The 560102-nt window shown below is 41.7% G+C and overlaps 2 protein-coding genes across 3 annotated transcripts; one reads left to right on the top strand and one right to left on the bottom strand.

The window, feature by feature from the left end:
- The first annotated feature begins 139311 nt into the window (after positions 1–139311).
- On the top strand, positions 139312–490763 carry NTRK2 (neurotrophic receptor tyrosine kinase 2). 2 transcript variants are annotated; one of them, XM_058672627.1, is made up of 21 exons: positions 139312–139726; positions 140160–140752; positions 173186–173260; positions 173363–173434; positions 178717–178785; positions 182582–182736; positions 199864–200000; positions 200437–200569; positions 203969–204274; positions 219262–219297; positions 222204–222304; positions 228401–228500; positions 343327–343515; positions 410288–410418; positions 423590–423762; positions 431128–431369; positions 443966–443977; positions 458862–458871; positions 485941–485956; positions 487875–488033; positions 489756–490763. In XM_058672627.1, exons 2-21 carry the CDS (start codon positions 140541–140543, stop codon positions 489939–489941), a joined length of 2514 nt encoding a protein of 837 aa, XP_058528610.1. In that variant the 5' UTR covers positions 139312–139726; positions 140160–140540; the 3' UTR covers positions 489942–490763. The 2 variants fall into 2 exon arrangements, with proteins under 2 accessions (XP_058528610.1, XP_058528611.1); XM_058672628.1 differs by lacking the exons at positions 343327–343515; positions 410288–410418; positions 423590–423762; ... (4 more) ...; positions 487875–488033; positions 489756–490763 and adding an exon at positions 287832–289270 and having other exon boundaries at positions 139325–139650.
- Positions 490764–525263: 34500 nt separating this feature from the next.
- Positions 525264–526487, bottom strand: LOC131481836 (endogenous retrovirus group K member 113 Gag polyprotein-like). Its single transcript, XM_058672258.1, has one exon. It carries the CDS (start codon positions 526485–526487, stop codon positions 525264–525266), a length of 1224 nt encoding a protein of 407 aa, XP_058528241.1.
- Between the last annotated feature and the right edge of the window lie 33615 nt (positions 526488–560102).

Here is a 560102-nt window from a genome sequence, read left to right as displayed (position 1 = left end):
TTTACCTAGATTCATTTTATACGACCGTATTTAACCTTGCTGGAATTTGGTATATGACTGATTTGGCCACTCATATCCACTCTTACACCCCCCCCCCCACATAAATCATGCTTTCTGATGCTTCAGAAGTGATTGGTGTTCTGAATGGAGTTGAAAGCACTGAGATGTTGTACGTTGCAGGTGACAGTGGCGTTACCACTGTTCATAGCTGATACACCATATGTTGTTTTCTTGGTAGCAATGCTGAACTCCTGAACTCAGTAATTTGTTCTCTGGTGTTGGCATTGTCACCAGTATCATTCCCCCAAAGATACGAGAAATTTTTTTTTTTCACCAAAGTCTTGATAGTTTTCCCTGGGGACACTGTGCACTATGTAGCATCTATGAAAAAAAAATGAGGGGAGCAAAAACTCTTCTGAGTCCCATTGAAATGAGGCAACCAAGTAGTTGGCACATATGTGTGTTGAAACACCATCCAGCAGGAGAGTCAGCAGGAGCACAGAGAGTGATGGGGGCTGTGTGCTTGCCATGTTGCTGCACACACCTCATTAAGCAACATGGCAGTGAGTTGGATGGATCTCAGTTTGCCACCAAGCCTGCACGGTGGACATCTGGAAATACTGCACTTGGAAGAGGGAATCACCACTTCCCTACCTTGCCTGATGCACTGGTGTGGCAACCTTGACTATCAGGAGTGTCTGCTTTATTTCTAGCTGACTATGCTCACTGAATTTTGCTGGGTCTGCACTGAAAACTGGTCCTGCTGCTTGTTTTCCATACTGGTGGGCTTGAGATATCATGCGCTGTCCCTTGATTTCCTCTTCTTTTGTATGTGAAATATCTCTTATTTGGGCAAAATGACTGCTTGATTTGAACCTGCTATGAAAAAATGAGCCTGTTAATAAACAGGCTTTGGTATCAGATTTTTCTAGAAGTCTGGGCAAAATATTTTCTTTCCTTTTGAGTCAGAGGAAAATAGAAAAGAAAAACATAGAATGTGGCGTATTTTTCTTCATCTCTGCCTAAAATAGCGTTCTATTGCTGAATTAGCTTCTATTCTGCATTATTTTGGCAAGGAGGAGAAAAAAATCACCCCTACTTGGTATTCAGTTATTAATTCAGCTGATGTTTATTGCGCACACATTGGGTGGAAGAACTGAAGCTGGTATTTGATTTTTCTGCCAAGTGCTGTGCCAGGTGCTTTTACAGATATTTCCTTGTTTAATCTGCATGAGAATTTTGGGCAGAGGTATTATTAGCATGCCCATGAGACATGAAGAAACTGGGGCCAGAGACATTAAGTGACTTGTTGGAGGGCACTCAGGAGACAGGTGTTGGATTTGGCTTTCAAATGAATGCATCTTAGGGTGTCAGGCCAATTTTTCCTTCCTATTCTAACAAGGATTCTTTTTCAAAAAATATTCATTTTTCAACATTTGAACAGCAGAGTTTTACACACACACACACACACGTATAGAGAGATATTCTAACAAGGATTCTTTTTCAAAAATATTTATTTTTAAACACTTTTACACACACATACAGAGAGAGAGAGAGAGAGAAAGGAGGAGATGGTCCATTTGCTGGTTCGTTCCTGGCATGGCCACAGCAGCCAGGAGCCTGGGACTTTATCCAGGTCTTCCACATGCGTGGCAGGGGCCCAAGCCATCTTCCATTAGCAAGAAGATGGATCCCAAGTGGAGTAGCCAAGATTAGAACAAATTCTCCTATGGGATGCCAGTGTCGCTGTTGGCAGCTTAGCCCATCACAATACTCAATGATTCTTCTTCTTTTCCATTTTCCCCCTCTCTACTTTACCTTGTTGTGGAAGAGTGAGGCTGGCTATCACATCTAGTCTTTGAATTTGCTGAGAACTCCTCAGTGACTTAGTATGAATATTACTTGATGAGCTGTATGTTCCTACAAGTGCAGGATTAAATGTATGTGCGTGTGTCTCCATTAAATTGAACATGTTAACTGCGTTGCTAAAGTTGTCTGTATTTTTGTTTCCTTTGGTCTGCTTGATCTATTAGGATGTTAAAATTGCCCATCATGAATCATACCTATTGGCCAAATCCTATGTCCTTTCATTTTTTTTTGTATATGCTTTAGATGATGGGGTTAGCTGCACAAAATTTATGATTTTTAGGTTTTCCTTTTAAAATGTTTTAGCAATTGTGTGATAGTTTCCTCATTATATCTCTTATTGTTCTTCTTAGTTTCTACTTATTTAATCCAAATATTAGTGTGTTGGTTTTGTTTTGGAAAGATAGGTTTGTTTGTATTATCTCATTTCAGGCCTTTCTGTTTGATTTTGTTTTTGTAACGGTCACAGGCTTTTTAATGCATTTAGACAAGTAATGTCTTTTGAGAGAAACTTTAATTATGAGTACTGTAGAGGTTGGATTTATTTTTGCCATATTATTTTGTGCTCTTCCATATAATTTTACTCTGTTTCTTTTTGCTCTTTGCTTCTGGTTCACATTATTTCCAGTTTCTCGTTTTACTCCTCTACTGTTTGACAAGCCAAAGGTTGCATTTATATTTTTTGACTGGTTATGTTTCTTAAAAACTAGATTTTTTTCTTTTTAGAAATCTATTTATTTGAAAGGGTAAGAGAGTGAGAGTAAGAGCTAGAGCAAGGGATAGAGAAATCTTTGATCCACTGGTTCATTTCTTTAATGTCAGGAGTAGGCCAGGTCTAAGGCAGAAGTCTGGAACTGAGTTTTGATCTCCCATGTGGGTAGCAGGGGAGTAAGTACTTGAGCCATCATCTGTTATCTTCCAGGTGCATTAGCAGGAAGTGGGATTGGGAGAAAGGTAGGAATCGATTCTACCCAACCTGATATGAGATGCAGCTATCCAAAGAAACGGCTTAATGCGTATTGCCGTAGCACCCTTCCATTTATTAGTTGGCTTTACCATGCGAACATACATTTCCAACAATACAGTTGTCTAGTAATATGGAAGCTTGTGTCATACTTGTATGTTCCTGCTTTGGGTAACATGACACTCTGTGACCTGGAAAACCTCAGTTTCTGTCACTCTATCTGATGAGCTTGTCTAGGCTTTTGAGTTCATCTTTTTGTACCATCTTCTTATCAGCAATCTATACTCTGATGCATTCCCTCTCATTGTGTCTCTCCATCCATGCATCCATTTCCTTTCTTTTCTTTAAAAAAATATTTGAGAATCAAGCAAGAGAGATGGGCAGAGAGTCTTATTACTGATTTACTCCCCAAATGCCTGCAACATCCAGGGCTAAGTCAGGAACTTGGAACTCAACCCATATCTCTTTTGTGGGTGGCAGGGACTCAATCCCTTGGATCATCATGAGTGACTCCCTGAGTGCATATTAGCAGGGAGCTGGTTTCAGTAGCTGGAGCTGAGAATCTGAAGCAGGAAGTCTGATGTGGCATGTAGACATCTTAACTGCCCAGCCCAGCCACTGCTTGTTCCTTCCCCGTAATGTCCCCAATATGCCCATTCGTTTTTTCCCACTGAAAATCTGTTCATGGTTTTATATTTCTGTATTTCTTTCTGTTTCTCTTTCGCTGATGTGCTTGTTTTGTGTTGTGACTTTTAAATTTTTTTGATTAGTGTATTATATGTTTTATATAAATATATGTAATTGTTATGTATTAGAAGTAGCAGAAGTATGTTAGAGTTGTGGCTGGAATTCTCTAGAATAATATTTTTAGTAATCCCTCAAGACTTAAGAGAAATATTCCAAGTGAACTATGTAAGTTTTGGTGTTGTTCTTGTACAGTTATGTATCACTGACCTACAAGGACATGTTCTGAGAAATGCATCATTAGATGATTTGGTCATTGTGTGCATGTCATAGTAGTCCTACTCAAACTGAGCTGCAATGCCACAGCGATGTAACCTTAAGACATCAACACTGATTTTGTGGTGCGTAGGTTGCTTGAGACATTGCCAAGACACATGTCTAACTGAAAGACTCCCAATTCTCTTGCCCCTCATTTTCACCTGTTCCAAAGAGTCTTTATCAGGATGTGACTCCTTAGCACATAACACACATTTGTAGAAGTTATAACAAGATACTAGGTGGCTGCAATCCCAATGCTTTTATGTGGAGGGCAGATTTCACTTCAGCTTCTGCTCACTGCTTGGGCAGGTGCATTTGTGTTGCACAGAAACCAAATCCTCCCACACAGCAGCCCTGCTTAGTAAGAAAATTACTAATGGTTACTAATAGATGGTGCTATAAACTGCAATTAGCATGTTTCTGGAATTTACTGATGGTATATTTAGAATTCTTGCCTAAACACTTAATTGTTAAGTGTCAGTGTAATTTTTCCTGCTCCTTACTCAAAACTGATAGAATTCCCTGGCACTCGTCAAAGAACTTAGATATTCTGTGCTCTAGATTATGTGAGGGATCCATCACATAATGTATTATGGGGAATATATTTGTGGATTTCACTAAAATAAAATCACACCCCCCTCTTTTCTGTTTCTCTCTTTCATTTGAAAGGCAGACAGCTGGAGTGAACCAGAGAGAACTCACATCTGCTGGTTTCCTCCCTAAATACAAGGGTCAGGAATGGGCTGGTGCTAGAGTCAGTATCTTGAAATGTGATTTATGTGGCAGATCCCAGGTGGGAGAAGGACTCCAATGATTTGAGCCATCATTGCTGCCCTCCCAGGGCCTGAATGGGCAAGGCAGCTGGAGTCAGAAGCTAGAATTGGGCAGCAAACAAACCCAGATACTCCAACGCGGGACATGGGTGTTTTAACTGCAAGGTCAAATGTCTGCTCCTATAAGCTTTTCATTTTGTTTCCCTTGAAGTGTTTGAAGCCCCTTTCAGTTACTCTTAGCAGGGGTTTGGAAGGAGCTCAAATATTTCATTATAACTTTACCCCATTATGATATTCTCCAATCAAACCAAAGTAGAAGTATCAGGACAGCCTTAGTGTTTTAACGGAAGCTAATGGCGACATTAAATGATTAGGAGAACTCTAGAATGGCTAATTATAAGAGTTGTGCTGGTTGGCTGATCTTCCATCTCTAAACCTGACATCTCATATGAATACCAGTTCTTTTCCTGGTTGCATACTTCCCATCCACTTTCTTGCTTGTGGCCTGAGAAAGCAGTAGAGGAAGGCACAAAGTCTTGGGGCCCTGCAACCATGTGGGAGACCTGGGAGACCTCCTGGCTCCCTGTTTGGATTGACTCAACACCAGCTGTTGCAGATGTTTGGGGAGTGAATTGATCAATGGAAGATGTTTCCCTCTGTCTTTCCTCGTCTCTGTAAATCTGCCTTTCCAACAAAAATAGATAAATCTTAAAAAAAAGAAAAAGAGTTGTGCTGGTGAAGTGTCAAAGGAACCCCTCCCTGTGTAGTGTTTGCTGATTTCTGTAGCGTAAATGCTTCAACTGTGGCTCATCTCAAGTTTTTGTCACATTGACAACCATGATCATGGGACTCAGAAGACACACCACAAAATGCTATTGTGCGAGTGTCATTTAAGATGGAGTACCGATATTGTTATTTCAGAAATTGGTGGTAAGTTTGGGACTGGGTTTTTTTGTGCTCAAAAAAGTAACAATTCCAAAAAGTCTCTATTGGAGAAATAATGGCCACAAACTCAATGTCGGCTTGTGAGAGCTGAACAGTCCTAAGTAGCCAATAAGTATAGCAGAGAACAGATGTGTGGGCAAATGAGCGAGCTGTATTGCACATCACTTTATCTGCTGCCTACAAAGATGAATGGCTCTTACTCCAGCAAAGTGATTTTGAAAATGTGATCCACACTGTATCTAGAAAATTGTTTTTTTTTTTTATATTATCATTGTATTTTATTTGTGGTTAATTGTGATACACCATTGATATAAAATCTCCCAATTTCATATCATATCCATGCTCCAACTGCAGAAATCTTTGGAATAATCTCCAATATCTTGCTGAAAATTCCAGTAATGCAGAGTCCGTTTAACCCAATACTTTAAAAACACAAATTTTGGATTATTTTTATGTTGAGCACTTTAACAGTTTCACTGTGTTTTTTCAGGGCAGGTTTCTGTCCAGGGAATTGTAAGTGGTCTTTAAAGATATTGGTGTGGGCACTTGCATTTTCTGGTGTTTTTAGCATGCAGCGCCTCTTTTCCATTGGAATTTTGATCATCCTTGCTTCTGCCATCTGCTACTTGTTTGCCTTCCAAGAACTGTTCTGCTAACCAAGTAGATCCCTTTTTAAAACATTTTATAAATTTAGTATCACATTCAGTCTCATAATCGGGCACATTTTGGGCCTCGTGGCTGCCATAGCTTATTGATGGATTCTTTTTTAGTTAGGGCAGAATGATGAGTTTTACTTCTTTCTTTTCGTTTGAGAATGCCATAACGTTTTCTTGAACATTAAATTGATGTTGTTGACAATATTCTGTGTTATTAGAGAGGGGCAGACCGGGAACACAGCACTTATTCTACTGAGTATTACATTTCTAGCAAAATCTTGGGAAAAGAGAAATGTGAAATTTTTTTCTCTGTCATCCTGGAGAATGCTTTTAATTTCTCCTTCAAAAGGTTGTTACTGGAAGATGTGCAGTTAAATGAAAATATTTGTATACTTATAATTGTATGCTAAATATTTTAGTATTTGACTTTAATAGCTGCCCCTCCCTTCCTTCTTAAAAGCAGGTCTTCACAGTGACTACCCTGGGATGGCTGATTTTTTTTTCTGTATTGAAATCAATGACCTGGATTGAATTATGCTAAAAATAGAAATACAGAATTTGCCTTCCAGCAAAGGTAAACCAGTTCCCCAGTAGCAATGTTTTGTTTAGTTTTCAATGTTGACAAATATTTTCAAGGATTCTGTGTATTACATTCTGTGGAATGAATACATGTGGAAAAGTATATCAGAGTCCAAGCCAACATTTCCCCAAATGTTAATCCTCAAAACACTCTTCAAGGACCCTAATAAATACAGGAAAGAAATGAATTTCGTGATCGATTTTGTGATGAGTTTGGGAAATACAACGTGCTCTAGTTTCTCTTGAAAAGTTGTAATATTAATTTACCTGTTGAAATTGGTAGGAATCAAAAATAAAGAATAATAGACTAACAACACTTCTGTCTCTGTTAAATTATCTCTCCTTATTTAACAGTGTTCATTAAACATTTTGAGAAGTTTTTTTGGCATCATTTCTACACATACCATTTGAAAGATTGTTCTTTGGAATACTGCTTGGAAATTTGTAAACTCATTAAGTAACGATGAGCATGTATGGAGCCCTGTAGATTTTATGGTTGCTGTACATTTTTTGCACCACTAAAGTAATAAGCTATAAAATTCATTCCAAGAATAAATAAAATGATTATTGTATTCATCCATGAGTACTTTGGTATGTGTTGTTGAATGTGAGTATGATTATATTTCATGAAAGTACATTTGAAGGCCCTTTTGCCTCTAAAAACATTTTCCACATCTGTCAAGGAGAAAGCTTTGCTTATGTGAGTATATTTGCTTCCTAATCAGCAAGAATTAGGTCCATCTGTTGGAAAAATCTTGCTTTTATTATGACATATTATTGGCTATCAGTGAAGTTTCAAGCATCGAGATAGCACATATGCAACCCCAGCATTTCAGAAGATGTGAGTGAACAATTGAAACCTGTGAGTAAACAATTCATTAACCTGGAGACAACATGCTATTAAAGGGCTGGGATCTCTTGGGAACTGAAGAAACTTCCATCATCCTTATCTGGATAAAAACAAAGTTATAGCCCACAAAGTGGATAGTTAGCATTGCAGTTAAGATACTGATTAAAATTTTTGCATTCCATATTGGAGTGGCTGATTTTGATGCCCAGCTTGGCTCTCAATTCCAGACCCTGAAAGGTAAAGGTGAAGGCTCAAGCACTTGGGTTCCCTGCCACAGAGTGTGGAGTTCCTGGTTCCCAGCATCAAGCTGGTCCAGCCCAGCCCTGCTACGGACATTTAGGGAATGAACTAGCACATGGAATATCCTTATGGTTTGTTCTCTTTCTCTCTTTCTCCTCCTTTCACATTAAATAATAATAAAAAAGAAATTTAAAATCAGTCAAAATCTCATTCTTCAAAATATGAAAGCCTGTGATTTTAGAAAAAATTAAATTATTTGTTTGAAACTCAGAATTAGAGAAGTGTGTGTGTGTGTGTGTGTGTGTGTGCGTGTGTGTGTGTGGTGGGGGCACGAGGAGAAACAAAGAGGTTATCCAGGCAGTTTCACTCCTCAAATGGTGCCAAGGGCTAGGGCCCAGTAAGATTGGAGCCAGGAGCTTCTTTTGGAGGCGGTGGCCAAGGACTTGGGTCATCTTCTGTTGCTTTCCTTTGCCATTAACAAGTTGCTGGATCAGAAGTGGAGCAGCCAAGACTTAAGCCAGTGCCCATATGAAATGCCTATATCTCAGGCTGCAACTATTCCTGCTGTACCACAATGCTGACTCCAAACTGTGATATTTTCAGATTCTTTTCCATCTTCAATTTTTAAAATATTTTAAAATTCTAACATGTTTTTAATACTTCAGTCCTCAATTATCATTGCCAATAATTAAATGAAAAACAAAAAAAACAGCAGTTCTGTTCTCAAGAACACATCTTTTTCCTCATTTCTTAGTTTAAATTTGTTCTTAATGTGTTGCATTCTGTAGTAATCTTTCACTGTGGATCCGTGAATATTGAATTGTTTTTATCTTTATACTCAAATTTTTGAAATTGCTTTTTTCTTTTGTTCTCAATCTTTATTCATTTATTCTTGCTATCTATGAAGAGACTTCAAGAAGTTCATGGAGTATGCATACAAAGGAAAAATTGTGCACAGATGAAAAACTTTCCAATGGAAACAAACATTAATTGCGTTTTCCATAAACTTTTGGAAGTAACCTCATATTGTTTCTGCTGGGAAGTCTGACAGGGAAGTCTGACATGAGTCTGATTTGTTATTGTTGTTGTTTATATAAATATCTATATTTCTTTTTGGAAGCTTCTAAGACGAAAGTAGTTTTGCAGCTTTACTGTATGTGCTTAAATGCCAATTTGTATCTGCTTACCCTGGTTGAAACCGTAACACATTTAAAATTTTTATTTTTAAAGCAGTTAGCAGAATTTTTATTTGAGGGTAGTTTTAGGCTTACAGAAAAATTGAGCACACATGACAGGGAGTTCTTACATACTTCCTTTATTCCTCACTCACAGCTTCCCCTGTTATTAATGTGCTGCCTCAGTGTGGTACAAGGATAAAAATTGGTGACCTGGAGAATCAAGATGTTGGAATAGGGTAAGGACACATACAAATGGACAGAGACACATCTAGTCAGGATGAAGCAGAGAGGACACATTCCAGGAAATAGGATAGGACAGAACAACAGCAGAGGGGTACCTGAAGACTGACAGACACAGGAAAGCAGCAGACACAATGGTGTGGTGTTACAGTGACTGATACTCCAGCAGCATTCAGCAAACAGTGATCTGAACTCCACCAGCAGATGGAACTCCACCAGCAACCAGGCTGGTAGGGACTTTCACTGGGAGCTTGGGAAGTGAACCCAGTCCTGCTGATCTGTTTTATTTGACCAGGAGCAGAGACAGAAAGGCAGATTCCAGATGGGCAGTGCAAGAACAGGGTGGATTTCAGAACCCAGTCAGCTCTCTAGAGCCGAATTGGATGCCAATTTGTGTAAGGTGGCAAAGCAAGGGAAAGGGCTGAGCATATGCTGAGCTTGGAGTGAAGTCATTTCAGACTCAGTGAACTGCAGAAACGTGGCATTCTACAGGTTCCACCCAGGGCAGGTCTGAGTAGCCCTCAGATTTGATGGCCAGCAGATCAAGAACTGTAGTAGTGGTACGTCAGGCGCCATTTTTTACACTGTGGCAAAAGCTTTAAGACTGCAGTGAACTGTGCATATGCTGAACTTGCGAGAATTCACTGATTTCTGTGGATTGCACTGGTCCTGCAGGAAAATAATACCAACTGTGGCATTGTACGGGTCAAAATAGGTTCATGTGGCACCCAGACCTAACGTCCAACAGGTCCCGGCAAGATCAGCACCACTAGCAACCTAGCTATATAGGACACCTGGTGTCTCCCTAATCCTGGGACCTGTTACAACTGGAAGTGGGAGAAAGGTTGTATAGACAACAGTGCAGCCTCAGCACGGTATCACAGGAGGAGGAGAGTGGTGAGCCAAGAGCTGGGGCTGTGGAGACCACAGTGGAAACCTGACATAAGAACCCAGACCTGGAACTTGCTGGAGTTTATGGCACAAGTGGCTGCAAGGAAAAAGGTGTGTACCAACGGCAATAAGTAAAATCGCATTGTAGCCCTGTGGGTGACACAGCTTAGAAACCTGCCTCAAGGAATTCAAGACTCTGCTAACCAGAAGTACAATGATCAAGAGCAAAAGAAGAGACAAAGGCACAATGAATATTGCCAAAAACTCCCCTGCAAGGGAGCAAAACCCATTGCCAACCTCAGAGTTAACTGAGGAAGACATCGAGAAAATGGGGCACAAAGAATCCAAAAGACTCATTTTAAAGATTCTGATCAACAATGAGAAGCTCATGCAAGAGTTCAAAGAATTTAAGGAAGCAATTAAGCAAATCAAGGCTGGTATATCAGAAATCAAGAACACAGTGGAGCAAATTAAGAGTACAGTGGAAAGCCTCCAAAACAGAATGAAGCAAGCAGAAGAAAGAATCTCAGAATTGGAAAGTATTTCCTGCCATCAGGGGGAAGCAAACAAAAAGCTGGAAGCAGAGCTGGATCAGGCCAAAAAAAAGTATTCAAGAATTGAAAGACACTATGAAGAGGCCTGATACAAGAGTTATGGGAGTCCCAGAAGGTGCAGAAAGAGAAATTGATTTTACAAATATATTTAATGAAATAATAAAGGAAAATTTCCCTAATCTAGAGAAAGAATTGGGAAACAAGATCCAGGAGGGGCACAGAACTTCCAACAAGGTTGATCAAAAGCGATCTTTACCAAGACACATGATCATCAATCTCTCTTCAATTGAACGTAAGAAAAAGATTCTTCAATGTGCACATGAAAAAACCAATTGACATATAAAGGAATGCCAGTTAAGCTCACAGGAGATCTCTCATAGGAAACTCTACAGGCAAGAAGAGAATGGAGTGACATATTCCAGATTCTAAACGAAAATAATTGTCGGTCTAGGATAACATACCCAGCAAAGCTTTCTTTTGTCTTTGAAAATTAAATAAAATTCTCCCACAGTAAAGAAAAGCTAAAAGAATTTGCCTCTTTCAAACCTGCCCTACAAATGATACTTCAAGATGTTCTCTTGACAGAGAAGAGGAATAGCACCTACCAAAACCAAAGGCAAATGTGAAGAACGTACCAGTAAAATGACAACAGAAGACTTAACCAATGAACAACCCATTCCTAAAATGACAGGACCAAAGTACCACCCATACATATTAACCCTGAATGTAAATGGCTTAAGCCATGTAAATGTCATGGATTAGTAGACTGGATTGAAAAACAAAGCCCATCTATGTATTTTCTAGAAGAGACACACTTCACCAACAAAAATCAGTGGAAACTATATCGCATGGGTTTTGATGTTTTCTGTTTGTTTCATCTCTTCAAAAACAGTTTCTTCTGATTAAATTATTCAGAGTCTCATAGATCATAGAGTAGCATTATTTTCTGCAAGAAGGTTTTTGATTTTCATTTCTTCAGCTATATGTTAGTCATTTACTAGCATGTTATTTAACTTGATGGTGTTGTTAATTTCTTTTTTCTCCCGGATGTTGATTTTGTTTTGTGACTTTTCATTTAAGGGGATGTATAGTAACAGTGTAATGGAGACTGTCATATCTAGTAACATGTCATTGAACTTCATGGCATTGCAAATTTCTGGTTTTCTTCCTATTATTGATTTTGTATTATGACTTTTCATTTAAGGGGATGTACAGTAGCTGTCAAATGGAGACTAACATATCCAGATGTGAGGATACAATGTAATATGCATTTCTGCTTCCAGACAAAGATGGACTTACAATGAAACTATTTACTCTGTCTTGACAATAAAATATTGGACTCTCTGCCATTGTCCATGCCCACAATGATGGACATATGACTGTGTATGTAGAACTATATTTTAGTAATGATATAGAGGAACTAGGTGGTGGGGGGGGAGGGAATTGGGGAGGGGATAAGGGAAATACCAGGAGCCTATGGAACTGCATCATTAAAAAAATTAAGTACATAAATCCTGGTTCATACAAAAAAAAATTGGTGACCTAATATTGACACATTATTGTTCTCTGAAGCCCACAAATTGCACTGGTTTGTACTCTTTGTGTTGTATAGCCCTATGGGTTTTTGACAAAAGCATCATGTCACATATTTCCTATTATGAAACCATGAATGCTTTCATTGCCCTAAAATCTCCCATGTTCCACCTACACATCCCTTCCTTCAGCTAAACCACAAGTGACTTTTGGTATTTTGCTTTCTTAGTAGTTTTCCTTTGTTCAGAACAACATACAGTTAGAATCATGCAGTATGAAGGCCTTTTCAGATTGTTTTTGTTCTTTCATAAATATGTTTTAATAGCTCCAAGTCATTTCCTTGCTGCTTTCTTTTATCATTGAATAATATTCCGTTGTGTGGATGTACCAGGTCTGTTTATCCAACTATTGAAAAACATCTTGCTTGCTTACAACCTAATGAAATTATGAATAAAGCTGCTGTAAACATTTGTTGTGAACTTTTATGTTGGCATAAGCATTTGATCAACGTGCACAAATGCCTAGGTACATGGTTGCTGAATTACATGGCAAAAGTTTGCTAAGCTTTGCAAAGAACCAACAAACTGTCTTCCAAAATGATTGAGATTTTTTTTACATTCCCATCAACAGTGAATTAGAGTTCCTGTTGTTTCACATCTTTGGCAATATTTGATGTCAGTTTTTGGATTTTGGCTATCTTGATAGCCAAACCAGATATGTTCTGGTTATCATTGTTTTAATTTGCAACTTCATGTGACAAATGATGATGAACATCTTTTGACATGTGTGTTTGCCATCTGTTTATCTTCTTTGGGGAGATGCCTGTTTATCTTTTTGGTTAGACTTTTAATTGTGCTGTTTGTTTTCTTAGTGTCAAATTTTAAGAATTGTTTACAGATTTTTAAATGCAAGTCCTTTATCAAATTCGCATCTTATAAATACTTGTTCTTGTCTGTGCTTTGTATTTTGATTTTCTTAAAAGTGTCTTTTGAAGATCAGTTGTTTTTGATTTTAATAAATTCTTTGTCCATTTTTCATGTGCTGTGTGTTTGATATTGTATCTAAAAACTCAGCAAGTCCGAGTTCATCTGGATTTGCGTATACATTTTGTGTAAACATTTTATGGCATTATGTTTTATTTGTAGGGGTTTGTTCAGTTAATGATTGTGAAATGTGTATGGTCTATATTTAAGTTTTTTATTTTTTATCACAAAGATATCCAGTTGTTCCAACACTATTTATAAAAAGACTTTTTTTCCCCATTGAGCTTTCTTTGCTTTTTGTAAATATTTACTTTTTATGTATTTATATATTTTTATCCCCTCTCTTTCTATTTCTCTCCCTCGCACATTTTCTCTCTCTTTTATTTAGCTTGCTTGGAGGATTATCAGCTTTGTTGAGTGTTTCAAATGAAGATTTCTGTTTTGTTGATTTTCTCTGTTAATTTCCTGTTTAGTCTTACTGATTATTGCTCTGAGTTTTTTTGTTTGTTTTTTTAAAAAGATTTATTTATTTTATTACAAAGTCAGATATACAGAGAGGAGGAGTGACATAGAGGAAGATCTTCCTTCCGATGATTCACTCCCCAAGTGACCTCAATGGCCGGTGCGCACCGATCCGATGCCGGGAACCAGGAACCGCTTCCGGGTCTCCCACGCGGGTGCAGGGTCCCAAAGCTTTGGGCCGTCCTCAACTGCTTTCCCAGGCCACAAGCAGGGAGCTGGATGGGAAGTGGAGCTGCTGGGATCAGAACCGGCGCCCATATGGGATCCTGGTGCGTTCAAGGTGAGGACTTTAGCCGCTAGGCCACGCCGCTGAGTCCTGCTCTGAGTTTTAATATTCCTTTTCTTCCATTTGATTTAGGATTGAGTTGCTATTATTTAATTTTCTAAGGTAGAACTTTAGATTCGTGATTTCAGATATGTAAATGCTTATATGTGTATTATATGCTATCATTTCCCTCTAAGAGTGTCTTTTGCTTCATACCATGAATGTTGTAAATTATATTTATCTTAAAATATCTTAAAAGTTGAATTTCCTCTTCAACTAATGTTATTTAGTAGTGTTTTGCTGATCAAGTTGTGTGATTTCCATTTTAATTAATTGTTTATTGATTTTTCATTTGGTGTTTTGGTTATCAGAGAATATTTTGTGGCCCAGAATGTGAATACTCCTGGTGAACTTGTGAAATATATGCATTCTGCTATAACTACATACAATATATTGTGGGTATTAATAGGAGACACTTGACTTTACTCTTCATGTCAGACCGAAGATCCTAATTCCCTGCCTGTTTGCCACGTCATATATTGAAATTTGGGTGCTGGGGTCTTGAAAATGGACTTTTATTCTTCTCCTTGTAGTTAGTTGTATCAGGTTGTTCCTGAGACACATAGATTGACAATTGCTGTGTCTTGCAGAATTATTCCTTTTGGCATTATCCCTCTTTATTCCTGATTATTTTCTTTTTTTAAAAATGAAGTTTGTTTTATCTGAGTTGAGGTAACTACTCCAGTTTTTTCTTGGATTAGTGTCGGCAAGTATAGATTCTCCATTACACTGGTTCTAAACCTTCTATAACTTCATAAGGTGAATTTCTAATAAACAACATAAATTTGGCATTATTTTTTAATCTATGCTGTCATTGTCTGCTCTCTTGCTGATGTATTTAGAATACTGCCGTGTAAAGTATTTGTTGTGTGTATGTGAATAATATCTATATTTTTTCTGTCTGTTTTTTTAGTCATCCTATTTGTTGTTTGATTCTTGAAACTTCATACTTTTTATCTGGTTTTCATTAAGCAGTTCATAAAGCCCCATGTCCTCTTCTGGCTTGTCACATTGATTATACTTCTTCTACATATTTTATGGTTTTCTAAGGTTTTGGAATATACAGCTTTACGCTTATCAAAATTACACATTGCAGGTAGCACTGTGCCGCTTCCTGAGTAGTGCAGGACCTTGTAATTGTCTCTCCAGTGCGTCTCAGGATGTGACTGCCATTGACTTCACTTGCCCAGAAACTATTACTTGATGTGAGTTTGCCATTGCTTTGAATAAATTATTACTTATGAGGTGAATAAATCATACAAGCCCAACCACAGTATTTTCCTTTCGTTGGTTACTTCTCTGACGTCCTTGTTTTCTCTTAGTAAATGAGGGTTTCTGACACCTGTGTTTATATTCTGTCCTCAGCAATTTTAATAATTCCTGTGAGGCTAGGTTGCAAGTGATGAAGTGTTTCAATCTTTTTTTCTGAAAAAGTTTTACAATAAAGAATTTATGTTGATATCCTGTTTTCTTGTGATACTCTAACTTTCTTATTCCATTTCTTTGTTGGTATGGTCTCTGATGGTGAGTGTGATGGTATAGTGCTTCTTGCTTCCTCTATAAGTACAGAGCTCTTTCTCCTCCACTGATTTTAGGATTTTCTTTTTGTGTTTGATTCTCTACAGTTTGATATAAAACAATTAAGTGTGGATCTTTTTAGGATTTATCATCTTATTTGGTGTTTTTTAGAGCTTCTTGGGCCCGTGATAGGTGAATGTCATTTTGAACAATTCTCAGTTACTATTTTCAACCACTTTTCCTTCTATATTATTTTTTCTTTAGTTTCCTTTAGATATTCCAGTATTACATGTATTATATTTTCTGAAATGATTTTCATATATTCTGCTGGATTTCTGTCACTTTCTTTCTCTTTTCATTCCAGTTTGGAAATTTTTCTCTTGACATATCTTTAAACTCACTTTCCCCCCTCAGATTTATACCCTGTGTACTGATGAATCTATCACTTTTGTTTTCATTTCTTTTATAGCATTTTTTACTTATAGTAATTTCTTGTAATTCCTTCTTAGAGTTCACACCTCTGCTTACATTTCTTATCTTACTCATCTGCTCTTGCATGTTGCCAACTTTTTAAATGTCTTTTAATATATTATGGGAATTATAACATGTTCTCTTTTTAAAGTCTTTATCTGTTTCAAAGTCAGAGTTACAGAGAGAAAGAGAGAGAGAAAGAGAGAGAGAGAGAGAATCTTCCATCTACTGGTTCACTTCCCAGATGTCCACAATGGCTAGTGTGGTGGGCCAGGCTAAAGCCAGGTGCCAGAAGCTTCATCCAGGCTCCCTATGTAGATGACAGCAGACCAAACACTTGGGCCATCTTTCATTGATTACTTATCCTACCACAATGCAAGCCCCTATTATCAACTTTTCCTTCAGAGTCTTTGACATATTAATCATAGTTGAAAAATAATCCTGATCTTTGTATCAGTGCCTCACAATTTCAAAAGCGATTTTATTGAAATACAGTGTACTAATCAAGAAATGCAGGCATGTATACAGATAGGAGAATTTTCAGTCTGCCGAACACACTCAAAACCAACATCCAAATGAAAAGCAAAACATACTGGTACCGCAAAGGTCCCGACTGTTCCCTTGCCCCATTGTTGTTGTTTCTTCTTTTTCTCCTCCTCCTCCTTCTTCTTTATAGCATGGGAGAGAAGAGCTTATTGGCATTTTTATAGTGAGATTCAGTGAAGGAATATTTATATCTATATGCCAAATGATCCAATGCTGAAGTCCTTGTCTTGTGCACTCTGGGATCCTTTATGAACACCTATTCATGTCATAGCTGCCACGCTTCCCACCCAGCTCCCTGCCTGTGGCCTGGGAAAGCTGTGGAGAATGTTCCAAACACTTGGGACCCTGCACCCCCCAAGGGAGACCCAGAAGAAGCTCCTGGCTGGCTCTTGGCTTCGGAGGATCAGCTCAGCTCTAGCCATTGTGGCTATTTGGGGAGTGAACCAGAGGATGGGAGATTCTTCTGCATTCTCTTCTCTCTGTAAATATGACTTTTCCATAATAAAAATAAATCTTAAAAAATGCAATGTATATGAGTTTGAGATTTGATTACTATTTACAATTCTTGTCTCTACCCTGGAGAAAAAAGTGAGTTTTCTGTTTCCTACTTGCTGAATTCTTTATTTGTTGGAAGGTTAAGCTGATGATTATAGAATGAACTGAAAGTAAGCCCTCGTGACAAGTAAAAGAAAAAAAATAAGAAATGAAGGATGAGGGAGGGTGTGATCATGGCAGGGAACATAGAGTGGGAAGTAGAGAAACTCAACATAAACTTGAGCCCATATAGGATGCCGCCACTTACATGTGTTACTGTTTTTGCTCACTTTTTAGCTGGACTGTTTGTGTTGCTGAGTTTCTTGAACTCCTTATATGTGCAGGATATTAATCATTTATTGGTTAGACAGTTTACAAATACTTTCTCCCATTCTGTCAGTTGCCTCTTCACTTCTCTGAATATTTCCATTGCTGTGCAGAATCTTCTAAGATTGATGCAATCATTTTTGTCTGGTTTTGCTCTAATTGCCTGTGCTTCTGGGGTCTTTTCCAAAAAAATCTTGGCCTAGGTTAATGTCTCACAGCATTTCCCCTATGCCTTCCTATGGTAATATGATGAGTTCAGGTCTTACGTTTAGATTGTTGATCTATGGTGAATTGATTTCTGTATAAGACATGAGGTAGGAGTCTTCTTCCAAGTTTCTTCATGTGAAAATACAATTTTCTGAATTTCTGTTTCTGTGAAGGAGACCAACTTTTCTTCAAGGCGTGATTTAAGCTTGTTTATCAAAGATTGAGTGTAGATGCACAGAACAATTTCTGGGATTCTGCTCCACTGTACTGGTGCCAGTCTGTTTTGGTTGTGACAGCCCTGTAGAATGTACTCTCACCAGGTATTGTTATACCTTCAGCTTTGCTTTCATTGTTTAAAATTGTTTTGGCCCCCTAGAGTCCTTCGTGCTTCCATGTGAATTTTAGGATACCTTTTTCTTCACGTTTCTGTGAAGAATGTCCTTGGTGTTTTGATGGGGATAATATTGAATCTACAAATTGCTTGGATTTTATGAACAGTTTGATGATATTAATTCTAATTTGTGAACATGAGACATTTTCCCATTCTTGCATCTTCTCTTTAATTATTTTTTGTAATATAAATATTGTGAAAACCGTCAAATCCTTGGTTAAATTTATTTCCATGTATTTAAAATGCTTGTTAGCTTCTATGAATGGAGCTGACCTTACAAGTTCTTAGTCATAACAGTGTTGATGTAGAAAAATCCTGTTGATTTTTGTGTGTGATTTTACATCTTGCAAATTAATGAAGTTTCTTGCGAGTCTCTTAGTGGAATCTTACAGCTCTCAATATAAAGGCTAATGTCATTTGTAAATAAAGATAATTTGAGCTCTGGTTTCCAATTTGTATCCTTTCAGTTTACTTTTCATTTTTCTTTGTTTTTGGCTAATTATTCTGCCTAAAGCTTCCAGAACTATTTAGAATAATAGTAATTGGAGTGGGATGTCTCATTCCTGATCTTAGTAAAAATGCTTCACACTTTTATCCATTCAATATGATGCTGGCTGCTGTTTTGTCATATATTACCTTAACTATATTGGGGTATGTTCCTTCTATATTCAATTTTTTAAAAATTTCATCATGAAAAGATATTCTGTTTTATCAAATGGTTTATCTATATCTATTGAGCCAATCATGTTTTTAATCTTTCATTTTGTTGATTTGATGCATCATGTTAATTCATCTGCATATGTGAACCATATCTATGTGCCTGTGACAAATGCCATGTGGTCAAAGTGAATGAACTTTCTGATACGTTGTTGGACTTAATTTGCTAGGATTTTCTCGAGCATTTTTGCATTTATGCTCACTAGAGATATGGATCTAGAGCTCTCTTTTTGCTGTTTTTCCAATGTCAGCTTCTTAGAACGAGTTTGGAAGGGATCCCTTACAACTATTTTGAATAATTTTAAAAGAATCGAAAGAATTTGTACTTGAGAGTTTTGTAGAATTCAGTACTGAAGCCATCTGCTCTTGGGCTTTTCTTGTTGTGAGAATCTTTTTTACTGATTCAATCTAAGTCTTACATATTAATTTATTCAAAATTCTGTGTCTTTGTGCCTAAATTTTGGTAAATAATAGGTGTTCAGAAATCCACACATTTCCTCTATCATTGTACAGCTGTTTCTCTCTGTATTTCTGTGGTCTCAGTGGTAGCATCTCATTTGTAGTCTCCAATTTTATTAAATTGGATCTATTCCCTGTTCTTGGCTGGTTGGGCAAATGGTTTATCAATTTTTAAATTTTTCCTAAAAAATAGCTCTCCTTTTCACTGATTTTTTGTATATTTTTTCTTTCTATTTTGCTTTTGTTCTCTGATATTTCTTTCCATCTACTAATTTTGGGTTTGGCTTGCTCTTACTTTTCTGGGCCCTTGAGCTGCATTACAAAGTCATGTATTTGATAGCTTTCCAACTTTCCAATGTAGGCATTTATTGCCATAGTTTCTTCCTAACACTGCTTTTTCTGTATCTCATAAATTTCGATATGTTGTGTTTTCATTTTTGTCTGTTTCAAGCATTTTTTGATCTTTTATAACTCACTGTTCATTCAAGATATTCTAGTTCCTTCTGTTGTTAATCTTTAGCTTCAATCCCTTGTTCTCAGAAAAGACGCATGACGTAAGTCCAATGTTTTTGAATTATTTCAGACTTACTTTATGGTCTAGTAGCGATCTAGCCTATAGAATGTTCTATGCTCTGGTGAAAAGAGCATGTATTCTTTAGTTATGGGATGAAATGTTCTGTGGATATCTATTAGATCCATTTGATAGTATAGATTAGTTCTGTTGTTTCTTTATTGAGTTTTTAAATTATTATTTTTGTTAGAAAGTTACATATAGAGAGAGGAGGAGAGACAGGGAGGAGGATTTTCCGTCCGATAATTCACTCCCCAAGCAGCTGCAATGGCTGAAGCTGAGCCGATCTGAAGCCCAGGAGCCAGGAGCCTCTTCTGGGTCTCTCACATGTCTGTGGGGTCCTAAGGTCTTGGCCTATCCTTAATTGCTTTCCCAGGCCACAGGCAGGGAGCTGGATGGGAAGTGGGGCCACCGGGATTAGAACTGATGCCCATATGGGATCCCGGTGCGTGCAAGCCATTAAGCTACTGTGCTGCGCCCTCTTTATTGGTTTTTGAGAATGGTTGATTTGTCCACTGATGAAAGTGAGGCGCTGAAATCTTCCACTATCATTATAGTAGAGCTTATGTTTCCCTTTAGATCCATTAACATTTATTTTATAAAATTGGGTGCCATATCATTGGGTGCATGTACATTTATTTTGTCACATCTTTGCTGAATTAATTGCTGAATTAATGCATATTTTTCTTTGTCTGTTTTAACTGTTTTTGTCCTAAAGTTTGTATGATATGAGCATAGCTATTCGTGCTTGTTTTCAGTTTCGATTTGCATGGAATATCCTTTTTCAGTCTTTTGCTTTCATCTTGTGTATTTTTTATTGGTGATATATGTTTCTTGTAGGCAGCATATGTATAAACATTTTTCTATTTATCCAACAAGTTAGTGTCTTTAAAAAATAATGACTCATTTGAAAGTCAGGGTTAGAGAATGAGAGAGAGAGACAGAGAGCGAGAGAGAGCGCATCTTTCTTCTATTGAGTAATTCCCCAGTTGTCTGCAATTGCTGGGCAGGGCTAGGCTGAAGCTAGTATGCAAGAACTCCATCTGGGTTTTCCCACATGAATGGAAAGACCCAAGTTCTTAGGTTCCCTTCTGACATTTTCCCAGAAGAATTAGCAAGGAGGTGGATCACAAGTGCACCACAGGTTGGGACTTAAACTGGTACTCAATGGGATGCCAACATCACAGGTGATATCCTACTCTGCTGTGCCACTATGCCAGCCCCAGCTTATATCTTACAACAGGAGACTTTAGTCCATGCACTTCAGTTCAAGGTTATTATTTATGAGTAATGACTTGATCCTGAAATTTTTCATGAATGTTCTCATTTTATGTTTTGAATCCTTTGTTCTTTTAATATGATGTTTTCTACCTTCATGCTCTTTTGTGACACTGATTGTTTTCTTGTATTTCTGTATGTAATACATCTTCAAGTATCATTTCTAAGCTAGACTGGAGGTCACAAATTAAGTTCTGCTTGTTTTGAGAGGTCTTTATTTCAGCCCCATTTCTCAGTGAGAGCTTTGCTGGGTAAGGTATTCTGGGTTGGCAGCTTTTTCTTTTAGGATTTGGACTATAGCTTCCACTGTTTCATGGCCTTTACAGTTTCTGTTGAGGAATCTGCTGTCAATCTGATTAGCGTTCCTTTCAATATGATCTGGCATCTCTGGCAAATTTTATATTCTCTTTATGTTTTGTTTTTGAAAGTTTGAATCTATATAGCTTATAGATTTGATTTTATTGGTTTTTTTTTTTTTTTTTTTGTAAAGCAGAGTTACAGAGACTGAGGGAGAGACAGAGAAAGATCTTCCATCTATTGGTTCTCCCCCTAAATGGTCATGACTAGCAGGGCTGGCCTAGACCAAAGCCAAGAGCCTAGAGTTCCACCCAGGTCTCACATATGGGTGGCAGGGCACCAAGGATCTTGGTCATTTTCTGCTGCTTTCCTAGGTTCATTAGTAGGAATCTGTATCAGAAATGGAGCAGCCAGGATGTGAACCAGAACTTATATGGGTTGTGTCATCATAAGCTGAGCTTAACACACTCTGCCACAATACCAGTCCTGAAATTTTGATTATGATGCATTGTAGTGGGGATATTTTTAAATCATGCCTTGCTGTGTGCTTCTTCTATTTGGATTTCATATCTTTCTCCACAGTGGGAAAATTTCCTGCTATTATTTTAGCTAATAAATTTTCTAAGTCATTCTTTTTTTTTTCTATACCTAAGATTTGCATGGTTGATGATGTCAATAGATCCTAAGCACTATTCTTGATCATTCTAACCTTTCCTTCTTTTGCTTTTGTTTGAATAATATATGGTTCAGAACAACTGTCTTTAAGATTGGATATTCTTTCTTCTGCCCAACCAAGTCTGTTGCTAAGACATTCTACTGTATTTTTATTTGGCTTGTTGCATACTTCATTTCTGATCGTTCTGTTTGTTTTTTCCTCTCTGTCTCTCTGGAGAATTTCTCTTCCATGTCATATACTTGTTTCCTTATTTCATTTAGCTATTTCTTCTGCTTTCCAGTAATGATTTTTAAAAAATATTTCTTAGGGATTTTGTCAATCTCTTCCTCTTTACAATTAATGTATTAGCATGTTCTATTTGTGGAGTTATATGGCCTTCCTTATTTGTGTTACTTTGCTAATTTTTGTGTATCTTGGTCACTTCTCACTAGCCCCTCTGGGGAGTAAGGTTGTTTAACTTGATGGCTTTATTCCTGGAAGTGCGCCTCTGGAGTTTTGTAGATTGCCTCAGGCTTAAACTTGAGTTCTAGGATTGCATGTGGGTGAAACCAGGGACTTTTGGCTGCCATTTGCATGACAAGCAAGAGTCCAGAGTGATACCCAAGGAGGGAAGAGTGGCATGCCATTGGTTATAGTCAACTAAGGGCAGAGATGTTGGAGCCGCTAGTGTGTTCTCAGTCTCAGCTCTCCTCTGTAGTAGGGTGAGCCAGCTGATTCACAATTTACAATAAATTTATGGTACCAGCATATCTCACATGCCTAGGCATGTACATGATCTAGAGTAGTGACCCACTCTGGTCCCCCGTCCCTATGTGAGATCTTTTCCTAGTGGGAAGGGGACTCTGAGTGTTTGTAGTCAGATCAAATGAGTACAGAACTCAGCTGAAACCTGCAGCCCTCTTAGCTCCATGGCCTATGAACTTCATAGACACGGGGTATGAGGATTCACCCTCCACCCTAAAGCTGCCTGTCTTTAGGCCTGTGGCTCTGGTAGCAGTTTTTCTGGCTGTTATTTGCTAAGTCAAGACAGAGTAGCTGCACTTCATCATAGTTAAGGCAAACTGGAACACTAGGGGTCAGTGGGGTGAGGGAGGCAGTAGGGCCTCCTTTCCTGGTGCAAAGTAGTTGCTTAATCCCCTGCCAGCTCCCCAGGTTGGACTCATAGCTGGTACAGTTCCTGAAAATCTCCTTTAGTTAAAGATGCCAGTGGTGAGGGCCTTCGCAATCCCTGTTAGTTATTTAATGCACTTAATGTTCTTAAGTTAGGCTAATTTCCGCAGCCAAGTTCTTTTATCATTGAGTTGAAAACACCAGACACAACGAGGAACTTTGGGAGGTTTATTTCAGCAGGGTAGGAAGGGGATGGAGGTGTTGAGAGAGCAACGAGAAAAAGGGGAGGGGCGGCACCTGGGGGCTCTTTATGTTCAGGTGAGCCCCCAAGGTGTGGGGGGCAGGGATTGGGAGGGATTAAGGGCAGGCCCCAGGGGATTGGTGCCTGAGACTGTCACAGATGATTGCTAAGTGGGCGGGGTTGGGGAATGGGCCCAGGAGAGATTGGGGGTGGGATTCTCAGGTGAAATCCCCAGCTACATCTGATTGGTGAACGGATGGACTGGCATGCATTTTGTGAGCTGTGAGGAGGAGGAAATGGTGCCAGGTCGTGGGTGGCAGAGTCTCAGTCTCCATGAGGACATTCAAATCGCTCCTCACAACCTCCACTCTCCTTACTGTGGCAAGATGACGGTTTGCAGTCAGGAACTGGTCATGGAGTTTCAGGAGGGGCTAGCAGCATGGCTGGCTATGACATGTCTGTCTTCTCTGCTCACTACCCAATGGCAGCTTTGTTCTTCTGTCCATCCTCCACTGAAAATGTCTCTCAGTAAGTCCTCTGGGAAGGTGGTCCTTATTTTTTTTCTGGTGTCCTTGTGTGGCTGATATCAGTGAGAATTCACTGTTTAGTCATCTTGACCCCCACCCCTGATATCAGAATTTTTGTTTCTTAAGTTTAGAAATATTCAAGATTTATTTGCCTATTTGAAAGGTAGAGAGATCAAAGGGTGGGGAGAGAGATCTTCCATTTGTTCATTCACTTTCCAAGTGACTTCAATGGCCAGAACTGGATAAGGCTCAAGTTAGGAGCCAGAAACTCCACACACATCTCCCACTGTGGGTGCAGGAGTCCAAGCATTGGGCCATCATTTGCTACTTTGCCAGGCATGATAACAGGGAACTGGATAAGAAGCAGGGCGAATCAGATCAGAACAGGTCTTCACTGTGGGATACTGGTATTGCAAGCAGCAATATTAATTATTAATAATTATGCCACAACCCTGACCTCTGTTTCAAATTCTTTATTTACAGTATATCTGAAACACAAAGATATTCAAAGTTAAGGCAGAGTTAATGTCAGAGAGCTGAAGGAATTACAGTTAGTACATATGAACATCAACAACGTATGTGTTAGGTATTTCATGAAATTTAATAGCAGAACTCAGATTATAAATCACTCATGTCTTTATAATAAAAAATGATCATAGAGGTAATTCACACACTATGAGTTTTGGTCGTTGTCATGGTAACCACATTTTCTTTTAACTGCACAGAAGAATAAATAGCTACACACATTCTTCATAATTATTACACTGGGAATTTAGAATAGCTTTAAAGATAGTATGCCTTTTCATTTAAAAAATTCAAATTGACCTATATCTATTTTTATTCTTTTATCTCCAATGAAACAAAATTTTTTTGAGTTAAATTAATGTAATTTAAAAAAAATCCTAGCTTGACATTTCTCAAATTCCTGCCATATCTGAATCCAGTTCTGGTGGTTTGCTCTGTTCCATCTTATTGTGTTGTCCGTGCCTTCTCATTTCACCTACAGTTTTCAGTTAAGTACAGATGAGTATAATATGAAGTGAGGTGCCCAGTGTGGTAGCCTAGTGGATGAAGTCCTCACCTTGAACACGCAGGGTTGCCATACGGGCGCCTAATCCTGCCAGCCCTGCTTCCCATCCAGCTCGCTGCTCATGGCCTGGGAAAGCAATTAAGGACAGCCCAGGGCCTTGGGAGACCTGGAAGAAGCTCCAGGTTCCTGGCTTTGGATCGACGCAGCACCGGCCCTTGCACTCACTTGGGGAGTGAATCATCGGACGGAAGATCTTCCTCTCTGTCTTTTCTCCTCTCTGTATATCTGACTTTGCAATAAAAATAAACAACTCTTAAAAAAAAGCAGTGAGATAACTAGAGCATTAATGAGATCTTGTGTTATCTTATGCAAGTGGGCTTGTGTTCAGAGTCGCAGAGCTGAGGGTTTTAGGTTTCAGTCCCTTCTGGTGTCCTCATTTTTGTCTCCTCTCAGGTGTTGAAGTTCCCCTAAAAATTCCTTCTTTAATAAAGTATGTGTCCTGCAGCTCTTTCCTTTGTGACTCATTGCTGTGACACTGGGTTCCTGTGGATGTGATGGCTCGGTGAGCATGGGAGAATAGCTTTCTAGAGATTACAAGGTCTCAATCATTTCATGAATCTATGGCCGTAGGCTGGGAATGTCACAATTGTTTCACAGCTCTTCTGTTTCTTAATAGGGGGACAGAGATAATTTCCAGGAGTAAAGTCAGTCAGTTCTTTCCCATTCCCCTTGCCTTCCCGCCATCTGCTAAGGCTTTGATCAATTCCATTGCCTTGTGGAATAAGCCTTTCATATGGAGAATGCATTTGGTGTCCAAATGGTTCTCAACTTACTGTGGTTTGATTTATGATTTTTAACTTGAGATTTTGCAGAAGTGGTAGGCACTCAGTAGAAATTCTACTTGGAGCTTCAGATGCGGATCCTTCTCCGGGCTGGTGGACAAGTGGTACAGTACTCTCCAGTAATGCTGGAGAGTCTGAATTCTGTTCTGTTGGGCAACGTTTTTGTTTTATGCAAGTACCATGTTGTTTGGGTTATGGTAGCCCTATGGTAGATCATGACATTGGTTCTGTGATTCCCTCTAGTTCTGTTCTTATTGTTCAGGATTGGTTTGGCTCTTCAGGATTCTTCTGTTTCCAAATAAGTCTTCTAACTATTTTTTTCTAGTTCTATTAAATTTCATTGGTGTATTGATGGGACTTTTATTGAATCTGTAAATCAATCTGAGTATTACAGGCTTTTTAAAAATATATATTTATTTATTTGTATTGCAAAGTCAGATATACAGAGAGGAGGAGAAACAGAGAGGAAGATCTTCCATCTGCTGTTTCACTCCTCAGTGGTTGCAATAGCCAGAGCTGAGCCGAAGCCTGGAGCCTCTTCTAGGTCTCCCATACAGATGCTGCGCCCCAAGTCTTTGGACTGAATCTGACTGCTTCTGAAGGGCACAAGCAGGGAGCTAAATGGGAAGTGGGACCGCCAGGATTAGAACTTGCGCCCATATAGGATTCCAGTCCATTCAAGGCGAGGACTTTGGCCGCTAGGCTATTGTGCTGAGCCCTTATAGGCCTTTTAATATCAATTCTTGAACTCCATGAACATGGAAGAGCTTTTGTTTTATTATGTGTCTTCTTCAATTTCTTGCATTAATTTTTTAAAATTTTCATTATAGAGATCATTCACATCCTTGGTTAAACTTAAGACATTTAGTTTTGTGTATCTATTATGGATGAGAATAAAGTTGTTTCTCAGTGAATTTGATTTTAGCATAGCAACAGCGCTAATGATATTTGTGTATTGATATTTTTAACTTGCAATTTTGCTGAATTTACTTTGTCTCCATTGATACTTTAAGTTGTATCTACTTTCAGGTAACCATGCTGTAGTTCTGTGTAGCACACAGGTTTATTCTAAATCTGGGCTTTCTGCGTGCTTATTTTTTTACAAAATTAATATCTATTTCTCTGTGGTCAGCTTGCCCTGCTGGCCTCTACACCTGACGTTTTCGGTCTGATTTTACTGTTTCAGTGTTCTGGAAGCTTTAGTGCCAGTCCAAGGTCCTCAGGGCTTAGACTTCTCTTTTGAGTCCAGCCTGTCTAGGACACGGCTTCCAGTGCATTCAACAAACTTCTTTGTGGATTCTGGTTCAGAATCAACTTCGTTTTTTCTACCTAGTTTCATTGTTAATTTAGAGAAGAGGAATAGAGACATCTTTCTGGTACAACCTTAATTAAGAAATTAAAGTCATGCTATCACTGAGTAAAAAAATATTTTTTCTAACCACCAGTCTACATGATTGCATAGGTTAGCTGATGTCAGTAATTAACCAGATGTGCTTTTTGACTCCTTATCACTTTAAAGCTTGGATTTTTTTCTCTCTTAATTAGATGCAGCAAATGAAAAAACTAATATTAGAGTTGATCAGCAATGCTAATGCCTTAAAATATGTCTAAAGCCTGAATCAGTGTAGTCCCCAGATAGTGGGTGCAAATGTTGCTTTGCCTCTTGCTTCTTATTAATTTCTTTGTTTTTTTTTTTTTACCAGAAAAGATTTCTGTTCAGAAGATAAAGTGCAAATATTTAAGAAATATTGTGTCTTGAATTTACCTGGAGAATACAAACTGTTAGGCTAAGACCTAAGGTTTGTCTCAATAACAAAGACTAATTGATACAAAGCAGCTGCCTTTGATGCTACTTGTACGTCTGTTTAAACCAGGAACCTGAAAATTAGTACTTTAAATGTTTATCTGTGTACTAATCACCTGAGCCATCCAGTCTCCAAGGAATGAAATCATCTAAAAGTGGCACATTTTAAAATAACTACTGGGATGTTTATTGACACCCTCATATGATCAATTCATGGTTGTCACTTTGCTTAAGTTGATCAACCTACCACGGACGTGCGATGTTGTAATTACGTTTCCTTCTGACAAGGATGCATTAAGTGTGGTTGTAATATGGAAACTCCTTTCAGATTTCATTAACGCAATATAAATCCAAAGTGTGCAGATTCAGCAAGATTGTCTACAGTGGCTTAATTGGAATTGCTGGACACGAACATCGATTCAGCTTCACTTAGGTAAAGATGAAAGTAACTGCACCAATAGATATTGCACTTGAAGGCCAGTGAATTGTCGTCAGACCAGGGCAGCAAGATATTAACACACATACAAAATAATGGACTTTGTATTTGGTATCTGGAAAGCCTTAAACAGCACAGTATCAGGTGGACCTTGAAATCTCATACTTTTATGACGCACAGCATTTTCTCTTGGGTTCCAGAGAAGAGCCATGATATTTGAAATGGAGATTAATACAAACTAAATTGCTGACATAGTTATATATAGACTCCATAATGGTATGTAAAATTAATACTACAGTTACTTTGGGATGGATGTGATATAAAGCTCTCATTCACCTGCTCTTGGTCTCAAGCTCATGGATATGGGTCCTTTCACTCTGGATTCTTTCTAGTAGGTCCAGTGTGGTCCCGACATCTTCTCCCCAGCACAGGAGCAGCAAATAGCTCTTCATGCACTGGATCCTTGCCCAACCACTCCTCTACCCCTTTCTCAGACAATCACATATGCCCATCTGAGTACACTTACTGGTGACACATCAAGTTTATGTATCTAATCTGTGTTTTTACTTCTTTCAGGAAGGAAGAAAGCATCATCCCTCACAATTTGTAGAGTCCAGTTGGACTCATAGAATCTTCCTATTTCCTGTTGGGCAATCATTCTTCCACTAAAGAATCAGTCACAGAGGGGTATAGTGGGTGTCTGGTCAGATAAAATCAGTTCATTGTTGGGAAGAGGAAGATGGGAAGCACTGGGAAATGAACACCTCAGTAAAACCCCTTGGTAGGTGGAGAATACCCCACCCCCAGTCACCATGGAGCTGGAAGCTGAGCTTTTAGTTAGCTTGTTTTTGTAACTCTCTTTTGCCCTATGCACACATGAATGTTGCTCTGGGGAACTCAGCTACACCCTCTGTGGCAGACAATGATATAATCAAAGGATTCTCATGGTTAGAATGCTTGAAAAACCAAGTAGAAATCAGCTGTAGCATCTATAAGCAGTGCTGCCCCTCCTGAGCCCAAGAGTACCATGACGCATGCTACAGATCTTCCTGGGGAAGGGTGAGGGCTGGCTTATGCATGCCCCCTCTTCTTCAGCAGTGACTTTAAATGACCAAGTTCTCATTACAATCTTCGAATTTAAAATTAAATTCTGATCGCATCTTCTCAGGGCATACCTAAGAGGCACTATTTATCCCCAGCCAAATCAACTGTTTCCCCAAGTGAGCCGTTCTGAGAAGTGTTATTGTTCCTAATAACCAGCTCATATGCACATTTTCATTTAATCTTTTCTTTTACCTGCATTTCACATGTGTTGCTGCATGGCAAACAGTTTCCACAACCATCTGTTTTTCATCATTATGTTAGGTATATGAAATGGGGTTTGCTCTCATTTAAACATGGGTTTTACCTACAGGGTGGGTGGATTTGGACATGTTCTCCATTGCTTTGGGGGTTTTAGGTCAAGGGGTGTGTGTGTGTGTGTGTGTGTGTGTGTGTGTGTGTGTTTTGCAATGGTCTCCAGCATGCAATAGCTCCTATATTATACAAACTGTGTAGACAAGGCATAGCAACTAACTTTTTTTCTTTTTCTTTCTTTCTCTCTTTCTTTCTTTCTTTCTTTCTTTCTTTCTTTCTTTCTTTCTTTCTTTCTTTCTTTCTTTCTTTCTTTTAACTTATTTTTATGGCAAAGGGAGATTTACAGAGAGAAGAGAGAGAAAGATGTCCTGTTCACTGGTTCACTCCACAAATGGCCATGACAGCTGAGCTGATCCGAAGTCAGGAGTCAGGAGCCAGGAGCCAGGAGTCAGGAGCCTCTTCCAGGTCTCCCACATGGGCACAGAGTTTCAAGGCTTTGGGCCCTCCTCTACCGTTTTCTCAGGCCACAAGTGGGGAGCTGGATGGGAAATGGAGCAGCTGGGACAAGAACCAGTGCCCCTGTGGGACCTTGGCTATTTTAAGGTGGGGATTTAGCCTCTAGGCTACTGTTTCAGGTCCAATGAGAAAGTTTCTAAAGGTGCTTTCTGTACACACAGCTAAACAAACAGTGTCCAAGTTCAAGGATACAGCAACGTGCCTCAATTTTCCATCCAACATGCAAGAACCTTAGGACCACATCAGGAAGACAGAAACTAAAGAGCAAGACTGCAGCCTTCTCTGGAGAACTCCCATGCTCTGCAGGAAGGAGCGTGAATATTTGGTAGTACTTTATAAAATCACGCCCTGTGGTGCTGATTCTAGGCTTCATGGCTCCTGTTTTATGTCACACAAATAGTTGCAGACTTTTCTCTTTGTTTTACATCCTGGTAAGCCCCTGGTCTGGACAAGGAGCAAGGCTTCCTCAACTGCAGGGACTACTTGCTTTGTATTATTTTATTATTACTATGCTCTCTGTGGTGCATCTGATGTGACCCAGTAGCCAGACATGTGAATATGCTTGAGAAGACCCCAGCAGGTCCAGCAATGCCTCCCCACAGCATGGGCTGGTCCCCTCCTGAGCCATCCATTGGCGGCAGGATTGATATAGGAGAACTTGGATCATATGACTTGATAGTCTTTTTTTGTTTGTTTGCTTGTCTGGGTCTCTTTTAAAACTAGCACACAATTGTGCAATCTCTGGGCCGGGCGTGATAGCATAATGGTTAAGGTCCTCGCCTTGAGCTCCAGGATCCCATATGGGTGCCAGTTCTAGTCCCGGCAGCTCCACTTCCCATACAGCTCCCTGCTTGTGGCCTGGGAAAGCAGGAGAGGACGCCCCAAGGCTTTCGGACCCTGCACCCGCGTGGGAGACCTGGAAGAGGTTCCAGGTTCCCGGCTTCGGATCGGCGTAGCACCGGCCCATTGCGGCTCACTTGGAGAGTGAATCATCGGACGGAAGATCTTCCTCTCTGCCTCTCCTCCTCTTTGTATATCTGACTTTGTAATAAAAATAAATAAATCTTAAAAAAAAAAAAAGAAGACAAAAGTGGGATTCTGAAGTAGCCTGAGCAGCCTCCTAGCGCATTCCCTGACCTGCAGCAGACGCCAAGCCCTGCATCCCGTGTGCTGCTTTGACTGGCTCTTCAATGTTGGCTCAGCTGTTCTGCTGTACCTGCAGAGATCCTTGTCTGAAAAGCAGACCCGAGAAGCTGAGGATGGTGACAGACCTCAGAGAAACACGTAAGTCAGTGACAGTGGCTGATGACTCAAAAAAATGCAAGGAAACTAACTCCTTCTAAGTTCAAAGTGCTGTATAAACCCTCCGCACATGCTTGTTTTTAGTCCTTTTGGTAATAGTATAATTTTGAACATAATTTTGGAAAATGTTTATTTGCAGAATTCAAAGAATGCTTAGATTTTAGAAGCAGTGATGGAATCTTTGTTGTAAAACTGGGAAAGTGAAGCTGACTGACTGTGGTAGGTACCATTATCATGGTCAAGACTAGAGAGATGAAATCTAAAGGTCCTTATAGCTCTCTAGTCTATGGTGAATGTGATTTCCAGATTTTTTTCTCCATTTTTCTAATTTTTAATTTTTTCTAGATCCAGCAAGAAGTTTCCTATGGCAGATAGTTATTTGCAGTTCTGTGAAAAAAAAAATTAATGTCTTCGCAGCATATTTGGAGGAAGAGAAGCTTCATCTGGGCAGACAAGACCAAGGGATGAATGAAACATTACACACTCATCAACTACTTACCGTGAGGCTTCTTATTGATCAAGAACCTACTACAATTTAATGTCACTCTTCCCTACTGTGCAAAGCAAGTAGTATCATAGCAGATGGGGATCCCAGCAGGCCGACAAACCAATAAGCAGTGAAACTTGGATTGGCACAAAAGAATCACTATCAGCCTTGCTTGGACTGCTGTCTTGCTCTATGAATGGCTGCAGATGGATACTTTAACCCCATGCATAGGGCATTTGATAGTTGCTTGGCACACTTAAAGTTGTTAAAGTTCTGGTGTTGCTGCACTCAACTAATTCCCACAGTCAAGTTCTTTTACCTTAAGCCAAAAACACCAGAGCCAACAAGGTACTTTAGGAGGTTAATTCCAGCAGGGCAGGAATGGGACAGGGTTGGTGGGAGAGAGAGAGAGAGGAAGAGGAAGAGAGGAAAAGAGGAAGAGAGGAAGAGAGGAAGAGAGAGAGAGAGAGAGAGAGAGAGAGAGAGAGAGAGAGAGAGAAGGAGCCCGCAAGGCATGGGGGGCGGGGATTGGGAGGGATTGAGGGCAGGCCCCAGGAGATTGTTGCCTGACATCTTCACAGGTGATTATCTAAGGATAATTGGTAAGTGGGGAGAGATTGGGGTAGGATTGTTAGGTAAGGCTCCGGGTTACTTCTGATTGGTAGATAACCAGATCCGCGTGAATTTTGTGAGCTGTGGCGAAGGGGAAGCCGGAAATGGTGCAGGGTCCAAGATGGCATGTCCAAATCACTCCTTACAGCATTTCAGTCCAAGCAGAATTTGGCAGAAAAAGAAGAAAGGAAGCTAACTTTCCATGGTCTTTAACTAAATATAGCTCTCGGTCAGAAATTCTTTCCTCTGTCTCTTTTACCTTCATAAAAATTAATCGGGAAGAGAGGATGGAGAAGAGAAAATGACTGGCTGCCCTGATGGTAAGTTAAAGTGTTCAGGTAGGCATTTCAGCTGAGGCCCTGAGATGATAGCTACAAGACATCAGTTGAGGCAGAGGCTTGGGACACAGTGCTCAACACAGCTGAGACCCCCTTAAGATCTTTTGTCCCACTCTCAGGTTCTGAATGAGATTTCTTTAATGAGAATCCATGGAATGCCTTGCATCTCAATGCCACCACTTAATAGAAATGGAGAAAGGGTCCTTTTGGAAAGTGGGGAAGGGCCAACAAACTACTTAGTGAGATTGGGGGAGGGTAGGCCAGTGTTGTGGTTTGAATGCATCTTCTCCAGTTCATGCATTGGAAACTTCATTGCCAATGCAACCATGCTAAGAGTTGGGAGCTTTGAGAGGAGATTGGGTGACAAGGGCTCTGCCCTCAAGAACAGATGAGTGTTAGTACGGAAGTGGGTTAGTTGTCATGGGAGATGGGTTCCTTGTGCAACGGTGAGTTTGGACCTCTGATCTGCCTGTTCTGTCTTGCTCATATGATGCCTCCTGTCACTTTAGGGTGGAGCAAGAAGGCTGTCTCTGGGTGCAACTTCCTGATCGTAGACTTCCCAGACTCCAGAGCCTTGAGCCAAATCTATTTGTTATGCATTACTCAGTCTCAGGTGTTCTGTTAGAACAGTCTAAAAGGGACTGTGGTATAAGTGTCTGATTTGTACTGGAAAACTATAAATGTTGCTTCCTGCTCTAGCGGTGAGAGGGCAAGGTGGACTTCTGCTGACCTTGGTATGTGCTCCTGGAGGATGCATGTCTCCAGGGGATCAGGTGCAATAACATCAGATAAAGAGCTGGGGTTTTGTTAGACTCGAGTAGGAAGTGCAGCAGGTTAAGCAGCTGTTTAGCAGTGCTGGTTGAGTCCCAACTGTTATGCTTATTCAGCTCATGTTTTCTGTTGATGAGTCTGGGAAGGCACTGGAAGATGGCCCAATTGCTTGGGTTCCTCCCACCAATGCAGGAGACCCAGTTAGAGTCCCTGGCTTTGGTGTCATCCAGCTTTGGCTGTTGTGTCTTTTTGGGAAATAAACCAGAGGATGGAATCTCTCTCTCTTCTTTTTCTCACTTTCTGTCTGTAGTCTACCTTTCAAACAAATACATCAATCTAGAAAAAAAAAAACCTACATCATATAGAAACAAAGAAAAGAGGGCAGAAACCCTTAGTGGATTCTTCAGGGTTGCAGAAAGAGTAAACAAGGAACTGGAGGAGGGGATATTAGCTAAAGTATGCCTGCAAAATCTGGTGTGCATTTTGCAATTCCAGCTCATCTCAATTTTGTGTTTGTGTTTACATTAAATGTCGCTGTTCCAGACAACTTAACTTCTACATCACTGCATTTTTGACCTTTATTTGATACATTATATTTTGCATGAAATTTCAAAACAGGTAGCACCAAATAATCTATCCCATGGAGATGTATAAGAAGGTAATTAAAAAACAGAATGAGATTTAAGAGAATGATTTTCAAGGAAGTGAGGTGGTTTCTTTACTTCATGGGGAATGCATGATAGAGTTAGGAAAATAAAGGAGCAGAAAGTCAAAATCTTTCCCAGATTCCATCAATTCATATGACCATTACTAATGTATTTTAAAGATTTACTTATTTATTTGAAAGGTCAAGTGAGAGGAGAGAGAGAGAGAGAGAGAGAGAGAGAGACAGACAGACAGACATATGAAAGAGCTGTTCTATTCTCCAATTTACTACCCAAATGGCCTCAGTGTCTGGGGCTGGGATGAAGCCAGGAGTCAGAAAATCTATCTGGATAGTACCAAGTGGGCAGCAAGAGCTCAAGCACTTGGGCCATCATCCAAAGCTCTTCCAGACACACCAGCAGGGAGCTGAACTGGAAGTGTATTAGTCAGGACCTGAATTAGCACTCCCATATGCAATGCTGGAGTTGCAAGCAGCAGCTTAATCCTTTGCTGCACAGCAACAGCTCTAACCTCTATTAATGTTTTTGCACCATTCTGAGAAGAAAACAAAAATTGGAGCTGTGTAGTAAGTGTGATGTGGGCCTCAGGAATTGTTTGCTGACAACAGGAAGTGGGAACATTTGACACATCAGAGGAAAGCTGGCAGTATTGGACCCTGGGCCAAGACTGATGATGCCCATTCCCATGGGAGGACACCCAAAAGAAGAGAAAACAATTAGGGACATTGACTTTTTTCTCTTTAAGACATGGGCTTAACCAATTTCCCGGAATTTTTAAAAGAAATTACTAGAAAAGAAAAGTAAGCCAATAACCTTACAAACCATTAGGCAAGGAGGGCTTCTGAAGGGTGGCTGTAAGTGCACAGTGTATGTCCAATTTGTGCTGTCATCTTGGAATGGGGAGACCATGGGGATGACAAGTTAGATTGAAAAGCTGCTAAAAGCCAGAAAAATAACGAGTGTCTAATCCATGAATGGAAAACTGTCAGTCTTATGTCTTTACAAGGCTTGGCTTGATGGTAATTCAAGCCAAGTGCTCCTGAGTTTTCAACCAGCAGTTAATTGCAAAGAAAGTAAACCATCCAGGGGAAAGGAAACCTAACAGGAACAATGCCCTCACTTGAGTGTCTGCTGTGAGTAAATTTGGACAGTGTAATTTATTTAGGAAGAGGAGAGAGCTGAATAAAGAGATAGTGTGTGCTTGCAGATGTGAAATCTGGCTGGTGACTGAGGAGACAAAATCCTCTTGGTTTATGACTATGACCTTTAGTGACCTTGTTGTGGTCATTGAATTGGAATGTGTGTGCCCGATAATAGAGTCCTCAGCAAGGTTAAGGGGAATCCCCTCTGCCACCCTCTGCTACCTGTAGACATCTGTCCTTTGCTTAATAATCAGACATTTGTCTCTGAGTGGTTGGCTGAGTGAAAAGCTCTTTTTTTTTAAAAAAAAAAATATTTATTTATTTGAAAGCCAGAGTTGAGAGAGAGAATCTTAGTTTACCAGTTCACTCTGCAAATGGCTGCAGCAGCTGGAGCTGGACAAGGTCTAGGCTAGGATTACAGAAGGCCAGCTGTCTCCCATGTGGCAGCTGGATCATTTTGCGCTGATTTCCCAGGTGCATCAGAGGTGTGCTCAATTGGAAGCAGCTGGGATTCAATGCAGCACTCACATGAGATATCATTGTAGGTAGCAGCTTAATCCACTGCTCTACAACATTGGCATCAAGTGCTGCCTTACATTTGCAGCTTTGGCTGGTTGTCTTGGCCAGCAGTTAAGGTATAGGTTAGGGTAACTGCATCCTATGGCAGGGAGTTTGGTTTAAATCCCTAGCTGAAATCCTGACCTTCTTGCTAACATAGGCTTTAGGAGGCAGTGGTGATGGCTCAAGTGACACATGTGGAAGACTTAGATTGAGTTCCTGGCTTCTGCATTTGACTCCTTGGGCACTGTTGCAGACATCAGGGGAGTGTGTCAGTCACTAGGAGCTTTTGCTTTTTCAAAGCTGGGAGGTTCCAGGGTTTCCTTTTCTCCATGTTGAGAACTGGAAATTTCCCACCAGTCTAAAAGGTAGCTAGAGGTTATCACTTACATTAATGGAAAACCCCAGGGAATCCAATAGTGTGTGAAAGCTGCTGTAGGAAGCTTGTGGATTCCCTGATTCTGGGCTCCCATGCCAGCTTTGCTGTGAAAACAACTGTAAGCTGCAAGCCTAGGGATATAAATTTACATCCGCAACTTCCCAGCCACAGCAGTCTTAGAAATCTAGGATTCTGATATCTGGGGAAATGCTCCCCCAGTAAATCAGAGAGCTGGTTTGTTCCTCATGCACCTCGGTACAACCTTGTAGTTGAGGACTGTGGGACCTTCGGGAACATCGAGTGCTCCATTGGTTTTGCTGAGCTCTGTTCCTCCTCTCTTCCCTTTGCTGCGTGTCTTGACTCCCTCTATTATTGCCTGTGTTAGTGGGCTCAGAAAGATTTACACAGCTGCCTGCTGCAGAGAAATTAACAGTTGCCAGAAAAGCCAATTAACAGAGCATAGAGGGATGATGCCACAAAGGATGCTGATGAGGAACCCAGGGTCTGTACTGTGACTTTGACCCTTCCACTTCGCCCTGAGCTACCTTGAGTGAGTGCCAACCGGTTCTCAGGGATTTGGAGACATTGCGGTGGGCTGGCTTTTAAAAGTGGGCTTTGTGGAGTCTACTCAACTGGCTCTCAAGAAGAGGCAACAGGGGCAGGCAGGTGGCTTCCAGCATTTTTAAATCATTTCAACCTGATCAGATCCACTGGAGAGTTTTTATTGAAAAAAGAGTCACAAGACTTCAAAAAGACCTAACTAGATGATATCCTACCTGCAAAACTCCAATGCTATGGCTTTTCTTCAAGGTTTGTTACTTTAGGCCTTTTGAAATGTGGTGGGTTGCGGGCTGGGGTAGCAGCTTCCTTATTGACTTTGACATTCTTCGATGGAGCCTACTAAAGACTGTAAAGAGACACGCCAGGATAAAGCCTTGCAGTTATTTCTGCTAGAGGGAGGGCTGTTGTCTTAGTGATGATATCAGTGCTGCCAATGCTCTAATAGTTGGAACACATAAGCAAACCCCAGAGCCTGCTTTCACCATGATTGTGCCACTAACCGCAGCCTTGAATGTCTGAGTCACCCTCCAGGGAGGGAGGCAGAGCTTAGTCCAATAATGAACTTGAGACACTCATCCAGATTGAGTGAGTTTGAATCCCAGCTCCATTGCCTCCCTGTTACATGCCTTTTGGACAAGTTAGTTTTACCTCTGTGCTTTTATAAATATTTATAAATATATATAAATATATAAAATATCTATTATATATAAATATATATAATACACACACACATATATATGTATTTTTTTTTCACCTGTAAAATGAGATGACAACAATGCCAGCTTCACTGGACTTTTAAGAAAGTTAAATAAGGAAATTTTCTATCCTGCCACTATTCTATTCTCAAAAATATTAGCTTTGATTTTTTTTTTTTAGTTATGTGGAAAATGAAGGGGTTGGATTGGGTGAAGTTATCAACTAGTTCATCAGACTTCCATCCTTGGACTCACTGTTGTGCTGCTAGGGCCTAGTGTAGTAGCTGGCACATTGTGGATGCTCAGTATATGCTTGGTAGCTGAAAGGCTGAAGTTCTGCATCTTTCTTTATAGGAACTGTATAGGGAGCTACTTAAAGAATTTGTTACGCAGAACTAATATCTCATGAAATCAAATTTAGACAGAATGCTAAGATGACTCAATTAAGAATACCTATCAGTTATGGAGGACAAGTAAAGAGATCATGTTCTTGATCATGACAAATGATTTAGGGCATGTCTCATATTTGGCCCTGTGATAAGGCTGCCACTTGGTGCACATCCCACATTGCCCTGGGTTCAAGTCCTGGCTCTGCTCCCAGTTTCAATTTCTTGCTAACTGTACCCTGTGAAGCAGCAAGTGATGGGTGCAGGCCCTTGCCATTCACATGAGGAACCTGGATTGAGTTATCAGATTCCAGCTTTGTCCAGATTCAGTCCTGGCTATTGTAGGCACTTGAGGAGAGAACTGGTAAGTTGAAGATCTGTGTCTGAGTCTTTGCTTTAAAAAAATGGCAAATGGTTCAAGAATATGGGAAAGTATTACAAAAAGGCAAGGGAAGCTACTAGGGTGGGTGAGGTAGCCCACGAACTGGCATCCATCACCCTCTCGGTGGAGAAAACAGCAAGCAATGAATAATACACCTGGAACCCTGAGAATTGGATATATATTGAGTATATGGAGGGTTAGGCTATCTAGGAAGAGTAGCCTGGCCAGATGTGCAAACTGAAGAGAGAGCTCCCTGATCTCCAATTCTCATAGCTATCTCCCTCCATCTAAATTCAACCTGAAATCAGCCGACAAGGGAGGGTGGAAATTGTACTTTGCAGGGCTCAGCTCCCTGTGATCCAGGGAGGTGCAGAGCAGGTGAATAAATGGATCCCAGGACAGACAGACCCAGGAGCAGCACTCCCAGCACGCTGTGTACTCAGAAGGTTCCAGATGAGGGGTTGGCAAACTGTGGCTTCTGCTGTCCATCTTTGGAAATAAAGTATTACTGGAACACAGCTAGGCCTATTCACTTGTATATGGTCTATAGCTCATTTTTGACCACAAAGGAAGAACTGAGAGTCTGTGGCAAACCTGAACATCCCCAGAAGCAGTAGATACTTCTTCTCTGGCCCTTGGCAGAACAAATTTGTCAGTCCTTGTTCTAGGTTCTTTCTAATTCCAACAGTTTCCTGTCAGGTAAGTACCTTTACCCTGCTTTGGCAGATAGGAAAACAAGTGCAGAGGCATCTGACTTGCCTGAATGAATCCTGCCTCTGTTTTCCTCAACCTAGTCTGTTACCAACATCTGGGGGCTTTCATTGCACACCCCTGCCTTCCCAATACAATGAACCTGGGCTCTGTGACAGGTGCCTCCCATGTCCTCCCTGAGCCACCTCTAGCTGCTAGACTTCTGCTGTGCAAAATTTTGTCACTTGGTTTGGTTCCTGTCCACGATATGTGGTTTCACTGTCAAGTGCAGGACAGAATGCAGTATTTGAAAGTTGCTGGAGCTGGGACCAACTCCTGGGGTCATCTCATGGCAGCAATTCAGAACTGTTCTGCAACCTGAAGCTTCTTCCCTTTTGTCAGATGAACCTTTCCAGGTAGAGAGCTGGCCCTGGAGAAACATGCAATTTCCCCCTCTCCTTATCTGCCCAGTCATCACAACAAAGCAGCCACAGCAGAGAGTTTGGAACAATATCTCTGATATAATGGAAATCAATATTAAAATGAGATTTACTTTACAAAGCACACAATAGAAATAGGAATAGGAATGCTTCTCTTGTAAAGCTGAGTACACCTGTCTGGTGAGGGAAAACCTCTAGAAATGGAATAGTGCTGCCAACCTTTCTGTTACTTGGAGATTTGTCTCAGGTCTTTGCACAACAGTAGCAGCAAGAGCTAGTAAAATACAAGTGAGCTTATGCTTATGGGAAATCCTAAGTGATTGTGATGTAGATCCTGGATGCATGTGCTTTATTCACAAGAGCTGGTGAGAACGATCTAAGGGGCAAAGCAAGGGCAGGTGAAGGAAATGAGGATTTATATGTGATGACACACAGGAAGAGCAGAGCCATGGCTGTGGTAATACTTGATCGAGTGTTTTGCCAACGCAGGTATTTTCAGAAAGTCACAAATGTGCTCTCTTGCTTCCAAGGACATGATAAGCCTGACCCACTGCCTGTAGGATAGCAAATGACAGTTGTGTTTTGAAGATCACTATGAAACTGTTCGGCACCTGCTTCCCCTCCTGTGATAATCACAGGGTGAGAGTGCCTTGGCTTGCACAATGGGGAGCTGGCAGTTGGGCTGTGGCCATAGGAGGGACTGCGGGTCTCTCAGCAGACACCTGCTTCAAAGTGGTTTGCTTTTTAAAATGTATCATTTTTAAATTTTGAAACCCAGAGAAAGGGAGATGAGGAGAGAGAGGAGACAGAGACAGAGAGAGAGAGAGAGAAAGAGAGAATTCTATCCTCTGGTTCCTTTCCTGATTAATGGGAGGATTAGGATGAATAGCAGAACCTCTTTCTAAACCTACCCTGCCCTTCTCTTGTGAAGTCAAAGGTGGAACTGTGGAGCTTCTCCAGGGTGCCCAGGGCAGGTTCACTGCAGCTGCTTTGGTAATTTTTCCAGATCAGAGCCAAGATGGTGCCAAATGATTCTCAATGTTTCCATGAAAGAGGTCTTTACACACAAGTGGTCACAGTGCGGCCAAACTCTCTGTCAACGCCACAGTGGTGACTTGGACAATGAATGTGCTCTCCTTGGTGAGCTTAGCAAGAAAGAAAATCAAGCATGTCCATGCTTTTGCCATTACTCTGAGACAAGAGCTTGAAGATGCCCTCTCCAGACTGGGCAATGCCTAAGCAGAGAAAGCCTCCACTAAAACCCAGTTTGCAAGGCAGTAATGAGAAGGAACCAGGAGGGGCAGGGATTTCCAGGGGAATGAGGCCCCAGGCATGGGAGGCCGGAGGGGTTGGCCAAAATTGGGAGGAAAACAGTACACCAACCTTGGGGTCCCACCCTGAAGTGGTTCTCAGGTAACAAGGCCTTCCCTAAAGGACTCCCACATCACAGCAAGTTCAGCAATGTTCCAACATTTGTTCTTTCCACTTAAGCCTGCTTGGTAAAGAACTCGCATAGCACATAGTTGGTCAAGATAAGGTAAGCAAGGCTGAGGGCAGGGGCAGTAGTGACAGCCCCAGGGTTCTCTTAAAGGGCTTAGGCTAGGTGGGGATGAATAGAGTATTCACAGGCCAGTGGGAAGAGAGAAGGATGGAATTCCCTGACTTTCACCCTGGCTTGGTAAGACACTTTGAGGCTGCAAAGGTGTGGCCCTGGCGTGCCTCCATGTCCATTGTTTCTCTGAATATGCTGCAAAGCACAGGACACAAGCCTGTGCTTGGCAGGGAACCCAGGCCTTTGCAGGATAAATGCTTGGACTTGGAATTAAGGACTGGGTGTGGGGGCAGGTTTTGTTACCTGTTAGCTGTAAGGCATGGGCATTTAACCTCAACTTCCTGTGACTCAGTTTCCTTGCTCAGTTAAGAGTGACACTGCTTATGCTATCTGCCTTGATGGGCTAACTGGAGAATTGAGATAATAGATATGGGATACCACACCCAGAACTTGATTTTGTTTGTTTCCTCTAGCTTTTAAAACAAATGATCAAAAAACGTAGTAATTTGAAACTATAAGAATTTCGTGCCTAGAGGTTTGAAGATAAGCAGTCTGAAATGGGTCTCACTGATCTAACATTAAGCTGTGGACAGGACTGGGTTCCTTCTGCAGGACCCTAGGGGGGTTCCGTGTTATTGTCTCTTGGCTTCAGAGGTTGCACGCTTTCCTTCGAGCACAATCCCTCTACCACCTCCAAGGTCAGAAGTGAAATATCTTCAGCCTCCTATTATGACTTTATTCCTCTTGCCTCTAGATTTTACACTGAAGTCTCTGATTAACCCCCGCTCCTCCAAATTTAGGAATAGTCCCCTCATCTGAAATCTTAAATCGCATCTGCAAAGGCTCCTTTATCATACACAGGTTGTGAGAAACAGGACATAGTCACCTTTGCTGGAGTCTTTACTGTGTGATGGGCTCCAGTTACAAGCTGAATATATACTGGTCATCATTGTATTCCTTCACCTCCAATCAGATGGAAAATAATGAACGGTGAAAGGGTTGCTTTCTCTGTGCTGCTGGACACTGCTGTGCTTAGAGGCAGGGAAATGACAGTGACACTGTGTGGTGGCTGTTGGTCTCCAGAGGGATGTCCATAACACCCCAGAGTGGTGTAGAAGACCCCAATGGGGAGGCAGAATTCATCACTGATGGAAGCAGTGCTCTTCAGTAGACTTGCTGCCAGAATGGCCGGTTGGCATTGGTGGATGGCATCTTGGATGTGAATCCAGAAATAACATCCAAGTGTGATGCTTTTGTCTTTTGGTAGCTTTGCAGGCTTTGGGCAGCACAATGTTTAGGGTAAGAGATGCCCAGGTTGTTACTGAGCATGGACTGGATCCTGTAAGGCATGCCAAAATGGCTGGGGCTCTGCATTTACAGACACGGGTAAAAGTAGGTAAAGTGCAGGTTCTTTCTCTTACTGGAGTTCAGCTTTAATCCTGGACCCATGTCACCTGGGGAAGCCAAGTTATGTAAGTCAAGTTCATTACCCTGTGCTAAGAATTACGGAGGGCTCTGGAATAGCCTGACCTCATTCCCTCACTCTGCTCCCCTTGCTTGAATGTGACCTCATTGACTTGCTCCAGATGCTCTTAGCTTTCCCAGCAGCTGCAGTGCTTACACATCTTGACTCCTGCTGGCATGGTTCCCCTTCCCAAAGAGCTGCCTAAGCACTGGCCTTGCTGCTCCACTTTGAGAGGCTGTGGGTGAGGTCACAGTATGGCTGGTGCATCAGCATCTGTATTGCTCACGCAGTGCTGTCAGAACCTGAGCTTGCACTCTGTGCCCATGCCGAGTGGTCTGTCAATACTCTGGTGCTGAAAGCATCCTGTTCCTCCTCTTGAACTCAGCCCAAACACTGCACAGATGAACTCTGACCGGCCAAGGTACAGCCCTGTCTTGGGGCTGCTCTGTGGATGTTTACCGATTTCCTGATTGGAGTTTTCATCCCTTTCCTGCTTCTCCATGTCCTGGTGTCATCCTTGTCCTATTTTTTTCATTATGTTACTGCTCATTAGTGCTTCCTCCAGAAAAACTGCCCTGGCCACAGCATTACCTTATTTTGGTTTTCTTTAAAAGCAGAGCCTGAGGCAAATGGCTTATTTGAAAGTGATAAAAGTTAGTATTCTTCTGCAAAGAAGAACTCTACAAATTAGGTGCAGAAGAAAAAGATCTCAATATTATAAAGGCTACTATATAAAAAAAAATATATATATATATACTGAATGGGGAAAGTGGAAGGTTTATTCTCTAAGATCAGGAACTAGAGATCCTGCTGCTGTAGCCTAGTGACTGAAGTCCTTGCCTTGAATGTGCCGGGATTACATATGGGCGCTGGTTTGCATCCTGCCAGTCCTACTTCCCATCCAGCTCCCTGCTTGTGGCATGGGAAGGCAGTCGAGGACGGCCCAGTGACTTGGGACCCTACATCGGCGTGGGAGACCTGGAAGAAGCTCCAGGCTGCTGGCTTCGGATCGGCTCCGCTTGGCTGTTGCAGCCGCTTTGGGGAGTGAATCAATGGACCGAAGATCTTCCTCTCTGTTTTTCCTCCTCTCTGTATATCTGACTTTCCAATAAGAATAAATAAATAGATAAATGAATGAAAGAATGAATGAATGAATAAATAAATCTTGAAAAAGAAAAACATCAGGAATTAGAACACTTCACTTCAGCGTGGTAGTGGAGAGCCTAATGGAGCTGCTAGGTGAGAGGAAGAGATAAAGGGCATTCAGATTGGCAAGGGGGAAGTCAGTCTGAGCCTGATTACAGATGGCATAATCACGTATTTAGAAATTCCCAGACTTCATGAAAAACAGAGTCAATAAGTGGGAGTTTTTGTTTAGTCTAGCAGTAAAGTGCTGGTTAAGGTGCTTCTGTCTCATCACAGGGTACCTTGGGTTTGGTCCCTGGCTTTGATTCTTAATGTGTGGTTCCTACTAACGTGTACCTGAGAGGTTCAGGGGATGGTTCAGGTGACTGGGTTTCTATCCTACTATCCATGCGGGAGACCTAGACTGAGTTCAACAGTCCCTGGCTTTGACCAGGCCGCGTCTTAGCCATTGTGAAAGAGAACCATTTGGCAAGAGAATCAGAGGGTGGGGTTCTATCTGTCTTCCTAAATTAAAAAAACATGATGAATTAAGTCAGTAAAATTGCAGAATACAAAGTTAACATTAATAAAAATCAATAGCTTTTCTGAACACCAATATTGAACTACACGAAGATTAACAAAGAAATAGCATTAATAATAGCTACCAAGAAACTCTTTAGGAATAACTTTGATAAAAGAACTGAAAGAGTTCTACAATGAAAACTATGATATGTTGATGAAAGAAATCGAAAAGAGCATGCAAAACAAAAAGACACTTTATGTTCATGGACTTGAAGAACTGAACTAGTGAAGATGCTCACACTTCTCAAAATGACCCACAAATTGAATGCAATCCTTATCAAAGTTATCAATATTATACTTCACTGAAACAGAAAAATAATCCTAAAATGCATGTGCAACCACAAAACAGCCTGAAAAGTAAAGCAATCTTGAGCAGGAAAAAAAGCAGCATTAATTGGTCTCCACAACTTCAAAATACACTAGAAAGTTACGGTAACTGAAACAGCATGGTTCTGGCATAGAAATAGACATGTAAACTAGTGGAGCAGAATAAAGAACTAAGAAATAATTTCACACCTTTCAGCCAAACGAGTTGTGACAAAGATACCAGGAACCTGGAAAAACTGAGTAAAAACCTGCAGAAAAGTAAAACTAAATTGCTACTTCTCACTATATACATAGACCAACTTCTTGAGTGAAAAACCTGAAACTATAGAGCTAGTTGAAGAAAACATAAGCAAATCACTCCAGGATATTGGTGTAGGCAACTTTTTTTGGAACATGAGTATACAAGCACAGGTAACAAAAGAGAAAAATATAGAAAATAGATTATATCAAACTAAAAAACTAGCAAAGGGAGTAAGAAATACAGTGGAGAGACAACTTACAGAATGGGCGAAAATATGGGAAAGTGATCTGAATAGGCAGTTCTCCAAGAAGATACACAAATGCCAAACAAGGCTGTGAAAAAATGCTCAACACCAATAATCACCAAGAGTATGCAAATCAGAACCATTTGATACAGTTTGAATGGCTATAATCAAAAAAAGACCAAAAGGGACAAATACTAGAATATGGATAAGGGCAGCTGGTTGGTGGAAATGCAAATTAGTATGATCAATGTGGAAAGTAGTATGGCATTTCCCCCCCAAATTGTAAATATGCGTACTGTGTGATCCATCAATCCCACCACTGGCTATATTTTCTTTCCTGTCAAAAAAGATAACTGCAGTTTCATATCTATTATACTTTTGTTTGTCATAACCAAGATATAGGGTTAGTGGGGGAGTATGTATCAATCGAATGAATAAGAAGGTTTGGATTATATACACAATGCAATTAGCCTTAAAATGCATGAAATCCTGTCACATGGCAACATGGATAGACCTGAAGATCATAAGGTTTAGTGAAAGAAACCATGCACAGGAAGACAAATATGCATAATTTCACTCAGATGTGGAATCTGAACGAACTGAGCTCATAGCAGCAGAGAGCCGCAAAAGGGTGGTGGCGAGGTGGTGAACAATGTTGTGTTGTGCAATTCAGCATTGCTAGAGGAAGGGATTTTTTGTGGAGTGTTTTCATCACAAAGAGCTGATAAATGTGTGAGGTGACGGATAGCCTGAATACTCTGAGTTGGTCGTTACACAATGGATGCTGTATCCATCAAATGCTCACCTACTGAGAGCAACCTAGAGGAAGGTGAAGAAAGAATGGCTTAGATGGTTTCAACTTCACCTGTTACTTCTTCATATCCTCTTCATGTGCAGGAAGTTGTACTGTTCACCACCAAGGGCTCCTGGGAGATTAAAGCTCAATCAGTTACTGACACTCCCTCAATCCAGGTCCCTTGAACTATTACCAATCTGTCTATAATTCAATTAATCTATGGATTAATACCATCAACCCCAAGTGAGACTGGGTAATATTTTCAGACATACTTATAGAATTCCCTTCCTTGGCTTTCCAGCAAGTCAAGCAGGCAGGTGGCCTGGAGTTCACAGAACTTCAAGGCTGAAAGTGGAAGGAGCAAGTATGTATTTCTGGCTCTGGCTTGCTGAGGTGATAAAAAGCAAAAGAGGACTTGAGAATCTAGACAGCATGTCCTGGAGAAGTGTCCCCATCTCTAAGTAAAAAGAAGATGGTCCTTGGCTGACCGGAGAACCACTGTCCAAGAGTGGTGGAAACTGAGGACCTGCTGTTCATCGGGCCTGCTGAGCATGAAACAAATCTTCATAGTAGAATTAGGTAGATGGTACATTTAATTCCTGTACCCTGTGTCTGGTGCAGAGATGTTGGTGATGTATTCATTTTATATTGGCTGCATAATCAATGACCACATATTTAAACTTACAGCCACTCACATGTTCATTATCTCACAATGTCTGTGGGTCAGGACTCAGGACATAGCTCAACCGAATTCTCTGCTTTCAGGTTACTGAAGTCCTAGTCTTACAACTTTCATGATGTAGTTGTAAGCCTGTAGTCAAGAAACAATATTTCCCTCCGTTTAATCTCTGCTGCTCACTTTTTGATAAACATATTCATGAATTTCCTCTTCCAATCTTCCCAATTACCCCCACCAGAAACTGATTTATTGTCTTTTTTTTTTTTTTTGAGGGGTTGTACGGGTAGGGAGACTTCTAATGAAATGCATGATTGCGACCTTGGAGACTGCATTATTAATTTCTCCTTTCGTGAGTTTTAAAATGTTTCCATCTGGACAGTATTCATATGAACATGATGCTGACACTTTCTGGAGAAATGGCCAATACCAACAATAGCTCAGGAATGCGGATTCTAACAAGGCTGGATTTGATAATGTGCACAGCTTTGGAGGCTGGTGCAATTGCCAAGTAAGACCTTGGAACCAAGAAGGCAGAAGTGAATTTATAATCTACCTTGCTGGCTGATTTCAAGGGGACTCCAAGTCCTGGTGGAGAGTTACCATCTCTGATAGAGCAACCTCTAATAGGACTAACTCCTGGACTAACCAGGGCTGCCAGCAAGGTTCAATATGATGTGGCAACTTTAGACCCAATGATCCTAACATTGGATTTGCAAAGGGTTTAAAAGAGGGGATTGCTGCCCTTCTGGGCCTCCCTTAGCCCTAAATATGCTGTGCGGTTGTGTTGACAGTCATATTCTGAAAGGGGATCTTGAATCATCTCCCATAGTTCTTCTGCCTGTAACTCAAACTTCTTGACACCATTAGGACAGAAGATTCTCTTATGACTATTTGATTTCTTCTGTACATGTGCTTATTATCTTTTGTCTCATTTTAAATCTTAAATATGTACTCCTCTTTTTCTCTACAAAGGCTTGTGCTTCTATTTTCATTTTTTTCCTTTTCAAAGAATAAATTCTAGCTTTGTCATTTTCTACTCTCTCCATTTCTTTGTAGTTGTGGTTAATTTTATTATTTTCCCCCAATTTATTAAGGTGAACTCTAGGCATCTCTTGTGTTAGCCTTTGAAATCACTTAAGTGTGTAATTTTCCTAAATATACTTTTGGTGTGTCTCCTAAACTTTATTATACATATTCTTACTTTAATGATTTTCTGAATGTTTTTAAGCTTCAGTTTCAATTCCACTTTGATCCAAGGATTAGAGAGGCGTGTTAATTAATTTATAAGCAAATGACATTATTATTATTAAGCTTATTATGCAATATATGAACCTTACACATTTCACTTTTGAATTTCCATGAAGGGTGTTTGTGAACAAGTATTAATTTATTTTGGACACAGGGTAAGTATATTTCTCTATTGAGGCAGGCAAGCTCCTACATGTGTGGTTTATCCTATCTATTCGTACATGTGTTCACGCATATACATACATACGGACATTGCACACATATTCTTATATACATGTACACACATGTTTACGTGTACACACATGTGCATGTATGCACACAAACACACAGACATGTGTGCACACTTGTGCATGGAGATGTACGTATCTGTGCACCTCTGTGTATGTATTTATGTGCATGTATACACATATATGTACACATATACAAGCATATGTGTGTATATGGACAAATGTGTCCTGAAAATGATGTAACAAAATATCTTGCTACGTGTATTTTTTATAGTTTATATGTATATATATATAGAACTTTTTTCTCAAAAAATGTTTACATATCTATTTTACTTGAAAGCGGAGGAGAGAATGAGAGAGAAAGCGCGAAAATGTGAGCTCATCATCTGGCTTACTCCCAAATGCCTGCAACAGCCAGGGCTACATCAGACTAAAAGACCCAAACATTTGAACCGTCACTCATTGTCTCCCAGGATGCATTCGCAGGAAGCTGGATTGAAATTAGAAGATCTGGGACTCAAACCAATGCTCTAATGTGCGATGCAGGGACTCCAAGCATGTGGTCTAAACAATTTAGGGCAAATAAACTAGAATGATTATCAGAAGAAAATGCAGCTTTTCTCTGGGCTGACAGACTTTCAACCGAGACCTTGAAGAATTTGTGTACATATCCAAAGTTGAGCTTGCAGTTTGATACCATAAAATACACAGGGAATCAAAGTATCATGAGTCAAGGGGAAAACGACAGATAAAAATAAATATGCTTAATATTTATTCACAAACACATTGTCTCCACCACACATTGGGTAACTATAACAATGAAAAAACATTGAAAATGTCCTTAAATACATACACTTAAATCCTGTCAATCAATCATATAGTCTTAGAAGGAGATGATTCTATGCAGAAAATAGAGCGCACGGTGTTAAATGGAATACATGTGAGAAAGTGACACGGAAATCAAAGGAGACGAGAGGGAGGTGTATGCATTCTTGGAGGTCAGATGAAATATTTACAAAGGGGTCCACAAGGGCAAACACTGGGAGGAAGCAGAGTGCTTGGTGTGGACGTAAGAATGGCAGCGGTGGAATCACCAAGCAGCAGGGCTAGAATAAACAGGCAAAGTGGGAATGAAAAGTGAAGAAGGGATTGGAATTGATTACGGGACAAGACTAAGAAAATCAATAAATGGATTTGAAAAGAAACTCAATGAAATTTCTGTGATTGAAACTTTCTTGATATTGAAGAGTTATTGTGTGGTTCAATAGTGGGTAAGACATAGACAAGGGAATAAGTGAGCTGAGAGAACTGAAGAAATGAAGGCTTAACAGCAATTAAAAAGGCTATAAAATGGAAAGTGAAGGAGAAGTAACCCTCAAAGCTAATAATGGTTTGGTATTTTGAGAATTAAAAGATCATTTTTCAGTTTTAGGAAATCAAGTACTGACTTGGATCAAGAAAGGAAAATTCGTATATTGAAACAAATGGGGACATCATATGCAAATGAAATAAAAATAATTTAGAAGAGATACTTTACTTACAAAATAATGCCAATTAACTTATACTTGACTTCTTAATTGTATCAAGGGAATCCCAAAGACCATGAACTCTTTAAAAATGCTGAATTCACAACTCATGAATGTCTGTTTACCACATCTGAAGCATAATTAATCTGATCTTCAAAGTTAAGAAACAAAATGAAAGATATTTTCAGATAACTCAGGAAATGGTAAAGGTTATTTGGAAATGTGTATTTCAAGGAAAATACAGCCTATCAGTTATAAAATCTGAGATGCTAGAAGACAGGGAAGCAAATAAATTAGTGCTGATAAAAGTTATAGCTACTGGACAAAATGCTAATGATGATGATTGAGGATTAAAAAATAGAACAAAACACTGATTATGAGTGCCTAGCATCATTGTCAAGGTGATGGATTGTTCTGGATTTCTTAGGTTCTTTTTGAGAAAGCTGAAAATGAAGATGCATTTTAGGTTTCTTTTTTTTAAGATTTACTTATTTTTATCAGAAATACAGATACACAAAAAGGTGAAAAGAGATGACGATCTTTCATCCTCTGATTCACTCCTTAAGTGGCTGTGATAGCCATTTAAGTGGGCTGATCTGAAGGTAGGAGCCAGGAGCCTCCTCTAGGTCCCCCATGCGGGTGCAGGGTCCCAAGGCTTTGGGCCATCCCTGATTGATTTCCCAGGCCACAAGCAGGAAGCTGGATGGGAAGCAGGGCCTCCCAGGATTAGAACCGGCACCCATATGGGATCCTGGCGTGTGCAATCTGAGGACTTTAGCCTCTAGGCTACTGCACTGGGCTCACATTTTAGGTTTCTTGGGTTAAATTTTCATGCTTGAATTTTTAGGAAAACTATGAATCTTAGGAATAGAAGGGAAAAATTATCACGGATAATTTCTAATTTCCTAGAGGTGATTATAAATATTTTCACAAAATGTAGAAATGGGAGCACTTCTAAGCTCTTTTAAAGAGGCTACCATAACTTTGCTGTCAAATCAGAAGAGGAAATTAAATGAAAGGAGAATTACAGACCAATCTTACTCTTGATTATCCAGCCAGAAATCCTTTGCAAAAAATGGACAAATCAACTCTAACATAATAAGAAAGACAATATCTCATTACATAGTCTGGTCTATGATAGTCACTGAAGTTTTGTTTAATGTTAGAAAATTGATTATGGTAATCCACTCCATTAATAGAAGAAAAGACAACATCAAATAATCAACTTCGTAGATGGAAAAAAAAAAAAAACCTGCCTGGTAAAATTTAACATCCATTAACGATGAAAAAAGAAACCATAGCAAGCTAGAAATAGACTGAAACTTTCTCAACCTGATAAAAGATAATTACAAAAAAGCTTTCAGCAAATATTATACTTAATGTGAAAGAATGTATAGAGTTAATTACTTTTTTTTCCCATACCACGTATGATGGCTTAACCTCTGCAGTAAGGCAATATAAGGAAATTACATGCATGGGTCTGGTGTAGCTTTTAGAACGTCACTTGGAAAATCTGCATCCCGTATTGGAAAGCTCAGTTTCTCTGCTGATTCTAGCTTCCTGTTACCACACACTCTGGCAGGCAGCAGATGAGGGTGCCAGCACCTGAGTCCTTGCTAATCACACAGGAGACCCACGTAAGTTTGGGGATCCTAGTTTTGGCGGGGTCCATCCCTGGCTATTGTGGGAATTTGGGGATTGAATTATGAATGGTAGGTCTCACAGTGTGTCTGTCTTTCACATAAGTAAATGAAAATCTAAAGCAAGAAAAGAAGTGCAAAATTAGAGAACTGTCAACATAGAAAATTCACAGAAACTACAGAAAAATGACTAGTAGTAATAAGATACTACATAGTTGCCTAGTAAAAAGTAAAGGCAAAAGTAATTTTTTTTTTGCTCTTTGCTAGCAACAAAAACTAAAACAATTAAAAAATATATAGTGTCAACAGTGCCAGGTGACTAAAATGAGCCTATCACTGTGTATGTATGCAAAACCTATCCAGAAAACAAATGTGTAAATTTTTTTTTTGAAAATGACCCTTAAATTAATGAAGAGGTATATTTTTATAGTGTGGAAGACAGCATTTTAAAATGTGGCTTTCCAAATTAATCAATAGAGTCGATCTGGTTCCTATGAAGTCCCAAATGCTTTCTTTCATTGTTGTTTCTGGTTGAATTCAATAATCAAGTTCTAAAATGTACATGGAAATGTACAGGACCAAGAATACCTGGGCCATTCCTGTACACAGGCGAGAGCACAGCTCCACTCACACCAGGGCTGTCTTAGACCTACAGAAAGGGCACTGAGAGGAACACATCAACACGTGAACACAAAGAGCTCAGGGAACAAGTGAACGAACAGTAGACAGATGGCAGTGGTAGCATTGTGGCTCAGTGGCTAAAGGATAGATTGCTCATTAATTGGTAGAGGATATTTGCTTATCTATATGAAGTTGGAGCACTGTTACTCAACAGGTTATAAGTCCATTCCAGGTCTAAATGTCAAAATAAAAGACAACAATGTGAACAACAAGAAGGTGTTCTTAGAGAGCCAGGACAACACTCTGAACAAGGTAGAGTCAGAATATAAGGCTGGTAATTTCAGTCCCATTAAAATTTCTTGTTTCCATCTGTTGCAGTGGGTGAGAGAGAGAGAGAGAAAAAAAGGGCAGGTTACAAAGGGGAAGATGACACCTGCACGTTGAAACTAAGGGAGAGTACATTAAGAAATCACATTGATATAATAAGAAAAATGGATGCAAACAATCTCACGGGGAAAGAGCTCTCTTTACATACAAAAATACTCACATGTTTGAAAAATTCCTCCTGGTAGAACCAGTGAGGAGCAGAGCACCCGGGCCTTCACTGCTGCTTCAGGTGTAAATGTGCTAATAAGCTCCATCACTTTGAAAAATAGTTAATTACACTATTAAAAAATTGTAAAAAGCACACAACTAAAGATGTATTAACTTCAGCTCTAAGACAGATACCTGCAAATATTTTTCAAACTTACTCCAAGAGGTTTGTGCAAAGCATGCATTGCAGGGCGTGTGTTTTGGCAGAGTGGGTGTGTCTGTTACTGGACATGCTGAAGTCTCATATCAGAGTGCCCACTGGAGCACTTGACACCCACATGAGAGATCCAAATGGAGCTGCGGCTCATGGCTTTAGCCGGGCCCTGCCATGGCTCTTTTGGCTGTCTAGGAGGCACTGAATCAGTGAATGGGTGATTTCTTCTTTTCTCTCTCTCTCTTCGTCTCTCTGTAAAGAAAGGAAGCAAGGAAGGAAGGAAGGAAGGAAGGAAGGAAGGAAGGGAGGGAGAGAGAGAAACTACCAGCTTAAGGTTTAAAAAAAGTATAGTAAGATCTTTACAGTAGTGAAACACTGGGAATGTTTTACAACAGTAGAAATAGACTACATACGCATGCAGCGTGCGCACACAACGCAGATAGAAGGAATTCCCTAGCAAAATTCCATTTAGGTAAAATTGCAAAAATTAAAAGGCAACAACAGCAACAACAAAATGAAAGCAACGAGGAAGGTTTAATTATCTTAGAATTGTATCTATGAAATACACATTTGTTTTCTTTATAATAATAAAGATTTTAAAAAGAAACTAAACCATCTGCTTAAAAAAAGATCTATTGGGTGAAATCACAATCACCACTTTTAAGCCCTATTAAAAACTAGCAAACACGAAAATGCATTTCACTTAATACTGAATGTAGTCAAGAGTTAGTTAATACAAAACACCTGTTTGGCACATTTTCAAATCAACTCAACAGTGCATTAATGCTTTTAATACTAAGTACGTATATCTTTTAGCAGACAGTGTTTAATTCAAGAATAATTTACTAAAGGAAATATAAGAGAATAATTTGCCAAATTTTCAAAATGTGTAATACTGGACAATGTGTGTTTGGAACATATTTCAAATAAGAGAAAACCTTTGGAAGCATGAAGACAATGATAACTTCCATGGAATGTGTGAAAGGAGAAGCGACTGTGAAGACATCTAAAGGCAACTTGTCCTGTTGGGTGGAACATTCCAAGTACGTGTCCTTCTAGTCTCTGTGTTTACATATGTAAATACTCTTTCGGATGTGTTTAATAATAATAGAACTGTTTACAAACAAAAGGAATAGGACAAGAGAACGTCCTCATCCAAATGCCTTATCTACCGGTGAAGAAGAGGAAGCCGAGGGTTCAGTGACTTCGATGATCTGCCTTAGTTATCTGGAGACAACCAGGATAAAGCATGGAGCTTCAGAGCTTTCCTCACTCTGTCCGTTGCATCAGCTGTTTTCCATGAACTCCTGGTAAATCATGAATTAAGGCATTTACATGCATGGGATAAGAGGATAGGTAATCCCAATGTAAGTCAGTAGCTCATTTTTTCCCCCAATAGTTTTCCTCTTGTTTCTTCCTTATCAGAAAATGAAGTAGAACACCCTCAGCATTAATTTCTAAAATTCATTTTATGAAGTATCTTGAATTGTTAAGATCAAAGCATATGTAGATCATGACAGAACAGGGGAAAACACTATTTCATATTATTTAAATTCTGATAAGAGGAATGGGCATTTTTTTCTCATTTTTTTGCTAAGTCAGATATACAGAGGAGGGGAGACAGAGAGGAAGATCTGCACCCACTGATTCATTCCCCAAGTGTCCACAATAGTTGGAACTGAGCTGATCCGATGCCAGGAGCCATGAGATTCTTCTGGGTCTCCCATATGGGTGCAGGGTCCTAAGGCTTTGGGCCAGCTTCAACTGCTTTCCTAGGCCACAAGCAGAGAGCTGGATGGGAAGCAGTGCCACCAGGATTAGAACCTATGCTCACATGGGATCCAGGTGCATACAAGGCAAGGACTTTAGCCACTAGGCTATTGTGCCAGGCCTGAGGAGTGGACATTTGATACGGTAGGATGCCTACATGCAATATGGGATGCTTGGACTTGAATTCCAGCTCTGCTCTTGACTCTAGTTTCCTCTTAATGTGGGCCCTGGAAAGTAGTGCTGATGTAATATATAAAATAATGCTCAAAGCATTGTGTGCAAGGCTCTCGTTTCAGTCTGGTCCATCCTGGATCACAGTGAACATTTAGGGAGTGAACCAGCATTGGGAGTTCTCTCTTTGTGTCTAACCCTGACTCTCTCCTTCCCCTGGCTTACTAATACCTAACTAACTAACTAACTAACTAACTAACTAACTAACTAACTAAATAGAACTAAAAGAAAATTTCTGGGAAGCTTTAATCAATCATCCAATCAGTTTGTAAAAGCATGTACTAAATAATTGGCAATCTGATAGACCTGAAAACATACCTGGAGAGACATAACAGATATGCATTAGAGAAAGATTCTGAATATGCTAAGTTTGATATCATGCACTTCTGTAGCATATCACAAAAGGGAGAGATTGCTGGAGCCAGGTTTCCAAGGAGCAGGCTCCTGAGACAATGGAGGCTAACATGAGTGAAGGATGGTGAGGACATTTGTTCAGGTTATCGATGGTAATACATTTAAAGATTGTCCAATGAGCAAGTCATTCACAACTTGATCTGTGTTTGATGGACCACTACACGCATGGCTGGATTTTGAGTCCTCTGCGTGTCACAAAGGCTTCCATTTGCACCCTGGTGGTTTGTGTCCTTTCTTAGCCCTAGAGTTGTCAAGCATTGCTTCATGGTATTTTTCAGGATGCTCACAAAAGAGTAGAAGCGACTATCCATCAGAGGCAACTGACAAGGTAGTGTTTCTGCATGTCCTCAGTACCTACCCCCAATTTCCAGAAGTCAAAGTATGAGGGTGGAAAGTCAACAGAAGAGAGGAAAGAATGCTAGGTGTTAGCGGCACTCAGCTCTCTCTGGGATGGTTATGATATCCTGTGTAAATAGTCAGGTTGTTGAGTGTCAGAACCATAGTAGTTTTATTTATTTGAAAATCACCCCAGCTATGCATACATTTGAAAAATAAAGCACTGTGTTGTAGAATAATGTAAGGTAGTGAATTTATTACCAAAGTAGAAAATGACAGTAAAACAGATATGAGCACTTTGATAAATTTCACTGTTTACAACAGTTCAGTTTCATCATCTTTATTTCATTTTACTCAAATCTAAGCTGAAAAGCAAAGGCAAGGGCCCGTAGTGGGTAAAGAGCGTAGTGGGTAAAGTCCTCGCCTTGCACGCTCTGGGATCTCATATGGTCGCCGGTTCTAATCTCAGCGACCCCGCTTCCCAACAAGTTTCCTGCAGACAGTTTGCTGCCTGGGAAAGCAGTCGAGGATGGCCCAAAGCCTTGGGAACCTGCACCTGCATGGGAGACCCGGAAGAGCTCCTGGCTCCTGCCTTTGGATTGGCTCAGCTCCAGCCGTTGTGGCCACTTGGGGAGTGAACCGTCGGATGGAAGATCTTCCTCTCTGTCTCTCCTCCTCTCTGTATATCCGCCTTTCCAATAAAAATATATAAATCTTAAAAACAAAAGCAAAGGCAAAGCACTCAACATATTTGGAAAATGTTAAGCTGGCATGTGTAGTCAAGACCTAGCCCCAGAGCAGTTTTTCACCCTTGACATTTTGAATATTTTGAGTCTGATAATTTTGAGTTGCATTGCTTAAGCCTAGCATTTCTGGCTTTTACCCACTAGAGGCCAGTAACATACTCATGCTCTGTCATCACAATCGGAAAATTCCCCGGATATCAAAAGTCCCCTACGGGCAAAATCACTCCTGTTGGGAACTACTGCCCAAGGGACACATCTTCTATGACATCCAGTTAGCCTCTGCCCTAGGCATCTTGCTCATATGATATCAACAGGATTGATCATCCATCTCCACCTCTCACAGTCCATGAAACAGTCTTCATATTTTAAATAAGATTTTATTTTTATTGGGAAGTGAGATATACAGAGAGAAGGAGAGACAAAGAAGAAAATCTTCCATCCGTTGATTCACTCCCCAAGCGGCCACAACGGCTGGAGCTGCGCCGATCCCATCTGAAGCCAGGAACCCGGAGCAACTTTCTGGGTCTCCTATGAGGGTGAAGAGTCCCAAGGCTTTGGGCAGTCCTCAACTGCTTTCCCAGGCCACAGGCAGGGAGCTGGAAGGAAAGCGGGGCTGGCGGGTTACAAACTGATTCCCATATGGGATCCAGGGACATTCAAGAGGAGAACTTTATCCACTAGGCAACTGCGCCTGGCCCCCACAGTCTTCATTTAAGTCATCTACCAATATGAACATGTCCTGCTAATTTTGTGTCTTAATGTACTGTTGTGCTGAGGAAAATGAATTTTTTTAGTGAGAGTTTTATCAACAAATTCCTATCACTTCTCAGCATGCCTGACTCACAGGAAGGAATCCACAAAAGGAGGCCTGGGCCCAGCTCAGGGGCCTAGTGGCTAAAGTCCTCGCCTTGAACGCCCCGGGATCCCATATGGGTGCTGGTTCTAATCCCGGTGGCCCCATTTCCCATCCAGCTCCCTGCTTGTGGCCTGGGAAAGCAGTCGAGGACGGCCCAAAGCCTTGGGACCCTGCACCCTCGTGGGAGACTTGGAAGAAGCTGCTGGCTCCTAGCTTTGGATCAACTCAGCTCTAGCTGTTGCAGCCACTTTGGGAGTGAATCAACAAACAAGATCTTTCTCTCTGTCTCTCCTCCTCTCTGTATATCTACCTTTCCAATAAAAATAAATAAATCTTAACAAAAAGAGAGAGAGAGATAGGAGTCCCAATCTTCATCAATCAGGCAGAATCTCACCATAGAAAGGCTCCCTGGTCTCCAGAAGTCGTAGTTAACCATCAGACCTCATAAGACATTTAAAACAAGGTGAAATGGAGGAGACAAATCCTTTTGGAGGCAGGGGTGTTGTAGAGCATTATGCTGAAGCCATTGGAAGTTGGTAAATTCACTCTAAGGTGGAGAGGTATGGTCTGGATGTTGCCTTGTTTGGGGATTAGGTTTAGCTTATGTCATGAATATTGGGAATCAGATACAAAATGTCGTACTGTGAGAACTAATGGGATCCCGTGCTAGTCCTGGGAAACCTGACATGAATTTTTCCAACACTATACGATAAAATAAGCTATGTATTAAAGTCTACCATTTGCTCAGCCTTTGAAGAACCATCTAGTTCTCTACACATATCAGTTAGGACTCAATCTGCAAACAATGGAAAACAGCTTAAATTGTAAGGGAGTTTCTTGGCTCATGCAATTGTCAAGTCCAGAGGCACAGAGGGTGGGTGTGCCCTTAAGGCCCATACTACGATCAGGGCTCTGTCTGAGTGTTTCTGTGCCTCTATGATTCTCTTAGTTCCATTCTCTGGTGACTGCATCATCTCAAACTGGTAGCTGAAACTTCACCATTGGCTCCTGGAGTCACAAGTTTCCTCACTTAGGATTTCTCATTCTTGCCATTGCAGAACACAGTACCACTTAGGACACAGGTTGAACCCATAGGGATCTAGGTCTTGCTCTTGGATCAACCAATATGATGAGGTCAAGTGGCACTGTGCTCTGACTTGCCCAGGCTGCCTAGGTATCTGGCCCTCAATCAACCAATGTGATTGTGGAGGTTGGGCAGAATCATCTGAGTCCAAACTGGGGTGGGGCTTGGGGGGAAGAGGACAATTCTTCCCACCCAGCTCACACCAAGTCACCCATCTGGCTTTTCTAAGGAAGATGGATTAATTGCTGGGGAATCAAGTACAATATCCCAGGAACTCCTGGGATTGAAAAACAGCATCCAGATGAACTAAAAACCTGTTACTCTTGGGGGCCAAACTCTCCATCAACATCTGTAGCTTTTAGGTAAGGGTCAGTGCTGGAACTTGAAGATGAGGTTGGAGTAGCCTAGCCCAAGGACGCAGACAGTACTAGCTATGTTATTGTTTGTCCCCACATCCTTTCCTTGCCCTTCTGTTCCGCCCTGTTTTAGGGAACACACATCCATAGGCTACATTTCTCAACTCTTGCATCAACTGGCCAGTTGAAGACAATGTCCTGAGGTGGGAAGCAGGAGATAATGAAAGCCCCGTGCCCCAGTCTGGATCTCCAGTGGCACACATGTCTACTCTGAGTTGATGGCTCCAAATGCCATTAGATTTACTGGCCTTCCAAAAACCTTCCTACCTATATCCCTGACTCATGGGCTTTGGCACCATTTTCTCTTCCACTTGTTTCTGCAGCACGGTCCTGTGGTTGCCGTTCTCCAGGCTGCATGGCCATGTTCCGTTGGACCTCTGACCGTTCCCACCCACCCTCCATGTGAACCACCAACTCCCAGGTTGAATACTCTGTGGTTTAAATACTTAGAGGCACATCTCTTTCCCCATTATTTCTAACCTAAATCTTAACATCTCTCCAGCTTAGTGTGACCTGGAGCAGCAAAGGCTCCATGTTGAACCAAATAAAGCTGGGACCTCCAGGGTGTTACTGACGCAACCCTTGCACGTCACTAAGCAGCTATCCATCTAAAATTGAGATAGTCTATTTATTCCTCCCATCTCTGAAGTCAGAGGTTGGGAGGGCAGTGTCCTTGGGGATGAGGCATTGTGATTGTCAATAGCAGTAATGACAACTGATGGAACGTTTAGGTCTGATTTACAAGGAATGCTGGATTCACATTAGTGTGGTCGGTTTAAAATAACATCCATGCATTAGAAGATATTCAGATTTAATGGAAAAATAATGAGTGCATTAAATCAGGTTTTATTGTTATGGAGGGTTTTTAATTTGGCAGGACCACTTTCCTTGTGTGATCTACAAAGGGCTCGATGGAGGGAGGTGGGGCCTTCATGCTGGTTCTTGACCTATATCCATTCTGTACTCACCCAGGAATGATTGCACCTTTTAAACAGGTTAACCTTTGTCTGCCCTTTTCTTTCCCCCCTTGGAAGTGGGTTTTCACTGGAAAAACCTTGCAGATTGATTTAAAAGTAATAAAAATTAAGCAGAAGTCATTGTTCTTCCTTGCCTTATGAAATGGAGTTTCCATTGTGGGTTTTTTAAAAAGAGGAAATGCATCATTAAAGTCGTTGCATTATTTATCAGAGAAGCTAATGAAATCATAACTACAGTAACTGAATGCACAAGGCCCAGTGCTTATTTGAAACATCGCCATAAAACCCAGTTAACTACCATGGGACCAGTGCTTTTTATACCTCCTCCCATGAAACCAAGATCATGGTAGTGTTTATATAAAGATTTCATAATTCCTGACTATCATCAGGGGTTAATATGATCCCTGGTATCAGGTGATGATGAAATTTGGTCAAGGATTTGATAACAGAGTTTAATGGGATCTCAAAAGATTTAGAGAGGATTGCCTCCTACAAAAAGTGCCTTTTGTTGCACTGTTGCCTGCTAGTTCATTAATCTTTCCACCTGCCTACATCAGCTGTTTTCACAGAGATACAAACTGTAACAATGCAAAGAGGGGCCTCCAGGAAAAATGTATGGAGCAGAACACAGTTTTACACAAAAGGAAGCTAAAGCCAAGGAGGAAAGAGACTTGCTGAGAACAGTGCAAAGCTCCCGATCCTAGCTGGCTACTTCACTACCTCCCTTGCTACAGCTTGGATATTGCCAGGCCTAGGTTTGGGGCTTCTGAAGATGTTAGGGAATCCCAGGACTAAGAGGCAGCTAAATTATTGACCTACCCCAGGGCCTGGCCTGCTTCTAGGAAAGCAGTAATATATGTCCCTTCTGCATTCTGTGGTCATACCCAATTGCATCCTTGGCACCTGATCCATGTGCCTTCATCTATAATTCTCTTTCTCTCTCTCATCATCCTTCCTACCCCCAATACCTCTCTGGAGCATGTGATCTGACAGGTGACTCTTACAGACATGACCACAGACTTTGGGAAGACTTCTAGGGGGTAGTTCCTGGGGGTTTCTATAGCATCCCATTGAGGGCATCTGATAGTCATGGCTGTGGCATGAGCTGAAGTTTTGATATTCTCCATCTAACATTAGTGGTGGCTTTATGGAGACAGTGTCAAGACATACACATCCTCTGTCTCAACTGAAATGACCAGAATATTTGGCTAAAGGACACTCAACCCCCTATCTCTTAGCCTTTGCCAAGGTCACTTTTAAAAGATATTTATTTATTTTTATTTTATATGAAAGAGAGACAGAAATATTTCTTTTGCTGGTGTACTTCACAAATTCCTGTGAAGTGAGGACCCTGGAAAATGATCTGAGTCTCTCACATCAGTTGTAGGAACCGGAATGGTTAAGCTATCACTCACTGCTTACCACTGGCAGGAAGCTGGATTACAAGTGATGTAGCTGGGGACTCAAACCCAGCACTCTGGTATGCAATGCAGGGTTCCAAAGCAGAGGCTGAAGCACTGGGCCAATGCCCAGCCTTTTGGTCTATTTTTAACTTTTGCTTACTCCAGTTAGTTCTAGACTTTTGGGATTGCACACCCAGCCACTCCCCAACCCTGTATCCCTCTCACATTCTTTCAGAAGTTGTTTCATACAGTGACTGGTAGAGTTTTTTCAATGCTACCTCATCCCCATTATGGCCCAGATGACTGACTGGTCTAGGGTTGGATATTTGATCCATGTTGGACCAAGGATGCCTTTCCTTGAGCATTTGGATTTTGGTTTTAACATCTGTCTTTGTCAGGGTTGAATTAACCTGTAGATGCAAAGCTTGAGAACTGTTGTAGACCACATCTCAAAAGTCAGCAATTGGTTCTGTAAACCCTACTGGTACTCCCTGGTTTATATGCTATATGGTTTACATCTCCGTTCATACTCTAGATTTATCCAGGGGTCTGTTACACATCTACACAGAAACTGTAAATTGATTTCTCTCTCGTGTGTACTTTCAAATGTGGATTTAAAATTATTAATTAATTTTCATTTTATTTGAAAAGCAGGGGAATGGATAAAGAGAGACATTGTACTTCTGCTGGTTTATTTCCCAAATGCCTGCAATTACAGGGCTGGCCAGATTGAAGCTAGGAGCCAGGAACTGAATCCAGGTCTCCCACACAGGAAACAGGAACCCAATTACTTGCATTATCACCTGCTGCCTCCCAGTATGTATATTAACAGGAAGGTGGAATTTATAGTGGTGCTGGGATTTGCACCCAAGCACTACGTTATGCAATGCAAGTGTTCCAACTGGTGTTTTGACCACTACATCAAATACTTACCCCTGATTGATCTCTTTATAATTCATGGGTGTATGCATTTATGAAGGGACCTTAAAAAGATGGTAGAAAAATAAAATTAAAGATTATGTTTGTTTTGATACCAAAAAATAGGTAATTTGCATGAGCCTTCGGAAGATTCCTTGTAAGAACAGATATCCACACTTTTTGAGCCAAAATAAACTTTAATTCCATTTTTCACAGATTGTCTTAAGTGTACTCATATTTTAAAAATTTGCTATTGATTACCTACTGGATGTCAATACCTTGACAGGCTTTCCCTTCCCCATCTTGTTCACATAACCCATCATCTGTTTCTAGTTTTTTCTTTACTGTTTAGCTTTGTTCTTGTCAGATAGACAAGGAAAAAAAACCCACAATTTTTAATTGGCGTTTAAGTTGAGATGGATTAAAAAGAATGGGTGAGGAGGAGTCTGGAATTTGGGTTTATGCTTGGCCTTAGGAGGTAAGATCCTGCTAAGCATCTATGGACCATGAATTAAGTAATAATGTCAGTAAGCTTTATGGTATATTTATTGTTTGTTGCTATTTCCTAAAGATGGGGACTATAAACTCCTTGTTCTTGAGATATATACATGAAGAGAATGGGCAAGGATTAAGGCATAAGTGGAGTTCTTATAAATAAGGAGGAATGACAAACCTAAGAGGAAATGATTGGCTTTGCCTTAGTCTGAGGAAGGTTGACCTACGCTTCCTGAGAAGATCAACTTGTGTGTTCACAGCCCTTCTTGTAACAGTTTCTGTGATAAACACCAGCTTCTGTTGCTCATCATCCCTTTGGATACAAGAGATTTGGAATAGGGAATAACCATGAACCAGAAAATGTGGGAAACTGGCTTAATAGTAGCTCAAGGGACATCACATGAGTAGAATCTAATCACTTGTATTGGAACTGTGCCAGTACACCAGAAACAAATCAACTATCATATCTTGGCCGAAGGTGATAATATCACTTTGTCAACTTAGATACAAAAGAGGATTGAACTTAGTTACAATATCCATTTTCAATGCATATGTTTCTTTCATTATTACCAAAGCTTGCTCTTGAATTTCTCAAACTAACTACCTCCGGACTACATGTTTTCTGCAAAGCCTGCATCCAATTCAGTTCTCCCATGTATTAAAAAATGGTCTTTCCTCTTGCCCATAACTCTTGAGCTTGCCCTCTGTCTCTGCCCTGCAGCCTGCCTTTGTGATGACCAAGGGCGTATCCCCATTGAGAAGACATGATGACGCCTCCACCCTTCATTTCTGACTTGGACGCTTAGCTTTTCCACATGCTGCCTTACCATCCTTTCCCATCACTTTTCACTGCTTCATATCTCTGATAATTTGAAAAGAGCAAATTGACCAGAAAGGCCAGTTCCAATTGGACCTATATCAGAACTAGTAACGTTAAGTCAATTTTGGCTAGAGTGGATGCACACTTCACAAGTTCCAATTTAGAAGATGCAGTTTTCTTCTAGCAATAGAAATGGACAGATCTGGTGGATTTAAGCTTCCACTTTCCCTTATATGAGAAGTAAAATCTCATTACTTCTCTAAAAAATCAGTGAACTTTCATGATTTCTCCATCACTTTAGGCTAAAAATCTGGTTATATTTGAAACGTGTGTTTTTTCACTACCCTTCAAACTGATGCTACTGGGAGGTGACATGAATGTTATCTGGCTGTTTCTTAGACTCTATCTAACTAGGTTCTTTGCTTCTGTTTCTGAATATGCCTTTGCTGTCTGGTCTTCTGACTTGGCCATCTCTGCTGAGTGGTCCAGACATATGTTGATCAGATCAATGATGGATGTTAGAAAGCCAAATCCTCCAGTTCTGAATCATTCATCTACTTCCCAATTCTCTTTTCTTTATAATTGAACCCTTAGTTTTTGAATCTGAGACCTAGGAACTTAATGTCTTTATTTCCTCTTTTCTTTTTGGCCTTCAACTTGCATCTTCCTTCATCCTTTACTCTTTGCAGTCCATGAGAGGGATGATAAATAAGAAGAAAGAAGTACCCCTCCTATTAATATCTTAAAATATTATCTCTCTAAATAAACAGAATTTTTCTGTTATTTATATTTTTAAATGTGAAAATTAGAAGAGTAAGTTAGAAAGTAAAAAGTTAGAAAATTGCTAGAGGTGTTTTAGCCTAAGCTTTAAAAAAGTTGTAACACAACCTCTCTCCTCCCCGTTCTCTTGTAAGAACCAGTAGGGTGTGGGGACCTGTGGGTGTGAGTCAAGAAGGATAAGCTGAAGTGACCCAGTGTTTACCAATGGTTGTTGCCATTGTAGGAATCAAAATTTTCCTTACTTTTAAGTGGAAGCAGGATAGAACCATCTCCAGAAGGGGTAGGTTAGGTCAAGATGCAAAAAAAAAAAAAAAAAAAAAAAAAAAAAAAAAAAAAAATTAGCAATTTGGGAATTTGAGGATGAATGATTTCAAACAGAAGTCAGCAATTGCCCAATCTGGGCAGCAGTATGTGTTACCCTCATGCTCTGTCACTGTTAGGCTCCATGAACTTGAGTCTTCAACGCCACTACTCACATTTACTGTGTGTTTGTATCTCTCTTCTTAGGAGAACCGGTGGATTGCAACTTCAGCTGCTGCTCACATGATCTATTTTAATTTGATTTTTGCTCCTAGAAAAGCTTGCTTAGGATACTTTCATTTGGATATCAGCATTTTTAAGTTCAAAGGCTTCTAATCATTCTTTGGCTAAAGTAATTGTCTATATACAACTACTCCACAAAATCAGAATAGAATTGATATTGCTTTAAGACCGAGATAAAGGGAGTGAATTATATTTGGGAATAAAAGGAAACATCAGTACTAAATGGTTATTGTGAAAAAGGAGGTGGGGAGAAAGTCATGGTCACAATCAGAGGAAGTGAGGTGAGTGTCTATAGGAGATCAGCTAAATGAACTGGGTGTGAGATTGAGGATACATTCTCGTTGGGTCTTTCCACTCCTCCTCCCAGCCCACCCCATAACCTCTATCTCTTATTAAGCTATGTTTGGAGGTTGTATTAATATGTATGGTCACCGTGGCAGTAAAACTTCACTTATTTGTTATACTTTCCTTTTGGTATTCAAACTGCGAGTCTGGCATTACAGCCATGTCCCAACACTGTTCTGCTAAATGCCAGCTCTGTCACATATTGAAGGGACAAGTGCGATGACAGCAAAGCACTCATTTATAGGCCACAGAACCTGACTTTGACTGATATTAACAGGAAAAGAAGGGCAGAAAAATTCAAAGTCTTTATGGAAACTAGGTTGGAAAAATTGGGAGAGCCCAAAATGGGATAGTTTGCTAGGGACATCATTGCCACTAGCTGTAGACACCTAATACCTCCTTTGTGCCACCCACAGTTTTGAACATTCAAACCTGCAACTCTGTTCTGGCTATTAGAATGAATCTGCTGCTTCTCTGTTGTTTTCTCCAGGGTCGGAGTTGCAAGTGGGAGTGTCAGACCAGTGCTGTCTAGTGAGTGTGGTGCTTTAGATGACAAGTAGTGAGGCAGGATCACTCTCTTGACATTTGACTTTCTGAAATGAGAGCTGAGTCTGGCCCCCCAATAAGATTCATGTGGGATTTTTCCATGCATAAGAAAGGCCTTCACTGCTTGGCAGCCAAAAATTAAGACTTGGCAACAGGATGTTTCCGAGGGAAATGTTCTATGGTCAATGAATGTTGGGAAATACCAGATGTTCCATATGTCTCTTTATGACGGAGCTGTTAATAGGATTGCAGACCAGAGAAGCTCTAGATGGATTGAAGAAACTCTTCCCCTTTTTGTCATCCTGTATCAAGTGCTCCATGGAGTATGCTTTAGGAGTCATTGTTTCAAAGCAAGACTTTCCACATTAAACCTCAGCAAACCAGTGCTGTTACAGACACAAGCCCTATTGCTAGGCATGCAGACCACAGCCATAGTTTTGAAAACTGTGAGGCTATTTGTGGCTTCATGCTTGATGTATAGTTCACTGTGAATGCAGGACTAGTGTTTTCTGTTAAAAGACCTCACCTAGGGATTCCCTCCTTGGGTTTGCAGGCTTGGGTTAGCTCTTCCAAATGCATCCCCACCACTCGCTTTTCCTGATTGCGACATTTCTGTCTCTGGCACATTGTCCAACTTTTCTGAACAAGTGAATGCAGCTTAAGAAAATGTCTAAGAGAATAACTTATGGCTGAGAGACCTTACATAGAGCAGAGATGGGAGCTGCCAAGATTCAAATTCTCTTAAAACTCAAAACAAATGTCCTGCTTATTTTTATGACACTACAATGTAGGAAACATAATTCAATAGCCAAATAATAGTTGACCTTTACCCAATGTATAGCGTAGAAAATTGCTGCTATCTGTATTCTTAGACGATGTCTAAACTTCAGCTCAGAGTCATATTTATTTGAGAGCTGTTAAACTGAAGGGCATATCAACAGTGAAAGTTGAGTTTTAAAAATTCCATAATATAATCCTTCTTTCTCAGATCTCCTTTCTAAATGTTTTCTTTTCATTATCAAACTCTTTTAAAATATGAGGCTAATAGAATAGAGTCATTCTTCTAAAAATATTTATTTTGGGTGTCCTATCTGCTACATCATGCAATAAATATGAGAGATGGTAATGCATAAGACTATTCATTTAAGCCTATAAGGAGTTCAAATTCTGAATTTTTCTTTATTTGTTGATTATTATTATGAGTTTTATTTATTTATTTGAGGCATGTTATATGCCATACATTGTGCTAGGAACTCAGGTGAAGGCAGTAGCAAGAAAACAAACATTTCTGGTTTTTTGATCATAAGTCTATACATTGTAGAATTACTTATGGAATGATGACTGTAATTTAGCTACAAGAGAAAAGTCTAACAGGCTATCAGTATATTTTGGAACTCTTTTTGTGAGAAAGTGGCCTAGGAAGTGTGGTTTTGAAGGATGAGCAGAAATAATATAAGTGTAAATCTTGGAGCAGATGAATTTTATTCTGATACCAGAAGAGTGACCCAAAGTGAATAGAGGCAGAGCTGGGGCTGACCAGGCAGGGCCATGCAGATAATGGAAAGATCTGGACTTTCATTTCCAGTGAGATAGGAAGGGTTGGATGAGGCTTCACCATAATTAGAGATCTGATGTAGAAAGACTATTCTGCAGCCTGGCACAGTAGCCTAGTGGCTAAAGTCCTCACCATGAATGTGAAAGGATCTCATATGGATGCCAGTTCTAACCTTGGCAGACCTGCTTCCCATCCAACTTCTTGTTTGTGGCCTGGGGAGGGGTGTGGTCCAAAGCTTTGGGACCTTGCACCCTTGTGGGAGATCTGGAAGAGGCTCCTAGCTCCTATCTTTGGATCAGCTCAGCTCCAGTTGTTGCGGCCGCTTGGGGAGTGAATCAACAGATGGAAGATCTGTCTCTGTCTCTCCTCCTCTATATATATCCGACTTTGCAATAAAAATAAATCTTTTTTTAAAAAAGAAAGACTTTCTGACTTACACGTAAAATAGTTTGGAGGGGGAAGTAATGGATGTCAAACTGGCAGTTGAGAGGTAATTCCAATTATCTAGATGGAATTCATGGTAAATAGAAGAATGGCGATAAGCATATACAGATACAAGCAGCATAATGGGTAGTGTCTTTTTTTTAAGATTTATTTATTTTTATTGGAAAGTCAGTTATATATATAGAGGAGGAGAGACAGAGAGGAAAATCTTCTGTCCGATGATTCATTCCCCAAGTGACCGCAATGGCCGTAACTGAGCCTATCTGAAGTCAGCAGCCAGGAACTTCTTCTGGGTTTCACACGTGGGTGTGGGATCGTAAGGCTTTAGGCCTTGCTCAATCAACTGCTTTCCCAGGCCACAAGCAGGAAGCTGGATGGGAAGCGGGGTCCCTGTGATTAGAACCGGCAAGCATATGGGATCCCAACACGTTCAAGGTGAGGACTTTAGCTGCTAGGCTACTGCGCCAGGCCCAGTGGCTAGGGTTTAATCGCAGGCCTTGCAACTTGGCTGTATGTGAAAGGCAATAGGATGAACCAAATGCCAGGATGGATTCTGGAGACATGTGACAAGTCCCCAAGTGTCAGCCCTGGCACATAGTGGAACACACATGACCTCAAACCGTGTAGAGTTCTTCAGGAGAGACTAGAGATGGAGCTAAAAAAACAATCTCATATTCAAGGCCGCAAGCAACAAGCATCTTGAGTGATAGATGCACTGTGGTTTGTAGGTACTGACAACTCAGTTATGGGTAGCTTGGAAGCTTCATGTGGTAGTTACCTAAACAGCTTCATGAGATCCTGTCTAAACACCAGATAACTTGAACTCAAGGAAGAAGAAGAGTAGTCCTGGTGAAGAGAACTCAACGGCATCGGGTAGACAAAGTCCTAGTTCTGCTCCTTCACCTCCTCAGTCCCTTAGATGTCTTCCTCTAGCCTTCTTACACTTGGCTAACTGCAAACTGTGATTAAGCTTCTCTATGCCTTTTTTTCTCTCTACATTTATGCAACGGAAGGCTGACCGAACTGGTTTAAACAAATTCTTTTAAAATTGACGGCAATGGGTAGCCATGGATACTTAGTCCTAATGGACAACTTAGCTAATATCTTAGTAATTTCTTTTTAAATAGAGTCAGAACTTGTTTTAAAGTAACAATTTCAAACCTTCTCAATTTTCCCTCATGTCTTCCCCCAGTCTTAGCAGCAGTGAATTACCTGGTTTCCTGTTTTGCTACAAAGTTTTTAATACTGAGAGCAGGCAGCAGGGCCTTCCCATGAGCGAGCTGGTCTGCCATCTCCTCCTCGTCTCTGGTCCATCTTGTCAAACTTGCCTCCAGCTGGACAAGTGACCATTTTGAACTCTGCTCCTGTCAGTCTGTTGGCCTTTTCTAAGACTTGGCTCTGCTGGCTGTTCCTGCTCTCTCTCTTATGTCTTCCACCTCTCCCTCATTTTTGTAACCTTTAAAACACTCTAGTAGTTTTAGTCCCTGAAACAAGCAAGGAAACATAGACATATAGAGAATCAAAAGGGAAACCTTTTGGGGTTTTCCACGCTTTAGTTTCAGCGTCCTGCAACCTGCTTTCGAAGGAGATGTTGTATGGTCTGGATGTTTGCACTCTCCTAAAAAATTCCTGTGTTGAAACTGAATCGCCAGGGTGATGGCCCTGAGTATGGGAGGTAACGAGGTCCTTCACTCTTCTGAGGGGGATTTGTGCCCTTGGAAAACAGACCCTAGACAGCTGCCCTGCCCCTTCCACGACAGGGAGAGGAGGTACAAGGAACCATCACCAGGCACCTGTCAGAGTTGCGATGGTAAGTCTCCAGAACAATGTGGAATGCATAAGCTTCTATTATTTGTGAGCCACTTCCTGTGCAGTGGTGATTTGTGAGGGAAGCTTGAACAGGTCAAGACAGCTTTCTCCACTTTCCATTTCAAATCTATTGTTTCCTTGTCATCTTCCTGCCTTGAAACTTTCACTTCCTGTTCACACTGCCATTCAAAGCTATCACTTTCCCGTTCGGCTTGTCTTTTAGGCAATCAGGCTGTTGCCGCCTGTCAAGGGGGAACTGTTCCTGCCAGATCCGCACATATCGCTACATGGTCAAATTCAGGAGCCCTTTCTTCATGGACTTTCTCAGCAGGTGTTGATAGGGTTCATTCTCTCATTGTTATGGAAACCCTGCATTCTCCTGGCTTTTTGGAAACCTCCTTCTCCCCAACTGGCCCCTTCCTGTTGGGTTGTCCCTTTGGGTTCCCCTTTTGCCTTCACTTTGACTTCCTTTACATGTTTCGTCTTTGCACGTGCTAGTTGCTCAAAGCTGCTGCTGTGGGTGAGCTTTACTCTTGGGGACCACATTCAGTTTCAGATATCTAATGAAATATCACTGATACATTCACATTGCCAGTGTCTTCTGCTTCCCAGACCTGTGTCCATCTGACCAGGATTCCCCATTGTAACAAATGGCTTTACAGTATGCTTAAGCCCTACATGTGAATCAATCCTGGTTTTTCCTTTCACATCCCTCGCTTCCCCATTCCTGTGTAATTCCATTTCTGCTGGTGATTCCTTCTCCAAGCCATAATCTCTTCCCAGCTGTGTTGTTGAGGGAGCTTTCTGGTTCCTGGTTTGGTTTCTGTGTTTTTCCTCCAGCCCAGTCTCCATCAGGCAGACAGGGTGGCATTTTAAAAACGCAAACTGGTCCCGAGGCACCTTTCACAGACTTACGGCATTGAGAAAATAAAAACATTAAATTCCTTACCATAAATGTTCCAGGCAATCTACTTTGTGGTTTGTTTCTAACACTCTGTTGTCTCTCATTTTATTTTCTTTTTTCATGTATTGAGTTTCTGTTTCTTAAATTTGCCAAGTTCATTTTTGCCTTAGACTGGGCTGTATCTACTCTCCCCATTGGCCTGGCCTGCTCTCTCCTGGGTTGTGCCCATGGTTGGCTTCTTTGTGCCAAATCTCCTATTCTCAGACACCATCCATGGAGAACCCATCTTCTTCCATCCATGTGGATGTGGTCTTTCATCCTGAAACGATCTACAGCACCCACCTGTGTGTGTTCCTCGTGTTGCTTACCACACCGACAATTGTGCATTTGATATGTGTCTGCCATGCCCTCTGGAATGCAGGTTCAGTGACAGGAAGAATTACTGCACCACACGGCAAACGGCAACAGAGGCTTTTGGCAGACTGCAACTTCCAAGGCCGTGTGTTAAGATTTCTGTCGGAATCAAGTCATGCCCAAATTTTGAGTGTTCTGAATGTGACTATTTACTGTGCTTAAAATACTTTTCTAAAGAACCTTTTGATGAGATGTCTTCACTTTCAACTTTTCCACTTACCTTTGAATTAATGCCTTAAATAACTCTTCTTTGCAACTTCGCTTTAGAGGCTTTGTTAGTTAATACTGACTCTAACATTGGATTTTACAGAACACTGTGAGTGTGAGAAGACACTACACCCTAGTCTGTGAGGTCCAGGACAGACGCAGGGCACTCTTCACCAGTGGCTGCAGCTTCGTCTGCTTGGAAGGGCACATCTTGTGACTCTGCTCTGGGGCAGGACTCACTCATGCTTGGGCCCCGGGTCCTCCATCCTGGCAAGAGATAAAGATCAAATTCTTTACTCAAGACTGAAGGCTGCTGCATCGCTAAAGCAGTCCTGCTGCGGTCTGGGCTTGTTTTTTGAGGACACATTGGGAGGGATTCCAAGATACAGATTCTTGCTGGGCAGGAAACCCTTCAGAGCCTGCCAGTTTTTTGGCTAAACCTACATATGGTGGAGCCAAACTCCCTAGATTTGCATCTCGGGACTTCTGTACAGTCGCAAGGTGACTTTGTGAAAATTATGTAACCTCTGTATACATTCATTTCCTCATCTGGAAAAAGAGGAAGTGAGGATAATTATACCTGCTTTAGGAAGCTATGCCGCAAGGCTTAGATGAGATAATGCAGGAAGTGCTTCATAAGTTTAAACCACTGCTCTTGTGTGGCTGCTGATGTTGTAGGCTGAGTATATTCTGGCATCTTTGTCCATCCATAGCCCTTTCCAGTGAGCCCCTTTCATCTCTGAAAAGGCATGCTTTGCAACTGAGCCTTCACTCTCGCTTAGTTCCTGGCTTCTTTCTCCTCTGAGCTGATTGCTCAACTGTCCTCATTGGAGTTCCACACCCTGTTCATGATTAATAATTTTGTTGGAATGACTTCCTTGCCCATCATCGTTCATATTCTCTCTCACATATGCCATTTTATTTTAAAATCAATCTTAACGAGGAAAGAGAGGGAGAGAGAGAGAAATTGAAATCGGCCAGGCTGAAGACAATTGCTGGGAACTCCATCCAGGTTTCCCAGGTGAGACCGCAAGCTGCTGCCTCCTCACAGAGTCTGCCTTGAAAGTATGTTGTCAGGAAGCTGGAATCAGGAGAAGAGCCGGGAGCCGAACTAGGGACTCTGACACCGGTTGTTAGTGTCCTACACAGCATTTTAATCACTATGTCACCTGCCCACCTGTGGGACATTTCCTGATGAGGGCGGGGCCTGAGTCCTCTGCACCACATGTGGGCTTTCATTACTGCCTTCTGCCTGTAGTACTGAGCAGAAGCAAAATGCCAGGGATGCCATGTGTCGGGGTGGGAAATGACCTGGTCTGATCTAGGCAGAGGTCCTACGGCCTTCCAGATGGTACTGAAAGGAGCCACGGGGACTGTGTGAGTTTCCCAGCACAGTTCCTTCTGTCCTGTGTATCATTGCTGATAGAGTTTGGGTAGTGGCCTTGTCTGGTGTGGACCCAAAGATTCTGATACATAATTGAAACCAGAGTGTAGATTTGCTGCCTTTCATTGAGTCTACAATAAACGATTCCATATTCATGCCCGGATCCCCCCAAACATCTAGGTTTTTCCTCGTGTACCCAAGGGCAAGGAATCTGGCCTTCCCCCAGGAAGTGATTCAGCTCATTGCTCTTGAGATGTCCACTGTTTCTCAGTCATCTCCAAGCCTCCTCAAGCTGCCCTGTGCTTTCATTTAAAACTTGCTCTTTTTTTTCTCGGGGAGTGGCTTTTGGCTGTCAGCGGTTGGGATGAAGCATTGTTGGTACTAAACGAATACAGCTGAAGCTCCCAGGGAACGTTTCCCGAGGGGTTTCATGCAGGAGGGGATTTACAGAACTGTGTGCTATGTTCTCTAGGGCATGGGATGCACCTTGCAGCATGGCTGGTTGAGGTTTCCTGCTGTTCTCGGCACACACACACACACACACACACACACACACACTGGCTGCCATCAAAACTCAGCTCTACATCACCATTGTCCTGCTAAAAATTCCCTGGCACTCCGAGACGCCAGGAAAGACTGACTTGCAAACAAGAATGTCAGGGCTTGTATCACTAAATCCTTTATTTAATTACAATAACACATTGTTTAAATTAAGCTTCCTTTTAAAAAAAATGTAAGTGGAGGAGAAAATATATGAAATTACACAAATTAGACAAAGTTTTCAAAGGCTGAAAGCTGTTTTTCCCTCCTACTCTTCCTAAAAAAAATACAACTTTTAAAAAATATATTTAGTTATTATTCCATGATACAGTCCCACAGGCTCTGGGGTTTCCCTTTCCTCCTCCCTGATCCCTGCCTCCCCCCACCCACTAGTATCCCCCATGTCATTACAATAATATAGTCCTGCACAATCAGTCCTAAGTCCATCATTCTGCTATTTAAATGTATCCTGACATTGCAGGCATGGACAAAGGCAGAGTTCAGTAGCCTATTGTCAGGATATATTGAACAGTTTCCTTGGGAGTCCATCTTTGGCTTGGAAGTAGAGATGCATACTGCATTGTATCTTCACATCTGTATGTGATAGTCTGTACCATACAGTTACTATATAGCCCCTTAAATGCAAATCCGTAAAACAAAATCAACAACAGGAATAAAAAAACCAGAAAATTTACAACAGCATGAAGTTAAATAACATGCTGCAGATTGACCAATGTGTCAGTGAAGAAATGTTAAGGAAAATCAAAGACCTTGTTGAAGCAAATGATGCTCTTGTGTGACCTATGGGTCAGTGAGGAAATTAAGAAGAAAAACAAAAACTTTTTTGTTTGTTTGTTTCTTTTAATGTGCCTGATCTCGTCTGATCTCAGAAGCTAAGCTGGGTCAGGCCTGGTTAGTACCTGAGTGGGACACAGCTTTTTTTAAAAAAGAATAACTTGTTTATTTGGGAAGTATAGTTACACATCCACACCCATTTGGAAAGAGAGGGAGAGAAAGATCTTGCATCCACTGGTTCACTCCCCAAATGCAAATAATATCTGGGTCTAGGCTAAGGCAGGTGACCAAACAGGGGCCCTATAGGATGGAAAGAAATGTGTTTAAAAAATAATGTCAGTGTCAGGGGCAGGGGTTGGGGCAGAGGGAAAAGCTGCCTCTTGGAGTGTCTGGATCCCCTACCAGCGTGCTGGGTTCTAGACCTGGCTTTTCCAAGGCTTACCCAGTTTTCTGTTTTCACATGGGAGACCAGGATGAAGTTCAGTTCAGCCTGTTGAAGGTATTTGGGAGTAAATCAGTAGATAGAAGATCTCCCTTTGTCTTCTCTTTTTGTCATCACTCCATCTTTCACGTAAATGAAAATAAATTAACAAAAATCTTTAAAAATTCCATTTTCAGCTACACACATAAGCATGATCCTGTAGTCCAGGAGAAAAGATACAGCAGATAGTTGTAGCCCATCAAATGATGGAAAATGTGGCTAGAATTCAAGGAATGCTGACTGTCAGAATACATAACCAGACAAAATCTGTCCCTCTGCCCTGCTGCTCACCCTCCCTTCCTTCCATGCTAAAAATCTGGCCTGCAGTGCCAGCATTCCATATGAGTGCTGGTTCGTGTCTTGGCTGCTTCACTCCCCATCCAGCTCCCTGATGATGGCTTTGGAAACCAGCAGAAGATGAATCAGTCATTGGGACTCTACTCCCATGTGGGAGACCTAGAGGAAGCTCCTGGCTCCTGCCTTCAGATCGGCTGAGCTCTGGCCATTGTGGACATTCGGGGAATGAACCAGCAGATGGAAGATGTCTCTCTGTGTCTCTCCCTCTCTTTCTGTAACTTACTTTCAAGTAAAATAAGCAAATCTTTAAAAATGAGTTTTCCTCAAGGTGGTAGACTTAATGATAAATTTGGGGAAATTGGGGAATAAACTTCATTAACACTTATCTTTTTCTTCTCTTTTACTTATATTTGGAAGCTACCAGCTCCTCTCTTCCAAAAAATATAAATGTAATTGGCCAATCACTGTGAACTAGTCACCCCTGCCCCTGGTGCTGTGAGCCACTACAACTGTATCTATGTGACTGTGACTTGATAACTGTTACCTGCCCATCTCTATGCCCTCCCCCACAATTCCCAGCCTGTAGTAATCATGATTCTAAGGTCAGAGTGTAGCCTATTTCTCTTAATATAATGACCTCCTGTTCCATCCACTTTGCTGCAAACACCAGAATTTCATGCTTTTTTCATGGCTTCATAATATTCCACTGTGTTTATATGCCACAATTTTTCCCCCGCTCATCTGTTCATGATAGATTTGGATACAGTTCCTGGATGCTGGATTTCACCTAACTCAGAGCAGCCATTGTGGGCATCTCGGAGATGAACAGGCAGATGGGAATTCTTTCTGTATATCTGTTTCTCTCTGGCTCTGAAGTTCAAAAAAAAAAAAAAAAAAGAAAAAAAGAAAAAAAGGATATTTTAAAACAAACAGGGAGTGGCATATACCTTAAGAGAGGGGCAGGGTCTGGTCCAGTGGTCTAGTGGCCAAAGTCTTCGCCTTCAATGTGCCGGGATCCCATATGGCCGCCGGTTCTAATCCCAGCAGCCCCGCTTCCCATCCCAGCTCCCTGCTTGTGGCCTGGGAAAGCAGTTGAGGATGACCCAAAACCTTGGGACCCTGCACCCATGTGGGAGACCTGGAAGAGCTTCCTGGCTCCTGGCTTCAGATCGGCGCAGCACCGACCGTTGCAGTCACGTGAGGAGTGAATCATCGGACGGAAGATCTTCCTCTCTGTCTCTCCTCCTCTCTGTATATTTGACTTTCCAATAAAAATGAATAAATCTTTTAAAAAAGAGAGAGAAAGAGAGAGAGGAGCAAAGGAAATAGGGCATTTAAAAGAGCAGAGATCAAAGAGGAACTGATTTTATTGTGAAAAATAATAGGAAGACCTCCTATAAAATGTCTTGAAATACCAATCTAGCCAGTTAGGTAGACTTTGAAGACGTGGAAAAATTCACAGCATGTAACCATCAGGGCAGGTGACCCTAAGGGCCCACTGAGAACACAGAGGAGAGAAGCAAATGGGATTCACCATCCTGGCTGACTACAGTGTTGGAGCAGGGCAGAAATCGTGGCTGGGAGCTCAGTGTGTGGGGCTGAGCTGCCGGCAACGGTTCTTAAGAGGTGAAAGAGTTGCAGCAACAGAAATGTCAGGAAATAATTTGGAAACTTCCAGTAGCCTGGAAAAGTAGGTCTATGTTGAGTTGAGTGGGTCTGGGAGCCTCAGTGGAACTGCTCATCTCCATCATGTGAGGAAACAAAGATGCCACCTTAGGCGTTTTCTTCCAGACTTACTCTCATTGGACGACTTCTCATTGGACAGGTTCTCATTGGATGTGTTCTCATTAGATGTGTTCTCATTGGCTGCCCTTTCATTGGATGATTTCCCTCACACAGGAGCCATCCTTCATGTCTGGCTCTCTAGCTGTCACGTTCACTGCTACATTGAAGATGTAACAGCTACGGCGACCTGAGGAACTGTACACGCCAGTGCTTTGGTGGGTTTTTGGTGCTCTTCTCCCTATTCCCCCCCCTTTTTAAATTTATTTTATTGGAAAGGCAGATATACAGAGAAGAGGAGAGACAGAGAGGAAGATCTTCCATCTGATAGTTCACTCCCCAAGCGGCCACAATGATTGGAGCTGAGCCAGTCCAAAGCCAGGAGCCAGCAGCTCTTCCTCCAGGTCTCCCACGCGGGTGCAGGGTCCCAAAGCTTTGGGTCGTCCTCGACTGTTTTCCCAGGCCACAAGCAGGGAGCTGGATGGGAAGCGGGGCTGCTGGGACTAGAACTGGCGATCATACAGGATCCTGGCACGTGCAAGGCGAAGACTTTAACCACTACGCTATCGTGCCGGGCCCCCATTTCCCTTTTTAATCTGGTTTGTGAAGTATTTTCCCATTTATCAGGCAAGGAAATTGAAACCCAGGGTAGTTAAGTCTGTTCCAACTTGACCCAGTCTCTGAGTGGAGGAAAAATGATTTTCTCCCTCGCTGCTCAGTAAATTCTTCTATCCAAATCCACAGAGTTGGTGATGTTGATGAAGGAAAATGACTAACATTGTGTGTGATCCACACATTGTATGCATTAACTCACAACAGCAAGACAAGGCCCTCTGGTGATACTTCCAGTTTACAAATGAGGAAACATTTTAGTAATGAATGCAATTTTCTCAAGGCCACAAGAGTTAGCAGATGGTGAAAGCAAGGGCTGGAATCCCAGCTCAAAGCACATGGTTTTTACACCATTACATTACAATCCATTATCAGTCCTAACATGTAGGGCCAGGCTGTGGCAGAGTGCTAGGTATGTAGTAGGCACACACATGCTGTTGAAAAGCTATTTCTTTATTTTTCAGGGAGAGAGTGATTGCATCCACTAGTTTCTTCTCGGCTAGGCCTGAATCAGCCAAAGCCAGGAACATGGAACTCAATCCAGTTCTCCCATTTGCGTAACAGGGACTCAAATACTTGAGCTATCAGTGCTGCCTCCCAGGATGCTGTAGGATGCTGAAACTGGAAGCTAAGCCAGGAATTGAACCCAGGCACCTGAAGTGATAGCCTAACCACTGCACCAACGGCACACTCCACTAACAGGATTTGGAATGTTTTGTGAATGAAATTCAGCATATGAGTGAGTAGGTGAAATAAAGATTGACGAAAGAATCTTGACTGAAGTTGAACTGTCATATTACAACAAGGTGGAGGAATCCACCATGCGGGGAGGGCACGGGGAGGGGTTGGGGGAATCCCAGAGCCTATGAAACTGTCACATAATGCAACGTAATACAAAATAAATAAATAAATAAATAAATAAATAAATAAATAAATAAATAATAAGTAAAGGCTATCACTTTATCCATGTGAAAAAAAGACCAAAAAAGATTGAGTGAATGAATCATAGGCATGACACTAAGCCTGTGATTGATTTGCTTGGCTGTTAGAAATGAATTTTCTCTACGGTTTTTCCTAGGGTTAGTCTACAAGCTGAGTATGCTTTCAGAACAGTAATTCAGCTAAGAGTAGTAGGTAAACAATCAACACTTCACAGAGGCAACTGGTATATTTTGTTTAACCCCAACTTATCAGCTATTACCCCTGTTATTTATGTGAGAAGCAATATGGCAGGGAGAGAGGGAGACACACAGCTGCACACACCAAGTTATCGTTCATCTGCCGCTTCACTCCTCAAATGACTACAACAGCTAGGCTTGGGCCAGACTAAAACCAGGAGCCAGAAGCTGTATCACATCTCTAAGGTGGATATCAGGGACCCTCGTACCTGGGCCCTCTTCTGCTGCCTTTCCAGATGCATTAGGAGAAAGCGGGGCTGGAAGCGGGGCAGGTGCTATGGTATGGGATACTGAGGTTGCAAGCAGCAGTTTAGCCCACTGTGCCATGTCACTGGCTGCCTACTGCTGAATGTTTTGAAAATATGTGTTGTACGTTAGAGTAGCTTTAAAAGTATAGAAAATCAAAGAAGTAGTTCTGCGAGTTCCCAGATACCCGCCTCTGATTTTCTTTGTTGCAAACGTCTTGTATTAACTGCTTACTGCATGTTTGGCACAGCCAAGCCGTCAAACTCCAACTTGGTTCAGATGTTAGTTTGACTCCACCCTTGGTTTAGATGCTGCTGATTTCCACTGGCATGTGCTTCCTGACCCAGGATTCCATCCATGGTGCCATGGCATTCACAGTTGTCATGTATTCTGAGACTCCTCCCCCGCGTTGGTTTCTCAGAGTTTTCCTTTGCCATGACCTTGACTGAGACTGCTGGTCAGGTGATAAGTCGAATGCCCTTCCCTTTTGGTGAGTCTGTTGTTTTTCTCCTGGCTACTCTAGGGCAATGGATTTGGGGAAGATGGGGGCAGAGGTAGCGGCTGTTCTCATGACTTTGCATCAACAATATCAATAAGTATTTAAAGCTAAATATTTAATTCTTTCTTGTTTGCTGTCATTAGCACTGAAACTTTCCTTTTACAAGTTTGCTGATGGTTTCAGCTGAGTCTCATTGAAAAGAACAAACATTTTTGCTGGCTTGCTAGATACTTAGCAGCAAAATATTTTGAAAGGGAGCAGCTCTACTTGCCAAGGCTTTCCTGCCCTGGAGAAGACATGGTTGACTGTACTGGGCAGGTAAGTGTGTTTTTGTGGGACAGATAGAGAGTGGCATTTATAGCTCTTTTCTTTCTTATTTGAGGGGAAGAAGGGGAGAAGAGAAGGATGGAGGAGGAGGCAGTGGGAGAAAAAGGGAAAGAGATATTCTACCCACTGGTTCACTTTTCTAAATGCCAACAGTGACCAGAAATGGGCTAAGGTAGAGGCTGGGAGATGGGGACTCAATCTAACTCCCCATGCAGGTGAAAAGAACCCAGTTATTTGAACCATCACTGCTGTGTCTCACGGTCCACACTGAGAGCCAAAGCTGGGACTTGAACCCAGGCACTCCCATGTAGACTTGGGCATCTTAACTGCTAGGCTAAATGTGCATACCCATCTCTAATTTTAAAAAAGGAATTAAAAATACATATATATATTTATTTTGCTGGAAAGTCAGAGTTGCAGAAAGAAGGAAGAGAGACACAAAAATCTACCCACTGGTTCATTCCCCAAATGGCTACAATGTCCAGAGCTGGAAGGCATGAACTTTTTCTAGGATCCCCACGTGGGTACAGGGACCCAAGAACTTGGGGCGTTCTCTGATGCCTTCCCAAGCCATCTGCAGGGAAGCTGCATGCTAAGTGGAGCAGCTGGGACTTGAACCAGCATCCATATAGGCAGAGGATTAGTGTGTGTGCCAGAATATTAGCCCCCCATTTCTAATTGTTAATAGTGGAATTTTCCCCCAAGAACTTAATGGATGCTATGAGGCAATGTCAATCATGTTGATGACCCAAATAGATGACACTGAGTATATGGGGCCAAGTGAAAGAGGAAATGGAAATGTGTATTTGCTCTCACATTTTTTGATAATTGGTCCTCAAATTCCATAGTTGCTGATTTACTTATTTATTTAGAATGCAAAATTGCCAATGAAGATGGTTTATAAACTGCTTTTGTCTGGGGACATCACTTCCTCGGGCACCAAAGCCAGCCTCTCCTGGGCATGCCTGCACATAGAGTTCTGCATTTCTTCTCCTGGGAGTGTCTGCCTAAGCTGCGCCTTGGCTCAGGGGCTGAGATCCATTTTCTGCATTTGAAACTGCTTGGCTATGAGTTTCAATCATGTTTTATCCACATTCATTAATCGCTTCTAAATGCTTATGCATTTCAGGGGATGCCAGTGAGCCACAGATAAAAAGAAAGGCAGTTTTCCAGGGACAGTCATCCTTACTGTCCTGGAGCAGTCCAAAGGGAGCCATGAGGTTCTGGAGTTTGTCTCCCTGACTTTTCTTTTGTTTATTCTCTTTATTTGTTTGGTGTTCACATCTTTTTTTTCAGACAGAACGGCACTTCTGAAAGGTAACACAACATTGGGTTGTTTGTTGAAAATCTCAGCTTAAGGTGCAGATGTTTTGGCACAGTTACTAACAAGCCATTCCTATGTTTAATGTTAGTTCACGAAGCAGTAAGAAAATAGAGCAGCTTTTTGGATGTGCTCCTAGGGGGAGGAGAGAGAGAGAGGAGTTGAAGTAGAGAGAGAGAAAATGAACCTGCTCCTTTGAAGATGATCTCTAATCACAGCAGAGTCAGTAACTAGCTGGTTTGAAGACATTACTGTGAAAATATCTTTGTTCTGTTGCCATGGTCACTTCCCAACTACTTCTGCTCTCAGTCCCTGATTCCTTTTCCTGGCACGGTCCCACTTGTCTAGACTGGAATGCATTTTTCTGGTTGGAATTCATAATTTCCTCCTCAGTGTTGGACCTTGAGGTGGGAAGTCCCACCTGTCTCCTTCCAGCTTGGCTACCCCTGCTTAAACCCCAATGACTTTTGCAGAATTCATTTACCCTTCCAGGTCAAGTTGTCTTGGTCTTGCAAATTGAGAACTGTTTATTCTGACCCACGGACATGCACATCTCCATCATCTCCATCTGTAGCTACTTGGGACCTATGCTTGGCAGCTGTGCCTATCTAATACTGTGCTCAACTGGAGTGGTGGCAGCCATGTAGAGCCTGAGCAAGCAGGAAGAGAGGTAGGTTGACTGGGTGAGTGAGGGGTTCGGGCCAATTCACCTGATGAACTAGATACTTCTATGTGATTGCCCAAGGAGGAGAGAGTACAGGTGAGGAAGATGGTGACATGGGTTCAGTACTTAAGTAACACAGACTGTGCCAAGCATTCATAAACATCATCTTATTGAATCCTTACAACAATTTTACCCAAGAAGGATTTTTGTTCTTGCCATCTTATATTAGAGTACTAAGATTTGAAGGAGTTAAGTCACTTGATCATAGAGAGGTAGCCTGTGCTTTGAGCTCTTAACAAAGATGAAATTACCCAATGACACATGTCTGAGAACATATTACTATCATTCAGTAACATATGACTGTATGTAAATAGGTGTACCTGGCTGTACACATGCTTATTTGTCAATGTATCTGTGTGTATTTGAATGTATCAGTTCCTGGTAAATGATTTTACATCATAGTGAAAAATGCTGCCGAGTACGAAACTTGCTAAAAGCCAAATCTGGACATTGAAATCATGTGCACACGTTTTCACAGGAAGATGACTCTAGAACATGCTAGCTGGTTGTCCTGATTAAATGGCTATGGTCTTGGAGCAGAACCAGCAGGAAGCAACCACACTGTGCAGAGGTGAGCCTGCTCACAGCAGCACAGGTACCTCCTCCTAACATCATCCTGATTCTGGAGCTCTGGCTACATTTTTTTCTAAGTCAAGCTTGTTTTTATATTTTGAGACACAGGATTATTTTTTAATTCAATTTAGTTATTTTTAAATTATTATTTTTTTTACGTAAAGCAAATTTGCCTGTCTTTGGGACTGTCCTGACAAAATAGGCAGGCTGGTAGAAGAGACTGCAAGGCTATAAGAGGTCATGGTGATGCTAGAGGGGACAGAGGCCTCATGATTCCGTCATGGGTTCAAGGAATGTCAAGTGCCAGAAAGCAATTCTCTTCATTTTCTGAAGCCAGTAGAAGCAGTTAGAACATGACTCATTACAGCAGTGGAACATATGTGTGTGTGTGTGTGTGTGTGTGTGTGTGTGTGTGTGTGTGTGTGTATCATGTGTTATTTAATACTTCAGCAAAATGCTTACAAAGGTGATGGCCCAGACAGGATATTTTATTCTTGGCATGATGCACAGTTGGATTTTTATTTTTATTTTTGTTTTTAAATTCTCTACGGGACACCTGCTCCCTTTCTGCCTGCAGCCCAGCAGATAGCCCCTGCTGCCCCCAGTTTCTCTCCAGCATCTCCTCACCCCTGCAACTTAATATATCACTGCCAAACTCCCAGCTTCAGGTAGCACAAACATTGAAGAAAGTTTGCTGCCTTATAAAAATAAGTCTGGAGTCAGGTGGCTTCAGGGTTTCTTTGGCAACTTGGCAATATCAACAAAGAACAAGTTCTTTTCTGCCTGTCACTTTTTCAAGTTCTTGGCTAAGTCTTTTGGCTTGTTTCTTATGGCCCAAGATGGCCTTAGGTAAAGACTAAACAATGGCCCAAATAACACACTATTTTCCCAGTGTTTCTTTTAAATAGGGAAGGGAGTTTTCCAGGAAGTCAGCCCAGAAAACTTTCTCACAGCTCCCATTGGCTAGGACAGAGTGCCATGGCTGTGGACTTGTTTGGACTCAGTAAACTCCACCTACCTGAGGACCATATCTGAGCTACTTGTTTGGGCTGAGCCCATGAGCTAAGAATGGCCTTTACATTTTTAAAGGGTTAGAAAAAATGAAAAGAAAAGTAGTATTTCATAACATCCATGAAATTCAAACTTTGTCATTCACTAATAAAGTGTTGGGCCTCTTCTGAGGTATTCTGGCAGACTAAGCTGTGCACAGAGCAACAGGAGCACAGTGCAGAGTTGGGAAGGCACACAGGAGAGCAGAGTATCTGATGCAGCTGGAAAAAGATACTGCAGGAGATAGGGAGAGCCTCGAGTGCTGAGCTAAAAGGAACTTTGTTGAAATAGAAGACTTGAGCAGGGGGTGAAGTGTGTTCTGAGATACAACTCAAACACCAGTTGTTTTGAAATAATTTAATTCATGTCATTTGCCTAAAAGGCAGAGTGAAAGAGAGAGGGAGGGAAGGCAGATGGCAATGAGAGAGGAAGAGAGAGAAATAGAGAACCAGAGAGAGAGAGAGAGAGAGAGAGAGAGAGAGAGAGAGAAAGAATCTTCTATCTGCTGGTTCATTCCTCAAATTCCCACAACAAGCAGGTCTGGGCCAGACCAAAGAGAGGAGGTTGGGAACCTATCCAGGTCTTTTTCGTGGCTTGCAGTGACCCAGGCACTTAAGCCATCATTGTTTTCTCCCCAGGCGCATTAACAGGAAGCCGGATTGAAAGTGGAATATGATGGGCTGGTGCAGTGGCTCATAGGCTAATCCTCTGCCTGCAAATACCGGCATCCTACATGGGTGCTGGTTAGTGTCTCTGTCTCTCTTTCTCTCTGTAAACCTACCTTCTACATAAATAAGTAAATAAATCTTTAGAAAGAGTATTTAAAAAAGCAAATGGCAACCCAGCGTGATAGCCTTGTGGTTAAACTCCTCGCCTTGAACGCACCAGGATCCCATATGGGCACCAGTTCTAGTCCCGGTGGCCTCGCTTCCCATCCACCTCTCTGCCTGTGGACTGGGAATGCAGTTGAGGACAGACCAAAGCCTTGGGACCCTGCACCTTCATGGGAGACCTGGAGGAGCTCCTGGTTCCTGGCTTCAGATTGACTTAGCTCCAGCCATTGCAGTCGCTTGGGGAGTGAACCATTGGATGGAAGATCTTCCTCTCTGTCTCTCCTATGTGTATCTGCCTTTCCAATAAAAATAAATAAATCTTTTTTTTAAAAGCAAATGGAATATCTAGGTTTCAAACAGACACTCCACTGTGGCAACTGGTCTCCTGAATGGCAGGTTAACACACTGTGTTACAATGCCCACCACAACTACATGATTAATTTCTAATCATGATGAGCTTTGTGTCTTCATTTGGGCTTCTGTAACAAATACCATTTCTGGGTAATTTATAAACAACAACAACAAAGTATTCCAAGCAAATCCAGAGGCTGAGAAGACCAATATCGAGGCACCAGGAAATTGGGAACCTGTTGAGGCCTCTCTGCTTTAGAGATGGTGACCTTCCAGCATGTTCTCACAAGGCCCTAGGAGTAAGGAGGCTCCCTCCTGTTTCTTTCTAAAGGCACTAATCCCATTTATGGGGGTGCACCTTCCTAACCATCTTCTGCAGGCTCTACCTCTGAATACCATGCATTAGTGGCTATGTTCTTCAATATATGAATTTGGGGAGAGGGACACAAACCTTCAAACCACAGCATTTGTGTTGTCTAACACTAAAATCATGAAGCGATCCTCCCACCAGTTGTGGTCCAGGGCTTAGAGGGTTCGATGTAGCATAATGGACTTGAAAGTGTGTTTTATCTTCACTGAGATATTTCAAAATGGGGTTGGCCATAAGGAATGACATGACTGCATATAAAAAAATTCTGAGTTTTTTATTTTTATCACATAACAATAATCAGCTGAAGTTGAGTTGGGACTTGCATTTTTAGTTTCCACAAGATGTTGACCGCCGCTTGATATTCTTTTTAGTTGAGTGGAGTGTGAGTCCTACTTTTACTTGTTGTATCAGTTACAGTAAATACTAGCTGCTACAACAACTAAAGCCTGGAATTTTCACTGACTCAATACCCATTACTCAGAAGCAAGCAATCTACTTAGGTAACAGGCTGATGTGGGAACACAGTGATTAGATAATCTTGCTTTTAAAAATCGTTCAGGAATTAGGCTCTTTTCCTGCATAGCTCAGCCTGCTTGAGCTTCTGAGTTCTATTGGTGGAGCTGAAGTATGGGAAAAAAAGGGTGGAGAAGGGTCAATACTATTATTTTAATTGTTTTGCCTCAAGTAACACTTATGTCTTCTGTTTGTATTCTATTGCCAAGCAGCGGTTAACAGCCTGCTTAGCTTCAAGGGAGTTAGGAAAGGTGTTCACAGACCATGTTTCAGCAACAAAGTCGTTGTGGGAAAGGGAGCATAAACCTGAGCTGCTAGTTGGCTTTCTGTGCTACAGTGATTTTTTTTCTGTGCCAGTTTTCTCATAGCTTAGGGTTCACCCACAATTTTTCTTAATCTTGGCTGATCTCGTTCCCTTTACTTAATAGATGCTTATAGGCAAATTGGGCTTGCAACCCCTGGGCTGAGGTTAATACGTTGCTTTAGAATAGTTAAATGACTATTAAGGATCCTGGATGAGGCTGCTCTGCTAAATTTGCACTGGTGTCTGGCTGTTGTGTATACACATGAACCACATTAGATTTTCTAGCAGCTTCCTCCTGGTTAGATGCTGGATTTTATTTCTCATTTTTATTGTTTCTGTGACATATTGCTTCAAAATTTCATGGTGTTAAGCACCTTACCATTTTATTATACTTGTAGATTCTGTGGATCAGGAATTTGACAGTCTCAGCAGGAATGGCTTGGCTCTGCTCCTTGATGACTGGGGACTCCACGATCCATCTAGGAGGCCCGACTAGAATGACTGAAAATTCCACATTCATGCATGTGAAGCCTGGGTTGTTGGGACTGATGGCTGGGTATTCTACACGGCTTCCAAGGGTGGTCTGGGCTCCCTTACAGCATGGCAGCATCTGGAGAATCAATGTCCTGGTGGCCCAAGACTTCATGAGCAAAGATTTCATGAAAGGTAAAAGCTCTGTAACCTCTTATGACCTAGCCTTGGAAGTCAATAGTGTCACTTCTGTAGAATCTTATTGATGAAAACACCTTTCAAGTGATTCAAGTAGAGGCATTCTAAGTCCCACTCATTGATGGGAAGGATGCTATGTGTGGAGAGGTATGCAGATGGTTTGTTAATTGATATCCTTGTGTGTATAACACAAAGAAGACCATTCAGCCAAGGGGGTACATTTTCATCAAAAGCTTAACATTTCTTCAACTTGTTTTCTTTAATCACCTTTCTCCAGCCTGGGGAATTAAAGCGAGTGAGGAAAATTTTAATTGCTCCAAAGTGTGAAATATGCTGTGTACCCCTGGTAATTCCTTAAAAAGTCTGCACTCCTTGATTTGAATTGCGATGCATTAGATTTGATAGTGATATGCAATTCTGCAGGACTCTGTCTGGGTCTGACACTTGGCTTCTGTATGTGATAGCTCCACATGTGTGTGCAGGCTTCAAGTCTGGCTTCAGATCAATCAGTGCATCTCAACCAGGATTCGTGATTATGGGATACAGTTGAGTCTGTATTTAGCAGGGATTCACAGAACTTGGGTGTCTGAGGTCTTGTTTGGAAACAGTGACTTACGGTATTGATTTTCAGTAACCTCCAACTGAAACACAGATAGCCTCTCATCATGATATAGGAAACAACCCCCAACAATGATTTTGGCTCTCAAATTTGCCAATAAAAGGAGTTCGTGACATTGGCTATGTTGCTATACATGTGGGTATGTTGAAAAAATATTCATGTTCAACACTGTTTTGAAATTCTGCTGGTTTTTAGATATGCTGTTTATTGACATGTAATTACAGTCTTCTGGTCTGTGGATTATGGGAAATTTTGCAAGCCATGGTTTGAATATAATCCAGGATGAAGTCTTCTGTTTTCAACTTGTCGCATTCCGGGTGCTTCAAAAGTTTCCTGGAAAAATGGAATTAAAAGATAAGTTTATTAACGCAAAAAAATGAAAATCCATGTAGAAGACTTTCATTATACACACCTTCTGTGAATTTGTGAAGATCGGTTGTAGGCATGGATTTCATCTTTTTTTTTTTTTTTTTTGCAGTAGAATAAACTCATCTTTTAATTCCATTTTCAAGGAAACAATTAGAAGTTTTCTTGCATATTCTTTTACATCATTCACTAGCCACAGTTATTGATTAACCAAAAAATGGAAGGAAGTTAAGTTATTTTACTCTTTGATAATAATACTTTTGCACCAGTGGTCAGGGTCACCCTGTAAAAGGTGGTAGAGCCTCTGTTATTTACTGGAATTCTTAGAGTTCCAGATGAGGCTGAGAGATGGGCCACAGAGCCTGAGCAAGTGGCATAGGCCCTGGTAGTGCTCTTTATTTGGAAGTCTCAGAATGGCTCCATTATGGACAGCATCACAACATTTAAAAGATTCAAAAATCATTTGGAAAAAATTTATTCCTGCTTCAGCCACACAAGTTTCTCTTCTAGAGAGAGCAACTCATACCTATTGGATTTTTTGGGGGGGTTGTAATTTTCAATCTATTAAATATGTAAGCTATCAATATACCTCAGGTATGAACCAATCCTCCACCATAAGAAGAGCCTACTGCATTTTTAGTATCATGAAGCAATACATTCCATTATAAAGCTCAGATTGTCTGGGAAGATGTGTCAGTTACCAAAGAGTGGCTTCCTTGATCCTTTTAGAAAATCCATTAGATCATTAGCTTTGTAGCTTCTGGTACCTTGCTCTCAGCTTTAAATAAAATACTTATACCTCTGTTTCTTGACCTACACATTTGAGATAGGATTAGCCGCTTTCCAATAGGCAATGCTTTAACTAAAGTAACCTAATTGAACTAACGTAAATGAACACCTTTCTTTTCCATTGAGCAACTGGTTATTTTTACAACTTAAGAAATCCTGCTCTGCAGTGTGCTTGTTGGTAGCAATGTTTTTCATTTCGGTGTGTCTGAATACTTTCTTCTATGCATTACTCAGATGTTGATTATGTAGACATTAGCAATAATTACCACTGGTGATACTCTATAGAAGCATTATTTGTTGCTAAGGTAATTCTTGGTATCTGGAAGTGGGACGTGCTTGGGTCCCTACACTCATGTGGGAGATTCAGATGAAGCTCTTGGCTCCTGGTGTTAGCCAGGCCTGGTCCTAGTCCTGGTATTGCAGGCACTTGGGGAATAAACCAGCAGATGGAACATCTTTTTTCTATCCCTCTTCCGTTAGGACTCTGCCTTTTGAATAAATAAATAATTTTTTTAGAGACAAACCAGTAAGCAAAAACAACTCAAACTCATGCTCAGTGATCTGTCCTTGTCAACCAGTTGTGGACCATAAGCATGAAAGGAAAGATTGAAGGAATAAACAATCTATGGATTTTAAATTGAATGCAATTTCAAGGGCTGCTTGAGCAAAGGCACTGTAGTACTTTGACTTTTGATCTGATAACCAAAGTGGCTATAAGGGACTAATCTGGGTATAAAGTGTGGGCACACTTGGTAAAAGAATGGTTTACTTCCTGGCTGTTCAGGAGTAAAATGTGCCTTTTCTATTTTTTAAAGATTTGTTTATTTTTATTGGAAAGTCAGATTTACAAAGAGGAGTGACAGAAAGATCTTCCATCTGCTGGTTCAATCTCCAAGTAGTCACAACAGCTGGAGCTGAGTCGATCCAAAGTCAGGAGCCAGGAGCCTCTTCCGGGTTTCACATGAGAGTGCAGGCTCCCAAAGCTGTGGGCCGTCTCCACTGCTTTCCCAGGCCACAGATAGGGAACTGGTTAGGAAGTAGAGCAGTTGGGTTTGGGACACAAACCAGTGCCCATGTGGGATCCTGGAGCCTGCGAGGCAAGGTCTTTAACCACCAGCCTATCACACCAGGCCCAGTATGTGCCTTTTTAACAACAAAATCAGATCAACTCTCTTGCCTTCCACTTCACCTATTAAATTCCTTACAGTAGAGTACATAGGGAAAGTAAATTAGTCCTGCCTTTCTAATAGCCACTTCCCTTCCCAAAGACAATGAATGTTAACAGATTGGTAGGATGTAGTTCTGTGTAAGGAGTTAGACTAGGTAGTAGGCAGTTAGGGCATTCTGGGTCTCCGAGCCATTTTCTTCTCAAAGATAAAATGGCATTTCCCCCTACCATGTCTTAGATTCACCAGAGCACGTTTTTTCCAAGAGACAAGGATGGCACTAACATACCAATTGCCCACCTGAAGCATCAGCCATGTCTCCTGCCATTGTGGGGGAGGGACTCAGACTGGTCTCCTTATCATTGAAAAGGGACCAAGGAAGTATCATGTCTGACACCTGTCTGGTCTTATGTCTCAAAGCGAGGTACCATGGGGACCAGGAATTTCCTTTTGTCTTTGGAGAAACCTCTTTGAAGTAAACCTTCAAAAGGTGCTTTCCCCACCATTAATATGGGTCTTTTTTTTTTTTTTCACTTTTCCTCCTGCCACTAAGGCAGAGGACTAGGGTTTTTTCCACTGTTCCTCCTGCCACTATGGCAGGTGGTAAGGGTCCTTTCTATCTCAAAGCCCCCTCCCGTCACTAGGATGGGAGTCTCCTTTCTCAGCTTTTCTAAAAAATCTTGCTTTAAAACTAAACCGTCCGCACAAAAATTCTTCTTTCCTGCGAGACAAGAATTGAGGTTGCTGCCGTTTCAGGGTCAAAAACCCTACAACAGTTTCATTCTTGTTTCTATGTAATTTAGTCCAATACATGCTATACTCTAATTATTGACATTTTTTTGCCAGACGCTAGCTCCAGCTGAGTTTGGAACTCACGAAGGGTGTGTGGAGTAGGCATAAAAGAAAAAAAATGGACTACTACGATTTCATGATCATAATGGACAATGAAAGAAAGCTGTCCCCTTTATTTATACAGAAGCAGTCACAGACTTTTTAGATCATGGGTAAGTGGGTGTTTCCAAGGATAATTCTTCCATTTATTTCACTTTAAAGCAGGATGTTATCCATCCTGACCCTGTGGTCAGGAAGTTCTCAGTATCAATCAGTAGCATATTCCTACTAAAATCCTCATTCTACAACTTAATCTTGAATCAGTTAAGGGGGGAAATGCATCACAGAAAGAAGGAACTAAAGATCAAGGATGGTCAAGGGGGGAGGGTAGGAGAGGCAGCAAAAGGCCCCTTTGCAAGACATTATCAGCAACATCAACTTCCAGGCTCACATTGATAGTAAAAACCAACTCTGCAGCAGCAAACAATGCCTAAATAGATTACAGAATTCTCAGTGGGGAGGTAGAACTATGTTCAGGTAGTTGCAAAGACATCCCCTCCTTGCGGCCTTGCCTGCAATGGAACATTCTCTTCACACCTTCCTGTCCTCCATTTGTATTTTATTGAGGATTTTGTTGATTCTATGAATTACTTTGGGGAGTAAGGACATTTTAATAATACTAATTCTTTCTTTTACAATTTTTTAAGTGGAAGCATAGAAAGTGTGTGGATGGATATGAGCCATCAAGCACATTTTCACTCTTCTGGTGAAGAATGCTTAGACTGTTGACTGTTTCACTGTTAACAAGCCAAGCCATTGAGACCATCTCTTTGGGCACGTGTGTGTTTTTCTCTGGATAAGTTGGTGGTGATGTAATTGCTCAGAATGAAGGCATATGGAAAGTGGTCATTGCAGTGGGTGTTTGGATGGTGCCTAAGATGCTGTTTGGAATGCCTGCGTCCCACGTCAGAGTTACTGCATTGAGCTTCTAACTCTGCTTCTGATTCTAGCTTCTTCCTAAGGCATATCCTGGGAGGCAGCAGTGGTGCCACAGGTGGTTGCTTTCCTTTTACCCACACAGGAGATCTGCATTTGAGTTGCAGGCTCTCAGCTTTGGGCTGACCCAGACCTGGCTATGGTAAGCATGTGCGGAATAAATTAGTGAATGGATACTCTCTCCATCTTATATGTCTCTCTTTTATATAAATAAATAAAATTATAATAACTTGCAAAATTGCTCTCCCTTATACAGAAAAGAATTTGAAGTGCATACTTTTATATTGATTAAAAATGCTTGCTAATTACAGTACCTTGTGGAATTGAGATAATCAATTTTGTTATTTTTTTTGCCAAGTTGATGGGAAAAGTGGATGTCAGGGTATTCACGTGCATTGTATCGTTGCTTTTACTTATCTACCTATGGACAAAAGAGCCTTTTAAAAATTTGCAGGAGATTTACATATTTTGAATAGTAATTTCTCATTTAGGACACCATGTTCTATCTTCCAATTTTTAAAAGAGATTTATTTATTTTTATTGGAAAGTCAGATATACTGAAAGGAGGAGAGATAGAGAGAATGATCTTCCATCCGATCAATCACCCCCAAGTGACTGCAACGGCTGGTGCTGTGCCAATCTGAAGCCAGGAGCCTAGAACCTCTTCCAGGTCTCCCACGTGGGTGCAGGGTCCCAAGGCTTTGGGTCATCCTCGACTGCTTTCCCAGGCCACAAGCAGGGAGCTGGATGGGAAGTGAAGCTGCTGGGATTAGAACATGCGCCCATATGGGATCCCGGGGCGTTCGAGGCGAGGACTTTAGCTGCTAGGCCACACCACACCGGGCCCTGTCTTCCAGTTTTACTTGTGTCCTGTGTAAAATAAAATTAAAAATTTTTACATAGCCAAATTTGTCAGTCAAGTATAAGGCATTTCAATTAGTAATATATTTGCATTTTTCATAATTCTCCCAATTATCTTCCTTTTCAACATCTATATATTTATTTAACCAGTATTGCAATATGTACAGGACACTTACATTTAATCACAACAGTTGTTAGCCAACTTTACAACTAACAATTTTGTAATTTTTTAAAGGAAAGAGACAAGTTCAAATGCAAAGACCTTGTTCTACACCTCTGAGCAATAAAGGGTAGATTGTTAAGGTGGTGTCTCTGTAAGTTCCTGTGCTGAAATATCTGCCAGTTTCTTAGTGTGCTGCTCAGGAAAACCTTGTCATCACTATTCGGTTCCTTTAGCTCACTAATCTGTAAACCAGATCTCTTTTTGGCCCATGAAAACCCCATTTGTTTTTTAATCGTGAACACAGCAAGTGGAGGAAACATGTGAAAGCAACGGTGCGACCTTTTGCATGAGCTCCAAGGTAGATACTCCCCTCCCTGGTGAATTCAAGCCTTGCTGAGGTGGGAGTTGGGAGCTTGGAGGAAGCTATCAGTTTGAAAAATGCTGGTTTTTTTTTTTTTTTCGTTCCTTCTCAGGATTCTTTCTCCATGCCCCTCCCACCCTCCATTGCATTGGTCTTATTGAGGACAAGAGGGAGCACAGTGCTTTGCACTGTCTGTGCCCCCTCCCTTTGCTCCCATAGCTCTCCTTTGGGGACCTCACAGCAACTTCCCATCACAGAACACTTGACAACATGGAGCCTGCATTGACTCAAAGCTGTTAATTTCTCTTCCTGAAGTCTTAGGATACCATAGAGACTCCCAGATGATTCCATAAATTTGGTGTCACATTGTAAATCAAATAGCTGTGGAGTGTCCTGAACATCTGCTTGGTTCTTTATTCTCTTTTCACCAAAAGAAAACTAATTCTAAAGGGATCAGTAAAATATTCTCATTGCCAGTGAGCCTGTGAGTCTTAGCTATGGACGAAAAAAAAAATCAGGATCTTTGGTTTCCTAAAATGCCCTCACATATACATGCTTATCACACTTCAAGAAACTCTACCAAAAAAGTGAGGCAGTAGGAAAGGCAAAATGAGTAAGCAGCATCCTGAAATTTAGTAGGGAATCTCCATTTATCATGATCGATTTGAAGATGTTAGGAGCTGTGACAGAAAAATAACTAAAAGAAATTCAAGATAAGGACTGTATCAATACCCGGTAGGTTGAATGTGGGAAGCCATTTTCTTTAGTAAGATTTCTTTTTACCAATTTTCCTTTCACATTGGTTGCTGGCAACACCTGCATCACCATATATTCCAAGCCTAGTGGAGGGACTAGGGTTGAAAAGCAGACAACACACACTGGGTCGTTTGTGTAAGGAGAATGCTATTTATTGAAGCTCCAGGCTGCCTTTTATACTCTGCCTAGTTCCTCTCAGTATTTAGCCAATGCTCAAGTGGCCATCCTAAAATCTCCTGGGGGCGTAACTTGACAATCAGGAAGCAAGAACTTGCAGTTAAGCCAGGGGCTAAATGTGTCATACCAAGATTGCACATCCTATTACACCTCTTGAGAAACAAGCTAAGCTGTGGCGTCAACCCTTGGGAGCCCAGGCACTGCAATTGGTTACTTGATCAAGCTAGTAACACATACCTTTGCTATGGTTTGGATATTCAGTTTGGATGTTGAATGTGTCCCAAAACCCAGGTGTTAAGCATTTGGTCCTGGGGTAGCAGAGCTGGGAGGTAATAAAATCATCAGGAGGTAGGCGATTTGTGGGAGATCGCTCCTGGATCTCTTCCTGATTGGCCTGATAGGGACGCAGCACATGGTGTTCTCTGAGGAACCTCCTGACAATGGCCTTGGCTCACCAAGACTTTAGCCTGGCCTGATCACTGGCCATACAGGCAAGAGCAGTGGGCTGCACCCTGGTTTTTCTTCTCTGTCCTTGGACGAGCTGTGCTGGGACTTCATTGATAAGCAAATCTGAGAAATCAGGTATGGTCCTCGTTACCTGCCAGCTTACATGTATACATGACCCATGGCCTACCTGCCTGTGACCTGTGGCATACTTGCCAGGCATGAGTGTTTTACATGACCTGCTAGAAGATTGCAGGATCCAGAGAGATAGACATGCCTTCTAGCCAACTACAATGTCTTTGTTGGGTGGGAGGATTGTTAAGATATTCCCTTCTGCCTTCCCCTTTCTTAGTTTATATAAGTTTGTGCTTGCTTTACAATAAATGGACATGCTTCACCAGACTGTCTCTGGTAGTTTTTACTGCTAAGAAACACCATCACCTCACCTGCTCAGTTATCCTGGAGGTCTGCTGGTCAGAAAACCCTGAGAACTGGGAGGCCCTAGGGTCATTGGAGGGCCTCTTAGAGGGTTGTTGTAACTGCCCGAGTTTGACCTGACTGCTTCTGTTTGTTGGCTCACCATATGATCCTTTCTCCATGTTCATTCCCTTTGGCATGAGGTGCTCTGTGCCACTGCAGGACTCTGCCAGCAGTGACACCGCCTCCGAAGGTGGGGCCTGATTTTGGACTAGACCTTCTATGTTTGACTCCACAATACTTTCTTGTATACGTTTGTTTATTTATTTGCCTCTGGTGCTTTGTTGTAACAAAAAGCTGACTAGTACCACCTGTTCCCTCCCTCTCATCTGCTGTCCAAATTTCAGCACTATAAAGCCACAGTGGTTTATAGCTAGCTTGTGTGGACCCAATAGGGGCAACTGATCCTCTAGGGCAATAGGCTCTCATGATTTTGGAAGAGGAACATGGAGTCAGAGGGTTGCACACAGTTCCTTAAGAGTTGGTTCTACAAGTGACACATGTTAATTCTGCTTACTTCCCATTGGCCAGAACTTGTGGTCTTACCTCCTGTAACAGAGCTTGACATAGAAAATAGACCATTGGGTAAGTTGTAAGTTCTTGTACATTTGAAGCTGTGATTTAGGCAGAAATAATAATAAATGTAATAATGCCTCCTTGTTACTTTATTCTCTCTCGTTTTTGAAGACTTATTTTCATATGAAAGGTGATTTACAGAGAAGAGAGAGTGAAAGAGAGAGAGAGAAAAAAAACGGTATCTTCCATCTTCTTGGTTCATTCTCCAAATGGCTGCAAAGGCTAGAGCTGAGCCAGTCTTAAGCCAGGATGGCTCCAAGATGGAGCCAAGAACTTCTCGTGGGTCTCCTATAGGGTCCGGAGCCCAAGAGCTTTGGCCATCATCTGCTGCTTTCCCGGGTCATGCAAAGGAAACTGGATTAGAAGTGGAGTAGCCTGGGCTTGAACCTGGGCCCCCATGGGATGCCAGCAGTGTAGGAGATGGATTAGCCTGCAGTGCCACCATGCCAGCCCCTCTCTCCTTTTCTAAGTTTTTTTTTAATTTATGTAAAAGGCAGAGTGACAGAAGGAGAGAAACAGATCTTCCATCCACTGGCTGACTACCCAGACAGTTGCAAATGGCCAGGGTTGGTTTAAACAGAAACCAGGAGCCTGGAACTCCATCCAGATATTCCACATGAGTAGCAGGGGCTCAAGCACTTGGGCCATCTTCTGCTGCTTTCCCAGGAGCATTAACAGGGAGCTGGATCATAGAGCAGTCAGGACGTGCTGCCATTGGATGTGGAAATCCCAGACAACAGCTTTGCTCACTGCCCCGCCCCTGGTCCTCTCTTCTTAAAGCAAGCAACCTTTTCTGAAGGCGTATCTCCAGATCATAGATCTTAACTCTCACTGTCAATAGGATTTCTAGATCTGGTCTGAAATCCCTAATGTTTTTCCTTCAGACCTGCTGGCTTTCTACTGGGGAGTTTTCAAGTTCTTTCATTTCCTGATGTCTAAGGATATTCACGTCCTTAACTGTGAATTCCAGTTAGCATGTTTTTCAAATGGCTGTATTTTACCCATGATGTGTTTGGGGCCATGCCAGGTGACTTTATAATTCTTCTGTTTACTATTTTCCTGGACATTTTGAAGCGTTTTTAGGAGGCAAGTTCCTTCACACTCAGCCGCATTCATTTGTTTTTGTGCCGCCACTGCTGTCTTATTTGGTTTATTCTCTTTGCTCCTGGACAATATTGGATGTTATAAGGGTCCCATTTGAAACAAAAAACAGATCATTCATCACACTGTCCCGAGGAACTGAGTTCATTTTCATCACATCCTTCTCATTGCACTGCTTTGTGGGCAGATCTAGACAGCTTTGCTTTCTGCTTCATTAGCTTCCAGAGCCAGCCAACCGTCCCATCCATCTTTTTATCTCTAGTCCTGGCACAGTGCCTTGTACAATGCTTGACACAGAAGATGTGTGTGCTGCTGGTTATCAGGCCGGATGCCTTGCTCCTGCTGCTTCTGATGGGGCTAGGGCAGTGGTGACTGTGTGCTCCCACACCAAGAAGGACCGCACAGAATTCTGACCTGGATGCTCAAGAGTGGCTTGCTTGGCTTATTGGATTTTAAAGTGCTATTAATGGCTTTTAACTAGCCTGTGTAGCTTAACACCTGTGACTTGCTGGGATGTACACACAGCCATTAGTTGAAGAGCAACCTCCCAAGGGATGGGAAATACAGATGCATGGGGGAGGGAGGCTTGCCTGCTTTTTCCCCTGGGCGGCCTTGGGTGCCCCTCTGCATGCTCAGAGGCCATCTGCTACCAGCTGGGTTTGTCCACCTCTTTCCCTTCCTCCATTCCCTTCTCTTCCTACCTTTGATTGCTATCAGTGAAGATGCTTCACTGAGAAAAATGATAGTGTTTAATCAGCAACTATTGGTTGAGCAAATTCTTTTAATTTTCCTTAAAGAAGGGGAAAAAGATTTAGGTCGCTTTTTTTCCCTCACATAGAGGCAGTCTGTAATGTGAAGCCTAATCATAATAGTTAACTTTGATGTTCACTGTGAGGTATAGGGTACTTGTTGCTGAGCAGTTTACACCCAGGGGATCATTTTCTCTCAGACACCACCTGTGAGATGTTGGATATTACATGTGTAGAATTTCCTTCACTCAAGGGAGAGGTATATGAAGAGGAATTTGCTCTAAACCACACAGCGTGTAAATGCTGGATTTGAGCTAAGAACTCAGACGCTCCCATCTTGTTACCTTTGCATGGTACCTGTCAGCTGAACACACAATCTACTTTGGAGCAACCCCAGACTCTTCCACACACAGCTAATCTTTTTATTTTTAAATTCAACATGGACACAGAGGGCTAGCAAGTGTTGGTCCCTTCTCGCTCCAGCCGGACTCATTAGGGTAGGATCTGAAAATCCAATGTTGATTGATGTCGCGTGGCAAGCCTGAGTCTGAGAACTTGAATCTGAAGTATGGATTTGAGGCTCTGTCATCTCTGCTTCTCTGGATCTCTAGACCATAAGGGCACTGCTTTGAGAGCATCATGATACACGGAAAATGTTAAAATTAGAAAGACAAAAAAAGATTAGAAAAATAAGGTGCTAGTCACAAAAAGAGAACCCTCAGGTTACTTTGATCATTGTACATCAGTTTGGAGATGCAAGCAAGTCTTAGTTGGAGAGAGAGGAAGAGAGGAAAGAGAGGACAGTAACCTTCATACAGGCTCCAGGAACCTGGCAGGTTCTGTATGTGTGCTGTCCAGCGCTGTGAGAAGTTGGCCCAGGTAGTTCTCTCTCAGGCAGACAATACATTTATTCTCTCTCTGGTATGTGGACAAGGATCTAGCTTATAGTGATCAGTGTGGGCTTGTGTGTAGGCTCCATTGGATCAGATATCTATTCATCATTGTACACAGTTACTTTATTTTGAGAAGATGAAGCAGAAGACCTCCAGAGATTTTCCTTGTTAAAAAAAAAAAGTTTGACAGGAATTTCTTGTCCCTTCTGGTTTATCTCTTTCCTATTGACTTTTTTAAAAAAGTTTCAATTTATTATTTTCAAAATTTTAGTTGAAAGCTAGAGTGTCTCTCTCTCTCTCTCTCTCTCTCTCTCTCTCTCTCTCTCTCTCACACACACACACACACACACACACAGTATTTCCACATGCTGATGCACTCTCCAAGTACCCCTAACAGCCAGTGCTGGACCAGGATGAAGCCAGGAGCCTAAACCTCAATTCAATTTTTTTGTGTACATGACAGGAACCAAGTACTTGAGCCATCACTTGCTGCTTTCTAGGATACACATTAACAGGAAGCTGGGAATGAAAGCAGAATGGCGACTTGAATTTAGGTACTTTCCCATGAGCAGTGGCATTGTGGTGTCTTAACTTAGGCTTTTAATGCCTATGTCTGGCTGAGAGTTAAATAATGGGGTCATCCAAGCGTGCTAAAACCTTGGCCACACCTTCAAGTGAGTTACACAAGAATTGCCCAGCCATTTCCTAACTGGTTGAGAAACCACCAATGCAGAGCGCCTTACCTACAGGTTCTCACCCAGACAAGGAGGGATCAAGGAAAGTTTAAAATCCCAAGACCCTTCCTCAAACCTGTGGTGTCTCCCCCACTCTCAAGCGATGCCCCACCTTCTGGTGCTCTCCTGGGAGATCATTTCTGCTTCCCTCTTCCTTCTACGTTCTTCTGGATCCTTTGCAAATGAAACTTCTCTTCAATCATTTCCCACTTTTCATTTCTATACTAAGCTGAGGAAAGAATACACCAAGCTTTTCTGGTAACAAATGAATCCAACAACCATCTTAATCTTTGTGGTGGAACAAAAATAATAATAAAAAAATCTTGAATTCTTGTTCTCAGGAAAACAAATACAGATCCCTGACTATTTCTGTTAAATAAGAAGAAAAAAGTGCTTTGACTAATTTATACAACAGTTCATTTGAGTTTTGTTCCACTTGCAGCTAAACATAATTGTAGCTGATCCACCTTGTACCACGTAACTCTCAGTGGACAATGTAGTGTAAGTCAGAGGCAAATCCAGCTGACTTATCATTGAATTGTTTGTCTAGAAAATGACACATTCTCCCTCAAGTTCTTTGCCTCCCTGACTCCTTACTGTGATGCATGCAGAGATGAAGACCTTTCTGTTTTCTCCATTTCTCACTCTCTTCTCTTGCTAAGTGCCTTTGCTATTCTGATAGAACTTGTGGCGTTCTCTGCCTTACTCAGTACTGGAACAGTCTTGGTGATTCTTAGAAACCTGAATTTCTTTCTTTTTGTCTAAAAGAAGTTATCGTGGGTGAAAGCAATGAGGAAGTTAGGGGACGAATGAATGCCCCAGAATAGATACTTGGTGTTTTGAAAACAAGCAGGGCTCTTCTCTAAGACAAGCCAGACCTGCAATGTGTATTAAAGTTATGAGAGCTTCCAGAAATGAGAGAAATTACATGGGATATTACAAACAGGAAAATCATACAGTGCAACACCACCAGTTATACTGAAGGACTTGCTTTTATTTTTTTTTATTTTTTTTTATTTTTTTAAAGATTTATTCATTTTTATTACAGCCAGATATACAGAGAGGAGGAGAGACAGAGAGGAAAATCTTCCGTCCGATGATTCACTCCCCAAGTGAGCCGCAACGGGCCGATATGCGCCGATCCGATGCCGGGAACCCGGAACCTCTTCTGGGTCTCCCACGCGGGTGCAGGGTCCCAAGGCATTGGGCCGTCCTCAACTGCTTTCCCAGGCCACAAGCAGGGAGCTGGATGGGAAGTGGAGCTGCCGGGATTAGAACCGGCGCCCATATGGGATCCCGGGGCTTTCAAGGCGAGGACTTTAGCCACTAGGCCATGCCGCCGGGCCCTGAAGGACTTGCTTTTAATAGTACAGGATCTTATCTGTACCCCTTTGGGCAAGGATACAGCTGCTGCTGCTTTGTGCTGTGATGGAGTCTCTTGTGACTTGACTTTGAACAACTTCTGCCTAAAAGCTGATACTGCACTTGGAAAAATATTTCCTGTTTTTGACTAATTATAATACACGGTGAGAGTCTTGGAATATTTTCTATATTGGGCAACTTTTTTACTGGTCTTCCCAGAATTTAGTATTATGATAGACTTTTATTCAAGGGTTATACTTGGAAAAAATGGTTAGTAAGGCTGTACTTCATTATATTTTTCTGGGCAGCATAGATGAATAGGGCATAAAAGCACGTATGCTTTTGTCATTTGGGATATATATGGATCATATATTAATAGCAATAGCCATTCAGACCATATGCTAGATATTTACTAACCACTTCATGTATGTTAGCTCTGCTGAATCAACAGTCCAAGGCAAATGTCAGCATTCTCCTCCTTCCAAACAAGAAAACTAAGAAAGGATCTAATTTTTCCAAGTATTATGAGCTAGATTACATAAAATTAAGTTAAGGTAAATTGAGATTGCTTTATAAGATTTATTTTTTGCTTGTTTGAAAGGCAGAGTTACACAGAGAGGAAGAGAAACAGACAAGAGAATTTTCCACTCATTTGTTCACTCCTCAGATGGACACAATGGTCAGTTCTGGGATAGGCTGAAGCCTGAAGTGTCTTCTGGGTCTTCCACGTGGATGCAGAGGCCCAAGGACTTGGGACATCTTCCAATGTATTCTTCTGTGCATTAGCAGGGAGCTGTGTTGAAAGTGGAGCAGTCGGTACTTGAAGCATTACCCATTTGAGATGCTGGCACTGCAGGCTGTGACTTTACTCAGTGTGCTACAATGCCGGACCCTAACGCTGAGATTTGAAGTAGGACGTATGGTTTCAGAATCCAAGTCCTCAACTGAATGTTGACACTGAGCACAAATGCATCTGTGCATGCATGCATGCGTCCCCCACCCCCACAGAGCTGATGTTGAGCAAACGTATAAGTGTCAAATTATCCACTCTCAGGTCCAGCATCTCATATTGGTTACTCATTACTATGTCAATTAATTCCATAATGATGTAAATTTTTGCTGATGGTATGTTGGAGCTTTCAATTGACTGGGATGATACTCTGCTGGCTCTGTCATCAGACCAGAGAGGGTATACCTAAGAAGCCGTTGAACTTGACGGGACAATAAGATGCTGGACTCTATGTTTGGTATACGCTTGCAATGGGGAAATCTCAACTGAACTTGAGCTGTGATTATGCAGCAAGGTGGAGGAATCCACCATGGTGGGAGGGTTTGGGGAGGGGTGGGGAGAACCCAAGTATCTATGTAACTGTGTCACATAATACAATGTAATTACTGAAGTTAAATAATAAATAATTAAAAAAAAAGAGCTATGGATAGCAACTTGCACATGGACTTCAAATATTAAGTATATAAAAGTCATCATCATTCTCTAAAATTAGAATTGACACCATATGTGGCTTTGAAATTGTAAACTAACTTTCTGAGCTTTTGTTTCCTTATTTGTAAAACTGGAATAATAATTTGTTTCCTACATGATTGTTATGGAGGTCAAGTAGGAGGGAGTATGTAAAATGCTTGTAATGGCTGGGACTCTTTCAGTTGTCAGTAAGTGAGAACTCAATTCAAATTGGTTTAACAAGAAGTGGGAATTACTTGCTCCTGTACCTGAGAAGCCTCAAGGGAGCCTTCAAACTGGATTTGTAGCCAGATGGAGTAATCTGCTTGCTTTCTCCCCTCCCCCAGTTCCACCTTGTTTTTCATATTTCAATTTCATTCTCAGGTTTCAAGTGAGGAAAAAAATACCTCCAACCCCATAACTTCAAATCCAACTGAAAAGCGAAAGATGGGGATTAACTGGATTTGTTCTGCTTGACTGGACAAAGTGGAAGTTCCGTCCCTCGAGTCACTCATTGAGGATTGAGGCAATTACTTGCCGTCATTGGTCAAGCACACATCGTGTTGTAGAGCTTAGGGTAGAGCCAATATTTCCTGAAAGTGGTAGCAGGAGAGAGTGGGGAAGTGGTGCTTTCTTGGTTGCTACGTCTGGGTGCTTACTCTTGTGGGGAATCAGGATCAATGGATATGAAAAACCACCCCCTGCTCCAACAAATGCTTACTCTAGCGCTAGGTTTTTTCTTGTACCTAAAGTGATAGAATATCTTGCCAAGCACCTTTCTCAGAATCATGCAAGTTAGAATGACATGTTTTTATGGGGGTAAATAGATGGTATTGGGATTGGAAAAAAATCCTTACTTTGCTTTTTATTTAGCACTTCCTTCCTCCCCACCCCGCATATTGTATCCCCCAGTGATCTTAAAAGCTTTACACATCTTTTCTTCTGGTAGGAAGATGAGAGATCAACTATGGACCACATGTCCACCATATCTTACTAGGCAGTCTTCCAGCAAACCATTCCCAAAGCTTCTAGCATGAAAGAGCACGATCCTGTGCAGGATTTGGAGGATGACCGTTCTTACAAGGAGAAATTAAAGGAGGAAGTCAAATATTTCCCCTTCATTTTCACTATAATCAATCAAGATAAGCATTTGGTATTACTCATTTATTCATTCAACACATATTTACTAAACATCAACAGCATGTCTGTGTACAATTTGGGAACTGCAAGAGATTTAGAAACTCTCTCTCTCTTTTGAGTTTGTTTATTCTAACCTCTTTACCTTCTCCCATCAAAGACAAAGGTTATGCTTTACCTAGCCAATCCAGAAACTTTTTCGCTATACCCATCTCTGCTTTTCAGACCCTTTCCAACTGTCCAAGGAAAGGCTGAAGGATCTTCTGTGAGATGGAAAAGGAGTGAACTGGTGGCTGCTGCTCCTTTATCACTTTTGTATCACAAGATTATTCATAAGAATATTTTCCACACATATTCTGGAATTAGACTATCAGGGCTAAATTTGAGTTTGGTTACTGACATTCTAAGTATGTGACCTTGAGCAAGTTAGTTCATCTCTGTGAGACTACTTTCTCAGCAATGAAAAGGAAAATGGCTGTGGTGGCTGTTGTGGTGCAGTGAGTTAATCCTTTTATTGAAGCATTTATCTCTGATTTGAGTGCCTTTGTTCAAGTCTTGCCTCCATTTCTGATTCATCTTCCTGTTAATGCTGACCCTGGTAATGCCTCAGGTATTTGGTTACTGTCATCAATGTGGTAAGCCCAGATGGTGTTCCTGCCTCCTGGCTTTGGCTCTGTCCAGCCTCAGCTATTGTGGACATGTGGGAATTGAACCAGCAAATGGAAGATATTTCTGTTTGTCTCATTCCAGGTTTCAAACAAACAAACAAACAAATAAAAAAGACAAAATATGAATATAATAGCATGGGGATACTTCAAAAAGTTTGCAAGAAAGTGGAATTTAAAAATGTTTATTTAGATGCAGAAATTTTTGAAATCCGTTCATAGTTTGTTTGTTTGTTTTGGATAATCTGCACTTTTCATGAAGTTTCGTTTTGAAGATCCCTTACAGGTACTTCATAGAAGTACTTAATAAAACCCTGGTGTAGAAAATAGTGAGGAAGCAATGAGGAAATGCATGAAAAAATAGGCACAGTGCCTGGCACTCATGAGGAATGTCATGCAATTTTATTTCCATTCTCCATTCCTTTCCTCTCTCCTTCCCTTCTTGCATAACTTGGGGATAGCTGGTGCTGGCTTAGACATCAATAGAGATTCATGCAAACGTAGCAATTGTTGTCCCTTCTACAGAGGTCTGTGGCTCTTGCAGAAGTGAGGACTGTTAGAGATGTCAGCCAGGAGAGAGCGTGACCTCTGACAGATACGCTCACTTGTTTTGCAATAGAATGTGTGATGACCTTGGAGGCACCAGTTGGAAGCATACTCCTGGGAACCTCACATTACTGACTTAAAGATGAAAATGAGGTTAGGATGAAGGAGAAAGGATAGAAAAAAATGGTTCTAGTTCTAGATGTAGTTGTGTGCAGAGGAAACATTTTGGGAATGCTCTATTGAATATCAAGAAGGATGGCTGTTGCCTAGGGTGGTAGTCAGTAGCTTCCAGTGGCAAGTCATGAGCACATGGTTTAAGTGTGGAGAGGCATTCACTGGTTAAGGAGTCAATTGCCCAGGTGGTTTCTGGATTTGCTGTGCTCAATTACTCCAACAATGGCCTCAGATCCTGTGCCTCTCCTTCTCAGCTCTGCTTGTTTGGCACATCTTCTTCTTGCTGTGGCAAGGAGGTCACTAACCATTTCAGGTTGCTAACAAGGTCCTAAAAGGTCACCCATTTCTTGCTGTTTCCAGGGAGGGTTCTGAAACTTATGGTCATGGGATGCCATTAGACCAGTCTTCCCTCTTGGAAGGGGAGATGTATGAGATGTAGAGAGGAAGCCGTTCCAATAGTAAAGTCAGGTTCTGTCACCGGAGAAACAATATAAAGGACACAAAACCAACAGATGTTTACTCCAGGCTTAATAAAACTTCTGTGCCTTTTTAATACCAAGAACTTTTAAGAAGAGCCATGTCTCTAGATATTTTTCTACCTAGCAAATAGGTGTACAAATCTTTCCAGGTCCGTGAAAAATGTAATCATTAGCCCATTTGCTCTATCAAGCTGTAGTAACAAATGTGTTGAAAATTTATCTTTGTGTCACTTGTGCAATTAGGTGGTCTTTGTTTCCAGTACGATTAATGGCTTAAATTGACAAGCACCAAGAAAACATGAGTGATGGTTAATTTTATAGGTGAACTTGGTCATCCAAGTACGTAGGGGCCCTGCCACCCATATGGGTGACCAAGATGGAGTTCCAGGTTTCTTGATTTTGGCCTCATCCAACTTTGGTTATTGTAGTCGCCTGTGGTGTGAACCAGTGGATAGAAGATCTCTTTTTCCCTCTGTCTCTCTCTCTATAGTGGTCAACGTCCTTGGGCCGCTGCCCATTACCTGGTGGGCATGGCTTACCGCTTACCTGCTCATGACCTGAGGCACAACTTCCATTCCTACACATGGAACATGACCTCTGACATGACTAGAAGATCAAGGGAATACATATGGAACATGACCTCTGACATGACTAGAAAGTCAAGGGAAATAGACATTCCTTATAGCCAATCACAGTGTCTTAGGTGGGTGGGGGACTGCCAGAAGATGCCATCCTGCCCTCTCCTTCCTTAGCCTTTGAAACTTGTGCATAATAAAGCAGACACTCCTCACCAGCTTGTCTCTGGTGGTTCTTGAGGACTTACCTTTGGTGATCTCTGGGTCTGCTGGCGTGTCTAATCCCCAAGACTCTGTAACTCTACTTTTCAAATAAATCTTCAAAAACAAAGACCAAAGTTTCTCTAAGGAGAAACTTCCTCTTGTGGGCTGCAAAGTCATCCCTTGCCAAGTGTGCTGATGACCCTAAATTTCAGACTTCTAGTCTGGCAGATCAACTAACTGCCTCACCACATAAGAGCGCATGTGCGCACACACACACACACACACACATCCAGTATATAGATATAACTATATCTACTACTGGTTTTGCTTTTCTGGTAGAACTTAAACTGATATACTATGGAATGTCTAAATGTGTTCTGTTGGAGAAAAATGATACCAATCGTACTCTCAGATTTCAAGTTAAAGTTCACACAAACCCTAATTCTCTTATACCTACAAGCTACTGAATCTCATCGCATCTCTAGTCCAGTAGTCATTACTAATACTTTTTTATGGTGATGCTACCACTTTTGTGGGTCCGTGAAAAACAAAGTGTTATTGTAATACTGGGATTCAAAGTTTGATAATACTTGAAATACTGTACCTTTCTGCTAAGACATTTAAACTGTATCAAAGGCATTAGCTCATGAGCGGTGGTGATGGTGATGTAGGCAGCAAATATCATCAACCCTACTTTGTTGACAAACTGGAACACAGCAAAAGAGTGATTTGGTTCAAGTCTGTGAAACTCCGGAACAGACCAGGAATAGAAAAAAGAGTCCTGCAGGTGTTAGGTAGTGCTCAACCAACTCCAGGTGTAATTCTTCTATCCCTTGTGTGAGAATCTCTGAGGTTATTAAAATGGAAATACGTGGGCTCCGCCCTAGATGTTCTGAATGACTTTTGGCATTCAAACTAAGGACGAGGCCATGATGAGCACCTTGGGTGTGTTTTAGCATGTCAGTTCTGAGAATCGCCTCTTAAGGTATAGTTTTTCATTTCTCTGTACTTTAACTGTTTGGACTCATGGGATAGAAAAATGGAAAATCTAGGAACTCATTCACTGTTTTTTGGAGATCAATGAGGAAAGAAAAACTATCTTTTAAAAAATAGGCTTTCACATGCCTCTTCTTATTTTTAAAAACTGCTATAAAGAAAATGAAGCTGTGTATAAGTTACGGCTCCAGTTATGGCTGTTTGTTCTTGTTTTTGCCTTCTTAAGCCTTCTATCCTTACCAGAAAGGCCTTCTTGTTGCCTCCCAGAGGAGTTATCTGGGTTTTTTAACCAAATGAATGTACTCAACATTTTCAATCCAAGAATATTTTTTTGCTAGAGCAGCAAATGCACAGGGGCTCTTAAGCTGTCTCAAAGGCCAGGCTGATGTCTGGCAGGGTGAATTCACCTTGGCAAAATCACTTGAGCTATTGGCCAAACAAACTCAGTTGGTGGTGATGTAAACAATGCGCTTAGACCTTTAAAATCCTTCCGCTTTGTCATTGTTTTCTTTTGTGAAAGTTTGATGAAAGGAGATTTCTGTATAATAGAATTTTTTCAAGACAGCAAAAGCTGACTTTTCTAGAAGAGGTTAGGCTGTATTTGAACTTATCCACCATAGAATCTAGACTATTACTGCACATCCTGTCTGAGTTCCTAGGAGGTCTTTGTAAAATCAAAGCCTTTCAGAGTTTTAGAGGGAAGAACCCTTTATGTGGCTAGTGACTAGGTTGATGGTACAAGTTGGGAGCCGTTGTTGCGGACCGTTATGCACTGAACCCATTCACTCTGCTAATCCCTCCAGCCTCCAGCTGACAGGCACTTAGGATGACTAGTAGTGTGAGGTGAATACAGAGAATCCTTATCACTGTTAGCAAAGCCTACGTAGCAGAAAATGGCCCACAGACACTAGGTAAAGGTGCAAAATTGCGTATGGATTCGATCCATAGCAGACCCCCAAATACTGAAACATATGACACAAATAAATTGAAACAAAACTCATTTACAGACTTTTTACAGATACTTGAATATATAAACTCAGGCTGAGCAGTATGAAAACTGTGCGACAATTCTAGAGAACTGGGAATGCAGATGCCACTTTATATAAAGTGGCAACGTTTAAGCAGATTATGGAATGTTCATACAAAAGAACGTTATGTAGCCAGTGATCAAATAAGTTCTATCTATATGATATGGTTTGGTTATTAATTTGAGTGCCTCAGAAAAGTCCAAGTGTTAAAGGCTTAAAAAATGGGTTAAGGGTAGAGAATTAATCATATTATGGTGTCTGAAGGTGGGACATTTGTGACTTGATTGGTTTGAATTAGGCACTAGGATGGAACCCCAAAACCCAGTCATGGTGGCTTTAAACGGAGAGGCCATCCAGAGTTGTCCCTGTTTCTCTGCCTCTTGGCTGGCCATATGGTCCTCCCTCTGCACAAGCTTCACAATCTACTGCTCTTGCCAGAGGACAGATTTGCCTGCTATTACACTATGAAGCTCCAAAACCATGAGCTGACATAGGCCTTCTACTTAGTAAGAGCTTGTGTCATGTACTTAGTAATAATGATGAAAACCAGACTAATATGATCAAATATGGTCAAATAATATTTAGCATGTGTTTTACAAAATTTTAAAATTTTATTTGAGAAGCAGAAGGCACACACACACACACACACACACACACGTATGCAGAGGGAGGCGGAAAGACAAAGATCACATCTTGCATTTGTTGGCTTACTGCCCAAATACCTGCATTATCCAGGGCTGAACCACACCAAAGCCAGTAACTAGGAGCTCCAAATGTGCATGCAAAGTAGAAAATAGGAACCTAAGTACTTGAACAATCACTTGATGCCTTCCAGGGTTAGAATTAGCAAGAAGTTCATTCTGAGGTGGAGCTGGGTCTCAAACCAGGCACTGCAATGTGAAAGAAAGGTGATATCCCAAATGGAGATATGAGCACTTTGCCAAACACCTGCCCCATGTAACATATTATTTTGAACAAATTACAGAAGGCTAGAGTTGGATTTTTACATTTGTAACAACTGTATATTAGCATGCATACATGAAAAAAAATCTGGAGAAATATTCACCTATGTTGAAGAGGTTTGAGACCTCAGGAAGCATCCATTTTCTGCATTATGAGTTTCTGTTATATTTGATTTCCCTATGAAGAATGCAGTTATTGTCTTGATCAAAGTAAACTTTAAGTGCTAAAAAAAAATAAGTTGAAAAATTTCTCTTGGATTTTGCTATAGATGGGAGACTAAGATATGGAATAGTGGAATCATCTTCCCCAGGCCACTTGATTAAGCAATGGAGTCAGAATTTGAACCCAGGGAGTCTGGCTTCAGAGCCTGTGTTTGTAAATAATGTGGCAGAGTACCTCTTCAGTGATTTGGGCATGGTTCCTATACGCTGGGGGTGATAACATGTGTGGAAGAAAAGAAGGCTCTGTAGGACTAGGTAGAAACTACACATCAAAACAAGTGGCATCAAGGATACGCCAGCCATGGGTTGGGACGCCTTAGCTGCAAGTGGGGATGGAACAGCTCCGGCTCAGGGTGCCAGGGAGACCAGGTTGCATCACCCTCGGAACACTTTATGCTTTGGAGTTGTTGGTTGGAATGGGGTGAAAGTTGGATTGCTCACAAATTAAGCAGCTTTCCCTTGGAAGAGAAAGAAAAAGTCTTTTCTTTCGGTGTTAGACATGAACATTTCTGTGGTTGCCCATGTGTCCTGAAAATCCCTTGTGCTTGCCCCAAAATGTGAGGTCCTAGCCTCAGCTTGTCCCATACCCTCCCCATCTCCCTTTGCTATTGTTCTCTGGGTAAAAGCAGGCATGTGCTGATGAATTCTCCTTTGCAAAGACTTGCCTTTTGTAGTGTTTGGATAAAAGGTTTTGTTTCAAAAAAAAATTATTGAAAGTCTTAATTACAGTTATTGACATCCAAACAACACAGCATTTGTTGTTACTCCAATTATGAACAGGCTGAATAAATAGGGTCATTTATCTCAAAAAGTCTTAAAAATTCAATGTCGATGAAAACCTCAAAAGACCTTGAAAGGCGACTGTTCTAAAGGGCTGTTTCCATGGCGATGTCTCCTCATCCTCACTGATCCACTGGCCTCATTTTCTGGTGGATAAACACCTGCTTTACACAGCAATCTCCTCTGTCAGCAATTTCTACAGACTTTGGGAAATGTGTTGATAATTCTACGTCAGTATTTGGGATGCCCCGGACCCTGATGTTATGTGAATCATTCCTTTCTTCAGGCTATCCAGCCCTACTTTGCCACAGTTGAAATATTCACCTACTCTACCTTTTCTCAAAGACCGAAAGAATGAGGATGTCTGCTGTAGGGAACATTTCATTCAGAGGCAAGTGATATTGCAGTGTTTGATCATGCCTAACACACTAAGATATTTTTCTTCCCATGACTTAGTCTGTCCATTGTTTACAATCACACATTGTCAAGGGTTTATAGACTTCATGTTGGTCTGTTGTTTCATTTGCCTAAGTCATTAGGATGTTATAGACTCATGTTTGAGATTTCATCTTCAATAGGAAAGGGAAGGCAATGAAGCAATAAGTCTGTTCTGTCATCTTTGTGATTGCATAGTAGCATGGGTTAAAATCCCAAGCTTACATGGCAGGAAGATGAGAATGAGACGGAGGGGAAGGAGGAGGAGGAAGACAGGAAGTAGGAACAGCCAACTGGGGCTGGCACTGTGATGAAGTGGACTAAGTTGCTGCTTTCTATGTTGGCATCCCACAGCAGAGCACTTGTCTGAGCTCCTGTACTCTGCTTCCAGTGTAGCTCCTTGTTATTGTACCTTGGAAAGAAGCAGAACATGGTCCAAACGCTTGGCTCCTCATTCCCATCTAGCTAGAGTTCCAGTCTTCTCTGGCTTTGGTGTGGACCAGCCCTGCCCTGTGATCACAGGAGGAGTGACCCAGCTGATAAAAAATCTTTCTCTCTTTCTTTAATCCCCCAACCCTTTTCTGTCTCTCCTTCTCTGTGTCACTATTTTATATAAATTAATAATTTTTTATAAAAGAATTAGAAATGACCATGGAAAGAAGCAAGGATATTCATTGCCCTAACAAAATCATTTCATTGTTACGGTGTTCACTTACTATAATGTGATCCCCAGTGAGGATGGTGCCTGTTGAGCTAGTTTAAAGGGCTCTTGAAGCACCTTACATGGGAAAGTCTACCCAAAAGAAAAATGTGGGTTGTGATGAAGACATTCAGATCACCCTGGGAAACCAGAGTAATCCTGTTGCCATTGCATGCCTACCAACTTTGAGTTGCTTGTAATTTATTTTCTCCTCAGCTGAGAGAGCTACAGTTCAGATGGCATGGATACTACACTGAGGGTAGAATGAGTAATATAGGGAAAACTTACACACACAAAAGTTGAGATTTCAAAAAGATGTCCTGGATCCAAATTTAAAATCTGAATTTAGAATTAAAAATTGAGAAAATTATGATCATTTATAGAATATTAAGGCAGAGTTGCTTTCAGATGATGAATGTATAGTGGTACGTGTTGGCGTGGTCACTAAGACAGTGTTGGGGATGGAGCCCTGGCTTCATATCCGATTCCAACTTCCTGTTAATTGTGCACCCTAGGAAGCAGATACGGTAGCTTAAGGAGCTGGATCCCTGCCACCCATGTCAGAGAATTGGCTGGAACTTCCAGGCTCTTGAACTTGGCCTTACCGTGCTGGGGCTGTTGTGGGTATCTGAGAAGTGAACCAGCAGTTGGGAGATCTCTGTTAGTCTCTTGTCTGCCTTTCTCTACCTTTTAATGAAATAAAATAAGCATATGTGTATTTATTACAGAAGCTATGGAAAAAGGGACAATAGAAGGAGGAAACAGATGCTTTCCTACTTCCTGTTCACTATTATGGATATTTGGGAATATTTTATTTTTTCTCCTTGGGAATAGTTTTCGTGTGTGTGTGTGTATGTGTTTTGTTTTTGGTACTATATAGTATATTTATATTATAAAATATATTTTAAATATGTTTTGTGTTTTACATTGGAATCTTTATGCTAATAAAGTTTTACTCACTGAAAAGCAAGACATTAGAACTTTCTGTTATTTTAGACTTTAATAAACACAATTTTAGATGACTACACAAAAACATTTCCTAGCATAGTGTATTTAACCATCCTGTGATCCAGACATTCAAATTGTTGCTTAATTTTGCTATGGTTAGCAATTCCAGGCAGAAACCATCTGAAATTAGGCTTTCAGACCCCAGCCACTAGGCTGCTCTGTCGGGCCCCACCACATCATTTTGCTTAGAGACTTTTTTGACTTACAGTCTGAGCTTTCATTCTATCATTTGTTATCTGTAAATGAGGTCTTATGTAAGAGCAATGAGTTCATGGTGACAAACTCATCATTTTCTATTGTTTTGCTATAAATATGCTTTAAAGGAATTCATTTTCAGAAAACACCTGTCAAATTATACACAATTAAAATAGAACCTTAAAAATGTATGATTTTTAAATTTTAATTTGGCATCATTATCAAAGCATCTTGTTGAGTTTTATCTTAGATCTTGGCGAGTTACTCTTATTAAAGTCCTTACCATGTTACATGTGATGAAACAGTGTGTATGGGTATAGATTGTATATGTACATATGTAGTATATGTGTTGTATTATATGTGATTTACACTAAGCATGCATCATCACCCATGTATACATATTAATCATATTATGTATGGAGCAAGTATAAGCTGTATCACCACAAGTAACATGAAAGGGACTTTAATGATAATAAATCATTGTATATAATTTTCTATGCAAATTATCTTGATATTAAATATAATTAGTACAAAATATATAGAACACAAATTTATGTCATATACTGCTGGCTTACTGATATGATCATTCCTAGTATTTAGCAGTAGAAAACAAAATACAGCCTAACCAGATTCAGGTAAAGGAGATGTTCTGACGAACATGAGTCGTTCATGGCCTAGCCGGGAGAGCTGGTTAACAGGACGTAGCCTGAACTCCCAGAATGACTCCTCCAACGGCAGATAGGTCTAGGTTCCCAGGGATGATAACCTCTAGGCCACAGCACGGAAAGACCAGAACCACTTGGGAATTGCCAGCTGCAAGGGAGTGTGTAGTAAACACAGACTACACTTCTTCATGCAGCACAGGAAGGTATGTTGTTGGGTTTTGGAGTGAAGGCTGAATGAGCCAATCCCAGTATCAGTCTTCCTAGGAATGCAACAAACATGACAGATGTTTTATAGAGATAGGTAGAAGTCAGATTTCTTTGTGTGATTGTCATTAAAACCAATTTCATAATAATGAAAGGACTTTTTAAGACATTTTTATTTTTATTATTTACTTAAAAGGCAAAGACAAACAGAAAGGAGATTTTCTATCTGCTAATTCACGCTGCAAATGCTTACAACAACTGGGAGCTGGGAACTCATCCGGGTTTCCTAAATTAAATGACAGTTCCGTGCCATTGTTGGCTTCTAGAGTGTGCATTATTTGGAAACTAGAATGCAGAGTGGATCTGGGGCTTGAACCTAGGTATTCCAAATGGGATATAACGTGCAGGACTCGGCCCCCAAGGGTTAACCTCACTAGATATGCCTGCTGCACTAATCTTGCTTATTCTCATGCCCATTGCGCTTGTGAAAGCTTGAGTGATGTGTTCATGTTGACCTAACCGCAAGCTTCCTGATACATGCGAGACATGCAATGATCAAAGAGCATGAGAATACTCCCCAGGAGGAACTAGGCAGGGTATATTAGAAAAGCCTGAAGTTTCAATAAACGGCATTCTTCTTACATGAATGAGTATGTGTTTTTCTTTTCAACCCTAGTCCCTCCGCTTGTCACAGGGTATATGGTGATGCGGGCGCTGCCCGCAACAACGGTCTTAATGTCTTGACCACCAAGCTGAAAGTCCACTCTATGAAAAGACATTTTTATCTAAGAAGAAATCTGAGCAGCTACCAAGAGCTATAATTTAAAAAACCAGATTTATTTATCTTTATTGGAGGGCAGATTCAAAGGGAGAAGAGACAGAGAAAGAAAGATCTGTCTGCTGCTCCACACTCTAAATCGTTGCAATGGCTAAAGCTGGGCTGATCTGAAACCAGGATCCAGGAACCTCTTCTGGATCTCCCACGAGTGTGCCGGGTCCCAAGGCCTTGGGGCGTTCTACACTGCCCTACCAGGCCACAGGCAGGCAGCTGGACAGGGATTAGAGCAGCCAGCCCCCGAACCCATGACTTCGTGAGTTCCTGGTAGATGCAAGGTGAGGCTTTAGCTACTAGGCTATAGCACTAGGCCTAAGAGCTGAAATTTTTTTAAAAAAGATTTATTTATTTTTATTGGAAAGTCAGATATACAGAGAGGAGGAGAGACAGTAAGAAAGATCTTCTGTCCGATGATTCACTCCCCAGGTGACCGCAACGGGCAATGCTATGCCGATCCGAAGCCAGGATCCAGGAACTTCTTCCAGGTCTCCCATACGGGTGCAGAGTTCCAAGGCATTGGGCCTTACTTGACTGCTTTCCCAGGCCACAAGTAGGGAGCTGGATAGAAGTGGAGCTACCAGGATTAGAACCAGTGCCCATATGGGATCCCGGCGTTCAAGGTGAGGACTTTAGCCGCTAGGCCATGCTGCTGGGCCCCAACTTTTTTTTTTTTTTTGATAGAATACTGATCTACATTAGAGATCAGCAAGCTGGAGCCTGTGAGCCAAATCTTTGTAAATATATTTTGTTTTGGAGAGCACAGATGTTTTAATTTATCGTATGCTGCTTATGGATGTTCCAAAATGCAGAGCTGATAATGATTGAGAAGTCACTTGGCCTGAAAAGCTCCAACTCTTCACTCTTTGGCCCTTTACAGGAACATCTGCTGACCTTTCCTTTGTAACTCTGTTCTCTGTGTTTGTTAAACTTATTGTAACTAATACTCTGTGAGCGATTTGACAAAATAATGTTTGTGAATTTTATATCTTAACATATATACATGCATTAGTGAGGCCAATGTACCAAGGATACACACACACACACACACACACAATAAAATTTTTACAACCATATTGAGATAAATTAGGCAATTTGAGAAGTTTTATAATAAAATAATAATAATAAAGGCAGAGACATGGAGAGAGACAGAGATCTTCTACTTCCCAAAGGTCCAAAACAATTGGGATTGGGTCAGGATGAAGACAGAAGCTAGGTACTATATCTCAGTCTCCCAAGTGGGTGACAGAGACCCAAACACTTAAGCCACCAACTGCTGCCTTCCATAGTCAGCCTCATCAGGAATCTGGAATCGGAAGTGGAGCCAGCACACAAACCAGGCATTCAGGTTTGGCATATGCATGTCCAATAGGTGTCTTAGCCATTGCACCAAATCACTTCTGTGTGTGTTTTAAACAGGCATTCCCTAGGTTTTTTTTTTTTCTAAAATGCATATATAACTAGAACTATCTTTTTAATATATTTCTGCATAATATCCTAAACTAAAATATTTGTTGTGTTTTTCAGGTCAAAGAGTAAGTTAAACAGTGATTCTGAGAGCCTCTCTCACAATGAGTGTGTCAGGAGTAACAACATGTAGCCGACGGGTACTGTCTAAGAGCAATGGGCCCGGGGGCGTGGCCTAGCAGCTAAAGTCCTCACCTTGAACGCCGGGATCCCATATGGACCCCGGTTCTAATCCCAGCAGCTCCACTTCCCATCAAGCTCCCTGCTTGTGGCCTGGGAAAGCAGTTGAGGAAGGCCCAAAGCTTTGGGACCCTGCACCCGCGTGGGAGACCCGGAAGAGGTTCCAGGTTCCCGGCTTCGGATCGGATCGGCGCAGAACCAACCGTTGCGCTCACTTGGGGAGTGAATCATCGGACGGAGGATCTTCCTCTCTGTCTCTCCTCCCCTCTGTATATCTGACTTTGTAATAAAAAATAAATAAATCTTTAAAAAAAAAAGCAATGAAGGAAAGAGAGTGTTGCCCGTTGACTTAAAACGTGCTGTGCTAAATCTTCTGATTTTTTTTCATGGTTTTCTTGAGTAGTGGAATATTTTCCAAAAAACCAATTTCAACCACAGTATCAATCTCCATTTGCTTCTGTTAAGTTGCTGCAAACCACAACTCTTGCCTTCGTTTTTGGACTGAGACATGACTATGATGGATCACATCCTGTATGTGTAGACTTGGCACATTCTTAGTATAATTTTTCATCAATTCTTCCAATTCCATGAGGTAGCATCTGGCTCCTATGGAAAATGCTCCTACCTGGGGTTAAAGGTTTCATGAACAGACTAGATTGCAGCACCTCAGTAAAAGAATAACTAAAACACCTGAGCATTTGCCGCTTGTGGATCCTGGCTCCCTCACCCACAAAGAAAGCTTGTTTTCCTTTTTAGTAGAGCTTTGGAGAATTTGAGAGCTTGAAATAGGGGTACGTAGGCCCATATGGTCTGCACACTGGGCCTCTCATTTAAAACTGCTTCCTAATTTCTGAGGGAATGGAGCTTATTTACAATGCTGTCATTGCTGGTTTTTTGTCTTCTCTTTTGCTGTTCTTGCTGAACTCAATTTCTATCCCAGTTTGGTTCACAAAGAGCCATTCTGTCCCGAGCACACATTTGCAATGTGGTCTTTCTGCACAGGTGATAGTCTGGGAGGTGATTGTGCGACTCCCAGCCTGCTCTACCCTGCAGGACCTCCCAGAGTCCTTGCTTGGGATTTCAGTTGCTGTTTACATGACTTCTGGGTGTATTGTTTAAACTTTTAGCTTCAGAGGGTCGCTTTGCAGGCTGAGTGTTTCCTTTCCAAAATGTCTGGGGTCAGAAGCATTCTGGAATTTAGATTTTTTTTTTTTTTTTTTTTTTGGTGATTGGAGCACGTTTGCATATGCATAATGAGCCATCTAAGAGGTAGAATCCAAGTTGGAGCACGAGATTCACTTGTGTCTCCTATACACCTTATGCCTGTAGGGTGAAGGTAATTGTATACAATGCAGTTTTTAACAATACAGCTGGGCATTTTATTTTCCTTTATTTTAAATTTTATTTAAGAGAGGGAGCAAGAGTTTGAGAGACAGAGAAAGAGAGATCTTTCATCCACTGATTCATTCCCCAATTGCCTACAATAGCTTGCCAAGCTGAATCCAGGAGCCAGGAACTCACTCCATCTGGGTTTTCCATGGTGGTAACAGGGACCCATGTACTTGCGTCATCACCTGCTGCCTCCCAAGAGCAAGAGTAGGAATGTACGTGAGAAGTGGAGTAGACAGAGTCAGAATCAGACCCTTGATATGAGATGCGGGTAACTGAAGTGGCAGTTTAATTGCCATACCAAATGCCTTGCTTTTTTCAACAGCTTGTGTGCCTGCAGTCCGTATCAGTGTGGAATTTTCCATTTGAGGCATCATATTGGCACTCAGAAATGTCCAGGGTTTATAATATTTCATGTTTTGAGTTTTTAGGTACAGGATGTGTAGCCTATACTACAATGTCCTGGTATGGGTCTCCCTTGCTTATGTGCTGTTGATCCTGTTTGCTACCAGCACAGCCATGTCATCGCCTGTGGTTGCCAGATGTAGATGAGTGTGTGTGTGTGTGTGTGTGTGTGTGTGTGTGTGTACATGTGCACTTAAGGAGAGTAGCAAAGGTACTCTGTGCTCAAATAAGCTAGAGCCCTTTCACTGGATGTCACATCAGGAGCTGTCACCATAGTGATGGGACGCTAGGTTAACAGGAGAGAGGTGGACTTGGTTTGATAGAAATTTCAAAGATCGAAAACAATCGAATGAGATCTGTTTGAAATGACTGAAGGGTTTGGAAGAAGGGAGGGGGGCACGGAATTCATTTTCTCAAAAAGGCCTGGCTAAATCTATTATTCATGTGGGATGGGTCAAGAATGAGGAATGGGGCTGGCAGCCAGGGTTTCTGAGCCAAACGGTGCACTGAGGAAAGCAGGGCCTTTGGAATCTGGGAGTTGAGTTTTGTCGATACTTCTGATTGCCTGTGAGATTTGGGTCAAGTCCTTTCTAAGCTTCAATTTCCTTGTCTATAATGTGTGGGAGAGGCTTTCCATGATGAGTGAACGCTTGGCTTGAAGCGGGGCTCTGCGGTGTGGCTTTGCTCCTTTCCGTCATTTCACCACTCTCATGCAGAATTGCTTTTGAGTGTTCACTTTGCACGTGGTGTTGAGTTACTCACCTGTCTCTGTACTTTTATTTCCAGTATCATAGCACCTAAACCTTCCGCTGTGCTCCTGAGTTTCAGAATGACTAACTTGTCCAAGTATAAGTATTCTTAAAATTTAATGGAAAATATCTGGTATGGAAAATTTGTGCATAGATTTCAAATTTTTGTGCTAAAATACTGAACTTTTAGTTCCATTTTTCTACATGTTGAGTTACCTTGTACAGTAAAACATTCCATTAGTGGTAGAACTGTGGTATTATTTCAGTTCAATGAAACCCTGATTGACTGATTTGTGTTGGATCACCTTCTTGACTAGAGTTTATGTCCAATGGAACACTCATGAACATTCCTTGCACATGAACAACAGTTCTCATTGTTGGGTACCATACATAGTGACCCAAGAACATGAGTTTGCAGCTGCTTTTGTGACTAACTCTCTGAGAGGAGCCTAGCTCTTTGCTCTTTTTTCTTTTTCACCTAGAAAAGCGAATGCAGAAAATGATAGTAATTTGGGTTTCAATAAAATTCTTCTGGGGGAGTTCTGGCCCCTTGTTTTAAAGGAGTACACACGACTTTGATTTAGTTTGGTGATCTTCATGTATGCTACAGAGAAATAGAGAAAGAAGGACGTCAGGATGATACAGATACCTGTCTCAGACAAACAGACTCTAGTGACAGCAGAAACACAAGAAATCACACTAAGAAACCTGTGGCAGGGACAGGTGTGGGTGGTCAGTGTTTCTGATAGCCACCATGGATAAAATGAAAGGATTTTGGTTAGATGTCCTAAGAAGTGGAGCGTTTTGATGGAATCATCAGAGGCAATGTTTAGTGGAAACAAGCCACTTCCCTTGCCTTGGGTTAGTTAGGAACCCAATACAATATTTCTTTGTGGTGTAGGAATTTTTATAATGAGCGAGTCCTTATGTAACCCACTGATGCCACCGAGAAGCCAAATTTAGCCCAGTTGGGGTATGACCATAGAAAAAGTATGTCACCCAGGCTACATTCCTCTCACCGTTTGAGTGAATTTCTTGTTTGGAAATTATAGCAATTTCTTGCACTATTAGGGATAATAACACGAGAAATGTATGCTCTGGAAGGCCTGGACATTCTGTTTCAGCTTTTCATAGGGGGGATTGAGTAGGAGAGTTTTGGGTTGTGTTCCATGAGTTGTTTCACACTTAGGAAAGGAAAAGGGAGAACTGACATATGAATAATGCACAGTAAATAACTATTACATGCAGTGAATATTTATCAGGACAATATCTGTGTACATAACAAGAAAAATAACTGACAAAACATATGCAATCAAACCACAGCAGCTGTGACAGCCATTTTCGATCTCTGGAAACTTCATGATCCTTCCAAACGGTTAATAGGTTATGGTTTCTGATGGTGTTGGATATAAAGCTTCCATGTGGCACCTCTGTTACAGTCCAGGTATTTTGATCTCATTTTGCCTGTTCAATCTTCTGACTCCTACTGTTAGAAAACATGCCTCTAGAAGGTCGATGTGGAAGAGATTTGCTGTATCATCATTCAGCCAATTACTCTTCCTGGATAGTCAGCTAAACTATCTTTCCCAGCCCAGCTGCTCCTAGCAGGAGCTGGTTTCCCAGTGCCATGAAAAATGACATATGCTATTCCGGGCTTGATCCAGATCCTTTGAAGCTGGATAATGCTACTGTAGACATTATTGAATATGGAATATACATAGCATGGAAATTTCTCAATTGCCTGCACCATGGCAGAAGACTTGGGGACAACCTGAATTGGGATAAGGAGCTTTGGACTTTGCGTACTGAGAAATGAAGTTTTGTTACATTAGGCCACTTGGAATTTGGAGCTGTTTCTTAGAGCAGTTAGCTTATGCTGGCTAGTCCACTGAGTCGTATACACCACTGTCTTTATGGGCATTCATTATTCATCAGTTCTGCTTTAAGGCAGGTGACTCAGAGTTCACTTAACATAAGGGACGATTCTGAAATATGAGATGGTTGGGGATGACAAAAGTGCTTTTGTTCCAGGGATGCTTGATTTCGTTTCTTCTGGGGTCACTGGATTAACAGTTGTGCATGAGCTTATTGAAGTGCAATCCATTCTGAACAGAAGGAGATGGGCTAGTTTATGTCTGCCATGGTGCTCCATGTGTTGTACTTTACTGACGGCGTGGCATTAATGGCTGTTCATGGTCGATGTACTGTAGTTTCTTAATTTTTTGAACTTTTTATTTTGAAATAACTATAGACTTAGAGGAAATTGCAAAGAAATGTACATATAACAAATCTGCTGAGATCTGAGGCTGGCATGGTGGTATGGAAAGCTAAGCTCTGCCAGTGGTGCTGGCATCAGTACGGGCACTGGTTCATGTCCTGGCTGCTCCACTTCTGTGGTCTGGAAAAGCAGTGGAGGATGGTGCTCACGCAGGAAACCAGAAGCTACTGGCTCCTGGCTTCAGATCAGCACAGCACTGGCCATTCAGGTCACTTGGGGAGTGAATCATCGGACTGAAGATCTTTTTCTCTTTCTTTCCTCTCCTCTGTATATCTGACTTTGCAATGAAAATAAACAAATCTTTAAAAAAGAAAAGATTGTTTTGGCTGCCCAGGATCTTTTGTGACTCCATTCATTCAGATTTTAGCATGATGCTTTTATATTCCTATGAAAATATCATTGAAATTTTTATGGGGATTGCAATGAATATGAAAAGGGTTTCAGAAAGTGTGGATTTGTTAGCAATGTTAATTCTTTCAGTCTATTATCACAGGAAGTATTTCCACTTACTTTCGTCTTCCTCAATTTCTTCCATCAATGTCTGGCTCTTTTTTCTCTCTTAGTTTTACTTACTAATAAGTATTTTTAAGCTGTTGTACGTTTTTTTTTTTAACTTGGTGTTTGGATAGTTCCTTGCTAGTATATTAAAATGCAATCAATTTTGTGTGCTCTTTTGTAGTCTGCAACTTTGCTGAATGTATTAGTTTCTGCATTTTTTGGTAGAATCTTTAGGGTTTCTGCATATCAGATAATATCATCTGAAAGCAGATACAATTTTTACTTATCTCGTTTAAATTTTGTTACCTTTTTTTCCTTTTGCTTGACTAAATGTTTTGGACAGGACTTTCGGTGCCATGTTGAATAGAAGTTGCTCCAGTGGACATTAGACGTTCAGCTCATTGGTTAAGCTACTGTTTGGGATAGCCACCTATCAAGTCTTGGGTCTTCCACTTCCAACCCAGCTTCCAGCTAATAAGCATCATAGCAAATGAGGGCTCCAAGTTCTTGAGACCAAATGGAAGACCCAGGTTAAGTTTCAGGCTCCTGGCTTGGACCCAGCCAGCCAGCCTGCTGCAGCTTTCTGGGAGTGAAACAGCAGATGGAAGATCTCTCTCTACTTCTCTCTCTCTGTTTCTGTCTTTCTCTGCTTTTCAAATAAAAACAGAAAAGATATACATGTAAGTGAAAAATAAAAAGTGCAAGTCCTTATCTTGGCTCTGAACTGTGGAAAAGTTTTTTACTTTCTAACCTTGAGTATGATGTTAGTTATGGACTTGTGATACATGGTCTTTGTTGTGGGTAAGTACATTCCTTCTGTCATTTTGATGTTAAATTTTGTCAAATTTTCTGTATCTACTGAGATGATCATGTGATTTTTGTCCTTTATTCTGCTGATGGTGTGCATTACATTTATTGATTTGCATACACTGAACAATCCCTGCAGTCCTAGGGTAAATCCCACTTGATCATGGTGAAGTATCATTTTAATGAGTTGGATTTGACTGGAAAATATATTGTTGAGGGTGCCCAATGCAGCAGCCTACTGGCTAAAGTCCTCGCCTTGAATGCGCCAGGATCTCATATGGGCTCTGGTTCTAATCCCGGCAGTCCCGCTTCCCATCCATCTCCCTGTTTGTTGCCTGGGAAAGCAATGGAGGATGGCCCAAAGCCTTGCAGTCCTACACACACTTGGGAGACCCGGAAGAAGTTCCTGACTCCTGGCTTCAGATTGGCTCAGCTCTGGCTGTTGTGGTCACTTGGGGAATGAATCAGCAGACAGAAGATCTCCTCTCTGTATATCTGCTTTTCCAATAATAAATAAATAAATAAATAAATAAATAAATAAATAAATAAATAAATAAATATTTTGTTGAGGATTGTTGCATTTGGGCTCAATAGAGATGTTGACCTATACTTTCTAGAAGGCCCCTGAATTTCAATCAGATTTATTTGTGACACATGCATATCTTACCAATAAATCTAGAGTAGTTACTACTTGCGGATTACTTGGCGCAGTGAATGTCATGGACAACTTTGCTATCTTGTGGAAGGGAAAGGCAATCAAAATCTTACATATTAAATTATGACATAAGGCCAGAGATTTTATACCTGCGATAGAACAGGAAAGTTACATTGCTGGCCTCACCAGCTAAAAACAAACTGCTCTGTAATGCCTACGGACAAGGATAGGGAAAAATATTTTACTGCATCAATAGCTGCATTTCAGGTACATGAGCACGTATTAGCTTCTTAAGCAATGAAACCACATCTGATATGGCAGCTTCAATTGGAGTCATCATCTGGTTAAGCTCACAGTATTACACTGTCATATTCTAAATTCCATGGGTCTAAATTCTGCATGGGTCAAATACTAGAGTAGAATAGGAATGTTGTGGGAATCACACTTGCATCATTAATCTCTGCAATACCTCTTGAAGCATGATATTGATTTACTGTTTATCCAGGTAGAATCAGCCTAATGCCTGCTACTTGGCCTTTCCTATCTTAATAGCTCTTATTCCACAGGTCAGTGAGCCAATTTTGGGACTGTGCCAGCTGCTAAATATGTCTGTTCTAATTACTCATCCTGAAACTGGGGAAATGATCACAAGATGGGTTAGGGACTGTGAAATGGACTCGAACAGCCTCTGCAAGCACTTGCTCTCACTGGTGAGCTTCATTAGTATTTTGAGCCTTCTGGGATTAATGTCATTCTGGAGTTTAAAGTTGATGTCTTTGAAATATCTGATTTTGAGAACATTTATGTAAGTGTAACAATATTGTTTTTTAACTTTTGAGGCTGACTTTGGTCATTCAGCATAATATCCTTGAGGTCTATCTAAATTGTGTCTATTGATAGCTTATTCTTTTACCTTGCTGAGAAATATTCCATGATATAGATATATCACAACTTATTTAATTGTAATCCATTGAAAAAATCAGAACTGTTTTCAATTTCTGTCTTTTATAAATAGAATTCCAACAAACATTCATGTGCATGTTATTTTGTATGTGAACGTTACAATGCAAATATAAACAGGTAGAACTTTTCTCTAAGATTAAATGTCCCAGAGTGCAATTGCCAAGTTATATGGTAAGTACCTTTTGGGGATTTGGAAGAGGCTACCAAGATGCTTTTCAAAGTGATTACATCATTTTACATTCCTGTACATACCACTGATGGATGAGTGGCCTGATTTCTGTGCATTTTCACTAACATTAAATGTTATTACTATTTCTTATTTTTAACCATTCTCAGATACGTGTGCTGATTTCTCTACTGTGATTTTAATTTGATCTAATAGTGAACTATATTGGATATCTTTTTTAGTGCTTATTTGCTATTTACATTTCTAATTTAGTTATATAGTTGTTTATGACTAGGCACGTTTTCAAATTAGAGTTTTTTATGTTAAGTTTTGAGAGTTATTTGTATGGTCTGGATATAAGTTTCTTTGTTGGCTATATGTGGTGCAAATATATAATTTCACTTCTTAATTGTTGGTCATATTTTGAACAGGATCTTCCACAGAATGAATGTTTTAAATTTAATTGGGCCCAACTTATCATTTTTTTGTGATGGACTATGTTTTTCATGTGAAATATACTAACTATCCATCTTTCCATCTCAAATATCTATGCTTTCCCCCTAAATATCATATAATTTAAAAATGAACATTTAAATTGAACATTTAACAATGTGATTCATTTTGAATGAATTTTTCTGTGTGTGTGTAAGCTGTGAAGTTTAAATTGACTTTCTGTGTTTATTTTTTGCTTATGAAAGTGAACTTAATCATTTATGTCATTCTCTTACCTGTGTTTTTGTAAACCTTCTTGAATGAAAGACAGGAGTTTGGGGTGGAGGTACACTTCTGATCTATAATAAACATTTACATTAAAATGTTGTGTTAGCGTAGCTAGCGCAGGGTCTGAAACCATCAGTTACCGGCCAAATGTGGATTTCAGGAATATTTGTCCCATAAAGAAATTTTTAAAAAATATTTTGAGCTAAGAGATGGAGAATTCATGTGCAGTTGTAGATCTATGAATTCTTGTAACTGTTGGCAGATCGATAGGCCCGTATTCCTGCCTGATGACCAGGTCATTGAATTAGTTGACCTCTTCCTCTGATTGAAACACTCTCTGTAGACTTGAGAGTCTCTGTAGACTGACTCCCCATCACAAAAGCTCCTTTTCCATGGCATCTCTCTAGTCTTCTTCTTGTTTCAAGTGTCCAATTCTTGTCTTAAATTCTTGTTCTCTATGGCGCTCCTTTATTTCCTTTAGATTATTGCATTTTTGCCCATCCCAAGGTTCTTCGTCTGTGGGTCTCTCCTTCCCTCCCCTTACCTCCTTTCCCTCACCTCCCATTTCCACCTCTCCCCTCACCTCCCCTTACCATCCTCCCCTCCTCTTTCCTCTCTTCTCCTTCCCTCCTTTCCTCTCCCTTTTTCTCCCATTCCCTCCTCTTCCCGCCTCTCCTCTCCCCTCCCTTCCCTCCCCTCCACTCCCCTTTCCCACTCCTTTCCCTCCCCTCCCATTCCCACACTCCTCTTCCCATCCCTTCCTTCCCCTTTCCTTCCCACATTTTTCTCCTTTGGTCTTTTTCAGCTTGTTAATTTCAGCCCCCTAACTTTGCTCCCAGGGAGGAGCCTATCTCTGGATGTTCCTAGGGCCCATGAGATCTTGTCTACATAAGGCTTCCAGGCAGGGGAAAGTTCTGGTCTGCAGCAGGTCTTTTGTGAGTGGTCATTTTCCAACAGCAGGGTGCAGTGAATACTCATAAGTCTGGTTTTAAACAACCTGTCATGCTTTAGTTATTAAGTGCTCATCCTTCTGAGTTGGGTCACTGAGCCTAGTCATAAAAATGTGAATAGTTGCACTTGAAGTATAATTATATCAAGTCGCACTTGGAGTCATTGAAAAAAGAAATTGGCATTCAACTCAGGGACGACTCACGATATTCTGGAGAGAGAGAAGGCCAAGAAAGCAACACCAAGCATGGGGAATTCAAAGACTTCTGGGAACACTGAAGCCAGGGAGCACCAGAACTGGACTCTGAGGTCTTCTTCTCCTAAATGCAGAAATCATATTGACTTCAGCAGCAACAATCATGACCATGACAACCGTCTTGAGCACGAGATGGCAGTTTCCCCCTGGCTTCCCTCCCGGTGACTTCACCACCACCCCCTCCCCATTCTTCCATGGTTGGCTGCGGAAAAGTGATAGGAAACAGAGTGGAAACAAAACTGCTTGTGTTGCTGAGAAATATGGCAAAAATAAACAGTAATCAAGAGGAGTGATGAGGGAAAGAAAGAGATTAAAAATAAATGCAAGTGTTTCTGGGTTAGGTTTTACTTTGTTTTTACATTTGGCTCTACTCATAGTCTTAAGTCTTCTTTATTCTAAATACATATGGGCTTGAGTCTCTCATGTATATTTAGGCTTTGATGTAGAACCACGACCTAGAAAATACAGAGGAGGTGAAAAGAAGTAGGGACATCATTTATGCTAGAGGGGAGGCAGGCAAGTGGCCAGGTTCTCAGACAGAAGGAATTTGGGCTAAGCTATGAAGACCTCTTTGCAATGCTCTTATGACAAGAAGACAATGGGAAATTTTGTTCTTAAAATAACCTGTGCTGGACGGTAGCAAGTGTGTAAACAGAATTGCATAGGTAGCTATTAAAAGAACTTCTCTATAATGCATCTACTATCAATCAATCATTGGCTGTCTATTTCATCTCTCTGTCTCTCATAACCACTGAAAACTGCTTTGGCACATTCTCATTTCTTCAAACACAACTATATCTCAGAAGAAAAACAAAGACAAAGAGGAAAACTCAACTTCCAACTTAGCAAGAAGCTCTCTGACTTTTTAAAATGAAATCTTGAACACAGTCCCTAAAATTGTATCCAAACCACCAAAGTCAAGGAAACTGGCAGTGTGTTGCTGGGACAGTAATACGAGGTCACTCTGTGCTTTTCTACTTCTCATGTGAACCAGCTACAGGCAGTACAGGTCACAGAGGAGACATCTCAGCTGACAGTGCTTCCTTCTTGGCTGCAGAGTGTGGTTGGGGTACCTAAACACTTTCAGTTCTTGGGGGGAAGTGATGTGAAGCCTACATGTCATGGCTCTCTTCCCTTACAGAATGAGATTCAGGCAGGCACCATCACCACACTGGGAGGCAAAGTCATTCATTTGAAGAAAGTTCCAGACTTACAGCTTCAGACCTTCACAGACAATATCAAGTCAGTCATCCAAGAACCTTGTGAGATAGAAGCTTCATGACACCATCTGCATACATTAAGTGTGAAATTGCAGGTACAGAAAATCCAGCTGATAAGTAAAAATCACCTGATGATTTTGATCCAGCAACAATCTTGTTATCTCTCTTTGGACATCATTTATGCTATCGTTTAGAGAATCAAGAGTTCAAAGGAGACAGGAAAATCCCAAGGCAGTAGCTGGTGACATCTTCTGAGATGATGAGACCACTATGATAGCTCTCAGGATGCCCCCTCCTAATTAAAAACAATACTAAGTGGCACATCATTTCGAGTTTAAGTTAAAGAGAATTGATTTGGGACAGATTGTGATTTGAGGCTCTGATAATGTTCTTTGAAGTTTGTGAAGAAATTTTGAAATCTGAAAATCCAGAACTACTTTTAATTGTCATCGGAAATGGAATTATTCTTTGGGGACAGATGTTTCTCTGATACTTATCTCACATGAGAGGCTGAGAGGAAATCTTCCTGAAATCTTCTTTCTTTTCTTGGAGCTTTTTAGTCACAGGAAATTTGTTTTGTGCACAGAAGGCTTGCAGGTGGTAGACAAGGGTTAATGAAACTATCCAAAGACAATAGGAGAAAAACAAAAAGGGTGGTTTCCATATTTGTGGAGAAGCTTGCAGAATCCCTGTGGTTTCCAAACAGAAAAGAGATATTTCTATTATAATGCATCAGGTCAGTCAACTGATCATGTAGCTCCTTGAAGAGAAATTAAAAAAATCACTTAAGTGAAAACTATCAAGAAGAAGAAGAAGGTGATTTCATTCTATCAAATAATTTGGTTTTTTCTGCTAGGGTGACTTCAGAAATGCAATGCTGATAAGGGCTTTGTCTCCATAAGACTTTGTAGTTATCAGACTTAGGCCAGAATGGTTATGAGTTTGTCTAACACCCAATGCTAGGGTGACCCAGGAGAGGGAAGACAGGAAGACAGAGAAGCTGTTTACAGGTGAAGATACTTGGCAAAGCCTCAAGGCCAGGCAGATGCAGGTCTTGGCAGGAGTCTCCAGACATGCTTTGCACAGGCTGCTCCATTAGTGATGCTGGACAGGCTCCAGGGGAGACTGACCAGAGGAAAAGGACGTGGTGAGAAATCAGTCACCACATCTTCTCAGAACCTTGTCTGTAGCGAGAACCCAGCATAAACAATGAGTGCTCATTTCCTCAAAGGGACAGATAAAAGGTCCAAGAGTGGCCTCCGCTGGAGCAGATATGTGCCATGTTGTTTCTGGCCTCCTTCCATACTCACGCTATCTCCTGTCCATTTTTTCAAGAAAAAAGATAAAACACTGTGAATTCTGTAAAGCTCAGCTCAAAGACTGTTGCCTCCACAAATCCTGACTTGAATCCTTTGGGTCTGTGCTCCTCCTTGGTCTTCTGACTAATGCCATGCCCATGATGTATATCCACCCTGGAAGATAGGAACCGTGTCTTATTTCTGTTTATATTTCCAGTATTTAACAATGTCTGTAAACTGACTTGAAGAGAACTGGAGGTCTGATGGCTAAAGTGCCAACTTCACACCTACAAAAATTCCCCTGGAAATCAAGGTACAGGAGTGGAAGTTGATAGCTCTCCACTAACTACTAGAGTCTGTTAATGATAAGATTGTCTCAGTACAACTTTAGAAAGTTCTTAGATACGTAAAACATTTCCTTTGTGGGAAATAAACATGTTTTTTGTTTTTATGATTACAGAAAATGATGTCTTTAATGGGAAGTAAGTAAAAGTTAATTCATTACACAAGATGTGCATAGAGAAAAGCAGTAGGTAAGGAAAAGATTTTGTGGCCTCTATCGCCAGATTGAAAACTACCCAAATATTAATGAGTTTCAGGTGGGGAAGTTTTTTGTGCCAAGGGCCATTTGGATATTTATAGCATTTTTCATGGACCATACAAAATTATTAACTTTAAATGTTAATATGCTATTGATATGTTGCAATTTCAAGTTCCATCTACAGTTGCCTTGGCAGGGTCAGACCAACTGATTTCATGGGTCTCATGTGGTCCATAGGTTGGATGTTTGCCACCGCTGCAGTAACAGCCTTACTCCCCTTCACATCTCTGTGGGTCAGGAGTTCCTGCAGAGCCAGCTGATTCTTCCTGTCCATGAAACAACAATGTAGGTCACTCAATTGCATTTTGATTGGGGATGGACTGGTCACCCATGCAGGGTGTGTAGAAATTGCTTTGTGGAATCCTAGACTAAGCTGGGACTGTCCTGTGCTTGTCAGCAGGAGAGCCTCAGGGAATTGGGACTTCTTCATGACTGTTCGGAACTCCAGCAGTAAGTCTTCTCAGGCTCAAGGCAAAAACTGCAACTGTTGCTGTGATATGACCTCAGAAGTCACACAGTGACACCTTTGCTGCTTTATGTGAGGGTACTTCAAATATTCCACAGAAAACCTAAAAGGAATATATATATTTTAGTGCAGAAAAAAACTTTAAGGGATGCCATGTTGGCTCAGCAGGTTTATACCCTGCCATGTTGGCTCAGCAGGTTTATACCCTGCCCCGCAGCACTGGATTCCCATATGGGTGCTGGTTTGTTTCCTAATTGCTTCACTTCTGATCCAGTTCCCTGCTTGTGGCCTGGAAAAGCAATGGAGGATGGTTAAAGTCCTTGGGCGCTTGTACCCACGTGGTGAGGGGTCTCCCCCACAAATTTCTTTAGTATGCCAGACGGGATAAGCCTGCTGCCCGCCACCCAGCCTCCTGGCCCATGAGAGACAAACAGACGGACAGGAGTTCTGTCTAAGCAGTTCTGATTTATTGGGGAAATTCAATTTCTTATATAGGGTAAGGGATAGCTTCAGGCCAGGAATTTCAGGAATTCCAAGAAGGAAGAAACTAGAAGTCAATTACTAGGAGAGTGACTGTGGGAAGCCACCTCCCATAGGCCAGGGGTAGCTGAGTGAAATGGCCCTGGCCAATCAGTCTTTCTTTGAAACGATGTGACTCCTGCCCTGGTTTACTCCCAGGGCTCTGTCCTTGGCCACCATCTTGCCCGCCAGTGACCTGGACTGTTAGTCGTCATCTTATTGACTTAGTGACCTCTTTGTCCCTGAGCCCCATAATGTGGGAAATCCAGAAGCAGCTCTTGAATCCTAACTTTGGATTGGCTCAGCTTTGGCCATTGCAGATATTTGGGGAGTGAACCAGCAAATGGAAGATCTTTCTCTCTCTGTTTCTCTGTCTTCTTTCTGCAAATCTGCCTTTTAAATGAAAATAAATAAGTCTTACGAAAATCGAAACTTACACCTTCACAGGGTCTTCAAACATTTTTGGAAATACGTATATTATGAAAAAACTACACATGAATTTTAGAAATGTTTTGTTCCCAAATAAACTTATCTTTAAGTCTCACTTCTCAATGGCCTTTTGAAACAACTTTTGTTTGGGTTGACACTGGCACAAGCCTGCCCAGCTTCCAGGGGACGAGCACATAGAATCCACTTCCCAATGGGAATAGGGTAAAAGAATTTGCAACCATGAAATGAAATTGTTATACCAGCTTCAAAGACAGATAGACATGAACTTGAAGTCATGACAATAATTTGTCCGAAAGCAACACAGAAATTGGAAAGTGGCATAACATTGACTAGAACGTGTGTCTAATGATGTTTACTGCAAAGGTGAGACTATCTGCTGATACAATCCCTATTATATAAGGGCGCCTGGGCTGTTTCAGCTAATGTGAATGCTTGATGCTTTCTGTTAATTTGTTTTTGTCAAGAGAAAAGATTTAATCAAAGCCACCAAAAACAACAAACACCCAGAAACAAAACCAAACAAGGTAGTTTTTTATAGTATAAATATATATATATATAGTATATATATAGTATATATTTAAGAAGAACAGGCAAATAGAAATGTCCTTAGCACAACGAAGGCAGTGAAAGTTGCCATTCACAGAATTATGGCTTTGTATTTGACTGGAGTCATCGGTGTGGAAGGATGATCTTTTTGTGTTTACCTAGGATAGAGAGAAATGGCATTGGATGTCACTTGAGTTGTTCCTTATGTGTTGTTTGAATCTAGACTGCTGATCAGGTTTGACATTCTAGTTAGGAAGCAGGGGTCAGCAATGTCAACTCTTTCCCTGAACAGCAGAACTCCCCACTGTAACTTCTCAAAACACTTGGTTACACCTGGCTAATTATTATTTCCAAATTCCCTTCGAAGTGAAGAAGTGATCTTATGTTCTTACCAGAAGAGTGGGAGTGGGTGTGATGCAGACAACTTCTGTATCATTTCCTTACTAGGAAAGTTAATGGACCTTCACTCTGTTTCCTCTTTTCCTCCCGCAGGCTGGGTAGTCAGCTTGGACCATGCAGATGAAGACAATTGGGCACTGTGGCAAAGCAGGCTTAACTTCCTCCTGTGGTGCTGGCAGTTTGTGTCCCAGCTGCTGCACTTCCAACCCAGCTCCCTGCTCATTGCTTGGGAAAGCAACCAAAGATGACTCAGGTCCTTGGGTCCATGCACCCAGGTGGGAGATCTGGAAAAACTTTTGGCTTGTAGTTTTCGATCAACTCAGTTTTGTCTGTTGCAGCATTTTGAGAATGAACTAATGGGTTCATTTTCTCTGTCTCTATTTCTGTTTCTGTCCTTTCTTTTTTTGTGTTACTCTGTCTTTCAAATAAATACTTTAAAAAATGATAGGGGGAAAAGATGGAAGGAGTCTTAAACTCCAGATGGTGCCATGGAGCTGAATTCCTTGACCTTTCCTGAAATTTGACATTGAATAACGACGTAAGAAATTTTTTTCTTGTTTTAGCTACGTATTTGGGGTGAGTTTTTACAGAAACAGTGTGAACTTCACCCCTGTTATGTAAATGGAAAATTCAGGAATTTGGGCATCAATTCCCAATGGGAACAGGTGTTCCCATTTCTTCTAGTTGAGATCGCGAGAAGACATGGAAAAGGAATAAGCAGCTTATAATGAAAACAGAGAACAACACTAACAAGGCCTGGGCACCAGAGAGAGCACCTTTAAGGGGAACCAGTGGCAAGCAGTTCTGATAAAGCCCGATTCTGCCCCCTGTACTCTCCTTTCTGTCAGGATACTTCCACTTTGCTCATTGGTGATATGATTGCCCTAGTCCTGAGGACAAGCCACTCAGATGTGGTAGGCATTCCAGGACCTGATGGATGCAAGGGCAGCAACTCCTTGGGGAGGGCCATGTGGGTGTAGCATAGAGACTAAGTCTAACTATGGGATGGTGAGTACACCGCTATATATCTCAGGCTTTGGGGAATGGATTAATTTTTTCTTGAGGAAAAACAGATAGAAATCATTTGGCTGCATGTCTCCAGACAAGAATATTGATCAGAGAGAGAGACAGAGAAGGGGAATTCTACATATGAAAATCTGGCCTCACAGATGTGAATGACTCCATGAGAAAGAAGTGAGTTTTTACTTAACTCACTGGTGGGTTTTGATGTGCAGGAAGGAGAAAGTAGAATTTATGGCCATATTTTGAACAAAATAGAGGAGCATGAATCTGTGAAAACAGTGGCAGAACTGAAGTCCAGGATGCATTAAAACCACAAGTAAACGAGAAATTTAGAACAAGCATTAAGGACTATTTGAGGGAGGCTTGGAGGAAGAATGATGGAGCTTTGGGGCAGATGATGTGCTGTTAACAAGATCAGTGACCAAGCAGTATTATTCACCACTCGTTCTATGGCCTCTGGTCAGGAAAAGAACATTTCCTTTGTAAATCATGAAGATTAGTACAATGAGACCATAGAAGAGTTAACATAGTTTATTTAAGTGGTGGCAAAATACTAAACATTATTATTGGCTTGCTTAAGTGACAAAGGAATAACTTGGTACCACCTAAGGAAAAGTAGCACTTAGACGAAAAGAATAGAAATTGCCTCAATTTTCCAAAAAGGAGCAAAGCTGTATTCCAAGATGTACCCAACGCATTGTTTATTCGGTTTCCTTACAATATCTTCTCCATGCCTGTTCTATTCTCCCTGTTTCTGAGCTGTCTGACCCAATCTTTCCCCATCTGTAAAAGCTAAAGTGAGTGTAAAATTGTCAAGTGGATTGTGATTTTCACAAGACAACCTGTGCACCAAGTTCCAAAGCGGTGGAGGATTAGGGAGATTGCTTGGTGAAGTTGATACTGAAATGTTAGAGAAATAGAATGTGAAAAGCTAAGGGGGGACAAAAAAAGATGTGTAATTACAGGAAAAATTAACTTTAATGTGGGTGCTAGGTTGTCACTAGGGTGGAATAAAATAGTTCTTTGTACAACAGATGAATTGGAAGGCAGTTGCAAAAAGAAGACAAACATTTATATTACAGTACATGTTTTATGTAATTGTATGTACAGGGCATGGTTGACTCAGACCAAGAACCCAGGAATGTATCATCATAGAATTCAGTTTAATGGATTCCTAGCTTGTTCAATAGTTTCATTCAATGTTAAGATGAATGATTTAGTTAAGGAATGAATGCCAGCCTGGATGATGTCTCTAAGTGTTTGAACCTGTCATGTTACATATTAATTATCAATGGTACTGATACATGAAAGTCACACATAATGGTCTTGAAGGTAGAAAAGGTGGGAAGAATAGTTGAAATGCTCAATGGAAGATTTGAGATTTTAAGAGATTACACATAGATTAAATAACATAAAGGCTTGGGTCATTGATTTAAAAATAATACTGGAGTTATTAAAATGGCAAACATTGAATTGATAAATACTATTTCAAGATTATGAAAGTTAAAAAGAAACATGATGCTAGTATTAATGATTTATTTAACCTAAGATATGAAAATGTTCTCATGTAAACACAATCAGTATAAGAACTAATGAGATGATTTACGTTCTCTTTTGTACTATCTTTGTGCTAAATATTTGATTTATACTTAGAGAACATTTCAATTATCACTAACCTCACTCTAACCACTAAACATCTTGGGCTTTTTACCATGATATTGGATAGTGCAGATCTAGAGGAATATCATTCACCTAGTGTAGACCTTAAAGATGATATCAAAGAAGATGGAATCCTTGGAAACAGGTAATAAAGACTGGGTAAAGTCTCTGGATATGTTTGGAAAGGACAAGAGTATTCATCTGAATACTAAGAAGTCTTCACACTGAAGAAAGGGGTTGTAGAAATAGTACAGCCGTGGGTATGAAGTGCAAAGAGGACAGACCCTGTTTGTGCCTGCACCCCTCAGCAGTGATCACTGATTTTTCTTTTCCATCATGATTGATTTGTTTGTATTTTCTAGCGTTTTGTAATGATGGTATCACACAGTCTGCATTCCCTTTGACCCCGTTTCTTTCTTCAGCAGAGTTGCTTTGGATGCATGCCTATGGTTGTGATCTCAACAGCGTGGTGTTCTTTCATTTCCAGGTAACATCCCATAGTAGGACTGTGTCACAGTTGATCGGACCCTTCACCTGTCTGGGTGTGCGGATTACTGCCAGTGTTTTCTTGTATCAATCAAGAAGCTAGGAACACTCAAGTAGAAGTCTTTGTATGGGCACATGCGTTTTATTTCTCTCAGGCAATTGATTTTTATTACTGTTGAATTTCGACAGTTCTTTATGTACTCTGAACACAAGACCTAGATCAGATAAGACAGCTGCCAGAGTACCTCCCGTCATGTGCATTTTCTTTTCCTATTAGTAACAGTACCTTTAGAAGAGCCAAGATCATTACTTTTTATAACACGGAAGACCTATTTTTCTTTTTGTAGATTGCTCTAAATATTCATATTTTGATGCTTTTGTAATTGGTATTTCAAAGCAACTTAATTCATGACTGCTTTCTTCTAGAATAGAGAAATATAATTGATGTGTATATTTTTATTGATGTATATATTTAACCTACTTCTACAGACTTGATAGCTCACTAGTAATATGAGCAGTCTTTTTGTAGATTTAATTGGATTTTCTATTTAAGATATTATTTGTCTGTTTACAGAAATGGTTTTATTCTTCTTTTCCAGTCTGTAGGTCTTTGAGGTTCTTTGATTTTTCTTTTTTTTTTTTTTTTTTTTTTTTTTTTTTTTTATTGTTAATTATTTTGTTTGCCTTAATCTGAGATGAAAAGAGAACAACTTGGAAAATAGTACCTGTATATTGTAATATTAGTGCAATCTCTTATAACCTGTATCCAATGCAATAAGATAAGGCGATATAATCTATAAACCAACAATTAATGTCAGAATACTTAAGATCTACATCGAAAATCTGTAAAACCTACTATACCCTCAATACGCTATGTTAACCTGTAATGGGGGGGAGTGCAGGGAAATCTTTCAGGACCATAAAAAGAGTGAGAAAAAAGTACAATATAGCCTATCAAGATCAAATCTGGTAATTCATAGATAACAGACTCAAAGTGGCACTAAACAACAATAAAACTACTATACCAATGCATGAGGGGGGAATCGGGTGCGATCCTGACAACCTCTTAACAGGAGGTCATGTGCGTGGAGCAGGGGAGCACTCCAGGGTGGAGCAGGTGGTAAGGAGAAAGCCTGGATCCCAACCATGAAGACTCCCAGACCTTCACCACAAACTATTAATACGAGGTTCTTTGATTTTTCACAGCGACTAAAGTCTTTAGTACACTGCCAAAAAAAGTGCATTTCCTTGTCTTTCTCCCATTGTGTGAGGAAAAATATCATTTTCCTCAGTTAGTTTTTATGTTGGTTATAGGAAATTTTTTTTTCTGTAGACTCCCTTTGTTGGTTGAAGATATTCTGTTTTTATTCCTTGGTTTTTTTAAATTTGCAGCAATAAATGTTGGGCTTGATCAAATACCTTTTTAAACTGTTAAACTAAGAAAGATCAACTCCATTTGGCCATGACGTTTTGCATATTATATATTTTTCAATTGAGTTTTCCAATATTTTGTTTAGACTTCCTGCCTTTGTATTCAGAAGAAGTATTCCATTTTTTCTTCAATGTCTACCTGATTTTGATATCAAAGCAGTGAATTGAAAAGTGTTCCTTCTTATTTATTTTACTGGAAGAATAGGTAAACTTAGTGTTACTTTTCTTTAATTGCTTTGTAGAAATTGCCAGTGAAGCTATTTGGGCCTGAAATTTTTTTTAAAGTTTTATTTATTTATGAAAATCAGATATACTGAAAGGAGGAGAGACAGAGAGGAAGATCTTCCATCTGCTGTTTCATTCCCTAAGTGGCCACATCAGCCAGAGCTGAGCCAAGCCAATGCCAGGAGCCAGGAGCTTCTTTCTGAGTCTGCTTCATGGGTGCAGAGTCCCAAGGTACTGGGCTGTCCTTGATTACTTTCCTTTGCCACAAGCAGGGAGCTGGATGGGAAGCAGGGCTGCCAGGATTAGAACCGGCATCCATATAGGATCCTGGTGCATGCAAGGTGAGGACGTTAGCTACTAGGCTACTTTGCCAGGCTCCTGAATATTTCTTTGTAGAATGTCTTTTAGCTAAAAATTTGATTTCCATAACAGATACAGGACTATTCAGATAATCTGTTTCTTCTCTATTCTTCTATGAATGCTATATTTTTTTGTCAGATGCATTCACTTAATTTTTCAGTTTTATTTGTGTAACATTATTCACAATATTATTTCTTTAATATCTATAAGATATCTTGTGTAGTAATAGCTCTTATTAATTTGTGCCTTCTCATTTTCGTTTCTTATAAGCTTAGTTGAACAGTTAGTTTTACAGATCTCCTCCAATTATAAGCCCTGGCTTCATTGATTTTTTTTCCCAAGTTCTATTCCATTATTTTCCTCTCTGATCTGTGTTATTTGTGTTATTTCCTTTCTTCAGGTTACTTTGTGTTTAATCTAACTTTTTTCTTGATTTTTTTTTTTTTTTTTTGCAAGGCAAAGTTGTAACACAGAGACTAGGAAGCGCAGGGAGAGAAATCTTCCATTCACTGGTTCACTCCCTAAATGTCCATAACGGAGCTGTGCTGGTCTGAAGCCAGAAGCCAGAAGCCAGAAGCCAGGAGCCTCTTCAAGGTTCCCTGGAGCCCAGGTGTTTGGACCATGTTCCGCTACTTTCTCAGGTACATTAGCAGGGAGCTGAATTAGAAGTGGAGCAGCTGGAACTTGAACTGGTGGCTAAATGGAATGCTGGCCCTGCAGGTGGCGGCTTAGGGTGATACACGATGGCCCCTTTGGATTAATTTTTGCTTAAAGATTAATTTTATTTTTGTTTAACAAGCAGGGTTACAAAGAGAAAGAGACAGAAAGAGATATCTTCCATCCACTGGTTTATTACTCTAATGGCTGCGATGACCAGAACAAACCCTATCTGAAGCCAGGAGTCAGCAACTTTCCCTGGATCTCCCATGTGGGTGCGGGACCCAAAGGCTTGAGCCATGTACTGCTGCTTTTCTAGGCCATTAGCAGGGAGCTGGATTGGAAGTACAGCAACTGGGGCTAGAACTGGTACCCACATGGGATGTTGACATCACAGATAGAGGATTAACGTGCTAGTCTATTATATTGCCTCCCCTCTACCCCTACCCCAGCACCACTCTTAGTTAATATTTTAAAAATTTACTTACTTGAAAGGCAGAGAGAGAGAGAGAGAGAGAGAATTCTAAAAATCTTCCTCCATGGGTTCACTCTCCAAATGGCCACAATAGCCAGGACAATTTGGAAAGTGCTGTCACAAGAGGTGGGTTAATCTGCTGTGCCACAATGTCAATCTCTTTTGTTGGCTTCTCAAGGTGGAAGCTGAGGTCATTGGTTGAAGACCTTCCTTCTTTTCTAATATGGGTGTTTAGTGTCCTGAGATTCTCCCTCCATATGTTTTAGTGCTGTCCCACAAATTCTGAAAGGGAGTGATTTCAATAGTCCTTCTCGTGTTTTCTGTTGACTCTGCTCCCTTGAATGTTCTCCGTCCTTCTTTCCTGGCCTCAGGTGCGTCCACCACCTGCATGTGCTCATCAGTGCCATGCTGGGTGCTTGAGGCGACACTCTGCAGGTCTCCAGAGACGTCTGTGCAGTGCTTCCTCCCTGCCACTCCATCCTGGGTGCTGCACGTTGGCTAGGTTCCTCCTCTGAGCCAAAGGCATTGTTGTCTGTAACTATAAAAGCTACTGTTTATTTTATTCACTGTCTTAGTTGTTTAGTTGGTCAGGTAGATCTCTTATTAGTTCTTTCAAGTTGGGGGCTGGAACTGGTGCAATAGATTAAGCCACTACTTGTGGTGCTGGCATCCCATATTTGGGCTCTGGTTCAAGTTCTGGTTGCTCTGCTTTTAATCTAGTTTCTTGCTAATATGCCTGGGAATGTAGCAAAAGATGCTCCAACTATGTGGACTCATGCAATCCATGCGGAAGATCAGGATGGAGTTCTTAGCTTTGGCCTGGTGCAGATCTGTCCCCAGCTATTTGGTGAGTGAGCCAGTGGATGGAAGATCTCTCTCCCCCGCCCTGTTTCTCTGTCCCCTGCTTCCCATATGTGTGCCTGTGTGCGCGTGCACATGTGTTTCTCCTCTCTGCGTCATGCTGCTTTTCAAATCAACAAATAAATCATTAAAAGAAAAAGTGTAAGTCATCAGTTTCTTTCTTTTTACAATCTGGTGCTAAATGTTAAAATCAAATATTGGTTTGTTGCCAGGATTTAAAATGAAATGATATACCAGAAAGATGAATAGATCATTGTATTCCATGTATGAAGAAGAAATAAACTTTGTGTTATGAGGCTGCTTTCTACACAAATGCATACATATATGCATTTGTAGGATTGTTGGAGAGACATTGGACTAGGTACGTGATGGAGCCTGCACCACTGGGTCTCCAAGCCTTTGCTGAGAGGACTCAAGCAAGATGATCGCTATTCTATAATCTTCATCTGAAAATATGTGCATCTGCCACAATCCATGATCTGATGAATCCCCTCAAATGATTTTCAGGAAATATATTATCAGCCTTGAAACTGAGGTAGGGCCATGAGTAGGCCAGTTAAGCAGCTGCTGGCTGCAGTGTGTTGTAGTAGCTGTGAGACAGTGGTAAGTTACCAGTGTGAGTGAGTCACAGGGCTTCCCTGGTCTAGGGCGAGGACATCTGGCAACTGGAGGAGCCAGACTCAGGGCAGAGGGGAGATTCAGAATTGTGCAAATGGGAAGGAGTAAACCAGTACTTCAGACAGGATTGCGGAAAGTGAAAATTCAACCTCAATATGTTTTATTTATTCAACACACATACACACAAACATACATTTTAACACCTGCTATAACCTTGCGCTGTATTAATAAAGATAGACAAAAATCTGCTTTTGTGGAACTTCCATTCTATTGGGAGATATATAAATAAAGATCTGCTGAAAGAACCAACGGGACCTGCACCTCCAGTTGTGACACCGGTGATGCCATATCCGGGTGTCCATTGGAATCCCAGGTTTTCTGTATTTCTGATCCACCTTGCTGCCATTGCCCTGGGAAGGCAACAAAAAGTGACCCCAGTACTTGGCAGTCTGCCACGAGGCAGACCTGGAAGAAGCTCCTGGAGCTCCTGGTTTCCACCTGCCCCAACCCCAGCTTCCGCCACTGAGACCACCTTGGGAGTGAAGTAGTGGATTGAAGATCTCTCTCTGATTCCCTGCCCCTTTCTTCATCACTCTGCCTTCCAAAGAAACGAAATTCATATTTTATAAAAGAAGTAGGGTTGGCAAATTTTAGTGGGAAATATTCAAGTACAAATCAATAATTATAGTATGTGTATTACAGCATAATTAGTATCTTCTGTCCTCAAAGCTCAAAATAGTCTGAAGCCATCAGTACTTTAAATGTTGCATGGCCACTGTGTGGCCACTAGAGCGCAAATGGTCCCTATCTGAGAAAAACAGAGCAGGGTAGGGGCTGTGAGAACGGTGAGGGTATCACAATTATATACACACTTTTCCCCGTGTGTCCCGTCCCGCGGAAGCTCTTCCATTTCAAAGATATTGACAGCACGGGTGGAGTTTCACTGTGCGACTTAACCAAGACCTGTTCGCCCATGGCATTCTTTCAGCAGCGCATCCTAAGCCAGCAGGGAAATCAGCTTGAGCCAATTCAGCCCCATCCTTTGGCACTTAAACGTATCCGAGCCCAGTAACGATGTTGAGAAAAATCCTGCCTCGTCTTTGGGGCCTGCAACAAGATTTCTGAGTGCTGTTCGAGAATTCCAGCGGCGGGGATCTGTACCAAAGCTTCCCCCTGACATATGCTACGTTCACTTGTGATATTTAAGGCGTCGCCAAAATCTGAGCATTCATTTTCACGGTTAGTGTCTCGATTCCTCCCATCCCTAGCCTGGCCTATCAGATCCGAGGCATTTAGGCCAAGGCCACTTGTCCGTGGCCCTCAAGACAGTTCACTTCTCTCTCTCGGTGGGAGTTCCTCCAGGTCAGATGAGTCGCGCCCCCGCTAAGTCCAAGACGCGCACGCGTCGGGCGCCGCTGGTTGCGCATCTGGCGCCAGTGCGCGCCCCCAGCGCAGCGCAGCGCCAACCGTCACCGCGGCCCGCCGGCTGGTGCTCCCGAGCGTGCCGGGCGCTCTCTTCCCCGCGCGGGGGCACCAGAGCCCTCGGAAGTGTCAGGCACTGCGGTGCATTTTCCCAGTTCCCTTTTAAATGACTGCGGAAAAACAGACTCTCCGAGCCGCAAATGGGAAGACGGATTCTCAGACCAGGCTTGCAAAGGGCCCGCAGGCATCCGTTAACTGCGCCCATAGAACAGTTACGGTTTGTCACTCGACCCTTCCGGATCGCCTCATTTGTCCCTTGTGAGCCCCCGAGTAGACTCTGCCCGCACCGGGCTTCTCCATAGCTGGATGCATATGGTACTCCGAGCCGCGCGGGTGCAGTGCACGCGTTCGTGCACACCCGCACACGCGCAAGGTAACGGCAGGGGAGAACGGGCTCGGGATGCCCCGCGTTGGGGGATGCGGTGGGGTGGGCCTTGCGGGGGAGTGGAGCTACGACCTGGGAATGGCTGCGTCTTGCCAGGTGGAAGCATGAGAGAAAAATGACGCGTCGATACGCACCCTACGGGCCAGCGTGGCTGCCGCGCATTTACAGAGCCCAACGCGTCAGGCGCGCGCCCTGCCTCTCACATGTCTCTCCCAGGCGTGTGATGGCAGAAAACAGCAGGAAAAAGGCCCCCTTCCAGAGCTCTAGTTGTGCTTGGAGACCTCCGCCCCCTCCCTACACCCACACCCCCTTCAAAACGCCCCCAGCCCCAGAGAGGTGGCCCGGAATGGGTTCCCGATGCAGATCACGTTTTGGGTTGACAGGCTCTATTCCTCCTTAGGGAAGCTCGCCAATCCTTTTAGGTAGGGCGGGAAAGGAGAACGCAGAGGGAGAGGGAGGACTCCGACAATAAGAACCAGTGCATTTTTATTGATTGATTTTTAGTGCGCAGCCCAGTCGGGTTCCCGTTTCCAAAAGGGCCCACAGACGGCCCTCTGCCGCGGGTGAAGGTCCCGGAGGCGTCGAACGCGGTGGAGTGGTCCAGCCGCGGGGTATCTGGATCTGAGGGGAGTCACGCACGCGCGCGTCCCCCACGGCAGCCTGTGCGCGTGTGTGCGCGCCTGTGTGGGCTCCCACATGCCGCTTCTGGCCAGTGGCACCGGTGCCTCCCTCCCCCCAGCTCCCCCCTCTCGCTTCGCGCTCGCCCCCAGAGTCCCCTCCCTTCCCTGTTGCTTTTGTCTGGAGGGCGTTCTGGGTTTGTGTGTGTATGAGCGTGTGTGTTTTTGGATTTCAGACTAATTTTCTGGAGTTTCTGCCCCTGCTCTGCGTCAGCCCTCACGTCACTTCGCCAGCAGTAGCAGAGGCGGCGACGGCGGCGGCGGCGGCGGCTCTCGGAATTGGGTTGGAGCAGGAGCCTCGCTCGCTCCTTCGCTCACGCTCTCCGCGCTCATTCCCGGCGGCCGCGGGAAAGCCTGGATCTAGGCGCCGCCGGCGGCCGTGAGGCGCCGGAGCCCGGGTGAGCAGTGCCGACAGTGCCTTCCGTCGCCTCGGCTCTCGCCGTCCTCCCCTGGGCGGCCGCAGCTGCTCCCCAGGTGGGACGTGCCGCGCCACCTGCCCGCGCCCCGGGCGCCCAGCAGCCGCAGCAGATTCTGCAGCATCATTGGGGGGTGGGAGGGCCGTCGCGGAGCCATCGCTGTCGGTTTCGGCTTCCTCCTTGAGAGGGCCCCCCCCCCACCCGGCCTACGCCATGGAATCCTGTGTCAGGGACCCTTTCGTCCTAACCCCATCCCACCTCCACTCTCTCTACCTCAGCCTTGGGGAGAGGAGTGGGCACACTGGTGGCCCCAGTGGCGGCAGTGCCATCGCGGGCCAAGTTGATTCATGGGCCAAAGCTGGGCACTCATCCGTCCACGGTCTCGGGGCTGGGGTCGGGGTTCGGGGAGAGGTTAGCGCTGAGGGAGAGTGCCCCTGGTCTCAGTGTATGGAGCCCGGCGCTCAGACTTACGCGTGTCTGTCTGTCCTCAGCCCAGAGGTGTGTTTCGGAACCCCGCTCGCGCCAAGGGAAGAGCCTGCGCCCGCAACCAGTCCTGGGAGTACCGCGGGCCGGTGCCCCGCACAGCCCAGCCATGCAGCGGCGACCACGGTGGAGCTCGGAGCGGCGGTAGCGCCCCCTGGGAAGCGGCCTGCGATGCCCCTGCCACTGTGAACGGTGCCGCCCGCGCCGACACTCTTGAAGCCCTGCTACACTCGGCCTTGGCCACGCTCAACTCAGCGCACCCGCATCACGCATCCAAGAGTCCGGGAGAGCGAACGGCGAGCGCGGGAGAAGGCCTCCCCGCACCGGCGCGGGGAAGCCTACCGGCGCAGTTTGGGAACACACACTTGGGCTGCCACTGGTGGCTGGGGATGTCGTCCTGGACGAGGTGGCATGGACCCGCCATGGCGCGGCTCTGGGGCTTCTGCTGGCTGGCGGTGGGCTTCTGGAGGGCCGCTGTAGCCTGTCCCACGTCTTGCAAATGTAGTGCCTCTCGGATCTGGTGCAGCGACCCTTCTCCCGGCATCGTGGCGTTTCCCAGGTTGGAGCCTGCCAGTGCAGATCCTGAGAACATTACCGAAATGTGAGTTTCGTGGTGCCCTTCCTCCTGTCTTTCTTTCTTCGTTCCCTCTCTTCCCCCCAAGACTTCGGGCTGCCCAGGTGGCTGGTTCCTGAAGTTGAGTGCTATCCCAAGTGTGGGAATTCAGTGGCAATAGATGTGGGCTGTATCATTCTGCTGGTAACCCGCCTTACAACCTGTCTTACTTCCCCGTGGCTTGAACCTGCTAGCTCAGGGTGAAGTGTGACACTTTAAGTTTTAGGCATGAATAGCAGTTATATACATTCTTTTTGATTTAGACATTTCTATTCCTGGTTGGAAAGCAGCTCACAGGCATCTTATATCTCAAAGCAGGGCTGGGCTGTACTTTTGCTTGTCCCATATGCAGTGAGTTTGTTGTAGATATCTTTATTCCTGAGAGTGCTGGGCGGATGTTGCATTAGGAAAAACAAAACAAACAAACAAAAAGCTGCAGTGATACACCAGAGAGGAGGAGGTTCACATTATTAACTTTCTGAAATCCGCTGGAGGAAGCGAGTCCCTGACTCTGAGCGTTGGAGTTCAGCAGTTTCCCTTTTTGTTTCACATATCAGAGACGGCCTTGAAAACGATCTGTAAGAAGAGAAGTTGTCAGTGTTGAAATGCACTGGCTTAAAGGAGCAAATGTGCTCGCTGGGAGTCGGAGAGCTGGCTCTGATTGAATTTGGACTTGATTTACCAGAGATATGATCTGGAGACCATTTGGGCAGTGAATCTGAATTGCCTATCCGGTCATTCCCTAGGTTGGAAGAGAAAGTAAGGGCTAGTTCTTGGCCACTGCTGGCTTTCGCCTTGCACCCTTGTGACCCTGAACATGGCTAACCTGCATGGAGACGCAGAACTGTGTGTGCCTACCTTCCCGGGATCCACCACTATCCCAAGCTGGAACTCAACAGTCCTGTCGCTAGCTCATCTGTGTTACCTCGCCCTACCTCCTGGCCCAGAACTTGGCCATTTTGTGGCCATAGTGTGTTATTCATCCCCTGGCAGGGGAGAGAAGAACAAAGTTTCTCCCGGTTTTCTTCACCGTGTCTGACACTCAGATAGGCAGACCTGAGGAGGGCTTGGGCTGTGGCCTTCCGGTTGGCGAGTGCGCATGCATGTTCCTCCCCGCACCCCGCCCCCCCAACCTGCTCACGCACAGATAACGCACAACCGTGTTTTTGGCAACGTAGTTGACGGAGGTAGCCTGTTTTGCAATGTAAGTAAGAGACCTTCCTGGTCTCTGATGCCTGTTCTGCTGGTGATGCTCACATGGCAAGGCCCCGGGCGTGAGGAAATGGCAACAGAGTTTAGTGGGCTGGGCATGGATTAGCACGGCTGCCAGGAGGGAGAGGAAGGGTGGGTAGGGCCCCAGCTGTACTGGCCCTGGGCCGGGCTGCTGTTCACCAGGATGATCCAAAGTGCCTGCGGCCTTTGTCCGAATCTGTGTCCTTTCCCTGAGCTGGGCTGTCCATAGTCAGAGATGGAGGAGGGCTTATGGAACAGAGCCCCTCAGACTGCTCGGGGACCACAGGAAGGGGGTTTATACAGTTAGGTATCGTGTGTGGTTTCTTTTATGGTATGGTCGTTTTAAGTGCTAGTATGACATGATGGATGTCTAAGGAAGAAAGACATGAGGCAGGACTGATCATTTTTACCTTTTGTTTTTTCACTTCAACAATTTTAAGGCCACAGGCTTTAAAAAGAAAAGAAAAAGATAACTCCTTAACTTGGAAAAAAAAAAGTGTTTCAAACCTTTGAGATATTAGCTACCTGATTTTATGTCAAATTAGTAGAAAAGAACAGAGCATTTTTAAAAATCTGTTCTCACAAATGTTTTGCTGCCTCTGATATTTCTGATGGTAGATTATTTTCAGATGGAATTTTAAAAATATTGGCTTAGGTGTTTGTCACAGCTAGTGCTTCTGGCATGCCACCCCCAATTTCAACTTCCCCCTCCCTCTTGATTTGAAAGCCCAGTAGCATCGGGGCGGCTGAGAGGCGTGGAGGCCCAGGTGTGTAGGATGGGTGAGCAGGAGAGGAAGTCAGGCCGGCTGGGAACTGTGACCTCTGAGGACAGTGCTTCTCTCTGCTTGTCCCTCTGCGTGGCTTGGTGTCGGTGCAGAGGGTTTGTGGGCTGCTGTGCCTCGCAGTACGTGTGTCAGCACACGTCACAGACTGATCTTGAATTCGGCTTTTTTGATCTCAAAAATGACATGGTGGAGGAGCTTGTCCCACCCTCATCTTTATATCACACCATCCTGTTCTTACGGATCACCATTGGTTTGAATGGCTTTTCAACTGCTGCTCAGGGGATACCAGCTACAGTTCGAAGCAAACTACACACTTTTTGTTTTTTAAACTTGATTGGACCAATCCAGTGGCATTTGCTGAAATGATCTGTTTTAAAGTTCTAGTTTAATGATATGTAGCTGAAATTACAGATTTCTGTGTTTTTAAAACAGGGATCATGTAAGTAAGTACATGGCGATTACTGAAACATAGTTCATATTTCTCTATGTATATTCCATCTATATCTTAAACCACCGTCCCCTTATAGTTCGAAGAGAATCAGTGGAAAGATTTTCTATTTTCTTTTTTTTTGTAAGGTTCACAAATTGATCAAGAGGTTGGTAGGCATGTTTTTCAATGTGAGTATGTTAATCCAAGATGAACATTTCCCTTCAGCATCGTTATTGGAGTCTATCTCATTAAAAATATCTCTGTTACAGTTTATGGCCTGTGCCCTTTGCCCACTCCATCTGTGTCTCTCTGATTTGTAGAGTTATCTCATGTCTGCCCAGCCCCACGCCGCTAAACAGCAGCTTCTATTATTTGCAAATATCTGTACCACAGCAGTGCTAAACGAACATTAAGAACGGTACCGCTGTTACAGATAAATGGGGTTCAAGAGAAGAGCCTGAGATTGGAATTATGTAACTGGCCATGGAGGCCCCAGTGCCACTGAGTGCCAAAGTGCATCGCAGAGAACAAGTGCTATGCACCCAAGTGGTGAAAGGCAAGATTAAAATCAGTCCTGTATTTTGGGGGGTTTTCCTTTTTAAATGTGATAGCACACGTGTGATACAAAATGTCCCATCCTAACCATCAAGTGCTTGGTTCTGTGTGCCAAGTATATCAACATGGCTGTGGAAGAACACGCAATTTTACTGGCATGTGTTTTGGAACAATCAGCAGGGATCCTTTTATGGGTTTCGGGGGCAATATCCTCTGATTTGTGGGTAATGTTGAAGACACACTTGATGTTTTTCCGCTTAGCACCACAAATAGCACTTCCAGCTCCTACTGTCAGAGCCTCCATGTGCCATTTATTGTTGCCCTGGTTAAACAGCTGTAATGTTATGCCATTGATATGTTGATTTTGGCTCTCTTGCTTTTATAAGCTTTGCCATTGTGATTAATCGTGCTTTAAACAAAAACAAAAACAAAAACAAAACAAAAAGAAAGCGTCCTGTCATGGACGAGGATTCCGTGAGAGACATCTGCTTTTATTACTCCGCTGTTTACTTCTGAACTCCTCCACTGGGGGTTCTAGAACTTCGGTTGTGCTTTATATGCATTTAAGAGCCATGCATTTAAATGTCGAGTGTGGTTACATAAGCCACACTGGACTTGTTAATAAATAAGACAGTCTAATTTACATCATTCATTATTTAATACAGTTTGCAAGCCAGAGCTGGAAACATGCTGGCTTCAGTGTATGGGTGTTTACCCAGTTCAGTTTAGTGCAATCACTTAGAGTCATTTTTATTTCATACCTTCTGTATCCGCAGTGCGAGGATTTTTTTTTTTTTTTACTCAGGGTAAAACAATCATCCCAGTGACCCTTCTGACCCTACTGTCACCCTCCTCCCCCCTCCATCACCCATCATTGACCATACAGGAAAATGTGTTTGAGTTTTTTTTTTCCTTCACTGAAAATTGATATTTCCTTGTGGGAATTCAGAGCACTGGAGTTAAGAGAAGGCCCTGGGTCCCATGTTGTTATAAGCAAGTAATGGAAGGTTGACACCACGTGGTCACAGCTCCTTAGCACTAAGGGCAGGCCTGCTTAAGGTCTTTCACTGTTTGCATCCCATAAACCTCTGCTTATTTCACTATTTGCTCATCAAGAGCTTTTCTAAGCTGAAGAATTGGCCTGAACTGCTGAGAGTGGAGGTCTGTTTTTCTGTTGGAACGTTCTGTATGATCTCTTTGAGTATATCTAGGTCATAGGAGAAAACCTAGAGTTTTTGTTTAGCTGGGGAAGGGGAATTGAATTTCTTTTTTGTCCTTTTTTTCCTGCTTTGAGTACAAAGCAGTGTCCCTGATTTTAACTCGTTGCACATCTTTCCTTTATGGAGTGAAGGATTATCAAACCATCGTAGGACGTTAGGCTGGCATGATCCCTCAGGTTAACTTTTCCCCCTCTCTGGAGAGTTCCTTGTAGGTTCAAAAGGTGTAGGTTAAGAATGTGGCCTTGAACCTGCTGCTCCTTCTGGCAATGCCTGTTCTTGTTCCCTCTTGATGCCTGCACATCAATGAGAGCATTTGTAGGAGAGATTATTTAGCCACCATGAACTTTTTACATGCTTGATATGTCTGTGTGAGGCGGGGGTGAAGGGGTAGTGGAAGGTGGTGTGTGTCATAACGAGAGAGAGAAGAAAAAGCCCTGAACCTTGGGACTATTAATAGCCGATCATTTTCATAGTGTACTTGGTCAAGCTATTTTAAAACACAAATCCCACCCCCAAGCCTCAGATGGCAGAGGTTTGAGCCCTGCAGTGTCCTGATAATTTTAGTTCCGCAGTTGATTGCTGATCGATCACCATTAAAAAAAGGCGAGATTCCATATAATCAGGGTGCTTTCTCACCACTTACTCTGCTCTCTGGGGTGTCCAAGGGACTGGGAAGTCATAAATATTGATCTGAGAGATGAATGAGTGAATATTTCTAAAGTTATAAAATCCTTGCAGAGAAAAGTAGTGCCTGGATACTAAGTCCTTTTTTATATGTTTTAAAAAACTGACATCCTGGAGACTTGAGAACTGCCCTCACTGTCACCACTAACCAGTCCCCTGATGTTAAAGCTGCAGTTTAATGCCCCTGGGCCTTGGCTTGTCGGCAGTAAACCAAGGGGTTTGGGTTTGGGTTTGCTCCTCAGTCATGTTTCCCAGCTCCGAAGTTGCAGGAGGCTCCTGCTTTGGAGACACGGCCATGCAGATGTCAGTGGTGGCAGAAAAGGGATGGTGAGGGTTATGCAGATCTGAGGCCTTTTGATGTCAGGTTATCATGTGAGCATGTTTCAAGGTCTACTCTGGACGCCCCAAACCATCTCTTTGCTACTGGGGAGAGCTGCTAAAAAAAAAAAAAAAAAAGGCTGGTGGCATGGTAGGACTGAGCAAAAAAGTCCAGGGTCACAATGGCTGTGCTTAGGAGGGTCCTTCCGAATCAGGACCTCTGAAGCCAAGTCCGGAGAAATGATCTGCTCCAGCAGATGGAGAAACAACAGAAGGGAATGGGGTGGGGTAGGCAATGAGAAGGGGGCAAATCCAGTGACTCATTCAAGGCCTAATGGAGATGGGAAGTTCTTTCTCTTGGCCTCCAAAAGAAACCCATGGCCTCTACTCTGGGGAAACTCTTTCCCCACTGTGCAGCCTTACGTTGGAAGCCTCCCATCCGCCTAGCATTTTCTGAGTGTCAGCCATGGGAGTTCCAGCTTTGACTGCATATGTGTTGCAAATCTGCAGTGTTTGAAAGATGAAATTACTGAAGTGTCTGAGCTCCTATCTGGAAGCAATGATCATATCTTTCTTTAGGAAGAAATGCATTTCTTAAAAACTTTCTGATGAGTGCTCCCTTTTGTTTTTAAAATGTCAAGTGAATCTGTCCTTCAACCAATTCATATTCAAGATTTGGGCTATAAAAGAAAGGCCTTCATGAGTTGGCATCCATAAGGAGTGCTGACCTTGTGCCTACTGGAGAGCTGGGGTTGGAGGGAGGGCAGAGAAGGCAAGAGTAGAATGGAGTCTTTGCCACCATCAGCAGTGGTTATATAAGTGGAAGAACTCTCAACCCTTTATCCGAGTCTGCCGGAGTTCCCACACAAGATTCTATCTCAATCATTTTTTGTCACTGGGTTTTTAAGGTCCTAAGATTGATGACTGAGCCAGTGAGCAAATTTCAGGAAGGTTGACGCACCCTCAGCGTCCTTCCGATTCTTGTGCTGCGTGTTGTCCAGATATCTTCAGGATGAATACACTTTGAGATACACCTCTGGCCTTCCTTGTGTAGAGCCTCTCTTCCCAGTTCTGAAAGTACTTACTGGACATCTACTGTTTATATTTAAAATCCCACTCTGAGGTAGATGGGAAGGTCTTAAGAGCCTCTGAGGGTCTGTCAGGTGAATTAGCCTGATCTGGGTCTCTGCTGTCAGGTAGACCATCTTAGGGCCAGAACCTTAACTGGTGTCTCCCATAGGGCTCTGGATGCCCAGTTGTTCCAGTTTGGTCTTCAGAGCCTGGAGCAATGCCAAGAGGGTCTGAAGATTTAAACATATGTTCCCATTAGCCTTCATGGTGGGGAGAAGGAGATCAGCAGGAACTTGATTTCATTTCTCCTTTTCCATCTTCCCTGTTCATATTTTGCCTCTTTGTGATCTGTTACACAGTGAAGAGATAAGTGGCTTGAGTGCCTTTGGTCATGTAGCATCTTCTCATATGTAATAAAAGTGCTGATCACGTACTATTTAAAGTCCTCTTTAAGAAGCACCAATTGCTATCTAGCATAATCTTTCTATTTCAAGGATTTTCAAGGCACACGGTTGTGCACACTAGAATATTCATGTGTGTATCATGCATCTGTGAATGGAAAAATCCACACATGAAACTCACTATGCTTGGTCCTTTCAACCTGATTTTCTTGAATTGTAAAATTGTCCCAATTATTAAGGAACTTAGGTTCTTAAACCAGTCTTCTGATTTTGTTTGAATGATTGTGGACTTTTTTTGTGAGTTAAGTTCTTATGTGTTAGTGTCTTGGCCCCACCCCGTAGAGTAGCTCCTCAGAGACCCATGGTGTTTATCTTCTGGTCCTTTGATCAAGTCTCAACATAAATGAGAAATGTAATTTGAATGAAAAGATACTGGAATTCAATCTCTGAAACATAGTGTAATTGAAAAAGAATCTTCTAAGCTATAATTTTTGTGACAAGAGTAGTTTCTATACTGAAGACTCCGAAGTCCCCTGCCGGGAGGTGGCAAAGAGCCTTTGGCTGGATTCTCCATCTCTTGCTTGCTTCCCTTCTGTAGTTATGGCTTACTCATCTGTGTGATGAGTGTGCAGGGGTAGGAGTGCTGGTGGAGAGAGCTTGACATGATGGCCTCTGAATCCCTTGGCAAGGTCTGATTAAAAAATAAAGCAATCAAGTGCCTCTCAAAACAAAACACAGAAAAACCAAAACCAAACACTCTTTTTTCATTTGCTCTCAGTTGCACTTGAAAGCTTTCCTGTTCCCACCCCAAACTCAAGGAATGTTAAGGAATATTTTGCTCCCTGGATATTTCTTTTTGCACCCCTGGTGCTAGGATCTGCATGCATGTGTCCTGCTGAAATTCCCGTGTTGAAATTTCCTTCCCAGTGCAGAGGTGTTGAGAGGTGGAGTCTGCCAGAGCTAATGGAATCACAGGGTGGAGTTGCATAGTGACCTTATGAAGAAGTTCTTAAAAGAGGTTGCTGATCTCTTCTGTCAAGTGAGATGCAGGTGGAAGGTGCCATGCATGAGAAACAAGCCCTCACCAGACACCAGACCTTCTGGTACCTTTATATTGGACTTTCCAGCCTCAGGAATTGGGAGCAGCGAATTTCCTGAGGGTAGGGGATAGCTTCTTAAATAAGTGGTTTACCTGTTGCTTAGGCCATTGCACAAACTAACTTAGATGTTCCCAAGAACACTTGCCACTATGTGTGTGTGTGTAATTTTAGCACATTCATGATCCACTCTTGTGGGTAGAGTTACTCAGGATTTTCTGATTGACCTCTCACTTTATCTAGGCTCTGTCTTTTGTTACCGCCCCCCCCCCCCATCCCCGCCATAGTAGAAGCTTTCATTGAGATCTTTCTACCATCAAGTTTTCATCCTGGTTGAAATTGTTCATCACGTATTTCCTAAATGTCCCGTGAACTGGCTGCCATCCAATTCAGAACTTCATCCACTACTGATATTTGGGGACAATGGGATGCTTACTGACAAGTGCGGTACTGTACTGAAATGAGGAACTCCTCAGTAGCTTGATTCTAGTGAGAGTCAGAGGCTTACACATCTGAACATCCCTAGCATTGGAGACATGGATATGTGGATTGCCATTGATCAGACACATCCTAACAAGGCAGTAACTCAACTGGGTTTTGAAGCCTCTGTAAGTAATTTTGGTGCTGTCTGCAGCTTCGTGTACTCATGTTGCTTTAGAGGAAGCTGCCTGCATCTAGAACCAATCTTTCCTGTTTTTACTAAGGGGAGGACTGAATGCCTTTAGTTGAAGCTGGTCACTCCATCTTCTTGAAACTGTGCTTTCAACAGTGTTCCTTCTCTTAGTTTCTTTCTGTCACTCAATATTTACTGGTAAGCATGTGGTCAGAATCCAGCTTCTCCCGTCTTGGAGAAGGTTCCCCCAATACTGTTCTTCCTCTCTTTTGGCCCCTTTGTAGTCACCATCCTTTCACCTCTCCTTCCAAAACTGGATTTTAGAAGACCCATTCCTAGTTCTTTGTGTCCTCACTCCCTAAGCAATCCTTGTTGACTCCTCATCAAACTCACTCCACCATCATCCCCTTGGGGCACATGAGACTGTCTTTGTCCTAGCTGACTTCTTGGCAGAACTTGCCCTCATTTCTCATTCCCATTTCTTGTAATATCCTTTTCTTTTGGTGTCAGTGTCTTTACACTTTTCTTGATTTCTCCCCTTGTCTCTGGTTGCTGCTAGGTTCCTTTCTCTCTCTTTTTTTAGGTTCTGCATGCTAACCAATTGCGCCACTGGAGCCACACCCTTTTTCTCTATCTAAAGAGTTTATGTTGTGTCTTTGACTGATTCTCCTACTAGGCTGTCTGTAGATTATGTTGCCATTACCATCATCATCTATGATATTGGTTACCTTCTTTGTGCAAACAATGTCCTAATCCATGTTCTTTTCAATTATCAGTGGAGAACTTTGGATTCTTTTACCAATCTGCCTACTGACACCCCTCTTGGATTTGTTAAAATGGATCATGCTGCACACCCCAAATTAATCTTATCATCCTTGGCCCCAATCCATTTCCAGTGACCCCTATCTTCATGGATGGCACCTCCACCCACTCAGTTATATAAGCCAGAAGCTTGGACTCCCCCCTATTTTAGTCCCTGCAACCATTCGCTTATCTAGTCTTGCTAATTTGTTTTCCTAAATATTTTTTTGCTTTCTTAATTCTTTGCATCTGTTGCCCATAGTCATTCATTCTTTCTTTTTTTTAAAAGATATTTATTTATTAAAGATTTATATTTATTTTTATTGTAAAGTCAGAGGAGGAGAGACAGAGAGGAATATCTTCTGTTCGATGATTAACTCCCCAAGTGACCACAATGGCTGGAGCTGCACTGGTCTGAAGCCAGGAAACAGGAGCCTCTTCTGAGTCTCCCACATGGGTGCAAGGTCCCAAGGCTTTGGGCCGTCCTTGACTGCTTTCCCAGGTCACAAGCAGGGAGCTGGATGGGAAGTTGGGCTGCCGGGATTAGAATCAGAGCCCATATGGGATCCTGGTGCTTTCAAGGCGAGGACTGTAAGGAGTTATTCCAATATCCTTCCCTGGACCCGGTGCCATTCCTTCTTCCTCACAGCTCATGAAGTTCGCGCCGGCCTAGCTATCCACCAATCGGATGTAACCTGGCTTTCCACCTGAATCCCACCTCCCAATCTTCCGGCCCCCTCCCCAACTCCGCCCACTCGCCAATCATCCCTAGGCATTCACCTGCAGGCGCCAATCCCCTGGGGGCCTGGCCTCAGTCCCTCCCAATCCCCACCCCCTACACCTGGCAGACAAAAAGGCCCGCCCAGGTGTGGCTCGCTCTCTTACCCCTCTCTTACCCCGCTCTTATCCCTCTCTTCTCTCTCTCTCCCCTTCCCCCTTTTCTCCTCCTGATTTTCACCACCTCTACCCGTTCCTGCTCCGTTGGAATAAACCTCCTAAGATACCTCGTTGCGTCTGGTGTGTATCAGCTCACGGTAAAGAACCAGGTTGTGGGAATTAGCTGTGCGTAATAATATCGTAACATCCTATAGACTAGAACTCTACAATCTTTTAAAATAACTAACAAGGACTTCAAGGCTACGCCGCAGCGCTGGGCCCAGGTCATTTTTTCTTTCAACAAAGGCACAGGTGACTCCGAAAGTTCAAGGGGAAATGGAATTAAAATGAGCTTATGTTGGTGCAGAAAACTTTGAGATCCATGCATTTGTTTGAGATATATATTTTTCATAAACTTTCTGAATATGTCAAGTTCTGTGTCTGACACCATGTCTGTGTCTGACAATGTCAAGTACTTGGAATATTATGAAAATGACTCACTGGTCTTTCTTTTTTATTTCTTTAAGGTTTATTTATTTATTTGAAGGTCAGAGCTACAGAGGATGGAGAGAGAGAGAGGAAGGGGAGGGAGGGAGGGAAAGGCAGGGATCCAAACTTGGGTCATCCTCTACTTCTTTTCCGAGGCCATTAACAGGGACCTAGATCAGACATGGAGCAGCTACAATACATATCATGCCCACATGTGGTGCTAGCATTGCAGGAGGCAGCTTTACCTATTATGCCACAATGCTGGCCTGTCAACTCCTCTTTTTATCAAGTTTGCATTCTGGAGTGAGAGGAGAAGCAAACAGCAAACAAATTCTTATATTACCATAGTGCCATTCATACGACTATCATCTCCAGGCTAAGTATCTGCATCCTCCTCCTCAGAATGGCCTGTCCACTCTTGTCCCCTCTCTACCCATAGCCACACTGTAAATGGAGGGAGTTTTTTGAATGCTGATCTTATGGTGAATGTATAAATGCCCTGGGTGCTCTCCCCATCCCTTACAATAAAATCTAAAGTTTTTTTTCTTAAGTTAAATAAAATCATCAAGACATTTCAGGGTTATCTAAAGAGTCATGTAACTGTTCCATGGGCCAGCATAACGGTTTCTTTCTCCAACAGCAGAGCTGCAAGGGAGAACAAATTACAACTGCAAGATTGCTTGGCGATCTTGGAATTAGAGCAAGGGCATTTAATTCTGCATTTCAAATGTTAAATGGCATTAAGCTAAGCTTGCCTGAGGCATCCATCTCCATTATGGGAGAGGCTTCACAAAGAGAACGGGGAACTTGAAGTGCTTTGGCCCAGACCTGTGTCTCAGGAGTGGACAATCCTTTTTCTTGCCTTTATTTGCTGCCCAGGACCATTTCTGCTTGACACACTCTTTCTCTTCAAAAGTCAGTATTTTTGGCCAAGACTTCTCCAGCTAGGCAGCCCTGAAAGTGATTTCGCACATCTTTTCTCTGAAATGCATTAATTTTGATTAGCACTTAGCTATTTTTTAAAGTACATTGGACATGATGGAAGTGCCAGCAACACCAAGTGGATTATGAAAATTTAGTCTCTCTTCTACCTTGTGCCTTCCCACCTCAGGCCCACTTTCCTGTGGCTCCTGCTGTGGCTAGTTTTTGGCTCCTTCTAGAAATAATACACATGCTTCGTACATATGTAGTCTGTCTTGTTACTGCACAAATGATAACATGTTATACTCACTTGTTTTACAACTTAGCTTTTCTTCATAGCAGTATGACTTCAAAGTGTTCCTGTATCAGCACATGTACAACAGACGTACCCTTTTTGAGTTTCACCTGATTTTATTTACTTGAAGGGAAGAGAGAGGGAGAAAGACTGATTTCCTCCCCACTTGTCTGCCACAGCCTGGGCTGGGTGAGGTCTAAGTCAGGAGCCCAGACTCCATGTGAGTCTCCCTCCTGGGTGACAGGAACCCCAGCACCTGAGCTGTCACCTACTGTCTTCTTGGATGTGCATCAGCAGAAAGCTGGATAGAAGTGGAGCAGGAACTCCAACCCAGACACTCTGATGTGTGATAAGGTGCCTTAAGTGACGTCTTAATTGCTGTACCAAACACCCATCCCCACATCAGTCACATACTCATGCATTGGATGAATAAACTCTGCTTTCTATAACCAACTCCCTATTCTATCTGGTAGCATAAAATATCTTATACATATACATTACTTCACCAATAGGATAGTTTGAATTGATGGTATATTCATAAAATGTTGGTAATCTTGATGGAGATTGTCAGTTTGGCTTGTGAAGATATCTCATTTTATTCTTCCACCAAAATTTGAAATACCTGCTTTTTTACAACTCAGCTAATATTACTGATTTTTAGACCTCTTGGCTTTTGTCAATCAGATTCCTGGGAAGTAATTTTTCTTTTATTTTGGCTTGAAATCCTGTAATTGTGACTTGAGTTTCAAGTGTGTAGATGCATCATTTGTATTTCTTTTTCAGTGAGCTGAGTTATTACATCCCTTAGTCATCTTCTTTTCTGTTAGTTTAGTGGCCTTTTCAAATGGATTCAGAAATCTCTTTTAATAGGAAATTTTTGCTCGTCTAACCTTTTGCTTATCTTCCAACATCAGTTGTAAATTATGACTTTCTGCTTCTCCCCTTCTCCTTTCTCCACATCCTCCTTCTACTAAAATGGAGTTAATGATTCATATAGTTTCTTGTGCATCTATGGGAAATATGTGGCTTTGCGAAGTGCTTACTTTTCAAAGACTCTAAAAGAGGTCTTCTATATTTTCTTCTAGTATCTTTACTATTTCCTATTTTTGTATTGAAAGCTTTATTCTATCTTGATTTTTAAATTGTATGGGATGACATAATGGTTGTTTTATTTTTTCCTGATAGCCAGTCTACTGGTTAGGTTTCTCAACACCATTAATTGTGTAATCCTGCATGTTACTTGCTCATTTAAAATGACATTTGGGTTACAGATGAAGATTGCTTTTGCATTTGGGCCTACTTGGGGGATCTGTATAGTTGTAGTGATCAGTTTGTTTACATGCAGACACCATTCTGGCCTCTCCCAATGCTTCAGATTACTATTTTTTTGTCTAGACAATGAGATGCTGGATTGACTGACATTGTCTCTATCAGTAATGTTGGGGCACACTTAAGTAACAGACTGATGCAATTATAACTTGTTATGACAGACTACACTATTGTAACAATATGGGGAGAATCAGTATGGGAGTGGGAATTTGTGGGGGAGGTTCCCAGACCCTACATAATTGTACCATAAAATTCAAAATTAAAAAAATACATAAAAAATTTAAAATATGAATCTTACCCAGGGGTATTTTCTTTGAGAATTCACAGGAAACTTCTTAATTTCCAAAATAATTTTTATTTGAGAGGTAGAGAGGCAGAGTGACAGACATGCTTATTCCTAATGAATTGGGACCAAGCTGAAGACCTTCAATCAAGGTCTCCCCTGTGAGTGGCAAGGACCCTGCTGCTTGAGCCATCACATACTGCCTCCAAGGGTGTGCGTTAGCAAGAGGCTGAAAATAGGAACAGAGCCAGCCCTCAAACCCAAGCAGTCTGGTATAAGGTGCAAGCCTCCTTCAGTGCTGCACAGAATGCCCACGACAGGACTGTTCTTGCAGGATAATTTTTCCATAGGAGCTTAATGAGCAGTTCCTACTTTAAGTTTGGTGCTTATATTTAAAAGAATATTTACAGTTGCATTGTAGGTGCTTACCAAGTCTTAAAAGTTTCATGTCTTCACATTTGAAGTCATTTATTCTAGCCTGCTTGAAAGGTGTGGTCACATGGACCTTGTTGGCTGCTGTTCCAGTTCCTAGTAGTTTCCTAGTTCTCCATGTTATGCAAATCCCCATGAATATGCACACACAAACACCCATTAGTCCTATCCATTCTTATTACTTGATCTCTGGGCCAAACTATGTAAATCTCTCAACACAAATTTTCTGAAGTGTTATGGATGGGTTGTGTTTTAAGTGTGTCCCTTAAATGTTCATGGGCTGGAAGTTTTTCCCCCCCCCTCCCCCCCGTGGTGGTGGTGCTGGGGGTAGCACCTTTAAGGGGAGGGGCAAGGAGAAAGTAGGTCACCGAGGGTGCTGCTTTCAGAAGGAATTAATGTAGTGCTCACAGGGTCCTGCCTAATTTGGCAAGTACTTTTGAAAAGAGAGACTTGGTCCCAGAATCAGTATGACTTCAAAACTTGCTGTGTGTTCTCTTTGTGTTGCATGCATTGATATTGTGACCTCACTGTCACATTGCGATGTAACCAGAAAGCTCTCACCACAGCTCAGCAGCTGCGGGTGCTGTGCTCTGCCATTTCTGTGAACTAAGTAAATCTCTTTCCCTTATAAAGTTCCCAAGTTTGATTATTTTTTCATAGCAAGAGAAAATGAACCAGTAGGCAAAGTTATCAGGTTCAGATGTATTTTTACAAAAATAACCATAGTGGGATTAAAATGTTCCATATTAGTTTATATACAGTAAGAAATCACGACACTATGGAAGGGGTGAAAGGCAAAGTGTTGATAAAGTATCCACCAGGAAGAAGGGAAAAGGAAGAGACAGGAGGATAAGGGCAAAGAGCTGAAGACAGACGCGAAGCAGGGGAGTTCAACGGAAGACATAAATTCAACAAAAAGAAACCACTCCAGGGACATCTGATCTCCGCCAGACAAATAGATATAATGAGGAGGATTTGTGTCTGTTCTGTTGTGTAATAGCTAATAATGGACATCTTTGTGGATCAATGACAGTTTTCCTGTGGCTGCATTTATGACGCTTCACTTAAAAAGCAATTCTTGTGCAAGATTTCAGATGTGATTTATCCTTCTTGGAGTGTGGATGGTAGAGGATGTGCATTTTTCTCCAAGCACTGCCAACATCAGGAGTATAAGAAGACTGTGTCAAGGCTGTGTTCATGCACCATATGACACATGTTCTTCTGTGCCTGTGCAATCAAAGTGCATCGGGCTGATCTCATAAATGTTTCATGGAATTTCCTTTATATTTATAATAATTAACATGATCAGGCATCTGAAAAATTTTGATAGTTGTTTGCAAAACTGATCATAAAACAACTGATAGACATATGAGATTGGAAGGTTTGGAAAAATAAAGTGGGGAAGTCTATAGGTGAACAGATTGTGTTGAATAATCTAAAAAGATAATTCTCCCTGGAGATAAATAACATCCATCTATTTATGTTTACACAATGCAGTATGCTCGTAGATACATATAAATGGAAATGGGTTAGACTGTGTGTATTTTGAAAGTTAAATTTTTAAAAAGGAATGGCATTGTGGAATATTTTATTTTTGGTGAAGTCATGGGGACCCACGATCCCCTGGCAACTCTTTGGGATCTTACTTCTTAACCATCTTGTGTATTCCTTTAGGGAATTTAACTCTGACCAAAACCCGAATGTCTATTGCAGCTGCACTCCTGAAGCCTTGCTGGAGTGGGTTTGGGGGGGGGTGGGTGGGTTGGTCTTATTGAGCCTTTTGCTTATCTGGCCTGCCTGGAATGTTGTCTCTTTTGATTCTCCTTTCGTTGTATTTTATATGTGTGCACTTGCAGTTCAGAGTGGAACAGAGAGTCTGGTGAGAAAATCTTCTTTTGCTATGGACCTGGAGGACATGATTGAATGGTTTTTACATGCTGGGATGGATGCAATGATCATTCCTCCCCCACTGGTGTCTTTTATATGACCTTTCAGAGGCATGGCCACAGCCCCCAGTGAGGTCACCAACTCTCTTCTCTCCCAACTGAAACACAATGAGTTCGTAGGATAGGTAATGAAGCTTCCAGATTGCATACCCAAGATCTGCCACCACTACCACACTCAGCCACCGGAAGCGTCCCCCGCCCTGTCATGCCCAGAGGTGTATACATTCAGAGTGTGGCACAAGCCTTCAGAAGGACAGACCCAGTTGGAAGACCCACCCGGGCCCTAGGAGTAACACAGGACTTTTGGGTAGGGGACTTGGGTATTCTGGATATGTGACTAAGAAGGGAAATGTCCTGTTGGCACTGTGGGCTCCTTCCTTGCCTCATGTGGAGGAACTTGTTGGGGGAGCACAGTAGATGGGCTTCCCAAGTGCCTGGGCCCAGAGGTAAGGACAAGGGTCCAGCTAAGGCCTCTGTCTTGTGGCTCTGGCCTTTGCACGATCATGTTTGGAGCTCTGGAACAGGGACATTGCATGTGCCTTGGAAGGGTGCACTGGGGATTCCAGACTCTCGAAAGAGGGCCTCCAGTGCATGTCCATCCTTCTTTTCAGTGACCCTCATGTATGGGGATCAGAGTTTCTGACATGGGCAGCATGATCTGGATTCCTGTTCACACACAGGGACAGGTCACAGCAAAACAGAGATGCATAGCCCGCAGTTAAACAGAGGCTCTTAACAGCATTAGCTACTAGCTCTTTCCTTGCTTTTTTTTTTTCCTGTAGGAATTGTGATTATGCCAGAAAGGTCTGAAGATCTGGGTCTAAATTTAATGTTTCAAGAATCAGCCCATTATGGCTGAACGTTTCTTTCTTTTTTAAAATTTAATTATTTGCTTGAAAATCACAGTAACAGAAAGAGATTGAGAAAGGGAGGGAGGGAGGGAGGGAGAGAGAGAGAAAGAATATGTGTATGAGAGAATCTTTTATCTTTTTATCTTTTGATTCATTCCCTGTGTGGCTGCAACAGTGGTGGCTGCTTCAGGCTTAAGCCGGGTACTCCACCTAGATCTCCCATGTGAGTAGCAGAGGCTCAAGTACTCAGGCCATCTTCCCTGCTTTTCCAGGCTCATCAGAAGGGAGCTAATCGGAAGGGGAGCAGCTGGGATTGTAACTGGTACCCCAGTATGGGATGCTGGCCCCACAAGAGGTGCTTAACACACTGCACCATACTCTGAGTCCTGTTTCTGTGTTTCTCATTGGCACTGTGAGAGGATGTTGAGGTTGTGAAAATGGCTTTGAAGGTTACTTCCCTCACAGACTTTTTCCCAAATTAAAACACGGTTTGATATGTCAGTTTGCATGCCTAGGTAGGTTGCCATTTTTTGTGTGTGTCCCCAGCTATAGTGTGAAGACTTGGCCTTCTGTCAAGCTTGGGGAAGACTGGGAAAGGAGGCTGGAGAGCTTGCCTAGATATGGGTAGAAAGGGCGTGGGGTTCCTCATGGAAGCTTCATGTCTGTGGTCCTCTGTCTGATTTATATTTCACTGTCTTCTGCAAACCTCGTGTGCTCAGCATACTGAATCATTGGCTCTGTGTGTGTGTGTGTGTGTGCTGAGCCATCATGTGTCAGTTGTGTGTGTGTGTGTGCTCTGGGCCATCACATGTCAGATACGTGTGTGTGTGCTGAGTCATCATATGTTGGGTATGTGTGTGTGTACTCAGCCATCACGTGCCAAGTGTGTGTTTGTGTGTGTGTGCTCTGAGCCATCACATGTCAGGTGTGTGTGCTGAGCCATCATGTGTAAGGTGTGTGTGTGTGTGTGCTGAGCCATCCCATGTCAGGTGTGTGTCTGTGTACTCAGCCATCACATGCCAGGTGTGTGTTTGTGTGTGTGTGCGCTGAGCCATCACATGTTAGGTGTGTGTGTGTGCCGAGCCATCATGTGTCAGGTGTGTGTGTGTGTGTGTGTGTGTGCTGAGCCATCCCGTGTCAGGGGTGTGTGTGTTATGCTGAGCCATTGCAAGTCAAGTTTAACAACTATGACTCAGGCCCTACTCTGGCTCTATAACTGTGGTTATGCCACAGTTCTGGTCCATTTATTGATCTGGCTGCTTACTAACAGTTCTCTCTGATCCTGGGACTAACCATTTGCACTATATTTTCCCTTTTAATGCTATTTCTCAATCCTTAATGGCAAGGCCTCTTAAAATGTCTTATTTTCCTGTCTTTTTAAACAACATTGTGGTCAACAAATCAACGTTGTTGCACTATGGGGTAAGTCACAACCTGTGATGTGATCCTGTGGTGGAGCTTATGGTTTAGTTCTCGCCTCTCAGCTTCCCATCCAGCTGCCTGCTTATGTGTCTGCGAAGGCAGCTAATGCTAACTCAAGCAGTTGGGTATCTGACATCCACATGGGACATCTGGTTGGAGTTTCAGGCTCCTGGCATCAGCCTTACCCAGTCATGGATGTTGACGTTATTTAGAGTGTGAGCCAGTGGCTGGAAGATCTCTCTCATTGTCTGTCTTTCTGCTTATCAAGGAAATAAGTGTCTAAAAAGTTGTGGTCAAATGCACATCTCATGAAAGCTACCGTTTAGCCCTTTTGCAATGCATGATTGAGTGGCCTTGAGTACATTCACCTGTTGTGCACCCGTCAGCATCATCTATTCCTGAAACTCTTTTCATCTGCGAAACTGAAACTGTACTCTTTGAACACTAACTCCCCTTCCCTCCAGCACCTGGCAACCTCTATTTTCCCCTCTGCCTCTATGAACTTGACCGCTCTAGATGTCTAAAAGTGTGTGTCTTTTGGGAGAATAACATATCCTTTGAACCAAAGGACTTTATAAGAGATTTGTTTAGGATTTCTAGCACATTCACTTTTTGTTGTTTTTTTTTTTTTTTGTAAAATAATCTTTTCTTGATCATGTTCTTACACAACCATTTATGTTCTGACTCCCTTTCCACTAGGGTTTTTTGTAGTTCTGCTCCAAAGAGAGCAGTTTCTGGCCTTCTGTGAAAAGGACTAAAGGTTAACGTGAGAAGTGAAATATTGAAGGTAAACTTGGAAGGGGCTCTCCTATTCTGTCCCCCTATCTCCCACAGCCTATAAATGCTGGTGAAAAAAATTGAGCCCAAATCAAAACAGTGCTCCACAGAGATCTTACAATGTTATCGCTCAATTCATTCTCCTTTCCTGATGTTATGCCTGATGCTCGTTTTTCCCTGTGCCATGCTTGATCTAGCTTGAAGCTGGAACAGAAATATTACTTCTAAAAGCTCTCCTTGCATGCGATGATTTGAACTGACTGGAGGCCAAGAGTTTCCAAAGCTTCATTCTGCCATGATTCACTCTGACTTGAAGACTTTTTAAAATTCTTACAGCTCATGCCGACCGTTGGGGGTTCTTCCTCACGACTCCAAGCTGGAACAATAATAAAGATAAAAAGGCATTTTTTATATATAAAAAAGATTATTTCTTTGTTGAGTTAGGGTTTCAAAAACATGTCATTTTGGAATGAGCTCTCACTCCGAAATGCAAAGAAAAATCATATAAGGAATCACTTACTAGTCCATTTCTTAAAAGCAATTCAAACGATATTCTATAATGTCAGTGTATTATGCACAATGGTTACTTAATTTTCATTAAATGGGTGTTATGTTAAAATTACTTTATCATCAGTATTGAAACAATGGGTGGTAATAATTTCCCATAATGATGTTAATAAGGTATAAATAGCAGGGAATAAGGAATTTAAAAAAGAGAGAGTTAAGAACTCCACTTGCCCCAGTGGTTTAACAGAGTTGATGTAACTGAGCCCAATGTTTATCTTTAACTTCCTGGCAGTGGAAAGAGAAGTGCATGGTTAGAAAGGAGAATGCCTACTTAATTCTACAGGAACAGAGCTTTGGGCGGCACTAGGTTCTAAAAGCAATATATATACATATACAGGGACAATGAGTGATAGAACACAGAACTTTTATGAGAGATACAGAAGTAGATTTCACTCTCTTCTTTCCAAGAATGCCAGTGGAAGTTGGGGAAAATGACAAGGATATTAATTCTGCAAGGAGGCTAAAGGAACCCCCAAATTCAATCTCCCTGAGCTATAATTATAGCACTGATACTACTCAGGAATGTTTATTCCCATCCCCATTTGTCTGCTGCTGAGCCAGGTTTTGATCGAAGCTGAACTGCATGTGACATTCGGCTGTCTTCTCCAATGAAAGCCCAGAAAATTTGAGTCTCTGTTGTGGGTGAAGGGCAGATCTGTTCTCTGTGGAAACCAGACAAGCAGATGGTGGGACTGACATCCTTTTACAAAGACAGAGCTTATGTGCTTGTCCAGGTGGAAACTACCATGTCCGCACACAAAGATGAGCTGTAGTGGTAGCAGCAGGCCAACTCAGGCGTGCTGGGGCAAGCAGCCCTGTGATGGCCCCAGAATTGGGACAGGTGCTTGACTTGAGACCCTGGAGTTCCACCCCACAGTGCAGCAGAGATGGTTTTGGCTAGAAGCCGTTGAAAGCAGGTGGGACCAGGTGGCTTCCCCGGTACGAGAGAAGACTCCTCTAGGCTCCTGCGGTGCTTTCAATCTTGAGAAGGATGGTCCCCCTTGTGAGCCTGCCAGGATCAATTCACTGCAGAGTGCTCCCTGAGTTACTGATTCATCTGTCTTGTGTTTCTAGGGATTTTCTATTGACCCATAGTAGACTACACCTGCTTCAGATAAAGATTTTCGTTTAAATACATACATAAGGCATCCTCTTAAGAGTTGTTCAGAATAAGGACCAATTCTGTCTTGGAAATCTTGATGCCATAGAACCATTAGTGGGGCGTATGAATACTTTATCTTCCCATTGGCTGTGGCCTATTGAAACATCTGAGATTGTATGAACCATATAATGATGCCGTGGTGCTGCAAAAGCTCATGGAAAATGGAACCAAAACACAAGTTCATTTTTGTGTCCCACCCTAAAAAAGAAACAAATCCATACAACGAAGCTAATGAAAATGGGCACTATGAAAAACTGCATGGGTTTCAATTTTTATTTTTTTGGCACAAAACTACTTTTAACTCATTTTCCCACATGTTCTAGCGTAAGTAAATCAGTTAGAAGCAGAACTAAAATTATCAGAAACCATCCATCTACCTCGCCTGTCCCGAGAGCTGTGTTTATTGTTATTATGTTGAGTTTCAAGTGATACTCCACTATGTCAGAATCATTTTAGTTCATTGTTCAAATAGAGGAAGTTTCCAAAAGGTGTAGAACAAGTAAGGGCAATTTTAAAAAAATTATTTTAAAAGAAGGTGTCTTAAAGTATTATTTTTTGGTGCCATTTTATTTGCTGTAACTTGTTTTAGGATTCTCTATGCACCTCCTATTTGTGCAGGAGGATTTTGAAAATTAAAGTCTGAAAAGAGATTTACAGAAGGCATTATATCAGATGTAATAAAATCTCTCCATGGTCCCTGCAACAGTTCAGGTCATTGGGGATGGGACCAGCTGGAGACGTACTTCCGTCCCCCCGCCACCCTCTCCCGGGAGGCTGCCCTGCAGTTCCGCTCATGGTTGCCAGGAGAAGATGCTGGTTCAGTTTGGTGGACCTTCTGTTTTTCAAAGAGAATATGGAAATTCAGATTTTTTAAATGTGAAAATGTGAAGTCTTCCAATTTTAAAATGTTAGGGACTAGTACTTTTTTTTTTTTTGTTAAAGAAAATAAAGCTCCCCGTGTGGAGCGCATTCCAGCCACATGATGCTTGCTGTGACTTCAGATGGACGGGTTTATGAGTTCTAACTGTTGCATCTGTAGGCAGTGGGCCAGTGTTAAACTTGCTTGGTTTAAGACTATGCAAATAGGGCAGATTAAGCTTATATTTATTACCTATGGAGACCACTGTGCTTTATGTGGAAAGTAAACCTTAAGGTTTCCTGTGTTTTTTTCCATAGGTAATTTTTCTGATCCTAAATTGTGATGTTCTTGGTTGAGAGTCACTGTATTGGAAGAGACAATGGAAAATATTGCTATAAAAATGAAGAGAAATCCGGAGTGCACTTCTATTCCTCCTAATACTTTGCAACACTTTTCTTATGATTTGTGTCCCAAAGAAAAGTGAGATTATCATCAAGTTCAGATTTCCTGTCCCACAAATGTGACCACTGGAGACCTAGTGAGATTATGTTTGCCATTTAGTATCTAAGTCAGACCTTGAACTTGTTCTGTTTCTTGCACATGAGTTACCTGGGGGTGTGGGGGTAGGAGTAGAACAGGCATAGGGCTGGAGATGGGAGGGGTAGGCATTAAACTGCTGCTTGAAATGACGGCATCCCATATCTGATTGTTCCTGTGAATCTGCTACTGCACTCAGACTCACCTTCCTGCAAGGAGAGTGGATGATGACCCAAGTTCTCAAGTACCTACCATCCAAATGGCAGACCAGCATGGAGTTTCTGACTCCTAGTTTCAGCTTCTCCCAGCCAGGCTGTTGCAAACATCTGGGGAGTGAACCAATGCATGGAAGATTGCCGTCTCTTTTTCTGTCACTGTACTTTTTAAATAAAAGAAGAAAACAATAAGTAGCATTAATTTCTCTTTGTCCATGAAGTAGTTTTCCAATTTCCTCAATAACTGTGTGCTAGCAAATGTTGTTACTTCGTTTTACAGACATTGTTGTTTTTAAAGTGTACTTGTTTTTGAAGGCCCATCACACCTGCACCTGACTATGAGTTAACTCCAGAAACTCTTACGGGATTGTTACTGAGAAACTGAAGCGGCCTTGCTGTGGACCCAGGGACCAAGGGTGATTTTTTTTTAAGAGATTGTTATACTCCCTAAACAAGCATCTTAATTGCAGAGGGAATCATATCCATTGAAATGCCTCAGCCTGTAGCTGGGGATATTGAACAATCACTTATCATGAGTTTTGAGTTTTGTTGGCTTTCACTGAATATCTGTTTCCCTGCCTGCTTATCTATCCATCTGCCTACCCATCTATCATCTGTCTGATGGTGGGATTGGGAGTGAGCGGGGGTAGTGGGAAGTAATTCTATTTTGAGGAGTCGTCATTTGAAATACTCGCTGCCATTTTCATGTCATTTTCATGCATTGCCAAGGTACAGTCCAAATCATAGAAGGCTAGGTCAAAGGAAAATCTTGCTTTTGAGTAATGCTGCGGCTAAGCTAATATCCTCCACAAAAATGGATGCCTTCCAGACCGCTTTTTGTTCCTTGGAAGATCACCTAGAGGAATTATCTGATAGACTGTTAAAGCAAAGGTGAAATCTTTTAAAATGTGATGAGGGCTTTTTCTAGGAAACTATAATTCTATGAAGTTTTTCTTTCTAAAATTACCTCTTTTCCAAAATGCTACCTCTGGGCTTTTTGTTCAGTCTAGAGAAAATTCTTTGCCCTCAGGATAATGTCTTCATAAAGGTCTTAAATGTCACATTGGGGCAGAGGTCGCTTTGGTTGTGGTACAAAACGAGACAACGAACAGTCTGGGTTTCAGTTGATGTTCCTGGCTGGATCTCAAAGCTCTTCTCCATGGAAGCATTCTCTTATCTGCTCCATCACGTATTTCAGAGTATTTCAAAACATTTGTGGGTAATGGAGTTACAATGTAAGTTTATGTAGATGCAAAACGATTTTTGAAATACGTGTGTAAGTGGAACCTTCAGAAAACTCATGGCTAACGCAGATTGTGAGGAGACTTCAAGGATTTCAAACTTTTTGCACCACGATGAATTTGTCTTCTGATTCATTTCATGACCTTTGAATGTACCTTCACACAGATTTTTCTTCCTGTCATATTTTGTGGTTGCTTCCAGTGTGCCGTCACAGGATGGGTGCTTCTCCCTCTACCTGGCATCTTTTCAGCTTATCGGACACTATACCAATGGGCGTTGTCTCCTGTGAGAGCATCACATTGTCCAAGATCTGGAGCTTGGGGCCAGTGCTGTGGTATAGCGAGTAAAGCTGGTGGGTGTGGCGCCAGCATCCCATATGAGTTCCTATTCATGTCTTGGCTGCTCTGCTGCTTGTCCAGCTGCCTGCTAACGGCCTGGGAAAAGCAGTGGAAACAAGCCAGATGTCTGAGGGAGACACAGATTAAGCTCTCAGCTTTGTTGCAGACATTTGGGGAGTGAACCCATGGGTGGAAGATCCCTCTCTCAACTCTCCCTCATTCACTCTAAGTTTTTAACATAAATAAATAAGTAAATATCTTACAAAAAGTTTGGAATGGGGGGATCTAAAGGTTCCTGATGGCCATTGCTATTTTACATTCCTGAGACTGACAGGTTTGTGGCAAATTACTTATTTGCTAAATGTAGCTAGTTTTCATCCACTTAAAAATAGTTTTAATGTTGTATGTTTGCAATATAAAATTGCTTTTAGATTGGACAAATTTTTTTCCTTAAGAATTGGCTGTCTACCCCCTCTTTTATTGTTTTTACACTGTTTGTTTTCTGTTTGATAAAAATGAAACGGTATGAGGGCACATCAATGAGTGTGGGAAAATGGAATTAATGAGTTTATTTTGTTGAAAAACCTTTTTGAAATTCCTGTAGTTTTTCATACTGCTGCCTTGCAGGGTGTTTTTGCAGGAAGCTGGGTGGAAGTTGAGGAGCTTGGTCTTGAAGCCCAGACACACTGCTATGGGAATGAGGGGGTCTCAGTCGATGTCTTAACTGATGTGCCTGCTTTTACCTCTCCTGCCTTTTAATCCCAATTCCCAGGAACCTTTGGAATTACGCTCATGAATTTCTGTCTTCATTTAATATTGCTGCGAATCTTTCATGCATATGTGTGAAAACATGCCTTTTTCTCCCCCCAGTGGGATTCTACAACTCCAGGTCTGGATGAGTGTATCTGTTTGAGTCCTTGTGGATAACAGATGTCCTCCAGCTCTATGCTGGCAGGTGCAGATATAGTGAGAGCCACAAAATGCCCATATTGGAAGAGATACCCATTCCCTTAGGGCATCAGTGACTAGCAAAATAATATTAGGGCTTCAATGAATGCCTCCCTTCCCTCTAGCTCCTAATTACAAACTTAACAAGTGCAGTACTGAAAAACGCTTGCTCACTGGTAGAATGGAAACGTTAGATTTTGAAAAAGAAGTTTTGGTGTTGCCTGCAGGCAGTTCCTGTGGGCACTCGGGATAGGTTTACGAGGACAAAGTGAGAAGCTTCTAGCATACTTGGTTCAGTTTGTAGGGAAGTGCATACTGATCTGGGGACACAGTAAATGTGTGAAAGAAATGCGATTTTATTTTTAAAAGATTTATTTATTCATTTGAAAGACTAGTGGGCAGGAAGAAAGTTCTTCTATCTGCTGGTTTAACTCTGCAATTGTTACAACAGCCAAGTTGGAACAGGCCTAGGAACCTGGAATTCCATGTGGGAGACAGGGATCCAATCTCTTGGCCATCTTTGCTGCTTTCCCAGGCATATAAGCAGAAAGATGGATCAGAAGCAGCGCCATCAGGACTCAAACCAGCACTCAGATATGGGCTGCTGGCGTTGCAAGCAGCAGCTTAACTGTCTGTGTCATAACACCAGTCCCCAAAATAGTCCTTTTGATGGGAAGTTCTGGCAAGAGTCCACCATCTCTGCTGGTGGCAAGGAGAGAAAATTGTGAAGAAAATGGAACCTGTGTGAGATTCCATGAGGAAAGAAGATGTAGGGGGTCTTTCAGGGGAGGGGATATGCTGAAAACACTAGAGCCTGAACTTTCTAGAATTATGGCCATGGTCAGAGGAGCCAGAGGTTGTCCTGGAGAGTGAACTGGGGACAAATGCAGGGCTTCCTCAGTGCTGCCTTGGTGAATGAAAACCTTCTTGGAGATAGAGTTTAATGAGCAGAACTTGGCCCCAGTAAAGAGTCTACAGTTTCACAAAGTGAAAAACCCACTGGTAGCGTGTGGGGTTGTTTTCTGTGAGAAGCCTGCTGTATGACCTGAGATGAGAAAGTTGGAAGAGCTTGATGTTGCGAGGGTCCTCCTGGAGGCAGGTGGAAATCACCAGCAGGGGGCAGCACAGCGTCTTTAGCTCTGCCTAGAGACTGGCGGGCAGCAGGTGGCTCTGCTGGGATGATTCCAGGACCAGGAACTTGACCTCAGCTCCCCTGAGTCACCGGGATGGCTTTTCTGCTTTCTCTTTTTCCAGTTCTCTGTTTCCTTCTTTTTTCTCCTTTTTTCCCCTTTCCTTGCCGTTCCTTCCTTCTTTATAGGTACAAAACATCCAAAAAAGGCATAATAACATAATAACTTTGTGTGTTTATTCAGAACCGATACTTTGACATTTTTATCTTCTCAGTAAAATAGATCCGCAATTTAATAAAATACATCATGTAACAGCTTCAGTTTCTTTGTCTCAGACTTGTTTTCTTTTCCCAATGTAGTGTTTTTTTTCTTTTTTAAGATTTATTTATTTTTTATTGAAAAGTCAGATATACAGAGAGAGAGACAGAGAGGAAGATCTTCAGTCTGATGATTCACTCCCCAGGTGGCTGCAATGGCCAGAGCTGAGCTCTGGCAGGAGCTCAGAGCCTCTTCCAGGTCTCCCACGCAGGTGCAGGGTCCCAAGGCTTTGGGCTGTGTTTGACTGCTTCCCCAGGCCACAAGCAGGGAGTTGGATGGGAAGTGGGACTGCCGGTATTAGAACCAGAGCCCATATGAGACCCTGGCGCATTCAAGGCGAGAACTTTAGCCACTAGGCTGCTGTATTGGGCACCCTCAACAATATATTTTCTAAACCCTCTTCTGCTTATCTCACACCACCCCATCTACTAACTCACTGCCACTAATGGCCTGGGCTTGGCTGGGCTGAGCTCTCCATCCAAGCCAGAAACTCCACCCAGGCCTTGAATGTGGGTGACATCACTGCTGCCTCCCAGGGTCTGCATTAACAGGGAACTGGAGTGAAGAGCCAGAGCCAGGCATGAAGCCCAGGCACTCTCATGTGGGTTGCAGGCAGACTTTTGTTTCAAGATTCTATTTATTTACTTATTGAAAGTCAGAGAGGAGAAGGAACAGAAAGGAGAGAGATAGAGAAGTAAGAGCTCTTCCATCCCCTGGTGCATTCCCCAGTTGACTATGCCAGCCAAGGCTGAGCTTGTTTTTCCCAGGTCTTTCCCAGGTTGCTAGATCAGAAGTAGAGCATCTGGGACTTGAACTAGCGTTCTTCTGGGACAATAGCGTAATTGATGATGTCTTCATGTACTATCCCACAATGCCAGCCCCAGGATGTCGACATATCTGAACCTCTAGATTGAACACCTGCTTAGTTGTGAACACTATGTGACATTGTTGTCTATGTATTTTAAGGTCCACATAAATTGTTTTATATGTATCTATCAATGTGCCATTTTGCTTATTTTCTCTCAGAAGAGTTCTCTTTCTGCTAAAATATATAGATTTGACTCAATTCAATGTATGTATTTAACATTACCAATTTTTCAGAGCTTCTGTTTCCTTGTGAATGATACTTAGATTGTTTCCATCTCTTGGTTTCACCATTGTGAGTACAGCATTACTGTACTGAACATCTCTCTGTAGATTTTCTTCATTTTTTAAAGTTTGTTTTTCCTGCAAAGGCAGATCAGATTTAGGAAGGGGAGAAACAGAGAGAGAGAAAGGTCTTCCACCTGCTGCTTCACTCCCTAAATGGCCACAATGACCAAAGCTGAACTGATCTGAAGCTAGGAGCTAGGAGCTTCTCCCAGGTTTCTCACACGGGTGCAGGGTCCCAAGGTCATCCTCGACTGCTCTCCCAGGCCACAAGCAGGGAGCTGGATGGGAAGTGGAGCAGATGGGATATGAACTGGTGCCCATATGGGATCCTGGCGTGTGCAAGGTGAGGAATCACCCATTGAGCCATTGCACCATGACCGCCAGTAGATATTCTTGTTTCTCCCTCCTTGTGTCTGTATGTAAGAATTTCTGTTAGGTGAGTACCTAGAAATAGAGTTACTGGGTTGCAAAGGGTGTTGATTTGTGATTTTCAAAGATAATGATGTAACATCTTCAAGGTGGTCACTTCCATTTACACTCCCTCCAGTGGGAAGCAATTCTTTACATGTCTCTGATCACTAAGGCTTCTCTTCTGTGAATTGCTTGTTATTAGCTTTACTGCTTTTGTTTTCTTTTTAAATTAATGTTTTGTTTTGTTTTATTTGAAAGGGAAGGGGAGGGAGGGAAGTGGCAGGAAGGGAGAGATAGCACCTCCATCTGATGGTTTACCACTCGCATGCTTGGCAGTGGTCAGGGCTAGACTGAACTGAAGCCAGGAGCTGGGAATTCTGTTCTGGTCTCCCATGTGGCTGGCAGCATTCTAGCCACTTGGTTACCACTGCCTCCCATGATGAATGTTAGCAGGATGCTGGAATAGTTAGTGGAGCTGGGGCTTGGATCCAGAAGGACACTTCAATCTGTATAGGATTTGGCATTCAAAGTGGCGTCCTTACCACTCTGCAACATATTTGCCCCTTTGGCTTCTGGTAACTTTGGAGCATCTCTTTAGGGGGTAGATTTCACGAGCTGTTTGTAATTAGCATCAACACTCTGGATACCTCTACAGATGGTGCTTGCACGTGGAATTCCTGGACTCCACTCCTGGGAGACTACCTTCCAGCTTGTACTTCTCTTGGTGTTTCCATTTTGGCCAGGAGGAGCATGTGTGTTTTCAGGGCATCCTTGCTTCTGCCATGGGAGAGTTTCCTCTGGGAGTCATTTCTCCTAGTGCACATGATTCTTTTGATGGTTTTCTCTAGCATCTCCCTGTCTGCTCTTAGGATATGACAGTTATGCTTTGGTTCATGTCTGGCATATTTGTAATCTCATGAACACTGAATGTACCTCTGACCTGTCTCCCCATCTGATTCTTTTCTTGGGTGTTAGTGACAGTAAAGTTAGAAATAAACTTGTGACCCTCTCCTAACAAGTAAAGTCCCCCCCCCCTTAATATCTCTGGTACATTGACACCAAACCCCCTGTGAATACCAAAATCCACAGGTGCTTGCATTCTTTATATAAAATCCTGTAGGCTGTGTATAACCTACGTATAACCTCTGGTGTTCTTTAAGTCATCTCTAGATTACTTGTATTATCTAATATAACGTAGATGCTATGTCCATAGCTGTTACAGTGAATTGCTTAGGGAATTTGAGGAAAACATATCTCTACATGTTGACCAGACACCTGCCTTTCTTTCCCCTCGAATATTTTCAATTTTCTGTGGCTTGACTTTTTTTTTTTTTAAAGATTTATTCATTTTATTACAGCCAGATATATACAGAGGAGAGACAGAGAGGAAGATCTTCCGTCCGATGATTCACTCCCCAAGTGAGCTGCAACGGGCCGATGCGCGCCGATCTGATGCCGGGAACCTGGAACCTCTTCCGGGTCTCCCACGCGGGTGCAGTGTCCCAATGCATTGGGCCGTCCTCGACTGCTTTCCCAGGCCACAAGCAGGGAGCTGGATGGGAAGTGGAGCTGCCGGGATTAGAACCGGCGCCCATATGGGATCCCGGGGCCTTCAAGGCGAGGACTCCAGCCGCTAGGCCACGCCGCCGGGCCCATGTGGCTTGACTTTTGCAGATGTACGATCCTTGGTCACAGGAGCTAATGTATATGCATCTTTAGGTGTAATTCGTACGCTCACTGACCTCTTCCATCGTTTATCTTTCTTTTTTTGTCTTTGTGCCTGCTGTTTTTTATTTGCTAGCTTATTGAATTTAATTGACTATTGGGGGGCTTATAAATTAATTATTAATTAAAAATAAAATAAAGCAAATAAAGGAAAAGTAAAGATGAATGGTTTGGTCGCCAATGCTGTTTGGTACCTGCTAAGTGCCACAGGCACTTGTTACAAGCTGGGAGAGTACAACAGTGATCCAGGTAGATGGTAGAACTCTCCCATGTGAGTTGTTTAGAACAATGACAGGCACCATATATTAACTTAACAGGAAGGAGCCAGCAGGCTTATCTAGAAGTCCTGGTGTTGAGTTCTAAAGAAAGTGTTATCGATCCTTCTTGCTGCTAGTGGCATTTAAAAAAAAATCATTTATTTAGCAAGACCTGCTATCTTCCCGTTCGCTCCCCAAAAGCCCACAATGGCAGGGAATGAACCAGGCCAGAACCAGGAGCTGTAAAATCAATGTGGGTGGCAGAAATCCAAGACCTTGAGCCATCTTTAGCTACACTTGAGCAGGGAGCTGGGAGGGGGAGCAAAGCCAGGACTTGATTCTAAGCATTCGTATGTGCGGTGCAGTGTCTTCAGCATGCCAGAGCTCACCCCAATATTAGCGTTTGAGACTTCTGGAATGTAGCATTTATTGTGAAGTGAAGCAGAAGAGAGATCCCATTGTAGTTGCTATCAGAAATTAAAATCTTGGGAAAATGTCTCAAGTGTGATTATTTAAAAATGTTTCATTAAAATGTGATGTGGAAAATCAAGCCTCCTGTTTCTGTCTTGAAATATTTCATGAGGGCAGTGCACTCTGGTGCCTCTATGAAAGTGCCAGGGTCTTTCGAATCAGGGACAACCAAGATCTTGAAGTGGCTCTTGCATTTTGAGGACTGCTTGTTTATATAATAGGGGAAAGTGTTCCTGTGGGATCTTTTGTTTGTTTAAGATTTATTTTGTTTTTATTGGAAGTCAGATATACAGAGAGGAGGAGAGATAGAGAGGAAGATCTTCCGTCCGATGATTCACTCCCCAAGTGAGCGCAACGGCCGGTACTGTGCCAGTCCGAAGCCAGGAGCCAGGAACCTCCTCTGGGTCTTCCATGCAGTACAGGGTTGCAAGGCTTTGGGCCGTCCTCGACTGCTTTGCTAGGTCACAGGCAGGGAGCTGGATGGGAAGTAGGGCTGCCAGGATTAGAACCAGCTTCCATATGGGATCCCGGCATGTGCAAGGCAAGGACTTTAGCCACGAGGCTACCGCAAAAGGCCCTCATGTGAATCTTTTAAAAAGAATTTATCTTTGACGTAGTTTGGTTCTTTCAGAGAGTTTACCTATTTTTATTTTTTTTAAAATCCGTTTTATAAAAAGAAATGCCCCATTCTTTAGCATTCATGTCATCTTCACTTTGTTTTGCTGGGTAGAAGGGACCCAATTTTGTGTGGCTTACTCTTTTTTTGTTTTTGTTATTTAACTGTTAATGCAGAGCCATATTCAAAGATATTTCAAAATTTTGCAAAGAATGAAATTGAAAGATATTTATCTTGGTGTATAAATTTTGAAATTCATATAATCTTTTCATAATATACATTATATATATACTTTTTGAAGATGTCTCACGTTCATATTTAGTGTCTTAATTGGAATTTATTATGTATTATGTCTTAATTTTCTTTTTTAAAAAGAAGAAAATGTATCCTGGCATACTTTTTGTACTGCCTTTACAACTTCAAATGTTGTATTTCCATTTGAACAACTTTTGATCCATCCATCCGTTTAATCCATCCTTAACTTTGTGCAAAGTACTGAGGAATGTAGCATAAAGCAGAAAAATCATGAAACAAATTTATATTCAAGAGATTGTGATCTAAGAACAATTCTGGTACTTAAAGAACCACTAGTACAAGGTAGAATGCAGGAAACTCCATCATGGTAGTTGTAATAGCTATTAAAATTCACAGAAATTCCCATCCAGCTGAGGTTAGTGACACATAGCCCCGAAGGTGACTGGATCTAAAACCCCCAAATCCTACTCTCAGCATTCTCTCTCTCCTTAGATCTCTTCTGCCGCCTCTCCTGTGTGCCGATTTCATGTTTGTTCAGTGTTTCCCTTCCCAGAAGCTCTAGGCTTGTGTCATCCTGCAGCAGTAATTTCAGGCAATTGGACAGATTCTGTCTTCCAGGACTCATTTGTTTAATCTTAGGGAACGTTTTCATTGGTCGAGTTGTATAACAAGCACTTCTTTAAGCCAATCCTTATGACCAAGATGGGGTTCTCTCACTGATGGGTTATTAGTCCACTTCCGTGTTTGAAGGTTGAAGGAGGGGTGGCAGGGGGAGACCATGTGGAGTTTGTGACTTGTAGTTCCTCAAAGAAAAATGTGCTGCTATTAATGAAAAAGACTGAAGGAAGAGGATGCTGGGATTGGGGAAGAGAGAGGAGGGAGAAGGGGAGCAAAGAAGTGGGCAAGAGATGTAGAAAGAGACGTGAGTGTACTACAGGACTTCAGCAGGCGAGAGAAGGGAGTGCCTGTCCCTCCTGGAATGTGAAGGAAGTGGGATTTATCAAACCCTATGATGAGGCCTTCAAATCTGTGGCTGTTAACCCAAGGATGGAACACCTTTGAGAAGTAACAGGTGCATTTCAGAGATACTTCCACCTCTGTGCATTGATAATGCTTTAGAAGAGGAAAACTGAACTGAGTGATAAAAGTGAGGAGAAAAATGAGAGCTAGTAAACCAGTCATTGACCTGGTAACTTGGTCAGTCATGGCTTTGTCTCAGTCTTACTCAGTTTTACTACTCTTGTTTTTGGAAAAACTAAATGATAGATGTGGGGTGGATGTGAAGGGATCACTTTGGACACCTTGGTGAGGCAGGAGGGAAGTTGTTCATTCTATCATCCTTTTGTGTATGTCTCGAGTCACTGGTATTCACTCTGTGCTTTGTTGCAGCTTCATTGCAAATCAGAAAAGGTTAGAAATCATCAATGAGGATGATGTTGAGGCTTACGTGGGACTGAAAAATCTGTGAGTACTCAGGACCTTTATATCTTATCAGATTTTTCTTGTGCTCTGACCTGGGCATTACCTGGGGAGTTCTAATATGCATGTAATTATATGTTTCCATAGGACTATTGTGGATTCCGGTTTAAAATTTGTGGCTTACAAGGCGTTTCTGAAAAACAGCAACCTGCAGCATATGTAAGTACAAGTTGGTCTTTCCACTCCCCAGGACCCAATTTATTCAATATTTTCCTCTTTTGTTTATTTTTCTTCTTCTCCAACTCTAAGCCTCCTTTTTACAAGTTAGTATAGCTGTGATAAGAGCCTAGGAACATTAGCTTCGATTTTCTTTGATTTCTGAATAGCTTCCGAGGGGTACTTAAAACAGCTTGTTTATTTCCTTTCATGAATTTCTGGGCCTTTTCCATCTTGGACAGAGCAATAGGCTAACAGCAAGGAGCCAGATGCAAAAACTATGGCCTTGTACTCAGTCCCTTCTTCTTTCCCTTGGAATCATGACATGCTCCCTGGAAGACATCAATTGGTGGAATTGAAAGAGCTCACTTGGCCTTGGCCTTTTTAGGGAACTAAAAGTTACTAATACCTTTCCGCTATCACACACAGGTCCTCTTTGGACTTGTCATGTTCCACAAATCTGTCTGCTATGCATTGATAATAAGAATGGAGAAAAATCGATTTGGGGAATGCCAAAGGGTCAGGCAAGTATTAACGATAGGAAGCATTTCCCCCAAAGGCATGCTGACATTTAGTTAACTGAAGTCAAATGGAAGTTTGGGAAATGGTGGCTGTTAAGTTGTTTGCTGGTAAATCCTCTCCACAAAGTCCTTCAAGTCAGTAAGGTATCACGTCCCTGGAAAGTTTCTTATTAAGCAGATCACCCAGATAAGTGATGTTTATGCACTTCGGTTTTTTTTAAAGATTTATTTATTTTTATTGGAAAACCAGATATACAGAGAAAAGGAGATACAGAAAGATATACTTTCCGCTGGTTCACTTTCCAAGTGGCTGCAATGGTCAGAGCTGAGCTGATCTGAAGCCAGGAGCCAAGAACTTCTTTCATGTCTCCCATGTGGGTGCAAGGTCCCAATGTTTTGGGCCATCTTCAACTACTTTCCCAGGCCACAGGCAGGGAGCTGGATGGGAAGTGGAGCTGCCAGGATTATAACCAGCACCCATATGGGATCCTGGTGTGTGCAAGGCGAGGACCTCAGGCAATAAGCTATGGTGCCTGTTATGCACTTGTAAGCCGAGGCTGGTGTCCTCCATCTGCTGTGTTTTCCAGCTTCTGCCAGGAGTATGATGCTTCCTTCAGTGGTTCTTTTTCTGCAGACAGAATTTGATATGACAGCAATAGCCTATTGGCAGTTCAAAGTTTGCCTGTAGGATTTTCAACTACATTATCTCCCTTGACTATTTTTCTGCTGATGATAGGGAAGATTTTCTCTATTCCTACTGTATTGATAGAATCAGTCAGAGGAAATTCCAGGACTTACCCAGATCCAAGATGCTAGGTGGCAAAATTATGCTATTAGGCCTACCTTGTCCCCATGTTCTTACAGTAAGACTTCAACAATAAAACTCTGTCACCTGTACAATCAGACTTGGTCCTTCTTGTAACATCTTTCCTCTTCATTGTCTTGGGGCGAACAGGTCCTCAACTGATTTTCACGCCAGTTACAGAAGAAATCATTCTCTTAGAAAGATTGCGTGGATACTGTGTGAAGATTTGTTCATGATATAGAAAATGTTAACTCTGTATGGCTGATACCATGAGTTGATGTTTTATAGGTGCCATGAATGATGAAATCGCTTTCAACATAAAGTTTGAGAAATCAAGTTATGAAACATTCTGTAAAAATATGATGAAACTGCCAGAAACTTTATTACTGCCTTTCACTTAAGTGCTTTTTGGCATCCTGTCTATAATTTTGTCTGTGTAGGCCTTGATAGCATCAACAAGAGAGAAGCTGAGCAGAAGACAAAGGCCAAACACTCTAATGCAATCACTTAAATATAATTAATGACCTTAGTGGTTAAGTTCTGGTATTTTCATTACAGCTGACCTTAGACCCAAATTACTCACAACCACATTTTACTGGATGCCTCATCACGTCACTTCTCTTAATGTTATGATTTGTACAATGGGCTGTAGTTAATTGTAATTTTATTAATAGGTCTATTTATTACTTTCCAATACTCTTACATTTACCTTGTATGCAATTTATATGAATAGCAAAACAACTTTGGGAATGTTTTATGGTGGAACAGGATAGAATTCCCGTGTGCCACAGACAATTTATAGAAAATCAAACACCTGTTATTTTTTCTTTATTTTCAATGTTTATTTTATTTATGTGAAAGGCAAAGTGGTAGAGAGAGAAGGAGAAAGAAAAAATGAGAGGGGAAGTGGGAGGAAAGGAGGGAGGGAGGGAGAGGAAAGGAGGCATGGAGGAAGGAAGTGGGAGTAAGGATGGGAGAAAAAACAGAAAGCATCACCCATTCACTGTATCAGCCCCAAATAGCTACAACAGCCAGGCTGGACCAGGTCAAATCCAGGGATCAAGTGCTTGGGCCATTTTCTGCTGCTTTTCAAAGCGGAGTAAGAAGAAGCTGGAGCTGGGTCAGAAGTAGAGCACCTAGGGTCACGAACAGATGTTCTGATGATCACGTGCCATTATCACAGGTGGCTGCTTCACTGCCTGAGCCATGACTCTGAACCCATGTCCCTGTTTCTCAATGGGGTATCATTTGGCCATAGCGGACTGCATAGTCATACACACCATGTTTAATTTCCTTAAGAGGAAGTTACCAGAAAGCCAATCATTGATCCAGCTGCACAAATGATTGGTATTTGTAGCTGTTGCAAATGGCAAGGCAGAATAGAATTAGGCAAGTGTTCCAGGCAGCTGTGAAGAAGTTGCCAAGTATCAGTAGGTTACATATATTGCCACATCCACAGGAACCCTTCAGAACCCAATTCTGCAATTGCACTGAGTAGCTTGCTTTTGAGAATGGCAGGGCTGAAGGAGAAAATGCAATCAGGGTTGTGCTTTTCTCACTTGGAGTCACAGCCTCTGCTTATGACTGATGGATTTGGAGATTGATGGACTTGTTCTCCCTATTTTCCACATAGAAGTTGCACTCCATCAAATCTCAGCAAGGGAACTGATAAAGAAATGTCTGTTAAAAACTACTTCTCTGTACCCCTGGAATGTCCTGAATGTTGCGCCAACTTTCCCCATCAGTGTGAAAAACGTGCGCACGACCAATCAATTCTGTGTCCTGTTGCAGGGAAGTTCAAACTGAACCTCCCCTCTCCCTTTCAGCATTCCTACCCCTCCATGTTCCTCTTTGCATTCTATGGTGGCTGTTCAAAGCCGCACCCCCCACCTCCATGACTGGCTGCTGAGCGTTCTTGTTGGTGTCTTTGGATCCTGTGCAGCCCGTAAGAACCAAGAGACTGTGAGAAAAGCCAGTATTTGTGTTTTCCAGAGGATTCGTAGAGGTGCTAATTAGCTCCCTTGCAAAGTTCTGTAATGAAACAGTAAGAGGATTGTGGAGTTTTCCCCTCCTCTCTTCCTCCTCTTTGGCTTTTGGCTCCAATAAGAAGTATGGTTCATAAAATGCATCTTGTTCCTTGGCCGGTAACCGGCTCTGTGCTGTGCTGCTGGCAGCGTGACAAGGGCAGCTGCTCCTGGGGCCGGTCCTTCGCAGCTGACAGGGAGTGCTTGGCAAGCAGTGCCCTCCTGCATGGTGGCCCCTCCTCTTCTTTCTTGGGAGGAGGAATAAGCTGTTTTTCTTCTATTTTCCTAGAAGGGTGGGAGTTTCTGATAAAGAGAAAAAGCACTTGTGTCTTAAGAAAGATTGACTTTGCGATGTGTTATACTGGAGTGAAACTCATTCTGTAATCCCATTCCAGACAGAAAGATTTGTGTGTACGGTTCTTACAACTCCTTGGTGGGTTACTTTCTTTTTTTCTCCCTGTGGGTGGACACGTTGCACTCCAGAAGAAGTGACAGAAACAAAAATGGAAGGAAGGAGGGTACCTGGTGTAGGTGGAAGTTTGGATCAGTGGGAATTTCAATATGAATTAGTTGGGAGTACCACTGGCTGTGGCTCATACTGTCACTGCTGGGTCTGAACCTTGCTTTGAAGGGTCAGGCTCAGGCTCCAGGACACTTTAAACCATCTTTTCATTGGCTGCACACCACAGTGCGGCCTCCAACAGAGGGACAAGTATTACTGTTACCTTCAACCTCAGTGACTCCGAGCCCCTTTGTTTCCTGAGCAGGAAACAAACATGGAAGGTTTGTTGGCTTCCTCTGGTTTATGGAAGGCCTAGCTGTTTTTATGAAAATGAGTGTTTGTTTTGCATCTGTGTTATTTCTGAAACACAGTTCTGGAGGCCCAACTGTTGGAACCACTGTAAAGAAATTCAAGCAGCAAGCACACTCAGAATGAAATCAGTTTCATTCCAAGGCTATAGATGGCTGTGCTTGAATAAATCTAGATGTTTGGAACAGGCTAGGGTGGACATTCATGATTCTTAATCACAGGTATGTCCATTTTTTAAATTGCCTGATTGGTGCAGATCTTATGATGATATGTTGAGAGACTAGTTTAAGATAAAACCTGATATATTCCTTACAATCTGATGTTGCTCTCATCTGGTCATATATAATCAATCATGGATTTGCTTGCTATTAAGTCATTGTTCAATTCAGTTAATAATTACAGTTTTGTATGCCATGTAACCTCAAAACATTCATGAGGCTATTTAAAGTGTTTTTATTCCCTAGTGAGTTTGTATTTTTGGATTGTAATTGATTTTACATATCTTTCTCTTTGTTGTTCAAATGGTCAGGATCTCTAGGAAGTACATAACTTGGCTTGTAATCAGCATATGAAAAACTAATTTTTAAATAAGGGAGAGATTAAAAATATACAACATGAGGGGCCTGTGTTATAGCACAATGGATTAAGCCTTGGCATGCGATGCTGGCATCCCAATTTGGAGTAGCACTTCCTGTTTCAGCTTCTTCGCTTCTAATCTAGCTCCCTGTTAATGCACCTGAGATGAATGTCCAAATACCTGAGCCTCTGTCATCCATGTGGGAGACCTGGGATCCCTGGCTCCTTATTTACGCTTGGCTCAGCCTTATGTATTGAGGGCATCGGAGGAAGAATCAGTGAATTGACACTCTCCTTCCCTCTGCCTCTCTCTCCCTCTATGTCTTTCAACTGAATAAAACAAGTCTTAGACAATATGGATTGTTCCCATTAGCAAGAATAGTCAGTAAATCTGAAGAAAGTTAAACTGTTAATCTGGGAGGAATAAAGAAACGATGAAGTTTAAGGGAGGCAAAGTCAATGAACATTGTATCTCATAAAGAAAATCTCCATGACTTTGCTCCCAAGATGCAACATTCTGAATTCACACTTGTTTTTATTTCTTCCAGAAATTTTACCCGAAATAAGCTGACAAGTTTATCTAGAAAACATTTCCGTCACCTTGACTTAGCTGAGCTGTAAGTAATGACTTTCTGTTGTACTTGGGGAAAATGTTTCAAAGATTATGGTAATTATTTTTTGCTGTTTGAATGAGTGATCTGTGCTTACATCAAAATTCTTGAAAAATGATTCTTCAAACTGACCTCTTCCTTTTTTTCCCCTCATGAAAACATATTTTCATATGCTGGAAAAATAGAAAGCTCAGTAGATAACATTTATGAAGAGTTTTACTGCTTTTACTAAAAAAAAAACCACTTTTATTCTGATAAAGAGAAAAAGGAAAAAAGGAGGATTCCAAGTCAAAATGACTATGTCAATCTTAGCGTCTGTTTGACTCCTGTTATATGCAAGCCCGAAAGTAAAGCAAGGCCATTCAAGGAGAAAAAGAGTAGTGAACAGAACTTCTCCGCCTTGTCCGTCAGCCTCAGCAGCAGGGGGAGGCGCTGAACACTGGAGGAGAGGAGGCCCTTCCAACCAACCCATTTTGTGTTCCGTGTCTGCTACTCCATTCAGTGTTTATCCTTATGTCCTAATTTCCTCTGCTGTAACATGATAAGGAAAACATTGAAATGTGTTGATGACTAACAGCCTGCATTTCCAGTGTGCTCAGTTCTTGGTGTTATCACCATGAAGTGATGATAAACTGCTCTCTCTCTTTTGAGGAAAGGATCCAAAGAATTCTGAAAATAGATGCTTTGTGTGGCACATGTGGACTCAGGAAGGACTGGGTCCTTGAAGATTGGACCATGGCTTAAATTGGATGTTCCCTGGATTGTGGAGTCCTTTGATGAAAGTCCTTTCCTATAGATGAAGCAATCATGTAGATTTCTTAGAGTTTCTAGTAGAGAGGCAACAGAAAGTAATAGGTAGTAATGGAGTTATAAATTCTTCGCAGTTGGCAATTACTTGGAATAAATTGAACGTGAAAGTTGAAGTCCTAGTGTTGCCTCCTTCAAAACTTTTTAAAATTGATGCATAATTGTACACCCTTATGGAGTGTAGTGTGATGTTTTCATGCACATATGCAATGTGTAATGCTTAAGTCAAAGTCATGGGCATATATATCATCTAAATAGTCATCATTCCTTTGTGCTGGGAGCGTTCAATATCCCTTCTTACAGCTAGTTTGAAATACATGATGATTTATTATTGCTGACAGTCACATTGCTGTGCTGTGAATGCAGGACTTATTCCTTATGTCTAGACTTATTTTGATTCTCATTCAACAAATTCCCTTATCCTACCCTGTACTCTTGCCGGGCCCTGGTCAACACTCTAGTGTTTTCTACTTGTATGAAATTAATTTACTTAACTTTCACATATGATTGAGAACAAGTGGTATTTGCCTCTTCACTGATGTTTCTATCATAAGAATAGGTTTGGCGTTAAATGAAATGGAGTAAGATGCTCAATAAAACATTCGGGGCATCTCCACGTAAAATTTTTAGGATGGATTTAAAGATTAAATTTTTGCTTCCAGATTTCTATCTCAATATTATACATGCAGTATAATTCAGCAGCTTATTCTCTACATGATCAAACTGACATGATGGTAAACCATGGCAGTTCTGAAATTCTGTGCTGTAGGAGAGTTTAGAAAACTAATTAAGCAAGGTGTAATATGCTGTGGTGGTTGTTGAAAGGGGTTTGCACAGTGATCTAGAGAAGAGGCCACTGCCTGCTGATGTTTTGTAGTTTGTTTTCTTTTTTTTTTTTCTGTAAGAGTTATTTTATTTTACTTGGGAAATCAGAGTTGCAGAGAGACAGAGAAAGACAGAGCTGGTTTGCTGTCCAAATAGTTGCAACAACCACAGCTGGTCTGAAGGCAAAAGTCAGGAGCTTCTTCCAGGTCTCTCATGTGGGTACAAGGGACCAAGGACTTGGACCATCCTATGCTGCCTTCCCAGCCCATAAACGGGGAGCTGAATTGGACCTGGAGCAGTCAGGACACAAACTGGTGCTCATTTGGGGTGCCAGTACTGACAAGTGGAGGATTACCTTGTAACAGTGACCATGCCAACTTCAGTTTTGTGTGTGGTCTTACAAATGTGTTGATATAGAAACATCTTTTTGCTTCTTTATCCCTTCTGCTGCTTTAATTACACTCTCATTTTTAAAAAGACCCTGTAGGTTTTCATGCATGCAGAACTTCAGGCAACTTCTTGGGTTGGTGGAGTTTGGGCTGACTGTGGGTATTTTCCACATTGTATTCTATCTCTCACAGCATCCAATTCTGTTTTGGTATTGGCGGGATACTTGGAAACAATCAAGCAGACACAAATGAAACGAGTACCATGACCACAGTTTCCCCAAAGCAACTCTCAGAAAATTCTCCAGGGATCCCTGAGATTCTTAGAACCCGACCAGAAAACCACAGGAGTAAATGATGGTGCAAAGCCCAGGTCTTGCACTCATAGAAATCTTAAGTATTGTGGTTAATGCCAGGCAGAGTCTATGGAACGATTGTAAATGGCCTCATTTAAAGGCTCATTACCATAAATGGAATTCATCTTAAATAAGCCACTGAGTATTATAAATAAGCATTTAAAGATTTTTTTTCCTTGTGGTTTTTATTTTCCTCTTGACTGCTTCTTTTTTCACCCATGGCAGGCCACAGGAGTGCAGGCAGCGTGACTAGGGCTGAAGAGTGGTGGCTTTTCCTTTACAGATCTTCCCACTAGGGATTTAGGGCTCCAGTAGGAGATGAGCAGCCTTGCTCTCTGAGCTTGCTCTGTGTGTGTGTGTGTGTGTGTGTGTGTGTGTGTGTGCGCGCGTGCACTTGTGACTGAAGGACGCTTCAGGTTCTGTCACTTTCTTTTCACATTTCTTGCATCCCTGAAACTCCTCAAGGTTAATGCAAAAGGCAAGGAGGGTCTGCCTCTGGACACTCACCCCGTCAGTCTTAGCTTGGTACTTATAGTCTCATTTTATTGATTTGTGTATTTATATGTACATTTATTGATGGGGTGCCAGGTGGCATTTTAATATTTAAAAACATACTTTGGAAAGTTTGTGCAAGTTGGAATTAAAGCACATTGATTTAGGGACCAAAGAATTTTGAAGTCCATACGTACAAAAGGCCTTCAGAAAGTTCATGTAAGATGTGATGTGTGTCATGAGAAAACTGCATGGATTTCAGAATAGTTTTGCCCCCAAATAAACTTGCCTGTTAGTTCCGTTTTCCACCTCTGTTTGGAAGTACTCTCACGTATGTGTTTTGCTATGATAAACAGGAATTAGCATATGCAGCACTTCATACATTAATCATTTGTCTGTGGCGCGAGCATTCAGTAATCTCTCTTCTTGCTGTTTTGAGAAAGTCTCATGATGAATTGAAATGAAGTTGTTCTAAACGGAGGTTAGAGTCTATTAAATGCTTGAGTCTCCATGTCTGAAATAAGCAAGCTAGTGCTCATGGAAACTTATTGCTGACATCTTCATGTAATATCTTTTTAGTAGCTATAATGATAACCATGATAAATTTGCTATGACACTTCTGTTTGCTGTAAGTCATGGAACACATGCAATACCTATAGATCATGGCTACTTTCCTGCAGATCTTATTTCTCCCACATTTCTGTAACATTTTACATCACCCTTTTTTTTTAACTTCTAAAAGGTGGCTGCACAGAACAGGAGCTCAGTAAGTAATAGATAAATGAATGACTAATGCGCACTGCCAGGCTGTGAACTGGAGTATGACTTGCCAAAGTTGCAGACCAGGGAGAATGTATGGGGTTGCAGTAGTTCCTTAACATAGGGTGGCTCGGACTACAGCTGAGTCTGATCGGTCTTCACTTTTGTTCTGTGTAGGATCCTGGTGGGCAATCCGTTTACGTGCTCCTGTGACATTGTGTGGATCAAGACTCTCCAAGAGGCCAAATCCAGTCCAGACACTCAGGATTTGTACTGCCTGAATGAAAGCAGCAAGAATATTCCCCTGGCAAACCTGCAGATACCCAATTGTGGTAATTTATGTTTAAATCAATGAATTCTAGTTGCTATGAATTGTTTGAATTGCATTGGGGCGGTGGCGAGTCTGGGAGGATGACTGCTACCCAGGTTTTGTGTAGTATGCTGCTCGTGTCTCCAGAGGCGCAGACCACATCTGTGTGCAGTGAGCAAAAATCGGCTGGGAACAACTTTGTTGTGTGTTTTTGCAAGTAGAAGAGTCAGCCCGAATGGATGACTTTAAAATGTATGCAGGAAAATTGCACTACTTATTCTTTGGTTTGTTTATTTGTTTACCCATTCACCCATCCATTCATCTACCTATCCATCTATCATTCATTTATCCACCGCACATCCTCACACCCATCCCAAAACCACCTGCTGAGAATGTGAAATTTCACTAGCTATTAATACAAGATGTCTTCAAAAAGTTCACTGGGAACTGGAAACCTTTGTGTGGAAAAACTGCAAAAATTCCCAACATCTTTTTTTTTTTTGCTGGAAAATAAATTTACCTTTTTAAAAAGATTTATTTATTTTTTATTGGAAAAGCAGATTTACAGAGAGGAGAAATGGGAAGATCTTCCGTCTGCTGATTCACTCCCCAAATGGCTGCAATGACTGGGGCTGAGCCAATCTGAAGCCAGGAGCCAGAAGCCTCTTTCAGGTCTCTGATATGGGTCCTGGGTCCCAAGGCTTTGGGCCATTCCCTGCTATTTTCTCAGGCCACAAGAAGGGAGTTGGAGCAGCTGGAACAGGAACTGGTGCCTGTATAAAATGCCTGTGCTAAAAGGGGGAAGATTAGCTAAATTGAATCATCATGCCAGGCCTAATAAATTTACTTTTAATTCCACTTTTCCATGAACTTTTCGAAGCCCTCATGCACTTGGTTGTTGTCTGGTTATGCAGTGCATGGGGGTCATGGAGAGAAGGTGTCCTGGTGGCACTAGTGCTTGCAGTTCGATCTAGTACATTCATGTAGACTGGTCTAGTACATTCATGTAGACTGCCTAATGTCTATCTCCTGATGAAGGTCTCCTACATCTTCCCTTGAACTGTGTTTTTCTTCGTGTCTGTGTTTATGACCCCTGCATGACTGCTGTCCTACACTTCTATGGTCTGCATTTTCATCGGAAGACTTACAAAAGGCACAGGATTGGCAGAATTGCACTTTTGTGCAAGTGCCACAGCAGTACCAGTGTGGTTCGTTCTACCTCTTTCCCTGTGACATGCCTCCACAATTCCCACGGTGTGGTACTTCCATGTGGCCATTGCAGTCATTTAGCAATCGGGAAGGAAGTCCACGATTCGCCTGTGCTGCGTCTGATGCCTTTGTGGCTGGTGACACTGCATGGAGCCGTAGAGCCGTTGATTCTTGACCACATGGGACTTGGTTATTAAGCATAACTGATGGGCTGTTTGTTTTCAGAAGGTCCTACTGTTTGAGGTTTGCTCCTGTCTTAATGGGAAGTAATGAAAGTCAAAAGGAATGCTTGTTCCTCACCCCCACAGGTCCTTAGAGGATAGCACTTAACCTTCCCATAGGGATTTCATGACACCCAGGGCTGTGTCTTCTCCTCACTGCCCTCCGTTTCCTTTGTTAGTGAACACTTTAACAAAGCTCCCCCTCAGCTCTTAATATAGCACTTTTCCCGATTGGTAAGAGCATAATTGATCTCTGTTGTGGTACCAATGTGCACCGTGGAGAGATATTGCCTAGAGGGACAAGAAAATCACTGTGGAGTCAGCTGGCCTTTTGGCTGGCTCCCCTGTCCCCACAGCTATTCTGGCCACATTGGCTCAACAACCATGGAGAGGCCAAGAGAGAAGGCAGCTGATGCCTGCTCTGGTTTCACACATGCGGTCTTTATGGATGTCTTCTTTGCCCTTGCCGGAAACCATTTCTGGGCTTTTCAGTTTTAATCTTTGACACTACTGTTTGGACAGCCTTCTGCCGACGTACCCCAGCCTGTGTGATGTTGATAGGCCTTGTGATTGGGTAGGTAGGGGAGGCTTAGGGAGTGAACTGGTCCTCTCCTTTCCTACTCATTGTGTTAGTGTTTGATGATTTTTAACTTCTGTTGCTTCGAAATCAGCCATTGTCTTGCGAGGATGAGCGTGATGTTTTGGGGGCTGAGGGCATAGATTTGATTGATCATCAGGACGGAACAGTTACATTCATGGTAACACTCAGGCCTCATTTCAGTGTCACATGCTTTTCAATGAGCCACATTATAAAAGAATGTGCCAGGTAAATTGACAAGGAGTATTTTCAATCACTGTTTATGTGTTCAACTTTTTTCTTTCTTTCTTTTTATTCTTTGTATTTTTACTTATTTTCAGTTGCTCAAATAATATGAATTTTATGGTGAAAATATTTTTCTTTATGCATTAAGCTTGTCTTTCTCTTGCTCTTGACCTTTCCATACCACTTGGCATGGGTCTATGGTTTTTAAGCAATGCGTGTACTTCAGCAGGATAAATTTTAATGACTTTAAATATTCCATTTTGGTGGGCATTTAGCTGATTGTTCCTCACCCCCACAGGTCCTTAGAGGATAGCACTTAACCTTCCCATAGGGATTTCATCACACCCAGGGCTGTGTCTTCTCTTTTTCGTCACTACCAAGATGTTTATACAAGGTGTTTATTCATGCTCTTTCTCCTTATGTTCTTTAGATTCTTTAGATTACCAGGTACAAAGCACAAATTTTCAGTTTGTGTATTTGCACATATATTTCTTTTAAGATTTATTTATTTTTATTGGGAAGTCATATTTTACAGAGAAAAGGAGACACACCACACAGAGAAATATCTTCCATCTACTGGTTCACTCCCCAAGTGTTTGCAACTGCCAGAGCTGCTCTGATCCAAAGCCAGGAGCCAGGAGCTTCTTCATGGTATCCCATGTGGGTACAAAGCCCTGGGCCATCCTCTGCTGCTTTCCCAGCCTACAAGCAGGGAGCTGGATGGGAAGTGGAGTGGCTGGGACAAGAACTGGTGTCAATAAGGGATCCCAGCACAATACAAAGTGAGGGTGTTAGCTACTAGGCTATGGTGCTGAGCCTGAACCTATTTTTTTTTTTTTAGTGGGGATATCACCTGCAGCCACTTTTGGAGTGTGACCATTGATATTAGCAAACTAAATAGCTTTTATGTTTCCAAAACTGCTGTTATTGTTTTTAATTTGTATTTTTCTATTTACTACTGATTATCTTGCATAGAACGTTTGTGCCTTAGTGAATTGCCTATTTATACTATTTGCTTATTTTCTATAGGCTTTTTTCTTTTCATTGATAGCGTTCACTGCTTCTTATTTTTGAAAGTTATCCCTTTATTTCTTCTTTTGGAAAACATACAAAGCAGAAATATTTACTGCACATATTTAAACACATATTTCTATAGGTGTCTAGAGATAACCCCTAACAAGACAGGGAAAGGTGGTTTCCCTTCCCTTCCCTTCCTTTCGCTTCCCTCCCCTCCCCTCCCCTCCCCTCCCCTCCCCTCCCCTCCCCTCCCCTCCCTTTCCCAACCCTTCTCTTTCCTTCCCTTCCTTTCCCTAAGACTGCTTCCATTTGGAGTTTTATTTTGTTCAGATAGTTGCTTGACCTTTTTGAAGATTTCCTATTTCTTTTTGTGCCATTGTTTTTTATGTCATAAAACCTCACCTTGGGTTGAGCATTCTTTCTGCAAGAGAGTATTTTCTATTATTTTCTTTAAATAAATAAAAATAAATAAATTAAATCCATGCTTTTGCCTGATGGACAACTGGCTCCATTTTTTTCCTCTTCGGTGGGATTTGCTGAGTTAGAAGTCCCAGGATTTGTGGCTGTCGGGCTACTGTGTATTTCGCTTAGGTGAGGTGTGAGGTCAGTCTGCTGCTTGTGTCTTGCTAGGCAACCTTTGCTTTCCTTTCTCCACTAGGAACCTTGAGGATTTTCTCCTTATCCTTGGTTTTCCCTAAATGTCACCACCATGTAACATGTTAGAGATTGGGTTTGTTTTCAGTTGTGTTTGATGTGAGAGGTACCATTGCAGTATGTGGCTTTGTGTCTTCAGGTCTGCGCAAACGTTCTTTTATTTGCTCTGTGTCTTCCTGCCATTTACCCTCCCATTCAGGAATGCTCATGAGGTAAACACTTAAACTTCTGGCTCCACTGTCCATCCATCTTCGCCTTCCTTTAATATTTTCTCTGTGCTGTATCAAGGGAGAATTGGTTTATACTCATTTTGTTTATCAGCAATTTCTTCAACTACTAAATTTTTAATTTTTTTTACCCTTTAGCAATTCATTTTTTTAGAAACATGTACTTTTAAAAACTCATTTGAAAGGCAGTTCAAAGCCAGGAGCCAGAAGCTCCATCTGAGTTGCCCACATGAATATCAGAAGCCCAATTACTGGAGTCATTCTTAGGCCTTCTCAGGAACATTAGCAGGAAGCAGGATCAGAAACAAAGCAGCCAGGATTGAAATCAGTGCAGTTGTCGCGGGCAGCAGTTCAACCCACTGCTTTACAGCACTGTCCTCTAGTGATTCCAGTTTGATGGCTGAGCTCAGGTCTTTCTCATACTGGGCTTCACTTCATATTTGTGGGGTCACCAGTGCTGAACTTTTTGCCTGTAGTTTACACCCATTGTCTGCACTTGGAAGGTGTTAGTCCGTTATTCATTGCCATAATAAAATACCTGAGGCTTAGTGTGTACACACACACACATTCACGTGCACGCACACACACACACACATTCACATTTAGGAATTATCTTTTTAAATTAATTATTTATTTTAATTATTAATTATTATTAATTATGTTAATTATTTAATGTTAATTATTTATTTATTTTATGATACAAAGCTTTCCCCTCCCTCTCCCCAAAACTCCTCTCCCTGTTGATTTCCTCTATATTTGTTTCCCCTATATTATAAAAACAGAGTTCTTTAAGTTCACAGTCATGCAGGAGGAATCACAGGGAGGGAATGAGGATGGACAAGGGGGGCAGGCTTGCTTTATCTAGAGCACTAACCAGAAGCCGTGGTAACTGCCTCAGTCTCTTCCCAGTGACCTAATCACCTCCCACTGAGACCCACCTGTTACGTGTTTCACCAGCTCTCAGCATCGTCACTGTATTGGAGATCAAGTCTCCAGCCAATGGACCACTGGGGCACAAACCACCTGCCCAACAGCAGGGACGTGACTTCAGCTGTGGTTGGATGCTCAGGGTAGCACAGGTGGGGTATAGAAAGTGTATTCCTCTGACAGCTTTTGTTTTCTAATCATGTAATCTCTGTGGCTTCACTTGAGTAAGATTCCACTCTGTCCTGCAATCATTTCTTCTCTGGATTGGCTCATCCCTGACCCTGTAGTATTACACACTGGTTGTGTCTGTCGGGGCTCTTCTTTTTTTTCCTCCCTGTTCCTCACCTTCTCTTGTACAGGGTCCCTCGTAGCTTCTTCCTCACCAGTGCTATGGTTTTTTATTTTGCAATGCAGTTCTGGAGTTTAGAACTAATTTATATCATTCCTAGAGATGTAGAATGAACAGGGGACCTTCAGTCTGGGACTTAGTCATAAAATTTCCAGCAGTAATTTTCCAACTTGGTTCGTTAGAGAGGAGATAGATAAATTGAGCAGAAAATTGCACACACCAATGTTATAAAATGTAAAGTCTTTCTCTGGAATTTCACAATGGACAGTACATGGGATATTTTCAAATACTTATCTTGCTTAGAGAAAAAAAATGGATTTGTGGTCAGCTGGGTATCTCGTTGAGATGCACTTTCAAAACATACATTGTGTTAAAGTGACAGTTATATATAGCTCATCTTTGTTTACCTATATTTTTAAAAATAAAACTCATCTATTATCTCTGAATTGACGGAGAATACATTCTTGTATTTGGTTTCTGCAAATCAGCAATTTGCCAATAGCCATTGTCATTGCATTTGGTTTGCAACTGGCAGCATTTCCATTTGGATTTAACAGTTATTGGTATTTCTGTCCTTTATGCAATGGATTTTTCTTAAAAGTTCCTTCCTTGGGTGATGGTTTCATATGAAGAATAAGTTTCCACATTTAATATGCACATACTCATTTTCCTTGGTACCCCTTCAACATGGTAGGCATTTGATGAATGATGGAACTGATCAATTAACAAGTGTGTGAATTTTGTAATATTAATGATAACATTGGACCAGGTTTTTAATATAGTGATGTGAGTGTTTCAGTTAACTAAAACAAGCTTAAATTATTATTCTAGTCAATAGTCCTTGTTATAACATTTTGCTGTTTCTGTTTTCCTTGCCTATTTTTCCATTCTTCCCTGAGACATAAATTGGATCTGGTGGATGGGGCTGGGAAGTTTAACTGCACCACTCCCATTAGCAGAACAGTCAAAAGTGTTCAGTGTATTTTACAATAGTACCTCCCTAATTATTATAAATTTGATGCTGTTTTGTATCAATTTGTAAATTTGATGTTGTTTCATATAATTTTTTAAGATTGGTCTGTTTGTCCATGAGGTCTTTTTCAATCTTTTAAAAAATTATCAGTTGCAGGGCAAGATACTACATAAAATTTCCGCATTAGTTGGAACTAAGGGCTGCTGTGGGCAATGGTGCTGACTCTGATACGGGCTGATGCAAGTGCTAATAGAGAAAGGGATTTTTTGCTGTGTTATGTGATGGACGATTCCATACAAAAATGCCCCTGTCACTAAGTTTTTTTTTTTTAAGATTTATTTATTTTATTACAAAGTCAGATATACAGAGAGGACGACAGACAGAGAGGAAGATCTTCCATCCGATGATTCACTCCCCAAGTGAGCTGCAACGGCCAGTACTGTGCCAATCCGAAGCCGGGAACCTGGAACCTCTTCTGGGTCTCCCACGCAGGTGCAGGGTCCCAAGGCTCTGGGCTGTCCTCAACTGCTTTCCCAGCCCACAAGCAGGGAGCTGGATGGGAAGTGGAGCTTCCGGGATTAGAACCGGCACCCATATAGGATCCTGGGGTGTTCAAGGCGAGGACTTTAGCTGCTAGGCCACGCCGCCGGGCCCGAGTCACTAAGTTTTTAATGAGATTATTTATCATGTAGCATACTAAAAAATTTCTACTCAATTTCTGTACACTTGGTTAACCTTCAGCCATTAGTCTTGCCAGAGGAGCCTTTCAATTATTTCCTCTTGCCAAATAACATTACTAATGAGTAGTGTACGTTTTAATTTTTTAATGCTGTAATTATGTATTAAACCTTATCTGGAAGACAGCTTCTTTGAGATGTGTTAATAGTAGATGAAAATACTCTGTTATAAGTAGATAGCAAATACTTTAGGGAAAGTAGGATTTCTCTGGGTCATATCAAAAGAATCTTTCAACTCATTTTACTGGTGTTTCCTGTAGAGACTGATAGCCTCATAATGGATAGAAGGTGGTAGTACATTAGTTTTATGAGGAACTGTGAAATCTCTCTGTAAAACACTGTTAGCCGTTCCATGGACTAAATTAGACTTACCTTTAATGTCATGGTTACTTGTAAAGAATTTCAGTTTTCTACTGTTTCAGGCTTTAAACTTTTAGTATAGCGAGTTCTTAAAATGCATAAATAAAATGCTACTTTGGTGCAAACCAGTTATCAGAGGCTCAGGAGGACGTTTGTCAGGGTCCTTGAGTCAAACTATCATAATTTCTTTTTTAAGGTGTATCTTTGGTTTCTTCCATAGTTTGAAGCACACATGCCTATGTAGCGTAGTTGTACATATCCCATCTTTGGCTTGTTTTAAAACAGGCAAATAGGCCTAAAGTTCTACTCTGTGTATATTCACAGATAAAAAGGAAAGATTATAGTAATGATTTATGTAGAAGTCATACTAGCATAAGATGCTGTTTTCTTAGATTCATAGCTCAACTTTTTTATGGAAATCATGTACAAAGTCTACTTTAGAATACTGCTTTGTTTTAACTTTGTTAGCAATGAGAATCATTGCTTTTCTTCATCTTTTTAGAATGCCAGATGAGGCTATTTTTAAGGTGTTAGCTGATGCTTAAATTTTTGTATTTAGAAATTATGTTCTGATGGGCATTGCCATGACACAGCTCATGTAAGCATAGAGGCACAATTTCCAGTTTGAGCTTGGCAAGTGTTTTTGTTTATTTTCTGTCATTTTTAACAACCAGATGTAAAGTATTGGCTTTTACGTAGGTGAGACTCATTCTGGCATCAATCCTGATTGTGCAATGTACCTGGTTTGAAGACAAAGACATTGGGAGGGTATATCACAAAGGTAGAAAGCCTGGGGGAAGTGTCTTGACTTTTAATGTTCTGCTGAGAAAGAATCAACAGATCAATATTTCAGTTCTTTATGTGTTTGCAAATAGAAATGAGAGAAGACAGAGCAGACAGACTCTTACTTGACTTGAATGTTCTTATGCACATGGAATGATGGCACAGCCTCAAGTGAAGAGAGCTCAAGATCACCGAACGAGCCGAGAAGGATCAGGTCCAGGGCAGACAATGTCGCAGGGAGAGCCACTTCTGGCATACCCACATCCTGTATCAGAATGCTGATTCCAGTGCTGACTATTCTGCTTCAGATCTAGCTTCCTGCCAGCATGCCCAGGAAGGCAGCGACTGATGCCTCGAGTACTTGGGTGCCTGCCACCCACATGGGAGAAGCAGATGGAATTTCTGGCTCCTGGCTTCAGCCTAGCTTAACTTGGTCTGCTGTGGGCATTTGAGTAGTGAAGTAATAGGTATCTTTCTCTCTCTGTCCTCTTTCTCCCTGTCACTCTGCATTTTTAATGCATACACACATACATCATTTTTATTAAAAAAACAAAGAAAAAGAATACAATCTAGCCTTCCTAGTGAAGACTGAAATATGAAACCCAAATTTAACCCATGTCACTTTGCTGCAAAACTGAGTTTTACATGTTAAAGGGTTATAAGCTAGACTTCCTAAGTTGCTGGTCCCCAAAAGACAAATATCATATATATTTCTGATGTGTAGTAGTTAATGTAGACTGCAAATAATGTGTGGGAATGAAACAACATCTTGAGATTTGATTGCTATTTTTAACCCTTTTTTATGATCCTATGGAAATTTGGCCTTTCTTTTTTTAAGTTTTTTTTTTACTTGTTGGATATCATGGTTAGTGGGTTAGTGATGGATAAAACTCACAATTATAGAGTTGACTGAAATTGTGTTTTTGCAGAAATTAAGCAGAAAAGAAAGAAGGTGGATTGAGGGAAGGAAGAAAGGAAGGAGGGAGTATGGTTATCTTGTTAAAACTGTGCTTATGGAATTCATGACATCTGTTCTCTTTATATCAACAAAAAATTATAAATAAATAAAACAGAAAAATAGAGGAGACTACCAAAAGGCTGAAGGAGAAATGCAGTGTCCTCTTAGATGCATACAGAGATGAGAAAAGCATACAAACCCCTGTGGTAGTTTGGAGGTCAAGTTAAAGGACTTGATAATTGCTTGAGAACAAGAGCCAGGGCATCTGCTATCAAAAGGGACTTGTAGTTTTATGCTCATGCAAGCAGATGGATGGCAAAGGAGCAACTGGTACAAAGAAATGGAAATAGTCTAGACATAGATGCGACAAGTCATGGATTGGATTTTGAATATCTTGAGTTTACAATCCTTATAAAATAGTTAAGAGGGGATTTTAGTTGGTAATGGACAACTAGTGACTATTAGATGTCACACTGCAGCCTGATATCTGGCTTAATTAGTTCTGTTGGTAGCTCTTATTTAGGTTGTAAGTATTCAAGTTTTAAAAAAACCTCAAAATTGTGCACTTAGAATCAGAAATGTTAATATTTTCTAAAGCTTAATATAAATTCAATGCACACAAAATGTCCTGGGTTGGGGGGAAAGAAACTGAAAACCTATACATTGTGATTAGTAGTTGAAAAACCTGGTAAACAAACAAGCAAACAAAAAAGAATCAGGCAAATGTGGCAGTTCCCAAGAAGTGTGCGTTCATGGGAGAAGAGACATGAAGAATGCCAGTGGAGAAGCAGCCGGTTATTTAAGGCCAGGAGGAAACAGAAACAGGATCAGTGCCAACCCTCACTAGTGCAGTGGTGGTGCAATTTAATAAGCTTTAACTTGTCCATCTGAAAGGGGTGTGAATATCACTGTCATTTAGGATTTTTAGAACTACTAATAAGGTAATATTTAAAAATATAACACATATTGAGTACTCTATAGGTACTAGCTATTAGTGATATTGCGGTCATCAACATGAGTGGTTGTTTTCAGATTCTGAATCTGAATTTAAATATGTATACATTTTATATGGGATATTTTCAAAAAGTTTATGAACATATAAGTAAAACAACATGAGTGGTTTTAAAAATTTTTCTGCACCAAAATTTACCTTTTAATTCCATTTTTCATGCTTTTAAAAAATGTTTTTGCCAACTTATCTCAAATAATTAAAAGTGTTGCAAGTCAAAGGGATAGTTATAGTTGATTCCAAGATTTAGCTATTGCGAATAGTGCTGGGATATATATGCTGCGACAAGTTTCTCTTTCTACAACAGTTTGGGTCTTTAGGGTATATATCCAGTAGTGAGAACGTTAGATCATCTGGCAGTTCTATTTTTAGAATTTTAAGAAATTTTCTTACTGTTTTTTTTTATAGTGGATATTCTAATTTATATTCCTATCAACAGCGTACAAGAATTCCCTGTTCTCCACACCTCTCCTGGTATGGATAATATCTGTTCTGACAGGATTGAGGTGATATATCCTTGTGGTTTTTATTTGCATTTCCCTGATGGTTGGTGAGTCTGATAGTTTTTTGTCTCATCTTTTCTGACCATTTAGATTTCTTTTTTTAAGCACTGTCTCCTCAGATTCTTTGCTCAATTCTTAACTGGACAAATTGTTTCATTGCTGAATTGCTGGATTGCTGACACATTTTGAATGTCTATGCTCTGTCCTCGTGTAAGCCTGAGGAGGATGTGGCCAATGCAAGTCACCTGAATCCCTTTGCAGAGAGTATCTTGAGATGGTTGTGTACATTGTGTACAAACAGTTTTACAAACAGTATTCTTTTTCTTTCTATGTTATTATTTGGATTCTTCTTCTGCCTAAGAGAATCTCAAGGAATTACCACTCCTGAAAACATACTTCAGCCAAATTCTTGTGGATTGTGTGATGGCTCAGACCATCAGTTTCAGGATAATAGTGGCAGAAAGAGAAATGCACAATTGACCATCACCCGTTGTTTAAACTCTTGGTACTCAAGGAGTGGCCTGTGGAACAGGGAGTTTGGAAGCAATTCAGACTTTGAAGCTCTAAACCAAATCTACTGGAAAGGACGCAATATTTTAGCAAGATTTTTCTGGTGACTCATGAGCACATTAAAGTTTGGAAAGCCCTGGTTGAAGGAAACTTTTCTCTCTCACTGCATGGTGGATGACTTTCTGCTGAGATTACAGGCTGATTGTCCTTCCTGAAGAAATCCCGGTCGAGAGACACGCACAGGTGTCTGACTCTGTAAAAGGCTGATCATCGTTCTGTTCCAGCAAGGTTCCCCGCAGTCCAAGAGCTATGGCTGTGATGCTTAGCGTCCCAATCCCATTATAGTCTTGCTAGAAGCTCTGGATAACACTGCCGGGCTTTGCTCTGTTCTAGTGCTGATTTCAAATCTTATTAAGCCAGGAAGTAGTGCCTGGCAAGTGGTTTATCCCGCCTTGGCTATTCATGCTTCCCAATTCATTTTTATTGTGCTAATTAAACCTCAAGTGATATTTCAAGTACAGATTGTTTTTTCCATTATTGAATTTTTGGCCAGCATATTAACGCTGTAGAATTAACGTGAGTCAGATGCTTACTCATTTGTGGAAGACTTTACATTTAAAAGATCTAGACTTGGCCAATTTTACAGATTCCTTTGGAAACTGCAATGACAGGGTGATATAATTTCTCTATAAATAAAAAGACTCAATCTTCCCTCACAAAACAGACACAAAATTGCTTTTTAAGTGGAACAGATTTCTAGATCATGAATGTGCAGTGGTGTTCGTACTTATGACCAGTGTTAAAATGATTATGTGCAGCCTTGGAAAGTAGTGTGCTAAAGTGGTGGATATTGAACCTTGGCCTCAGATACTAGCTCTAAAGATAGTTCAGTTACTTTGGAAGGTTTATTTTGCTTTTCCAAAATTCATGTCTTTTGTCAATTAAATGAGGACAAAATACTTATCTTCTAGATTGTTAAGATTAAATAAAACAAGATAGTACTTGACAAGAGTTTGTGAATGCAGTGAAAATCCCCTAAATGCTAATATTGTTATTATAATTAAGCATTTTAGAGCTCTTAATTATGTAAGCTTAAGGTTAAAAGAAAAAACCCCGATTTTAGAAGGAAAAATGAGATTGTGGCACAGTGTTTCCTACTGAGAATCTCTTTACTGCAAACTTCTCTGCCTAGCGTTTCCAAGCTACTATAGATTTGTCTATGAAGGCTAAAGAGTTCACTCAATACAGTTGTAGCTGTGATACCAAGAGAACTGTCTCTAAGCTCCTTTGATGATGTCTGGATGGCAGTGGGGAAAGACCGTAAGAATCACTGTGGTAGGCTCTAGCCCTCATAGTCCCTTCAAAGTCCACTGATTAATGCACAAGGACAAAGAAAATGGGAGAGAATCAGTAAACCAGAAAAAATTCTTCCAAGCTGGAATAACAGATGGATGGCGAATAACTGACTTGAAGGTTCAGAATGATGACAATGTGAAAAGTTGACAATGGAAAGCCAAAGGGAAATTATAGGGTCACCACAAAGCTCCTTAAGTCAGAGTTCAGGTGACACTACCTACTGAATGAATCTGTTTTAGGTCATTCAGTTTGAAGGACTTCAGCCTTATTCCTCCTTTCAAGAGAAAACTACAGGTATTTTTTTTTTCTCTAAATAGGATGAAACAAAGTTTCTAGATATTTTTAGACAGAACTGATATATTGGGTATCTTAGAGAAAATGGTAGATTCATATTGTGATAAAATATTTCCAGATTCTTCCTCATCCAGGTGGGATTTTGGAGGAATATTATCCAAATGATTTGGCCAGTTTCTTTTTCAGTTGTCTCTGAGACACTGACATTAGGCTGTTTACAGTATTTAGGTCAATGATGTAATCCTACAGCTGATAGTTAATAAATGCACATTATCGAGCCCGGCGGCATGGCCTAGCGGCTAAAGTCCTCGCCTTGAAAACCCCAGGATCCCATATGGGCGCTGGTTCTAATCCCAGCAGCTCCACTTCCCATCCAGCTCCCTGCTTGTGGCCTGGGAAAGCAGTCAAGGACGGCCCAGAGCCTTGGGACCCTGCACCTGCGTGGGAGACCCGGAAGAGGTTCCTGGTTCCTGGCTTTGGATCGGCGCAGCGTCGGCCATTGCAGTCACTTGGGGAGTGGATTGCCGGACGGAGGATCTTCCTGTCTGTCTGTCCTCCTCTCTGTATATCTGACTTTGTAATAAAAATAAATAAATCTTTAAAAAAAATAAAGAAATGCACAGTGTGTCTACTTGTACCCACTCCTAAAGATGTGTGAGTAGCCAAAGATCTCCACATATTTGAGGAATACTTATAGTGTGACAAACACACAACCACCAAAGAGAGGAAGAAAGAGAAACAATTGTGAAAAACATAGTTGAGAATGAATCATTTGCGGTCATAGAATAAAGATGGAGCACTGTGAGGAAAGTCTATTCAGGGAAAAAAAAACAAGTTTTAGAAATGAAATATATGTCAAAAGAAACAAGGTTCAAAGTAAATATGAAGGATTCTCCCTGAAAACAGAACAATGATGGAAAAGGGTTAGAAGTTAAGGAAAGGGTTAGAAAAGTAAGTGGCCTATTTGAAAAAGCCAACACCCACATAATGTGAGTTCTAGGTGGTAAGAAAGCATTGCGTTGGTTTGGATTATCAATTTTTTCTTTCCTAGTTGCACATAAGGAAAATTTACATACTATAGTTGATTCTTCTGTTGTAATTGATATTCATTAATTAGACAAAATGTGGTAACTATTGCATAGTAGATAGCTTAGCTGTCAGTAAAGCTTAGACACATGTAGCAAATTTTATATCTTCCTCTAGACGGTGTAGTTTCATGGTCTCCAAATGATGTGTGTTTATGGCGTGAGGGATTAAGTGGAGACAGACATGTTGATTGTGATGTGAGGATGTGGGGACGTCTAGTACTGTATGAAAATGAACCTGGTTCTCATCTTCCAGGGTAGGAGGTCAGTGGGTAAAGCTAAAAACAGAAATGAGAAAGGAAAATGTCAGTGTGGTATTGAATGATGTGAAGAACAATATCAGAAATTCTAAGAGTTGAAGTGGGTGCCCCTGGGAGCAGGCAGTAGTGTCACTTGATGAAACAGGACCTCAGTTTTATTACAGTATTTTGGCTATTTATTATAATATTTCATAATAAGTTTTCTAAAGTTGTAGATTCTCCAAAGGATTTTAGTCTTTACAACGATATTTAGTCTCCAATGAATTTTAGATTCTCCAAGCTGTATGATAATATAGCTGATTTTTATAAAACAAAATATGCTCTTGAGGTGTCACGGAGGTTTGTCACTGAATCCATGTTTCTTAAGAAATTGTCAAGCCTAATGGTAAATGAAATGGTGAAGAAAATGTGCAGAAAGGAGGAAAAAATGAACCCCTTCCAAAGTCACATTAGTTCAATCCATGTTGAGGATCTAGAGCTCATTGCTGAACACTATGCTCTGCTTTAATTAGCTAATTAATTAATTGATTTTATAATACAGATCCACAGGCTCTTGGATTTTCCCTCCTTTTCTCCCCAAGCCCTCTCCCCCAACTGATTTTCCCTCTATTTTTATAATAATATGGTCCTTCAAAAACAGTCATAAATCCATCATTATGCTATATAAGTGTGTTCTGACATTATAGGTACGGAAAATGGCAGAGTCTAGCATTGTATTGTAAAGAGACATTTAGCAGTTTCATTGGGAGTCCATCTTTGATTTGAAAGTAGGAATGCATACTGCATTTTATCTTCACATCTCAATATGATAGTCTCTATTATACAGTTCCTTTAGATGACTATTTGTATATGCATGTTTACCTATGTATCTATTGATCTTATATTTTGCATGAAGGTTGCCTTTTAAGAGAGAGAACATATGATGTTTGTCCTTTTGGAATTGGCTGATTTCATTAGCGTAACGGTCTCTGTTTGGGATCATTTTGTTGCAAATGGTAGAATTTCATTCTTTTTTAGTTTTAATGGCTGAGTAGTATTCCATAGAGTAGATGTACTGCAGTCTCTTTTTTGCACTCCTCTTTAAATGAGCATCTGGGTTGTTTCCGTGTGCTTGCCATTATAGATTGTACTGCTGTAAATATTCTCCTTTGGTTATTCGTACCTAATTCATTACCCTGGTGGCTATGGTGCTGGTGGCTTCTTTGAAATTCAGAGAAACGTATAGCAGTACTCCATAGGGATGCTTCCGAAAAGAGCTGTGAAGGGGGTCTTAGCAGTCCCTGAAAGTCAGAACTTCTTGGGCTTCCTTTTCTACGGGAGGAAATTGTGTGAGGCAAAATCTACAAATTTTACCCCAGACTAATTTTTAATCATAAAGAACCATGGTTTTGATAGTAACAAGTACATCTGAAGAGAAGGGTGCATGCGGCAAGGGGGAAGCTGGTGGATCAGAGGCTGTTGGGGGTGGGGCGGTGAGCAACTTACTGCTGAAGATAAATTGTCTTTTCTGAACCCCATGTCACTTGGGACTTGATGACGAATCGCAGTGAACATAGATGCTGGAATGAGCATAGTCCCAAGCAGAGCTACTGATATCAAGGATGTAACCTGATTCTGTTGGCAGGTCCTGACATATTGTCACTCCTTCTGAGACTCACTTTTATGTAGAACACACTGGGATTCCTCTGTAATGTAGGGCAGTATAGACACCCAACAAGTGTGTTAGGTTGATGGAGTGATAGCAGCATTGATATAAAAACAACTTTTAGCCTTTGAAATGTTAAAGTATCATAAATAATGTTCTTTTAAGATAGAAAAATCTACGTTTACAAGTTTCAAAATATCTGATAAACACATTTGCAGTTTTTCCAAAAGAAAGTTTCCTTTTGGATAAAGACTCATATTGTTAGTATACTCATAGTATTTAACTATAATTTATGCTCTTGAGACATTCTAATACTGTGATAGTTCAAGAATCATATCTCTGAAAAACATTTCAACATTTCATTTGCTTCAATAATCACACTTGTTCAAATTTTAGGTTAGATTTTACAAATTATTTTTATGGTTAGATTTATGAGTTACTTAAGACAAAAAGTGAATTTATGTCTTAAAAATGTGATGCATCTTGGGGCCAGTGCTGTGGATACTGGTTGCAGTTATCTTCTGCAATGGTGGCATCCGATTGGGGTTGGATGGGATCCTAGCTGATCCACTTTAGATCCAGGTTCCAATTAATGTCTGGGAAAAGCAACAGAAGATGGGTCAAATATTTGGGGCCTTGGCATCCATGTGGGAGACCTGGATGAAGCTCCAGGGTTCTGGCTTTGCCTGGCCAAACCCTGGATAGTGAACCAGAATATGAAAGATGGCTCTTTGTCTCTTTCTCCCTTCCTCTCTCTTTGTAACTTTGACTTTCAAATAAATAAATAAATAAATAAATAAATATTCATTCATTTGGATTTATTTGAATTAAATAAGTATTTTAAAATGTAGATGCTCCTCTGCATTTGTGTTCTGGACCAAAGTAAACTGGATAGGAGGAGGCAGGTCTAACAGGCAAGGTAAGATGCTTGTACAGTGGCTGTTTATGTGCCAAAAACTGAATGAGTAACTTGGGCAGAAAAAGAAGACATAGCTCAAAATGCAAGTGTATTTTGATGTAAAACTACTATTCTTTGATATGAAATGCACAGGATTCCTTTTCCATTATTGTTACCCTACATGTTTTGATCAACATTACTTTGACAGAACTGATTCACTGTACATCTTTTCAGAACAACACAAATCTGTTGCAGAAAAAAAAAAAGATTGATTTCAAGACATAAAGAGTTTTCATTGTCTTGCCCGGTTTAGCCATTTGTGCATGACTGTTGACTTTTCTTGTTCCATAGGTTTGCCGTCTGCCAGTTTGGCTGCATCCAATCTCACTGTGGAGGAAGGGAAGTCTATCACATTGTCTTGCAGCGTGACAGGCGATCCAGTTCCTAATTTGTACTGGGATGTCGGTAATCTGGTTTCCAAACACATGGTAAGACTTGGGCTTGACCCAGCCTCAGTGGAGAGACAGCAAGTGTTTCAGAACTTAGGACTGAATTCAGCCTAGTGAGGATGATTTACTAGTACATGTAGAATTTATAGTGAGTTTATTCTTGATCAGCAAAAATTCATGTGAGTTTACATTATAGTTCTATATTCCCCATTAAGAGGGGAATCATTGTACAGCCCCAGTGACTTTGTGTGAGTGATCAAGATGAGAGGCTTTCTTGATGGCTTCTTTCACTTTGAAGAAGGTAGGGAGAAATTCAAGAATTAAGTGATTCTCACTTATTACCCACTTTGCACCTAAAATGACAGAATGATTTCCTTTGAGCCCTGAATTTGACTTCAGCTTTCTTAATGTTATATATAAAACCTCAAAATGTTGAATTCTAACCAGTATTTTTTGCCTGTTCATTCATTTGTAGAATGAAACAAGCCACACACAGGGCTCTTTAAGGATCACTAACATTTCATCTGATGACAGTGGAAAGCAAATCTCTTGTGTAGCAGAAAACCTTGTAGGAGAAGATCAAGATTCTGTCAACCTCACTGTGCACTGTACGTAATCAGACCAGCATGTGTTTTTAATAGCGAATGATCATGGACATTCCACATTTATTATTTGGGCACTGTGGGTGCTGCTTAAGTTTGTTTACAAAATATCTGCACTATTCTGTGCATACTTAATTAAGAGGCATTGCCAGCATCTTCCACTTGCTCTCTTTCTATGTTATCTCTTGCCCTCCTTGACTTTGTCTTTGTGTACCATTCCCTGTCTTTTTCTAATAGAACATATTTGGAGTTTATTATTCCCTTTTATTAGTGATATACCTTAAAGTTTGATAAAGCAGTTTCTTACAACCTTTTCCTCTGTGAAAGCAATAGGAAAGTTTAAAGTTGTAATATCAAGAGCATTGGTGGTTGTTTGCAAGTGTAGTAATTGTCTATTGACCCAATAAAACATCATCAGTCTGGTTTCTAATGGAAGATAAAAGGAATCTTACTTCAACTACTAATAATTATTAACACCCATGGAAAATACATCGCTGTTGTTTTACATTTCTGTGTATATTAAAGCCAAGGTGTAAGATACCAGTGTTTCTTTTTTTTTTTTAATTTATTTATTTTTATTACAAAGTCAGATATACAGAGAGGAGAGACAGAGAGGAAGATCTTCCGTCTGATGATTCGCTCCCCAAGTGAGCCACAATGGCCGGCGCTGCGCTGATCCGAAGCCGGGAACCTGGAACCTCTTCCGGGTCTCCCAAGCAGGTGCAGGGTCCCAAAGCCTTGGGCCTTCCTCAACTGCTTTCCCACGCCACAAGCAGGGAGCTGGATGGGAAGTGGAGCTGCTGGGATTAGAACCGGTGCCTATATAGGATCCCGGGGCTTTCAAGGCGATAATTTTACCGCTAGGCCACGCTGCTGGGCCCGATGTCCGTGTTTCTAAGTTGAGTATAATGTGCATCAATTTTTAGTATCATAAATATTGCAATATATATTTAAAATTTTATTTATTTGTTGATTTGAAAAATAAAATACTCCCTTTCTCTGTTTAGTCCTCAAATATCTACAAGGGAGGCCAGGAACTTAGTTCTGGTCTCCATTGTGGGTGGACACAACCGCGTCAGTCATTGCCTGCTGTTTCCCGGGGTTTGCATTGGCAGGCGGATGGAATCGGGAGCAGAACTAGGCATGGGAACCCAGAGAGTTTGAAATGCTATATTGACCATCTCAACTGGCCTCTTAACTGGTGTGCTAAAGACTTGCACCATAACATATAGCTTTAAGTTCCAGACTATGCTGTTCAATGTGAACACATATTCAATGAAGTCACATGGATAATATAGGTATTTTATATCATTGCAAGTTCTAAGCTGTTATAGGTTAATGAGATCTTACACTGTTTGGGTTAGCATGTGGATGACAAACATAAGTGCCTATGTGGGCGTATGAGTACAGCTAGTGTTGACACTCTAATTAGTGCTAACTTCTATCATATGTTCAGTGTGTGATTATGGGACTGAATGACTGAAATCACTGGCCAAGGTCCTTTGTCATTCCAGTGTCTCTAACTGTGCCCAGTAATAGTGTATCATTATCATTGTTATCTCATTTTTGGCCCACCTGGAAGCCCGAAATCATTTACAGCCAAATATATATAACTAGCATCCAATTCTGTATCCTTAAATCACATCTCACCAAATGCTCATACAAGCATTGTGGAAGGAAGAATTGGCAGTGGGCATTGAGGGAGCAGGTTGGGGGTGGAAGGTGAGTGTGTCTTCCCTTCCCTGCCTCCACGTGTGGCCCTGGGTGTGTCTGGCTTGTGATTCAGACCTGCAAGTATGTGAATCTTCTGATCTGTACACATTTCAATTACATACTAATTTACTCTCCAAAGATTACTGGGACAAGGCCTCTGACAAATCCATGATAAAGGGAAATGGTTAAACTTAGCAAATTTTAAGTTCTCAATACTGCATTTCTTCTTTTTTTCATGTGTTTATTTTGTTTATAATTTTTATTTTATTATTTTTTTTAATACTGCATTTCTTGAAATGTAAGGCAGTATGCATTGGTTGAGTTTAATAACCGCCAACTCCAGTGTGAGAAATTTCAGCAGGCAGCTGGAACTCTTCCTGTAGAATGTGAATGTGAATTAGGTTAATTATGTGCTTTGCTTTGTCTTGAGTCTTATTCAGGAGTATTTATGTGAAAACAAAGCAGAGTATCATCAGATTATCTGCTTGATCTAAAAGATTCAGACCCAAGTGTTTCTTCAGCTTGGATTAGCATCTATAGGATCACCTGGTCTGAAGAACTGACTTTTTTCTGTTGAGATGTAAAGAGCAGAAATAACGAACGAAGGATGATCGGGACACTCATTGCAAAGGCCCATTGAGTGTGTTCCTCTCTTGGTGTAATGACTGAGTGCCATCAAGAAGCAGAGAATGGAAGGGCTACTGTGCTAGACATGAGCAGCCCTGGGTTCCTGTTCCAGAGCCGCCTCCCTCAGGAACCTTGATTAGTTTTCTTAATCTTACTGGGCTTTGGTTTTTTCTTCTGAAAAATGATGCTGTCACATCTCAATGGCTTTCTCTGTTCCTTGTTTAGGATGGTCAAAGTAAGATCACACTAAAACAAGAAAATGATGAGCTATTTTTAACACACACATTCAGTATAAGTTCTCTGCTTAAAAGATACTCCTTGTTTTGTTTTTCTCAAATCATAGAGTGCTTTAAACTTACCGTGGAAATAATCTTCTATTCTGTTTGTCTGGCTTAGATTAAACCTCAGACATTCTTAAAGGATCAGATCAGTGACATATAGATTCATAACAAAATGGTCATACTATAATATAATTATTTTAAGCAGTTTTTGACATTTACAAATGTGAGAAGCATCTATTTATCATGCTTGATGATAGTTATTCTGCACCATCAGAGTCTTCCACTGAGTTCAGTAGTTTGTTCTGTTTTAGAAAAATTACATGAGATCAAGACTGTAGCTAAAACTTACAAAGTCACTTTTTGGTTATTTGTATCATTTGGAAAAGAGGTCCTAAAATGGTGTCTCACTATTTATGGTTATATATCAGGTATACACTATTTTAACAAGGTTAATATGTAGAAACCAAGGTAAACTTTACATGACTCCTTTCCACTGTTAGAAATCTAAGACATGTTTGGGTTCGATTCTCATTTAGACTGAAGAAATTTGAAACCTGAGTGTAATGCATGGGTCTTAAGTAGAGCAGAGAAGGTAGACTTTCTGAAATCTCTGTAGGAAATTAAATCAACCTTTATGATACTGCAAAGTATCAGTGGATTTCAAAGTTGCTGGTTGTGTGTTTTCTTAAACCAAACACTGGTTGAATAAAATCCTCTAAGAAATCTGGAGATGCGGTGAATGTTGAGCTTTCTGATGCTATTAACTCTCTTTTTTTCAATTTAGTTGCACCAACTATCACATTTCTCGAATCTCCAACCTCAGACCACCACTGGTGCATTCCATTCACTGTGAAAGGCAATCCCAAACCAGCGCTGCAGTGGTTCTATAACGGGGCAATCTTGAATGAGTCCAAATACATCTGCACTAAAATACATGTTACCAATCATACGGAGTACCACGGATGCCTCCAGCTGGACAACCCTACCCACATGAACAATGGGGACTACACTCTGATAGCCAAGAATGAATATGGGAAGGATGAGAGACAGATTTCTGCTCACTTCATGGGCTGGCCTGGAACTGAGGAAGGTGAGTACCGGGTGCTTTTGTATATGGGGAGAGGATAGTCCATACCAAGTCAGCTGCTGGCACAATCAGGTACACAGCCCACCACCCACAGACCAGTCACTTAGCGTGCTTAATCTTGCTCAAAAGTCTGTAGATCAACCTGTGTGTTTTTGGGGTGCAGAGTGAGAAAGTTTGCGATAGAGGAGAGTGATAGAAATATGCACATCTTCATAAGACCTAGGTTGGGACCGGTGTCTCTTTAGTCTGAATATCTGCATGCTATTGGCCTAATAAAGTTATGGGGCCAAACCTATGTCACAGGATGAGGTTTTCATTCTTCCCAGAAAAGGCATCAGGGAAGGAGCAGTTTTGAAAAATAATCAGATATACACAGATTGCTAATTTGTGTGCATCACCAGTTCATGGGAAAAAAGGTTACTATTAGTTATCTTTTTTTTTTTTGTCCCAGTGTTTAATGTTGACTTGTATCTACAATGACAAAGCCACTGCAAAGGCACAAGCAAATGAATTGTAATCAGATGGCTCCCAGAATGTTCCAGATTTATCATCTAGCCCCTTGCCCATTTGGAATGCAAGCGTTTGCTTTTGCATGCATCCCCTAGATTCTTGCTTCTCTGGGCTCACTCAAATGAGTCACCCTTTTTGCTAGATTCTGATTTGTTTCTTTAGGCCTGGCAATAATGCCTATGTGACCAAGGATAGGTCACCATCAGGGTTCCACTCTGTAGCCAGCAGGTGAGACTCAGTGTGAGTTCCAGTGTCAGTAGGACACTGTAGAGTATTATCTGCTATGGTTGCTGTCTTCAGTGGTTCATTGGGATTGGAAGAGGTGCATAAATACATAGGAGAGTAGTAGCTCTCGGTTAGTCCAGGTTGTAAAGATAGGTTGGTAGAGGGAAGGGAAAATAGAAATAGAGAGACCTGTGATACAGAGGCTGCCTTGACGGCCGGTACTTGTGTGGCTTTCAGTGTGGCATCACAGACAAAAACGTGCCTGCCTGCGCCAAACAGCCGACAAAAATGCAATAGTTCCTACAGCTTGTGTTCCTTTTACACTGCTAGTTACCAAAAACATCTTTGTAAACGAATACGCCTCCTTAGTGTGTTCAAAATGTGATTTGGATTATGGCAGTTTGATTTACAAACAGCCCTTCTGGAGTGTATAAAAGTAGCAGTGTTTGGATGCAGTGCCCAGACATCCCTAGTACTCGTTGTCATTCGCATTAAATCTTCCACTTAATTGAGAGTTTAGCCACAAGATCTGTTGGCTGCAGTCAAGCTCTGGATTACTAAGCTCCTTCCTGTGTGCTGGAGGGTAGAGAGAAGCATCCCATAGGAATCCTGAGGCTCTGATTTGGGACAACAGCGTTTTGTTTGTTCTTACATCCACATTTTATTTATGAAGAAATTCGTGTTCCCAGGAAGGTTACATGGTAATAGAGTTTTCAGTATCTCCCGTGCCCCCATGATGTTGCCCATACTTGACAGTTTACATTCCTGGGAATACATTTGTCACAAATACAAAACTGAATTTTGCATTTTAAAATACTGTAATTAGGCCTTTTGCCTTAGTTGTTAAGAGCTGGTTGAGATATTGCGTGCCATATCAGTACTGATCCCTGGTTCCTGACTTCCAGTTTCCTGATAATGCAGACGCCAGGAAGAAGTGGGGCTGGCTCGAGTAGCTGGGTTCCTGCCATTTATATACAAGATCTGGATGCCTTCAATCATCTTTTTGTAATTGGGGAGCTTGGGGTCTGAACCAGAAGATAGGAGCTCTCTCTGTAAAATAAATTAAATGAGTTTTTGGGTGCAAAACAATTTTTAGATCCATGCACAGTTGTTTTTCCGAACGCATATGTTCCAAGAACTTTTTGAAGTGCCCTCGTATTAAGCTCCCTAATGTATTTGAATTTCACCAGCATTAACTTTTTTACAGTTGTTGGGGTTGGAGTGGGATTGAAGGCTAGGGCGTGGAGTCTGAAATCTGTCAGGGCTCCGTGTGCTACATACTTAGCACTGTCAGTGTAAAGCCAGGAGCTTCTATTGAAGGTAGGGTTTTGATATCTTTTCTTTTGAACATTTGCAAGAACTCTTGTCCATTCGGCCTCATTTTTATCTAGCATTCCTCTTTTTTTTTTTTTTTTTGCAGGGTGGGATTTCTTTATTTTTTTTTTATTTATTTATTTTTATATATATTTATTATTTAACTTCAGTAATTACATTGTATTATGTGACACAATTACATAGATACTTGGGTTCTCCCCACCCCTCCCCAAACCCTCCCACCATGGTGGATTCCTCCACCTTGTTGCATAACCACAGCTCAAGTTCAGTTGAGATTCCCCCATTGCAAGCGTATACCAAACATAGAGTCCAGCATCTTATTGTCCAGTCAAGTCCAACGGCTTCTTAGGTATACCCTCTCTGGTCTGAAGACAGAGCCAGCAGAGCATCATCCCAGTCAATTGAAAGCTCCAACATACCATCAGCAAAAATTTACATCATTATGGAATTAATTGACATAGTAATGAGTAACCAACATGTTAAAAGTAAATGCGAGTTCCCAGCCACCTTCTGTGACCACCTCACCTATACTTCAATCTTAGTTTATACACAACATATAACATTCAAAACATAACATGTTATACATAACATCATATCATCTTAAATTAAGGCAAACATGTGGTATTTAACCTTTTGGGATTGGCTCATTTCCCTTAGCATTATGGTTTCCAGTTTGGCCCATTTGGCCACAAAGAACTGCATTTTGTTTTTTTTAATAGCTGAGTAGTATTCCATGGAGTAGATGAACCATAGCTTTCTTATCCAATCCTCTGTTGATGGGCATTTTGGTTGCTTCCATGTTTTTGCAATTACTGATTGTGCTGCTATGAGCATAGGAGTGCATGTTGGTTTCTCATAAAACAAGTGTTCTGGATATATTCCTAGGAGTGCTATTGCTGGATCATACGGTATGTTGAATTTGAGTTGTTTGAATATTCTCCATACTGATTTCCATAGAGGCTGTACCAGCCTGCAGCCCCACCAGCAGTGGAGTAGGGTTCCCTTTTCCCCGCAACCTCGCCAACAAGTGTTGTTGGTGCTTTTATTCATGTGGGCCAGTCTTACTGGTGTTAGGTGGTACCTCATTGATGTTTTAATTTGGATTTCCCTTATTGCCAGGGAACTTGAGCATTTTTTCATATGTTTATTTGCCATTTGGGTTTGTTCCTTTGTGAAGTGTTTGCCCATTTCCCGTGCCCATTTCTTGAGTGGCTTGTTTGTTTTGACATTTTGGTTGTTTTGTAGCTCTTTGTATATTCTGGAGATCAGCCCTCTATCACCTATGTCGTGTGCGAAGATCTTCTCCCATTCTGTGGGTTGCCTTTTTACTTTGTTGATTGTTTCTCTAGCTGTACAGAAGCTTCTTAGTTTGATGAGGTCCCATGGGCGAGTGCCGTTCCGAAGGGACGGGCGATGGCCTCCGTTGCCCTCAGCCAGACAGATCGTTCATCCAGATCAAGTAGGATTCATCCCTGGAATGCAGGGATGGTTCAACATTCGCAAATCCATAAATGTGATACACCACATCCAAAAACTGAAAAACAAGAATCACATGATAGTATCAATAGATGCAGAAAAAGCTTTCGACAAAATCCAACACCACTTCCTACTAAAAACCCTAACCAAGGTAGGCATAGATGGAAAAATCCACAACATAATTAAAGCCATATATGAAAAACCCAACGCCAGCATCATACTGAATGGAGAAAAACTGGAACCCTTCCCACTGAGATCTGGAACAAGACAGGGATGTCCACTTTCTCCACTACTATTCAACATAGTCCTAGAGGTACTCGCTGAGGCCATAAGACAAGAAAAAGAAATCAGAGGAATCCAAATGGGAAACGAAGAAGTCAAACTCTCACTATACGCAGATGATATGATTCTTTATGTAGAAGAGCCAAGAGACTCAATACAGAGACTGCTAGAACTTGTACGAGAGTTTGGTAGAGTGGCAGGGTACAAAATTAATGAACAAAAATCAACAGCCATAGTGTATGCGAACAGCCCCAAGATGGAAAAAGACTTAACCAGCAAGATACCATTCAAAATAGCATTCCTCTTAGTTTTAACTTAGCTGGTGGTGGCAAAGAAATATTTCTGGCATGGAATATCTTGGAGTCTTTCAAGTGTTCTGTTAAAGTAAATACTTATTTCTGTGTGAAATTAAAGATAGTTTATGTAAATGTATTTTCTCTCCTTCTCTTCATTTCATTATCCATTTATTAGGTCTTTAAAATATAAATATCTATTTTTTCCAAAGTATTTAGTCCTCAAGGATTAATACATGAAAATAGAATTGAAGGAGACTTGGCCCAGGGTGGGAGTGGATATAAATGGCCCCAGTGGGCCATAAACAGTGTAGCTAATTAGAGAGTGACTTCACTTGGCATGAGGGATCGAATTTTTGTAGGATTTATGATATTCATGGTCAGTACTTACTGACAATGGTCTCTCTTAGAATTGCTTCTTTTCCTTCTTATCTCTCTTTTAAACTAAAGAAAACCAAGCAAATTCCTCATACAAAATATATATTTCCTGCTGTCTTAAAGGTCCATTCCAAGTCAAGGCCACCAGGTCAAATTTGGTTTTATATTTCTTCAGTATTTCTGCTGACATCATATGGTTAATGATGGAGAATCTTAATCCTCACACATCTTTTTGAGAATACATTTAGCTGCATTTTTCCCCTAACGGTTTTGTTAACATAGTCATATTCTCTCTCTCTCCTCTCTCTCAATATTGCACATTTTCTGGCATACAAGGAAACAGGCAGCTTGGGGTTACTATAGAAGCCCATTTATTTCCTCAGAGCTAGCCACATTGATAAGGTAATCTAGGGTCTTAGACTGTGAGTCCTTCACTTAGTTTAGAACTGTTGATGTCCATGATCTCACTTTGCTTAGGAGCATGCTTGTTTTTTGTAAATATTTATTTATTTACTTGAAAGTCAGAGTTATAGAGATGCATATGTGTATGTGTGTGTGTGTAAGAGAGAGAGACACAGATACAGAGAGAGATATATACATAGAGAATCTTTCTTCCGCTGACTCACTCACTAAATAGCTGCAGTGGTTGGGGCTGCTGTCGAGCCAAGTCTCTGGAATTCCATCTAAGTATCTCACATGGGTGCAGGAGGCCAAGGGCTTGGGCATCTTTTACTGATTTCCCAGGCACATGAATAAGAAGCAGTATCAGAAGTAGAGTAGATAAGACTTGAGCCCATGGGATATCACAGAGGGCAACTTAGCATGCTGCACCATGAGGTCAGCAGAGGACTGAGAAGAGTTTGAAGGTTCCCAATATGAAGAAATGATGCAGACATGCAAATGACAGCTGTTCTGATTTGATAATTCCATGTGGTGTATGTGTGTTGAAGCATCACATTGTACCTGGTAAAGGTGAACAATTTCTGTGGGTCAATTAAAAAGAAAAAAAAGTTTAAAAATTTTAAAAAGAAATAAGAACATAAATAGAAAATGAACAAACAAAATGTTCCTACAACAAAAATTGGTGGGCATGGAAGAGAATGGACTGAAAGTCAAGACTACCTTTGCACCTACCGTGTGGTGTGGAAGCACTGCACGGGGTGACAGGCACCCCGCCCGGCACAGGGAGCAAGTGTGGGGCAGTTACACCTAGAACCAGCTGTGGCCAGGGCAAAGAGAGTGTGGGGTACAGACCGTGAGGATGTGATACATGCATGAAAGAAAGCCAAGATTCCTGAATACTCTCTCTTAGGGGCGTGGGACCCTGCAGCCTCCACCACAGCCCCATCCAAAGGGGAGGCAATGGGAAATGTTGCATACCTTGAGATGTCAGCAGTGCCCAGTGCCCTCCCACCCCTAAATCATTGGGAAACCAACCCACCTAGGCCCTGAGAAAAGGAGAAAAGATTTTCCCAGTCTCTGGATGCCAAATTGATCATGTTGGCACTCATGTCCAAGAACTGAACTCAGCTCTGCTGAGTTTAGGGTTACAGTTAAGATATGCAATGTGACTTTCAGCTCCAAAATGAAATCTGGAGAAGTGCAGTGCTTATCTTTTTAGCACACCAAAGAGCATACCTTGTGACAATCACACTAGCCATTTTAGTTTGGGTTTCATTGTCCCTATACACAGGGCTCATTAGGGTGAGTCCTTCCTGACTCCCTGCCCAGCAGCCTCCTGGCCCCTGAAGGCTTTTCATTATATTTCATTTTTTAAAATTCATATCCCCAAAGCTTCCCCACCACCTAGTGATCCTGATTCAGTGACTCCAAGCTTAGTCTTGGGCATTTTTTTATTATTATTTCTAAGACCCACAGTGATTCATAAAACAATAACTGCTAAGCATCTCTATTCTGAAGGAGAATTCTGAGCTTCCTATTTTTCTGCTTGTGACTGAATGAAAGCCAGACAATTCTTTGGTTATTCCAGGCTTGTTTTTAAAAATTTCATTTATTTGTTTAAAAGGCTTAGCAGCAGGTAGGTGGACACACACACACACACACACACAACAGAGAGCAAGAGAGAGAATCAATGAGAATATTTTGGGCCCTGCACAATAGCCTAGTGGTTAAATCCTCACCCTGCAACTGCCAGGATCCCATATAGGCACTGTTTTATGTCTCAGCTGCTCCACTTCTCTTTGAGCTCCCTGCTCATGGTCTGGAAAAAGAATCGGGGATGGCCCAAAGCCTTGGGATCCTGCACCGGTATGGGAGATCCAGAAGAAGCTACTGGCTCCTGGCTTAACATCACCTCAGCCCTCGCCATTGCAGCCACTTGAGGAGTGAAACAGCTGATGGAAGATCTTTTTCTTTGTATCTCCTTCTTTTTGTATATCTGCCTTTCTAATAAAAAATAAAGTAAGTTTTATAAAAGAGAATACCCTATCAACTGGTTCAGTCTCCGAAGGGCCACACAGCCAAGAGCTAGAAACGCCATCTGGGTCTCTTCCATGGGTCGCGGTGGACCAATTACCTGAGCCATCTACTATTTTCTTCCCAGATACATTACAATGGAACTGGTTCAGAAGTGGAGCAACCAGGACTCCAAATGGCACTCACATGGAATGCCAACAACATTGCACATGGAATCTCTTTTGAGAAGTAATAGCATTTTCCATCTTGTTAGAAATCAAAACTGGACTTGGTCTCCTGGTCAAACCCCTCTCTTCCCTTCTCCAAGTCCAAAAGAGAAGGGTGTGTGGGGTCTTGCACTTTGTTGATGTTTCAGGTCCCTTGCTGCCCATGTGGAAAGGGTACGTGTGCAGGATGGCAGGAGGCTTTACTTGTCAACAGCTTTGTGTATCTTGTGACCCGAAGTGTTTGGAGTTCATACTTGGAGTTCCTTTTCTGGAAACAAATGTGGGTTCTTTGAGATTAGAGCTAATGCAAGCCAGTCCACTGTAGCTGGTGGAAGCAGTGTATCCAGGTGCCGCTGTTGGGTGGACCACAATTCTTCACACTGATTTCTCCCATGCTGTCTCCATCATATTCACAGGGAGCTCCCACAATCCCTGCCCTTTGAGTATCCAACCCAAGACACATGCCACCCACATCCTTGTCCACTGCTGGCCTTCACCTTCTCTAACAGACATCAGGTTTTTCCCTCTGAGCCTTCTGCCTGCAGGGAATACATACCACAGTCCCAGAGTGATTCTGTGGAGCGTCTCCCCCACCCCCTCCCGAACACACAACCACTACCCCTGGGCGATGGGAGGTGGTGGCGTGGCAGCACTTCTCCCCAAGAAACTGCTTCATAAATCCCTTCCGACTTTGTCCTTCCAGGGGAACCACTTAACATCCTAAGGTGAATCTGACATCTCAAAAGATATGGATTCAGTTTTCAGCCAGTTCCTTTGTGAATCTGCCTCTCACTGGCTCACATCCACTTCTGTGTCAGTTATTGAAGCAGGAAGCGTCTCATTTAGCATCCTGTTACTTTAGAATCTGGAGTTTGAGCCATAAGTCAGCTCTCTGGAGGAATGGGAAGAGAGGGTGCAGGGCTGCTTCTGTGGCAGGATAACCAGGCTCAAGACAATGAGCTTTGTTTCCTTACTTGGAAGGAAGACAGCAGAGTGAAGGGCAGGACTGGGTAACGAACGCAGTCCTAACCGCCAGCGAAGGAAAGCCTCCATTCACTGAGTGTTGACAGTTGGAAAAGCACTGCCCCTGCTCCTTGCAGTGGCTCCCTCTGTTTTGCTTCCCAGAGACCAGCTTGCAACTCCTTTGGATGTGCTACTGTCACTCTTCAGAGCACAGCTGAAGATAATTGGAAATTGTGAGCCACATGGACTCTTAAGGTTCTACAATAGGTAGAGCCTCCAATATTTTACTATTGACTGAATTTATCTGAAAGACAGATAGACTAGTAGTTGGCCAGCCTGAAAGATAGAAAACTCCTATCTATTGGTTTGCTACCCAAATGCCTGCAACAACTGGTGCTGGGACCCAGGTGAGGAACTGGGAACTCAATGAGGGTCATCCACAAGGGTGGCCATCACCACTGCCTTCTGGAGTATGTGTTAGCAGGAAGCTGGAGTCAAGAGTGAAGCTGGGACTTGAACCCAGACCGTGAAGAATGTACTTCTCCCAAGTTGTGTCTTAACCTTTAGGCCAAATGCCTGCCCCTAAGAGGCAACATTCAGTGAGATAAACTGTTTCTATTGACCCAAATGGCTTCTTCAGAGCTAATGTTTGAATGTGGGATCTTCAGCATAGTTTGTCCATAATGTCCACAAAGGAAAGCCCCAGCAGAGTGCACAGGACTCGGAGTTTTCAACTCAGATCTGATGCAGTTTCAGGTATGAGTTCCGTCCCCCATCTCCTGTGTGACTTTGAGCATCTCTCTCTTTCTCCCTTTCTTTTTCTCTCTGGAGTTCTAGCACCTTTGTAGGAGGTTGTTGTGAAGTGGAGCATGATGGAGTGCCTGGTACAACACCTGACCTGTTGGTGGTGGGTCTTCTCCTTGTCTGAGGTTGGCACTCAATATACAGTCAAGAAGACCTGAGTGGCTCACCACACCTTGCCTTGTCTTTGTGCTCTGTGCCTTTAACAGGTCTGGCTGCGTTCTCCCCTTTTAGTCTTCGGTTTGCTCAGAGTAAGGACGCATACAGAATATGTAAAGACACAGGTGCCCTCTAAGTGGGATTGTGTGCTGGAGTGGGATAAGTATGCTTCAGGAAGCTTGGCAGAGTGTGTCAGATGATGGTGATGGCAGGCGCACATTCAGAGTGTAGGGTTATCTGAGGATTCTCTGAAGATTCTGATGTATCCTATTTAGCTTACAGGCCAGAAATAAAGACCTGCTTGAGATGAAACTGATCCAACCTGTGGTTGTCATTGGAATTCAATCTTCCATGTAGATGAGTTCCTGCATAGAAGGCGTCTGTGTGGAAAGGGAGGGGAGCTTAGAAGTAAGGACAGTTGCTTTTGAGGTGGAATTTGAAGCAAAAATTAGTGGTAAGGAGATCGCTTATGAGACATTGGGAGGAAGAAAACTGGAACCTTTGTTAGTGTCATCTGATCAGATAGCACTGGTTTCAAGAATTTTGAAGGTCAGGTACTTGTGTAAGTGTGAATGCATTAGCAGTAGACTTGCTTACTGAAATCGTTACCAAGGAACCAAATGCTGGAGGTTGGGCACGAACCTTGCCAGAGCACCAGATGACAAAATACCCTTGATTTTGTCAACTCACCATTCCTTTCCTTATGCAGTGCATCGAGAGTGCCTGTCTTGCCCACTCATTCAGGAAGAATGTCATAGCTCAAAAATGCTCATTCGCACCAGCAGTAGGAGTTAGTGACTTACACTTCCTCATTCAGGAGCAGCTGCCTCCTATGCGAAACGCACGTCAGGAACAAACTATAAATATTGGAAGAGTTTTTCCCACAGCTTCTTATTCTGTGCCTTTTATCCAAAGATTCATGACGCCTGGAGCAGCAAGAGCTGCACGAAGCGCGTAAGACTTGTCCCCCACTGACAGATTTAGTTTCGGTGCACTTGAGCCAAAGAACCAAGTGAGAGCAAGCGTCTCCAAGTGTAGGAAGATGAAAGGGCATCCCTTTGCCCCATGCTTCCGTGGACCGTGTGGCAGGGCCCTTCTCTTGCCCTGATAGTCAAAGAGAACACCGATCTACCTGCTTTCCTGCCTGAAATAACTGAGAGGAGTGTCGTTTGGCTGCAGACTCATGGTAATCATGATAATTAAGATTTATCCTTAACTAACTCTTTGTTTCTCGAGAGAATGAACACCAACTAATTATGCTTCCCAGAGTTACCCAAGAGATGTGGGAGCCAAGGCGGTTAACTCCTCCAGTTCCATGCAAGACTACATTCAGCTAGAAATGTAAGACAGATAGTCTGAAACCCCAAGATGATTTTTGGGGTCTTGAGTTCAACCCACTGTGTTGAAGGGGAAGGGGAGAAAGAACTGCTGACCACAGGTTACCAGGAGCTGGAAACCACTGGACAATGTGCTGGAAGAGAACAGACAACTTGCTCTTACCTTTACAATATGAGATCCTTTGCAATACTTTTCAAAATAACACTAAGTAGAGTCTACAAATATAGTTACTTGAAATGTCTCCTTTTTTATGTGAGAGGAAGAATAAAAGCCTAAAGGAAAGAAACAGATGTGTCTTTCTAGCATGCATCGTTATATTTATCTTGGTGGCAGAGTGGAAAATGAATCCCCCTGTCAGGCTACCTCTCTTGCCCAACTTTATTTTCTGATTTACAAATGTGGTTTCCCTTTGACCAGAGAGTCAAGCATTTATGCAGGACAATTTACACAAAGTCATGAGATTTATTCATGGGCTTTCTAGCTCAGGTTAGAAGATGGAAATTGAAAGACATTCTTTTTAGGCTACTTCGCATAGATGGAATTAAGAGGATGGGACTGACTTAGGTTTCACTTTGCTGCAGAGCCTTGGTGGGACCATGCCTGTGCATGTAACAGGGTCTCATCACCCTTTTCTTGTGCAATATTTCACACCTGTTTCCAGACCTACTCCTCTGCCTGCAATTCCTGATAGCATTCCTTAAGAACAAAATTAAAGGGAGCTGTGGCACTTTTGAATGCTTGGTTCAGCAAGCAGGATTGGGTTGTTAACAACCAGATATTTGTACACGACCCTCATTTGCCCTTGGCGGGGCAGGGGTGGCAGCTTCTGCTTTGCATGCTGGTGGGTTGAGAGATGTTCTCAGATTTCCGTGTTTTATCCCGTAGAGATTCCCAATATGAAGCCTTAGAGCTTGAGGTCAACTCTTGCTGACAACTGCTAAGATTGATTTCTTGATTGAGAGTTACCAGGAAAGTGTCCTGGGATAAAGTAATCCCTCTTTTCAAGTCCCCAAGTTGGATGGCCCTCATTTCTCTTTCACTTGTTCTGTTTGTGTTGGATTTTATGTCTCTCACAGTCACAGAGCAGGTGTTTATCCTCATCTACTTTTTGCCGTTGAAGATCTCTTACAGAGGTTCCTAGCTTTAGCATATAATAGTATATAATGGTACATAATGAGGGTATTTAAATGAAGTCAAAAGAAACCAGTGAGAAATTAAACTTTAAAATGACAGGATATTTTCAAAATTTGATCATTTCTAGAAGTCTAAACAGGAGTTGGCGATTTTTTTGTGTGTCTGCATTTAGGATGATGTTAATAATCACTGCGTTATTGGAGTGTAAACATCATGAGAAATTTTGCTTGGCTCGTACATTGCTAGAAGGAAAATACAGTTCTTGATGGGCTTGGATCAGCTAGTGTAAGGGACTGTTGCTTGTAATGAGCTGCAGATTGGCACGCCTCCCATGTGCAGGCTTTCTGAATCTTTGCCCACTTGCAAGTACACTGTCGTCAGAAGGAGTGCAGTCTGCTTGGGAGGAAAAAAAATCCTGTTATTGTTCCTCCCACATTGTCTTTCTGCGAGTTTCATAATCTTAGCACTAAATTTAGTTCTTACTGACAACGCAAGTGAAGTTACAGTACTTCTCGTACATCTGGGAAAACGAAGTTAGGAAAAATAATGCTTCTCAGAAAGTATAGACATGGCGTAACAATTCTGCTGCCACACATGGTGGAGAAAGTTTGCATTGAAAAGAACTGAAAAGAACAGGTATTTTGTATGTCTACAAAGTACCTGTTTGGTCTGATCTTTTTGTTTTTGATCCCATCTCAACTCCATTTTTCTACATCAAGCATTTGCTACCCTGGCTTGATTTTGTATTCTTGGATCTTGCTAGGGCCTCTGTGTGGGGAGTGTGTTTGGGTGTTCCTTTTTTGTGATGAAGCAGCTTAAACCTGTACGTCATTCATGTTCACTGAGGCTGTTTGAATATGTGGCTGAGGTCAGTATGGCTCTGAATCTTGCCTTTGCATGTCAGGCAAAATGTACGTAGTCTGCATGTAGTGACTGCAGGCCTACCTGTCACAGATTTATGCTCTGGGAGAAGAAGAACAATCAGTGTTTCCTGTTTAAGCAATGACAGGCTCATTGCCAGGGCAGCCTTTAGTCCTAAGATAGCTGAAAGGATTTAACTGGAACTGCCCCTGTTTCACAATTTAATTTCTGAGTTCTTAGGACTTGTGTATGTTCCAGACAATCTGGGATGTTGATTACCCTATAAGAAATCATGTGCTGCTTACTTTCATCCAAGTTAGTAAAATTTTAAGTCAATTTAATGAATTGTGAAATAAAATAATTTCTCTTTCCTATTTGACAAGTGTGTTTATGACGACCAAAAAGACTGAGTTGGAGATTAGAATTCTTAGACTCTTACAATTTTACGAAGGACGCTGGTCTTGGTGGAACTGCCCCAGACCATGGCCTTTGATATGAGATTCCAGTTCTCCACTGAAAGTTCTCCATACCTCACAGGTATGCCCGTGGACACCCTCGACTCACTTGTCTCAGCCATGTCCTCACTTCTCCCGTATGTCTTTGGGTCAGAGAGAGACCAGCTGGGAATGTGGCCAGTCATGAGCAGCAGAGTGGGAGAATGGCTAAATAGCCTGACCAGTGTGTTTAGAGAATGAGGGAAGGGAATTCTGAGTTCTAGGAACCTGGAGTGAAGTCTCGAAGTGTGATCTGCTCTCTGGAGAGCAGGTGCCCTTATAGGGACAGATTGTACATAGAGGGGCCTGGCAGGAAGAGGACAGTGTATTCTGAAATACTGGGTTATTGAATAACTCAAAGGATGACAAACTCCCTTGGATTCTGTTCTTGAGCATGGTAGTAAATTCTCTTGATAGAAGGGACATCATTTTTTTTTCCAGTGCCATTGCAAAGGGAAGGGACTTGAAGGAACAAGTGAGTGCCCTGAGAAATACATTAGGGGTGTTTCCCTGGGACTCCCCCATACATTGTTCACTGACTCAGCCCCCGATCTGCAGGGCAACCTTCAGATCCTATGCTGTCTCAGAGTAGCTAGAAATCATTCTGACAGTACATACTCAGAACTGCTTATAAATGGGTGTTTACATAACAAATATCAGAGTTCAGTGGTAATGTTTTGACATCAGTGGCTTTGCGTGAATTGACAGAGAACCATCACACATGGCTACATGGACTTGCACTGTGCTATTTCAGGTGGTGTTATTCACATAGGCTGCCATACTAAAGGCAGCCCCTAGAGTTGTGCAAAGCATTATTTAACCTACACACACACCTCCACCAGTATGTGGCATGCAGCATCACACCTTGTAGTGGACATAGAACCATATTTTTTTCTCTCTGTGAAAATAGATATTCTTCCAGTTGAAATGTATTAGCATTGTAATTTGAACATTGGGGCCATTTCCGTTTGGTTCTGCATTTAGACTAAACTTGATTGTTCATTGGAGAACACATGAGCAGAAAATTGGGCCATTTCACTTTATTTTAATGACATTTTTCTGCTAGGGGTTCAGAAGTGAAAAGAAAACTGAGGAAGCTTTATGGCTTACAAATTTCACTCTTTTTGCGGAGGGTAGAAGGGGAAATCCCTGAGCCTATGGAACTGTGTCACGAAAAAAAAGTTTTTTTCTTTTTGTTTTAATTTCACTATTTTACATGGCAAATGAGTGCTAAAAGGTATAAGAAAACTTAGGAAATAGCTTTGGAAACTCATTTGCAATCACTTTAATAAAACAACATTTAATTTTTATTTCCAACTAGGCTTTCATGGAGAGACCCAGTTATCTGTGATTGGAGAATGTTTTTGATACTAGTTCTTGTTGACACCGAATCATAAACACACACACACACACACACACACACAAATGTTTAAATGTTTTGGCAGGTATCATCATCTTGGTAACTAGAATCATCAAAAGTTAAGTTGGTGTACTTTTATTTACACTGCATTTATTTATAACCTCTTCTATGTAAATGGCTTCCATTGAGAAAGTACATGTTACTTTCCAGTGTTATGTTAAGACCAAAATGAATTGGCTTCGCTCTCTGGAATCTCTTTCTGTGGAAGGGCAGGTAGAGAGCAAAATTACACAGAAAAGTTTTTCCCTGAATACAAATGGCTTAGCTGCACACGGTTTGACAGTAACTACATCATCTGTAAAATCATGACACTGGTACTCACATTATCTGGCTTTGCAATAAAAATTCCAGAATTGCAACGGGAATGACCAGTACCATAGAAGTGGTACAGTTAGCTAAGTGGCAATAATCCATCGCTCGGTGAAGTTTTTTCAAAGTGATGTGTGGTTTCTTATTGCCTTTTGGTTTCCTTTTTGGAGCGATGAAACTTGGAGGACTGGGAAACAGAACAGAATTACCATGAAGCCAACCAGAAATTTCAGGTCTCACTGACCTGGTCTGTGAAGCAGTTTATTCAATGATAAACCTTCAATGTATGTTTAGCTTAGTTTTGTGCATTGGTTAGTAATTTTTAGAATGAATATTTAACAAGCCTTGTTTTGTGTTTTGCCCTTTTTAGATGCAAACCTGATGTATCCTGATGTAATTTACACAGGTAGCTATCATGTTTTCTCTGCTTTGTATTTTTTCAAAACGTTTATGTATAATGAAATAAATCAACTCAAAGAAGATCTCCAAGCTTAGTTAAATATATAATTTAAGTATTTTGTGAGCCTAATAATATTTCAGAAATCGTTCGGTATTGATGGCTGTTTTCCCTTGATATTTACAGTTCCTGTAAATAGAATTTTCTCTCCTGCTCTGTTCTTGGAACTAGTAAATCCATTCTGCTGTAACAGACATTTTGTTTCCATAATTAGGAACTAATTACCTGTGTAACAACCATGACTACCAAGAAAAAGAAAGTGTATCCATTTCTGGCTATGCCAGTAAACCCAGTTCAGAATTACCTTTCAAGGCTAGTGAGGAAGCTTGGCTCACATGCAGAACTCCCCGAGGTAGACTTCCATAAGACCAGTGGCTCAGCTGTGTTGTTGGGAACCCGAGTTCCTTTCCTCTCTGTATACCTCTGCCCACTGTGCTGCTCACGGAGGCCTAGCTTCCACTTGATTATGAGATGATGTCAGTGGATGAGTATGTGCGGTTCACACTGAGTACACAGGGAGGAGCATAGGAGGACGTCTCAGAGCAGGCCAACTCCCCCCGGGACCTCCATTCACTCTCTTAGTATGGCCTTCAAGACCCCTTTGGGTCCTGGTCCATTGGTGCCTTTGCTACTGAAAAGAGGAGTGAAATCACTCTTGGTTACCTGACCCACCTTGGAGTGGAGGTTAACTGCCCTGGTTCCTGAACAAGGAGTATGTGAAGAGGAGACAAGAGGCCTATTACATTAGATTTGCCTGAACAGTTCTCTCGTGTCTGCTGCTTTGACGAAACACAGTGTTACTTCAGCAGGTGTAAAAATCCATCTTTAAACTCTGGCAGACTACTTTCCTGATGGCAGGGCCACTGCTAAAGGAATGGCAGGCTTTCAAGAGTAAACTTGAAATGTAAGAACAATTGAAAATTACACAGATGAAAACATTGTATTCACATACTTACAGAGCAAAATATTTTACTCTTTCATGTTATATTTAGACATAGCTTTTTTCTATAAAGTTCCATGTTTGTTTGTTCACAGTATGTGTTTGTATTTAACCTGAGCTTATTTTGTCTGGAGAATTGCATCGTCTTTGTCTAATGATGCATGTTAGACCTTTTTTCTTTCAGGTTGTGGTTTGGCTGATTTTATGTACGTGATTTGTCTTTTTTTTTACTCTGTCCTGATATGCTTTAAAGAAAGACTATTTCAAAATGTGTCACAGAAAATTGTGATTTTTTTCTTTTTTACACTTTTAATGTAGTTTGAATTCCTTCCTGATCATTTCAAGGCCTTAAAAACTTTACTTTGCAATGTCCTCAGATTTCGTTTTGAAATTGTGGCCCAAAGCTGCTTTAAATAATTTAAATTTTGAATGAGTGATCGGCTATCATATAAAGAAGGAAAAATTAACAGATCTGTTAGTGTTATAAATTAGTAAGTCTTACGATATTCAAAATAAACGTGACAATGTGCTTTCTGGTATTACAAACAAAACAAAAGTAAGTTTTTTGTTTGTTTGTTTGTTTGCTACTTTTCATTCACCTTCAAAGCAACATTCTGTTAATGGAATTGTAGTGTGGCATGGTTCCTGTAAGGCCAGTGTGGTGATTTTACCTGCAGGAATCTAGCTGAGACCGGTATAATGAAGTAATCTTCTCAGGATGGAACTTATTGACACTGTATCTATTTAAAATCAAAATACAAACACTTATAAATGATATTGCTTGCAACAAATGTAGCAAGTGTTTTTGAATGTGAGATTACGAATAAAAGTTTTGAGTAAACACACAAAAATTCATTGACTTCCATCCTGAGCCATGGAAGTTGAAATTGATCCACAAGACAACAGCTGAGTCTTGAGATGGAGTAAAATGAGGGCATATCTTTAATCTTAAATATTATGTTGACCTACCTGTTGATAATTCTGAAATGGGTATGTTGGCAAGTTGGAATACCTCAAGTAAGTTCTGATGCTCCATCTTGGTGCTGGCAGTATAGGTTGTTAAACATGTATATTCACCACTCAGGTAGGATGCACTTGTCCTGACAGGATGTCTTCCAGTAGTTGCCTGGGCATCTGTCTGGGCTCTGCCACCTTTCTGCTGGAGGCATTGCACGCTTCATAAAATTTTTCTTAAGAGATTTATTTCATTTTTACTGGAAAGTCAGATATACAGAGAAAAGGAAAAATAGAGAGGAAGATTTTCAGTTCATTGATTCACTCCCCAAGTGACTGGTACGGATGGAGCTGAGCTGATCCAAAGCCAGGAGCTTCTTCTGGGTCTCAAACATGGGTGCAGGGTCCCAATGCCCTGGGTCATGCTTTTCTGCCTTCCTAGGCCACAAGCAGGGAGCTGGATGGGAAGTGGGACCGCTGGGATTAGAACCGGCATCCATGAGATCCTGGCACATGCAAGGCAAGGACTTCAGCCACTAGGCTACTGTGCTGGGCCCTCTTCATAAGCTTATTTAGGCTGATATCCTTCACCTGTGAATGAAAGATGCTCCCAGGGTTATCTGTGTATGACTCTGATGATGGGTGCCTTTTCATATTTATTTTAAATTCACCTTCAACAATGGGTTACATTCTAATGTACAATGAAAAAAATTCCAAGCCAAGTTTGGAATTTGACTAACAGCACAATAATGTAAAGACCTGCGTTGAAAAGATGTGGGCATCCAGGCACCCCACTATAGGAGGTTCAGCTCAGCTCATGCTCCTGCTTGGTCACACGGTCGTTGGTTTGAGATCTTTGTGATTTGTCTTGTGTCCTTCTGGATCATATTGTGGTCCCATGCTTCTTGGAAACCTGATGAGAACTTCATGTTTCTTGTCTTTTTCCTTTCTCCGATTTAAGATTATGGGACTGCAGCCAATGATATTGGGGACACCACAAACAGAAGTAGTGAAATCCCTCCCACAGGCATTATTGATGACACAGGTCGAGAACATCTTTCGGTAAGTGAGAGAAACAGGTGTTTTCTAGGTTGGTTGAAAGCATTTTGGATGTTGACATGTTGAAAGAATGCACCTGCTTCAATCTGACATTGTTGAATTCTTTTTGTATTATTTTGAGAGGCAGTTAGAAACATAAATTAAGCAAAGATTGATAGAGGAAGAGAGAATCACTCCCACCTGTTGGTTCACTTCTCAAATGGCCCATGATGGCAAGTATTGAGCTGAAGCAGAAGCCAGGCAGAAACTCAATCCAGATCTCACACGGAGATGTCAGGAACATAGCTGCTTAAGCCATCCACACTTCGTGCTAGAGTTTACATATTATCAGGAAGCTAGAGTCAGAAGCTGGGGCTGAAGGATGCAGGAATAGGGTCTTGTTGATGGACTCAGCATTTACCCTGGTGAATAGGGACCAGCTTATCACTTGTCTTGTGTAGTTTGCAGGCTAAGAATGGCTTTTACATTTTAAAGTAGTTTTTGTTCTTTTTTTTTTTTTTGGTAAAAAAAAAAATCTAAAGAATAATGTGTTACAGCACATTCAGTCTTATGCAGTTCAAATTTCAGTGTCCATACATGAAGTTTTATTGCGGATGTATGTATTTTCATTTAAAAGCAAAATCAGGACACGGATTTGTTTTCTCTTTATCTCTCTTTTTTTTTTGTTTGTTTGTTTTAGTTTACTGATTGACAAGTAAGTGGGTGTCTTCATGGAATCTAAAGTGATACTTTGGAACATATATATTATGAAATGATCAAATCTTAGTGACTGATTAGAGTTTCCATCACCTCAAATATTTATTGTCTCCTTGCAGTGAGAATACGAAAATTCCTGCCATTCTGCTGTTATGTACCGCATTGTTGTTGGCTATAACCATGGAGTTAGGCAGTGGGATACAAGAACTTCTTCCTCCTGTCTGGTTATGGCTTTGTCCCTAATGAACACTGTCTCCTTCTCCTGTTGTCTCAGTGCACTCCCCAGCCTTCTGGCCCCACCCCACTCCCCAGATTACTCCGAATCCTGCATGTTAGGCTTTTTAAGATTCCACACATAGTGAGATCATGAAGTGCTTATCCGTCTGTGACTGGCTTATTTCACCTTGCATTAAATCCTCTAGGTTTATCCTTGGTTGTCATAAATGAAAGAATCAGCATTTCCTGTTTTTTTTTCCCCCGAAACACCTAAATTTTTAAAAATTTATTCACTTTATTTGAAAGGCAGAGAGAGAAAGAGAGAGAAAAAGAGAGAGAAAAAAAGAGAAGAGAGAATCATTCATCAGCATTCCCCGAATATTTACAACAGGTAGGGCTAGGCCAGTCCACAACCAAGAGCTTGAAACTTCAACTGGATCTCCCATGTGGGTGGCAAGGGCCGAGTGTTTGAGCCATCACTCACTGCACCAAATGCCTGTGTTTACATAACTTTTTAAAAATTATAATTCTCAGTCTTTTTGATGCACCTGTAATGAAACGTCTATTAGAAAAGGCAAAGTCATTGTGGTGGCTTACAAGGTCTTCCATAATCTTGCCCTCACCATCCTCTCTGGCTTCTTCCTTGCACTCTTAGGGCTTCTCTCCTGTGTTTTCTGATTGGCTCCTGACTGCACCAGACTTGCTCTTTCTATTACTGTCTCCTGCCAGGCATGTGCCTCCTAATAGCCAGCGCTCTAGCTGTGCCCTCTTTCATTTCTTCTGAGCAGGGTCATTGTCTAGGGTTACCTTAGTTGCTTGTTTACATGTCTTGTCACCACCCCACCCTGCTCCAGACTCTAGTAAGATTTTCAGCACAGTAGTTCCTTCTTAATCTTTGTGGTTTTGTTTTCACAGTTTTTTTTTTCAGTTTCTGTTACTATGGCCAACTGTGATTTGCAAATATTAAGCGCAAAACTCTGGAAATAAGCAATTCATGGATTTTAATTGGACATCCATGTGAATTATGTGATGAAATCCCAAACTGCATGTTCTGCCCTCCTTTGGGTGTGAGTCATGCTTTTGTCCACTTTTGTCCACAGTGTATCCACATCTTATAAGCTACTCACTCATTAGGCACTTGGTAGCTCTTGTGGCCATCAAGTCTAGTCAACTGTCATATTATAGTGCAAATGCTTGGATGGCTCTTTAAGTTCCCCAAATCCCAAAATTTCACGATAGCTTATTGCTCTAGCTATTTTATTTTATATTATCAGTTACTGTTGCCAATTTATATAGTTTATCACTGGCAAATATGCATATGTATATATGCATATATATGTGTATACATATGCACACACACATATACAGGGTTTGCTACCATCTGTAGTTTCAGGAATCCACTGACAGTCTTGGAATGCTTCCCCTGTGGCTAAGAGGAGAGTGAGGCTCTATAGGTACCATGTGTTCCTTACTCCTGTGTCCCTAATGCCCTGAGAACATTGCCTGACACCTGGTAGATATTCAGAAAAACTTGCAGCTTGATTTATGGTGAGCACATAGAGAGGTTACAGAACACAGACTGGAACTGAGGTGATTGGTTAAGCTTTGGTAGACTGATAGAGACAGGTCATGTGTCCTTGACCCATGTCAAGAACAGTGGGGATAGGAGGATCGTCCACAAATGCAGGGCAGCTGCCCTCAGAATGTACATGCGCAGTATGGTAATCGCTGCAGGTGCGCCAGCACATACATTTCCATAGATGAATGTGCATGCTTCGCTCTGAAGGAGCAGGAGCGAATTACATAGCCAGTCAGCAGGAGGATAGTTGTGGCTTCCAGCCTTGTATTTTTTCAGATTTTATTCTCTTATCCTGCTGCCACTTAATATTTTTTTAGTTTGAAAAAGCCTGCACCCATGTATAAAAATTACTAAAGGTTTGGTTTTCTGTCTCTAAATCCAAATAAGTAACTTTTTTGTTTTCTTTTTCTAAATTCAAGTAAAAAATTCTAGTTGTCACATTTCAATAGCCTAAAGTATGTGTATAGCATGTTTTTCACTGAAAGACATAAATGCAGAAATTATCTTCGTTGACGGTCTGGGCACAATTCTACCTGTGGCTGTAAAACTCTGCAAGGATGTTTTGCAGGATTTAAATAAAGCGTTAGTAATGTGTGGGTCATACATTGGATTCATATACAGTCTCTAATCACAGGGAGGATTATTTAGTTGGAAGAGTAGGGGAGCTAGAAACATGGCTCAGAAACTAAAGGTGTTGCAGGAACATCTGGAAAACAGCCTCAAACACTGGCTTTCTGGCCAACAGGTGTTCCTCAGATTGGATTCATGAGAAAGGAGAGATCTCTTGTGCTCCAGCCTAAGATCGTAACATCAGATGAAAAGCTACCACTCAACCAAACAATCAGACCCATTGTGCTTACAAAGCATTTGCCCAGTATAGGAAACTATCTTCCTTAAGCAGTCCATTTTGAGGATGTGATTTGCTTGATTGTTATTTAACAAACATTTAAAAAGTTGAATGTTTGTTTATTTTCATTTGCTTGAAGAGAGAAAGAAAGAGGGAGAGACTACGACTCCCCATGGACTAGAGCAGCGTGAAGCTGGAGGAACCTGAAACTCATCCAGGTCTCCCAAGTGGGTGGCAGACACTCACGTGCTTGAACCTCCCTCTCTCCCAGGATACTCTAACAGGAAGCTGAATCAGAAGTAGAGTAACGTTTGTACTCAAACTGGAAGTCTGACCTGGGATGTGGGTGCCCCAAGCAATGGCTTAACCCTTTGTGTTACAACACCTGCCTAAAGGCTGTAGGTTTAGAATGACTTCAGTTTGTTTGTTTTCAGGTTGTTAGCTGCTCAGTGCAGTGCAGCCCCTTTTCCATTTCCAGATAGTAAAAACAGAGCAGGCATTATTGTGCAATGAGAAAATGGAAAGTGGACGGTCTTTTATTGTCTTCCAGCTAGTGAAGACAGAATTCTGTGAACATCAGAACCTAGAGCTCCTGGGTCTAGTCCTGTTAAAGACTTTCCAAAGTAGGTGAAAGGTGGTGCTGGGGGCTCAGGGAAGATCATCCTGCAAGCCTTCTCCATCCCAGTTTTCTTACCTAGAAAATGGAATTTGAACTTGTTCATTTAGGCAGTTGCCCGTTCCTGTGGAAGTCCTGGATTTAATAATAAATAAATAAATAAATAAATAAAATTTGTGTATTTAGTTAAGAGAAACTTAAACCAAAATATTATGATCTCTTTTTCATAAAATTATTTAGAAACAAAGACTTTTAGAAAAACATACCAAATTGAGGGCCCAGCAGCGTGGCCTAGCGGCTAAAGTCCTCGCTTTGAAAGCCCCGGGATCCCATATGGGTGCCGGTTCTAATCCCAGCAGCTCCATTTCCCATCCAGTTCCCTGCTTGTGGCCTGGGAAAGCAGTCGAGGACGGCCCAATGCATTGGGACCCTGCACCCACGTGGGAGACCCGGAAGAGGTTCCAGGTTCCCGGCTTCGGATTGGCACAGCACCGGCTGTTGCGGCTCACTTGGGGAGCGAATCATCAGACGGAAGATCTTCCTCTCTGTCTCTCCTCCTCTGTGTATATCTGGCTGTAATAAAATGAATAAATTAAAAAAAAAAAAAAGAAAAAGAAAAACATGCCAAATTGGGAAATTTGAGGGAAATGGTTTTGATTAGATCAAGCTTGACCATAATTAGCCTCACAGAAATTGCTACGATTCTGTGTGTATAAAGCTACAGAAACAGAGGAAAGGCTCAAATCGTATATTTGCAGAGAATTTTTCTAGTGGAGCTACAGGGGGCCAAAGCCCAGGGGAAGTGTGTTTCTAGACCACTTTCTGGCATTTTCTGTGCTTTGTAACTGACTTGATGCCGTCTTCATGTGATGTTCAGAAGTGGTGGAAGGCTTGGACATGTGCTAATGTTTTCTTGCTGTCCTGTCTCCTGCTCTGGAGAGACAGTGCACTGGGTAACTCACTGGTTTTATATTTGTGTTCAGCTTCTGAACTTGCAGATCAGGGATCTAACATAAGCAGTTAAGCTGCTGCTTGGGACTAGCTTTTCTTAAGGAAGTGCCCAATTTTGAGTCCTGTCTTCACCTTACTTCCAGTTGCTGCTGATACATAGCCTGGGAGGTAGCAGGTGGTAGCTCAAGTGGTCGGGTCCCTTTCACCCTCATGGGAAGCCTGTATTGAATTCCTTTGGGGTACAAATCTGCAAATGAGAGAACAATCTTTCTCTTCTTCTGCCTTGCAAAAAACAAGACAAAACAAAACAACAACAACAAAAACAACAATTCTTTAAAGGGATGATTGTTTCATTTTTTTCTTAAATCTTAGTTGCATTTTCATTATTATCACCATGGTTAATGGGCTAACAGTGATTTATTATCTATTTTTGTGTGCGGTGTTCTAAGCTCATTATCTGTGTTAGCTCATTACAGTTTTAGCAGACTTGCTACATAGGATTAATTCTATTTTTCATGTTAGGCACAAGACTTACGAGATGCAGAGAGGTTAAGTAATTCTGACACTGTACAGCTAAGAAGTGGCAAATTGACATTTTGTTCTCGGGATGGACTAGTGTTCCTAGTCTCCACTCTGCAGTGCCTGGCAGTGTGAGATGGAGATACAAGAGGAAAAGCTTTGTGGCAGCAGCCCCCACCCCACCAAGTCATAGTGGCTTCAAACAGCAAAGGCTTCTGTCCTGCGTGTCATGACTGATACCTTTGCTCAGCCATCTTCTTCTGGCAGTAGGATGACAAAGCAGCCACATTTTGCTAAGTTAGCATTTTCCATGGCAGGGAGGCCAAGAGGTTTAGAACAAGGTGGAGGAGAGTTTATCAGTGTTGCCTTTCCTTGGTCACGGAAAGAAGTTTAACAGCATCGTTGGCCCGCATCTCCTCAGTGCTGGTAGTACCCGAGCAGTGGATGTGACAGCCCGGAAGTGCTGAATGTCCCCAGAGAGGCATTACCATTCCTTATTGAGAATGGCTGCTTTTGACCTAGATCTCAGACGTAGGGTTGTTGAGGACTGAGTGAACTGACCTGTAAAAAGATCTTAGAGGAGCAAGTAGTAAGCATTTGGTAAATATTAGCTGTCATCATCATCAACATTCTCTGAACAGAGGGAACTGATACTGCTGTCTCTTTCTCCCCCAGGTCTATGCTGTGGTGGTAATTGCATCTGTGGTAGGATTTTGTCTGGTGGTAATGCTGTTTCTGCTTAAGTTGGCAAGACACTCCAAGTTTGGCATGAAAGGTAAGAAGGGTTGTATTTTTACTTCTTATTTGAAATCATTTTCGGCTCATGACTAATGCTAATTACCACTAACGAAGGAAGTAGCTGGGCTTTAAGGCTGAAGAAAAGTAGCAAGAAGGATATGATACTGTGCATGAAGAAAGAGAATAATGTCAATTACTTAGCACTGCCCACTTTTCCATGAGGACAGTTGTTCCAAAGACATGGAACTGGTTCTAGAGTACCCAGTGACTAACAGCGATGCAGGCCAAGAGACAGGGCTGTGTTTTCTCTTTTGATTCAGAAAAGTCAGCAAAAAAACAGCTGTTATAGGGTAGCAGGTGTATTTTGTGCTGTGCATTTTGAGTTCCCAATCTTCAGCTGTATGCTTTTAGTGTTGCTACTGTTTTTTCATGTTCTCATCTTTTGAAATTTAAGTAGCAGAGCTGGTAAGCAAAATAAGAATAGATATTGGTGGTCTGTTGACATTTATGTTAATGGATAACTTTTTGCTAAGGTGGAAAGATTCTCAATGCTGGATTTAAACTTAGGGGCCAAGAATAGAACATTGTGGGTTTTTTGTTTGTTGTTTTAGAGGAGATATTTGGATCAATGTTCTTGTCTAAGAAGCGAGAAGCTTCACTGAATGAGAGGCAGTTGCAGCTAAGTTGGAACATTATGCTTTAACAAATAAGTTATTGCCATGTTTTGTGTAGGCTATTCTAAATGTGAAAGTGGGAAAATTGGGAGAATTGGTGGTGACATAGTTGTATCAGAGAGCAACTCTAGCATTTTTCTTTCTTTTAAAATCTCTGGAATCTGTTAGAATTACTGTTAATGTTGCTTGCTTACTTGACAGAGAATATATCAACAGCAGTAAGTTGCTCAGCATATATTCAAGCATGGGATAGATCAGAACTGTTTATGGGACAAAAAATACTACACAGAGGAGTAGTGGTCAACTGAGACTTAGGAAAAAGAAATTCTGAAAATACTCTCAGCCTTGCTTTGAGCCACCTGTTCCTTAATAAGCCTTTAGGAGGGGAAATGATCTGTCCTTCCCCAATAATTAGCTAGGTTTTGAAAGAACAAATGCAGTTTAATGATTTTGATTCATCTGTCTTGATGGCTGTCTGACTGGATCCCTGTGAAACTTCCAGTTTTGGATTGAGTAGATCTGCATGAACCCAAGAACAGGCACAATTTCTATTTTCCCGACGGTGCCGGTGCTGTGGTGACCCAAGTGTTCTTGGAGAATTAGTGTCCCATGTGGAACACCCGGGCTACCTGGTTTCCTTCTGAGTATGACATCATAAACAAACTCATCCATGGCTTGACCCAGATATTTCCAGATCTTACTGTCTTAGTGGACATCCAGGCTTGGTCTCGGCTGCTGCACTCTGCGTGGTGTCTGCCTTCCATGACATTCTGCTTCTCTTGATATTCACAAGTCCATTTTTTTCTTAGAGGCATGGGAGTGGTGTGTCTACAAGCAGAGAGTTTGGCAGACAGTACCAGATTCTACTAGTGGGTTACCCTTTTATTTCAGGGGCTCCTTAGAGATAGGACATGTTGAGGGGGGCTCAGTAAAAGTTTTGGGGTTCTTTGAAACAAAAGTGGGGCATTCTGTTTCCACTCTTGGCCTAGGAAGTCAATGAATGTCTACCTATGTACTGTCTGCAAGTATAACTGTAGAAGAAGAAAAGGTGTCCACCTGCTGGCTGTAGTACAACGATGAAGGAAGAAGGTGGTGGATCTTGTGGTACACAAACTGAATGAAGCCCCCTTATATTGCATGTTGAGAGCCCAGCACGAAGGCTGGAATGGTATTTTTATTTGGATGATTTAAAATGACGTGACTAAAGCACCTAAGCTGACTGAGTGTCCTTAATAGATTGTGAGAAGGAGCTTGTTGAGCCTTGTCACAGGACCAGCAGCCGACTCTCTACAACAATAACTCTCATACTGTGTATTTTGCACCCTTGTTTGAAAACATAAATAAAGTAGTTCTTAGGAATTTTGTCTCAGAGGCTCACATTCTTGTTCAGAACATCCTATTTTCCTATTTTTAGCTGCACATTCATCTGTGCTGTGATATGATCAAAATGGGCCTGATCTGAGGTTATTGTTTCACAAGTCAGATGCTGAATTGATTCTCTCTGGAGATCTAGAAAAATTAAGATGTGTCACATGCATCAAGTGCAAATGAAACTGCATCAGAAGTGGTGTTTAAAAAATAATGCAAGTGAAAGTATTTCAAATACTGTTAGAGCTGAGACTCCCAATGACATTCTCATGTCTGGAACAGAGAATGATGTGTAGAAAACACTACTATACACTCTGGCAGTTGTGTTTTCTGAGCTGAAATACGCTGAACTATGCCTGAATCTACCTGTGAGAGGCCAGGGATTGAGGTGCAGAGAAATTATTGCAGATTATGGCTTGTTCAAAATATGCATCTTGAGGGAGTTTGTTCCTCCACACCTAATACCTGATTCTGGAGACAGATTAGGAGAGAAGGAGAGCTGCCAGCCTACCCTTAGGCTTGCTTAGTGTTTTTTGTTCTTTCACTGATTTTACTCAGTTTGTATCAAGTGTCTGCTGTTTGAATCTGTGATAGAAACTTTGAGATGACAGCTATTGTTTAATGCTGTAGATTTGAAGTGCTGAGGTCTATACAAAAGATCACACTTCAGTTAAGTGCAAGACAAATTAAGTTAAAATGATTGAGGGCATTGTTTCCCTGGGCAGGTGGTCACATTCCAAACTCATGAGTTAAACCTAGGTTTGAGAACACAGGTGGTAAACTTGGTCTACAGGACTGTACATGTCATTTAGCCAACCCCTTCTGTTCTGTCATTTTCCTCTAAACTGAAGGCTGATGGTACAATTCAAAACAGGTGTAATTCTTCATGTTGTTCTTATTCATCTTTACTTACCCAGTGTCTGATTCTGGTAGCACTATTATGTAGGGGGAATGAATAACCTGTGACTAACTAAATAGGTACTTCTTCGATCTGCTTTTGAATGCTGTAGCAAAATGTCTGAGGCTGGCTACTTCACAAAGCAAAGAGATTTATTTGGCTCACGTTTTGGTGGTTGAGGCTGCAGTCATCATGATGCTAGTGTACTTACTGTGTCATGACATGGTAGAGAAACAGAGAAGGCCTTGGGTACATGCAAAAGGGGCCATTGTGCAGGTTGACCTCTTCTTATAACAACCTGCTTGGTTGAGCACTAATGTAGCCCTGTCAGGCTTGATTCACTCCTGTGAGACACATCAGTCATTCAGCAAGTTAGAAACCCATGAGCTACCCCTGGTCCACTAGATTGCACTTCATAAAGATCTCAACAATTCCATACCCTGGGCTAAAGTTTTAGTACATTAACCTTTGTGGGAAAAACCATACCCAAATAATAGCAGAACACAGAGACTTTCCTAAGTTCCCAAAGGGTACATGCTCCCATTTTTAACAGATTATTATAGGTTTTGCTTATTGCTATGTAGGTTTCACATTTTTAATTCTGAGGATTTATTTAGTTATTTGACGTGACAGCGAGAGACACGCATGTACACACACACACACACACACACACATAGTCTTCTGTCTGTTGATTCACTCCCAAATTCCTGCAACAGCTGATGCTGGACAAGGCTGAAGCCAGGATCTAGGAACTCCATCCAGGTCTCCCTATGGAAGGCAAGGGCCCAAACTGCTACCATTATCTGCTGTTTTCTCAGAAGTGCGAGCAGGGAGCCAGATCAGAAGCAGAGCAGTCAGGATTCAAATGTGCACTTGGAGGTCGGATGCTGGTGACAACTTCCTGAACTTCAGCACTGGCCCCCTCAAGTTGTTTTAAACAAATGCTGTTGCTTAAATATGGAGGATTTGCTTTGGCTTTTCATTTTGCTTATGAGCATCTTCAGTCTGCCCCACCACCTTCAAACCTACAGCTTTGGAAGATTTTTTTTAAAATTTATTCATTAATTACATTGTATTATGTGACACAGTTTCATAGGTACTGGGATTCTCCCCATCCCTCCCCAAACCCTCCCCCCATGGTGGATTCCTCCACCTTTTTGCATAACCACAGTTCAAGTTCAGTTGAGATTCCCTCATTGCAAGCATATACCAAACATAGAGTCCAGCATCTTATTGTCCAGCCAAGTTCAATGGCTTCTTAGGTATACCCTCTCTGGTTTGAAGACAGAGTCAGCAGAGTATCATACCGATCAATTAAAAGCTCCAACATACCATCAGCAAAAATTTACATCATTATGGAATTAATTGACATAGTAATGAGTACCCAATATGTTAAAAATCAATGTGAGTTCTTAACCACATTCTGTGACCACCTCATTGACATTTCAATTTTAGTTTATACACAACATATAACATACATAACGTAACATGTTATACATAACAGGAAGATGTTCTTTTGTTCATCTCAGAAACCAGCAAAGGTGTCAGATGGTGGCTCAGATCTTGCTGTTATCCTAGAAGGGTTCTTCCAGTGTTGCTTGATCTGGTTTAAGCTTCTGATTACTACTGTCTGGTAGGCTGTTGGCTCTGTCTCAATGAAGATGTCAAGAGGTAGAATCTTTTTTTAACTGTTTTTCATAGTTTGGTTTCATAGGAACGGGGATTTCTTTCTGCCCTCACCTCCCCATCACACTCTCCACTGTTCCCTCCCCCCCACCTCATATTATTATAATAGTATAGTATCCAGTAACAATCACAAGTCCAACATTCAGCTGTTTAGTGTACCAAGACATTGCAGATATAGACAAAGTAGACAGTCTAGCATCCTATTGTCAAGGTAGATTTAACAGTTTCATTGGGAGTTTTCCTTGTATTCAGGAGTAGAAATGCATACTGCAATATATCTTTACTTCCTGGTATGCTAGTCTCCATAATACAGTTCAATTATGAAAATAGATGTTTATATATGTGTACCTATATATCTGTTGATCTTGTATTTTGCACGAAGATTGTCTTATATCAGAGAGAACATATGATATTTGTCCTTTGGAATTGGCTTATTTCACTGAGCATAATGCTCTTTAATTGGAACATTTTGTTGCAAATGGTAGATTTTCATTCTCTTTGATGGTTGACTAGCATTCCATGGAGTAGGTATACCACAGTTTCCTTATCTATTCCTCTTTCAATAAGCATCTGAGTTGTTTCCACTTTGCTATTTTGGATTATGCTGCTGTAATTATAGGGTTGCAGGTCAACTTATTCATATGCAGATTTCACTTCATTTGGATATATTCCCAGGAGTAGGATAGCTGGATCATGGTAGATCAAGTTTCAGTTGTCTTAGAATTCTCCATACTGACTTTCATAGTGGCTATAATAGCCTACAGTCCTGCCAACAATGAAGTAACATACCTTTCTCTCTGCTTCACACCAGCAGGTGTTAGTAGATTTCCAAATGTGGGCTAATCTCACTGGAGTTAGGTGGAACCTCAGTGTGGCTTTTTTTGTTCATTTGTTTGTTTGTTTTATATTTCCTCGACAGCTAGGAAGCCTGGTCATTTTTTCATATGTTTGTTAGTCATTTGAATTTTTTCTTTTGGAAAGTGTCTGCTCATTTTTTTGGCCCTTTTCTTCATAGGGTTGCTTGTTTTGCTGTTGTTGAGTTTCTGAAGCTCTTTATAAATCCTGGATGTTAGTCCCCTATTGGTTGTGTGGCTTGCAAAATTTTTTCCCCATTCTGTTGATTGCTTCTTCATTCTGTTGATCGTTTTCTTTGTGGTACAGAAGCTTTTTAGCTTGATGTAGTCCAATTTGTTTGTTTTGACTTTGACTACCTCTGCTTTTGGCGACTTTTCTAAGAAGTCTTTACCAATGCCAGTGTCTTGTAGAATGTTTCCTACCCCAATTCATTTTGCTGTGTTCATGTCTGTACCTTATAGTGCCCTATGACTTTTTGGTTGAATATTTATTTAGCATACTTGCAGAAACCCTGAATAAGGCTCTCCAGCTCTTGGCTGTCTGTGTAGAGATTCTTCATCTGTGGTTTCATATGGAAGCATAGCATTATAATTAATGTATCTAAATATGTATTTGTATTGATACCCCTATACTTAAGTATAATTTTATCGTCTCCCTGCTTAAGTATTTTAATCTTACTTTTCACTGAAATAGAGCTCAAAGAATTTTCCAGAGCAGCTTTGCTTACCATTCCTTTGAATGCTCCCACTTGTGCTGTAACCAAGTCTTGTGTTTAGTTCCCATGTTGCTTCCTGACTCTCTCTGCTCACTGAAGATGGAGAAGTTCATGTGAAGTGGAGATGGAACATCTACAGGCACAGGGAGGATTCGGGTCTTCCGAGTCCTCCTTGTTGGCAGCCTGGCCTGGGGCACCAATGGTGCACAGCATTGCAAACAAAGCAAACAGGCCAACAAGGAGCAGGGGGCTTGGCAACTGTTGTGCTGTTGTGCTGGAGCACGGTGTTCCTAGCGCTTCCTGATGCAAGTGCATGCATGATATTTGTTCTCTGAGGATGGACATATCCTTTGTCTTTGTAATGTAAGGCGTTTAATGACCCTAAGAAGTTCCTGTAGGATGAACTGGAAGAGGAAACCCCTTTTTGTCTTATTCTGTGTTGATATCCTGCAGATGTCCTCTGCAGTCTCTCATATCAGGAAAATAAACTCCACTGTACACATGCTTTCCTGATATCTGAGCTATAGAGTTTTCCCCTTATTTAAGGTCAACAATCTACACTACCAGGGGATGAAGAATCAGGGTTTCTTAACTCTAAAGTCAAGGTTCCAACTCTAAGTTGTTGTTCTTATACTTGATTTTATAAATTTCTTTTAACAGCAACCCCAAAATGTGTATGTGTGTGTGTTTTAAATGTAGTGGGGCCAAAGCAAAAAAGGTGGAAGCTTAAAGTCTTTTGTATGAACTGAAAACAGTTCTGGAAAGTTTAGGAGGTTGTGTTTAACAAATATTTGGATCAACTTTTAAAAGAGGGAAGTATGTGACTAAAAGCAAGAGACACAGTTGTAAAAACATCTGTGAGGACAAACTCTTTCTTATACCCTGCCCCAAATTTCCTTGGAAAAAAAAACATTAAAAAAAATCATGACAATCAGAAGTACATACATTGTTGTTTTCAAACATTTCAATAGTGTAGAAGTACATAAACTTAGAAGCAAGAGTTCAATGGCACCTTGTTTCGTTACCATTTTCACTCCCAGAGAGAAGTGTTTTGGCCACCCAGGCTGCCTATGTTATGTAAGTGATCATATGTATAGTTTCATTTTTGGTTATATAAAGGAGCTATAATGCCAGTTTCATTCTGCGTATTCTTAAAGGTTAAACAGGTTGCCTAGTTTGGTGCTCAGGAGTCTCCTGCATTTTGTTTAATAGTATTTCCAAGTAGACTGAAACCAAGCTCTAACCTTGAAAAGCTGTGTGAGCAAGTAACTCACCCACACTTGCTTTGTTATAAGAGGACTTTGAATATTGAATGAAAAGAATCAGTTCATTTTGATGCAAAAATGTTTGAAATCCACACACAGTCTTCTCCAAACCTATTGGAGACACTTGATATTTCGATCTGTAATGGAACAGTAATCATGCCTGCCCCACAGAATTTTTGTGAAGTAAGACTGAGATTATATTTATGAAGCACTTGGGAATGCTCCTGCCATTCAGTAAGTGCTATGCTTGAATTTTCTGCTGTAATTATGATCATTGGTGAGCTAGATTTTTTCTTTTAATGGATGTCTAAGTGTTTACTAGGTTTTCACAAAGTTATTTCATATAATGTTTCTATATGAAGATAGATAATTGGATGTGGATTTCTGAGAGAAAGGTGTTTATATATTCATGTTGAGTGATGGGCTTTGTATAAATACTCTTCCAGATTACTTACACACTGGCAACTTTTGGAAACACCTTTTTATTTATTAGTCTTACCCACATCAGATTTGTCAGTTTGAATTAAAATATTTTTACTACTAGTAAAGTTAAGTGCACATATAATGGAATAAGGAATGTTTGTTTTTGATCAGTAGGTGTACTTAGTAAGCATCTATTAAATATCTTGATTTTTTGTTGATTATGTGAAGGGACTTCCAATAGTTTGTAGAATATGTAGTTGAAAGATATTGTAGTGATAAAGGAGAAAACAGTGGGAAGAAGGGTAGTTAGGGAGGGTGGAGAGGGACATCCCTGAACCTATAGAACTGCATGAAAAATGGAAAAAATATCTAAGTTTATTTCAGTGCCAAAACATTTGAAATCCATGTGTAATTATTTCATAATAGGCATTTTCATCTAACTTTCTGAGGTATTAACCACAAAGTAGTGGCAGGGAACATGTATTTCCTCAGGTACATTCAAAAAGTGTCCTGACATAGTTCCAAATAGAGCGCCTTTGCTATCTTAGCACCCTTGATAGAGAACAAAACTTGATGACACCAATCAAATCCTTGGAAATCTAAAAGACATTCCATTGCAAAGGCTACGTACTGTCTGTACAACTCTTGGTAGGCCTTGCAAATGAGCCTAACTCTTTCTGCTTTTTAATGTCTTTTTCAGTTGACACATAGGAACTGTACATATTTATAGGGTATAGTGTGATGTTTCAGTATGTGTATACCATGAATAATGATCAGAACAAGAAAACTGGCATATCCACCACCCCTGATGTTTACCAGTCATTTGTGTTGGAAACTCAGAGTCCTATCGACTAGCTGTTTTAAAATGCAGAATCAATTATTGTCAACTCTAGTTGTCCTGTGCTGTACGACATGAGAAGTTATTCCTGCTACCAACTGTGCCCATTTACCACTCTCTCTCATTCTCCTTCCCCCTCCACCTTGCTAGACTAGGTTAAACCAGGCTTTGCTTTCTGCTTCTGTGAGATCAACTTGGGATTGTGTGGCATTTGTCCTCCTGTGGCTGACTTAAGCTCATTGGACACACTGATCCGGCTCATCCACATGGCTGCAAATAATCTAAACTCTAGCTGCCCATTTCCTGCCGTCTCTGGGTGCTCCCATGTGCTCTGTGTGAATCAGGGGGAGCTCATGTTTGCTGGTGATAGAGAAAGTATGTGCAGTGTTGTCTAGTGGCATTCCATTAGCTACTTTCACTAAGAAGTTGAAGACACTTTAAGAAACTAGATTTTGTCTTTAAAAGTCAGGAAAATTTGTTACTTATTTTTCCCCACATACCTTGTGGAGAAAATGTCTTTAATATCTTCATTAGATTGTGGAATAATAAAAAAAAAGATAAAATCTAAAATATCTGCTGGTTTTCTTCTTTTTTATTTCTTTTTTTATTTCTTGCATTCCACTTTATTCTTTGCATTTACATATCTCTGTCCTTGCTAGTTTTTTTTTTTTTTAAACACCCTTTCTTTTCTCTTTTAGTTTTTTTCCCTCCTTATTCCTAGCATCTGATTTTAGTGGACAAGCTTTTCAGAATTTATGAAGAACACAGATAATAACTTGGCTTAAATTCTAACATATGCTTTGATTTTATCTTACTTTATTTTGGGCAAGAATACTGAATGACTTGGGAAATAAATTTAGCTCTAAATCAGCAGAATTGTCACATGGCACTTGGGAAGACAGCCTGTTTGAATAATGCACATCTTTCGTGTTTGTAAGTTGTTAACTCTTAAGTCTTCAATCCTGTAAATGCATAGAAATGTAATATTAGAGGCTCAGGCAAGCTTGGGTTCCAACCCTAGCTCTCTAATCCACTAATCATAATTTTGGGCAAGATTTTAAACTTGAAATCTTAATCTTTTCTTGGCAAACTGAAAAACTCATACACTCATTTCTCAGGTGATTATAAGAATTATTTAAGTGCTGGGTTTAGAACTGAGATAAAGATGTAAAGGACTGGTAGAAACTATTAGTGCTGGATCCTTTAAATGAATTTCATAACATGTAGTTATTTTTCAGATGTTTTAGTAATATGTTATTCAGGAAGAGTATGTCTGAATTTAAAAATAAATTGTACCGATCTCAAATTGCAGGAAAATATCACAAATGTGTGTAGTATGTTCTAGTGTTTGAAGATTTTCCATTGGGTTACAGAAAGAATATGATTACAGTGTACCTCTACGAACACACAAATACAAATTTTTTGAAACATTTGCCTATTTTAAATCCTTAAGCTCTTCAAAGCACTGTATATAAAACATTGCAAGTTCTAACTGTTATTGTCCTCGGAATGGTTTTTCTTTTAAAATTGTACTGAATTTTATCACAAACCCATTTGGTTTTATCTCCTAAAATTTTACCTGTTTGAGAGGCAACGAGATCTCCCATCCGCTGATTAACTCCCTAGCTGTTCACAAAGCCTGAGGCTGTGCCAAGACGGAACTCCAATCCAGGTCTCCCACGTGGATGGCAGGAACCGGACAACCTGAACCATCGTGGCTGCTTCCCAGGATCTGCATTAGCAGGACCTGGAGCAGTAGCATGAGCCAAGGTGCTCTAGTGTGGAACACAGGCATTATGCCTGCTAGGTTGCATACCTACTCCAGCAGTTTCTTCTGGCAGGATTATTTACTGAAGGAAATGAACAGAAGGGCAGGAGTGAGATTGGTCTGGGAGCTTCCTAATTCCCTTTCTCTTTGATCTGGAAACATGAACAAATAGACACTTCTAACATGTTTCTCTTTTGCAAGGAGGAGATGGTAACAGCTAAAATGATATTTTTTTAATACAAAAATGGGCTTCAATGTAGTTACACTTGCAGCGTTTGACACAGGAAAAGAGGGATTCTGAGGAAATTGTATTCTTTCATATGCAGTGGATTGTCATCCACATGACTACAATGATAAGCCAAGATGTTGCATATCCTATGACAGAAGCCAAGGTTTGGACAGGCCAACGGCAATGAAGAGTTTTGTTTTTATTAAGGCATCAGCAAAGTAGAAACACATTTGCTTCTTCTGTGACCATCTGGGAGATGTAGTGGTCTGAGGACAGAGAGAATGTGAGTGAGAACAAGCCAATGAACTAATCTGGTTTGAACTCGTTAAGTCTTTAGTAGGATATTAATACTCTTCCTTGAAGACCGGGAGTCATCTCAGTCCCAGCTAGTAACCGTGCAAGGAAGGAAGTGGTTCAGGGAGGGAGTGGGTGAGAGGAGAGAATCTTGGGAAGGAAGTGATGTTTCTATTTACAGTTGCTCTCGTCAACTTTAACAGATCTAATAAGACTCAAGTGGAGTCAACAACCCAATTGAGCTTTTCCTGCTCTTCAATCCTGCATGGTCTTTTAAAAGAAAAGTACCTGAAGGCCAGTAAACAGCACAGACTTACAAGTCATCTTAGGATCCTCTCCATCCTCCCGTTACAAAACCAATCCTACAATCACTAAGCAAGTCTGCACCGTATGTCTAATTGCCTTCAGATTCTCCCTCTGCTGTGAGAATACAGTCTCCCTACTGTTAATGCAGGAAATACTGTATCTGTGTGGACAGCACTGAATATACCTTTATACATCTTCAAATGATTAGTCATCTCAAGAAGATACTACCTTGAAGTTACAAAGGAAGTTCTGTCCTGAGGTGACACCACCAGTGATTGCATACTATTTATTTGCATACAGCATGCTCAGTGCCAGGGAGGGCTACCTTTGACATCTGAGTTTGGGAGCCAAGAAGGGCAGCCCTGCCTTAGCTCTCTTCCTGGAATGGTGTGGGTTTCAGGGAGAGGGCAACAGCTGCCCTGTTTCCTGACGTATTTTTTTTCTTGAGACAGACATCACAGCACCACTTTGTCATTTTATTTGAAGTAAATCCTTGGAACATTCAATGTATCCATATTGGAATGCCATGCATTTCATAACCCGGAATATTTTGTGCATCCTTGATACCTTGCCTTTTCCTCTTTGAGTGTAGACAATAACAAGGTAACTTTAGATTTGGATTCACATGCATGCCCCATAATGTTCTATCCTTCACATTCTATCTGGGTTCTCTCATGACACTGAAGCAGTGAATGAGCAATTGGTAAAGTGTGTTTGTGGAGCAGACACGTATCTTTGATATGGACCATAGATACTGTGATTTTTTTCAACAACACATTGGTTTGTGGGTCTTTTTGCACTGGATAGTAATCACAGAAAATTTAACATTTTCTCTGTCAGTTCAGTGCCTCTCCACTGTGTATTTCCTTAGGTGTATTTCTGTCCTTGGTGGGGGTAAAGTGTGTACTTTGTAACTGATGAAAGTCTACAGCATGAGCCCTGATAGTCATTTCTGTGCTGGTGGCTGTCCACCTTCTTGTACAGCCTTGGGCATGAATTGTGCAAATCAAAGATGTACTATATTGTGCTCCTAGCCAGGTTCTGATACCTTCACATGGCTCTCAGCAATTTATCCTTGCAACTTAAACAGAAAATGCTTGGAGACTGGCCCCAGCACTGTCTACCTAAACATACTGTGCAGCTCCTTCTACTTCATCGCTCTCACAGATTTGAGATTGCTCTGACTTCTTGGCCAGATTGTCAGATCTTCCCAAGCCCGTGAACTCCAGACTGTTCTGCACCTGAGACTCTGTGTTCATCTGATTGCATACTCCATCAGGAGATAGATCAGATGGCTCTTCCTGCCTGTATCTAATTTCTTTGTCTCCTCTCTGAGTCTTTTTCTATTTCTTATGGACGCAGAAAGAATATGAAAAGTAATTTTTTCTGACTTCATTTTCCTCCAGATAATTTTCATCATATGTACAGGTCTTTTTATTATGAAATTTTCAGTCTGAATACAAATGGAGGGAATGTTAACACTGAATGCTAGAGTCCCAAACATGTGCAATCAACCTCTGCTGAGCATTTTGCTTGTTGGAGAAATAGACTGCCCACCTCATTTTCCTTCATTCCCAGGGACCCAGTGTGTTTTTCCCAAAACTAGAGATGCATAGCTCCTAAAAACATGACCACGGTGCTGTTATCACTGCAGTTAAAATAAAAACTCTGCAATAACAACATCTTTTTTGTCTTTAAGTTCCCCATTTTATGCTTGCTCATATTTCAAACCAGGGTTAACTGGAAGTTCATATATTGCACTTGGCCACTGTTTTTCTCTGGTCTCTTGCAGTCTTATGTACATCATCCATTTTTGCCCCTCTCAACTGACTTTTTCCAATGGCCAGGCAGCTGTCCTGTGGAATGTCCCTCCTTCTGACCCTGAGGGTTTCCTTGTGGTGTTTGTGAGTGTGTCCTTTGTCTTCTGCATTTCCTGTGAGCTGGAACGTATTTCTGAAGGCTAGATGGGACTCCGGTGAAAGGTTTGGAGAATTGCAGGATGGAGGATGCTGGGTGCTTTGTTCTGGAGCCCAGCTGGCACTATATTTGCCAGGCTGTTGCATTATCAGTGCAAGTTGGGTGAGTTTATAAAGAAGGTGCCCCCCCTGCCAGATGTTTCTGTGCATGTGTGTTTTTCCATCTGACTTCAGTAAGGACTTTGTGGGGCAACAATTTGACTTCAAGCAAAAAATCCTCTTCTTCCAAATCTTAAACCTAATGCTTTCCTAAAAGTTATTTAACTTCAAAGGACTGCAGGATAGTGTTTTTCCAGTCAAACCATTCTTTCAGCTTTCTACATATTGGCTTTCCTCCATTACAAAGTTAAAGATAGAAGGGGAAGAATTCAAGCTTTAGCCAAGGATTTCAACTGTTTCATTTTAGTTCTGTCTTGATAGCCCTTCCTTGAGGTAATGAATGCTTGGTATCCAAGTGGATGCACTGGGGAGGGTCATGGTTTAAATCTCTTTCCCCACATTATAGTTACAATATTAATACATCAAAGTTATTGTTTTTTATGAATAGAATAAACTGAAAAGTTAACAGGTTTCTCACATGAATCCTGTGTTATTTGGTGGAGGCTGATGATGAGTAGGTGAAGAATTGGCCCCAAACTTTTGCTTCCTAGATGACACGGAGACCAGCCTAATCCATTTGTCTGTGGTTATCTAGTGTGTGGCACACCAAGGGCCAGAAGCCAGGCCACATCACCCACGTTTAGTATATTCTGCTCAGAGACTCAAAAGAAACCTTATGAGAAAATCGAAACACCTTTTAGGAAAGCCCCATAACTGATTTCATTTTGTTACCACATTTACTTTTTTAGTTGATCGTACAATACCAGCAGGTGTAGCTGTAGGTGATCCTGGGTTCTGATAGTTGGGCTGTGTTAATTCTGCAATGAGAAGACAGTTTTAGGAGACGCTCGCAACTAACAACTTGATGTTGGTTGCTGTGTAGATATCTTACTGCTCATTGTGAAAAATAGCCCTGGCACATCATAGTAATTTTTGTGATATAATTGTGTAGAGTCAGACTGAATTCAAAGAACTGAGAAAATCAGAAAGCTTTAAGTAAACAGTTTCACCTCAGTCTAAGTTATGGAGAGATTATTTGAATAACACGATACTAAGGCACTAACAGGGCAGTTTCTGCTACATGGAGCTTATATTCGAGAGGGTAGAGACAACAAAGAAATCGAGAAGTCATCCACTAGGTACGTTAAAACATTCCTGGAGGAAATGGAATTGAACGATGTTGGGTTGGGTGCTGAAACATTTGCATAATCTACGTTTTCTGTGAACTTGGTAAAGATCCCTCTTGTAGTTGATGACAGCAAGTCTTTGGTGCAGCCCTTAAGCTACTGCGGATGTGGGCAGCATTTTGAATCGGGGAGTTTAGCTCCCTGTACTGTGCACCAAGTGGACATTTGGCTGCTTCACTACTGATCCAGCTCCTCACTCATGTGCCTGGGAAGATAGCAGATAATGACTCAAATGCTTGGACTTCAACTCCTGAAGTCCACCAGAGCAGTTTTGGCCATTGAAACCCTTCAAAAAGAGAGAGAGAGAGGAGAGAGGGAGAGAGGGAGAGAGAGAGAGAGAGAACGCGTGTGAGAGAAAGACTCTGCCTTTCAAATACATCTTATAGGAGCAACAGATGCTACTAGGGAGACCTAAATCTCATATCAGAATACTTGCTCTATTTTCAATGCCAGCTGTTTGCCAATGTGCATCTTGGAAGACAGATATCAGGTAAAGGCAAAATACTTGGTTTCCACCACCTACACGGAAGCCTGGGTTTGAGTTCCCAGCTACTGGGCTGTGGCCTGAGCTGGCCAGCAGTTGTGGGCATTTGGGGAGTAAACCAGCAGATAAGAATTCTATGTCTTATTGTATTTCAAATAATATATATATATATAATATCAAATTATATATATAATGTATAGGTATATATATATACACACATATATGTATTTAAAGTGAAGCATAACAAAAGTGGAAATACAAAAAAATTAAACTTTTAAATTTTAACAGATTTGCAAGTGCTTCTGTGACAGGTACCATTTGATCGACAGGCAGGAGAAGGTGGAGGGGAGAGCATGTTGCTACTAAGGGAGGGCTTTCCAACAGATGGAAGTTCAAGTGCAAGGCTCAGGAGGCTGCATTTGGCCAGTTGAAGAACAAGGGCAGTCAGTGTGGCTGCAGCAGAGTGGAAGGGCCAGCAGTCCGAGAGACTCCAGAGGGCCGGTAGTGTAACTCCTACAGGAATTTTCTACCTTCCTCGTGTTTTTTTTTCCATATGTGAAGAGTAATCATGTATGGTGCCTAGGTAAGTCAACACTTGTGAAAGCATGGGGGGTTGGGAGAACTTAAATGTGGGCAATACTTATGTGCTCAGTTAGTCCTGGTTGCATTAATGTATTGACGAGTTCCTGATAATGAAGAGTGACTATGGGAAGCTATCTCTCAAGGTAGGGAGAGGAATTCATAATGCAAGAGTCTGGAGGAAGATTTTTCTTCAGGGTCATGCTCAGCCTCCCACCCCAACACATACTTTGTAGTGATGCTTTGGCAGATGTTTTGTTGTCTCTGTTTCCCCCGGTGTTGCACACCCATCACGTGCTGTGTTTGTCTCCTGTCCCATGACCATGCCCATTTGATAACAGAGAAGGGGTAGGACCCAGATTTTGATTTATGTTTTGATTTTGCCTTATAATCCTTTGCCTCTTCTAATTTCATTAACATAGTTCAGTTATTTCCTTTTTACTAGAGGTATTTTATTTGAGAAATTACATTTTAAAAGTGGAATTAATAAGTAGTACTTATTCATTTTTATGGGGTACAGTGCAATATTTCAGTATATATATAGACAAAGGGCCTTTTCACTTCCCTATCTTCTCTAGCTCTTCTCTTCCAGCTTCTATACAGTCACACAATGCATTACAGTGAACTATAGTCATTCCACTGTGCTATTGAATAACAGGATTCAGTCTCTCTACCTGTCTGCTTTTTGGAACTGTTTACCCAATCTCCACCATTTCTTGTATCCTTCCAATCCTCTGGCAACCATGATTTTAAGTTTGGATTGATGGGGCTAGCTTTGTAAATGCAGTGCATTAGGCTGCAACCTGCAATTCCAGGATCCCAAATGGGCTCCAATTTGAGTCCTGGATACTCCACTTTCAATTTAGCTACTACTACCATGCTAGGCAGAGAATGGAAGATGACCCAAGAAGCTGGGCTGCTGGCTATGTCTCCTTTTTTCTCTGTGAGCCTACCTTTTAAATATATAATAAAAAATCTTTACATACAGTTCAGATAGACTTTTTAAAAACTTTTCCATGTCAGAGAAATATGATATTTGTCTTTCTGGGTCTGTCTTATTTCACTTAGCATAATGAATGATCTTTAGTTTTATCCATTTCTCAGCAAATGTCAGGATTTCATTTTTTTAATAACTGGATAATACTCCATTATGCATCTACACCATTATTTTTATCCATCAGTGGACAACTGTACCATACTCTGGATGAGCGGTGCTGCAGTGAACAGGGGAATGCAGGTATCTCTTGCACATACTGACTGTATTTTAAAAAAATAAATCCCCAGAGGTGGGTGGCTGGGTTTTGGGGTGGTTTGCTTTTAATTATTTGAGACACTCTCATGCTGTTGTCAATACTAATTGTACTTGGATCCCACCCTTAGTGGGTAAGGATTCCTTTTCCCCGCATCCTTATCAGTACTAGTTACTTTTTCTTCTTTTAATGTTAGCCCTTCCAATCAGTTTGAGGCGATAACACATTGTGGTTTTGATTTGCCTTTCCCTGATAACTGGTGATTCTGAACAGTTTTTCACATATCTGTTGGCTATTTATATTTCTTCTGGGAATTGCCTATTAAGATCCTTTGCCATTTCTTAAATGCGTTGTTTGGAGTACTTTGGGTTGAATTTTCTGAGTTCTTTATATAGTCTGGACACCAATATTCCCTGGATCATTGTATTATTAGCATCACAGCTGATTTCATTTGAGTAGAATTCTCTCTGAGATCTCAATTATAGTTGGGAGAAAAGTAGCATCATCTGAGAAGTCAAATGTTGTATTTTCAGTGTGAGCAAAGGCATTGTGGGAATTCTGTATACCCTCTTCATGGTTAAACATTCAGCAAAACTCTATGTCTCTATATTGTGTTTCTTTTCACTGAACAAGAAGAGTAAAACTAGCATTTAAAGCTGTAGGATTTTGAGGCCACGCTTTTATAGAGAGTAGGAGAACTCTTAATTTGCCTACTTACTATCACCTTGGCAATTTGCCCATGGTACTTTGCAATCTTGTTCTGAACTGGACATTCTGGATTTGCCATTGGTGGTGAAAAGCACTAAGGATCCTCTGACCAGATTTTCTTAAACATCTTTTCTATGTCTCTATGCTTCACTATTGTTCTGTCTCGGATTAAGGAAATGGTTGATTTACTTTCATCTTTGGGCACCTTCTCTCTTTTGTTCTGTTCCCTGTCCTGAGTATTTCTCTCCTTTGGCAGGGGGTAGAGTAAAATGTATCCACCATCCTTCTTCAACAAGGCCTTAGAATTGGATGTTTCTCCAGTCTTCATTCACAAATTGTCTGTCTCATTACCCATCACCTAATATGCTTGTGGCCTTTCAAATTCCTAAAATGAACTGTGATATTACAAGTAAAGAAAGAGAAAGAGAGAGAGAGACAGAGAGAGAGAGAGAGAGAGAGAGAGAGAGAAGAAAGCAAGCACATTTGAAGAGATAGACCCGCATAGCAAAAATCTAACGAAAAAAATGGCCACCATTTTGGATAATCCCATCCATTGGCATGTAGTCTTGAAAATCAACAGTATTAATTTTGACTTGACTCCTCAATTCTCACGCCCTCTCTGACATCTTACAAATTCAGAGGTTTTCTGTTACAAAATTAGACATTGCAGGCATAATAGAATAACCAGGCTCTGAGTTTTCAGCTTTCAAATATTCATGAAAGGAAATGCCTTGTCTCACTAGCTTCATCCTGTGCCGCCATTTGAACACCAACTTTCTGCTCCTATTTTACCTTGAAATGACAATCAGTTGTAGATAACTACAGTAGCTCTTGAAAAATCTGTTTGGGAAAGCTCATTTTTAGGTTAAATCCTCTGTCCTCCTTTAGTTCATGTTCATGGGCATTTTCTATTAATTTCTTAGTTAATTAAATGTTGGGGGTTCTCAGAGACCCTCAAATGAAAAATATCCCCTGACTCTTGGGGATAATCACTGTTATTACTTTTTGTTCTTTTATGTAAAATTGGAACTCATATGTAGGCACAGAATCCTGAGGTGCTACTTAATGTTCAATGTTCTTTTTCTCTGTTGAACCACACAGAAATTTGTTGTGACTTCCTTCTTCTTGCATCTGATTGTGTAGTGTTTTTGATTGTCCATGAAAACCAGAGCTGAATCACAGTTAAAACAACAAAAGCAGAATTTATTTAGGACTATTGCGATAGATTAACCTGTAGAGAATCGGTTCTACACTAAATTCTAAACACAGCATGGACAAGTAAGAATTTATAGCCTAGGAACAGGACAAAGGTCATTGGTTAAAAAATGACTAAGACTAAGCTTTAGTAGTGATGAAGATTCAGGCTGCACAGAGCTGGCAGGGCTCTTTCTGCAAGCAGATTGGAATGATTAGACATCTAACATTGTGTCTAACATTATTGGAAAAATTTCAAGAAATGATATAGGGGGCCATTCGCAATCATAACAACTTAAATGCATGTGTCATTTAAAAATTATTATGATGTTTCATGTAACTACAGTCATTTCTAGTAGTAAGTGACTTGATAATCAGGTGACCTCATATTCAAGTCCACAGGCTCAGTTGGCTGTCTCCATTGAACTCCTGGATGAGAAAGTCAATTTTTCCCTCCCACCGAATGAGAGCTATGAAATAAAAGCAATTATAGTTTTGGTTGTAAGAATGTGAATAAAGCAGAGTTTGAGTGGCAGCCCTATGTTAACCTGATGCCTAGATCCTCAACTTGAGTCAAATAGCATCTCAGACAGTGATCCTGAGCATCACGGTTGCTGAGGCGGCTGAACATGTGTGAACAAGTGCTGCCACATGTCTCTCGTGGTGGTTGATGATTTAGCCATTGCCTTTTCCTAATTCTATCTTAGTGACTAGTGCCACTGTCTTCAGCAGAAAGCCCCAATCGTAATAGGCTCATTTCTTGATGCTTGAGGGCAACCTTCAAAATGGAATTTTATACTTCAGACTTCAGTCTTGATAAATCAGCAAAGTAAAAAAAATGAAGGGAAGCTGATATGAAATTAATTTACATCATTTGGTGATCAGCAAACACTAATGATCTGAAGAAGAATCACTACACACATTTTTCTGAAATATTTTCTCTTTTTCTTTCTTATTTTTAAATATTTGGGGTACCGGAGATTTATCTTTTTTTCCTTTTTTAATTTCAAAGCATAATAGAGACAGAAAGAGAGAGGAGAGTGTGTTTCCATCTGCTGGGTCACTGCCAAAGTGCTTGCCACAGTGTGGGTTGATTAAGCCAAAGCCAGGAGCTGGAACTCCAGCCAGGTTTCCTATGTGGGTGGTAGGTGCCCATGCACTCAGGCCATCTTCTGTTGCTTTCCCAGGTGCATTAGCAGGGGCTGTAACAGAGGCAGAGCAGCTGGATGTGAACAGGTTGTCCCACCTGAGATGGAATTGTTTCAAGTGGCGGCTTAGCCCACTGTACTACTCCACCACTTCCTTCCTATGTTTTCAAGTGGTGGCTTAGCCCACTGTACTACTCCACCACTTCCTTCCTATGTTTTCAAGTGGCGGCTTAGCCCACTGTACTACTCCACCACTTCCTTCCTATGTTTTCAAGTGGCGGCTTAGCCCACTGTACTACTCCACCACTTCCTTCCTATGTTTTCAAGTGGCGGCTTAGCCCACTGTACTACTCCACCACTTCCTTCCTATGTTTTCAAGTGGCGGCTTAGCCCACTGTACTACTCCACCACTTCCTTCCTATGTTTTCAAGTGGTGGCTTAGCCCACTGTACTACTCCACCACTTCCTTCCTATGTTTTCAAGTGGTGGCTTAGCCCACTGTACTACTCCACCACTTCCTTCCTATGTTTTCAAGTGGTGGCTTAGCCCACTGTACTACTCCACCACTTCCTTCCTATGTGTTCTTGATTCATGCTGTAGAAATGTAATCAGTGCCAAAGACTAATACCTAGAACCTTCTTTAGAGGGTTAGTCTTTAGTTAGTTAGCTGGTGGGGCTCTTCCCTTACCTCAACACACACACACACACACACACACACACACACACACACCGAGCATCAGGGTTTTGCAATTGGTTGATGATGAGGTGGGACTGGGTGCCAGGTCCCCCTGGCACCACGTGGCACATTTTCTTGATTCATTGATTTGCTGTTAATATTGGAAGTGACTAAATTCGCTGTAATTTGAGTTATAATAACATTACCAATTTTGAAGCAATTCTGGAGAAACTGTTCTGGGCAGGCCTAATTTTTATTATGGAAGTTTTACTTATTTATTTGGAAGGTAGAGTGCTAGAATAGTAGCGGGGAGAGAGATGTCCTGCAACTGCTGGTTTGTTCCCCAAGTGCCGACAATAGACACAGTTGGACCAGGCCAAAGCCAGGAGATGGGAATTGCATTTGTCTCCCACATGGCTAGCAGGAATCCAGGTGGTTAGGTTCTATTGTTCAAACACATAAATTCAATAAATGAACTTCAAAATAAAAAAGTCTGCTCCCACAGGCTTATCTTTTAATTCTGTTTGCCATAACCTCTTCCTACTGAGTTCTGAAACATGGCTGAAGTCAGAAAAGAGGGTGAGGAGATGAGTGCTGTTCCAGCTGTCTCTCCAGAGATGTGCCTTAACTGCACCCATGGATCCGGAAGTACAGATAGGAGTGGTTTTTCTGTGCCTGCTATTTTGTGTACTTTGTCTCCTTTTGTCCTGTCAATGGGACCCCCTTAGTAAATGTCACTCATTATTTCTGCACACAGAGAAAATGAAGGTTCAGCAAAGTAAAGTAGATTTTCCCAGTGGCACTGATTACAACATAGCAATTGGGTTCCAGAATTCAGAAATTTTAATTAAAATTTTTATTTGAAAGGCATGCAAGCACACACACACACACACACACACACACACACACACACATTCCCCATCAACTAGCTTCCCAAATGCTTACAGCATCAGAGGGTGGGGCCAAGCAAAAGCCTGGAACCCAGAACTCAATCCAGGTCTCCCATATCCATGTCTGTCATGTGTATGGCAGGGATTGAGTTACTTAAGCCATCACCACTGCCTAAGCATTAGCAGGAAGCTGGCACTGTGTTGTGAGATGTAGGCATCTCAAGCAGTGCCTTAACTGCTGTGCCAAATGCCTGCCCTAGAATCCAAAATATTAATGCCAGAACTCTTTTTCGCAAAGCAAATCTCTTGGAACACTAGCAGTGAGTAAGGCAGGGCTGGTTTCTCTGGCCTTGTATAAAATATGCAGCATTACACAGCTCCATATCTAAAATTCTTTCTGCATTGATGTGTTAAAGTCATAAGAAACCTTGTCAACCTAGTATTTCCTAAGCATATTTAATGATGGAAGTCTTTTCAAAAGAGTTAACTCACGTGATGAGAGACCAATGTGTGGGATATGAAAGTGCACCTGTTGCCTTACTGGTAGAGAGAGAGAATGAAAGAGAAAGAGCAGAAAAAATAAGACAGCAAGGAAAGGAGGAAGAGAGGGGAAAGTCGTGCTACTCAACTATTTCCCAGTAAAATTCTAAAGTAGCCTTCTGCCCACCTTTGATTTCTACGCCTTCTTTCCTCCTGTGCTTTTCCAAGAGGCAACAGAAATGTTTTCCTCTTCTCATAAGATGAGATAGAATAGAAAGATTAATTTCTTTGGACAGATGACAATCTTCAAACTCGATCCATGAGGTTGAGAGAGGTCCCTGTGCAGGTGGCTTTGTCTTAGCACCAAGACGTGAGCACTGAAACGAAGGCATCCTGTCCAGCTCCCTCACTGCCCAGAGAGGATTAAATCTACTTCCCTCTGGTCCTATGGTCAGCAAAGGCCTGTTTGGGGACAACTCTGAGCCATTGACACTGAGCCCACTGCATTTTACCACTAGCGCGTTTATGTTTTCTGAGTCTGCCGAAAGCCCACATATTCCTTCCTTTGCTCTGCTCTGCTCAACCGATCTGCATTAGCTTAGCTGATCATTATGGGCAACAGAAACCATGAAGATTATAATTTTGCTTGTTCACTGCTTGCCTCAGTCCGCAGACTCTTGGCACGATCTAGGAAGGTCTTCTCTCACATTTTATTTTGCTCCTGGATCTCTGATTAGAATGTATGTAATTTGGAGTAAAGGAAGATTGACAACAAATATTGTATGGACTTCAAAAAAATACAGTTTGTCTCCAACTTAGAAAGGTTCAATTTGTGATTTCTCAACTTTGCAGTATTGCAAATGCGAAACACATTCAGTAGAAATGGTACTTTGGATTTTGATCTTTTCTTGGCCAGCAGTAAGTGGTGTAACATCTGGTGCCACTGCATGGTGACGGCAAACGCAGCTCACAGGCAGCACCACAACCATGAGGGGAAATTCTGAGACTCTACACTGAGCTATGTTGCTAAGCTCAGGTCTTCAGCAGGCCTAGAAGAGTCAGTGCATTTTGATATCTGATGTTTTCAAGTTTCTGTGAGTTTACCAGAAATAATTCTGTTATAAGTTGAGAGACACCTGAGAAAACGTATTATTATTAGATACTTTAGGAATAATTTTACATTCTTTACTAAACCAATAAAGGGATTCTCTGATTTATGTAGATTTCCTGTACAGCTGTTTTATTAAAAAATCTTACGGTTCACACAACGAAGCATTAGTAGACATATAATTTACATATAGTTGCTGCGAAACCTCCCTCTACTATCAAAAGGTAGCCCTTAACCCATCATCACTGGCATTGCTTGGGAGCTTGTTAAAAAAAAATGCGGATTGAAGTTCTTGAATCAGCCTTATGTTTGTCTCAATTCTGTCTGCCTTAAGTCGCCTGAGATGGGCACAGCTGATGCCTGCACGTCCTCCAGAACCTGAGTAATAAAGTCTGAATCTTTTAAAATGGACAGTAATATCTCTGCTCTTTGTTGCAGAGTCATTGTGATTCCTAAGAGTATTTACAAACACCCTTCAGAAGATGATACAGAGTAAAGGGCTATCTGTCCTATGCTTAAGATACAAAGAAATGCTGGGGGCTCATAGTTGTCTCCCGTAAGAGGCCTCAGCACATCTTTATTATTCATGTTGTAGGGCTAATGAATACTTTTTGGAAGTCATAGAAAATGTATTGCCCGGACCCTATGGTGTATTATAGTTGTTTCTGTAAGAGAGACAGTAAGAAAAAAGTAAGTTATGATCTAGGCATTCAACTAAGCTCTTTACATGAAGAGAAGCTACAAAAGGAAAGCAAGCTGTGTGTTCACCTGTGGCTCTTCTTAGTGTTGGGTATGCCAGTCAAGGCCTGGACCTGATCCTGTCCTTATGTTTGAGAGCTAAGGCATAATTCAAAGACATCTGGAGATACTCAAAGATGGGCACATAGGAATCAGGGCCTTCCAATCCAGCAATCTGGCTGTCGTAATTGGGTTCTTGTGGGACACAGTTGATTTATCTTTGCCCTCTTGGGCTCTAGTAGAGGCTGAACTTTCCAGAAAACATTTATTTTTTTTAAAGATTTATTTATTTATTTTTATTACAAAGTCAGATACACAGAGAGGAGAGACAGAGAGGAAGATCTTCCGTCCAAGTGAGCCGCAACAGCTGGTGCTGCGCCGATCCGAAGCTGGGAACCTGGAAGCTCTTCCAAGTCTCCCACGCGGGTGCAGGGTCCCAAAGCTTTGGGCCGTCCTCAACTGCTTTCCCAGGCCACAAGCAGGGAGCTGGATGGGAAGTGGAGCTGCCGGGATTAGAACCAGCGCCCATATGGGATCCCGGGGCATTCAAGGTGAGGACTTTAGCTGCTAGGCCACGCTGCTGGGCCCAGAAAAGATTTATTTTATAGAATTATTTATTTATTTCATTTGAAAGGGAGAGAGCCAAAAAAAAGCAGGGGGCTCTTAATAGCTAGGACTGGGAACTTCATCTGAATCTTCCACATGGGTGGTAGGGACCCAAATACATAAGCCATCATGGGCTGCCTACAGGGTGTGCAAGATCATGGAGCTGGAGCCAAAAGTAGAGATGGAAGTGGAGACCAGGCATTCTGTGTGTGGAATTGGGGCATCCCAATTTACGTTTTAGGTGCTGAGACAATTGCCTCTCACCAACCTTTCTCTCCATAAGACAGATTTCTGCATTGATTTCTAGCATTTTTTTAACCTCTCAACTGTCACAGAGTAAAAGGATTTGGAGAAGGGGAAATTAGAGTAGTCTTGTAAGGCACTGGACAGTGGTCTTTTGGTAAATGGCAGTGTTGACATGTAATTCCCATTGCAAGGTACTAAGAGGCTGAAAACGTACTCCTGCTATGGTGTTTGGAAATGGCCTTCAGGAGATCCTTAGGATTAGAAAGACCATCAGGATAGAGGCCTTGTGATTGAATACTGATGGCTCTATGAGGAGACAGAGACCTGAGCTTACAGATATGTGTGCTTCCCGTCTTGTGCCATGTGATGCTCCAAGCCAACCCCAGATGCAAACACTTGAACTTTTAGAACTACGAGCTAACTAAGCCTCCTTTTCCTTGTAAAAGTACCCACACTCAAGCATTTTGTAGTAACACAACAAATGTTTAACAACAAATACTGAGGTTTAGTGTGGGGCTAGACCCCTAATTTGTGGATATCTCCACCTTGCCTGACTTCAGGACACTGCTTATCAAACCAGCCGGTTTGAAGAGTCCTTGAATTTAAGCAAAGCAGTGTAAGCCAGCTCTAGCAGAAGCCAGTACAAAAACAGTTATAATTAGCAAATTTTGACAGTGAAGGTAGCTTGATCATGCCAAGAATTTTCTCATGGAAGATTCTTTTTCCAAGATTTTAACATAATGTATTTCTGTTTGCCCTTGGAAATTGATGGGTAGATTTACCTTACGGCAGAACTCCAGACTAAATGATATTCTGAAGTTAGTTTCAACAGTTTTTGTTTTTACATTTGTTTTTTTAAAATCTTCCTTTGTATTCTGGGAATAAATGAGGCTGACTACTTGCTTCCTTTCAATAAATCAGTTCCCAGATCAGCCTATTTCTGTCTTTTTTTTGGAAAGTTCTATAGGTATAGTCTGGTTGTCAGTGATATTTTTGGAAGAGCAGGAGGCTATTTAGACTTGGACCAAGCAGGAAACAATTCCTTATTGCTGGGTAGCCTGTAGAATCATAATGAATCACCATTTCAAGAGCAGGACACCTGCATCACTGGTTAAGACAGGTTAAGCATGCTCAATGCTCTTTGCACTCACGGGGCTTCATGCCTCTTCAAGAGACTTCCACTGGAGTTTCCCTGGGGCTCAGTGTAACCTCAGTTCTGTGAATCCCTCCCTCTTTTTTTTGTAGTACTCTTTTGTTGCTTTGATGGAAATAGTTTGCTAGAGAAGGGACGAGTGAGCCCAGGCACTACAGTTTCCATGGAGCTCGTGGTGCATAAGTTGCTCTCCTGCCTGAATTGCCCTTCTCAGGCCTTCACAGGCTTCTATGGCATGCTTCCCCTTTCTGGTGTGTCTGTATCCATCCAGAGGAGCCTGCACTAGCCCATGGGCTTACCCTCCCCTGTCCTTTCTCTTTTTCCTTTCCTGATGTGGAGGGAGAAGTGAAAGGCACAGCCTGACTGCATTCAACATAGCCCCAGGAGATGCACTTTCTATGGCCTCTGGCTGTTAGAGCCGGGCCTGTCTCTTACCCTTCTGCATTTCCCAGAAGGAGGAACCTTGACTTTAATGCACGTTGGAGTGCCTCCTGCTCTGTCCCTTGGGGTCATATTGATTGGAAGGCTTCAATTACTTATTTATCAGATTTAAGATTGCTCATTTTTCCCAGGGTCTCTGGACACATGGACAAAGGTAAAAATATTAACAAGCTGTAATATTAATAAAAGGATCCATCCAACAGACACATTCTGATGGTTTCTATGTCTACCTTGTTGAAAACTTTCTGACATTGATTTAGTACTTCCATTACAACTTTTTTTTTTTTCTGTTTATGAAGCACCCATTTCAAAGGGATCTTGGTCTCTTGCATAAAGCAAGTGCATTAAGAAGTAAAGAGACAGAACACATAGATTTTCTGTTTAGGCTAAGGCCAAATTGAAGACAGCTCATTTGCTGTACTGCAGAGGTCAATTTCCACCCATCTCTTTCAGTCCCATCTTCCCATTTTGGGTGAGGGCAAAGCTGGAAGTAAATCTTAAAAGAAGACTTTACAGTGTGTGACCCCATATTTTGTCTAGACACAGCAAGATAGATGCACTTGGAAAGCGTTTCTCTTCCTGTTAGAGGGGCAGCACTCTCCAAGGATGGTGCAGTCAGCCCTGCCAAGTGCCTGCAGCTACACGCTTGTTTAGCTCTGGTGTGGGCCAGCACAGAAGATGGGGGCTGTTCAATGGCTTCATGAAGGTGCCCATGATACTGTTTATTACCAGATGCACAAGAACATGACGGTGAGGCATTCTCTTACAGAGCAAAGTGTGTGCCCATTTGAAGAGCATTCCTCAAGGATGCTGGATTTGGCATCATAAGGCCATACCAGGCTGCCTTTCTGGGGCAGACTTTTTGGATGTCCGTGTACCCGCCAAGAAATGTCAAGACTGGCTGTGCCAAAAGGAAACCAGGACCCTTCTGCATGTGGCATCCAGCATTGATCACTTACACCAACAGCAGGCCAGGGGCTCGTCCCTGGCTGCCAGCTTCTGTGGTGGGAAAACACAGCATGTTAGATGGGACACTATTTTATTCTTGCCCTTTAAAATCTGGTTATGATGGACAAACCCAGTATGAGGGAACATTTGGGCTGAGCTCCTCATTAGAGTTCCACCAGGACGGGAGAAGAACTTGAAGTCCTCCCTTGAAGCAGTTGTCAAGCCATGGCCCACAGGCTAAATCCAGCCCTTGTGTATTTTCAGAGACACATTTTTATTGGCTTAAAGCCCCACCCATCCATTTAGGGATTCTGTATGGCCGCTTTCACAGCACAGTGACTGAGTTGAGTAATCACAACAGAGACCTTGTGACTAAGCCTAAATTTTTTTTTCCTCTCTGGCTCTTTGTGGAAAACATTTACTGATCCCTGCCTTAAACAAACAAAGGAGCCTATCTCAAGGAACAACTAACTGCAGGCAGGTAGACCTTGAAGAAGCTGATCAAAGTACTTATATTCCACATGAGTTCCTTTATTCAAAACTTCGTTCCTAACTCCAGCTTCCTGCTAGCACACACCCTGGAAGGCAGCAGTGATGGCTCAAGCAGTTGGGTCCACACCATCTACGTGGGGCACCTGGATTGAGCTCTGAGATCATGGCTTCAGCAGCATCCCAACTGTAGGCATTGAGCCAGCGGGCCGTGTCTCTCTCTTCTTTATCCTCTCCCTCTCTCTTATTCTCTGTCTAGTTCTCCTATTTCTCTCTCAAATAAGTAAATTAACATTTTAAAGAGATGTGACAATTTCTGCAGACCTCAAATATTTTGTAATAGGTCGCAGAGATGGAGCTTCCTGGTTAGGTTGTAGCCTTTGAGTCAGAGAAATCCCAAAACCAACCCTGTTAGATGTAGAGGCAGTGAGATAGGTACCCTGGCCCAGATGTCTAGGCAGGCTCACCCCTAAGAGTCTAAGTTTACATCTGTGAACATTTGTGTTTTATAGACTAAAGTGAGAACTGTGCTGAAGCAGTCATTGCTGCCTTTGGGGTGGGCTAGCACTACCAGACTTCATCGGTTAACAGTCCTTCCCAGTTTATAGATAGCATACCAGATGGTTATATGTAGAAGTAGAACTCACCAATACAAAAAAGCATGCCTGTTTTTTCATAGTGTGAATTTCCACCAACTTTTTAAAGATCTTTTGTATGTATGAGTTCACCTTTTTTGCACCAAAATTCAAGTATCTTTTAATTCCATTTTCCATGAGCTTTTTGAAGTTCCCTTATACTTGGACTTTTTTTTTTTTATCTTTTTTGTAAAGAGAGGAAAAAAATGAGAAGTTTCCTGGCTTGGGTGCAACTGTAGTAATTTTGGGGATATGACAGACTTTGTGCGATGTGTTCTTGGAACATGAACTCAAAAAGGTGTGGTTCTGAAGCCGAGGCGCTCAGGAATTTGATATTCGAGTCTCTTTTGTTAGTGCTTGTTATAGCTTCACACTGATTTGATTTTTTTTTTATAGCAGACTATCAGAATTCACAGTGTATAAAAGGAAATGTGTGAGCTTTGTCTATTGTGTAGTCTTTTCCTCCTCTCTTCTCAAAAGAAGACCAGCCCTGTTTCCGTCTCTCGATGCCCAAACCTTAACCTCTACACACACAGTGATTGGACTTTGGTTGCAATAATGGTGATAGAATCTTTGAGAAGCAGGCACTTTGAAAAAGGACAATCTTTGCTCTTGTAGGGGATGAGGCTTAGGGGAGCAACAATGATCTAAAGCGACCCAATCCCAACATTCCTAAGATTTAACCGCTAGTGCTCAGTGCTCTTTACAAATTGCTTTATTGGTCCTTCTGAAAAAAATTCTAACATTCTTTAATATGTAAAGTCATTCTGAAACTAAATGGGAACCTCTTCCTTATACTCCTCTAACAAATGTTTAAATGTGCAAAACATCTCAATCAATAACTACTAAAGACTAAGGGTTTTTTTCCTTCTCAGTAAAAATGGAGATGGCATAGTGATGTGGTTTTAGTTGCCACCTGTGATGCTGGCATTGGTGAGAGTCCTGGCTATTCCACTTCTGACTCATCCCCGCTAATGTGCCTGGGAAAGCAGCAGGAGATGGCTCAAGTGTGTGCTTCTGCACTCAAGTGGGACACCCAAATGGAGTTGTAAACTTCTGGCTTTGGAAAGGGAACCAGCAGATGGAAGAATTCTCTCTTTCTCCCTTTAAAATAAGTAAATAAATCTCTTTTAAAAATGAAAGAAAATCCCAGTTAATAAACTGAATGGGTTTCCATTCTCTTATGCCTTGAATTCAGCCAGACTGTTGAAGATAGATGTATAGATAGAATTCCTAGTGAAATGAATGCCCCTGGTGGAACGAGTAACAAATGTGGGCCTTGGCAGGGAGAAAACATGATGATTGAATGAAGTATATCAAGGTTAATTATGGGACAGGGAATGAATATAATTAACAAAGCTTAGAGAGAGAGCCTTTATTTGTGTAAACATAGACTTCACTTGAATGCAGTAAGTAGGGGAAAGTATCAAGTTGTGATAGTCGGGACTGTTATGATGAGACTAACCAAACCCTTTAGGCAATTTCTCTAAGGACTTTCACTTTAGCCAAGGAACCTCTCAGCAGCCAGTAGAGTCTTTTTTAGTAGGACTATATGTTATGATTTTTTTAAAATGGAGGACTTTGAGATAATACCTTGGAGGGTGTTTTTTAATTAAAGAGTTGTATAAGAGAATCACTTAAAGGTGATAAGATGGTTTCCCAGAAAAGCAAATCTGTGGAAGGGAGGAGCAGGGTTCAAGATTTAAGCCTTACCAAATGACATCTTTATGTGGTCTGTCTCATTAACTGCCAGATAGTTCATCTCCGGTTCATTGAGGAGAATGGACTGTGGCATTACCAAGTCAGAGATGGCACTTGCCAGGACTCACATCTTTATCAAAAGACTTATTTAGAAAATTTCCATTCTGAACATAGCCAAAATCTAGATCTGAAATGATTTTGTTAAACAATCATTAAGGAAACAGAACAGAGGAAAAGCAAGAATAAAGTGTGGGGTGATAGCTGCTCTCTGGGGAACAGAATCAGGAGGGAAGGAGAAGTTGCTGGCGCATACCGTGGATTTTCCCTCTACACACTCAGACCTAGTTTGCTGTGAAAAGCTGTGGCTTTTTCTGCTTTTACATTTTAGCTACTTGGATGGAGCTATGGGGTATGAAAAAAAATCATAAAGGACCATCTTGTATTGAAAGATGCTGTTCTGCATACTTAAAGGGCTGAATCACCCTTTTCCTGTTCAGATATGGCTCATGTCCATAAAGCCGTGGATGTGGATGACAAATGCCATTGTACTTGTCCTATCACCAAATGCCACATTTTCCTAGGCTGTGACGTTTGTTTCCCTCAGCGTTTGAAAGGGTGGCAGTCCGGAGTGTAACAGTTCAGGCCTAACTTATCTACGAACTTGAAAGTCCCCTATTAGCCATCCAATGCTGGGTGGGAACTATGTTCTTCAGAAATTACTGTTCCTAAGTCAGTGCCTTTTGATCCAGCTCGAGGCCTAATCTTACATCATCCATCAGCTTGTGTTCTGAAATGAGTGGGACCTTTGGCTTCCCAAATGTCAAAAGGTGGATCCTAGATGAGAGAGAGAGAAACCACTGAAACTTAGGGAAGTGTCTGACAGATCATCAGCAACTTGCTTCTCAGATAGGAAATACAAGTCTGATCTCTAACGAGGCATATTTTCTTCCTACCCCCACCCTCCAGTAAAGTTTGATGTCATGTGCTCTTGATAGATGTGTCCACCCAATGTGTATTGAGGCCCACTGGGGAGCCTGTGAAAGACATTTTGCATGTCCAGGGCTGCCTTTTCCTGCTGGGCAGTGATGTTTGTTACCGTGTGTCTTTGTTGAAGTGGTTTTGGACCCTCAACAATCTTAGTCCCACTAGATTTGTTGTTGATCTGGGTAGGCTCTGAGTAGGTCTCAGCTATTTTCCTAAGTCTGACTCAGCTCAAGAAGTTGAGTATTTACTCACCAGACACACATCTGCATTTCACATTGGCTTAGATGGTTTCATCTAATGGAGATATCCACTTTAGTAGAAAAATATGTTAGAGGTGGTGCTTTTAATTAGAATTTGAAGGGTGTTTAGAAAATCACCTAAGATATGAGTATTCAGGAGGCTTTGGAGCTAACTGTGAGAGTTGAGAAGTGCAGGGAGAAAAAAGACGGAAGGATTCCAGGTGGAAATTCCATGTTTCAGAAAATGATAATATGAGAGCATCTATGGTGGTCAGCTATTTTTAAAGAGTTGGGTTTGGCTGTGACAGAGAGTAAGGACAGAGAGCTGGGAGGAGAGACTGGAGTGAAGTTAGGGTGTGGACGTCGGGTCCTTGGGTATAGTGTGGATATATTTATTCCAAAACATTTTGTGTGAAGGAGCATTCTGAATAAGTGCATGGGACAGAAAGAACATGTGATGGCAATGAAAATAGGTTAGAGGGCTGGATGGCACCATTGGATGTGGGATCGATCAAGTTCAAATAATTCAAGCAAATGTTAGTAGATTCTGAAGTTAGAAAGTGAGTTCCAGAAGTGTGGGCAAACGTGGCATTTGTAGTAGAGAAACAGTTTGGTGTGATGTGAAGACACTGGGTTCGAACACTTAGTTGCTGTGTGGACCTGGGCAGTTTCCTCTTTTGGATCATGGGAGTGCTGCTGTGACTTCATAGTGTGGTGATGTGGGAGACATGAGGGTGTGTGTATGCATCATGAGATGATGACAGTAGTCTCTGAAGATGTGAATGCATGGGTCTGTGTGCTATGCTTACGAAGAGATGAGCTAGAGAAATGAGCTCTGTGGAGACTCATATTTTCTGGATGCTTATTTAGAACTGTTCACTTTCCTGCCAGGCTCTCAACAAATCCTTATTCAGTGGTGTTCATGTGCAGGGTGCCAGGTAAGATCTCTATGCCTTATAGTGACATTTCCTAAGGGCATGAATGCAGAGGGTGCTTAATAATTAACGTTTGCCAATTGATGTCCTTGTATGAAGACAAAAGTGTCTAATATCCAATGTAAATCAAACTGCTAGAAAGCCATCCGTCTAGGTTATTATCATTTTAATTTAGATCAATAGGGAAAAATAAGCCTCTGGGGTTTATTTCTAACAGTAGTAAGTCTATTTTTCTTTTCACAATTTAGTTTCATAGAGAACTGAACACTTAAGTAAAATGTATTTGGTGAGCTCACAGTAGAATCTATTTTCTCTAGGAGGTTGGAGAAATATAGAGAGGAGCCATAAATCCCATTTAATTCAAGTTCATGCATTTCATGAGAGAAAGCCTCTTCTTTATCCTCTCACTGTATTTCCTCTGAGACCCATAAACAGATGATGTCAGGAGTGATTTAAAAATGCAAATAATACCACAGTAGTTCTATAAGGAACTTTCCCTCTACTCCTAACCGCCCCTGTCTCCTGCTGTCAGGCACTCACCTAGACAAGAGGAAGGGTAAACCTCAACCCAAAATCATGCTGTATAAAACAAAAACTGTGCTTTCCTGAACTAGCAGTAGGAGGATTGCATCAGCTACCTCTATCGAACATATAGGTTAAAAACTGAAGATCTGTATTCTGCATTTAGTAAGTGGGTTTGTCAGTTTGTTAAATGTCTATGAAGAGGTTTCTTTATGTATACATAGAGGAGAAAGTGCTGTTGTGAGGCTACGTAAGTAGCAGTTCTTGTGGTCAAGTGCTTCTCTATGGCTCAAAGACCAAATATAACTCATTTCCCAGAAAACAGGCAGATGTACTACTGTGGTGGTTTAAAGAGAAGGGATGCTTTCCCAGGGGAATTGGTTTCTGATTGGGTTCCCAAAGTAGTGGCCCATATAAACTTCTAATGCCAGAAAGTCCTAATGATGCCATGTTTATGGAGTATGATTTTTGTTGTGCAGTGTGCCTTGTATTTTTTCTTTTTATGATGAATCTTCTTCATTCTTTAACAAACTACATTAGAAAAACTGGTCTTGGAGGCATTCATTGTTGGACTGAGTGTTCTTAAACCATCCATTTCAGAAGTCAGGGTTAGCCAGTCATTGCAGACAAAGAGTGAATTGAGGTTTCTTTCATTCCCAGCAAAGTTGGTGACTTGCACACAAGCATAGGGCCATCAGAGCTTCTCCCCAGGCAGTGTTCGGCACGATTTATTGTAACCTTGCTATGGATGCGCCTGAGAAACCTTTGAGAAACATGACCTGAGCATTCCTGAAGTCAAACACATGCCTGTCTACAAAACCAAGGAAACCAAAGCTTGTTTGGCGCAGTGAAACCTCCCACCCTGGACACTGCGCCCTGCTGATTGCTTCTCATCCCGCAGTCTGACATTCCCAGGGTCCCTGGGGGCCATCAGCTTCATAGAATGTTTGCTTTCTCACAAACAGCTGCTGTAGCAATAATAGCAAAAAGTTCATGGAAAATGCATACTTGCACTATAAAAAAAGCTATATGTGGATTTCAAACTTTTTTTTGCATCGCATTCTATTTACCTTTTAATTCCATTTTCTCCACAAACCTTTTGACGTACTCTTGTGTTATTTATGAAGCATTTGATCTCCAAACATGTTTCCTTATACTGTATATACTAGTTCTCACTTAAATCTCTCAAAAAGCCTCTTAGTTTGGGTGATGTGTTAGTCTATTTTTTGCTGCTTTCTCAGAACATGACGGACTGAGTGAATTATGAATGAAAAAAGCCTATTGAGCTCTGGGTTCTGGGGGCCAGGAAGGCCAGGGTCAGCCGGCTGCTTTGGGGAGGGCCTTCTTCCTGTGCCATTACCTGGCAGATGGTATCCCATCAACAGGTGGAGGGAGTGAGGGAGTCCAGATCTGTCTTCTTATGAAGCCACTTATTCCGTCATGGTGTCCCATCCTCATGGCCTCATTTAACCCCAATTACCTTCAAAACCCAAACACCTCCTCCTTTCCCCAAATATGAACAGCATATGAATGTAGAGATGCAGTTCCCAACAGATGAGCTTTTAGGGGTTACAACTCATTCTCTAGCAGATGATGGAATTCAAAGGTGAAGAAGTGACATGACTGGCTTGGGGTCACATCCATAGTTGAAGAGTCTTACAGAATTAGGACCTAAATCTAGGCAGTTATCAGTTAAAAACTTTTCTGAGACATAGAGGATTTTAATTTCCCTTGCTTATTCTTTTCTCTTTTGTTCTTTTTTGTTGTGTTGATCCATCTGTCTCTACTTCTGGTTCTTTTTTTTTCATTTCTCTCCAAAATAGGCTATGTTACTCATTTAATCCTGTCTCTAATTTAAAAGGCAGAGAGACAAAAAAAGTCAAAGATGGAAACACAGAGATGTTCCATCCACAGATTCACTCCCCAAACACCTGCAATAGTTGGGGCTGGACCAGTCTTGAAGTCTGGCTGGTTTTCAGGGAATTTCTTAACCTCTTCAAGCCTTGTTTTTCTAATTTGCAAGAAAGGTTGATAGCGCAGTGCCTACTTTATTGGGTCATTATGAGGAAGAAATTTATGGCAACATCTATAAAACGCTTCATAGGTACAGAGAGATGTAGCTTGCTAGAGAAGAGTAGGACTGCAGAGGCAAGCATTAAGCTTGAATTCTGGACTTCACTTTGGCCAGCTCTGTGCCTTGGTGACACTCAGTCTTCCTTGCCTTAGTTTTCTGACTTCTTCCAGGACATGGCTACAGGGCTGCTACAGAGGCCTGAGGGATTAACACTTACAAAACACCAAGAGGAGAGCCTTGTGTATGGTTAGTCTTGAGTGCTAACTCCTTCTGGTACATAAGCATACATATAACATTCAGTCAGGCTATGATTATTATGTGATCGCTGTTATTCACTGTGGAGAGCTGAAGTAAGTGATTGCTACAGACTAATGATAACCTAGGAGCAGAAAAAGGTGATTCTTAAAATTTGGACAAGTTAGAGTAGATATTTAGCCAATGGTTAAGAACATCTGTGTCCTACACCAGAGGACCTGGGTTTGATTCTCAGCTCTGGATCCTGGTCCCAGCTTCTTCCTAAGGCAGACCCTGGGAGGCTGCAGTGACTGTTCAAGCAGGTGGTCCCCTGACACCCATATAGGAGACCTGCATTGAGTTTCAGGCTCTTGGTTTCAGGCTTGGCCCAGCTTTTCCTGTTTCAGGCATTTGTGGCATCAGTTGGTATCAATCGGTAGATGGGAGCTCCATATCTTTGTTTGACTCTCAAGTAAATAAAAGTTTTTTTAAAAATAGGGAAAATGAACCAAGCAATGTAAATTTCTCAGATTTAAATCAGATTCACTGTGTCAGTCTGTCATTCTTCAGAGGTTTGATTGAGTGTCTGGTCTGTGTGCCAGGACCATGGGGAGCAGAACACTGGACCCTGCTGAGCAGGACTCGGGGTATTTGCTGATTAGTTGTCTAATGTGACACTAGAGGATGCATGGAAAGATGGAGCAGCATGTTCAAGAGAGATCTGGGGCTCCTTAGATGGCTGTGCAAGTGTCAGGAAGCCGCTATGAAATGGGGGCAGGGTTTCACTGCTCCTAGTTGGTGAGAAACAGAATGAGAACATAGGCCAGAGAGACTGGAATTGTGGCGTATGGATAAGGCTGTTGACTTTGACTTTGGCATCCCAAATGGGCACCAGTTCAACTCCAGCTTCTCTGTTTCCAATCCAACTCCCTGTTAATGCATTTGGGAAAAGCAGTGGAAAATGGCCCAAGTACTTGTGGCCCTGTCACCCATGTCAGGGACTCATATAAAGCTCCTAGCTTCTGCCTGGTCTAGTCTTGGATGTTGCAGTCATCTCAGGATTGAATCAATAGATGAGTGATCCTGCTCTCCTCTTTCTTTAACTGTGCCTTTCAAATAAATGAATCTTTTGAAAACCATTTTAAGAAGGAGCTCTGGGCAGAAACCATTATAAAGATGCCAGTGGCCTAGAGGCAAAAGCAGAGGAAGTGGGGGAGTGTCTACGATGAGGACCTGACCCTAGCAGACAAGCAAAGAAACAAAATATTGCCAGACTGAAGGTACTTTGAGGTATGATGTCAAGGAAATCAAAGAAGTCGAGAATTTTAGAATTGTGCATCAGCCTCCAAGTCCTCAGCCTGGTCTGTGGGAAAGAGGAAAGAGAAGAGGCCATGAGACATTGTGTGTGAAGCTTTTGTGGTCCATGGTAGTGGTGAGCGGGGGCGGGGTATTCAGAAGGGTGATAAAGCAGAGAGGTCAAATCCTGCAAACAGAAGAGCGGTTAGATGCTGACGTGGCAGGTGCTGAGATGTCCGCCTTCTGTTCTGCAGCACACAGTAGGAGAGAAAACACAAAGAGGTTAGCACAGAGAGGGGTTATGGAAGGAATGAGCCCTCCACAGATGGGCTCCAACCAGAGCAGACTGTATAGTGGCTGGGCTTTTGGGGAGCTGCCAGAAGTCTCTGTGCAGTGAACTAAATTAATTTTATCTGTGCCAGACCTCGATAGCCAAGAGCTGAGAATTCAGAGCATGCCTTAAAGAGGAGGGAAGCACAATGCTTTCCTGATCTGGCCTGTAGAGACAGCTTTCCACGTGTCCACCAGTGGAAGATGCCAAGACTCAGGGTTGGGACTAGGGGCAGCAAAAATAAGAAAAGCTTGGGTGTTACATCTGGAAAGTGAGAAGAGTCAGAGGATACCTGCTTGGGGAAACGGAGGCTCACAGTGATCCTTGCAGTTGCCAGGGTCAGTGGGAGTTGGTAGTAGATTGAAATCCAGAAGGACCAGGGTTTTCCAACACTACACATCCCTATGATCTTCCCTCTTCTCCATCAGTGTCCTGTTTTGTGACTGTTCCTGCTCTCTGAACACAGAGCTGGCCCATCAAGCCCATCTTAGCCCTGAGTGCTGCCCTTTTCTCTTTTCTTGGCCATGATTGCACTTTCCGTTTTCTTCACAGGGTCTTTATAAGCTGGGTAACTAAACAGCTTCAGTGTTAGGGTGCCCTTGGATGCCAGTGAGCATGTTACCTCATAAAATATTTTCTTTGTTTTCATTCAACTGTCCTAATTCTATACCACTGTATTGCTGATGCAATTTGAGATAAACATTTTCAGTACAGGTTTCTTCTCAGTAAATCCAAGGAGTCAATCTACTAGTCTGTATTAGTGAACAACTTTCAGAGGAGAGAAGAAGCCAAGCAAACTCCCAGCTTAAAAAAATATATATTGAACCGCCTTGAATCTTTTCTTTGTCAGTACCCTTTCACTAAATTCTAAAGGAAACAGTATCAACCCCACAAAAGATGGAAGATGGTCTCTCCTTCCAAGGTAATCATTCAACTGGCTGTGGAAGCATTTTTCTCTGGCAGTAGGTGAGGGAGAGAGAAAACAGCCTTCTTCAACATTGAGACAGGGAAAATTCTGCTGTTTCCCACCAAGATGTGGGGATGTGGATTTCTGATTTGGGTGAGAGACACGGTTGTTGAAGAGAAGAATGTAAAAGGGATGCATCAGTGATTTGGGAGTCTGATTAATTTTCCTGCCTCTGTAACAAAGAACCAGAACTTGATGAAAAATCTCAAGGTCACTGTTGGTATTTGTGATGTCAGTTAGTCTTTTAGGGGGCCTGAAAGCCATTCATTGCATCTCTCCTAGAGCATGATTCACTTTAGCACAGAAAGATGGGATTTGGTGGGGGGAGTCTGCAGAGGTGGTGGAGGAGGTGTAGGTATCCAGAGGATCTGAAGAGGAAGTGACAGCCAAGTGTCAGTGAATGGAGGAACTGATTTAGCTCAGGACAGAATCCAGGGAATCAAGAAAAGAACCCCTTATGATGGCCTATCTGTCCTGAAAAAGCAATATTTATTACTACCACAAACGCTGACTGTATGGCAAAGGTGGTAAAGAAAGTTCTTCAGTGTGTTCCCTCTTCAGTGATGCCTGTGTCCTATTCCAGTGGCCCCAGCCCGGCACTTGCCTAATAGTGTCCTCTCCTGGTCTACTTGCTTGAATTTCCTATTTACTGGCTATATTGAGCTTTTCAGAATAAAGACTCTATAGTGTACCAGTGTCAGGGAAACATTGAGCTTCTTAGCTCTTAGGTTGACTATGAGGGTGGAATGTTCTCTTTAACCTTATGAAAAAGGTTCCAATGATTGCACAAACCAAATATTCAGAATAGCGACGGAGAGAAGAAAGGTGTCTGGCCTTTGAGCCCCCCCCATCCCCTGCTTTGCTCATCTGATGATGAGAAAATTTTGACCAGAATGTTCAGATGAACTGCCTTTTCCTTAATACTTACAAACATTTGCTTATCTACTGATCAGCAAAACAAAAAAAGAATAACAGAGAAGAATCAGTTAATTAATTATGCTCTCTGCAACTTTCTCAGGCAATTTCCCTGTGTGTACGCAAAGGCTTGACAGAGCCCCACAGCAAGAACAGTCATTGGGAAAGGTCCTTCTCCAGAAGGAGCTGGAAGTGGGCACACGAGGGCCAGATATTCTGAAATGTTCCAGAGGACACATGTGGCTTCCAGTCCAAATACCAAGTGACTGTTTTTGAATACTTTCTTGACCTTAGTATCTCCTCTATATACATAGTCCCATAGAACGATATTTTGCTGTTTGAAGAAAAAGCAAGTGAAGAAATTCATTTTGCTGATTGGATTTTGTGATCCCCTGAGACAAAGCCCTAGAGGTTCAAATGCCATATTTTAGAGAGAAAGATTGTTTTAGAATGATCTCTGCACTGAAAGACATTGCCTAAAATACAACTCAAGCTTGAAACATGTATAGACTCTTTCAACAGATGTAGCCGCTGGGAACATGGTAAAACAGCAAGAGATGGTTTGGTTTCAGATAGGAATTTATTTCTTTTAAGCTTGTCAGCGAGTAGATAGGCAGCTAAGGAAATTTATTTATCCTCTGAATCCACAGGCTGGACGAGAATGGGAGAAAGAAAATCTGATTATCTTTTCATTGTATGTTGCTGAATTATCCTTCTGGTTTTAAGTCTGAGACATGGCAGTAGTTCTGCTGTGGAATATCATGAGCAGAATTAATTATAACTGTTTAATGAGGCAGATCCCAATTTTCAGCAGATCACGACCCCTGATACATTAAAGAAGAGAGGCAGGTCACATGTTTATTCAACTGACATTTGGTTAATGTGCTTGAAGCAAGTTTGGGATTTATTGAACTTATAACAAAATGGATTTCTCCTGATCATAAAATGCCAATTATAGTATAAAAAAGTATCAGTTTTTGTCATTTTTAAGATTTAACTTATTTTATTTTTAAAACACCATGAGAAAGAGAGAGAGATCTGTTGGTTCACTCCCCAAATGGCCATAATGGCCACAGCTTGACCTGAGCTAAACCAGAAGGCAAAATTTCTTCCAGGACTCCAAGTAGTTGGTTCATCTTCCAGTGTGTTTCCAAGGCTATTACAAGGAAGCTGGATCAGGAATGAGCAGCTGGGCTCTAATTTTTGCCCACATGTGATCTGGATGAGGAAGCAGTGGCTTAACCTGACACACCACAATGCTGGCTCCTGTTTTTCTCATTTGCTAGCTCCTCAATGTCAATTTCTGTTCACTGAAGAAAACTTCAATTTTAAAAAATTAGCTTTCTGTAAAAGCTAAATTAGTAGCAAAAATAATGGTCCTCACCATCAATCACATTCAGATCAAAATCTGTTCCCTGCCTCCTAGTGTCCTTGACAATTGTAACGATACTAATAATACACCCCACTTACTGAGCAATCAGGAATTGAGCCATATAAAATGTCACTTTTCTAGTCTAAACAAGTGGTCAGATAAGTCATTTTCATATTATTTAGCCTAATACTGATGCTCTGTACTAAGAGCTTTACAGCTATCTCATTTGATCTTTTCAATGGTTTCAAAAAGATGTAATTAGTACTATTTATAGATGAGAACATCCAGCCTCATACAAGGTTAACAAAAATGCCCAAGGTCATAAATTAGTATAATGGAGAATTAAACCGTGAGCTCTTTCATGACCTCAATGTCCAAAAGTTTCACTATAGAATAGACATTAAATAACCGCCCTGAACTTTGATTTCCTCTTCTGTAAACAGGGAGAGTGAATTGTCCTGAGAACTGGCAATGGCAAATACAAAGTTCATTGCACACTGTTCAACATGCAGTGAACATTCTGTATGTTCAACTGCTGTCACCATGAACACATCACCATCATCACCATCACTATCAGAGCCATCGCCATCTCCATCACTACCAACATCATCTCCGTCACTCCCACTGCACCAACATTGACAATGCACATGACCAGCCATCACCATTACCATCACCAACACCAAACTGATGTTTCACTCACTCAAGACTGTGCACAGAAGATGCACAGTGAGTCAGTAAAAGGAGGTTGCTGAAGGGTGTGTAGGTATATGGTGGAAGTTAGGGAAAGCGGTTGAGATTATTGCTCTGTACACAGTTGCTTCTTTCACTGAGTGGAGTGGTTTGGGCCTTACATCTACACATGTATTTTGTCCATTTGGCTGGCTTCAAAACAAGCAAACTTGAGAAAAAATCTAATATTGAGAATAGAGGTATCTGTGACAAATCGCCTTTATTGAAAACAAGCCCAACAAATTGTTTGGTTCGGGTATGGGGAGGAGTTGGGGCTATCAAATTACCCACCAAGAATCTCAGTAGAGGGTTTTATTGATCGCTGTAGGAATAACCTGGATTAGAGCGCATGAGTACTAAAGACAAGACTACTCTGCCTGCAGTACTAATGGAGAAGCTGCGTATTTCTTATGGCACAGTTGGAGATGGGGAATGTGGCCACTAGGAATCTTCCCCGACTGTGTCCCACAAACACTCAGCTGCGGTAGGCTTCTTTTCATGCCCTTAATGTTAGCTTCTTCAGTTGCAATCACAGATAATAATTTCATGAAACATAATTTTGAATGTGTAATTGTTCCTGAAGAGATTTGATGTTACAACATGCAACAGAGATTTTTAATTTATTGTTTTTTGGGAGGCAGAGGAAGGAGGTAGACACATAGAAAAGAGAGCTCCAATTGGCTAGTTCACTGTACACATTCCTGTAATGATCAGCACCGGTCTCTGAGTGGAAGAAGCCCAATTCCTTGAGCTATCACTGGTACCTCCTGGGGGTCTGCATTCACTGGAAGCTGGAGTCAGGAGTCGGAGCTGGGTATTGAGCACAAGTGCTCTACTGTGGCACCTGAATGAGTTGACTACTACTAAGCTAAATGCTTACTGAGATGTTTTCATGCATATGAAGGTGAGGGGAGAGACCATGTGGTAACTCAAAGATATGACCACAAACTGAAGCTCAGCACTCCAGCAGCTTCACATATGCATCTGTAAGTAAAGTTTTATGGCAGCACATTCTTTTTATTTTAAAAAAAGATTTATTTATTTTATTACAAAGTCAGATATACAGAGAGGAGGAGAGACAGAGAGGAAGATCTTCCGTCTGATGATTCAGTCCCCAAGTAAGTGCAATGGCCGGTGCTGTGCCGATCAGAAGCCAGGAGCCAGGAACTTCTTCCAGGTCTCCTACGCGGGTGCAGGGTCCCAAAGCTTTGGGCCGTCCTCAACTGCTTTCCCAGGCCATAAGCAGGGAGCTGGATGGGAAATGGAGCTGCCGGGATTAGAATTGGCACCCATATGGGATCCTGGCACTTTCAAGGCAAGGATTTTAACTGCTAGGCCACTGCACTGGGCCCTATTGCAGCACATTCTTGTCCGTTTGTTAATGCATTGTCTGTGGCTGCTTTAGTGCTAAAACAACCAGGTGAATGGTTGTACAAACCAGGAAATCCTTATTATCTGACCTTTAAAAGCTCTTCTGTGGAGCCTGGGGTGTGTCCACACAACTCAACTGACTGCATGCAAGCTCCGGCTGCCTTGTTTTTGTGTACAGTGATGCAAGTTTGGCAGGGAGTTTTGGAGGTTCCAGGTGGTGTGATGCATGTATAGGTCGGGGTGCTGAAATGGGCTTATGCAGGAATGTTTGAGCTTTCTTATACCGTATTTGGCCAAACTCTGTGAGAGAGAGAGAGAGAGAGAGAGAGAGAGAGATCTTTATGATGGAAGCACTAAATTGCATAAAATAAGGTCATGGACACAAGTCATTACTTTAGCATGGGCGTGTGACAGCCTGTTGCCACTGGTCGAGTTGCTTATGTGGATGGAATGAATATTCTGATTGCTCTTTATGTCCCTCTCTTGAGTAGAGACAGCAAATAGAGCAGAAAGACAGTTGAGGCGACTTAACAACATGCTGCCATTGAAAAATCGACCACAAGTCCATGCCATCCTCTGGAGTTCGAGGGGCTGAGTTTTTATCGCCTGTTTGTGTCCAAGCACATGCTTTGCTTCTTAGCAGTTTTGCCATGTCTGTTATGAGAATCAGATGCACAACTACATGCAGATGCACATGGAAAAATGTCCGTTCCTCCTCCTCATTTGCTGTCTTTGGTAGAAGGAAGAAAGATGAAGGAGGCGAAATTTTGAATCTGAAGAGCTTTAGGAGGTTAGGTACAAAGGTGGGATCTAGCATTAAGAGGGCTGCGTTCTTTCTTTCTGTGGCTTGATTTACACTCCAGAAACTGCCAGTGCGTTGACTTCCTTCCTTCTCAATGTGTTGGGTAAGGAGCTAGAACTTCAGTCAAGAACCTGAGCAGACAGGAGCAATCCACACCAGGGAAGGTAGTAAAGCTCCTCTCTAGGCCAGGATATGCAAATCTCTGTGGTTTTCATTTTCCTCTCTGAGATCTCAGTTCTGGGAAGCTCCCTGCCCCCACACCTCAGTGGGGCAGTTTGGCTTCCCTCCTAAAGCTCTTTGGGGCTACAAGTCTTCTTCTTGTCTGGAGAACTTCTACCCTGATAACCCACTCAGCCTTGTGTGATTGCAACACAGGTTGTTGCATAGTCACCGATGTCACAGTGTCACTTGACAGGTGTTTACTTTTCTTAGGTATAGACAAGGTTCTTTTGTTCCAACTCAACACTTCCACAGTCTCTCAAGAATAAAAATAGGCTGAAATCTGCATGAATTGTATCATTTACAATTGTATTAGCTGCTGCAGCAAACAAACAAACAAACAAATCGTGTTAACAGATTGTTTTTATTTAGTTAGTTAGTTTGATTTGTTTGTTTGTTTGTTTCACCATGCCGGGATGCCAGAGTCCAAGGCTAGTATTGTTGTCCGAGGATCCTAATGGGGATATCCTGGCTCTGTCCACGTCCCCATTTGGTTTTCCATAGTATTTCAGTCTCTTATCATGCTGTGACCTCATGGTCTCAAGAAGACTGTTTCGCTTGCAGATCACAAGCCCACATCCCATGTAGGAAGGAAGAAGGGCAGTGAGGGGCTTTTTTATTTCTGTTTTTTTAAATTGGGACTAGAGGGCCTTTCACTCTAGACTTCCAGTGCTGCATCTCTCTAGCCCAATGGATCACGTGCTCATTATCAGCTTCAGGGGAGGCTGAGAACCCAAGGATGCTGGATTCTTTCCCTCCAGTGTCAGAGAAAAAGGTTATGAATTTGGGATGGCCAAATCACAGGCATGCCAAAGGCCAGACAGAGGAACTTAGAACAGTAACACCATTTTAAAACATGCTGTTGTTAATGTGCCATGTCATAAGGTTGCAGTTCATTTAGTGTGTTTGAAAGTTAAAAAGGTCTTGCTGACAGAGATCAGTATTTTACTGAGGAATTACTTTGGTAGTTAATTTGAGCATCTTCTAAAAAACAAAGAAGTTCCCCAATTAATAGTGGAAGCTAAGTGGGTTAGTAGGCATCACACTTCACCCTCTTAGGGAGCAAACTTTTGTAGTACTTGAGGAGAAATTTCACAAAAAAGAATGATGTATTGTGTAATTTTAAGTTCTCTTTTTCTTTTGTGTAAGGCTGAATTCCTCCCTCCTTGCGGTAGCATGGTAGAAATATTTTATTGGCTTAATTTCTATTCCCTTATGTATATGAAAGTAATAACTGCACTTCTTTAAATGTACTTCATAACATACAGCTTTCATGAATTCACGCTGGCTTTTCTTTCTAGTATACAGTAAATTTGATGCTACTGCATATTGATCATATCCTGATAAGCAGATTGAAATAGAATGAACATTCACTTAAAGAGGAAGCCTGCAACGGGGAGAGACAAGAGCCACTAAGTAATATGACAGGCCTAGGGTCACACTGCTCACAGGTTGGCAAATTAGACCCCAGGCTTAATCAAATTTGTCATTTATTTTGATAAATTTAAGTTTTATTTAGAACAAGCCAGCTTATTCCCTACCTATAGAGGGCCTTCCAAAAACCCCCAGGCAATTCATGTTAGGATAAAAATCTCTGCATGGATTTCTAAAATTTTGGCACCAAACATGCTTATCTTTTAATTCCATTTTTCCAATGACTTCTTGATATACCCTCCCATTGTGTATAGTTGCTACAGTAGCAGAGTGAATATTTGTGCCAGATTGTATATCCCCAAAATAAAAAAAAATCTTTAGATAAGCAAAGTAAAATATAATTAGTGAAACAGAAGCCTAGTCAGAACTCACTGACAAGAATTCTCATAGTCTGTTCAGGCTGCCGTAACAAAATACCGCAGATGGGGTGGCTTATCAGCACCAGAGACTAATGTCAGCTGTCCCGACTCTCACAAGTCCAGGAGCAAGATGTTGCCACATTTGATGTCTACCTTCTTCCTGGTTCACAAGCAATGCTTTCTCACTGGGTCTTCGCCAGGTAGACGGGACCATGATCTCCGGGGACCTTTGTTATTAAAAAAAAAAAAAAAGACAAAAAAAAACCCTTGAGTGAGGGCTCCATTTCATGATTTATTTGCCTAACACCTCATCTCTTAAAACATCACATGTGCACGAGACTTCATTCTTTTTGTTAAAAGATGTATTTTAATTATTAGGAAAACTAGAGTTAGAGATGGATTTCTTCCATAGGCTGGTTCATCCGATAAATGCCTACCACTGCTGGAGCTGGACCAGGTCTAAGTCAGGAGCCAGGAGTTCCGGCTGGGTTTCCCACATAGGTAGGAGGGGCCCAAGAACTTGAGCTATCAACAGATTATATTTCAGTGTATGAAAAGGGGGAGGAGGAAAGGACATAACACTGAGATCAGAGCAAAGATGTTTGGCTACTTCCGGGTCTGTCTTCAGTCTGGGTCTTGGTGTGCTGTCACCATGTTGATGTTTTGGTCCAGCACTGAGTCTGCAATAGTCTCTCCAAAAGGGCCCCACATCTGCTCTTAACTGATCCTATGCCCTTGTGTGGGTGGCTCCCACCCTCTACCACTTCTTCACCCTGCTTGGAGACCATGGGCTATGGGATTCACTCTCACCTTTCTTCACCAAGGTTTTCTCATGAGTGACAAGACAGCTCACTTCCTACCTGAAACAAGAAAACCTTTTTCATCCACAGCCTCAACCTGACTAGTCTTTTTTTTTTGTTTCAGGGTAGGCATAGATCAGTGTGTCCAAACACCCTGGATCTGAATTGCTAACCATTTGCAACACTTGGTGAAAATAAAATGTTAGTTATTTTGGGGATCAAAACTGAGTCCTTGGGCCTGCTGGTAACAAGAATGGGGAGCATTTTTCCTAGCACATCTTGTAAGCCAGACACTCTTCAAAGGACTGTGTGCATATTCTCTTAATCTACACACTAGCCCCAAATTAAATGCTGTTGTTAGTTCCATTTCATAGATGAGGAAACTGAGGCAACTGGTCAAGTGCCACAGTTACTGCATGTTCTTGCTTCACAGCCTGTCTTAATCTGTTTTATGTTGCAATAACAAAACAAAACAAAAACCCCGAGACTGAATAGAAATATAAATAATATAAAGAATAGAGGTTTACTTACCTGGTAGTTCTGATTCAAGAGCGCAATGCTGGAGTTTGGTTAGCGCCTTTCCCTGCAGCATAGCCTGGCAGAGGGTACTTCATAGCCAGGCAGCCTGAGTCTCACATCCACTTCTTGCCACACTGCTAAGAGCCAATGGGAGGACCCTACCTGTATGATCTCGTCTAATCATCATTAGCACCCAAGGTCCCACCTCCAAATACCAGCAGTCTATGAATGTGGGGGACATGAAGTCTTGGAGGCGCACATTCCAACTGCAGGGGAACCCATGCCCTCCCCTCCTTAGCTGTGTCTTGGTGGGCCAGACTTGTATGGAGCAGCTGTTCCTCATTACCACAGCTGTGGAGGGGCCCTTAGGGAGCGGGCTGGGCTGGGGTTCTCAGAAACTGCTGACTGGGTTTCAGAACAGGACTTTCCATCGAGCACACAGTTTGTGTCATCACCATCCACGGATGCTCCTTTCTCAATCTTCTTCTCCCCCAAGTCAGATAAAATATATAAATTATTTTAGGACAATAGATGTGGTAGTAAAGATGGGAAACTAGGTCATTTGGTGAAACCATTCTCCTTTGCCAGGGCCATTTTTGAATTCTTTCTGAGAATTCAAAAACAAACAAGCAAACAAATGATGTGGAACAATCTGTAGCAGATGGTTATTTCAGCGCTAGGTGAGTTTCTGTCATTATATTCTGGGAAATGGAAACGATTGCTTGAGATAAGCGTCTGTTATTGTCGCACACTGCCAACTAGAGACTCCTGGAGCTGTGGGAGTTAGGGAGGATAATTTCTTTATTTCCTAGAGATTCCTGCACACACTTTTTTTTTTCCGATTCTGGGGAATTGTAAATGGCCAGATGAGGGCACATTTCTTTCTGGGTCCCCTGTGTAAATGCAGCTACCTTCTATGTCATGCTGTGTGGCATGAACAGGGATCCCAGCAGTTTAGGGAGGATAGGAGAGGTGAGATAGATTAAGGTTAAAGAACAAGTTAACCTTCTTCTCAAGGTATAACTCCCCCCAGAAAATACAGCCATAAGCAGCCAAACCATGGTGCTCATTACCGGTTCAGGTCCCTAATTAATTTATTTTATGTTAATTAAGTTTATAATTATATTGTAAAAGCGCTTACTTTCTCCCTCAAGAAATTGACTGAATCTTCTGAAGGAACTTTGTGACTGTAATTTAGGTGCAATTAGCCAATTAAATTTAGTTAGGTTTTGGCTCATTGAGCTGTAGCCAGAAGATGCTCGATAAGTGAAAGTGTGCACCATTTTGGAAGCAGGTCTAGGTAGACAGAATGTGTGCCTGGAGACCCTGCTTGGCTTTGGGTGGTTACTTGAGATGTGCAGGGCAACTGGAAGCAGAAAGCCCACTGGAATGTGGCTTTGTAATGATTTATGTGTGTCGGCTCCTCCATAGTGGAACTGTAGAGGCCTATAATTGGAGATAAAGACAAAATCCGTTTGTGGTCCTTGAATTGGAACTGCAACCTTGGAATGGATCTCAGACATTATCTTCCTGGATGTAAGGGCTCTGACTCTGGCTGGCATTCTGATGTCATGTGATTCCTTCAGCCAGCAGGTGGTCTCTGAGAGCCTAAAGTCATTTCAAGCACTGAGTGTTGTGCAGAAGGGCATATGGCCAACCTGGAGATCTGTCTGCTGTGGCTTTCCACAGATCTCCCCCAGGGTCCTCTGGAATTCTCAGGGTCATTTAGACCTCCCCTTTTCCCAGGAGGGTGAAGTTGGATTTGGGAGGCAAAGTACCCTGGTCTAAAATGGAATTGGCATCAGGAGTGGCCATCAGGAATTAGTCATCAGGAGTGGCCACTGCCATGGCTGTGCGCAGGGCAGGGCAGAGTTAGTACTCAGTTCTCAATATTGTGACCCCAGAGCACTAAGGCCCCGTGATGCTGGTAGGAAGCACAGAGCCTTGGAAACTCCCCAGTGAATGCAATAATAAGGTATCATCTGCTTTTTTAAAAAATTGTGCATTTGTTTGTTTTATTTGAAAAGTGTGCAAAGAGAGGGGGAGAAAGAGAGGAATCTCTCATCTGCTGGTTCACTCCTTCACATGGGTGCAACAGTCAGAGATGGATCAGGCCTGATGCAGAAACCACGAATTCAATCTTGGTCTCCTGAATGAGTGGCAGGAACCCGAGTGCTTGAATCATCATTGCAGCCTCCCAAAAAAGCTGAAATCCAGAGCAGAGCTAGGACTTGAATCCATATACTCTAATATGGGATGCTGGTGTCTTAGTCATTGCACAAACTCCTGCCTATTGTCTACTTTCACATGGCTTTGGGCCTTGAAGCATTTATTTCATGGTGAATCAAAAGAAGTCCTTCTTTTGGAAAGGAAGCTTAAGATATTTCATAAAATACATTTTGTTGTCCTGTCATCATGAGACATGGTATATTACTGTGTATTAGTGAACTAATATGTAATTAAGCCAAACAAAATATAGTTGTTTTTACCCCTCCTAACTTTATATTTTCAGTTGTGAAATGGAAGCACTAGCCTTTGAATTTCACAGTGGGCAAGTGATTTTCTGCTCAAAAGAACTGTATAAAATATGATTCATATGTACTTGAAAAGGGGTATGGAGGTCAGATTTTTATAAACGATATTCTGCTATACATTACTATGTGATATTTTCAAAAATGGAATATTTTCATTACTCATTCACACTTAGCTTTAACATTCTTTGCCTCCAGTTCTAGCCAAAGTAAAAATAAAAACAAAGCAATCACCCAGGTGTAGGGGGAATAATATCTATTAAATAAGATGCATCTTAAATTAAGATTTTATAGAGAAAATGTTATATTCAAATCTAGAACATAACTTCCATTTGGCAAACGGAAGAGTGAGATCAACATTTGCTCTAGTTCTTCCTAGTTTTCAGGAGAAAAAAGAGGAAACAATGAAGAGAAGGACACACACATGTAGAGAAAAGAATTGAGGGACTGGAGGAGAGAAAGAGAGATGGACAGATACATTTGGGCAACTCAGAAAAGCACAACTGGAAGATGGGAAAAGAGATCAAGGAGAAAGCCCCTTGTTACACTGACCTGGAACAAAGGACACATCTATGGATGACTGACCCTACTGTGTGAGCTGTATGCATGCATTCCCCAGTTGGTTTCAAGTCTTGTTGAATATTTACAAGAGTCCTCAATGTCTCCACAAAGGTAAATCAAGGTGTGTTTAGCGTAAGGGATAGAATCAATGAAAGCACTCATCCTCAGCATCTTTTTGTAAATCATACACATATCATTTTGTCTTTTATGAGAACGACCAATTCAATTACATTTTTGACAGTAGGAGAGTTTGAAATTTTGAGGGGTTAATGCTTTGGTCATGATGCAAGCTGACACCAGACAGGGAGGAACTTATCCAGAACATTGGGCAGTGGTAAGTGCCCACAGGTAGAGTCATCAAAATAGCCTACATTGTTTTCAGCTCTATTCTAGAACTGCATAGCTGGTTACTGGGAGGTCCCCTGGCTTAGTCAGCCTTACAAAGGTGAGAAGGGAAAGAAGCAGGATCCAAATTCAGGTCTGTATGGCTTTATTTGGTCTGCTTCTGGCAATTGAATCAGTCATCTGAGTGGTTTTCTTTTAGGCATCACTGTAGGAATGAATCTTGCAGCATGCAATCACCAGAGAATGGTAAATTTGCTTACTGTAATTGTACTTCCAATGGAATGTATAAGTAAAATTCCAGGATCTGGAAATTAAATGCTGGTTGGTAGATGGTCATAATTTTGAAGAATGAAAGAAAATCTAATTTATAATCCAGCCATTCCTGCACTGCACATGTAATTATACTCCATCCTTTCATCTATGGGATGTTTTGAAATTTTTATTGTGTTCCTACAGAAGTAACGCATTTGTCCATCACATGTCTTTCAACATGCCTTGTGCTTTATATGGATGGTGATTTCTGTTTTGAACTAAGACGTGTGGGAGGTTATAAAGTAAATAGCCTTTGCTTTTAATCACTTTGACTTAGCAAACAACTTACTGCAAGTTTTGGAAAATGTTCTCTAAAATAATGTCAGATGTTTTGGATACATTAAATTTTCATTTAAAAAAATATAAAATGTATTGTTATTTCAGTGTCTTGGATCTGGTTGATTTTTGTTATAATTCTTAACCAAGCTGTTGCATTTCATATGCCATAACTGCCATCCGTGCTTTCTTTAAAAAGGAAAATAAACTGAGAGATCTGGTGTGTGTGTATGTGTGCGTGTGAAACTATATGCTTTTTCAAATCCAGAGGTCCCTTCCTGTGCAAATAACACCTGAACAAAAGAAAGATAAAAGAGCTAGCTGTGTTCCAACATGAAGGAATCAAGGAGTAGGGAGAATCGCTCCCAGCTTTCCACAGCAGGTATTAGCTGGCCAAGTCACTGAGACTTGTGCAGGACTTAGGCTGCAGGATGTGACAAAGTGACAGGGAGGTGGATGGCAGAGCAATACTCGCTCTTTCCAAAATGAGCAATCCACATTAATAAGGGCACTGACACCAGAGGCCCCTGAAACTCCAGGTACACTGAAGCTGAGCTGGGAGTTCTGTAAACTGTCTCAATCTGAGTGCATGTAGAAAGCTGGAGCCCTGTGATTGGCTTTGCATTTCTCAAGTTTCCTATTGAACATCTGCTGTCAGATGGAGTAAGTCACCTGTTTTAAGGAGGTTTGCCCACCTAGGTTAGCTGCCCAATCTATGGAACATATACACTGATTGGCTATTGGGCCAGGATGCTTGGGGATTCACACAATGTAGAAGTCCTCTAGGAGCCAGGATGCCACTGCTGGTGGCATGAACACATGGCACTCTTCAGACTGATTATCAATTCGGGGTCTGCCTCTTAGATGTTGGTAATGCGAGGCATGATCACTGTGATTTAGATTGGATGTGCATTCCAGGCTCTGATTTGGGACTTTAGACTTCACCCAGAAGTATCAAGTGATATTCCCGGTAATAACTTCACCGGTTCCAAATATCAGCATAGTGCCCATGAGTTCATGACAACCCTGCAGCAAACCCCATTCTCATCTTAAGTGCTGGTGGCAGAGGGGCACATTTCAGTTCTTGGTCCAGTGAGCTCATGTCTAAGATGACTGGAGTCCTGACAATGGTTAATCTTGGGAGAACACACCAAACAAAGAGAGCATATGTGGGTGGGAGATACCCTTCTTACCCAGACCTTCTACCTCTGAGTTTGGGTGCACCCATTTCTCTGGATCAAAGGCTGTAATCACACCCCTCCCTCCATGGCTGTGGTACCTCCTTCCAGTAGCTGTGGAAGTCAATCTGCAGTTGTACTTGGCCTGGGAGCCAGAGTCTAGGTAATGGACTATTAAGATCCTTGTTTGTTAGCCTGAGCAGTGAGGGAGAGGCAAGGTGGCCATAGCACAAGGGAGAAGGATAGCATCACAGGGTCTGGGAATGACCATACAAACTAGGCTGCTTGCAGAACCCCAGTTAAGTTCTTAGCTTGCTGGTTCCAGATGACAGAACAGCAACCCACCTTCCAAGAGGTCCCTGGCAAGACAGTCTTCCTTTTCATCCTACTCTCTTTGGACAGATTTGGGGAATGCAAGTCTATTGTAATCCATCCCAAGTATTATCAACTCTACCTGGACTAATATTTGCATTCTGGAATATTTGATATTTACTGGAGCTTTTATTGCCTTTTGCATTTCGGCAACTGAAGTGGTGATGGAATCACTAACACACTGCAGTTCAACAGAAAGTGATTTGTCCCTCTCCTTGATTAACTAGAACTTCTGGTGGATTAGATTTCTAGACTTTGCAGGAGAGGACAGGAACTCTGTCCAGTCTCCATCCATGCCAATTGTTGTTTTGTTACCAAGAATTCTAAATGTTTAGAAATTTCAGAGAGGACATATGATATTTGTTCTTTTGGGATTGGCTTATTTCACTGAGCATAATGGTCTCTAGTTGGAACCATTTTGCTGCAAATGGTCAAGTTTCATTCTTTTTAATGGCTGAGTAGTATTACATAAAGTAGATGTGCCATATGTTCTATCTGATATAAGACAACCTTCACTTAAAATACAAGATCAGTAGATATATAGGTAAACATTCATGTACATATATTCATTTAGATGAATTGTATAATAGACTATCATACCTAGAAGTGAAGATACGGTAAAGTATGCATCTCTACTCCTGAATAAAAGATAGACTCCAATGAAACTGTTAAATATACCTTGACAATAGGATACTGAAATTTCTACCATTGTGTATACCTACAATGTCAGGATACACTTAAATAGTGAAATGATGGGCTTTTATCTGTTTTTAAAGGTCTATAGTATTGTACTAATATAGGAGGAAAGTAACTGATGAGTGGAAATTCCTGAGCCTATGGAGCTGTATTGTAAAAAATAAAGAGTTAAAAAAAAGATTTTCAGACACTACTTCTAAGACATTTCTTGAATGTCTTCATGAAATGACTTCAGGAAAAAGAATTGCTCCATGACAGACTATTTTGACCTATCCTCTCCTGAGTAGAATCGGATTCGACATGGACTTGATTCGTGCTTTGGAGTTCTATGGCTTTCATCTTTCTGCTTCACTTACTGCAGTGTCTCTCCTTATAGGCTTGAGGTCTGTGAGGTGGTCGTTAGCATCTACTTTTCTTACGCCTTCTCTACCTTTGTCCATTTCCTGATTGCCTTCCTTTCCATGATCATTGTCATCCTCAGACTGATGGCATGTTTTTTTCACATGGTTTACTCCTCTGGATGTGTATGCCTGGTTCCAATCTGGCCTATGGCCTAAAGTTTCAACTTCCATGGGGCAGAGCCGAACAGCTCACCTTGTGTGTGTTTGAGGGTTTTGTAGATCTCATGTAGTATTAGATTGATTCAGTGATAGCATTTACAGCATTCATCACCTGCTTTAACCCTGTAGATTCCAGCACTCTGGCTTCACATATTATGAAGACCCCTTGGCTGCAGCGTTTTGATTAGAGTATATCCAAGTCTGTGGTGTCAGCAGTAAGTGTACACAGTTGATCTCTCTGTCTTTGTGTGTCTCCATCCAGAAATTCAACCAACTGCTGATTGGAAAGATGTTAAAAAAAGGTGTACTTGTCCTGAACATGCACTGACTTTATTACTTAACCCCTAGAAAACACAGTGTAGCAACACTTTAGGTAGCATTTAGTATTGTGCTTTCATCTAGTAGCCTAAGATTCTGAACATGATTTAAAGCAGACAGGAGGATTGATTGCCTAGGTAACAGGCAAATGCCACACCATTTTATATAAAGAGCTTGAACACCTGCAGAATGTGCTATCCGTGGGTATCCTGGAACCAGTCACCAGTGGATACCAAAGAACTATGATTCACATTGATTGAAGGAAACTAGAAGGCCATACACACTCCAGGAGGGCAATAGATTGGTTTAAAGTCTCAGCATGGACATAGTGAGAACACCTGAATGTTCCTCCTGCCACAAACTCTGCCTTTTCCTTTGTCCTCCACACATAATATTTTTTATGGCATCCCACAGACCTGGGCCATGGAAACATTGTTGGGATGGGCTACTCCTCTGGCATGAAGTCTCTAGAGCAATAGTCCCCTGCTTCTTGGACACTTGTCATCAGAACCTGCTGATCCAAGCTCATCTTTTTGGAATTGTTGAATTTCAATTGTGCAATAACTTTGGCTTTCCTTACCCATTCTAGTTTTGCCAAGAATTTTGTATTTCCAAGTTTGGTTTTCAGTGCATATCTCAACTTCATTTTACAGAGTTAAATCAGACCATTTCCTTTAAAAACCCTGAGGACTGTCCTTAGCCATGTATTTTTATTTTTCATTTGCAGCTAATAAATGGGTAGTGAATTTTTTGCTTTGTCCTAGTCCCACACCCACTGTAAGTCTGATTATTATGAGAGTTAGAATAAAGCAAACTAGCAAGCACCTTTCTGCCAGAAGCTTTAAATGCTCCAGGAGGCACTCGCTGGGTGTCCAGAGGGCAGTTCTGAGCAAATGTATGATTATGTATAGCAAGATTTCCAGTGTCTGGATAAATCCTGTCACCAATGAGAAGTGGCAGATTTTGCTTTATATTCCCCACTTCCTTCTTCTCCATTTCAGTTTTGTTGCTGAATTCATTAAAATTCTCCAGTGAAACTTGAAGTTCAGATATTTCTGTTGCAAGGCCTAAAGTGCATTGAGACTTTGGTATTGTGGGGATGTGTAGACATGATCTTGTGTTTTCCTTCACAATTATGCTCCAGAATGCCAAAAGAACATAAACATAAGCATTAAGATGTACAAAATGAGGCGGGCACGATGCCAATCCAGAGTGCCTGGGTTTGAGTCCTGTCTGCTCCCAGTTGCAACTTCCTTCTAAGGCCTAGCTGAGAGGTAGCAGGTGTTGGATCCCTGCATCCACGAGAGAGTCACAGATGGAGTGCCTAGCTGTTGCTTCACCCTGGCCCAGCCTTGGCTGTTGGCGGTTTTGAGGAGTGACCCAGCTGTTGGAAGCCTCTTTGGAGCACTGCCTGTCTCCCTCAGAAGGTCTCAGGAGAGGGGTTGGTGCGAGTATGTGTTCAAGACAGGTTCTTGGGAAGCAGAAAGTGTTTTTGAAGACACCAGGCCTGAATGTGTATGCTAAAAATGTCCCAATTTGCGTATGATGATTTGACTTAGAACATTTTTACTTTATGATAGTGTCAAAGCAATACACATTTCATGGAAACTGGACTTCAGATATGGAATTTGGTATTTTACAGTCCAGTCATGTCCCTCTGCCTGGGCAGTGTTAGGATTCACAGCTGTCTGGCAAGGGAGCAGCTGAGGCTCTGCTGTATGCCATGCTGCTGAGCTGGCTTGTGTGGTAGCTCAGGTGCATAAATGTGATTTTGATAACAGTATTTTCAAGTTACTATGGATTTTTCTAGATGTAACCCCAACAGGATGAAATCCATCCTGGCAAATTTCTGCTACAAGTGTAGGAGATAGCTTTGTAAAAAGATGGGCTGTTTTGAGGTTCTGGGTTTAGATTTCTTCTCTCCTACTTTGTCTCCTTGATTATTTCACATCCACCCAGGAGGGTCAGGTGACTCCCTATGAAACAGAAGAGGCAACAATAGCAAGGGACAGTTGTCATAACAGCCAACAGTGGCTAAATGTACCACAGGTGTCACGTTAGGACCAGTGGTGCTTGTTTCTATAGAAATAAAACAATATTGCACCTTGGCGCAGATCTAGTTCGGTGATGGAATGCTTTGTGACCCCACTATTGTCTCGGCACCTTAATGGTAGGAGTACACAGAAATTTATTAGTTCATTTTACCTAGAGGCTTCCCAGAAATTTAGTAAACGCCCATGTTGCCTTCCTGTGACAGGGAGCTGCCACTCTGGCACCCCAGCCACCATGTCCTCTCCAGGGTGGCATGCTGCCACACAGACACCCTGGCTGGCAGTTTTCTGCCTGAACTCTCCAAATGACAAATGCGATAAGATATTCTTTTTTAGATAGCAGCTGCATCTTTCTTCCGTTCCCTCTTGCTTCATTTGGACTCAGCAGTTTTCCTTTTTGCTCCAGATAAATTGCTGTTAATTTAAATGGGCTGCCTATCCTTGCCATTTTATGGCTGATTGCTTCTGAGTAATAGGAGGAAAATGTGTGCACGCTTTTGAATGTAAATAAATATAAATGGATTGCGGGCCAATGATAAAGAAAAATAAATAAATAAAGGCAGAGTACTTCACTGACCTTCAGCTCTCCCACCCCGAGTCCTTCCCTTTGAAGAGGCCAATGAGGAGATCCTAAATCAACACATAGCAGAGATTGAGTTTGGAGGCATTTCCGATATTTTTTTTTCTTGCTTTCAGTGTTGCATCTCATTTCTCAGCCAGCACCTGTTCTATCCCCATTCCTCATTAGTTCAGTTAGTGCATGCCGTGGTGGCAAAGTTTCGCTAAAGTTGTTTGTGATGAAGGAGGTGGTCTCACGGTACCCATTGGGCACCATTGCAAGACTCCAAATGCTTCAGAATGTCACATTGTCAAAATATCTATATTTTGGGCTTATAAGCTAGACAGCTCGCTTGGCTGCTAAACCCACAAGATGTTCTGCCATTTGTTGTGGTCTAAAAACTTTCCCCCTCACTAGGAGAAAATAATTGTCTATTGTTTTCTATCATTTTGGGGTCCCTTGCTTGGGTTTGTACTAACAGGACCAGGGAAAGGTTTCAAGATCCTGATAGGTCAGTTTGTGACCCAGTTGAATTTTGTTACCAATATCATCTTTTTTTTTGTTGTTGTTATTGTTAAGTAAAAGAGTCAACTGTTTAAACCAAACTAACTTTTCGACATGATGGGAGATTAGTCTAGCACTTGTACCAAGGTCCTTTAAAAAGTTCATGAAAATTGAATTAAAAAATGCTTATTTGGACCCACAAATTTTGAAACCTATGCAAATTTTCTATGAGATGTGCTTTCCATACACTTTTTCAAGGCTCCTCATATGTGAAGATTAAGGGCATCAACGTGGAGGCTGAATCACCTGCCAGGAGGTCATGGGTGGTACAGGTGACAGATGTTACTTGTTGGTTGCAGTTGCTGGGGGCAGGGGCACTTTTCCTCACAAGGATGACATCCCATGTGTTCTATGACATTCAACTCAGGTCTATTTCCTTGGGAAAGGTGCCTTTCAAAAGGCCAACCGAAGGCAACGCTGAGAGACCCTTAACATCAGCATGAAGGGCGCCAGTGCCGTTGCAGCAAGAGTGGATGGCAGTCTCCCAGAGCTGGCATCAAATAAAGAAAACTGAATTTCCCAGTTGTAATAATTAATGAGCCTGGAGGGGGCTTGGGGCAGGAAAATGGCAAAGAAAAGCAAAGGAGTGGCATGGTTTCCATTCAAACACTCTGGCATCAGTGAACTCTTTAGTTTTCTGTGCCATAAACACATTGAAAATAAGGCTTTGCACTCACAGCCTAATCCATTATTTTATTTATTTATTCTTTTAAGCAATGCCTTCCAAAATTGAATGTGAATTAGTTCACTGAATCAATGGATCTTTTTATCTTGGGTAATGTGTTCTCTCTGTGCTCGCCAATTTTCTCCTGTTTTTATTGGCAAACTTGACATCCTTACACTAATCCTGTTGTTTCAGTGGGAAGGAATTTGAGATCCATCCTCTTAGAACCTGAAGGAGTAACTAAGGAGTTGTTAATTTGTTGAGCTCATCCTATAGGCTTTGGGTGCACCCCTTGATCTAGCTTAGCCTGTATTTGGCTGGAGGCAAAACTTCTGGAAAGAGACTGAAGTCAGGGTTTTATGGGTAATTAAATCCTTAAGTGATGTTTGGTATCTGCACCAAGTTCTTTTCTTGAGTCTCAGAGGGAATAGAGAAAAGCTATGGGAATTCAGATACAAAAATTATTAGCATGGTTATATATGATGGTGCACATAGGTAGTGGGGCTATAGTTGGGGAGGCAGAGATGTCAGCATTTGGTAAAGCAGGCAGCTGGCTGGAGAAGCTTGAGAGTGGGAATGAGATCTAGAGGCACTTTCTAAAACTGAGCTTGAAAATTATCCTGGGGCTTTCTATCATAAATCTCTCCCTCTCTCTCTTATCTCTTGGGAATCTGATGCCCATCAGATACATGGAATTTTGCATGTTTGGATTTACTGTGTTCCTGCTATTTATTTTTAAGAGATTCTTTATGTATTTGAAAGTCAGACAGGGAGAGACACACAGAGAAAAACCTTCCATTGCTTGTTTCACCCACAAATGGTTCCCATGGCTGGGCTTTGCCGATCAGATGCCAGGAACTTGGACTTCTGTCTGTCTCTCACCTGGGTGGAGGGTCCTAAGCACTTGGGACACCTTCTGCTGCTTTCTCAGGTACACGAACCAGGGAGCTGAACTGAACATGGAGCAGGCAGCACTTGAACCAATACCAGTATGGGATGCCAGCAGCTATGCTGGCATTGCAGCTGGTGGTGGGTGGTGGTTTAACTCCTTTGCCAGAATGTTGTTCCATTGCTGAGTTTTCACAGGTGAGCTCAGAGAAAGCCTTCCTCCATGATGGCAAGGCTGGGTGACTACGAAGTTGCTGGCCTGGGATCCAAGCCTTATCACATTATAGCTGTCGGATCTTGAGCAAGCTGCTAAATCTTTGCATCTGTTTCTCCACTGGTACTAAGGCTACAACAACAGAACCTACTTTTACAGGTTACTGTGAAATTAGAAAGAGTAAGTGAGGTACAGTGGTTAGGAGAGAACTTGAAACAGTGTAGATTAGCTGTTCATTGGGGAAGTTGTGTACTCGTCCTTATTCTGTGGGACTGTAAAGTACATAGGGTCAAAGAATTTCACTGTCTTCCTTTTTATATTATCTGTTACAGTGTCTATGGTTTGGCCAATGCTTGAAAAATTTACTAATATTAGGTTTTATATATCATGATCTTATATATATGAACATATATTACATGTAATACACATACTTTATGTCATTTATATGTCATATACACATGCTTACAATATCTTATATATGATAAGTTGTATAAACTGTACTATGTGTAGGAACAGATATTTCAGCTGTACATGTGTCAAAAATTTGGCATGTCCTTATTTAAATTTAGACAGCCGATTATTTAATATTAGGATTCCTGACAGACTCTTTGTCTAGGATTTCACCATTAAAGCCAACCAATTCTATGGCAGTTATTGTACAAATACTTGGATGGGACTAAGTGGAGTAAAGAAAGTCAGGATTTGGGTGGATGTTTATTCTAGAGTCTAACCTCTCCCCATCCAAGATGAACATCTACAACTTCCTCATGGGTCCTCTTTATGGTGTTCAGAATCTCCCCCTTAAACGAAGCTACTAACATGTAACGTGGCTGTGGATGGAGCCACGTGTGGAAAATATGCACATTTGTTTACTGTGTGTCTTATACCAATGTTCAGTTGCTTTTACATTTGTAACTAAGTTGTTCCATTACAAGATGTACATTTTTCCTGATTTCCATTCTGTAATTGTATTTTGCTTTTTGTTTGAAAACGTATCTCATGTTATGTCTTATTTTTAATGCTTATTTATTATGTTATTTAAAAAGTGTTTGTATGAATGTGTTGATCTCCATTTTTTTCTTTTGAGCGTGACTTACATGTTTTATTTTGTGTTTCTTTTAGGTTTTGTTTTGTTTCATAAGATCCCACTGGATGGGTAGCTGAAATACAGGAAAAGACAGAGGAAGGGGCGGTGGTGCTTGATGGTTCATGCTGCACTCTTGGGACTAGTGTTGGCTTATCCCTGGATGTGCTGCTTTCCTGGGGTTTTCAGTAGATGCAGGCGGTGTTTGGAGGAGGGACTTCATGAAGCCTGCGCGCATTGTGAGCTGTGATGGGGGACACCAAGGCACACGTGCCTCTCAGGCAGCTAAACAGCAACTGCAGAAAACATCTCAAATTAACCCTTGTTTCCTTCCTGACAGTAGTTCCAACGCAAGATTAAAATGACATGCCACTGGGTTGTACTTCTCTTCTGAAAAGTGTGCTGTTTGACCATTGTGGAATTGTATTGAGTTTTTTTTATGACATTTGTGTGTTGAGAGTGAACTGAAAAATTTAAAAAAAAAAAAGAAATAAAATCTAAATGTAGGATCAGGTGTGAATCCACATGAAGCAGCCTAATCCACAAGTAGCACTTTAAAACCATTTTGTGTGATTCTGTAATCAGCACTGAATTCAGAGGATTTGTCTTCTCTATGTATAGCTAGAAGAGTTAAGGGCACATATATCATTGCTTTGGGGGGGGGGGGGTCATGCTGCTGTTAAAAGGTCCTTTCATTTGCTTAAAATGAAGATCCAGACTTTGAGTTTAGGTTTCAGCATCATGCAAGGCCAATGATTGCCTTAAAGTTTAGCAGACAGTGAGAAAGAAAAAAAAAAAGAGAGAGAGAAGCAGAAGCAGCTGTTGGGAACTGTCATTTTAGGTTCAACATGATCAATCCCAGAGTACCTGAAAGAGTAGAATATATGCATATGGTGAAATTATAACCTGTCGCTTTTTATTTGCCCTCTGTGATGCACCTGCTTTGTAGAAGTCTGCCCAGTGGTGAGATAGCCACAGCCGCTCATGCTGCTTGTGTGACAGATCGGCAGCTTTTCTACTCTGCAAAGGACTGCGAACAGAATGGTCTGCCTGCTGTGAGCAGGAGCGGATACTGTGAGAAGGAGAGACCCCAACAGCACAGTGCTTACTGCCCGGCTTGCAGGAGCAACAGAGCTCCCGCTGACCCTGGCACATGGAGGTGGTGGATCATTAATAAGCGTGCACTCTCCAGTGCCCTTCTGCCTGGCCCACAGGCAGCCTGAGAGCCCCAGACAGCTGCATCCCCGCTTAGCCTGACCCCTGCACACCTGCTTCATCTACTTGGCCACTTCATTGACCTTCGTTCACTCTGCGAAGTTTGCACCAGGCAGTATCCTTGTGCTCAGCAAGACCTGGCTGCCTCTACGCTGCCCCAACCCCTCCCTCTTTCCCATTAGAGGCACTGCAGCACCAGGCCTGTAGCATCGCTTTTGAAGACCCCATCAGTGCTGGCGCTCAGACACGCATATAGATGCCATGGCTGAGTTGGAAACATATTGGGATTATTTTAAAGCTCTTTTTTGTTTGTTTTTGTTTTTGGAAATAATTGCCCATGTCCTGCAGTTCAACTTTTTAGGATCTATAGATTTTTAACAGACATTTTTGGAAACATTGTTTTAAATCCTGTGTAAGTGAGGCATTCATCTTACTAAACCTGGACCCATTTAGGCACGATTTGATATAAAAAGAATAGCAAGGATGAATATTTCATGCCGCATCTTTTGCATTAGCCACTGGCTATGTTCTGGCTCGACGCAGATGTTGCTCAGAACCCTGTGGATTGAAAGCGTCTGATCCATCCACCCATCCCCGCGTGTTACACAAGGGCGGCTCTTCCAAAGCAGAAACACGCAGCTCAATTGCATAGATTTTGTTTCTGATTCCAATTGCGGGGCAGGGTGACGGCCCTCTGTGTGGCGAGGTCCTCAGGGTCTCTGGATTCCCATCTTCTAGCTCACCACTCAGTGACAGCTCCTGTCACTAGGTTTCCCTCTTGCCTGAAGGTGTTGATTTACAAAGAGGCCCAGCTAACAGCAAAAGTCCTGACCTCTGAGAAAAAAAAAAAAATAACAAGATTCACACTGAGCCAGCCGGGGGTCCTGGATGACAAAAATTTTCCCATGCAGGTTATTTGGTACCACAAAAACAAAAGTTTTAAGCTTTTAGGTTATTCCATGGAGTTTTTTTTTTAAGGTGGTAGATTGCTTAAAGATTATTTTATAGATTTCCCATACCCCCAAAGAAGAGGGAAAGATGCTGCACTGTGTATCTGACAGGCCTCTGCACCCTGGGAGGATGGATTTGTGTTTTAAAGTGTAGAGAAGTGGACAGAGAAGGCAATTTAATAGATCACAGATCAGTTGACGTCTCCAGGGGATGATGAGAACAGCAGGCTCCTAGAAAATTGTTCTGTATGGTCCTTGCGTTCTCGGATTTTTTTTTTAAATCCCTGAAGACTGCCGTCAGAAATGTGGCTTCATTCTCCTGTGTTATCAGCCATTCTCTTCCCTCCTTCCTTCGTGTGTGTGTGTGTGTGTGTGTGTGTGTGTGTGTCCCTTCAAGAAGTGGATGCTGTTCCGGAGCTTCCGCACGGCAGGCATTGTATTGTTTGCAGCATGAAGAGAGCAATAGGGGACCCTATGCAGAAAGCACCTTTGTCACCCTCTGACACGGAGCTGGCACTTCAGCTTTAGGTAGCTCTGCTGCCTGAGCGGAGTCTTCTGGGTGGAGCCGTTCACTGCCTGCCTCCCAGAAGGGGGGCTGTGACCCAGCTTCGCCCAACCCTGACCCTGGGAACAGAGGGGCCAGGTTTTTAAATCTCATGATTCCTTCAGAGAAACCTGGATTTTGATGGGAGATGGCCCTGTTTTTGCGAAGTTGGCTCAGCTATTTTTAAAACATTATGTAGGCCAACAAAACATGTCTGCAGGCTGCCAGTGTGTTACTTTTGTCTTGAAACATCGTCATTGTTCTCTCCCTGTCTCCTTCTGTCTCTCCTTCGTAGACTCACTGTTCTTTCTCATGCTGTCTTGGCGGAGGGTTTTATTGCAACAAACCCTGGAATTCTTACCTGCAGCCTGTCAGTCACCTTTGCTCTTGCCCATGGTGCCCAGCCAGCAGGGCCCCTCAGCTCCTTTTCCTGTGCCTGGGAGTCCTCCTGCAGTGCTAGTTTCTCACCATCCCCTGGCGGCAGTGGTGCTGGTGGGGGAAGAGAGGGTAAGTGCCATTTCCTTGTGGCCAGAGGCATCCCAAGGAGTCCTTCCTCCTGTTTTGCCTGACACAGATCTCTTTTTCATCACCGTCTGTGTCTCCTGGTCCCTACAGGAGCCATGAGGTTGAGATCAGACGAGAAGACAGGTGTGCTCAGCAGGTAGGAGTGGCCTTTCGTAGCTACAAGGCAGTTCTGTCATCCTCAGGGCAAGTGGCCCAGGCAGGTCCTGGATCTTGTTCACTCTCTCACTGAAGGAGGGTCCCCTGAGACCCTCAAGGCCAGGCTCGCCCACTGTTTTCGCAGTAGTCTGCTCTGTCACAATAATACCCACGGGAAGGCTAAGGCGTGTTTGCTTGTTGATAGGGAAAAGGGATCCCAACTTAAATCAGAGAGATTTGACCCATGATTTTTGTTCCCACTCTCCCAGCAGAGACCCTTTGCCTTTCTGATCCACTGAGTTTTTTGTGTGTGCGCAGAACTAGGTAGTGTGTCAAAGAGTCAAACGCTGCCAGCCCCACCTTGTAACCCAAGCCCTGAAGGAATTTACCCTGGTTCTTAGTCCTAAAAAGCTTTGAATTGCTCCCAGAGTGGTCTGAGGCAGAGCCTCAGAAGCAGACACAAGGGGTCCCTCCTGGTCCTTGTCAGATATAAGAGCAGGCACAGTGGAGGGCACCTGCTTTCTCCCTCCTTTTGTCTTTGATTCTCCTGGAATCCCTGCCTTCCTTGTTTCTCTTTCAACATTCTCAGCTGATCCCAGGAGAAGTTGAGAGTGGATTCTTACTTGTTCTATTGCTTTATTTCTTTTTCCTGTCATCAACTGGAAGGCAAACACTAAACAGGAGCTGTGCTCACTCTCTCTCCACGCTGGGAGAGTTGATGGTTTGCACGGCCACCTGCTTTGGTGGGAAGCTTCTCCTTCTGTTTGGCAAACTCTTCCATAATACAACAGAAACTCAGTCCCTCTGGTTTTGTCTAGACTTTCGATGCAGAGGGTGAGCAGCTAAGAGAGGTGACTCCATGTGACACAGGGCTTCCCAGCACTGCTGCATCCAGCCGTACAGGCTGGCCTGATCACATCTAATCTCTGTGCAGTTAAGCCCCTGGGGTTGTGAGCTCAGTGCATTCGGCTTCATCAAAACTCTTTGGATAGAAGTAGACATTATTTCCAGGTGTTCTGCTAGGTTCACAGTACAGGTGAGCCCTGCCAGGTTTATCCAAAAGCACCTGGGAAGGTGAAAGGCTCTCCTGGGCACAGCACGAATTTAATTTGCTCACAGTGCTGACAGATTGAATTAGGTTCACAGAACTCCCGGCCCAAAAAGTTACATGAAAATGACAGTTACAGAAGGTGGCTCTCTTGGGCTTCAGAGGCAAAGGAAGTTTCCTACCTTTTACATTGGTCAGGGAAATCACTCTAATTTAGGTAGATGTTGCACTGTGGCCCTCTTCAGTAAGCTTCCAGAATACCTCGGACACACTCTCAAATCCTCCCTGCAAACCCATTGACTACATCTTGAGTCTTGGTTTCCATGTAGAATAAGAAAAAGTGTAAGCAGCAGAAGAAAGAAAAGAACAAAGTTTTGTCTCACCACCTTTATTCTAGGTATGTCATTTATGAGAGTCCCAACAATGACAGCTCCTTGAGTTCTACCCATTCTGTGTTCCAATCCATTTGCTCTAATGCAGAGGCAGCTTGTGACTCATTCGCATGCCTTTTTCTTCTCTATAATGTTCCAGGTCTTCAAGTTATGTTTTCGCATTTCCTGAACATAATGGATAATCATTTTTTTTCTTAAATTTGTTCCCAAGTGCTGTTATAACAATGTGGATGGACCATAAATGTACTTGCTGCATTCATTCATTTTTTTAACAAGTCAATAAAGTTTTATAATTCGTCTCCATGTGTCTTACATTCTCTGTAGAGCCTGTTTATTTCCCCCTCCCTTCTCCAAACACATAACATCACTCCTGTGTCATTGGTAGCTTTCAGGACTAAAAAGAAAGAGTGTGAGAAACATCACTGAGAGTTTAGGAAAGTCCTCCCATTCTGGACTCTGGGAAGAATCATCCTCAAAAGAAGATTTCTAAAGATTGCCAGCAGTGTGAATTATATTCATTGTTCATATATTTTTGCATATGGAATATTTGCATTGGTTAAAAGGTAATCCTTAAAAATTTTTTGAGAGAATTAAAAAAAACAAAAACACTACTCACTCTATGAGAAAACTTTTTTGTATTTAAAAAATCTTACAGTGACCCAGGTCCCTACAAGAATGTACACTTGGTTCTTTGTCCCTTGATCCAGTGGCTTTGTGGTCAGATAATCGCAGTGTCCAGCGAGAGGGGAAAACAGTGAGTCTAGAGGTAAGCTCTTGTGTGTCTGTAATGTGCCAATATTTCAGGGCTCGTTGTCTCATCCCCATGCCTACCACACTGTCCCTTTTTGGTTTCCCTCTTGGGGCTAGGACATAACGGCAAGGTTTGTGGGATGCCGGCTCAGAATCATCTGAGCCTACTGTCACCTTCTGACAACTGAAGGGGTTTTACTCCAGACTGAAGACTTGGGAATTGGAAAAACTCATCCAATCTGATCCAATGTTTTATGAAGCCCAGGACACTGCCCATCTTAACAAGAACCTGGTGTTTAGTGTTGATGACCTATGCCTTTCCTGAAATGGCCTTCCAAATTAGCTGAACTGAGAACAGGTTTCATCTGACATCTGGAGGTAATATGTTAACTTGAGTCAATAGGTGCTTGTCCCAGGTTGTGCAGGCATGATTTCCAATACACCAATTGAACCTTGAGAAAGTTAAAGTCACCACTGCGGTCCTCAGCTCTTTCACTGCAAAGTGAGGTGACAAGAGCAGGAGTCCATGAGACAGCCCAGGTAAGGCATGCTGCTTGGCAAAGGAGGGGAAGGGGCATTTGGTATTGCCAACAATCATGCTGACAAGGAGCTGTGGTTGGCATTGCATGCCCGTATGCCTCTATAAATGGTCACAAATCACACTCACTTGCATTGCTTGACCATGTACCAACTGCACAGGTGCAATCAAATGGAAGGAAACTCCACTCGAGTGGTCTGGATATGGCACAAGTGAAGGTCACTTTGGAGCTTTCTTGAGTTATTGCAAAGCTTGTCTTGGATCTCTTCGTGATTGTACTATGCTGACTGTACTCCAGATTTGAAGTAAGAGAACGTGATGTGTATGGATCCATCTTGTAAGAGTTCAGTTCATTTGAACTATGGTCTGTAATATGGGGATTCTGAAAGTAATGACATTGAGCATCTCATAAATACAACTGATCTCTCCAGAATTTGTCATCATTTGAAAAAGTTCTACATTAATTTTTGAGTTACCTGTTGAAATTTGGTCAAGAACACCACTAACAACCCAAATGACTATAAGATTGTTGCAAAAAAAAAAAAATACTTGTTCCAGGTTCCTTCCACCTTGAGAAGTGAGTTCACAGGCCATGAGATATTGGTTAATCAGACCATTGTTTCCTGCTCCCTGAGGTCAGTGCTGCTGCTGGAGCTGGTTTGATCACTGAGGTAATAAAATGTATTTCTTAAAAAATGCTTTGGCATTTTTTTCTTTCACTAACCATCTTAAATAAGTGCCACTGGTATTTCATCAGCATATAACGTAGGGTGCTTTTACCGTTGCTTCCACCTTTTCTATCACATGATAAGCTGAGATCTACCAGAGGATCCTGGAGATAGCGACAGATAATGGATATTGATTTCTCACTGTGTGCCAAGCTCCTGATTCTCTCAACAGCCCTGTGAGGGTTTTTAAAATATTATTTTAAAACATTCATTTAACATTTATCTAATTTAAATTAAATATTAATAGTTAAATTAAGTTTTAACACTTAAACCAATTTAAATTGAATGTTTCAAATTTAAGGAAATTCTGTATTTGAAAGGCAGAGAAGGAGAGAGAAATCTCCTACTTGCTGGTTCATCTCCCATTCTCAGCAGTAGCCAGTGTGTCCAGGCTTAAGCTGGGAGCCAAGACCTCACTTCAGGTCTCCAAATACTTGGACAGCGCCTGTTACCACCCAAGGTGCCCTTCAACAGGAAGTTGGAACTGGGAGTAGAGCTAAGAGTCAAATCCCGGAGCCTTTGCTTAGCAATGGGGATGTCGCCAGTAATATCTGGGACTAAGGTACTTGCCTTAGGAAACTTACTCATCTAAACTCATAGTATTTGTCTAAACTCGTTTAAATGAGTCTAAAACTCCTATGAACTCCCTTGTGTGGACTGGTCTTTGAGCCTGACTATGCTGGTGAGGTGGGTCAGAACATACCAAAGGCCCTGTGTGACAGTAAGCCATCACTCCCATGTCATGCAGGGGGAGCCAGGATTGCAGCACAGCAGATTGAGTCACTGTTGTGAAGCTGACATCCCATGTCAGTGCAAATCCAGATTACCACACTTCCAATCCAGCTTCCTGCTAATGCACCTTGGAAGGCAGCAAAAGAAGGCCTATATTGCGCACCTGCCACCCATGTGTGAAGCCAGGATATATTTGGTTTGGCCAAGCCCTGACTGTTGCAGCCATTTAAGGAGTGAGCCAGCAGATGGAAGATCTCACTTTGCCTCTCTCTCTGCTTCTGTCTCTCTTTCCTATCTCTCTCTCTCTGTGTAATTCTACCTTCCAAATAAGTAAGTCTTTTTTAAACAAAGCAGGGTCATGCAAGTGTTCAGTGGTCACTTCTTTTAGTACTCTTATCAAACAGATATGGTTGTTGGGGCAAAGTAGAATTGCCAAGTTAAACTAAGGCACCAGGAGGTTGCTTCCCAGTCACAGTGAAGCCTTAGGTGTTTGTTCCACTAGCAGGTCCTTCTTGGTAATGTGATCCAGTGGTGAAAATGGCACATGCTTTTTGCATGTTGCCTTAAGAAACAGCAAAGTTACATCAAACAGAGGTGGTCTTCAGAAAGTTTGTGATAAAAGCTCATTATGAAAGCATTGTTCATGAATATTGCATCTTTTTTTCTTACAAATAGACATATTTAATTCCATTTCCATGAGTTTTTTGAAGCATCTGCATGTGTATGCCCTGCTAATGAGGTCATGAAAACCCAAAGTATGCTTGCTCTGTCTAATGTAGCTAAAGATCTATTTGTTGTTTGGATGGTCTTCAGGTGAGTTTTCTGTTGGGGTAGACCGCACTCTCACTTTTGGATAAGCTACCCTGAGGGAAGTCACGTTATTGCTGATGGCAGGAAGTGATGCTGGAGGATGTTTCCTGCCACCTTCATGGACAGGTTGCAGACTTTGGAGCAAGCGGGTGGAAGGCAGCTGAGCTACTCTTTGTCGTTTCAACACCAACAGACAGAACAACCTTGAAGCAGCAGTAACATCCACCTTCCTGCACCCAATTCCCTCACCCCCCACCTCGCCACAGTGTTCTGTCTGGCAGCCAGTGATTGAAGGACATTGCCAAGGGCATGTGCTAATTTTCCAGTCATTTGGTGAAGTCCATCTCACAATACACAAGACCCCAGGGGCCCATGCTCACTGGATTATGATCTCTGTTTGAGCATTAAAACCAATGAACAGTAAGTTCTCTCCCTTCTTCTCCCTTTCAGTATTTTTGTTCTTCTTACAAGGAGAAAAGGAAGCTATTCTTTCGTGTTTATTTTTCACTCTTCCATCTCATTTTGTAACAATTCTCACCAGACTGTAATCTGTCTTGCTGAATTGTTAAATAAAATTGTAGGCCATGGCTGTTTGCTTGCAGGCTTATTAGTATTTAGCTTTGGGTAAGTACATGCAATTTCACTACACCACTGAGGTCTGGGTGTGAGGTTTAGGATTGTCAGTGTCATTTTACCTTTTGGGGGGAGTGCTAGGTTTTTTGGAGAATTAGGACACAGCCTTTGGGAGGTGAATCTGACATGTCAAGGACTGCCTGGACAAATTCTGCTGCTTGGATTTGCTTCAGGTTGCCAGATTTGGGGGACACTAAGCACCTCTCCATTTATCTTAACACTTTGGAATGCTGTGTCTAATGCCATGCTGGTGCGTGCTGGCATATCTGACCAGTGGGATGTAATTGGAGACTTGGGAAGAAGAAAGCGGCAGTGAGGATTCACCCACTGTATTCTGCACATGGAGGCACATCAAGACTTCAAAATATATACTCATGACTGGATGATATTTGCGTAGGAGAGAAATTATATGGATGCGGATATGTGGGGTAGAGGGCAGAAAGAGATTCTAACAGGGAGAAAAACAGTCATTTCTCTCTCCCTCTGTTTCTCTCGCTCTCCCCTTTTCTTCTTGTCCCACACAAGCCACATGTATATGTGCACACACACACGCATGCACACACACACACACTAATAGTATGTCCATTCAATCTTGTTTGTTAAATGGAAATTCACTTCCATTTGTACTATTGATTCCATTATCACTTTCCCAATGCTCACAATGTTATAATGCTCCCAGGTCCTTTCAAAAAAATGTTCTGCGCTGTATTTTTCACTTTTTTGTTTTTACTTCCTTATAAATAGCAAGAAGTTTTGCTGAGGAAAAATGATTACAAATCCCAAAAGGTTGGTGTTCCGTTCTGAGTTCCAAAATGTAAGGATTGAGTGGATTTGAAACTTGGCAAAGTTTTTGACTTGGCAAATGCTTCCATCCTTATTTATGACAGCTTTGGAACCTTCCATTTTCCAGGCTTTATAAGTGATGCTGATCATCTTGTCTTCTTTTTCTATTTTGCTATGAATTATGAAACAACCAGGATGAAGGGTTCCTTCTACGGTTAACCCTTTCAGGAGGGAGTGGGAGGGGATTGTGTTCCTTCTTGATTGGGAGGTACATTTTACAAATTTCATGCAGGCAGCGTGCTTTATCTTTCTTTCAACAAATTTAAAATCTGGAAATATGCAATCCGAGATTAGAATAATAGCTTTTGGTAACAAAGGGTTTCTTGGCCAGCAGTCTTCTCTGTAAGTCCCATAGTAAATGGCAGTGTAAAAGTTGAGATTGCAGAGAATAAAACAGGAAAAAGCATAAGATTTCTGGGATGTTCCTGGTGAGAACAATTTGTGCTTTAAGGGTTCCTGATGCTCCTAGGCTCAGCAGACACCTGTCCAGAAAAGTGCTGAAGGAGTTGTCTTGGTTTTCTTGCCATTTTTCTTCTCTTTCTCTTAACTTCATACTTAATTCTGTACAGTTTAATCTCCTTTTTTAAAGATTTATTTATTTTTTTTATTGGAAGGGCAGATTTACAGAAAAGAAGAGATGGAGAGAAAGATCTTCCATCTGCTGGTTCACTCCCCAAGTGACCACAATGGCGGGAGCTGAGCTGATCCGTTTCCAGGAGCTAGGGATTATTTCAGGTCTCCCACAGGGATGCAGGATTGCAATGCTTTGGTCCATCCTCTGTTGCTTTCCCAGGCTACAGGTGGGGAGCTGGATGGGATGGGAAGTGGATCCTGACTCTTGAACAGGGAGGATTAGCTAGTCAAGCCATCGTGCTGGGCTCTAGCTTAATCATCTTACACTTTTCTTTGTGGGTTTTTTTTCCCCTGGATTTATGCAGCCTCAAGGACATTGGGAGCCTCTCTTTATTGAGTAAAATTGATGTATTTGGCCATCTACAGTGGGAATTTCCGAATAAATCGTGTCCTTTGAAGTCATGCTAATGTGGTCTATGTTGTGTTGCATATTTAAGCAACTGTCTGGGATGTCAGCATCCCACATCAGAACATCGGTTCAAGTAGTGGCTGCTGCATTTTTTGATTGAGCTTTCTGCTAATACACTTGAGAAGACAGCAGAAAATGGATCATGTAATTGGTCGCCTGCCAGCAACATGGGAAACCCTAATGGCATTTGGGGGTTCTGGTTTAAGCCTGGTCCAGCCCTGGATGTTGCAGCCATTTAGAGAGTGAACCAAAAGTTAGTTACTCTTTGTCACCTCTCTCCATCTCTCTGTTTCTCTGGCTGTTAATAAATAAGTAAATCTTGACCCAAAAAAAAGAAGATGCAGTCACTCAGAGAAGGGGGAAGGGGTTGTGAGAACATGAGACTATAATGCAAGTGGAATCTTGAAGAATTATGACAGGAAAGGAAGGGTTGTTCAAGCACCCTGTACTGCCCCCACTGTAGTATATTATTGACAAGATTATGAGCCAAAATTGACCACTAGGATAGGTCTGCTTTAGTATTACTACAAGCCACAGATTTCTGTGTTAGAGTAACTCTTGGCAAACTTGGCCTGAAAGCAAATGAGGGGATGGACTTCATAGCACATCAGTTGAGCTCCTAAGTCCTTAAGTTCCCTGTCATTGAAGATCTGCAAGGTGCATTCTGTGGCTCTCATATGACAGATGCTGTGTAACCTGAGCTCCGCTTAATGGTTGTGCTGGCTAACTAATGTTCCTGCCCCCACCTTTCTGGAAAAATATACTAACTCATCTGCACGGTGCCCTAAACACTGCTGGCTGGACAGCTGATTTCTAATTCTCATAGGAACTTTTGCTTCCCTAAGTGTCTTACAACTGAATGCATTGGTTTAAAGGGCTTCCACTGTAATCACTCTTGAAAGGAAAAAAAAATTCCACAGATTGAGTAAGTCAACATTTTGAACTGTTTAAAATGTCTTTTTTGAACTGTGGCCATATTTTTATTTATAGCAACATAAAACAACATCTGAAACCAAGACCTGTTTTTGTTTTTCTCGCCTAAACCACAAGAGATTTTATTTCATTTCGCTTCGTGTTCCCCGTCAAGCAAATTTCCTATCATGGCAGCTCTTGTTAGGGATTTGTGTTCTTTCGGGACAGTGTTTATGGAAGTGCACATCAGTACCTTGCCAGGCATGAGGAAAGAGTTGGAGGGGAACAGAACCGTGCATGCTCTTACACGATTATTCACCCCTGCCTTCCAGCAGCCCGAAAGTTGAATCGTTTGCAAGAAAAACGATGCCTTATTAAGAAGCAGCAGTGCTGAGTGCTTCCTGTGTGCAAGGTCATAGGTTACTGACTCAAGTGACGACAGCTACAGGCTAGCTCAGGGGCATGAGTCGGTGGGCTGCTGTACCAGGCCTGTGTATGGGGGCAGAGCTTCCCTTAGCTGCAGTCCACGATGCTGTTTGACAGTGCAGGCTCAGGATAATCAAAACTTCGTTATTTTTCAGGATGAGGGAATATCTGGGTTTTCTTGTGAAATTTCCCAGTTTTTAAGCACTGGCAAAACTCTGAAACTTTTTTGAAAGGCTCTGTAAGCCAAAAACAATACGTCTTCTTGCCAAATCTTGCCTGCTGTGACCTTGCTGTGGAACTTGCGCTGATCTCTTTCAGGCCTGGTTCCTTTGCGATGGATACAAGGTGCTTGTCTTAGGTCAGGCACCCTGGAAACAGGCATGGAGATGATGATTCACATGCAAGTGCTTTATCAAGGGTGTACTGAGTAGGGGCAGGGGAGGAGGACCCAGGAGGGAGGCTCTAAGCAGGAGGATGAGTTGGGACAACACCCTGAGAATGGGCTTCAGTACAGTTATACAAGCACACTCTGGAATGTAACCCACCCCTGCTGTACTAGGGCACTGGGTTTTGTATCTGCGCACCTGCCAGCCATTGGCTGAAGATCCCAATATGTAAAAGGGGTTCCCATAGCTAAGGGCGGTCTTCTTAAGGGAGACACAGGTGCTGGGTGTAGCCACAACAGCAACCATGGCATTCAGAGCTGTGACTCTTCCAAGGACATGGATGATAGACATGACTGGCTGAGTCAGAATTTGGACTTTGACCTTCAGAATCTGTGTGTAAGACTTGCTGGCCCTGTTTTCCAGCTGCTTTTGAATAGGTTTGCAAAGCTCAGATCATGTGGACCCTGACTATTTACTGCATCTGCCCCAGGTTACCCATTCTTTTCCTCTAGGAAGGCACGAGGGAGAGAAGGACCTGGTTCTTTGAGAAGTAGGAAAAGATTGCTAGAGCTAGAACCAGAACTAAAGGTACCCTGGAGCCAGCGCACTCCAGGCCATCTGAGCTCCTGGCTTTAAGTTACTTTTCTCTTGAAGATTTCATGCCTGAGCTGCAAGTGGTGTTTCAAGCTGGGTCCTGGGCTCATGTCACCTGCTTGTCCTGGCCCTGAAAGGTGAAATATAGCAGAGAAATGGGCGGGCAGGTTTACATATTACAGCCACATACTGTAGCACAGAACTTCCATCCACAAGTGGAAAGCTATCCATGAAATGGGTATAACCACATGTGCCCTAGACACCAAAATGTGTCCTTTGAAGGACACGTCACAGAAATGGGAAGAGCAGGCAGAAGCTGTGGCACCATCTGCCAATGCCCCTCTCTGGACTCTGGGGGTCCCAGAGGCAAAACAAGATCAGATTCATCACATCCACCCAGACAGCCTTGTACCCTCTGCTGTGATTAATGCTTGCACATTTTCCCTTCCCTCTGGGTTAGCTGGGACAACTTCCTCCCTGTCATCTACTGGTTACTGTCCGAGAACCAAACCAGTATCTCTAATATGTTTCAATCATTTCTCATTTTTCCCACCCTATTGCTTTTTTTTGTTACCTCAGTTTACAAGGGGCAAAGCTGGCATTCTCACCCCTCTTCTCACCACATTTGCACTTGCTGCATCCCACAGTGTCCGGTTATTCTTGTACTCCCACCCCTTCAGCGACTCCCACAACTAACAAGATCGAGTCCAGGTGTCTCAGAGAACATCCCGATTGCAGTTCATTTTACCCCCCAGCCATGCCTTCCCCATCAACAACTTTTGTCCCATTTTGGTTCCCTGCTTGTTTGCTCTCCCACCTACCCCCATCTTGAATCTTTGCATTTCAGACAAGTGTCATTGATTGGGTGATCTTGGACTTGTCATTTAACCTTCCAAGTCTCAGAGCCCTCCTTGGTGCATGAAGTGGCACATATCTGCCTTGTGGGGTAACTGGCAGAATTAAATATGATGAAGTGTGTGGCATGTAGCTTCTATGTAAATGGAAGCAATAAAAATAATCCTCATTAGTGAAAAATGATTATTACTATAGCTGTCTAGCTTTCAAGCTATCCCTCCCTTTCCACCTTCCTCCTGGAAGACGTCACAGAATTTTCCCTGCACAATGGAGCCCTCCTCCCCCACACTGTCCTATTAGTGTTATACGTTTGTGTTTCTGGCGAGAACAGCTTGGGTCCTCTGTTTCCTGCATTAAAAGGGTCTGTTCAAAGCATTGGGCCACACGCTGTTGCCATCACGGACGCCAACTGTGCTTTTACAGAAGCAAAGCAAACATGCATCTGAGCGGAGTCCTCTTTGTGGAGGTGTGGAGACTGGAGACTGCAGGCTGAACATCCTGGGCAGAAGCAGAGAGCTAGCTTCTCTAGTAGGGAAGAGTGCTAAACTCTTAGAATTCTGGATGAAGTCGGACCTTCTGCCAGGATCAGTGAAATCTAAGTTTTCTGAAGGATAGTTTTTAATACCTGGAGCAGGAATATCTCCATGTATTAACGTCTGATGGCTGCCGTAAGATATCAGCACTTCACGGGAGCTAACAGTAGCAGAGGCTGATTCTCTTTGTATTGTGGAGGTCGATTCACTCTGCATGGTGGAGGCCGATTCACTCTGTATGGTGGAGGCTGGTTCTCTCTGTATTGTGGAGGCTGGTTCTCTCTATATTGTGGAGGCTGATACTCTCTGTGTTATGGAGGCTGGTTCTCTCCATATTGTGGATGCTGTTTCTCTCTGTATTGTGGAGGCTGGTTCTCTCTGTATTGTGGAGGCTGGTTCTCTCTGTGTTATGGAGGCTGGTTCTCTCCATATTGTGGATGCTGTTTCTCTCTGTATTGTGGAGGCTGGTTCTCTCTGTATTGTGGAGGCTGGTTTTCTCTGTGTTATGGAGGCTGGTTCTCTCTGTATTGTGGAAGCTGGTTCTCTCTGTGTTATGGAGGCTGGTTCTCTCTGTATTGTGGAGGCTGGTTCTCTCTGTATTGTGGAGGCTGGTTCTCTCTGTGTTATGGAGGCTGGTTCTCTCCATATTGTGGGAGCTGATTGTCTGAAGTCGAGGTGTTGGCCATGTGCACTCCTCTGGGAGGGGCTCGGGTCGCTCCTAGCTTCTTCTGATGGCTGCTGGCCAGGCTTGGTCTTGTTGGGCCAAGAGACAAAACCCTGTTTCCCTCTGTCCTCACATCGCTTTCTTCCCTCAGTGTGTCTCTTGCTCTTAGAATAGCTGCCACTAGATTCAGTGCACACCTGAAATCCAGGCTAGTCTCATCTCTTGGGGACCCAGGGGTTAGTGCTGGACACAGCTTTGACAGAAATTACTGCTCAACCTGCCATACTTGAGAATTTTTGGCTGAGAGGTTGGTGGCCCAAGAGAATCTGTACGTGATATGGATACCAAGCAGACCTGAGTTCAAATCATTGTTTGACCCATGCTGAAGAATTGCTCTTTAACCTCTCTTGGCCTCAATTATTTTTTACTATGATGTTAATTTTTATTAAACAGTTTGTGAAGGTAAGTTAAGAATGTATCTGACACATGGTACAGTTTCAAAAACAGTTATTGTCTATAATGATTGCCACTTCCCATTCATTCATTGAATGAAAAATTAAATCTCAGGACACAACGTGAAAGAGACATATCACATAGTCCTTAGTCACCATGCACTGAGAAGTTCAGTGTTTGCTAAGTGAATAAACAAGCAATCAGATCTGAAGTCTATTAGAAGTACTTGCTTTGTACTAAGTTACTACAATGTCTTGGGCATATCCTTTGACACAGCTTCCTTCCCAATGTTAAAGAAATCACATTTAGCAAACTATTCTAAAAAAAAAAAAAACACTTAAAGGTTGTGATTGTATTGTCATTCTCTCTCTAATGTGGCTGCAGGAGTGGGTTCATGGGGGAAATTCTTATCAAATGGTAGCACAGAAGGTCTCTTGTTAATCTAAGTGTCTAACTCCAGTCTCTTTGGGAGTCCCTGGAGAGAATTCTTATTTAATGTGAGCACCTGATGCCTGTTTACTCACTCACCTCTGTATTGAGATCCATTTCCTTTCCTGTGCTTCCCCCGATGCTGGGACTCCAGGGGTGCACCAAAGTCCTGTCTTCACAGATCCCGCTTCTCTGAACTCATGTCCGGGTCCCTCTGCCAGATAGGGAAGGCCTGGTTTGTTTCTCCAAGATATCTCCCTGCTAAGTGGGAGATGCCCAAATCGTGACTTCTGGTTTTGATATGTGAGTCAGCAAGGTACACTGCTTAAAAGAACACGGGCCAAGGAAGGCGGAATTTGTCTCTTGAATTAATTTGGCCAGCGGGCTGCTAGTTTGTGACCGTTGAGGCTGAAATCTCATGACCTTTACCTTAAGAAACGTTTTTTTTCACGCTCACTTATAAGTGAATTTTCATTTTCCTGGATCTCATGAGAGGCTGTTAATGCTTGGGGTGTATCCTCCTGATTTAACAACTCTGTAAGCTGCCGCCTTGTCTGCTCTCAGATGAACTAACCAACAAACTACGTTTTCCTTTCCAATCCCATTCCCACTTTTGTGCTTATTTTTCAGTGTTCTCCCAGGCGTGGAGAGGGTTCCTAGGGCTGTCCTCTGCCCCCCCGTTAGTTATTCCTTAGAAGTCAGTTTGGTCCAAGCTCTGAACTCTAGGGCTTTAGATTACAGCCTGCTTTCCAGCATTGCTTTATGGCTTTGCCATTCACATTTTCATAGCCACTGCACTGCACTAGCTCCTAACCATAGGTGTGATATTAATTTCTCCCCTAGGACATAGATTTAATAAAATTTTTTTAAATTAACATTTTGCAAAATTGGAGCTGTCATGCTTTATGGCAGACGGATACAAATGTCTATAATTACATTTTTGGCACTACATCTGGGGAATATTCTAGAAATGTTTGTTTTAACCCTTCCTAAAACAGTCTGATTTATGGGCAGGCCTCTGTATGCGCACCTCTAGGAGGCCCAGTTGTCATGGCAACGCAGAACATCATTTGTCAAACAGCTATAACTTTATTCTATGTCAAAGCTAAAAATTTATCTTTTAAGATTTATTCTTAGGACACAAAAATTTCTCGTTTCCATAGATGTGCTGCTTCTCCTTCATTCTCTTTGTCCTCACAGAGACTTAGGATTCATATAAAAATTTCCTAGGGAAAGACAACCCTTCTATTTTCTTCTTCTTGATGCCATGGATAAATTTTATTATCCATCTGAAGAGAACGTGAATGAAGGATTAATACCTAAAAGGAAAAAAAAAAAGGAATTGCCTTCCATGTGCCTCTAAAGAAATCTGATTTTTGTTACTTAAAAGCAAATAAACAGAACCGTAGTATCAGGTGTTTTGAGGGAGTGGGTAAAGTTCAAAGCAGGAGAAAAAGAAAACATTTATAAATCCCTCCTGCAGGCTGGACAAAACTGCATTATTCAGTTCCTGTATTTATCTGCATGATCTGTGGTTCATGGAAAGCAAACTCCACACCTCTTAGTGCAGCCAGGAAATAGTGTAAGTAAGGGTAATGAGCTCTGAAGATCGTCCAATGGGAGATGGCACTCCTTGTCTTAACGGGGGACTCATTTTCTAATGTCCACGCAGAGGACATCCACCATTCTACAACACTGTCTTCAACATTGTTCCCAAACTGAGAGAAATATGGGTGTGCTTTTGGCCCAGCCAGTGAAAACACTAGATGCCCATGTCCCGTAGCAGAGTGCCTGTTTTTGACACCCTGGCTCCTGACTCTGACTTCCTGTTAATATAGATCCTGGGAAGCAGGGGGTAAAGTTTGAGAGGCTGGGTTCCTGCTACCTATCTGAGAGACCTGGTTTGGCTCCAAATGGATTCCATTTGGGGCATTTGACGAGTGAGTCAGTATATGGAGCCCTCTCTGTCTCCAAATAAATATATGTATGGAGGGGTGGTGAGAAAGAGAGAAGCCGGAATTTTTTCTTCTATTCAAAATTTCCTGACAGTAAAACATCGGCAGGGCAGCTGAGGATGTTTTCTGAAGAGACCATAGTCCAAGAAAGCACCTCCGAGGGCAGGTGTGCTCTGTGGACTGCCAGCTGTGGCTGGTACCCAAAGGGAGGCTCCTCAGCCACACTGGGTGGCTTTGGTTCCTCTATGTGAAATGAGCCAATCGGTTATTTTTATCTCCAGTTCTTCTCAGCATCCATTTTGTTAAGCCTTCTTTCTGTTGGCCTCTCTTGAGGTGAGATTCCACTCATTTGTGTACTGGGAAACTATTGGCTGCAGATCACAAATGAGATGAGTTGCATCTTGAGTCCACACGGTCCTGCCTGACATTCCAAGATAGATGGTGGGTGGAGGCCCATCAGATGCCTTCTGGGGCTGCCTTTTGCTTTTGATGGATGGACTGTTTGATATTCTCCAAGAAGCCCCATCTTTTCTGTTTGTGTGGAGATATCTTGCATGGCTATTGCCTTTTCACAGGAGATAGCAAACGGTGTTTTCCCCCACCCTTTTACTGGATTTGGAAGTGTTTTGTTTTTCATCTGTCAATGAGGGGAGAACATGAGTAATTCTTGGTACTATGCCATCCAAAACATCTGGGTAAATCTGCTCCATGGTGTCAGTGAATAATTTAGGGAGCACCCACCCAGCCATCTGGTGGACACGAGTCACCTACGTTGCTCAGATACCTCACTGTGGATACCCATCATTTCACTGGCTGAGTACTTGATTTAAGATCTTGTGGTGCTCAAACACAATTAGGCTAAATGTGGAAGTCACCCTGGCCATAGAACAGGTTACAACATGCTTGGTGCTTCCTTCCTGTCTTCACCCAAGCCTTCCAGGAATAGCCCTTGTACTCCCTGGGCTCAAGCTTTCCCCAGATGATCTCCACACTTGTGTACAGGTGCCTGTACCTAGGATGTTGTCTGCCAGCGCATCTCAGTTTAACCCAGGAGAGGTGCTGGTGAGTCTTCTGAACACTTCAGCTGTGACCACTTTGCTAAAAGTATGATCAAAACACACCCCATGTAAGCATCTCCAAGCAGCTGGCATACGGTAGGGCTCCATGTACATTCCTATACCCCAGCCATGCCCTACAGAACCAATGTGTTGTGTTGTTTCAATATTTCTCTGAAATGTTTTCAGCCTTTATGAGAAAGAACATGCTTATTGAGCAAATATGTTCATACCACTTGGCAAGTGACCACAGTTTAATCCTTAAGCCTTTCTGAATATTCCAAAACAAATTTGGAAATAACCATGTAATGGTAACAAACTAATGGTGACATCCATAGTCTGTGTGACTTCTTTCCATAATGGTCTGTACAATTACACTGGTAGTGTGTGTGAGTGTGTGTGTGTCTTTTAGTGAACAAATTATAAAGACCGAAGTCAACATTTTCTAATGCTGCCATCTAGAAATATTTTACTGATTGTTCTTTATACATTTTATGCCCTAATACTTTTTTATGCTTTTGTTACAGGGTTTAAATAATAGTGTAAATCACTGTCTTTCATTTCTTGTTCTGTGTATTAAGCAGTATATCAAGCAAGTTTATACATGGGATTAACGTTTCCTATAAATAAATTTTTTTTTATAATTCCATGATACTTCATCTGGTGAGTGAACTGCAATGTAGGTATTCATTTCTTAGTGTAAGGCATTTAAATACTTTCCAATTTCATTATTAACAGTAACACCATAATGGACATCTTTGTGCATAAATCTTTGTCCACAGTAATGGCCTTTTCCCCCATGGTATTGATTTCCAGACAAAATATTTCTAAGTCATGATGTCTTGTTATTTTTAAGACCTTTTTAGTGTGTCACCAGTTTACTTTCCAGAAATACTGGCCAATTTACAGTCATGTCAGAAATGTAAAAGATCATACATCTCCTGTCACTTCTGTTAGCATTACATTTTGCCAACGTTTCCCTTAATTATTATTTTGGTGTCTATACACTGCTTTATGGACCATCTAGTGAGTGAGAGGAGTGTGTGTGTGTGTGTGTGTGTGTGTGTGTGTGTGTAGGGGGGATGTGGGTGTGGTTTATGTATTCACTGCTGAATGAGAAAGAAAAATGTGTGGGGCATGTGGTGAAGCACAGCAGGTTAAAACCCTGCTCCAACCACCAGCATCCCATATCCAATTTCTGGCAACCCTTTACTTCCCATTCAGCTTCCAGCTAGTACACATGGAAAGGAAGTGTGTGATGGTCCAGGTATCTGGGTCGCTGCCAGCCACATGGGAGACTCCGAGGAAGGTCCAGGTCTTTGCACTTGGACCTGGCCCAACCTCATGTGTTGTGAGCATTTGAGAAGTAAGCCAGCAGGAGGAGGATTTCTGTCTCCCCCTTTCTCTAGGATTCTTTCTTTCAAATAAATAAATAAATCTTGAAAAGAAAAAAGGGTCTTATTAGTTGAGGTTCCCAGGAGAGGTACTTATCAAGTCCCAGGCATTGTTTTAAGTGCTTTGCTTGTGCTAACTCCTGGCAGCCTCAGCATCTCTAAGTGGCAGGCACCATGGTTGCCCTAACTTTCCAGGAGTGGAAACTGAGGTGGCAGGTGACTAAGTGACTTGAAGGAGGTCATAGAAATGATAAATGTCTTGATCAGAATTCCAAAAGAGGTTTGAAGTCTACACTTAACAGCCATTTTGAAGTTCCTTGCTACTGAAAGGGAAAGAGAAAACTCCAGGGTCTAGGCCAATGCTATGGAAGCCTCAGAGTACGTGCTCTGTAGAGACCCTGCCTGGAAACAGGCACATGGAAGAGATTCTACAGTTCTTTGTACTCAGTGATGGGAACAGTGGATACGGGCCCTTGACTCAGAGTCAGGTAACATTCTAAGGAGGTCAGATATTTAAGCTCGAATAGAAAGTCTTTCCTTGTCACAGAAAATAAAATTTGCGAATTAGTTCTTCATGGTAAGATGCAATCAGCTCTAAAAGGGTTCAGAAACTGCCGTTGTTGCTGTATTCAGAGAATTTAATTAATCTAGAAAGGCATAGTGGTTTTCAGTGAATATTTAAAGGTGTATTAATTTATTTGAAAGTCAAGATGATGGATGGGGCTAAGAGGAAGAAGAGAGAGAAATAGAGAGAGAGAGAGGAAATAGGAGCCAGGAACTCCATTTGGGTCTCCCACGTGGGTGACAAAAATCCTAACCCTTGGCCCCTCCTGCACTGCTTTTCGTAGGCCATTAGCAGGGATATGGATCAGAAGTAGAGTAGGTGGGACATGAACTGGTACCCATATGGGATGCTGGCATTATAGGCAGCAGCTTTACCTGCAATGACACAATGCTGACCGCTCACTGATTGTTAGTAAGTTACTTAGGAAGATGTTGCTTTAGAAATCAGTTTCATTCCAACAGCATGTACCTGACACACATACACACTCATGGTAGACATCTTAGAAAGGTGAAAGTTGATACCTACTTTCAAGAGGTTAATAGTCTCTCAAGGAATTTAAAGTTTACAAGAAAAACCTTCAAGCTAGATTTATCAGAGATATTTAGAGAGCAGAGAAATAGATCAAGGCAAGTGTTCCTGGAGAAGCTGGCATTTCTCTGTGCCCTAGAAGGGTGGGGAAAGTGTCAGAGTCAAGACGCAGTTGAGGGAAGTTAGAGCAGGCAAGACAAAGCCATGGTTGAGGGGCGGGGCATTGTCTTTGCCTCAGTATGCAGGAATGCCCATGGATCTGACTGTGTCCTATACAAGTTTTAACCAAGCTGGACCACCCCTAATAATTGCCAGCAAGCACCAGCTCCAGTCATACTCTTTATTCCACTATTTTCCTGTGCCTCTCCCTTATTTGCTGAAGTGTTTGTCTCTCTGTGACTGCCTTTCAACTGAATGGAAGTTTTATGAAAGGGTAGAATCAGTGTCCATTCCCGAATCCCAGTGGAGTGCATGCAGGGTCCTCGTCAATGTCTGCCTGTCAGGCCCCCGGAAAGCCAGGTGGTATGTTGTGAAAGTAGGTTTCCTGGCTGTTGTATTCCAGGTGCCTGCCTAACTGTGAGATAACAGTTCAAATCAGAGGCACAGGTGAAAGGCCAGTGGGGGAACAGGATTTCTTTAAAAAGGGAGGGAGTGATGGACTGTGGCGGGCCCTATACTTGCTAGTACATACAAGAATCTGGTCTGGGAACACCTCAAAGTTTCCTTTGGGGATCTTCCCAATCGAAATGGCAGACTCAGAACCCTAACCAAGAAAAGGCGGAAGACAGAACAGGTTAATCCACCACCTCAGCTATATGTTGGCTGCGAAATACTGGGCAAATGGAGACTCTGTGATGGACTATGTCAATCAGTGGATTCTTTGACAACCTCATTGTGCCTGGAGTGGCGAGATTGGCAGCATTTCATAACTGGTGAACTATCAAAACCACTTGAGCAAGGATCTCAGAGCATGCCCCACATCGGGGACCTGGGATGGGTGGGAGACTGGGTGGGGCTTCTCCCTCAATATTCCCTTTACCTCAGATATATGAAGGAAACAATAGGGAAATAATAGTCTTACCCACTTCCCTATAGCCCTTGTACCTTTTTTTTTTTTAAAAAAGATTTATTTATTTTATTGCAAAGTCAGATATACAGAGAGGAGGAGAGACAAAGAGGAAGATCTTCCGTCCGATGATTCACTCCCCAAGTGAGCCACAACGGCCAGTGCTGTGCCAATCCGAAGCTGGGAACCTGGAACCTCTTCCAGGTCTCCCACACGGGTGCAGGGTCCCAAGCCCTTGGGCCCTCCTCGACTGCTTTCCCAGGCCACAAGCAGGGAGCTGGATGGGAAGTGGAGCAGCCGGGATTAGAAGCGGCGCCTATATGGGATCCCGGCACGTTCAAGGCAAGGATTTTAGCCGCTAGGCCCGCCGCCGGGCCCCGCCGTTGTACCTTTTTGCCCTAATTACAATGTAAAGATTATCAAAAATATAATTTAAAAAAAGGGAGGGAGTGTACCTTTGGATATGAATGCGGGCAGCCCATGAGGAGAGACACTGTAAGGAGAGTCTTCCCAGAGGAGAGTGAGCGAGAGAGAGCTTCCTGCTCTGTAGTTCAGTGGTCCCCTCTGTTGGGCAGGAAGTGATGTCCCCACTTAATATACAAAAGGGATGGAGATTGGTGAGGGGATTGGGTGTGGGTGAGGTCCTCTGGGAAGACCTTCGTGGTTGTCTTCATAAGGGTTTCCAGTGCACTTGTGCTCCTTGCTTCCTCTGTTGTGCAGGAGAGTCAGGGGGCATCATGGGAAGGTGGGTGTGGTCAATGACATATAAGGGGATGGAGTTGCAGTACAGGGCTAGAAAGACAGAAACTGGGAAATCTCTCAGATGTTATATTCCCTAACTGAGTTCCAGACTATCCTACATCACATGGAGGCATGTGTCAGCATAGCTTCTAGGTCTGGCTGCTTTTCTCCAAGAGTAGTCTGTCTTAGGATCTTCTAGTTAATACTGCATTACCTTGGGTCTCATATGATGGGGATGTTGGATTGAGAGAGCAGGAATTTGCATGGTTAGAATGTCAGCTGCCACATGGTTCAGACACACCCTCAAGTCTGAGCGCCATTGTTCTGTGATGAGGTCCTTAGCACAGGCTGTGCTTAAGACTCACCTACAGGGAAACAAAAGTGAATGGCATTGCAATACTGGGGTCTGGTAGCCTGGCACCAACACCTTTTAGTATCTTGAGTGATTATGATGTACAGTCAGGTTTTAGAACAAGTGGTATCAGGAAAAAAATGCTATCCTAGGGCTTTTTATGATTTGTATAAAGAAGAAAGAAGAACAGGAATGAAATTAAGTGAGGGAGGAAGAGAGAAAGGCAAGAAAGGAAGAAGCTCTTAAAATGAATGTACAATTTCTTCTTATTCGGGTATTTTGAGGCAATTTAGTGGATCACATCAATAAGCCAAATTATGTAATCCACTCACATCTTAATTTCACTTCAAACTATCTACCTGTCCAGGCTATATCCCAGAGTCTGCAAGGAAGAAGGAGGAGGGGAGGACAATGACATCAGTGTTTTCAAAATTCTGCCTATTATTCCAGGGTGTAGTGAGGATTGGGGATTGTAGAAGAACTCTTAAGTAAGGACAGTCACAGAGGTGTCTCTGTGCCTCAATACTTCAATGGTATTCTGCTGTCATCTCCCTAAAATCTCGGCTCAGCTTAGAGATGTCACCATTTCCATGCAGAACTTCACTAACTATGAAGGGAGATCCCATTATGCTTGCCAGATTTAGCAAAGAAACGCAGGATTCTGGGAAGGGCATTAGAGTCCAATGATTACAGCTGCTGTTTAGAACACCCACCTGTTAAGTGCTTGGTCCAGTTTCACGTACCCTGCTTCCTAACCAGTTTCCTGCTAATGCACCCTGGGAGGAAGTGGACAATGGTTCAAGCATCTGGTACACTGGCATCTATGTGGGAAATCAGGATAGAATTCCAGGTTCCTGACTTTGAATCAGCCCAGCCCCGGCTGTTACAGGCACTTGGGGAGTGAACCAGCAGATGGAAGACCTTTGTGTCTCTGTTGTTCTGCCTTTCAAGTGCAGGAAAACAAATAAAAATAAAACATTCTGAATAATGCAAGATTTGCAGTTAAATTTGAGTTTTTGGTCAACAATGAGTGGTTTTTCAATATCTCTATTACAATAATTCAGGACATACTGATACACAAAAGAATTATTTATTTGTCTGAAAAGCACATTTAGATAGGAATCTTTTATTTAGCCTACTGTAAAGGAAGTTAAACCAAGGTAAAGTTAATTTAAAATGACAGGCTTATTATATCATACTTTCTTAGAGGTCTCCCAGCTTGCTGCATCCAGGTTCCTGTCCTGAGTCCCTGGGAAGTAAACCCTATAGGGTTAACACTTCTTCCTTGAGCCTCTGTTCACTGGGAGGAAGCAATTTTGTTTGCCAGCCCATTAAAGTCAACTCCCAGTCACATATTTGCTCTTGGTGCTGAAGGTCAAAATGTACCCGCAGCATCTAGGAACCCCTTGGCTTGTTGTTACCTTCCATTTCTAATCTGAGGGCTGTGTTTCATGTGGAGCCAGGATAACAACTGACTTCATCTTTCCTGGCTCCAGTGATTAGCTCTACCCTCAGGTGGAGCCTGCTGGGCCTCCAGAAGTCCACTTATTATAGGCAACAAGAAAGACAACTGTGACATTATGCACAAAACATACCTCATGCCCAGAGTGCCTTCAAGGAGCTGGGGCCTGTGCTATCACCGAGTACCCTGTAGAGGGCTGCATGTTTAGTTGATGCTTTACTGCCATGGTTTTAAAAGTTTTTGAAGTTTGTGATCTTTGATGGCCAAGGGGTATGCATCTCATTTAGCTCCAAACTCTTAAAATTGTGTAGCTGGAAAATCTCACACTAACAAACCTAGGAAAAACAGGCTGCAAGTGGTGGTCTCCCTGCATAGGCCTAACTTTTACATTCCTTCTGGTGGGTCTGGGCTCAGGCTCCTCTTAGCGAGGAGGTATGCCTTTGTTTGGGGAGATCAGGCCTGCTTTCCCAAATGTTTCAGGGATGTCTGTGTTCACAGACTTGTACAATCCAGACTCAGGCACTGTACCTGGGAACTTGAAGTAACTGATATATCTTTTAAAGTGTAACTGTCTTTTAGAGTTGTACTTAGTAGCTAGCACTTCATCAATCAGCAATTACCAAGCACCTTGCCCTGCACAAGGGATCTTTTCTTGCTTCATCAATCATCATTATCCACCATCATCAGTTATCACAGTAAATGGACTGAGTGCCTACCTGGGCATGTTCTGCAGCGCCAGATGCTGTGTGCTAAACTGTATTCACTCAGTGAACTTAGCCTGGCCTGTGAAAAAGCAGCTGTTTGCCTTTGTACCACAGAAGCTGCTCTACTTCAAAGAAAAGTGTGTCGGCCAAGCTCTAGAACCATGGGATCATTGTTCTGGCATCCGCCATAGCAAGGTTCAGACAGAGATAACCAGAAAACCCTCAAAAATCCCAAGATGGCCCATTAGATTGGCAGAAAGTCAACTTTATCCTTCGCTCCTTCTCTGTAACAGTCATGTTGTAGGGTCAGGAGGGTAGCTGTCGAATCTTTGCTGAAGATGGTTGTGTGGTTAATGGCAGGATGAAAGCCAGGGCAACCAGAGCCAGGGCAGCCAGCTGATAGAAACTTACTCTGAAATTGTGTGCGTGAGGTTACCATGAACAGGACAAAGGTGGATATCCTGTAAGGGCTGGCTTTTCTTGTATCACACTTGTAGTGCTTGCCGGGAGGTTTTCAGCGTCTCCCCTGCAATGAATGTCAGCACATTTGAAACTAAGTCTCCATACAAGATGAGTCCCAAGAGGTCTTGTGGTTAAAAGTGTGAGATGGGACTTGAGGATGCAGCCAGCACACTGGCTGGCGTGGCAGTCTTGGACTATCCTGGAACAGACCGCTCCAGGAAACAGAGCCCCTTATAGTTGGGGTCAACACCCTGAGTCTGTCCTTTGACAACAAGTTTTGAGTTAGCCTTCTGGTGCAAATAACATCATTAAAATGTGCTGATGTATTTTGAGCATTTGATTAATACCACAGTTATTAGTATTGCTATTTAAATATTTAGGGCCAAGTATATTGATAGGTGACAGACGATCATCTCCAGATGTATGGAAATGTTAGGAAAGGCCGGCCCTGTCTTTTCTTTGTCACTGCCCATGGGTTTCAGTTCGATAAAAAATAATGGCTGCACTGATATTGTTATCTGAAAGAAGTAGCCAGAGAGGGAACTGAAACATGTCTTAAAGGAAATTTCCCGGAAAGGCTGTCTAGGACCCAACACCATGTCCTTGGAGCCTGCTACTTGCAATGGGAACACTGAGATTCATGGTCCCTCCAGGAGCTGACTTGCGTTTTAATTGAGAGAACAAATTTATGATGCTATTAGATTACGCTAGAATGTAATGTTATTCTTTTCCAGCGTAATCTAATATTATCATATATTGTACAGAGTTGCGCTTTTTGATCCCATTTGGAACCAGATGCCCCAGATTTGGGGGATTTGGGGATTTTAGAATTGTTCTGTGTGTGTCATATCATGAGTTCCACCATCCCCTCCAGGGGATCTGGGCAAGCTCTTTGTAGCTTGTTCATTCCCATTTCTGCAGAGAAACTGAAAGCGAGTAATGCCTGCTGGGTAAAGTGAAGGCTACAAATGACCTCACAGCAGTTCAGGTCAGCTTTTACTGCCAAGTGAGTTTCACTTTGGGTTTTCAGAAGGTTTCAGGTTTCAAAAGTACAGACAATAGGATGGGAGCCTGTACTAGAGTCTGATACAGTATAATGCAAGGATACTTCACAAGTTCATGCCAAAATAAGCATCTTTACACACATACACACACACACAATTATTTATTTGAAAGTCAAATTCAGAAAAAAGGAGACACAGAGAACCATCCATTGGTTCACTCCCTAAAAGGCCACAGAAACCAGCGCTGGGCCAGGATGAAGCAATGGGCTCATTCCAGGTCTCCCACTTGGATGTGGGGCCCAAAAACATGCATCATCTTGGGTTGCTTTCCCAGACACATTAGCAGGGAGCTAGATCAGAGTGAAGTAGCCAGGACTGGAACTGGTATCCATTTGGAGCGCTGGTGTCACCAGCTCAGAAGTTAGCATGTCTTAATTCTACTTGCCATGAACTTCAAACTTTAATTTATTTGTTTATGTGTTTGAAGGACAAGAGATGGAAAGACGGTGTAGTAAAGAGAGTGAGTGGGATTGCGGGGAGAGGAGGGACGTTCTTCCATCTGTTAGTTCCTTCTCCAAGTGTCTGCAGAAGCCGGGGCTGGCCAGGCCAGGGCAGAAATTTGAAATAGTATCTGGGTCTCCCTTGTGGGTGGCAGGTACTTGAGTAGTTTAGTGATCACCTACTGGGAGCTGACATAGAAGGCTAGAAGGCAGAATCAGGACCCAAAGCCGGGCACTCTGGTAGGAGAGGCAAGTATCCCAAAGGGCAGTTTACTGACTTCTGCAGGTGTCTGCTCCTCCGGAAGCTTTGCAGCACTCACTCTCATAGTGTAATGGGAATTCAATGGCACAAGTGCTATTTCTCAAATACCCAGAATAAGCCTGGCATGGGACAGGTATTCAACATATCTTTGTAACGTAAGTAATGGAAGTAATAATAAGACATGTTGAGTGTCATCTACTCTATGCCAGAGGCACTTTACACCAACGCTGTTAGGTTCATATTGTCATTCATTGATGATAAAACTGTGTAGGAAAAAAGTGAAAGATCTTGCCCCAGGCTATCTGGGTAGGGGATGACAAACCCGTGATTCCCACATGACGGCTTGGCTTTGGGGGCCAAGAACCTGTTCTGCTGTCAGGCTACTTGGGGTCCATGTCCTGATGCTGCCATTCACCAGCTGTGTAAACTCACACAAGTGGTTTGACTTCTCTGTGCCTCTCTCTCTTCCTGTGTCAAACAGGACTAATATGATTTGCTTTAGCAGATTGTTTCCAGATGCCGGTGAGATACTTGGAAACTGTATTTGGAACCTAATAGGCCCTTAGCAAATGTGAGCTAAAACCAATGTTTTGGAGAGAAGCATTCCAGCAAGAAATTCTGTCCAGTGGAATGGAGGGGGAACATTTAGACAGAGAAAAATACAACATTAGATAACCTGGGATATGACAGGTCTTCACAAAGCTTGAGGAAGGTGTGTATTATAAAAAAATCATGCTTGGGTTTCACTTTTTTTGCAACAAAGCAAATTTATCTATTAATTACAGTTTTCCATCAACTATTTGACCTACTCTCATGCAAGCCAGTAGAAAAAGAATGACCCCGTGTTATCATGATAAACGAGGAATCCAGTGATTAAGTCTGAGACACCAAAGGAGGGGCAGGAAACTATTCAGTGTCCTCTGTTTAATTTAGGTGTTGGTAAAATTAAATAATTTTTTTAACAAAAATGGAAAGATGAAGAATAAAAGAATACCTTATCTCCTTTGTACAATAAAATTATAAATCTAAGACCAGTAATCATCATTGCAGTTAATGGTGAAATTTAAGAAGCTTCTTCTTTATAATCTGAAGCAACACAAGAGTACTTACATCAATACTGTTATTTCACCATGCTTTGAAAGTTCTAGTTAGTGGAATAAGGTATGAAGTGGATATCAGAGGTTCAACCAAGGATATAAAAAATACTTTTATATTTGTATATATTGTTTCTTAGAAGATGGTGGATTATCAAATTAAAAACCAAATGAAGACTCTAACAATTTTATAAACTGGCTGTATTCATAGCAGATATCCACTTAGGAACTTACTTTTACACAAACAATAATGTCCAACAATAGCAAAATAAAATAACAATAACTGAAATAAAATAACTTGAAATAAAAGAACAATAACTGCTATAACAAATCTGGGAGCTCTAGAAGATAATGATTTCAGATACTGGGAGAAAGCTGTGAATATAAGGTAGCTACTCTTCACCAAGTTTTTAACAGGGAAAAAAAATTCCTAAATGCTCAGTAACATCATAGCATCACAACATTTCATGGAATTATGGTAAATTCACACAGACTAGCAAAATACATGCTCAATATAAATTAAAATATAAGAATATTATACTGTATTTTGCATATATTTCATATGCTTTGTGAGTTTCAGCTTTTTTTAAAGTTATTTATTTGGAAGTCAGAGTTACACAGAGAGAATAAGAGACAGAAACTGAATGAAAGAGAGAGACACAGAGAGAGAGAGAAACATCTTCTATCTGCTGGTTCACTCTCTGGAGGGCTGTAATGACCAGCACTGGGCCATGCTCAAAACGGGAGCCAATTTCCCCAGCTCTCCTGTAGGGGAGAGACCCAAGCTTGTGGGTAATATTCTGCTGCTCTTCTAGGTTGTAAGCAGAGGAATGGTTAGAAGGAGAGCAGCCAGGGCACAGGCCTGTTGCCCACTTGGAAAGCTGGCCTTGCAAGCATTGGCTTAACCCTCTATACACACAATGCTGGCCCCTCAACTAATATTTTATATGGTAAAATGAGATCACAAATGTCAAACATTTTGATATGTGGAACTTTAGGTGATTTTTAATTTATTTTTATATTTTTTTACATTTTTTTTTCAAAAAAACGCTAAGAACATGGTTTCTGGTAGTAAAAGTTATTCAGACGTATTTGAGGAAAAAAAATAATACCAGTGGGATGACCATGCATATTTAATGTTAGTTTTATTTTTTTCTTACCAAATAATATGTACTGTTTTGTAAAGTTTTACTGCTAATCTATAACTTAAGCTAATAATAGCATCTTTACTCAAACAATTCTAGTCTTTAACATGAAGAACAAAACTGCTTATTTTCTTGTTTTAGTTCAAAAAATGATTGAAATCCTATACAGAATTCATTTCCTTCATAACAGCTTGCTGTGAGACTTGGATCCCATGTCTAGAAGGGAGGTACACATGTAAGAGATACACAAAGGCCTGGGAAGTGAAACATCCATCTCATTAATTCTTTGAAAAACAAATGACCTCACTTCCTTTATGACTGCCGTAATTAACACACACATTTGTACTGGTTCAGAATGATGCCATCTATTGCTTGCTCCTATCCATTTGTGGTTTGGGGAACTTAATGAGTATTTTCGTCGGGTGATTTTTGTGTGTGAAACATCCATGTTCTCATCTGCTCTTCTAATACTTTCTCAGAAGAGTTAAAACATAGTTTTTGCTTTTGTTTTTAATCCTGAAACAATATGGATCTCAGATGAATGCAAGTTTTAATTTTGACTTTCAATCGGCCTCTATCATATGCTGGTCACTTTGGGAAGTATGTAATGTTGACCAAGTTCCATGAATCTCACAGCGGCTTACAAAAACCTTGCTCAACAATGGTTGTGGACTGGGTAGGAATGACAGTGAACAGCCAAAGCTTCAAAATCTTGGTCCAGAGGCCCCTGCAAGTATGGAATGCTCAGCTCTTATCATAGCTTGATCCTTCCTTGCACTCATACATTCTGGGGGATCACTTGGCTTCCATGATAAGATCCAGGGCAGTGGCTAGGTTTTTACGAATCCACTTCCATATGGTTGCTTGCTCTGCAGTTCAGTTCCTATGGCTTCACACCAGTGCTGCCCTATAGAGTTCCCTGTTCTCCTTTCTGCAGTGTTAAGCCCCATATTCCCTCCCTATCAGTGCTTAAGTTACTTGACTTATAGGTAGCGCCATCATAGCTCCTCATTTCTCCACTTCACTTCTGGGTGGCTGCATGTTCTCTTTCCCTCCCAAACACTCGCTGGGCCCATCTCCTCTCTACCTGTACTCCCTCTTTAGGTGATTTTGGGCAGTTTTTCTTGTCTATGGTGTAGACCTCTTTTCTTGTACATCTTGTACATGTGAGTTGTGTGCTGAGTGGCCTGGTATGCATCTTACACTTGGCATGGCTAAAACAGAGCCCAGATCTGTCACATGAGACATGGTGCTCATGTGGACAAAATCATCTCAGTAACAATAAACATCAGTACCCTCATGACCCCTCTTTTCTTCATTTCCACAGCCCAACCCTCATCAGCTTTGCCTTCAAAATAGAATCCAAACACTTTGCTCCATCCACATCTAGTACTCCCAGTTATTTCCTGGTCTCTTTGCTAGAGAATCTGACCACCCAGGCTTTATCACTGCTCAGAGCACATCCTGGACATACTGACTCCCCCAGCTTTGTTGTCATGATCCTCTCTTTCTGGAATGCCTTTCTCCGTTCCTTGAGGTCTTTGTGCAAATAATACCTCTTCCAGGATGCCTTCATTTATTATATTTCAAATCTCATTTGCTACTTCTTTTTTTTGGCCAACCTTGTCCCTCTTTCTATCTTACTTATACTCAAAAATACAACAGATTTCCTTGGCTGATGTTGCTCTTAATCACCCATCTCTAGGAACTTTGACCTGTGCAGGTGGTAGGAATTTATGTCCATGTTTTTGTCTTATCTTAAATGTTTTTATTGTTATCTGTGTTTATTGAACAAATGAATGAGCTAATAAGCATCCCAGGCTGAACCAGGAACATAGCAAATACAATGCCATGTGATAAGAAGCATGCCCTGAAAATGAAAATGTCAAAAGCCCAGATGTTTTTACATGTGCATATACGTCACATCTCATAGACAAAACATTGATGGAACAGGCAGAATTGTTTATCCTTTTCCCAGAAATCTGATGACACAATCAATGTGGGTGACTCTGGAATCCTCATTTCCCTTGTTCGCACTTTCATTCAGTCCTGCATGATGTGACAGGAAATGACTGACCAACTATAGTCTGGGCACTGGGGATTCAATTCTGCTTCATGTGGAGAGGCCTTTGATGATTTCCACAGCAGTGACCTCTAACCCATTGTCCACCCCATCCAAGTCTTGTCCTTCTTCAATCATTTTCTCTATGAATGATAGATAGATCCACTGCTACCAGAGGGTTAGCTCTGTGAGAATCTCCTACTGGTTCTAGGTGTTCCTTCCCCCATCTTCCCCCAACCCTCCAAATAAATAAACCCAGCTCTGAGCTCAACAGGAAACACTTGGCCAAAATTGTTGATCTTTTGGGGGGAATCTAGTTGTTCTCCAACCCACTGGCAACTGACTGAGCTTTCAGGATTGGTTTGGGCTTTGGCTACCTCCCCTGCTTGCTGTGTCCTTCCCGGGACACAGTGGAGGATGCACCAATGATACAACCAGCCTCTGGGAGCCTTCCCTTTGGCCCTGACCCTGATGTCTGAGGAGGCTGAGGCTTTTTTTCCTATGTTGGCTGTACCCTCACTTTACCCACAATCTGACAAGACCACCTGGACAGCTTGATTATGAGAGTGCCATTCCTTAACACCTACTGACAAAGAACTAGACTTTGGTGACCACCTGGGCTAACTAGACCCAACGCCAACACTTTTGAGACTACACTGGGAATGCCTAGTTTCCCAGAAGGCTGTGAAGGGGTTTGTGTGAGTGTATGTGGAGGAAGGAAAGCAGTGAGGGCATGGGTCTGAATGACCTCCTCATCTGTTGTAATAATCCAGACTTTCTGATCAATTATTTTTGTCTAATAATGAAGGCTACCTCTGCGGTTTCCTTTGTTTCTTGTCTTATGACCTGAAGGTCACTGACCTCTGCGTCTGGCCTCCTCTTAGGGATGGGGATCATGCTAGTCCCTCGATGGTGCTAAGATGATGGTGTGGTAACAGATGTCTCCTATGCAGGAGGTCTCAATAAGTCCAATCCTCCCTGCACTGTACTGCACAGAGTAGGCTTTCAGCCTTAACATTTTTAATGATTTTGTTTCCTGGGTCTGCAGTAGATGATTAATTACTATACTTGCAGGTGCCCAGAAGTCTAGTAGCAGGTAATTCACAAACCCATATCCTTGTCCCTTTCACAGTACCTTCCCCTCCCACTGCAGATATGCAGCAAATCGACTGGGCTGTAGGCATTTTCCACCCCTCATTTTCCTTAAGAACAGAAGGTGCTGTTGTCACTTGTGCTCTAAGGTTCAGTTGACAGGTTGGTCAGTTGCTCAATAGACCAGTACATGTTCTTAATGGTTATAATAGTTTGATGTGTCCTGTTTGTCAGAGACAGTTGCATTTGCTTTGGAGTTTATGGAAGGCAAAGAGCTAGAGCACAAAGGTGTGGCTCTCTAATGGTAGGCCATAAGCATCCTGCCCTGCCCTAGATTAAATGACTTCAAGGCCATCGCTGTATGATGCAATACATCTGATGCGTGGTGGCCTCTTGGAAAGGACATGTCCTTGTGCCTTACATGGTGTCAGAATCGCAAGCTAAAGGACTAGAGGGTTCTATTCAAGGACATTGGTAAGTGAATAGATCATTATAACTCATGGCTGTAACTCGAAACTCCAGAGTTCGTGAATAGGTTAGAGAAACATTTATCCTAATCTGAAGTGGCCAGGAGATTCCTCCTGCTGGCGGTGACCCTTGAGGAATAACCAGCCAATAGAAAAATGTGGAAAGAGGATTTGCATTGGAAATTCATCAAAGAAGGATCCAGTACAATATGAGCACAGGATTCGCTCTGGCAGTTGCTGGACCATCAGATGGGAGCTAGGACGGGAACGTTGAGGCTGAGACACGGATTAGGAGTTTGGTCTGTCTGTCCCATCACTGATCCATTTAAGTGAGGGTGGAGAAAAGAAGATCCTAGTGGCATTTTAAGAAGTTCTTCCCAGCTGCAGCACAGAGAATGGCCTGGGGGAAATGAAGGAGGGAATAGGTGACAGCAGCCACTGCAAAAGAGCAGGCGATGTCAGAGTAGTGGCCATTGCTTTTTCAGCCAGCGTTGGTACAGCCATTGATGGTCCACTGTTTGCATTAAAACAATGGGCTCCATGTATATAAATACAGCACAGATTCCTTCCACTTTGAGCCCAAGTCCTGGTAAAGGAGAGCAGGTGAAATAAAGAAGGGGGAAAATGACTTCTTAACTCTTTATTCATCATCAATCCTGATATTTCTGGGATTTAAAAGCAATGATTAAAAACCTTAATCTTTCCCTGCCCTGGCCTTGATGAAGAGGAACCTGGAATCTATGTCACTACTGGAAGCTACCAAGTGTTTCTGAGTGTGGAGGGATGTGCCTGTTACTGAAAGGGAAGTCTTTTCGAAAATGTTTTTTAAACTTCCCTGGACTGAAGAAGCCAAAGGAGGAATAGTCAATATACTCAAGAAGGATGTGTATATCTCATTTCATGAATTTCTGGCTTAATTGCTGGATATTATTCTTGCTAGCATCTTAATTTGAAGCTGCTTAATTGTGTAGAGCCGAGTTTCCAAGCTCCAGGATTCTTGATGGACAGTAATAATTGGTTGAGTGAACATTTAAACCTGACATGAACATGTACTTTTGAGAGCACGTTCTTCTGTACTGAATTGCAAAAACGAACTGAGATGTGGTCCCTCTTTCTTCCCATGTAACCAGTTTCTTCCTTGCAAAAGCTGCATTTCAATATCATTTAAAGACACAAGTAGAAATTTAAGTTTAAATCCAAGACTTATTTTTCCTTTTACAGTAAGCTCATTTTTCATGATTCTGTATTTTTCCCACCAGCGCTCTTCATGGTAGTGTTTTATGGAAGTCATGAGTGTTTTACTGCCAGAGTTTTCACAACATCATGGAGGCCAACAAGCAGTTACCAAGAGTGGACTTACATGATCTATATTTTAAAATGACCAGTCTCTCTCCACCATTCCACAATGCTTTTATTTTCTCTGGATCTTTACCTCTTTCTGACTCAGGTACCTGGCTTGATGAATGCCCCATCTCCCCTATTACACTTTAATCCAGGGCCTGTGTTTCATTTGTCTGCCTATAATGACAGCCAATACATAAGTTAATCGGGGAGCCACACAAGCCGAGGCCTGTGTGTCCGCAGACTGCTGCCAGCATCTGAAGGCGAGCAACTCTGCACTGCTATTGATCTGGTTGCCCTCAAGACTCACATCATTCCCAGCAAATGGAGCTGCAAATGCTCATTTCTTCATAGGCCTGGGCTGGGAAAATGAGAGAAGGCTAATTAATGCATTCAAGGGATCCTACTGAATCAGCAAGCCCCTTAAAGGCACAACAGACACAAACAGGCAGCTGCAGCTCCTTGGGATTCAAAACAACAACAAGAGAGCTAGTTAAATATTTGAATAGCTAAAGTATATGTCTATTCATTCCCATGGAAATTGCTAAAATAGGCTGTCCTCCCATCTCCAGAGGAGTCAAAGTCATTGAAATCCCAAAGCTTTTTAATTCTGTCAAACATGCTTTTGAAGAGCAGGACATTTACATCTCCATAACAGGCCAATTCAACATTAGAGGTAATAAAACTGGGGTGCATGAGAGGACTCTGGGATGTGGTACCCATTCCTTCCTGCCTCTGGGATACAGAAGTATCTCTTTGAAAAGAAAGCCACCCTTGCCCTATCCCTGCACTAGTCTGGCAACTTACAGTTGCAAACGATTGGACAATAATGAGGACTTTATTTTTTTTGTCTCACAGAAATGTACTATCAAAGAGTAAATACCAACTTTTGGATGTGGTTGCTTTGAGGGCCAATACACTGTGCCCAAAATGGTTCTTTGGCTCTCTTCCATTGGATTAGCTGAACGTGGAGGCAAATTTTTCTCTCAGGAGTTGTAGGAAAGAAGAGCTTCACCTACTCCCAAAGCTACATCCTCCAGCTGTCAATCCAAGCAGAAAGGAGAACATCATTCACGTCAAGCTTTGTGCAGTCATTCTAGGCTGTGCTTCTATCAGGCCAACATGCCAATTCTTGAACCTCTGTGGGCAGAGAATGGAAATGTGTTGATTTATTTACACCTGAGTCATTGGTTCCTCCTTGAATCACATTGGTTGTTTGGGAGTTGGGTGGCTAATCAAATAAAGCTCATTACCAGTGGAAGAGTAGGAAGGAGAGAAAATAGATACCAGGTGGCAATCAAAACAAAAACAACCAACAAATAAACAAAATAAACAATATTAGCCTGTCTGGCCTGCCATAACAAAATTCCACACATGGAGTGATTGCAGCAACAGTCATTGCTTTTCTCACAGCTGAAGAGGCTACAAGTTCAAGATGAATGCACAGATCAATTTGGGTCCTGGTGAGGGCTTTCTTCCTCATTTGAAGGTGGCTCTCTTTGTTCTGTCTTCAACACGGGCCATTCTGTGCTTCTCAAGGGACAGAGAGGAGAGAGAGAGAGAGCCCCTGTGTTTCCACTTACAAGGGCATGGTCCTACTGGATCACTCCATGACCTCATTTACTTTCATCATCCGACCTACCAAAAACCACTATCTCCAAATGTAATCACTTTGGGGCTCAGGACTTCAACACATAGATTTTCAGAACCTGGACCTTTTTTTATACCAAAGTTGGCTCTTTGTTAAAGAATACAAAGGTGAAATAATGACATCCTTCCTTTTTTAACTCAATATTCATTTATGTATTTATTCAGCTATTCTGTTGGGCACTTAAAAACTAACCCAGCACTTCACTCAATGCTAGGAGAATAATGGCAATGTAAGATAGAACTATTTGTTACCCATAAAGACCTTTCAGGAAGACTTAAAACATTTTTTGAAAATGTATAATATGAAAAAAACTATGAATGCATTTATTGCATCAAAATAAGCCATCTTTGAATCCCATCTTCTGTGAGCTTTTTGGAAGTCCCCGGGTATACTTAGGGGAGAAATTAGAACAAGTAATAGATGGTGCTTAATTATCATAGATGAAGCTTTAGGATTATATTTTCACATAGAAAAGCCAACAAGTGCAAAGACACCAAATTCAGAAATCTCATAAAAACGCAGGATGGTATCATCGTGTCTACTCTCACCACATCGCCAATATTATTTGTTTGTCATGTCTATCAGGTGGTCAATGAACAGTTTTTGAATGAGTGAATATGAAAATTTAAAACATCTTTATTTAACAAATGAAAAATCAGAGTTTCATTGGAATCCGGAATGCTGTAAGATGGAGTTTTCAGTAATAAAGCATGATTCAGGTCAAGATTTTGAATCTCACTGAGATTTGAGGACTGTATTATTCCTTTATCTGTTGCATGTGCTTAATATTAACTTGCAAAAAATGTCTCCCAGGTGTATGAGCACACACAACCCTCAGATAGCCCATATCAGGTGCAAAGGAAAATAATTACCTCTCTCATTCATCTGCGGGGGAACTGAGACAGGCTAACTGTGCAGTGTCCGTCAGAAGCTTGTGGCTCCAACACTTAGACCCAGGGCATGGAGTCCAAATGTAATTCTCTTTCCTTGTACTGTTCTTCTAGCAGACAAACACATTTTTGTGTTGTTAGCGGCAGAAGTGACAGGATCAGAGCTGTTTCTGGAGAAGTTTAAAGAACACCGAGAAAGGAAAGAACTGGCAGTCAGGTCACTGGTAATGAGATCATTTCAGTAAGACTGAATTCCCACAGTGGAGAAGAGCATTCTGCCTTGGCTGGCCTATGGCCTGCGCCAGGGTTTCTCACTCTCAGTGCTGTCGACTTGCTAGGCCTTCCATTCTTTCTGTGGGGCCCTGTTCTGGCTATGTCTGGCTGCTTAACAGCTTCCCTGACATCTGCTCCTCTGATGATGCAGGTAGCACACTTCTCCTCTATCACTGTCACAACCAAAAATGTTTTCAGACATCACCAGTTTGTCTTGGGAGGCAGAACAACCCCTGTTTGAGAACCACTGGCGCTGGAAATTTGTTTTGATTAGTTCCCAGGAAAGCAATGGATCTTCAAGAGCACATGGGGCCATTTCCCTGGGAAATGACTAAGGAAACAATTGCAGTTGCACTTTATGGGTTTAGGGTTATTCCATCAACAGTGTGTAATCACTACAAGTACACAAGGGACCTTTTTAAAATTCATGGAAGATGTATGTTACAGATAAATCATTAATGGATTTCCAAATTCTTGCCCCCAAAATAACTTCTACTTTAAAAAATATGTATATTTATTTCAAACCAAGAATCACGGAATGGGGAAGGGGGAGACAGAGAGAGCGTCTATCCTTTGGTTCATTCTCTACATGACTACCATGGGCAGGGCTGAACCAAGCCCCAAGTCAGGAACCAGAAGCTCTAGCCATGTCTCCCAGATGGATGGCACTGGCCCATGTACTTTGGCCTTATTTGCTGCCTAGACAGGCAGATAAGCAAGAAGCTGGATCAAAAGTACTACCATATGAGCAAGCACCAAGCCTCAATGGCTAGATTCTAACCTTGCAAGCACTGGGATCCCATATGGTTGGTAGTTTGTGTCCTGAATACTTCATTTGCCGTCCAGCTCCCTGCTTGTGGCCTGGGAAAGCAGTCAGGATGGCCCAAGGCCTTGTGACCCTACACCCGTATGGGAGACCCCAAGAAAGCTCCTGGCATCAGATCAGATCAGCTCTGGCTATTGTGACCGTTGGAGGAGTGAACCAGTGAATGGAAAATCTTTCTCCGTCTCTCCTATCAGTAAATCTGATATGCTTTTCTAATAAAAATAAATAAATCTTGAAAAAGTGCAACCATGACTTGAACCCAGCACTCACATGGGATGCAGGCATTGCAAGCGGGGCTTAACCTATTGTGCCACAATACTAGCTCCATCAAAATATTTAATTCAAGTGTTTCGTGAACTTTTTGAAATATCTTTGTAGTACATAGCATTGCCCATAGCTAAAGCATTTGGCTGACATTGCATTTAAAACAATAGGTTTTCATTTTGTTCTATTTACAGCCATTCCATCCAATTATTTTTATTCAGTGCCCAGCTTTGTAAGTGTGTATAATCCTATTATATTCTATTCCATTATGGGAACTTCCTAATAGAAGAGCACAGTAATAAAATTAAATAAACATCTTGGCTATTGTGTTGGCCTCACACATTTCCTGACCTTGTCTGGATTCAAGTATGTGGAGGATGGGTGATGAAGAGGGACGGGAAATGATGGGTCACTGAGAAGAAAAGCAAAGGTGCTGGAGGGTGACATGAGGCAAGCCATCACATTCCTAGGTCAGCAGAACAAATTCAAATACAATGACGAGGGAAACGGTCCTGGCATGAGCATTGGGGTGACAATCCTATTATCTGCCTCCCTTCTCCAAAATTCCACACTCCAACCAGTCTTTTACAGGATGCTTTGCATTAGTTATAGCAAATGTTGGTCTAGAGAAGTTTAAAAAGAAGAATTTGCATGTTTATATATGTGAATATAAATAATGTATGCATTCATATGAATATAACTATAAATATAGACCAGAAATTGCAAGGGTGTCTCCAAATATGAGAGTACTTCAAAATGCTTCTGGAAGATGGAATTTAAAAATACGTTAATTTTTGGGCGAAAACATTTTTGACACCCATGCATATGCGGTGGGGGGGGTCTTCAAAGTGTTCATGAAAAATGCATATTATGTTAAAAACTGTGCAGGGATTAAAAAATGTTTTTCTCCAAATGAAGCTTATCTCTTGATTTCATTGTCCAAGAACTTTTTGAAGTACCCTCTTATATTTCCTGTGGCAAAATAAGAGGTTTCTGCAAGAAGAGCAGAACATGCAGCTGCCTTCCTTTGGAACTCATTTGGTTTCTGGGCACAATGGACAGGTCTGAGCAAGTCAGTGGAGGTCTGAGTCCTCAGGTTCTCCATGGGAACCAAAGCTCACGGGAATTTGAAATCAATTTGCCAGTTGCTTTGGGGTTGTTCTTTTGTCGAAGGGCCACTGGCATCACTTTTAAGGTGGTTGTCTGAGAATCAGCCAGCTTGCTTCTCATCCGTTTTCTCCTAATGCCAAGGGGCATTGCTTTGCACAAAGAGGAGAATTCGGTTCTTTACTCAGACAGTCCCCCATCCCACATGAAGACAGTTGTTAACAGGAAAATTTCGTTCGAGTGCAACCAGACATCATCTGCCTTCCCTTCAGGGAGCATGTGACAGCTGAGAAAATGTTTACAGAGTGTTTTAAGCCTTCTCCTGGGCTGATGCAAAGGGAAGGCAAAGCTTTGATATGACTCTTTCATGTGTGTCAACTCTTGTTATTACACAAAGGTTGACCCTGATTTTCTCAAAGTTCCATCCAGTTCTGGAAACTAATTAATAGGAGTTCCAGGTTCCATTTTTTTTAACCAATCCAGGAAAGATTTCCACTGCCTTTGTTAAATAAGAAAATAACCGAGAATGTACAAGTTTTAACAACTCAACCCTTTTTGAATAGCTTGTGAATGCCTAAGAGAACAACTAAATGTTCTTTGAAATATTTCACATGTTCAAAATGAAAAGGGGAAGTAGATGGCATGTTCGTTTCTCAAAATTAAATGCGGGAAAGATGGGATCGTGGCATCTAGCTGTGTTCCAAGTAAGCAGTTTTATCTATTCCCATTTGAGGTATCTGCATTTTAAGTCTGAGAGTGAAGGTTTTTGTTCTGCTTTTTGTTTTATCAATGCTGCAGTAGAGACTGATCAATTCCCCCTAATTAAGATAATATATAATCTCTAGTAAGCTTCCTGGCATATAGCTAGTATTCAATAAATACCACTTAAAAGATTGTTTTGTTTTGTTTTGTTTTGTTTTGTTTGCAGAGCACTGGCCTTCTCTCTAAAGATGAGAATGTAGTGACTCTAAAGCATATGAATATTACTTAGTAGGAGAAAATCTAGGCCAGTTGACTGAGTGCTTTTCTTTAAATTGCACATGATCTCACACTCTCAAAATACCCATGCTCAGGACAGCTATGTAAAGCCACGTGTCAGTCTATTCTCAGTGCTATGTGCCTTATGTTTTGTGCTACAGCCTGTTAGGGCTTGAATGAGAATTTAACACCATTGCTCAACTTCTTTATGGAGTAGGAAGCAGGGCCTATGAGAGGAATGTGACCCACCCCCTCAGGGTTGTGCAGTTGGTTTCTTAGTGTCTAAAGAGAGCCTGCATCTTCTACTTTCCAGCCTAGCATCTTTATTCCATACTGCTGTGAAGCATGTCGGATTCTAGCTAGTGCTCATCTTGAGATGCTTTCTTCAGTGATTTTACATTGGAAGGCTACAAACAAATCAGGGAAAGAGCAAATATATCTGCACATCATTTTTTTAAATGTTGGGTGCATAGTTTGCATAGTGGCATTCTGTGTTACCCCTGTTATGTTTTGTATTATTATGCTTTTAAAAAATTGATATTCATAGCAAAGTTTTATTGAGTGTTGTTCTGGGCCCTGCAGGTAGTGGTAGCAAATGCTATTGCTGGCCTGCCCCCATCCCATTAACCCCCACCGCCCTACTACTTATTCATATTGTCCTGCTGCAAATATCCATTCCTCTGAACAAAAACATTTTCTCTTGGGGGGCTCTCTCAGCCCTTGCTACATGGTGGTGAGAAGGCAAATGACCCAATGTGCTCATTTTTAGGATGAGAAAACTGCAAGGTGCATTCCATACTATCATTTTTTTACGTCCCTGCTGTGTGATTTTCCGGATATGTCCACAATGGGCTTCCTTTCTCTTATCTCCCTTCTATCCTCCTCTTGTGTTGCTTCCTGGAATTCCTGTCCAATCAGCTACCTTCACAGCGATCTTTGAATCAGAGTCTGTTCTTGAGAAGCAAATCTAGACAGTCACTGCTTTTGTGGAACTCGAATTCTAGCAAAGGCCAATAAATAATGCAAATAAAATAATATATCAGTTTATAAAAGTGTTCTTCCAAAAGCAGGATGAGCCTTCACTTGCAGCACTAGTATGCCATCCTGAAACACCAGTTTGAGCCCTTGCTATTCAGTTCCTAATCAGCTCCCTGTTAAAAGTGCCTGGAAAATCAGCAAAAGATTGCCTATGTGTTTTAACCCTTGCCACCCATGTAGGAAACCCAGTGTAGTTCCTAGGTCTTAGTTTAGGTCTGACCCAAGCCTGGCTGTTGTGGCCATATGGGAAGTGCACAAGTGGATGGAAGATATTTGTCTTTGTCTCTGCTTCTCTCTCTCTCTTTCACTGTTTAGAATATATATAAATTTAAAATTGAAAAGATTTTTATTTTGATGTAAGAATATTGACTCCTTTCCATGTGAGGAATCTTCCAAAAGATCAAGGAAAATCATTTTTTGGGGGAAAAAACCATGCATAGATTCAAACGTTTTTTTTTTTTTTTCCCACCAAAATGGATGGATCATTCAATTGAGAGATAGTGGAGGCATCAAAAGAGCCAGAGAAGTGGATTCTTAGAAGAGGATAAAAAAAAAAGCAGAGTGAACAGGAATGAAAAAGAAACCACTATGTCTGTGTAATGGGAGATGAGGCTAGCAGTACAGGGGAGGGTTGGGTAAGTTGGCCATGTTGGGCAAGACTCCATAATGAGGACTGGAAGTTTATAAGAAATGCAGTGGGAAGCCTTTAAAAACGTTAAGCATAGGAATGCAATAATCTGCTTTATACTTGAAAATGACTACTCTGGCAGTTCTGTGGGGAAGAGATTAGCAAGCAGTAAAGAGAAATAGACAGGAATTAAAGGATGTTGGCAAAGATGCAATGAGGGATGATGGGTAATTCTCAGCACCCAGATCCAACCCTTGCTTGAGAGCAAAAGTAAACTGTGCAGCGACACAAGATGTGTATGATTGGCACCTTTGTGTGTGTATTCTAGTGATTCTTGGTATTTAGGGGTGAAGCAGCTCTTGAAAATCTAGAAAAAGTTGTGCACTTTCCCTCCCCCTCAAAAAATACAAATTTGCCTAGCATGCAATGCTAAATTTGTCATGGAGGGCACTAGAAAGGATGGTGTCAGTTTAACCCCAACCATATGTATTTTCTTTGCAGAAATTAAGAAAAATATCAGATAAATAAGTTCACATGCTTATAATACTGAGAAGGAGGTGAGACTGGAAAGGGCTTACCACCATAGTAAATAAGTCTGCAAATTGTTCAAGCACTAAAATATACTATTTTTCATCATTTTACTATTTTTTGTCCATTTGAGATGAGGAGAGAGAGCTGATTCATGCTCCCATATGCTCACAACAATCAAAGCTGGTCCATGCTAAAGCCATAACTCCATCTAGGTCTCGTACGGGGCAGGGGTCCAGATACTTGGGCAGTCATTCTTTGCCTCCCCGGCATATTAGCAGGAAGCTGGATCAAAAGCAGAGATGGAACTAAACCACCACACACGGTCTAACATAGATTGCAGCATCCCAAGCAGTGTCTCCCCCAGCTTCATGTACTCCCCCATCCCTCACTATAGCTTATTTATTGAGTGAGACTAAGAGTTAGAGGAAAACTGGTTCAACATCATTCCTCCTCTGGTAGACCCATGTTCTGTCCTACCTAAACTCACCCAATAGTATAAGGAGAATTCAGTATTCTCTGGAGCAACCCTATGCTGTCTTCAATACCTTAACTTTCAAGTTTGTGCTATCGATTGTCTTCATTCTATCCAGGCAGAAGGGAAAGAGTAGGAGAGCACCCAGCAAGTCTTGATGGGTCAGTCTTAGAAGAGACAACCTATTTCTCTGATGACCTTCCACTAGCTAGAATCCAGGTATATGGCTGCAACTAACTGGAAAGGGGACTGGGAAGTGCCATTTAGCCTTGGAAATTTAAGATTTCAGAGACCAGCTAGTAATTTTAGCTGTGATGCACATATTTTTTTTTTTGCATGCTCGTCATGCAGGAGCTGCGTAATGTAAGTGGAACTAAATATTCTAGGAGCCTGAAAGAAGTGAAGAGTGGAAGTCGAGTAAAGGCATCCATGTCCTTTATTTCCTGGTTTCTAGGATCGGTTTCAATGAAAGCAAACCTTTCTAGGCTGCGGAGATGCATCTTTCCTTTATAAAGGTTGTATCCTTCAGTAGAAGTTGAAGATGAAATCAGAGTAGAAACTTGGCCCCAAACCACATTGTGCTATGCTATGTGGAACTGGAATAAATTTGAAGCCAGCTAGTACTTACCCTGATTGCATGTTGGTAGCAAAAAAGAACCAGTTACATTGTCAAGAAGGAGATGCTTTGCAATTAATTCTCCTCCACTTCAACCTGTGGTTTTTCTAGTTCTCTGTGAGCAGTCAGTGGCCTACTCAGGCTAGGTCTTGGACTCAAACCTGTTCCATACTCTGCCTGCAGTAGAGCCCAGAGACTCACTTCTGTTTCCAGCGTTCTTTCTGGAGAGGGTGTGGTCCTGCCAAAGTTGGAAGTGAGGTACCTCTTTATCACTGAATCAGAGTTTCTCTCTACTTCCATCACAACATTAGAGACATTCTTCTTGCAGGTGCTGCTTAGTGAATCTTGCCTTAAAATACAAACAAGTTTCAGTTGATAGCACAACTAATTTTCATTTTTTTCACAGTTAAAAGGGAAGAGAACTGCTTAGTTTTGTTTGTTTAACTTAGCACACTGGAAGGATTTTTTTCTGAAATTCAAGGCTAATCTGCAAGTTGTACTTTCTCAAGGCTCAGAGCCTTCTACGTCCTGGGTTAGTGTTTCTGGGACTCAGGAGCTAGAAGGAAAGTCAGGTTGCTTCTCTGCGCCTATTTCCGGTTCCTTCCTCCAAGTCTCTCACTTGCATCATAAATATTACATTTCATGGAATTCTTTCCTTTGAGAGATATTTGAAAAGTGATCTTTGTGGCCATTTATTTTATTTAGTTTCAACTCCATCTTGGACTTGTTAATGTGTTACTTTTTCCTATGCGCCTGCTTTCTTGTCACAACAAAGGTTGAGTTTTCTGCAAAATAATATGGAGTTAACAAGTTTATTTTATAATTTAGGTCTTTTCTTTTTAAAAAAATCAAGATGCTGACTATAACTATGCATTCCTTTGTAGAATCCTTTTATTTTCTCAGTGAATAAATTATGTCTGATTAAGAAGAAACTACGAGAAGGATTGGCAAAGCTGTACTCCCAATAGGTATACATAACAGGAAATTGAGAAGATGTTTCTTTTGGGTCTTATGGGAAAATTTTGCTGGTGAAATTTAGTATTAAAGCTTTAGGACTACTGCTTCAATCCATCACAAAAGAGCTGCTTAAAGGCTGTCAGCATCTGGGGAAAGGTAATAATTTGACTTTTTGACAGCTGGTCTGTGAAATGTTCCAAAATCATCTGAGGTAGGATCCAGAAGCTTGCATTCTGTCCAACATCATGATCATGTTACTTGAAGAAAAAAGATTTATTTATTTATTTATCTGAACATCAGAACTAGAGAGAAAAATTTTCTATATGTTGCTTTACTCCCCAGATGACCAGGGCTAGGCCAGGATGAAGCCATTTGGTTATCCATTTGAGTCTACGAGAACTGGTACACTACAGGTAGTAGTTTAGCCCACTGCTCCGAAATGCAGGACCTGGTTGTGTATTTTGAAACAGGTCTTAGAAATAGTTCAGCAACTTGGGAAACTTGCTGTAAAAGTTGGCCTCTGGCCCAGCCTGGCAGCTAAAGTCCTGGCCCTGCTTGTGCTGGGATCCTATATGGGCACTGGTTCTAATTCATGCAGCTCCGCTTCCCATCCAGCTCCCTGCTTGTGGCCTGGGAAAGCAGTCAGGATGGCCCAAAACCTTGTGACCTTGCACCCATGTGGGAGACCTGGAAGAGGCTCTGGGATCTTGGATTTGGATTGGCTCAGCACAGGCCATTGTGGCTGCTTGAGGAGTGAATCAGAGGACAGAAATATTCCTCTCTTTCTCTCCTCCTCTTTGTACATCTGACTTTCCAATGGAAGAAAAAAGGTTGGCCTCAATTAAATGCCCTTTCATGTATGCCTTTTGTAAAAAGGGGAAATGGCAAAGGTGTACTAGGGAAAAATCTAAACATTTTTATTTTTTTTTTTTGCATGTCACAACAAATTTATCTTCTAATTCCATTTTCCATGTATGTTTGAACTGCTCTTATATTTGCTCCAACACACAATGAATCCCGGACACAGTATCCAGTTTCCATTCTTCAGTTTGTCTTTGGGGTCTATGCGTGGGGTGTGAAAGTGGGGTCTTGAGCTTTACAGCATCTTGCCTACGAGATGGGACTCCCCACAGACACGCTTTGATTTGATGTCTGTACTCAGCATTCTCACTTTGCTAAATCTGTGTCCCTTCTAAGCTTTCTGAGGATTCTAAGGGCAGTGTCAGGACATTCACTGGTGGAACCTGCCTCTCCTTCCATCTACAGCTGGCCCTGTTGTTCCCCTAATCATGCCCACCAGCCATGTCCTTATACCATCTCTTTCCCATTATCCTGCTCAAGTCAGCATTCTCTTATGATTAATTTCTTCTTAACTTCCCTTTACCACACTCTGCTATTTCTCTCTCATAATCCTGATGGCACCCTGCAGCCAGAACGATTTTTCTGAAATTAATCTTGATCACGTTACTTCCTGGCCTGAGACTTGGTTTCCTTTGGGCCTAACCACGATCAACAGTGTGATAGCTAAACTCTTGGCTGTTGGTTGTGTTTCTCAGATTTGTTCCCCTCTCCAGCTGTGTCAGCCTCTGGACCTACTCAGCACATCCCAGGTTAGCCATAACTAACTTCTCACCGTGAGAACAGATGATTTTCCACTTACGATGGAATTACATCCTGATAAAGCCATTGTACATTGCAAATGCATCTGATACACTCAGCCTACTAAGCCTCACAGCTTAGCCTAGCCTTCCTGAGCATGCTCTGAGGACTTACATCATGTTCAGCTGTACAGAATCTCACAAAACGCCTGTTTTACGATAAGCTGTTGAACGTCTCATGTAACTTACTGAAGGCGGAATGGAATCCAGAGACATAAAACATAAAACATAACCCCCTAAGAGACCTCAGAATACTGTAGAATGTGTGTTATTCGCCATCCTGGCCCCTGTGGGAGCTATACTCCCTGCTGTCATCCAGTCTTTCCAGAAAGGATAGGACCATGCAACATGAATCTGGGAAACAATCAAGTCTGAAGTGGAATCATTGGAAGTTGGGGGTTGAATGTATTCTTCCTTGTGTCATGCCCTGTGCTGAGCCAGTGGTCACCTGTCACTCCCTGGTGAGTCCTCAGTCTACCCTATGTCAGGATGGACTCTCCTTGGCTGAGCTCACGTGTGCCCCATGCACACTTGGAAGAAGGCTCACTTTCCACAGCAAACTCCTCAAAGACAAGTCTGTAGTTAATTTTCCTTTAAGCTCTCTCATGTGCCTGGTGAATAAATAAATAATAAAGAACTACTACTGCCATTTTTCTACAGGTAAAGCTGAATCTTGATGACAGTGTTACAAAATTTGTTTAACTGGGGCTACATTCAAGCATTGTGAAGGCAAATGAGAAAGAAAGAAAAGCAAAAAGACCTTGCTTTCTCGTTAGAAAACTAAGTCTCAGCTCAGAAACTGCACTCTGTGGCACTTGCTGAGTCTGTCGGCCACACTGAGGCTCTCAAAATAAGCACAGGATAATTTATGACCCCAATGTAATTTGGCTGAGAACCGAGAGAGAGAGGGAGAGAGAGAAGGTGGGTGGAAGTGGAAGTGGTTGGTGAATTACAATTACTGCATAAGTGAGAGGAATTCTTATGCCTTTTGTATCTGCAGTGTCTGATGCCCCTGTGCAGAACATTAGCCTGGGAGAGGAGGACATTGAGGGCTCCACGGGTCATAAATGGGAGGCAGATGTTTTCCAAATCGCTGCTCAGTTAGGTGGAGCCACCCCAATGGTGGGATACAAACAGGGGTTGGGCACCTTAGTTTTCCTATTCGGTAGAGCTCAAAACTGTACTTCCACCATCTCAGACTCTGAAAGTAAGACCTGAGCCAATGCAAAGGAAATCTGCTAGCAAGTTATTGCTTTTCAAGAAATAATTCCATGTATAGGATTGACCTTAAGGGATTGGCAGAGCTCTTAGGATGTAAGATGTTTGTTATAATCAGTCAGCAAAAGTGATGTAAAATGGTCCATCACAGTTCCATCCTATCCAGCGTGGGACTACTACTAATCTGCAGTGGGCTTTCTGTAAGATGGATACTTTGAAAAAGATGTACTCCAATGGAAACAGCAGCCATAAAACAATTCTATTAACCTGGCAGACATTGGCCTGGGGTAAAAGAACCTGTGACCCACGCTGGAGCACTTGGATTCAATGCCAGTCTCGACCTCCAACTGGAATTTTTCTTATTCCAGTTACCTGTTGAGGAAGAATGTGGGAGGTATTATGTAATGACTCAAGCAGTTGAGTGTGTGCTACCCACGTAGGAGACGCGGTCTGTGTTCTGCCAGTTTATCAGCCTTGGCTGTTGCAGGCATTTGAAGAGTGAATGGGCAGTTGGAGGAGGTCCCCTCTCTTATCCTGTCTCTCAACTAGATAATCATATATACTGTTTGACTGAGATGATGTAAATCACACAGGGAAGCAAAAAGTGGTCCCGAGGGAAACATGTTTCTTAAATGAGGTCATTCGTAATGAAGAAATCTATAGGCACAACCCTTCCCCTCCAGACCTGAGGCTCTTGTGAATGAAGCTCACCAACTTGTGTGGTTTGGATGGAGGCCAGGCCTTCTTCACGTTATCTTCTAAAACCTTCATGGAATCACTCAGAGGAACTTCTATCCTAAGGGAAACTCAACCGTGAGGTTGGAGGGTTGACGTTTTCATGTGCCAGGGAAGGAAATTCTAAGCTTACACTGGAAAAATCATCAAAGATGACAGCAACTTTGTAAGGCATCTGTTAAGTGTGGAAAGACTTATTACATGTCATGTTTCACTCCAAGTGGTTCTTCTATCTCGCTTGTTATCATAACTAACTGTGAAACTCACCGGGGAACTCAATGCCAGAGAATGGCACAGTAACTGTATTTAGGCTCCATTTTTTTCTCTGTCTTGTATCCTGGCTGTGCACAATTCAATTTGAACTCAGTGGAAGTGACGTGGAAGGGAACAGTCTGGTCCAGGAAACAAGCATCTCACAGTGGTCTTCCTCAATGGGGTCCTCCAAACTCAGCCACAGGTCTTTTCATACATGCCCACTGCAGCCTTGCATTGTCAAGGGCTGAGAGATGTGGTACACTGCCCACAGTCACACAGTGAGTCAGAAGAGGGTGTTCCTATAGAATCAGGATCACTTTTTTTCTCCCCAAGTGTCAGTGCTCCTGTGGGATTCTGTGTTCCTTTCTTCACTGCTTGTCGCAGCTTCAGAAAAGATCTGTATTCTCTCATCGTTTTCCCACATCGCTGCACTTCTAAAACTGTAGTACGTTTGTCAATGCGTTGTGTGTCTTCACTCCTACAGCTTTCCCAGGAGATGATTCGATACTAGGCAATGATCTCTCCACTCAGGGAAGAAAGAGAAAAACAAAGAGAAAGGCTGTGAACTATTAACTCCAGGTTTTGACCATTTTCTTGAAGACGGGGTGCTGTCTCTTAACTGATTTGAACCCTTATGTTCTCAGGATAGAAATATATCTTAACACAGAGATCCAAGGCTTAGTCTCCAGGTGTTTAAGAGGAAGCTTCAGTCCCGGGTGGATTTTTATTTTTCTTTCTTTTTTAAGAGGGGGAGGGATCTCATTTGTTGAGTAAGGACAGGACGGTGCTTACTGCCTGTGGTTTACACTTCTATTTCGAAGTTTATTTTATGTTTTGTTGTGGTTTTCAGATTTCTCATGGTTTGGATTTGGGAAAGTAAAATCAAGACAAGGTGTGGGTAAGTAGTCACTTACTCCTTCTTTAGACCAGTGATGAGTTTATGCTTAATCAGATGAATCTGCTTAGATCTTCTTACTTGGACCTTGATTCATTTTCTGGTTCCTGGTTTCTGATCATTTGAAGAAGTAGCTCTGGAATATTTCTCAGTGAAAAGATTACTTTGGTAATTGAGTTTAGTCAATGGTTTTGCATTTTCAAAGTCGACTGGTTTTTAATCTTGAGGTGTTGCCAACTGTTCACCTTGTGTCGGGTTTTACTGCATTTCTCAAAAGGTTCATGAAAGAATATGGAGCTGTATCCCAACCACACATTCAGTTAATAGCAGGCTGAGTAGTCATCCTGGTCCAGTTTGTTTCTGATTATGTTGGCCAAAATATAAGAGTTTTGGATTGGTCAATCAGCTGTTCCTTTATGGCCATTTCTCTCTCCAAGCAGACTTTACTGTCCAGACACTGTGATTTGAGCTTGATTGCATTCTGCTCCTTGTATTCAGACTAAGTGCTGACAATTGAAAAGCACAGTTTTTAGTTTACTGAATGAATGCAGATGGTGTCTTTCATCATTAGGATTGAAGTCAGGTGTGATCTCCCGGGCCCTCCAATTTGCTCATTATTTTCTCTGAGTGCAGAGATGAGTAACAAAATTTGCAAAGAAGGCAGGGAAAAACAGATTGCCTCATATCATTCATGTGTATTTCCATGAGTTGACCATCATGGGCACTTGATGGGTGTGTCTTTCAGTTGCATGGCTGACTATAGGTAAAGTTGAAAAGTAGGGGACTTCCTCAAAGTATCAGTGAGCTGCCCAGTTCTGAGGCACCTGCCCCATGGTTGTTTATCCTCTCCATATAAAAGAGCCTTTGGCTTTTGAACTTAACATCATGTCTTGTCCTATTGTACAGCCTGTAGTTTTCTGTCCAGTGATCCAAAATACTCAGTGGACTGAGTCCAGGCCAGGAAACGTCGCTCTGCTTTGATCCTTACTAGTTTAGTACATTTCAATATAAAAGCTCTTAATCAGCAAAGGGGCAGTGGAGATGCGGCAAAGTTGGAATCTCTTTACTGGCTTAGCATTTCTGGGTAGCTCCCTGGGGGCAAATCCCAGCCATGGTTGATTACAATAGCTTAGTCAAAATTATCAGAGTGGTTACCCAGTTGGGTAGTCTTGAAGGCTCCCTGTTAGAGAGCTCTGTGGACTCTGTGTGTGTGTGTTGCTTGGGATTTAGGAGAGAGTCAGACTTCTCTATAACAATGGGGATTGGGCTTTTCTTTCATTAAATAGAAAATCACTATAACAACGTTGACATTTTTCAAGCCAGTTTACATCCCAAAGGATACTTATACCCCCCAAAACTTCAAAAATATGATTTCCTCCTATAGACTTTTGTCGACCCCAGTAGAGGGACGTCTTCAGAATTATTCCTCCAACTGCAGTTCACCAGAAGTTTGTTTTTGTCAAGCGCAGTGTGGTCAGCAGTTTGGGAGTTAACTGCCATTGAACAGATAGTTTGAATTCACAGTCCCAGAGAGAATGGGGCACAGAACATCATGATAAGCCTTACAGGGAAGTGCTGGGAATGGTCCAGAAGCTGAAGGAGCCAGGAAGAAACATGACAAGAACATTTGTTTTGGCTTCTAGGGAAGGGAATGAGTGAGCAGAGTAATAGCTGAGGATTACCAGTTTGGGTCATTTTACTGGGCTTTGGGACACAGGGAGCCTTTCTGAGTTTTCTTGGCCCTGGCCCTAAAATAGAAAATGTAGGTGGCCAGTAACTTGGAGTGTGATTGTCAGGAAAGGAAGGTGATAGGATGTAGGCCTTCTGTTGCTGACTGGTACATGAAAGATGCACCTGCAGGTAGGGTGTTTTCTGTGTCTGGGAATTTCTCTCTCTTCTGAGCAGAAGAGGCAGTCCCTCTAGTGCCATCAAGGCTTGGAAGTCAGAGCATTCAAATGCAGAAATGCATTTCTTTGTCATGGTGTCTGTTCAAACACCAGCACCCCCAAAAACGCATCCTATGATGTGTACAGGCAGGCTACTGTTGAATTCTATAGACATTCATTGTCCCTGTAGAGAGTAAGTTCTCTTCCCAATGTTATTGTGCTCTGCACTCCATTATATCAAAACATTCTTAGAAAAATGGGCTTAATCCCTGCAAGCTTTCCAGCTCCATCAATCTTCCAAGATTTGGAGCATCAGCAGTGAAGCAAACCATGCTAGAATTAATATCTCTTGATGGATGGCTGAGGTTTATGGGTTGCCCCAATTTGTCAATAGCAACTCTCTGGTAATGTAAAATGCGTTTTGAAAAATTATCTATGATGCTTTATGACACTTCCAGGCTTCACTCCATGTCTGTACACTTTAATAAGAGCCCATTGCCTTGTAATCTGTTCCAACTGAGTTGGAGGATTTAGTAGGAGAGATCAGGGGAAGGAAGGAAAGTCCTTTGGTGACAGTTAGGAATTGAGAGCAAGTACCTTGCTTGAACTCTTTAAGCCAGGTCTCTACTCTGCAGTAGGCAGGTGATTTAGGACATAAGATCGGAGGAATCATAAGATTGTCTCCTAGGTATCAACTTTCTCAAAAATGATTGAATACTGCTGTAATGTTTATGGCCTGACCTGGACCAAGAGAGAATAAGAGACAAATGCCAAGGGAGTCAGTGTAGTTCTCATTATTATGGGGGGCTCCAGAAGAAAAGACAATAGGTGCTCAGGCAGCATGAGGTGCTTCATAAAATTATAACTCCTGGATTTCTGGGGGTGAAGATGAAACCTGGGATCTGTTAAGTAATGTGTAACCTTGACTGCACCCCTGATGGGAGCCAGGCAGTTGCTGCTTTGCAGCTACTCCAGGAACCAAGTGAGTCAATGACCAGAGGCTAAGTTTTATAGGCAAGATGCAGAAGCCTTACCATAATAGAGCTCCAATTCCCATTGTTGAAAAAATCTGGGTGTTCTGGACCCAACAGGGGGCAAATCAAAGAGCACTAAGTTTGAGGATATTGGAAGGAATTTACCCTGGTAGCTATTCTAGAAGGATTTTTGGTCTTTTCTAACACAGGTAAACTAGGCACAAGATGAACACTAGTAGTGGGGTTCCCCGGGCTTTGAGGGCTCTGTGGCAGCTACATTCACTGTTTGAAGACTTGTTTGCAGGTTTAAGCCAGGGTGTATCTCTCAAGGCAGCTGAAGTGCACATCCCCTTGAGAGAATGCTTTAAAAATTACCTCTAATAGCAGTTGGCTGCCTCCTGCATAGTTGGTTTAAGTCACAACTAGCTGGGGAATGTCCAATATATTATCACTACAAACTATGATAATCTCCACAAGAAGAGGCTGGGAATGGATCTGAGGTGAGGGGAGGAGGTGCCAGGAATGAACTATCCAATTTCACAGGGGATTCCAAACCTTACGAAAAACAGATTTTTTTTCTTTTCCCCCAGAATTGCTGTGCTTCTCACTCAAGTGGTTGACTGTGAGGGCGAAGGCAGGCAAATAGATGTGGGGACACAGACACTATCTGGGGAGGATTGGGTTAAAATGTTTTCTTGCACAAGGCTGAGCAGTTCCTGTTTTTCCTTTCCTAGGAGGCTGGTGTCTCAGGTTGGGGCTCATTGCACCCTGACACCCCGCCTCTGTCTTCCTTCCTTTCCCCTCTCTCTTGCCTCCTGCTTTTGGCTTACGTCAGTGGCCAGTTTTCTGCTTCCAGAAAACCCTATGCTCATCTGGTTCCTTTTAGACATGTGCAAATATCTGTCGAGGAGGTCTCATCTTCTTCCCATGTATGAAGTTGCCATCAAAGGTGGTCTGAGTAAAGCTCTCACCTACACATGTATCTCTGTGAATCTATTTTTGTTTACAAACAGCATGAATTTAGTGAACAGTTGATAATTTGTTTAGAAAAAAATAGAATAACTCATATGTTTTGGTCTATGACTTCTGGCATTTTAGATTAGAAAACATGTCTTCTCTGAAAAAAGATGATTGCTATCTTACTATATGGACAACAAAGTCATGACTCTGGAAAGGAAACTGTAATTATAAGCAAAGTAAATGCCTTTGTTAAGCGATTAATCCATTATTGTTATGAGCGTTTTTGTAACATAAAACATGGTACAGGTATTCAAGGATATAGACAATGAGTAGTAATAGGAAAATCCAATATGATTGCACTCACCAGTTAAATTTCATTTAGCAGCACCTCATACAAATCTGAACACTTGAAACACAAACTTACATTTTCAGATCACTACTTTCATTCTAGTCTCATAAATATCCAGCAGATATTATTTTGTGCATTTTACTGTGTAAGTGGTAGAAAGTTACACAGAAAGGAAATGACTTGTCCAGAGAATGTAGAAAGGAAATACAGCTCTTTCAATTCCCAGTGCAACATTCAGGGCTCTATGAAAGATGACGAATCCTAGATCCATATAGGAAGTCTCATTGACATGGTGTTCTGAAGATGTTCATAGAACAAAGAGGAAGGTTGCATGCTAAATTACAGGAGAAGGAAACATGGAAATTGGAACCCTTGTGTGTTGCTGATGGTTTTGGATGATCTTGTAATGTCAACCCTAGCACTACTATATGACCCAGTGATTCCACCTAAAGGGAGAGAAAACACTTGAACTTCACACAGAATACTGTACCTGAGTGATCACAGTAATATTAAGCATCATAGCCCAAGCAACCCAAATGTTCATCAGCTAACGAACAGACAAAATGTGGCCCAACTATACGTTGAAGTATTATTGAGCAATAAAAACAAATGAAGAACTGTTGCATGCTACCATGTAGATAAACTTCATCAAAATGATGCTGTGCAAAAGAAGCTACAAAAAAGCATGTACTACATGATTCCATTTATATGAAATTCAAAACCAGACAAATCCATAAGGATAGAAAATAAATTCAAAGAGGCCTACGTCTGGCAGTGGGGGGAGGGGAAATGAAAAATGAGTACTGGCTGAGAAGGGTGAGTATGTCCTAAAAATAGATTAAAGTAATGATTATAAAACTGTGAACATATTGAAACTCACTGAATTGTATGCTTATCATGGGGAGTTGTAAGTTTATGAATTATTGTTCATTAACACCATTATAATTACAGGAGAACTGATGATTTTTTTTTCCCCCACTCCAGGCCCAGCTTCTGTTATCAGCAATGATGATGACTCTGCCAGCCCACTACATCACATCTCCAACGGGAGTAACACTCCTTCCTCTTCAGAGGGCGGCCCCGATGCCGTCATTATTGGAATGACCAAGATCCCTGTCATTGAAAATCCCCAGTACTTTGGCATCACCAACAGTCAGCTTAAGCCAGACACATGTGAGTACAGCTGCTTATACTTCTTAGCCCGTTAGCTACATGGTTGTTATCAACCAACGTGTTTATTGGAGCCCCTGAGAAGAATGGGACAGGGGACAGTATCTAAGGATTCTTGTGGCTTTGGGCCTACAGAACAATTGCTTGCATTTGTTGCTTGTGAAATTCTTGGGGCCTGTCCCCAGCCAGGGTGGGAGCTGTTGGGCAGATACTGACTTCTCTTGGGGCCTGCCTTTTAAAACCATTTGTCAAGATGAAGTTGGAATCAAGGCATGCTTATCCTGGAACAGATAGAGACAGAAACCAGAAGTATCATTAGTATGAAAGGCAATTGGTATAATTTAACTTGGGTTTATTGAAGATAATTAAAATATGTGCTGTAGGCAGTCAGGAAGGCTGGGAGTTGTACACAGGTGGTATCAATTTGGGCAGTTCTGCATTCTCAGTTCAGTTCTGGCTCCCAGCATGAGGCCTTATTGTGATGCCATGACAGCAAGGAGACATTGCTACAGATGAAGTGCACTGGATGCACGCTGACATTTACTGCTCAGAATCAAGTTAACCCGTTCGCCTGTTAACAAGTATGTGAGCTTTCTAGGAGCCTCCTATACTATCTCCTGCACCACTGCTCAGATAATTAAAAAAAAAATGAATTCATTAAAGGACAAGCAAACTTCTGCCGTTGGCATTTCAAGACTTCCCTCACACATGAATTAGAGGCCATGAAGGCTAGGACTTGAGATGGTCAAGATTCCAGGGGTTACCTGGCCCTGGTAGGTGAACATACCTTCTCTAATTACATCTTGCCCTATCTTAACTACCGCTCTCCTGCCCTGTCTCAGAGGTGAGGTGGGACTATTGCCAGATTGGGCTCTAGGAGTGATGTTATGCCAAAAACCCTCACAGGATAAGGGAGCTCAACTTGATTCATATATAAAGATAGAACAGTAGCTAGTTCCTACGCATTCACATTTATTGGAAGATATGCTTTAGATTGGATCTGAGGATAAGTGTTAGGAAGAATTGAGTCCTAAGTTTGGAACATATAAGCCTGGACCATAGATTTCTGCTGAATTTAGTACCAGACAATATCAATGGAAAAACATGTATAAAGAATATTCTGCTCATTTTCCTGTAGAGAAATGTTAATGTTTGAACGGAGATGTGTTTATTCTGATTGTACATTACAGAAGGTACACATGTATTGAAAAAAATCACATGATATCCCACAAACATGCAACATTTTTTAATGTCAATTACAGTCTAAAAAAAAAAAACAACTAAAAAGAATATTGAGCTCCTTGAACAAGAAAGTATAATTTGAAATCAGGATATCAATAATCTTAATATTGTCACTGTTATGTGGATAAATGTGGAAAGGGAGCTATCTTTCAGTTCACATTTTTGGTGAGAGAAGCATCCAATGGAAGTTCTTTTTTTTACCCTGCATATGGACCCAAGCTAAGCAAACAGCATGATGGGAAAGCTCTGTCATCATTTTGATTATTCTCCCTAGGAAAAGAGTCTTTTGACTCCAGAACTAGGCTGGGTGATTTACTTCAGGTAGCCTGAGTATAATTGAGATTGTCTACACTACATTCCCTTAGAAAGTTGACTTTCCCTCGTAAATGGAGGGACACAAAATAATCAAGTAGATGACATAAGAGAAAATGATATGAGAAAATGAACGGCAGCTACAAAAAAAGCACACAGGTCAAGCAATCAATTACAATTTCTACAGAAAGAACTGGACTGGATGGCTACCAAGCCGGTTGGTTCTACTGGAAATATTTGCTTCCTTTAGCAATCCTGAAGAATAGCATTCCAAGGTCACTTTCCTCATTGAGAATTTCTGCAAAGGTGTAGGGGTATAGGCATTTTGGCTCTCTTTGGAGGACTCCTGATTCTGTGGCTCAGTCATTCAGTGCCACTGACACTTAGAAGGTTCTGGAACCGTCAAGAAGACCCACAATCTTCAGCTTTTAGTCTCTACCCATCAGGGATAGCTTGCCCAGGCCTGACTTAGAAAGGGGGACTGAGCCCTTCACATGAACATCCATTCTGGGCTTAGCATTCTCCATCACTTGTCCTCGCTTACCAGGAGAAAATTTCCTTTATCCAGTACCCAGCCAAATGCACTCTTCCATGATTTTAAAAACACTTGAATACATCTTATTCGAATCCTTCTATAATATGATTGAAGGAATAATTCACTTCCCCTCATTCCTTCACATCTATAAATGTCATTTCATTCTCTCTCCTTCTCTCTCTCTCTCTCTCTCTCTCTCTCTCTCTCTCTATATATATATATATATATATATATATATATATATATATATATAAAACCAATGATTATGACTACTCTCTGCAAGTATTTTTGTAGTCCTGGGTAGGTTAGATTGTGAGCTCCTGGAGAGCAGGAACTTAATGTATTGCAACATGTAGCATGGGACATGATATTACTTTGGACTTGACCACATGTTGGCCTGATGTGGCATTTTTCTTATTGAAATAATAAAAACTACACAACTTGTAATAAGATGACTTAGAGACTTTTCCATTGGCTTTATTTCTTTCATACTTGCCTGCATAGTAATTTATTTAGTAGACATGCTGTTGGCCAATGAAATGGATTAGATTAAAATTTTGGGAGAAATAAACTCAGCAAAAATCCCATTTTTGGACATCTCAATCATAATCATGCTAAGATTAAAATTGATCAAAGCTCAAATACGTGACATGCAAAGGTTCATGGAATCTTGGGAGCTTAGATTCCAATTAGGATTTAGTTTTTAATTAGGTTTCTAAAGAAATCATAAATATTTATTTCTAAAGAAATCCTAATAAAGGGCTCTTCTGGGGCTGGCTGTGTGTGCAACACCAGCAGCCCATGTCAGATACTGGTTCAGATTCTAACTGCTCTGCTTCTGGCCTAGCCTTCTGCTAATATGCCCAGAAAAATACTTGAATGGCCCAAGTGCTTAAAACTGTGCCACCATGTGGGAGACCTAATAGACATTTTGGCTTGGGTCTTCAGCCTGGCCCAGTCCTGGCTGTTGCGGGCTTTTGGGGGAGTGAGCTGGTGGATGGAATCTCTCTCTCTTTCACCTTTCAAGGAAAGGAAAGGAAAGGAAAGGAAAGGAAAGGAAAGGAAAGGAAAGGAAAGGAAAGGAAAGGAAGAAAGAAAGAAAGAAAGAAAGAAAGAGAAAGAAAGAAAGAAAGAAAGAAAGAAAGAAAGAAAGAAAGAAGAAAGAAAGAAAAAAGAAGGAAAGGAAAAAAGAAAGAAAGGGAGGGAAGGGGGAAGGGAGGGAGAGAGGACAAAAATGTGAGCTAGGAATACAGAAAAAAAAAAAAAAAAAGCTACTCCAAGAAGTTGTATGGATAAGACTCCACACTGGGGTCACAAACTACCATACTGACTTTTCTGTCCTAAATCTACATGTTCCTTAAAGGCACTGGCTTTGGAATAATTATGGTATCTTATTATTATTCAAGTATATTTATTAGTTACCATGATACAGTTTATAGGCATAGGGGTTCTTCTTCCCCCACTCCCTTTCCTCTTGCTCCATTTTCCCCTCTCACTCCTTTTCCCCAAATTACCACAGTAATGTAGTCCCTTATTAAAAGTTCCAAGGTTAGCTTTATTCTTTTTAAATGTATCATGCTATGTATGGAGAGTTTTGAGACAACCAAGAACAATTATGGGATCCCATTGCATTTGAGTGGATCAGATCTAGATAGTGAAAATTCAGTGTGTGAAATATTTATTCATTTCTTATAATCCTCCTACAATGCCAGGAACTAGATATTTGGTGGTCGCAATGGCTTGCTTCCAGCCCTCAGGGAGTCTTGCTGGGGAAACCAGAGTTAGATCATCATAAAATCATAAGACACTGCATTACCATGCATTGGAGAAAGGATCCTGAAGCCCAGTTGCCTCTGGGAGATCAGCCAGGTCAATCAATGTGAGACATAGGCCAGAAAAATGATGAGAGGAGGTGGGGATCAGGAAGACCATGGAGGAGCATGGCTTTGGTATTGCTCCAATTATTCCAGAGAATCTTCTGGATTGGGTATTTATTATTCTATGTGAATTCCCCAAGACTGAAAACAGTAGGAATCATAAGAACACATCAAGATGAGTCAGGTTTGATTTGCAATACATTACCTGCATATCTTTCTAAGTTAGTCCTGAAAGATCAATGATTTCAGATAGCTTATTTCAACAATGATATGAAAGTACTTCCCAAATTTTGTGGAAAATGGAATTAAAAGGTATTATGAAAAATCCTCATGCAGCCACGATATTTTTATAATTTTCTGATTTAAAAATGAAGCTATAGACAACAAAAAACATGATGAAATGAAGTTTTTTGTTTTTGCTATTTTTAATAATGGGTGAGGTTATTTAGGTGAAACTCTCAAGATTCTATGAGATTTTCATTTACCAAGTCCGGAGATGGTTTGCAGGATTGTTAGCACAATCTGAACAGGTCTGAATTGCTCCCAAGCACTTTCCAATAGCAAGTCTGTCTACTTTATTGCAGGGCCCAGAGGTTCCCCCAAGACCGTCTGATAATAATTTGGTATTTGGAGGCTCCTGTGTCACTGCAGGAACTAAAGGAGGCTAAATCCATGCCTGATGGAGGAGAAGAGTTCTATGGTTATCTGCAAATTCTGGCCAGACAACATCTTGACGTCACTCTCCTTAGCTTCCATAACCTACCCAAGCAAGAAGTTGCCTTCCCAAGACTAATCCCTCAAAGTGCTATGCCACTTTAACTGTAGACCCATCTCCTCGATCAATCAGGATGGCAAGATGGAGCTGAGGAGCTCAGCAACATCAAGGCTGGAGTTGGTCTTTAACACAACTAGTCTGTGTAGACATGTCAAAACCATGCATCATCCGAAAGGACGTGGTGGTTTCCCAGTAGACTTTAAAACTTGGGTCAAGGGTAACAGTGTTGCTGCCCTCTCTGATTGCTGGGGAACTTTTTGACAGGGTGAAATGGAAACATACCTTCCAAGCTGAAAGACAAATCTAAACCAAAATCTACCACTCCCGCAACACCCACCTCCTGTCCCCTCACCCCATCATCCATCTTGGGTTGGGTTCTCTTGAAGGGTGGGGCATATGTCACATCTTCTCCTGTTGGGACAAATGCCATCAACTTTTAAATTGTGTCTTTACTAGAGAGGCCTTATGAATTAGCTGGGGCCCAAGGCCTTTGACTTAAATTAAATTAGATTTGTCTCTGTGTACTTGTGTTTGTCCGAGTAGCGCATGCCTTCTGCGTATATGTGAGGCAAGTCCCTTCCTGTGGCAGATGCTTAGAAAGAATTCTAACTTTTTTTTTCCCACTTCAACTCTGTTTCCAATGAAGTGAATAGCTATTGATTTCCTCGAGAGTGTGCCATACTTCTTCAGATATTCTAGTTCATGTGTGTATGTGTGTTTTCCCATTGATCACAAGATCATTAGGAAATTATTTAGGTAAGCACAGATTCACAGACCAGCAAAAGCTAAGTGAATAAGATGTTCCAAAGGTAGGGAATTTTTTTACAGTGTTTGAAAATGTCACAGGAGACACTGATCCTGTGCCTGTTAACTGCCACATCTACTTTGTCACTGACTAACAAGGGGAGAGAAGGGAGGTGAGATTTTTCACAGGAACTACAGAGGTTTGGGACTTATTTACAACACATGAGTAAAAATATCTGAATTGTATCTGGAACACTGGAGCTCATTTGATCTAAGGGTGAGGTGCCTGAGAGTCTCTCAAGGTCATTTACATTTTTCCATGCCACCATGTGACTGTAGTCCCATTTTGATGGTCAGAGATAGAATTAACAAATCTCTTGAGCACTTTGTCCTGTCTTTCGCCTATTACTTTTGGTTCTAAAAACATTTAATTGGTCATCAACAACTGTCTTGGGAGCAGTGTGGAATGCTTTGAAGGCTGTGGCCTGCACTTTAAAAATAAGCCAAGTCTGTCTTCCCAGTGTGAGCATTAGCCTGAGAGATCACAGTTATTTTGGGATCCATGGAAATGGCTTTGTTTATGGCACACTGGGTTGACAGCTTGTCCTGTGAGAGCCTGTAGGGCATTTTGCTAGCATTATGTGATTAGGTAAGTCCCAGAAACATTTATTCTCCCTCTTGGTGTCATGGCTCCCCACCACTAACTATAATTTGATCTTATTCCCCTTCTCAACTCCAAAGGAGATAATCAGAAGCTATCAAACAATGCATAAAACAGCAACTCAAGGTCCCTGGAAGAAAGGGAAAGAGTACATGCTGCATAATTGCATTTAACATGTAAATGCACATTTTCAACTCTACTGAGATTTGCTAGCAAGTTGGTGTCAAGCACACCCACACAATGTAAAGTTATGTTATTTGCATTTGACCACTATTTCCCCAAAAGAAATACCACTAGATTATAGCAAAGCTACACTGCCTAGAGAAGATAATCTCATATATGATGCCTGAAAAGGGAAAAAAAATATATGGATATAGGTCAGGGAGATGCACGCAGTGATAATCTCAAGACTGTTTACCTTCCACATCGTCTGTCAAGCACAATGGGATTATGCTTTCTGCAGACAGCAGACATTCATTGATGTGCTGGTAGGACCCCAGCTGATGGAGGTGGATCTTGATGCATTTGCTCTGGGGATTTCCCCAGTTCCAGCCCGATAAGGGTGTGTGCAATAGCAGGATATAGCTCAGCATGTTTTATGGTCCTTTGGGTTTCAGTTTGGTCACTCATTTCATGTGCCTACAGATTACAGACCAGGATTCATTCAGGAGACACAAATTCATAGGAGCTGCCTACGCTGCTAAGAAACTCCTGGTACCTAGCTGCTTTGGACGATTGACTGTGCCCTGTGGTGAAGCTGAGTTGGCCTGTGGGAGGTTTCTTGTGGAGGTGACACTCAATCCTTGGTGGAAGCCATTGTAACAAAGCACACATTTTCTCCATATCAGATGCTGGAGTTCTCTGTTTTTATCCTTTCTGCCTGCCTGCCTAGGACAATGACCTGTCACTTCTAGGCTGCTTCTTGATTTTTTGGTCACACCAGATTCACTTAATAAGTGTAGTGATGCTCACCAAGGTTCTAGGACTTTCTGTATGTTATTTGCTTGATTTTTCCTGGTCATCATTCATTCTTACGAAAGATGGGTAAGAAGGATTTTCTCTATGATGTGGATAGAACTGTGGAGAGAACCACTTTAAAGTGCCATCTGGTCCCCGTGCTCTTTCTTTGGTCTTAGACCCTGATTGTCGGTGAGTGAGTGCCACTTCCTGAGACAGACACAGGAAAGAGCTGAGTCTCCTTGCTCTGCTTCCTTTTGCTGAGAGGTTGCTGTGAGCTTTTGCTGGCTTCTCTCATGGAGGGGAAAATTACAACACAGATGTTTAGGGATAAAGATGAGCTCCCGTTGTGGTTTGCCCATCCTGAAGCAGTTCCTGGCATTTTTTTTTAAAGATTTATTCATTTTATTACAGCCAGATATACACAGAGGAGGAGAGACAGAGAGAAAGATCTTCCGTCAGATGATTCACTCCCCAAGTGAGCCGCAACGGGCCGATGCGCGCCGACCCGAAGCCAGGAACCAGGAACCTCTTCCAGGTCTCCCACGCGGGTTCAGGGTCCCAATGCATTGGGCCGTCCTTGACTGCTTTCCCAGGCCACAAGCAGGGAGCTGGAATGGGAAGTGGAGCTGCCGGGATTAGAACCGGCGCCCATATGGGATCCCGGGGCTTTCAAGGCGAGGACTTTAGCCGCTAGGCCACGCTGCCAGGCCCTCCTGGCATTTTTGATGTAAAACTTCCATTTTCAAAACCAGAAGGATTTCAGGAAAACTGTAATGAGTTGGCCATTCTAGTTGATACATTTTTTTTTTTTTGGTAAGACAGTTAAATCTGAGTCACCAAAAATGCCTTCAGGTGTCCTGAAAATAGATAATAGAGATGTAACAGGAAGCTCAGAGAACGTAAGAAAACAAAGATGAAATGTAAAGAGTAACCACTGGAGTCATTTAGGTATACAGCTTTGCAGAGTTATGAACATATGAAACATGATCATTTGTGCCCTTGATTTTCTTTGTACTGGGATTGGTTCTTATTTCTATAGTTGCAATTCACCTTTGATGGGTTCTACTGAAAGTCTACAAGAAGCATATGAGATATATGACTTCTGATCTCTTATTGACTGTTTACTCAGCAGTGCACAGGCCTTAGGACAAGGATAGTTGAGTTGGAGGACTACATGGAGTTGGCCATGTTGGGTCTGGTCTAGAGGTATCCTGGACTCCAGGGTAGCTAAACTATCACATGTTGAGCATTCCAGAGCACAGGTCTGTGAGTGTGCTGGAAAGATTTATGAAGTGAGAGTTGTTCTGTAGAGAGTTCAGTGTTCTAAGTGATTTCATGGCAGTTTGTTGCTCGACTGAAATGGGATGGCTTTTGCCTCCCAGTACTTCCCACTGGCTAGTCATCTCCTTGCAGGATGCTGGTGCTTGGATCAGCTAGAGTTTCTGTTTGGTCATTCCCTGAATCTGGTGGGTGAGCTGACCAGAAATCCACAGGGTGTTTATTGTGAAATGCTTCTGGCACAGGATCTCATCCATGGGATGACTCGCAGTAGGTGTCAGCATTGGAACATTATGCAGTGAGATGAAGGCTAACAGACTCTAAAAGCAAGTTGAGAACAGATACAACTCCGTGATTCATAGGAGACTGTATCTGTATTTTTGAACCACAGACATGGGGTGCCCTAGGAGGAAAACACCCTATAGCTAGGATTCTTACTATGTTACTCAAATCAGTTACTCTTTGTGAGTAGACATCAGCATTCTTTTCATCCTGTTGCTATTACTTAACACATTTATTCCACCATACCGTTGACTTTCTGGGTGCATTAAAGTGGAACTCAAGATCATTATTAGATAATGATGGCATTCAGACTGAGTGCCATATCCCTAATGTTTCCACAAAGTGTTTGTATAGAAGACAGATAAAGCCCCACACGGTGTAATTTACCAGCAGAGCTGGTATCGACTTTGGGAAATGTCATTTATTTATTTATTTAAGAGAGAGAAAAAAGAGATGGAGGGAAGGACAGAGAGACGGAGGCATATAGGGTTGGAGGGAAAGATGGAGGAAAAAAAGGGAGAGAAGAGAGAAGGCAGTTAGGAAAAGATGATGGATGGAAAGAAGGAAGACAGCTGGAGAGCTCCCACCTGCTGGTTCACCCCTCAGATGCTGACAATGGCTAGGACTGTGCCAGGGTCAAAGCCAGGAGCTAGGACCTCAACTGGGCCTATCACACGAATGACAAGGACCCAGTTACTTGAGATATCATCTGCTGCCTTCCAGCATGTGCAGTGACCAGAAGCTGGCATCAGAAGGAGCCAATCTGGAGATCAAACGCAGGCACTTGGCATGGGATGGGATGCAGGTGTCATAGCCAACAGGCCAAAAGCAGGCTCCCTGACCCCTACCCCAAACTAGGGAAGGTCTCTTCTAGAGATTATGTGATGTGGGCAGAATGAACAGACGCAATCCTGAGTGTTCAGCTGGATAGTTCCCTAAAGAAAGGGTGCAGATACGCTTCCACTTTTAGACCGTGCCTGTGTCTTCCTCTACTTCACTGTTCTCAAGGAGTCCACTTTTGCAGTAAATTGGTCCTCATTCTGTTGCTAAGAAACAGAGACACTCCCAGAGTTTTGTGGCTGACTGAACTAACTGAACTCACTGTGGCTTGGGGTTTATTATTTACATTTCTTTGCCTATCTTGTTTTTCCTCACTCATCACCCCTTTTCTCTGTCTTAGGGTTCAGAAGCTGTGATGCTCATAATTGCATTTTTTCCATTTGCTAATTCCATTGATGCCATTTCCTGCTGTCTACAGAAACCACTGTAAATGCCGATAGTTCCATGAGGCTTAGGCGCAAAGCTTAGGTGAAAAACTCTCTTATGAGTGTTGGCAGAGAGTACTTTGAAGGTGTTTTTTCCCCTTCCTAATACCCTTTTTTTGAGTAGGAAACTTCTTTATTTGCAGGTAAGGGTTCTAGTCTCCTAGAGTCCTACCCAGATTTTCATGGACATGGGTTTTGAGAGAGGAAAACACTCTTATTACTGATGATGGTGATGGATAGATATGCCTTAGATTTCTGAGCTTTTGGGCTTTGGGGGAGGGAGACAATTAGCAGAAGGAATAAGATGATCACTCACTGCCTGAATCTTACTTCTCTGGACCTGTGTGTACTCGATCATTTCCTGTGTATCATTCCCCAGTTTTTCATTACAGTGCCTGCTAGGTGGGTTTGGAACTAAGATCTGACACATCAGCAACATCTTTGGTGTTAATATTCTTATTCTCTCTTTTTCCTCTTATGAGAATATTTGTGTCATTGAGGCCTTTGAACCTCTTCCTGCCCCAATGTCAGCAAGAACTTTGATGTGTAGGGCAGGATAATGGGAGGAAGTTGTTGGGCAGGGGATTCATCCCAACACCACCTGCCCAGTTTTGGAGGCAGGGTACTTTGGGTGGGTGGGTGAAATTAGATTGATATTCATCAAGGACACTTATCAATGAGGTCTAAGTCTGGGTATCCACTGTTATCTCTGCAAGGTCTCTCCACCTTCCCACCATGGCTCCAAATCTCCCTGCTTGGGCATAGCCTTCAGCTCAGTGGTCCAAACCTCAGCAATTCAGCCCGCTAATGCTGCACCTGCTTTGCTGGGGTCGGGAGGGATGGGACCCTGTTGAATGCCAAACATTGCTTAACTTTATTTCATCTTTGATGCAAGACAGTGGACCCAAATTATGACTTCCATTTTCCTACCATGTTCAGAAATTCCAGGGCTGGTCCGTGTGTGAATGAATGATCAATGAAACTTGGAATTCCTTATCATATTGATGTTTTCATGAAAGTGAGAACTGTTGTGCTGGAATTTGTGATGTAGTTGATCATTCAGAGACAAATGAATATGTCAATAAAGACAACAGTGTCAGACTTGTGGTCTCTGATGCCTGCTTTTGTGGTCCGTTAACAATGATTCTTGCCTAGACTTAAGAATGTAATTCAGTGTTGGGATTCCTTGAAGCACCCTCAGAGATGTCCCCATTTGCTCCTGTGTGGCTCCATTCAGCTCCCTCCCCACCCAACCCCTTCTTTCAGACGACACCAGCAGGAGGGTTAGTGAGGATTGCTAGGTACTCATAAAAGGCATGGAATTTAAAGCTCCTCCACCCACAAAACCTCAGCCCTCAAAAGAAAAAAAAAAAAAAACCAAACAAAGAAAACACTCGTTAACAATGTTTTAAGAGAAATAAAATGGGTGCCAAAAAGATTTGTGAGGAAAATTTAAAACAAACAAAACAACAACCCCACCCTGATGGGATTGTTACCAAGGTGAAGTGAGCAAGGTGGATGCTGCAAGATCAAGACCACATCCTGTCTTTGCTTAAAGCTTTAATATTTTTTTTACCATAGATATTTCTGTTCATTTTAGTTTTCAAAAATATTGCATTAAGTGATTATTTATCTCAATGACTGCATTATTGGGGTTCCCTAACTTTGGTATAAAGGCCAGAGTCTCATTCCCCCCATCTAGCCTGCTCCTGGACTCAGGGCTACCCCTGGCCTGGATCTTGTGTAAACCACTTGCTTCTGCAAAGCTCAGTTGTGACACAAAATGTCTCAGCTGGCTATCTATCCGCCATCTAACCCTACCTGGCCCTTATGTTTTCATGCTCTCCTCCATTCCATCTGCCCCTCTACTGCTTTCCCAGGCCACAAGCAGGGAGCTGGAAGGGAAGTAGAGCAACTGGGATAGGAACTGGCATCATATGAAATCCTGGTGCATGCAAGGTGAGGACTTTAGCCGGTAGGCTACCATGCTGGGCCCAGGAGACTTAAATTTTACATTTGCTAAATTAAAGATATTGTATTTGCCATTTAAAATCCTCCATTATCACTTGCCTATTCATTGATGCCCTAAGCCTCCTATTGTAAAACCTGCATTCTCCATTTTCCAAAAAACTCATCTTTGGTGCCTTTTATGTGCTGGGCCCCATGGGTCATTAGTTTCTCAGTGTTTTTGTTTGTTTCTTTGCTTGTTTTTCAATCCTTATCAGTGCCACAGAATGAATAGTATGACTTGGTTTTATAGACAGAAAACTGAGGTCCAGAAAGGTTAGGTGGGGAAAAAAAGGGACCTAAATTATGCACCCAACATGTGGGAGGGTTTGAATGGAACCTGGCTTTTTCTCCTGGAAATCAGTGTTCTGTCTTGCTTAATACTTGACCATCTTTTCCAAAATCACCAAGAGTTTTCTAATGCTACTAACTCATTGATGTGTTGGCATTGCACATTTCATGTGGTTTATCAAGGCAGCTTCAAACACAATGTCTGGGGAATGTACACAAGATAGGTAGTGAGCCTCATTCTGAAAGGAGAAAGAGATCAACCACTGGACAGATGCCATGCTCCATTGGAGTGTTGTGATTAACTTTGGCTAGCTGATTTGGTAGTGATGTCTTCCTCTCCGTGAGTTACTAGCACAACTATGAGGTCCTTGGATTCCTGTTTTTTCTTTTGCTGATTAAAACCATAGAAAATATTACTTTAAAGATTTTATTCAAATCCATTCTGTGAATTTGTCTGTTAAATTTATATCAGGAGACCCTAGGAAAAGCATCTTGTCCCATAGATTTCAGAATATGCCTTAAGTAATATCACTCCTTGGAATTTAACACATTGCATTTTGTAGGTGCATTTGACACCTATCTTTCCAACCATAGTGTTCTGAGAGAGCAGAGTTTTCAAGAGCATGTTGAAGTACACACGTTTGTGGAATCTCCAAAGGTGACTCTTTGAGGACTGAGCACCCACAACACCTGTCCTGCTCACCCTTCTGCAGGGAGACTAAGGGAACTAAGTTACTAATAACGCCTTTTCATTAATGTCCCCCAGTAAAGTCATCTTGACACCAGACTTGGGAGTGTCTTGTAGGACAGAATGCTGCTTGTCTGGCTTGGCTTCTAGGACTTGTTTGGTTCTTAGGACAAAGGTCTGTTTCCAAACTGGCTAATGAAAGAGGTCGAAGTTCTTATAGCTCTTAAATCTAGAGGGAATCTTTATAAAAACATGAGTTGGCATTGATAAATGGCTTTCTTTTCTACATGCAGTAAGAGATGTAAAACTAATATTTTTGAGCAGTCCCTTTGTGACAGATGCAGACCAGTACACAGGTCTGTGTATGTGAATACAATAATCCTTGGATAGGAAGCATGACATGTGTTCTCCAAAGACGTCATGTAACATATCTTTGGAGTAAGTGCAGATGAGAATGGTGAGGTTAGCCAGATGAATAATTTTCTTCTGACCCAAAGCTTACTCTTAGTTATCTTAATAATGCAAAAAAAAAAAAAAGGAACTGAGTTTGGGGTATGAATTATTCTACTGCAGGTCAAAGTTCATGGTGACAAATATTAGTGCAATCAAAATACAGTTTCTTAGATATTTCTAAGGCCCCTGAACCCTCATACATCCATCTGCACAAAGGTACACTGCTTGGGCAGACCTTTGGGATTGTGGAGGCGCAGCCAGAGAGCGGCTTGGAGAGACTAATTAGTAGGAAACTTCAGAGGAAAAGGGGTTGAAATATTTCCAAAGAGAATTTCATGGGTCCTTTGTTTTCCCTGCAGTGAAAGTGGTATGTGTTTTTCACATGGATATGTGTGAAAAACATACGTGTTTTTCATGTATGCCGGTATGGAAAATTTTCCCAATGACATGAACTAAAACAACTCTCTGACTAATAAGACTATCTTGGACTTTCAACAATGAAAACTCCAGGACGGGGAGGGGGAGAGGAATTGAAGTTCAGATGAGGCTCAGCGCACAGTCATATGTCTCTGTCAGAGGATGAATGTGTAATCAGGAAGTCACGTCTTACCGGGAATTCAAAACAGGAGTCCCTGCGTGATAGCAGCTATTGCAGTTGGAAACAGATACTTAATGACAGTTTTGCAAGTTTCAAATCCAGGACTGTTCAATGAATGATCATGGGCTTTCGCATCTCAGTTTCTAGAACAGAAGATCAGAATGTTGAAGGTGTTAAGTATGCAGATAAGGGAAAGTGGATGAGAAATGGAAACAGTCATGCTGCAGTTATTTTACTGTAGTTTGAGGGTGTGGAGAACATGTTTCCACTTCATTGAGCTTCAGGAACAGGCTCTGTGTTAGATTTTCCTAGGATTCTGGTGGCAGCAGAAGATAGGCTACCTTTCCAGTTTCAGTGTATATTACCTATCCCAGGACCTATATTTGATCATGGTAGAGGTTAAGACTTCCTTCCTATTCTATTTTACTTTTCAAGTCATTTACATTTTGAGAATTTTCCTGTCCTATTTTGTGAATTGAGTTTTCACATAATTGGATTCTCACTAATGCTGACAAATTGTATTATATACTATAAGAAATATGTTTTGAAGATTTATCTAAAGTCATTGTAACAGAGGGAGAGGGAATGAAAGCATAGAGAAAGAGAGGGCAAGAGGAGAGAGGTCTTCTATCTGCTGATTCACTCCTCATCTAGCTGCAATGGCCAGTGTTGGGCCAAGCTGAACCAAGGAACCAGAACTTCATCCAAGTCTCACACATAGGTAACAGACACTTGGACCATCTTCCCCTGTTGTGTGCTATTCATTAGCAAGGAGCTGGATTGAGAACAAACCAACTGGGCTTCAAACTGACATTCATGTAGCACGTTGGCTCTGCAGATGGTACCCTTACCTATCATGCCACTGTATCAGTCATATAAGAAAGTAATTTCTCGGAAAGCCTAATGTTAATGCTTCAAGGGTAACTTATTGTGGGTAGAATTGGAGGTGAGAGAGGCCATAGGTGCTTCCAGAATGACATCATAATGAATAGGAATGCGAAGACTATATTAAGGTGATTTTTGGAGATAGGAGAATTCAGCACTGCATTTAACAAGACATGGAAGTCCTGGGAAGGACTTGGTGTTCATGGACCAAGAACAGCCTGCTCAGGAAGATAAGTGGTTAGTTCACTTATCAAAACAGGTCAAGAATCTCACCTTGAATGGCCTGCTTCTTTACATGCATTCAGTGGTTCCTTTCTGCATGCATAAACTTGTGAAAGAATCATGGCCTGTGGCCTCACAAAGAGTGCTTACTGAGCTCCCATTTGAAAGAAAAATAAAAACCCTCATTTGCTCAGTATTAAAAGCTGACTAATGAATGCCAGCAACTAGTATATAAGTTTATCCTTGACGCAGTAACGTATATTCACTGTGCAGCTAGTGAAGTGTTAAAACTCCTAGATCCTATTTTTTGAAGAAAGATGAATGGATCTTGTAGTAATTTGGCAGATTTTACAATCTGCATAAGCAACAAAATGTAGAAATGTCAGATTGGACTGTGTTTCTTCTAATTCTATAGCAAAATGAGCTAAGATCACAGTTGGATTAAAGCTTATTCAAAATGCCAAGGTCACTAATTCAATTGATCTTGCTCAGAGAAAATATGCACTCATAATACAAAGAATTATTAGAATGTTAATTATTGCATATATTAGATGTCATAGTATAAGGAATTATCGGGATATTATTTCCTTTATTCCCACAAATTCTTAAGTTTCCTTCACAAATTCATCTTATATGATTTGAGCCATACAAATAAGTAAGAAGAGGTAATAGGACTTAGAGGGAGAAATGATTGAATCATCATGTTCCAATAAAAAGTACTCAAATTGCATTTCACTGCATAATGAATTCTGTTCCAACTTACATTGACATAAATAAGATTGGGGAAGAGAAGCAAGAAGTAAATCAAATAAATTAATAAAACTATCAAATCTCTTTCAATGTGGTCCCCAGACAGTGTCTGCTTATTTGTAAAATAAAACTTACTCGTCTATATGAAAACTCAAGCATGCCACTGGGTTGAAAGTAAAAAGCGAGGGAGGAGTTAGAAAATTCTTAGGCCTGATTTGGATGCTTTCAACTTTCACAAGTACTAATAGTCTTTTTGGAAATGAAAAACCTGAAACTTGAAACCTGGATATGTGAGTTTCAGCTTTTGACTAGACTTCAAAACAAGGCTGGAGATGCAGACATGTGTACGGTCCTGATGATTAGCCTCCTCTCACATCTTCCTAATTATCCCCACACACTGAATACAAGCAAATGTTTGCATTTTGTCTAGACAAATGCTGTGTGTCTCCATTGGCATAATGTATCTCGGTGATGGTAAGCTGTGTGCAAAATTAAATTTGCATCTCTGCTGCCACTTGTAAGAGTTCATTATCTTACAGTTCAACCACCGGGAAAAATACAGTTCTCAATGTCTAATAAAGTTGTGGTCTTCTCATAATGCTTATGAGGCTTGAGCAATTTGTTAGGCATTGTTTATCACAGTTGCCGAATATAAATTAGACTGCATAGTACCACTAAGGGTGATTTAAAATATTTCCTTTATTTAGTGTCAATCAATACAACCATGGAACTTTGTAATCATACTATTGTTTTCAGTTCTCAGAAACAATGTGTCTTCTTAAAAATATGCAACAGGAGAGATAGGGCTTCTAGGCTACAAGTGGTACATGTAAAATATGTGCTGGACAGGGTCAATCAAAAGACAAAGGAGCTATTGAAAAGCCCATGTCTTTGCTCCCTGCTTAGCCCATCTTGGCTATGGAAAGAAGCAGGTGCCCTGGGCAGTATATATTTTCTAGACTGACTAGACCTTTAAAACTTTTGGGGTCTCATCTGGACAATAAGTAGCTGGACTCCATGCTTGGTATATGTTTGCAAGGAAAGAATCTTGATTGAATTTGAACTGTAATACTGCATCAAGGTGGAGGAATCCACCAGGGGGGAGGGGAGGGGAAGAGGTGGGGGCATTCCCAGAGCCTATGAAACTGTCACATAATGCAAAATAATTAATACAAATATATATATATAAAAAACTTTTGGGGTCTCTGAGCTACTGAGGTCTACAGTCTATGAGCTAAGTCTATCTGGAAATATGTAGCATGCTTTCAATAACTGGAAACCAAAAACCAGAAGACTCTCTCCATTTTTTTTTCCTGATGATTCCTTGACAATAAGGTTCAAATGACAAGCCAGTGAAAGAACTGGGTGCTAAATCATGAGAGGTCAAGACTCTGAGGCATTGCTTCAGCTAAGCACCAGCTTTGTAAAGAATGACCATCATACTCATGCATGATGTCCAGCAAGCCTCGATCCTCATATTAAAGACATGACTTAGTGAACCATATCTGGTGTACTTCATGTTGTAAGAAATTGAGTATATATGACGTGAGCTTGTAGTAGAATAGATTTTTTTCTTGTAATAATCTTTAAAAGTATCATGTCAAGCACATGAGAAAGCCCTAAACTGGAACGGCAAAAGACTTTATGCAATTTAGTAGGAAAAGGGTATTGGGAAGAACTGTTTCCTCTGAGATTTGTAGAAATCCAGTCTTCCAACTTGTTCACCCTCTGCAATCTTGTAGAATTCTATGCTTAACATAGCAACAGCTATCAGATAAAGTCACAGACGAAAAATAATGGCGAGCATCTGTGGATGGGAAATGCAATTTTAGCTCTTTAGGTCAATAATGTTTTTGTAAATATGAATACATTTCCAAAAATTTATGGAAAAATGAACTTAGGGATCAGTGCTCTGCTGTAGTAGGCTAAGTCTCCTCCAGCAGTACTGGCATCTAACATGGGCACCAGTTTGTTTCCCAGTTGCTCCATTTATGATCTAGATCCCTGCTTATAGCCTGGGAAAGCAATAGAAGACAGTTTTTGGACTCCTGTGTCCTCATGGGAAAACCAGAAGAAGCACTTAACTGCTGCTTTCATATTGGCTGAGCTCTGACCATTATGGCCATTTGAGGCCATTTGGAGAGTGAAGCAACAGATGCAATATCTTTCTGTTACTCATTCTCTCTAACTGCCTTTCAAATAAAAATAAAATGAATTATTAAAAATAGAAAAAATGGAATTAAATAATAAGTTTATTCTGGCATCGCAGATTCGAGGTTTTCAAAAGTTTGTAGGGAATGTGTATTACAAAAATGGAGGCATGATCTCATTTTCCTTGCATCTATATTATCATTTAATTCCGTCTTTCCATGAACTTTTTAAAGAGATGTTCTTTAAAGATTGATTTAATTTTATTGGAAAAGCAGTTTTATATAGGGAGAAGGAAAGACATCCACTTATTCACTCCCCACATGGCTACAACGGCTGGAACTAGGCTGATCCAAAGCCAGGAGCCAGGAACTCCCTTCAGGTCTCCCATGTGGTGACCCCAAGACTCGGGGTCATCCTCTGCTGCTTTTCCAGGCCATTAGCAGGGAGCTGAATTGGGTATGGAGCAGCAAGGACACAAACCAGTGCCCGTATGAGATTCTGTCACTAAGGCCAATTTTTAGGATGGCATACCACAGCGCCAGACCCTAACTCTGTGCAGTAGCTGGCTATGTGTCCATGATGATGAATTTGCTGTAGGCTCAGCTAATGCAGTTCCACCCAAGGACATTGCCTCAGGGAGAATGTTACAGTTATGATGCTCTATGAGTTGGCGTAGTAATGTTCTTGTTCTTTGGAAGGTGGAACTCCAATTTGGACCTTGAACCTTTGGGAAGATGCTACCAACATTTCTGTAGTTGTTGCTCACTTAACCTCTTTGATGCTTAGCATTTGATGGTTTGTAATTACTACGTGAGCTGGAATGGTCAAGTTCAGCCTTAATGAGCACCCAGAGCTGAAGTCACTTCACTACAACCTTGCTGCGTGAGGATGCTCAGCACAACTCACAACCACACTCAGATGATTGCTCTAGACCAGCCTTTGCAAAGCAGCCTTTGTCAGATGGACACAGCCCATGTTGTTGTCCTGTCACCACACAGCAGTGTAGAAAGCCTGGCCCTAGGGTCCGTGGTGCACCGAATCCCTCTTATCCCTCTTCCAGCATGCCCTGAAGGAGAAGTTATTTTGTATCACTGTCTCCTACCACCTTTATCTCACCTCTTTTTCCTTGTCTTGACCTATCACCCACTTGAAACCGGTCTTCCCTTCTGGGTTGTGCTGAGCTTGCATTTTCTGCTCCCCTACCCTGCCCCTGCCTCCCTTGTTCTTCTCACTGGGAACATTAGCAAAACAGGCAACATGAACCAGAAAGTAAATGTCTGGGGGGGGGGGGGTGTGGAGTGTGTCTTTGAGCATCGGCATTTGAATGGTTATATGAAGGGAACACTGAATGGGTATAATTAGTCAGGCTGATGAAGGAGTGAAATCTGGTAAGCACATTTTCTTGCCTGGCTTAATGAAAAGCCTTAGCTCTTGGTTTCTGCCAAAACTCACGGCGGGTACAGCAACCGTATGGTTGAAACAAAAGGTAAGTTTTAGCGTGGGCTTGGACACTGTTCCTAAGAATATGTTTTACTGGGGTGGAATGTTTGTGGTTGATCAAAAAAAAAAATCAATGACTTGCTACACTTTTTCATGCATTTCGGGAGAGTTTATAATATTTTAGGAAATGTAAAGGAGTTTCTGTAAAGGCCATAACTGGGATTTTGTAAGCTAATCTGAGTGTATTGCTCTGTTTTTTCTCATCTCCTCAAGCCAGACACTGTTACTGGGTCAGTTTTCAGGGTCAAGGCATTTTTAGGGGTTGACCTAAGGTTATCTCCCATCAGCCTGCCTCCTTCCTTGGTGGTGACATGAATCTGGCCCGAGGCCTTAAGACCTACTCACCTCTGAGTGCCCAGCAAGAAATTAAGCTGTCCCCAAAGGGGGGAAGTTTCCTTCTGTCAAAAGGATTCACAAACATTCAGTATTTTACTGTGATGCCTCACAACTATTGAAGGTCTTAGAGGCTGGGGTGGGAGTTTCAAGAAGAAAGTGGAAATTCAAATACACAAAATGGCAGCCTGGTTGGAGCTTTGCGGAGCTGGACTAAGCATCTTTATGAGGCAAGCCCGACAATACCAACAAGAAGTTCAAGTCCAGATGTTGTTTGCTTCTCTTACACATGATCTTGCTTTCTGTCTTATTTGATTAAAAATTTTAAAAAGTTATAAAGAATGACAAAAACCATTCCTTTTTTTTCTTTCCACATTATTATTATTTTTTTTTCTGGATCTGGGGTAAGTGGAGAATAAAGGGAGAAGCCCCACCCAACCTCCCACTCATCCCAGGTCCCCAACATGGGGCATGCTCTGAGGGTCCTGCTCAAGTGGTTTTGATAGTTTCACAGTTCTGAATTGCTGCCAGTCTCGCCATTCCAAACATGATGAAATCTCTCCAGAATCCACTGGCTGACACAGTACATCCCAGAGTTTCCGTTAGCCCAAATTTTCACTGCCAAGACATGGCTAGGGTAGATATCAATTTGGTCTGTCCTCCATCCTGTTGCGGTATCAAGTGTCCTTAGCAGGTTCCCATAGACTTCATATCCTCCATGTGCACCTGGATTTGCCATCCACTGCTCCATCTGAGCCTCTGAAGAGGCTCAGCTTTGACACCTGCACTCCATGGTCAGACCACGAAGAGAACCTACACTTCTCTTCACGGTTGGGGTTCTAAGATCAGCAGTTCAGTTGGAGGGATCCTCAAAGAAAATTCATCTGAGGTGATCCCAGGCCTGATTCCTGTGTGAGCATGCCAGTATTGGGTCCGGCAGAGTATGTTGCCCCAATCAGCTTACACATATGTTGATGGTTGCAATTGCAGGGTTAGTTCTGTTTCCAGTTCTATCTTCCACACAAATCAATGGGTGTTGCAGTCCAGCCTGATTCTGCCCACCACACACTCAGCCCTCATACAAACCAGTGGGAGCAGCAGCCTAGTCAGGGCGACTTCCCATAGCTTCCACCAAGCCTGCCTCCTGCCCAGGTTCCCATGCTTGCCAGTATGTACAGCAAACTGGTCCAGTCTGTCCCACATCCCATTTAGCTCTCCTACAAGTCAACGGGCATTGAAGCCTAGTTCAACCCAACCAGCCCCACTATCCAGCCCACGCACATGCTGGTGGGTGCCGTTCTGTCCAGCCACATTTGCCCCAGTCCTGATTTTCATGCTCTCCTGTGGGAGTGCATAGTAACTATTTCCCTGCTGGGCCCACTTTACAGATCATGCACTCTCCAGGTGGTTCTGCAGTTTAACTTGACAGAGTTAGCCCCCAAGGCCAGCACCTGCCAGCTAATGCTGTGGCAAAGCCCAACCAACCCTCACCCACTCTAATTTATGCTTGCACCTTAAAAACCATTCTTTCAAAGGTTCATGGCTTCTTAACAAACCACTGAGTAGAACAGCAAACAAAACAAATTCAGCTTCATTACTTTAATACGCAAACAAAAGTCAGCCAGGGCAATGAAAGACAAAACCAAATGTAATTCTTAGGTTCAGATGTGAAAGATGAGCATGAGGCAAACCTACAGCCTCATGGCGTGAAGACACCCACAACTCACATCTGAACTCCCGCAGTTAAGTCCCAGCTCCAACTCCTGATCCTGCAGCTCCTGGAGGCAGTGATGATACCTTATGTTATTGGGTTCCAGATCCACAGCTAGGAGCCCTGACTGGAGCTCCCAGCTTCTGCGCGTGACCAGCTTGAGCTGTTGAACGTACTAGGGGAGTGAGCCAGAAGACAGGAGCTTGCTCTGTCTCTTTATCTGCCTCAGAAATAAACAAATAAAAATAAAAAGATGAACCTAACCAGTTCTGTAAAGAAAAAGGAAACTCATTGTGAAAGTTACTGCATAGGATACATTTCTACATGTATTGTTTTAGCTTACCTTCAGGGCTAGACAATTTCTGCTCTCTCTCTCTCTCTTTAAAATATATTTGTATCGGAAAGACATATCAAATTTATGCAGAGAAGGGAAGACCGAGAGAAAGATCTTCTGTTTACTAGTTCACTCCCCAGGTAACCACAATGGCAGGAGTTGAACTGATCTAAAGCCACTAGCTAGGAGCCTCTTCCAGGTATCCCACTTGAGTGCAGGTTCCCAAAGTTAGACCATCCTCTACTCTTTTCCCAGATCATAAGCAGGAAGCTGGATGGGAAGGGGAAGTGCCAGAACACAAACTGGTGCCCACCAGGGATCCCAGTTCTTGCAAGGTGAGGATGTAATCACTGAGCCCTAGGCAATTTCTTACGAAAGAAACAGTGACACCTGGGGGAGTTTTAAACACCATCTCATTGTCCAAATAGCATGGTTGAGACAAGATTCAAACCCAGGCTCTACAACCTCAAAGCCACTCAAATAGTTCTACCAAGTACCAGGTATTCATCCTGCAACACTATGAGACTCCTAGGTCCTTAGAGCACCTGTAATGTGATACAATTCATCTACCCTCAGATGGATACTTCATACTAGAAGAAAGATTGAGTTTTCATTATCGAAATACACTGCAAATGAAAAAAAAATTGCTTTGTCTTTGATTTAACCCCCTGAGAAGCTTATATCTTACTCTCTTGACTAATTACTTTATCAATGAATTTTCCTAATTCATTAACTTAGAAACATTAAGATTTAGAATGCTAAATTTGGTCCTGGCAGTGTGGCCTAGCTGCTAAAGTCCTTTCCTTGAATGCGCTGGGATCCCATATGGGCGCAGGTTCTAATCCCGGCAGCTCCTCTTCCCATCCAGCTCCCTGCTTGTGGCCTGGGAAAGCAGTTGAGGACAGCCCAAAGCTTTGGGACTCTGCACCCATGTGGGAGACCTGGAAAAAGTTGCTGGCTCCTGGCTTCGGATCGGCATAGCACCGGATGTTGCGCTCACTTGGGGAGTGAATCATCGGACGGAAGATCTTTCTCTCTGTCTCTCCTCCTCTCTGTATATCTGACTTTCCAATAAAAATAAAATAAAGCTTTTTTTTACAGGCAAGAATTTATTTAAAATAAATTTATCCCACAAAGTCAATCATCTTTTTTTTCTCTGATATATACATTTTTCTTTTTATTGATTGCATTGCATTATGTGGCACAGATTTATAGGCACTGGGATTCCCCCTGCCACTCCCCAAACCCTCCCCCATGGTGGATTCCTCCACTTTGTTGCATTACCACAGTTCAAATTCAGTTGAGATTCTTTCATTGCAAGCATTTACCAAGCATAAAGTCCAGCATCTTATTGTCCAGATAAGTTCAACGGTTTCTTGGGGAGACCATCTCTGGTCTGAAGGTAGAGCCGGCAGAGTATCATCCTGATCAATTAAAAGGCCTGATATAATATCAGTAACAATTTATAATATTATGGAATTAATTGACATAGTAATGAGTAACCAATATGTTAAAAGTAAATGCGAGTTCCCAGCCACCTTCTGTGACCACCTCACCTATACTTCAATTTAGTTTATACACAACATATAACATTCAAAACATAACATGTTATACATAACATCATATCATCTTAAATTAAGGCAAACATGTGGTATTATTGCCATTTTAAGGTGTATAGAACCCGGTTATATATAAACTAATAATTGAAATGTCAATGAAGAAGTCACAGGATGTGGTCCAGAACTTGCATTCTTTTTTTTAACATATTGGTTACTCAATACCATGTAAATTAATTCCATAATGATGTAAATTTTTGCTGATGGTATGTTGGAGCTTTCAATTGACTGGGATAATACTCTGCTAGCTCTGTCTTCAGACCAGAGAGGGTATACCTAAGAAGCCGTTGAACTTGACTGGACAATAAGATGCTGGACTCTATGTTTGGTATATGCTTGCAATGGGGGAATCTCAACTGAACTTGAGCTGTGGTTATGCAACAAGGTGGAGGAATCCACCATGGTGGGAGGGTTTGGGGAGGGGTGGGGAGAATCCAAGTATCTATGTAACTGTGTCACATAATACAATGTAATTAATGAAGTTAAATAATAAAAAAAATGGCAATAGATTACTATTCAGCTGTCTCATATCCATTTTAACTTTAGTATTTAGCAGTTCATAGCGTTGAAGCATGATTTTTGCTAAACCTGGCTGTTTTTTGGATAGTCTAACTCAATAACTCTAACAAGACATATGTCAACAGTTTAGGTGAACAATTTTAGGTGGGGTATGCAGAGAAATTTTCAATACCCTAGTGAGGAGTAACTAATCTTTGTGTCCCACCCACTGAGGTATATCTGACTTTCCAATAAAAATACAATGAATCTTTGAAAAAAAGAATTCTAAATTTTTGTATATTTATTTTCGTCGTATTTGAAAGGCAGAGGGAAAGAGAGAGGAAGAGAGAAAAAGAGAAAGAGAGAAAGGGGGGAGGAGATGTTTCATTTGCTGGTCAAAGGCCTAAAACTGCCAGGTGTGGATCACACCAAACCCAGGAATTGGTGTTCCATGACGGTCTGCTACATGGCCAACAGGAACCAAAGTGCTCACTTGTAACCTTAGTGAAAACCTACATCAGAAGTGGTGAAACACTCTGATTTGGGATGAGGGTGGCTGGTATCCCAAGTAACTTAAGCTGCTGTGCCAATGCCCACCCTAATAACGCCTTTTAAAGTGATCTTTTTAACCTTTTTGTAATTCCAAATGGCATCTGATTATTTCATCGGAAATCTAAAATAGTTTTGTACTCTATCTCTGGATATGGCTTTAGCATATGATTAGTGGTACATTCTAATGGCACATATATGTATCCATATTTTCAGACATCACCAGGATTCAGTTTTAGGAAAAGTTGTCATTAAAAACCATCATTAGTACAAATGTGGAGACATCACACATGCATATTCTATTACATAGACCTGGGTTCTAATCCTGGCCCCACAACTTTCACTCCTGCTTTACCTAAACCAAGTCAGATATCTTCACTTGTTCTGTTTCTACTGTAATAAATCATATTAATACTAGAAAATTACTTATGGCTGCTCTCTGGGTCCTCTATTAAAAGGCAGTTTCTGGGATTAATTCTTGGTTAATATTATTGAGGTAAGAATGAAAACAGGACAATAATAATAATGAAGATAAGAATACTCAGCTGGTATGGTTCTTCTGCACCTTTTGACGATTGCCAAAGTGCATAATGGATCTTGCATGAAGCCTAGCCTGCTGTGCCAGTGGCTCCCAGTCCTATGTGCCAGTTCTTTCCTCCCATTCTTCCTTTTCCCTGAAATTGCACAAAGTGACCAATCACTCAGTAGGACCTGGACAGTAAAGGGCTGCCCAGTAGGATTGATCAATGTTAGTGATTGTGACCCCTAAGAGGGCCAGTGCTGAGCCAGCGTGTGGCTGATGGACAGTGCTGCACTCAGAGATTTTATCCTGTAGACAACATTGAGGGTCTTACCATGAAAAGGATGTGTGATGACCTGCCAGAGTAAGGATCCATTTCTGAGCCTGTCCTTTAGGTTGTCTGTCCTGGATAGAACAGTTACCAACCAGTTTCCTAGATCTTTTCTCAGCTTTTAGGATCAGCTAAGCTCTGACTGTCTGCATAAAGTCTCTTCATTATAGCTGCAGGAATTTGAGGAGAGGATTGTTAAGTATCTAGAGGAGAGAGATAGAAATGTCACGCCTGCTTCTACACTGTCTTCAAAGGATGGCATTAGCAATGACCAGCATGTTTTAAAAATGTGTGTTTCTCATCATTTAGCAGGGCTGAGGTGTGAGGCTTCTCTTGATCATATTGTAGCTAGGAAACATAACCAAGCATAGGAGACAATCCTCTTGGGGGGGGGATATTCCAAAGAAATGCTTTTCAGTTGTCCTCCTTGAGCACACATGAGTCCAAGAGTACTAGATGAAGGTGCCTTCTTCAGTTGCAAAGTATCCTTGACATTTTAAAAGTTTATTATTATTTGAGAGCAAAAGAAGATGAAAGATCTTTCTTTTGGTTAACTCCTCCAATGCCTGCAAGTTTCAGGATGGCAAAGACTGAGTGCTGGGAATTCAAATCTCCTTTGAAGGTATCAGAGGTACAATTACTTGAGCCATCGAGGAGCCGGGAACTGAACCCAGGGACTCTGCTGTGTGATCAGGACGTTTCAAGTGGCATTTCAACCACTACCCAAGTGTTCAGCCTTGGAGTTTTATTGTAAACATGTTTTCTGCTTCTGGGCAGCAAATCACACCAAAACTAAGTGGAGGATAAGAATAACTTGTCCATCCCTCATAATCCCATGGATTGATCAGGTAGTTTCCTCCATCGAATGCTATTGGTTGGAACAGTGGTAAGGTCCACTATGGTCCCTGGCACATGGCGGGTCATTAGTGATGGTGGCACTGGCTGAGAACCCAGATGAGACAATCAGCAGTCAGCAACCGAGGTCCTTGGCTTGTCTTCAAGGAGTACCTCCCCACATGGATGTGTGTGTGCTTTCTTTCCTCCTGGCAGACCCTAGGCAGCCAAGCAATTAAAAAAACCACCACACTGAAAGTTGCTTGCCCTCCGCCACAAGTCGTAGGTTCCTCAGCTGGTCCAGTCTCAGTATTGCCGCCTCTTGTTGGTTAAAGCAAATTGCGGGGTCTGCCTGGATTCAAAGTGCAGAGCTGACACAGTGCATGAAAACAGAGAAGTAAAGCTTACTGGAGGACACCAAAATAATAGCCTATGCAACATGGGAATTTTACACACTATTCCTGATCATGTCTGTTATATTCTTTTTTTCAATGTGTACCACAAGTTGTACTTTTAAAAAATCTATTTTCATTTTATTGGAAAGGGGGAGAGCGTACACACACACACACACACACACACACACACACAGTGTGATATAAATACAGACAAAAGGACATCTTCGATCCCCCGGTTGCCTCCTCAAATGCCTGCAATAGCCAAGGAAAGGCCAAGCCAAAACCACACATCTGGATCTCACTCTGGGTCTCCCTTGTGGGAGGAAAGGACACCAGACCTTGAGTCTTCCCTTGCTGCCTCCCAAGGTATGCATTAGGCAGAAGCTGAAATAGGAAGTGTTGTATGACTTGACTCAATATATGGGATGCAGACAGCTCAAGTGCCATCTTAAGTGTCCACCAAACACCTACCCCTGTCTGTGGTATTTTAGTATAAAAATACAAGAATAGTTCAGAATGTTCATCGACAATGGACTTCTAAATTTTTAAAGCATATTATTTGGAGCCAGCACTGTGACACAGTGGGTTAGGCCACTGCCTACGGCACTGACATTCTGTAAGATGTCTAGTTAGAGTCCCAAGTGCTCCACTTCTGATCCAGCTCCCTGCTAATGTAGTTGGGAAAGTAGTGGAAGATGGCCCAAGTGCTTGTGTCTCTACCACCTGTGTGAGATATCTGGATGGAGTTTTAGGCTCCTATCTTCGCCTTCGTGCAACCCCAGTCATTGCAGCCATTTGTTGAGTGAACAGATAGATGGAAGATTCTCTCTTTTCCCTCCCTCTGTGTTTCTCCCCTTTCTTTCCCCTCTCTCTTTCACTCTGTTCTGCCTGTGTATGACTCTCTGTCAAATAAAAAAATTAAATAATTGCTTTTAAAGCATAAGCTTATTTTGATGCAAAGAAAGTGTTTAAATACTTGAGGGGTTTTCATAAAATGTGTTTCTGTGAATTTTTTGTAGACCTCTCATAAATTCACCTAAATATTGAAGGAAAATTACACCATTACACATTGCATGGTTTCACTGAACTTTCCATCTCTGCCATGAGCATGCCTCTCAGGGAGTGGGCTCCAACTGTCAGGCTGAATCTTGGGACCCAGAGGAGCTGACCAGGTGGGCATTGGATGTGGCTTCGGGGGTTAGTCCATTTATTTCTCTCACTTTGTATGTTTCTGTGACTGAATTCCAAAGCCCAGTACAAGTGACTTTTATGGATGTTCTTATCTATTTTTGCATCCTGTACACCACAGTGTCAAGGGTTATAAATTAGTTCTATACAGAAATATGGAAAGGACCTCTTTTTATTAAGACATTCAGAGATGTAACTTAGTTTCTGTGGCCCAGCCAATATATTTTGCTTAAAATGAATTCTTTATTCATTTGTGTCACATTAAAAGAGGTGAATTTAAGCCAGTCTGATAGCAAGATGAATATGGGTTGGGTATGGTTTGAGTAACAGTCTGATTCATTTCCCTGATGGCGGAGGAGTTTTTCACTACAAGCAGCAACAAGGATTCTTTCAAACAGAACAGCAGTGGGAAAACAAATCGTATATCTAAATGCATCTGCCCTTTTTGCAGGTCAAAGTCTGCAAATTATCCTACAGACAAGTTTCTTGCTTAAGTTTTCTGGGAGTGGGGCTATAGCTTACAGTCTACAGCTCCAAGGGAAAGAGGCCCTCAGAACAGAGCGCACACATTGTAGAGCTGGTGCCCTGAGCTGGTGACTGTTAGCTTGGCCTCACCCATCCTCAGCTCCCTTGAGCGTGTGAGATTCTGCCTGGCATTCCCAAAGCTAACATCACCACCTCTGATCTCAACTTCTAACAAAGAATGAATTGAATTGCTTTCTCCCACTCTCCACATTTTATTAACAAGAAATTGCAAACATACAGAATTGTTGAAAGAATTGTTCTGGGAACACCCATACACCCACCCTGATCTTACAATCAAGATTCCCTTGTCTGCTTGGCTGCCCATCTGTCTGGAAAAGCATTTCAAAAGCAACAGAAAACAATGGACACCAGTCTGATGTGCTTAACCCATCACTTCCTTTTGCTTGCCCTAGAGTTTTCCATAACTGCAATCACAGCTTGTCTTCTTTACAAGGCTCGGCTGCTTGAACCCATCTGTAAAACCTTTTGAAGTACGTGGTAACTGACTTCCTTGTGCTTGCCTCCTTTGCTGCCTCAAAGAGCATGAATTGCTGTTCTAGGAGTCAGTTCTGACTGCTCAGCACCAGTGAAACTGCTGACCCTGTGTCCTCACTGCCCGAGGCCCTGTGGCAGCTCCTTGTTGACACCTCAGCTGTGGACGTGCAGGTCAGCGCACAGCAGAGCTTGCAAGGCCTGGCACGCCCATCCATGCAGACAGCATGAGTCCCAGACACTGGGTGTTTATTAGCAGGTCTGCCTTTGTGTCCGTGAGTTGGGCTCTGTGCTATTGATTTTATTCTGATTGTTCTATGAAACAAAGGAGGAAATGGTTTGCCTCAAAGCAGACAGTGTGATACAGAGGGGAGAGGGATGGTGTCACAGGGCAGGGTGATGGTTCTTGGCCAAGTAGGCAGACACATAAAGGATACAGAGCACAACAGACCCAAAGAGGTCTTTCAGAGACATTTTCCAAGCTCACAGAGATCTCTGGCCAGCAGAAACCAGGACACTATGCTTTTCATGATCAATGTAATAGATGTAGAGGGAAGAAAGATCGGGCAAAACCCTGGCACGCACCCCATGAGGCTTCTCATAGCACATGTTGCCAGGAGATATTCTTTTGTGGGTGAAACCAGAGAGCTCGGTTGTGCAGTTAGTTTGTTTCTAACTCTAGGCCACTTGGTGTCATCTAGATAGATGGAAATCTAACAGGTGTCCAGCCATTTTGGTGCTGCCAAGCCCCACACTTCGTGTTGTAGACTCAGATTAGTCTAAGAGAGCTACTGATTCTGCACCTTGAATGCATTCCAATTGTGAGCTAGTTCTCTTTGTTTAGCATCTCACATACTTTGTTTAATCAGGCAGAGTGTGTACAACCAGACCAACAGCAATCACTCCTATCTCCTGTAACAAATTACTTTGTGTCATTCATGTGTTAGTGAGATGTTGGCACCTGAGCTAGGACAACACTGAGCACATTTTTTTTTTGTATTATTACAGTCTAGCTGTCCCCACTTCCTCTTCTGTCTTATTTCATGGACTTGTTAGATGCTATTCAGCCAATGTATGGAAGATTCCCTCACACTACCCACAAACCTCCAACTAAATGTCTGATCTGAACTTTATTAAGCTTGTTTGAGTTTTATAGCCTGGCAATGCCATAGTCATGTAAAGTCATCATCAAAGCAACAGCTCAACTGTAAAATCCTTACTGTGAAACCTTCCTAAACAAATATAACTGAACATGAATGATGACAGACATCAAACTAATACATGGCCACATGCATCTCAAAACAATGGATCGCTATCAGTCATCCATAATATTGTCTACGATGACTTCAAAACACCGTACAGGACCCAGGATACATATCATAAGCCTTTTCCTCTAATTAGCTCCAGACAAAGCTTAATAGATAGGGGGAAATTGGACAGGCATCAGAGAAGATAAGAAGTGGGGCATGGCTGAGCTGGAATAAAATCAGAAGGAAATTTAAAGATCTATGATTCAAGTTTATCCAAGCCAGAACAAGGAGGAAAATGTAGCCATTAGATAATAGAGCAAACTGAGACAAGAACCTATGCAATTGACCATACTCAGGGCAAAGAGAAAGAAGTCAAGGGTGGGGAGGGAGCAGGATATTGACAATAAGGAAAGAAAAGGCAAGAGGCTCTTTGGATTTTTCATTCTTTGATTTTAAAGTTTTCTTAAAATATCTTTTCCATTGAAGATACCCTTTTGTAGCTTTGCAGCCCTGATTTTTAGGCAGTTATTCAGATATAAAGAGTTTCATTTGCTTGGCTCTGGGGTTGCTGCCTGGATGTGATTTTACAAATGGGCAGTCTGAGAAGTGGCTGGCACTTTGAATCCATTACCTGTCTGGTGCCCAGCAGTGATCTTTGAGGAAAGTCTTTTGAAAAGGCTTCTGCTCCGAATGGTTCTCCCCAAGCAGTTCTCCTCTGACATTTCATTCTGGCAGCCAGGTAATCAGATCCGAGGGGAAAGTCAGGGGAATTTTCTCTACATTTCTCAAGAGCAGGGCCCAGGCCTCTGTGGCTACATCAAAAAAAAAGACAGAAAGGTAGGGCCAGTCAGTGGGCATTCCTAGGCTTCCTGGGTAAGGCTTGACGACTTTTAAACTGATGCTTCTCACTTCTTTAAATGTTGAACAGCGTAGTGCTACTGAGCCCTGAATGGTCTGCAATTACAGTTACGATGATAAAATGTTTGAGACCATTGGGGAATGTAGACAAATCAATAGTGTCGCAGAGGAGGGAATATGGGACTCTTTAGGCTGCTGCAGGCCTTGCTCCCTTCTTCCAGCTCCCTCCCAGCCTCTCTGGAAGTCTGTAGTCTCAAGGGCTGACCTGTGAGATGCTGGGAACTTGGGAAGTTAGGACCTAACAAGGGAAGACAAGTGCATGGAGCCCCAAGATCTTTAAACAGCCCTCCCCTAATATGTAAAGGGAATGGTGGGACAGTCCTTTGTGGGCCCATGCTAAGTATTTAAGTAACACCTTTCTAGGCTATCAGCCCCTCCCCTCATGTGAATGGGCTCTACTCCCCCTCCTGTGTGTGTACTTGTTTTGTTCTGTTCAGATGGGTTCTCTGGGTAGCAAACCCACGTTCATTGGTGGTTGTTTCCTCTGAGTAGGGTGCTTGGGTTGTGCACGCACTACACTGTTCAAAGAATTTATGAACTACTTCAAATGTAGCAGCATGATTTCACGAGGTAGAGTTACTTCCATGTCTTCATTGAGTGGGTGTTCATTGCACACTCTGTGTGCAAGCATAGGAGCTCCATGAGGTTGGGACACAGCCTCTTTTGCTCTTCATGGCTGGCTCCCCAGTGCCTGTGAAACTGCCCAGGCCCAGAGATGATACTACATACAGCATGTGAGTAGAGGCAGCACACAGTGAGGGGAGCGGGACTGGAAGCTCTGTTCTTCCACTCTCAGGCTGTAATTCAGTTCTAATGATTTGTGAATCTCTACTAATTGAAATGAAAAGAATAATTCCAGAATGTTAGGTCTTTATGATGCTTCTTTAAAGTGATTTAGTGTCCAGAAGTATTCTGGCTTCTCTCATCATTTTATACTCTCCTGATATTAAGCTGGTAGAGTGAAAAAGCACTGCAAGAGTCTGCTAATTCAAAACAAAGAGAAACGTAAATGAAATGATGAAATGCCTTATTTACCTCTGCGACATGTGACTGTGCTTATCCATACCTGACATCTTACCATACATTTTAAGACAAGGGATTAAACCTACACTTAGTGAACTAGTAAGTTATTTTATAGTCCTGGCATCACAATATCTTAGTTATCCAAATGCTGGTTCTTTTACTCTCTGGGGTGGCTTCTGCTCGGAGTGATGTTGAGGATGAAGCTCAGGGTGGGTAAAGTTTGGGAGGGTCAGAGAAGGGTCAGGGCTGCCCATGAGCGTTCCCTGGAAATACCAAGGCTTGTAAGTGGGATTAGGGGAAATTTGGGGAAGGGAATCATTTACCATCTCAAGAACTACTCATTTGATTCTTCTAGGGGGTAATTGTCATAGCTTTAGGAAAGGTGTTCCTATGTTAATGTCATTCTCCATTCAACCCAAGGCTCCAAGTCCTGGTAAGCTGTTGTGATTTATGTGTCTAGACAGCTGGCAAATGAAAAATTTGACTTGAACCCCAGAGGCCTTCTTCTGAGCCCAAGTTGTTGTTATTGTTGTTCTTCTTCTTCTTTTAAAGATTTATTTATTTATTTATTTTAAAGGAAAAGTGACAGAATAATAGAGAGACACTAAATGGCCCGAATTGCTGGGATAGAATAATCTGAAGTCAGGAACCTGGAACTGCATCCAAGTCTCTCATGTGGGTGGGAGGAGCCCATGTACTTGGGCCAACCTCTGCTGCCTTCCTAGGTACATTAACTGGGAGCCAAATGGGAAGTAAAGAGCTGGGGCTCAAGGCAATTTTCAAATGGGATGTCACTGTGCCACAATACCTCCCTCAGCCCCTGTGACAATCCAACAATTCTTAAACACCATGCTCTGCTTCCCCAGGAGCCCTATCATAGGTGTTACTGTAAAGTGTGTAAGCCATGATTCTGACCCTGGTCCCAGGACCTATACACTAATCACCATAGTCACTTACTTGCCTGTTGTAGCTCTGAATTCCCTTGGGTGCCTCTTTTCCTGGCCAAGAAAATAAAGTGGTGTGAGCCTGAGAATGGATACCTTAGAACCAAATGTGTAACTTCAAGGCTAGGGAGGCAACTCCTCCCTCATGCCCTGAGATACCACTTCTTTGAGTCTGTTACGGTCATGTGTCAGTTGTTACTCCCTTTTGGCTGGGAACTGCTCAATTGCATATTTCACCTGCCACAAATGATCCTGAAGAAGACGAAAGAAATGCCAACTGAAAATACCTGTGAGCAAGAGACCAAGGCTCTGGAAGATTTGGAAAAGATGCTGTCTGTGCCTTTGTAGCCATGGCAACTCAGCTTAGCCATGGGGTGGGCAGAAGGCCAAATCCACAGTGCACTGTGTCCCCTTCACTTATAAGAGACTTGCATGCAGAATAGTCTATGGCATAACAGAGATGGAAGGACTTTCTGCTACTGGTGATTCTTTCTATGATATTGATAGTTAGCTCTTCAAACTGTTTTTCTAAAACAGATTTGTCTCCAACAAAAATGGAACAACCTCCGTGGCCTAGATAGAAATGACTGTGGGTGATGAAATCCACTACAGCTGCATGACAGTGCCTGGGGATGCCTGACTCCAGTATCTCCAGGAGAGCTGGCATTCCATGCAGCAGCCACTTGCTCAGGACCTCTCTGTTGTGCTAGTGGCGGTTTGGTTTCCCGGGCAATGCAATGATACTGTCCCTGCCTGTGGCGGAGATGCACTCAGTTCAGAAAGATTTTTCATTTGAACAAGCCACCTTGTTCTATGAAGGTACTCAGACTTGAAGTGGCTTAGACATTATTGAGTATTGAGCATTGAGCATTGGGTAGAGATGTTTTCAGTTTTCTTCGGAACAAAGCCTTGCTCTACCAAGATGCTTGTCTTCAGTGATGACAAAGCTTGGTGTAATGGTATTGCTCCTTTTTTTTTTTTTTTTTTTTTGAGTAATTTGAATAGTGAGATTTGCGGAGACAGGGCTGGTGATACATTAGTTTCTCCTTGTGGAGAATCCAGTATGAATGATAGCTTCCCCATGTTAAGAAATGCTAGCTATCCTTTGTTTAAAGATTGCCAGGAGTATCACTTTGCTTCTTAAAAGCTTAATGATCCAGAGAATTTTTGTCTCTTTTATCTAATTTCCAAGTGAATCCCATGGCAGTCATTTGAGCAGTTAAGACACAAGTTAAGATGCCCACGACCCATATCAGAGTGCTTGGGTATGATACCTGGCGCCAGCTCCCACCTCCAGCTTTCTGCTAATGAGCACCCTATGAGGCAGTAGTGATGGTTGCTGTAGTTGGGTTCCTGCCAGTCACATGAGAGACCTGGAATGAGTTCCCAGTTTCTGGTGTGGTGCCTAGTCCAGGGTCAGCCCTCACAGACATTTGGAGAGTGAACCAGTGCATGAGAATCCTCTCTGTCTCCTTCAACTAATAATAATTATTAAATTATTAATTATTAATAAAATAATAATGTAACTCCCCATATCAAGAGCTAAATAAGTTCTTTAGGACGTAAGTATGCATGAGCAATGCCTAAAACATTACGGAACAGGCACAGAAAACTCTAAGCAGGGCATGGTGACTTTTAAAAGTGCACCTTAAGTTTCCATAGAACTTTAAACTGTTCTGTCATATTATCAGGTATTATCATTTTCTTACATTTTCCTCTCTTTGGAAAACCTGGAATGCTCCCACCAGACTTGCCCCTTTCTCGCTCCATCTGGTGTTCTCATCTTTGCTACTGTACTTTTGAAAGTTAAAAATGTACGGTTAGAGTCACAGATTTAAAGCTAAGCTTTGAAAATATCAGTCCACTTCCTGAGGGGTCTTCAATAAGATTTTGTTGTGCTCAAATACACTTAGGGTTTAATTCGGTGTTCCACACACTGTTCTTAATTTTTTAAAAGTTTTTGTTTTATTTATTTGCAAAGCAATTTTTTAATTTTTAATTTTTATTTATTATTATTATTATTATTATTATTATTATTTGCAGAGAGAAAGAGGGCAAAAGGGAAAGGAAATGGGAGAGAAATTTTGCATCTGCTGTTTCACTTTCCAAATGGCCACATCCTGGCCAGAGCCAGGAGTCAGGAACTCCACCCTGGTCTGTTTCATGGGTGTTGTGGGTTCAATTACTTGGCAGGAAGCTTGATCAGCTGGGCTCCAACCGAAGCTTCAAAATGGGATGCAAGCAGTGGCCTAACCCTCTGATACATGTCGCAAGCCCTCTATAAACTCTTTGAAGTATTCACGTATGTTTATACTGAAATTGCATTTCTTACTCCTATAACTCATACTGTGGTAACAGTGAGAATAAAAGAAAAAGGAAGAGAAGGAAAAAGAGGCCATCAAGTGAATAAAAGGGTGTCTGGAAATAAACAAAGCAGTACAGTAGAGCGGAAACCCAGAAAAGCTCGTAAAACCAAGGATTTCCTTCCTGTGAGTTGAAATTGTTAAAATTCCTAGTTCCTTTCTCTATGAAAATAAGCCTACTGTCCTCAGCTTGCTATGCTCACCCGTTACATTATGCATTCCAGTGTGAGTCCTGGCTTCTCCACTTCTGATCCAACTCCCTGGTGCTGCAGCTGGGAAAACATCAGAGAACGACTCAAGTGTTTGGGCCTTTGTGCCCGCATAGCAGAACCAGAAGGAGCTCCTGCCTCCTAGCTTTGGTCTGAATTATCCCTGGTTGTAGTGGCCAGTTCCAGAATGAATGAGCAGTCTAAAGATCTCTCTCTCTTCTCTCTCTCTCTCTCTCTCTCTCTCACTTTCTGTCTTACATCCATCTTTATCTGCAACCTTTCCTTTCCAAGAAGTAAAAAGCATGTCTTTAGGAAGAAAAAGAAAAAATCAAGGAAAGATCTGATTCAACAAATATGTGAAAAAGGCCATGTTGTATGAATAACTCCCTTTTTGGGCATTTTACACACGCTGAGCAAATCAGCTCCATCATTTCCTCTGTATCACAGTACCCCATGTTTATATTCTTTGTTTAGAACTGAGACCAGTTTTGATAGTGTCAAGGAAATGAAGTACTTGTTTCTTTGGAGCTCTGACCACATTCAGAGTGTCAGTTTTGCTAGGGATCTTAGAGGTCACTTCATTCTTCCATTTCTTTTAGACTGTGAGGAAATGGTTTCTTCTCTGCTTGCAATCCATCTTCCTGCTAATGCATGTATAAGAGTCAGTAGCAGCTCTAACAAGTGCTTGGGTCCCTGCCAGGCACCTGGACTGATACGGGCCCTGGATTGCTGTGAGCATGTGGAAATTGAAGCAAAAGATGGAAGATCTCTCTCCCACTTTTTTTCTCCCTCCCTCTGCCTGCTGCTCGCTCTTTCTCTGTTTCTCAAATGAAACATTGAAAATAAAGATGCACCAGTTAAAAATACTATTCAGAGTCTACATGACTGGCCCAAGATCTCACAAAAGTGAATAGCAGAGGGAACTATAGCTAATCTACCTGTTCGTGCCAGATGACTTTGCTTTGTTTCTAGCTGCTTCCCTGCCTTCCTGAGGTTCTGGGTGTGTTAAGTGGTTTATGCTTCCATGGGGCTCCATGCAGTTGAGGATAACGAAGAGAGGAATATCTTAAGGAGTTATTTCTTAACTTCAGATAGCCCATGGAAATTTCTGAGAATGGGATGGGTGCATAGAAGGGCTGCCTTATATGATTTCCTTTCTCCTTCATAAAGGGTGTGTATCTCTCACAGATCATGACAACTAAGAGAATTCTACAGCAAATCAGTGTGCTCTGAGAAAGCTCAATGGGGCCATCACTACGCTTCTAAATCTGTATTGTGAAACACATGAAATTTGTGTTTCTCAAATGAAACACAAAGTTTTATGTAGATAAAGTAAGATATAAGAAGAGTTATAGATAAAGTAAGTTATAAGAGACATTTGCAGTTACAAGAGTATTTGTAAATTCACCAGCTTTTGTGATGACTAGATCATTAATTCCTTCAGCATTGCCTTCTACAATAAACAAATATCTCATGTGACTCTCTTCACTCTTTTCAATGACAGGGACAGCCTAGATAAAATAAAAATACAAAGGTTTTATATATATATATAATTAAAAATAATCACATATATAATATATAATTAAAGATAATCACATGTATAATATATACTGTATTATATTTATATATAATATATTTAATTATATAATATATTTTAATATATAATAAATATAAATATAATAAATATTTTATTGGTTCATTTAATTGCTTTTCCCCAGGTTGTCAATGACAAAGTTTTCAACAGCTAAGGACGATTACCAATGTTGAGTATAAGAAAATTTTCTTTGGTATGCCTTGGGAAGCAACATATTGATCAAATACTGAGTGAGTAGGCAGCAGGAGATTGGGAGCCAGGCAGGCTGCTGGACCACATATGGTGTGCTCAATTGTGACCCACAGGGAAAAATTACAGTGGACATTTAACTAAAATGACATTTTTCTCAAAGAAATATATCATGACAGACTGTATATCCAATTAATACTTATCCCCAGAAATTTCAGAAATTAGATATTTCCCCAAAAAGAAGAGATAAATTACTGTAATTCCCTGTAGTTCCCACAGAGTTAGCAAAACTATAACACTTAAAAAAATTTGAATACTCCCCCAAGTTCTGTAAAATATTTAATAATTGCTTGAGAAATTCTAGAATACTGTGAAGAGCATATTGCTTATCACCTGTCTCTTTATAACCCTGATTTTCTCCCCAAGATATTATTAGTGTGTCTAAATTGCCATAATGGTGGTAGCTTCGGCAACACACTGCCCGCCCCGCCCCCCCACCAATCTGGGCTCCTTTCTCTCCACACTGGCTTATTCCCAATGGATGTCTACACTCTGATCCCTACTGTTCAAAACACACAGAAATCCACTATGTCTTCTCTTTGCATGCAATTTCAGTCATAATAGACTTTAAAAACTTTAGTAGAAGTTGAATCTAAAACTTCCATCGATGCTATCAATGCTGTCATTGTCTCTTTCTTACCATCACGAAAGTAGAAATCTTGAAAGTATCTGCGAGTTGTTCATTTTGGCCTTCCTCTTTCTTCTCCTTTCCTTCTCCTTTTCCCGTTCCTTCTCCTCCTTTTAGAGCTTTATTTGAAATGCAAAGTGACAGAGATCTTTCCTTGCTGTTTTACTTCCCAAATGGCCACAAAACATGGGGCCAGATCAAGCAGAAACCAGAAGCCTGCAATTTTATTCCAGTATTCCATGTGGATGTTAGGGGTGCAAGCACTTGGTCAGTCTCTTCTGTTTGTTTGCTTCAGAAAGATTGTTAGGGTGCTGGGTGCTGCATAAGCAAAAGAGCGACAGGGAATCCGGACTCAAACTGATACGGGGCGCTGGTGGGATTGAAGATGGCACCTGAGAGCACGGAGTTACAACGCTGACCCTGTGACTTCTCTAAGTGACTTTGAGAGTTCTAGTGCATGTACTACAGAGACAGCAGAGTTAGGGTGAGCCCATGTGGATTGTTTCAGAGGAGTTTAGGAGGAAAGGAAGAGGGGTGAAAAGCTTTCAGATGAGAGGTAGATTTGTGATGCCTTTTTGTTTTCAGTTTTGATACTTCAGGGATACTTGTGAGTTTTGGAAATGATGAGTAAACAATGCATTTTCAAACAAATTCATAGATACTTTTCCATAAAGAAAGAGCAAAATTAGCTCTGAGAGATAGTAGTGGGAAGACAGGGACAGCAGCTGGTCAGCCCTACTCAGTCATTTTCCTCAGTCTTTGGGGACATTGTTTGGGTATCCTGGGCCTTCCAACCTGGTTGCAGAGGCCTTCTCTGACAGTGGCTACCAGCCTGTGCTGTAAGTAGAGTCCCTGGTTCACGGCCCACTCTGTTTCCTTGAATGAACTCTGAATTCAGCCAAGTTGCTCACACTGAGCCTTGGTAAAATGAGTGTAACACAGTCTACTGTGGCCTCTGGGAGGATAAATGCTAGGATGATTGTCAGGCCAACAAAATGATTTCAAATGTTTACAAACCAGTTATGTCAAAGACTGCTCACTTCTATCCCCACTCCCGTCCTTCTCATTACAGTCACCACATATGCACATTGGGGAGTTTTTGATTCTTTGTACATTTTCCATCAGAAAATCTGTGTGATACCCTTAAGTTGGATAAATCAGAATTCAATAAACATTAAGGAAAAATTGCTCATTTCAAGTGGCTCTGAAATGGAACAGCACAGAGTGTATGTCCATCCTTGTAGAGGGGTCTGTTGGAGGTTGATACAGATGCTGTGCCGACTGCAGGTGAGGCTTCACTGTGGCCAAAGAAATGTCCACAGAAGTCTCTGAGTACAGTTGCCCTGGATGGTACGGGGGCTGCATAGTTGATATAAGGACCATGAATGACTGTGAGGAAAGAAATAATTCGGGACTCTTTAGGACCATTCTATTCTTAACCATTTTTAAAATCCCCCTCACCCCACCAAAAAGGTGTATATTGAAAAAAAGGCAGAATGACAGGTGAGAGATGGACTCAACAAGAATTTCCTTTGGCGGCTTCACTCTCCGCAGTGGCCGGAGCAGGGTCAGATGGATGCCAGGAGTCTGAAAGTCCATGCAGGTGTCCCAGGAGGGTGGACGTGAACCACACACATGGGCCATCTTCCACTTCTTTCCTGGGCTCCTTAGTAGGGAGTGGTACAGGCAACAGAGGAGCCACATCTTGAACAGCGCTCCTTGGCAATGGCTTAACTTGCTGTGCCACAACCCAACAACATAGTTAATCATTTCCCCATTGCATCATGGTCCATCTCTCACACTCTGTATATTATCAGCATCTCTGAATGAAAACAGTCGTTCGTTCTTTCCAAACACAGACGGAATCTTTCACCTCAGTGCATCACATTTCCAAACTGGAAAAGAATCCGGAAAAAGTCACATGCTCTTCCTTTCTCCTCTTTTCCTTTTTTTTTTTTTCCTGTTTCCTATTTATCTCCTTTCTCCTGTCCCCCACATATACCTCATCCTCTCCCCTCCTCCTCTTCCTCTCTCTCCCCTTCCTCACTCCCATTCCACTACTGACATTCACCTGGCCTAGGAGCAGCAATCTTTGTATGTGGGGAAGAATCATATAACATGACTGATTGCCTTATTCATCCTCAGAGCTGTAGAACTACTGCCTGGACTACTTCCCTCGAAAGATGCATCAACTCTGACTGAGCAGCTGTTTCAGGTTTCCAAAATCAGTGAAAATAAATGAATAGTAGCTGCAATGCCCACGGGGGGGGAAATTGGAGAGGGTGAGAGAGAGGAGAAACCTGAGAGATGCTGCAGATTCGCTTACATATGGAAATGCCCAGACGTCTGAACAGCTTTTTCTTTGACTTCCCTTTTTAATCAGTCGTTCTTACAGATTATTTTTGCCCTGCCCTGTATGCTAGGCACATGGTGTTCTGAATCGAGAATTCATGAATTCTAATCCTCATCAGTAAATTGGCTTCTTGCCTAACCTTGGGCAGAGGACATACCGTGTCTTTAATGCATTCCTCTAGGAATCACTTCAATGCTGAAAAAGATTTAATTATTAATGGAATTTGCAGAGAAACTTGCCTAGCTCTGGAACTCCAGCCAACCTTAATTTTTAATCTTTATAAATACCTTTGAGTTTTAATAAGGTGAGTTCTTGGCTTGGCAACCATTTATACTTCAAGCATGGCTTCTCTCTGCTGTGGATGGCTTTTTCTGTCACCATCCAATTGTAGATTTTAAACTGTGGTTGAGGAAGTGGAAGCTAATTGCTAAAAAGAGCATCTGAATTCTCCATGAATGTTTTCTTTCAAGCTGTTTCGCCTCTGATGTCAGAGATAAAAATTTAGGACATTTCAGATAATAAGATATTATGTGAACATACAGGAACTATTTGTCTCCTAATATGTGCTCATTGACTAAAACTTTTTTATATAAAAAATTTTATCTTATTTATTTAAAAGACAAAGTGATAGAAGCAAGGGGAAGACAGAGAAACAGTTTTTCCATCCTCCGGTTCACTCCCTGAAATGGCCACATTACTCAGAGCTGGCGCGCGCTGAAGCCAGGGGTCTAGAACTCTATGTCTCCTAAGTGGGAGTCTGAACACGTGGACCATCATCTGCTATTTTGCCAGGGTAATCAGCAGAAAGCTGAATTAGAGACTAAAAAGGGACCTCAAACTGGCTCTTATAAGGGATTCCAGCATTGCAAGTGGCAGCTTTAGCCTGCTAATCTTCAGCACTGGCCCCTAAAGTGAGATTTTGTTTTTTTCTTTTAAAGTTTGTATTAACTGTATAGGCACTATCTTATACCAAGTGTGGGTGGATATGACACAAATCATGGAAATATGGCTTACATGAAGTTAAATTTGCTCATAGCCAAGGCTGGACCTTTATTGTGAAAATCATAGGAAGTAATGTTAGCAATCCAATATTTAAGGAAAATAGAAAGTGTTTCCATTTTGTGTGTAAATCTCTGGATTTTGTTCCCTTCACACTGATTCTTTCCTACACTTACTTAGGTTCATCGACCTCAAAGAAAATCAAAGACTTATTTTTTGTTTTGTTTTTATTTTTCATGATATGGTTCTATAGGAATAGGGATTTTTCCTTCAATAAGAGGATAAAAGACACAGCCATAGGGAATAATCATTTGCTAAGAGAGGGTAGCACAGGGGTGCCACACATCACAAGGATACATTTGCTGGGGTAGGATTATACTGGGAGATGCAATGGACAAGAATATTGCATCTGAAGAGTCAGCTTTGTTGCACAGTCCATTAAGCCACTTCTTGTGATGCCTGCACCCCATATGGTTGAGACTCCACTCATTCTGCTTTCCATCCAACTCCCTGCTAATGCTCCGGAGAAAGCTGCAGAAGGCAGCCACAGTGCTTGGGCTCCTTTTGTTAATGTGGGAGATCCAAATACATATCCTGGCTTTGGTTTGTGGTGAATGGACAATGGTGGCCATTTGGGGGAATAAATAGTGTATAAAAAATTCCCCCACCTTTTCCCCCTATCCCTTGTCACTCTGACTTTCCAGTAAGTCATCTTTTTTAAAAGCATAGAAAAAAGTAGTTGACACCAACATTCCAACATTCAGGGTGATGCTGTTAACACCGAGCTTGGCCCATAGTGGAGTTTGGGGAACTGTGTTTCTATGTGGCCATGTACCTGTGTGCAAGCATGTGTGTGTGCATATATAGGATGCATGTCCCTATATGCCCATGTGTGTGAGTTTGAGACTGATAGAAACTAGGGATGTGCAAGGAAAAAACACAGACACGAGGCTTTAAATGTGTTAGGCCTCAGTGAAGAGTAAGTAAATAGTTTACTCATTTGGAGGATAGAAGGTAGATCAGTCTCAGGGGATGAGGGAGAAAAATAAGGTTCTACCAAATCATATTATAAACTGTTGCTTTCTAAATCCCATCAGTGAGTCACAAACAGTCATTTTTGAGGGATTAATAGAAAATAAAATTTGATTAAAGAGTGTTTCACTTGATTTACTTTACAAGTTTATCTGGTTTCTTTTGTTTGTAAGGCAGAACAACTAAAACAGGCAGACAAACAGAAACAGAGACAGAGAGCTTTCCCGCCTGCTGATTCACATCCCAAAAGCCTGCCACAACCAGGGCCAGGTCATCCCAAAGCCCAGAGGCAGGTCTTCAACTTGTGCAGTAGAGACACACAGCCACTTGAACCATAACTTTCTATCTCCTTGAATTTGGATTAGCAGGAAGCTAGAATTGGGAGCCAAGCCAGGACTTGAAACCAGGTACTCCAATAGAGGATATGTTTCCCAAGAGGCATCTTAACCACTGTTTTAGAGCTTGCCCTGTACACTCCATTGAAAGCATGCTTTATGCAATTTTAGATACCCACTGACTGGCTAATTTCTACTAGGTTGTAGTGTGGAAAGTACTTTTCAATTTCGATTGCAATCAAAACCAGGGAATGATGTTGTCTGTGTACCATCTTAGCATGAATCATTTCAGAATGTCAGACAGAGGACTGTTGGATTGATACAGTTTAAGAAGAGGATCTTGTTAGGATGGTGGCAATGGAAGGATAGACATGGGCAAGTGGAAGAGGGAGATTTGCCGCTGACTGGATGAGTATGAGGAGAGTAGAGAGGAGTCTGCTTGCTTTTATTTCAACCTGGGTTTCAATATTTGTTGTGTTGAAATACAGGACTCTCTCTCAATTCCCTCCCACCCCATGAATGTATTGAGCATCACTACCACTGCTCCTGAGTGATGACAAAGTTAAGCTGGACACCTGTGTCTGTTCACAGCTATCAGCTTGGCTTTGAGTTAGGGGGTACAATGAGATCATGCTATATGAAAGGCATAGAAATATGGTGAAGCCAGATCTAGGGTCCTTACCTGTGAAAAATGTTCTTCATTGGATAAGTCACATGAACATTTCCATAGCAACAGATCATTTCTCAGAAAATAAATTTTAAAAACATGTTCCATTTGAAATCCCCATTGATTTTCGGTGAAAGACTGAATTCTTTGTTTCCCTGTTATCTTTAAAAGCAACAACAAACAGAAACATACTTTCTGACATATCTCAAAATATGAAATAAAAGAATATCACATCTAGTGTACCTGTTATGAAAAAAATCCCCAAAGCTTTGCTTGATCCCATTCGGGTTGGGGATAAAAATCACAACAAATACTAGGCAGTCAACATAATCTATTTCTGTTGACACACTAGAAAGTTTTACCTGGCTGTTTCTGAAGACATTATCTATTTGTCAGTTTGAAATTATTCCCATTTTGCTTTTCCTGTTTTTTTTTTCTGAGAATATGGATTTTGTAAAACAGTAAGTTGCTTGTCAACCCTGGGTCTCTTTTCCTTGATGTTTTTTGCCTTGTTCTATTTTGAAGTATGTATGAGTACATTCCAGTGCTTTGTTCAAGTTGATAGGCTCTGTATTCCCAGTTTATTTCAAGAAGGTCACTTGATAATCTGATTATTTCTTGGCTTCTCCCTTGCTTGTGCTATCAGAGCAGAAGATGTTCCCTAGAAATCTTGACTGCTAGGGAAACACTCAGCTGCATCTCTCATTGAACACACGGTTAATGTCCTTTGAGGGTGTTAGAGCACAGAAAGCCTAACATTATCTAATTATCACCTACCAACACAGAGAGACAAATTCTCTTTGGACTCTGGAAACGAGAGTCCATCCCATTTGTAGGAGGATATGAGAGGCCGCTTATCTCTGGACCAGTACTATTGCCTTTGGCAGAACCACAACAACACCCATCCGATGAACATAAGACTCAATGAACAAGAAAGTTAAGGTTAAGCACCTCATGTGCACACCTGGTTAGAGTAGAAGCGACCGATCTAGTCACTGAAATATGTAAAGACAGAGTCTTTTGAGCCTTCTTAAGCTGTCAGTCTTTTACTGCAATGAATGTCTGTTACTTCTCTCATCAGATAAAAGCAAAGGAGGAAAGCACCAAATATATAGAAATGCTTGTTAAAAGAGAGAGATATCTAATTGCTTTTTAAAGGATGGCATTAATTCACTGGATGACACATTTCTTTAGTGCTTTCCTCATTTGCAGCAAGCGATGTTGCAGCAGTCTATAACACACATGCTCAACACATTGCTGATAGAAACATTAAGTCAACAAACATTTATTGAGCACTTAGTACATGGCAGGGTGCTTGCTAGGCACTGTGGGGGATTTATGGGTAAATAATGCATGAGCCGGGCCCTCGAGGAGCTCACTTAGGAGGCAGGTGGAACCAAATTCATGATTGTTAACAATGGATGGTACTGGTGAGTGGCAAACTGTTCCTTACAAGCAGCTAATGTCCTTTGTTCATATTAAAACATATCCAATGACATGAGGCACATCTCCTACATTTTTAAATTAAACTTTCTACTTTGAAATAATTGTAGGTTCCCATGCAGTGGTAAGAAATAATGCAGAGAGAGCCCATCTACTCCTACCCAGTTTCCTCAAATGACAATGTCTCGTGAAACCACAGTGCCATATCACGACTAAGATTTTGGCAAGGCTGGTGTTAGCATACAGAGAGGTGCTTCTGCACGAATCTTGTGTTGTCTCTGCTCCACCACATCCACCCTCTTCTCTCCCGTGGGTCCTTGACCCCTGGAAACAATGAGTCTGGTCTCCATTCCTGTGAATTTGACACTTCATGAAGGGCATATGGATGTCATTGTACAGTTTAATAGGATGTGACTTAAATGTGTTTTTTTCATTCAGCACAGTTCTCTGGAAATCCTCCCAGGTGGTTGTGTATAACAACGGTTGATGTTTATTTATTACCGGGTAGTGTTAAGTAGACATATAGTTTTGTTGCATCACAGTTTGTTTAACCAATCAGTTGAAGGTCATCTGGATTGTTCCCAGTATGGGGCTATTATGAACAAAAGTGTTGTGCATATTTATGTATTTTGTGGGACCATAGCTTTTCATGCCTCTGGGATTGGTACCCAGGAATGCACTTGCTGGGTTGTATGCTAGTTGCATGTTTAGCTTAGTTAGTTTGCTTTTAAAGAATTTTTCAAAAGTTGTTCCAGAGTGCTAGTCCCACCAGCAATGGATGAGTGGCTCAGTTTTTCCACATCCTGCCTAGCATTTAGTTATATTACTTTTCTGTTTTCACCATTCTGGTAAGTGTATAGTGGTATCTCTTTGGGCTATTACTTTATGTCCCTAATCTAATTATTTGGATTTTGAACATGGGTATGAGCCTTGTATTCCTGAAAAAATACCCCCATCCCAGTCAAAATGTATCAATCTCTTTATGAAGTTCTTGGGTAAAAGCTTATAATTTAAAAAGATATGAATAAATTTCAATAACAGTGCCACCAAATAAACTGATTTTTAATTCCTTTCTTCCATGAGGCTTTTGAAATCCCCTTTTACTAACTTGTATTTGCTAATGGTTTCTTAAAGATTTTTGCATCTGAATTTGCAAGGAATATTTGCAAGGAATATTTGTTTGTAATTTTCTTTTTTGTTCTATCTTCATGTGGTTCTTGACATCAATGTGATACTAGTCTTGTAAGTGAATTTTTTAAGTATTCCTCCCATTTTCTGGAAGACACTGTGAGGAACTGCTATTAAATAGTTAAATGTTTGATATAATTCTCCACTGAAACCATCTGGGAGTGTAGATTTCCTTTTGGGAAGTTATTAATTACAAATTCAATTTCCTCAAAAGTTATAAGGCTGTTCAAATGATCTATTTCATATTACACATTTCACATGTGGTGGTTTGTGCTTTTCAGGAAAATGACTCACTTTGTCCAAGTTGTCAAATTTAAGTGTCGAGTTCTTTTTTTGTTTGTTTTGTTGTGTTATTGTCCTTTTGATACTGGTATTTTGTGACTTCTCTTGATTCTTTTTCAGGCTTTCTAGAAGATGATCAATTTTCCTTTTCTTAAACTTTCCGGGCAGCATTTTCATTTGCTATTGCAACTATTTGATTGATTTCTGCTTATTTCTTTAAAAAATTTCTATTCTTTTGCTATTTTGAGGTTTAAATTTTTCTTCTAATTTCTTGCAGTAGTTTAGACTTTTTTTTAAAAAGATTCATTTTATTTATTTCAACATCAGATTTAAAGAGAAAGAAAGGATACAGAGACAGCAGTAGAGAGAAAGAGGAAGAGAGAGGAAAAAACCCTCTTCTATCTGTTGGCTTGCTTTCTAAATGTGCATAATGGTCAAGGCTGTGTGAGGTCATTGCCAGGAACAAGGAGCTTCATGCGGGTCTCACACACAGACGGAGGAACCCAAACACGTCCACAGCTGCTGCTGTCTCAGGGATGTAAGCAGGGAGCTGGACCGGAAGTGGAACGGCAGGAAGTCAAATTAGTACCCATATGGGATGCTGGCGTTGTAGAAGTGGCTTAACCCACTCTGTCACAGCACCAGTCCCAGAGGTTAGATTATTAAGTTGAGGTTTTTCTTCTTCCTAATGTGAACATTCAATGTTATAAGTTTTCTATTCTGTATCATTTTATTTGTCTCTCACAGACTTAATATTCCATTTTATTTCTATGTTTTATTCATTTCAATACAATTTTTCATCTTCCTTGAAACTTCCTTGCTGATATATACTGTATATTATTTAGAGTTACTTTTCTTTGTTGTTTATTTATTTGAAAGGTAGCATGACAGAGAATAGGAAAGATAGAGAAAGAGAGAGAGAGAGATTTAATCTGCTAATTTACTCCCAAGTGACCACATCAGCCACAGCTAGAGCAAGTCAAGGTCAGAATCTGGAACTCCATCTGGTTATCCCACATGAAGACAGGAGCTCAAGCACTTGGGCCATCATCCTCTGCTTTCCCTGGGACATTAGCATGAAGCTGAATTAGAAGCTGAGCAGGCAGGACTCCAACTAGCACTCTGATAGGGGATGCTGGATTCTCCAGCTACAGCTTACCATGGAATGCCACAGCTCTAGCCTTTGAAGTGCAAAGTTCAGTCATCAAGGTTTTGAAGACTGTCCTGTTGTCATTTTGTTATAATTTCTGATTTTTCACTTACGGCCATACAGCACACTCTACAGGATTTTAGTTTTTTGCATGCATTGTCATTTGTTTTATGGCATTTGCCATGGTCTTTTGTAGTATATATTACACACTCACTTATTAAAATACATGTGTTCTGCTGTGGTTAGTGAAGTTTTCTGTAATTATCAACTAGATCCTGTAGAATAATGGTGGTTTTCACTTCCTCTTTAATCTGGCTGATGCTTCTGTCTGTAGTTTCATTGATTACTGAAAGTTATGTGTGGAAGTCTCCAATGATAATTATGCCATTTGTCTATCCCACCTTTCCTTTACATTATCTTTTCTTACATATTTTGCAGATTTCTTATTGATGTATTTGTGTTGGAGTGAACTAAGTATTTTTAGGATAGATTGACCATTTTATCATTTTCTAATATTGCTCTCTCTGGTACTTGTCATTGTGTTGAAGTTTGCTTTATCTTGTATTGGTAGAATTGTTGCTTCAGTCTTTTTAAAAATGTATGTTTATGTATTTGATAAGGCGAGAGAGAGATTGAAAAGGAGAAAGAGAGTCTTCTATCAGCTGGTTCCTTGCCCAAGTGAGCCAGACCAAAGTCAGGAGGTGGCAACTCCATGCTTTTCCCTTCCAAGGGTGGCAGGGCCCCAAGTATTCCATCTTCTGCTGCCTTTCCAGGCACGTTAGCAGGGAGCTGATCTGAAGTTAAGCAACCAGAACTCAGATAGGCACTCTGTGATGAAGTGCCAGTGTTAGAAGCAGTGACTTAACACCACAATCCTGGCCCTATATGTTTTGTATTTATTTTAATAATAATAAATATTTATAATTATCTCTTTTCCTTATTGCCTTGTTCCTGAAAGATGTTTTCGCTGGGCATAGAACTCTAGATTAATTGTTATTTTTTTCATTATTTAAATAAGGCCACACTATTTTTTGGCTTTCATAAATCTACTGCCATTCAAATTTTTTCCCCTAAGTGGAAGATACATTCTCTTTGTCTTTAGCTTTCAGAAGTATGACTATACTTTCACAAAGTGGATTTATTTGGGATTACCTGGCTAACATTCATTCTTTGAATGTTAAGCTGTTGGATACTTTTTTTTTGCCAGATTTGGGGAAGAGAACCAAGGTGCTCTTTGGAAACTGGTGGAGAACACTGTTCAGCAGAAAGGGTTAGTCATGGTGATCAGAAATACCAGTGTTCTTCAACTTCGTGCCCAGGACTTGTGGCAGTTTTCCACTAATCCTCTCAGCATGATGAGGCATGCCACCACTACCAATTACTAGGAAGAGGCACATGTCAAGAAACCTGTTTTCCAGCTCATTCTAGGCACACAGAACATCAAAAGCAGAGTAGCCCTGTTGACTTCCAGATCTATCCAGGAGCATGCCTGAAGCTGCTCATGTCTTGCTCTCCCTAATCAGAATGGGTCCAGGGCTGGTTGCCACTGCGCTTACTGCTGGTGACCTGCGTTACAACAGCTGAGATTAGTCAAAGGCCTATTGACAGAGAAGAAAAAAAGAACTTCCTTTGATATTAAGATCCAAGGCTTTACTGTTCTACTTTGCTAATTCCTGTAGATTTTGAGTCAGCCTGCTTGCAAGCTAAATTTCAGGGGAGAGATGGGAATGATTTATGGTGACATCTATTAAGCGTTTATAGAACATAATACATGTGTTCTTGCTCCTACCATAAAATTAATTGTTGCTAATTAGTTAAGGCTGCCAGCTCACTTTTGTTTGAGAGCCTGTCACACTCCCCTCTCCTGCTGCTGTTAATTGGCTTTCCAGACTCTGCCAGTATCCCCATGTCCAGCATCTTTCTTTCCACCATACATTCCTCATTTAAACAATAAAGCCTGATGTTTGGCCTTGGCTGGTTTAGGGTAGAGATTTAACATTGGGACTATGGAAGTCATCATGGGAAGTCTAAGGATATCAGGTGAAAAAAAAAAAATCATTGTGTCCATACCATTATGGAAGTGCATTATGGAAGTGCATTTGACCCCAAATAAGCATCCCTCTTTCAAAAGCTCTCCTTTTTTATTCACTGCTAAAGTCCCATGAAACAATAGAGCTTAAGCTCTCAGATCCTTTCATTGTTGTGATCACTGCTGGGTTGCAGTGCCCTGGGTAGAGATCATTCTAGTGGGAGGATAACCCTTCCGTGTATCTGCAATGGAAGGAACTCCTGGGTTGGGCTGCTGCTTGGCTACAATGGCAGCTGCCCAGCCGGGAGGGTTGAAAATACCAGTTCTAAGGGAATTGCACCGAGGTGCTCATGGCACCACGAAGAGAGTCGAGCCTGGTCATAGCCCTTGTCACCCTCAGGACAGTTCCCACTTTAGTAGCTTCTTCTGGGCAATACTGGTTGTCTAAGTGATGGTGATATTTTCATGGGAAAAAGATGATACTCCATTGGCCTTTTTGCAATATTGGCAGTCTTCCTTGTCCAGTCAGCATAAATCTATGGATGACTGCTTCAAGCAGTTATTATCATGTATAATGGTGATAAAAAGAAAGGGCTTTTCCTAGGCACAGTTCTGTACTAATGAAGCTTGTTCAAGCCTTTGCTCATGGAATTACCAAAATGGCCAGACACAACAGAGAGAAAGCTCCTGTTCACAAGGAATGCCTTGTGCATGCCTTTGCCCACTTCCTGTGAGGCTGAGTATTCCAAATATTCCCATGAAGAGTAATGTGACTTCATTGACTAGCAAGCAGCTGTCTGTGTGGTGGGGTGAGGTTTCTGGGTGTGTGTATGTGCGTATGCAATGCCCACACACTGAAATAGAGAGTGGGAAGTATGACATTGCTGTTGAAATACAAAGGAAGAATGAGTTTTTATTAGACTTGACTAAGGAAATTGTAGGCTGAAGCTGTGTTCCAATGTGTTCATGTCCTCAGATCTAGCTGCTAAACAGTGGAAGGGAACCAACTGCAGTCAGTAACCTTTGTGCATTGTGTCTGGGCTGCAGGTAATTGGTGCTCAAATGGAAGCATCTAGCATTAAGATTCCAGGGGAATCAAGTAATCAAGGTAATCAAGTGAACTAACTTGGGTCATCTTTCTCCTGAAGTAGAAATAGGACAGGCATTTGTGCTTCTAAGTAGGATAACTGAGCAAATAAAGGCTCTGATTATCAAATAACTTGGCTATTAGGGTCCATAGCTTTCCTATCATTTTTGTTGATACCACTATAATCCAGAGCTTCATAATTATGCTTTGCATCAAGGCAACAACCTCCTAGCTATACTCTCCTTTTCTGAGCACTTTCATTTAATGTTCTGTGTAAACTGATGCCAGATAACGTGTTGTTTATGAGTATAATGACACTTCCTCTTTCAAGAACTCTTCTACCTGTGGAATCCAATCTAGATCCCTCACGCTACTTGCAAGCTCTCCATGATCTGGTTCCACTTCCATATCTAGCAGCCACTAAAGCTCATATCTGCCTTGTCTCATTACACTCCTGATTGAACAGAGGAATGCTAGTCCAATCCCCTGCCTTTGGGCCTTTGTTCCTTCCTCTTCTGAACCATCACTCTCTTGTCTCCATCATATGGTTCACATTTCAGTGTCAACTGCAATAAGTGGACTCTCATACCCATGTGTTCTTTTTAATAGTTGCTATTTACATCAAGATTTTGTTAAATTCATATCACTCACTCCAACAGACCCACACTTTGCAGTGTTTTTACACCTGTATCCATCTTGGTTAGTATTTTGTCTGCAGGTTTTATCTCCAGAATGAATTTATAACCTTCTTTGTTCTTAATCCTCAGAATGAACACTATGCTATTCTAGTAAAACACCTTGAATGCAGAATGCATACACCAAGTTTGAGGTTGGGTCCTGTGCCTAACTGTAACTTTGAACAATTTCCTTGACCTCTCGAGGCCTCTGTTTCCTTAGCTGTATAATGGAACTTGGGGCAATTTTATAGCCAGTTTCGCAGAGCTGTTTGAATGCTCAAATAAAATAGCACGTGAGAGCACTTTAGGAGCTTTAAAGAGCTCCAAGAGCACAAGGACCCATTATTACCGTCGCTTGTCTGTAATGTTTAAAGTTAAATTGGACCAATAAGTGTGTCTGAGAAGCACTGTGTAATCATGAGCACCAAATTGCTCAACAACAATGGTCACGCCATATGACATTTAGAGCACATTTCATTGTTCAGAGTGCTTTTTCTTCAGAATACCATTTTATTGTTCCTAGTGCCCCATGAGGTCTTGGGGGTCAGAGATTTCTATTCCCATTTTTGCAGCTAAAGGAAAGAGATTGAAAGGGACAAATTTATCAAATGAGTTGTGGTAAGTCATATATGTATTTAATGGCCACGAGAAGGCTTCCATTCTGTCCCTCAATCTTTGCCTGCAATTTTGGTCATCTTCTACCTCCGCTTGCTCAATCACCATCCCTACCATGCTCACCTGCAGAACACTTTTCTCTGTGGGGTACATTTTTCCTCCTTTTCTTCCATTCTGGTAGGGCTAGGTTTGTTCCACAAGTGCTTGTGAGGATTTATTTTCCGTTCATTTTGTTATCATGTGCATGTGTGTAATATGGAAAGACAAAATGTAAGGGACGTTTTATTTCTTCTTACAAATACAGTCATGCATTGCTTAATGGTTGTGATGGCTTCTGAGAACTGTGTGGTTAGGCACCTTCACTGGTGGAAACATCCTAGCATGTATACACACAAATCTAAAGGGGATAGGCCAATCATTCAGAACAGTTCATTGCCTCTGATGCAGTCAGGAGATTCAGTAAACATAAAGTGTATGTAGTCTCTTCCAGCATTACATGGATGAGTGTTTTAGAGTTAACTTGTTTTTAATAAACAGAAAGACTACACTCTTAAATAAGCACAGCAGAGGGATCAGCCTATGCCATAGTGAACTAGGCTGCTACCTGCAATTTCAGCATCCCTTAACGGAGCCCTAGTTCAAATCCCGGCTTTTCTTCTTTCCAGCCACATACCTGCTAGTGTGCACTCTCTCCCTTCCTCTTTCTCATCAGTCTACTTTTGAAATAAGTAAATAAACTTTTAAAATAAAATCAACACAGTAAAGACAGAAGTCACTAACACAGTGATTTGCTGTTGTTACCATGGATTAAATCCTGTACGTGACTGTGTAGGGCCACGTCCTATACGCAGTGACCCAAGCATCATTATGTGAGGTGTGGCTGTACTATCAGTTGATTGAAGTATTCCTAGGCAGGAGTCTGGTTGGAACAGTGACCTGAGTCCAGCATTGGACTTTCATTATTGCTACAGGTAATTCTACTTTCCTGAAAACTCAGATTCTCAGTAGAGCCTTGTCTACACAGCCAGGATTTTGATGTGTGTGTGTGTGTGTGTATGTGTGTGTATGTGTGTGTTTCTTTGGTCTGGAATAAGTGATGGATTACCTGATCCCTTGCCAGACTAAAGATGGGGTGTGCGCCGATGCAGTTTTCTCTCCCCAGGGTCAAGCTCTTTCCCACTCTCTCTACGTGGACTGGTTCTCGGTCCCAATCAGGAAAACTGCAGGTTCTACCACAGAGAGAAGTCCCACCTCTACTGCAGATCTTCCATGACATTTTGTGAGCTGAAGACTCTTCTACCTTGGCATCTATGTGTCCTCCTTTCCAAAAGTCTATTGGGAAATTTCACACATTAGGCCTCCCAACTGCCCTGCATATAGCATTTATGGATAGGAGGCAAACTAACAGATGCACCTTACTGATTGGAACCTTATTGTCTTCAAAGAAGTGCTGTATGTAACATCGAAATTACATAGTCATAGTCATGGGGATAATGTGTTTTCTGCTGTTTACTTCATCAGTTTCAGTGTCTGGTATACTTGTAACTTTGGCATGTCTTGAAAAAAGTTTCTTTAAGCTAATGTACTTGGGATATTAATGCCAATTTCTTGGAATATGGGTGCCAATTTCATTCTTTGGGGGAAACCTTCATTCTGTCCAGGGCCATTTGAAGAGTTTTAACATCATTTGTGAATCATACAAAGTTATCACCTTAAACATTATCCTGCTAAAGATATGTTGAGTCTTAAGTCCAGTCTGTGGTTAGCCTTGACAGGGTCAAACCATATGATTTCATGAACCTTACACAGTCCATAGGCCAGATGTTTCCTAGCCCTGCTTCATAACATGCCTGTCCCAGTTGTAAATGTTTCAGAGTGACATGTGAACAGGAGTTTTAATCATGAAGCAAAGGCATTACCACTGTGAAAGCATCACCAGAGCTCTCCTGGGAGAAGACAGCTTCTATAAGGGACTTAATTACAAAATCTGGGAAACTGTGAACAGCGTTCAGATTTGTCTGCCCCTCTGTGGTGTCCTGACTGCAAAGTTTGAAAGTCATCCAGCTGGCAGCAGCACAAAAAACAAGTCCTTATCACAAAGCCAAGAGGAAAGACACAAGCACCATGACTCCAGCATTATAAATCTGTCCTTAGCTTATAAACTGCCTGCAACACGAGGGCTTCATGATGTGAGTTCTCGCCCCAGGCTTTGCATCTTATCAGTGAATGAGGGTGTAACTAGGCAAGAACCTAGAGATTAATCTGGTGACTACAGAGAAAGGGTATTTTAACTTCTTAGGAAAAGCTAAATTAATATTTCACTGATGTCATATGGTTTTTTATGTTCCCTGCCTTTCTCTGCTGATACACTTCTAACTTGTATATGACTTATATATGTTTCTAGTAAGATATTTTTTAATAAGATGAGCATATAGTGAAAATGCCAATGCACCTGAGTGCGAAAGAATGGGTTTTTGGCTCTGAATTGGCTGAAAACTTGCCAACTTTTCTGTTCCTAGTTGTCCTCATTTGTAAAATGAACAGCTTGTTCAAGATCTTCAGGAACTGTGTGTGAACTCTAAGCATTGCACCTGCCATGAAGGCTTACAGTAGCATTTCTTTGAAAAGGTAGTGGAAACAACGTTAAATTCAGATAGGTAAGGTATGTATGATGCTCGCCTCTTATTCATAACACTGAAGTATTCACAGGGCAGATGGTTGAGATTTCTCAGTGGACTTCTGGAACAGAGATGGCATGGAGTTGCCAATAGTGGGAAGTCTTTGGCTCAGAGTATGTCACAGAGGACCCTGTAGTGGAGATGAGACTGTTCTGCTTGCTGGAAACGTTGGTGGCTCTGAAGAGGAGCTAACAGGTATAGCAGAGAAGGAATTGAAATTAAGACAGGAGAGATAGTGATACTTCTTCTGGGGCCAATTAGGATGCTTGAATAAGATAATGTATGCACATTGCTACCACAATGCCTGGCACACAGTTGAGGTACAATGGATGGCCACTTCCTCTACTCCCTCTTGTCCATCCTTCAGTCTTCCACAGCATCAAGTTGTTTTTGCAAAGAATGCTTACATGGTGCATATGGCAGGAGTGTGGTGGAGGAAAGCAGATTGGCTTGGATGATTCTAAAAATGCTGTCAAACAATTGAGAAAGATCAAGTCTACAGCTAAACTCTCACAACTTCCCAGAATGATCTTTTTAATATCATCACCACTTTTCAGCATGGCCTTCATCTTTCAGTTATTGTCCACATGTTGTTGATTGTTAGCCCTTCCAAGCATCCATTTTTCTGTGGAATTTGGGCAGTCTACATTCAAGGAAGGCACCTGGGATGCTGACATGTAGCTCTTGGCCTCATGAAATGCACACTGCTTCCCCATGCTCTTAATTACTGTCCCCTTCCTTTTGTAATCAGCACTTTCCATATAGAGGCTGCAACATGGGACGGCTGTTTGACGTAGCAGTGAAGGTACAACTTGGGATTCCTGCATGGATTCAAACCCTACCTCAATTCAAAGCTTCCTGCCAATGTGCACCCAATCCTCTCCCATCCACCTGAGGGACTTGAGTTCCCTACTCTTGACTTTAGCCTGTCCCAGCCATAACTGACATTTGGGAAATGAGATAGCAGATAGTATGTTTCTGTTTGTCTATCTCTCTCTGCTTATCTGCATTTTGAATAAATAAAATCATTAAATTTGAAACAGAAAACTCTAACATGTGCTTTTAAAGTTGTTTTCATTGAACCACAAATCATTCCTGAGCTCCCAGGAGAGAGTCCTTTAAAAACTTCATTGAAAGCCAAACTTACAAAAGCAAATTATTGTGATGCAAAAATATAATGCCATGTATAGTTTTTTCATAATACACATATTTTAGGAAATTTTTGAAGTGCGAAGATTTCAAATGTTTTCTCTCCAAAATAAATTCTTCTTTTATTTCTGTTTTCCAAAAATTTTTGAAATTCTCCCATCAGTATTTTTCCTTCTTGTCACCACCTAGTACCTTTTGATTGCACTATTGCTATGTTATTATGTCTTACCTCTTCCTGCCCCTGGCTAAAACAGGTGCACAGAGAAGACACTTAACTGATATCATTAGGTCAGGATAAACCCCTCATTATTGAAGACATACATAGGTCATGTAACCCCTGAATGGCCACTGATGCGTATGTATATATGTTGTAAAATTTATTTAATTGATTTGCAGTAGAGAGGAGGAAAAGAGAGGGAAAGGGAGAGGCAGCAACATCCAGGACTGAGCCTGGCTGAAGCCAGGAGCATTTCACATGGGTCTCCCATGTGAGTGGCAGGAGCTTAGGTTTGTGAGTCATCCCAAACACATTAGCAGAGTAGGACCAGAAATGGAACAACCAATGTTCACATTGGTACTCTGACACGGGATGCCAGTGTTGCAGGTGGTAGCTTAACTGCACCACGACTTAGACCTGCTGGTGCTTTTAAAGTGCTTTTGTGTTTCTGTTTTTGTTTGTTTGCTACGATTAGACTATGGCTACAGTGTTCTGCAAGGGTTTTGAAATGTGTGAAATTTAATCCATGTTGTAGATGAAAACAGGTTCTGGCCATGGGTTTTGGAGGTGGGGCTTTTGAAGGGGTGACTAACACATGATAAGGTCATGAGTAGGGAGCCCTGATACTGAATCCTTGTGGCTTTGCATAAAGGAACCACAAGAGGCATAGATTCAGACACATAGAGTCTTGTCAAGGGACACGCTGTGCTGCCTCAGGACTCTGCCAACTAGAAGGCCACCTCCAGAGGAATCCCTCTGACTTTGCTCCTCCAGAACCATGAAGCAAACTTCTTTTTAAAAGGAAATTCCTGGGTCTGGCACAATGACAAAGTGTCTACATCCTAGCCTAACAATGTGTTGGGATCCCATATGGGTGCTGTTTCATGTCCTGGCTGCTCTGCTTTCCATCCAGCTCCCTGCTTGTGTCCGGGGAAAGCAGTAAAGAATTGCACAAGCCTTGGGACCCTACACCCATGTGGGAGACCCAGAAGAAGCTCCTGCCTCCTGGTTTCGGATCGGCTCAGTTCCAACCATCACAGCCACTTGAGGGGTAAATCAGCAGATGAGAGATCTTTGTCTCTGTATCTCCTTCTCTGTGTCATTCTGCCAATAAAAATAGATACATCTTGAAAAAAAATTAACTTCCCCAGCCCGAAGCATTGTGTTATTGACCGTGGAAAATGGACTGGTGTAGATCTTCCCAAGGAAAACAAGAGGTTTCTTTTATAGCAGGGGCATTCCTCTATAGGGTGCTTCGGCAAAGGCCGAGTACTCGGAAGATATCTGTCCATCAAAACAACTTAGTAGGTTGTTGAAGGAAGGAATCTTTCTGTGAGGGGAGCATGGGAGAATCCCTGTGACAAAACAAGCACCAGTGTGGAGCCCAGAAATGTAGGCTTCTGCACCCATTTCAGGAGGGGGCATGAGTGGGGCATTCCAGGGATAGCTTCCAGTCTTGAGGGAAGAAAGAACTCAAGACATCAGGGATAGAGTTGGAGCGGTAAGGCAGGGAAGACTGTCTAGCCCACCTGCCAGGATTTTGCACAATCATTCTGCATAATGATTCTTGAAAATACAAACATTGTCGGGGCTGACTGACAAGTATTGTTCCAGCAGGGAGAGCTGTCATGGCAAATCAATCCAATTCTACCACATGCCAGTGTGTAGAACAGATATAATTTTGGCTGTTAGGAGATGTCAAAGCGAAGGATGTACCGTCTGTGTATTTGGAAGAGCGGTGTTCCTTTTAGTCTCCCAGCCGAAAAGATTTCTGAGACTCTTCCCCTGTGGCTGTTTGCTCCAAGAAGTTGTTGGAATTTAACTTCAAATAAGTCCTTTGCTTTTATCTGTTGCCGTGGCGATGGTTCAGGTTAAATAAAACTCTGCTCTCTCCACCCTCTAGCCACTAGGCTCACATTCAGGTGTTGAGATCCAGATCAGGGGTGAAGGGGTCATTGGCTGCCACAGACTGTTGTATGAGGCAGCTGAACAGGGACCTGGTGCCTTCCCTGAATGTGAGGTCACCTTGCCAGAGTTGGCCTTGTCCATCCATGCACCTGACATGAGGCTCATCTTGAGGGTTTAGGATGAGTGGAGCTGAACTTCAGACTCTCTGAAGTCCTGCCTGACTCCTGCAGTAGCTCAGTGATATGATAAATATTAGGGCTAAGACCCCCAGAAAGCGCTGCCCATCAGCTTCCTCTTCCTGGGATGCAATTTTCCCACCCCACTGTACTCTTGTACCTTTCCTATAACTCTCTCACACCAGCCAACTCTCCTCCTTCTGCTCTCTCTTCCTTCCTTCCCTCTCTCTTAGTGTGTGTCTGCTCAACTCCTTACCCTCTATTCTTCTGCCTGCCTTACAAATACCTTCCAATTTCCAACATGATCAAAGCCCCCAGCCTTTGGCATCATGGTGCTCTCTGAACTCCCTGTCAGTTCTTGCTCTTCCTCGGGCCTTCTCATAGAACTTGTAGCCTCCCCATGAGCAATTTCTAACAGCAACCCCCCTTCCTGCTCCACTTCCCTCTGCACTCAGCCTTCTGTTGTCCTCATTTTCATCCATGGCTCACTCACTCTCTTCTGCTCCCTCCATGTCCGTCTTATCCTACTATTTCTCTTCATCACCATTGGAACCACGTCTGTCACAAAGACCTCGTTGGAAGCTTCAGTCTTAAGGGCAGTCATAATCATGTGCCCACTGATGTGTTCTTATCAAAGGTCCTCAGTGGTGCTCATGCCCAATACAGTATAAACTCAGGGACTCACAGACTGTGGGCAGTGTGCCCTGGAGCTCATCTCAGATGCTATTTACACGGCCCTGCCACCCTGCCAGCCCTTCATTGAAACATGAGAATATCAAGGCACGAAGCAACGAAATCATTGGTTCAAGAGCCTGTGTGTAACTGGGCCAGAATTTAACTGCTCAGTGATATATTCAGTATCTTCTATGACCCAGCCTCATTTTCTTTTGACAGTGTATTGCCTGCTATTTCTTTCCAGGAAAAAATACTTACAAACCAACAAACACAAGATGAACTTTTATTTTTTCAATCCACCCTGGACTTCTTTTCTCCCAATTTTTGCTCTTTTGTCTGCTCACACCTTAAACAGACTCTTTTCCACTGTGCTTTTCTTTAATAACTCATCTATTTTTACATGTTCATGTTATTATTTATTTATAAAATAATGTGGATTGCCTAATGTGTTGTAGGCCCAGCAGTAGATTCAGGAAAATTAGACCTATTTGTCAACTCCATGCCCAAAGCAATCTTGGATATTCCCTTGGCATTTATTTTTTGCTTCCATGTGGATGTGAAAAGCTCTGGGCTCTCTGTGCTGTGCTTTGGCTGAGAGTGGGTTTTATGCTCATCTCTCATTGAGCTCCACCTTGAGAAATATTATTAGGAAACTCCCTGTCTACTCCAGGGACATGGTTGAATAGTTGATCATCATGCCAATTAGTATCCTCCACATCAAGCCCATGTACTATAATCCTTTGACAACTAGCTATGATGAAAAAACAGTCTTACTTTCCAGAAAGTTCTCCCTGTGCTTTTGTTTATGGGTGGTCAAAATTGTGTAAATTGCTGTTTGCTTTTTGGCTTCACCTGCCAGAGAACTTAGAGTCAAATTATAACTTAAGTTTAATCACCACTTGGGACCGTAGAATCCACATGTTTATGTTTCTTCCTAATGCCTTAGCTTAGCTCTCTATTTCATTTCTCCTGGCTTGAACTGTTGTTCAAGGTTTTTGTTTTCTTTATGCTGTGTAAAATGTTTAACATCTTCCATGAACAATGTGAAGATGACAATGAATACCCTTCTGTATATTCATGTGCTTTTTCTGCCCCTTCAATGACTAGTCCTTGAACGCAGGGATTGGTGCTCTTCTCCATTTTTCTAGGCTGAAGAAAAATGCCCGGGCATTTTTAATAAATGCTTAATGACGGTTGAATGAATTACATTCATACAAATACAACAGTCTATGTGTTGAACTCAAATATTTTCCCTTTCCCTTTTCTTGTCTTTAGAAGACTTAGAAAATGCAGATTATTGTAGCACAAAGAATTCAGACTTCCTACTGCTCGTTACATCACCTTGGATGATCCATTTAGCTCATCAAATTCGTTTCATTTTTCTTTAATCTGGAAAGGGAGAAAAGAATGCCCTATCCAATTGCAATGAAGATTGATGACTCACATAAAACTATCAGTCCATTCACTGGCTCACATGGCCATTATTGCAGGTGAGGGGTCTTCTTCCTTTTTCTATCTTCCAGTGGAAATTATATTTGGATAAAGATAAGAAACTGGATTGCTCCATAACCCCATATAAGTCAATTAATTGTGGTGTCATCTGTAAAATAAATGTGACTATTGACCTCATTTGGAGGGATTTGGAAATTAATTGACCATAATGCACATTGAACTTTTGTGGTTTTTTTCTCTGAAAAGTGTGTATGAATGGTTTAGTTTTATGACATATCCTATTTTATTATCAATATTATTTATGAATATTTAATCTTTTCTTGCCCTGGTGTGTTTTATGTCTGTGGTCTTAATTGCATTTGTTTTCAATTTAGCACTAACTTAGATCTTAAAAAATGTAGATAAAATTCAAAAATATAATTCCTATTTTTGACATAAATTTACCTGTTAGTAGATGATTTATCTTATTTGCTGCCCAACCCATACATCAAGATAACCAACAAGTGATGCTTGCTAATTACATTTTAAATCAAGTTTGAGCACTTTTCAAAGTATTTTACATTCTGCTATTCACACTTGTATTCTGTGTTTATTGGCAGTTTTCTAATACAGTTTCTCAATATGTGGTCATTGGTCCATTTTCATAATCCACATGAATGTTTCAAGTGTCTGTGGCAAAAAGGCACTAACTAAATGAAATACCTGTTTTTACTTTAGAATCTTCACTGTATTCAGACCTGATGAGAGATTTGTGTCCCCAAGTGCAAGGGTGACTCTACAGAAGAAAGGGACCTAAGTGGCAACCTGGCTACCTCATGGCTTTCCAGGTTACCCGCTGAGGTTTCCCCACTGATTTGCCAAACATGAGGGTGTTGACATCAATGAGTTTTAAGTTCTCCTCCTGTTGTGACAGTGAAATCCACAAGCTAGAACTGAGGTGGGCCTAGCATTTAAGACTTTGTGGCAAAAATAATTTTAGGATCTCCAATGATAGAACACTAACTTCTAGGATGGATGAGGGGGATTCAGAAAGTTTATGGAAAATGGAATTAACATATATTTATTTTGTGCAAAAGACTTTTGACATCTGTGTATGTGAAGGGTGATTGAGCAGTATATAAAAGGGGATGATGCTGTGGCACAGTGAGTTGAACCATTACCTGGAGAGCTGATATTGCATGTGAGCATCTGGCTGCTCTACTTCAGATCCAGATCCTTGAAAATGCACTTGGGAAGCAGTGGAAGATGGCCCAAGCACTAGGTGAGAGACCTGGAAAGAGATCTAAGGCACTGGCTAATGTCTGGCCCAGTCCTAGCCATTGTGGCGGCTATTTGGTGAGTGAATCAGCAGATGCAAGGTTTCTATTTCTGTGTGTGTGTGTAGCTATGCTTTTAAAATAAATAAAATATTTCTGAAAGAATAAAAAGCACACAGAAATACGTAATATAAAGAGAATTATGCATAAACTCCAATTATTTTTGCATAAAAATAAACCTAGCATTTAATCACATTTTTCCATGAACTTTTTGAAGTGTCCTTGTATTGCATTACATCACCCTATTTAAAACTTTAAAGCATTTTGCTTTTTAATTGCAGATTACTCAGTACTTGGTATATATCAGACACTGCATAAATACTCAACTGAAGATCTGTATGCTAGGCAGTTTATGTCCACTCAGCCAACCTTTTCTGTGAAACCCATTATTAAGGAAATGGGAAACACATTTTTCCTATTTGAGATCATAAGTGGATAGATTTACTTGTATTTATGTTTTCACTAGTTTTAGATTTAGCAACATTGGATATAGATACAGATTAATACTTTACTGTCTCTGTAAATATAATACTTACTTTCAGGAAGAACTACCAAAGATATAAGAGTCTCCACAAACTGCTGGAGCTACTTGGTGACACAGTGCATCACAATGCATTTTGTTCATGACTACAATATGATACTGACCCAAATCTGGAAACCTGTTCCTTTTGGGACTTGTGGAGCAAATGACTAAGGGCACCAAGTTTGTACTCTGAGTAATTTTACCAGGGACAGATATGCCCAGTGTGCTGACCACATGAGTCTAGATGTGCAGTTCCTCCAGTTCTAATTGATGCCCTCTCCTCTTTGGCAGGGTTAATATCAAAGAGAATGGGTCTATAAAATGCTTTCTGTTGGTTAATCAACTATTGTTTTGACTTTCCCCACCAAATTTTAGGAGCCATTTAAGGTGCAATGGTCTCTCTCTCTCTCTCTCTCTCTCTCTCTCTCTCTCTCTCGATACATTTATGTATTTGAAACACAGAATTAGTAGAGAGAAGGACAGAGAGAGAGAGAGATCTTCTACATGCCAATTCATTCCTCAAATGACTACAATAACCAGAGTTGGGCAAGACCATCTAGAAACTCCATCTCGGTTTAACGTGTGGGTTTCAGGGGCCAAAGTAAATGTGCTACCTTCTAATGTTTCCCTAGATGCACTGACAGGGAGCTGGATCAGAAGTGGAATAGCAGGACTTGAACCAGCATTCATATGGGATGCTGTGGCATAAGTAGTTGTTCATCATGCTGTACCATAACACCAACTCCTTCTTTTTAAATTTGTTCTTATTGCAGCTATTCATAGTGAGTTTAAAGCAGTTTACTCCTGTTTCCACTTAAAAGCAGAGAAGTGACTGATCTAGAAAAATAAAAATGAAAAGGAAGCATGTAAGATTTATGCATGCTTACAGGCTAGCTTGTTTGTTGCATAATTCTTACACTCCTTTTTCTCAGGAGATGTGGTATGAAATGAAACATTTTTAAAGGGCCTTTTAAGGCAATAATACTCAGCTAAGAAGCTGATCAGAGTGGAAATCTAATTTGTTCCTCTCTCATTAAGATTCTTGGTCACAGAAAGAAAGTCAGCTTAATGGTTTACAAACAGCCAAGTTCAACCTTCCAATACCTGGCCTCTTAGCTTCTCCGTTGAAAGACTTAGGATAAAGAGCAACCTAGTGTTTCTGTACTTGAGGCAGCTTGATGGAGAGGAGACATGTGAGCCAGGAGCTCTGTGGTCATGGGAGTAACTACAATGTCAGCACCAAAGGGCCAGAGTTGATGCAGTCTGGTGATTTCTTGGGTTAGATGCTTGAACAGATCTGGTTGTCTAGCAGGAAGAGAGGGAGTAATTGGATGAAGAATAGGAATGGCATACATTAGGGCTACAGAAAAGACATGGATGTGGTTGGGATATAAGAAAGGCTTCGTTTGACTCAGGGAGGCGAAGGCAAGCTTAAAGAAGAATTAGGGTAGAAGGAGCTTATGGATTCATGGGCAGCGAATTCAGAGGGAATGATGAGAGAATTTGTAGGAGAGGAAAAGGGCTGTTAGCTATGGCAAGGATTTGCAATATCAGCAGGAAAGGCTGCTTAAAAAGGGACTTCCTGCCGGGTTTGAGGGAAACAGGAAACAAAGCCTGTTGGACTGTGTCCTGTAGGGAGAATGGGAAGAAATGCTTAGCTCAGTGATGGGGAAGCTTTGGTGCTGCTTCATCACCTGCATCCAAACGGCTGCTATCAATTAACTAAGAAAAGATCATGAAAAAGATGTCTGTCTGGGATTACTATTGCTAGAAATATTGTTCAGGAATACTTGCATACTTCTAACTGTATGCAGATCATGAATGTCTCTGCTAGAAATATAAATATAAAATTGCTACCCATCCCCCAAGTAGCTTCTGATCTCATAAAAGAGAAATTTGTTTAATTTAGAGGGACTATCTTGGCAAAAGAACATTCAGACAATGCATGCCTCAGACTGCAACAAAGCAAATGAATGCAGATAACCTGTTTCCTAAAGGAATGATGTGTCTACTGCTTTCTGGGTCAACGTGGGATGGGAAAATGGGTCTAACCAATGTGATAAAACTGCAGCTTTAACAGTTTCCTTTCCACCAACTTCCCCAACAGCTTGGGCTATTAAAAGGGAAAAAATGTAAATCAAATGCAGAGAAAGTTAAATACTTGCCTTGGTCTGGTTAGAGGGTGAAGTAAATCAATTTAATTCCCAATGAACATGTGACAGCCAGAGAGTTAAATATTAGATTTAAGTAGGACAGCTAATTTCTTGCAAGAATTATATCTGTGTCTTTATATGGGTACTCTACCTAATGAATACATTCCTTTCCCCTTAAACTCAGACACTGCTGGTAGAGCATGAGAGATTAATATACATTTTATATTCATTAATATTGTTGCTCATAAAAAGACCTTTTGATTTTTATCACCCTGAGTTCCCAGAGGTTCATAGAGGCATTCACAGCCCAAAACTCCATGAATTGTCAGTGAGAAAAAAATCCATTAAAGAGAAACCTGATTTACTGCTCCCATTTTAAAGTTGAATCTGAAAAGAAATTATATAAGGATCTGCAAGCAGGGAATGGATAAATCAGTGGTGGTATAGTCCTTCTATAGAATATTATAAAGTAGTAAAGGGAAAGAATTACTGCTACACACACAATGGAACTCAATCTCATGGATATTGTATATTGTATATATATATAGTTTCATTGACATAGGTTCGAACACAGGCAAAGTTTTAGCAGTCTCTTGCAGGGTCACAGCATTAATGGCAAACTTAAAAAGGAAATCATTGGCACAAAATTTAAGATAATGATTATTGCTGTGAGATGAATAGGGAAGTAGATGTAATTAGGAAAGAACTCAGCAGTTCTTCTGAGGGCCTAGTGATCTATTTCCTAATGGGATATGACCGCATAGATACTTATTTAGTTATTTTAATTTAAACTGTAAAGCTGCACTTTAATTTCCATTGGTGTAATACAGCTCATAAGCAAGAATCAAATGTGAAGAATGATGATTGGGTGATGCCATGCCACTCTCTACGTTTAGCCCCTGAGGCCTTACTCTTAGTTTCAGGAAACAGGTAGGGTTTGTTGTCAGATTCTGATGTTTACAGAGATGAAACAACAGGGGGACAAATCAGAACACAAGCAAGCACAATCCAGGCTAGCTTGTGGGTGCAGAAAAGGTCTTTGTTCACCAAGGCGGCTCTGAAAATATATCTGAGATGTTGAGAATGTTGAACTTGGCTTTGGAGGGTGAACAAAATCAAGAAAGCCAGAAGATGATTTGTACTCATGTCTCCTTTTCTCGTATGCTCATCAGCTCTCGTGATATCTAGCACAACTTGAGACTGGAAAGAGACTTTATGTATCAGAAGGAAAAAGCACAGCTGAGTTCAGATGTAGTAGGTTCATTCAAAATCCATTCCTGGATTGTGAATCTCTAGGATTTCTGTAAATGATTCCCACATTTACAAAGTACTGACAGGAATGATTCTCAGAGATCTATGAATGAGATGAAATAACACCATTGGCCTCATATTCACAGCTCTTAGGGAAAAGGGACATCACAATCTCTTTATACCGTGTTTCCTCCATGGATGCTGAAATCCCAATAGGCATAACATTAACACAGAACCTACTTACACTCTCCAGTATACTTTGAAATGCCCTAGGTTACTTATAACACCTCATATACCATAATTGCTAGATAAGTGGTTGTTACACTGAATTGCTTAGGGATTACTGACAAGAATGAACTTCCGCACATGTTCAGTGTGGATGTTTTTGTGATAGTTCAATGCGTAGTTGGTTGAAGCCATGGATGCAGACCACACAGATAGAAAGGACCAGCTGGAGCTATACCATTCAGGGAGAAAGAACCGAGAAGAGAATGGTGATTGACACCTAGGGGAACTGCTATACTATGGGAGTCAACCTTTTATGTGCTTTGTGAGCATGAGCAAACTAGCATTGTAGTTTTGTCCTCAGCCTTTGAGCATCCCCATTAGCTGTGTCCTTAGGCACACTGCCTTTCCCTGGATTCTACCGTGCAGCTAATAGATTCTGAAGACCCCTGACTCCCATTTCCTTCACTGCCAAAGCAGACATGTGACTAGGTGACTTGAGCAGGCTCTCCTCTCATCTGTAGAAATACTGTATCCTCAGATTCATCCACACTACTCTCTTCTTCTCTTTAGACAAGACTGTGGTATGATTTTAGAAAGAGCTGAGGAAATGAGCCTTTCCCAGAGACCAGGTAAACCTTTCTAGTCTTGACAAGCAGACTTGCTGAGGCTCAATCCCAGTCTAACCTACTCACTAAACGGCTGAAATTATGGGGAGACCAGTGTCTCATTCAACAGTTCACATGCTTACACTTTCTGTTGATGTTCTCTGAGCCTTATTCCTTGAGGAATCTCAGATGGCTTCACAAAGAATTAGGGATTCCTAGCTTCCTCTCTCTGCCTTTCCTCATTGCAAAAAAAAAAAAAAAAAGACTAATAAATGTATGTAAAGCACCTGGTTTATAAGAGACCTGTCATTAATGTTACTTCCCTTCTTCCTCCCCTTCCTTAGTTTGTAAAATTCAGTATCAATATGTTATAGCCAACAGGTAGTTTAACACATTAGTTTCATCAAAAACAATCATTGAGTTCTGGAGAAGTAAAGAAGCCTCCTGCTACTCAATGCAAGGATGGACAATGAACTTCTCCTTTGGCTCACTGCAAGCAGAGGCAAGAACAGCAGGCCTGCAAGCTCACAGGGCAGGTCGCCATCTCCCTACCCTCCGTGTCCACCTCCCTACACTTCAATTCCAACGTCTCTTCTTTGTTTTGCAGTTGTTCAGCACATCAAGCGGCATAACATTGTTCTGAAAAGGGAGCTAGGAGAAGGAGCCTTTGGAAAAGTTTTCCTAGCTGAATGTTATAACCTCTGTCCTGAGCAGGACAAGATCTTGGTGGCAGTAAAGGTAAGAGAACATTCCAGAATATCTCCTTACCAATGATCACCCTAACATGTAGACATCTTTACTTTATTATATGTTTGAGGCCATTTCAGGAGTAAATTATGTCTGCATTGGTGGGTGTGTCCAAATTCTTGTAACTAGATTGGTAGTCAAGAGGATGTTTGGGGCACCTCCAATGATCAAGAGTTCTTCTTGGGGACAGTTGATCAGCCTGCAAGCTCTCAATAGCTCTGAGCTACTCCTCCAAGTCCATATAACTAAATTCTGGCTAGAGGTCAGTGGGTGAAATAGCATTCAATCAGATAAGTGTTGAAATATTAAACTTATCTCCTCTGATTGCTTGGTGCTTATGTCAAATTTAGCTGAAGCTTCTATCATGTTCAAGGTTCTAGAAGGGAAAATTGTGGACATTCTTTCTTAGCCTCCATTCCCCTGAGTCCTCTTCTTACACCTTGTTGGTCCTACCTCAGGGTTTCCAAAGGTCGTGATTTTATACACTGCACATATGATTACATCCAGAAAGTACTTGTCATCCTCTGTGGAATTCTATCACCTTGAGAGACTGGGAGAAGGTTCTTACAAAATAATAAATTCTGAGATCCAACATAATTACACCCCCAAAATTCAAAGCCACAATCTTTTTTTTTTCAGTGAGAAAGCTAATATTATTGGAAGGGATACACTTTCCATCCAACTTTCTAAAATGTGAGGATTAGCAAAAGAACACAACGAATTTCAGTGTTTCTTGACGTTTGCACTTTCAAAATCTTTTAGAATCTGCCCAAACAGTGGGAAATGCATGTCAAACAAGTAAATGATGCATATATTTAGGGACGGGCATTTGTGCAGTTTTTAAGACACTGCTTATGGCACCTACATCGTGTTTCAGGGTGTCTGGATTGCAGTCTGGGCTGTGCTCGTGATCCCAGCTCCCAGCATGTGCTGGAAGGCACTGACTTAGCCAGAAGGTGTCTCAGGCACTTGGGTTCCTGGCACCCACAGGGGAGATCCAGATTGCATTCTAGCTCCCTGCACTGGCCTGGCCAGGCCCTGGCTGCTCCCTGGCTGCTGCAGGCATTTGGGGAGTAAGCCAGCAGTTGAAAGTTTTTTCCCTTTCTGTCTCCATTTCTCTCTGTCTCTGTGCCTATAAAAGTAATCAATTATATACATATATGTATATACACGTATGTGTGTGTATATATATATACACATCTATGTATACACATAATGCACGTATTTATTAAATTAGATCAGTGCTGGGGTTGGTGTGATGGCTCAATTGGATAGTCTTCTTTCTACAAGTGCCAGCATCCGTTATCAGCACCTGTTCTTGTCCTGATTGCTCCATATCCCACCCAGCTCTCTACCTGGGGCCATGGAAAGCAGTGGATAATGGCCCTAATCCTTGGGACTCTGTACCCACATGGGAGACCCTGAGGGGGGTTCCTGGATCCTGTCTGTGGCCATTACAGTCATTTAGGAAGTGAAACAGCAGATGGAAAATCTTTCTGTGTCTCCTTCTCTCTATAAACCTTTCCAATAAAAATAAATAATTCTTTAAAATTAAGTCAGTATCAAATGAATATAGAGAAAGCTAATGTGACAAAATTCAACTTCTTGACTTAATATAAGACAGTTAATCCTTTTTAATCATATTTTACTTCTATACACCAGGAACAGTTTTTATGAATGGAATTTGTTTACAAGTGATGACCAGGACAATTTCTTTTTAAAAATTAGGTGTATATCTATTAGATTCTTAGAGTTCAAATGCTTCTGAATGTGCAAAATAAATAAGGAGAGAGATAACTTACCATCTGGTAGATGAATTTATTTCTGTTCAATTGCCTCCTTTTAGAGTGTTTGTATAATTCTTCCCCTTGCCACTGATGGACATTGACAAGGTGGTGGCAAAATGGGCATAGTATTCCTAAGTTCTCAGAGGAGGTGCCCACAGCTCCACTTGAGGCTGACTCTAGGGATGCGTGGCGTCCTCTGCCTGAGGAGTGGTGTTGATCTTGAGGTTGATACTGGAGAGAGAAGATTAAGAGGGAATTCTACAGAAAGGTTAGGGCTAACGGGTAGATGCTGTTAAAGTTGTTCAGTGATTCTGGATATGTCCCATTACTACACTCTTACTGTCTCCCTCCCCTCCCCCAGCCCTGCTCCATTTACTCAAGAAGGTGTTGTTGTCATCTTTTTAGCACAAAATGTTCTGAACATTTGGTAGTGTTATGTCTGCACTTTTTGCTTCCTTCTTGTTTTGTTTTAATTTTGTATAAATGAGACCATTAGGTGTTTCTATTTTTTACAAAATCATAGATTGCTGAAATGTTAGAGCTGAAATAATATTAGGGAGCATCTTATTCCAGCCCAGTCACTCATGACAGACGAGGCTACAGGAAGACCCTGGTGCATGCTCTGAGCTGACGTTTTGTGCCTGCTACTCGCAGGCCAACTAAGAAGCTCATTTCAACCCTTCAGACTCTGATTTCACTTGAGGGTGTTCCAAGGTGGCAATCTTGAATTGTGAGACACTTTTGGAGAAATAGGAATCCTGTATTACAATATAGGGATGACTGGAGCCTCAGTTAGCTAAAGAAATAGATCTAACAAGTTTCTCAATGATACCCCAAGATTTCCACTCAGAATTATCTATTCTTTGTTCTATGCCTGCCTCTACACGCCTCTTACAATGCCCTTAGGGAGAGGTTATTACATTGTGAAATCCAGGAAACCCTCAGCCCTTATATACATTCTACTTCATGCTGCATGCAAGCTAAATAGGCCATGATTCCTAACAAAGAAGGGTTATCTGGGGACAGAAATGTTCAGTCACTAGTATCTGGGCCAACTGCTTTGCTGATCAAGGGGTGCCTCTCCCTGGGCATATTCCCCATGCCCAGTGGGGCCCTTTCTTGTTTAGATCTCTGTCTCAGTCTCCATCCTACCCTAGAACCTTACCCAGAGCCTGTTCTTCTCACACCTCATAGTTCTGCCAAAACCTGTCTGCAAATTCTTGACAAGGGTGAGCATTTTCTGTAATCAGCACTGATAAACAAATGCAAATAAAAAAGAGAGACGGGGAGGAGTTGACTATCAAACCTTAACTATTCCCCTTCTTGCTGAAACTCAAATGAAACTGTCATGTCAAATACGGAAGACTAAGTGCCTGTTCATGAAAAATACACACTAATTCCAAGGTCACAGCTCTGTGACCTTGAAAAAAAGGCGTTTGTTGAAACCACAGGTTGTGTTTATACCGACTAGCATAATTTCGAGTTTCAAAGAGGACACTCCTTCCAGCTCTAGACTTCAGAGGCTACAGTCACAGAAGGGGTGAGTTTGACTTACTACGATGAGCTCCAGGGCAAACTGGATCAGAATAACCCCCCTGGGCCTTCTACAAGGCAGCTTCTTGCCAGCTTGATGTGCTCATTTATAGGGCTTTGGGCCAATGAAAAGGATATTAAAAGACTGTCTCAATAAGCCTGGGAGGAGAATGTCTATGGTTCATTCCTGACCACAACAAAGGCACTTTTTAAAAGGAATGAACTGAAGTGAACACAGCTTCAGGGACTGAGCAGCCTCTTACCTCTCTGGAGTGACTGCCGTGGTTGCTTTTCTTCCATTGGCAGCATCCATGGATGTTTGACAGCCTTTTTGCTGTTGCCTAGCAACCGCGGCAGCATTGATTATGCATGCTAAGAAATAGCAGCTATTGTCCCCTTTCCTTCTCTAGAAGGAGGTGCCTTGGGTTTGAAACTCAAGGCTTAACAGTGAGATTGACAGATGTCAGAGTCCTGCAAATTCTACCTCCAGTTGTCCTGGATGATTTAAGAGCCTGCAGTAGTCACAGGAGTGGGCTCAGGATGGAACGGAGCTGAAGATGTGTGCAGGCATTTGAGGAGAGGCTGAACATGCCTCATGCCTCTCCTTTTTGCATACCTGCTTGCTTGGATCCAGCCGGACTACCCTTTTCTTGATATATTTTGGATGAGCTTTGTTTTTCTTAGTGAAATAGATTTGTCAGCCACTTCTTCCCTTTGTATTGAGTTGCGATTGAAGGATTGACAGAAAGGATAAAAAGCCAGGAAACTGGTCTTTTGATCCTGTGGAGTTGTTTCACCTTTAAGGAACTCATTGCCAAGGAGACATTTCAAATACGGCTGCATTAGTTATTTTTGACTCCATCCAATGTGCACTTCAATAGTTACAAATCCTACAACATTTCCTTGTACTATGAATGCATGCTGAGTTCTTTTTTTAAATACAGCCATGCTTTGTAGAATTAAGTCCCTCTCTCCCCACCCTTTCCCACTTGATCTGGTGTATTCTAGAAACATAAAATGTTGAGTATGTGAAAGACACATACATATACATATAACTCATGCTTTACAACTTACAGATGGGAAAATTGAGACCCAGGCAAGTCCATTTACCTTCTCAAGGTGTAAATGAAAACAAGTTGGGAATACTTGTATTAAATAAGGAAGTGAAAACTGGGTTCAGCAGGCACTTTCTTTGGGTTCCCACTTACTAGAACATTCGTTTTTCATGGCTCTGAATTCCTTCTTGTCCACAGAAGAATTAATGCTGTTTTTCTACCAAGGGTTTTGGAAGTTAACTGATATGCCCTCTAGCACATTACTAGGAGATAGGTCCAAAGCAGTACACTGTTTATTTTCACCATTCCAGTGTCCAGATGCACCCACCTGGCCCCTTGGTCTAAGTAACTTCCACTTGTTCATTAGCTCTTAGTTGAAGAAACCCTCTTTTGAAGATTTGTCCTTTGCCTGACTTCCTGAGTAGGAAAGATTTTCGTGTCTTATGTGATTAAAGTATCTGTGCATGAGCTTTATAGATTGTGTCCAGGTTTATAAGCTACATGTGTATTTTTGAGCTTGTTTATTGTATCACACTGAATGTCTGTATTCTCAACTACAGTACCGAACTCTTGAGCACATTGCCTCTATGCAGTAACCCTCAATGAATGTTGAATGAGTGAGAGATGGATAGATGGATGGGTGGATGGATACACACAGTACATACATAATAGCTTTCCAATAAACAGTTGGAATTTTTAGGTAAAGAAATGATGAACGCTCAATAGCCATAGAATTTGATAGTTGTAAGCTATAAATATCCATATAGTGAAATTTAATGAGAAACCATCAAGGCAATTATTGAAAATGTGTGGACATCTAGAGCTATTATTGATACTCTTTTGCTTATCATCTGCATCTTTTCAATGAGCGAATAGGAACCCAGCAAGGTGAAGTCATTGTGGTCACACATAGCTGAATGAGGTCATTTAATATCAGATCTAAGACTAAATTCAGCCCAGTGCTTCTTGTACACCACATTTGATGAATGAACTTTTCCATATACCCTAGCTATGGCCTTCAGCATAATGTTGCTTATGAAACAGTGTAAGGAGAATGTCTGTTAGATTCATTTATAAGGAACCAATTGCAGATCTTTCCAAGCAAAAAGTTAATTCAAGAGCACAAGAAGAAATAAGGACAGCTAGATTCCTGAAGGAATATTTTGGTTTCATGGGAATACAAATAAAGCATCACAAACAACTTGGGCACAAAGAACAATGCAATGCTCCTTGGAAACCCAATTCAAATGGATTTAAACAGAGAAGGAAATAGATTGGCTCCTGGAAATCCACAGGAAAACCTAGATATGGTATCCTAGCTTAATGTTCTATTGAATCCAGAGAGCCAACAATTCTGTTTCTCTTTTTCTCCATCTCTTGGCTCTGCTTTCCTCTGCATTGGCTTCATTCACAAGCAGGTTCTTGCCATGCTGTGGTAGGGATGTACTTGGCAGCAATGGCTCTGGCCTTAGATCCTGCCATCGTAGCAATGCAAAAGAAAGAAAGCTCCTCTTTCCTGACAGTCAGGAAAATGTCCAAGGAATGACTCCTGGTGGCTTGTCTTGATCTTCTGGCCAGAAAAACAGTAGTATTGTGATTATCCAGGCCTCGGTCACATGCTCATCTCAAGAAATGAAATATGGAATCCACTATGAGAGTACTTCAAGGAAATCACTGAAAATGGAATTAAAAGAAAAGGTTATTTTAGTACATTTTTAAAGTACATGCCTTTTTAAAATATGTATTTTTGTGAATTTTTAAATGATCACTAATAAGAATAGATTTTCTTTTTTGGTACCCAAATATACTTATCTTTTGACTTCATTTTTCATGAATCATTTGAAGTACCCTTGTATACACAATGTGTATGCATCGATCTTAGGAAAGAATTGGTTCACTGAAAGAAAGCATGTTAGAGATGCTGCAGTTAGAGAAAGGAGAAAGATCTAACAGGACGAAAGAAAGACAGCAGCTCAAATGGGAACTGCAGCGCAGTGAGGCCTCTCTCTGATGGCAACAGTTGGGATCTAAAAGCTCACTCAGGATCTGAGGTAGCTCTTGTGACGGTCTGTTCTTTCTATCTCAGTGGCAGCCATCAGGGACTCTCCTCTGGGCTTCCCTGTGAGTGCAGTGCAGCTGTCTGTTGCCTCTGCTTGTCCCTAATATCTACCTGCTGTGTCCACATGGAATACTGCTGGCCTCATCTCATTTAGATTCCATAAAAGGAAAGTTGCTGTGGGTCCAATTGCTCCAATTAGTCATCTCCAATGTCACTGAGATTTTCCACCTGCATACGGTTCAATCCTCTATGGTAGTCATCTGGGACACAAGAAGTGATCTAAGGGGAATCTAAGGAGCCAATAGGGCTGCTTGCTCCAGTGTATATGAATATCCCTTTCCCAGTATCTCAACATTTAACCTTCAGAGATCTGTTTTTTGTCTTGTTAGCCACTTTGATGGCCCTCTTTTCCAGCTTATCTCCAGTTCATCTACAACTTTTCAGGAAAACTAAAGTCAACACACTGCATTTGATTCTCATGAGGATTCATCTGGCATGAAACGTAGCTGACATCTCTGGAATGTGCAATGTGAAATAGCTGGGCTGCTTTGTACTTCAGTGTGACGAACCAGCTCACAACCATGTCATGGTCTACCATGAGCCAACAGCTCCACTATTTTCCAGTGAAATTGTCTCAGGCAGTTTTAAACTGTTGCATTTAAAACATGTAAATATATTTCTGCTATCCAAATTAGAGGCCTACTTCTGATTCACTTTTTTCTTAATCTGACATTTCGCTAATAAGAATATAACAATTGCAGCTGTCTCTCTTTCAAAGACGTATCTAGCATCCAGCTTAATGAAATGGATAGGCACAAGCATCACTCTTATCCTTCAGTTATTGTCAGTATTTGGATTAAAACTTAACCCCCTGTTTCCCTGTGGATAGTGGAGCTGTTAGATCTGGGATATAAGAGACAGCACGACTGTGAAAATCATCAGAATCCTGGCTGTTAATCTCATATTTGAGACTGTTACTTAATACACAAAGTCCTTTCAAGAGGGTGGCATTGTGGCTAAGTGGGTTAAGTCACAGCCTGTGACACAAACATCCTCTATGGATGCTGGTTAGAGTTGCTGCTGCTCCATTTCCAGTCAAGCTCCCTGCTAACGGACCTGGGCAAATAGCAGAACATGGCCTAAATGCTTGGACCTTGCACCCATGTGGAAGACCCAGGTGCTCCTGGCCCTTGCCTTGCAATATAAATAAATAAATCATTTTTAAAAACCTGAAATATTTCTTTATTTTTATTGGAAAGGCAGATTTACAGAGAGAAATGTAAACAGAGAGAAAGATCTTCTATTTGCTAGTTTACTCCCCAGATGACCACAATAGCTGAAGCTGAGGTGATCTGAAGGTAGAAGTCAGGAGTTTCTTGTAAGTCTCCCACATGAGTGCAGGGTTCTGTGGCTTTGGGCCATGTTCCACTGCTGTCTCAAGCCACAAGCAGGGAGCTGGATGGGAAGCTGAGCAGCTGGGAGATGAACTGGTACCCCATCTGGGACTTGGAAGGTAAGGATTAGCTAATTGGGCCATCATGCCAGGCCCTCAATTCTATTTCAATTTTACATCTAGCATGTATTAGGAAAGTGAAGATTCCGGGTTAGCAGCAGAGCTTGACTCATTGATTCTGACACAGAGGATCTGAGCCAAATCCTTACATATTGTGGTTGCCTGGGTTGGAAGTTTAAACACTGAGGCTGGTACTTGGCATAGTACAGTCTACCATTTCCTCTATTTTATGCTTTTCTTTCACTTTGACAAAGATAATTTGTTTCCTACATATAAGGCAAGACAGATCAACATTTAAAAGTGGTGAAAATATGTATTAACTTTGTTTATCCAAAACCTTCCATATATACTTTGGAATGGACATTTTTCTACTATGCCCTGCAATATTTCATCACACTAGTGATTAATAAAAAAAATCTCGCCTTTCTTACCAGCTTCTCAATATTTAACTAAAGAATTTCAAATGAATTTTGAATTTTCTCTTATTTTTCTTTTCTTGCTTTTGTTTCACCTTGACTTGTTTTTCAGTTCAGCACAGAAATTTATTTTTTCTTTGTATTTTCAGTTTTATGATACAGTTCCATAGGCTCTGGGATTTCCCCTATGCTCTCCCAAAATTCCCTCCCCTCAAACTGATTTCCCCCATAGTATTCCAATAGTATAGCCCTTCGTAAGTAGTCATAAGTCCATAATTCTGCTATTGAATTGTATCCTGACATTGCAGGTACAGACAATGGCAGACAATCCAGCATTCTATTGTCAATAAATATCCAACATTGAAAGTCCATCTTTGATTGGAAGTAGAGATGCATACTGCATTGTATCTTCACATCTGGATATGATAGTTACTATCACACAATTACTATACATTCCCTTCAATGAAAAGCCACAAAACAAAATCATCAGCAGGAATAAAATCAAAAATTTGCCACACCCTAAAGTTAAATAACATGCTCCTGAATAACCAATGCATCACTGACAAAATGAAAAAAGAAATAAAAACCCTCTTGAAACAAACGATGCTGCCATGTGAAACAGTGAAGTATGCACTAAGAGAAAAGAAACTATTTTGAAGAAATGAAAGTTAAAAAAAATCAAAAACCATGAGTTGCAGCAAAAACAGTACTGAAAGGACTATTGATCAAATAATTTGCATGAAGTTTGCCTTATATCACAAGGCATTTGGCATTGGCTTATTTCACTGAGCATAATGGTCTCAAGTTGGAACTATTCTGTTGAACATGGTAGAATTTCATTCCTTTTAAAGACTGAGTAATATTCCATGAAGTAGATGTACCAGTTTCTTCAACCACTCTTCTTTGCACAGGCACCTGGGTTATTTCCATGTCTTTGCTATTATAGATTGTGCTGCTGTAAATATAAGATTACAGATTCCTTTCTCATATGCAGATCTTATTTCCTTCAGATGCATTCCTAGGAACAGGGTGACGAGATCATATGGCAGATTTATTTTCATTTCTCTTAGCATTCCCCATACTGATTTCCATAGTGGCTGTACTAGCCTGTACTCCCACCAGCAGTGGAGAAGGACATCTTCTTTTCCCCACAGCCACACCAACAGACATTATTAGTAGAATTGTGATGACTAGGGACCCTAATCATCTTTCTATATGTATATCAGCCATTTGAATTTCTTCTTTTCAAAAACATCTGTTCTTTTCCTTTGCCCATTTCTTTACAGGTTGTTTGCTTTGTTGTCACTGGGTTTCTGAAACTCTTGGTAAATTCTGGATGTTGGTCTCCCATTGGTTATCTAGTGTGCAAACATTTTCTTCCATTTTGTTGGTTGCTTCTTCACTTCGTTGATTGTTTCCTTTGCTGTGCAGAAGCTTTTTAGTTTGATGTGGTTCCATTTGCTTATTGTGGGTTTGACTACCTGTAGCACAGAAATTTATTTCATGCTGGTACATTATTATCAATATGCACTCTAGATAGCATCTTGTAGCTGTGGTTGAGATGTCTGCTTTGACAATGTTTTCAGAAAGGATAACAGCTTTACAGTGTCAGGAAATTCACAGGGAATAAGATGAAATGAAGTTACAAAGTGGACAGTAGAGGTAAGAAAAATACTCAATGATTAGGCCAATATGCTTGCCAAAATGAAACTTGAGTGGAGAAAAGTGTTGGTGAGAGAAGCTACCACCTTGTGTTCATGGCCTCAGTGCATTGCCAAGGCACTCAGAAAAGCATCCAAACCTCGCATAACTGAGTAACATGAAATCAGCTAAGGTACTAAAACAGAGATGGCTTTTATAAATAGGTTTGATAGCAGGATTTTCCAGCTTCTGATTGCTCTCTGGCTGTGGTTCCACTCTAAGAAAGTTTCTATCCTCCAAGTGCCAAATTCTGAAGATGATATTGCCTAACGTGTCACGCCATATTTTCTGAATCTCTCAAAATAGAATTGAATCATACTTTAGAAAAAGGACCCAACATGCAAAAATGGATGGGCATATAGAATGAGGCCAGGTTTGTGGGATACATTTGTCCATGAATAGCAAGTCTCTCTTTTAAATCCAAAAATCCTAACTGAAAGGCAGCTTTTGACATTATACTTAGGAGCAGGATCTTTTCTATACTATTTTGCTTTAGGGACAAGGAAGCATTAGATGTTTATTAAATCTTCCATGCTAGTGCTCCCCGTGAGAAAACCTCTCTCTTTCTCTGTCTCTGTCTCTCTCTCTCCCTTCCTCCCTCCCTTCCTCTCTCTTCTTCTCTCCTTTCTTCCCTCTCTCTCTTCTTCTATCTCTCCCTTTCTCTCTTCTTGCTTCCCTTCCTCTCTCTGTCTCTTTCACATCTAACCCCCTTCAAACAATACTGTATAGCCAAACTCGAGTTGCAAGATTATACACAGGATCTGTTCATGTCTTGCAATAATTCAAACTTGCTGATAGAGACAGACTCAAGCCTTAGACACAAACTCTCTCAGAATTGGGAATCCACCTGGAATAGAAAGATTGGGTCCCTGAGGAAGCATGGTAGGTCAATAGCTGGGTCTCCTTGGACAGCTGGATACTTTCAGGAGCCTAGGTTTCCACCAGGAGGAGCTGTCAGCATTAGTGGTGCCATTGTTCCTTGAGTTGGCCCCAAGCTTCTTTCAGCCTTCATAAGTCATCCCAGTAACAAATGGACTGCAGTGATGACTTGCAGTTTCAAATTCAAATTGCTCCCCCATGCCCACCTCTACCAGGGACCTGAAGGCATCCCTACCTGCATGCACTACCTTGTACCATTCTTCCAGGGTCCTTGAGAAGTGTGTGATATAATGACTATCATTGTGCAGTACTGAAAATGAGAAGAGTCTGGAGAGATCCAGGCAGAACCAGGATTTGTACCTGAATAGTCGAAAGTTGTGTTTATCTGTAAGGGGGAAAAGGAAAGAGAGCTTTCCCATCTGCCAGTTCTTTCCCAAATATTTACAACCACTAGGATTGGGTAAGTCTGAAACCAGAATCCAGGAGCTCAATCTAGGTCTTCCATGTGGGTGACAGGTCTCAATTCCTTGAATTAGTGCCATTAGCAGGAAGCTGGAATCAAGAATAGAGCTGGAGGTGGGGTGCAGGGACTCAGGCACTGTGAGAGGGGCTGAGGAAGTCAAGCAGTGTCTTAGCCACTGTGCCAACCATGTATCTCTGAACATGACTTTTTAAATTATAAGCTCAAGCTCTTCTCCTTTGAGCATCCCTCTTGTGAGGACTTAAGTTCTGTCTGGAAGAAGAAGAGACATTTGGGTCCTCATTCCACGAGTGAGTATATTAGGCAGCCCTGTAGCCCGCCTCCCGCTCTCCTCACACTTGGAAGCAGGTTCTTGCACCTGCTTTCTTTACCTCGCGCACTATTATTTCCACTTTCTACTCATATGTAGGCTCCACCTTTAAAGACGACTTTTTCACTTTCACTTTTCATTCCTTTCCCTCATTAAAAAAAATCTCGAATTTGCCTAAGTTTCTTATCACAGGGCTTCTCTTAGTCACTTGTAATTGATTGCATAGCCAGTGATAGAAGGGTGATCAGGGCTCACCTCTGCTGCAAAGGCTGGTCCAAGTGTAATAAATGCTCTGGAGGGGCTATGCTTTCTTCCAGAAGAAAGACTCAACATACACTGATTTCTATTCCCACCATCTTCTCCTTCTCCAACTCCATTACTTGTATTAGCTGCTTGGCCACTAAGGACTGTAGCCAAATAAAACTAGATGGATTTAAAACAACAACAACAACAAAAAAAACAGAACACAAAAGAAAACAAGCAAACAAGCAAAACAGAGGCAGGTGTTTAACTGAGTGCTTAGGATACCACTAAGAAGGTAGACATTTGGTGCAGTGGGTTAAACCATGCTTGTGTTGCCCACATGTCAGATGCGGATGTCTGATTTAGATTCCAGCCACTATGCTTCTGATCCAACTTCCTGCTAAAATGTACTCTGAGAGGTAGCAGGTAACAGATGATGCCACCTATGTGGGGAGATGCATTGCCAGCTCCTGACTTTAGCCTGGTCCAGCATTGGAAGGTATGGCCCCTAAAATAGTGAAATGATATGCCACATTCCATGTGAGAAGGCCAGGGTTCAAGTCCTGATACTGCTGCTTATTCCAACTTCTTGCTAATATGCACCTGAGGAGGAAGCACATGGTGGCTCACATAGTTGGATCCCTGCCACCAACATGGGGGACCTGCATGGAATTCCAGCTCCCGGCATTGGCGTAGTCCAGTCTCAGACTGTTGCGCACATTTAGGGAGTGACCTTGCAAATGATATCTTGCTCTCTTTCACTCTCTCTCCCCCTCCTCAAAAAGGAAAATTAAAAGAATAAATGAACGAGTGTATGATGACTGGCAAGCTTCACACTGCACATGAAGAAAATACAGGATACAGCCTGTGGCAACCATTGGGTCTTGACTGTATAAAAAAACATAGAATGAAAAGAGCTTTTGTCTGTAACTTTATGAGAAAACATCTGTGAAAATACTTTGTAAACTGTAAATCTTTGCCTTCCTGTGAGGGATTATTTCTCAGTTATTAATGTGAATATAATTTCCTTAGGAATGAGACCATTTCCCAACTTGGGGTGGAATCAAAGGGATGACTATCCTTCACACCTAGGGGTCCCAGGACCCATGGAAGCAGTCCCCTCCTACCGCACTCTGCCCTTTGACATCTTGAATTTAACTGATGTTGACTTCTTCCCCTGCTCAGACACTGAAGGACGCCAGCGACAACGCACGCAAGGACTTTCACCGAGAGGCCGAGCTGCTGACCAACCTCCAGCACGAACATATCGTCAAGTTCTATGGCGTCTGTGTGGAGGGCGACCCGCTCATCATGGTCTTCGAGTACATGAAGCACGGGGATCTCAACAAGTTCCTCAGGTACAGGGAGTGGGTGGCAGGGGCTGGGCTGTAGGAGGCAACAGAACTTCACAATTCAGAGTCTGGAGACAGGGATAGGTAACTGCGAGAATTCACACCAGAGAAATGGAGAGAGAAGGAGGAAGATATCAGCATCTCTCTTTTTCCTTAGTAAACGAATTCTGCATACTGAAATGCTAATGATGCAACTCAGTTCAACCTGTGCTGATTGAACACTTGTTGTGCTAAGTGGCATATGATGTGTGTACTGAATATGGGCTTGAGAGGGCCTGCAGGAATACGCCAGGTAGATAAAAAGGCAAAGGAAATTGTAAAACCTAAGATACCAAAGTGTTCCAGGGAAAGGTTAGGGCAAGTGAGAATTATGGAGTTGGGTTCCAAAACTATAGGACAGACCAGGAGGGTAGGAGTTGGAACCTTTTGCCAGTGATAAGAGAGATATGCCATTAGATTTTATTATGAGGATGAAGAATAAACAGGAAGTTGGCAGTTCAGGGCATCTACAGTTGAAATAACAGAATGCAGAGTCGAGTTTAAAAGGAAGGAGGTAAAATATTTTGGTGGGACCACTTAAGACTGGGCACAATGGCCATTGCTGTGTATAGCATCCTGAAAGGATGGACAGGCTCATGTTGAGGAAATGAGGTTTTAAGAAGAAGGCAATGCAGGAAAGACAAAGTGTTGGATATTAGTGAGAGTTGTTTGTTGTTAAGTAGTGTTAGAATTACATAGATTTCTGGTATTGGCCTTTTAATGTTTCAGGTTACTGGTAGTTTCTCAATAAGTACCTCTCTTCCACCTTTGTGAGTCCAGGGAACTGGGAGGAGTCACAGAGCAGAATAAGAGACAAGAGAAAGCTTTGAGGGAGCATAACTCATGAGTATGTGATGCTAACTTACTCTGAAGAGTGCTGTGCAAAAGCAAGCAATGTTTGTGACCTCCAAATAGGATTGAAGTTGAATCTCACCTCTGGTGTTCATTGTCTGGGTGATTTTGGTCAAGTCTCTAAGCTGCTGTACTGAGATGCTGAGGGAAGGCATGAGTTCTAAGTAGAAAGCTCTTAGCTGAGGGGTGCGCAGGACCCCTTCAGCAAGCAAGTGCTTGAATTTTACCAGGAATGATTTCTATGGATAAACCAGGTGCCTCCATAAGAAAACTCGCAGAGACTGCTAAGTTAAAAGAGACAGAGGGAGTATGCAGTCACTGTGGCAGCATCCATAGTGCAAGTTCTCATAGCGCACCTGCCCAGGGGGAGAAGGATGCCAAGTAGGTATTCTTTGCACAGGAAACCAAGCAATGTTTTCAGTTGCATCCAGTATGGGTACAAATGGAAGGGCCATATAGGATCTTGAACCTGAAGAGTGAGAGGTATCAATAGTAAGGTTAGGGAGACCCAGGCTCTCCCAGGAAGCACTGCAGTTCTGCTTCCTCTTCGGCAACCCCCTGCTGAGGTCCCGTGCATGGGGATCAGCCCTTGTCTGGGTTACCTTTACTCCCAGTTGGTACTGAGATAAACCTAAGTCTTATCTGGTTCTTACATGTTATTTTCTTTACAATTGAGTGGGTCCTCTTTTTTGAAACATTGGCCAATGTGTTATCTATTACATCTAACTAGATAGTATAACATAGAGAGGGGAAAGATGTTAGAGGTAAAATGATGGTCTGTCCCCATTCTGTAAAGTGGGTTAATAATATCCACATCAAAGATGATCATAAAATTAGAACTAGTATTTGTTGAGCTCCCAAAGCTTTATCACTGATACATTTTTTTCTTTATTTTGCGTGAGGGTTCCCACGTGCTGGGGAAGTGGCATCTTTTGTGTGGTGGCAGTACTTGGATCCCCTGTCTTCATCCAGTTGCCCAAGGGATGAAGAGGACTTTGCACTGAAGTAGCCCCACATAACTTCAAATGAGCACTGACAGAATCTAACACAGCTGTTTCAGTAACCAGTCAAGGACCATGAAGCAGAATGGGGAGAACCCATGGGTATTTTTAGAAATGCACCATCCTATAGTTGGTGCTATCTGGAACACATTGAACATCTCCAACCTCATGGGTACACAAGTGATGTTTCCCTTCTTGCCTGGTATGGGTTTCACTGCCCTGCTTTTCCTATGGTGGTGTGAGTGAGGGAATGCCAGGGGCAGCAACTAATTGAAGGTATTCAGAGGCAACCCTTATGCATGATCCCAGATCCACAAAATTCTTATTATAGGTGATAAGACAGGCCATTTTGGTAGCTTTTGTATTCTTGTCAAATTTAGTGTAAAAGATGAAGAACAAGCTGAATTTGATTGATGTCCAACTGCCCCTAGGAAAAATAATTGCTCTATGCCCTAGGTTTCTTCCCTAATTCAAAATAAGCTTATAGTGTAATAAATTCATGTATTACTTAGATGAAATCAAATGATCTTATTACATGTAAGTGTATTTGTAAGACAGAGATAAAGGGAGGGAGAGAGAGAGGGAGGAAGGGGAAGAGAGAGAGAGAGAGAGAGAATATTACACTGTGGCTCTTTCAGCCTTGCTTGATAAGCCATTGCCCAATCTCCTGCCTCCTGGGATGAGCACCTGCTCTCCCCTGGCACAGGGAATGGTCATGGAACAATTGGGAATGTACCCTGCTCTACTGCAGATCCTTCTAAAGTCTGGAAATAAAAAGTTAGACACACCATCCACCTCCCCAAGCAACTGCCACAAAAGGGCTTCAGATCATTGGCACTGCCCTGGGAAGACAGAAATCTTATCTCCACACTTTTTGTGTTCCTCTGACAGCCCTTATCCCAAGCACCAACATGGCAGCCTCCATGCTAGATGCAGTGGAAATGAGGTGCCAAACACAGTTCTTGCTCTCAAGAAGGTTCGTGAAATTTACCTCTCAGACTCACCCTAGTAGGGTGGGAGATACATGATGACTTTTCAAACGACATCTAAAATTTATGGAGCATTAGTAAGCATTTGAAATGTTTTAACTTGCATAAATCTATTGCACTGGTTTATCATCATTCCCACATTCTGGTTAAAGAAATGAAATCCCATAGTTAGTAGGTGCCAGAGCTAGGACTCAAGCCCACAGCTTCTGGCAGAAACGCTCCTACTTTTAGCCACTATATAGAAGGGTTGCACCTGAGTAGATGTCTATGAAGAAACCAAACAGACATGGAGAATGGATACAGGCATACTGGTGGATGGGGGACTTTACTTCTAAAGTTTATTGATACAGTAGAGTGTTCATGATGGACAAACATTAACTATATAGTTCTAGTGAAGAAGATTTCAGATATTCACAGTATCAGAACAGGATAAATAAATGATGACAGATCAAATCAATGTCCATGATGTGATCATCCCACCTTATATACATGTATTGAAACGTGGTAAACACTGCAAGCATATACAATGATGTGATAATTTAAAAGTATCAATGGATTAATTTGCTTTAATGCAAAGTAATTAGAAGGGAAGTGATGGGTTGTGCATTCCAAGAAAGTCGTTGCAGGGTGGCAGAGCAGCAGCCACAGCCCACACTAGAGAAAGCACAATGGAGAAGGTCCATCAGCCCCCTGATGGGGCCCTGGAGCCTGGGGCTTTCTCCCCAAGCCACGGTGCTCTTCACTGCTAAATGAGATTCTCCTGGGAGGAGCAAAAGATATTTTTATTCCCATGAAGTGAAGGGGAAGATGACAGTAGAAGCAGAGGCTGCTGTGCCCACTCTTTGTGCCCCTCCTAAAATGTGTTCAGAAGATCAGCTGCCTTCCATTTACAGCAGTGCTCTCTGTTCCGAGCAAGCACTTGGCGGCATCTCCTAAAAGCAAAGGCCTTGTGCCAACACCCAGAAACAAGTAGAGAAAGGACTGTTTAAAACTGCAGGAGCCAGATGCCCCATGCATACTGCCCTTCAGAGCATGAGGCATCGGAGGGGGGAGGACCAAGACCTTGGGACCATGACCCTCTGCTTCCCGTGGTACTTGAGTAGGGAACCAGATTGGAACGGCAGCAGCTGGAATTCAAATCAGCCCTGACAGAGTATGCTGCTGTTGCAGCGGTGGTATACTCCCCTGCACTGTAGAACCAGCTTCTTAACTATTCTTTTAACCCTCAGATATGAGATATACCATGCGGTATTTGACTTTCTGTATCTGGCTTGTTTTATTCAACTAAGGACCTCCAGTTTCATCCATTTTGTTTCAAGTTGCAATATTTTATTTAAAAAAAATTATGGATATATAGTATTCCCTTGTGGACCTACACTATGTTTTCTTTATCCAGTCATCTATGGATGGGCACCTAGGCTAATTCCATGTCCTGCATATTAGAAATAGTGCTGTATTGAACATGTGAATAGAGGTATCCCTTTCATATGCCATGTAGCCAGAAGTGAGATAGCTAGATCATGAGATCTGACAGTCACAGACAAGATCCAGTTAAGAAACGGTCAAAGAATTTTGCTAGACATTTCTCAACAGAAGAAATGGAAATGCACAAGAAATAGATGAAGATATGTTCTGTGTCACCAGCCATCAGGGAAATACTAATTACAAGCACAGTGAAGCATCATCCCACTCCAGTTGGAAAGGCTACTACTAAAAAAGATTTTAAAAATGCCAAATATTGGGTCCAGTGCATTGGCTCAGTGACTAAATTCTGGCCCTGCATACACCAGGATCCCATAAGGGCACAGATTCCTATCCCAGCTGCTCCACTTCCCACCCAATTCTCTGGTCGTGACCTGAGAGCCCAGTAGAGGACAGCCTAAAGCCATGGGACCCTGCACTCATAAGGGAGACCCAGAAGAAGCTCTTGGCTTCTGGCTTTGGATTGTTTTAGCTCTGGCCATTGCAGCCACTTGGAGAATGAATTAGCAAATGGAAGATCTTTTTCTTTGTCTTCTCTCTGCCTTTCCAAAAATCTGCCTTTCCAATAAAAATAAATAACTCCTTTTAAAAAGGCCAAATGCTGAGTTGAGTGTGCATGTGGGTGTGCAGAAGAGAACCCTTGTACACTGTTGGCGGGAGTGCAAGTGAGCACAGCCCTCATGGTGAACAGGATTTGTGAGTTCTTTGTGTGCTACAGGTTACCTTCAGTATTTGTGTCACCTCTCTTTATAAACGGAATCTTTGTTTGCAAAGTCTTCCCTATATTTAAGCAGACTAAAGTCCTCACATCCAAGCCATCAGAAAGCTGCCACGAGCATCTCCACTTTCTAGGATGGGGGCAGAGCGTACACAAAGGCTAAGACACTCACCCAAGTTCGCATGGCTAATGTGTGAGAGACAGTCAGCTTCAGCTCTTAGGCCAGAGCTTCAGCCTTCACATGGCAAGACTTTGTTCCTATAGTGATCGATTTTGAGACGGAGAAATCCCCAAAGTATGTTCCCATAACTGGTCCTTAATGCAGCAAGAGACCAGGGAGGGATCTGCCGTTTAAGTAAAGGCGAAATGTGCTCAGAATACCCCTGCACAAACCCGGGAAACTCCTGCCCAGCATACTGAAAGACAAAAGGGACTGGAAGATCACCTAACCCAGGAGTCCTTTGCAGATTGGACTGATGAGGATTGGGTAGCTTGGAGTTAAAGAAGCTCAAAGGTTTTCAAAGATCCTAGTGTGGGGATTGTATGGCTGGGAAACTCCCCATCTCCTTTCCAGGGCTTATTCTGGGAAATAAACCAATGAAAAGAGTGACAGCATGCCTTGGAAATCCAAGAAAGGGAAAAGCCATGATGGAAGGAGCAGGAGGAATACTGCTGTGGCTTGAACGGTTCATGGAAGGGACGGAGGCAAAACACGATGTATGTTCCTAGATGATTCTGGCTCTTTCACTTCCAACTGTTCATGTAACGGGACTAAAAAATGTTTATGAAAGAATGAAATTAAAGAAAAGCTTATTTTGGTGCAAAATAGTTTTGAAGAGCCTACTTATTTTTTTTCCTTTGTAATGCAGGCTTTGTATGAATTTTAATGACTCTTCCTCTGCGTGGATTTCAAATTTTCGTTTGCCAAAATAAGCTTGTCTTTCAATTTCATTTTCCATCCATTTTTAAAAGCACCCTGCAGGGAAGGTCACTCACTTGTAATGTATTTAAAATCTTTCATGTTTATTTTAAACGATTTCAAAATGTCTTGGAAGCCTTTTGCCTGAAGGTAACCGCAGAAGGGCCTTTATTCATTGCCCTGCAGCGCCCCCTCAGGCCATCAAAAGCTATGACACGGATCATAAGGCGATGGATTTCAGACCTGAGATAGCCTTGTGGATGTGCGACTGCACTGATACCTTCCCACCGCCAAGCCACATCCCACTGTGAAGACTTCTGTAGCTGGAGAAAGGTCAAGTGTATAACAAGAAGAAGATAAAGTTTTTTTTTTTTTTTTAAAAAGCAGGTCTATTTATTTATTTGAAAGGCAGAGTTATAGAAGGAGAGAGAGTCAAGCAGAGGCAAAAAAGACAAATATCTTCCATGTCCTGGTTCACTGCCCAAAAGGCTACAGCCACCAGGGCTGAGCCAGGCTGAAGCACAGAATTCCATCTAGGTTTTCCACATGGGTGTGGAGTCTCAGGGACCTGGGCCATTTGCTGCTGCTTTTCCAGGTGCATTAGTGGAGAGCTGGGTGGGAAATGGAGCAGCCAGGACTTGAACAATCACCTACTTGAGATTCTAAAACTGTAACACAGAGGTTTAACCCAGTGCACCACAGAGATACCCTGGAAAACGCATTCTTAGAAAAAAAACAAATTCAAAAAAAAAAAAAAAAAAGAATAAATGTCCTGGGATTGAAAAGAAACTGCATACCCATATTGCACTGGGAGGGATGGAGCAAAGGAAATGGTGTTTTGCATTACTAAGAGTGCCCTGAATCTCTTTATGGAAGCCTGAAATCCGTGGCTGCTCATAGGGTGGGTGGCCTGGGGCTGGGGAGGGGAGCCCTTTGGGAAAGGGTCAGCAAGGGGACGGGGTTCTCCTCTGCAACTGTGGTTGGGAAGTGAGGGATCCCACTGAGGTTATGCCTATCCTTCCAGAACAAATACTCTTTCAGTACATTCTTGGTTTTGCTTTGCTCCCTGTACCTGTTGCTTTCTGGGGTCAAGGGCTCCTCTAATACATAAACATGACAATATATGGCAGGGAAGGACATCCCTCAGGCCTGCACGGCCCTGTAAAGGGCAGAAACCTGGGGCGGGGGCAGCGTTGCAGCAGTGGGTCACTCAGTAGCGCCTCGAGGCTACAGTGTGGGTGCAGCATCTTTGTTTCTTCTGTATGCTGAGTCAGCTGGCATCTCCAAGCACTAGCAGCCCTGTGAGGTGCGAAAGGACCCAGGAATCTCCTAGAGCTGAGGCCTCAGTCTCCCCTTTCATGTCCTCTGCAGGGCACATGGGCCGGACGCCGTGCTGATGGCCGAGGGCACACCGCCCACGGAGCTGACACAGTCGCAGATGTTGCACATAGCGCAGCAGATCGCCGCTGGCATGGTCTACCTGGCGTCCCAGCACTTTGTGCACCGCGACCTGGCCACCCGCAACTGCCTGGTCGGGGAGAACCTGCTAGTGAAAATTGGGGATTTCGGGATGTCCCGAGACGTGTACAGCACCGACTACTACAGGGTGAGTAGTTGCACGCACTGGAAGACCACAGCCGCCTCTAGCCTTAAAGCTCCCCTCCCCCACCATAGGTATTGATTGATTACGTCTAGCGTCACAAAATGGCACAGACTGAATGACTTCACTGACAGAAGTTAACTTTCTCACAGCCCTGGAGGCTTGATGGCCAACACCCCAAGCTGTCTGAATGCTCTGAGATCTGAGTGTGCCCATGACTACCTTCTCCCCATGTCCTCACGTGACCTTTATCTCAAATGTCTGGAAACTTGGTCTCTTTCTTTATGTCTCAATTTCCTCTCCCTCTGACTGGACTGAGGCCCACTGTGATGGTCTCCTCTAACCTGATCACATTCTGAGGTACCAGGGTTAGCTATTTGGAGGGTAAATGTTCAGCCACTCACACGTTCTGCCCTTTCCCTGGCTATCCAGTGTGGTGTGTGATGTCTGCCATTTAACAGCATGCATGTTTACCTAAGGAACTCAAGGCTTGGGAGAATTTGGGGGGGGGGCATGAGTTTCTAGGACTCACATCGGATTTTATGATATGCCAGAAGCCTTTGTTTGAAACCTGAAGGAAGGTGAACTTATTCACATAAGTAATAATGTACTGGAACTTTGTTCAACCATCTCTGCTGAAAGTTGTTCTGCCTGCTCCTGGACAGGTCCGCTCAACCTCCTTGGTGGTTCTACCCTCAGAATCACTGAGTGGCAGAGCTACAGACGAGAACTCAAACACATTGATTCAAATCGATCCTCATAAATATATGCATTATTCTGCTTTGTGTTATATAATGAAATACCTGAGGCAGGCTACTTATGAAACAAAGGGAGCTATTTGGACATGTGGTTCTAGAGGTTCATTTGGAGGTGGCCTTCTGATTGACAAGCCCTAAGGCAGCAAAAGAAAGCTTTGGGTAAACAAGAGATAGGGAGGACACATGTATGTCTGACTTATCTTCCTTCTTCATGTAAAAGCAATAGCCCCCAATCATGAAGACCACTCCAGTGACTTTGCCTAATTCCAATCAAATCAGTTAAATGTTTTCCTCTGGATATTTTACAGTAGGGATTAAAGTTCAACGTGGTTTTGGGGACACACCACATCTAAACCACACCAGTTTCTCTCCTTGCAAATGAAATCTTGGGACGTACATATGAGAAGACACAGACATGTTTCCAAATGCTAAGGTCATGGTATTTAAAGTAAAGCTTTCGGCTAGTGCTCCTGTACCTCAAAGATTCAGTTGGATTTTCTTGTTGGTTTGGTTGACCTTGAAGGGAAAGAGGAAGAGCATAGGACATACTTAGGTGCATTGCCTTTGAATTTTAGAAGAACCAAGTAGGCTACAATTAGTCTAAGGAGATGAATTCATGATTCTCTGCACATCCTTCTGTAGATCACTTTGTGATGTGCCTTTCCCTGTCACCTTGATAAGCATTGTTGACATGCTGTGTGGTAAGAAGCTGTAAAGATGACAGGAAACCAAGGTACAGCTCTGGCTTCAAGCTTTCACATTGGAGTTTCAATGAATCTTCCTTGAGTATAGAGGTGGAGAGTGTGTTCCAGATGTCTAAGACATGGTCTTGGCTTACAGTAGCTGTACCTCCTGTGCAAGCTCTGCCTGGTTGGTAGGATGTGGGAGTATTTCTGTGTCTCAGAAGTCAAACATCTGGGTGCTTTGCTGAACTTGATGAGCATCCTGGGAAGAAACATGTAGCATAAGTAGCAACTTTCTCTTGAGTGGTAAATTAATAAGGGTTTCTAACTGTCTGACGTGAAGGTAGTGTTCAGTAAATGTTTCAACTGAATTATTATCCAAACAAATGAAAATGCACCTCCTTCTCAAAGCCAGGGCTGAACTCAGTAAAGTCTAACATTGTCCTTTGCCAGAATCTCTAGAAATATAGTTCAAACAGCTACAACAAGCTGAGAAGCTTCTGTACAGCAAAGAACATGGTCAACAAGTGAAGAAGCAACCAACAAAATGGGAGAAAATCTTTGCACATCATACAAGCAATAGAGGACTAATACCCAGGATTTACTTAGAGCTTCAGAAACTCAACAACAGCAAAACAAACAATCATGTGAAGAAATAAGTGAAGGAAATAAACAGATATTTTTAAAAGAATAAATTCAAATGGCTAATAACATATGAAAAGATGCTGAGGCTCCCTAGCTGTCAGGGAAATGCAAAAGAAAACCACATTTAAGTTCCACCTAACTGCAATGAGATTGGCATACATTCAGAACTCTACTAACAACACCTGCTGGTGTGGATGTGGAGAGAAAGGCACCCTCCTTCACTGTTGGTGAGAGTGGAGGTCAGTACAACCACTATGGAATACAGTGTGAAGAATGCTAAGATAACTGAATATAAATCTGCCATAAGACCCAGCTATCCTGCTCTAGGGATGTATCCAAATGAAATGAAATCTGCATACAAGAAAAGGATCTTTAATCCTACATTTACAGCAATGCATTCTATAATAGCAAAGACATGGAAATAACCCATATGCACGTCCAAAGGGGAGTGAATAAAGAAATTGTAGAACATCTACTCCATGGAATACTACTCAGCCATTAAAAAGAATAAAATTCTACCATTTTCAACAGAATAGTTCCAACTTGAGACGATTATGCTCAGTGAAATAAATCAATCCCCAAATGACAAATATATTTTCTGTCTGATATAAGGCAACCTCCCATGCCAAATAAAAGATCAATAGCTCTTTCAATATTGTTTTTGCTACATCTCAGGGGATTTGATCTTTTGTTTTTCTTTTCATTCATTCAAAAAGTTTTTGTTTTTATTAATTTCTTCACTGATTCATGTCACATAATAATATCATTTGTTTCAAGAAGGTTTTTGATTTTCTTTTTCATATCTTCAGTAACACATTGTTTATTCAGTAGCATGTTATTTAACTTTATATTATCGTTTAAATTTTTTATTTTTCCCCCTTGTTGATTTTCTTTTATGGCTTTTAATTTAAGGGGATGTAGTGACTGTAATGGAGACTACCATATCCAGCTGTGAAGATTCAGTACAGTATGCATCTCTATTTCCAAATCAAAGATGGATTCCCTGTGAAAGTGTTAAATATTTCTTGACAATGCATATCTCGACTCTCTGCCATTGTCCATACTTACAGTGTCAGGATACACTTAAATAGCAGAATGATGGAGTTATGATTATGAAGGACTACATTATTGTAATGATATAGGGGAAATCATTGGGTGGATGGGGATTTGTGGAAGGGGAAAGGGAAATCTCAGAGCCCATGAAACGCTATCATAAAATAATAAATTAATTTAAAAGAACATACATCAAAAATACCAACAATAAAAAGATAAATCATTCAATGAAAAATAGGTGAAGGATTTGAATTAGTGATTCACCTAATAAGGTGTCCAAATAACTAAGAACTACATGAATAGATAATGATAGGGAAATACAAGACATATTAATACAAGACAAATACAAGGTATTGACTTCACATCTACTGCGTGACTTTTGCAGAAAAGATAATTGCAAGTGTTGACAAAGAAGTGGAGACATTAAAACTCTTGCATACTGCTGGTGAGAATGTGGAGTGGCACTGGTGTGTTAGCAAACAGTTAAGTAGATGTTCAGAATGTTTAGTATAGAGTCCCCATATCAGCCAGCGATTCTATGGTAAGACTTATCCACTATAAAACTGAGATGTTATATTTGCATAAACACTTGTACATACATTTCTATGAATTTTAATCATAAAATAGCTAAACAGTATCCAGTGATTTATATGTAGATGAACTGAATTCAGTAATCCATACAAGAGAATATTATTCAGCAACATAAATGGGTAATCTACTCATATATGCCACAACTCAAATAAAACTGAAGCATACTATGTTATCTGAAAGCAAAAGATCATGAATTTATTTATAGGAAAGCAAAACAGACAAATCAGTAGATAAAGTAGACTAGTGGTTTCTCCCATTGTTGGGGAGAAAGGTAAAGAAAAGTGTTTACTACTGGGCCCTAGATTTATTTTTGAGGTGGTGAACATGTCTTGGAATTATGTAATGATTGTACTTGTACAACATTGTGAATTTGCTAATAAGAGACAGAATTGTGAAATGCTGACTTGTTTTAAAGGAACTAATAATATCGTGTTAAAATTGAATCTCAGATATTCTGGAAAAGTAACATGCTAGCAAAATTATGGTTAGCATTATGAGCATAAGAAATTAATCTTGGTCATTTGGGCTTTATAAAAACACTGGCACTTGCCATTTTCCATAATTTATTATCATTTATTAGAAAGAAAATCCTCAATTATGCTGTTATAATAACATAGGGGAGATCAGTAGGCAGTGGGTAATTAGGAAGGGAGGAGAGGAAATTCCTGAACCTATGGAAAAATCCTGAAAAAAAAAAACAACAAAAAACTAAAAACTATTCATCCACTTAGGTGACAAGAGCCTACCTATCTATCATACTTTCTGTTGACACAGTTGAAGGAGATAATGATTACTTTTGGTTGTAGTTTGGTTTCTTACATGTTTTTGCAGCCATCCTGGTAACTGAGAACATATCACTTTAATTTTAACCTTCCATCCTCCAAGCTCCCTACTTAGGTGCCTTTCGGGATTTATCTGTTGTTTTTCTGTTTATTTGTTTATCATCCTCAAGATGAGAACAAAAAACCTGTTCCAGGAGGGAGTGAATCAGATTGGTTGGAAAGCAGATCTATGGATTTGATAGCAACCTAGCAACACAAGGAAAATAGGATTTATTTATTTATTTTGGAGCTTGTCTAAAATTTCTAGATTGCAGTCAACTTTTTATTTTTCTTTAATAAGTTTCATTATAGGACTGATTCTTGGGATATCTGTGCTTGCTGAACTATCACACCAATGAGACTCATTGCTTTCAGCTTGTCACAAGCAGAAGCAGATACTGATGCTGACTTTTACGTAGAACTCCAGTGGCGGCTGCATCCTAGGGCACTTGCAGTTTTTTTACTCATGGGATGGTTTACAAGCTTAACCTTGAATGTATTCCCACCATGGTGTCTCTTCCCCTCGCCAGGGCTGGAATAATGTGCTGTCTGTACAGTTCAGATGTCTTGTTTACCTGCCCCCTCCATGAATGCTTCTCCCTGTGTCTGAGTTGGCATGCACCACCAACACCCCCTGCCCCGGGGTGAGGAGCTGCTGCAGTTCATCTGGCATGTCATCCCAAATGTTGACAATGCTTTCTGCTGTAGTAACAGGAAAGGGTTTTTGCATTAACTTAGGCTCTTATATAGAAGACTTGTGACTGGACAGGGAGTCAGCTGCATTGAGGAGTAACATGCTCTATATCAGCAACTAATACCCAAAGAAACCTGCGCCTCCTTCTCCTGGTAGTAGGAGAGCAGCCTCGTGGGGTGGCCATGGGTTCTCCACAAGTCCTTGGCAGGAGGGGTGGGTGGCAGCTGTTCATGAGGGAGCTGGCAGCACCAGGAGACGGCCGCCTCAAGGCATCTACCCTGTTGCAGCTGAGCTAATTATACCTTCCCAGTGAAGGGAGAAATCGGAACAACTCATTTGCATTGAAAGCATCCCGACATGGCGGGTCCAAAATTACTCCAGCATTTATGTTCTCTGAATTATTTTAATTAGCAACTCAGCAGTACCCATCTTCTATGTTGTTTTTTATTCCTTGCCTCCAATGGCAAAACCTGACGAGTAGGAAACATTTAAACCAGATCTATATCACATTCTAGAGACCTAGGACCTTGGTCATTGCTGGGCCACAGTGAATGCATGGACGTTCTCCTAATAAGCACCTTCATGGTACCCATGAGGTGAATGTCACATGTACTTAAAATGAGTGTGGTATTTGGTGAGCAAGTCACAGATAGCCCCAAACATCTGAAATCCTAGCTTCTAAGTCTTGTTTTCCCTTGGGCTTTAGCTTTCTGTCAGGGTGGTAAGAAATCCTACCCCTATTTCATATTCCATGTAAGAAAAGGAGGGAGAAGGGGCAAAATGATTGATGGTAGGCACTTTGAAGAGGCAAATGAGTGTGTTGGCTAAGCAAAGCCACAGTCAGAATCTTCAAGCGTCAAAAAATAGTAGCAGCAACACAGCCCAGGAAGTCGCTGTGAAGTTTTCAGTGTGTTAATGAGTGAAGAAAAGGATTGCTTTGCACTGAAAATCAGCTGCTATTCCAAGGGGAAACGTGAACTGTTTTGAACTTTAGAATGTTTTCCCTTACTCTAGAGTAATAAGATTGATTACTGGGAAATAGGGTTAAGTAAGATAGAACTTAACAAACAAATACAATAAAAGAGTTGACTATCCTATTTTGATCTTTTATAGAAAAGTGCTCATTTCATGGATAGATAGATTCATGCCACAATGTGTTTAGCATCTTGCTCTATGATATGCCAATGCCATTGCTGCTCTGAGGGGCAGCATAAGAGGCACTTCCATGTCTTCTTCTTCCCTGACTTTCTCAATAGGCCTTACATCATAGAGCATCTCACAACATGAAAATGGGCTGCCATCAATTGCTCCATCACCGAATTGAAGAGCAGGCAGAGGGCAAACCTTTTCGTCTTCATCTCTGCACACACTGGCAGCAAATAACTGCTGAACAAAGCACCTGTTAGGAAAAAGCCGATGTCCATGTGTCCTTTTAGTGCTATGAGTCAAAACAGAGGACACTCAGGTATGCATCCAGATTTGGCTACGAAGGTAGAATCACTGGCTTCAGGAAGTAAAATTAAGCATCTGGGTACATCCTTATCTGAGATGATTTCATTACAGTCAAGAACTCAGGGCTAAAACTTACCTCTGGCAATTAACAATGGTAGGAACATTCCTGTAGTATACTGTGTCTAGAACCCTTGAAACTGAGCAGTGTTAATTTTAAAGAGTAACTCGATCTCTTCTCAGGAGAAGTATGTCTTTTGTGTCACACACTCTCATTTGCATGCATCATTTTCCTATTTTCTTTGTCACTATCTGATATGTACACAATGGCTCCTAACTTTCACAGGAACAGCTACAGACCTTTCTGTTTGTTTTGGGCTCTTTTGATTAAAGTGGCCTCAGAAACATAAAAGGTTGTTTATTTTATGATGCCATCTTCAATCCTTTCCTGTTTCAACACTTTGAGCACAGTTCAGAGGGACCTGTCTAGCAGGGAGAAATCAGAACATTGAGTTCAGACTAATTCTATATTAAACTTGATTTGCATAAATTGTTTCAAGATTCTAAACTGGTTTAATTAGTATTCAGGCCTCCCTAAGAATTTTGTATATACACTCTAGAGTTGCAACAGAGTGAAGGCCAGAAGCTGCTCTTTCATTCATTCATTCATTCAACTCTTCAACCAATTTTTATGAGACAAATATGTTAGATGCTAGAGTTAACATGAAAGGCATCCAGACAGAAAAGATATGAGTTACAGTTGGAGGAGCTCTTAGACTTTTCAATGCAATATGATAAGTGTGACAATAGAGATACCGGCTGGGGACCTAAAGGTGGAAGCCCCTAGCCAGCTGGAAAAATCACAGACACAAGTCATTTGAGCTTCTGTTTAATACTTAATTCCCAGATTGTTCTGTTGGAGGAGGGTTTGGGTCACTTTAGTGAGGGAGACATATCACATACAGATGACAACAAAAACATCCAGATGTGTGGCCAGGGAATGGAGACAGTTTTGGCACATGTCTGAGGCTAGTCAATTCTCAGCTCTCTAGGGTATGAGCATATTTTCCCGGAACTTGTTGGTCATCACAAATGCCTTGGACTCCATTCTTTCAGCAGCAGGGAACCACTATGAGTTCTTACATCAGAAAACACCCTATTACATTACATTCAGCTATATAATTTTACCTATGAAAACAGATTAGTCCATCAAATTTTAACCTTGTACATATTCAAGTTGCCTGTAGCAGTCTGTTTCATATTGGGTCCATGAGCTGTTCATGGCTATGCCTCCTGATCCTAAGGGATAACACTCATTCTCCTTACTGCAGAACTTCCAGGGCCTTTGTGACCTGTGAATGTGAGCTGCACAGGTCAACGTGGAAGAGCAGATCAGGAGGTGCCTTGTTCAATTTCTAAATCATGCCATTTTCCACTGCCAAAGAAGGTCAGTAGGAATGGTCACATGTCTTTTGTGTTTTTGTTCTTCTGAATTTCTTACCCTGGAAACCACCAGACTATCTACTTTGCATGTAGACATGCTAGACTCAGAAGTCAAGTGTGCTTCTAAACACACCAGCATGAGGGTGGAGAAGATTTGTATTGTTCATGAGTTTGGATGCTAGAGGGACTCTGATGCCCCTAAGTTCTGGGAGGCCCCTGTGGCAGGTGTTTTGTATCATCCTGTGATTGAAGGACTCAGGACTCAGCTTTACCATGCCTGTAACATCCCAGGCTTTTACATCTCTGAGAGCAGAGCTACATGAAAAAGCAAGCTGGCAACAGAGTTAGCTGGGGCACATCATGGAACGAGTATCCTGTTTGGAACCTAAAAACAGAATGTTCTCCTCTGATTTCCCTTTACACACCTTGTGATCATGTCAGCTTGGAATGTCTCCAGCTAAAGTTAGCAATATGCCATTCAGGGTTCAGGTACTGAACTGTCTTGCTTATGTGACAGGAAGTTCACAGAAAAGTTGTTTCTGATTGGTTCAGGGACCTTTCAATTTTAATCTGTGTTTCTTCCCTCATGACTGTATATTAATGAAACAACTATTGGAAATAAGAGGAGGTAGGTGGCCACAGAAAGCAGGTAGCTCCTCCCCGTGTCCTTTTCCCCTTTCAAATCATCCCTTGTAAATACTTGTCTTCAGTGGCCAGAGATGATTTGTTAGGAAGCACTGACAGCACACCTGGCCAGAGATCAGTTTATTGCTACCAGAGACTTGGACAAAGCTAGGATTGTACTTCAGGGAAGCAGGAAGTAAGGAAAGCATCATTCATGCAGGCCTTCACTTCAGGATAGTTTCCTTTCTTTGTTCTGAGTAAAAGTTGCTGTGAACCGTGGGCTGAAGTGACGCACAATGCCGGTTAAATCATGAAAGTATTTTTCCGAGTGATCTTTATTCCTCTTCAGGCAATGCTCCTTTTGCTTTTCCTCGGGCTGCTCTAATGATTGTATTTATTAGTATTAGCGGTCTTGGGACATTCAACTATGATGTGTCCAGGTATTCTTTTATTCCTATTTCTTGTACTTGGGCTCATTGCTTTTCATGGATTGAGTAATCTTAGAGTTTTCATTAACTCAGAACTTTTGGGGTCATAGTTTGCTCAAATATTCCATTGAACCTCTAGGGATTCCAATTTCATTTATATTAAACTGCTTGATGCTGTCTCCTGGCTTCCTGAAGTCTTTCAATATTTTTGTGTGTTTCATTTTGGATGGCTTTTATCTTTGAACTTAGCAATCTTTTCCCCTGTAACAGCTACTTTTCCATTATGCCTGTCTTGTATATTTTTTCATTTCACGCTTTGTAGTTCTAATTTCTACAAGCTCAGTATGAATCTTTTTTATATTTTCCAAATTGACATTTTAAGCCTATGTATTATAGTTTTAAAGGTTTCAATGTAATTGTTTCTAATCTAACATCTATGTCAGTTCTGGATTAACATCAATTGATTGAGTTTCTTTTTCTCCATTATGGCCTGTGTTTCTGCGATTGGATGTCAGATATTCTGATGGTTACCTCCTTGGGCCCTGGATGTTTTGTATTCTGATACGTATTTTTTAATTTTGTTCTGGAATATAGCTCTATTCCACAGGAACAGCTTGGTCCAGTTTAGTATTGCTGTTTAGATTTACTGGGCAGGACCAGAGCAATGCTTTCTTTAGGGCTGATCATTCCCCACTACTGAGGCAAGATCCTCCTGTATTCTCTCTCCAGTGCTCCGATCATTCACGATCTTTCCAGGCTGCAGCACAGGAACAAACACTGTTCCTGAATCTGTGTGAGCTCTGGCACTACTTCATTGGAGCCTTTGGGTGGAGTTCTTCCCCAGGCCCTGGTTGGTGACCTCACAGGCAGGTACCAGTACTCTACCCAGTGCTCACAGGGCCGAGGGCCCTCTTCATTCACTGAGGGCAGCTCTCTCTTCTCTGATAATCTGTCCTTTCAGTTCAGTCCTGTCTTCCTGGTCTCTGTAGACTCTCAACGCTGTCTCCTTAATTTAGGAAGAGAGCTGAGCTCCACCTGTCTTTCTCTTCTTCATCTCTTTCAGCTTGGACAACCTCCACCTTTGTCTCTCATCATGAGGCAGCCCTCGTTCCTCATTTGCTATTCAGTGTTATGACAATGGTTGCTGGATATATTAAGTTATTCTTTGGTTGTTTCAGGTGAGACAGTAAAGTTCTTGGTTACTTTGTCCTTCCCAGAGGCCAAAGGTAGTTGCCACTTTTCTTGGCGATGAAGATGGAATTTCAAAACCTCATCAGTGAACAACTCAGAAGCTGCAGTAAAAGAAACTCAAGTTCTCTCATTTCCTTAAAACAGCAACTTCCTATGAAGACTATTTTTTTGTTTTTAATTAAGTAACTTACATTTACATAATACTTCTTCCACAATTAAAGTTATGCTGCCTACTCAAGACTATTGCTTAGGTAGGAGAGTAGATTTTCTTCAACCAGTGAGTACCAAGCCAGAGGAAATTATCTTAGCCAACTTGCTACCTTAGAGACTCCTCAGCCTCAAAATAGGAATTTATTCCAGAAGTCTTTGGGAAAATGTGTGTAGGCAAAAAATTAATAATGCAACTGACTCACATTGTCCCACAATCTTGGCCTTATGGACAAAATTGGGATGAAATTGCTGGGCTAAATCAAGATGGTATTGCATGTATAGCTCTTAGCCCCACCTGTTCAATGTAAGAGGGCTTCAAAAAAGTTGGTAGAAAATAGGATGAAAGAATATTTACTTGGCAAAACTATTTTTGGAAACCAATGAATAGTTTTTATTTTCATGGTGTATACTTTTCCTGCTCTGTTTTGAAGGTTTTCTGAATGTGTGGCTTACAAAACTTTTTGCACCAAAACAGACTCTGTTTTTCATTCTATTTCCCATGAATTTTTTTGAAGTACCCTGATGTGCAAATGATGGGTAAGATATGTTCTGTTCCCTATTAAAAAAAAATCACACATCTCCTGGGGAGAAGTCATAAAAATGAATCACCCAGACAGTAGGCAGTAGGATGCATGTGGTGGAGAGCAGAGATACACTTATTTGGGAGGAGGAAAGTAGATAGGGACAGAATCTGAGAATGTCTATGCAAGAAAGCAGACTTGGCTTCTGGGCTCTAACAACAGAAGCTACAGTGTTGATGGCCATTAAAACTATCTTTTATAATTGAAGTTATGACTGAGACTGGTGACCTGACTAGAAATTTCTTAAACCACTTGGGTGTGTTTGAAGTTTAAACTTCAGCTGCCCTACAAAATGCTAGGAAACTCCTAGACTCTTACCGATCACGACCATGACTTGATTAGTGCTTCCAAGAGGGGCTGAAGAGTAGTCTTCCTGGAATCTTTCAAGGTAAGGATGCCATCCAACATAGTGGCTCTTGAGAATGAAAATCACTCCCCAGCCCAAGTGTAACTTGATTTCATAGCTCAGCTCATCATGGAACTCTGAAGAGTCTGTCTTTGGGTACTTATTTTAAATTTCTGCCAGGTTTATTTGTCCATGGGAGAAACTGTGCAATCTGAGAGATCATTACACAAACCTTATCTGATATCAAAGACACAGGAGGATGTGAAAATCGCCAGAACATACCCATCTGCCGAGTTGCCACAACTCCTGGTGGTGGTGGTCCTCATAGTTATTATTAGGACTTGGTACAATCACATAGCCTGAGAAAGTGTTCTTACCAGATACAATAAGTCCTAAATTGTGCCCTGTTGAGAGCATTATCAACCACTGACCATGAGAAACAATTTTCATGCTAATGGTGGCACAACAGTATTATTCTACCTGATACTTTAGGTGCCTTAATGATACATAGCATTTTCAGAGTGGTGAGAAAGGGGAATTTGTATTTTGAACAAGGTGGATCTGCTGTGCAACCAAACATGAGAACTATTATGTTGGTCTTTTTGAGGGCCTTTATGGAATATAGCCAGGGGAATAATGTGAGCTAATCTATACTAAGATTCAAATGGAAACTTTACAATGAGTCTTAATTATCCACCTTCAAAACATAGGGTAGATGTTGTTAAAATTTCACAATCACCCTTCATTTTCCTAATGGGGTAGATAGTGCCTTAATTAGTGGAATTTTAGGGCATCTAGGGGGAAAGATCCTTGGATTTTTAATCACTGACATATAATTATGTCCTACACTGTTCACCATCAAATCCAGAATCATTAGATCACAGCATTTGTGAACTCAAGAGTGAGGTATTTTGATCAGTTTGCAAATGAAATGTTATTTGAGGCCCTTCTCCTTTATCCTGGGAGGTGAGCTTGATTCATGCTCCCAAAAAGTACTCAGAACACATGAGGAAAAGCAGGGGGTGGCAGAATAAGTAGCAGGTTGGGAATAAAGTGAGCTGCTCCCTGAACAAGCTAACATCAGAGCTGCAGGGCCTTCGGGAAGCAGGAAACAGGGCTCCCCAGCCAGGCCGGGTGGTCTAGGCAGACCCCTGCTGGCCTTCTCTGTCACTGCATGGTTGTATGTCTGCGTGGGTGACAAGTGGGGGCCTTAGCTCAGGAAAAGCAAGAAAAGGCTGGTGAAGAGTTGAACAGCTTGTCAAGGTATCCTTGTGGGTGTCTGTATTGAAGTGTCACAGTTTGAAGGCTTTTTATTAGCAGCTATTTTAGAACCCTAACACTGAAATGGAACGGTTTCTTCCCTACATGGCATTTCCAGGCTGGTTTCCTCCCTCAGAGCCCTACAACAGCATCAGCTTCTCCTAAGGGGGTGGTGAACATGACGCTGGGCTCCTTTGACGGCGGAGCCTGGTGAGGTGGCCCACGCCCTCAGCCCTGGAGATAATTTGGTTCATTCACATGTTGCTGATGACGAAGATACGGCAGCGGAGGCAGAGGAGCGCTGAACCTCGTGTCTAGCCCTTGCACACAGCACAAAAACTCTTCTGCCTCCTGAGAAGATCTAAAGAGAGGGATGCCCAAGGCTGCAGGTGCAGAAGGAACTTCTGTACTCCAAAGTGCAGTCACGGGTTGAGTGAAGTCCAGACTCGGCAGGTTTCCTTGCAGTTCCCGCAGGTGCTTAAATTCTTTTTAGCTTTCTTGGGGCCATGAGTGAGCTGCTTTCTGGGAATCTCATTGGACTTCCTGGTAGGCAACAATTGTGACTCTTTTAGATTCTGTAAATGTCTCAGAGAGTTGATGTAGGATCTTGGAGGGATGATGAACACGTGTAGCTTCCTTTTACAGCTCAGCTTGACATGAAAACTCTCCCTCATCTTTTCATAATTTGGATGAGGGCAGTTAAATGCAGCGAGGGGAATTCACTTTCCTCAGCTGCCACTGCTGTAAACTGAGACACACTGTGTTGAGAGAATGGCCATATTCACCCCATTTTGAAACCTTCCCGTTGCCTTTGACACAATCCCAGATTTTGTAGTGCTCTTCCCAGAAAAAAAAAAGGGGTTGTCTGGTATATTCTCAGACCTGTTCTTTGTGGTCCCAAGAAGTCAGTCTAGGATAGTGTCTAAGTGTGTAGAAATAAAAACTAAGTCTTCGTTGGTTAGAAGAGGAAAGGAGTTATTTTGAATTTCAGCACCATTCCCTTTTTAGACTGGGAAAGAATCTGAGAAATAATCTGTCCCTTTGGTTTAAGAGGATAGCTCCAGTATTTTGCTCAGCCTACTAGCCGTGGATCTTTTCAAAAGCTGACTCTGGTGCCAGGGAGCATAAATTAGTAGACAAACAATCTAGATCTGTTCTTGCCTTCACTGAGGGTGCAATGTGTCATCTTGATCAACACATGTAACTTCTCTTAACTTTAGTTTCTTTTTTAGTAAATGGTAAAATAGTCCATTCTTCCTGCTGCTCAGTGCTGAGATGAAGTCATCTGGCAAATGTGATGTTATCAGCATTGCCATCGTCTCTGCTGTAGAATATAGTGGGTCCTCCTTCCGTGTGTGTGGGGATGCTTCCCCAGATAACATCCTTGGATTCCAGGAGAGATTTTCAGGAGTGTGAGCTCTGTCTTAGATCGTGTTGGAACTGGTCCCTAGGTGAAAGTCTTGCCACTGGAGCAGACACACTGGCTGTCATACCTTGTGTGTCTTAAATTCATGATACATCTCTCACTGGTATTTTACAGCGATTCCTCATACTTGTAACTATTGAGCAACTCACGCCTTACCCAGTTCAAAGTAGCATGAAGATTGTGAAGTCATCAGGAATGTCAACAGACTTCCACAGACCCCTGAGTGCTTGCTAATCCGTACTTTGTTTCTTTCACTGTGTGTCATTAACAACAGCCTCACCCACCACCATGGAAAGCACTCACATATGTTCACATGTGTTGGTATTATGTATCATTCTTCCTTTGGCTCTTTGCCATTGGTCTAGAGCCGCCAATGACTTGCCTTTGATCATCCATGCTGAACCATAACAATCTGAATATGAACCCAATGTCAAAGAAAAAATTGTCATGGCCAAAACAACACACATAGCACAGAAAATTCAACAAAGACAGGTAGGAGCAATAACTTGCTGGCTTAGAGTCTGGGGTGTCCTGGGGACTCCTCCCCAAAGGGTGTTTTAGATGAATAAAGGAAAAGTGCATAGGCTTGTAAAGGAACATTGTTGCACTGCAGAAGAGTTGTAAATGGTTCAACACCAGTGCGATCTGATATTGGGTCTGATAGCCAATGTGATGGACATAAACAGTGTTTTATGATATTTGCAAAAATAACAGTGTGACATGAAAATAATTTCTGTAATTGATAACACTATAGTTTCTTCAAACTTCATCTTGATATGTTGCCTTCAAAACTAATGGGAGGAAGTATGGAGTTTTAATTAAAAGCGAGTGAAGCTTAGTTTAAATGTGAGCTTAGAAAGCCTCGTGAATCAAGTTTGTAGATCCTTTCAGAGTCTGTACATTGCAGGTAGCGAATCCTTGCTGCAGACTTAGTAGAATTCTACATTTGTAAACCTCTTTGTTTTAGATTTGCAAGCTAATGTATGAATACTCATTGGAAGTTACAATAAAGCTGTAATGACTAACAGTATTCCAGAATGGGGGGTGTTTAAAATGGGGTGTAAGGGAGGAATACAAAGAGTATAGACTCTGAAGTCAAATTTTTATACCATTTACTATTTATTTGACCTTGAGAAAATTACTTAACCATTCAAGACTCTCTCGTGCTAACTTTTAAATGGCAATACCGAAATCCTTCTCTAAAAGATGTTGTAAAGCTAAGAGCACCATAAGCCATGTCTACCACATAGTGAGCACGTGGTGTGTAAACTCTCATTACTCTAACCATGGACAGGAACAGAGAAGGAATATCCCAGAAACAAACAGCATTAGACTGAAATAGCACCAGGCAGGTAGGGATGAAGGAGGTGCACTCACTAATGCTTGGTTATTGAGTTCAGTGCACCTTTTCCTGCCTCTCAAGGACAGCACAGAAGATTTTGCTGAGAGCCGTATTCTTTATACCCAAGATCATCTTCCATCCTATCCAGGAAGTTCACTACAAGGAGCTTGCTGGGCTTTTGACATCACTTCACCTTGAGGAACCCATGCTGGGTCCTGATCATCGCTAGTTCCTTCCCTGGGTGCTGGCAAATCATCTTTCAATAATTACAGGGAAGATTCCATTTGGAACAAAGGTCATACTTAATTATCAGCTGCTTCTGCAATCACCATCTTAATTATTTTCTAAAATTATGCCAGTCTTTGTCCATCTCTTTCATCATCATCACTCCTTCATTTTCTTTTTTTTTTTTCTTTTTTCTTGATGCCTGCCGAAGTCCCAACTTACCTTAATAAAGAGAGAAGGCCAAGCATTATTAGCTATGCCTGGAAATATATTCTTGTCTATTTAAAACAAATGTTGAGTTTTCCATTTAAAGAAGACTTTAACCATTTCACCCCACTTTTTCTAGATTTCAGATTTTTGCTCTTGATGGGAAAGGCATACAGCAGGAATTGCATAGCTGAATCACTCAGCAATTCATGCTACACGCTGGGTCCTGGAGCAGGGTTGGGCAGAGGGAGCGAGCAAAAAATAGATATGTCTTAGCTTCCTAGAGTTAACTGTCCATCAAGAAAGCCAGGAATCTATCAAATAATCTAATACCTGACCACACACACACATATCTGTATTTGTATCAAATAGTAATTATGGGAAGTGACATGTGGCCAACAACCTGAGGGCTACAACAGGGGACTCTGGTCTTAGGAAAAAAGATCTCTTTGAGCTGAGACTTGAAGGTTGCATTGACTGGACCAGAAGATGAAGAAAGTGAGCTGGGAGAACTATAGCATGATAGAGAGCCCATGTGCTGGGGCGGAGCTTGGGGTGCAGAATTCAGATTTCACAGAATAGAAGAACGGACTTACATGGAACTCTATTAGCTCAGTTAGGGATGTTTCATTGCCATGAAAGCTTTAAGAAAGATCCAGGATTGTATAGCTCTGGGGCTACAGAAGGACTGTGGGAAGATGAGCTGAGAGGATGCTTATAGCAGCAACACAGAGGAGATGATGTTGTGGCACATAAAGATGATCACATGTGAGGAGAAACCAAGTTGAAAGATTTATAAGCTGACTGAAAGGCAAACTTTCAGGGATTAGAGATGGGTTTGACAGGAAAAGGGCAAGACAGAGGGTGAGACATAGGGTGTGAATGAACTTCTTGACCCACTTAGCTGGACAGTAAGGCTGTTACTTCGGAACCATATTTGAGAAAAGTCTGGTAGGAGACCAAATATTCGGTTGTATGCATGTTAAGCTTAGGATGATTTCAAACCATCCATATTTTAAGGATATCTCTAATAAGCAGGCAAATATTCAGGGGAAGATGGCCAAGAAATATGGAACCATGACAAAAGTGGAAGTATTGAGGGAGCTGCAAACTCTGGGAGAGGAAAAATGAGAGTTAGGTCTTCACACAGCAGCCCTCCTTAGCCACAAAGATGAGGGCTGCAATTGCAGAGGCCAGAACTGGGACTGTTGCATAGCGATTTCCTGAAGCAGATTTGATGCAGTTTGAGGAGGAACTACCTAAGAGTGTAGGCTGTGACCCAGGATGCCTTGCTGAGCGTTGAGGTCTTTGTCCCTGGAGTGAAGTGTGCACGGTAGACTTTCCGACTTCCATCATGCTCTAAAAAAGCCTCAATGTCTTACAGATTGTAGTCCATGGAGCCTCCAGTTTTTGTGAAGAAGCTTTGGGGTCTGGTCCTATAAACAATTAATTTCAATTTCATCTGCGTGTGTGTACTATCATCATTAATACTGACTGCACCATAAGCAATAAAAACTAATGGAAACCAACATGCTCAGATGTGTTTTATATATACAGTTTTAACACTTTGGGCCACAGCAAAATCTTAATGTGTTTCTTTGTGGTTTAACTTTATGGTACATACATGGTACCAATTTGATGTTTTAGAAAAAAAAGGTTACTATGATGTATTTTACTTTTTTTTTTTAATTTTGGTGATTTCATTTGAAGGTGGCATGTGATTTTGATAATTTATAAAGACTCTTTTAACTCCAAGATTCCATGGTTCTTATCCTGATACTATTTGCTTCTGTATTCTGATTGTTATAAATTTATTCTATACCAAACAGAAAGAACATGACCAGATTCAGGTCTTCTGTGCACAAGGAAACATTTATGAAACACTGTGCTTCTGTTGTTCACTATGGCCTCGGTTCCCTCCACGCCCTACAGCATCCCTCATTCCACACTCTGCTTGCCTCTTTCAAACTGGCCAAACTTCATTGGAGCTTTCAAAGAATTGATTATATGTTTATGGGCTACTCTAAAACCCCCAAAGTTTAGTATCTCATTATATTTATGACATGAATATTTAAGTAGCTCAAAGTACGTACCCAACAGTTTCTCCATGTCCAAGAGAAGAGAATAGCCAAGTGTTCGTGGCTTTGATACACAATGACTGTAAGTAATGAAGAACCAGTAGTTAAGAGGAAATGGATATAGTTAGCAGATCAGGAAAATTCAAAGAATATTTGATTCAACTTTTTACTGTATGCCTGTTTCACTATTCCCTGATTCTCAGCAGAACTCCCCCAGCTTAGCCATAGAGAGAGTATCCACTAAGAACACATTTGGCCCTGAGTCTTCCCTGGTTGTTCAATCAAGGCTAGAACACTCAGTGTACCCTCAAGTACTCCTGCTAAAACAGAGAAAAACAAGCATGAATGTACTCTGTTTCATATGTTTGCTTTAAATTTCAGATTCCTTGATCCTAAAAGCATACACATGAAATGGTTGGGGCCATAAGTTTTCCATATTTCAGAATTTTTAAGATTTGAGATTAAGATATATACAAATATGTATAGACTTTACTGGTTGAGAATCCCTAATCTGAAAACCCAAAATCCAATTTTTTAAGGGTCAGCCTGATGCTCAAGAATGTTTGGATTTGAAACATCCTAACTAGTACTGCAAAACCCTTTCAACTGAGAAGTAAGATGGACCTGTTAAAAAACATAGTGTGCCCCTTCTGTGGGAACTCAGACTCCTTGTGCTCACGGAATGAATGGATAATGATTCATGTTCCTTCAGTGCCATCCATGTGTTCACTGTGGTGTGCACAGAGATGAATTCCCATAGATCTTACTGGCTGGGCCTCAATGAAATGAGGACCACTTTTGAGGAATCGGGTGACTTCTGAAGTTCTCTCAGCTATGCGGTTCTAAGCTCAATTCTTAGTTCCACTGAAGCGCATCAAAATCTGGTCTTCACAGAGAAGGCTTAAGATCTAATCTTAGTGAATTTAAAGAAGCTATCCACAAAACTTAATAAAGCAGCAACATAATTGTATGATTCTTCTGCAGAAAGTGAAGTTTGTTTTTAAAGTTATTCCTTTTTTCTTTTTAATGAAAAACCTTCATGAATCACTCAAATTGTTCCTGGATGCATTTTGTCCATGGCCTTATGGGTGAGAAGATTTGGAGTATTTTTTTTTTCTCTCTCAGAGCTATATCCCTATAATAGTCAAAGAAGTGCATTCATTTTTTTGTTTTTTGCAGCCACATGTATGTTTGTGTAGCTGCCTTTTAAAAATGTTTTTGCTCTGGGTGTATGTGTGAAAAAGTAATGAAGTGTCTGAAATGATAATTAGTGACAGATATGTCTACTGTCGTGTTATAGATCAGTGATATATGTGAATAATCAGGGCCTCTTCTTATGACAAACATCCAAGCATGACAAACTGGTACATGCATTCACGTAGAGCCAATCATGAGGGTCTTCATTAGAGAATACACCTAAGGTCCTACTTTAATTCAAAGTGAATTAAACACTGTACATTATTGCCAGTATAGAGTTTAAAGATGACAGTTGAGAGCTGGACAAGATTCAAGGTGCTGTCCCACTTGGAACTGCCTAGCAAGGAGCCATCTCTGTTACCGTGAAGGATGACGACTCCTGTGGTACCACTCCCACTCCTGTGCTACAGCAACATCCTTTTTTCTTCCACTTTGGAGACTGAGCTGATGGAGGATAAGATGCTTTGGGATTGTATTCTATAGTTTGGAATAGTGTATTTTTTTCCCCCAAATTGCCGAACTAGTTCAGTTTCTTGAATGATATAGGGAATAGTTTCTTTTCCATTGGTTCCCAGCTCTGTAGGCCAACAAGTGGGTTTCCAAGTGGGGAAAAATGCTTCCTCTGATTTTAGCTTTTCTTAAGTTTAAGGAACTCACAGGCAGTTTGGGCATTAAGAGTACTGGGGTCTGAACATCCCCTGGGTGTGGCACATGTCCAGGAAAGAGAGCTACAAAAGGAAAGAACAGTGTGGGAAAGAAATGTCCACTTAAATGAGATCAGAATGTTCTGAACCCTGTCCTGGTACTGCCCGGGGCTGTACTTGGCAGTGCCAGGAGGCACTCATTGCTCTAGACAGCTCTGGGAGCACCTTGGAAGGCAGTACCCACCCCCAGAGGAGCACACAGAGGCTGCTGTGGGCAAAGAACGGCCACCCAGTGGGAGTTCTTAAGAGGAAAGAAGGTTCCTTTGAGGAGTGGTCAGCAAGACATTCCCACCCCAGGACTCAACAGAAGTGGAGCCTTCCTTTTTCCATTCTTCCTTCCCAAAATGCAAATAGCCTGTGTCCTTGGAATAAGGAAAGATGGGTTGCTAGGCAATCGCTTCTAAACAAGCACTCCCCTTGCCCCTTTTTCCTGACCCCTAGAACAATGGAGACTTTTCAGCAAGTGCAACCAAGATGGAGAGAAGACATGGAAAAAAAAAGTTGGATCTGAAACTGCAGACGATCGGCTTCATAGATTATGGGTAGAAAAATGTAATATTAATAGGTTGTGCTCTAGGCATACTAAAGGAGGGGGTTCTTTTACCACCACTTGGGTAATGTTTGTCATTGCACTGTACGTTGTACCAGCAATGCATGTCACTGTCCCCAGGCTGGTCCCACTAGTGGTGACTTGTGTGACCCTGAGAATGTGACATAAGACCAATTCATGAACAATTCTTGGGTTTCTGTCAGTGCATTAGTATTTGGAAGTATCAACATGTTTTAAAAATAATCTTTGTAACAATCTCTATTCTGTTAACTTCTATAAGGATCTTGGAAGAAAAATCCACCACACAATGTAATTATGTAATAAAAACAGATTTTGACAAAGGATTATTGAGCAAGGTGTATCTAGATCTTAGGGAAAACAGAGAAGATAATGTAGACCCTTACATTGCCATGATGTGAAGGGATGGGGCAAGTAGTGGGTCACTTGAAAATGGACTGAACAGATGACTTGGGTGCAGAGATGGTTACCTAAAGACAACTGGCCTTTCAGAAGGCTATAACCAGATTGTGATGACTCCATATCCAAATCCTGCCCTCAGAACCAGGGGGAAGGCAGAAGGCAAGGAAATTCAGCCAAGTCCGTGACAGCTGCCATAACAAAATAGCATAGACTGGATATCTCAGACTGCAGAAACTCATACTTCACTATTCTGAGGCCTGCCACTGGGGCTGAGGGTGCCAGCATGGTGATGTTTCTGGTGAGTCTCTCTTCCTGGCCACCTGCTTGCAGTAGTACCCTAATGGGACAGAAAAAGAACCCTTGTGTATCATTCTTTGTTAAAAAATTAAACTGGTTCTTTTGAATCAGGGCTCCACTCAATGCCCTCATTCAACCTTAAGCATCCCCTTAAAGGCTCTTTATGCTGTAGAATCACATGAAGAGATAGTGCTTCAGCATATTGAATTGGTGGGAACGTGATTCGGTCCATGTCCCCCATGGTGGTTTAGAGTGGAAACTAAGAGAAACTGCAATGCTTGGGATACAAGAAAATTAGAATGCATCTGTGGGCAATTCCCTACAAAATTTTGGTGTAGGTATTTATTCAAGGCCTCTTACTATTCTTCCTTCTTTTAAGACAGTCAAATAAAACATAGAGAGATCAGGTGGCTGGCCCAGAAAAGGAACATGAAGGACTCATGCTGACCAACCTGCATTTTTTTGACAGAGGCTATTGATCCCAGAAGAACCTGACACATGACCGGAACACTCTGCTATTGGTCAGCTGACTTTCTTTGGCCTTTGGCCATTTAAAATGTTTTCATGATAGAAGCAATGCTACAAAAATATTTTTGACATTCTAAGAGGAACAGCACATCATTCTTAACCCACATGGCTGTTTGTCTATTTGTATACACTAGTCTTTTGTAGATTTTTTTTGTGTGTAGATAGTTACAAAAGTAATTCAGAAATTCATGGAAAATAAAATTAAAATATTAATTTTGTTGAAAAACTGATGCTTGCCTAATTTTTAGAATATGTACTCTATCTTTTATATATATATATATGCATCCATAAATGTGTTTCTAGAAAGTCTGCTTTGATTCATGATAGTTATATTCCATAAAAGCACTGCAACTTCTGAATTAACCAATACTGAACCACTTCAGCCTTGTTTTCTCTGTTTCTGTTTAAAGATCCTTATTTAATTCTCAGACAACTCCCAACTTATGATGGTTGAATTTCAGAATTGTTGACTTTATGAAGATGGAAAGCAATGTGCCTTCAATAAAAATTCTTCTCCAGATTTTGAACTTGAATCTTTTCCCAGGCTCTAGCCAGAAGGTCCAGTACTCTCGCAATGCTAGACAGTGCCAGCAATGGCAGCTCCCAATCAGCAAAGAAGATGTAAGACTGAACAAATGACATTCTGCAGTGTCTGGGTTGTTTGCAGATTTTGGATACAAGTATTCAAAAAATTACACAAGATGTGCAATAGTTTGTTTAAAAATAGGCTTTGTGGTAGATGATTTTGTCCAACTGTAAGTTAACATAAGTGTTCTGAGCAAGTTTAAGGTAGGCTAAGACATCATGCTTTTTGAAAGCTTAGAGTTATCAAATGTATTTCAGGCATGTTGTATTTCAAGTTTAAATGGCTTTGGGAGTTGTAAGTCAAAGAGTATTATTAAATAGCCAACACAGCACATTGGGAATGTGTCAGTGTGACAACTCAAATTTTGCAAGCTGTGCGAGTGATTGTAAATTTCTATGGAAGTATTATGATTATTGATTTGGGTGTTGCAAGCAAGCACATTTTAGGGAGTAGGTATATTTGTGAGTACAGATTCATGAATAATTTATATCTCCTACATTGTATGCATGCATCTACACTCACATATTTTCCTCATCCTAAACTTAATTTTTATTAAATTTTATTTCTGATTTTTAGGATAAATATTGGTTCTTATTACAATGAATGACAATTTCTTTTTGATGGCTGAATAGTATTTTATTATGTAGTTATACCTCAATTAGTCTAATTGTTTTCTATTGTTGAATTTTGTATTTCTTCCTATTTCTAAATGTTTTTCAAATAATTGTGCAGAAAGTTTTAACTAGCCTAGGGATTTTAATAATCTACTTAGGATACATTATCAGGGTAATAATTGACTTAGTGAACATACAGATTTCAGAATACAGAGATTGTGACAAGTCTCACTGTTTGGGGAGAACCTGGCATACAGAAATCAGCTGTGAAAGGTGGTAGGAGCAACTTGAAAAGAAAACAGACGCATTCAGGGTTACACCAAGTATAACCCATTGGCAGGTGGCTTATGATCAGGAAGATGGTCTTATTAAATCATGAGATATATAGAACCCTGCACCTCTAGTTAATAGAAAGGGGTGTATATGTTAAGCAACACAAAGGTAGGTCATGGCTAATCTCAGTCAGTCTGAATTTTCTCAACATAATAACATCCAAGTAGTATATAAGGGATAGTGCAGAGACCCTCCCAAGAAGACATGCCTGGAAGGTGGCCTAAATGACTTTGTCCTGTAAAGTTTGGGATGATAAAAGGGCAAGACGGAGTTGTGTGGTCATTTCAAACTACGTCTCTTATACTCAATCAGTATTATTATCCTGCTGTTAAAAATTACACTTACAAGACTAATGTCTGAATATCACTAACAACCTATCCCCAGATATCTCAGTTGCATTCAACTGTGATCAGACTGAGTAATGCGAGAATGTTGCAAATTCTTAAAGAAAATAGGATGGTTTTTAGTTAAAGGTGGATGATCTCAGCTCATGGGACACTTGATGGATTAAGAGTTCACAGAAAATCTGTGTTAAGGAAAAAAAAATCCTGTATAGATATAAACACATATCCATGTGTGCCTAACTATCCATTCATACATAATTCAAATAGTAAATTTCCTAGTTATTTGTTTGCCATTTTATTTTGGAAGTAAAACATAAGTTATTCCAGCTTAAGTTCAACTTTTGTAGTAATTGGAGCCTGCTCGTCTGTCATGGTCTTCTTAAATCAATTGGAAAGCATGCTACTCTCATGTTCTTTTTCTATAAAAGTCAAAGAATTGTATTTTTAAAAAGGTAACATTTTACTTCAACTTTATATTCAGAGAATAAAAGTGAAAGAGTTTTAGAGAGAGAAATTGTTTTGTAATGTCTGTGTTTTGAATCACCAGGCAGTTTAACCTTTTAAATGAGAGTTTCTGGGTTTTTATTGATTATTCTAAAGATAAGTCTATGCAGACAAACTAATTAAAATGATCTAACCAAGAAATTAGATAATTTAATAGATAAGTGAGGTATCAATACAGTTGATTTACTAGCATCGTGTGGAATTCCTAATCAAGGGATGTAATATCTGAGTGTTTATTCTCCATCTTTGCTGTTGTTTAGACATTCTGATTAATGAAGTAAACAGATTAAGAATATTCTGTAGGTGCTTCGTGCTTACAGGCAGTAACATCTCCCCCACTTTATTGGGTTGAATTATGTATTGTACACCCCTGTAGGAACACAGTATTTAAGTGTTAAATTAAATGGTTTTAAAGTTTTGGAAAAGGACCAGATTTGGAAAATCCATCAACTCTCATACTCATAACATGTCGCGTTACCCAGGTGGATCTAATGACTACAATTGAATAAGGTTTCCTTCCTCCCTCCCTACTTTCCTTCTTTCCTTCCTTCCTTCCTCCCCACCTCTCTTTCTCTCTTTTCTGATTGGTTTACTTGTTTGAAAGTCAAAGCTACAGAGAGATAATGAGAGAGAGAGAGAGAGAGAGAGAGAGAGAGAGAGAGAGAGAGAGAGAGAGAGAGAGATGTTATCTATTGGTTCACTCCCCAGGTAGCCTCAAAGACTGGGGATAGGAACTCCATCTGGGTCTCCCAGGGGGAGGCAGGGGCCCAAGCACTAGGGCCATCTTCTTCTGCTATCCCAGGGAGCTGCATTAAAATTAAAGCAACTCGGACTTCAACTGTTCCATATTGAATGCTGTTACTGCAGATAGCAGCTTTAACCACTATACCACAACATTGTCCCCAAGCAGGATTCTCTCTCAACAAGCTCCTGACTCCAAATTATCAGAGGTCCTGAGGAGGAAGCAAATCCACCTTTCCTGTATCAGGGATGTGTCTCAGCACCAGGATCTCCTCTAGGTTCCAAGTGCTCTCTTGATCCACTGTTAATCCACATGGTAGCTAAGTGCCTCTCCTCTGTTTGTTAATGCCATCATCATGAAGATCCTTACGGTTCTCTAATTTTAACTTGTATTCTTTGTCGCTATAGCTTTACTTAGAGTTATTTTACATTCCTGTCTCGTCTTAGCCACAAACCAAATGTTCAATGACAGAATTACACTTGGATGCACATCCCATAGAATTGCAGGGTAGCACTTCTTTCATGCATGGGACAGTCACTGTTTGATATTCACAGGATTATGTGTTCTAAAGGAAACAGTTTATTGGTTTTGCCTTAGAAATAGTTTTAAAGACATGACATATTCTGAGTGTCATCCTACAAGGAAGTGTTAGCACAGTACAGCAAGGTAACCATTTGTCAAAGGAGGTGGGCAATTCACATGGAGCAGATGATGCAGGCCTTCCAGTGGTTTCTTTCCTTCACCATTTTGGTTGTTGAAGCAGTGTACAGAAGTGAGAGCCCTGAAATTCTTAGTATTCTGATTCTTCTGAATTAGGTTTTGAGAGTGAGGTCATATAGAAGGTGCATGAGTTTAGATAAAAGGCTCCATAATTGTCCTCAGTTCTAGTCTTTAAAATTATGGCCCACTTGCATTTTCATGGCATCTGAAATGAAATTGCTATCTCTTAGGGTATCGGCCCTGCCCTTATGGTTCTCTGAGAACTTAATGACCTCAAGATCAGATTGATGGAGAGGGAAGCAACAGAAAGCAAACACGCAGTCACTTAAGAACAACCCTGTCTGAGGTCAGCACCAGCACATCCCAAAATAGCTGCTGAACATCATTTTGAATTATCTTGAAGGACAGCTGTCAAGGCATCCTTCTAACTCTGTAACACCCAATTGTCTTCTAGCTACTGAAATTAAAGTCAATTACACTTCTGTGTACTTTCACAACTTAGAGAATGTATGCTAACCATTTGAAGACCTCAGTAACCAAAAGTGTCTGTCAGTTCTAAGTATATAATGTAAAACATTGACCCAAGATCTAGAGTATAAATCCCATTAGAATTAGCTATTTGGATGATCATTCCGTATAAAAATTCAGATCCAGTCTCTCTAATACCCCCCCCAAAACAGAAAAATCAAACCTGTATTTTGCTGGTTGACCTGTTTGCTCCTTGTTGGCATAAATACCAAAAATGTTATTATGGTATCTTTCTGAAGAATGAAATCTCCCTTCTTTGTCTTGATTATATGTGACTTGAGATAAAGTTCTGAGATAACAAGATGCAAGAAAAATTTGCATAAAATTAATGTTCTTTTCAGCATCAGCATGGGCAAAGGAATTGCCATTAATTAAGTCGACACTTAGCCATTTATTTAGGCTTTGTGTTAAGACAAATAAGATATACGTTCAAGCAGCACACAATTTAATTAATAAGTGAATGTTAGGTGGTCAGTTATTTCCTGCTGCAGCAGTTACAACAATGATGTTACAGCCAGAAAAAAAAAAAAAACAGGAAACAGAGAACAAGAAGGGAAGGTGGGAGTAGAGAGAAGATGAAGGACTGGTATCCATGTCTCTTGGACTTTGAATGGGCAGACCATGCTCTCTGTGTCCTTGCAGAGCAATTGCTCAGAACTTAAATGGTGGCTGCTGCTTACAAGGTGTGCACAATTTAAATTCCACTGTTATCTGGCTGCCATTTGAAGTACACTTTGACAAACAGCTCCAACCCCAGCCAAATCAGAAAGTTCTCATGTCCTCCCAGGTTCAGACTGGTGAGCAGTTCGTGAAAGGTATCACTTCAGCTGCAGTTGGAAATATTTTCTGGCCATTTTGCAACATCAAAATGGTTGCATGTCCATTTGTACTAATAAAATTCATTTATTTGAATAATGTGGATGGATTGTTCACTCTGTTCAAGCCCAGAATGTTGATTTTATTTTTTATTTAATCGAGAAGACAAAGACGAAGAAGAAAGAGAAAATTTCTGTCTAATGGCTTACTCTCCAAACTCAGTCTAGGTCTCCAACACAGGCGACAGGAAGCCAACTATCTGAGACATCATCACTGATTTCCAGGGTGTGCATCAGGAGGAAACTGGAGTTATGGATTGGATCTGGGCATCACATCCTGTTACTCTGGATGCAGGAAGTACACTCCTTAACCACTAGGCTAAATGACTATTTCCCCACAGGGGTGTTTTCAGTTCTAGTTAGGGTGTTCTGATGTACTTCCCAAAACATACAAAAGTGTCCTTTAGACCATAATAGGTTATCTTCTGAGTGAGCTGACTAGCCGGGACTGTTTCTGCAGAGAGTAAAGGAGGGAAATTGCACAATCTGTAAATGGAACCGTGTATAGATAGTTTTTGGTTTGAAAAAGTGATCATGTAAGCCTCAGTTGACCTAATTGTGCATGTCAAGTAGAAAAGGAATTGTCAGGAAGTGCAGCATTTAGCGTAACACACCAGTGAAAAGTTTAGAGTAACTTACCGTCAGTGTTTAAATTGGTTGGACTCTCACTAATATCTAGTCAAGAGCTGGTTTGGATGAATGAGGAAGAAATGATTCAGTGACTGTATTTACATTCTTCAGGTCTAAGGATTGTGATAGAGCTTTGTAAAATTAGAAGAGAAATCCCAGCCCCAATTTCCAGTCTTTTTTTAATGAGAATATTTGCTCCCTTTCACCTGTTAAAGTCGCTTCCCTGCCTTTCTCTTTTTGCTTATTTCACTCTCATAACCTCATAAGGTTCAAAGTTCAGTGATTCATTTCTAAGGAAGGAAAGGTAGTGAAGCATTAGAAATGAAAAAAAATCAGCCATGCCAAATTGAGCAACTGAGCAGTTATTTTTCCACACAGCCAGGAAATTGTACATGTGAGGAGAATTAATTGCTTTTTTCCCCATAAGTAGTTTCTTTTTGATTAACTTATCACTTCTTGATTAACATACTGGAGATGCAGAAATTATAAAATTCTAGCTTGTTTTTACGAAAAGAATTCTAATGCTAGAAATTCTGAACTGCATTTTCTTTGCAAATTCGAAATATAATGGATGTTATTAATAGTTAATAGCCTTAATTAATGATATGTATATTTGCCTATGCTTCAGAGTTATGAAGTTCTAATTTAACTGTTCAAATGATTCTGTTACTTCCTTAAAATTGTCACCCTGTGTTTAATATTGATTGCTCAAAAATGATTACTTAGTCCCAGCAGGGCAGTGTGGAAATATACAGATTTGCAAAAAATAGGATTCCTTCTCCAGAAGAGTTTTAAATTACTGTAAAAGATCAATGTCCTGTGACTTGGGAGATTTTTATAGAGTACTACCAAAAAGCATGAGCTACATATTGAAGGATAATTGGGAGTTGACAAGGCCTAAACGAGACTCAAGCACATTTCATCAGGAAATAGCCACAGCAGGCAAAGGCAAGAGAGAGCCACCTGCAGACTAATAGGACTTGGTGGGTAGAGCTAAGCACTTCTCTGGGATGAGAGAAACCTGGAAGACATGAAGCTCTTGAATGTTCCTTCAAAGAATGAAAGTGATGTCTTGCAAAACCAGAGTTCTTGAGGAATGGGAAATGAGCAAAAATGAATCAGAACCACCCCGGGAACTTAACTAAAAAAGCATATTAACACACACGCACACACACACACACGCACACGCACACACACACATACACACATTGCTATACCCACTGATACCTTCCTCAGAACTTAGACAGTTTTCTTATCATGATTGAGAAGTACTACTCTAAAGAAACATGGGAAATTTTCCTGGGGCCCTGTTTGCTGCAGGAGGATTTGAGAAGTCTGTCATGAGCTTTATATATAATTAGTGGATCAACGTGGAGTGTTAAAACAACCCAACCTCTTTAGACAGGAAAGCTTGGATATCATGAGGCTGAAAGTGTTTTATACAGAAGCAGGGCATGGCTAATGACACCAGGCCACCTATCTATGCTGCAATAAGGGCTGGGAAGGCAGACACACCTTGGAGCTAGCAGGTGCTATGCCTGCCCAGTCCTATGTACCACAGAGCTACCGAGAATGGCTTACTTAACTAAATGAAGCATTCCAAGGAGCCAGTATGTTTAATACAAGCCAGGACTGTAGATTTGAATTTGAATTTGGAGCCAGAATCAGAGCAAGATCATCTTCTAAATCTAAGTATCTGAGAACAGAAATGACACAATGAGCTACCTGTCAGCAAGTCACAGGCTGACCTTCTGAAAAAAAAAAAAAAGAGAGGGGCTAAGGCAGAAAAACAGAACCTTCATAGCTGTGCTGTTCTACCCTGCTCCACCACACCAGCCCCTGTGTTGCTTCCAGGCTATTGAAACTTTGTTTTGTGGCACTGGATTCTTCACTACATTTCTAGGAAAAAAATATCATTTTATATTCTCCAGCTTGTTACTACTTAAAATTATGTTCCTCACTCTCTACAGTCATCCATTCCTCATTCAGGTCATTCATTGATTCTCTCATAAATGTTTATGGGCTGTATGTTTTGTTCCATATATCATACTTTCCACCCTTATCATTTCCATAACACATTCAAGGGATACCTCAAGTGAATAAGACCCTGAAAATGCTCTTACTTCTTGACATTTGACACATCCTGACAATTAAATGTTGACACTGATGACAGGGATCCAACCTTTAGAGCCATCATCTTCTACCTCCCATTGTGCTCTCTAGCAGGAAGCTTGACTCAGGAGCAGATCAAGAACTTAAACCCAGGCACTTCGGTCAACGTGGAATTGGGTCATCCCAAGTGGCAGCTTAGGTATTGAACCAAACAGGCTTACATTAATTGCATACTTTCTAAAACTACAATTGCTTAAGCATCTTTTTCAGGGACTATTTAGCAACATATGTAATTTAAGACCTAGGCAGTAAATCATTCAGAATTTTTGACCTGTAGCTTAGAAATTGTCATAGTTTATTTGTGTTGCTTTAATGGCATACCACATACCTGATCATTCATAAAAGAAAATACTTATTTCTACTAGTTATGGAAGTTGGTAAGTCCAATATCAACGCATTTATACCTGGTAGGAATATTCTTGCTCCATAATCCCATGGTGGAGCATGAGAGGAAGAGACAGAGAGAGAGAGAGAGAGACAGAGGGGCAAGAGAAGGAGTTGAACTTGCTTTTATAACTAACCCACTCTTTCCATAAGGGACTTACTCTTGAGACATTAATTCATTTGTGAGGGCTAAGCACTCATCACCTAATCACCTTGCAACACTGTTGTTTTGGGCTGAGTTTGCATCACACGAACTTGGCTAACACTTTCCAGCCTCAGCAGAGGGAACCTGATTCAGTGTCCTCATTTCCCAAACACTGTGAAGCAGAACCAGGCCACTGACCTCCTAACTTCTTGTCCAGTGTTTCCCCACTTTATCAAGCCATTGCTTTGAAAAGGACTTCTTTGTGTTTTTCTTTGAAAGAGAAGCCAATTTTATTTCTGAATAAAATGTCCCCACTTTCAAAAATGTCTTTGAAGGCTACCTCTTTTAATCTCCGGAGAAGTTCTTCAAACCCAAGCAGGCCTGTACCCCTGTCTCAAGAGAACATACAGTATTAGCACCTACATTTTCCAGCTCTGTGCAAGGAGCTGGTGAAAATGACATCCCCATTTCAGTGACATCTTCTGTTTGGAATTTCCTGCCTTTTACTACTTTTTAGGCAACACTGGCTTTACCCAGCACTACCAGGCTAATCCTAAAAATCTATCATGCAGGTGATGTTCAGGAATACTTTAAGAACCAGATACAATTTGATATTCCATGGAACTTCGAAAAGTCAGGCAATGGGATATTCATCTTTGTATCTGAAGCATCCAGCAGTTTCTTTAACACATATATATAGGAAAAAAATGAGTGGAAAAAATTGTCAAATATCACCTCAGAAACAGGGCTTGGAAGTGAAGCAAATCACCTGATCTTTGTGTCAAACATGGCATCAGAAGGAAAAGTGTGTTTGTGACATGATTGATTGGCTTACCTAATAAGAATGAGCAAGGCTTCCCGCAACACTCCATCTGCAAACCAATTGCTTGCATTCTGTGTGGTTTTGTATTCATTTCTGCAAGCCTAGGCTCGCTCGCGCTCTCTCTCTCTCCTCTCTCTCTCTCTCTCTCTCTCTCTCTCTCCTTCTCTCTGCTCTCAGAATTTCCTGACTTGGCTCTCAAGCAAGCGCCCAGCCTGGGCTTGTTTCTGTGAGTTGACAGGCGGAGATAAAGGCTTGGTGGAATTTGCCCATTCCTTTGAAAGAAGAGGACTGTCAGAAGCATTGTGGTCAGCTTTCAGAAACTCTCCCACGTTGGTCCTAAAGAGAACGTTTGTGTGTGTGTGTTTGCTTTGGTTTTGGAACTAAACACCCCTTTGGATGTTGTGTGCGCCAACTACTTGACACTGGAGTGTTTCAGAAATGATGCCATGAGCTCATGATGCAATAAAAAGCACTACTTTGCTTTAGAAACAGAGAAGAAAGGAATCTGGAGGGGAGAGTCTTAAAGAACAGAGTGGGCTGCCATATTAACAGGCACCCCAGAATTGGAGAGGACCACCGAGCCCCTGTTGCTTTTCCTCCTGAAGAGGATGTTTTTGGAGACTTCCCATGCTGTTGGGTTGGCATCTTTTCCTGTAGTAACATCACAAAATCTTGGACCATGGTGAGAGGGGGCAGGCTGCCTCCAAGTGAAGTGACTTGTAAATATACTTGGATGGATTGTCCTGAAGCAAGTTAGCAGGAAAATGTACAGGTATTATTGAGTAGATTTTCTTCTGTTTTTAAAAGTGGCATAATTGTATTTCAAATATGACTTCCTAGCAAAATACCTTCAGTGGCAAAGTACACATTTTACTCAGAGCCCATTTAATCTCTGATCTATTGAGGATTCATTCAGGAAGCATCCATTAAGCAGACAAGGATGTTGAAGACATATGCCTATTTTGATAGTGTTTCTGTGTTGGGCATGCTGCGGATGATGACACGAGCACTACTACATGTAAATGAATCTTCAGAGTGACCAGCCCTGACTGCCCCCTCCACCCAGTCAAGTCTCAACCATGTGTGTTTATGTGTTTGAAGGCATAGACTCACTGTGCACCCCCTGTTAGTCCTCAGCCAGAAAACTTCCCATTTGCAACTGAATCATTCCACAAACTGTCCTGTTCACCCCTCACCGCTCCAGTCCAAGCCTTTGTACCCTTCTTCTTTGGAAATTCAACAGTGGAATTTTTCTCCCCACATCTCCATGGTGAGGTTTCCCAGCCTTGGAAGGCTCCATTACCATGGCAACCAGCCTCCTCCACTTGGAGCTGGGTGATTTCGGAAGAGGGAGTTGTGGTGGGAGGGAGGGGATGAGAAGTTATTTAAGTTGGCCATTTAGTATGCAGGAAGAGACCTCTTCCAGCTTCTGACACATGAGAAGCAGCTCATGCTCTTTAAATCCCTACTGGCTTGAGATGGGAGGGAATAAGAAGGAGATGCCCCAACAGTGCATCTGTTTGTACACATCAATCCAGAGAAGTCCTATCCCGGCCTCAGCCCATCCTAGGGTCCAAGTCCTGCTGCCATAAGTACCAGAGCCTCTTCCTCCTTTGGCCACCTATATTTTGAAAACAGGGCTTCATGGGAGGAGTCATAAGGTAGAACAGTGGTGAAATCTTTCAAACTTTCACATATGTAATGGTTTTGAAGGTTATCAGCCAACCACTAGTTGGAACAAGGAACAAACACAAAACACATCGCCTGATACCTTTGGGTGGATGGACAATTCGGTTGATATTGAAAAAAAGAAAGTGAGAACATGTTCACAGGGAATAGTGACTATGGACCAATAGAATGTGTTTCTTGAGATGGAGGCAGCATAGGAAGTTGGGACCTCAAAGAGATAACAAAAATATCCACCAGTCACAGTTCTCAGAAGGGCCTTGCTGCGTGGAGATGGAGGTGAGTTCTTCCTGGAGCTGAAGCACACTGTTTGCATCTGCAAAATGGGCATGTTAGGCTCTCAGAGCTTACACCAACTCTTTGCTAGAGCTCTATTAGAAATCCTAAAATTCAGTTAAAAATGTAATTGTTGAAGATGTGATTGCCATTGTGAAGTGATTTGGGCTCTGCCAAATAAGAGTTCTCTGTTCCTAACGATTTATAAAACCATAGAGGTGTTGAGATGGCAAGCTTTTAAAATCAGTTTTGAATCAAGAGTCTTGATATGTCTACCTCTGTATCCCTATATTTTCTCCTGCCGCTGCCAGGTTTTGGGAGGGCAGCATCAATGACTACAGTAGAAAACTTCTGGTACCCAGACTTCTCTGGCCTCTGCCCGGTGATTACTGCCAGAGGTGACCTTTTGTTCACAGCTTCCTTTTCCTTGACCTCTTTGTCCAAGTCCTATTGTGGTGAAGTCTTCCTGTCATCTTCATGCCCAACACAAAGCAGAATACACTAAAGACTTATTATTTGCACTGTCATTCTTACCACCAACTGCTCATCCCACTCTGTTTTAACTTCTGACTCAAGCGACCCCACTGAAATTACCCAGTTCAGGTCTGCATTTGAGTTAATTGCAATATACCCACTGTTGATTGCCTACAAATGGATGCCAATGTGTTGTTGCTGGGTGTGATAATACCATTGGTGGAAGCTGGGATCATGAGCGCTTCCTGGGCTCTATTGGCAATTACTCATGAGTCTATAATCAAAGGAAAAGTTACAGTGGTTCTCACTAAACCCTCAGTGAAACCTCTCTGGAGATCAAGTCATTGAGTATTTGCAGGGTTCCTTGCATTTGACAATTAATATTCACTTCTTTCCACAACTCTTCTTGCCTTAGCTTCCATGATGGTACAACATTCTTGTTTGTCCTGTCTACACTAGTCCCTCTTGGTCTCCTTCACAGGCAGTGAGCTAATTACAAACTATTGTGAATTTCTCAAGGACTCCTTTGAAGCTGTCTCCTGTACAGGTGATTACCCACAAATATGCCCAGTATGGTCAACCCCATTCCCACTTGCCCAGCTTTCACCTCCTCTCAACATGGAGCTTCTAGCCCATATCCTTTATGATCATGTCCAAGGCCTATGTGAGTGTTTATTGTTTCAGAGAATGACCATCATCCATCACACTGAGCTAATAACTATAGCCTTGGTCTATCCTTATCTCCAGCATCCTCCTCTGAGCCTCCTACTTGCCTTGGGGTGACCATAGCACCCTTCCATTCTATTGCTACTGTTATCCCTGCTATACTCCACAACCAGAATATTCTTTGTAAACTGCATGTGTAGCCCTGCCATTCTCAAATTCAAAATCTTTAACGACTTCCTTTGAAATATTTTCAATGGCTTGCAACATCTTGTGTATTTCTATCTGTAGTTGACTTTTCTATCTTATTCCCTGTGATTCTTTCATTGCTTAAAGCACTGTAGCCATACTTGACTTTCTTATGCTCCTCAAACTTTTGGCTCCCTCCTGCCACAGGAGCTTCGCACATGGTACACTCCCTACCTAGGATGATTTTCCTGCTACAGCTTGTCAACTCTTACTTCTCCTTAAACTCTTTGCTTGAAAGTCATCCCCATGTGAACCCTCTCACTGGAACTCTGGGTCATAGCAAATTCTTCTGTTATTGGCCCATTTGCAAAGCCAACATTTAGGCAGAACATCGCTTGCAAAACTTAAAGCATTTTTGTGTAAGTTGAAAAGTATCTACCACATTGAATCCACTGCCTTCAAACCCTGAAATGTTACCTATAGCCACAACTGGAACCCTCAGGAAATTCCAGGTGGTAATCACCTATTAAATGTTTTGACCCCGTCTCCAAATCTTATGCATTATGTACCTCTCATTTGCAGCATTGATCTCACCTATAACTTTTGAATTCTTTTGAAATTCCTTGATTAAAACTCCCTCCTGTCTCGTTCACTGTGAATTTCAAGATGTGGAAACCTATATTTCCCACCAGATTCCCCGTAAAAAGCACAAAGCAAATGTCTAAAAAAAATATTCATTTAATTGGTGAATTAAGTAAAAGGAGCAGACCTTTTTGCACTTGTCACATAATTGATTCCTGGCTCCCACAAAGATGAAAGTAGCAGGTGCACAGAGCCAAGGAGACGGTGGAGTCAGAGAGGAGACCATGAGATGGGCAGCAGGTCCCTGTCCACTGCTTTTTCTGCCCCATTGCCTGCTCACCCCTGTGAGGACTTGCAGATGACACATTTTATTAGTGCCGTCCCCAGACCACTGCTCTGCTTCTGCGCTCTTTCGTATTACATGGCCTCCGTCCTATCGCCAATGACCTACTTTCTGACTTTGAAATTCAAGTCTTGCTGAGAGAACTATGCTGTGTGTGGCTCCCCACCCCCACTCTAAATAAAAGATGAAATCAGAATGGTCATAGATCTGCTGTCTCAAAATAGTTGATGTATTTAGAGAGGGACGATATTAGTTATTACTGGCGTTTAACATTTGTTGAGCGAACAAAATCTGCAGAACATTGAAGAGAACATGGAATGAAAGAATCCCTGCCCAGTGTGTATGGCAGCCTAAATTAGACCCAGACAAGTCACTGCCATTCAGAAAGGATGGGTCTAGAGATCCCCACTGCAGTGCACACAATGTGCTCCCACTGAACAGGCAGGGGTGCCCTCAGCAAAGTTTGGGTGGTGGTCAGGGCTCAGAGGTAACCCTGAAACCATTTTAAAAATAGCAAAATGAACTAAAAACTCCATCTGAGTCTTTAGAAACAGAAAAACCTTGGGGAAAAAAGGTTTTTTTTCCCTGCAGAGCCTTCCCTAAAAGAAATACAGTGTGTCATTTCCTCCTGAGACATAGCCAGGCTTGAGTCTGCATGAACACACATTGTAGGTAGCCTGCTGATCTTCAAAAGCATCCTACTGTAAAGGATCTCATTTCCAAGAAGAAAGATGAAGACTTCTTTCCCCTCCAAGGATAACCATCAGTGTGGTAGAATTTAAGGAGATGGTGCTCTTCATCGCTCCCCAGCCATTGCTCTTGTGTTTGCATTGAGTGGACTATGAGTCTCACTGTGGTAAATGCACATGTGCTCAAGTGAAGACCATTTAGGACTTCCGCAGGTTTGGATCTGAGTCCAGAGCATCCCTCCTGCACATAGTCAATCCTGGCTTATAAAGAGCCAATTGTTTATCCTCTCTGACCATTGGTTTCTTGCCTGAGAACTGGACAATGCCTAGCTTGCTTGGTTGTTTTATTTGTTTAAGACTTATTTTAGGTAGAGTGACAAGGAAGGAGAGATATATAGATAGAAACAGAGAGCTCGTCTATCAGCTGATTCATTTCCCAAATGACCACATTATCTGGGCCTGAGCCAAGCCAACGGCGGGAACCTGGAACTTCATTTGCATCTCCCACATGGGTTTCAGTAGGTAAGTGCTTGAGCCATTTTCCAGTGCTTCCCCAGGCTCATTAGAAGGGAGCTACAATAGAAAAGGCAGAGTAACTGGTACCCAAACCTGTGCTTTAATAGGGATGCCAGTGTCACAACTGGTGGCTTAATTTACTGTGTCTTGATGCCCATTTGCTTGGTTGCTTAAAGAGCTAAATACTTGAAGGTAAAGAAAGAAGCACCATTTAGCATACAGCACATGTTGACTCTGTTTCCAGTGTTGCAGGCATAACAATCTTCATCTTGACCAACATACAAACTAGATGTCAGATCCAGATTTAGATACCAGTTCTGGAATCCTTGAGTTTTTAATTCAATTGATCACACAGAGGATAAGAAGCACATGCATCCTTGAGATCCAGAGATAAACCAAAGTCTCCTCCTATGTTTTGCAAAAAGAGTAGTTCTGGGAAAGTTAAGTGAGAGAGATCTTGTAAAGGAAAGTATCTGGCCACAAGTCCCAATGTAACAAGATGCTTAACAAAAGACACTTTTTATACTGTGAGCTTGCCATTCTCTTTCAACTGAAACATTATTGTGAACATACAAGATGGCTGTACACAGGTCATAAAAATGTCAAAAGAGTGAGTAGATTTGACATGAAATATTAACCTCTGGAAAAAGCATTTCTAGAGAGGTAACTCCCTTCCCATTAAGATGAGTGATGAAGCCGTCTGAAAGTTATTAATGCAACATGAAAGGCATCACTCTGAAAGGTTTGGCAATGGCCTCCACCATTGTACCTTAACCAGTCAGGCTTACAAAAAACTGCTTGGATGCTTCTCAGCAGAGAGGCAACACAGTGAGACAGCAGTTCTGCCACAGGAAACCACGAGCTGTGAGCAAAGTACAGATGCCCAGCTTTGCAGAGAGAAGGTAGAGCTATTTCCCAACATTACTTGAGCAGAAAAAGATCCTACGTTGAGGCCCAGGAGCTGGCACTTACTATTCAATTCATAGGTAAGGACACTGGCTGCTACCAGGAAACCTTGCAGTGGAAAGTAGTCAGGATCTGAAGGCTATTTTAAATCTGCAGCCTGGAAGATGCTGGCTTTGGGCAGGTGTTTCAGCATCAGCCTGCCACCTATGTCTATATCTATATATCTATATATCTATATATATATATATAGAGAGAGAGAAACTAATCCTGTTGCCAAAAATTCATGTGTGTAACAAACATCAGGGAAGGTGCTCTGTCAGTCTTAGATCAGCTTTCTAGTATCCCCTGTTGATTAACCCCCTTAACCCCCTTCCTTTCTGTGACTATTTCAAGCTTGGTGAGCCCAATTTCTTCTCATGTGCAAAGTCACCTGTTGCTTCACTCACATTCAGCGCAATTGTAAGCAGTGTGTGTCTGGATTCCTGCCTATAGTAGGCTGGGAGGCTGAGTCTGAGCCATTTGTCAGGTTCTCTTCGTATTCCAAATGAGAATTGTCTAGAATATGGAATACAAAGCTCCTTTTCTCTCCATTAATGTCTGGAATTTCTCATGCAGGGAGCACAACTGGAAAAGTCCCTTAGTATCCTATGATAGAGCCTCAGAATGTATGGGAGTAGGGAGGGGGGTTGCCTTCACAGCTGACCTCACTGAGTAAAAGCAAGCAGTTAATGACATAATGGCCATGCGCATCAAAGAGTAGAAGGCCTCAGAGACAAAAATCTTGTTTCTATGGTTGCCCTGCCCCTGTTGATAAATAGCCAGGGGATTTTCCTCCTACTAATACAGGCCTGCCTCCTCCCTGGATGCTGCATGTTTACCTGTGTACCACTAGCTAAATAAAGGCTTATTCCTCCATTGCCCAGCTCCTAGACTCACTGAAGACCACATGGGTGATATAAATTCAAAGCATGCCTGGCTGTACCCCAGGAGGATAACTGTAAGAATGAGGCCAGTTCTGATCGACTGAGTTTTCATTAGTGGAGACTGTGAAATGCCTGGCCTGGGAGCAAATGCATCCACATTTGGTGTGAGCATGGATGTGTGGCCATGGGGTGCTACCCAGGTCTCTGTCTGTGGTGTTTGACATTACTCTTCTCCTGAGCTTAATTTTCCCCTCTGGGGCTAACCACTTTTCTCTCTTTAAAATAATAGAATGACTTTAGTGATTTAATTTAAAGAGGCAATGAAGTGACCATTAGAGTGTTTAGCAAGCAGATAAAAACTTTTCACAACTCTGCAAAACATAAACCCAGAATACAAACTATAAGGATTTGAACCTGACCACGCACCTCTTAGTATTGTGTTGCCTCCTTGTTTGGGTCCTTCAGGTCTGACCTTGATAGTGGACAAAGTCTTGACAGTTGAGATTGAGGCCAGTTGTTCAACAGGTGACTGTTGTGGCGCAACAACTCAGGAACAGAGGGAAGAAATTGGTCCTGAGGTTTTAGAATGTTCAGGGATGTTTTGGTGGCTGGGCAGAGCTGTCTTCCAATGCCAGCCTCTCCGCCCAGATGAGGGCAGCCCATGCTTGGAAAGGGGATCTTAGCCAGGGCATCTGCTGCCCCAGAGCAGGTAGTGGGCATTGGACCTGAAGAAAGTTCCAGGGGCCAGTCTGGGGGGACTGAGACATCCTGCCCAATCACATCCTTCCTCTCTTTTCTTGCCTTCACATTTTTCTCCCTTCTCCTCCTTCTTTCATTCCTTTCTTTCCCTCTTCTTTTCTCCTTGACAACTGACTTGTGTTTCAAATGTCCATTCATTTGCCCTTTATTTAAAATTTAGAAGTAAACTTTTTTCAAAAAAAAAGATTTATTTGTTTTTATTGGAAAGTCAGATATACAGAATGGAGGAGAGACAGAGAGGGAAGATCTTCCATCCAATGATTCACTCCCCAAGTGGCCGTAAAGGCTGGAGCTGAGCTGAGCTGATCTGAAGCCAGAAGCCAGGAACTTCTTCCAGGTCTCCACATGGCTGCAGGATCCCAAGGCTTTGGGCCATCCTTGACTTCTTTCCCATGCTACAATCAGGGAGCTGGATGGGAAGCAGGTCCACTGGGACAGGAACTGATGTCCATGTGGGATCCCAGCATTTGCAAGGTGAGGACTTTAGCCTCTAGGCTACTGTGCCAGGCCTAGAAGTAAACTTTCAAAAATATGTTTTGTCTACTGACTTAAACATCAATATTACAGAAAGAAAAGAAGGGTCCGAGAGTGATGTTTTCCATTTGCTGTTTCACTATTCAGATGGCTGTATTGACCAGGACTGAGCCAGGTTGTAACTAGAAACCAGGAGCTTCCGTTAGGTCTCCCTTGTAGGTGACAGAGGCCCAACTACCTCGGTCATCTTCTGCTGCTTTTCCAGGGCCAGTAGGTCAAAGCAAAAAGGAGCAGCCAAGATACAAACTGGCATGCTTATGGTATGTCGATAGTGCAGGGAATTATTTTCCCTGTTAAGCCATGACACTGACCCCAGAAGCAAACTTTTAAAGAGACCATCATGAAAAATTTGTAAGATCATTAAGTTTTATTCTTTGTCTTAGTTCATTTGAATACTGATTCATTCAATACAAATTTAGAACCTACTGTTGTATGCCATGCACTGTCTCAGACATGGAAGTGAGGCACGGGAGGTCAAAGCAAAGTTTCCCCTCTTAGTAATGCTTCTGCTTTTTCAGTGGTTGACTGTTAGTGATGGTGGAATGCTTTAAGCATATAAGGATGAGGCAAAGAGGACAAAAATTCAAAGGAAGGATAACATTGGGGGGCACTTAATCCTTGGATAAGCAGATGATAGATCACTGTTGGGAAAGGGGGAATGGTTAAAAAAATCAAAGGTTCTTAGTTGAGTACCATCTCTGTCTTTTCCTATAGTTTTCTGTTAATCTGCCTATTCCTTTCATAAAACTTGCCATTTTCTGGGGAGTTTTGTCTTTATCTCCAAAGGCGAATTCAGGGCTAAAAAGAATTATTATCCCTGAGTCTGTGTTTAGAGCCTTGATCCCGCTGTTTCAACAGCTTTATGTGTTTCAGGAAAGCAATTTCCATAAATGGATTGAAGTAGATATGACCCAGTAAACAGAGTATCCTAAATGCCAATTATCTGTACCAAAGTAGATGTTCGGCTATAAACAAAATGTGATTATTAGGAGTAGAGAGCATGGAATGGAATTTGTAGAAAATGATGATAGGGGTTGACAGAGGTATGGGAGGGCAGGAAGGAGGATGCACAAAAAAAGAATGTTAACTGCTCATCACTGAGGACTTGGAGCTTAGGAAACGTTTTTCTTTTCCTCTGGGATATCACAGACAAAGCTTCCTTCCTCAAAGACAGCTCAAATGGTTTATTAGCGAAAGTGTGACCTCAGTAGTGTTGTTGTCCTATACCTGCTAGAGAATTGGGGAGATGATTGGGGAAAACAAGGGAAAGTGGTAGGATTTTCCCACCCAAGAACTGAGAGAAGCTTGTGGAGACAAACTTTAGAATAAGCTCTAAAACAAAAATTCAGAGGGCTGTAGCTAAGCACCCTAGGCATTCAACCTCCGGGACACCATGGGTGCATCTGTACTATTGAAAAGACCATTGCTGATCTTTGTAGAAAATGGCACCATTCTTCCAGCCTTGCCAGGGTTTTGCCAAATAATTTCTTATGCCAATTCCTGGCTGCAAGGTTGTTTTCCAAGGAAACCACCATTTCTTTAGAACTTAGGCTGTTCAGGAGACTTATCTGCTTCAGGCAGGCATGCAGGTTGAATTGCTATTTGGATGCATAGTGTCCAGTAATTTATTTATATTCACTTAGTGAGTAAAATGGGCGAACCATAACAGAAAACTTGCTCTGCTTACTCCAATGCCTGTCCTCCTTTGCCATAGGCAATTCTCAAACAGGTGTCTGCATGGCTTTTGGTCACAACACCACATTCCCTTACCAGGTACTCATGAGCCTGCAAAATACATATGGCCCGTCATTGCAGAGCAGCAATTTCAACAAGTTACTGGAGGGTAAAGCATGGCTTTCCATTATGGTTGTGGGGCTTAATACAACACTTACATGTTAAAAATGATAGAAGTAGACCATGATGAGGCCAGAGTGGCAAGTGAATATTCCCAGAGAATGGCGGTCCTCTTATTATCAAACTCATGTGAATGCAGTTTTGAAAGTTCTCCAGCTGAGAGAATAGAGGCTCTCATCCATTTTTAACTTGTGTAAGTCCTCCTCGAAGGTTAACGGTGGAATGCAGACACCAGCGAGGTCGGCAGCATTAGCTCATAAGCTGCTGTTAAAAGCAGGACAACTGATGCCTCAACCTGCCATACATGGTGTCTCTAGGGCACCAGTAATCACAATCACTACAGCTGACCTTTGCAGTGCTGTTTCTAATACAAAGAAGCTTTTCTGATTTCATTTTCCCATGCAGTGGACAAATCACCGCTCTCTTTCCCAAAAACTGACTGGAATACTAGCCCATCTGTATTGTTTTCATGGTAATGGTTGTGTTTAAATTAATTTGATACTGAGTCAATAACATGCATTAGCTGTAGCCCAGATGATGACCTGACATTGCTGCTGTCACCTGGGTTGCTTTCCTCAGCACCATGCCAGTCTCTGTAGTTTTTGAACATGAAAGACTGTGATACTTTGGTTTCTGGTGCTAAAAGTCAAAGGGTCCATTGGGTTACAAACAAATATCAAGGTGGCCATGAAACACCATACCATCAAACTCCTAGGAATGACAACTTCAGGATGTGTGTGACTGGAAATTGCTGTTTCCTGCTATTGACTGAAAACTCAGCCTCCCGTGTCCTTGTCAGGCCACTTTGTAGTGGTCAGTCCTTTGCAGAGGCCATATCTACCTGACAGTTCACTCAAGACACTCTGTATTGCAGTTAGTGAGAGTTCAAGGGAAGGGATGGAATCAGCCAAAGAGGGAGAACATATTGCTACTGTCTAATTGCACTTTATTCTGGAAACAATTCTTATTTCTAGATCTTAATGTGACTCTTAAACATTATTGAGAGCAGACTTCCTTGCTCCTCATTGGGACAAAATGTAAATTAAAATGAAGCCACAATCCAGGGTCTCTGGCTCCTTAAATTTTTTTGCAGTGCTCAAGCAGATCTTTTCAATGTCACTGCACAACAGATGTACCTGAGAAGACCTGCTGTCTAGGAAACCATCTTCCCTTCAGCTATACTTGCCTGGAGAGTCCAGGACCTCCTCACTCTCCTTAAGCTGCCTAAAGCTATGAGGCAATATGAAGAGACTGCCCTGGGGCTTCTTTTGGCAGGGGATTGTATTTGGAGGAATTGTATTTGGGGGCTATTGTGCACGATAGCAGACTTAAATCATTTGCTAAACTACAGCATTCGTTGGTAACAGAGAAACCATGCCTAATTATGGAGGAAAGTGTGAGAGCCATAATGTTGGAGGCTTTGAAGTTCTGATCAAGATCCACATATTTGGTATTTGGACTACAACTGGCCCCTCCTTGGGTTCTGAGCCACTGTTGTTCCCCTATATCACAAAGGGAGCACAGACAATGCCTATGTTGTAGGCTAAATATTTGTGTCTCCCCAAAATCCATGTGTTACAGCCCTCATCCCTAGTGTGATTATATTTGGAAATAGAGCCTTCACAGGGATTGAGGCGAAGTGAGGTCTTAAGAGTGGGTCCCTGTCCAGTATGATTACAGGAGAAGTCATTCTCTCCCCTTGCATACATTTTTAAAGAAAGATGCGAAGAAAGATGGGCATCTATAAGCCAGGAAGGGAGCTCTCACCAAAAGCTAAACAGGTTCTCCATCTTGGACTTCTGATTCCTAGAACTGTGATAAGCAAATTGTTGTTCAAGATACTCAGTCCATGGAACCTTTCTATATCTATATCCAAGCCAATATGAGACATGAGTAAAGTAAAAACAGGGCTGAGCCTTCTAGAACTGAGCCTTGATGCAGATTGTACCCCTTCCCGGCTACTGGTCTTGGTTCCACCACTGTATCTCCTAGCCTGAAGTTTCCTCATCTGTAGAGCTGTGATAAAAGATTATGCCTGATTTGCCCTCACAGGATCAGTGGAGAATCAAATATGCCCAAGAATAATGTCTAATATTTATTGCAAATTTTCTGTATGCTAGACATTCTTCTAAGAGCTTATTTATTTATTTAGAGTCAGGCTCATTGAGATGTAGTGTAACTAGTGGAATCTATCCTTTTCTACTGCACAGTTCTGCAGATGTTTAATTGTCTCCACCACAACATATACAAACTTTGATCACTGCTGAATTCCTTTATTCCAGCTTGGGACAGCAATCAATTTTCTAGATCTGAAGTTTCTCTCTTCAAGAACATTGCAACAGGCAGGGGAATGTGGGATCCCCTGTTGGACAGCCACTCCTACTGGAGAGCAAGAGCTGGGATGGGGGCAGACCAGACCAAGCAGGGCTACAACACCTGTGGGCCTCATGTCAGTTAGATTAGGGAAGGGCCAGGTTGGGCTGACTCTTCTGACTGATGCAAAGGAAAATTAGAGTGGGTGAGGGTTGGTTGGGCTTAGCCACAGCATCAGATAGCAGAAGCTGGCATTTGGAGCCAGATCTGTCCAGTTAAACTCCAGAACCACCTGGAGAGTGCATAACCTGGGTGTGGGGGTGACCTAGTAGGGAGATAATGGACACTTCCCTCGTGGGTAACCACTCCCACTGGAGAGCACGAAAACCAGGAAAGGGGATAGGGGTGGCTAGACAGAAAGGCACCTGCCAGTATGTGTGTGGGCTGGATAGTAGGTTGGTGGGGTTGAACTAAGCTTCAATGCCCAATGATAAGTACGAGAGCTAAATGGGATGTGGGACAGACTGAACAAGCCTGCGGTACATAGTGGCATGCATGGGAACCAAGGCAGGGGGTAGGCCTGGTGGGGGTTATGGGGAGTCACCCCAACTAGGCTGCAGCTCCCACTGGTTTGCGTGAGGACCAGGTATGAAGTGGGCAGAATCGAGCTGGACTACAACACCCATTGGTTTGCGTGGAAGACAGGCTGGAAACAGAACTGACCCAGCAATTGCAGCAACCAACATGTGCATAGCTAATTGGGGCAACGGATGGTGCCAGACCCTGTACTGCCAAGCACACACAACAATCAGGTTTGGGATCATCTCAGATGAAGTTTCTTTGGAGATCCCTCCAACTGAACTGCTGGTCTCAGAACCCCAACCATGAAGAGACTATGTCAGGCACTGGATTCTGAATAGGTTTCATCATGATCAGAACGGCAAGATTGACAGCAATTCAGAACTGTTGAACTATCACATCGGAGACCTAGGATGGGTGGGAGGCTGGGTGGGGCTTTTCCCTTTGTATTAGTGTGGAAACAATGGTATTACCCACTTTTCTGTAGCCCTTTGTACCCTAATCAACTAAGTAAGATTATTTAAAAAGAAAAGAACATTACATAAATGATTTTGAGGAAGGGTTCTAAAAGATTTCTTTTGATTTATTGATTTTTATTGCAAAGTCAGATTTGCAGAAAGAAGGAGAGACAAAGAGAAAGATCTTCCATCTGCTGGTTCATTACACAAGTGGCTGCAATACCCAGAACTGAGCTGATCCGAAGCCAGGAGCCTCTTCTGGGTCTCCCATGTGGGTGCAGTGGACAAAGGCTTTGGGCCATCCTCGACTGCTATCCCAACCCACAAGCTGAGAAACTAGGAGGGGAGTGGAGCAACCGCGGTATAAACTGGCACCAATATGGGGTCCTAGTACGTGCAAGGTGAGGACTTCAGCCATTGGGCTATCAAGCATGCCCTTCTAAGAGATGTCTTAATACCAGCTAATTTAATCTTCACAACCACATGTTGGCTTAGACGTGATTATTTTGAAGTTAATATACATGGAAATACTATAAGAAAGCAAATAGTACAATAAAAATATAAGGCTTCAGTATGATGATTTCATTACTTCCATTATTGTTTAGTATTATTATTCCACAGTAGAATAAAAGCAAAATTCACCCTCAGTGGAAACTTTGAATTGAGTTTGCCTTATCTGTACACCTGGAGTCCAAGTGTCAGAAGACAATGATAAACATCTCTGAGATCCTTCTCTTCAAAGCAGATGACCATTTGACTTTCAATACCAAGGTAGAGATTTAATGACGAAAGAAGTATTTGCAAAAATATCACAGGCCCAGCACACTCTGTCTTTGACTACTCTCAAAATATTTGGTCTTGAAGTTAAAAAATATTATTCTGATATGTATAATTGCAAATGGCAAAAGACAATGAAAAGGGACAAGTGATTAGTCTGACAATTAAGATGCTAATTCAGATGCCTTCACCCACATTGGAGTGCCTGATTTGGTCTCCAACTCTGGTATCTGAGTCCAGTTTCCCGCTAATGTGCACCAGGAAGGCAGCAATGGTTGTTCCAGTAATTAGATTCCTGCCACTTATGTAGGAGACCTGCATTGAACTTCCTGTTTCTGGTTCCAGTTGGGTCCCTAGCCTGGGGCTTTTGCAAGCATTTGGGGAGTGAATCAACAGAAGAAAACCTCTCTCCCTTCATCCCCTTAAATAAACTTGTAAAATATCTTAATGATGAAGAAAAGATGATATAAGACGTTCTAGGCAGCAAATAGCAGTGATGTCAGGGAGGTGGTAATTAATTAGCAGTGTACAAGAAAGGATGTTGAGGCTGGCAGGAGCATTTCTTCAGCCCACTGAGATGCATTCATTCAGGAGGGAGAGGCAAAGCCCAAGCAGCTGAGTGTTTGCCCATCTAGTCTCCCCTGTGTTCAGCAGCCATACATCACAAAAGGAACCTCATCACCCTTCCTACAGGAAAATCCCCATCATCCTGGATGAGGACACTGAGCACCCATAGTCTGAACACAGCGGCTCAGATTCTTCTCTTAGGGGAAGACCTAGCAGATATCCTCAATCTCTCTCTCTCTCTCTCTCTCTCTCTCTCTCTCTCTCTCTCTCTGACCTTATGTTACAGATGCAACACACAATAAATCTGTAGTCCAGTTAGTCCTAAAGTTTCTGCTTTCATAAATTTTTAAGGAATGGATTGGGAGAAACTGCTGAAATAAAGCAAACAGCTCAGGGTGTGATGAGGAGGTCTTGGAGCCCCTTCAATATTTAATGCAGCCAAAGGCCTCTGACAACTCATCATTTCTTAATGGGCCTTACCCTTTGGCCTGAGTGTATTCAAGGGAGTGAAATATTTGGCTTCTGAACAAGTTATCACTCAACCCCTGAGTAAATACCGAAAGCTGAAGTGGCCTCCCAGGCACCATCAGTCTTTCTGAGTGGAGTGTGGAAGGTCCCAGGTTTGCATTCCTTGTCTTTAAATCACCAGTGGTTTCAGAATTATCTGGGCATTTGAATTGCATGCCATGGTGACTCTTGGAAACACAGGTGGGAGGCAGGAGAGTGAGCTCTGGGCATTTGGAGAAACAAGAGATGAACTGGCCAGACTACCTGCAGCATCAATGTTGGAACTGAGACTGAACATGTGAGATTTGCAAGGAGATCTGAAGAAACAAGGAAGTTGAGATAAGATGAGAGGAACGTTACTGAGAAGAATGACTATAAATTGAGAGTGGAGCAGGTGATGAGGTCACAGGGGAAGGACAGATCAGCCACAGCAGCGGGAGAGCTCAGTGTGTTGCCTCCTTTTTCATCTCCCAGGCCACCTAATTCACTTGTAACAGGGATAAAGATGCTTTGTGTATTTCAAAACAGACCACCAACAAAAAATGAGAAAGAACCTGCAGTCTGGGCATGAATAAGTGTGGGACAGAGAGCTGCCCTCCAAGCTATTGGCCACCAATTGGTATTCATCCTTGCTCCACAATTTTCTGTAACTCACCTAAATCCTACTTTCTCAAAGCAGGAAAAGAAATTGTTAAGCCCCAAGGAAATGTTCACAACATGCAACCCAACAGACACTGTTTCCTTGGAATGTTTTCCCTAAGAAATAAATGTTGGAGTTTTAAGATTAGGGGGGTCCATTTTGACTTAATAAAGCCTTTGATTTCTAAAGCAAGACAGTTTCAGCAAGGGCCTGCTAGTGCTTTTTCCAAGATTTATTGCTTTGAAATATCTCTCAAACACATAGATTCAAAGAAACTTGGGCCTGAGTAACACAGTTGTTATTTCTGTTTTTAACTAGCTCGTCCTATCCGTAACATTATCCACATTATGAGGTGTCATGAAAGTAAACACTGAGAGTTAGAGGCACAGTTCTTTTTCCTTATGTGTTTTAAAAACAGAATCCACTCAACTTGATGTATTTTAGGTATTGCAGAATTCCTTTTTGGCCTTGAGCCTCAGACATTGTTCTGATTAGCTTGACGATTTGGCCAAGTTTCACCGATTAGCAGCTGTGATGGTCATTCAGTGCTGGTTTTTTTTTTTTTATGCTTTAAATTCTTTCTTTGTCTCTTCTTTTCCTTCAGAGTCAGGAGGGATTGGACACTAGTCTCCATCTTCAGAGAAATATTTCTGATTATTATGCACAGCACAGTCTTCACAGACTTCTCTGGATTGAATAGTTCCATGTCTGCACCATGAACATTTTTCTTTTCCACTGCAAAGATGACAAATCAAGGCATGAGTTTGTTTTTTATCAACTTAGGGAACCTTCACACTGTGAGTGCATCCTGGTAATTTGCATTTTTACTGATTTATTTATTTGAAAAGGAGAGAGAGAGAGAGAGGGAGAGAGAGAAAGAGAAAGAGAATATCTTCTGTTTATTCTGCTTACTCCTGAAATGTCCCTAAAAGCTTGGACTGGGGTCAACGAAAGCCAGGGGCAAGGAACTCCATCTGGGTCTCCTGTATAAGTGGCAGGAATAAGTTTAATTGAGTGATTCCTTTCTGTAGTATTAAATAGGTATGATTGTTTCCATGTATCTAACCTAAAACTTGGTTCTGTCAAGACTTTTGAAAAGTAACTGGAGGATGGATAGGAAAAAAGATTGATATGCTTGAAAGAAACACATTGAGGATTTTTCCCCAAATAGCAGCACTCAACAAAAAGTCCATGTAATGACATGGTATATTTCCCAGCCAATGCCCTGTGCTCCACTGGTCATGAGTGATGAGCATGTTCTTTGCAGAGCGTGTAGTCCATTAGCAGAGGAGAGCAGTGCCTGCTGTTTTCCCAGAGTAACAATAAGGGGCACTAGAACAGTGACTGTGCTGCAGCATAGAAGGAGATGTCTCCAAAATGATGGGACATAAACTGCTTTTCAGAGTTCCTTGGAAAGTTAAGGAAAAGCCAACCAAAGTTTCCAAGAAGCGTGAATAAGTTTACCCTTGGTGGGGAGCCACAAACAGGCTCCCTGGCTAAACACAGAGCATGTGTTGGAGACTGGAGAGACCCATCTAAATGAACAGAATATGTCCAAGGAGAAGCATTGTGTTTGCTTCTAGAGGCATTGTTTATAATACTCCACCAAGCCAATGTCTATTTTGGGTTGAAGTGAATGGAAATTCTTTGCCTCTGGTGATAAGTTAGATGATTTTGAGTGCTAGAGTGGTGACTGATAGTTATAGAATCAACAGTTTTTCATGCTAGAAATACCCAAGAACCTCACCCTTGACTAGTAAGGAGATAATCCACTAGTAAGGAGATAACACTGCGCAGTGTGCAGTGTTGTGTTGCTCCTCACCCCTCACCCTTGACTAGTAAGGAGATAATCCAGAGCTAGCAGACTTGCACAAGCTGGTTAATGGCACAGCAGGGAGTAGAACTGTTGTCTTTTGAGTAGATGAAAACGAAGCATTGCACTGAACCAACTCCACGTCTCTCTGGATTTCCATTCTTGCACCAGTTCCGTGAGGTGAGTTTCATAGAGAGCCTTAGGCCTGACCCAACTTGAGCATTGGAGGTTCCTTGAGGCACCACGGCCCAAAGGGTAGTCAAGAGCAGAGGTCTTGACTCCCAGTGTCCTACTAAGGATTGTATTCCATCTCACAAATATTTAAGCAAGGGTGTGAGGGCAAGTTGCCAAGTAGCATAATAGCAAAACAAATATCTCATTGAGTTGGTTGCCGCACAGTGTGCAGTGTTGTGTTGCTCCAAAGCCACTGAGTGACTGTCAAAAGAATGTGACAGTAATTTGTAACAATGGCAACTGTTTTGTCTACTTTTGTGACATGCTCTGAAATCCTGAGAAAGGGTTGCTGAAGAAATGTTCAGAAATGCTCTAAATGGGTTTTGAAAAACTTGTGAACCCTGCCTGAACTCGTATTAGATTGTCCCACTGCTCACCCATTTGACATCAGAACAAGGAACACATTATTTATAACAGCATGTGTGAAATCCCAAAAGGAATTCTTGAAAGAATTAAAGTAAAAAATCTGTCGTGAAGCAACCACAAGCAGAAAATAAATGATCAGACGGGAACACATGTAAATCAAATGTGAATCTTTTTTTTCCCTCTCATTTAAAGGAAAGGAGAGTTTTGCTTTGTCCGTTGGTGAAGTAGGACAAAGGCCTTGGCACAGTGGAACTGGGGATGAAAGGCACCACTTGTTCACTGCGCAGTGAGGCACGGGAGAGTCATGTGCACTGAGACTTTCCGTGGAAGAAGCAAGCTTGTAAGTCCCAAAGAATGACACAGCACCTGGAGAGAACACGAGGATTTACAGACTACTTGCACAAACGCCTGTAGTTGAGTGTTTGCCTCTGGACAGTCCTAGGAGGCAGAGGTTACTTCAGAAAGTCTGTGGAGGGGCGCAGTGCTGTTCAGAATAACTTGCTGCTTGCAGTGTTTCCATACTTTTCCAAAGTACCAGTTTGAGTCCAAGTTGCTCCACTTCTAATCCACTTCCTGCCAATTCACAGGGGGGTGGGGGGGTGACCCATATACTTGGACCACTGTCACCCATGTAGGAGACCAGAATGGAGTTTCTGGTTTCTGGCTTTGACCTGGACAAGACCTGGCTATTGCAGGCATTTGGGGAGTGAGCCAGCAGATGAATGGTCTCTCTCTATCTCTTACCTTCTGTCTGCCATTCTGCCTTTCAAATAAATAAATGAATAAATAACTTCTTAAGAAAAGTTTGTGGACAACTGAATTAAATGATATATGTGTGGACCTGGTGAAATGATTCAGTGGCTGAATCCTTATCTTGCAGTCCCAGGATTCCATATGAGTACCAGTGTGTGTCCTAGCTGCTCCACATCCATCCAGCTTCCTGTTTGTGCCCTGGGAAAGCAGTAGAGTCCAAAACCATGGGACCTTGCACCTGAGTGGGAGACCCAGGAAAAGTTCCTGGATCCTAGCTTCAGATCTGCTCAGCTCTGGCTGTTGCAGCCAATTGGAAAGTGAACCAGCATATGGAAAACCTTTCTCTCTGTCTCTATTTCTCTGTAAATTTTCCTTTCCCATAAAAAAAATAAAATAAATCTGGAATTATAATTCCTCCAGCTTGATTTTTATGCTTAAGGATAGTTTTGGCTATTCATGGTCTCTTGTGTTTTAACATAACTTTTACATCATCTTTTCTATTTCTGAGAAGAATGTTGTTGGTATTTTAACTTGGATTGCATTGCATCTGTATATTACTTTTGGCAATATACACATTTTGATGATGTTGATCCCGCCCATCCAGGAACATGGTCAGTGTCTCCATCTTTTAATGTCTTCCTTTATTTCTTTTTAATGCTTTGTAATTTTTATTATAGAGGTCTTCCGCATCTTTGGTTAGGTTAATTCCAAGGTATTTGATTCTTCCCTACTATTTTAAAGGGGTCTGTACTTACAATTTCTTTCTCAGTCATGGGAAATCTTGGAATATATTAGTGCCATCGATTTATGTTCATTAATTTTGTATCCTGTAACCCTGCTAAATTCTCTTATGAGTTCCAATAGTCAGTGGTCATAAAAAAAACAGTCTGCTCCTAGTACAGAAACACAGAAAAAGATCAATGGAACAAAATAGAAAATCCAGGGGGGCATAGCTCAGGGGTAGAGCATTTGACTGCATAAAACATAAAACCCAGAAGGGAGTCCACACATGGACAGCCACTTAAAATTTCATGAGAGTATGGAAAATAATCTAGAAGAAAAGCATGGTATCCAACAAATGTTGTTGGGACAATCAGATAGCAGCCCGCAAAAACAAGAAGACCCCCACAATTGTCACCTTATACCAAAATCAGCTCAAAATGGATTAAGGACCTACGTCTGCACCCAAAAACCACCAATCAATTAGAAGAGAACATAGGAAGCACTCTCCAAGATATAGGAATTGAAAAAATTCTTAGAAAAGTCACCAAAAGCAGAGGCAATTAAAGCCAAAATAAACAACTGGGACTACATCAAAATAAAAAGCTCCTGTACAGCAAAGGAAATGATCAACAAAGTGAAGAAGAAACCAATGCAATGGGAGAAAATCTTTGTACACTACACAACAGAAAGGGGACTAATATCCAGGATTTACTTAGAGCTTCAGAAACTCAATGGAAGCAAAACAAACAACCCTGTGAAAAAATGGGCAAAGGAAATAAACAGACATTTTTCAAAAGAACAAGTTAGAATGGCTAATAACATATGAAAAAATGCTCTGGCTACCTAGCCATCAGGGAAATACAAGTGAAAACTACATGGAGGTTTCACCTAATTCCAATGAGACTGGACTACATTCAGAACTGTACTGAGAACAACTGCTGCCATGGATGTGTGGAGAAAGGCACCCTCCTGCACTGTGAGAGTGGAGGTCAGTACAACCACTATGGAAGACAGTGTGGAGAATGCTAATAGAACTGAAAATAAATCTGACATCAGACCCAGCTACCCTGCTCCTAGGAATGTAACCAAATGAAATGAATCTGCATATTAGAAAAGGGATCTGTAATCCTTTATTTGCAGTGACACATTCTATACTAGCAAAGACATGGAAACAACCCATATGCCAGTCCAAGAGGAGTGGATAAAGAAACCATAATACTGTTATGCTGTTACTCTATGGAATACTACTCAGTAATTAAAAAGAATGAAATTCTGGAGCCCGGCGTGGTAGCCTGGTGGCTAAGCTCCTCACCTGGCATTCACCAGGATCCCATATGGGCACTGGTTCTGATCCTGGCAGCCCTGCTTCACATCCAGCTCGCTACTTGTGGCCTGGGAAAGCAGTCAAGGATGGCCCAAAGCTTTGGGACCCTGCACCCACGTGGGAGACCCAGAACAACCTCCTGGCTCCAGACTGGCTCAGCTCTGGCCATTGTGGTTTCTTGGGGGAGTGAATCAGCAGCTGGATCTTCCTCTCTCTCTCTCTCCTCTCTGTATATCTAACTTTCCAAGAAAAATAAAATAAATCTAAAACAATAAGATCAATAGTCCTTCTTAATACTGTTTTTTTCTACATTTCTGGCTATTTGACATTTTGTTTGTATTTTCATTCATTCAAAAATTTTTTTTTTTGTTTTTCTTAGTAATTTTCTCACTCACAGGTCACAAAATAGCATCACTTACTTCAGGAAAATCTTTGGTTTTCTTTTTTATTTCTTCATGCTCACGTTGGTGATTTAATAGCATGTTTTTAACTTCATGTTATTGGAAATTTTGTATTTTTCTCTCTGCTGTTCACTTTGTTTTTGGATTTTCATTTAAGAGTGTTAGAGACTATCATGTACAGATGTGAAGATACAATGTAGTATGCATTTCTACTTCCAAATGAAAGATAAACTCTCAATGAAACCATTGAATGTGTCTTGACAACTGGATGCTGGACTCTCTGCCATTGTCCATGCCTACAATGTCAGGACACACTTAAACAGCAGAATGATGGACTTAGGACTGATTGTGAAGGACTATAATATTGTAACGACATGAGGGAAATCAGCAGGGGGGTGGGGATTTGGGGTGGGAGTATGGGATGCCCCAGAGCCTATGGAACTGTATTGTGGAATAATAAAATAAAAGAAATAAATTTAAAAATAAAAGAAGTAAAATAAAATAATCATAAGCATTTTGAAGTACCTACATGTATTCACCATAAGAAATACTTTTTTTTTAATTAGGAGCCTGGCCATGTTGATCCACTTAACTCTGGTGAATCCTCCCTCAACCATGTAGTCACCTTCCCTTTCATGCCTCTTATCTCTGAAAATTTCTGCACAGTCCAAGGTCTACCACTGTAAATAGCTGCTACAGATAGGCTGTTTGCAAGAAATAATTCATCCAGAAAGATTAGTAGACACTGTGAAAGGGCATTTTCCATTCATAGGTTGCAGAATAACACAATGGAGTCAACACAACATGAGGACAAAGTCTCTGTCTCCACTATGTAATCCCACTTTTCTAAGTGACTGGGTTGATTTTATCTCATGAGAAACACTATCTAAACTGAAAGGCACTGCCAAGATGGAAGCAGTGTAGTAGGCTGTATTGACTGTCGATGACGTGAGCTCTTTCTTGTAAGGGAGAAAGGTTAAAATGGGTAAGAGAAGGGTAAGACTCAAGGGTACAGCAGTGACATTTCCCTTTGTTCTGCCTCATCCCTGCTTTGTTTGGGAGTTAAGCAGACCCATGCCATGTCTTGTACCCCAGGAAATCCTCAATACACATTTGCTATATGGAAGAAAACACTCTGTGGGTCAGGATATCTAAATCTCAGTTCAGTTGGTACCATGGCCAAAAGTATAACCCTAGCCAAGATCCTATAACCGTAGAAAGCAATGTCATCATCTGTAGACTAGAGATGCTACCATGAGTTCTGGGTCCTTCCTGGAATGTCCATCAAGTTACCTGGGGGCCACGTACACATTTGCAAACCATAGTGAGATTTTCAAGTATAATTTCAAAGAATGGCAAGAAGGCTGAAAATGCAGCATATCAGGGGCTAACAATCATTGGAAGTGTATGTGCCCAAGTGCCCAGCCTTACCTGGCACATGGACATGGGGAGGCATGGCCTACTGTGCAGAGTGACATCCCCAGTCCCCTGTCTGGCCACAGAGCAGTTTGTCCTTAACACTGTTCTGTGGGCAGCCAGGGCGTGATGGGACCTTTCTACCTGTGTAGTGTGAGCTTCTTTGAGCATCTGGAAGTGCCAGGTTCTATGTGTTTGTTAGCAGGTTCTCTTTCCCAAAGTCCTCGGTACAAAGAGGCCACAGGGTCAGGCTAAGGTACAAGATTTTCATGCCCAGAAAGGTTCCTACATTACAACATATTATTTCCTACCACTTCTCTTAAGTTTGATTGGTGCATGAATCCTATTGGTTGTTGTTCGCTTTTTGAATCCGAGGGTCAGTATTGCCACCACCTTCAGACCTGCCAGGTGGGTTCAGGAAACAAGTGTGTGTTTGCTGGACATTGATGACTTGTCACTGCTAAGGAAAAGACAGTCGGAGTCTCATGCTAATTGGAACCAGCTTGCCTTTTATGAGTTTTTGGTTTAGTAAATGCTGCATGGTGAAGGCATGTGAGCCCCTTAATCTTGCCCCAGAAGGCTATGCTCCTACTTACCAGATTTGAATTCACTGTACAGAAAAAACAAAACAGAACACCCAAACCTGCTCTTTGACACATGTAGGATCTCTTTGATGATAAGAGCATCCTGTGAAAAACTTATCAGACATTCTGGCACTTGAATTCCATAAACTATTGGTCACAGTAGTATTGTTCAGGTGGCTGTTAGTACATCTCTTGCCTTCCTTTAAGTCCTAAATGGATATTGGGGATAAGAATTAGGGAAAATTTCAGGCAGTATTCCTCAAAAGATAGAATCCCAACATTGCCATCAAGGCCTAATTTCTACTATAGTACCAGCTACCTGCTGTCAAATGCCAACCTATCCTGCAGCCTAATAGTACTAAGGGGTGATCAGCAGGAAAAATGGGACCCGGGGCTTGGTGCAGTAGCCTAGTGGCTAAAGTCCTTGCCTTACATGCACCAGCATCCCATATGGGTGCTGGTTCAAGTCCTGGCAGAACTGCTTCCCATCCACCTCCCTGCTTGTGGCTTGGGAGTGTAGTCAACCATGGCCCATAGACTTGGGATCCTGCACCTGTGTGGAAGACCTGGAAGAGGCTCCAGGCTCCTGGCTTTGGATTGGCTTAGTTCTGGCCATTGCGGCTTCTTGTTGAGTGAATCAGTGGACAGAAAATTTTCCACTTTGCATCTCCTCCTCTCTGCATATCTGCGTTTCCAATAAAAAACAAACAAAAAAGAAAACTTGGACCTATTGGCAACATTTCTGCTATGCAGAAATTTCTTCATGATTTCTGTTGTTTTGTGTTGTTTTTGCTTTTTTTTTTTTTTTTAGTCATTGGTTAGTTGGATTTTGAAAAAGCAGAAAGATAGAGAAAGACAGATTTACACAGATAGCTTTCTTCTATTGCTTTACCTTTAAACTTTCACAATATCCAGTGCTGGATCAAAGGCAGAGTCAGGAGCCAGGAACTCAGTATAGGTCTTCCACATGGATTGAAGACCTTAACACCTTGAAACATCACTGTTGCCTCCCAGGGTCTACATTACCAAAGAAGCTGGTATCAGAAGCCACAGCAAGATATTAAATCCAGGATCTCCTAAGCCAGATATAAGCATCTTTTTTATAATTTTTTAAATTTTATTGAAAGGTAGATAAACAGAGAGGAGTAGAGACAGAAAGGAAGATCTTCTGTCTGTTGGTGTACTCCCCAAGTGGCTGCAATAACTGGTGCTGTGCCTATCCAAAGCCAGAAGCCTGGAGTTTCATTCAGGTCTTCTATGCAGGTGCAGGAACCCAAGACTTTGGGCCATACTCTACTGCTTTCCCAAGCCACAAGCAGAGCTGGCTGGGATGCAGGGCCACTGGTACACAAACCAGCTCCCATATGGGATCCTGGCGCATGCAAGGCAAGGACTCTAGCCACTAGGCTACTGCACCAAGCCCAGGTTCTAAATTTAAAGGCATTAAAATTAATACAAATAAGGATAGAACCTCCCCCAGTGTGACTCATGTCTTCTTGTCCAACCCTTTCCCTCCAGGTCGGTGGCCACACAATGCTGCCCATCCGCTGGATGCCTCCAGAGAGCATCATGTACAGAAAATTCACCACAGAGAGTGACGTGTGGAGCCTGGGGGTCGTGTTGTGGGAGATCTTCACCTATGGCAAACAGCCCTGGTACCAGCTGTCAAATAATGAGGTGTGCAGGGGGTCTACTGTATGCTTCTCAGATGGCTGGGACCCCAGAGGAATCCTTGGGAGCTTGGCTGGGATAGGAAGTCAGAAAGTGATCCATTTGGGGGCAGCTCTTATCAAACAACCTGTTATGCTCTTAAACTCTAGAGCCAGATTACAATCCTCTTAGAATTAGGATGTGGGGAAGAACATCATTTGGCTGATGCTTTCTTGCTCCACTAAGGCTGGAACTGAGGAACCTTTTTGTGCCTGTCAACTAGTAAATTTATAGCAAATGTAGCTTCCAGCACCATTAGAGCCCAGTCTAATGGTGGATTGACATTTCAAGATTCTTTAATATATCTAGATCCATATTCATATCCATACATATCTATATAGATATATTGTGCAATTCACTAGAACATTTATTTCTGGTGAAAACCTCAAGCATTTTTGCTTTTGTCTCTTCATCCTTTTGTAGATATAGTTATTCTGTGATATCTGTGGGGATCTGGTTCCAGTCCCTCCAGGGTATGCCCAAATCCATGGATGCCCTAGGCACTCATATAAAATGGCAGTATTTGCATAAAACCTACCTATAGCCTGCCACAAATCTAAGTCATCTTCAGCTTGCTTATAATTATACCACAATTCAAATGTATTACATATATAGTTGTTAATATCATGTTATTGCTTAGGAAAGAATGACAAGAAAGAAAAGTCTGTCTATGTTTAGCTACACATGTCATTTTTCCCCCAAATGTATTTGATCTGCACTTGGTTGAAGCCACAGATGGAACCCCATGGACAGAGTGCTCAATGCAAGCCTGTATTAGAGGCACAGCTTTTCAGTCACACAGTTCACACCTTTCCAGATCCATGTCTGCCCTTGCTCCAACTCAGTTTTATTCAAAGTGAGCACTTATTTTTAGAGGCTTGGCTTTGCTGCTAGTCAAAAGGCATTCAGATTCCATCTCAGTCCCATAAAAACGAAAAACCAACGGGAAACTCCAGTGTGAGGTTTCAGGGCATTCTCTGGAAGCAAAATATATCTCCGTCAATGGTACAAAGTCAGAGTAGCTTAGAAACCCAAGCATTGAATTAACCATGTTGTTAACCGACCTATACTAATTTTCTTCCTCCTGAGAAAATGAAACTGTAAGTGAATTAAAAAAAAAAAAGAAGGAAGAAAAAGAACAAATGAAAAAGAAGAAAAAATAAAAAACGCTAGCCAGTGGACCATCTAAAGTCTTGCCTGGTGGTACCAGAACAACTACTGCCAGGATGAAAAATTCGATAAATCTATGGTGGGCCTATTTTGTAACTTGATAATTTTGCACTTTTCACAAATGATTTAAACTCTCCATAGGGCCCTTGTAGATAAAAGGAGAGAGGTATACAAAAGATAGAGGTTGGTTAAGAGGGACCATAATAGCCCTCCATTTCATACCAGTTACACATGAAGGCCATAGCATGGTGATTGTAGTCACAGAGATTGATTATCTATTTTGTGAAGAGCTAGAAGAGAGGAGTTAGATTGTTCCAAACCCAAAGAAATGAAGTCTTTGAGGAATTGGCAATATTAACCGCTCTATTTTGATCTCGGCAGATCATACAAATGTATCTGCTTATCACGCTACACTTCGTCAATATGTATGTTTACTACCTGTCAATCTTTAACAGTCCTCTCTGCTGCTCCTTTCTCTGGTCCTTCCTCCTAACTGACCTGTCTCTGTTCCCTATGCAGGTGATAGAATGCATCACTCAGGGCCGAGTTCTGCAGCGACCTCGCACCTGCCCCCAGGAGGTGTATGAGCTGATGCTGGGGTGCTGGCAACGAGAGCCCCATATGAGAAAGAGCATCAAGGGCATCCACACCCTCCTCCAGAACTTGGCCAAGGCATCTCCAGTTTACCTGGATATACTAGGCTAGAGCCCTTTCCCACCCAAGACCGACCCTTCCCGACACACTCCTCAGATGGGCCGAAAGGATGAACATCTTTCAACTGCCGCTGGTTGCCATCCAATTGCTGTCCTTCATGCTGACAGTACTTGCAACAAAGACCCGAGAAGCTTTCAGAGGGAAGCAATGTGGACTTCTCCATCCATAAACACAGTATTGACTTTTTATTGTTCTCTCTCTCTCCACCTCCCTTTGTTTGCTCCTTTCTCTTTTCTTTTTTTATTCCCCACTCTCATTCTCCTGATCTTCCCCGCTTCACAGTTCATCCCCTTTCTTTTTAATCAATCTGGCTTCTGCATTACTATTAACTCTGCATAGACAAAGGCCTTAACAAACCCAATTTGTTATATCAGCAGACACTCCAGTTTGCCCACCACAACTAACAATGCCTTGTTGTATTCCTGCCTTTGATGTGGATGAAAAAAGGGAAAACTAATATTTGACTTAAACTTTGTTTCTTCTGCCGTATAGACATTGAGAGTTTCTATGGATTCACTTCTATTTATTTATTTATTTATTTATTATTACTGTTCTTATTGTTTTTGGATGACTTAATGCTTGAGTATGAAAAGAGAGACTGGTGTTTGATCTGGGGAAGCCTTTTTCTACAGGAGATGTAAAAGCAGAGTGAAAGGGGATTTGTGACCAACTGCAGTGTGGGAGGAACAAAGACAACCTTTGGGATCAGCTGGCATCAGTCCCTACTTAGAAAAATCCAGGCCCCCGTTCTCTGGGAGAAATGTATCCGGCACCATCCCTTGAGGACCTCTCTGAGGAGTCAAAGACAGTTGAACTCTGTGCCATGGACTACTCTTTTCCCATCACCAGAAATCCTATCGTGTGGACGACAGACCAGACGGCCTCTGAGAAACAGAACTGCGTGTCATACGCCAAGACACCGTCCTGTCCTTGTGGGTCTCAGTGGTCACACTGCTTAGTTCCCCAAGTGCTGTCCATTGAGTCTGCATGGAGTTCAGTTGAAAACAGGTGGCTGCTTGTCCAGAGATCTTTTCAGGATCCGGTGGGAAAGCCAAGGACTTGGAAACAATAAGACAATCTGTCAATTTTGGGGCAAGTTTGTCTTCACGTGGAACTTCTCAGCTAATGCTTCCCTCCAACCCCTACCCTTTGCTCTCACCCATCTTTTTAACTGTGCAAGCAAAATTGTGCATGGTCTTCATCAATTAAAACTTTGTGTGCAGGAACTACATGTCCATATGTGGTGCCCCAGACAGGCAGAGCACAGGTGTGTAGAAAATAGAACTGGTATCCTTACAGGATGCTAATAGTCGTCCTTAGCTGCGGCTCCGTGTCCCTGCATGGGAAAGTGCCGATTGGCTTTAAGGACTGTGGACCCTGGTGGGAGATCCTCATCCACATAAAACCTATGGGACCATGGGAAGAGCAGACTACCCCTGCACCCTGAGGGAAAGGCAGCCTCATGCGGGAACATCATGTTGCATTCACTCCATGTCCACAGGTCAGGTCCCTTGTCCTGAGCTCTGGTTGGCAGAGTGCTGTCCTTCCAAGTGTACTCCATTGTCAGTGTGCTGTTTTGTTTCCTTTACTCCATCACAAAAGCAAAAATTTAAAAAAAATGGGGCTCCACATGCCAATGGGGGGCTGTGCCCAGACTGACTGCTGCCAGCTGGGGTTCTGGGCACGGTCAGTGGTTTTTGCCAAGAGAGGTGTAAATTCAAATAGAAATTTATTGTTATTGGGATGGTCAGTCATACCAAGGAAGACAAATATTTCTGTTCCTCAAGAAAACTTGATACCCTCTGTGAGGGGAACTTTGCTAAACTTGACATCTTTCTAACTCGAGCCAGATTGAAAGGGAGTGATTTGCATTCATCTAAGGCCATTTTATTCCATATTTATTTCCTAAGGTGCAAGAGCTCTGTTTAGGTTTGGCTTGTGCCAGTTCATCACTGGAGCACCTTGTTTTCCGCTGCAGGCTTCGGAAGCCAGTTCTCAATCATTGGAAACACGAACATTCACAGAGAACAATGAAAAACCCAGGCACATGAGGTGAGAGGGCTAGACCAACTGTCCAGTCCCTTCAGATTCTGCGAGCCATGGGAATTGAGTCCCTTGTTCTCTGTCCGTGAAAGCAACCCCTCCAGAATTCACATCCTAAAATAATGAAAGCCATACTCCATGATATATGCGTAGATGCATATGTCATACCAAAGGCCCATGGTACTGTTAAAACACTGTGGAACTCTGGGAAGCAGGAAGGAAGGGGCAGATTTGTATAAAACCTTTTCTAGATTCCATCAGCCATGACCTAGAAAACCTACACAGATTAGTCACTCTGTGTCTCTGGGGGAAGAAGCTGCAGGTATTTTTTTTATTATTATTTTATTGGAGAGCGAAGGAGGGAATATGTAAGGGGATTGAGTTCTAGATGGACTGTGCAAAGGCTTGTTGGTGGCAATGAGAAGACAAAAATATTTCATTCCAGTTTTGTGTTTTCCTTTATAGAAAAAAAAAAACCTCCTCTTATACCTTCTGACAAGTCCCTCAAGGTCTTGAAATGAAAGGTTCTATGCAAGTACATTTTGTAGTTGTTTGTATTTCTGGTTATTCTTATCATTTGTTGTTTCAAGAGTGTGTGCTGATGTTAGAGATGTCTGTCATGGAAGTCTCTTAGATTGCTTTCAAAGTAGCTGAACGAATCACAGATTATCCTAGAATATTCATGATGATTATTCACCACCCCCTTCTCATGGTCTTCTAATATTTTGGAAAAAGTAGCTTCCTATTCTAAAATGTAAGGATCTCCAAATGTGACAGGCCATCAATTTGTGGAAACTACAGCTGTAGCAGTGATAAACTGAATCCTCCAGCTCTAACCTCATCTGAATGTCATTGCCATTTGCACTGGATCAATGGAAGAAGCTTTCCAAACACTTCTGCATGTGTTAGCAATTTATTTCTATATTTTCATAGGTAGGGAATCTGAGGATCAGGGGTTCTCAGAGGGATGCATTGAGTCTCCCATCAGATGTCCAGCACAACTGAGACTTAATACAAACCCTCTGGCTCCAAAGTTCATGATTCTGCCCACTGGAGACTATACTATACGAGCAAGCAGTTTGGGAAAGAAAGCATGCTAATGAATTCAGGACACAAAGTTAGAAAAGCAAAAGGAAATATGTGAGAAGACAAACAGCTGAGATGCTGTGACATAGAATCACACTCTTAGCTTCAGCATAATCATTATACATGGAACCAATGTCATCATCAGGCTTATTTAGAATAGATACTCTTTGAACTACACTATAAAGGTTTATGTCAGAAATCATATTCTATGTGTGTTCACATCAGCACTACCTGTGGTACTTTCATGTATTTATATATGTCTTATAAATACTTGATTTATACATATACAGACACACCTATATAGTGTGTTTGTGTGTTTATGTATAAATTTATAGAAACACATTAGTAGAAACAATTATAAGTAGAGTGCCATATGAGTAATTTGCTTAAATATGCTAAATAACCAAAACGTCCCAATGTCATATTATGGTGAGTGTTCCCATTCCCCACATGGGTAGAACTGCATAGTGCTTTGCGATTGTGTGCAGCACTTGCATGGATGGAAGATACACCGAAGGCAATGTGCTTCCCAAAACAACTAAATAAAGCCATCCGATACCTGCAGTCCTTTCTCTGGGTTTTTACAAATGTGCATTGACAAGGTCTCCTTAGGTAAAGAGTCAGGAAGGGAAATGTCATGATTTTTTTTTTTTTTTTTTTTTTTTTTTGCCCATTTGTGTTACACCTAGCTTGTCCTATTGGGACGCGTTTATACTTGTATTCAGAGTCTAAGCATTCCTAATTGAATGTTGGGAGATCAGTGTCTTGAAGGTCAGTGGGAGAATCTCAGACTCCACAAAAACTGCAGAACTCGTAAGGATTTCTGTCAGAATGCCAGAGTGTGGCTGCAGCACCTGACTGTGTACAATGCTGTCCTTTGGCAATGTGGCGTGGCAGCAGGGCTCCCTGGGTAAGGATGGATTTTTTTCCCCACCTTTCCTTTTGCAAATTGGGCAAGTTAGAATACCAATAACACTAATGGAATCTATTTTTAATGTGACTGCATGTATACACATATACTCTTCTTGCTCCCCTGTTTTACTCTTTCTCCCTGAGTTAAAGACTTCTATTTTCATTGTTAACCTTTGATTTGGCCATAGGTCAGTGTTAGCAGAAGCCTCATGGGAGGAATGGTTAGTGACCTAATGCTAAAAGAGTCTAGGATAGCAGTTAAAGCATATTCTTTACAACACATAATTGGAATATGGAGACTTGGGGGTGGTGATGGCTTGCACATGAATTTCAAATGTCATTCAATAGGATTGCAGGGGGAGGTATTTACATTGAAAATAAAGCTTCAGGAAGGGGCCTTTTCAGGTTGTCAGAGATGGGATGAATCAATTGCTGCTCAAGTCAAAGGTTCTAGAATATTCTTAGATTTTGCATCTCCTTCCCCTTTCATTTGACCTTTATTTATTTTATTTATTTATTTATTGTAGCTCCATTTATCACAAACAAAGCCAAGCAAAAAAATGTATCTAAATGTACATGTATTGCAGGCAAAACACTGTGAATCTCACAGCCACCACCTAACAACCCTGTTGTCATCCTAACACACGTGTCAGGAGACAAAATGGGAAAAGACGGGAAGTCGCTTGTCAGTCTGTGTGCTCTAGGCCAGGTCCATGTTTATTTTCGTTCTTTGGTCTGTGCATTTGTAAAAATGATCCCGAGTGACGGTTGGCTGAACAATCAACATACTGGAGCCTGCATAATAAAGCTGCCAGTGGTCATGGGTTTGAATAGAACAAAAATAAAAATAATTGGGGAAAATTGAAATGTAATGTAAAGGCCTACATCTTGCAGCTTGTATCTTACCCTTGCTTTCCAAATGTATAAAACAGCTGGAAATGTTTTCAATATAAGGTCTCTGAATTAAATGTGGACTTTAAATATGTAATCCCTTAACAAACGACCAAATTATGGTGAAATATTGCTCTCTGCACTCCTTGATCATTCCCTAGGACTTACAAATCTGCCTAGCGATAAGGAACAGCATTTATGTCTGTGTCCAGAGAGATGTCTGTATATATCCAGGCTGTAGACACATCCATTTTGATCTCTCTCTGCAGATACACTTCCCCTTCAGTCGTGACCTGGTATTTGGAGCTCTCTGTCCTTTCACTTGACTCACTTTCCTTTTAATGTGATGTCTCTGTGCCAATACTTACTGGTTCTTGTTTTGCAATCCGTTTTGAGGTCCATCGCTTTACTAAACCCACTGCATCTTGGCTGATTTCAAAGTGACACCTGAATACAGTGTTTAAAAAAATTAATAAGTTTTGTTTGTTATCATGTGCCCAGCTTCTCTCAACCTGACATGGAAAGTCTCTCTTGTACTACAGTGTATTTAATAAAAATGATGTCTTACAATAAATAACATCCTCCAAAAAAGAGGCTAAATGTGACACGGTTACTTTTGGAAAAACGTGTAGAATTTCTATGATGCATGGGCATTTCTCTAGTTACTGATGTCTACATTTTCAGATATGGTCATCGATGATGCCTGTGGTATTTATAGGTTGAAGGTGATGATGGTAAGTGGCCTTAGGTATAACAGCAGCTACCCACATGAGGCTAACATAGGCAAGGTCACTGAATTTGAAATGTTGATTTTCAGTTAACTTCCATGCAGATATCCACATGTGGGGGTGGACACTTGGTATAGAGGTGAAAAGATCATTTAGAAGGCCCGCATCCCATACTGGAGTACCTGGGTGTGATCCTCAGCTCCGACTCCAGCTTTCTGTCACTGCAGACTGTCATGGCTCAAGTGATTGGATTCCTGCTACCCATGTAAGAACTGAATGACATCCTAGTTCCCGTGGCAGTTTGGACACTGGGGTTGAGCCAGAGGATGAACATTCTCTGTCTCATTCTCTGGCTTTCTACCTCTCAACTGAATGCACAAACACACAGCTAACGGCTATCACGCAACAACATAGAGCAAGAAAACAGAATCACCATGGTTTTTTAATCATATCTGTCAGACCAGGATAAATATCATGTATTGTGACATCTCAGGGTAAAAGCAGCTTTGAGAGCCAAAAAAAGTGTCACATTCTTGACCACCCTGTGCAGTGATGTTGCTTAACTCATGAACTTGTTATGAGGAGAGGGGTAGTTTGGCAAGAGTCTGGCAGCCTTAAAATGATCCACCTACACTTTGGCTTCCCACGATCTCACAGTGCTGTTTCCCTATGACCGGCCTCTTCTCCTCAACCTTCTGAGAGGACCAGCAGCATCTTGCCAACATCCCTGGCCTTGGCTTCTGGAACACAAGGTATGATTGGGCAAGATCCGAATTTCAAACCCCCCAGGGACTTTGCCTGTTGAACACTTCTTCTTAGTGGTGTGGATGTATTTTGTTGAAGCAAAAAAAAAAAAAATAGGATCAGATTCAAACTCTGCAGGGACTTGAGGGAATTCAAGGCTATGTGAACATAAGGGGAGAAAACATCATCCAAAAAATCCAAACAGGATCATGTGTCCTTATCTTACTCAGAAAAAAAGATATAGATCAAAAGAAGATAGTTGAATCATTCATGCTTTGACCAGTAAGAAACCAGTATGAATGATTAAAAATCCTAACTCTCGTTGGACTTTTTAAATATCCATAATATTGATCCTGTTACAGTTCTGGTCATTTAAATCACAAACATAGAGTCCAGTGTTAGGCAATTCTCATGTGCTTCATTCTGTGAACCTTTCTTCAACCAACACAACCAACACCTGCTTTGTGTACCCCTAAGGATGCCTGATTTCTTGGAAGGGAGAAATACTTCCAATATCTATTAATACACTCACTAATGAAAATGCTGGCTCTCAGAAAAATTGAATAATACAAAGAAGGTCTGCTGTGTGCAGGCATGACAGGTATACATCAGTGCCTGGTGGCAGCAGTCAGGAAAGGCCACACACAAGGGAACCCAAACCATCAGAGTACATTCTCTCCCAATTCTGGAGGTTGGAAGGCTGCAAAGGAAGAACCAGCAGGGCTTCTCTCCCTGCAATGGCTCTAGAGGGAAGATCCATGTCTTGGTGTCTCTAGACATCCCTTGCTTTTTGCCTACGTCACTCTAAGTGCTGCCCCCTGGTTTCCCTGCCTTCCACTCCCCTTCATTGGTCTCCTCTGGCTCAGCTTGCAAGGATAACTATGACTGCATTGGAGGGGCTTCACAGATAAGCCAAATCATCCTTTCCAGACCTTGATTTTGTTGTAAAAACTTCTAGTCACCCATTCTAAGATTATTATAGGGTGTGATCCTATCTTTTGAGAAAGCCACTACAAGGACCACTAGGTTAACCTGCCACACCTTTCCATTCATCCTAGGAGACAGATGGTTCAATTGTTATCCCAATACAACTGAGAAAAGTGAAGTACTGAGACTTAATAAACTATTCAAAATATAGCACTTATGATTTTCCAGGACAGGAGTCATCTCTTAACTCAGTTAACCTTCCAATGGTCTTGTAAGGGAAGGCCTAGAACTTCAGTTCAGGAATGCTAGAGAAAGCACTAGTTAGATTGGAAATGCAAGTTGTTAATATCCAAGGAGTACTGAACCACATGTTCTCTCAGAAAATAAGTGTCCTGCAGAGCTCCATGGAAACCTGCTCCAGCCCCGTGTTTAACTAAATCCATCAGCCAATCCTAATCACCCAAGAAACTGGAACTCTAGCTCCCCATTATGCCAGAAGAACAGCTGGTAGCTTTCCAACCACACATTCTCACAAGGCTTATTCTGCTGCAATTTGTTATAACACGTGAGGCTTCGATGCAGCCTGTGACATTGAAAATGAAGCTGCCAACATCCAGCTGAGAGTGGCACTTCAATCACTTTGCTATGAAATCTTAGCTCCTGAGTAATGCAGGGGGTAGGTAGTACATCTTTAATCACACAACTTAAAAGACCCACAGACCTAAGGCCAAGGACTCCCTGAAAAAGTCTAAATTCAGTGCTGTCAGTCTGTTGTGTACAACCCCAGAGAGTCATGGGCAGTAGGAATCACCCACACCAGCCACTGAGCCTTACCCCTGCGAGTCTTTCTCAAACAACGCTACTCTGATCTATCCAGTCATTCGGCTGTGTGGACCACCTAGGCATTTGCTTTTGCTTGAGTGACAATGCTGTATTTTTTACTTAATAAGTCTTTACTGGAAATTTCTTACAAGTAGCATGCAAACTTGATGCAGGTTAGCATTTTAGTGGTTTTGCATTACTGGTTAGGATAATTCTTTATAGGAAGATGGTGCTGAATGACTAGATGGAGTTTGAGATTTACAACATGACTGGACTTCCGCATCCCATATCAGAGTACATGGTTCGAGTCCCAATCCCAATCTTTTGTTCCAAATCTGACTTTCTGATCATGCACAGTGGAAGATGGCCCAATAGCCACCCTTGCAGGAAACCAAGTTGGAATTCAGCCTTCTGGCTTTAGCCTAACCAAGGCCTGACCATTACAGGTATTTAGGGAATTAATCAGTGTGTAGATCTCTCTGAGTGTGGAATGTGTGTGTGTGCACATGCATGCATGTGCCTTTTAAATGAAACAAAAATGTGTAATTTTAAAAAATAATTATTAATATGGAATTTCCTTCATTAGGCATCTTGTTTATTTGGAATAAATGCATTTGGGATTTTGAAAGATGAAAAAAAAGAAGGACGTGAACCTAGATGGCTAGTATGGTAGACTAATATACATTTGGAAACAGGGAGTATATTGCTTTAGAACAAGCCATTCCCACCCTCCCTCATAAGCAATAAATTCATCCCTTATCAACTTAATAGTAGTAAGTTTTTCTCTGGATTCAAATGAGTCCATCTATTGTTTGAAAATCATAAAGTAAATTATTCCTATTAATTAGTAGTAGTATGAAGGACTTCAAATGCTCCCACAGATAAACAGAGTCATTTTTTCTTTCTGATTCAGTTTGGAGATCTCAGAAAAGCCTACATAAGAAACTAAGGTATGTGTGTGGAAAGAGAGAGGGCTGGGCTTTGGTTTTCAAGTGGATAATTGAGAAACCATGATAGTTTCCTATTGGAGAATGACCCATCATCTTCAGAACCGAGGGGTTATGGGTTACTTGGAGAGCACCAACTCGTTCTCTACACTTGCTGGAAATGAGGTGACTATGGCCACATAGAAAAAACTTTAAATCATTCTGTGGCATCTTTAATACAATGACTATTTTGTTCATTTCAGCTAGAACAGGGGGCTTCTCAATAGAAGATGCTCCAAAAGCATTTTTCGATGTTTCCTTCGAAAGCAATTATCTACTGTTTCCCTGTTTGGGGGACAGGAATTTTTGGAGACAAATAATGACCTGTGTGTGGTTGAGGGTCAATAATGTCTAAGATGTGGGTAGATGGGCTGCAGGGAGGGTTGGAGGGGAATCTGAGTGGCTCCCTTGGATATTCTCGAATGTCTCAGACTGCTGATAATGGAAGCAGGTAGAGAGACATATTGCACCGGTTTCATTGCTTTTCATTCTGGGGATCCAGCCCTATGGAGAGGACATTTATTGGGACACCTCCCCCCACAGCCTAGACCCCAGCCCATTTACATTTCACAGAGCTTCCTTAACAAGGGCTTCCTGGTGCTGTACCCACATCTGCCTCTTCAGAACCACTGCCCATGGGCTCAGATCTCCTGGGAGTGTACAAAATAACTCTTATTCATTATTAGTTGGCATCCCTTCATGATTCTCTTGTGTTCTTCCTCCCACATGCCCCCAGCACTCCCACCACTGAAAACTCTAGATAGTTTGCCAAGTGCCCAGAAGAAAGGGCAAGGAAGCAAGCTCTGCCTGTTAAAGCTGCTATCCAGCCCACAGTTCCCTGTTCCTCATCCATTCTCCAGCCTTCATTTCATGCTTGGTACAAGAGGAAAAGAATTTTCCAAGGGATCAGAGAAGTTTAACTGAGTTACATCTTCTCTTCTCAAAAAACACATAAAACAAACAAAAAACATGTCCATGGGATCATCACAATGAATAGAATTCCTCACTTCTGTGGTTCATCCAGGATATCTCTGGATGCTTTGAAAAACCCGGAAGACTAGGGAGGGAGAGGATCCCAGGAACAGCAAGCACTGTCACACGTAATGAGCAAAGAAAAAGGTGGAAGGCATTGCTCATTGGCCTGTACAGCCAATGATACAGATGGGGGTGAGGCGGGATATTTACAAATCTAAAGATAGGCTAGTAATTTTATTTGTTTTTCCTAAGAAACATTTGCTTATGCAATGATCAGACCCTGGCATTCATTAACACCGGAAGTTAAGTGTCTGAGCTTGGTATCATGGGGAACATTCAAAAACAAAATATGATAGACACTCGTGGGAGTGCTTAGAGAGCGTTTTTCTCATTGTGCAAAGGTTCGACCTAGGAGAATATGTCATGTTCACAGGATGCAGTCTTTCAGAACATAGTTTTCAAGAGTGACAGGGGGGCATTTTCCCCAGAATTGCAGACACGAAGTGGCTGACAGAGGGCACCGACCCTATGCACATGCTGTGTAGATCAGTGCCTACCAAGGGCTGGGCAGCACAGATCTCAAATGTACTTGCAGAATAAATGAATAAATTTCTCAAGAAGACAGCAAAAAGAATGCTGTCGGTCCTCTGCACCCTTTCCATTTTCCAAAGCACATTTACAAACATTTTGCACCCTCCACCCTAGAGTTCTTAGGAGGAAGAAGGAAAACAGGCTCCCCCTCCTCCACCAGTATGAACAAGGTCCCCAGAGTTAATAATAGGGTTCAAAGTGGAAGGTGGGGATGTGTTTTCTAATTCTTGATAGACCTGCAGATCATTCAACCACCTGGCAGGTGTTTGTAAAGAAGGCTTCCCTGATGCTTGGTCCTCATTTTTAGTATCAGGAAACAGAGTAATATATCCTGAATCTACTGCTGCCCTTCCTCAGCTAAAAGAAAGGCACATTGTTAAACACTGGATCTTTGAATAAGTTAAACATAGCATGACGTGTGACTAAAGGGAAAATAATAAATTTTAAAGAGCACTTATTTATTTATTTATTTGAAAGGAAGAATGGTACAGCAAGACAGAAACCAAGAAACAGGGAGAGAGTTTTCCATCTGCTGCTTCACTCCCCAGATGGCTGCAGTAATGGTGACTGGACCAGCATAAAGCCAGCAGACTCTAACTCTCCCTCTCTCCCTCTAACTCCTTCAAATAAATAAATGGACTTTTAAACTGTAGAATCAGCTATCAATTCAATATTTCTTGTTAATAAAAGGAGAGAACTGAATACCTCCACAAAGAAACGATCTGGCATTGTTCCTTTGCTGTAAGAAGGAGGTTAGACTTCAAGAAAATTGGTGATAGGAAGTATATCTTGAGAATGTGCAAAGCTCAATCCTGCCGGGGAACGTTTGAGAAAAGCAAACAGAGAAGGGTCAGTAAGAGTTGTGCAGCTGTTACAGACAGCTCCCCACTGTCCCAAGACCCTCCAGATGTGGGCCTGACTGCATCTGTCACTGGCTCCCTACAGTGAAAGCAGACATTTTCATCAGTACAGCCTCTGTGTACACATGTGTGGATTCAAGTGTGTGTGTGTGTGTGTGTGTGTGTGTGTGTGTGTGTGTGCGTCCTTTTCTCTTTGCTGTGTCTCAGCACCAGAAGAGAAACCCGTGCTACACCGTACCCCAAATACTAGTTGTCCCACTACTTTACAGGTTCCACTTCGTAACTCAGTCTCAAAAAACAAGGGAGAGAAGGAGAAAGAACTTGGGAAAGCTGTAAGCAGGTCCCCATGTCTGTACTTTCCTTGGAGCTCCCACCCCTCTTCGGCTTCATTCCTGACTCTTGGAACCTGCTGCCCTCATGGGACACAGCCCTCCCTTCATCATCCTACCTACCGGCTCCGCGTCCCTCTCAGTCTTTTTAAAAGAGATATTTTGGGAACCAGCACACGCACATCCAGACACCAATTACTCAATCTCGCAGCAAGGATGGAGATGATGGAAGTGTGGCCCTCCGGTATCCTAGCAACGGCGTGGAGGAGGGGAAGGCTGCGCTGCACTGGTTGCCCAGCACCGCCCTGCGTAGCAGGCTTTTGCGCATTTCACTTTTGTTGTCTTTGACGGCCATTTCTAAAACGGGCTCTGTATTCTTGGGGGGATTGGAAGCTTTTACGCTATTCTTTTCAAAGAGCATTGCTGACATCCACAGGTCCTATAATTAAAATTTCAACCCTGCATGGGCCGGAAGTATTCCGTTACCCTTAGAAATACAGAGCCCCCTTTTGGTATTCCTGCAGCCAGTTAGATGGAATCTATCCCGACTGTCCCTTACTTCCTCCATGCCACCACTCTTAAAGACATGTTCGCCTCAGATGTGAATGTGGACGTTCAAGGGCACCTCTGTGTTTGCTCTTTTGTCCCCAAATTATTAACTTGTTATTTGTAAAATAACAAAAAAGAGTGCAGCCTTTAGATACCTGTTTGCTCTTTAACCTAAGCCAGTAGCCAAACTGCACACCTGTTGTCCTAGTGCCTCCATAATCTCCAACTGTACCCTACCCCTTCCCACACACACACACATAATACATATGTCACTGACAAGGGGGGCATTTGATGAACTGGAGCAATAATTGATTAAATGAGGTTCAGGAAGGTGAGAGTTAGCTAACTGGAAATGCCTGGGATCCCATGAGAGAAGGCTAATGAATGGGAAAGCAGTTGTTTCTGCAATTTACGGCACAGGGATATTGGGGGAAAGAGAAATAGAGGTGTGGCCAGACAGAGATGTAGGACTTCCACTACCTGTAAAAGTGAACGGAGAGAGTGTGAGCTTGAGGGTTAGGCAAAGCTGTGTTGGAGATTTCTCATCCAGGGGCCCTTTCTCTGCTGGAAGCTGTGAGATGGTCACGCCTTGTGCCTAAGGCTTTGGGGTAAGAGAGAACAGAGAGAAATGCCAAAGATGATGATGGGTTTTGGTGGCAGAGAAGTGCCAGGCACCAAGGGCTGGGGCAGCAGGCTTGATGACAAAGACAGGAGGGAGTGGAGAGCCTGCCCCAAGCTTGCCACAGCTAAGAAACGATGGCTGAGATGAGAGGCTCTGATCTCAAGGATGTTTCAGATTTTATGTGAGTTCAAGTTAGAGTTTCTCCATTTTTTTCTTGACCCTGACTATGCCCAAGTCTATTTTTCTTTGGGCTGGGCAGTTGGCAGGGAAGACCTGTTTATTTAGGCCTCCCCTGTGGGCCCTGGGGAACACCACACTGAATATTGCACGTGGTTCCATTCTAGCCCTGCTGAAGAGATTCCCGAGAGGTGGCGACCATATTGCTTTTAGATGGAAGTCAAACCTGGACAGTTCAGTTCATGTGTCTTTATGAGCATGGCCAATATTCTCCTTGTAAAGAATAATAAAGCCGGTTTCACCCTGGCTCTGAACCACGTAACAAGTTTCATACCAAGCTTTACATCTGCATGAGCTTCTTGCTGCTTCAGAACTCGACTTGGGTACCAAATTAAACCAAGCCCAGAGATGGCTAAAAGCAGAAGAAAGGTAGAGGGTGTGGAGCACCGAGCAGGGAAGAGATTACAACAGCAGAATAAGGCCTCATCACTGCTTGTGGTCATCAGTTCTTGTTCAGATAAAAAGCATTGGGTAGAGTTTTAAGGAAAAATCCAAAAGAAATGTCTGCAGGAGAGATTCTGTGCACCAGCAGGCTGCCTTCTAGAACTCTGACACTCTACAAACATGGACTGGAGATAGTCTCCTGGTGTAGCTCTTTCCTGTGGGACACTGCCATCCGCTAGTTTTACAGAAAAGGGTGGATCCTACTCCCTCACCTGTCTCCCCTTTTAACACTCATTTCAATAGAAGAAAAGACCTTTGAGTCTCAGGGATCTCCAAGAGTATTCAAATTTATAGTCAGAGAACACAAGGTTCCAGTTTGGGAAAGCCCTTCAGGATAAAGGCAGGGCCAGGAAGGGTCCAGGCTCAAGGGTAGGAACTAAGGGACAATTCCAAAGTTACTCTAGCTCTCTGAAAACTGAGATCAGCTCACGTCTTCCGTGAATTTAACCCAAAGTGGAAAACTGAACAAGAGCCTGGGCCACAGATGTTGATCAGGGGAGCGAAGTACCTTTGGGAAAACCTTTTCTTCTAACATTCTGTTCAGGAGCAACTCCACGTCCAACAAATCCTGTGACCAGCCCCTCAGGGCTTCCAAGTTCCTGGGGGAAATATACCCAGGAGCAAACCATGGTCTCCCGAAGTGTTATTTCTGAGCCTGATGAGGCTGATTCTTTATTTCGTCATTTGTCTGAAGTTCTGCATGTTCAAGTTCTGTTCTGCCACAGGCTTTTATCAGAAGCCCAGTTACCATGGCAGTGCCCCCAAAATAGAACAAGCCCAACATACATCAATAGACGGTACAAGAAATAGAATAAATACTACCTACAATACATTATTTGGTTTACACTGGGTAGTAATTTGTGCAGAGAGTTGAAAATAACTGCAACTCCCCCTCCCCTCATTTAATTAAAGGGAAACATTTTCACAAAACGGAAGTGTGCAGTGTTTATCTCCGAGTGGAACTCGATTTTGCTGAGTGATTAAGAGGCCAGGATCATGGGCAAATTTCACAGGGAAGGATGAAAGCACATGTTAAAGCAAGGCCATTCAGAGAATCACTCTACAGTATCCTCTCTTGCCCCACATCTTACCATGCAGTTTGGCTTGAATCACTAGCAGCTGAGGCACCAACAATAGCCTGAGATACTAACATTTTTTGACATTGACAAGCTGAGCATTCCTTTCTGTTTGTCCATGATGATCCTGGCCTATCCTGCATGACCCAGTACACTCTCAACTCTCATGCTTTGGATCAAAAATCCTACAGGCACTTTAATTATGGGTAATCACAGAGCCGAAGAGAATGGTAGAAGATACCTCTATAAAACGTTCAATGAGCCCACTACGAGAAAGAAACTAGCTGCGTTTGCAATAGATTTTCCAAGAATGTTGCATAGTTTAAGCTGTTTCTACAGTGTAATTCAGGAGCTCCAATTTCTTGTGCTTCCCAGAAGGTTCCAATCTCAGACAAAGTAGTCACCTGACCCACAAATCCAGTGCTTGCCTTCCAAATGCAGTTTATCTTCATACCCATTGAACGTCCCTTAGCCTTCTTAAGTGGAGGGAACCTAATCAAACAGGATGGACATCAAGCGGCATTTTGTCCTGAGGCCTGGTACCGTGTCAGGGATGCTGTAACTGCCAGGTCAGACATTCATTAGGGAGTGGAGGTAATGTATCCGCCTTGGTGAACTGGAGTGCAGGAAGATGGCACAGGTGGAGACTCCATTTCCATCACCATGACTATATTACTCCTGTGTCCATTGTGCCGTCACTGGAGTGGCTGATGACATAGCCTGACTGGGCTGAGAAGATCAGAGACATTTTGCCAGCGTGGTAGTGCAGATGTTCCCTGAAGGGTGCTAAGGTGTACCAGCTTTCAAGTTATTGCTTCTTAATTCCATCCTTTCTGCCAATAAATTTTTGTTCAGGAGACTTATCTGACTTGCAGAATGATTATGAAAGTATTACAAAGAATTCCTTTCTACCAGCCATCTAGTCTCTTAGTATTAATATATCACAGCAGTATGGTACATTGTTGCCATTGATGAACTGAGGCACCCATTTTATTCGGGTTCCCTCAGCTTTTGCCTAGCATCCTATCTGCTCATGGATCCCATCCAGAATGTCACATGGCTTTCAGTGCTTGTAGCTCCTTAGCAGCCCTTGGTTGTGATGACCACTTTCCAGTGTTTGCTGATTTTGACATCATTCAAAAGTACTTGTCAGTTGTGCAGATTCTTTCTCAGTTGGGATTTAGTTGATGCTTTCAGCATTATGCAACTGGAATTCTGTAGTTTTGGAAAGAAGAGCAAAAAGGTAAAGAGCCAGTCTCATCACATTTTTTTGGATACGTTCTATGCACACTATTTACTCCTGCTGACATTAGTTTGGGTTCTTTGATTTGAGGGAAAGTTTGGCAATTTTCTCTATTGGAAAATTGCCATTTTTTCTTCATTTCTCATTCTCTGACTCTTTGAGGGTGGAGTCCCTATAAATTTATGCATAATTACTCAGTATAGGAGATTTATCTCCTTCCTCCTATATATTCATATATGCAATCATTTACTTATGTCATGACTCCATAGATAAGTATTTTATACTTTTGCTAACAGCACAACAGTTCTTCATTTAATTTGCTGCTTATATTACTGTGTTCATTTGGAGCCCTTCGAGTTAACACCCATATCTCTTTGCCATAGTCCTTCACTATAGGAGTTTTGTTAGTTAGTTCAGGCACTTTCCTTGTATTAAACACTACTGCTGCTCCAAGATGTCTTGTGTCAGGGATATTTCTTTCTGTGAGGCCATAGACTCACCCATAGATTCTTCAGTTTGATGGCATTCTATTTGTCTAACTGTGCTTGTTTCTTGTAATTTTTGAGGTCTAAAGATCTTGCTATGAAAACATGCACACACTGGGTAATGTACCAAAAACCCACATTTTTCAATGTACCTATTGACCATTTTTATGTCTTTTTTGAGTAATATCTCAATATAGCACTAATGTTATATTGATTTTTTTGCTATTGAGCTGAATTCCTTAGTTATTATTATTATATATTATTACATTATTATTATTACTATTAACCATTCTCCAATAGATAAAATCAGGGATCCTTGGAGAAATGGACATTGTACGGTGTATACTTGTATTCAAATCACATATATCTCTTCAAACTAAAGAATTATATATCAAAGGAAACAAGTAGCAGAGTAAGGAGAAAAAAACCACAAAATGGGATGAAAGACTAATAAACAAAAAGAGTGTAACTTGCACATTTGTATAATTTTAGGCACCTAACTTATAGAGAGAGAAGAGAGGGGTATTTCATTTACTGGTTCAGTCTCCAAACTACTTCACCCTTCAGGCACTGGAGCCGGCTGAAGTCAGGACCTAGGAACTGTATCTTGGCTGTAGGAACTCAGGTGCTTGAATCTTCATCACCTGTTACTTGGCAGCTGAGTCAGACGTAGCTGGGCCTCAATTTGGCACCCTAGTAAGAGGATGCGGGTGTCTCGAGTAGAGGCTTAATCCACATACCACAACACCTGTTCCTAAAGACTCTTTTAATTGAAAAGTTGCAAAACAGTGCCTATAACACTGTGTCACATAATGCAATTAATAAAAAAGGAAATTAAAAACAAACAAACAAAACAAAATGTGAGTGCTACATGTGCTTGCAGCAATCAAAAAGTCATTATCCCTATGTTTTCTAGCTAACAAATCAAGGAAATAATGTACACACACACTCACACACACTAACATGGGTATATATGCATACCTTTATCTACATTTACCCAAATAAATCATCTTTCAGTCTTACATTAAACATTGAGTTCATACTGATATGTCTAACTCTGTTCTGTGAACAGGTGGAGCACTCCAGCCTCCTCTTCTTACTTCTCTGTAACTTCTCACCCTAGCAGAGGGCAATCTAGCTCCTATCAACCTTTTAAACAATTCTTCAGTTCTAGCATGTACATATTGTGTTCCAGAGGTGTTAACCCAGATTGTCAGGGAAAGTAACTTTATCAACCAGAGTTTAGTGCTCATGGGCAGTTTTTTTGGTCGGGGTGGGCTTTAGTTTCACAGACTTTGCTCATTTCCAAAGTGGTCACAGACTACACCTTTTTCTTCCAAATCTGTTCTTGTCTATGACACTCCAGCTGGGTTCTATAAACATTTCCCCTTTTTTAAAGATTTATTTATATTTATTGGAAAGACAGAAACACAGAGAGGAGGAGAGACAGAGAGGAAGATCTTCTGTCCAATGTTTCACTCCCCAAGTGGCCACAATGGCTGGAACTGAGCCAATCCAAAGCCAGGAGGCTCTTCCTGGTCGCCCACGCGGGTGCAGAGTCCCAAAGCTTTGGGCCGTCCTCGACTGCTTTCCCAGGCCACAAGCAGGGAGCTGGATGGGAAAATGGAGCTACCGGGACTAGAATCAGCACTCATATGGGATCCCAGCATTCAACGCGAGGACTTTAACCACTACGCTATCATGCCAGGTCCAACATTTTCTCTTTACCAGCTGACAAAGTTTGTGGAGCATTCTAGAGGAACAGTAGAGTGCTGCTGAATCAGCAAGGGGCTTCTCTACCCTCTTTCGGACTGCTCTTCTGACAGCCTGGCAAGCAACAGCACATGGAGTGTCCAGAGGTGCCCACCTTCCCAGCACAGGGCCAGCCTCATGGGCACTCTGAGGCAGTCACATTAGACCCTGTTCTTAGAAAGAGCTCTGAGCTTGGATTTGTGCTCTATTTTGTACCTGTGCAATCCATGTAAAATCCAGTAGGATAATGGGGTGTGCACACAAGCAGAAGAGCTCAGCCCATGTTGGTGCACGTGCAAGTGTGGTCTGCAGGTGCAGCAGGCACTGTCGAATGTAAGCAGTAAACAGTTGGCCTGGCCACACAGAACTCAGGCTGAGCAGGACTCTGTGAGTGCTGAGAGCGTGATCTGGGCTTGGGTAGCAACACAAGGGCAATAGCAGCGGCAGTAGCCCACAGCCCTGAGAAAGGAAACGCCTCCTTACAGATGTCTCGTTGGCAGCTGGGCTGAGAGTTCAGGCTGTCCAGCAGCCCCAGAGCACTGTGCCCTCAGCACTGACAATAGTTCTCTGGTCTGGGCAACAGGATAGGCTTCCCTATGCTCAGCCAGCGTATTTCTTCAGGGAAATACAAGCATCCACAAGGACACTGTAAAAAAAAAAAAAAAAAAAACTTACAGGGCCCTGAGTTTTCAAATCTTTGCAATATTGGAAAGCAAATATGGACTTTCAAATAGATATTAAATTTGACTATCATTGCAGCCAGTGGGAAAAGCAGCAGTATTAGCTTTCCAATAAAACAATTATTAACAAGAAAGGAAACTTTTAAATTAATGTCTTCTTGTTGAAGGTACAGCAATAAAATACATAACAAGCTTTTAGGATTATATATAAATCATGAAGTCATTTTTGGTTACTTGTGCAAACTACAAATTACAGGAAATGTCAGAGGAAGCATTAAAATGCCATTGTATAAATTTACATTTAAAATTAAGTAAAGACAAACAAAAAAATGATTTATCTAAAGAGTTAAATCATTTTGAAAAACAGAGCCATATTCTAAATGTGCTAAAATTTATATCTCAAAATAATTAGTCAGAAATTCATCCCAATGTTACCACAATTATACTTTTAAAAAAGATTTTTATTTTTTTTTTATTTGAAAGGCAGAGAGGGGGGAGGGACAGAAAGAGAAATAAAGATCTGCTATCCGCTGGTTCGCTTCCCAAATGGGCACAACACTCAGGATCAGGGCCAACCTGAAGCCAGGAACCTTGAACTTCATCAGGCATCCCCCTTGGATGACAGGTGCACTAAACTGGTTTCCCAGGATTATAAGCAGGAGCATGATTGGAAGTGGAGAGCCACAACTCGAATCCATGCTCCTAAGGGGCCAGTGTTGCAGGTGGCAGCTTTACATATGCTGCCCCTATCACATACTTGTAACACATTCATGAATACTTGCCATCAGCTGAAAGGCATGCAGGTATCTGGCAATTGCATCTCTTTGGGGGATGGATAAGACCAATATTCAAGTGCCTGGGTTTATGCTCTGTCTCTGGTTTAGATTCCAACTTCCTGCTAATTTATATCTTACGAAGCAACAGATGACAGCTAAAGTATCCATGTGAGATACCTGGATGGGCATGCGTCCCTCTCAATTATGTAAACAATATTAAAAGTGAAATTAAAATTTAAAACCATATATACATATATAAATTTCAAAATTATTTTTGATTTTTTATTGGTGAGAGGAATTAATATTGTATTGATTTATAATATTGAAAATTAAGTGTATCAAGTATTATGGAGTTACATAAAAAGGAGTCAGAAAAATCGCATGTTCATTCAAGAAACCACATTAATAAACAACTATTGTTATATAAAATTATGACATCACAGATACTGCTTTTTCAATTTATGTTTCTTGTTACTCATGTGCATTATCACTCTTTTTAAGATTTAGTTATTTTATCTGAAAGGTCAATTTTATAGAGAGAAAAGACATGTCAGAGAGAGATCTTCCATCTGGTAGTTCACTCCCTAAATGGCCATAACAGCCACAGCTGAGCAGGTCGAAAGCTGGGATCCAGGATCCCCTTCTTGATGTTCCACATGGGTGCAGGATCCCAAGGACTTGGGTCATCCTCCACTGTTTTCCCAGGCCATAAACAGTGCTGGATCAGAAATGGTGCAACTGGGACATGAGGCAGCATCCATATTAGATACAGGCTCCACAGGGTGGAGGATTAGCCTGTTCTACCAGTGTGCCATCCTTTTGCTATTTTTAAGAAAGAAAGATAGAAGAATTCTATAGTAGCTTTTTAGTTTATTTATTTTTTGAAAGATACACACACATACGTATACACAGCTTGCATGTGCTGGTTCACTCCTTTAGATGCTCACAATGGCTTCAGTTGTGTTGGGGTGAATATAGAGGGTTGAGAACTTAACCCAGTCCCTCCATGAGGGTGGCAAGAATCCAACCACTTGACCCACTGTTTGCTGCCTACCGGGAAACTAGAGTTAGGAGCTGAAACTGGGACTGGGACAGGGATCTGTTTTTTTTTTTTTTTCTGCCAAGGGTCATAAGGGTCATTTGGATATTCAAAATGTCATTCACGAATCATAAAAAAATCATCAACTGAAGAATTAATTACTATAGCTTTATAACATTTTGAGTTCTGCCAGTGATTGCCTTGGCAGGGTCAGATTAAATTATTTTCCAGCCTTTCTGTGACCCACCAGTTGGATGTTACTCACCTGTGTGTCACAAATTGAACCCAGGCACTCTGGAATGGGACACTAGCATCCTGACAAGCATCTTCAGTGCTAGACCAAATGCCTGCTCTGACATATTGTTGTAACATTTGACTAAAAGTTAAAGATGATCTCACATTTTTGTTTCATTCCTGACTTCACAAATTAGGTAGATGGTGCTGTCTGCCAGTGTCCCGAAAGTCAGCTTTGTGGAGTTCTCTGCTTCCCAGTTTGCCTGCACTTCAGTCAACTTCCTCACCACACACTGGAATACAGCCATATCCTTTTCATACAGGTTCCAAAAGTAGTCCATTTGCAAATGTGTTTCTTCCTTTTCTGCTTCCAGTAATCTCTGCTCCCTCTACCTTTAGTCCTGTATTCTTTAGAGTCATACCCCTTAGAAAAGGACTAAGTTTGCTAAGTCCCCCTTTGGGGAGTGAACCAGCAGAAGAAAGACTTCTCTCTGTCTTGTCTTAGTAGCTAATCTCCTATTACTAGTTAGTGATTCTTTGTAGTCAAGTTTTCTTGTTCAAACCACTGTATCATTTCTGTCTGATACACATGTGACCTGAGGATATTCAGGCTTCATAGCCACTCCCATGCCTACTCTTTATGCCTCTACCTTACTTACACCTTATCATTCTCAGTCTTTCCACATATTCTCTCTTCAGGCCCTTGACTAGCTGGCCAAGCCAATTTCTGCTTCCTGTAAGCTTTTTCAAGATTGCTTGTAGAAGGAACATTGTCTCCCTTCTGTCTTCAAGGCCACCCCCCACTTAAGGCTACACTTCATTTGCTAACACGTTTTGACTTGTGCTCATGCAATGAGCTGAAAATCCAGCTAGGAAACATGCATTTTTTTCTGCTCCACCAACTAATCCTTATCCAGATGGCCTGAAGTGTGACTGAGGGAGAGGTACTAGAGCAGCGGTGATGGACAGAGTAGAAGCCTTGAGCTTTTCACTTGTATAGCTTTCTTGTGTATTTTGACTCTGTTACATAATGTGTGATGGACTATTTCCCATGTTATGACGAGTTACCTGGTTTATCTGGCCTTATGAGCTAGTGGCTTCAGCTGACTCCCATTAGCAGCTAACAGTGCCAGGAGAATTGTCTTTTGCTGCTCTATGGGTAGGCTGTCTCTCCTAGAGCCTGCTACATGCCAAGGGTGAATATCCAGAAGTCAAATAATTCTCCAATCCTGCTCTAGAACCTAGAAATTTGGGTTGTGGTAACTCCAGTGAGATTTGCCATGAACTCCACATGGCATCTCTTCCCATCACTTTATGCTAATACCAACAGATTTCCCAGGTTTTATGATTAAATACAGGGGCTTTTAGCACTGTATGGCAACGCTTTGACAAAGCCCTGACCCGGTATTGGTATCTGGGGCTGGCAGCTTTATCCCAAGGTTGCCCCTTATTCAGATTGTACATCCCTTTGCCCAGAAGTATGGACAAGAGTAGTGGCTTGATTCTAAAACCAATAAATTACAGAAAATGCGAAGGATGTCATTTGCAGTTCATCCTTGCTAGTTTTAACAGGACGTGTTGAGTAGTCGCCTCACAGGCTTCCCATCTGTTTTGCATCAAGAACAAGGTGTCCTGTGTTAGTACTCTGCAAGTACACCCCTAGTGCTCCTATCACGTTCCCCCAGCCCTCAGTTTCTGCTGGTTAATAGACCCACCCGGCCTCCATTTTCTATGAACCTACTATCCCCATTACTATCTGTGAGCCTGACCCTGACTGTCTTTCCTCCTACCAACATAGGTTCACAGAGGAAAGCCACACTGCTCTCTCTAGGGTATGATAGATTGTCAGTTCGCTGTTCTTTGGAATTAGGCTCCTCTTGAGCATAGGTTTGAGGCCTGGTTCTCATCTTTTACTGTTCTCTGCTAGCCCCAGGGCATGAGAACCTGTTTAGAAAATACTAAGGAAGTCCTGTGGTTTTCACTTGGAAATGAATGTGTTCAGCTTTTCCCTATTTTTTTCCACAGAGCTTTATTTTAGCAATAGTTTCCTAACAAATGTTGCTTTGAAGTTAATACTTCCTCCAAATTTCTCAGGTCCCCTAAATCTTATCAGGTAATGTCATCCAAATTTATCATCAATGAAAAAAGTTAACAACTTTATAGCAGCCTAGTGCCAGAAATTACATGAACTTCTGTTACTGCCAGTTATAGGCCTCTGCTGGTTGTCAGAGAGGGATCTAGCTCCTGAATATACCTTAACACCTGCTTGTCTGAGTCATGTTATTGAGCATAAAGATTTGCATGTAAGATCTTTATCAGGGAATTGGGAAGTGGGAGACTTGGGGAGAGGAGGATTAAGAGGCAATATGGCTTGAAGGAAGAAGTAAGGGTGTCTACAGGCCTAACAAGAGCTTCAGCCAAACCCACGGAGCTTTGACAATAACCATGACTCTTCAGATTTGGCCTGAGTTCATCAGTGAGGACCACACCTTTATGCTGTTGCCAGTTTTACAAATCTGGATCAGATCTGGATGTGAGCCACTCACTACAGAAAGGGGCAGATATACATTCGTTGAAGTAGCCACCTAATGTCCGCCCAGTATATGTACCAAGTGGGGAAATATTCTCTCACTGAAGCAATGCTTGGGCCATATCAGTGTCCATCATAGTAATTAGTGAATTAAACTTCTTTCCTTCTTCCCTCATATGTCAAAATCAGATGTAACATGAGAAATACACAAAGGTTCTCTCTGATATGCTAGAATAGTTCAGCCATATTGGAAGATTGTCTGTTATCCTGAAAAACCACAGAACCCCTGTCTGCCTTATGTATGGGTTAATTAGATCATGTCTTCCTTTTTGAGTGACCCAAAGCTGGGCCTTAAGATTTCTATTCTGGAGCCAGGTGCGGTGGCCTCGCCGCTAAAGACCTCACCTTACACATGCTGGGATCCCATATGGTTGCTGGTTCTAGTCCAGGTGGCCTTGATTCCCATCCAGCTCCCTACTGTGGCCTGGGAAAACAGTTGAGGACGGCCCAAACCCTTGGGATCCTGTACTCTTGTGGGAGATATGGAAGAAGTTCCTGGCTCCTGGCTCCTGGCTGTGGATCATCGTAGCACTGGCCGTTGTGGTAATTTGGGAAGTGAATCATCAGACAGAAGTTCTTCCTCTTTGTCTCTCCTCCTCTCTGTATATCTGACTTTCTGATAAAAATAAATAAATCTTAAAAAAAAAAAACAAATCCATTCTGGCTACAGTTTTCATGCAGGCCCACTGTCTTCTCATTCCAACTTCTAAGGCTAGAAAAACTCGAGTTAATTATAAAAGTTGATAATTCAATATTCAAACATGAAATCTCCCTCTCAAGTTCATTGTACTTTAGGCCAGTTTTCCCAGGAAAAGAAATGTAAAAGGCAAAATAGCAGCCCAATTAAAATTCATAAAATCTGCTTTTTCAAAAAAAAATTTCTTTGTTTATTTGAAGGGTACGATGACAAAGAGCATGCACGTGAGAGAGAAATCTTTCCACTGGTTTACTCCTCAAATGACTGCAATGGTCAGAGTTAATCCAAGCCAAGTTTGGGAACCCATCTAGATTTCCCACATCAGTGGCAGGGACCCCAGTGTGATATTCTGCTGCTTTTCTGCGCAATTTAGCAAGGAAATGGACTGGAAGCAGAGCAGCTGGGACTTCAATCTTACTCCAACACAGAATGACCGGATCACAGGTAACAGCTTAACCCACTGTGACAAAATGCCAGTCCCAGAAAATCTGACAACACTTAAGAATGAAGAAGGTATTGGTCTTTGTTTAAGGTTAAATTGTAGACAGGTGATTGGGATTCACTCTCTGAACAAGCAAGAGACACAGCATGGGGCTCCACTGTCCCCTCTGTGCATTTCCATCTGCACCAGCCAAACCTGCATCACCTTTCACCCAACAGCCTTCACCTGCCCATCTTCAGAGAACAGGATGAGATGTTGAGGAGACGTCATTTTACTCCAGCTCACTTCTGCTGCAAAAGTTTGCCCAGCTCCAATGAGTTGGGCTTTGGTTTTGTGTGCCCTGCTCCATTTTGTCAAGATTTTTATTTTAAATAATAGAGTTCTCCATGATGGGCAGATGGGTAGGAGTAAACATTAGGAGCCAGCCATCGTTATGATTTAAATTCCATCCATGTGCCCTAAGTGGTACACATCAAGGCAGCTCCTCCATTTCTGAGAGGTGGACGCCTGTTTAAGAGACAAAGCAGTTCCCACAGATTTGATTCCTTGTTTGGCCTTTCCCCTAGGATGGGCTTGTATGAAAAACATGTGTCACCATGAGGTGCAAGCCAGCACCAGTGGCAGAAGCACAGGAGAGTGAGAAAAGTTTAAGGGAAAAGGAATCTATAGTCCCTTTCCCTGTTTGCTCTTTTTATAAATCAACTTTTGACACTTCAGCTTTCCCAAGGATTCTTATTTTTGTGGCTAATTCCTTACTTGCTGTTATAATTTATGTATTGATATAGTAAATGACTGTCAAAGGTCGACCAGATGGCTTGGTGACTTCATTTATTGATTCTTTTTTTAATTTATTAATTTCATTGCATTATGTGACACATTTTCTTTTATGCACTGGGATTCCCCCCACCCCTCCGCAAACCCTCCCCCCCACCCACAGTGGATTGCTCCACCTTGTTGCATTTCCATAGTTCAAATTCAGTTGAGATTCTTTCATTGGAGGTTTTGACCAATCATAAAGTCCAGCATCTTATTGTCCTGGTAAGTTCAATGGCTTCTTGGTGAGATCATCTCTGGTCTGAAGGTAGAATCAGCAGAGTATCATCCCAATCAAGTAAAAACCCAACATAATATTTACAACCATTTACAACATTATGGCATTAATTGACATGGTATTGATCAACCAATATGTTACTAGGGAAATGCAGGTTCTCGACCACAACCTGTGATTTCCTCACAGACATTTCAATTTTGGTTTATATTCAACCATGTTCTAAATACCTTAAAATGGCTATAGATTGCTATTCAACTGTCTCTTATCTATTTCAATGTTAGTATTTAGCATTTTATAGCATTGAAGCATGATTTTGCTGAACCTGGTTGTTTTTTGGGTAGTCTAACTCTATAACTTTAGCAGGACAAATGTCAACAATTTAGGTGAACGTTTTTGGGAGGGGTGTCATTTATTGATTCTTACAGAATATTATTCTAGGGAGCCCCTGGTTAACCATTAACCTGCAGGCAGGAGTGGTATTGTGCTTCCTTCTGAAATGATCAGATCAACATGGTTATTGTGTGCTTGGAAGCTGTGGGAATGGTAGAAAAGCTCTCCCACTTTATTTGAGAACATAAGGAATTAATTGTATGCCCTGCTGAGGTGAAAAAAAAAAAGGCACATTGTATATTCTAAGCATCAAGATCTTTCTTTCAGGGTTTGAATATGGTGTGGACATGAAGAAAATACTTTCAAGATGTCGTTTAAAAAAATTCTGTAAGACGCTAGCCCTTCAGACCTGGATGCTACCCAGCACTTGCCCTACTTCCTATTTCTGTGGGATGAGTATACATTATTTCTCAGAGATCATAAGCCATACACCTCCCTAATCCGTAATCAAACACGATTTCTCCTGAAAGATACAGAAATAAAGCAGAGGAAGAACATAAAAGAGCTCTTCCCAAGAAATCCAAAATTTTACAGCCTGATTTTCTCGGACAGATGTTGTAGCTCATTAGGTTAAACAACCATTGGCATCCAACGAGTATTGGTTCAAGTCTGGGCCGTTTCACTTCATATCCAGCTCCCTGCTAATGTGCCTAGGAAGGTACCAGAAGGTGGCCCAGGTGCTTGGGTCCCTGTCATCCAGGTAAGAGACCTGGGTAAAGTTCAGACTGAAGGCTTCACTCTGTCATCAGTCGAGCCAATCCCAATCACTCTGGTCATTTGGTTAGTGAACCAGTACATGAATGTTCTTATTCTCCCATTGTCTCAATCACTTTAGTTTTCAAACACATAAATCTTTTTTTAAAAGAGATGTATTTACTTATTCATGTGAGAATTACAGAGAGAGGAAGAGACAGAAATGTAGAGATTTTCATCTACTGGCTCAGCATCTGGATGATCAAAACAGCTGGGGCTGGGCCATGACCAAGCCAGGAGCCAGTGACATCTTCTGGGTCTTCAACAGGGATAGCAGAGGACCAAGCACTCAGGCCATCCTCCCCTAGTTCTCCAGGTATGTTATCAGAGAACTAGAACTGAGCGGAGCAGCTGGGTTACAGATCTCTTCTGGGATGTCAGCACTGCCGAAGGCATTGCAGACACTAAGCCACAATATATATTATTATTATTATTTTAAGTGTGAAAAGCAATCTACTCATTTTACCTTTTTTTACTCCCACTGGACTCCAGTCTGTGTCTAGTACAGAAACAGGCCTTTTCTGCTTGTGTAACAGCCAGCAAAGGCAATGAGCAGGACATGTGCAGTCACAGCTGTGCAAAGGAAATGCAACAAATGTATGGGTGGTGAGCTCTAGGTCAGCCTTGGAACTCTGCACAGTGCCAGCATTAGGCAGATGCTTGATAATATTGGTTTAATAAATGAATCATAGGGATTCTTCACCATTTCTCATCATGGTCACTCTGTAAACTAGGTGAAATCCCCATCTTCCCGTGGAAGAGCTATGTGACCGCTTCAGGAGAAACACTGGTGAAATGTAAATAGAAACCACCACCTTAAAGAACAATTTAGAAAATGCTCCTAGATGTGGTCAGTATAGTGACATAACAGGGAATCCTCTGCCTGCTAACAACAGCATGCCATATCGGCACTGCTTCCTGTTCCAGCTGCTCCACTTCTGATTCAGCTCTCTGCATATGATCTGAGGAGTCGGCAGAGGATGGAATGACCCAATTTCTTAGGGCCCTGCATCCATGTGGGAGACATGGAGGAAGCTTTGAATCAGCTAAGCTCTGGCCTATGTGGCCCATGGATGAAAGATCTCTCTCTTTGTCTCTCCTCCCCTTGTAAAATCTGCTTTTCCAATGAAAATAAATGAATCTTCAAAAAGAAAATGCCTTTAGCCAAGTTGAAAATGTATGTGTAACCTGAGAGACAGCAATTTCATTCTGGGTACATATCCTCAATAACGTGACAATTACACACTTGGAAATGGAAAACCTCCTCAACGTCAAGAAACCAGAGAAACAATGGATGAGGAAGCATCATAATATTTATAGTAAAAACGAAAAAAAGAAAGAAAAAAGGAAATAAACGGTACATGGATTTCGATTTCCATGGGTTCTTTTGCACCAAATTATTTCTTTTTCCCAAAACTTCTTGACATGCCCTCATTGTCTACAGATTTTTTATTATTTATTTATTTGAGGGACAGAGTAAGATAGGCTGAGAGAGGCAAACAGATTGACAGACAGAGCTTCCATTTTATGTTTCACTTCCCACAATGCCGGGTTGGGGTCTCTCAGGGTGTGGATTTGTGTCTGAATTCAGGCAGCTATGAGCTTTATACCTTTTATATTCCAAGCTTCTGCTGCTGGGGTCATTCAGTGTCAAGATTAGGATCCCATGGAAACTTGCAGTCGAGGGGACTTTAGTTTGGGGTAACTCCTCCTGGCATGCTTTTCACATAGGCTGAGAAAGGGCTGTGAGGGTTGCATCAGTCCATGGTCTGGATGGGTATGCATAAAACTCTGTCATGAAACACCTTACAAATGGAATCCAACCCCCACAGACCTCAGAACTGGCCCTCACCTTTCCACAGCTGCTTGAACCCTGCATTGGACCCCTGAGATACAGAGGGGAGCCTGCCCCACCAGGGAGGTCTTGAATAAATATTTGCATCTGCACAACAGATAAATAAATAGTTGCATTTGTAATTGTGAAAAGAACCTCTGAGTTGCATTAAGCTGGGGCTGTCTGGGTGATAGTTTGCACTTATTATTGGCCCGCAGGGTGTGCTCCTCACCTGTAGGTTGAGAGTTAGGAGAGTGAGCCAGAGCAGGGGCAAGACGTTGATTCTGATGTCTCCCCTTGAGTTGGTCTCCATGGCGGGGGGGGGGGGGGGGTTCATGACAGAATATCTCGATGCTGGGCCATGATGTTTAGTACACTCAGGGCATGTGGATCTCCTAGGGAACTCATTGATGCCCAAGTCCCACCTCCAGCAATCCCAGATGCAGCCTAGGCCTTAGTGTTCCTGCAGTTCCCCAGATGACATCACATACCTGGGCTGTCACTGTCTCCCTTCAGAGCAAACACAAAATCACAAGGACATGCAGGTAACTGAGGAAGGGATATAACTGGCTTATTTTATTACTTTTGCTCTGATAACAATTCCCAACTCATCAGTATTTTGATTTTGAATGCTTCAGTATTCTTTGTAGCTATTCAAATAATTAAGTGTGCTTAACGGTAAGGTGCAAAGAATGGCCCTGCTCTAAGATCAGCCCCTTAATCAGGAATGAATGCTAATAATATAGCACTTATTCTTCAAACTTTTCTCTAAACTCTTGGAAGTGATACACTCACCCATGCTGCTGACTACTACACTTTTAAATGTACTGTCTTTCTTTCTTGCACTTCCTTGAGCATGATAGGTCTCGTGTTCCCTGGAAGCATAAGACTGCTTTGGTTCTGGCTTAGTCTTCCAGGAAGAAAAACATTTATGTTGGACTGCCAGCATGATGCAAGATATACTGAGAGGCCTGCTGGCTGAGCAGGTAGGCCGCCACATTTGCAACCATTCATTAAGAAATTATTCTCGGGGCCCGGCACGATAGCATAGTGGTTAAAGCCCTCGCGTTGAATGCCAGGATCCCATATGGGAACCGGTTCTAATCTTGGCAGCCCTGCTTCTCCTCCAATTCCCTGCTTGTGGCCTGGGAAAGCAGTCGAGGACGGCCCAAAGCCTTGGGACCCTGCACCTGCATAGGAGACCCAGAAGAGTTCCTGGCTCCTGGCTTCAGATTGGCTCATATCCAGCCATTGCACTCACTGGGGGAGTGAACCATCAGACGGAAGAACTTCCTCTCTGTCTCTCCTCCTCTCTGTATATCTGCCTTTCCAATAAAAATAAATAAATCTTTAAAAAAAAAAGAAAAAAAGAAAAGAAATTATTCTTGGAGCCAGCACCAAAGCATAGTAGTCTAGAAATCTGCGTATGGTGTCAGCATCTCCTATGGGTGCCAGTTTGTGCTATCCAGGCTGTTCTACTTTTTTCCAGCACCCTGTTGATGTCCTGGGAAGGCAGTGTAGGATGGCTCAAGTCTTGGGCCTTCCCAAACTCATGGAAGATCTAGAGGATTCTCCTAGCTCCTGGCTTAGGAAAGGCTCAGCTCTGGCTCTGGTGACTATTTGGGGAGCAAACAGCAGGTGAGATACTTGTCTGTCTTTGTCTCTGCTTCTCTCTGTGTAACTCTGCCTTTCAAATAAAAACAAAATAAATCTTAAAAAAAAAAGTTCTTATGCACCTGTTGAGGGCGTGGCAGAATACCAGGTGCTGGAAAATGAGCAATAAACTCTATAAGACAATTTCTGTCTCTTACAGCTTTTCTTTGAGCATCGACTTCATCAGAGAAGAATTTAGTAATAAAAATGCGTTCCAATTTCAGAAATAACTTGAACTGCTCAGGCAGTTGCTCAGTAGTTAAGAATTTGCCCACTTCCCGTATTAGAGTGCTGAAGTTCAAGTCCTTTGTCAGCTTCTGGTTCAGTTTCGTGCTAATGCGCAACCAAGGAGGCAGTAGATGACACCTCAACTAGTTGGCTCTGTGCCACCCATGTGGAAACCTCGGATGGAGTTTTTAGGTTTCTGCTTTTGGCCTGGATCAGCCCTGACTGCTGATGGTATTTGAGGAGCGAACCAGTGGAGAGGAAAACTCCGGATACTTGCCTCTTCCTGGGTGTTTCCACACGTTTTAATTAATGAATTAAAAGTAAACAAAGGAGTAGGACAAAGCTCCTCATTGAGAGATCAGCCGGTCAAGCTACCCTGGTCAGTCTCATCATCACCAGAGCCTCCAGCCAGAACCTTCCTAGACACTACCTCAGGGAGAGAAGGAGGTGGAGGCAGCAGGGAAGGAAAAAATGAAACTGAATTCACAATCTAGCTACCTTAAAAAGATGATATTAACAACCCTGACACCCTCTTAAAAGGAGGTTGTGTGTACAGAGCAGGAGCGGATCTCAGGGTGAAACAGAAGGGTAAGAGCAGGTCTGTATCCTAGTCCCGGAGACTCCCGAAGGCCTCCCAAGTGCTTTTGCCACAGAAGCAATGGATACTTCATGGAGGATTGTCAATATGGACACCAAGAACCATATCCCGACTGCCTAGGAGATCACAAGGAATGTGAATGCCCTCAGAGGCCGAGAACTCTGAGGTTAGTCATTTCCTATTGGATTTCCCACACGGGGTGGTAGCAGCCCAAAACCCTCTCATAGAGTCTCCTGACATCAGAACTACAGCCTGGAGCCCCAGGTGGCACTCAGAGATAAAAGGATTGTAAATTTCCTTCTGGACTCAGGAGAGGAGCTTTCTCTGGTCCTTATCTAGTTCCAGCGTTGGCTCCTAGCCCTTTCTTACACCGACTATCAGGGTTGCTTGTGAGCCCCAAAATTAGTTCAGATAGACAGAGACTCATAAAGGTCAGCTAGTTGATAATCACTCAGCTTGTACCTTACTGATCAGGTTTCCCAGTTGACTTTTCAGATAGACAAACACTGATATAGAAAGTCTGGAACAGCCAGGGAAAAGGCCAACTAGCCTGTAATCGCTCAGCCTGTACTTACTGGTCAGGCTCCCTATTTGCTCCTCCTGGACTTTACTAGGTAGGATGTGGAGTTAAATTCTTCCTCACTCACTAGGTTGTTGGGGATTTCCCTGCTCACCTGCCTAAAACTTTCCTATTCTTCAATTGTTAAAATGCAAAGTTCTGTAAAACTGTGCTTAATCACTATACACTGCAAAGTTTAAATTCTTCCCAAAAAACCTTATCAATTTATGACTGTTAATGCTAAACAAGATGTAACTGCATAGAAATTTTAGTGTTAATTTTGTGCTCAGCTGTTATATATGATGGATGTTAATGTTGATCCTTTCACTGTTCCTGTGCCACTCTGATTTAAGTTAAACTCAAAAAACATGTTAGCTTGGGAGAAAAATGACAAAAAAAGGTTTATAACAGCCAGTTGTGTATATACTAAAATTGAGATGTCAAGGAATTAGTTACAGGATGTGGTTAAGAATGTGCATTTGATAACATATTGGTCACTCAATACCATGTTAATTAACTTCAAAAAAAAAAAGAGAGAGATGATATTACCCTTTGAAGGTTGGGTGCCTTACATATAGGAAGTCACTGGATAGTAAAAAAAAAAACCCTCCCAATTAGCAAATTTAAGTTTCCCACTCAAAAGTTCAAGAATTCAGGAGGGTTTGCTCTCTTATGGAAATAAGCACGTTTTAGTAATAATATTTAAAACTCCCCTTCTGGCATTAGTGTTTAGCATACTGGTTAAGATCTACCTGGTGTGCTTGCATCTCAACTTAAGACGCCTGTGTTCAAGTTCAAGCTCTGCTTTCAATTCCAACTTCCCAATAATGTGCACCCTGGGAGGCAAGCAGGTGATGACTCAGATACGATGGTCCCTTGTCAGGAATCCATAGTTTCCAGGGATTGCGTTTCTGGTCCTGGCTTTGGCCTGACTTTGCCCTGATTGTTGCAGATATTTGGGAAGTGACCCAAGGGATAGAAGATCTCTCTCTCAATCTCTCTCTCCTTGTGTGTGTGTATGTGTGTGTGCTTCAAATAAATAAATTGGATTAATTAATGATTTTCTCTAAATCTCTCCTTCTGAAAATATCTGCAAATACAGTTAGCATGTCAAGGGATTTCTCCATTGCCATGTTTATCGCAACACTATAACACTAACAACATTAACCAAGATGTGGAATCAACCCAGATATGTATATCAGTGCATGAATGGAGAAAGAAAATGTGGCATATAAACACAAATGAGTACTACTCAGTCATGAAAAGAATGAAATCCTAACAGTTGCAGGAAAATGGATGAAATTGGAGATTATAGACAGATTAGTAGCGCATAACTTAAATATACATATTTGTATGTATTATGCATGTATATATAAAATCTAACTTAATGATTACTACAGGCTGGGAATGGTGATGCATGATGTGGAGTTAGGATAATTGGTATGGCATGCATTGGTTGAAGGTCATATTTTCTGACATTCCACAAAATAATAGAGTAGCTGCAGCTTAGTAATGAAAGACATGGGAGGACTAATTGCTGGTGCCACTGGTTTACTGTATGTGTATCTATTGCAATACTGTACCATATTCCATAAAAATGTGCAGTTATTCCATTTAACCCAAAGTTAAAATTACGTCGTTAATAACAAAATTTCATCCTGATTTCACACAGATATGAAGACTTATTTTAGTTTTTTCTGGTAAAAACTAGATCCTACCCGTATATTTTTCTCATGTGGTTGTCATTCCTGGATCCCAATGTTGCATTGCACAATCTTCCCAGCAACTATTTCCCATCCTGTTTTCACAGTAGGTGGATGCAGTAGATGTCTGTCTTTGCGGCTAATAGGAGTTGCAGAGGTCTTTAAAATGAGTGGGAAAGGGGCCCAGTGTGGCAGCCTAGTGGCTAAAGTCCTTGCCTTGCAGTGCCAGCATCCCATATGTGTGCCATTCTGTGTCTCAGCATTCCCACTTCCCATCCAGCTCCTTGCTTATGGTCTGGGAAAGCAGTCAAGAATGGCCCAAAGTTGGGCCCGGCGGCGTGGCCTAGCGGTAAAGTCCTTGCCTTGAACATGCTGGGATCCCATATGGGTGCCGGTTCTAATCCCGGCAGCTCCACTTCCCATCCAGCTCCCTGCTTGTGGCCTGGGAAAAGCAGTTGAGGATGGCCCAAAGCTTTGGGACCCTGCAGCTGCGTGGGAGACTTGGAAGAGGTTCCAGGTTCCCAGCTGCGGATCGGCGCAGCATCGGCCGTTGCAGCTCACTTGGGGAGTGAATCATCGGACGGAAGATCTTCCTCTCTGTCTCTCCTCCTCTCTGTATATCTGACTTTGTAATAAAATAAATGAATCTTTAAAAAAAAAAGAATGGCCCAAAGCCTTGGGACCCTGCAGCCATGTGGGAGACTGTGTGTCTGACATGCTAATATAAGAACATAAAATGAAAAATGAAAAAAAATTTTAAAAATGGAAGGGAAAGATTTTCAGAGGCAGGGATGCATGGTAATTATAGTCACTGGGTGAACAAGGACTTACTAATTGAATGACAACACAAGGCAGTTGCATGTGACATCCACCTACTTTGATTCTAAAAGGGCAGCACAGTTCAGACCTGTGTCAGGAGACCCACCCATACTACCTTGGTAACGGGGTCCCTCGTCCAGCGAGTGAAGCTCCGACACAGGTGCTTGCTCTTATGAGGATTTATTGAAGGACAAACTAATTACATAACATAACATAACAAGAAATCCAAGTATAATACAGAAGGGCAGTAACTACAGCATATTTACAGGCTTCCTCTTCTACTACTACTACTACTACTCTACCACTACTCCTCTTTGTTCTTCTTCTCTCCTTTGTTCTCTCTCAAACTTAGGTTAAAACCCTATCAACAGCCAATTGCAACAGGGCTGCTTGGCCACGCATCAAACACACCAATCACAGCCTTGATCACGCACACACACACCAATCACAACTCTGATCACGCGCACACCATGCAGACTGCATGAGACCTTGAACCAATCCTCTACAACTTCCTAAAACTTGTTTACTGCCTTTGTGGCATGAGAAGACAATAACAAGCGCCATCTTGGGGCATAGTCCCGCTCTCCACAATTCCCCCTTTTTGTTTTATTAACTAAGGGATCGTGCCTGTCTTAGGTGTTCCAAATTCAGCTTCCCTTACCCGTCATCGGCTAACCACCTGGCTCGTGGCGCCTGTCTTAGGTTGGTAAAGCCTTATTGGATACTTACCCATCATTGACTACCGATCCAGCATGTTAAGCCATACCTTAGGGGAATCATTCTTTTGGAGAGCGAGAACAGCTTGAGCCAGGATCTGCTGTTGCAGGAGGTTCTTACACGATTGATTCTTGGTATACACATACATTCCACAGTTGCAAACACACAAAAACACTAAACCATATCAGTCTGGTCAGCATTCACCACATCCACAGATTCATCTTGCTCTGATTTTCTTATTGTTCGCGTTAAACGTTCTGGCACCATCTATTTGCATTCTCATAGGCAAGTTGCTTTACCAGAGGCATGGCTTGTTCTACATCTGGAAATAATTTCCCTGCCACTTCCATGAGACGGCTCACAAAATCTGCATAAGGCTCATTAGGTCCCTGAGTCACCTTTGCAATGGAATAACACACATCACCCTTACTCTGTATTGCCTTCCAAGCTCCAGTGGCTATGTTAGCAACCTGTAAATATAATGGCTCAGGGTACTGAATCTGCTGTTGTTGGCCAGCATGAGCACCTTCCCCTAATAATGCCTCCTCATTCCATGTGGGGTTCCCAGCCTGAGCATTATGGTGGGCAGTATCTATTGCCAGCTCTCGGCAAGCAGCTCTCCAAAGCAAGTATTGGCCCGGGGAGAGAGTGGCCTTGGCTACATTCCTCCAGTCCTCAGGAGTCAAAACATCAGCAGCCAACTGATCCAAAACAGCCATAGTGTAAGGCGCATGAACCCCATAAGAATCCACAGCAATCTTCAAATCTTTTATTAGCTTAAAATTTAAGGGGTCATGCAAACGAACTGCAGGGTTCTGGGTCCAGTCCTCTCTAACAGGAAAAACTTGCTTGGCTCCAACAATATCATGCCATGACTGAACCTCCCTGGGCTGTGGCCTCACTGCCTCACTGGGCGCAGCCCACCCAGGGAGATTGGAGTGTGGCCAAGGCGGCGCACTGGGTGCCACCAGAGGCTCCCCAGGGGGTGGCACAGGAGTCCGTCGGGCCTTTCTAGGTGGCTTTAAGGCTAGTTTCTCGGTGCCCTTGGCCACAGCATCCAGCTCCTCACCCGAATGTTCTTCCTCACTATCCTGACTACTTTCAGGTTCTGCTCTCTCACCAACACTACTTGGCTGAGAAGCTTCCTCCTGAAGCTCGCGGAGAGCTGCTTCACCTTCTTGTAACAATTCCTTGAATTTATCTGTCTTATCTACTAGACAAGACTTAATCAGAGACCAGAATCCCACAGTACCCGGAGGGAGAGGTTTAAGTTGATCAGCTTTAGATAAATCCCTTCCGAGATGTTCCCACTGTGGCACATTTAGCATACCCTCTTCTAAAAACCAAGGGGCGTGCTGCTGCACTGTTTGTAAAAATGAAAGCACTGTTTTTGCCTTTACTGGCGTGCCATTTTTCTTCAGCAACCTCTGCAAAAGATTCTGCATTTTTACAGAAGACTGCAAGTTCCCCATTCCGTCGCTTATTGCGACCTTGAAAGGACCTTGAAAGGATCGTCACTTCACTGCGAGCTTCGAAAGAATTTTTGTTTTTGCCGCAAATTTCAAAAAAATCGTCACTTTCACCGCGATCATTGGTGTGCACACCCCTGCCGATAGGCAGCTCCCTGAGCTTTTCGCTCAGTTACTTATTTTATTATTATTATTTTTTCCCTTTAGCGGCTTCCTGAGCTATCTGCTCAGTTGCAAACTCCCTGAGCAAAGGCTCAGTTGAAAACTAATTGCAGCTGTAAGCAACTCCCTGAGCGATTTGCTCAGCTAATTAACTTCTTGGTACTCACCGGCTGACTTTTATCATCCGAGCCACGGCACCAGATAACGGGGTCCCTCGTCCAGCGAGTGAAGCTCCGACACAGGTGCTTGCTCTTATGAGGATTTATTGAAGGACAAACTAATTACATAACATAACATAACAAGAAATCCAAGTATAATACAGAAGGGCAGTAACTACAGCATATTTACAGGCTTCCTCTTCTACTACTACTACTACTACTCTACCACTACTCCTCTTTGTTCTTCTTCTCTCCTTTGTTCTCTCTCAAACTTAGGTTAAAACTCTATCAACAGCCAATTGCAACAGGGCTGCTTGGCCACGCATCAAACACACCAATCACAGCCTTGATCATGCACACACACACCAATCACAACTCTGATCACGCGCACACCATGCAGACTGCATGAGACCTTGAACCAATCCTCTACAACTTCCTAAAACTTGTTTACTGCCTTTGTGGCATGAGAAGACAATAACAAGCGCCATCTTGGGGCATAGTCCCGCTCTCCACACCTTGGCTTCAAGCAGTGACACTGAAAACAAGAACTAATATGGGCTGGTGAGAAGGGGAGAAATTCCTAAGGTTCAATACACAGTAGGGAGAAATGGAAAAAAATAGAATATTTTTAAAAACATATTTATTTATTTGTTTTAAACACAGAATTACAAAGAGAGAGCGAGAGAGAGAGGGAGAGAGAGAGAGACCTTCTGTCATTTGGTTTACTCCCCAAATGGCTGCAATGGCCAGAGCTGGGACAGGACAATACCAGAAACCAGGCATTTTAGCAGCATTTGCTGCATAAGAGGAGGGTCCAAGGGAGGTGAGATATTTCCAAGTGCTTTCTCAGGTGCATTGACAAGGAGCTGGATCTTAAGTGGAGCAGGTGGGATCCAAACTGGCACTTCAATGGGGTTCTGGCATCACAGGCAAGAGCTTAACATGACATGCCTCAATACCAGCCTCTGGAATTTTTTTTTAAATGAACTTTTGTGAAGTTTAAGTTCAGACATTCACTAGGAAAGAAAATTTACTCACAGAAAATCTGTTGAGCATAAAGGGGGAATGTAGAAGAATAAATTAGTACATGAGTCAGTAACTTTCACTGGGTTTCTCAAACTGAGGGACGCTTACGTGAGTGGTGTAAAAGATCACTCAGGGTTTTAAAGATATAGTGAAGTAAATAATATTAGATTTCACAATAGAAGGTTCTCTATTTGTGATTATATTTATAAATGGTGTGTTTCTGAAAGAGGAAGACTCAAAACAATGCTATTACTTGGTGAACGTTTTCCTAGCCCTTGCCCACTGCTATGGTCTGGGGATGTGTGACTGTGTTCACCATGGGCTCCTCTGCTTGGTGCTGTGTCCTCAGCGGCTGCATTGGAATTTGTAGAATCTTCAAAAGGAGGGACATGAGTCACTGTGGTCCTGCCACAAACAGCAAACCTGGCCTTTAAACATCTTGAGCTTCTTTTCTGACCCTGTGAGCCACTTCTGGTGCATGGCCAGTTCCTATCAGATAACCAGAGGAACCATCACCAAGCTCACATCCTGCACCACCAGCATCAGGAGCCAAACAAACCCCTTTACATTGCAAACTACCTAGCCTCACACATTTTGATACAGGAAAACAATACTGGTTAAGCCACCAGTCCCTCTTAACTAAAAGAGAAAATAAGAAAAAGAAAAAAAATGAAGGAAGAAAATGAAAGGAAACAATTCCATTCTGCCTATAGGTCATCAATGGTGAATCCAGAACTAGAAGTTGATACCTTGTATTGTTGCTCTGATGTTAATCCTTCCCAGATAGCCATTACGGCTTTTATTATGAACTGGATCTTTTGCTTTCATTTTTTCCAGTGATAAAAGTCTGCTTTAGAAAGACACTTATTGAGCCTGGCACAGTAGCCCAGCAGATGAAGTCCTCCCCTTACATGCACCAGGATCCCATATGTGCGCCAGTTCTAATCCCAGCTGCTCCACTTCCCATCCAGCTCCCTGTTTGTGGCCTGGAAAAACAGTAGAGAACAACCCAAAGTCTTGGGACCCTGCACCCGCGTGAGACCAAGAAGAGACTCTGGGCTTCTTGTTTCAGATCTGCACAGCTCTGGCCTTTGAGACCCCTTGTGGAGTGGATCAATGGATAGAAGACCTTCCTCTCTGTCTCTCCTCTGTATATCTGACTTTCCAATAAAATACATCTTAAAAAAAAGAAATACATTTATTTGTCTAACAAAAAGAGAGTGCACATTTTAAAAATTACTCATGAAACAGTATATGTTATTTATGATTCGGCAAAACCTTGAGCATGCTCTCTATGAGTGACAGATGTTTCTCGTGCACTGTGTTAACATATAAACTATCCAGCTCCCACAGTTCTTTAAATATTTGTTCCTTCAAGCAGGTCAGACCTGTTCCTGGTTTACATTTTCTTAACATGTTAGTTCTAAAGAGATTTTTTTTTTTAAAAAAATGTTTTTTCCCAATGCAAGGACATTTTTACAGTATCCCAATTACTTGAGTCAAACTTAATGAGACTTCACAGTAGAAGAAAGCCTAACATGGGGTATAAGTTCTGAAAAGAGTAAGGTCCCCTCCGGAAGTCAGGAAATGGTTTTGTGACTTGCAAATTCAGATAAGGATCCTCGTTTGGGGAACTCAGGGACCTGTGCTCTCGGGTACAGACGACAGCAAATAAAGGCCATGATGTTTATATGCCAGCCGTCTCTTTAATTGTGTTTTCTTCTTTGGTCATTTCTGTCTTTGTAAAACACAAATAGATGGAGAAACACAAAAGTGAAGGTGACATGGGGCAGGGATTGGTGGCTGGTGCAAATCAAAGCAGAAGAAAACCACCAAAAAGATAGACTCGGCTTGGAGAAAAGATTTTGTGGCTAGTCCATTCCAGGAAACTGCAAAACACACAGTCTTCAGAAATGGACTTGTAGAGTTCAATTACTGGCCTCACACGTTACTGGTCTCAAACCTGTTTCCCCAGCAGAGCAATGGGAAATTAGACTCACCCTGGAATGACTCTGGTTGAAACTGTTCCCCACAATGAGAGGACTGGTTTTCTTTTCTTCCTTTTTCTTTAAGTCAAAATGTAGAAATTTTAACACATAAGAAAAGTTTGGGGCTTTACATAATTTTTTCTTTTTTAATTACATTTCATTTTATGACACCATTTTATAGGCTCTGGGGTTCCCCCAACCCCTTCCCGTACCTTTCCCCCATTGTGGATTACTCCACCTTATTGCAATATTATAGTTCAAATCCAGTTATGATTCTTTCATTGCAAGCATGTACCATGCATAGAGTCCAGCATCTTTTTATCCAGATAAGTTCAACAATTTCTTGGGGAGACCATCTCTGGTTTGAAAGCAGAGCTGGCAGAATATCCTCCTGACCAATTAAAAGCCACAACATAACATCAACAACAGTTCACAACATTATAGAATTAATTAACATGGTATTGAGTGACCAATATGCTAGAAAATGCAAGTTCTTAACCACGTCCTGTGACTACCTAATAGACATTTCTAATTTGGTTTATACATAACCACATCCTGTGACTACCTAATTGACATTTCTATTTTGATTTATACACAACCAACTGCTATACATCTTAAAATGGCTATAGGGTACTATTCAGCTGTCTCGTGCCTATTTTCATTTTTGTATTTAGCAGTTTATAGTGTTGAAGCATAATTTATACTGAACTTGCAGAATTTTAGGATAGTTCAAACTGGCTTATAACTAGAACAAGGCATATGTCAACAGCTGAGGCGCAGCACAGTTTTAGGAGGGGCATGCAGAGAAATCGCCCATATCCCAGTGAGGAATAACTTATTTTCGTATCCTACCTCGTAAGGTATATATGAGTCCATGCTGACCATTTCCTGTCTGGTTCTAAGCTTTCCTTGTTGTTCTCTATCTATTCTAATTTTTTTTTTTTTTTTTTTTGGAGGGGGGCGCTGGAGCAACCCTGATGGTCATTGCAGTAGAGGGTGGGATTCAAAGTTGGAACTAAATAAGGACCAGAGAAATCTCCTCTCCCTAGTTCCGAAGGAAGTTTACTGTTCTTCTGTTTCTGTGGACTGCTCAGGGCTCCTGGCTGTTGTTCTGATGACATTGGATCCTGCGAGGAAGTATTGGGCTTCTTCCATCCCATGTGGGAGATCCAAACAGGAGTGGATGACCTCAGAGTTCTTGGCCTCTGAAGGCACTCCAATTCCCCGTGGTCTTCTTGGCAGTTGGAATGTAGTCCCTGATGCTCGTACTGATAGTCTTTGGTGGGGATCCGGGAGTCTCCAAGGTTGGGATATGAGCCTCCTCCTGTCCACCTGCTCCACTCTGGGGTACCCCCTCTGCTCTGTGCATATGACCTCCTGTTAAGAGGATGTCAGGATTGCTCTTGATTCCCCCTGTATGTCTTTGTAGTTTTACTAATGTCTAATGCTAATTCAAGTCTGTTGTCTGTAAGTTGCCTGTCATGTTCTTGATAGGTTATACTTCACGTCTTCCGCACACATTCTAAGGAAATGGAAGATTTCTCTGCTCTCCCACCCCATTACCGAGTAACATAGGGTCTTAAAAGTGTGTTAGGTTTTACAATTCTTTGATGTAGATCATAAGCAGTCTGACTCACATTGATTGTTGGTTCATTGGTTACATCACCATATCTTATTGCATGAGGTACAGGCTGTTTGAGGTTGAAATAATATTGCAATTTACAGGTACTCTTTTTGGATTCACATCTTAAATTAAGCCAAACATGTGATATCTAACCTTTTGGGATTGGTTCATTTCCCTCAGCATAATGGTTTCCAGTCGGGCCCATTTGGCCACAAAGAACTGCATTTTTTTTTTAATAGCTGAGTAATATTCCATGGAGTAAATGAACTATAGCTTTCTTATCCAGTCTTCTGTTGATGGGCATTTCATTTGCTTCCAAGTTTTTGCAATTATTGATTGTGCTGCTAGGAACATAGTGGTGCATGTTGGTTTCTCATGTAACAGGTGTTTTGGATGTATTCCTAGGAGTGCTGTGCTGGATCATATGGTATGCAGATCCTCAGTTGTTTGAGTGTTCTCCATACTGATTTCCATAGAGGCTGTACCAACCTGCAGTCCCACCAGCAGTGGAGTAGGTTCCCTTTTCCCCACATCCTCACCAGTAAGTGTTGTTGGTGGTTTTTTGTATGTGGGTCATTCTTACTGGCGTTAGGTGGTACTTCATTGATGTCTTCATTTGGATTTCCCTTATTGCCAGGGAACTTGAGCATTTTTCATATGTTTGCTTGCCAGTTGGGTTTGTTCCTTTGTGAAGTGTCTGCCCATTTCCTGTGCCCATTTCTTGAGTGGTTGGTTTGTTTTGGTGTTGTCGTTGTCCTGGAGATCTTTGTATATTCTGGAGATTAGCCCCCTGTCACCTATGTAGTGTGCAAAGATCTTCTCCCATTCTATGGGTTGCTTTTTTTACATTGTTGATTGTTTCCCTTGCTGTACAAAAGCTTCTTAGTTTGATGTAGTCCCATTTGTTTAGTTTGGCCTTGATTGCTTTTGGTGTTCTTTTTAGAAAGTCAGGGCCTACACCTAAATCTTGCAGGGTGTTTCCAACATTTTGTTCTAAAAGTTTGAAGGTTTCTGGGTGTAGGTTTAGGTCTTTTGTCCATTTAGATTTGATTTTAGTGTATGGTGAAAGATGTGGATCTATCTTCTTGTTTCTGCAGGCTATTAACCAGTTATCCCAACAGCATTTATTGAAGAGACCTTCCCATTAGCTTGGATTGTCGTCTTTTTTTGGTCAAAGATTATTTGGCTGTATCTGCGTCAGTTCTGTTCTGTTGTTTCTATTCTGCTCCATTGATCCTCCTCTCTATCTTTGTGCCAGTACCAGGCTGTTTTGATAACCACCGCCCTATAGTATGTCCAGAGGTCCAGAACTGTGATTCCCTGGATAACTTCCTATTATTCAGGATGGTTCTAGCTATTCATGGCTTTTTGTGTTTCCAGATGAACCTTTGTGTCATTGTTTCCAGTTCTATGAAGAATGTTTTGGGTACTTTGATTGGGATTGTGTTGAATGTATACATTGCTTTTGGTAGTATGGACATTTTAATGATATTGATTTTACCTATCCAGGAGCATGGAATGTTTCTCAATCTTTTGAAGTCTTACTCAATTTCTTTTTTAAGTGTTGTTGTAGTTTTCTTCAAAGAGATCTCCTACATTTTTGGTTAGCTTTATTCCTAGATACTTCATACTCTTCTCTGTTATTTTGAATGATACCCTGCTGGTTAGATCTTTTTCTAGCTTGGGGCTGTTGATTTTTGTTCATTTATTTTGTACCCTGCAACTTTACCAAACTCTCATATAAGTTCTAGCAGTCTCTGTATTGAGTCTCTTGGTTCTTCTATGTAGAGGATCATGTCATCTGCGTATAGTGAAAGCTTGATTTTTCATTTCTCATTTGAATTCCTCTGATTTCTTTTTCTTGTCTTATGGCCTCAGCGAGTACCTCTAGGACTATGTTGAATAGCACTGGTGATAGCAGACATCTTTGTCTTGTTCCAGATCTCAGTGGAAAGGGTTCCAGGTTTCTGCATTCAGTTTGATGCTGGCGTTGGGTTTTTCATATAGTGCTTTGATTATGTTGTGGATTGTTTCTTCTATGCCTCCCTTGGTTAGGATTTTTAACATAAAGTGGTGCTGGATTTTGTCAAAAGTTTTTTTCTGCATCTATTGATACTGTTATAAAATTTTTGTTCTTCAGTTTTTGGATGTGATACATTACATTTATGTATTTCTGAATGTTGAACCATCCCTGCATTCCAGGGATGAATCCTACTTGATCCGGATGAATGATCTGTCTGATGTGTTTTTGAATTCTATTGGCTAGGATTTTGTTGAGAATCATAGCACCAGTGTTCATCAGGGATATCGGTCTGTAGTTTTCCTTCTCTGTTAATTCTCTATCTGGTTTTGGAATTAAGGTGATGTTGGCTTCATAGAATGAGTTTGGAAAGGTTGCTTCCTTCTCTATTGTTTTGAAGAGTTTGTAGAGCATTGGGGTTAGCTCTGCTTGGAATGTTTTGTAGAATTCTACAGTGAAACCGTCTGGACCTGGACTTTTCTTTGTTGGGAGATCTTTAATTGCTGCTTCGATCTCTGCCTCTGTTATAAGTATGTGCAGGTCTTCTGTTGCCTCTTGGCTAAGTTTTGGTAAGTGGTGGGAGTCTATATCTCTGCAACCTGGTTCCCCTGCAGCTTGTTGGCTAGGTGTTGTCTTGAGTGTGCCCTCGGGGACAGAGAGCAAGTGAAAAACTTTGTAGCCTTGGGGCTTCTTGTCTACTCTGGGTGGATTTAGTGAGTGCAGTTCAACTCTCTTTTACTCTCTCAAAGGTGCTTCCCTGTTGGGAAGTGGGCTGCTGAAGCCCCAGCTTGGCCACCATCTCTGCCCGGGTCAGTAGCCTCTATGTTCAGTTGTGCCACCACCTTTGGGGCTTGTGCTGCACAGCAGGGAATCCCTCCAGAACCACCAGCAGCCAGCTGCCTAGAGCAGGGTCAGGGTGCCCTGTCTGTGGCTCCAGTGAGTGAGGTTCTACTCCCCACTACAACTCTCTCAAAGGTGCTCTCCTGTTGAGAAGTGGGCTGCTGGGGCCCCCACTTGGCCACCACCTCTGCGTGGATAGGTAGCCTCTATGTTCAATCACGCCACCACCTCTGGGGCCTCCAGCACTACAGCGGTCTGTGGCCACTGCTGGTGGGGGTACTTTTAAAAGATTCTTCTAGCTGCCTTTGTCTTCTCTGGATCAGCTGAGACTCCCACCCCCACCAACCTTCCCCCTGCCTGGGATGTAACTCACCAAGTTTCACGCGGGGTGCTGTCTTTCCTTTCTTTTTCTTTTCCTTTCTTTCTTTTTTTTTTTTTCTGGCTGTCTCTCTGAGCTGTGTGGATCTTCTTAATTCAGCTATGTCCAGGGAGCTTCCTGCTCCTATCCCTGCAATTTTATGCTTCCTGGTTTGTTCTTGCACCACATTCTGTCACTCTTTCTCTGCACTCTACCTTACACCAGCTCTCTGTGGTAGGCCATCTTCGACAATCTTGAGGACTGGTTTTCAACTAGACCATTTAGGATCCAGAACTTCTCATGAAGATCTACCAGGCATAGCTGTCATCTGGCAGAAAGACTCGTTGTGTAGCTAGAGAGCCACATAGAAAGTTCTATAAGACGTTCCCAGCAAAACAACACAGATGACCTCTTACAAGGCTGTATCAAGCAATAATTTGAGATCCAGAAGGATAACCATCATGGGCAGCTGTGTCTTCCAGCTGCTGAGATGCCAGGTAAGAACCCCTTGGGTTGGACGATGGGTTCCCACTCCTGACTGCCACTTCCTGCTCAGTATGTACTCTGAGTCAGTGGTGATGACTCAAGGGATTGGGTTACTATCCCTCGTGCAGTAGACCCAAGTTGAGGTCCCAGCTCCCACTTTTGATTTGGCTCAGCCCTAGCTTTCATGGATATTTGTTGAACAAGGATATTGAAACTCTCTCTCTAACAACTAATCTTTTGAAGATTTATTAATTTTTATTTGAAAGGCAGATTTACAGAGAAGCAGAAGCAGAGAGGGAAAGATCTTCCATCTGCTGGTTCACTCCCCAAACGTCCAGAAAGGCCAAAGCTGAGCTCATCTGATACCAGGAGCTAGGAGCCTCTACTGGGTCTCCCATGCAGGTGCAGGGAGAACCTCTACTGTTTTTCTGGGTAAAAAGCAGGTAGCTGGGTCAGAAGTGAAGTAGCTGGGACACAAAGCAGCATCTGTATGGAATACCGGCACTTGAAGATAGCAGATTAGCCTGTTGAGCCATGGCCCTGGCTCCCTACTAACTAATCTTAAAAGCATAGCTATTAAGCTTATTGCATATGAAAACTTGGGTTCAGGTTTCTCTCACACTCTAGGAATTCAGTCTCTTACCAGTCATCTTAGGGATGTTTTAGAACCACAGGATATAGGCCCTACTCCCCATACACTGTGTCATGGCCAGGCAATGTTGGCTAAATTACCCATGCTAGAGCCACAAATCTTATTTTCAACATAAAATATGTTCTGCAGCAAATGATTATCTCTCATCCCCCTTAATTTCTTACAGATTCTGGACTAAGCTAATTTGCATGTCTGTCATATGGGGCTGGCATTACAGTAACAATCAGGCCCCAGGAATGTAATATAAACAATGTCATCTCAACATCCCTTGGAGACTCTCTGAGCTGTAAAAGCTAGTGATGATATGTAAGGGAAAGAGGAAGAATGATCAGAGGTGACCTCCATTATGGGTGTTTTCTCCTGGTACGCTGCACACTTGGCAGACAACTGATTTGATGAGTATGGTGGAGAAGTTATGCAGGTGTAGCCCAGACCCAACAGGATTGGGGGTCTCACACTCATTCAGGAGGTGTCAGCCAGGGAATGCTGGGAATTTACAATGGCCAACTACTACAACGGCTAATCAAAGAAACCTGCCTAAATCAAGTTGCACTGGGCTACATTGGCCTTTTCTGGCCATGTGGAAAGATATGAGGCCCACAGGAAAACCCTTCTCTACTTGATTAAAATACTAGAATTGGTTCAGCATACATGTTCGGGAAGCTGCGTCTGCAGCCAGAAATTCCAGCCTTGGGCATCATTGCTGGGCTCATCTTGTGCCTATCAGAGCTTGTAAATACATGTCTTAACTGGCATTTATAGCACCATAATGTCAGAGCATCTTAGAACAGGATTAATTGGAAGGCATTAATTTAAGGAGAATCATATATGGGAATGCATGCTCTATCTGGAAATGTTAATGCACCGGAAGAGGAAGATTATTGATCGAAGGTAACCTAATAATCTCAAGTTTGGTGAATGATGTTTTATAGGACTCAGCCAGGGATGTGTTGAGGAAGGAGCAGGAAGGAGAGGGATCTATTGGATGCTTATTCTCACCTCAAAAACAGACATCACCTTAGGCTTATCAGTACACTGGAACATGCCTCATATGGAGCACAAGTGAGTAAAAACACTACTTACATGAGGCTTCCAGGTGAGCTCACTGTTATGGTGATGCCACTGTGGGTCACTTCCCAGACACCTCCTGGCAACTGATATACTCCAAGTCAGCTGAACAGCATGAGGCCCAGGCTGCATCAAGGGCCTTTGACAGGCCTTCTGGTGCCATCCTGTGGATGAGCTGAGTTCTCAGTCTCAACATATCAATATTTTCTCTCTTCATATAACACCTCACCTTCCCGTTAGGGAAAGTTTGAGACCCCATTGGACCTACTCATATTTCCAACAGGAAATTTATTTCCCTTCTTTCAAGTGTAGGGCATTGTTGGCACCTAGGACTTCCTGGTAGGATACTATCAGTGCCTAGAACTTCCTAGTCTTACTAGGTGGAATGAAAGGAGAGATGGAAGATTTCATGCTCACCTGGAAAGAGTCAGTTTACAACAAATACACGACAAAGAAAAATATTGTTCTCTATTAGTGATGTATCAAATATTAACATACTAAGGCAATATTATAATATTATAATTCTAATTGTGCTGAGTGGGATGAGAAGGGCTTCTGATCTAATTAACAATTATTTTAATATTTGAAAAGTGGAGTGATAGGGATGCACAGAAAAACAAAAAGATCAATCATTAGACAGTTCATTCTTCAAATGGCCACAATAGCCAGGCCAACACCAGCAGCCAGAAATTCCATCTGGGTGTCAGGGCCCAAGTACTTTGACCATCTTCTACCGGTTTCCAAGCACATTAACAGGTAACTTGATAGGAAATAGGATAGCAGAGACTCCAACCAGAACTCGTGAAATGCCAGCATTGCTGGCAATGGATTAACCCACTGCACCACATCCTTAAGGTGATTTTATGGCTTGGATACACTTTGTTTCCCACAAGTCTGTATCCTGCAAGCCTGGCTTCTAATGTAGTAGTATTAAGAAGTGGTTGATTCTTCACGAGGAAGAACCTAGTGGAAGATCATTGGATCATGGGTACTACCTCATGAATGGATTAATGTCTCTGATGAGAGATTGGGTTGTATCACATGGGAGTGGGTTGGGTTTCCTGAATCTTGATGAGGAAATGCCAAATATAGATATGGAAGTGGTGTCATATTTTAAACACACACGCTGAAGAATCTGACATGTTTAACAAATGCATACAAGCCCCCATCAGGGGAGCAGGGACATGGCATAGCAAGCTAATCCTTTGACTGCAGTGCCAGCATGCCATTCGGGAGCCTGTTTATGTCCCAGCTGCTCCACTTCTGATTCAGCTCTCTGTTATGACTTGGGAAAAATATCAGAGGATGGTCAAGGTCTTTGGTCCCAAAGCATCCACATGGGAGACCCAGAGAGTGCTCGTGGATCCCAGTTTCAGAGCAGCTCAGCTTCAACTGTTGCAGAGTTGGGGAGTGAACCAATATATGGAAGATCTCTCTTTCTCTCCTTCTCTGTAAATCTGCATTTCAAATAAAAAATAAATTAAAAAACAGAATCACAGATCCATATGATTCAGCTAATTACAAATTTTAAGACACAACTATTATTAGATCTTGGCCTGCATTGACAGTATGGTTTGTTAAGAACAATAAAACATTATTTTTTAAAAAATCTTAATATCTGGTGAGCATAGACCATTATTTCCTTTGACTCATTAATGAGAAAATATAAAGATGAAAATGGCTAACTCCAAAAGAGATTACGAAAATGAGATTTTTTTGTCAGCAGGCAATACCAAAATGCAGAATAACAATTTCTAAATTAGATGCTAACTGGTGAATTGCCACAGCACCATGAAAAGTCTTTGTCTTATCTGGTGTCAGGATCAGAAGAGCAGTTCATAACTATAGGTTTCACAGAATGGTAAATATCTGGACCCCAAAGGACTTTGGCAAATTAAGATATGTTTCGGAGAGGGTCAGGGAACCACGTGGCCAGCCTGTAGAGACCCTGCTTTGTCGTACTGATAGGCATACAGCTGTCTTTTTTCTTCTTTGCTATTTTGCAGATAACTTCTTTTTTAGATGTATTTTCTTTATTTGAAAGAGAGAGATGCAGTCAGACAGAAGGAGAGATGAAGAGAGAGATCTTCTAACATTTAGTACATTCTTCAAATGACCTCAATGACCAGGACTGGGTCAGACCAAGGCAAAAGTTTTTTCTGGGTCTCCCATGTGAGTGGAAAGGAGGGTCCAGGGCTGTAGGCCATCCTCTGCTGATTTCTCACACATATTAGTAGGGGATTGGATCAGAAGCAGAGCAACCAGTATTTGCATCAGTGCTCATTTCTGAGCTGGTGTTGTAAGCAACAGCCTTATCTAACCCTGCATGCAGCTAACCCTGCATGTTAGCCCCTTGGATAGCTTTTCTTAACAGATTGCAAGTTTAAAATCGTACGATGTGTGTCCTATACTTTCGGTCTCATAGGTTCATGTGTAATGACTATCTTTCCTGTCAATTGTTTCTAAGACACTAAGGAACACGATCCTTCCTATCTCTGCTCCATTCCAGCAGCATCCTGCGTCTTGACCTTCAGGCTCATCGACACCCATCAGTGGTAACCAGTGATAAATCTTCTTACACTATTGATAGAATCTTACTAGTGACCCGAACATTCAAGGTGTGTATTGTGTTGAAAAGCAATGCCTGTGGATGGCATTGTGGTGCCTGGAGCAGGTCAAATAAATCTTTAAAAAAAAAAGCATGGTGCTGCTTTCCCCTTCCTGGGTGTGAAAAACTCATTGGAAAAAGCTGTGGACAAGGTGAGAAGAGGCAGCATAGGGAAGGAAGGCTATGGTACTTGAAGGGTGAAAATCTGGGAGAATAAGCAGGAAAGGGCTGAGAATGTCTTAGAGGAGATATCTAATAATAAGCTATTTTTAGAAACTAAAATTCTGTGAGTATGACCCAAACACATCCATCCACATACTAAAATATCCTCTGTGGTGAATAGCATTTGGGAGTATGCCCTCATGCTTAAAATCTCCATGCAACATTTTATACAGTTTTTATTAGATCTTCAGATCTTTGCTCACATGGCTGTCATATACGTCAAGGATTTTCAAAACTAATTTTAGATTCACTTTGAAAAGAGATAACAAGAAAATTATAAGCAAGACATTGGAAAGAAATATTCCAAATCAATGATTATGTTTCCTCTTCTAACTCAGCATCACTCCAAAAATATCCCAACGGTCCAGAAACTGATGAGTCCCAACAGTCCTGTGCAGACACTATTTTGAGATCTAGTTTAGAAAAAAGCAAGTGCCAAGATGAACTGAGATCGGTCACCTGCAGTTTCTGCAGAAGACTGCTGAAGGCCATCTTAACTTTCTTCCTTGTCAACACCATACCTGAGTCTTACCTGGGAGCAAAGGGACATTGTGTCAGTATTTGTAGCTGAACCAGGTCCTATGTTTCAAAGCAATTGGATGTTAGGGTGATCCTGATATTTTTAAAAAATTACTAAGAAGAATAAAAAATTACTAATAAGTAATTACTAACGATAAATGACTAATAAGAATAAAACTATCATGTGCTAAGGTCACTTAGCTTCAAGTCAGAAGTCTATTAAAATCTCTGGCCTCAAAGATCCACTCTTTATTTGTAGACCCATCCTCTCAACCAGACACTTAAGCCCCCTGCTTCATCGTTAGCTGTGGACAAGTCAGTTACCTTGGTCTCCAAGGAGCGCCCAGGTGATTAGATGAGGCAGATAAGCAAACAATCATTTCCTTGGGCATTGTGTATTGGCAGAGACACAGTCAGAGTTCCAGGAGACCTCACAGGTGCTCCAAAACTTTCCGCTAAGCTGGAAACAGAGGAAGGTGTGGCAGGAAGGCCTTTTTAGTCAAGTGGCAAGGAAGACAAGAGCAAGTGCACTGTGAGGACTGTCTGACAGTCCCCACGTGAGGCCTGCCTGCTGGTTTCAGGGTGCAGGCCTCCTCCAGGCCAAAGGACAAGTGTGCCTCCCAACATCAGCAGCTGTATCCACCTACCCTTGAACAGTGCCAAGCAGCAGACACAGCTGAGTTCCCTGAATTCCCATAGTAACAAGGAGCGTGGTGCTGGTGCTGTTACAGCCACTTAGGGAGTGAGCCATTGAACAAAGACCTTTTTCTCTGACTTTGCTTTTCTCTGTAAATTTATATTGCCAATGAAATAAATAAATCTTAAAAAAAAAAAAAAGAACTGTTACTGAGTCCCTCCTGTCCTCCAGACTCTATGGACTGCAGCTTGTCCTTTGGGATCCAGCTTGTCTTGGCTCTCAGCTTACGTGATTTTCCCTTCTGCATGGCTTGAAGCTCAGTGTCAGATGTAATGACAGCAGGTGCAGATGCTGTGCAGAGGTTGCTAAACCAGCTGCACGGTGCATCAGATCAAATTCGGAATATCTGTACCCCTGCAGTGGCCCCATGTCTCTAGCTTTCCTCTGTGCTGATGCAGCTGTGAGATGTGCTGAGACAATGGATACAAAGACCTTAGGGCCAAGGATAGCACACAGTAAGCTCTTGAAAATTAATGACCATTGTCATATAGGAGAGTAGCATGGTTCTGCAGGTGATACATGCCTCAATCAGCATATCAATAGTTTTTCAAATGACAGATGCTGCTTTATGTTTCTATTGTGTACAATGTGTTGTGAAATATGTACACATCGTGGAGTGGCTCAATCTCACAACCTAAACAAATCACTGATAGTTATTGTTCTGGCAGGAGAACATGGGCTACCCATTCTCATTACATTTCATCAGAAATCAGACATGTCAATAACAAATGTCATTACTGTGTTGTGTGATAGACCTGTTACAATGAATTCAAAGTATGCATAAGTTCAGTTAGGCAGGATTTCAATGCATGTATTAAACACCTAATTCCTGAAGGAGCCTCTTACAGACATGTATGTGACCACACTACTGCTGCTGTAAGGACAAGAGATTGTCAGTTTCATCATGAAGACTGGCAAGAAGGACAATCTTGGAACTGATGAGAGGAATGGACTCAGAAATCCCTGGAGAAGGCCTTGGCCAGTAAAGGGAATTGTGAACTCACTGCCCTTCTCAGCACAGAGACACAGGGGATAGAGTGGGAGCTCTTCTCAATGCTCAGTCTTCCTCTCCTCCTCCCCCTTCTTCATCTTATTTATTTATTTACTTGAAAGGCAGAGAGAGGAGGAAGATACGAAACCAGAGAAGGAATGTCTCTTCCATCTGCTGGTTCACTTGGCCATAAAGGCCAGCACTGGACCAGACTGAAGCCAGGAGCCAGAAGCTTCCTTTGGGTCTTCCAAATGGGTGGCAGTGGACCAAGCACTTGGAGCATCTCCTGCTGCTTTTCCAAGGTCACTAGCAGGGAGTTGGATTGGAAGCAGACCATCTGGGATGTTAACCAGTACCCATATAGGATGTCAGGGTCAACTGGTAGCTGTTTCTCCTGCTGCTCCTCTTCACACCTCTCAGTACTTGAGTGTTTCTTTAGTTCCTTTCTCCTTTTTGATTCTCTCTGCTGTTATTTATATCCTCTCTCTTTCTCCTCTTTCTGTGGTTACATCTATGTCTCTATTTCTGCCCCCAGCCACTTTCTTCCTCTTACTACTTTTTTTCTCTGTAGCGTTGACCTCCAGAAACAACCTGAATCTTTGGAACCTAAGTTTGGGTCTCAGGTCTGCCAGCTTCCAGATGTTGGACCTTAAGCTGTAGTGGTTTTTTTTATGTATTTATTTTTATTACAAAGGCAGATTTACAGAGAGGAGGAGAGAGAGAAAGATCTTCCATCTACTGTTTTACTCTTCAAATGGCTGTAATGGCAAGAGCTGAGCTAATCCAAAGCCAGGAGTCTCCTCCAGGTCTCCTACATAATTATGCATGGCCCCAAGGATTTGGGTTGCCCTTCACTTCTTTCCAAACCATACGCAGAGAGCTGGATGGGAAGTGAAGTGGTGGAGGCACGAACCAGTAACCATATGGGATCCCAGCACTTGCAAGGTGGAGGAAAAGCCTATGGAGCCACAGTGCTGCCCCCTTGAGTTGGTTTCTTATCTATTGTCTTGCTTCTGGAAGGTGAGCGTCTTCTTTGCCATAGGATTCCTGAAAAGGTTCAATGAGGCAATTTCTTCTTTTTTTTATTTTATTAATTTCATTGCATTATGTGACACATTTTTTTATGCACTGGGATTCCCCCCGCCCCTCTCCAAACCCTCCCCTCCCCCACGGTGGATTGCTCCACCTTGTTGCATTTCCATAGTTCAAATTCAGTTGAGATTCTTTCATTGGAGGTTTTGACCAATCATAAAGTCCAGCATCTTATTGTCTTGGTAAGTTCAATGGCTTCTTGGTGAGCTGAATAGCAATCTATAGCCATTTTAAGGTATATAGAACATGGTTGAATATAAACCAAAATTGAAATGTCTATGAAAAAGTCACAGGTTGTGGTTGAGAACCTGCATTTCCCTAGTAACATATTGGTTAATCAATACCATGTCAGTTAATGCCATAATGTCGTAAATGGTTGTAAATATTATGTTGGGTTTTTTACCTGATTGGGATGATACTCTGCTAGTTCTACCTTCAGACCAGAGATGGTCTCACCAATGAGGCAATTTCTATAAAGTCTGTATCAGCACATTGTGCTCTCAGCAAGGAGCTGCTCATGTAATCAGTTCTACTTATTCCTCTCTCTGTCTCTCTCTTTCTCTCTGCTTCTTCTCACTTCTTCCCTCTTCTTGCTCAACACCAGACATTAGCCAAGTAGAGAGAAGGCAGGTGATCTTTTGAAAAGCAGTGTTCACCTGTTTCACCATTGACCTGACATCTTCCAACTGAGATCTTCCCCGATATCCACTGAAAATCCCTCTCCTGTCATCAGAGATCCTTTCTATTCCTCCTGTGTCTTGACAACAAAAAGACAAAGCAATGTAACCATGCCCATAACACTTCCTCTAGGAAAACCGGGTGTCATGGGAAGTCCACCCAGTAAAGCGATTTTCTGTCTCTGTTTAGAGTGTCATGCTGTGAATCCCTTGTCAAATGTCATATCCTAGAAGAGGAAAGAATATTCTCTTAGAACACCAGTTACTGAAGAGGTATTTTATAGGGATGCTTGTCAGGAACATGGTTGGGCAATCTCCCAAAAATATGGCCCTGAATTGAAAAATCAGTGGCAGATTTCATTCCATTTATTTTCCTTATTATACAAAAAGATGTCATTTATTTAATTTTATTTAGTTGAAATGCAGATAAGGGCGAGGGAGAGAATGGGATGGAAGGAGAAACTCCTATTGGCTGATTTCTTTCCCTCCACCAAATGCCTGCAGCAGTCACAGCTGCTTTTCCCTTCCCCTTTTTTTCCCCTTGAATGCAAAGTAGAACATTTTTGCTGCTTGTAGTCCCTGATCTGTGAATGTCAGTTGAGAATTTCAGGTGGCTCTTTTCCCCTTTCTGCACTTTCTCTTCTCCTTTTTGTTCCTTTTGCATCCTGCTTCTTTGCCTTATGTTCATCCTAGCCCCTCTACTTTTCCTCTTCCTTCTCTCAAAATGGGGCCTTAAGCATTATGTCTCTAGGCAATTTGAAGTCCAGATGAAATCACGAATCAGAGCTCAGTGCCCAATGCTCAGTAACCACTTGCTGTGTTAGAGTAAATGATTGCCTTCACCTTAATTGCCCAACACGCACACAGCAGTCATGAGTACTGTGTGATATTTGCCTTAGTCCATGTTCTGTTGCTGTAGCAGAAAACCTTTGAAAGGGCAACTTAGAAGGAAGCGAAAGTTGTAGGTCTGGGGCTGTAGGGACATGAGGCTGGCATCTGCTTGGCATCTGCCAAGGGTCTTCTTGTTTTATCAGAAAATGTTAGGGAATATATGGTCAGATACAGCAAAATAGCTAGCTTGTGTTTCTCTTCCTGTTCTTATAAAGTGATTAATGCCACCATGGGGCTCCAACCTTAGGATCCCCACTAATTCTAGTAGCCACTCAAAAGACCCTCTGTCAAACATTAAGGCGAAAACTGGGGGTTCCACTTCCAGGACATGAACTTTCGGGTGATGTAGTCAAACCACAGTAGCGATTGGGTTCTCACAATTCTTTATTTCACTTGTCTCTGAGGAGTGAATGTGTGCATGCACACACCTCAACTTCAACCGTGGGTCCTCAGAGATGACCACATAATAGGAACTTTTCTGAGGGTGCATTGAGTAAACGACTAAATTAATGACTATAGAGTGACTGGTAAAGAATTATCTGGAATAACGGTCCTTGGGAAAGTGGAGCCAAAGGGTTTTTAGGCAGGAAAATTACTTGCGATACCAGCACATGTCTAGGAGGGGACTGTGAGGTTCTTGAAGGATTTGCAGTGGACATGAATCATCACATTTCTCTTTGGAAAAGTTTAAGGACTACACTAACTGACTCTTGACAATGCATAAATAAAGTAAAAAAAAAATAAGTTGTTAAGTATCCACTATGTATCTGGCGCTGTAGTAGGATCCATCCTTATATACCTCGCAAATCAGCCATTTTTATACATACAGATGTATATCTCACGCATTCCTTAATACAAAAGGAGATTTTACTCATCGAGTTCCTCTGGTTGACAATGGTTTCAATAGCTTTACTGCAGTGCCTCACTCTTACATGCAAGAGGGGCTTTAGTGCAGATTTCCTAAGACAAATGATCCTGATCATTTATACGTACACGTAGACACAGGGGATGCCAAATATCCATGAAAAACAGAATGGATGATTTGTCTCTTTTGCTGTAAAAATTTGAAAACTGTGTATTTCTCAAAATATGCATTTTCATGAGGATATAAGGCTAGAGAGATTTGACTATATATGCATATTATGTATGTTACAGAGGTGCAAACCGAGGGAGGATATAGTTAAAAAAAAAACCTTCCAATATGCTCTCAGGTGTTGTTTAAATCACGTTGCTTGGCATTATTTAAGGAGACAATGTGCTCTTGGGGTTTGTATCCCTTCCAACACATGATTCAAGGAAAGGCACTGGCAGAGTTGCTCCAATTTTATGTCACACCAGACTTTCTTGTGCTGGAATCCTTTTGTCAAAAGATGCACATGTTGTGGATCTCTTATCCATACTTGTGATCAACACATCTTTCCTTTCAAAATACTACTGCTTCCTATTACTACACAGCCTGATTTTCCACTTCGGTGCCCATTCCCTGCCGAGCAGGTGACAGTGGCTATGTAGTAATTGGAATCCACATTCTACCTTCCATCCAAGAAACTGCAAGTTGAGGCAGACATTTGGCACAGTGGATAGGACACTGCTTGGCACACTTAAACCCCGAATTGAGGTGCCTGTTTTGAGTCCCACATCCAGTTTCTGACTCCAGCTTTCTATTAATGAATACCCTGGGAGGCAGCAGACGATAGCTCAGGTTCATGGGTCTCTGCTATCATGTGCCACACTGAGTGTCCAGCTCTTGGCATCAACTTGGCAAACATCTAGCATTTGGCAAACATCTCCCTCTCCCTTCCCTCTTTTCTTTTTCTATTTTTAACAGATTTTTTAGAGGTTTTTTTTTTTTTTTTTGGACAGTCAGATTTACAGAGAGAAAAGTCTTCTGGCCACCGAGTCACTTCCCAAGTGGCTGCAATGGCCAGAACTGAGCTGATCTGAAGCCAGGAACCAGGAGCTTCTTCCAAGTCTCCCATGCAGTTACAGGGTCCCAAGGACTTGGGCCATCCCCTATAGCTCCCAGGCCACAAGCAGGGAAACAGAGCATCTGGGACAGAACCAGCACCCATATGGGATCCAGGCACATGCAAGGTGAGGACTTTAGCCTCTAGGCTACCAAACCAGAACCTCTTCCCTCTTTTCAAGTAAATTAAAACTAAATAAATGAAGAAACAAATGTGTAAGCCAATCTCAGCATTTACATGTAACCAGGGGAGTGGGTGTTTCACTTAGCAATGTTAGAGCTGCACTGGGAAGGTGCTAGGTATGGCATACTTGTGTCTCCCTGAATGTATATGTTGATTGATGCCCTAATTCCCACTTACATGGTTTACAAGGCGAGACCTATAGGAGGTAGCTTAGTCTTGATGGTGGAGCCCTCATGCATGCACTCAGTGACCTTGCATCTTGGCCCTGTGAGATAATATGTGAACACAGCTATCTGAAGTGCAGGAAGGGGGTCTTATCCAGACCCAAACTGAGAAGTGTCATGATTTTAGACATCCAGCTTCCAGAACAGTGAGAGGTAGGTAAGTGTTCAAGCTCTATAGCAACCCCGACTATGACAAAAACCTGGTCACATTTACACAATTTGAAGACTTACATTCATAGAATAATCTTCCTTGTTACTTAAGAAAATAAGCCGTAAGGACAATGACCAATGAGGCGGACACATGGTCTTTCAACACAAGCTCACCCAGGCAGGCTTCAGAGGCAGGAGCATTTCTCACTAAGCAGTTTCTGAGCTTTTTTGAAGCAGGTTTGCAGATTCTTGCCCAATTGATGTTGGAGGTCTACTGTACTTAAAGATCCTATGAAAAAAAATTATTTCTTCTTTAGAACCTTGGATGATAAGGATGATGTTGTGGGAAGTGCAGGGGAGGAGAGTCACTTAACACCAACCTTCTTCCAGGCTCAAGGTCTGAAAAGTCAGGAATAGACATTTGAAAGTGGAAACTTGACCATCGGCATGACCGTTGGACTTCTTTCCTTTTCCTATCAGCTCTAAGCTATCAGTGAAATCAAGGAGACTCAATAAGGGAAAGAAAGAAAGCTGCAGCTAATGCAAAACTTTCTTTTCAGAGAAATACAATCAGTAGGGATCATTTTGTGCCCTCTGAGCAGAAACAGCTTGAAGGGCCCTGATGGAGAGAAAACTATTAAGAGACTAAGCATAATTAACCATTAGAATTCATTAGTGGAAACGATCAGGGTGCTTTGCTAATTCTGCAAAAGCATTTAAAGATTTAAAATTAGGCTTCATCTCTAGAAATAGACCCGTCAGTGCAGATTTGCAGCTGAAGCAGTCAGGGACATCAGAAATCCTCCCTGAGCCTACAGGATGATCTGTAAGTCTTATTCCCTGGAACCTTGCTCTCTCCATGGCTGATTCATCCTTGTCTTAGGCCTGACCTTGCTCAGCAGAAAGCACTTAGAAAGGCAGAAATTCTCAACATGCAAGTGTCTGTTTGCCCATTCATTCAGTTATTTATTCATTTGATAGGCATTCAATATGCTATGTGCCAGGGATTATTGTAGATGTTTGGAATGGACATATCAGCAAGACAGAGTGTTCTCAGCACCTCACATTCTAGATCAGAAATCAACAAACTGTTTCCATACATGACTAGATAATAAATACAACTTCACAAAACTCATGGAAAAAGCATATCTCATGTGGATAAGGTTATTCGAGTGCTAAACCTTTTGAGGTTCCTTCACAACTTTCTCATAGTGAGCATTTCCAGTGATGTTCTTTGAAGACCACTTGCATTTTAGGTTCCTGGACCATCTGCTCTTTGTTGCAACTACCACACTCTGATGTTTAAGCACAAAAGCAGCCAGAGATGGTTAGTAAATGAAGGCATGTATTGGGTTTTGTTTCCAGCTCCTGCTGTCATTCTGACCAAACCTTTGCTTGTTGCAAGCATTTTTGAGGAGTGGACCAACAAATCTCACTCTCTTTCACAAATAAATGAAAATGATAGTTCATTGATGTTGATCATTTTGGTTTTTGCATTGATTAAAGTAATGCTTTAATAACCCTGTATGGTGAAAACTTTATCTTTCTAAGAGATATGAAAATGGAGCTCTACAGAATATAAGTAATTCGCCCTATTTATCACAGGTACTCATTATAGATCCAGGATTGGAACCCAAGCCACCTTTGCCCCAGAACTTCTATTTTAAACCATTATATGACCCTAGCTCTCAAAAGCTGAGGATATATGGAAAGATACTTGACTTCATTCATAATTTAACAACCACGTGTTGTTTTATCTGCTAATGTTGTAATGATGAGGCTGGATGTTAAGGAAGATGCAGGAGCAAAGGAAATGATTTCTCCCTACTTATGGGGAGAGTCCAGGTGAGTCCAAGTTTTCAGGAGCACTTTATGTCATTGTCACCGTACTCATGAACCATTTAACTGGGCAGTCCCGCATCTGGAAATCTATCTTCTGCTTACACTCGCACAAGGCTTTGTCCAGAAAGATTATAAAGTGCTATTGTGGCTTAGTGGGTCAAGCTGCTGCTGCTTTCCTGCCCATACTTGGCCACCCATATGAACGCTGGTTCACATTCTGGGTGCTTTGCTTCTGATACAGCTGCCCACTAATGCATCTGGGAAACAACAGCAGATGTCCCTAAGTATCCACGGTCCTATACCCACATGGGAGACCAGGAAAGAGCTCCTGGCTCCTGGTTTCGATCTCACACATCCCTGGCCATAGAAACCAATTAGAGAATAAATAAGTAAACAGAAGATCTCTCTCTCTCTTCCCCCCTCTCTCCCTCTCTCCCTCTCTCCCTCTTCTCCCTTTCTCCTTCTCTCTCTCCCCCTCTCTGAACTCTGCCTTTCAGACACATAAAATAAATCTTGTAAAAAGGAGGTGCTATTCGTAATAGACAAACATTGAATTTTTATACCAAAAGGTTAATGCAACTGTGTTTCATATGGTCAGAAGGAACCCTATTTGTACTTTCTGCTGTGGGAAGATGTCGTTATGCTACTACTAAAATATGGAGAATGCAAGAGCCAAGGACAAATGTTGCTTGTTTCCATTTGCATACACTATAAGGAAGTATACACACACACACAGATGTTTGCATGCACACACATGAGTAAAAACACAATAAGCTATTTTCTTCCAATGCATTCAAGGAGCAGGAAGAAAGGAAGAGACAGAAACCAAGTGATTTTTCCTCCACTACTTCACTCTCCAAATACCTGCAGCAGCCAGGGCAAGGTCAGACTGAAGTCGGGAGCTGAGAACTCAATCCAGGTCTCTCACAGGAGTGTCAGCAATCCAATTACCTGAGTCATCACCACCGCTTCCATGAGTCAGCATCGGCAGGCAGGTGGAATTAGGAGCCTGAGCCAGGATTCAAACCTATGCATTCTGAGATGGGGAAAAAGCATCTTAACTGTTAGGCCAAACCCCTGTTCAACAGTCACCTCTCAATTGCAGTTCTTTTGAATTAAGTTACTAAAAAAATTCTCACTTAAAAAAAATGTATGTTCGTCTGTGTGTACATTAATCTTCCAGTGGAGAAATACGGTCTAATTTTACAAATAAATCCTGAATATGTGAAATATTTATGAGGATTATCTTAAAATAACCCTGGAGTTCTTATGAGGTGCTGCAAGGGAGTGGCCCTGCCTCTGGAGAGACCAGTTGTATTCCTTGCTCAACTATGGGAAACAGGTGTGGAAGCCATCGGCACAACAGGCCAAATGGAAATCCGCGGTGTTCTTGGTGCTCCTCAGGGGTGCCCTAACAGCCCAGCACCTTCCAGCAGGAGTGGAAAACACTGAGTAATGCCACAGACGGCAAACATGGGAGGGCTTGGGCAGAGACAATCTTGCTCATGTTCTTTTCAAACTTCCTTTTCAATAAGTTAAAAACTTTCTTTGCTCTTCAGCCATGCAACAACTGGTGGCAAGTCAAATAAAGTCAACCGTCGATCACTGCTCTCCTCTCCTCCACAGCAATTAGAGGAACAGCAGGACGGAGATCTCACAGCCAAAGTATGGCTTTGTTACTTCTCCTGTAGACCCTGGCACTGGGGTGCGCATGTGAATTTTTTTCTGTGTCCCAGTGGACTGATGCCATGGGACACGGATCTCTCGCTCTGCTGCAGCCGACCTTCTCCAGGTGTGGTGTGGAAAGTGAAAACCACACTCAGAATCAGAGTTCTCCATCCTCTCCTAAAACTCTTCTTCTTCATGCATACCCAAAACTGTTCTACACATAAAGGCTATGAGGAGACTTCAAATGTTTCATGGAAAATTGAATTAAAAGAGGTTTATTTCTGTGCAAACAATTTTGAACTCAGGCATAGTGTGCTTATAATGTGCATTTTCCATGAATTTTCTAATTAGAAAGCTATGCATGGGTTTAGAAGTTGCTTTGCTCCAAAAATAAGCCTCTTTTAATTCTATTTTCCCGTGAACTTTTTGAAATGCTCTGAAATATTGGTCACAGTGATTAGGACACCCATTGGGAAACCTGCATTCCATCTAGAAGTGTCCGTGTCTGCGTCCTTGCTCCACTCCTGAGTCTAGCTCTCTGATAATGCATACTGTGGGAGGAAGAAGTGATGACTTAACTCGTTGGGTCCCTGCCACCCATGTCAGAGACCCAGACATGAGTTCCAGGCTCCGGACTTCCAATTGCCCATGCCAGGCTGCTGTAGGTGTTTTGGAAGTGAATCAGCAAGTGAGACTGATTCTCTTTCTTGGCTCCTTTTTTCTTATAAATGAATATAATATGTACTTTGGATACATATTTACACACAAAGACTTAAGATACCATTTCTAATAAGAATGCTCTCTCATCTTCTCTTTTTCCCTAACCCCATCCCCTTTATTCCACCCAAGCCCCACCTCCCTACACACAAGCTATACCCTTTCCTTTGGTAGTTTGACTTCCTGGCCACTTCCATAAGGTAGAGAGAACCAACTTGATCCATTCCTTCTAAGAGTAGATGCAACTTTGTTCTTTCTGTTCAATTCTCCCCACAATTTGGTGCTTATACCTAAGGTTGACCCAAAACTCCCCATACCAAACCACTTCTGTGCGTTCCTTGCTTCTGTGTTTCCAATGGGGTACATGTGAGCTCTTGAATTTCTATTCCTAAAGAAGTGGTGAGCACTCCTGGTCTGTTTGGCTCAGAGACTGCCTGGGACAGCAATGTGTGCATGTGACCATTTTATGGAAGAATCACCTGATACATAGAAACAGGAATCTGGACAGAACATCACTGTAGAAAAATAAATTTGGCCACAGAATCAGATTGGGAAAGGGGGATTTTAAAACACACACACACACACACACACACACACACACACACAGGAGACCAACCAATCGGATACATGACCATGTCAGCTTTATGGGGAAGAATGTCAGAAAATTGGAAGCAAGTTACCTTATTTCACCTTGGCTGCCTGTGGCTTGCTGCATTCTAGGTTCTCTGAGTTCAGGGCAATTTCCAGAAGGGAAATGAGCTTTGGGCATTGGTGGTGGCTATGGGTGCCATAGCACATATGTGGCTGCTGTGTGTCCAAGCTGACTTCCTGCCAAATCTGGTACCTGGTGCCAAGTGCTTCTGCAGGAAGAGCCATATGACCTTGAGTGGATTCACTATGCTTGACTGTCACTGCCCCAAAAGGTCTTGCTGCTGGCTTAGTTCCACTTAAGCAGCTTTTCCTGCATTTATAAATTAAAGTCATTGGGCAGTGGTAATATCTGACAGTCTGTGAGTCAAGCACTCAAACACCTGTGAGTTACTAAGACCAGATTGAAATTTTCCAGTGCCCCACTAGATGTACATGGCCAGGTATTTTCTCTCACTAGTGGCTTTCTTCTCTCCATTGAATCTCCTTCTTGATCTGTATGATAACTTGAGTGGTCTTCCTAACAGATCAGATGTGGCAAACTTAATTCCTCAGGGCAGCAGTATTAAGTGTTTGTGTCATGAGGGCAGATCCCTCATGAATGGATGGATTAGAGTGTTTCCCGTGGCAGATAGCACTCACCCACAAGGGACTGGATCAGTAATCCTGGGGAAAGGGGTTGGCATAAGGCAAGTTCATTTCTCCTGTTTTGCCTCTGTCTTACACATACACTTGCCCAAGGCTGAATCACGTCTTGTGATCACTGGGGCAGAGTGCACAGTGATCACTAATCCAGATCAGCATCTTCCAGAGAACCAGCCAGATACAGAGGATGAGCACATAAAAGGGCCCCATACACAGACAGACCAGAAATGGATGGGGCTAGAGAAGTTTACCAAGTGTGCTCTAAGGAGAAAATGCAGCTGCACCAACTAGAGAATAAGCCACCGGGAATCACCATTGCCAATGCAGCAAAAAGCTTTTGGAGACCTTGGTGAAGATATCAAAAAGTGTGGACAGAAGATGAAATGCAGCTCAAAAAACTAGGAGTCAGCACTGAGAGACTGAATTCAGAGCATGGATTGGGTGTAAAGAACTTGGGCCACAAAGAGAGCTCTGGAAGCAAGCATGTTTATGGAAGCAATTCTTTTTAAAGCAGCAAGGGCTAAAATTCCCCATGATTTCTCAGCCAGCTACTTGGCCACTGAGAATTCCCTTGGCACTGTAGGGACTGGGAGCTGTTGTTGCCAAAGGTAGAGGAAGTCATTGGTTCACCCTGGATGACCCATCAGAAATTGAAGAAGGAAGAGCAGGAGAGGGAGAAAGAAAATCAGAAACAAAAACCAACACCAGGAGGAGACATTTAGCCTAGGTGTTAAGACACTAAAATACACATTCTCTAGAGTATGAGGTTTCAAAGGTCTGACTCCAGTTCCCAATTCCAGCTTCTTGCTAATTCAAATTCTGAAAGGTAGCTGGTGATATTTCAAGAGTTGGGTTTTGACACCAACATGGGAAACCTGGATTGAGTTCTGAGTTCCTGACCTGGTCCCATTTCAGCTCTGACCATTGTGGGAATTTAAGGAATGACTCAGTGGTTGAGAGATTCCTCTCTTTGTGTGTGTGTGTGTGTGTGTGTGTGTGTGTGTGTGTGTGTCCATCTCACTGTGACTCCAATAAATTTATAAAAGAAGCTGAGAGATGATAAAATAAGTATAAGGGAGATTTGTCAGCAACACTCAGCCTAATCTCAATGACAAGAAGGCAGGCAAGAGGGCAAGGCTGTGCCCAGAGTTCAAACTGCTGCTGCTTCTCCAGCCCAGGAAAAGAAAAAAGGGAAAGCCCGTGTTTCTGCAATGCTGAAGCACAGGAAGCAAAACAACCAGTTCATGCAAATCACTTTCCAAGGTATTCAGCAGACCAGAAACACTAGCGGGCGAGTTGCTCAAATCCACATTCAGGCAGGAGAAAGCATATCCCATGAATCAAACCAGTACAGCAGGTACACATTTCTTCAGTTGACAAACACAGGTGTAAGAAAACAAATGTAATTCCCTTTGTTTCCCTACAATTGAATGTAGCTTCTGCCTTGAGTTTTCTTCTACCTTGAAAGCTGAATCTAAAATATTCTCCATAAAATGATGCAGCCACCATAGAAAACAATATGGCAGTTTCTCAAGACATTAAAAATAGAACTGTCGTATAATCCAGCAATGCCCGCTTGCGGTGGAACAAAGAGGTAGCTAAAGCAGTCAGCCACACAGGGAGGGAAGAGGGGGCTGCAGTGCGGTGCAGCAGAAACTATTTCATGGGTCCAGAAGTTCAGAACCACAACATAAATGGAGAATTAGGGTGACGCCAGCACTACACACAACTTGTTAAGGCCCCTGAACCACACCCAGAGCAGGATTTAGCATGGTATATTTTGTTATGTGTATTTTATCATAACATTTTCACAAAAATAAATCAGAAGCATGAAAATAATTTTTGAATTTAATCTTCAGTTTATCACATTGCCTACTGCGGTAAGGAGTCAGGTCGAAAGCTTAATCTGGAACATTCCTGAGGATTTTTCTCACCTTTTTTGTTGTGAGGAGGGTTTTTTTGTTTGCTTGCTTGCTTCATCTTAGGAGCTTTCGACATCATGGAATTGGAACAGACATGAGAGGAGGAACTGCACGTGTGTTCCAAAAATCTCCCCTGCAGATGTCTTTGTGGAGGGTGGTTCCATGAATCTGGCTGCGGTGCAGGCCTACAGACCACCAGGGCACCTGACAGTTCATCTCCATTTGTGTCTTTTGCAGGATACCTTGTTACAGTTAAGACTCCCTACAGATCAGGCTGCCTTGTATAGACACTCAGGTTACTTCCAAACCTGGGTTACTGCAAAGGCCACTTGAATGCACATCCTTCCACCTGTTCCTGGTGACGACAGGTTTACCTTACTACTCACTTGTCTCTAAAAGAGAACTACAGGGCTTGGCAGCGTGGCCTAGTGGCTAAGGTCCTCGCCTTGATCCCATATGGCCGCTGGTTCTAATTCTGGCAGCTCCACTTCCTCTCTATCTCTCCTCCTCTCAGTACATCTGACTTTAAAATAAAATAAATCTTAAAAAAAAAAATAAAAGAGAACTGCAGCCATGAGTTGACCAACAACTCTTCTGTCAGCAACAGAACAGCTATGCAACACTAGTCTCACAAGATGATAACAAAGCTAAAATTTCTTGTTTTCTAGAATTAAACTCCTGAGTCTGCTACACAAATACTTGCCATTGAGAGACAATGGCCTATAGCCATCCATGCAGTAACATGACGCACTATTTTGTAACTAGGGAGCAATAGGCCATAACAAATGGCCAGAGTGTGTTGTAGTCTGCACATGTAGATTTGCACTGTAAGTGCACTCTGATGTTCGCACAATGAGAATATTGCCTAATGATGCAAGAAACTACCCTGTCCTTAAGCAACACATGGCTACATTTTATTGAAATGTCTGCATGTGTTTAAATTTAGTAGATACTGCTCAGTAGTTGCCTTTACCAATTCACAGAATCTACCCATGGGATGGAAAACAGAATTGATACAAACAGAACTTCACTTTTTTTCTTTTTAAAGTGACTCTGTGTTTTGTTTTGTGAGGCAAATAGAGAGAGACAGGGAGAGATTGAGACTTACGTCCACTGGATCACTTCCCAAATAGCCAAAAAAGTTTAGAGTCCCAAACTCAATCTGTATCTTCCAAGTGGGTGACAAGGACTGAACTACTTGAGCCATCACCTGCTACCTCCTTGGTGCATATTAATGGGAAGCTGGAATCAAACGTGGAGTTGAGTCTCAAACCCAAGCACTCTAAGAAGCATCTTTCTAACTGCTCTGCCAAGTACCTGCCCCTGCACTGTGGCTTCATGTATGCGTTTCCCTGATGACTAATGAGCCTGAGCACCATATGTTGAATCACCATTGCAATATCCTCTGAAAATATCTGTTCAGGCCTCGTGCCCATCTTCCTACTAATGTTTCTTGTATTTTTATTGATTAGTAGGATTCATTTGTATGCATATCAAATGTATCTACCTATTACATTACATTGTATATTTCCAATATGTAACTCTCCTTTGTGGCTTTCCTTTCCACTCCCTTAATAGTATCTTTTAGAGAACACAAGTTTCTAATATTAATATGGTTCAAATACATCAATTTTTCCCCAATTGTGAACTTCTCTATGTGTTGTGTTCAAAAAAATTTCATGCTATACTCATGAAGACATTTTTCCAAAAACTTCATTGCGTCACTATTCATATTTTCATCTGCAATCCATCTGGAACTCATTTTTGTGTGTAGGGTGAAACAGAAGTCAAGATATATATATGTATGTATGTATGTATGTATGTATATACTTGCATGTGGACATTCAGTTGACCAAAAACCATTTATTAAAAAGACCATCTTTTCCTCACTGCATTGCAATGTGTCGTAAATGTGCAGGTAGTTTATGTGTGTCTGTTGACAGATTCCCTTTCCAGCTGTCCTGTCCCTGATGTCCATCTTTATGTTAATGTCACACCATCCTTATCACCAGTGTTCCAGTGTTTTATCATAGTTCTAAGTGCATGGAACTATACATCGCTGTGCGTTTCAGTCTGTTCTTCAGAATTGCTTGCTCACTCTTGTGTATACAACCAGACACACACACAATTTTGCTGAGAGATTGGTTATGTTTGGATCTGATCTGTGAATGCGTTTGGAGGAAATAGGAATGTAGACAGTATTGAATCACCCAACTCATGAAGACAGTATCCTCTCTCATTTTTAACACCTTCTTTAATTTCCCTCCACCTGTGTGTGGCTAACAGTGTAAAGGTGTTCACAGCTTTCGTTTAAGTTTATTAAGAATTTTGATGCTTTGAGGGTTTTATTGTTTATTTTTTGATTTCTTGTTTGTTAGTATCTTGCTAAATACATTAATTCTAATTAATTTTCAGTTTGGTTTTGGTATGCATGTGAAATAGGTTTTTAAAATTTTGAACTCATCTTGCCAAGTTCAGTCATGAATTCTATAAACAGACCTGTACAAAACTGACCTGCTTGCTTATGACGCATTGCGATGCACTGAGGAAGTGATAGTCTTTAAATTGGTTTCAGTTATAACTATTGGCAGATTCTGCAAATATTAAGAGTGTTTTCTTCTTTTCTGATATGTAAGACATTGTTTAGTTTTCTTTCTTTACAGTGTTTCTAGAATCTCCAGTGTAGTTTAAAAACAGATATGAACTGGGCATTTTTGTCTGTTACCTAATCATAGGAACAAAGTTTTTCATACTTCACAACATTTACTATAAGCTTCAGGAGGAAACATTCTGTTTTTTAAATTAAAGGAGCACTTTAATGTAGGAGGACATTGTGACCCGAAAAGGTCAGTGAGCACAGGACTACAGTTGGTTGGATAATATTTGGAGCAGAATAACCAAATGGCTACCTTTCGTATACCTTATTGGATATCATCTGCATATGTATATGAGAACACCTGGTGGAATATACAAGACAAAAGGAGTTCCAAACAAGCATTAATGGTTTTGTTGATAAGCTCAGCACTTCCTCCCTTATCCTATATGACCCTCAGAGTATAAAGTCTGATGCTACTAATAAACCTCGGCTTTTGACCATTAGTCAGGGTCCACGCGTGTTATTATCGGCTCCGTGCACCAAGCCCATCGCTGCGGGACAGCGACACTTTAATGTTTCTAGTTTGATAAAAACATTTTTTTCATAACAGATATTGGATTTCTACATTTTTTTCCTCACAATGAAAAATGAAATAATTTCCTGTGCATGTAGTTACATGTTACTTTTTGTTAAATGACCTTTAATTTAATTTTAGCATTCTGTTGAGGATTTTCATATCTGTGTGTATCATTCCTTCTTCTAGTTTCTTTGTCAGGGCATGGTATCCAAATTAAACTATCTTCTGAAAGCAAATTTGAGTGTGCTCTATCTTTCCTCTGGAAGAGCTATATGAGATTGGCATTCTATCTTCCTTACACATTTGGAAAAATTGACCAATGAAACTATTTGGACCTGGAATTTTGCTTCTGGTAGGGGTATTGTTAATTTATAAGTTGAATAGATTGTCTATAAATATATAGATTTTTGATTTCTTCTTTCAGGTTTGATAGCTTGGTTGAAAAATAAATCTACTGCATCTGAATTTTTATTTTCTCGGAGTAAACTTCTTTATAATAGTCTCATAAATTATATATATAAATATATAAAATATACATAGATATAATATGATATGCCCTCATTTTATTCCTGCTAATGGTGGGCAGATTTTTTTGTCTTCTTTCATTATTTAGTATTAATAAATTTTGTCAATTTTATTAATCTTTTCAGAGAGTTAATTTTGATTGTATTAATTTCTTGTCAGACATTTGATATTAACAGCATTGTCCTCTGCTTTTTTTATCATTCCCTTTCTTCTAGTTTCTTTTATTTTACTTATTTATATATTTATATCCCTTGTATATTTATTAATTTCTTGAATACTTTGGTAATTATTCCCTGCAACTTAAAAATAAACTACATTTACATTCAAATGTTTCAAATCATACAACAGGTGCCTCAATTAGGTTGTTCTTGCTAGTTGTTTTGTTAAGATCTCCTCTATTGTTACTGATTTTTGTCTGTTTTATTAACTACTGAGGGAAGTTGGTTGATGTCTCCTGTCATGCCTCTTACTGGTCCCTCTTCTCAATCATGTCCAAGTTCCCTCTGTGCGCACTGAAGCCATGCTAGTAGATGCTGACAGACTCAGAATTTTTATTTTCCTGGAAAGCTGTCATGTACATCATCATGAAATTATTTGTTTCACCTCAAAAAATTCTTTTTCCTTAAAGTCTACTTTTTCTAATATTGAGATAAGATACCTCAATTCCTTCTTTTGTTTAATATTTCAATGGTGTATTTAAAATATGAATGGACTTTAAATATGTGCTTTGTTAGCCACATGCAAATAGATACTGTATTTTCATTTAAATTGAAATTCTGACACTTTTAATTTAGGTATTTAGCCCATTCTTACATGATTTTATTACTAATACAGTTGAGCCTGTTGTTATCACCTTAATCTTCATTTTTTAGGCCTTTGATTTTCATTTCTTTTCTTTTGGATTAATAAAATATTTCCATATAATGTTCTATTTTCCATATTTTATCCTTTCTCTTTTTTGAATTATCTATTTTATAGGGGTATACAGATATTTCTACCCATTAACAACTTAATTACCTACTGCAAACTTAGTGACCAAAAAATTGCTATCTCTTTTTTAAGATTTATTTATTTTTATTGTAAAATCAAATATACACAGAAGAGGAGAGACAGAAAGGAAGATCTTCCATCTGTTGATTCACTCCCCAAGTGTCTGCAATGGCCAGAGATGAGCCAATCCGAAGCCAGGAGCCAGGAACCAGGAATTCCTCCAGGTCCTCCAGGTCTCCGTGGAGGTGCAGGGTCCTAAGGCTTTGGGCCATCCTGTACTGCTTTCCCAGGTCACAAGCAGGGAGCTGGATGGAAAGCAGGGCTGTCGGGACCAGAACCGGTGCCCACATGGGATCCCAGTGCATTCAAGGTGAGGACTCTAACTGCTACGCTATGGTGCCAGGCCCATTTTGCTTTATCCTAAAGGACTTTTTTTGGTGTACTGGTTACATACGTGAACAACAAATTCCCATGGCTTGTGTTTCCCTGCAAATGTGTTGACTTTGTGTTCATTTTCGATTGGTGTTTTCACTGCATAGAGAATTCCACCTAGGTAGCAGGTTCATCCTTTCATCAGGTAGCATCCTGCTGTCTCTGTATTTCGGGATCTCCATTGAAAGATGAGTCATGGTCTTAATTGTTGCATTATGTTTTATTCCCTTTGGGGATGCTTCTGGAACTTGAGATTTGCGAATGTTGAACTATTTCTACTGTTTTCCAAATGACACACATTCTTCAATGGATTTTTATCCTTTCTCCTTTCTCTGATATTAAGTTTGCAGTTTCATAAATTACTCCATTTAGCGATTCTATCTCACTAATGAGTCAGCCTTCATAAATATCATTGAGTTCTGAATATCAAATACTGACTTCTCATTCTAGAAT

This window comes from Ochotona princeps, chromosome 14, assembly GCF_030435755.1.
Source record: "Ochotona princeps isolate mOchPri1 chromosome 14, mOchPri1.hap1, whole genome shotgun sequence".
Lineage (NCBI taxonomy): Eukaryota > Metazoa > Chordata > Mammalia > Lagomorpha > Ochotonidae > Ochotona > Ochotona princeps.
The sequence above is the reverse complement of the archived record's forward strand: the minus strand, read 5'-3'. Positions and strand labels throughout refer to the sequence as shown.

What these genes read in the sequence shown, in the direction of transcription:
- NTRK2 (XM_058672627.1), top strand. Translation starts at nt 140,541, where the DNA reads ATGTCGTCCTGGACGAGGTGGCATGGACCCGCCATGGCGCGGCTCTGG. An exon ending in TACGTGGGACTGAAAAATCT is followed by an intron (nt 173,261 to 173,362) that starts GTGAGTACTCAG and finishes ATGTTTCCATAG; the next exon opens with GACTATTGTGGATTCCGGTT. An exon ending in ATCTGGTTTCCAAACACATG is followed by an intron (nt 200,001 to 200,436) that starts GTAAGACTTGGG and finishes ATTCATTTGTAG; the next exon opens with AATGAAACAAGCCACACACA.
- LOC131481836 (XM_058672258.1), bottom strand. Translation starts at nt 526,487, where the DNA reads ATGGGGAACTTGCAGTCTTCTGTAAAAATGCAGAATCTTTTGCAGAGG.